This window comes from Manis javanica, chromosome X, assembly GCF_040802235.1.
Source record: "Manis javanica isolate MJ-LG chromosome X, MJ_LKY, whole genome shotgun sequence".
Taxonomy (NCBI): domain Eukaryota; kingdom Metazoa; phylum Chordata; class Mammalia; order Pholidota; family Manidae; genus Manis; species Manis javanica.
In genome coordinates, this window is record NC_133174.1 from 108901960 (window position 1) to 109478675 (window position 576716).

General features: G+C 38.2%; 1 protein-coding gene, 2 non-coding genes and 1 pseudogene across 3 annotated transcripts; 1 reads left to right on the forward strand and 3 right to left on the reverse strand.

The window, feature by feature from the left end:
• Positions 1-128080: 128080 nt before the first annotated feature.
• Positions 128081-355871, reverse strand: CT83 (cancer/testis antigen 83). Its single transcript, XM_073227858.1, has 3 exons — positions 355718-355871; positions 335132-335245; positions 128081-130089 (listed from the first exon to the last, which is right to left on the reverse strand). The coding sequence occupies exons 2-3, from the start codon at positions 335204-335206 to the stop codon at positions 129793-129795; spliced, it is 372 nt and encodes a 123-aa protein (XP_073083959.1). The 5' UTR covers positions 335207-335245; positions 355718-355871; the 3' UTR covers positions 128081-129792.
• LOC118969066 (U6 spliceosomal RNA) lies at positions 209381-209483 on the forward strand. The gene has a single exon (XR_005056952.1). It is a non-coding gene; the product is annotated as a U6 spliceosomal RNA (small nuclear RNA).
• An 85210-nt stretch (positions 355872-441081) lies between the features above and the next one.
• Positions 441082-441633, reverse strand: LOC108408736 (zinc finger CCHC-type and RNA-binding motif-containing protein 1 pseudogene; annotated as a pseudogene).
• Positions 441634-542700: 101067 nt separating this feature from the next.
• On the reverse strand, positions 542701-542891 carry LOC118969064 (U2 spliceosomal RNA). Its single transcript, XR_005056951.1, has one exon. It is a non-coding gene; the product is annotated as a U2 spliceosomal RNA (small nuclear RNA).
• Positions 542892-576716: the final 33825 nt, after the last annotated feature.

Sequence of the window (576716 nt, forward strand, 5' to 3'; positions counted from 1 at the left end):
CTTTATTAAAAGATAAAACTACACTCTTTCATTTTCCAGAAATACCACAGAATAACAATGTTTAGCCCTTTGGCGTTTGATTTGAAGCAGATCTGCATTAGGTCTTAAGAAGTGAGAGTTTCAAAGAAACGTAATTGCTACTGCTTGAGGGGAGATGGTTTGTGATAAGGTAGGAAATGGATGGCACCTGTAGTGATGACAACTGCAAGCCAAGAAGAATGATGCCACTGGAATCTTGCTCTAATATTTATCTCTTTTATAGAAGCCAGTCTAGGTACATCTAGATTTAGGTACAAGGGTGTTATAATAAGGATGATTTGCCTAGATGGTGGCCTCATGAGGGGCAGGCATTTGAAGTGCAAATTCGTATTTGGAATAAATGCAAATTTAGAACACTGTACTCCCTTTCCTTTGCTTCCTTTTATCTTTTCCTTTCTCATTTTTTTCCCCTCTCTTGTTTTCTAGGACTTGATAAATGGTAGCAGGAGCATCCATTTATGGTTGTGTGGATTACATCAACCATTGGTAGTGCTAAGAACATCAATGACTATTTCCATAGGTATTAAATAACCTGCAGAATCCAAAGGCCTATAAATTTGGCCTGAAGAAACACTTAGGCCTGAAACTCACATAATCAAAGCAAATGTATTTTCTCTGTGGATTGTCAAAATTGTCAGAATAATTGCCTTTATTTCATGGCACTTACTACCTCTAGGCAGATGCTCTATTTTTAAATTTTTTAATTTGTTGTTGTCTTTGTCTTTCCACTAAATTGTAAACTTCATGAATACAGGGAATTTGTTTTGTCCACTATTCTATCACCAAAACTTGGAGAATTCTCAGCACATGGTAAGTGTCTAATCAAATATCTGTTAGGTCACTTTGATTTTTCTTCTCCCCCCTCCCCCACCATGGCTAGTTGTAGGATTATATTTATGTTTGTGATTGGACTGTCCTTTTAAACTTTGATCATTGTGGTCACACTGTGATTACTTTTATATTGTGAATGAGTCATCTATCCTGTTTGATGGTATCTCAGGTGGTCAGAAAATGGTACAAATGATATTAATATGTAATATTCTACTTTTGTGTTCTACTTCATTCTGCCAAAGATTTATTAAACACTTGCTTTGTTTCTGCCCATGTGCTAATTATTAGCGATACAAGAATGAACAAAAACACCGTCACTGATTTAGTGGAGCTCACAGTCTGAGAAGCAGACTTGTGAAGAAATGGTTTTGATGCAGTGCTCTATGTGTGGAAGTAGGATATGCACAGAGGGTCATGGGCGGGTACGTAAGGGTGTGATTAACTGTGTTTCTGGGGTTTTGTCATGAAGATGCATTAAGACGTGGTTCTTTCTCTTCAAGGCACAAACAATCACGTGAGGAAAGATAAATGCATGACATAATATGATACAGTATTTGTTGTATTAGAGATTACAGATCAGCTACTAAGACCACATCAAGGAAATAACAGTTCTGCCTAAGGAGTTAAGGGAGAAGGCTTTACAGAGCCACTGATACTTGCATTGGACCCTGGATTCACTAGGCACAATGGGAGTAGTGTGTGGAATGGGGATGGGACTTGAGCAAGTACATAGAAGTTAGGGTAGCTGAAGTGTAGTGGAATGAACGGGAGGTGATAAGTTAAAGCTAGAGGAGTAGGAGCTAGATTATAAAAGATATAGAATGCAATGCGAAGGGCCTTGTGTGTTATAGAATAAATAACGGGGGCATTGAAGAGTTAGGTGACTCTTTTTGTCTGGTTTGAGTTCTGTGTGTTAACTGAGGGCTTTTATCCTAGGTTGTTTTAGCCCTGGGAAATAAAATCTATACCACCAAAGCACAGAGGAATGTTTGAAAGCCAGTTTATTAAGTAACAGTTATAGATGTTTCTGCCAAAAGGATCGGAATACTTGCTTTCACCTCTCACTTTGGACATCACAATAGGGGCACAAGATTTCCTACATCAGTGGAAAGATAAGGGGGTAGTTGTCATTCAGGAGATGAATCTGATGACCAAGTGGAATAAATGCTCTTCCTCCAGAGTTGTGCCTGGCACACTGAGCCAGCCAGACCTTGGCACATTTCTGAGGGCAGTTCAGCCAGGCTTTGGACTGATTTAAATGACTTACCCTGAGCCTCAGTCTCCCGCTTGCCTACTAGTACCTACTTCAAGAGTGTCCCCTGCATTTCTCTCTAATTCAGAAAGACTTTGAAACATTAGAAGCTCTTACGGCTTTGTATAGAAAATTCCCATTAGGGCAATGAGAGGACCCAGGGTAGTAATCCATCAATCATTTTAGTTTACTCTCAATATAGAGTTGTGCTTTAAGGTAATAAGAATGAAATATCAAGCAAATAATGGAATCATAGCTGAACATACATCTTTGACTGGGAAGTGCAAAACCCAGAATTAATCTCTCATTTTATGGAATTAAGCACCTAAAACTAAAATCAATACATGTCAAAAATTAAAAATGGTACCAGAAGTCCATTCGATAATTCTAACTGAAGCCAAATTACAGAGTAAGGACATTGGAAAATAATAACTCTGGAGGTAACTAAGAGGGAGAGGGGTTGCAGAAGGAAAGAACAGAGAAGAGAAAAGCGAGTTCGAGGGCAGAGGAACCATGTACAAAAAGGAGAGAAAAAGTTGTTAAGTTTGTCACAGGCCAACTGAGACATTGCTGAACCATAACTTCGTGGCTATTACTGATAGATGTTTTTTGTTTTTCATTCTCCCTACCTCTTTTGCTGAGGACAAGCTGAAGTGCAGTACCACTGAGAGGAGAAGGAGGTATTTGTTGAAAAATTAGAGGAGGAACAAGGAAAGAAATGCTCTGTATCCTCCCCAGGAAGTGTGACATTGACTCAGCTCTGTCAATGTTCGAAAGCTGCACTTCTGTGGGAAGTTTTGAATACCCTTTCTTTCACTGTGTAAGAAATGCTGTCCTCATAACCAGATATTCTTCAGCTCCTCTGACATTTTATTACTTAGTCTGACATTATTTCAAAGGCCCAGAAGGAAAGATGAATGCGGGATCCAATTCGCAAAGGGCTCCTGGAGAACTGGAAAAGCATTGTGATGTTTTTCTAGACCACTTTGGTGTTGATTTTCCCTTTCTTTTAACTCAGCCTCTGGTTATCCAGCTCACTCTGCTCTGAGTAGAATGATTTATTCTGAGTTTCATTAAGAAAGTGACCAACAATTGTAAACAAATCTCCAGTGTTCGATGGCTTTAGCATGACAAAGCTGCCAGAGAGGAAGCTTGAGATGTAGGGGTGCCACGCTGGAAAGTTCAGTGTAGGACTATGTGAAGCAAATGGTTTAAAACTCAGGTTCACGGCTTCCAGTGTTCTGCTGTTTGGTGTTTGCTCATTTATTCGGGAAATATATATATTAGCAAGTGCTGTTATTAGGAAACTGGAGGTACAGAAATAATTAAGATGCCACATCCTCCCTCTATGAACTGGGCATAAAGGGGAATATACAGAAGAAACTCAGAAGTTATAATGCAGAAAGAGCTTTGCCAGGCATATATTCTGGGTTCTATGAAGACAATGTGAGGTCACTTAACTCATTTTCATTGGAAGCTTAAGGAAGAAGATGATGCTTGAGCCTTGCAGGGGAAAATTAATTTTCCTTCTATCCCTCTAGGTTCTTCGGTGAGACCTCCTACCCCTGTAATGAAAGACAGATCAACAGGAGAAAAGTAAACAGAAGTGTAATAATATGTATACTTTCAGTGTACATGGGAGATATCCAGGAAAACATCTCCAGCTAAAGACAAAAGAAAAAGATGTTTGGATAGAGAGCCAGTTATGGGAGGTTATCAGGCAAAGCACAGTAAACAAGGGTAAGGTGGTTGTTTAGATTTAAGTCTCAGCCTTCTTCATTGATACCAGTTTCTGGAGTTGTAGTCACCCTCCTGTTACTGATACTGAAAGGCAGATACCCTTACAAATGGAGATTTCTCTTACAAATATGTGTCCCTTAATAGAAGAGCAAGTTCCGTTTGGTTTTCAAATCTTTGCTGTTTCTTAAAAATAGCTAGTTCTAAATAACCCTTATGCTAAAGGTACATAGTTTGGGGTGGTATAGTCTTTTCTCTTTCAAGCTGAACCAAAAAATTCAGAGTAAGGAATATACTCAAGGCAGAAGATACTACATATGTAAGCATGGGCATATACAGGGAACTATAATGTCATAGTATGACTATTGAATAGGGGAGTGTCTTGAGAGGATGGCTGGAAAGAAGGTCAGAAGGTAGACAGAGTTTAGATACATGATGCCGTATCATATGTGCTATTCTTGGGAATTTGAAATAAAATCAGAGGTCTATTTCATTTCCAGCAGTGTTTCTTTGTATGTTTTCAGTGATCTAGGTACCCTATTATCAACTAGTTTCCCCTGTACTTGTTGCCTTTTATATAGTAGTTACTTATTAAAGCTTCATTAACATTGAACCTCCTGCCAGGCCAGCTGACTGAAATTATGGCCCTGAAATAGAACAAAGATAATGGAATTGAGTCTGGATTGGAAAATGTTATTTGTGTCAGTAGTGCTGGGCTCCTGAAAGATACAGTCTGCTATACTTCTTTAAGTTTCTGTTGAGGAATGAAATGATGCTAGTGAGGTATTGACCATTTCAATCTCAGTAGCACAGGTGAATGCCCTTCTTAGTGAGGCCACTTCAGATCCTGGGTTTGGTTTTAGTTTTTCAGACTAGAATCTCATTTTGACCAGTTTTCCTATGCTAATCCAGATTAGACAACTCTGATCTTCCAGAGGCCCATTTTCTCAATTCATGATAAGATTTATATCCAGCAGTATAGGTGGTGACAGTCCTTTGAACATGGCACACTCTTCTGGTTGGCAAGTTTACTCTGGAGTTGAAGTGATATGTCACAATATTACTTTGTGAAGAAAGAGTCAGAACAAAGGGAAATCTGATTTTCTCTGGGGACATTTCCATCAAGCTGTGGTGGCATGTCAGACTGCCCTTCTCTGCTCCAGAAATAGTCTTCTCTAGAGAACTGGTATTTGTTTTTTAGAATCAGGCCACTGATTCTCCATAGAATCCATACAAATACTCTACCACCCCCACTTGTACATTGTTTGCTGCTACCTAGTTTACATTAATCATAGTTTGGAATGGATATAAACTGAGTTGATGCTGGAAACTCATCAGGAGCGCATTTGCCAATCATGTCTTAGGATGGAAGGAATTTCTGTAGATAGCTTGCTGTACCCATTACTTTGTTTCACTTTCAGAAAGTAAACAAATTTTAGTTTGATAGACAGTTATTGGGAACTGTCCCTACTTTGAACCTGTTGCATCCCTAGATCCTTGTGCTAACTTAGCCCATTAAGAATCAGAGATTGTTAAGCAGGAAAAAAGTCACGGAGTGTTCCAGTTCAGTAATCTGTGAACATTTTTAAGGTGCTAGTATTGTTCATGAAAAATGAAATTGTATCCTGAACACAAACAAATAAAAGTATTTAAGCAGGGCTCTGAGGGAACACTGATCTATTCTCACCTGCTCATGTTACAGATGGGGAGACTGGTGTTCATAGGAGGGGAGTGATTAACTCAGGAAAGCTAAGCTGGTCAGCAGCAGATCCAGGACCGGAAACTACATCCCCTGATTCCTAGTCCGCTACTATTTTTACTCCATTACTTCTCATAAAACATGTACAAAGATAGGGATAGGCAGGCAAACTGATGTCTGAGTGTAATGATCTCTGAGCTAGTCATTGACAATTCTGACTAGAAATGCCCACTAAGATCTTCAAACACTCTTGATGGAAAAAGGAAATGACCAATGAGCGGGACCATTTTTGCTGTTCGAAATTTCTACCAGTGTGCCTTTACACAAACATACATTCTGACCATTGTTGTTATTCAAACAACCTACTCTAGCCCTTTATTTGCAGCCACACTCATGCTTTTCAAAACGCATGTTAACTATTGTCCACATACATGTAGAATATTGATAGAATATTACAATATAAATATAGAATTTCTCTGCCAGAGGGAGAGCCTAATATAGATACCATGAATACAATTATTTATGCAAGGGTTGTTGAGACTCGTTGAGAGTATTATTAGAGGATAGTTTTCAGCTGGATGGTTTTCAAGACCTCTTTCCATATCTGAGAGATTTTATTCTTCCTTGAGTTCTGTAACTTGAGCTGGCCCAAATATCTAGGGAGGGCTGACCATAGAAAATAGGTAGAGGTTCTGAAGACCAGTTTGGAGTTCCTCTTGAGTACAACAATTATCTTACCAGGCTCGCTGCTAACTCCAAAAGGGAGTTGTCAGAAGAGGGAGAGCTTTTGAATATTTACTTTGGGTGAATGGTTAAATTCTAGCTCCTGTTTGTGTCTTCATGTCCACCTCTGGAAAATGAGAGAGGAAAATGAGATTATCTCTTAAGTCCCTAGTAGTTCTGACATTGTATAATTACGTGATTCTTTAATTTAGTTGATTAGTATTGAGCACTTAATGGTCACTCAAAATCTAGCATCTAAATGAAAGATCTAGCATCTAAACTGTGGTACCATATACTGACTGCTAGTATTTCTAGCTATTACTTTTCAGTCCAGGCATGTACCCTTTGTCCGGCCCCCATCCCTTGGTCTGTGAAGATGACTACCTGTGTGCTTTCCATTGCATCCCACAGTTCTTGGCTTTTTAATCATTCAGTAAATTCTCTTTGACTGCCTACTGAGAGTTAGGTATTGTGCTACACACAGGAGACACAAGGGTAAAGCTTCTTATTCTCAAGTGGGAGGGAGAAATAAGCAAACAGGCAGCTAGGCAGCAGGCAATGCATTGTGATAAGTGTTCTGAGAGTGGCATGAATATGAACCCTCTGGGGTCAGAGAAAAGTATCTAGCCACGTGGGAAATGAGGGGATGGATCAGTTTGAGAAGGAGGTGAAACTTGCTAGGAAGAAGAGAAGGGAAAAGTCAGGTGAGGTGGAGGAGGTGGAGCATTCCAGGTAGGAAGTGTAGCTCTATGCTTGATCTTGGGTAGTTTAGATAAGCAGAATGGAAAGTGTGTAGCTCATGTGTGGTTTTTGTTCAGAAATTATGTTTGTGAGTCAGCTTCTTGGAATGTGGAGTGCATTTTTTCCCACAGAAAACAATGATCTCCATGGTAATCAGGTTCCCAGGTCATCCCATAAAAGCCTATGTAGCACATAATCTGAAGGATCATGATGTATTAATAATGCCACAGATGCTAATGAGCATGTAAAGCTGTGCTTCTGTGGGAAAATGCATTCCATGTTTCATCCATGGGTTCCAGAAATGCTGACTTTCCCACTGAAGCTTTAATAGTTTTTGAAGAAACTCTTGTGTTGCAACCCCTCCAGGTGGTAAACCAGTAGGCCCAGGAACTTTCTCAGCTCTGGTTTATTACCAGTGTCTCAGGGGAATACAGAGAGGCTATAACAGGAAGAGGGATGGAGATAAGCAATTCAGTAGAAAGCGAAAGGGTATGGGGAAGAAAAGAGAGACAAGGAGGTAACCAATGATGTTAGAGAGGAATGAGTTCCCTGGGGTCAGTGGAGACAGGAATGAAAGCATTGCCCATGGATGGAACAGGGGAATAAGCCAAGGAATTATTGCTTAAGGAGTTCCAAGTGAATTCTAGCATGCCTCAGGCGTTTTACACACACCTTTTTTCATCCTTATAAGGAATGTCTTATTATTCCTATTTGCAGGGGAGGAAAGTGAGAAGCAAATGAAAGACTTGCCCAGGGTCACATAGCTAGTAAGGGGCAGAGCTGGGACTCATCATCAGATTACATGAAGTTCCTAGAATGCACATGTTTATTAGTAAGTAATACGTGTAAGCTGAGGATGACTTCTTATTTTACTACTGAGAAAATTTAGGGAAAAGTTAAAAGAGTAATTCTTTCAAAATACTACTGCTATATGAAGATGTGACACCAGAATTAAAACCATGGTATTCTGACTCAGCCCAGTGAAGTTCACTGCATGGAGTACTTATAGTGGATAAGATAATGCCTTTAACACAATGAGTGATACATTTCCCTCCAAGTCATAAGCTTACTGTTTAATGCTTTTGTATATAAATGTCTCATCCAAGTAGACTAAGGTGACCTATGGTAAGTGCCAGAATGGAAACATACACACAGTACCTTAGAATAAGATGGTAACTCTGTAATTCTGACTCAAGCGTCCTGAGGAGGCTTGTGAAGGATGTGGGGTAGTTTGTGGAGTTGGGCCTTGAAGGATTGATGGCAAGTGAGAGGTGAGCAGACCTGGAGAGAAAATACTCTAGGAAAAGAAGCCAGATGAGCACATCATAAGCATGGTGCCATTTTCTGAGTACTCAACTTTGTGTTAGATACTGGCTGTGTGTTTTGTGTGAAGCATCTCATTTATTCCTCACAGTAATCCTATGAAGTGAGTACCATTATTATCCCTATTTCATGGGCAAGGAAACTAAGACTCAAAAGATGTTATTTGTCCAACTCTACACAGTGAATGAGTGATAGAATCTAAAGCCTACAAACTTAGTCTACACACTTCTCCATTCCCTTTGGTGATGGTATGTGGTATAGTTAGAGTTTGCTATGGGCTGAATTGTGTCCCTTCCAAATTTCTATGCTGAGGTACTAACCCCAGTGTGATGGTATTTACACATGGAGCCTTTGGGGCATGAATCAGTTTAGATGAGGTCATGATGATGGAGCCCTCATGATGGGATTAGTATCGGTACAAGAAGAGAAACCACAGACCTTACAAATGCCCCTGCCGCATGTGAAGACACAGTGAGAAGGCAGCCTCTTACAAGCTAGGAAGGGAGCTCTCACCAGAAACCGTCCAAGCTGGTACCTTGATCTGGTATGTCCAGCCTCCCGAACAGTGAGGAAATAAATTTCAATATGATATTTTCTAATGGAAGCCTGAGATGACCAAGACAGAGTCTTAGAGTTTTGCCAGAAACTGACAAGTTTGGCTAAAGCCCCTTGTAGAGGCCTTTGAATGCTATGTTTCTTGGACTTTGTTAACTGGCTCCCCAACACAGACTAAACATTTTTGGGGTAAAGAAGTATGATTTGATTGAATGCTCCTATTCTATCAACTCTCTCATGGAACCCTTAGAGACCAATTTAAAGATATACCCAAGTGTAAACAAAGTCAAGTGGCAAAGTCAGTGGTAGATGATAAATTCAATGGGTAGTTGGAGAGAATTGTTAGGGTTTAGGAGGGAGAGCTTCAGAGTGGAAACAGGTGGGCCTCCATAGGCTTTGCTTGGCAGAGGAGGGGAAGGGCAAGATATTCCAGAAGAAGGAGAAATTTCTTCTTTTCTGAGGGGAAAAATCGGGCTATAGTTGATGTGATGCATGTAGAATATATGTCAGTGTATTTTAGAGGTACATCCCCTGAGAGTTTGTAGTTCTTGCTGAGTTTATATACTTTCATTGAACCTTTGTTGAAACAAATACTTTCACTTCCTGGTTGCTTTATTTTTCTTTAGCACCTGAAATACCACAGAGACTCTGTAACTGAACAATTTATAGACTCAGAACTTGGTTATTATTAAAAGAAGGGCTGTTTTTCTGCTAGCATCAATCAACACAATATCGTTTGAAATCAATTGGAGTTATTATGTAGGAAATTACAGGATAGAGATTAGGCAGCTGGAATGTTTTGAGCTTTACTGCAATTCTGTATGTTGATGCATTTTTTTTTACAAAGAATATTTACATTTTAGAGGACAAAAATCATGGTGGATATGCAACAGAAAGAACACAGAGCAAAAATGATGGAGTTACGTGTAGGCATTTTCATGTTACCTACACCCATAAATCTATTCATTAATTTATATTATAAGTGATGTGTTTAATTCAGCCCTGTGCTACATTGTGAAGAGCTGTAGGAGTCTGCAAAACAATATTTTCCCTGTCCTTAAGGAGTATATAGTTGGAGATACACATAAGACTTAAAGTAAGACTGTATGTCATAAGACTGGTGTAATTCGGAGAGGGAGATAACATTGTGGCTTGGGGTGGCTGGTGAAGCTTTCTAGAAGAAAAATCTGTGCTAAGACTTGAGTAGATAGAAGTTGAAAATGTAAGAATTAAGGTGAACCCAGAATAAGTAAATATGAGCAGGGAAGACTAATAGCTTCTTCAGGGGAACAGCAACTGCATTGGCTGTAACAGAGGATTTGTATGAAGGCACAGTGAGGGGTGGCTTTTGAAAAAGTCGATAGGGGCCAGAGTGTGGAGGGCCTTATGTGTGAGGTTAAGGAGATTGGACTTGATCCCTTAGGCAGTAGGGAGTCATAATACTGTGGTTTAGCACCTTATCTGTCAGACAGATATTGAAGTAAAAATTAATTATATGTATTTATGTATCTATGTATATCTCATATCACAGAGCACCAAAGGTGGGTATTGAACATTGCACAAGTTAAATAAGATCTTGAATCAGAAAATATAGCAGATGTACTAAATGAAAAACGGAATGCAAAAAAAAGCATCATTAATATTCATACCCTGTCCCAGTCCCAGTTGTACTTAATTTCTTTGTTCTATTCTTAATCTACTTTCAATATTTTTAGCATTAATTGTATGATGTAAAGGATTCTAATGGAAAGTTAGGACCGTTGTGCACTTGGTATCACATTTTCCGACAAGATACAAATCCTGTTTAAATGGATCAGTTAAGATGGTATGGTGCCCTTAAGTTGTCATTGCAGGATGACTAGTACCAAATTGAGGGCAAATTAGGTGAATTGCTATTATCAAAAATCCCATCTACCTATACTATAGCACACATTTCCTCTGCAAAATCAGTGAGACTTTAGACTCAAGCAGAAATGCCTGGTGGTTTGATTGGGAGCCTGCACAGTGATTTGGCGTGCCAGGAAGTAGAGTAATGCTGTGTCTACACAAAGCTGATTTCTGTGTCTTTTGCTGGGGAAAACATAACTCTGGCCCACTATCCAGGTATTTCTGGATTATTCCAGAAGTTTAATACTAAGTAGGCAAATTTTTGCTGAATGTTTTTGTTTTTGACAGCTTGGCATTGTGTAGATAAAATTCTATTCATGCTGAGAAAACTTTCTGTTGATAAGTTTCTTGTGGAACTTTTTCATGTGTGAACTTTGAATCTTGGTAGAAATATACCATCATTAAGAAACTGCTGAAAATTCACTTTTGCTCTCTCTCATTCCATCCCATTCTCTTTAAAATGCAGCTGTCTATTAAACAGGAAATGACATATGATTCCAAAGGAAAGGCACTTGCACACCCAACAACAACCCATTTTGTGGCCGGCTTCCTAGGAGATTAGACCACTCCAGGAAACAGACTACTCTCTCCTGTCTGATTTGTAAAGCACAGCATTTGGGGCTGTACTCCAGAAGTTGACAGATTGCCCACATTATATTCAGAACAAGTTTTTTCCTCTTAAAAAAACATACACAGTGAAGCCCTAGATGGGGGTTTGTAGAAATTCCTAATTCAGTGATGGTGATCACCTTGGTCTTCTACTGTGAATGTCCAAGCTCTTCATCTTTGCCTATGTGAACCCCACTCAACCTTCGAAGTCCAGCTTGGATGCCACCCTTTCCAGGAAGCTTTTACTGACTGTACCAAAGGGAAGAGTCTTCCTCTGAACTGGCACCTTGTGGACAAACCCTTATGTGGCCCTTAGCACATGTAGCCTTCTACCAGAGTAATTTTATTATGTGTTAACTGTCTTACAGGGTAAATTCCCAAAGGACAGAAACTATATCTCATATATCTTTATATCCCCCCTAAGAACCTACACAGTGTCAAACAGATAGAAGGCTCTCAAAAATACTAATTGAATCAATCTATGCATGATATGTGTTTAATTAAAGACTTTTAAGGAGGGAAATGACATCTTCAGCATGTTAGGCAAAAGAACCACTTGGAAAGATAATTTCAATCAGCTCAGTGTTTTGGTACCAAGTCCTACCACAAATGAGTTTGAGGACATATAGCTGAACTAAAGGGTCAATCTTACTTTGGAAGAGCAACAGAAAACTGACTTTTGGGTAAAAAAATTTGTTAAGATTCAGTAAGCATTGAGTCCAAAGTCCCTGTCAGGCCCTATATTAGTATTTGGAACAAAGAGATAGCTAAGACATAATTCCTGTCTATAATGCTCCCCCATCTATTAATGTGCAGTGAGGGGTGGTGAGAAGCATCAAGTAAGAAACAGAAGGGAAAGCTGTTTTAGATTACCAATACCTGTTAGATTGCAGACAGCTAAAATAGAGCAGATTCTTGAAGGCCCAGCTTCCTACCTTCCTGTTACATGGTTTTGGCTGCTTTTGATAAATCCAAAGGCACACTAAAGCAGAGCAGGAAATGTCAATGAGCTATCATAAGGTGATACACAGATTGGCCTTCTTGTCACAAAGTCATATTTTTTCCCCTGCTTTGTCTTTGTAGCTCTGTAATGATACCAGGTATCAAGAATATGGCTAATACTCTCAAAAAAATAGAAAGGGCATTGTCATAACAGAAAAAAGGCCAAAGAGGGTGATAATCTAGAGTCTCTTTTTATTCTTGCCTTTGGACCTGGACCTGGATCAGAAGGCTTCACATGCACACACACACACTCCCCCAACCCACATTAACATATACTCTGACACACACACACAATGAGAAACACATGTGCACATGCACATATATGCACATTTGCACACTGGAAAGCCTTGAACACAGCTGCTGGCTCCTGCTGCTTTCTCTCTTCCATGGAGCCTGGTGAGAAAGTTACTGCATGAAATGAAGTTCAGCAGCTCACTTCCCATCCTCATCCCACTCCCAGCACAGGCATGTTGCTTCTAGATTTGGAAGTGTCAGTTCCCCCCAGGAACCTCCTTTCTGGGGTCTGAATGCTCATCCCAAGGAAGGCCAGGCACAGCAACCTATTCTCTTCAGCTCTTTAACACTGAATTCACTGTCATGCAGAGAATTTGTTTTATAATCATGGGGAAGTGCCTAAAAGGAATACAAGGTCAAGTAGATACATTGACCTGGTTTGTGAATGTGAGAACTGTTCTTTTTATGCTCCCTAGGAAACTGAGCCTCAGGTCTGATTGGTCCAGATTTTTTATTTTTTGCTTTATATTTTTTGTCAAGTGGCAATGATTGCCTGTCAAACTGACTGACAGCCTGATGTCCATTACTGTAGGGAGTATTCTGCATGAGTATCAGGGGACATTTCATCTGGTATCCAGTTCTCTGCTTAGGATACCTTTAACTAACAATGAGACACTACCTCTTTTATATGCCCAAGATTTACTGCATGTGAGAGTGGTGAATTTGACATGTTTTTCAAGGATCAATAATATAATTTAGATGCTTGCTGTACTTCAAACTAAATGGAACAATATTAATTCAAATCATAAACACCACTAAAGGAATTCAAATGTCAAAGTTTTTTAAATGAGACATGAATCAAACAGATTCTCCCCTTCTTCCCATACCAAGCAGCATTTTAGCTATTTTTAATTAGAACTAGCTAAATATAGACTTTATCTTTATAGACTAGGGATGTGGTTGACATTTTGCTAAACCTTTTTAAAATACAAGGCTTATTAATAAGTTATGTTAATTGCTGGAAAAGAAGAAATTAAATGTTCAGACTTTGAGCTGACCTAGTTTGGAAGTCCAAGTCAAAGTTAAAGCTGATGGCAAGCAAACAGACTTGAAAAAACATGGGATTTGTCTCTGTCTTTAGAGTAGCCTGAGATGAGAATCAGAGCATGGAAGCATCACCATGGCAGGAGATTTTTGAGAAGTAATTATAGAACTAAAATAGCAATAAGTGTCTCGGTAAAGAAAATTCATCTTAGGTATATGGAGATGACCAAATATGTCACACTGAAAACATTGTGTTTTACTCTGTGGCAGCTGGTGGTCCCTGTTGGGCACACACAACTGACAGCTCCCCTCATATATGGGGACAGAACACAAGTAGGTTGTGTTAGCACGTCTTTGATTGCCCTGTCTGCCTGACCTCCGTGTTTACCTGCTGTGCCTCCAAATGCTGGCTGTGAACTCCCAGCTTGGACTGGTCATGGAGGGGAAGACAATAATAGTTAACTGCACAGGCAAGCCACAGGATGTTCACTGTTTTGGCAGTGAGTGAAATGCAAGGACTGCAGGGGTGTCATTTGAGGTGGCAGGCAGGTTTGGTGAAAAGGGAGAGCGATTGGTTTCAGTCCCCCCAACATTTTATGAAGTACTGCTCTCTACTCAGAATGTTAGGCCATGCTTATGATAAGCTTTCTGTCTCCCCTCAGAACAGTGATTACGAATGATGCTTTTGATGAAATTTACTTTTTCACTTTGATTCTCTGAGGTGAGCTAGAGCACATGTGTGGAATATAAAATCTCTCCATGGATATTTAAAAAAACGTATTATTAGAGCATGTGTTATAATCCCCACTACCTCTTGTCTTCTCCTTTCCATTTCTCATCCATCTGCTAGAGATTAATGAACCATTTGAAGATAAGAATTTCATTTAGGTTGTAAACTTTTTTTTTTGGTCTTGTAAGTGATACATGAGTGCTGTACAAAAAATCAGACACAGGCATACCTTGGAGATACTGTATATTCCAAACCACCGCAGTATCACAATAAAGCAAGTCAAAGTGAAACTTTTGGTTTTCCAGTGCATATAAAGGTGTGTTTACACTATTCTTCAGTCTATAAAGTGTGAAATAGCATGAAGTCTAAAAAAAAAACAGTGTGCATACCTTAATTTAAAAAATACTTTTTTGCTAAAAAATGCTAAACATATTCTGAACTTTCATTAAGTCATCATCTTTTTGCTGGTGGAAGGTCTTGGCCTTGATGCTGATGGCTGCTGACTGATCAGGGTGGTGGTTACTGAAGGTTGGGGTGGCTGTGGAAATTTCTTAAAATAAGACAACAATGAAGTTTGCTGCATTGATGGACTCTTCCTTTCATGAACACGTTCTCCATAACATGCCATGCTCCTTGATAGCATTTTACCCAGAGTAGAACTTCTTTCAAAATTGAACTCAATCTTTTTGAACAGTGCTGCTGTTTTTTAACCTTTTCTCAATTAAGTTTATATAATACTCTATATCCTTAGTTGCCATTTCAACAATCTTTATACATCTTCACCAGGAATAGATTCCATCTCAGGAAACCACTTAAGTTGTTTCATCCCTAAGGAGCAACTCATCATCCATTCAGATTTTGTCATGAGATTACTGCAGTTTATTCAGTCACATCTTCAGGCTCTATTTCTAATTCTACTTCATTTCTACCACATCTGCAGTGACTTCCTCCCCTGAAGTCTGGGATCAGTTTCTTCCAAACTCCTATGCATGCTGATATTTTGACCTCTTCCCATGAATCATGAATGTTGATCTAGAATGGTAAATCCTTTCCAGAAGGTTTTCAATTGATTTTCCCCAGATCCATGAGAGGAATCACCATCAATGTCAGCTATACCCTTATGAAATGTATATCTTAAATAAGACTTGAAATTCGAAATGAATCCTTTATTTATGGGCTGCCAAATGGATGCTGTGTTATTAGGCAGAAGTCAACAATAATCTTGTTGTCCATCTCCATCAGAATTCTGGGATGACCAGGTGCATTGTCAGTGAATCAGCAGTCATATTTTGAAAGAAATTCTTTGTTTTCCTGAGCAGTAGGTCTCAACTGTAGGCGTAAATTATTCAGTAAGCCATGTTGTAAACAAATGTGCTGTCATCCAGTCTTTATTGTTCCATTTTTAGAGCACAGGCACAAGAGATATAGCATAGTTCTTAAGGGCCCTAGGATTTTTAGAATGGTTAATGAGGATTGACTTCAACTTAAAGTGACCAGCTGCATTAGCCCCTAACAAGAGAGTGAGTCCTTGGACACTTTGAAGCCAGGCATTGACTTCTCCTCTCTACCTATGTAAGTCCTAGATGACATCTTCTTCTGATAGAATGTTGTTTTGCCTATATTGAAAATCTGTTGTTTAGTGTAGCTACTTTCATTTATGATCTTACCTAGATCTTCTGGATAACTTACTACCACTTCTATATCAGCACTTGCTGCTTCATATTGCACTTTCATGTTATGGAGATAGCTTCTTTCCTTAAACCTTATGAACCAACCTCTGCTAGTGTCCAATTTTCTCCAGAAGCTTCCTCACCTCTTTGTACCTTCCTGGAATTGAAGAGAGTTGGGGTCTTGTTTGGAAGTAGGCTTTGGCTTGAGGGAATGTTATGGCTGACTTGATCTTCTATCCAGACCAGTAAAACTTTCTCCATATCAGCAATAAGGCTATTTTGCTTTCTTGTCATTTGTGTGTTCACTGGAACCACACTTTTAATTTCCTTCATGAACTTTTCCTTTGCCTTCACAACTTGGCTGTTTGTTGCAAAATAGTTGTTTATAGCCGGGGTCTGTTCTTTTGTGGCTGGGGTACATTCAGATTGCATAGTACACATACCATACTGATGGCTAAGTATTTGACTATTAACCCCTGAGTGTCACAGGAAATCTTAAGATGTTAGATAGTATCACATAGTGGTTAGAATTTGGCTACAGGCAGCCAAGCAAACACCTGCCATATGCTAGATGTTCATGGGCAATGGGGATGCGTAAGTCTCCATGCCCCACAAAGAACTTATAGGGTATTTAGGTGCTAATGCCATATATGTAAGCAAAGATAACAGTCCTGCTATTCAGTACTGATTAGGAAGTTACCAAATGAACAAGGTGGTCTGCAGAGATAGTGGAGTTCAGAAGCCTGGGATAGAGAGTATTTTACAGAGGAGATAGTATTTGAGATTAAAAAAAAAAGAAAAGAGGGAGATACAATTCAAGTAAAGGAGATAAAGAAAGCATAGTGGATTTGGGAAGCTCTAAGAAGATTACTTTTGCTTTTCTCATTCTCTCTCCTACCCTTGCTCTGCAAGAATTTTGACCCTTGCAAATTAATTTTCCTGGGCTTCCTCACCAAATGGCTTTTGGTTAGATTTGACCAAAGAAGACCAAATAGTCAGAGACTGGATGGCAGGAGAAGGTAAAACACGATGGTTCCCCCTATAGACTAGTTTGGGTTTCTTGCAGTTGGAAGTGTTTCCTCTGTGCCACTTGTTCTTACTGGAAAGTTCCAGGGTTCAGCTTCTACTAAGTGGCTTTTCCTTTAGGGGTCCAGCTCCTTCCTGGTTACCGTGGTTCCTGATTCCCAGGCTCTGATAATATTCTCTCCTGCCTTTGTCCCTCAGCCCTATGGGTGTTGGCAGCTTCTTGAAGTTCCTGAGCTCTAGGCTGCCTCATCTTTCCCCCATGTGCTCTTTCTGGTCACACCATTGTAACTTGTTTCCTGTATGAAGCTCCCTCTATTGTGCTAGGTGGAGTCCCTTTTCCTGGCTGGATCCGACTGATGTAGTCTGTTTCAGGAAGGGGAAAAGGTAAGGCTGGAAAGATGGTTAGGGCCAGATTGGTGAATGACACTGTTTCTTACTCAGGAATTCAAGCCTGCCATACCATAAGAATCTCCAGAAGGGGAGAGAAATCTATTCAGCTGCTGAACAGTGTTTGCTTCCATCGATTTCAGCTTATTTCCCAGGATGTCATTTATAGCAAAAGTGTGAAAGTGACCTGAACTTCTCTTCCTCTTTCCTTCTCACACCTACAGGCATACAGAAGAGAGGATAAGGATCAAAATGGTGTGGAATTTAGCTTCTTGGTGATGAAACCTGTAATGGAGATAGGTACATACACCAAATAGTGAGAACACTGACACCGTGGTCTGCCATTGGAGATGTAACAACCTTTCTGGAGGACGTGATATCTGAACTAAGTCCTAAAAGTAGACATATTACATTCCTATCGCTGCTGGAACTAATCACTGCAAAAGTAGTAACTTAAACCAATACAAATTAATAAATTTGTAAATCTGAAACTTAAAAAGTGTAAATCTTACACTTATGGAGGCCAGAAGACTGACATGTGACTCACTGGGCTGAAACCAAGGTGTCACCCTGACTGCATTCCTTTGGAGGCTGTATCAGATAATCATTACCTTCCTTTCCCAGCTTCTAGAGATACTCCCATTCCTTGGACTGTGGCCATCTTCCTCCAACTCTCTCTCTCTTTCCTGTCCCCCTTATAATGACCATTATGACTGCACTGGACTCAACTGGAGAATCAAGATAATCTTCCCATCTCCAGATGGAAAGCATATCTGAAAAGTATGGTAACAGTCAGAGGTTCTGGGGATAAGGACATCTTTGGTGCCAGTCAGGAGGTCATTATTTTGCCTGCCATGATGGGATAGGAGTACATTAGGTAAAAGGAAGGAGGGAAGGGTTTTCTCATTAGAAGGAGCAGAATGCACTGGACAGAGTCATAGAAGGATGTAGCACTTTCTAGCTCATCAGCAGATAATAATTATCACTTCCATTTATCCAGCAAAAAAGCATATTCACCAGGACATCAGGAACATACACTATGCCTCATATGCCTCAACTACAGGCAGAAATAAGTTGTTTAAGCCAAAATATAGAATATTCAAAGCCTCCACTGAATATCACCCTTCAAGCCAAGTATAAATAACCTTAGACTTGTTATCTGATGATCCCCATTAACCTGTTTCAGCTTTGCTACCTGTCGTAGTATTTTGAGGTGCTGTAACAAAATTGCCAGAGACTTAATGGCTTGTACTCAACAAAAATTTCTCTCTCAGTTCTGGAAGGTGGAAAGTCCAAGATCAAGGAGCCAGCAGGTTCAGGGAGAACCTGTTCCTGGTTTAAGATGGCTGTCTCACTGCTGTGTCCTCACATCGTGGAAGGGGAGAGGGAGCTCTCTAGGATCTCTTAGAAGGATACTAGTCCTGCTGATGAAGGCTTTGCCCTCATGACCTAATCACCTCCCCTAGGTCTTATCTCCATATATCACCACAGTGAGCATTAGGTTTCAGCATATCAATTCTCGGGGAACACATTGAAACCAAAAGACCACCAAATAGCTGTGTAGATTCCAGAGAGTTGTTTATCCTCTTTAAGCTGTAGTTTCCTTCTCTGTAAAGTGGGGCTAGAGATCCCAGCCTTGTGAGTCTGTTACTAACATCCAGGGACATAAATCTTGTGCAAGCTCGCAGCATACTTCTAGTGCACAGCTTCCCCTTGCTTCAAGAAACCAAGGACAAATTCACCATTTTTAAAGGCTAAAGAGTCTGTGGTCTGGTAGTTAGTGTGAGCTAAGGGTGGAAATATAGACCTAGCAAATGATACTGGAAAATTCTTTATAAAAGATGAAGTAACTGGGGGAAGGCTGATTTATGAGTATTTCAGAAAAGAACACATATGACATATGGATCAACTGGGACTGTAGTGGGAAGCTATCTTTTCAGGGACCCTTTATTCTGAATGTTAAGATGGGTAAGAAAGGGCCAGTGTGAGTCTCACAGCTGCCAGGGCCTGTAGGCTGTTGGCCATCTGCAACTTGCGTCATTTTTCAGATGCCTTGTAAATTTATGCACATGCTTGAAAGGGTCACCCATTACTCAAAAACATGATCAAGGTAATCTAGTCATTACTCATTTTCATAATTCTCAAGTATTTCAGCAATTATGTGTAAAGAATCTTTAGGAATTATGTTTCCTGTCTCTGGTGCCTAATACAGTATGAAAAGCAGGGACCAGGCCAGGATTGAGTGGTGAGTGGATGTAATGAGAGTAAGCATTTGCCCCCTTTTTCTCCACTAATAGTAATAACAGTTGCTAACATTTAATAAGCTCATGCTACATACCAGGTGATCTTCCCAGCAACATTCTGAGGAAGACACTATTGTAATACCCATTTTATAGCTTAGGAAAATTGAGAGTTGAAGTGACTTAACCAAATTCACTTAGTAAAAAGATACTAAGCAGTCCAATTAGAAATGGAATCTAGTTGAACAATGTTCTTAGTGAATGTACCATGCTAATATACCATACTTCAGACAAAATCTCTATCATTGTGGATATAAATCTTAGTCCTTGTGTTTTCTTTGTCCAATTCGTACTTTGCTCATCTTGGTCTAGGTTTTCCTTAAGTGGGTTAACTCTTTCTGTTAGTTTCTTCTCTCAGTTCTGTACTCCTTCTATCCCTAGTTCAACCTTTCCTTCAGGCAGTGCAGAGATTATAGAAAAGGAATAGACCTTGAAATTAGAATACTCTCCAGCTATTTGACCTTGGGCTAGGAACTTCTCTAAACCCATGTTCTATCCATAAACTGAAGAAGATAATAGAAAAGACTTCCCTTTTTTTGAAGATTATATATATGCAAGTCTCTAACATTCTGATAATAAATGTGAAAGTCTGTAACATTTTGTAGTATTCATCAAATATTATTTCCTTTCTTTTCTCCATCTTTCTTTCTATCTCACTATAGTCTCTCTACTTAGAGAAGTCTTCAGGGATTGGTCTCAGGAGCCAGACAACCAAGTTTGAATTCACGTTCTGTCACTCAGTATCTGTGAGAACTAGAGCAATTTGCTTCACTGCCCTGTGATTAGATTCTTAGACTGTAAGAGTGGAATAATAATAATATCCCCCCTCTAGGGTTGCTGTAGATTTAAAGAATAAAGTGTCTACTAGTGCCTGACCCGTGAAAAGCTCCCAATAAATATTAGCTATTATTAATCTCCATTGGCATCTAGAGTATGTTAAATTCTGAAATATCCCTTACTCCCTTAATGTTCTCATGGAATATTGATGTATTAACAGTAATACCATGTATAGCTTTCCTAATTAGAACCCAGTTTTCTGATCCTCAACTACAAAATGGGAATAATTATAGCTCCTTCTGCAAAGTAATATTCATGAAGATTAAGTGCAATAAACCATGTAAGGCCCTTAGCAGTATGCAGCAGGGTAGATTTTCAATAAATATTGGCTACTGTGCTCATTGATTTGGTTGAAAATATTTATTGAGCACTTGCTATATACCTGGTAATGTCATAGGTGTTGGGAAGACAGGGCTGAATTCTGTCATCATAGTCAGTACATTTTACTAGGAACTAGATGTACAGTGGTGATTGTTCTGAAGAAGAATGGAGAAAGGGTGGTCAGGTAAGTACCCCGAGGACATTGAAGTATGTTGATGAAGGGAACAAGGAACGTTTTGGTCCATTGCAACATTGCCCATTTGTGCTGGATGCTGCACTTGAAGTTTAGAATTTGCAGATAATCAAAAAGGCTGGAGGGTGCCAAGTACAATTTGGCCAACTAGAGCATCATTTGGCAGCAAACCCCACTGACAATTAACCAAAGTCAGCAGTGAGGCAAACAGAGATAATGTATATTCTTTGTGGAAGTCTGAGGCTGTATTAGACTTAAAAAAAATTTTTTTCTGCCTATTCTGGGCCAAACTGGTCCAAATATTCATGTTTTTTAAAACCTCTTAAAACTTACTGCTCTCTGTTAGCCTGCAGAATGAGGACTAGAGTGCTTCCTGGAGGTTTTATAAAATGTATGCACCTTTATGGGACCTCATTTATTCTATGCGTGAAACATGCTGATGGTGTTTTCAAAAAATGTAAGTAATAGCTAGCTAATAAACATCCTTATGCTGTAACGCTGCCTGATTGAGTGGTAGACTTGAATATAACTGGTCCCAAATTCTTGCAGTATTTCTCTATTCAACCCTACGAAAGCAGCCTTATTACTAAATATATTCTACTTTTGAATTTGTGCAGTCCCTGACTTCTGCCTTCTATTACAGGAGCTAAATACTTGTAGACATGCCCGCTATTTCAGAGATGTCTACAAGAGCAAAAATAATTAAAGGTACTCAAAATTTAAACTAGACCTGCATTTAATAGCCTCTTTGGGATTTTACAGGACAGACGTGTTGACAATTACATCAAGGTAACTATCTTTCAGATAATGGACTTTGAGGCCTAATACGTCTCTAAAATGCCATTCAACCTGCTCCTTTCTCAGGTATTTAAAAATTCCCACAGAAAATCTCAGCATTTTGATAGAACAAAGAAAGGATAATGACACTGAATTTGACATTTTAGAAAATTAAGTCACAGGGATGCTTTGACAGAGGAGCAGAGCAGCATGATCAGATTCCATGGGAGGTGATTATTAAGGCAGACTTACAGACAGCTAGACAATGAAATCTTATTAGATAACTTGGCCTCGGCTAGTAGAGGGGATTGTGAATGAGGCACCGAGTCTCAGGAGAGGACTTAGAAGTCATTCAATTTTAAGTAACAAGATATCCTGTATTTATTTACTGCATGCCTGTGGTGTTCTAGATACTGGACTAGATACATGGGAAATACTGGCCCGGCCTGTAGAAACCTGCCATCCAGAGGGAAAGAAAAGTAATTTATTATATTAAATTCTATGATAGAAAAACAGAGAACTGTGGGAACACATAAGAGGGGAGTGAAAGCAAAACTGGTGGAGGAATGGCTAAGCTGATACCTGATGAGCAGGAATTAATGAAGGAAAGGATAGTTAAAGGAGAACCAAAAATCCTGGCAGACTTGGCTTAATGTCTAATCAGTTCCGAGTTGGTAATTACAAGTTGAGCCATTCTGAGCTAGTAGTCACTTGTATGTTTACTCATAGCTTCCCCATACTCAGATGTTAATGTCAGATCTCTTTCTGTAAATTATGAAACCATTGTTTACTTACACTGAAATATTATCTGATGTATTTCCTGCCCATATTTTTAATTAAAATCAAGTCAATCCCTTTTCATATATTTTATGTTATTATTATTATATTCTTTAGAATGATGCATCTTTTGGAGGTACTTATTTTTCCTTATGGTATCATTGAACTTGTTCCTCTCTTCTTTATAATTCTGAAAACTGGAATTTAGAACTAAAGCTGATTGGATGCAGGTTGAATGTTTTTTCATAGGACTACCTCCTAGATTAGGCTGCGTGTTGCATCACACTGAGAATCAGAAATAATGTGTGGTCACGTCCGTATTAGTTAAAGGATCACTGGGTTAATGTGGTAACCGGATTAAGATGATGACTGCTAGCCTGCTGTATTGAGAAGTTAACCTTTGACCCCTTTTCAGCAAGGAAGTAACACATGGGGGCAATACTTCAGGACTCTGTAACTATGGAGTTGCCCATCACCCTGTCACCCAACAGTTTTCATTATCCTTGCTGGTCCTTGCCCAGATAAATTACTTCAGTGGGGGTTTCATTTTTGCCTATTAAAACATTTTGGAGGGAGACAGTGGTTTTGTTGAAATCTTTCCTTGGTTCAGAGGCTCATGAACTTGCTGTATCAGATTATACATGCATACAGTCCAATAGTTTTTCCATTTAACTAATCAGCCAACCACATTTCATCACTGTTCATTGCACTAAGTCCAGTGGAAATTGGTAAAGGTACAGTCATTAAATAATTTTAAATAGGGTCTGAATCAATGTTTCACGGTTACAGTTTTAAATGAGAAATATTGCTGGGATGGAGGTAGGAATAGGAAGTCAAGTAAGGTGTTGGCAATGCTAGAAGGATTTATGAAACAAGGTAGGTGGCCAGAGAAACTAGGTGGAAATTTGGGTCACAACTAGGCCAGACTGAGGTTGCATACTGAGTATGAGAGTGTGACTAGACCATGGGTCACAAACTTAAGTGCCTATAGAGACTGAGAGTTAAAAGGAGTGAAGCCAGCTAGGTATAAGGAACAAGAGAATTTGTGAGGCCTATGATAGAAACGGAATTCCTGTGTCCTGTCTAAACAAGGTTTCTACTATTTAGTAATATCTAATTGTTTTAATGTGGAACATGGATCTAGTATTGCCAGATCCTTTCATATTGCAAGAAAAGCTATAAATCTGAATTACAAAGTGAAATCAAAATACTTTTAAAATGATGACTAATTTGAAGAGAAGAAATATATGTACAATAAAATAAATCTGTTCTTGGGCCTCATTTGGCTTGTGGGCCATACTTCTGCAACTTTTTGTTCGAAAAGCCTTCTTTTTATATTTACTAAGGTCAGAAATTAAGTGGATAGGTTAAGAGTAGGCTGTAACTTCTTTATGTATAGAAGTAATCCAAAGCCAAGAAACTAGTTAGTGCCTAATAACCAGAGATACTTACCAATCAGCTCTGATCTTTCTTGTTTGTCTATGCAGCCTGTTCCTTAATTTGATTTTAAGTTCTTTGAATGTAGGCACATTGTCTTTATAGTCACAGCTTCTTGCATATTATCCTCCATATACTAGCTCCTCAATAAACAGATGATGATGATGAAGATGATGTTTCTACTCAGTAAAAATCAATGTAAATTATTTCATGTTCTTCTCATCATGGATAAGTAGGGATGATGAATTTTCCACATAGCATAAAACACTGCAGAGTTAATTTGTGAACTGATTTTGCCATTTAATGTTATTTTCAACAAAGCATTCATAAAATTCATGGCTGCAGCTGTTCTACATTATAATGTTCTCTTGCAAATTTTCTTAACTAAAAGCCATTCCTCATTTTTATGTTGTAATGTTTGAGAAAGTAATGAATGATTAAGGTAATCAGAAATACATGAAGTTGGGGGAAGACACATACGTATATATTTTTAGTCATATTTGAAGAGTAGTACTTAAATGATAATGCAGTAACTCTGTCATAACATCAGAGTAATTTATATTGCATGCCTGGTCCAGCTCCATTTTCTGGATAAATAAGTTCTTAAATATGTCACATCTATCACCCAATTCTAAAGTCACAAATCTAAACTAGAAGTGGGAATTTTTCTTTGTTCCATTTTCTCCAAAGCATTCTCTGGTCGGCCTCTCTCTCTCTTTATCTCTAGCCAAATACCAATTTAAGGACAGAAGGGCATAAAAACAGGGGTGTAAAAGTAGGTGCTAAAGGCAAATTATATATTTTATAACTTCCACTGGAAATGACTCTGAGTAGCTTGTTAACCCAAAGGAGTGAATTTTTAATGGTGGCACTTCAGATTTTTCATTAATAATTCCATTTACTAAATGTCTTCTATGTGCCAGGTATTTAATAGGTACATTAGTAATAAGCATTAGGTTATTGTCTCTAATTTTTATTATAATCTGGCAAGGAGAGAAATATTAGCCCCTTTTACAGATGAGGAAACTGAGGCTTATAAAGTTTAACTGTCCAGTGAGACAGATTGGAGCTCAGATTCATACCTGGATCTGCTGCAAAAATTATATTCTTGCCTTATACCATATTGCTTCCCACCATTACCACCTATATATAAAAGTTGTGGAGAAAATAGGAATGCAATGTAGTGCTTAACCTCCAAAATATGTATGAGTTTTGCCTTGGGAATGGCATGATACATAATTTTAACATCCTCAGATTCCTGTAATTTGGAAAAGGGTAAAGCAAAAAACTTGTGAAGGTTTTCAATTATGAATATGATTTCTTTAGTAGTTATGAGGTTATGCAGCTCTTCTACTCAGTTTTCATAGTTGGCATCATTCATGGAATTCATCCATTTCATCTGATGGTTGAATATATGGGCATATAACTAGTAATACTATTGCCTAATTACACTATTATTTCTGTAGGACTTTAGTAACATTCCCTCTTTTTTTCTTATGGTATGATCAGTTTCTTTCTTTTAAATATTTTTCTTGGAATATGTTTGATATACAAAATAATTGCTTTCTTGTTCCTGATTCACTTGAGGTTTTTGTTGGAGCTATTAGTGCGAGTCAAAAGGATAGCCTTTATTCTATACCTAGGTTAGTGTTATTAGTAAGATGTGACCTTTTGGGTCTTTCCTGAATGGCCTGGTGCTCACAGAGGTCTGTACCGTCTAGATCAGGGTATAGCAGACCAAAACCTGTGGGTGAGATCCAGCTGGTGGACTGTTTTTGAATAGTGTAGGAACTAAGAATTCCTTTTACTTTTTGAAAGGAGAGTTTAAGAAGAAGAGCAAAGAATATGTGACAGACACCATATGTGACCCACAAAGCCTAAAATATTGACTCTCTGGCCCTTTCATGAAAGTGTTTGTTGACTTGTTACTGATAAAAACTAGAATATTTTCCCAATCATGTATGGGGTCAGCTTAAAGCTCCACTAGTTATTCTTTGCCTGTCCTGACAGTGTAGCACCCTATGCACGAACAACTATAGTCAGCCAAAGACATAATGGGACTTATGTACATATTTCTTAGGCCCATCTTACTCTTTCCTTCTTCCCAAGGACTTCCAGCCTGCACTGTCTGTTGCCCCATGTATGAAGACAGATGTTTCATATGCAGTTTTGTCCAGTTTTCCAGTTTATTTAACAGCAGGACAAGTCCAGTATTTGTTACTCTGCCATAAATGCAAGCAGGAGACCTCACCACACTAAAATTTTGATACGTTTTATCAATTACTTATCTACATTTTTAGTGGAAGAGAAGCTCTTTAATTTTATTTGCTTTGCAAAATTGCTACACAACCTCTGGTTCTGGAAGATACTGTTTGATCGACAGCAACAACGACAATTTCTTTAGAATTACCATATATCAGCTACTCTGTTGTATTATTTAATTTTCACAGCCAACAACCTGAGGTTCAGAAAAGCTAAGTGTTCCAAAGGTGCATGGTTTTTGAATGGCAGAACTGGAATGTGAATCTCGGTTTGACTCCAAACCCTGCATTCTTATCCAATTCTTAACCACTACAGTGTCCTGCTTTCATGTAGCCAATTGCAAAACAGCTGTGTGAAGGGAAAAATATTGTAACAAAAAGAAAATACAGCAAAGCAATCGAATGCCACCACCATGCAACCTATCTTATTATGAATTTGCCTTCCATAAGAATATAGCTACTATTTCTTTTCAGCCTCCATTCTAAAAAAGAATGTCATTGCAGGAAAGCAAATTCTGCAATAACAGAATTTAGCTGGGACCCATCAACCTCCAATAACCAGTGATTCCTCTAATTTTTATTGGCTGCTAAAGTGTTATTCCAGAACAGAGAGGATAATTCTCATTCTTTAGCAGTGTAAGTGTGTAATGGCTTAGGCACTGAGCCTCCTTCTGTGCCAGAGGATTTTTGTGGAACAGCATTGATTGTCAGTTTTTAGGATGCAGCAGATAGTACCCCAAAAGCCCCCTTTCTTTTCTAGGACATTGATTCAACTGTTTTATGACCATAACCATCCCTAGAAGCAGGCAGTCCTTCTCAGATTCTTTTAGGGACATGGAAAGGCATCACTAAACTCTACACTGCTTTTAGGTTCTGAAATGTTCGCATCCATCATGGCTTCGGCATATGAATGTAAACCCAGATGAAGTAGCACCCATTAGCATTGATACTTAGCATGTGAAAATTTATCATATTAACTAAGATGAGTTAAGCAGGGAGTGCAGGGAATAAGTCTGGGGCAGAAGGCTGTCTAGCTGGAGTTCTACAGTTTATTAGGAGACAGCTGTGGTGGGGATATCCTGGCAACAGTGTGTCAGGCAGAAGAATTGAATGATTCTCTATTGATGATAGATTCAGCAATTACTTGGAATTTTCTGAGTGAAAGACAATAGACTGTAGTGTTTATGAGTTTTGGAATCAGTCAGACCTGCTTTGAGTTCCAGCTTTTCCATTTGCTGCACCTGCTGTGAACCTTAACAGTGCTCACAAGCTATCTTAATATTACCATGTACATTACAGTATATTTAGTGTTTAACTCTTAAACTACTTCTGATCACCCAAGCCAGGGAAAAATGTTGGTACTAGGTCAACAAAGACTGGAAATTGGGAACAGATGGGTTGGGGTATAGGCAGGGCTGTAAAGAGACACACATTCTGAATTAGTATATGGGGGGAACAGGCTATGGCACTGTTGTTGTGAGCACCTGCTGAATGTAGTCAAAAAAAGTTGTGGAGAGGAGTTTTATGGTTGCAGATCCTTAAATTAGAAATTGGGTCATGATCAGGGTCAAGAAGCAGGGCAGGAGTACAAAGAGGCAAGCTTTGATAGAAGCTGATTATTCCAATCAGGGGTCAAGGAGAATGAGGCCTGCTTTCTAAATCTGTCCTAGATGCTCCTCACTAGCTCAGAGGCAGAAGCAGGTCTTGTTCTCACAGGTCAGAAGCTACATCCTCATCTCCCTAGCTGCATTTCTTTGTTGTTTTCTAAGGGCAGTGCCACATTCTCTGGTGGACTTTTGCTTCCTTTCCTGTGCTTAGGATGTGAGTTCCTATAAGTGAAGTTGTTACCCTGATCTTAAAAAACTTGTGCCTTTGGGTAGAGCAGAGAAGAACAATTAAATTATTGGATTATACTTTTGTTACACATCAAATGAATAAGCTGGGTTTTTTTCTTTAATTAATTATGGTTTGAAATCTATGGAGAACCTTAATGAAAAAAAATGGTGTTTTTCATTGCATAAGTATCTGAATGTCACATCCTTGTATTTATTGCCAAGGACTAAACTCAGTCAAAGCCCAAACAAGCCCAGACTTAAGGAAATGAAAGTATAAACAGAATGATAAATAATGCTGTTAGTTTCCTATTGCTGATATAACAATTTGCCACACACTTAGTGGCTGAAAACAACACAATTTATTATTTGATGTTTCTAGAGGTTAGGAGACTGACAGGTCTCACTGGGCTAAATAAAGTCAAGTATCAGCAGGGCCATGTTCCTTCTGGAGGATCCAGGGGAGAATGTGTACCTTGCTTTTTCCAGCTTCTAGAAGCTTCCTATGTTCCCATTGCTGTTCTCCAGCAATTTTGTCGCTCTGATCTCTGCTTCTGTTGTCACCTCCTCTGACTCTCCTGCTCCCCTCTTTCTCTTCCATTGTGGTTACATTGGTTCCACTGAGGTAATTCAGGATAATCTCCCTATTTCAGGATCATTAATCATATAGTTGATGTCCCTTTTGCGATATAAGCTAACATATTCACATATTCTGCTTATTAGGACTTGGCTACTCTAGGGATAGTCTTTTTTCTACACACCATAAATAAACTTAGTTTTTTTCCCCTTTCACCACAGGCACACTGTAAAAAGTTCTTTATAAAGCAGATATTTGAATCTGAACTATCTGTTGCTACTTACTTTCATTGTGAATTCAGAAACTTGCTCTCATAGAATAAATATATATATAAAACTTAAAGACACAGTTGCAAGAACTCTTGGGAATCCTAATATTTCCTCTGCAGACGTCTTCCCTTATCCTGTAATGCATGTGCATTCATTTTTTTTTTAGGAGAGCAAGGTACAGGCTTTTATTTAGACATAAAATGAAAGGCCAGAGCTCCTGGCTCACGCCAGGATGGGACAAGAGAGTCCCGCATTCATTTTTTTTAATTTAAATCCTACTGGCCTTTGGTCAAACAAATGGTCTAACCATAATCTTTTACCCTCCTTTCAAAGAGCACACACACATTACAATGTTTCACCCAGTTATATACCATTAAAACTTGTTAAGCTGACATTTCAGGTATTTGAAAGACCTCTAAATAATATTAGGATACTTTTAAAGATAAGGGAAGTATGAAGCTGAGCCAAGATGGTGGCGTGAGTAGGACAGTGGGAATCTCCTCCCAAAAACATATATATTTTTGAAAATAAAACAAATACAACTAATCCTAAAAGAGAGACCAGAAGACATAGGACAAGAGCCAGACTACATCCACACCTGTGAGAACCCAGTGCCTGGTGAAAGGGGTAAGATACAAGCTGCAGCCTGGCAGGACCTGAGGCCTTTCACCCCAGATCCCAGTGGGAGGAGAGGAGTTGGAGTGGGGAGGGAGAGGGAGCCCAGGACTGCTAAACACCCAGCCCTAGCCATCTGCGCCAGAGCATAGACACACAGTGCATGCATGGGTGCTGGAATCTAGGGAAGCAGGATAGTAAGACCTGTGAGCGGGTCCCGAAGCTGGTGACCCTGTGACAAAGAAAAGCGAGTGTTTTTGAAAGTCTTAAAGGAGCTGGAAATTCCAGGGAACCCCGGGCACACTAACCCCCTGGGCAACAGCTCTGAGACCCCTCACGGAGGTAAACAGCCAAACAGCCCCCTGTCCATTACCCCTACGGAGCCCCACCATAGCAGAGCAGCAAGCCTGAGGCTGGCCACACCCACAGCAAGGGAGCATCCTCCATACAGGCCGGGCAAGATACAGAGACCCAGTCTACACGCAATTGTCCAACACAAGCCACTAGGGGTCGCAGTTGTCCCAGTAAAGAAAGGCCAGGAGCAAGTGGAAAGTCTTGACTCTGCCAGCTGACAGATGACTCAATAGCTCATCATTGTACCTATCAACATGAAAAGACAAAAAAATTTGATCCAGACAAGACTAACCCAGACATCTTCGACATCTTCTACATCTTCCCCTGAGAAGGAACCTGGGGAGATAGATTTAACCAGTCTTCCTGAAAAAGAATTCAAAACAAAAGTCATAACCATGCTGATGGACTTGCAGAGAAATATGCAAGAACTAAGGAGGGAGAATACAGAAATAAAACAATCTCCAGAAGGACTTCAAAACAGAATGGACGAGATGCAAGAGACCATTAATGGACTAGAAAACAGAGAACAGGAATGCAGAGAAGCTGATACAGAGAGAGATAAAAGGATCTCCAGGAATGAAAGAATTTTAAGAGAACTGTGTGAGCAATCGAAACGGAACAATATCCGCATTATAGTGGTACCAGAAGAAGAAGAGAGAGAAAAAGGGATAGAAAGTGTCTTTGAAGAAATAATTGCTGAAAACTTCCCCAAACAGGGGGAGGAAATGGCCCCTCAGACCACAGAGGTCACAGAACTCCCATGACAAGGGATCCAAGGAGGGCAACACTAAGACACATAATAATTAAAATGGCAAAGATCAAAGACAAGGGCAAAGTGTTAAAGGTAGCCAGAGAGAAAAAAAGGACACCTACAAAGGAAAACCCATCAGGCTATCATCAGACTTCTCAACAGAAACCCTACAGGCCAGAAGAGAATGGCATGATATACTTAATGCAATGAAACAGAAGGATGTTGAACCAAGACTACTATATCCAGCACGATTATCATTTAAATATGAAGGAGGGATTAAACAATTCCCAGACAAGCAAAAGTTGAGGGAATTTGCCTCCCACAAACCACCTCTACAGGGCATCTTACAGGGACTGCTCTAGATGGGAGCACTCCTAAAAAGAGCACAGAACAAAACACCCAACATATGAAGAAGGGAGGAGGAGGAATAAGAAGGGAGAGAAATAAAGAATCATCAGACCATGTTTATAATAGCTCAACAAGCGAGTTAAGTTAGACAGTAAGATAGTAAAGAAGCTAACCTTGAACCTTTGGTAACCACAAACTTAAAGCCTGCAATGGCAATAAGTACATATCTTTCAATAATCACCCTGAATGTAAATGGACTGAATGAAACAATCAAAAGACACAGAATAATGGAATTGATAAAAAAGCAAGACCCATCTATATGCTGCTTACAAGGGACTCACCTCAAACCCAAAGACATGCACAGATTAGAAGTCAAGGGATGGAAAAAGATATTTCATGCAAACAACAGGGAGAAAAAAGCAGGTGTTGCAATACTAGTATCAGACAGAATAGACTTCAAAACAAAGAAAGTAACAAGAGATAAAGAAGGACATTACATAATGATAAAGGGCTCAATCCATCAAGAGGATATAACCATTATAAATATATATGCACCCAACACAGGAGCACCAGCATATGTGAAACAAATACTAACAGAACTAAAGGAGGAAATAGAATGCAATGCATTCATTTTGGGAGAATTCAACACACCACTCACTCCGAATGACAGATCCACCAGACATAAAATAAGTAAGGACACAGAGGCACTGAACAACAGACTAGAACAGATGGACCTAATAGACATCTACAGAACTCTACACCCAAAAGCAACAGGATACACATTCTTCTCAAGTGCACATGGAACATTCTCCAGAAGAGACCACATACTAGGCCACAAAAAGAGCCTCAGTAAATTCCAAAAGATTGAAATCCTACCAACCAACTTTTCAGACCACAAAGGCATAAAACTAGAAATAAATTGTACAAAGAAAGCAAAAAGGCTCACAAACACATGGAGGCTTAACAACATGCTGCTAAATAATCAATGGTCAATGACCAAATCAAAATGGAGATCCAGCAATATATGGAAACAAACGACAACAACACAAAGCCCCAACTACTGTGGGATACAGCAAAAGCATTCTTAGGAGGAAAGTATATAGCACTCCAGGTATATTTAAAGAAGGAAGAACAATCCCAAATGAATGGTCTAATATCACAATTATTGAAATTGGTAAAAGAAGAACAAATGAAGCCTAAGGTCAGCAGAAGGAGGGACTTAATAAAGATCAGAGAACAAATAAACAAACTTGAGAAGAATAAAACAATAACAAAAATCAATGAAACCAACAGCTGGTTCTTTGGGAAAATAAACAAAATAGATAAGCCTCTAGTCAGACTTATTAAGAGGAAAAGAGAGTCAACACACATTAACAGAATCAGAAACGAGAAAGGAAAAATCACGACGGACCCCACAGAAATACAAAGAATTATTAGAGAGTACTATGAAAACCTATATGCTAACAAGCTGGGAAACCTAGGAGAAATGGACAACTTCCTAGAAAAATACAACCTTCCAAGACTGACCCAGAAAGAAACAGAAAATCTAAACAGACCAATAACCAGCAACGAAATTGAAGCAGTAATCAAAAAACTACCAAAGAACAAAACCCCCAGGCCAGATGGATTTACCTCGGAATTTTATCAGACATACAGAGAAGACATAATACCCATTCTCCTTAAAGTTTTCCAAAAAATAGAAGAGGAGGGAATACTCCCAAACTCATTCTATGAAGCCAACATCACCCTAATACCAAAACCAGGCAAAGACCCTACCAAGAAAGAAAACTACCGACCAATATCCCTGATGAATGTAGATGCAAAAATACTCAACAAAATATTAGCAAACAGAATTCAAAAATACATCAAAAGCATCATACACTATGACCAAGTGGGATTCATCCCAGGAGTGCAAGGATGGTACAACATTCGAAAATCCGTCAACATCATCCACCATATCAACAAAAAGAAAGACAAAAACCACATGATCATCTCCATAGATGCTGTAAAAGCATTCAATAAAATTCAACATCCATTCATGATTAAAAGTCCCAACAAAATGAGTACAGAGGGCAAGTAACTCAACATAATAAAGATCATATGTGATAAACCCACAGCCAACATCATACTGAACAGCGAGAGGCTGAAAGCTTTTCCTATGCGATCGGGAACAAGACAGGGATGCCCACTCTCCCCACTGTTATTCAACATAGTACTGGAGGTCTTAGCCATGGCAATTAGACAAAACAAAGAAATACAAGGAATCCAGATTGGTAAAGAAGAAGTTAAACTGTCACTATTTGCAGATGACATGATATTGTACATAAAAAACCCTAAAGACTCCACTCCGAAACTAGTAGAGCTAATATCGGAATTCAGCAAAGTTGCAGGATACAAAATTAACACACAGAAATCTGTGGCTTTCCTATACACTAACAATAAACCAATAGAAAGAGAAATCAGGAAGACAATTCCATTCACAATAGCATCAAAAAGAATAAAATACCTAGGAATAAACCTAACCAAGGAAGTGAAAGACCTATACCATGAAAACTATAAGACACTCTTAAGAGAAATTAAAGAGGTCACTAACAAATGGAAATTCATCCCATGCTCCTGGCTAGGAAGAATTAATATCATCAAAATGGCCATCCTGCCCAAAGCAATATACAGATTCGATGCAATCCCTATCAAATTACCAACAGCATTCTTCAATGAACTGGAACAAATAGTTCAAAAATTCATATGGAAACACCAAAGACCCCGAATAGCTAAAGCAATCCTGAGAAGGAAGAATAAAGTGGGGGGGAGATCTCGCTCCCCAACTTCAAGCTCTTCTACAAAGCCACAGTAATCAAGACAATCTGGTACTGGCACAAGAACAGAGCCACAGACCAATGGAACAGAATAGAGACTCCGAACATTAACCCAAACATGTGGTCAACTAATATTCGATAAAGGGGCCATGGACATACAATGGGGAAATGACAGTCTCTTCAACAGATGGTGCTGGCAAAACTGGACAGCTACGTATAAGAGAATGAAACTGGATCACTGTCTAACCCCATACACAAAAGTAAATTCAAAATGGATCAAAGACTTGAATGTAAGTCATGAAACCATAAAACTCTTAGAAAAAAACATAGGCAAAAGTCTCTTAGACATAAACATGAGTGACCTCTTCTTGGACATATCTCCCAGGGCAAGGGAAACAAACGCAAAAATGAACAAAAGGGACTATATCAAGCTGAAAAGCTTCTGTACAGCAAAGGACACCATCAATAGAACAAAAAGGTATCCTACAGTATGGGAGAATATATTCATAAATGACAGATCCGATAAAGGGTTGACATCCAAAATATATAAAGAGCTCACACACCTCAACAAACAAAAAGCAAATAATCCAATTAAAAAATGGGCAGAGGAGCTGAATAGACAGTTCTCCAAAGAAGAAATTCAGATGGCCGAAAGACACATGAAAAGATGCTCCACATCGCTTGTCATCAGAGAAATGCAAATTAAAACCACAATGAGATATCATCTCACACCAGTAAGGATGGCCACCATCCAAAAGACAAACAACAACAAATGTTGGTGAGGTTGTGGAGAAAGGGGAACCCTCCTACACTGCTGGTGGGAATGTAAATTAGTTAAACCATTGTGGAAAGCAGTATGGAGGTTCCACAAAATGCTCAAAATAGAAATACCATTTGACCCAGGAATTCCACTTCTAGGAATTTACCCCAAGAATGCAGCACTCCAGTTTGAAAAAGACAGATGCACCCCTATGTTTATCGCTGCACTATATACAATAGCCAAGATATGGAAGCAACCTAAATGTCCATCAGTAGATGAATGGATAAAGAAGATGTGGTACATATACCCAATGGAATATTACTCAGCCATAAGAAAAAAACAAATCCTACCATTCACAACAACATCGATGGAGCCAGAGGGTATTATGCTCAGTGAAATAAGCCAGGCGGAGAAAGACAAATACCAAATGATTTCACTCATATGTGGAGTATAAGAACAAAAGAAAACTGAAGGAACAAAACAGCAGCAGCAGCACAGAACTCAAGAATGGACCAACAGTTACCAAAGGGAAAGGGACTGGGGAGGACGGGTGGGAAGGGAGGGATAAGGGCAGGAAAAAAAGAAAGGGGGCATTACAATTAACATGTGTAGTGTGGGGGGGGCACTGGGAGGGCTGTGCAACACAGAGAAGACAAGTAGTGATTTTACAGCATCTTACCATGTTGATGGACAGTGACTGTGAACGGGAATTTGGGGGGGACTTGGTGAAGGGGGGAGCCTAGTAAACATAATGTCCTTCATGTAATTGTAGATTAATGATAGCAAAATAAAATTTAAAAAAAAAGAGAAAAAAAAAGATAACGGAAGTACACCCTCATTGGTCCAATACAGTAAAGATACTATTTTCTCTGCAGGTGTGCTTGATCAGCTACCAATCAGCGTTTATGGATCCTAGTGCATAACTGATTTCCAAAAGGGTCCATCAGAGAAGAAAAAATTAAAACACAGTCTCCTTAGCTAACAAGCGGGTCTGCAGTGCTATTAGGCAAAAGCTTCTCTGCTGAAGGGGTCTAGAATGTGTCTCAGTGGCATAACAGTTATTTTAAGCTGAAGACTTGAGAATGAACAGCTGCAGGAAGAGGCTTTTCCTGGACTCTATCTTCCTAAAAGCAAAGTGTCCCAAAAGAATTCAACTGTCATAAATCCCCTCCCTAGGAGTTTCACAACCACAGAAGATTCACTCTTATCACTGAAGAGGAGAAGTCATCATCTGGATAAGAGATCAGTTAAATAATAGCATCTTACTACACTGATGGACAGTTACTGCAATGGGGTGTTGGGGGGGACTTGATAATTTTGGTGAATGTAGTAACCACAATGTTGCTCATGTGAAACCTTTATAAGATTGTATATCAATGATATCTTTATAATAATGAAAAAAGAAATGAGTTAAATAGACACTGTCTTAAGACTGCCATATTTCCTATATATCCTCGAAAGGGCCCATTTGCTTTTTCTATAGGACACTTTTTTTCCTTATCTCAGAAGTGCCCTTTTGCCCCTCCTCCCTCATCCTCTATTAAGAGAGGGTATATAAGCCCCCAGTTCTCTCTGAGTCACATTTCTTTGTGACTTCGACATGCTTATGTATACATAATTAAAATGTTTTTTCCCTTGCCAATCTATCATTTGTCAGTTTAATTTACAGACCTCCAATTACTGAACTTAACAGAGTAGAGGAAAGTTATTTCCTCCTTCATAGCACCTGTACCAATCAGTGGCTGAAGATAAGTATAGTCCTCACAGTGGTATTAACAGCCATGTGCTTCAGATCACATTTTCAATGTAATAAAAGAGGAACTAGGAACCTAAGTATTTTATTCTGAGTCATTAAGAGTGAACCTCATATACTCATTTTATCTTCATTGTTAAGGATCTACAGGCAGGATACATGAGTATGCTGGTGTAGACAGATGCTTTTTGTCCTAGGGTCTAGTCATTCTATTGGTGTTTCCATAGCTGGGCTGTGCATTAGCACTATTCAAAATCTGAGATGTTAGAATACACTCCTTTAGGATACAATTTGAGCTCTATGTGAACTTCATATCTACCAAAAGTTAGAATCTTGTCAGTTCATCATCATCCATTGTGGGTCATCCCTGTTGGGCAGAGTTTCAAACAAGGTACAGGCATTTGGCCATTCCTGTGTCCAAGCTATGTATAGTTGTCTATGACCCTGGAACCAATCACATTACTCCCATGACAGGGGCTATGTTTTTACCACGTGGGCCATGGCAACTTTATGCAGAAAAAACTATCTCAGCTCTTTACAGAATGGGGCTATAGACCTAGCAGGTAATTCAAGCTTCATGGACTGTTGTTTATTATACTAAATATCCTCAAAATGAGTTTGGACCCATTCAATTAATATTTATTTACAGTTTACAGTGGTACTATTCTGGGTCCTTGATTACAGTGTTCTCATGGACTCTACTGTGTGTCCTCTTCTAATCGGTGTATTCACCAATTTCCAAATGCCAGGGGAAAATAACATATTCTGTTACTTACTTGTTTTGTGATCTTTGGCAAATCAGTTTACTTCTTTGAGCCTTTATCCTTCATTGCTTAAATGGGACCCGGTGCATAAAAGGGCTTATGAATTGTGAAAGAGCATGCAAATATATGCTGTTCTGTCAGTAATCTCTTGGACTCTCTTAACAGTTAACACCATGTTGGAATGATGCAAATGATTCAACCATGCGGCAATTGGTAAGGTATATTTGGCCGTCCTTATTACTGACAGCAATAAATCCGTTTAGGCTTGCCAGTTTATTTTGTGTGAGCAGCTTCTGCCAGAGAATAAATGTACACAAACACAGATGCAGTGTTCCAAGAGTGCCTACACATAAGAGCAAACATACAAGGTTATGTGAAAATCAAAGAAATATGAATAGTCTTCAAGTGTTTTTAGGTTACATTGTTTGAAATGCTCTCTGTGGGTAGCTCCTTTAGAAAAACACATTATTTCCTAAGGAAATACACTTGATGAGTGAATTAGAAAGAATGAAAAGTCAGGGAAGGGAAGACAAGTAGAAGAAAGAAAGGCTTGAATACTCTAAAAGGTGATTCATAGCTGCTTGATGAAGAACAGGCAAGTCTTAGATATTTGGAGTCCCAAAGAGGAAAAAAACCTGTGTGGGTTAAGAAAATACTACTTTCTCCACATTCTTTATGTGCAAGGTAACTGAAAAAGGTTTAAAATAGGTAATTAATACCTGTCCTGCTTTAACTCCTTTTAAGAACAATGTGGGAGTATAAATAAATAAATGTAAAGTTAAAACCTGTACTCAAAATAGTCAGTGAGAAAAATATAGTAACATAGGACCAGAGAATTTGGAAAGGGTTTGAGGCAGCCTGTAGGTGGAGAAAAGAGAAGCCACAATTTAAGAGATAGGAATTACATTAGGTTAGTCATAAGTATGTTATTTGAGTTTTCATTTCCTTTTCAGCTTTTTTCTTTAATGTAGATATTTTGCAATTTGTAAGTGAAAGCCAGTTAACCAGCATATATGCCATTGTCTGAATAAACAAGACCATGTCTTATAAAGGCCTGGGGAAGAATGTGACCAGAGTACCTTCTTCCACTTTCCTACAGAAAGGATTCACCCTGTAGCAGATTTTCAAGGTCTTGTAAGACTCAAGACCACTCTAAAACTTGCCCTACAACTTCACATTATGTTAATGGTTAAACTATTCTAATCATTTCCCTAGGATATTTCATGAGGATGAAATAACAGCTGTTGAGAAGGTTGAATTGTTAGGGTTTCATTGTTGGAGAGTTTCTTTCACACTAATGGATGCGACAGCCCGAGCTGGTAAAAGCATGTGGATCTTTGGCCCTAATAAGTTTTATTCTGAGAATTAGAATATTTTAAATGTAATATAGTATGGCAGGCTTAAGATCGGTATTGAAAGGATAGTGTCACCTTAACATCCGTTTTTTAAGGCGTTTAGGAATAGATGACTGGACTATTAAGCCAGCCTGCCCTGTGGGGAGTGCATTAACGCGCTTAGGTACAGGGTCCATTAGCTAATGACGGCACTGGTGCACTTACTCGCCAACCAGGGCCTCAGAGAGTTACTGCACCTCTGAAAGCCCCAGAGAGTAATTTATATACTGCAGGGATTTGACTGAATAAGTACAATCTGATGCGTTTTAATGGGCTCTGATGAGCATCAAAGACCAACTTTTAGAAGAGCATTTGTGCTTTTGCAGAGGTGGGATGGAGGGCTAAAGCCATTTCAAATTTCCATCTCTTCTTTTGTAATAGAACAAAAATTGTGTTACTTTGACCTTTTCCGGGAGTAATTGGTTTTGTGGGCTAATGCTATTTTCCTCTGTTAAATGGCTCCATAACAACTGAGGTAGAGGCAGAATGGGCAATCAGTCAAGACATAAAGTGTTGAAAATGGCAAATGTTCAGACTGACCAAATTAGGAGACACTCCTCATGATAAAATCTGCTAAGGGGAGTTTTATAAACACACAACATTGCCCTAGTTATATTGAAATCCTATTATGCCACTTGTTCTCCATAGATGCAGCACTCATGGGAGACAGTCACAGTGGTAGTTTACCTATGTTTTATTATAGAAAATGGCTTTTAGACTTATCCATACAGGAATTTCATCCTGGGTTTACTCTACTTACTATAGCCTGAGAAGCATCATGTATTTCTAAAGTGATATTTCACCCTTCATTAAACCTTGTATTCCAAGAAAAAGTGTGTTAGTGACATTTAAAATGGAGATGTTATGATGATATTTAAAAGTCTAGAGACAGACAGGATTCACAGTGAAATAATTTGGGTGCCTTGTTTAATGAATAAATTTAAATCAGGACTATGAGAAGGGAAGTCTCTTAGCAAAAAGTTTTAGGGTGCTCAGAAAGGTAGCAATATTTCCATCACTAAATGATTATAAGGGGTGCACTGGTAGTCTCATGAAAGTACCCTAACTACCTTGAGAGCACTATTTCTCAAAGTCTGGTCCAGGAACCACCTTCATCAGCATCATCTGGGGTTCTTATTTAAAATTAAGATTCATGAGCATTACCTCAAACTTACTGAATGAGAATTTCTGAGAGTATAGGTAGGAATCTTCATTTTTAAGTGGTCCTTCAGATGACTCTTTTGCAGATTAATATTTGAGAAGCCCTAGTCTAAAGGGCAGCTGCTTATGTTGGTTGATAAGAAATCTAGTGAAAGCTTGTGGCTCAAAACAGTCATGGAAACACATTCACTCAAGGATTGTTAGCTTGTCAAATCAATACTGAAGTTACCACAACTGGATTATTGATTGGTCAGAACAAGGAATGCCTGCCATTCCACATAACAATCATGTTTAGGAAAAGATACATGTTAGGAGATTGGGAAGAAAATGGGATAAAAGAGCTGACCACTGGTTGGTTGTATATGCACAATAAATTACAGGGAGGGAGAGGAAGAGGGGGTAAGGGAAGTAACAGTGTTCACTGAAGTACTTTCACAGGCAGAGACAGGCACCTATCTAACTGAGCATGTAAATGTGGGATTTGGTTTAATCCAACAGAAGATGGTAGTGGTAAGGATGAAGAGAGTTATAAGCAGAGATATATCAGTGGTATATGAGAGGGTGGGCCCCAGGCATATAGCTAGTACACAGGATGGACCAAGGTCCCTTTAACTCCAAAGCCCATGTCCATTAACAGTATTAATGTGCTCATATTACCTGCATTATATGCATCTGTAGGTACTTCTCAGAATGCAGATTTCTGAATCTCAACCCACCAAGCCAATTCAATCAGACCATCTGGCCTTGGGAGCAGAAGAATCTGCATTCCGAGGATATTCCAGTGGTCCTGATGGACATGAAAAGCTTAGATCTGCAGTTAGGTTAGCTAACACAAGGTGAATGGTAGTGCTCCCTTACAGAAGCAAAGCTTACTTTGGTCATTGTATGAATTTTTTATGGTTGCTGTGACAAATTACCACAAAGTTGTGGCTGAAAACAACAAATTTATATGTTCGTTTATTTATATACACTTATCCTATCATTATATAGATCAGAATTCTGGCACAAGTGTCACTGGGTTCAAACTGAGGTTCTAATAGGGCTGTGCTCATTATCTGGAGTCTCTAGGTGAGAATGTGTTTTCTTTTTCAGATTCTAGAGGCCGCCCACTATATTTGGCTCCTGTTGCCCCTTAAAGCCAGCAACATTGAGTTGAGTTCTCATGCTGAGATCGCTCTGGTTCTTTCTTCCTTACTCATATCTCCCTCTGAATCTGACTTCTTCTGCCTCCATCTTCCACTTATAAGGACCTTTGTGATTATCTTGGGCCCACTAGGATAATCCAGGATAATCTTATGGTAAGGTCAGCTGATTGGCAGCAGCCTTAATTCAATCTGCAAACTAAATTGCCTTTTTGCCATGTAAAGAAACATATTCACAGATTCTAGGGATAAAGAAATGACATCTTTGGGAGGAAGGAGTATTTTGCCTACCATAGGCAAACACAATCTGTTCTTTCATTCACTAGATGCCTATTGAGCATCTAATATATACTGGTCACTGTTAAATGCTGGGGATACAAAGTCAGTAAGTCAGTCTTGCCAATAATGAGTTTGCGGTCTAGTGGGGAAGTGAGACATGTCGTTAGATAGTTTTAGTACAAAAAGTACTATGATGGAGGCATACAAAAGGCACAATGGGAGCCCCAAAAGGGAAATCATTTATCATAGGGAAGTTGAAGGTTTCACAGTGAATATGAGTTTTAGAACTGGATTTTAAAAGATGATTAGAATTTTATAATGTGAATAAGAAAGGTAGAGAGAGCATCAGAATCAGAAAGAACAACTTGTGTAAAGTCCTAAAGATCATGGCTTATCTGTGGGGCAACTAGGAGTTGTGGGTATGGCTAAAGTTTAGATGGGGCAAGAGTGCATGAACTAGGCATTGGCATAAGATGGGGCTGGAGGGGCAGGCAGGGTCCACATCTCAGAGGATCTTTGTTATTTGTTAAAGAGTTTGGACCCAATGTGAAGCCATAGAAAGTTTTAAATAGAGGGATATTGTGATAAATCTGTAATGCTGGGTGGAAGATACATTAAAGGGGAAGGAAGCAAAATGAACTACTTTCTAACAGTAGTTCAAAAGATAACACTGAGAGATGGTAGAGTCTCAACAAAGGAGTGACAGTAAGGATGGAGAGCCAGGTATGGGTTTTTGAGGGGTTAAGAGGAGGAAGAATTAACAATTTTTGACTCAAGGATGGGTCATGGGGTTGAAGGGCACCGGGCATGGGTGGGAATTGAAAGAGATCATACAGCAGGGGAAAAAATGAGCTGTCTAGATAGGGAATAAAATATCTGGTATCCAGAGAAGTGGAAAATGGAATAAAACGTGGAAACAGGAATATAAAGTGGAAACATTTTCCAAGTGGAAAATGGAATAAAAGATTAAATAATATTAAGATATAAGTAGATATTAAATATGGAGAAAGTAGATCAGTGACAAAAGCATCAACTTTGCAACCCGTCATCTCTCTGTTAAATTCCTGCTGTTAAATAATACATTATTTCTATCATCACAGATGGCTGGATGGCCTTGAGTGAATTATTTCACTGCTTTAGGCCTCTGTGTGGAACATACCATGTATGCAAAATGCTATGAGACATAAATAAGGTAACATATGTAAAGCACCAAGGAGTGCCCAAAATATAGTAGGGTCCCAAAAGTGCTACTTTCCTCTGTGCATTTGAAAAGGAAAGGGAACAGGACCCCAGTCCACTGGGGGGACATTAGGGAAATTTAGAGGGACTGTGGTCCTAGCAAGGTTACAAAACAGGAATTCAGGTGCAGAGAATCTACGTATCTGAATCAGGGACAAAGACTAAGGCAGAAATCTGTTTGTTGAAACTGAGGTAAAAAATTGTGGAAATTGTGGGTGGTGGGTAATTTTAAATTATATAAATTATACCTCAGTAAAACTGTTCAGTATATAAAAAATAAAAGATTATGGGTAGCTATGAGGCTAACATGATATGTACCATAAAAATTGGTCTGAACACCTTAACTTTTTTTCTTCCTAAGGTAAGGGTCCATCCTAATACCTATGCTAGGGTACTGTCCCTCTGTGTATGGGAGTTGGGGGATGATTCTAGTTGTGGGAGGAGGTAGACCTGCAGAGGTCTTGTGTAGACAAGGTAAGTGTTCGCACTAAGCCCCACAAGTCTGTGACTCAAGTTTGGTTAAAATATGTACATTTTGAAGCAATTGGAGAGAAAAAAAAAAAACCTTGCTTGTTTTGGCTTAGTTTGAGAGTGATAAAGTATGGGAAAGGTGTTTTTATTTTGCTTGTTATGAACTGGTTTGAAAATGGTTGTTAGCATTAGAAACTCCCCACAAAGAACACAGCCAGACCCCTACTTTATTCTTCCTTCTCAGGGTTGATTTAGCTATTTGGGGTCTTTTGCAGTTCTGTAAGGATTTTAGAACTATTTGTTCCAGTTCATTGAAGAATGTTGCTCATAATTTGATAGGGATTGCATCGAATCTGTAGATTGATTTGGACAGGATGGCCATTTTGACAATATTAATTCTTCCTAGCCAAGAGCATGGGATGAGTTTCCATTTGTTAGTGTCCTCTTTAATTTCTCTTAAGAGTGTCTTGTAGTTTTCAGCGTACAGGTCTGTCACTTCCTCGGTTAGGTTTATTCCTAGGTATTTTATTCATTTTGATGTAATTGCGATTGGAATTGTTTTCCTGATTTCTCTTTCTGCTAGTTCATCATTAGTGTATAGGAAAGCAACAGATTTCTGTGTATTAATTTTGTATCCTGCAACTTTGCTGAATTCAGATATTAGTTGTAGTAGTTTTGGAGTGGAGTCTTTAGGGATTTTATGTACAATACCACATCATCTGCAAATAGTGACAGTTTGACTTCGTCTTTACCAATCTGGATGCCTTGTATTTCTTTGTGTTGTCTGATTGCCATGGCTAGGACCTCTAGTAATATGTTGAATAACAGTGGGGAGAGTGGGCATCCCTGTCTTGTTCCCGATCTCAGAGGAAAAGCTTTCAGCTTCTCACTGTTAAGTATGATGTTGGTTGTGGGTTTGTTGTATATGACCTTTATTATGTTGAGGTACTTGCCCCCTGTGCCCATTTTGTTGAGGGTTTTTTATTATGAATGGATGTTGAATTTTGTCAAATGCTTTTTCAGTGCCTATGGGTTTGATCATGTGGTTTTTGTCCTTTTTGTTGATATGGTAGATGATGTTGATGGATTTTCGGATGTTGTAACATCCTTTCATCCCTGAGATGAATCCCACTTGGTCATGGTGTATCATCCTCTTGATGTATTTTTGAATTTGGTTTGCTAATATTTTGTTGAGTATTTTTGCATCTATGTTCACCAGGGATATTGGTCTGTAATTTTCTTTTTTTGTGGGGTCTTTGCCTCGTTTTGGTATTAGAGTGATGCTGCCTTTATAGAATGAGTTTGGATGTATTCCCTCCTCTTCTATTTTTTGGAAAACTTTAAGGAGAATGGGTATTATGTCTTCTCTGTATGTCTGATAAAATTTGGTGGTGAATCCATCTGGTCCGGGAGTTTTGTTCTTTGGTAGTTTTTTGATTGCTGATTCAATTTCTTTGCTGGTAATTGGTCTGTTTAAATTTTCTGTTTCTTCCTTGGTCAGTCTTGGAAGGTTGTATTTTTCTAGGAAGTTGTCCTTTCTTCTAGGTTGACCAGCTTGTTAGCATATAGATTTTCATAGTATTCTCTAATAATTTTTTGTATTTCTGTGGGGTCAATCGTGATTTTTCCTTTCTCGTTTCTGATTCTGTTGATGTGTGTAGATTCTCATTTTCTGTTAATAAGTCTGGCTAGGGGTTTATCTATTTTGTTTATTTTCTCAAAGTACCAGCGCTTGGTTTCGGTGATTTTTTTCTATTGTTTTGTTCTTCTCCATTTTATTTATTTCTTCTCTGATCTTTATTATGTCCCTCCTTCTGCTGACTTTGGGCATCACTTGTTCTTATTTTTCCAGTTTCAATAATTGTGAATTTAGACTATTCATTTGGGATTGTTCTTCCTTCTTTAAATAGGCCTGGATTGCTATCTACTTTCCTCTTAGAACTTCCTTCACTGCATCCCACAGAAGTTGGGGCTTTGTGCTGTTGTTGTCATTTGTTTCCATATATTGCTTGATCTCTAGTTCAGTTTGGTCATTGATCCATTGATTATTTAGGAGCATGTTGTTAAGCCTCCATTTGTTTGTGGGCCTTTTTGTTTTCTTTGTACAATTTATTTCTAGTTTTATACCTTTGTGTTCTCAGAAGTTGGTTGGTAGAATTTCAGTCTTTTTGAATTTACTGAGGCTCTTTCTGTGCCCTAGTATGTGGTCTACTCTGGAAAATGTTCCATGTGCACTTGAGAACAATGTGTATCCTGCTGCTTTTGGGTGTAGAGTTCCATAGATATCTGTTAAGTCCATCTGTTCTAGTGTGTTGTTCAGTGCCTCTGTGTCCTTACTTATTTTCTGTCTAGTGGATCTCTCCTTTGGAATGAGTGATGTGTTGAAGTCTCCCAAAATGAATGTATTGCATTCTATTTCCTCCTTTAATTCTGTTAGTATTTGTTTCACATATGTTGGTGCTCCTGTATTGGGTGCATATATATTTAGAATGGTTATATCCTCTTGTTGGACTGACCCCTTTATCATTATGTATGTCCTTCTTTATCTCTTGTTAGTTTCTTTGTTTTGAAGTTTATTTTGCCTAATATATGTATTGCAACATCTGCTTTTTGCTTCCTATTGTTTGCATGAAATATCTTTTTCCATCTCTTGACTTTTAGTCTGTATATGTCTTTGGGTTTGATGTGAGTCTGTTGTAAGCAGCATATAGATGGGTCTTGCTTTTTTATCCATTCTATTTCTCTGTGTCTTTTGATTGGTGCATTCAGTCCATTTACATTTAGGGTGATTATTGAAAGATATGTACTTATTGCCATTGCAGTCTTTAGATTCATGCTTACCAAAGTTCAAGGGTAGCTTTTTTACTATCTAACTGTCTACCTTAACTCTGTTATTACTCTATTATAAACACAGTCTGATGATTCTTTATTTCTCTCCCTTCTTATTCCTTCTCCTCCATTCTTTATATATTAGGTGTTTTTTTCTGTACTTTATTGTGTTTCCTTTGACTGCTTTTGTGAGTAGTTGATTTTATTTTTTGCCTTTAGTTAGTATTGGTTGGTCAGCTCTCTTTGTTGTGATTTTATTTTCTCTGCTGCCATCCATTTAGCCTTAGGAGTGCTTCCATCTAGAGCAGTCCCTTTAAAATATCCTATAGAGGTGGTTTGTGGGAGGCAAATTCCCTCCACTTTTGCTTGTCTGGGAATTGTTTAATCCCTCCATATTTAAATGATAATCATGCTGGATACAGGTTTCTTGGTTCAAGGCCCTTCTGTTTGATTGCATTAAATATATCATGCCCTTCTCTTCTGACCTGTAGTGTTTCTGCTGAGAAGTCTGATGATAGCCTGATGGGTTTTCCTTTGTAGGTGACTTTTTTCTCTCTCTGGCTGCCTTTAGTACTCTGTCCTTGTCTTTGATCTTTGCCATTTTAATTATTATATGTCTTGGTGTTGTCTTCCTTGGGTCCCTTGTGTTGGGAGATCCGTGGGCTTCCATGGTCTGAGAGACTATTTCCTCCCCCAGCTTGGGGAAGTTTTCAGCAATTATTTCTTCAAAGACACTTTCTATCCCTTTTTCTCTCTTCTTCTTCTTCTGGTGCTCCTATAATGTGAATATTGTTGCATTTGGATTGGTCACACAGTGCTCTTAATATTCTTTCATTCCTAGAGATCCTTTTATCTCTCTCTGCCTCAGCTTCTTTGTATTCCTGTTGTCTGATTTCTATTCTATTAATGGTCTCTTGCACCTCATCCAGTCTGCTCTTAAGTCTTTCCAGAGATTGTTCTATTTCTGTATTCTCCCTCCTGACTTCATCCCTTAGCTCTTGCATACTTCTCTGCAGGTCCATCAGCATGATTATGACCTTTAGTTTGAATTCTTTTTCAGGAAGATTGGTTAAATCAATCTCCCCAGGCCTTCTCTCAGGGGTTGTCTGGGTAATTCTGGACTGGACCAAATTCTTCTGCCTTTTCATGGTGATAGAAGTAGTTGTAGGCAGGTAGCACGTGTGTCAGCTGGGAGAACAAAGTCCTTTCCTGCTTGCTGGTCATCTTGCCCTTCTCTGGTGCCTGCATCGGTTACCTGCACACCTGTTGCAGCCTCCAGATTAATCCCCTCAACTGTCATGAGTGGGGTCATGTCAGGGTTGCCCAGAGCCCTGTGGGGAGTGGCAAACGCACCAGGTGTGCTCTCCTGTGAGAATGGCGCCCCTTTGTGCCTTGCCCTGGCTTCCAGACTGAGGCCTTTTATAGCTCTTTATAGATTGATAGGGCTGTCACAAGGAAGTACATTTTCTGTCATAGGAGGAAGGATCATTTGATATGATCTGAGTCTTTGAAGCTTGAATCTTGTATACTTCAGTTGTCATTGGCTGTCTTTTTTTGAATATTATTAATGTATAATTTACATACCAAAAGTTCATCCATTTCAAATGAACAATTCAGTGACTTTTTAAGGTAGATTTAGAGAGTTGTGCAACCGTTCTCACAATCCACACTTAGATTTTCATCTCCCCGGAGAGCAACCTTGTAATCCATTAGTAATAATTCTGCATGGTCCCATTCTCCTGATTAAGAAACTATTAATCTCCTGTTAGTTTCTCTGAATCTGCCTCTTCTAGACATTTCATATAAATGGAATCATATAGTTATGGTCTTTTATGATTGGGTTATTTCACTTAGCATAAGGTTTTAGAGGCTCATCCATGTTCTGTTAGTACTTGGTTGCGCAGACTATCTTCATAGTATTGTAAGAGAAAAGCATCAATGACTGATGAGAAGCCTTCCCTCTGCTCAACAGGAAAAACATTTTCAAAAACAAAAAGGCTTTTGTAGAGTGGATACTAAAGACTGAGGATTTAGGTCACACTAGAAATTAAAGAGTTACAAGAGATCAAAAGACTCTGCCTGTAAAATTGAAACTGATGAACTCAATGAGCAGAAAATCTTTCAATGTCTTTAAGAGGTTGCAGGAGCTAGAAGAATCAGGACAAAAGTATAATGCTTTGCTGCATATAAGGAACAACTGCTTCAAATTAATGCAAATTTTCAGAGGAGACACCATACCTGCTCAAAAGAAGATTATGAAGAGAAGAAAGAGTACCTTAGGTGTTCATGTTTGGAGGCGCCCCACTGAAAATTTTTTTGAGTTAGTTGAATTATGGATGATGTTAGGGGAGGGCAATAGTAGGACTGCTGGATCTCCAGAAAAAAAGGAAAGCAGGAAAGAAGAAGAGTATAACATCATGATTTGGGAGATAAAAACTCAATGCATAGAAGGTGGGCAAAATGAGTGCAGGTGGTCAAAAGTTACAAACTTCCAACTATAATATAAATAAGGTCTGGGAATGTGATGTATAGCATGGTGATTATAGTTAATAATATTATATTGTGTATTTCAAAGTTGTGAAGAGTAAATCTTAAAAGTTCTCATAAGGAAAAATACTGTGTGGTGATAGATGTTCACTAGACTTATTGTGGTGATCATTTTGCAATGTACACAAATAAATCATTATTTTGTACACCTGAAAATAATAGTGTTATAAGTCAATTATATCTCAATTTAAAAAAATATTTATATGTACATATGTGGGAAAGAAAGTCACAATGATACCATATGTGCTATAGATAAACAAAAGATTTGGGAGTAACATTGACCTATGAAACAAACTCTGTTAGATAAAACAGGAGACTGAACTATGTATATGAAGGGAAAAATACGGAAAATTTGAGTATTCAGCCAATAAAGAATGGATTGCAATTGTCTGTGAAAATATTATTGCTTTATTTGGTGGTGGGAAACTATGATAAATATGTATAATATGTAAATAACTTTGCTAATTAAAAATCTACAAGGACCAAACAAGATAATGACTGGGAAAGCAGTTCAAAAGTAGAAAGCACTATGCAAATACAGTTGCTATTGTCATTAAATTTTGTGCTTTAGGCTCCAGATTATTCTCTCTGTTTCAAGTTATTCAAGGACGCTGCCTCATTTCTTGTCTTCCTTTGCACAAAAACACATTGTATTCTGTGGCCTTTGGATTTTGTATTTTTTTTCCTGCAGTTACTATCTTCTCAATACTGATATGTATTCTATATTGCTGATTTCAGTTGCTTATCCTCGTTGTCTCAGCCTTGCCTAATCTCTTGGTTCCTCTCTTTATTTGATAATCCTAGTATCAGTCAGACTGGTCTCTGATTTTTGCTCAGTATAAAGGTTCTTAGCATGTCATGGGGTGAGAAAAATGCAATGGTTCATGTCCATCATGCTGTTTCATGTACTGTTTCGCTAACACTTTGCCTTACATTTTCTGCTCCTTTTCTTTGTTAGTGTCATCATGGCCTCATTCATCCAGGTTTACAAACATTTGAAGTCTTAAAATACTTCTGGAGCATCTGCTCTATATGAAGACTGGTTGTGCTAAATATTAGAAGGATACAGCTCTTATCACCAAAGAGCTCATAGTCAAATGTAAAATAAGGATGTCTATGTAACTAATAGGTTGATTAGTTACAACTAATCAAAGGAAAAGTGGGACAGAGGAAGGACAGAACATTGACTACAAAGGTTTATCCATGCTATCATGAAGTTGCAAGAAAAGGACAAAAATAATTTGGTCACTGAAAATAAGAAAAAGTCTCAAAGAGAAAGGGCTATTTGAGCTGTGTTCTCCCCTTTTCTTCAGAGGTGTAAATTTCATACCATAACAGTAACCCTTTTTAAAAGCATACAATTCAGTCACCCCATAAGCCCCCCTTGCTCTTTGTAATTACACCTTCCCCCTGCCCTTGGCCCCTGACATCCACTGATCTGTAGCTGTGTTTATAGTTTCATCTTTTCCAGAATGTCATAAAAAAGCAAGTTATACATTATAAAGCACTATTACACTGGCTTCATTTACATAGTATAATGTATTTGAGACTCATGCATGCTGTTGAGTGTATCTGTAATTCATTCCTTTGTATTTCCAAGTAATATTCCATTGTATGGATATGTCACAGTTTGTACATCCATCTACCAGTTAAGGCATTTGCGTTGTTTCCACAGTATCTGGGTTTTTTCGTGAACATGATTTTTAATTTCACTTTGGTAAATATCTAGGAATGGGATTGCTGGGTTGTATGATAAATTTACATTTAAGTTTATAAGAAACTACCAAACTGTTTTCCAACATATCTGTACCTTACCAGCATTGTGTGAATGTTGTGGTTGCTTTGCATCCTTGCTGGTACTTATATCAGTTTTTTAAGAAAATTACAGCATTATAAATAGTATGTGGTGTATCTAAATGGATCTTAGTTTGAATTTCCCTATGGTTAAATATGAACATCTTTTGTTATCTTTATTTGCCATCTGTCTATCTTGAGTGAAGTTTCTATTCAAATATTTTGCCAAATTCTGTGTTGTTATTCATTGAGGGTTTTTTCCACATGTATTTTTAATTGAGGCATAATTCACATTTATATAAAACTTGCCCTTTTAAAGTAAACAGTTTATTGGTTTTTAGTATATTCATAAAATTATGCAACTATCACTGCCATCTAATTTTTGTCACCTGAGAAGGAAACCCATACCCATGAACAGTCACTCTCCATTTCCTCTTCCCCTTGCAACTGCTAATCTACTTTCTATCTCTGGATTTGCATATTCTGGGCATTTCCTATAAGTTGAATCATATATGACCTTTTGTGTCTGGCTTCTTACATTCAGCATACATATATTCAAGGATTATCCATGTTGTGGCATGTACCAGAACTTAATTCCTTTTCTGGTTGAATAATATTCCATTATATGTGTACATCACATTTGTTTATCCATTCATCAGTAGATGGACATTTGGGTTACCATTTGTTGGCTATTATGAGTAATGGTGCTGTAAACATTCAGGTGTAACTTTTGTGTGGACACATGTTTTCAAATCTTTTTGGATATGGCTTATATGGCAACCCTATACTTTACATTTTGAGAAATAGTGAATTTTGAAAGTTCCTTATATGTTGGATACAAATAATGTATTACATAGTTATTTGCAAATATCATGTATGAGTCTATGACTTCTCTTTTTGTCATCTTAACAGTGTTTTTTGAAGTTATTTTCTTTTTTCATGGTTCATATTTTGGTATCATAGCTAAGAAATCTTTGCCTAAATCAGGGCTAAGAAGATTTTTTTCTTTGTTTATATCATGAAATTTTATGGTTTTATATTTTCCATTCAGGTCTGTGATCTATTTTGAGTTAATTTTTGTATATAATGTGATGTGTGGATAAAGTTCATTTTTTTTTTTTTGCGTATGGATATCCAATTGTACAAGACCGATTGCCTTAATTCTTGGTGAAAAATCAGTTGACCGTATTTATGTAGGTCTACTTCTGGACTCTATTCTGTCTGATTTGTATACCTATCCTTTTTCTAGTATCATACTCTCTGATTACTGCAGCTGTTTAATAAGCCTTGCTGTCAGGTAGGGTGATGCCTCCAACTTCGTTCTGTTTCAAAATTGTTTTGACTTATACTAGTTCCTTGCTGTTTCCATGTGAACTTTTTGGAACCAACATCTCTAGAACATTCCTCCTAGGATTTTGATTGTAGAATTGTATGTCTTTCCAGTTATTTAGGTTGTCTTTGACATTTTTCAATTATGCTTTGCAGGCTTTTTTTTTCTGTGTACAGATCTTGCACATATTTTTCTAGATTATATAAAAATAATCTGTGGTTTTTGATGCTACCATAAATGCTATATTTTATTTCCATTTCCAATTTTTTACAGTTAGCATATAGAAATAAAATTTATTTTTACATGTTAATCTTGTATCCTGAAATTTTGCTAAACTCTTAGTATTTCTATTAGCTCTTTTGTATTTTCCTTAAGGTTTTCTACATAGACAATCATGTCATCTACATGTATTGTTTTATTTCTTCCTTTTTAATTTGTGTGCCTTTCAGTTCTTTTCTTGCCATTTGTAGTGGCTAATACCTCTAGAACAATGTTGAATGGGAGTGGTGAGAGAAAATATTCTTGCTTTGTTCCCAATCTTTGATGGAAAACATTCAATCTCATACCATTAAATATGAAAGCTGTAGTTTTATAGTTTTCTCAGATTCAGGAAATTCCTTTATAATCCTGCTTTGCTAAGAATTGTTATCAGGATTAGATGTTGGAGTTTTCCAAAAGCTTTTTCTGTATTTCTTGAAATTTAAGGTACAAATGAATTACCCAGATATCATATTAAATTGCAGATTCTGTTTTATTTAGTCTGGGATGGGACCTAAGATTCTACATTTCTAATGGACCACACTTTGAATAGCACTACCCTATGGCTTGAAGGGGAGATACTGTTGAAAGATGCTAAGAAAGTTAAGAGTTGGAAGGAGAAATGTAGAGAATAAATTTTGTCATAGAGGCCAGTGAAGGAGAGTATCAAGAATGAGGGGCTTAACAACAGGTTTAAAATCTTCTTGATTAGGTTTGTCTAACATGAAATTAGTTAGTGTTGGCTTTATAGCAGAAGTTGTGCTTACTTATGTTTCTTTTACATATTTGTGCTATTTTAAGTATCACATCATTTTATAAAACCAAGCATGCCTCACTGTCCCAATCTGTTTGGTTCCTAGATTGTGTCAGTTTTGCTGCTGGGCAGCTGCATCTGGGGAGGTCACTCCCTGTGCACTAGGTGAAGTACTAGGAGAAACCTCACCCTGGATGGGTAAGGGTTCTTGATTCTGAACAAGAAAGAATTCTTGAGCAGGTCGGATGAATGTAGGTAAGGAAGGAATTCATTAAAGTGAGAGCAGCAGAGAATGGCGGCAGCCATACAGGTAGGAGAGAGCAAGGAAGAACAGAGGGAGGAAAGGGAAGCCTATTGAACTCCTTCTTTGCAAAGGACAGATCCCTTGCCAACTCCTGAAGCCAGGGTCACCTGGCATCCAGTGTCAGCTTGAATCCACGCTGCATGGGAACTAATCCTCTACACCCCAGGATTTTGGGGAGCTGCAGAGCACTGGATGGAGTGATACTATGTTCTGAGAATTCCCAAAGGCAAAGAAAGGAGATTTTCAGGCAGGCTGCTAAAGAGTATGATCATATGGCTGCAGTCCCGTCCAGGTCACCCAGGCAATGGGAGCTTGCAAGACCAAATCAGAGATCTTAGTAGCCTTTCCCTACTTGTCTGAAGTAGAACAGAGAGCGAATACTTGGCTTAAGTCTGAAAAATAGAATGAAACAGCAAAGTAACAAAGACGCTTACCATTGGAAGAGCAGAGAGACAAAATGCAGTAAGTTGAGCAGTGTGAAGGCTTTATTTAAAAAGTGCACACTTGAAGAAAGAGGAGTATAGGCAACCTCAGAAAGGAGGTACACTTAAGGGCTTAGGATTCTTTTAAGGCTTTCAAGAATGGGGCAAAGGGTGGTGTTGGGGGGTTGTTGGCAGAGGCTTGACTTGTGGTCTCATGATGTCTCTCTCTCTGGTCAGAGACATTATGTCACTATCCACATTCAGTCTTCTAGATAATTCTGTAAAATAAACTTAACACAAGGAATTTATTCATCCTGTTCTTCTCCAAGATAGTGGTTACCATCAAGCACTGGAAACACATCAGTTAGGACTACTTGCCCTGCCCTAACATAGGGTAGGTTATTGCCTAATTACCAAAGAATGTGTTAGGACTCTTACCTCCTAACTCCATGTTTTTAAAATGGAATCTCAGCCTTCAGATGGACTCCTTCCTGTTCTTACTATACTGTTTATATCTTGACATTTTTCATCATAGGCAGGAAGATTTAATCAGGATGCTTGTCCCATGTCACCACCCTACTTCAGTTTGAACTGAGGAGGAATACCATGTGGTCTGAACATATGTGGTCCCTGAGTTTTAAGTAATACGTAGTACGAGTCAGGCAGTGAGGGTTATCTGTCCTCAATCAAAAAATGTGTTGTGAAATGTTTGCTTCCTAATTTTTTATAACTGTTAAGATAGCGGGATACTTGTATTTGTTTATACAAATTTTTTCCTACTAGCTGCATACTCCTTGACATTCAAGATCATATATTTATAGGCCTTTGTGTCCTCAGCCCCTTGTATATGACTTGGTACATAGTAGGTGCTCATTAAATATTCATTGGATTGTTGAACTGAGTTGAAGGGCAGAAGACAAATTATAGACTATTTTCTTATGGGGTTTAGTAGCAGAGAGAAAAAGAATGATAGTCTGATATGTGACAAAGATTCAGAGCTGAAGGATGGTTTTCTTTTGTTTTCTTCTTTTTCATTATTCTGAATTGATATAGATTTGTGGTTAACTGTTGGAAGAGAAGAAAGACCCAGTGACTAGGAAGTGATTGAAGATAACAAGAGAGAAAAAGGAATTCACTGAGCACGTTTCTGTTGGAGATAAAGAGCACAGTAGCTGGCTTAATCAGAAGGGGGAGAACATCACATTACTTTAACCCACTTTTTTATTTAAGCATGTATAATCTTCTTTCATCCCTACATCACAAAACTATTCAGTCAAAGATACCACTATAACCAACTAATATATTCTAGGACCCCTTTTCTTTTAGCCTGAGTAGTTTATAATTCATCTCTTCCTTTATAGTTTTGTTTGTTCAAAATCTCCTTACATGTGGCTGGTGAAACCCTCCTCTGAAATATTTTTCAGAAACAATCTTCCTACTGGAGAAGCCATATGGGCCCCTCCTTTCTGATCTCTGATTTCATCCTGGCATCTCAACCCCTCAAGATGGATGAGGATGTTGGGGTGTTACTTTTTTCTTTAGCTCTAGATTTTTTTCTAAGGTTTCATTGTTAGTGGTTAAATTTACTCTTGATTTTGTTGCTGTGTTGCCTTTTGACATGCAAAATTTCTTTCTATAACTGAAATTAAATGATGATAATACATTCTGTTTTCTAATCAAGGAGCAAGAATTTCTGCCAAGGAAACTTTCTCTAAAAACACTTTCAAAGGAATGCCATCATATGTGTAGCTATATACACATATGTTTGTGTGTATGTGTTTTTTATGTCAGAGACATAACTTCTTTTTGATACATGTTTATTCTCATGTGGGGGTTAATTGATAGCTTACAGGGTACTTGTATTTTCCAGACTGTTGTTTTGGCTCTGAGCAAAAATTTACTCAGCTGATGAGAATATTTTGACAACTTTTCCTGTGTGTCCAGGAACTGCAATTTGGTATGACTTTTCTGGCTGTGGTGACCCAGTTTTAAGTTATAAAATAGAATACACAAACTTATATGGAAATTATATAGCTAGCCTTATTCCCCCTCAAGGAGTTACAGACATTAAGACCTTACACAGTTCCTAATATGTAAAATCATAGAATGGAAGCATCATGATTATAGTCTCCTTAATTCATTTGCAAATATTACAAGTATTGGTTACTGAAAGTGGGTTCTAATGGAAGTTACAAAGAATTATGGTTTCTAGCTTGAAAATCAGTTCAACTTAATTCTTAGGAATGTTTCACTCAACATTTCATGATTTATATGTACCTTTAAGAGTATCCATACTTTCTCAAAATTCTTCTCTTCTTGTTGCCAAATATGCATATGCCCAAATAATTACAAAGTGCTTTGGCTTGTTTGGTGTGTTCAGTAGTTCAGTAACTGTCTTTATGTAATTCAGTGTGATTCCCATCTCCTCTTTCATTTCTAAACTATTTTATTTTTAAGATTCTGGTCACATAAAGGAATGCATACTGAATTTTATGGATGACCAAAGGGAACCAATTACTATATGTTTTTTAAAACTGACTTATCATTTGTATAGGTGTTTTATGAACTTTAATATTTAAAAGCCTGCAACTCAACCAACATAAGTACTGGGATGCTGTTATTTATTAAAGATGCCTTTTACCATAGAAGCACTAAAATATCATTCTGCACTACTTGACAGGGAAAGCAAAGCAATCTACTTTCCCTGGAAGTGTGGTGTGTTAGCAACTTCCCTCTGCAGGATTGAGACCAGCTTGACCAGATTGATTATATTGACCATTTTATGGGCCAATTGCCAAGAGATTGAATGGTTGATTATATTTGGTCTTCTTAATGGCCAAAAGGGCCAGATGGCTTGATTGGAGTGATGATTGAAACAACAAACTCAACTGTGAAAACAGTTGAATCAATGGTGATATGTTAACACCATCTAACATCTCAGGCATGTAGAAACTTCAAAGCCTGATTATCAGATTTAACTTAGGCCCTTAGCCTTGATGGCTAGCCCAGAATTAGTATTGCAGTAAACAACTTTAATTGGAGATATTTTCAAATTTCCCACAAAGCAAATCAACATCCTAAAGAGTAGGATATTAAAGCATCCAGAAAGAAAAATAACAAATTGCTAGTTCTATTGAGAAGCCTAGAAAGTATGCCAAGCTAAAATGATCATGGACCATAATATGAGAATCTATAATGAATTTACAGAACAAACATCATGACTCAAGCTTGTCACACAAGAGCAATTTAAAAAAGGGGTCCTTGTAAATTGGTATCTATGTTCCTTGTTTCCTTATATCCTGGAGTGAGATTTTACCAAGTATTAGGAACCTGTATGAAAATAAATAATTTTAACAAAAAAGGCAGTATTATGAAGCAAAGATTTGTATACATTAAGTCTTAAGTATCCATCTAGTTCTATGACTTTTGGCTCCATTTATGACTGAATGGCAGTGTACACATACAAGGTGTCTTGCCAATGGATTCAGCCCCAGGCAAGTTTGCTATGGATTCAATGTGACCAAAGAAATTGACAGCAAAACGTTCTTGGGGTGAAAGGGTTATACCCAACTTTATCCTCACAGTGGCAGGTCAGTCACTAGAATCCCATTCATTCACTCAGAGCGAGTCTGCATGCAGGAAGCTAGTCTCTGCCTCTGGGCCCCTCTGCCTGCACAACCGTGCCACCATCCTCTGGGCCTCTCTGCACAGTCATCCCACACAGCCGGCCTCTGGGCCTCTGTCCTTGGTGCTGCCACCACTCCAGCGTCTGCTCTGCTCTCCTGCAGCCTTACAGCCCTGCAACCATGTTGCACCCAGAGTACTGGGCAGAGCTCTCCATATAGAGTCAACAGCCATGTATTGTACACAGGTGTGCAGTGAGCTAGTCAACCAGGACCAGGTGAGAATCCTGGCCACAGGAACCCTCATTTTATACACAAGGTGAAATGGAAGGTTGAAGCAAATATTGAGATGAACCTGGTTATAGTATCTCTTATAAGGAAAATGATGGGGGGGGGGGAGAGTATGAAATCCTCATACTTCATGAGAATCAAAATTTCTTAAAACTTGCTTACCTTTGAAATTTCCTTTTCCTTTTTTTTTAATGGTGGCTATTGGATAGTTTCTTTCACTGAACTTTTTCCTTGCTTATCCATACCAGAAATGTTACCATCCCAAGGGTATGATATATGCCAGAAATTTACTGTGTTTGAAACAAGGCAGCATCTGATCAGCTATCAACAGTGATGTTCATTTATCTGGGAGTCTGGGTTCTCAGTATGGCTAAGAGCTAAGAGAGAGACAACCTTTTTTTATGGAGTCTTTTATTCAGACTCTCACTCTAAAGTGTGGTCTATCAGATTTCTGTTCTTCAAATGTAAGACCAGATGAGAGAAAGTGAATTTGAAGCAGGTTTTGTCAGAGATCATTTGTCTCAGGGTATGAATTTATCCATTCAATAAATATTTATTGAATATCTATTACATGCTAGGCACTGTAGGTGCAGTGTGTACAGTAGTTAACAACATAGGCCTAGTCAGGGACAGTAATAGAATAATCTCCAGAATATACTGTAATTCCATTCAGGTTCCTGGACCCAATTCCAATTTGTGTGTTTTTGGGAAGAGGTTTGCACAACACCAAGTAATTCTCCAACACCAGCAGGGTGTCCTCAAATTCAACTCAGTTATATGGCTAATGCCCAGAAACAGCATCAGATCCCCTAGGTTAAGGACTCTGTCCTGCAAGACTGCCCTCCATGCCCCAGCTTGAGATGTTAGTCTCAAGCCCCAGGCTGTTGCTTGTGCCTCTGACCAACAGGCTACAGATGGGAGGTTCCAATGACCTCCCATTTAAGTTAGATTAATTTGCTAGAGTGGCTCACAGAAAGCAGGAAAACATGTTTACCAGTTTAATAAAGGATACAAGTTAATGTATCTGTGTAGGGCAAGGTCCCAAATAAAGGAGCTTCTATTTTCATGGAACCTGACTCCGTGTCATGTGGAAGGTTCCCCAAGCATGGAAGCTCCTTACAGAGAAGCAGGATGAGAAAAGGGAGAGAATGCTCTGCTTGTGGGTTTTTGTGAGGGCTTCATTTCATAGTCATGACTGACTATGCCATTGGTCATTGGCAATTCAATCTCCAGAACCTCAGCCCTCTCCCCTCCCAGGGTTTGGGGGCTGGGGATTGAGAGTTCCCAACCTCTAATCCCATGGTTGGTCCCCCTGGCAACCAGACCCTACCCTTGCATGGGGTCCAAAAGTCTCCTCATCAACATAACAAGACAGTCATTTGACCTTTATGGCTCTGAAGCATTTTCAGGAACTGTGGATGAATACCAAATATATCTGGGAAACATATTTTGGTTATCTGAATGACCAAATACATATTTCTTATAAGTCATATCACAGTAATTAAAAATTGTATATGCACTATTAAAGAAAATGCAGGGTGTTATGATAAATAATAGAGACTGGTGGCTCCTCTGGATTGTTGATCAGGGAAAGTCTCTGAGACAGTGACATTTAAGTAGACTGCTAAAGGATGAGTAGGTGTGAACCACATAAAGAGAAGCAGAGGAAGACATGACCTGAAGCATGTCTGAATGCTTGAAAGAGAGATGCCATGTGGCTGGAGTGCAGAGTGAGATGGGAGACTAGTTCAAGGTAAACTTGGCAAGGTAGGCAGAGGCCAGGTCATGCAGGGTATTAGTTTGCTTGGGCTGCTGTAACAAAATGTTAGAAACTGGATGTCTTAAACAACAGATATGTTCTGCCTCATAGTTCTAGAAGCTGAAAGTCCAAAATCAAGTTGCTGGTGGGGTTGATTTCTTCTAACAGCTGTGAGGGTTGGATCTGTGCCAGGTCTCTCTACTTGGGTTGTATATGGCCATCTTCTCCCTGCAACTCTTCATGTTATCTTCCCTCTTTGTGTCTTTTTGTTTAAATTTCCCCTTTTTATGAGGACACCAGTCATATTGGATTAGTCTCAACCCTCATGAACTCCTTTTAACTTCATTCCCTCTATAAAGAACTTATCTCCAAATAATGTCACATTCGGAGGTACTGGGGGTTAGGGCATCAATTTATGGATTTTGGAGGGACATAATTTGACCCAGAAACCAGAGCCTTACAGGAAATGTTAACATTTTGGATTCTTCCTGAAGCACTTACAGCTACCACTGAAGGATGTTAGTTTTTAAAAATCCTTCTGTGTGGGGAATCTATTGCAGGGGGTTATATTGGTTTCCTATTGCTGTTGTAACAAACTGACACAAAGTTAGTGGGTTAAAAATAGTTACCCAGATTTATTGTCTTAACAATCCTGTCAGGAGTCAAAAATCACTTTATTGGGGTAAAACCAAAGAAGAGACTTTCTTCTGTAGGCTTTAGGAGAGAATACCTTGCCTTGCTTTTTCCAGCTTCTAGAAACTGCCTGTATCCCTTGCCTTATGGCTCCTTTCTCCACCTTCAAAGCTGGAACCAAAACATCTCTTCTGTGATATCAGCTCTAATTATTACGTTTTCTGCCTCTACCTCCCTTTTTCTTATAAGGATCCCTGTGATTACATTGGAACAAACCATGTAGTTCAGGATAATCTCCTCATCTCAAAATCCTTCACCACATCTGCACAATTCCTGTTATCATGCAAGGTAACCTATACACAGGTTGCAGGAATTAGGATGTGGACATATTTATATGTGTGTGGGGGCAGGGTAAAGGGGCATTATTCAGTCTACTACAGGAGTAAAGAATGAAAGTAAAAGGCCGGTTATAAAGGTTTTGTAGCAATCTAAACAGGAAATATTGGTAATTTGGACTAGGTAACGAAGGAGATGTCAAGTATTCAGAATGGAGAATGATTAGGGCAAAAATCAACAGAGCTTGCTAATGACTTGGATGGGACAGGAGAGAAAGAGATGGGACCAGTTGCAGTTTGGTTTATAGCTAATATGCCACCTCGGTATTTCCAAATGTTATCTTTATATCATGGAATAAGAAAGAAATCAAAAACTGCCTTTAAAAATGCTCATGTATATTTCTAAAAGTAGACATTTTTGCATTCAAAAAGAAGCTTTGTTTCTCTGTTTATTTTGGCATAGGTGGAAATTTTATTTTTAACTTTTTGGAAGAGTTGTGTAAAACAGTTTGCTCAGATTTTGAAACCTTATGAATAAATCATTTGAAATGACCTGCTAAATTTACTATTTATCCCATTAAGTTTAAAAATAAAAGAGAAAAAGGAAAGAAACAATTGAAAAATAAATCAATTACCAAATGAAAACTGGTTGAATCTTCAAAGTGCATCAAGGGTGGGTGGCAGTTGAAATACCAAAGAGAATTATCCTGAGCAGGTGACTGAAACTTGCACATGTTTTGAATGGCATTACAAGAGGGGAAGCTAGAGTCTAGATGGAGATCTCCAGAAAAGTCTAATGGAGAAGACAGACCTGTTGAGAAGTTTCTTTGACTGATTCCTATAGACAGGAGCTTTGGGGAATATTTAGGGATGAGGAAAGGGAAAACACAAACCTTTATGGGAATTCTTGGACTAGACAGCACATTATAGGTACACTCAGGCCCATTCAAATAATAATTTTATGATGTTTGACATATCTCTAAGAACACATTGCAGAATCCCATTCAATCAAATATCCTTTCAGAAAAAAAAATGAGCCTCTTAAATGATGACTCCATTTGCCCACCAGCACTATCTGAAGAAAAGCTGTGTCAGAAATCGATGAATTGTAGATTTATTTCCTTTTTGCAACTTATCAGCTGAATTTGGAATAAAGCATTCATTGCATTAGGTGCATTCCATTTGGAACTATTTCTAGTGCATTCTGTAGTTTAATGTGATCTTTTATGGCAGGTTGTAATTGTCCCAAACTGTCCCTACATGTTTTTCTTATTAATACTATGCTTGTTTTGTTTTTTGATGTTATTGTGGTTAAGGAGAACTAAAGTATCATACACAACTATAGATAAGTTTACTTGTACTAATCAAGCTATCCAGATCATTATGAAATTCTGGGCCATAGCATTATCTGAATAGACTGCCACTGATGTAGGCGATACAGTGGAGTCATTGCTCATTTGTTCAGCCTCTGCCTGCTGCTCCATCTCCCCCAGAAATGGGCCTCCTCCATTCACCATTTGAAATCTCAGTCTTACCATACTTTCTAATTTATAAACAAATCATATAGTATGTAGCATTTTATATCCTCATTTTGGGGGGCACTTTGGTCTGTAATGGCAGCCTTACTAATTTATGAGTCCAAACACATTTGTATAGCTCCCTCAGTTGCACACTTTAACAGATGCCACCTGTTATAGAATCCTGGTTTCTAAGCCTACCTAGTGTTTGATCTCAGGCCACTATGAAAGGAAGTTCATCCACAGATGCTATTTCTGGTTTTGGTAGAGACTTTGAAGGGAAGGAGGAAGAATGAATGTGGCCTCATCTATAAGTAGTTTGACAATGCTTGCACCTATAAAAATAGCTGTATTACTCTGTAAAGTCAAAGATACAGTTAGTCATGCAAACATTTAAGTATGAGTTGGATGTCTGTGATGGTTAGTTTATGTGTCAACTGAGCTAAGGGATGCCCAGATATCTGTTAAAACATTATTTCATTATCTCACAAGCTTATGAGTGGGCTGTGGTGATCCTTCTTCACAAGTGGGAGTACAAGTAGTAAGAATATACCCACCGGGAGCCAATAGAGCTGAGTCCATTTGAAGTGTGGTGAATGACAGCTTGAGTTGCAAGGAAAAGGCACATTATATGGTGAAAAGAGCATCAGTTTGATTCTATCAGTGTGCTCTTGTGTAAGTTACTTGATTTCTAGTAACCTCAGTTTCCTCATGTTAAATAGCAATAATAATTACATTGTATATCAGAGTAAGTATTCAGAAATGATCCTTATTATGGTAAAACTACTAGTTACTAAAGGAAAGTCAAAGGTTAGGTCCTGAAGAATGAGAGGGCTCCCTGCATATTTTTAATAGTTCTGTCAGTTGTGGTACCAAAAATCATCTTCTGTACTACTGCTGCCACCAATCTCTTACCTGATACTTTCTCTTAGCCTACAGCTGTCAATGTTAGGAGTATAAGGTGTTTGTACTTCTTAACCTTCTAATGTGTTATTGGACTTTATTTTTCCTGCCCTTCTGTGGTTTTGAAAAGCAACAAATCTATCCCCACGCCCCACTCCACCTGAGTTTACTGTTGAAATTTACAGCTTAAAATTGAAGGCATAGTTAAAGATGTAAACCTTTGATTATGAGATGGATATCTGTGATGGTTAATATACGTGTCAACTTAACTGAGCTAAGGGATTCCCAGATAGCTGTTATGTTTTATTTCTGAGTGTGTCCCTTCAAGATGTTTCTGGACAAGATTAGCATTTGAATCAGTAGGCCGAGTAAAGAGATCTGCCCTCACCTATGTGAGTGAGCATCATTCAATCTGTTGAGGGTCCAAATAGCACAAAACTGTAATGGAAAGGTGAATTCCCACTCTTCTTGAGCTTGGACTTTATTTTTCCTGCCTTCAGACATTAGAGCTTCTGGTTCTCAGGCCTGTGGACTCAAATAATGCCACCTGGTACTCCAGTTTGGAGATAGCCCAGCAAATTGTGGGGCTTCTTAGCCTCTATAACCAAATAAGCCAATACCTATAATAAATAAATACATATAAAATCTCCTATTGGTTCTCTATTTCTGGAGAACCCTAATGCCATGTCCAAATTAATATTAGTACTAATGGCAGTTAACAGCTATGAACATTTACTTTGTTCCAGGCTGTTTGCTCAGTACTGAACCTGCAAAATCAGTTAATCATCACAACAGTCTGATGAGACAGTTACTATTATTATTCTAATGTTAATTCAAACACATTAAGGCTTCGAGAGGTTAAGTAGCTTGCCAAAAGTCATGCAACTAGTAAATGTAGAAATGGGGATTTGAGCCCAAATCTGTTTGACTTTATAGCCCTACTCTCACTCACTAAACTATTTTAAATGATCCCCAGTTGCTGTGAGACTCAAATGAGACCATAATTGTGGTAGTGCTTTAAAATCCTAGAAGTACTATCAAAATGGAAGGGCTTATTATTACCCAAATGATTAACTGAGCCTATCACTGTTTATCCAGATGCTTGGCAGCATGTAGACAAAGCCCAAGGCTATAATGGACCTTTTTCAAGCGGCAAAAGCTTAATTGTAATATAAGCTAATTGGTGACATGTCTTGATTTTCAAAGCAACAGGCAAAGCTCATAACTGCAGCTTCCTAAAGGCATACCTATCTTTTCAAAGTAACTTTACCTGTTTTACAGTTCAGAGATATGCAGATCTTCAGAATGTTACTGATTGTTCTCCAGCATTCAATTCTTTTAACATTTATTGAGCACCTTGCTCTATGGTATTAATGTTTATGGAGCATCTCCTGTGTTCAGGGTATTCATTCTCTAGAGAGATCTTTGTGAGGTATTTAAAAATACTATTTTGAAAAACAAGAACACAAAGACTGAGATAAAAGCTGCTTCATAAAGTGAGAATAGTTACTGACCTGGTGTTCAGAGGCTTAGAGTAGTGGTATTCATATTACACATATCAAAATCACTCAAGGAACTTGCTTGGTTTTTACTATTAGTCTCGGATGGTAGTTTTAATAGCTCCCCAGGTGATTCCCATTATCCAGCCAGACTTGTTTAACCACTGGTCTTAAAGCATCTTCTACCATCCAAGCTTTCAGCTAAAGAACAACAAAAGGGAAGACAAGCAGAGATTTGTCTTTAGGTCAAACTAGCTGCTTCCTTTTCTCATTCCCTTCTATCGTTATGATTACCATTATCATTTTAAGTATTGTAGCATGGAGTCGTGAGAGAAATAGCCATACCCTAGGGAATAATCAAAAGCGCAGATGGTTATGGAGGTCTGGCTGGCAATACAAATGAGTGAAGCAAGTCAGATGGAGAATCTCGTGAAATAAGACTACAGACCTCCATCAAAAGTGAGGGTAATTGTGTTGGGGGAGGAATTCAGTTCAGAGATGTAGGGAAGTCAGAGTGTGAGGTGAAGTAGGAATTCATTAAAGCAAGAGTAGCAGGGAATGGCAGCTGCCTTGCAGGCAGCAGAGAGTAAGGAAGAACAGAGATAAGGGAACTGCTGCCTCACATGGGGTACATCCCCTGCTAACTCCTAAAGCCAGTGTCACCTGGTATCCAGTGTCTGCTTGGATCTGCACTGAATGGGAATTGAGTCCCTACCACCCCAGGATGTTGGGGGAGCTGCAGCACACTGGATGGAGTGAAGTTATGTTCTGTGAACTTCCCAGAGGCAAAGAAAGAAGAGTTTCAGACAAGCTACTAAAAAGCATGATCGTATAGCTGCAGTTTGTCTGAGTCACCCAAATGACAGGAACTTGCAAGCTCAAGTCTGAGCTCTCAACAGCCCCTCTCTATGTATCTGAAACAGGACAGAGACAGAGTGAATACTTTAGCTTAAGTTTGGAGGATAGAGTGAAATTGCAAATTAACAAAAACACCACTGGAAGAGCACAGAGGCAAAACATCTTAAGTTAAACAGTGAGAAGTTTTATTTAAGGCAAAAAGGTATGCACTTGAAGAAAGGGGAGTGTGGGCAACGTCAGAGAAGAGGCACCCCTAAGGGTTTAGAGTCTGGGGTTTCATAGGGCTTTTTGGGTAGTAGTCAGCCTAAGGCATGATGTATACAGGTGATTTATAATTCCTTTGGAGTTTGGTCTTAAGAGTAGGATAATTTAGGTGATAATTTATATTGGTCCGGATCCTGGCATTCTTGTCCACATAAGTTTATTTACACCTCCAAGGTCTGTCTCCTGCCGTAGTTACAAAGTTACTTGATTAAGGGGCAGGAAGAAGAGGAAAAAAACGGCATATATGTTAAGTTAAAGAATAAACTGGGATTAATGATGGCTGAATAGGAAAGCAAGATGGAAATCTCCCACAAAAACATATAAAAGAGGTAAATACAGCAAACGCAAGTAGACCTGGAAACAACCTGAAGACTCCAGAACAGACCCCCTACACCTGTGAAAGAAAACAGGCCCACACAGAAAAGGGTGAGGTGGCAAAGCTGAATCTAGTGGGACCCAAGCCCTGCCTTCACCCCAGCCTACAGGCAGGAGAAAGAGGAATGGAGTGGGGAGTGGGTAGGAGCCCAGGAGCACTGCACACCTGGCCCTGGACATCTGCTCCAGGAGCATGAGCCCACATTATATTGAGTTCTGGTGATTATTGGGGCTGGACAGCAGGGGCAGGTGGAACACTCTGGGAGGTCGGGACTGCAGCCAGTGTGGAGGGCAGGCATGCTCCACCAGTCCTGAGACCCAAAGCTGAGGCGGCAGCTTGAAAGACTTGCCAGCAGTGGGAAGGGTACCAGAGGGGTGAGGGTTGGACAGAGCTCTCTCCTCAGGAGAAAGGGCAGGTTGAGGATGCCTCCCCAGCCCTTCATTGGCCCGACAGATCAGGAACTCTTGGAGCCCCAGTGCTCCATCCCCCTAACTGGAAACACAGCCCTGAGGCTCCTCCCTGTGCCTGCTGCCCACAGTCAGCCCACTTGGCCCAGCAGCAGCATCAGTTTTTGCTGCCTGGCTGATAGAGGGAGACTCTCCCAGCTTCCTTGGCTCCACTGCAGCCCAACCAGAGAGGTGCCTGGAAGAGCCAGACCTAAGAGTTCCTTCCTCCCTGCAGGTGTCCAAACCCAGTGCTGTGATGTGCATAGGGCCGGGGCACATCGGTCCACCCACCCCATTAATGCTGCAGCCCCACCATTGCTGAAGGCAAGGCAGAGGGTGGGGTGGGGTGACCCACAGTGAGCTCAATAGAGATTCCTGAGGTGATCATAAAGGCAGCAACTCAAGCAAACTGCCCACCCAGACTGAGAACACTACACAAGCCAAACAGAAAGGCAGCTTGGCCTGACATGCCAACAGCTGGGGCCCTTGCAAAATAGACCCAGGCACTAGTGTAAAGAGTCCTGAGCTTCTGGGCACCATAGAACACCTTCTTCATAAAGCTATTACTCTTTAGATCAGAAAGCATAGTACAGGCACCTAATACAAAGGAAGAAACACAGAATTCCTGAAAAAATGAGCAGGAAGAGGAATGGATGGATATACAGTGGGGAAATGACAGCCTCTTCAACAACCGGTGTTGGCAAAAATGGACAGCTGCATGCAAGAGAATGAAACTGGATCACTGTCTAACCCCATACACAAAAGCAAACTCAAAATGGATCAAAGACCTGAATGTAAGTCATGAGGACATAAAACTCTTAGAAGAAAACGTAGGCAAAAATATCTTGAATATAAACATGAGCAACTTTTTCCTGAATGCATCTCCTCAGGCAAAGGGAAACAAAATCAGAAATGAACAAGTGGGACCAAATCAAAGTAAGAAGCTTCTGTATAGCAAAGGACACCATCAGCAGAATAAAATGGCATCATACAGTGTGGGAGAATATATTCATAAATGACATATCTGACAAGGAGTTAACATCCAAAATATATAAAGAACTCACACACCTCAACACCCAAAAAGAAAATAACCTGATTAAAAAATGGGTAGAGGATATGAACAGACATTACCCCAAAGAAGAAATTCAGATGGCCAATAGGCACATGAAAAGATGCTCCACATTGCTAATTATCAGGGAAATACAAATTAAAATCACAATGAGCAATATGGAGGTTCCTCAAAAAACTAAAAATAGAAATACCATTTGACCCAGGAATTCCACTCCTAGGAATTTACCCAAAGAAAACAATTTCTCAGACTCAAAAAGACATACACACCCCTATGTACAATAGCCAAGACATGGAAGCAACCTAAATGTCCATCAGTAGATGAATGGGTAAAGAAGAGGTGGTTCATATACACAATATTATTCATCCATAAGAAGAAAACAAATCCTACCATTTGCAACAACATGGATGGAGCTAGAGGGTATTATGCTCAGTGAAATAAGCCAGGTGGAGAAAGACAAGTACCAAATGATTTCACTCATCTGTGGAGTATAACAATGAAGCAAAACTGAAGGAACAAAACAGCAGCAGACTCACAGACTCCACAAAGGGACTAGTGGCTACCAAAGGGAAAGGGGTTAGGGAGGGTTGGTGGGGAGGGAAGGAGAAGGGAATTGAGGGGTATTATGTTTAGTACACATGGAGTGTGTGGGGGTCATGGGGAAGACAGCGTAGCACAGAGAAGACAAGTAGTGACTCTGTGGCATCTTACTACCCTGATGGACAGTGATTGCAATAGAGTATGTATGGGGGGACTTGATAATATGGGTGAAGGTTGTAACCACAGTGTTGCTCATTTGAAACCTTTAGAAGATTGTATAGCAATGATAACATAATAAAAAAAGAAAGATGCTCAAAATAATTATATTACTGACTCTGTATCTTCATTTCTAAACTGGGGTTAATAAATCAGACTTAGTGAGATTAAGATGAGGATTAAATTGAAGAAAAATGTAGCATGGTAAATCATTTAGTGCAGTGTCTAGCACATAATAGCTCAGTATATGATAGCTATTATGAAAATTCTTAAAATATACTTTTCTAAACGTAGTCTTTCTTGATAGAGAATTTGTATTTTTTTTTTTAATTTGAAAATTGTGGAGATTATTTGGTAAACTGGTAACATGTCTCATACTAAATGTTACCAAATTACTGGCTTTTGGTGCATATATTTAATTTCTCTTTATCATCATTTTTGACATGACTTTAATAACAATAACTTTTTCTTTTGTCTTAATTTAAATATTCACTAAATAAATTTTGCATTGTTTTTCTAATTGCTTTTCATAACATTCTCCCTTGTACTCATATTTATTAGAGCAAATGTATTTGAGTCATTTTGGATATAATACTAAACCATATTAATGAAATCCTATGCACTGAGATTAATGCAGATGCTGTACCACTATAAATCGTGACATACGATACATCCTATGTTTCAGTATGTGTAATTTCTAGTTAACTCTGATTTGGAATTCCTGTAACTAATTTAAAAGAATATAACATTTCATAAGGAAACAGAGTGTAGTAGAAGGTGATATAATCAAAAAGCTGTTAATTGCATTGGTTTTGTAGTCAGGCAGATTGGTTTCAATCTTGATCCCAATATTGTGGAGTCCTGGGTCAAAGCATGTACAGGCAAACCTCAGAAATATTTCAGGTTCCATTCCTGACCACCACAATTGCAAATATCACAATGACTTGAGTCAAATGAATTTTTGGTTTCCTAGTGCATAGAAAAGTTATGTTTACACTATACTGTAGTCTGTTATGTAATCACATTATGTCTAATAAAAGAATATACATTTCTTAACTTAAAAATATTTTTCTACTAAAAAGTACTAAAATCCTTTGAAGTTTCAGTAAGTTGTCATCTTTTTGCTGGTGGAGGGCCTTGACTCAGTGGCCAATGGCTGATCAGTTTGTGGTTGTGGCAGTTTCCTAAAGTATGACAACAAAGTTTGCCACATCAATGGAATCTTCCTTTACCAGAAAATTTGTTTAGAGGATGCAATGCTGTCTGACAGCATTTTACACCCAGTAGAACTTTTCAAATTGTTGTCAGTCCTCTCAATCCTACCACAGCATTATGAACTAAGTTTATGTAATATTCTAAATCCTTTGTTTTCATTTCAACAATCTTCATTACATCATTACCAGGGGAAGATTTCATTTCAGGAAACCACTTTCTTTGCTCATCTGTAAGAAGTAACTCTTCATCCATTCAAGTTTTATGAGTTTATAGCAATTCAGTCACATTGTAAGGCTCCACTTCTAGTTCTAGCTCTCTTGCAGTTTCCATGACATTCACAGTTACTTCCACAACTGAAGTCTTGAGCCCCTCAAAGTCTTCCACGAACGTTGGAATAAAAGTTTTCCAAATTTCTTTTTAATGTTGATATTTTGACATCTTCCCATGAATCATGAATATTCTTAATGGCACCTAGAATAATGAATCCTTTCCAGAAGGTTTTCAATTTACATTGCTCAGGTCTATCAGAGAGATCACTATGGTGACTACAACCTTATAAAAAGTATTTCCTAAATAGGAAGACGTGAGAGTCAAAATGACTCCTTGATCCCTGGGCTATGGAACAGATGTGTTAGCAGACATGAAAACAACATCGATCTGTCTTCCGGTGTATCTCCATCAGAGCTCTTGGGTGACCAGATGCATTGTCAATGAGCAGTCATTATTTTGACAGGAGTCTCTTTTTCTGAGCAGTAAGTCTCAACAATGGGCTTAAAATGTTTGGAAAGCCATGTTATAAACAGATGAGCTGAAATCCAGGCCTTATTGTTCCATTTGAAGAGCACAGGCTGAGTAGATTTACCCTAATTTTTAAGGACCCTAGGGTTTGTGGAATGGTAAATGAGCACTGGCTTCAGCTTACAGTCACCAGCTTCATTAGTTGCTAACAAGAGTCAGCCTGTCCTTTGAAACCAGACATTGACGTCTCTTCTCTAGCTATGGAAGTCCTAGACGGCATCTTCTTCCAATATAAAGCTTTTCATTTATATTGAAAATCTGTTTTTAGTGTAGACCTTCATCAATGATCTTAGCTAGATAATCTGGATAATTTATTGCAGCTTCTACACCAGCACTTGCTGCTTCACCTTGCATTTTGATGTGAAGGAGACAGATTTCCTTAAATTCATGAACCAACCTCTGCTAGCTTCTCACTTTTCTTGGGCAGCTCCCTCAGCTCTCTCCACCATCTCAGAATTGAAGAGAGCTGGGGCCTTGCTCTGGGTTGGGCGTTGTCTGTGAGTGCTGTGGCTGGTTTGACCTTTTATCCAGGCCACCAGAACTTCCTCCATATCAGCAAATAGGCTGTTTCACTTTCTTATTATCCATGTGTTCACTGGATAGCACTCTTCATTTCCTTTAGGAACTTTTCCTTTGCATTCGCAACTTAGCTAGCTGTGTGGTGCAAGAGGCCCAGCTTTTGGCCTATCTGGGCTTTTGACACACCTTCCTCACTAAGCTTCATCATGTCCAGCTTCTGATTTAAAGTGAGATGCATGTGAGTCTTCCTTTCACTTGAACAGTTAGAGGCCATTGTAGGATTATTAATCGTCCAATTTCAATGTTGTTGTATCTCAGGCAACAGGGAGGCCAGAGGAGAGGGAGAGACAAGGCAACGGCTGGTCAGTGAAGTGATCAGAACACACACATGTATTAAGTTTACTGTCTTATATGGCTGCAGTTCACGTCACCCAAAACAATTATGATAATAACATCAAAGATCCCTGATCACAGATCACCATACACATATAATAATAATGAAACTGTTTGAAATATCATGAGAATTACCTAAATGTGATACAAAGACACAAAATGAGCAAATGCTCTTGGAAAAGTGGCACTGATAGACTTGTTCAATGCATGGTTGCCATAAATCTTCACTTTGTAAAAATGCAATAACTACAAATTGCAATAAACTGAAGTACAATAAAATGAAGCATGGCTCTATTTTAAACATAGGATATCTATGGATCAAGGAAATCATCCACATTAATGAAAAGCCAGCCTCAAAGGCAATCTGCTTGTCTGGAACTATGTGTTATCTACAATACAAGCAGTGTACTTATACTTGTGCTATCAAAGTCTCTTATTGGTGGCTTTAAGGATAATAATAGCAAGGGTTCAGTATGCATTTTAATCAGCGTTCATGGTATTTGGACATGTACTAGGCGATTATTTTCCTTCTCCTTGGGGATTGAGTACATACTAACCATTGCAGGGTTTAAAATAATTTCTCTTCCCACCTCAATGTGATAATTTACCAAGAGGTGATATTCAGTCCCCTCAGACATTCATTCATATGTATTTATATATTTAGGAAAGCTCTCCACTTAGACTCCAAGTTACCACTTTGGAGCTGATCATGTATTTACAACATGAACCTGAGAAATATTGCTTCATATGTCAGAGTGTTTTGAAAATGGATTATTTGAGAGGGTGAGCACAGAAAGAGGAAATAATGTCCATTTTGGTATTGGTATTACCATACCAGAAATACTGACACACTTAAGAAACCTTTTATACTTCATTTTACTAATCTCAACTGGCTAATAACCTTATTTATATATAATTATATACCATGACTTAAAAAATAACATTAACTCTTGGTGTTTTTCTTAGTAGGTTGTATATTTTACAGCTCTTTTCCCCTATGTTGTCTTACTCATCCTGTTAATACGAGGTGCCACTCTGGAGGGTTTTGGTCATACACATCTACCCTTTACCTTTATGAAAAATGAAATGTCAATCTCTGACCTTTGGTTACCTTTCTTGGGCCCAAATAATTTTCATTCAATAATTAACTGCAACAGCACTGCACTGAATTATTTGAGAACTATGAACTTTTATTGTTTTAGTCTTGGAGATTAACATATTTTGATGTGTCCACAAACCACCTGTTTATTTCTTCATTTATCATGGGCTTCACATCTTTTAACCTTGCTTGTTAATCTCCTCCCAACTGGAAGGCCACCTTTGTCGGTGGATAAGAAATAAATAAAATGGAAGTAGGGATACATCATCCTCTCTGTTAGGTTATTAAATAAGATAAAATATGTTAATGCACTTTTGAAATGGTAAACTGTTATAAATATGAGCATGCAAATATTTCCATTATTGCTTTTATAATATACCATATTATTATAGATGCAATATTTACTCTAAGAAGTAGATCCTCCATATTCGTTAAACATAATAAGTTTAGGCACAGTTGAAAAGTCCCTCTGATATTCTTTAAGTGGCTTTACAAGCCTCAGGTCACTTGGGCTTTCTAGTTCCTTGAAACTCTCCTGAAAAATTGGTATGACTATTTTATATTGCTCTGTGTCTCAGTGTCTCTATTATCTTTAAATCATCAGAGCTAAACGCAAAGCTGCTTGTGAAACATACAATTTAGTCCTCCCACCGTCCCACCTCAACACAAGTACTATCCCCACTGCTTCTTTGAGTTTGCTGGCAGTGAGAATTTTTTCTTATTATCCTTATTTCTCTCAAGCCATAGGATCATAACTATATATATATATATATACATACATATATAAATATTTTTTCCTCAAGACATTAGCTAGGGATGCTTAGTTATCTGGTTAAAGATTCTTAGGAAGAGTTCTAAGGTTCTTTAAAGTATGAATTACTCATTAAATTTTGATTAAGGTTAGTATTATTTGATGGAGACACTGGTGAATGAGAATCGAATGTTAGGACTAGAAGGGACGATGGAGGTCTAGGATCCAGCTCCTCATTTACAGAGGAAAGGACTGATGAATGGAAATCTTCTATCTTGCAGAAGATCAAATTGTTAGGAAGTGACAGAGCCTACAGTAGAAGCTAACTGTCCTAAATCCTAGATGAATTATCTGGAAGGTTGGAGAAACTTAACATACTTAAAACTAAATATTGCACAATATAATTGAAATTGTTTTTAAGAAAAGGATCTCTGATGGTAACATACATCTAATGGAAAATAAGATTCAGTTTATAGTTTCATTATATACAATTTTGCAGGTGCCCATATACTAATTAAAGTAGCACTACATATAATGATTCTGGGTAAAGATTTGGAGACTCAGTTGAAGACTAAAAAGTTAGTTCCATTAATCTTTCTTAGGTGGTGTAATTCTTTTAGAATTTCTAGGCTAAGAAAATGTGACCTGATTTAGGTTTCTGGAGTTTCTGATAGGTGCTATTCTTCATTAATGTTAAAAAATGAAATCAGTTAAACAAAATCACTGAAATAGCTAAAGATGTCTTCTGTGAAAAATACACCATTTACAAAATTTATCTAACTCACTCATGTAACATGTTTACATTATCACATCATAGAAAAACCAAGTCAAATATTTTTAAAGGTGAAAGTGAAATACTTGCTAAAGAATTTATATCATGGATTGGGGTACCAAATTATGATGAGATTTTTCTAGTATCATCCTCTGAAAATGTCAAAATACGTGAATTTTCTTGGCAACTAACTTACAATGCCATATGTTTTTCTTAGGTTTCAATTTGGCATTCTTTGCTTATCCAGAAGCTCTAGCCAACTCTTGACTTGCAATTATAGGAAGATTTACATACATTTCTACTGAAATAATATCTAATTGTCATGTATGGGGGTTTGGGGGGTGATGGGGAAGAAGTTCCCTTCAAGAGCTGACTACAAAGAGTTTGACTTTCTTCACAAGCTTGTAAAGTACAGATCTTAATAGTTACTAGCATATTTTAGGGTACTGAATGACAGCTCTCATTATCACACAGATTCAACAGTGGTTAAGACAGAGTCTTCTGCATAATGGAAAATAAAACATCAAATCCCATCTAATACAAAATGGAGACATCTGCAGGACTGTAAATCATTACACAAAACTGTTTTTTACACTCGAGTGAAATTAAAATCACTATCTCAACTATATTTTTACTGTATTTTATGAAAAAAAAAGCTTTTGCACTGTTTTTCTCTATTGTGATTTCATCCCTTCCCCAGTAATATGTATTAGCCACATACAACCAATTCTTTAAATGTGAGTAGGCAAATTGATAAGAATCTGGATTTTGTAACTGACTTGGCATTCCCTCCCCTTCTAAGCAATAATTTATTTGGTATAAACACATACAATCAAATTAATCCACTCAAAGTGGACTCAAAACATTTAATGAGTGCCTTTAATGAGTGTCTTCATTATCAGTATGGTCTGTAAGCCTGTCGGTGGACGTCGAGCTATCTGATGCACCCCTGGCAAGTAGATGTTCCAATTCAGTCAGCTTGAGTCGCATGATCCTGACGTTTCCCAGTATTTGCTCCAGCGTGGCTCCTGAATCAGGATAATTACTTAAACTATCCCGAGAGAGACTCTTGACTAAAAGGCTATCAGTGTTGCTCTTAGCTGACCCAGAAGAAGAGGACGACGGCCTTACTGGGGCGAGAGAAGTTGAACTTGTGGGTATTTCATCAGTATGGTCTGTAAGCCTGTCGGTGGACGTCGAGCTATGTGATGCACCCCTGGCAAGTAGATGTTCCAGTTCAGTCAGCTTGAGTCGCATGATCCTGAGGTCTGCCAGTATTTGCTGCTGCGTGGCTCCTGAATCAGGATAATTACTTAAACTATCCCGAGAGAGACTCTTGACTGAAAGGCTATCAGTGTTGCTCTTAGTTGACCCAGAAGAAGAGGACGACGGCCTTACTGGGGCGAGAGTATTCGAACTTGCGGGTATTTCACCATGGTGTGTCTGTAAGGGAAAGACATTACACATATGTAGTTTACTGAGTTTAGCAATTTCTAATACTACCAAATAACATGCTGAGTCTTGGTTACCAAAGTGACCTGACTGTCCTCCCCTAAGGATCAGAGATTACAAATCTGTTGAATGACTACACTAAAATATGAAGGCAGCCTTTTAATGCCTAAATGCCATAGCCTTGCCTTACATTTCTGAGCAGCCAAGTCGGTCTATGTTTTTACCGTGTCTGACCCGTATCTAAAAGTACTTCACTTGCAACTTTAAATATCACCAGGAAACCCACATTTTAACCGGAATTATTTGAGAATGCTCAAAACGCTCTCACAAAAAAAAAAAAGATGGCAGAAAAGGAAAATACAGCTGAGGAAGGCAAGTAGTGACATGGGGGGCAGTGGAAGCCACAGATAGAGAAGGTACACACTCGTAAAGTGGGAGGTGGTGGTAGGGAGTGGGCACTTTCAGCTCTTCAAGTGGGTGGAAAGCGGGCAGTATCGCTTAGTGATGGGGCTTTTTATGACGGACCCGGGCCGTCGAATGGTCCGCCATCGTGAGGGAAGTGTGAGGGTAAAGAGTAACCACCTGGGGCTCTCAGGAGAGAGAGAGGAACGAATTGACCTCCCCTTAACTTTACTATTTTACTACCTTTCTACTCTTAGACATCCCCCCAACCCCCGCCCGCCCTCCACGTATTCATCTAGCTTCACCTAATTCCAGTTACACTTTACCTCAAAACAGCATTTACATAAACAGAACAACAAGGCTAAGAAAATGATGCTCAGTAAGAACAGGAGGATGCTCATGGTGTCTGCTCAGGGTCTCCCTCTTCTCCGGAATGGAGGCACCCGGTTGGCAGTTGGTTGGAAAGCAGGGGGACCCTAGCTGCCTGGTGAGGGGAAGGCGCGGTGCAGTCACGCTCCGCCGTAGCTGAGGGGCGCTTCGGCTCCTGTAGCCTACAGGGTGCCTGGCCTCACAGTGAGCATGCGCATGGGGGTGATCGCGATGTCACAACGTGACGACGTCAAGCCGGCCGGAGGATGACCGGCAGGCAGTTTGTAGCCTCGCGCTGGCGGTTCCTGGGTCACGTAGTTAAGAGAGGGGAGTTAAGGCATGATGTGGGAGTTTGGGACTCCCGGGAAGCTGAAACGTGGTAGAAATAGATTCCAAACTGACTGGTGAAATACAAGATTTTAGAAGTACTCCTCCCTCCTTTTATTCCGTATGGTATGTCTGTCTTTGCCTCAGCCACCACACTATTCATTTCAAAAACATGTTCAAAAACAAGATAGAAATGCACCGTAGAATGTACCCACTGTTTGTAAGCCTTTGCCTGGAAATTCCATGCACCTATCACCATTACAGGATTCACTCCAACTCTGTTCACATTAAGACAATTATGTACATTTGTGTCACTGTACAGTTTAAAAACTAATTGCAGGGACATTTTCCAATATAATTCTCACCATAATTTTGTTCTACAGGTTTTTTTTTTTGAGAGGGCATCTCTCATATTTATTGATCAAATGGTTGTTAACAACAATAAACTTCTTCATAGGGGGGTCAATGCTCAATGCACAATCATTAATCCATCTCAAGCCTAATTCTCGTCAGTCTCCAATCTTCTGAAGCATAACGAACAAGTTCTTACATGGTGAATGAATTCTTACATAGTGAATAAGTTCTTACATGGTGAACAGTACAAGGGCAGTCATCACAGAAACTTTCGGTTTTGATCACGCATTATGAATTATAAACAATCAGGTCAAATATGAATATTTGTTTGATTTTTATACTTGATTTATATGTGGATCCCACATTTCTCCCTTTATTATTATTATTCTTTTTATTTTTAATAAAATGCTGAAGTGGTAGGAAGATGCAAGATAAAGGTAGAAAACATAGTTTAGTGTTGTAAGAGAGCAATTGTAGATGATCAGGTGTGTGCCTGTAGACTATGTGTTAATCCAAGCTAGACAAGGGCCTTAAAACATCCACGGATGCAGATTTCTCTCAAAACAGGGGGGGCGGGGGTGAGGTTCTAAGTCTCACCACTGTTGATCCCTAATTTCTCACCTGATGGCCCCCCTGCGACTGTGCCTGTCTTAGGTTGTTCCTCCCTTGAGGAATCTTACCCGTCTCTGGCTAACCAAACATCTTCCGGGGCCATACAGGGAAATGTAAAGTTGGTAAGTGAGAGAGAAACCATATTGTTTGAAAAGGTTAGCTTTTTACTTCTTTGCAGATTTATGCCCTGTGGCTTCTATGCCCAGCACTTGTCTCGAGGTATCTTTACCACCTGGAGGAATTATGATACTCGATAAATTCGATATGAGGCACGAATTCTATTTAAGGCTTGTAATTAGGAAGGAAGAAGAAAAGCTGTAGAGGTAGCATATGGAAGAAAACACGGGAGGATTGATTATTTCTTTGACATATCTTCTTGTAGAGTACCTTAAGCATGTATAGGTTTTAAACTACTAACTAACTTGCGCACACATATTAACATAATAGGAATACGGTGAACATAAACAAAGCAAATCTGTAATTACCATGCATCTCCAGTGAAGCCAATAAAACCATTTAGGCACCCTAGGCATTTGTGAAAATTAGTCTATGATATGATGGATATTGTCCAACTGTACTTGAACAGTCTGAGAGAAATCAGACAAATTAAAGCAGCCCATTTCTGGGATCTCTTCACATCCCATATGTTCTTTTAACCGTAGATAGTCTATAGTCATAAGATTTTGGAGTGCTACACCTTGCACCCCTCCCAACTCCTGGTTGAGTTTCAACAGTACAGATCCGGTCAAATTCGTTGTCTCACTGTATGCACATGCCAGCCTAGACATCTCCCTCCTCATTCCAATGGCAAGTCCAGGAAATGGTGGGGTGGATGCAGCCACAACCGCAGCATCACCCAGATCCCTGTGGAGGCTTTTTGATGATCATCCCCCTGGCACAAGTCCTCCAGAGAATGCTGATGCCGGAAGCTCCTCCTCATATTGTATCTTAGTTCATTTTCTGTGTAGCCAAGCTAGGCCTTGATCTTCTGCATAAAAACAAACAGACCCTTTGCCCACACGTTGACATGCCCTCTATACCACTGTGTAGAACTCATTGGAGGTCAGCACACAGGAACTGCTTTTTTTTAAATTTTAAAAAAATTTTTATTAAGAGAAAGGAATATTATCAGAAAAGAGTACCTCCATAGCTGATCATCTGACACGCTTTAAGTGTTCAAAATTAAGGATATTTAAAGCATGCGTTAATCTTTGATTTACCAATAGTTTTATCCTATCAAGGAGTAGTCCCCCTTTTCTTTCTTTCTTTCTTTTTTTTCCTTTTTTTTTAACCTTTAATCTACACTTACATGAAGAATACTATGTTTACTATGCTCTCCTCTATACCAAGTCCCCCCTAAAAACCACATTACAGTCACTGCCTATCAGCATAGCAAAATGTTGTAGAATCACTACTTGTCCTCTCTGTGTTGTACAGCCCTCCCTCCCCTTTCTCCCTCCCCCCCATGCATGCTAATCTTAATACCCCCTTTCTTCTTCGCCCCCCTTATCCCTCCCTGCCCACCCATCCTCCCCAGTTCCTTTCCCTTTGGTACATGTTAGTCCATTTTTGGATTCTGTAATTCCGCTGCTGTTTTGTTCCTTCAGTATTTCCTTTGTTCTTATACTCCTCAGATGAGTGAAATCATTTGGTATTTCTCTTTCTCCACTTGGTTTATTTTGCTGAGCATAATACCCTCCAGTTCCATCCATGTTGCTGCAAATGGCAGGATTTTCCCTCTTCTTATGGCTGAGTAGTATTCCATTGTGTATATGTACCACATCTTCTTTATCCATTCATCTACCGATGGACTTTTAGGTTGGTTCCAATTTTTGGCTATTGTAAATAGTGCTGCGATAAACATAGGGGTGCATCTGTCTATCTCAAACTTGATTGCTGCATTCTTAGGGTAAATTCCTAGGAGTGGAATTCCTGGGTCAAATGGTAGGTCTGTTTTGAGCATTTTGATGAACCTCATACTGCTTTCCACAATGGTTGAACTAATTTACATTCCCACCATCAGTGTAGGAGGGTTCCCCTTTCTCCACAGCCTCACCAACATTTGTTATTGTTTGTCTTTTGGATGGCAGCTATCCTTACTGGTATGAGGTGATACCTCATTGTAGTTTTAATTTGCATTTCTCTGATAATTAGCGATGTGGAGCATCTTTTCATGTGTCTCTTGGCCATCTGTATTTCTTTTTTAGAGAACTGTTCAGTTCCTCTGCCCATTTTTTAATTGGGTTATTTGTTTTTTGTTTGTTGAGGCGTGTGAGCTCTTTATATATTCTGGACGTCAAGCCTTTATCGGATCTGTCATTGTCAAATATATTCTCCCATACTGTAGGGTTCCTTTTTGTTCTATTGATGGTGTCTTTTGCTGTGCAGAAGCTTTTCAGCTTAATGTAGTCCCACTTGCTCATTTTTGCTGTTGTTTTCCTTGCCCAGGGAGATATGTTCAAGAAGAGGTCACTCATATTTATGTCTAAGAAGTTTTTGCCTGTATTTTTTTCCAAGAGTTTAATGGTTTCATGACTTACATTCAGGTCTTTGATCCATTTTGAATTTACTTTTGTATATGGGGTTAGACAATGGTCCAGTTTCATTCTCCTACATGTAGCTGTCCAGTTTTGCCAGCACCATCTGTTGAAGAGACTGTCATTTTGCCATTGTATGTCCATGGCTCCTTTATCAAATATTAATTGACCATATATGTTTGGGTTAATTTCTGGAGTCTCTAATCTGTTCCACTGGTCTGTGGCTCTGTTCTTGTGCCAGTACCAAATTGTCTTGATTACTATGGCTTTGTAGTAGAGCCTGAAGTTGGGGAGTGAGATCCCCCCCTACTTTATTCTTCTTTTTCAGGATTGCTTTGGCTATTCGGGGTCTTTGCTGTTTGCATATGAATTTTTGAATTATTTGTTCCAGTTCATTGAAGAATGTTGCTGGTAATTTGAGAGGGATTGCACCAAATCTGTATATTGCTTTGGACATGATGGCCATTTTGATGACATTAATTCTTCCTAGCCATGAGCATGGGATGAGTTTCCATTTGTTAGTTTCCCCTTTAATTTCTCGTAACAGTGACTTGTAGTTTTCAGGGTATAGTTCTTTCATTTCTTTGGTTAGGTTTATTCCTAGGTATTTTATTCTTTTTGATGCAATTGTGAATGGAATTGTTTTCCTGATTTCTCTTTCTATTGGTTCATTGTTAGTGTATAGGAAAGCTACAGATTTCTGTGTGTTAATTTTGTATCCTGCATCTTTGCTGTATTCGATATCAGTTCTAGTAGTTTTGGAGTGGAGTGTTTAGGGTTTTTAATGTACAGTATCATATCATCTGCAAATAGTGACAGTTTAACTTCTTCTTTACCAATCTGGATTCCTGGTATTTCTTTGTTTTGTCTGATTGCCATGGCTAGGACCTCCAGTACTATGTTAAATAACAGTGGGGAGAGTGGGAATCCCTGTCTGGTTCCTGATCTCAGAGGAAATGCTTTCAGCTTCTCGCTGTTCAGTATAATGCTGGCTGTGGTTTTATCATATATGGCCTTTATTATGTTGAGGTACTTGCCCTCTATTCCCATTTTGCTGAGAGTTTTTATCATGAATGGATGTTGAATTTTGTCAAATGCTTTTTCAGCATCTATGGAGATGATCATGTGGTTTTCGTCTTTCTTTTTTTGATGTGGTGGATGATGTTGATGGATTTTCGAATGTTGTACCATCCTTGCATCCCTGGGATGAATCCCACTTGGTCATGGTGTATGATCCTTTTGATATACTGTTGAATTCTGTTTGCTAATATTTTATTGAGTATTTTTGCATCTACATTCATCAGGGATATTGGTCTGTAATTTTCTTTTTTGGTGGGGTCTTTGCCTGGTTTTGGTATTAGGGTGATGTTGGCTTCACAGAATGAGTTTGGGAGTATTCCCTCCTCTTCTATTTTTTCGAACACTTTAAGGAGAATGGGTATTATGTCTTCTCTGTGTGTCTGATAAAATTCTGAGGTAAATCCGTCTGGCCCCGGGGTTTTGTTCTTGGGTAGTTTTTTGATTACCATTTCAATTTTTTTGCTCATAATTGGTTTGTTTAACTTTTGTGTTTCTTCCTTGGTCAGTCTTGGGAGGTTGTATTTTTCTAGGAAGTTGTCCATTTTTTCTGGTTTTCCAGCTTGTTGGCATATAGGTTTTCATAGTAGTCCTTAATAATTCTTTGTATTTCTATGGAGTCTGTCGTAATTATTCCATTCTCATTTCTGATTATGTTGATTTGTGTTGATTCTCTTTTTCTCTTAATACATTTGGCTAGAGGCTTATCTATTTTGTTTATTTTCTCAATGAACCAGCTCTTGGTTTCATTGATTTTTGCTATTGTTTTATTCTTCTCAATTTTATTTATTTCTTCTCTGATCTTTATTATGTCCCTCCTTCTGCTGACTTTAGGCCTCATTTGTTCTTCTTTTTCCAATTTCGATAATTGTGATGTTAGACTATTCATTTGGGATTGTTCTTCCTTCTTCAAGTGTGCCTGGATTGCTATATACTTTCCTCTTAAGACTACTTTCGCTGCATCCCACAGAAGTTGGGGCTTTGTGGTGTTGTTGTCATTTGTTTCTCTATGTTCCTTGATCTCTATTTTGATTTGTTCACTCATCCATTGATTATTTAGAAGCATGTTGTTAAGCCTCCATGTGTTTGTGAGCCTTTTGTTTTCTTTGTAGAATTTATTTCTAGTTTTATACCTTTGTGGTCTGAAAAGTTGGTTGGTAGAATATCAATATTTTGGAATTTACTGAGGCTCTTTTTGTGAGCTAGTATGCAGTCTATTCTGGAGAATGTTCCATGTGCACTTGAGAAGAATGTATATCCTGTTGCTTTTGGATGTAGAGTTCTATAGATGTCTGTTAGGTCCATCTGTTCTAGTGTGTTGTTCAGTGCCTGTGTGTCCTTACTTATTTTCTGCCCAGTGGATCTATCCTTTGGGGTGAGTGGTGTGTTGAAGTCTCCTAAAATGAATGCATTGCAGTCTATTTCCCTCTTTAGTTCTGTTAGTATTTGTTTCACAAATGCAGGTGCTCCTGCGTTGGGTGCATATATATTTAGAATGGTTATATCCTCTTGTTGGACCGAGCCCTTCATCATTATGTAGTGTCCTTCTTTATCTCTTCTTACTTTCTTTGTTTTGAAGTCTATTTTGTCTGATATTAGTACTGCAACCCCTGCATTCTTTTCATTGGTGTTTCTTGAAATATGTTTTTCCATCCCTTGACTTTTAGTCTCTGCCTGTCTTTGGGCTTGAGGTGAGTTTCTTGTAAGCAGCATATAGATGGGTCTTGCTTTTTTATCCATTCTATTACTCTGTGTCTTTTGATTGGTGCATTAAGTCCATTTACATTTAGAGTGACTACTGAGAGATATGTACTTATTGCCATTGCAGGCTTTAGATTCGTGGTTACCAAAGGTTCAAAGTTAGCTTCTTTAGTATCTTACTGCCTAACTTAGCTCACTTATTGAGCTGTTATATACACTGTCTGGAGATTCTTTTCTTCTCTCCCTTCTTATTCCTCCTCCTCCATTCTTCATATGTTGTGTGTTTTGTTCTGTGCTCTTCTTAGGAGTGCTCCCATCTAGAGCAGTCCCTGTATGATGCCCTGTAGAGGTGGTTTGTGGGAAGCAAATTCCCTCAGCTTTTGCTTGTCTGGGAATTGTTTAATCCCGCCATCATATTTAAATGAAAGTCGTGCTGGATACAGTATGCTTGGTTCAAGGCCCTTCTGTTTCATTGCATTAAATATATCATGCCATTCTCTTCTGGCCTCTAGGGTTTCTGTTGAGAAGTCTGATGTTAGCCTGATGTGTTTTCCTTTTTAGGTGACCTTTTTCTCTCTTGCTGCCTTTAAAACTCTTTCCTTATCCTTGATCCTTGCCATTTTAACTACTATTTGTCTTGGTGTTGTCCTCCTTTTATCCTTTCTGTTGGGGGTTCTGTGTATTTCCATGGTCTGTTCGATTATTTCCTCCCCCAGTTTGGGAAAGTTTTCAGCAATTATTTCTTCAAAGAAACTTTCTATCCCTCTTCCTCTTTCTTCTTCTTCTGGTATCCCTATAATATGAATATTATTCCTTTTGTATTGGTCACATAATTCTCTTAGTGTTGTTTCGTTCCTGGAGATCCTTTTATCTCTCTCTATGTGAGCTTCTATACATTCCTGTTCTCTGATTTCTATTCCTTCAATGGCCTGTTGCATCTTATCCATTCTGCTTATAAATCCTTCCAGGGTTTGTTTCACTTCTGTGATCTCCTCCCTGACATCTGTGATCTCCCTCCGGACTTCATCCAATTGCTCTTGCATTTTTCTCTGCATCTCATCCCATTTCTCTTGCATTTTTCTCTGCATATCTGTCAGCATGTTCATGATTTTTATTTTGAATTCTTTTTCAGGAAAACTGGTTAGGTCTGTCTCCTTCTCAGGTGTTGTCTCTGTGATCTTTGTCTGCCTGTAGTTTTGCCTTTTCATGGTGATAGAGATAGTTTGCAGAGCTGGTACGAGTGACAGCTGGGAGAGCTTTCCTTCTTGTTGGTTTGTGGCCTTCCTCTCCTGGGAGAATCGCGACCTCTAGTGGCTTATGCTTGGCAGCTGTGCACAGACAGGGCTTCAGCTACCTGCCTGGTTGGTTTGGAGTTTATCTCCGCTGTTGCTGTTGGCGTGGCCTGGCTTTGGCAGGTCATCCAAAATGGTGGAGCCCCGTTGGAGGGGGAGTGGCCGGGAGGCTATTTATCTCCGTAAGGGGCCTCTGTGCTCCCTGTTGCCCAGGGGTTTAGAGTGCCCAGAGATACCCCGATTCCCTACCTCTGGGCTAAGTGTCCTGTCCTGCCCCTTTAAGACTTCTAAAAAGCACTCTCCAAACCAAAACAACAACAGCAACAATGAAAGAGAAAAAAAAAAAAAAGGGAAAAACGCACAATTTTCTTTGTCCTCAGGCGCCTGTCTCAGTCACCTGCTCACCTGTCTTCCTGCCCTGTTTCCATAGTATTGGGGTCCCTGTCCCTTTAAGGCTTCCAAAAAGCACTCGCCAAAAAAAAAAACCGTTCCCGTTTCTTTGTTCTCCAGCGTCAGCCTCAGGCACCCGCTCACCGGTCCTGCTGCCCTGTGTCCCTAGTATCCAGGTCCCCACGCATGCACTGTGTGTGCGCTTTGGTCTGGAGTCCTGGGGCTGGGTGTTCAGCAGTCCTGGGCTCTCTTTCCCTCCCTGCTGACTCCTCTCCACCCGCCAGGGGCTGGGGGGAGGGGTGCTAGGGTCCCACTGGGCCGGGGCTTGTATCTTACCCCCTTCGTGAGGTGCTGGGTTCTTGCAGGTGTGGATGTGGTCTGGATGTTGCCCTGTGTCCTCTGGTCTCTATTTTAGGAATAGTTGTCTTTGTTATATTTTCATAGATATATGTGGTTTTGGGAGGAGATTTCCGCTGCTCTACTCACGCCGCCATCCTCTATAATGTCTATATACAGTATTTTTAATGCCGTGTCTGCTTTTGGAAATGCAGGAACAGATTCAGGTGTTAAGTGACCTTATTTGAAAGTAGTAGCACAAGCAGGACCTGAATCCAGAGTGGCGTCTTGAGACCTCATCTCCATCCTTAGGACCTCTAGTTTCACTTGCTGACTTGTGAGCATAAGCATTGAATATTTTCATCCAAGAAATTGAACAGTATGTTTGAATTAGGATTAATGACAGGTTACAGATACAGGAAGAATTGTACTAGACAAGTTAGAAAATGTTCAGGAAATTCAGGTAAATGTACAAAATGGCCTAGAACTAGAAAGTCAGAAGTGAAAACAATAACCAGGGTAATCTCACAATGAGTGTCAAACTGAAACCCATTAACTCTGGGGAATAACATCTTCCTATAGGTAGGGAGGAAAGGAATTATATTCATACATTTTCCATATCAGACTTACTTCCCGATTGTGAGTTCAAAGATTAAAGATAAATTTCTTCAATAAGTATTTATTTAACACCCATGTAAAGGGCACACACTGTGATATATTCTGGGAATAGGATTATGAGAAAAAATAGTCTCTGCTCAACTGAAATGTGTGGGAGACAGACATTAATAACCACAGAAATGAATGTCAAAGTGCTGATGAGTTGAGTGAGAACAAGAAGTACATGGAGCTTATAATAGGGTATGGAATGTAAAGGAGAATGAAGTTCCTGGCTTTATGGCTTGTTCGTTGGATGGATGGAAAATAACCACATATGAGGTTACCCATCATGAATTTGGTCTTGACTGTGCTGAGTTTGAGGGGACATTGAAGTATGAAATAATTGATCTGGGGAAGATAACTGAAGACATAAATTTGTGAGACATCTACATATAACTGATAGCTAATGCTCTAGGTATGGAAGAAATTCTCTCCTGTCATTGTAGGGCATACAAACAGAGAAGTTAGAATAGAGAATTGAATGATTTTAATATTTCATGGCTGGGAATAACACCACTTTGGTATGTTATTGTGGTTATCTTGACACCTGAGTTTCTTGTTTCATCAGATAAAATTGAGTGAACTCCTGCATTCATTTACTTCTCTGTTCATGTTTCCCTTTAGCTCTTTGAGCAGAAGGACAGCTCTTTTAAACTCCTTGTGTAGTAAGGTTGATGCATGAATTCCTTCAAGAATGATTCCTGGAGATTTATTTTGTTCCTTTGAATGAGCCATGATTCCTTGTTTTTTTTGTATGCTTTTTGATATTTTGTTGAACAAGTGCCCATCTGTCCCAGTCTTTGAAGAGTGACATGGAAGCCCTTTACCATTCAGACCAACACTGAGACTTAGAAACAGTCCATGGTGAATGAAGGATTAAGGTCTTCTGTGATCTTTTCTTGGAATGTGTCTTCTCTGAGTCTATGTATATGCTTTTTAAAATTTTATTTCCCCAACTCTATTTAAATGCTTTAATATCCCAAACAACTCATCCTAGTTTCTTCTTGGGGCTTTAGAATTTCTATTGCATTCCTCTACTTGTACTCTCTTTACCCCAGGCATCCACACATATGCAGTCCCCTACAGTTTTTACATGTCATGATGCTCTCTGTTGCCTTCAATGATGTCCAGATTGATATTTAATTTTTTCTGCTCAGGAGATTCTCAAGAAGGCAGTGTGAGTAGGGTCACAGAAATCCCCTCCCCAAAACAATACATATTTTGAAAAGACAATGAATACAACTATTCCTAAAAAAGTGACTGGAAGATACAGTAAATGAGCCAGCCTACATGTAAACATATAAAATACCTAATATATAAAAAGTGGAGGAGGAAGAAAAAGAAGGGAGAGAAATAAGGAATCATTACACTGTGTTTATAATAGCATAATAAGTGAGTTATGTTAGACAGTTAGATAGTAAAGAAGCTGCCTTTGGTAACCACAAATCCAAAGCCTGCAATGGCAATAAGTATATATCTATTGATAATCACCCTAAATGTAAATGGACTGAATGCACCAATCAAAAGACACAGAGTTAGAGGCAGGCTAAAAATGGTGGCATGAGTACAGCAGCAGAAATCTCCTACCAAAACCATATACATTTTTGAAAATACAACAAACACAACTACACCTAAAAGAGAGACCAGAACATACAGTACAACAGCCAGGCTACATCTACATCTGCAAGAACTCAGCATCTCATGAAAAGGGTAAGATACAAAGCCATGATCTGGTGGGACCCAAGCACTCCCCCAACCCCAGCTCACTGGCGGGAGGAAAAGAATCAGAGTGGGGAGGGAGTGGAAGCACAGGATTGCTAAATAACCAGCCCTAGTAATCTGCACCGGGAGCACAGACACACATTGCATGGTGTACTATTAGAGAAATGGAAAAGTATAAAAGCCAAGACAGAGACTGCGAGCAGGTACCCACAGCCGGTTGCCCTGGGACAAAAGAAAAGAGGGTGCTTTTTGAATGTCTTAAAGAGACAGAGGCTTAACAGCTGGTCAGAATCATCCAAGCATACTCAGCCCAGCAGGCTGGAAATCCTAAGGAACTTCAGGTGCCCCAGCCCCCTGGGGGGTAACCCAGCCCCAAAGCCCCTCACAGCAATAAGCAGCCTGCTATTCATTCCCCGAGCCGGCACTGCAAGCAAATCAGCTGTCTTGCCACAGTGGCAGAGCAGCGGGAGAGCAGACCTGCCCACAGCAACCACCCAGAGTCTCCTCATAGCACACAGCTAACTGGCCCAGACCTACAGGCTGCTGCCAGCATGTAGCTGCCCAGCACCAACAGAGGTAGCCTGAGCAAGGCACGAGGGGGGCCATTCTCACAGAAGAACACACCCGCATACCTGCCACTCTCCGCAGGGCTCTGGGCTAAAACGGCAACTCAGGAGATTAGCCCAGAGGCTGATCCCTGTGTGCAGATAACCAACACAGGCAGCGGAGAAGGAGAAGGCAACCAGCAAACATGAATGGACTTTGTTCTCCCAGCTGACACACATGCCACCTGCCTATGACCACCTCTATCACCATGAAAAAGGAGAAGAATATGGTCCAGTCAAGAATCACTCAAACAACCCCAGAGACAGGGCCTGGGGAGATAGATATAACCAAACTTCATGGGAAAAAATTCAAAATAAAGGTCATACCCATGCTGATGGACCTGCAGAGAAATATGCAAGAGCTAAGGAATGAAGTCCGGAGGGACATTACAGAAATGAAACAGTCAATAGAAGGACTTAAGAGCAGACTGGATGAGGTGGAAGAGGCTGTAAATGGAATAGAAATCAGACAACAGTGTTGCAGAGAAGCTGAGGCAGGAGAGATAAAAGGATCTCCAGGAATGAAAGAATATAAAGAGAACTGTGTAACCAATCCAAATTGAGCAATATTCACATTATATGGGTACGAGAAGAAGAAGAGAGAGAAAAAGGGATAGAAAGTGCCTCTGAAGAAATAATTGCTAAAAACTTCCCCAAGCTGGGGAAGGGGAAGGAAATAGTCTCTCAGACCATGGAAGCCCACAGATCTTCCAACACAAGGGACCCAAGGAGGACAACACCAAGACACATAATAATTAACATGGCAAAGACCAAGGAAAACGACAGAGTATTAATGGCAGCCAGAGAGAGAAAAAAGATCACCTACAAAGGAAAAACACATCAGGCTAACATCAAACTTCTCAACAGAAACCTTACAGGCCAGAAGAGAATGGCATGATATATTTAATGCAATGGAACAGAAGGGCCTTGGACCAAGAATAAGGTATCCAGCATGATTACCATTTAAATATGAAGGAGGTAATAATTCCAAGACAAGCAAAAGTTGAGGGAATTTGCCTTCCACAAACCACCTCTACAGGATATTTTAAAGGGAATGCTCTAGATGGAAGCACTCCTAAGGCTAAATAGATGTCACCATAGAAAATAAAATCACAGCAAAAAAAGCAGACCAACCAAATACTAACTAAAGGCTAAAAATAAAATCAACTATTCACAAAAGCCATCAAAGGAAACACAAAAGAGTACAGAATAAAACACCTAACATATAAAGAATGGAGGAGGAAGAATAAGAAGTGAAAGAAATAAAGAATCATCAGACTGTGTTCATAATAGGTTAATAAGAGAGGTAAGTTAGATGGCTAGAGAGTAAAGAAGCTGCCCTTGAACCTTTGGTAACCATGAATCTAAGGTCTGCAATGGCAATAAGTACATATCCTACCATTTGCAACAACATGGATGAAGCTAGAGGGTATTATGCCCAGTGAAATAAGCCAGGCAGAGAAAGACAAGTATCAAATGATTTCACTCATCTGTGAAGTATAAGTATAAATTAAGTAGAAAAGAGAGACTCAAAAGTTTTTGGGGTGATTTCAAGGGTAAAAAGTTTTATGTATTGTATTAGAAAATGTTTCATGTAGTATTCCAAATAAATAGGTGGCACTTTGGACAAGTCAGAGTGATTTAATTTTAGTTCCAAAGCAATCTTCTTGTTTTCTCCCCAATTCTACCACCATGTAAAAATAATAAAAATTCAGTATTCTAGATAGTTCAAGACTTGAGTTTAATTTATGAAGGTTTAAGATATTTAAATTTCCTACTTTGTTTTATAGGTCAAGTAAATAGTCTAGTGTTTTCATAAACAGTTTTGAGTTACCACAATATAAAATTTTGTTGAACCAAATGAATTTGCAATAATGGATATACAGTCATGGAGATATTGCAGGTTCAGTTCCAGACCACTGCAACAAAAATATCACAATAAAGTGAGTCACAATGATTTTTTTGGTGTCCCAGTGCATATAAAAGTTACATTCACATTATACTCTAGTCTGTTAAGTATTCAATAGCATTATATCAAAGAAAACAATGTACATAGCTTAATTAAAAATACTTTATTGCTAAGAAACACTAACCCTCATCTGAGCCTTTAAGAAGTCATCATCTTTTTGCTGGTGGAGTGTCTTGCCTTGATGTTGATGGCTGTGGACTGATCAAAGTGATGGTTGCTGGTTTCAGTGCTTATGGCAATTTCTTAAGTTATGACAATAATGAAATTTGTTGCATTGATGGACTCTTTCTTTCAGGAACAATTTCTCTGTAGCATGAAATGTTGTTTGATAGCACTTTACTCACAGAACATTAAAAGTTGGAGACAGTCCACAAATCCTGATACTATTTTATCAATTTAATTTACATAATATCCTAAACCTTTGTTGTCATTTCAATAATCTCACAGTCTTCACAAGGAGTAGATTCCATCTCAAGGAAACACTTTCTTTGCTCATCCATAAGAACCAGCCAGTCACCCATTCAAGGTTTATTATGAGATGCAGAAATTCAGTCACATACTCAGGCCCCACTTCTAATTCTAGTTCTCTTTCAATTTCCATCACATCCACAGTTACTTCCACCACTGAAGTCTTGAATCCTTCAAAGTCATCCATGAAGGTTGGATTCAACTGCTTCCAAGGTCCTGTCAATGTTGATATTTTGACCTCTTTCCATGAAACACAAATATTCTTAATGGCATCTAGAATGGTAAATCCTTTTCAGGTTTTCAATTTACCTTGCCCAGATCCATCAGAAGAATCACTGTTTGTGGCAGCTATATCCTTATGAAATGTATTTCTTAAATAACAGGACATGAGAGTAAAAATGACTTCTTGATCCATGAGCTGCAGGATGGATTTTGTGTTAGTAGTCATGAAAACAACATTCATTTCATTGTCCATCTGCATCAAAACTCTTGGGTGGCCAGTTGTATTGTCTATAAGTGGTCGTATTTTGACAAGAATCCTTTTTTCTGAGCATTAAGTCTCAACAGTGGGCTTAAAATATGCAGTAAGCCACATTGTAAATGGATAGGCTGCCATCCAGGCTTTATTGTTTCATTTAGAGAACACAGGCAGAGTTGATTAAACCTCATTCTTAAGGACCTAGATTTTGTAATGGTAAATGAACACTGGCTTCAGCTTAAAGTCACCAGCTGCATTAGTTTCTAACAAGAGATTCAGCCTGTCCTTTGAAGCTTTGAAGACAAGTACTGACTTCTCCTCTCTAGCTATGAACATCCTAGATGGCATCTTCTTCCAATATAAGGCTGTTTCATTGTCTTGCCAATGGGTTGCAGCCCTGGGCAAGTTCACTATGGATTCAATGTGACCAAGGAAATGCCAGTAGAATGTTCTTGGGGTGAAAGGGTTTATACCCAACTTTGTTTCCACAGTGGCAGATCAATCACTAGAATCATGTCCACTCAGAATGCCATCCACTCAGAGTGAGTCTGCATGCAATAAGCCTGTCTCTGCCTCTGAGCATCTCTGCCCCTGCAGCCATCTCAGTCTCTATCCTCAGTGCTGCCACAACTCCAGTCTCATCTCTGCTCACCTGCTGCCTTGCAGCCATGCCACTGTGTTGCCCAGAGCACTCAGAGGAGCTCTTTATACAGAGTCAATAACAACATATTGCCCACATGCATGTAAAGAGCTAGCCAGCCAAGGCAGGCGAGAATCCTGGCTACCGGAACCTTCACTTTATCCACACTCCACCCCTCCAGGATTCTTGCTTCTCAATCTATGTGCCCTCAGTGCTCTGCAATGGTTCCTGTGCAAGGAAGCTGGAGCATTGTAAATGAACCATGGGTGGGCCTTAGAATACTCAACTGCTCCAGCCTTTCCAGAAGAAAGTCTTGCAGACACACAAGGCCAATCTTGTGGCTTTATCTCTGCCTTCTGCTTTGACCTCAGTGTCTGGAACCACTGTTCTGGTCTCAGTTGTTGCCACAGCTCCAGTCATCCAACTTCTTTCTGTCTGCTCCTGCCTGTTCAAACCAACCCACATCTGGGTCTTTGTAACCTTCATGGGACCCTTTAAATTCTTCTTGTGAATATCAGACCTTATTTATTTCCATTTTCTGACTGCTTCAGCATCTCCTAAGTCACTACTGTACATGTAACCTCACTTATGGGTTGTCCTAAATGAGGGGCAAGAATGGCCACTAGAGAATGGGGATCATGGGAAGATGGCGGCGTGAGTATTACAGAGGAAATCTCCTCCCCAAAACATATATAATTATGAAAATACAATAAATACAACTATTCCTAAAAGAGACACCAGTGGATGCAGTATAACAACCAGGATACATCTACATCTGCGAGAACTCAGCATCACACGAAGGGGGTAAGATACAAGCCGTGACCAGGCAGGACCCGAACGCTCCCCCACCCCAAAACCTGGCACGAAGAAAGGAATTGGAATGGGGAGGGAGTGAAAGCCCAGGACTGCTAAACAACCAGCTCTAGAAATCCACACACGGAATGCAGACACAAGGTGCACGGGGTGCTGGATATTAGAGAAATGGAAAAGCAAAACCTGTGGGCAGGTCCCTGCAACCGGCACCCCTGAGACAAAAGAAAAGCGAGTGCTCTCTGCAAGTCTTAAAGAGACAGCGACCCCATAGCTGGACACAGTTGTCCCGGCAGCTGGAAATACCAGGGAAACTTAGGCGCCCTAAATGGAGGCAGTGCAGCTCTGAAGCCCCTCACAGGACTAGGCAGCCTGCCAGTCTTTCCTCCAACTGGCGTGGACCCTGATACACGGGCCCAGTAGCAGGAGAGTGGGAGCGCACACTGGGGGTGGAGGCGCTAGAAGGAACCGAGAGCAAATCCGTGTGCCACAGGGCTAGCCTGCAGCAGCGCGACCGAACAGCCCAGGCATGGCTCGCGCACACCAGTGGCAGTGAAACAAGAGCCTGGTAGAAGTCTGTGTGGAAAAGCCCCGCGTGTACTGGCAGCAGAGCAGGAGGGAGCGGTATGCTCCCAGGAGCCAACTGGAATCCCTGCCCAATGCACAGCCACCTGGGCCAGACCCAAAGGCCGCTGCTGCCACACAGCTGCCCGGCAGGGTCGCTGCTAGCATGGAGGAGCTCACCTGGCATGCCTGCCACTCCCCAAAGAGCTCCACGCTGCTCTGACAGACACCCCGCGAAAAGCAGCTTAGGAGATTAACCTGGTGGCTGCTCCAGGAGAGCAGGTAGCCATCACAGGCAGTGGAGAAGGGCAAGGCATCCAGCAAGCAGGAAAGGACTTTCTTCTCCCAGCTGACACACCCACAACCTGCCTACAGGCACTGCAATCACCATGAAAAGGCAAAAAAATCTGGTCGAGACCAGGATAGTTACACCTGAGAAAGGATCTGCAGAGGCAGACCTAACCAGTCTCCCTGAAAAAGAATTCAAAATAAAAATCATGAACATGCTGACAGAGCTGCAGAGAAATATGCAAGAGCTAAGGGATGAAGTCCGGAGGGAGATGACAGATGTCTGGAGGGAGATCACAGATGTCCGGAGGGAGATTACAGAAGTGAAACAAACTCTGGAAGGATTTATAAGCAGAATTGATAAGATGTAAGAGGCCATTGATGGAAAAGAAACCAGAGAACAGGAATGCATAGAAGCTGATGCAGAGAGAGATAAAAGTATCTCCAGGAATGAAACAATATTAAGAGAACTGTGTGACCAATCCAAAAGGAACAATACCTGCATTATAGGGGTACCAGAGGAAGAAGAGGGAGAAAAAGGGATAGAAAGTGTCTTTGAAGAAATAATTGCTGAGAACTTCCCCAAACTGGGGGAGGACGTAGGTGCTCAGACTACAGAGGCACACAGAACTCCCGAGAGATGGGATCCAAAGATGTCAACACCAAGACACATAATGATTAAAATGGCAAAGGTCAAGGACAGGGACAGAGTATTAAAGGCATCCAGAGAGCGTAAAAAGGTCACCTACAAAGGAAAACCCATCAGGCTATCATCAGACTTCTCAACAGAAACCTTACAGGCCAGAAGAGAATGGCATGATATATTTAATGCAATGAAACAGAAGGGCCTTGAACCAAGGATACTGTATCCACCATGATTATCATTTAAATATGAGGGAGGGATTAAACAATTCCCAGACAAGCAAAAGTTGAGGGAATTTGCCTCCCACAAACCACCTCTACAGGGTATCTTAGAGGGACTGCACTAGAGGGGAGCATTTCTAAAAAGAGCACAGAACAAAACACACAACATATGAAGAATGGAGGAGGAGGAAAAAGAAGGGAAAGAAGTAACCATCAGACTGTGTTTATAACAGCTCAATAAGCGAGTGAGGTCAGACAGTAAGGTAGTAAACAAGCTAACCTTGAACCTTTGGTAACCACAAATCTAAAGCCTGCAATGGCAATAAGCACATATCTTTCAATTATCACCCTAAATGTAAATGGACTGAATGCACCAATCAAAAGACACAGAGTAATAGAATAGATATAAAAGCAAGACCCATCTATATATTGCTAACAAGAGACTCACCTCAAACCCAAAGACTTGCACAGATTAAAAGTCAAGGGTTGGAGAAAGATATTTCATACAAACAACAGAGAGAAAAAAGCAGGTGTTGCAATACTAGTATCAGACAAAATAGACCTCAAAATAAAGAAAGTAACAAGAGATAAAGAAGGACATTACATAATGATAAAGGGCTCAGTCCTACAAGAGGATATAACCATTATAAACATATATGCACCCAATACAGGAGCACCAATATATGTGAAACGAACACTAACAGAATTAAAGGAGGAAATAGAATGCAATGCATTCATTTTGGGAGACTTTAACACACCACTCACCCCAAAGGACAGATCCCCCAGACAGAAAATAAGTAAGGACACAGAGGCACTGAACAACGTGCTTGAACAGATGGACCTAATAGACATCTACAGAACTCTACATCCAAAAGCAACAGAATACACATTCTTCTCAAGTGCACATGGAACATTCTCCAGAATAGACCACATACTAGGCCACAAAAAGAACCTCAGGAAATTCCAAAAGATTGAACTCCTACCAACCAACTTTTCAGACCACAAAGGTATAAAACTAGAAATAAATTGTACAAAGAAAGCAAAAAGGCTCACAAACACATGTTGGCTTAACAACATCCTCCTAAATAATCAATGGATCAATGACCAAATCAAAATGGAGATCCAGCAATACATGGAAATGAATGACAACAATAACACAAAGCCCCAAGTTCTGTAGGATGCAGCAAAAGCAGTATTAAGAGGAAAGTATATAGCAATCCAGGCATATTTAAAGAAGGGAGAACAATCCCAAATGAATAGTCTAATGTCACAATTATCAAAATTGGAAAAAGAAGAACAAATGAGGCCTAAGGTCAGCAGAGGGACATAATAAAGATCAGAGAAGAAATAAATTAAATTGAGAAGAATAAAACAATAGAAAAAATCAATGAAACCAAGAGATGGTTCTTTGAGAAAATAAACAAAATAGATAAGCCTCTAGCCAGACTTATTAAGAGGAAAAAAGAGTCAACACACATCAACAGACTCAGAAACGAGAAAGGAAAAATCACGATGGACCCCACAAAATACAAAGAATTATTAGAGAATACTATGAAAACCTATATGATAACAAGCTGGAAAACCTAGGAGAAATGGACAACTTCTTAGAAAAATACAACCTTCCAAGACTTACCCAGAAAGAAACAGAAAATCTAAACAGACCAATTAGCAGCATTGAAATTGAATCGGTAATCAAAAAACTACCCAAGAACAAAACCCCCAGGCCAGATGGATTTACCTCAGAATTTTATCAAACGTACAGAGATGACATAACACCCATTCTCCTTGAAGTTTTCCAAAAAATAGAAGAGGAGGGAATACTCCCAAACTCATTCTGTGAAGCCAACATCACCCTAATACCAAAACCAGGCAAAGACCCCACCAAAAAAAGAAAACTACAGACCAATATCCCTGATGAACATAGATGCAAAAATACTCAACAAAATATTAGCAAACCAAGTTCAAAAATACATCAAGAGGATCATACACCATGACCAAGTGGGATTCATCCCAGGGATGCAAGGATGGTACAACATTCGAAAACACATCAACATCATCCACCACATCAACAAAAAGGACAAATCCACATGATCATCTTCATAGATGCTGAAAAAGCACTCGACAAAATTCAACATCCATTCATGATAAAAACTCTCAACAAAATGGGCATAGAGGGCAAGTACCTCAACATGATAAAGACGATATATGATAAACCCACAGCTAACATCATACTGAACAGTGAGAGGCTGAAAGCTTTTCCTCAGAGATCAGGAACAAGACAGGGATGCCCACTCTCCCCACTGTTATTCAACGTGGTACTGGAAGTACTAGCCCTGGCAATCAGACAAAATAAAGAAATACAAGGAATCCAGATTGGTAAAGAAGAAGTCTAACTGTCACTATTTGCAGATGACATGATACTGTACATAAAAAACCCTAAAGACTCCACTGCAAAAGTACTAGAATTAATATCAGAATTCAGCAAATTTGCAGGATACAAAATTAACACACAGAAATCTGTAGCTTTCCTATACAGTAACAATGAACTAATAGAAAAATCAGGAAAACAATTCCATTCACAATAGCATCAAAAAGAATAAAATACCTAGGAAGAAATTTAACCAAGGAAGTGAGAGACCTATACCCTGAAAACTATAAGACACTCTTAAGAGAAATTAAAGAGGTCACTAACAAATGGAAACTCATCCCATGCTCCTGGCGAGGAAGAATTAAAATTGTCAAAATGGCCATCTTGCCCAAAACAATGTACAAATTTGATGCAATCCCTATCAAAGTACCAACAGCATTCTTCAATGAACTGGAACAAATAGTTCAAAAATTCATATGGAAACACCAAAGACCCTGAATAGCTAAAGCAATCCTGAGAAGGAAGAATAAAGTGGGTGGGATCTCGCTCCCCAACTTCAAGCTCTACTACAAAGCCACAGTAATCAAGACAATTTGGTATGGGCACAAGAACAGAGCCACAGACCAATGGAACAGAATAGAGACTCTAGACATTAACCCAAACATATATGGCCAATTAATGTACAATAAAGGAGCCATGGACATACAATGGGGAAATGACAGTCTCTTAAACAGATGGTGCTGGCAAAACTGGACAGCTACATGTAAGAGAATGAAACTGGATCACTGTCTAACCCCATACACAAAAGTAAACTCCAAATGGATCAAAGACCTGAATGTAAGTCATGAAACCATAAAACTCTTAGAAAAAATCATAGGCAAAAATCTCATGGACATAAACATGAGTGACTTCTTCATGAACATATCTCCCTGGGCAAGGGAAACATAGGCAAAAATGAACAAGTGGGACTATATCAAGCTAAAAAGCTTCTGTACAGCAAAGAACACCATCAATAGAACAAAAAGATATCCTACAGTATGGGAGAACATATTCATAAATGACAGACCCGATAAAGGATTGACATCCAAAATATATAAAGAGCTGACACGCCTCGACAAACAAAAAGCAAACAATCCAATTAAAAATGGGCAGAGGAGCTGAATAGACAGTTCTCTAAAGAAGAAATCCAAATGGTCAACAGGCACATGAAAAGATGCTCCACATTGCTAATCATCAGAGAAATGCAAATTAAAACCACAATGAGATATCACCTCACACCAGTAAGGATTGCCATCATCGAAAAGACAAACAACAAGAAGTGTTGGTGAGGTTGTGGAGAAAGGGGTACCCTCCTACACTGCTGGTGGGAATGTAAACTAGTTCAACCATTGTGGAAAGCTGTATGGAGGTTCCTCAGAATGCTCAAAATAGAAATACCATTTGACCCAGGAATTCCACTTCTAGGAATTTACCCTAAGAATGCAGCACTCCAGTTTGAAAAAGACAGACTGTTTACAATACCCAAGATATGAAAGCAACCTAAGTGTCTGTCAGTAGATGAATGGATAAAGATGTGGTACATATACACAATGGAATATGACACAGCCATAAGAAAAAGCAGATCCTACCATTCACAACAACATGGATGGAGCTAGAGGGTATTATTCTCAGTTAAATAAGCCAAGCGGAGAAGGACATGTACCAAATGAGTTCACTAATATGTGGGGTATAAGAACAAAGGAAAACTGAAGGAACTAAACAGCTGCAGAATCACAGAACCCAAGAATTGACTAATAGTTACCAAAGGGAAAGGGACTGGGGATGATGTGTGGGAAGGGAGGTATAAGGGTGGGGAAAAAAGAAAGAGGGCATTACAATTAGCATGTATATTGCGTGGGGGACACGGGGAGGGCTGTGCAACACAGAGAAGACAAGTAGTGATTTTACAGCATCTTACTACACAGATGGACAGTGACTGTGAAGGGGTATGTGGGGGGGACTTGGTGAAGGGGGGAACCTAGTAAACATAATGTTCTTTCTGTAACTGTAGATTAATGATACCAAAATAAAATATATAAAATAAAAATACTAAAAAAAAATTTACAGCAACAAAGCTTTCAAAATATTTGTTCGGAAGATTTCTTGTATGTACTTTGTCTAATGAATAAATAAGAAAAGTTTGGAATAATAAAAAAAGAAAAAAGAATGGCCACTAGAGGCCCAAAGAGGGATGCAGGAGCTGTTTGAAGCACAGTTCTCATCCCTGCAGTAAAAGTCTCTTCATCTGGACTACAGATGGCATTTTTTATGCCTAGCTCCCGTAACACCTGTTGGAGCTCAGCATACATCTGCCATCTAGTAGGGGATGATGGTAGATCACCCTGATTTGGCCACACAATATGAAGTGCAGCAATCAGCCAACTGAGGAGGGAGTGATTTCCTGGGGTCTGATGTGCATTTCATAATTGCTGCCTCAAGGCAGACTGAACTATCAGGGAAGCCAGCTTTCCCATCTCTGACCCTGACAGAACATTTCAATACAACCCTAAATCCCACAGGTGCAGGAGCCAAGCTGATATTGACTCCTATTGCTTCTGCCTAAACCAGGAGCCCAAGTCCACCAGCTCAGCCTGAGTAGAGGGGCAGAGCATAGAGTACTTCATGATCTGGGGAGGGATCTGCTCCTCTCCTTGGGGAACTCCTGGTGCTGGGTCTTTGTTTTCTTTACAACCACTGGGCATGCTTTCAATAGAGATGGGGTCAGTGCCTCTGGCACCACCCCTTCATCCTTCCCCAGCTCCTCCATTTCTGGGGCTGATGGCACCTTTCTCACCCCTCCCCCAAGTGCCTCCTCTGCTACAACCTTTACCTTTTCTATAGTGCCTCGCAGCAATGCTAGCTTAGTCTTCAGCAGCTCTCTTATCTCCACCTCAATGCCTCACAGCTGACGTTCTCATGCCACCTCTTCATGTGCTTCCCTCAGCAGTATGTCCTTCTCCTCTATGGCCTTTCCCTCTCTCAGAGCACCTGGCAGCATTGATGTCTCATTCTGTAAGGAATCTTTTGCCTCCTTCACTGGACCTCACAGTTCATATTCTCACATTGCCTCTTCTTGTGGTTTTTGAAGGGGTCCATCCTTTTCCTTCATGGCCTTTACCTCTTCCACAGTACCTTGTAGTGATGCCATTTCAGTCATCAGCAAATTCTTTACCTCCTCAACGGCACCTCACTGCCAGCCTTCTCATGCTGCCTCCTCTCGTATTATCAATACCTTTTCATTCTTCGATGAATCCACAGCAGTTCGCAGTTTGCATTCTCATGCTGCCATTTCTTGTGTCTCTTTCAGGAGCATGTTCTTCCCATCTGTAGACTTTTTTAATACTGTGAGAAGAAGCCATCCCACAGTTCCCGCTGCCTCACAGGCACTCTATTCCTCAAAGGACCTGCTTACTGTACCAAAGGCCACCCCTACTGTTTCAGGTATCACCTCCAGCTGCCTCCAGTCCTGGGGTGAGGCCCAGCCTTCTAGGAGGCAAGCCACCTCAGACCACATACCCACTGGGGGACAATCAGCTGTCTCCCATTCAACTGGGCTCCTATAGGGGCAGCCCACTGAAGTGCCCCTCCCATAGGGCAGCCTGTCTTTTTTGTCAGTTAACAATGAATCCTGCCGACATTGCCAATTGTATTGCCAATGGGTTTCAGCCCCAGACAAGTTCACTATGGATTCAGTGAGACTGAGGAATGACAATGGAATGTTCTTGGAGTGAAGGGGTTTATTACATGGCTTGTTCTCCCAGGTATAGGTCAAGCACTGGCATTACATCTTCATCCAACAGCCTGCAGGTCTGTAATCCTCCTTCATCTCTGCCTCCACCCAGAGCCCTGGGCAGAGCTTTTTTATACAGTGACTCAGTCAATACTAGCTTATTGCCTATGGGTGTGGAAGCAGTAGCCTAGCAGCAGGCCACTTACATCATCAAGTAGTTTAGGTTCAACTGAGGACCCTGGTCATAGGAACCTTTATTTTATCCACAACTGGATACATAGCACTATCACAGTGCCTGGCACATAGGAGACATTCAATAAATATTTATTAAATGACTCAATAAGTGAAGTAAGCAGTAGCAACATGGTACATATTAATATGTAGGTATTTCATGAATATGTACAATTATGTGTATTGATGTCCCACACATAAAATAATTAGATGAGTGTGACAATACAGTCTCATTTCAATCAGTTAGAGGGTATTGCTCAAATATTTTAATGTGCATGTAAACCATGAGCATTTCATATTCACATAAGCATAACACAAAAATTCTTGTGAGGGCTTTGTAGATGAGCTATCAACATAAGTGTTCTTGCCCTTCTAACATGTGCAGCTTGTAAATAATCAAATCAAGAACAGGGGTAGTCATTTCCAAAGAGACCCTTAAAACCCTTGAATGCTATGATGGTCTGCTTACATTGTATCATCTTTTAAATTGCTTCTTATTGTTTTCAATAGACAGTACTTTGTCTGAGTTAATCCTCTTACATCCAAACACAGAGACACACAGACATACACACACACAGGATTGCATTTGTATCCAGAGCCTTATTTTATTAAAAAATAGAATGTTCTTTATGCTTTACAATTGCATCTCTATCATTAAAAGTATAAGAAGTACGTTGGAGACGCTTCTCTCTCTGAGGTCGCCAGCACTTTCTAAGTGTGTAACCTTTTAATCTTAAACTTTGTCTCTCCAAACCTTTCAAGGCACGTCTCCTTGCTGAGGTTGCCTGCTGCACTTCTCTCTTTAAGTAACCTTAAATAAAACTTTCACTGTGCTTCAAAAACAAAAAAAGAAGTACGTTGGAGTCAGAGGTCATGCTCAACAGTGGCATTTGGGGGGCTGGGAAGTAGGGAGATGACATAGATGAGTTTCAGAGGGAACTTCTGAGGCACAAATCTTATGATATTTCTTAATGCTCCACTGGCTAAGTGTCTGTTGCTGCCCAAATCAAGGGTTTCACTATCTGATGTTCTGTAAGCCCTTTATCCTGGTAAAATTGACAACAGAAACCTACCCAGCCAAATTAATTAGGTTTTTCATTGACTTTTCAGCCTGATATAACTTCCCTTTCAATATGATGGAGAGTGTTTTCAAGTAACAAATTAAAACTAAGAATCATATAAGCATTATTTGGGAGGCTTCTGATATCCTTTGGCTAACTTTCAGTAGATTGGGCTGTGATCAGTTAAAGGAGAAAGAACAGTTAGAGCAGGATATGTTCTCCAACTGAAAGTAGTTTAAAATGTGCTATCAGGGCAATTCGGTAGTTGATTTGGTTTATATGATTTAATTAAAAGGCAACAAACCTTTAGTGGTCATCCTTTCATAGTAACACTCTTGTTCTTCTAAGCTGCCCACATCAAATCACCTCACATTACTAAAATTACCAGCCCACCATGAAAAAGAAGTATGGCTTAAAGTAAGCTAAGGCCATAGAATGTTAGTCCAAGAAGAGTCCTTGGCTATTCTGTAGTCCAAGGGTTTACAAAAACTTTTAACAGAGAAAATGTTTCCTCAAGCATTGTTTAAAATGGAAGCCATAAATAAAAAATAGATGGTAATGGTAATGATTATAATAGCTAACATGTGAGTATTGTTAGCTATATGCTAGCCATAGTTCTAAATTCTACGCATGTACTGATCCATTTAATCTTCACAAAAACGATATATGAACATCCTTTTTTTTTTATAAATGAGGATAAAACACAAGAGGGTTAATAAAATGCTAGTAAGTGGTAGAGCTAAAATTGAAAGGCTAGTAGGCTGGTAGCTTGCGCCAGTGCCCACTAGTCACCATTGCTTCTCTAGGATAAAGGAGAGCTCTTCAGTTTAGGAGGAGAAGAACAGAGTCCCTGTTTTGTTGTCCCCTAGAGGGATGTCCCCAATGTAGCCCCCTCCGTGTAATTTAACTCCCCACCTCTGGAATTTACCAGATGACTAAGCAACCACCATCAAACAGAAAAGAACAAAATTTATTAAAACACTTTCTAGGACTCCCAGAGGAATAAGGGCTTTCCCAGCCAGAGGTTGGTAAGTGACAAGGTAATCAGAAAAGGCCAACTTATGGGAGGAAAGTATTTATTCATTAATCAGGGATGAACTGCATTTCTAAGGAGTCATCAGTCAATTGGTTGGATTTGAACCCTAACTAGGACTCTCATGTGCTGCTAAAAAAGGGAGTATGTATTACTAAATTTATCACAAGATGTCAGAAGGGGTAAATATCAACTCTAACACCACAAAGAATCTCAGAGGTCAGTTAAGGAGCTGGAGAACTGCGGAGAGGTGAGTGGGCATCCCTTGAGTGAATGGGATTAATGAGAACCAGACGTTACAAGTTAGCGGGCCTTTCTCATTACAACCAGTCATCCATGCCCTCTTTTCTCCCATCAAAGAAATAGTAGGTCTCTTTGCAGACGATGGGAGGCTGGAGTCCAGAAAGGTGAAGCTCTGTGTTCAAGTTTTACATCCAGGTTAAACTTAAACCCAGCAATATTACTCCCAAATGTGGGCTTGTTTTGTTGTTGTTACTGTTATTAACTTGAACATATCTTTGGAAAGAAACTTTCTGGGAGTAGGTGGAAAGGTTCACACAGTTGGTAGATATTATTTTATTTTAACAAGTGTCTTTTCCACACCAGTGATTTGCATTTGTTTAAATCATGGCCTTGTCCATATCTAATGATGTAAATGACAATATTTAGATTACATCTCATACAACTGAAATTAAACTTCACTTACAAAGGGAAACCATTATTGGAGAACTACAACAATTTTCTTTCTTACCACTGATTAAAAGATCTCATTTACCCTGTTACTGGCATTTGGGTAATACAGCAAATTAATTTTAAAATGTGTCAAATTAGCACAAACACTTTCAGACAAAAGTCATCCTAGTATTACTGAAGATATACTTGATTATTGGAAAAAAACCTTTAAAAGAGAGTGTGTCCTTGATTTCTTTACAAGCAGAAAAGCAGTAAACTGATGGGCTAATTTGATCACATCTTCCTATAAAATATCAGAATGAGACCAAAATCCCAGTGTAATTTTACAGGTTAGAACTATTGTATCTATTGTATCCATCTCAGAAATACCATTAAATTTCTTATATGCACATTTAACAAAAGGGCCATAAGGATTTGTACAAGTGGAGCCATGTTTATTTCACTTTTTATGTTGTGAGATATTTGCATCCATAACAGTGCATAAAATCATATATGTAAAGTTCAAAGATAATTATAAAGCAACATCTGAGTAACCCAGGTAAAGAAATAGAACATGTCAGTGCCTGAGAAACCCCTTTTGTTTCTCTCCCAAATCACATCCCCTACCTCTCCCCTGGAGGTAACCATTATGCTTAATTTTATGATAATCATTCCTTTGTCTTTATACTTTTATTATCCGTGTGTGCATACCTAAATAGTATAGTTTATTTTTGCCTGGTTTTGAACTTTTATAAATGTATTATTCTCCATGTTTTATTCTGTGCTTCTTTATTTCATTCAATGTTATATTTGTAAAATGTATTCCAATTACTGGATCTACCATTAATTCAATTGTTTTCATTGCTGTATAATATTGGATGGCCTAAATATATCATAGTCATATTAGTCAGTTTTAACAAACAACCCCAAACCTTAAGACGTTTCAAAAAAAAGTTTTGTTTTTCACTCACATTATGTTTCCTTTGCAGTTTTCTTGCCCCTCTGCTTTATGTCTTCATTATAGGACCCATGTTGAAAAAGCAGACAGGGGAAGATGGAAGTCTACACAAGGACACAATGCTTCTGCTTGGAAGATGCAAGTAACACTTCTATTCACATTCTTTGGCAAATCACATAGCCAAGCCTGATAGAAATAGGATGGTAAGTAATATCTGCCCATAGGGACAGGCCCAGTAAGAAGCAGTAGACAGTATGTTGACTATAGTGCCATCCATCAAAACAACTTACTTATCTATTCTATCATGGATGGATTTGGGTTGTTTTTCCTTTGGGGCTGTCATTAACAATGCTGCTATAAACATCTTGGTATACAAAGTTTCTGTAGGGTATACACTTAAGGGTTATTTGATAAATCATGGCACCTGCATAACTTGAACTTTTCTAAGTAATGCCAAACCATTTTTCCAAGACAAATATCTCAACCTACTTTCCCACATCATTATATAAGAGTTCCTATTGCTCTGCATCCTTACAACTACTTAGTATGGTCTTTATGAGTAATACTATCTCTTTCTTGTCTTCATTTGCATTTCCATAGTTATTAATGAGCTTGAACATATTTTCTATGTTGAAGAGCATTTTTATCTCCCTATTTTGTGAAGGTGAATGAATATATTTCCAACTTTTTATTTCAAAACAACTTCAGATTTACAGAAAATTTGCAAAACAGTGCATAGTGGAGAGGAGCCAAGATGGCGGCCTGAGTAGAGCAGCAGAAATCTCCTCCCAAAACCATATATATTTTTGAAAATACAACAAATACAACTATTCCTAAAAGAGAAACCAGAAGATACAGTACAACAGTCAGGCTACATCTACATCTGCCAGAACTCAGCACCTCACAAAGTGGGTAAGATACAAGCTGTGACCTGACAGGACCCAAGCGCTTCCCCCACCCCAGCCCACCGGCGGGAGGAAAGGAGTTGGAGCAGGGAGGGAATAGAAGCACAGGACTGCTGAATAACCAGCCCTAGTAATCTGCACCAGGAGTGCAGACACACAGTGCATGGTGCACTGGATATTAGGGAAACAGAAAAGTAAAACCTGCAAGTGGGTCCCCGCAGCCCGTGTCCCTGGGGCAAAAGAAAAGCGAGTGCTTGTTGAAAGTCTTAAAGGGACAGAGGCTCCACACCTGGATGGAATTGTCCTGGCACACTCAGCCCAGCAGCTGGGAATCCCAGGCAACTTCAGGTGCCCTAACCCACTGGGCGACAGCGCAGCTCTGAAACCCCTCATGGTGATAAACAGCCTCACGTCCATTCCCCCTCCGGCATGGCCCCGCCATAGAAGAGGAGCAGCCTGACAGTGGCCACGCGCACAGCAGCTGCCTAGAGCCTCCTCCACAGCCACCAGGCCAAACTCAAAGGCCTCGCCGGCATGTGGCAGCCCAGGACAGTCAGAGGAAGCTGGGACAGGGCGCTAAGGGTAGCCATTCTCATAGGAGAGCACATCTGGAGCAGCTGCCACTCCCTGTGGGGCTCTGGGCTGTCCAGACAGCTGCCCCAACCCAGTGGCTCAGGAAATAAAACCAGAAGCTGCTCCGCATGTGCGGGACATTGTTTTGCCAGCTGACACACATGCCAACTGCTATGACTACCTCTATCACCATGAAAAGGCAGAATAAATTGATCCAGTCCAGAATGACTCAGACAACCCCTGAGAGGGAGCCTGAGGAGATAGATTTAACCAATCTTCCTGAAAAAGAATTCAAAATAAAGGTCATAAACATGCTGATGGGCCTGCAGAGAAATATTCAAGAGCTAAAGGATCAAGTAAGGAGGGAGAATAGAGAAATAAAAAATCTCTTGAAGAATTTAAGAGCAGACTGGATGAGGTGCAAGAGGCCGTTAATGGAATATAAATCAGAGAACAGGAATACAGAGAAGCTGAGGCAGAGAGAGATAAAAGGATCTACAGGAATGAAAGAATATTAAGAGAACTGTGTGACCAAGCCAAATGAAACAATATTCAAATTATGGGGGTAACAGAAGAAGAGGAGAGAGAGAAAGGGATAGAAAGTATCTTTGAAGTAATAACTGCTGAAAAATTCCACAAACTGACAGAGAAAATGGTCTCTCAGACCATGGAAGCCCACAGATCTCCCAACACAAGGGAACCAAGGATGACAACACCAAAACACATAATAATTGAAGTGGCAAAGACCAAGAACAAGGACAGAGTATTAACGGCAGCCAGAGAGAGAAAAAAGATCACCTACAAAGGAAAATCCATCAGGCTATCATCAGATTTCTCAACAGAAACCTTACATTCCAGAAGAGAATGGCATGATATATTTAATGCAATGAAACAGAAGGGCCTTGAACTAAGAATACTGTATCCAGCACGATTACCATTTAAATATGAAGGAGGGATTAAACAATTCCCAGATAAGTAAAAGTTGAGGGAGTTTGCCTCCCACAAACCACCTCTACAGGATATTTTAAAGGGACTGCTCTAGATGGAAGTACTCCTAAGGCTAAATAGATGTCACCAGAGAAAATAAAATCACACCAAAGAAAGCAGACCAACCAAATACTAACTAAAGGCTAAAAATAAAATCAACTACTCACAAAAGCAGTCAAAGGAAACACGAAAGAGTACAGATTAAAACACCTAACATATAAAGAATGGAGGAGAAGGAATAAGAAGGAAGATAAATAAAGAATCATCAGACTGTGTTTATTATAGCTTAATAAGCAAGTTAAGTTAGACACTTAAATAGTAAAGAAGCTACCCTTGAACCTATGGTAACCATGAATCTAAAGTCTGCAATGGCAATAAGTACGTATCTTTCAATAATCACCCTAAATGTAAATGGACTGAATGCACCAATCAAAAGATACAGAGTAATAGAATGGATAAAAAGCAAGACCCATCTATATGCTGCTTACAAGAGACTCACCTCAAACCCAAAGACATATACAGACTAAAAGTCACGGAATGGAAAAAGCTATTTCATGCAAACAATAGGGAGATAAAACCAAGTGTTGCAGTACTAGTATCAGACAAAATAGACTTCAAAACAAAGAAAGTAACAAGAAATAAAGAAGGACATTACATAATGATAAGGGGGTCAGTCCAACAAGAGGATATAACCATTATAAATGTATATGTACCCAATACAAGAGCACCAACATATGTGAAACAAATATAACAGAATTAAAGGAGGAAATAGAATGCAATGCATTCATTTTAGGAGACGTCAACACACCACCCACTCCAAAGGACACATCCACCAGACAGAAAATAAGTAAGGACACGGAGGCACTGAACAACACACTAGAACAGATGGACCTAATACACATCTACAGAACTCTACACCCAAAAGCAGCAGGATACACATTCTTTTCAAATGCACATGGAACATTTTCCAGAATAGACCACATACTAGGCCACAAAAAGAGCCTCAGTAATTTCCAAAAGATTGAAATCCTATCAATCAACTTCTCAGACCACAAAGATATAAAACTAGAAAAAATTGTACAAAGAAAACAAAGAGGCTCACAAACACATGGAGGCTTAACAAAATGCTCCTAAATAATCAGTGGATCAATGACCAAATTAAAATAGAGATCAAGCAATATATGGACACAAATGACAAAACCAGCACAAAGCTCCAACTTCTGTAGGATGCAGTGTGGACATTTCTAAGAGGAAAGTAGATAGCAATCTAGGCCTATTTAAAGAAGGAAGAACAATCCGAAATGAATAGTCTAAAGTCACAATTATTGAAATTGGAAAAAGAAGAACAAATGAGGCCCAAAGTCATCAGAAGGAGGGACATAATAAAGATCAGAGAATAAATAAATAAAATTGAGAAGAATAAAACAATAGAAAAAAATCACTGAAACCAAGAGCTAGTTCTTTGAGAAAATAAATAAAAAAGATAAGCCCCTAGCCAGACTTATTAAGAGAAAAAGAGAATCTACACATCAACAGAATCAGAAACGAGAAAGGAAACGTCATGACGGACCCCACAGAAATACAAAGAATCATTAGAGGATACTATGAGAATCTATATGCTAACAAGCTGGAAAACCTTGAAGAAGTGGACAACTGCCTAGAAAGATATAACCTTCCAAGACTGATACAGGAAGAAACAGAAAATCTAAACAGACCAATTACCAGTAACGAAATTGTATCTGTAATCAATGAGGATTTAATAATGTAGGTCACTGTTGAACCACTGTGTTATATTCTTGAAACAAATATACAGTTGTGTATTGTTTTGTACTTGAACTGTACATGGGCTATACAAATCAACCCATACTTAGTGGGCAAACATGATCCTATGGAAATGATTCTCCCTGCCAGTTTGCAGAGAACAATTTGGCAACATGCACGGCTGTAGGAGAAGGCATTCGACTGGATATCAAGCAGGAATTCAGGTAAAAAATGAGTACAAGCCACCTATAAATACCTTCTAACCCCTGCATCAGTGTCCTGTATGGGAATCACTTCTGGGAATTTAAATTATATTGCATAAACCTAAAGTTCACCCTTTCCAAAATGATCATTCTGATTGGGCTCACCCTATGGTGTAGAATATCCCTATTATTGTTTTACAAATGGTAGAGCATCTTAGATTTTCATTTTATAATAAACATCTACCCTGTACCTGGTGTTTGTTCTGTTTCTATATACATCATCTCATTGAATTCATGGTTAATCATTGGAGAACCAGGATTTTATCCCATACAGGTTTGTTTTTTTTAATATGTATGTGTATGTCTATATATAGATACACACTTTGTTTTCTACCTTTGTAAAACTTTTAATGTAAATACATTTGCAAATTTAGGAAGAAAAAATGTCTTTGTCAGATTTTGTGTCCAGTCACAATTTTCAGTTCAGAAAATACAGTCATTATAGTGATCATATGTAATTGTTACCCTGCCAACTTCATCCCTCTCCTCAATAAAACCCTAATGATTTAGCTTAGCAACCCTATTGTACACGTGTCTCTTAACAAAGGTGACTTCAAATTAATTTCAGTAGCAGGTAGGTATAATTACTAGCTGACAACTAAAAAACTAGAAACAGATAGATAGATGATAGATAGATAGATAAGATAGATAGATAGATTGATAGATAGATGATAGATAGATTATAGATAGACAAGCAATTCTTATGTCTAACAGAGATGTAGAGGCAGGTGGTTAAACAATTAGGACTTTAAAAGGTAAACAAATGGTGTTTGTATATTATTCACCCTTGCACAGAGCTCAATTAAAAAAGTCAAGTGTGTTCATTGTTCCCCAGAAGTAAAACATCAGTAACAGACTTAATCTTTTAAAGTCAAATGCCCGCTTGACATTTCCACTTGGATGTCTCACAGACATCAAAAATTGAACATCCTCTACATGGATCTCTTGTTTATTTCCATCTCATACTTGTCTTCTTCCTCTAAGTAAATGGCATCACATTCCTCCAAGCTAGAAACCTAAGAGTTAGCATTAATTCTGCCATGTCTCCTACACCTACATCCAATCTGTTAATAAGACCTGTGATTTCACCATCGAAATATATCTTGAGCCATCAATTTCTCTCCATCTCCATTGACACTGCTCTCATCCACACCACTATCATTTCTTTTCACAACAGCATCTCTGTCTCCGTTTTCCATTCTTATCTTATCCCATATCTGTTCTAAGAAACAAAAAACTATCTCGTAATATAAATCAAGTCACTCCCTTGATTTAAATCTTTCAGTGGCTTCGCATTGGACTCAGACTAAAAGCCAAAATCTTCACTGAGACTTGGAATTCTCTGTAACATGTTGCCCCTACCAACTTTCTAACCTCATCGCCTGCCCCTTTTCCCCTTGCCCACTCTACTCTGGCCACCTTCGTGACACTTTTTCTAGTATTTACCCACATATTTATAAATAAACATGCTTATACTGCTATTCACTGATGATTCACTTTTACATAGTATCCATCAACTTCCTCTTATAAAAGATGGGGGCACAACCCTGTCACACTCTTTTCACTTCTTGTGAAGAACCAACCATTTGCCCCCGTCCATTATAATTCTGCTTCCTCTGTGAGGCATTCTCTTTCCACTATTATCATACCAGTATTCACATAGCCAGCTCCTTAATTTTAGATCTAAGTTTAAATGTCACCTTCTCAAAAATGCCTTCTCTAATGACCCAATCTAAAAGAGGTACATTTCTTACTTTCTATCTTAGCTCTTTGTCCATTGCATTCTGTACAATTTGCAATTCTTTTATTTGTACTTTCATTTTACTTGTTTTTTTTTCAGTCTCCTTGACTTGAATGTAAACTTAATGAAGAAGGGATAGTAGTTCTCATTTTCCATCATCTCCACCATTTAACATTATGCCTGACACATATTGCAAGTGATCAAATATTTTTTCAGTAATAATTGAATAATTGAAAGCATCATACTAAAACTAAAAAGGTCTGCTTTTGATATCTCCCATTGCAAATGAAAAACAAAGAACAAAAAAACTATAGATGAAAAAATATATGTAGCCTTTGTATTTATAAAAAGGCCACAGGCATACCAGTATTTCATCACACTTGTCCTAATTCTGACTTAACCTACATTTGTTTTAATGTATTCAATAATGTTTCTAAATAGAAAAACAAATATTTTCCTGAGTCTGATGAAATATAATTGGACACAGGGACTGAACAAGGGTCAGGGAGAAAGAAGTAATTCAAAGGATCCAAGGGAAAACTTTCATATGTAAGAGCAATTCTTTAAAAAATTGAAAAGTATATTTATTTAAGAATAAATTTTAGGAAGTAGAGTTACACATCAAAAAATAAATAAATTTCTTAAGGAATAGGTTTGAATTTATTTACAAATAACTGTAATTTTCCTAAAAAATGGGAAAAGTAGTTTTCCTTGAAGAGAGCAAGCTTATTTTATATCAGAAAATGTTTATGATGGGTCCTTAATGTCAATAACAAAAAATATAATAGCACCATCAACATGATCAAGACGCATTTGTTAACATGACTAGTTGAACACTAAGATGTTCTAGAAATGAAATTTTGGGCTAATGGTCCATTACTTACCACAAAAACTTCCAAAGAGTGCTTGCTTTCTGAGGAAACAGCATGCATGCTTGACATCTTATCGCATTCTGCTCATGAATCAGATTCTGGAGGTCAGGCAACACTCCCATACAGAACTTGTGAGAATCTCCCACTGATTTCAAAGTCACCTTTACACAGAGAAAAAGTCCATGCAACATAGGAGAAAGAACCATACAAAAGGGGTAAAATATAAACCTGTAACTATTAACTATCTACCTACCTATCTAAGAAGCAAATAAATGTGGTTTTTACCTATTTCTGTATTTTTACAATGCTTTCTAAATGTTGTGTTTTAAATTTAGTATATTCCCATTAGTTCTATAAGGCTTATAATAGAAAACAGTGGTCCCCTGCTCTTCTCCTCCATTTCCCAGATTCCTCACCTCCATAGGAAATGTATATCTATTTTACCTGTCCCTTTGGGTATTTACCTCCATGATTGAAAAAAAAATCTTGCAATGTTTTTGGATTTTTAGTTTTATATACATTTTTACCATCTTCCTGCTTCTTCTTACACACACACACACACACTCCCCCTTGTCCCATCCTCACTATAGATTTCTATTATTAATTTGGGTTAAATCAGTATTCAGTGCTTGAATTATGTAACTACTAGGACTATGTAACTACTCTTGATAGACGAGGGATACAGGGTGGTATAATTAATTGCCTTTTTTTTCTTTCACAATTTTTAGTTTCCTCCCCTCTGCCATGATTTACCATTTTTTTTTCAAATCTGCTTTCCAGTTTCCAAAATTGTGTTAACATTTCATCTGCTCTGCTCTTCCCTTTTACCCTGTGGATTTATGTCTTTTTATCCTATTAATGGACTTTAGGAAGGAGCAGAGATTAATGCATGTTCACTCTGCCATGTTTAGCTGAAATTTGGCATTGACTTTCTTGATATATCAAGGATAAACTGTAGACAAAATCATTTCATGCCCCGTTACCATTCTGAAATCAATTTGTCAATTATTGCCTGTGCTCAACTGGTTCTAATAATGGCAAAGTTGTATGTTAAAAATCCTTGTAAGGGTCAGTTATGTCTACCCAGTTCTTAGATCACAGCCATACCTTACTCTTCATCCCCAAGAGAGCTCACTGATGTTTTCTGGGGCCGGTAGCAGGACCAGATGAAGGACTATATATAATCTTTTTACTTTCATTCTGCAGACTAGGAAGAGTTACTCACAAATACTCTTTATGAAAAATAGTTATAATACCAATTACTAAGCAGGTAGCTTGTCCTTAAACAGCAGCCTGAGATGCCTCTTGTCTTACCATTATTTCCAGGAGCTCCATGTCCCTGAACATATGGAGTCCTAGGACCAGCCTGTGGGTACATCCAATCCTCTAAGCACTTCACAATTCCTCTTTCCTGAGTGTTTTAGGAGCTGTGGCTAAATGGTCAGCAATGGCAGCAAGACAGAAACTGAGGTAGTGTAAATGTGCTTAGGGCAGTACTGCCTGCTTCCCATTGTCCTGTTGAGTCAGAAGGATTATGTAGAAATGATATAGGCTGGACAGAAAGAGAGCTGGGACATATTTAAAGCTTTGACTTGACACCAGAGAAATAGCCTACTATAGAGACGGACAATTTCAGTTGCTCTGCCCAGAAGTAGGATGCATAGAGTCATCCAACTGGGGCTGACACTGATGTAAGTGTTGACACTGCTCTTTAGCACTCCACATCCTCCTCAGAGCTTTTTGTCCACATTTGCTTTCATTGCTCAAGTAACTTTGACATGATTAAAAATCAATAATGCTAAACTCTTTTAAGTGGAATATACCTCAGCAATGCTTCTCTACAAATCATCTATTGTTTAATTAAACACACTAAATGTCTCATCATATCTAATTAAAATGCTTTTTGAGGGCAGGTAATTTACATTGCCATTGTCTCTCTCATAATAGCTTGACAATAATCTGTATAAGTATGAAGGTACTACAAACACAGGAAGTAGGAGATGTATATGAGTCTTAAATTGTTTTAACAGATATCTTTAGAATTTCACTTTGCCCCAGCCCTTCACTGAAACAGACGTCAAAAGTCATTTTGACCTAAAAATCCTCAAATTTGATAGGACTATTAAATTTCTTTCCTTTTAAATCACTTTCTTTCTCAAACTTCTCTCTTTCCTTGCCTTCCTATGATTCTCTATTCTTTTTGTTTTACTGCTACAATCTGATCACAACTGCTCAGTGTTCCCTGGGCTTCTCCTTTATTCTCTTGTAGTTTAAGACCCTGTTATCCCACATCTAGAATACTGAGTTAGATTCCTATCTGGCGTTTTGCCACCAGTACTTCCCTACATATTATTACAATTACATTTCAAAAATACAAACCTGCTTATATTACATCTTTCCTCAGAAACCTTTAACATGCTCTCCAGCATTTAAAATGTAAAATCATGTTTCTCAATATTCTGTAAGATGATCCTAGTAGACACTCTTAATTTTATCTAATACTGATCTGCCCTATCAGTCCTGGCCACCCAACCCAAAAACTGTTTGCCCAGATTTACCACTCACTTTCTTAACTATATTTTTGCTTATGGTGTCTCTCTTTTAATCCATAATGCCTCACCATCTCCCTTCACTCACACATTTCTATCCTTTAAAGATCCTACTCAATATCAACCTCATAAAGAGGATCTCCTAAATCAAAGTTCATCTCCATCAGCCCTAGTGCCTTCCTTTCATGTTTTTTGGTAAGTATAATGAGTCTTGTATTGGAAAATGTGCTCGAGTTCCAATAAAGTATAAGCTCTTGGATGGCAAAGTTAAATTTTCTAGGCCTTTTTCTTCTCTCCCTTCCTTATTTAACACATAAATACATTCTTTTCATTAATAGAAATAATCAGTTCTGGAGGATCCTTTGGCACTACAATAGAATTATTACAACTAAAGCAAAACAAAAAGCCAGTGGTTTATACCCAGTTATTATTGATGGAACTTTCTAACAAATAAAGGATGGGTAGTGTTTTGTTTACCAGGAGAAGCATTGAACCAACTGCCATCATGTTATATATTTCAAATTGCTTTTCTGTCATGGAGATTAATTTTTAAATTTCTTTTCCCTTGGTACCTACTTAAAGTTGCATTTCTACCTGTGATACAGGAAAACCCAAAGTACTGACTCTTGTTCAAGGTCCTAGTTTTATGAATCATGGTGTATACAGTGAAGCTCATATGCCACTATTTTTAAAACAGTTTATTGAGATATAATTCACCTGCCTTATAATTCACCTATATAAAATCCACAATATAATGTTTTTAGTATATTCAAAGAGTTGTACAACCATCAACACTATCAATTTTAGCACATTTTCATTAACTCCCAAAAGGAACACCATATCCATTAACAGGCTCTTCTCATCTACCCCCACCAACCACAGCCCTAGGCAACCAATAATCTAATTTCTGTCTAGATCTGGTTGTCTGGCTATTTCATATAAATTGAAATCATAAAATACACGGCTATTTGTGTCTAGTTTCTATCACTTAGCATAATGCTTTCAAGGTTCATCTGTGTCATAATGTGTATCAGTATTTCATTCTTTTTATGGCCAAATCATATTCCATTCTACGGATATATCACATTTCATTTGCTCATTCATTCATTTATAAAAATTTAGACTGTTTCCACTTTTTGGCTCTTACTAATAATACTGCTAGGAACATTTGTATAGAAGTTTTGTGTGGATATATGTTTTTCAATCCTTTAAGTGAAATTGTGGAGTCATAATATAACTATATATGTTTAACCTTTTGAAGAGCTGCCAGTTTTCTCCAGAATACTATACCATTTTATATTCCTAGCAGCAGTGTAAAGGGTTCCAGTGTGCCCACATCCTTGATAACATTTTTTTATTATCTGTGTTTTTTATTATATTCATCCTATTGGGTATAAAACAGTATTTCACTGTGGCCTTGATTTGCATTTCACTAATGAATAGGGATGTTGAGCATCTTTGCATATGCTTCTTGGCAATTTGCATATCTACTTTGGAGAAATGCCTTTTGAAATCCTTTGTCCATTTTTAATAGGGTTTTGTGTCTTTTCGTTGTTGGATTATACAAATGCTTTAATTTCCTGTATAAAAGTTCTTTATCTAATATATTGTTTGTAAATATTTTCTCCCATTCAGGACATTGTCTTTTCACAAAGGCACAGTGAGGAAAGTTTCCCACAAATTTTTTTTTAATTTGATGAAATCTATTTTTCTTTTGTCACTTCTACTTTCAGTCGCATATTTAAGAAGACTTTGGCTAATCAAAGGTGACAAATATTGAAGAGTATATTTTATAGTATATATTTTTAGCTCATACATTTAGCTCGATGATACATTTGGTGTTGATTTAGTGTATGGTTTAAGAAAGGAATCCAACTTTGTTCTTTTTTTGTATATGAATATCCAGCACCATTTTTAGAAAAAGACCATCCTTTCCTTCATTGAATTGTCTTGATACTCTTGTTGAAAATCAATGTCCCATAAAGGACTGGATTTATGTCTGGACTCTATTCCATTGATCTATCCTTATACCAGTACCGCACTGTTTTTATTACTGTAGCTTTGTAGTAAGCTTTGAAATCAGGAAGCATGAGTCCTCCAATTCTGTCCTTTTTCAAGATTGTGTTGTCTATTCTGCATCTGTGTCATTTCCACAAAAATTTTAGGAACAAGTTATCAATTTCTGAAAAAATAAAGTTGAATTTTGATATAAATTGCATTGAATCTATAGATTTGAGAGATACTGCCATTTAAAAAATATTAATATTTCTGAACCATGAATATGTGCTGTCTTTTTATTTATTTAGGTATTCTTTAAATTCTTTCAACAATGGTTGTATTCTTCAAAGTAGAAGTTTTACACTTTTGTTAAGTTTATTTGGAGGTATTTTATTCTTTTTGATACTACATCAAATGGAATTTTGCTCAATTACATTTTTGGATTTTTTTTATGTTTAGTATATAGAATTGCAATTTATTTTTATGTAGTGATCTTTTCTCCATAGTCCTGCTGAACTCAATTATTAGTTTGACTTAGTAAACTTAGTATTCTTCAGGATTTTTCTATTTACAAGATCATATAATGTGTAAGTACAGATAGTTTTACTTCTTACTTTCTAATCTTGAGTTTCTTCTGTTTCTGTTTATTACTTAATTGCCCTGGCCAAAACCTACAGAGCAATATCCAGTAAAAATGGTGAAAGCAGATATCCTTGTCTTATTCCTGCTTTCCTGATTTTGTAGGGAAAACCCTAATCTTTCAACCTAAAGAATAAGGTTAACTGTGGGTTTTCTGTAAATAGTCTTTATCAGTTTATGGAAATTCTCTTCTAATCTCAGTTTATTGAATGTTTGTATCATGAAACCCAGTTCAATTCTGCCAGCTGTTTTCTCTTTATCTATTGAAATGGTCAGGTGATTATTAATATGTTGTATTACATAGATCAATTCATAGAGTAAACCAACCATGCATTTCTTGCATAAGTTCCACTTTGTTGTGGTATATAATTATTTTTATATGATTCTAAATTCACTTTGCTAGTATTTTGTTTAGGATTTTGGCATGTATACTCATAAAGAATATTGGTATTTTGTTTTCTTGCTATGTCTTTCTACAATTTGGGAATCAGGACAATAGAATGAGTTTGGAAGTGTTTTCTTCTATTCATTTATACATTTAGAGAAGGATTGGTGTTAATTCTTCTTTAAACATTTGATTCAGTAGTAAACCCATCTTGCCCTGGGCTTTTCTTTGCACAAATTTTAAAATGCTAACTTAATATCTTTATTGTTATTAAGTATATTCAGATTTTTCTATTTTTGTGTTGCTTATGATAGTTTATGACTTGCTAGGTTTGGATCATATTATCTGTTATCTAATTTATTGGCATGCAATTATTATAGCAGTCCCTTAAAATGCTTTTTATTTCCATAATATCAGTAATAATGATCTCTTTTCAATCCTCAATTTAATAACTTGAGTTTTCTCTCTCTCTTTTTTTTTTTGGTCAGTCTAGCTAAAGCTTTGTCCATTTTGTTGATCTTTTCAAAGAATCAAGTTTAGTTTTGTTTATTCTGTTGTTTTCTATTCTCTGGTTTATGTCTACTCTTTATTACTTCTTTCATTCTGCTTGCTTTGTGTTTTGTCTTCTTTTCCAAGTTCCTTGGAGCTTAAAGTTAGGTTGCTGATTTGAGAGCTTTCTTCTTTATTAATATAGGCATTTATAGTTGTAAATTTCCCTCTAAACATTACTTTAATGACACCCCATATATGTTAGCATGTTTTGTTTTCATTTTCATTTATCCCAAAGTTTTTGCTACTTTCCCTTGTGATTTTTTTAGCATAACATTTATTTTTATTTTTTTGGTATCATTAATATACTTACATGAGAATATTGTGGTTACTAGATTTCCTCCAATATCAAGTCCCCATCACATATCCCACTAAAGGCACTGTCCATCAGTGTAGGAAGATGCTGTAGAGTCACTACTTGTCTTCTCTGTGCTATACTGCTTTCCCTGTGCTCCACTACTTTCCCTGTGCTCCCGCCCCTACATTATGTGTGATAATCATAATGCCCCTTTTTCCCCTTATCCCACCCTTCCCACCCATCCTCTCCAGTCCTTTTCCCTTTGGTAACTGTTAGTCCATTCTTGGGTTCTGTGATTCTGCTGCTGTTTTGCCCCTTCAGTTTTTGTTTTATTCTTATACTCCACAGATGAGTGAAATCATTTGGTACTTGTCTTTCTCTGACTCATTTATTTCACTGAGCATAGCACCATCTAGCTCCATCCATGTTGTTGGAAATGGTAGGATTTGTTTTCTTCTTATGGCTGAATAATACCTCATTGTGTATATGTACCACTTCTTCTTTATACATACATCTACTGATGGATACTTAGGTGGCTTCCATTTCTTGGCTATTGTAAATAGTGCTGCGATAAACATAGGGGTGCATCTGTCTTTTTCAAACTGGGATTCTGCATTCTTAGGGTAAATTCCTAGGAGTGGAATTCCTGGGTCAAATGGTATTTCTACTTTGAGTTTCTTGAGGAACTTCCATACTGCTTTCCAGAATGGTTTAACTAATTTACATTCCCACCAGTAGTGTAGGAGGGTTCCCCTTTCTCCACAACTTCGCCAACATTTGTTGTTCCTTGTCTTTTTGACACTGGCCATCCTAACTGGTGTGAGGTGATATCTCGTTGTGGTTTCAATTTGCATTTCCCTGATAATTAGCAATGTGGAGCATCTTTTCACATGCCTGTTGGCCATCTGAATTTCTTCTTTAGAGAAGTGTCTGTTCATATCTTCTGCCCATTTTTTAATCGGGTTATTTGCTTTCTGGGTGTTGAGGCCTGAGTTTTTTTAATATATTTTGGATGTTAACCCCTTGTCAGATATGCCATTTACAAATATATTCTCCCATACTGTAGGATGCCTTTTTGTTCTGCCCTACTTTTACATTTTAGTGATCAGTTTTAAAGATCAGTTTGAAATTCAGACAATGTTCTTAATTAACAAAATGAGAGCCATTTAGCTACTCTCAGAATAAGCTTCAGAGTCTGCTTACATATACTCACTTAGCACAAATTCACTTCTTCATCAAATGAGAATAGTGTTGTAAAACAACTTGTATATGTCCTCTTGAGTGCCAGAAGTACATTTCAAAAAATCTGAAAAGTCACTTTTCTAGCTAAAATATTTAATTATAAATAAGGTATATGAACATCTCCCTCAAATGAAACTGGGTTTTATTGGAGCTGGGCTAAATACTGGGTGGCGTAGCCAAAAGAAAATACATCCATCTCCAAAATCCAAATAGCATAAGCAATTAATTGTAATCAGGGACAGATAAGTGTCATAGAAAAAGTAACACTGGAGCAGGGGTTTAAAAATGAGTATGTTTTCACAAGCAAATGGTGCATGAGTGGAATCCTAAAGGAATTCCAGGCAGGTGAAACAGCATGAACAAATACCAAGGGGTATCTAAGTTTATTAAAGAATCAAAGACTAGGAATTAGTGTAGTAGGGCTAGAACATAGGACACATGATAAGGAAGCAGGAGCAGATTGGATGCCAAGATTCAGGTATGGGCTGAGGCCAAATTGGAAGTCTTTAATGCCGAACAAAGGAACATATGAGTTGGAATTTAGATAATAGAGAGGCCCTAAAAATGTTTAGTCAAGGGAATTACATGCTGAAAGTTATGTTTTAGAAAGAATACCCTGGCAGAAATATGGAGAATAGATTGGGGATGGAAAACAATAGAGATATGGAGGCTGATTAGGAAGTTGGCAAGAGAAGCTAGGAATTTGAACTAGGGAAAGAGGAGTGGGAGTGGAAATTAAGGAAGATAAGAGTTTGAAAAGTACAAACAACAGTGGGAGAAGAATTTCACATTGGGAGTATGAGAAAGGAAACAACCAGCCGTAAGTCCTCAGTTAGTACCTTGATTTACTTAGTAGATAGCACTGTGTCTTTAGTCAGAAAAATGAATGTATTTAGAAGGATGTCTGGGGTCATGTTCACAGGGTAATGACTTCAGTTTGGGACGATTTGTGTGACATCCAGCTGGATGAACAGGTCTGGAGATAGGACTAGAGATACAGTATTTAGGAGTCAACGATGGGAGGGTAAGGCCACCCACAGAAAAACTGCAGGGAGAGAAGAGGGTTGAAAAACCTTAGAGGACATAAGTTTTTAGAGGAATTAGAGAAAGAGGAATTGGAGAGACTGAAGCAAAGCTGGCCACTGCAGGGGAATCTGGAAAGAGCGGTAAAAGTATAGCCAATAGGAAAGAACTCCAGGAAGAAAGAGATTGTGGTCTCTCTTTGTCATACTTTGGGATGAAAGAGATGTTTGCTCAGACCCCATCTTCCTGAATCCTGAACCACCTGTCTATACCCATATAATCTTTACAAATTACATATATACATGCAGTACCAAGAAAACTCCAGAAATATCCACACTCTTATTAGCTCAGACCCTGACCAATACCACCTGATGAGCCCCTATTCACTGAGCTGTGCTGAACCTGCAAAAGCTGAACTCCTTTTGGCCCCGGGCTCAGGAATGAGATAGAGGCATACTCAGTGTCCAGTCCTTGGCACTATGGCCTTGACTCCATACCCTTGTCATTTGACCATAAATAAAAGGTGTGAGAAAGCAAACTCACATAAAGAACCTTGCCTCCTGGCCACAGCTTCCCACTCTCTTTCCTGTACCATCACCCATACTGGCCAGCATTTTACTGTAACTGGGTTTAACCCAAAGCTATCCGCAAACTAGGCCAAAGATGTACCTCCATTCTGTTACCCATATTTAGCCATATGCAGCTAAATTGTCCAACATAGTTCACCAGAGAGAAGATTTATGAAACATCCATCAGAAAAAAGGAAACAACGCTGCTGGAAAACATAATTCATCTCATACTTGCCTTCTCTTTGAAACACATACCAATTTAAAGGCCCTTCTGTTTTCAGAATAAATCCTTGCTCCCAGAGAAAAAATGAAGTTCTAACAATATATTTATTATGGCTTATTCCCAGCAGAAAACAAAAATATATATACTATTTTATGTATAATCGTCTTCCTTCCTCTGCTTCATAAGATTTCTTATCATGAAATATTTCAAACACTCAGAAACAGAGATAAAAATAGAATATATAATCACCACTCAGCTTAAATAAACCTGAACTATTTTCCATTTCTTTTGTATCTTAAATATCACAGCGGTGTAGCAACTTGTATGTGTCTTCCCAATTCCATTCTCCATTCAATGCTGAAGTCGATAAATATAATTCTGATTTTTTACATATATTAGCTACATATGTATTTATCTCTAAAATATGTGTGAATGCTTTATATTTTAATTAGCATAAATGGTACTTTGCTGTGAATATAATTCAGGAATTTTTACTTTCATTATCATTTAGTATCAAATATGTATGATTTCCCTTATGATTTGCTTGTTATTTAGCAATTCATATTTTTAACCTCCAAACATATGGCTTTTAACTGTCATATATTTTTAAATTCATCCTTGAACTGCAATGTGTTCAGAGAAAGTTTCCTGCATGATATCAGTTCTTTGAAATGCATTTAGATTTCCTTCAGGATCTAGTGCGTAATAATTTTTGTAATGTGATAATTTTTATGTACAATGTGATCTTGAAAACCATATATATTCCATATTTCTTCTCTGAAGTAATGTGTGTGCATAAGATCAAGCTTATTGTTTGCATTTTTTGAGTCTTCTCAATACTTAACTATTTTTCTGTCTGCTTGATCTACCAGGTTCAGATGGATCTGTGTGAAAATCTCCCACTGTAATATAGATTTCTCCATTTCTGCTTGTAAATCTGTCAGTTAATACTCTCTCCCTCTCTCTCTATATTTTTTTAATACTCTATATACTTTTGAAGTTATGGTTTTCTCAGTGCATGAAAGCTCATACCAGTTACATATTCTTGGTAGTTTGATCCTGTTATTATGATATGATGTCCTCTTTTACCTCTGCTAATGCTTTATGCCTTAAATTTTATCAAAATAACTTCGCGCATCCTTTCCCTTTCTCTCACATGTAGTCTAAATTCTGAATTTTTTGTTTTATTTTACCATATTTGAAGCCTAAAATAATACACTTTAATTGTGTACATTTTCAATGTTAGATAAATGAAATTATATTCTTTTGTAACTTCCTTTTATCACTCAAGATTATGGCTAAGAGATTCATCCATGTTGTTGCTTAGCATCATTTGTTCATTTACATTGCTATATAATGGTCCATTGCATGAATATACAATTGATCTATTTCATAACAGATATACATTTGTCTTATTTCCAGATTGTGACCATTAACAAATAGTACAGTTCAGACCATTTTTGTAAACATTTCCTGAAATGCATACATTAGAGTTTCTCTCAGGGTTTGGCAAACTATTTCTGTGAAGGTCTAGATAGTAAATATTTAGGCTTGTGGCCCATACATGGTCTCAGTGGCATATTCTCTTTTTTTCCTCCAACTCTTCAAAAACAGAAAAAACTTTCTTAGTTTGCAGTCCCTTACCAAAACAGGCTGCAGGACATACTTGTCCATGGCCTTAGTTTACCAATCCCTGCAGAGTAAAAAGCCAGGAATGATATAGATGCCAAACTTTCATATTTTTGCCAAGATGGGGAATATAAAATGGTATCTCATTGCCATTTTAATTTAATGTGACCAAACATTATTTCATATGTTTATTGGCCACTTGGGTTTCCTCTTCTGTGGAGAGACTTCCTAGTCAAGACTTTAGCCAGTTTTCAAGTGGACTGGTTTGTCTTATGTCCTACATATTAGTCCCACCTGAGTTACAAGTGTTGCACATGTCTTTTCAGTTTGTGCCTTATTTGCTTAATAGAAACACTGAAACAATCTAATTTATCTACCTTTTCTTCATTCCATGTACCTCTTGTCCCTTATATTGTCTTCTAAAGTTTTATTATTAATAATATCAGCCTGCAGTTCTTAATATACTTAGAATCTATTTTTATGTACAATGTGCATGGGAGTACAATTTCATATCTTTCTATTACAAATTCCATTCCTTCCCTCCTGAACTGGAATGCTCATTCTGTCTTACATTAGGTTCTCATGAAATTAATTCTGCAATAACAAATGGCCTCCAAATCTCAGTGACTTACACAGTTTACCTCTTGCTTACATTACATACTGATAGCATGTCAGCAGTGGGTCTCATCTACATTTCTACTTTTTCTGTCAGGGTTCAAACTGAAGGGGCAGTCCCTATTTGGGGCATGATGCTTTTTGGTAGAAGGAAAAGAATTGTCAAACCATGCAATGAAATTTCTGTCATTATATAGTTTCCATGGTTAAAGCTTCTGTCCAGTGTGGTGTACATCTGCTCACATTTTGTTGAATAAAACAAGTTTGATGGCCAAGCCGGACATCAGTGTGGCTGGGGGAAAGAATACATTCCCCTCAGCATAGAGGCATTCCAAGTTATACGGCAACAAGTGGGCACATATAATCCTCTTAGAGAGAGGAGAGTAATTTGGGGGAATAATAATATAGTTTACTACAACATATGTGTGAATCATATTCTGGGCTGTCTATTCTGTTCCTCTGGTCAGGTTATCTGTCCCTGCCTGTCATAATTAACTAAGCCATCTTAACTAGCATAGTTTAATAATAATTATTGCTATCTGATAAGGCAGAATGCTGCATCTTATCATTTTCTTTTAGCAGTGTCTTGACTATCCTTGGCCTTTGCTCTTCCATATGAATTTAAAACTCACTAGCAATATTTTACTAGTAATATTTCATAAAATATAAAATACTTATATTTTACTAGTAATAGTAATAGTATCTTTTTAGACATATTCTGTTGGTTTCTGGTGAACATAAGTGTACCTGGTGGATTTTTGTGTCCAAGAAATTTGGCAACCTGTTTATTAATTCTATTAATTCTGCAGATTCTTTTAGTTTTTATGTAATCACATCAAGTACAATGACAGTTTAATATACCTTTATTAATATATCCATTTTCCAACTTTATATTTAATTTTGTTTTAGGTCTCTCTGCTATATGCACAATATAATTTATTTTTCTCAAACCCAATCTGATACTCTTATTTGCTTCTCTTTTGATTATGATATATTTCAGGGCATTTCACCCACTCTCTTTTGTGTTTTCTTTTTACAATCCCTTCTTAACAATTCATTTCCACACTTTACAGCTTTTTTTAAGTTATAAAGTTTTCCACGAACCTTTATCTTTCCTCTGGCCTCCTGAAATATATGGATTGCATTTCTATTTTATAAAGAGACTTTATATTTTTGCATATATCCTTACCTAAAAAGAAGTTTCTAATAATATCTAACATTATTGAATATACCTTTTCTCCTCCTCACACACACAAAAAAATAGTCTTGACTTGCTTTGAGTAACCACTGAACATATTGAAGAGTACCAACTCAAATCCCATTATTATTATTGTCTAATATTTTAGTTCCTTCTTTCATTTTAATTGTAAAATGTTTTCAATTTCATACTAAATTTAATTTGCCAATATCAAAATCCGTGGTGCTTGCCACTGTTTCATGCATTACACACTTTTACATTCACTTTTATTCTTACCTCCTTTAGGGCGTCTTTCAAAGACAGGCTTTGTGTGATTACACATCCTAATGTCTGTATTTTTTTAATGTCTTTATTTTTCTTTGCTCTTTCAATGGTAGTTGGACTGACTATAGTATGCCATGGACTTCTGGCATCTCTTCATTCCAAAGAGAAATCCAGTTTTTAAATTACTCTTCTACAGATCATCTGTCTTCTATGTACGGTACTTTTAAAATTTTTCCCTGTACCTTAATATTTGACAGTAATATTCTGCAGTTTCTCAAGTTGTATCTATCTATGAATTTCATTTTATTTATCCTGCTATTTAAAGTCTACTTTTGAGAGTACGACTCATGCCTTTCTTCAATTCTGGAAATTGTTTTCAAAATCTCTTCAAATGTTTCTGTGCCATTCCATTTATTCTTATTTTCTAAGTCTTACTAGATTTATAGTGGAGTCTGTCAATCTATTTCTATTAACTCATGTTCCATCATTTTTATATCCTTATTTATGTGCTGCATTCTGAGTAAATTCCTTGGTCACATAATCCATTTCATGAATTCCCTCTTCACTTATGTCCAGTTTAGAGTTTCTCTTGTTTACTGAATTGCTAGTCCAATAATGATATTTTTCATTTCTACAATTTCTAATAGGATTCTTTTTATCTTATTCTCTCCCCCAGTTTTATTGAGATAAAATTGACATATTACATTGTATAAGTTTAAGGTACACAACATGATGATTTGATATATGTATATATTGTGAAATGATTACCACAATGGGTTTAGTTAACGTCCATCACCTCATATAACTTGTTTCCTTGTAGAGACCTGTTAAGATCTACTCTTTTAGCAAATTCCAAATATGCAATACAGTATTAACTATAGTCACCATGCTGTCCATTACATTCCCAGAACGTAACTTGTAATTGGAAGTTTGTACATTTTGACTACCTTCACCCTATACCCCTACCTCCCATCCCCCACCTCTGGCAACCACAAATCTGATATCTGTTTCTATGAGTTTAGTTTTTAGATTCCACATATAAGTGAGATCATACAGTATTCATCTTTCTCTATCTGACTTATTTCACTAAGCAAATTGCCCTCTATGTCCATCCATATTAGCGAGATGGCTTATTTTCTTAAACCTCGTGAACCAACCTCTGCTAACTTCAAACTTTTCTTCTGCAGCTTCCTTGCCTTTCTCTATCTTCTTAGAATTGAAGAAGGTTAGGTCCTTGCTATGAATTAGGTTTTGGTTTCAGGGAATGTTGTGGCTGTATTTTTTCCCCTTTAACAATGTCATCTATTTTTATCATGTAGTTGTATAGGTTTGACTTTCTTTTTTGTTGTTGATATACTTTTTCATTGAAGTATAGTTGATATACAATACTATATTGGTCTCAAGTATACAATATAGTGATTCATCAGTTATCTACAACATACTGGTTCAACAGTTATCTACATTATTAAATCCTCACCCCAACTTGTATAGTTACTGTCAATGTAGAAAGATGCTACAGAACTATAGACTATATTCGCTATGCTGTACTTTCATCCCCATGACTAATTTATATTATGATTGGGATTTCCTGCCTCTTTATCTTCTTCACCAATTTCATCACCCTCAACCCCTCCCCCATGGGAACTACCAGTCCCTTCTCAGTGTCTATGAGTCTACTGCTATTTTGTTCATTTTGTTTTGCTTTTAGATTCCACACATAAGTGATATCATATGGTATTTGTTTTCTTCTGTCTGGCTTATTTCACTGAGTATAATAACTTCTAGGTCCATCCATGCTGTTGCAAATGGCAGGATTTCTTTCTTTTTTAAGGCTTAGTGATATTCCATTGTTCATATGTACCACATGTTCTTTATTCATTCATCTATTGATGGGCACTCCATTGTTTCCATATTTTGGCTATTGTAAATAATGTGGCAATAAACATAGAGGTGCATATATATCTTTTCAAATCAGAGATTTTATTTTCTTCAGGTAAATTACTAGAAGTGGAATTACTGGGTCATATGGTATTTCTATTTTAAGCTTTTTGCTGTACCTCCATATTGCTTTCCACAGTAGCTGCACCAATTTATATGCCCACCAACAGTCTAGGAGGGTTCCTTTTTCTTCACATCTTTGCCAACACTTGTTATCTTTTGTGTTTTGGATAGTGGCCATTCTGCCTGGTGTGAAGTGATATCTCATGTGGTTTTGATTTGCATTTCCCTAACGATTAGAAAAGATGTGGAGCATCTTAACATGTCCCTGTTGGCCACCTGTATTTTTTCTTCAGAAAAATTTCTATTTAGGTACTCTGCCCATTTTTTAATCAGGTTATTTTTTTTCTTGATTTGAGGTATATGATTTCTTCATATATTTTGGAATATAGCCCATCTTCTATCCAGACCACTAGAACTTTCTCCATATCATCAATAAGGTTGTTTTGCTTTTGCTTTCTTATTACTCCTTTGTTCACCGTAGTAGCACTTTAATTTCCTTCAAGAACATTCCCTTTGCAGTCACAGTTTGGCTAACTCTTTGGTGCAAGGGGCTCAGCTTTCATCCTATCTCAGCTTCTGAGATGCCTTCCTCACTAAGCTTCATCATTTCTGGGTTTACTTTAACGTGAGAGAAACGCAACTCTTCCTTTCACTTGGACACTTAAAGGCCATTGTGGGGTGATTAACTGGCCTGATTTTAATGTTGCTGATTCCAGGGCATAGGGAGGCTTGAGAAGAGGGAGAGAGACAGGGAATGGCCAGTTGGTGGAGCAGTGAGAGCACACACAGAACTTATTAAGTTCATCATCTTACGTGGGCATAGTTCGTGATGCCCCAAAGCAATTACAATAGGAACATCAACAAACACAAATCACAAATCTTTTGTACATCTTGAATTAAGATTTCCCAGTCCTTAAACTAATCATCTTGTATACAGCTATGAGACTGCTGCTAAATATGGAGATTATAATTATGTTTGGAATCTCACTTTTCTTGCAACTTATGTCACCTCAAGGTATGCAGTAGCATTCTTACACAACCCGGACCTGCCATACCCACTTCCAGCTCCCCCTCACTCACATATACATATATAATGTATCAAGTACAAGCAGCTGAGACCAACAAAAGCATGTTGTTGACCTCTTAATGTGTACAACTGCCCAAGAAACGAGAGCTTTTCATTTCTAATGTGACTCTGTTATATGTGAGTGAAATAACCCTGATTGATTGCTCAGTCACTCTATCCATCCATTTTGCTTCCTATGGGCTTCTTGCCATGATGAGGCAATTATAGTGAAGTAATCATCTAACATCACTTTGTATTCTGAAGTCCTAGTAATATTCCCCTTACTCTCTAACAACTCTATTTCTGTTGAAATTGGAAATAGATTACATACCATTATTCTAGGGGGAAATTATTGTTTTTAACTTCCACAGAAGAAACTGAGTATCAATTTTTGAAGATTTTTCATAATAACAATAATAGCTACCATTGAGCAACCTAATTGTTTTACATATGCTATCTTATTTAATTCCCACATCATTCCTAGGACACATAATTATTATCATCTTCATTTTATAGATGAAGAAACAGGCTTAAAAATGTTAAGTAAATTGATGCCAAAGAGAGTGAGAGGTATTGGATGTAAACGTCAATCTTCCTGACTCCAGAGCTAGAACTCTGAGTCACCGTATTATACTGCTGGCCTTCCACTGACCAGTCCTGTTTTCAGATGGACTAAAAAAACCCTTGCCTGATGATATGCCAGTTTATCTACAACACTCAGGAAACTTTTCTATAAATCCAAAAACATACAAAGCTAAATGCCATATTGTGTTAGGTTTACATATTTATGTAGTAAAAATGTAAACAAGGAAATGACAAACACAAAAGTCAGGATAGTTACCACTGGAGGGTAGAAGGGTGGGATGATCAGGAAGGGGCACAAGGAGGCTTTAGAAGACTGGTAACATTGTATTTCTTAAGCTGAGTAGTGGGTACTTGGGTGTTGATTGCATTGTATTAATAATAGTTATTCATTTGTATATGTGTCTTATACAGATGGAAATGAAAATTAAGAGTCCATATTTCTATGCATTAAATTATTTTCTAAGATTAAATTTAAATGATTTAGTTTTACATTTAAATTTAATTCTAAAATTAAATTACTTTTGAAAATTAAAAATTAAGAACATATTCTTTAAAATTTCAAATTATTTTCTTCTGTAGGTTTGGAAAGATGCTGCCACTCAGATATTTCACTCCCTTTCAGTGGCTTGGGGTGGCTTAGTTGCTTTATCATCTTACAATAAGTTCAATAACAACTGCTTCTCAGATGCCATTATAGTTTGTTTGACAAACTGCCTCACTAGCGTGTTTGCTAGATTTGCTATTTTCTCTGTCTTGGGACACATGGCTCATATATCTGGAAAGGAAGTCTCTCAAGCTGTAAAATCAGGTATGTCATGCTGTATATTATTAACTATGAATAATCCAATGTACCTCACTTAAGAAACACTAATATATTTTTATAGCAATTTACTTAAAGCATTCGAGATTTGAGGTATTGCATTTTCTTTCACATTTCATCTTATATAATTTAGTCGTTTTAATGATGTAATAATTCTTAAATGATCTGAGAAAATAGAACTATGTGAGGGAACCATTATTTAAGAAGACATTTTTCCAAGTTTTGTTTAGGCCTTAATATGAACTACTTACTGCACAATTAAAGTATGAGGCACCATGATAAGCACTATACATCCATGTATTTACATATATATACAATACATATGTATGAATATGTGGGCGACAACACATACAAAAATTCCTCCATGTACAATTACAGTATTGGGTTTGAATTTTTAAAACACATCAATATCATATAGCTAGAAACCCAAGTGACTCTGATTGCCCAGCTGTGTCCAGGTTTGAAGGAATCTGATCAATGAACTTCCTAACTTTAAAGACATTAGCTAGGGATGCTTAGTTATCTGGTTAAAGATTCTTAGGAAGAGTTTTAAGGTTCGTTAAAGTATGAATTACTTATTAAATTTTGATTTATCATTTGATGGAGGGACTGGTGAATGAGAATAGAATATTAGGAAGTGACAGAGCCTAGGGTAGAAGCTAATTGTCCTGAATCCTAGATGAGTTTTCTGGAACGTTGGAGAAACTTAGCATACTTAAAACTAAATATTACACAATATAATTGAATGGTTTTTTTAAAAAAGGATCTCTGATGGTAACATCATCAAATAGAAAAGATTCAGTTTATAGTTTTATTATATACAATTTTTCAGGTGCCCATGCACTAATTAAAGTAGCACTACATATAATGATTTTGGGTAAAGATTTGGAGACACAGTTGAAGACTAAAAAGTTAGTTCCATAAATCTTTCTTACATGGTGTAATTATTTTAGAATTTTTAGGCTAAGAAAAGGTGACCTGACTTAGGTTTCTGGAGTTTCAGACAGTTGCTAGTCTTCATTAATGTTAAAAAAAATGAAATAAGTTAAACAAAATCATTGAAATAGCTAAAGATTTCCTCTGTGAAAAATGCACCATTTACAAAATTTATCTAACTTAACTCATGCCACATGTTCACATTATCACATCATGGAAGAACCAAGTCAAATATTTTTAAAGATGAAAGTGAAATAGTTGCTAAAGAATTTATATCATGGATTGGGGTACCAAATTATGATGAGATTTTTCTAGTATTATCTTCTGAAAATGTCCAAATATGTGAATTTTCTTGGCAACTAACTTAAAATGCCATACGTTTTTTCTTAGGTATCAATTTGGCATTCACTGCTTATCCAGAAGCTCTAGCCCAACTCCAGACTTGTAATTCTGGGAAGATTTACACACATTTCTACTGAAATAATACCTAATTGTTGTTTATGGGGGTTTGGGGTACGATGGGGAACAAGTCCCCTTCAAGAGCTGACTACAAAGAGTTTGTGTGACTTTCTTCACAAGCTTGTAAAGTACAGATCTTAACAGTTACTAGCATATTTTAGGGTGCTGAATAACAGCTCTCATTATCACACAGATTCAACAGTGGTTAAGACAGAGTCTTCTGCAGAATGGAAAATAAAACATCAAATCCCATCTAATACAAAGTAGAGACATCTGCAGAATTGTAAATCATTACACAAAACTGTTTTTCACACTCAAGTGAAATTAAAATCACCATCTCAACTATATTTTTACTGTATTTTATGTAAAAAAAAAAAAAAAGCTCTTGTGCTGTTTTTCTCTATTGTGCTTTCATCCCTTCCCCAGTAATATGTATTAGCCACATACAACCAATTCTTTAAATGTGAGTAGGCAAATTGATAAGAATCTGGATTTTGTAACTGACTTGGCATTCCCTCTCCTTCTAAACAATAATTTATATGGTATAAACACATACAATCAAATGAATCCACTCAAAGTGGACTCAAAGCATTTAATGAGTGCCTTTAATGAGTGTCTTCATCATCAGTATGGTCTGTAAGCCCGTCGGTGGACGTCGAGCTATCTGATGCACTCCAGGCAAGTAGATGTTCCAATTCAGTCAGCGTGAGTCGCATGATCCTGACGTTTCCCAGTATTTGCTCCAGCATGTCTTCTGAATCAGGATAATTACTTAAACTATCCCGAGAGAGACTCTTGACTGAAAGGCTATCAGTGTTGCTCTTAGTTGACCCAGAAGAAGAGGACGACGGCCTTACTGGGGCGAGAGTAGTCGAACTTGCGGGTATTTCACCATGGTGTGTCTGTAAGGGAAAGACATTACACATATGTAGTTTACTGAGTTTAGCAATTTCTAATACTACCAAATAACATGCTGAGTCTTGGTTACCAAAGTGACCTGACTGTCCTCCCCTAAGGATCAGAGATTACAAATCTGTTGAATGACTACACTAAAATATGAAGGCAGCCTTTTAATGCCTAAATGCCATAGCCTTGCCTTACATTTCTGAGCAGCCAAGTCGGTCTATGTTTTTACCGTGTCTGACCCGTATCTAAAAGTACTTCACTTGCAACTTTAAATATCACCAGGAAACCCACATTTTAACCGGAATTATTTGAGAATGCTCAAAACGCTCTCACAAAAAAAAAAAAGATGGCAGAAAAGGAAAATACAGCTGAGGAAGGCAAGTAGTGACATGGGGGGCAGTGGAAGCCACAGATAGAGAAGGTACACACTCGTAAAGTGGGAGGTGGTGGTAGGGAGTGGGCACTTTCAGCTCTTCAAGTGGGTGGAAAGCGGGCAGTATCGCTTAGTGACGGGGCTTTTTATGACGGACCCGGGCCGTCGAATGGTCCGCCCACGTGAGGGAAGTGTGAGGGTAAAGAGTAACCACCTGGGGCTCTCAGGAGAGAGGAACGAATTGACCTCCCCCTAACTTTACTATTTTACTACCTTTCTACTCTTAGACATCCCCCCAACCCCCGCCCGCCCTCCACGTATTCATCTAGCTTCACCTAATTCCAGTTACACTTTACCTCAAAACAGCATTTACATAAACAGAACAACAAGGCTAAGAAAATGACGCTCAGTAAAAACAGGAGGATGCTCATGGTGTCTGCTCAGGGTCTCCCTCTTCTCCGGAATGGAGGCACCCGGTTGGCGGTTGGAAAGCAGGGGGACCCTAGCTGCCCGGTGAGGGGAAGGCGCGGTGCAGTCACGCTCCGCTGTAGCTGAGGGGCGCTTCGGCTCCTGTAGCCTACAGGGTGCCTGGCCTCACAGTGAGCATGCGCGTGGGGGTGCTCACGATGTCACAACGTGATGACGTCAAGCCGGCCGGAGGATGACCGGCAGGCAGTTTGTAGCCTCGCGCTGGCGGTTCCTGGGTCACGTAGTTAAGAGAGGGGAGTTAAGGCATGATGGGTGAGTTTGGGACTCCCGGGAAGCTGAAACGTGGTAGAAATAGATTCCAAACTGACTGGTGAAATACAAGATTTTAGAAGTACTCCTCCCTCCTTTTATTCCGTATGGTATGTCTGTCTTTGCCTGAGCCACCACACTAATCATTTCAAAAACACGTTCAAAAACAAGATAGAAATGCACTGTAGAATGTACCCACTGTTTGTAAGCCTTTGCCGGGAAATTCCATGCACCTATCACTATTACAGGATTCACTCCAACTCTGTTCACATTAAGACAATTATGTACATTTGTGTCACTGTACAGTTTAAAAACTAATTGCAGGGACATTTTCCAATATAATTCTCACCATAATTTTGTTCTACAGGTATTTTTAATGCTGTGTCTGCTTTTGGAAATGCAGGAACAGATTCAGGTGTTAAGTGACCTTATTTGAAAGTAGTAGCACAAGCAGGACCTGAATCCAGAGTGGCGTCTTGAGACCTCATCTCCATCCTTAAGACATCTAGTTTTACGTGCTGACTTGTGAGCATAAGCATTGAATATTTTCCATCCACGAAATTGAACAGTATGTTTGAATTAGGATTAATGACAGGTTACAGATACAGGAAGAATTGTACTAGACAAGTTAGAAAATGTTCAGGAAATTCAGGTAAATGTACAAAATGACCCTGAACTAGAAACTCAGAAGTGAAAACAATAACCAGGGTAATCTCACGATGAGTGCCAAACTGAAACCCATTAACTCTGGGGAATAACATCTTCCTATAGGTAGGGAGGAAAGGAATTATATTCATACATTTTCCATATCAGACTTACTTCCCGATTGTGAGTTCAAAGATTAAAGATAAATTTCTTCAATAAGTATTTATTTAACACCCATGTAAAGGGCACACACTGTGATATATTCTGGGAATAGAATTATGAGAAAAAATAGTCTCTGCTCAACTGAAATGTGTGGGAGACAGACATTAATACCCACAGAAATGAATGTCAAAGTGCTGATGAGATGAGAGCAAGAAGTACATGGAGCTTATAATAGGGTATGGAATGTAAAGGAGAATGAAGTTCCTGGCTTTATGGCTTGTTTGTGGGATGGATGGGAAATAACCACATATGGGGTTACCAATCATTAATTTGGTCTTGGCTGTGCTGAGTTTGAGGGGACACTGAGGTATAAAATAATTGATCTCAGGAAGATAACTGAAGACATAAATTTGTGAGACATCTACATATAACTGATAGCTGAACCTCTAGATACGGAAGAAATTCTCTCCTGTCAGTGTAGGGCATACAAACAGAGAAGTTAGGATAGAGAATTAAATGATTTTAATATTTAATGGCTGGGTAATAACAGTGCCTTGGTATGTTATTGTGGTTATTTTGACACCTTTCTTGTTTCATCAGATAAAATTGAGTGAACTCCTGCATTCATTTACTCCTCTGTTCATGTTTCCCTTTAGCTCTTTGAACATAAGGACAGCTCTTTTAAAGTCCATGTCTAGTAAGGCTGATGCATGTATTCCTTCAAGAATGATTCCTGGAGATTTATTTTGTTCCTTTGAATGAGCCATGATTCCTTGTTTTTTTGTATGTTTTTTGATATATTGTTGAAAATTAGGTATCTGAAAAAATGCCCATCTGTCCCAGTCTTTGAAGAGTGACATGGAAGCTCTTTACCGTTCAGAGCACCCCTGAGCCTTAGGATCAGCCCAGGGTGAATGAAGGATTGAGGTCTTCTATGGTCTTTTCTTGGCATGTGTCCTCTCTGGGTCTATGTGTATGGTTTTTGAATTTTTATTTCCCCAACTGCTTTTAAATATCTTAATATCCCAAAACATCTCATCCTAGTTTCTTCCTGAAGCCTTAGAATTTCTATTGTATTCCTCTGCTTGTAATCTGTTGACCCCAGGCATCCACATGTCTGCAACCCCTACAGTTTTTACACATCATGATGTGCTTTGTTGCCTTCCATGATGTCTAGGTTGAGATCTAAAGTTTTCTGCTCAACTGAGCTCTGAGTCAGGCAAAACGGGAACCAATCACTCAAACAGCCCCACAGGCCAACAAAAACTTGTAAACAATTTTTGCTCTGTTTCTTCAGTCCAATGGATGGAAACAGGAATTGGGCTGCTATTTTCCAGCCACACCTCTTCCAAGGCAGGGGTGTGCCAAGGGTGAGCAAAAGGACTACAACATTTCCTACTGTTTTTGATGTAGCTTTTTCTTGACTGGGGGATCGCTTGGTTGCTGTAGATCTTTGGTTTACAGAGATCCTATAAAGGCTTTAGTCAATCTGTAGTTGCTTATTTGGTATTTCTATGGAGGAAATAGTGTCTGGAGTTTCCTAGTCCACCATCTTGCTGACATCACCCACTAACCATTGATTTCTAAAATATGACAAGTAGTACAAATAATTGTAAGTGTAGAATCTCCCAACCTGTGGGAAACTTAAAGTAAATAAATAATAAAGGAATGGATGTCACACATATCATTAAATTTTAACTTTGCTACCTCCGGACCAATTTTATTTTCTTTCCTTTTCTATTTATCATTAATAACTTGAAAATCCCCTCCTGTTTCCATACTTTAGGAAACATCTTTCTGAAGTTTGATTTAGAATTTCACTCATCTTAGTGTTTAAACCAGATGTAGTCACTTTTTTCTATGTATGTGTGAAACTGAGAGTTCCTGTCTCTATACCATCTTCTAGACTTGCAGAGGAAATATAGTTAACTTTTTGCTGTGATTACTTTATACATATCTAGGGCTGGCTCTTGCTTACTGTCTCTTGTTCTTCTTCGTCTTTTTCTATATTTTGGGAAAAATTAATGTGTAACTGATCAAAAATTTGTTGTGTTACTATGTGAACACTAAAGGAGTGCATTTATTCCAGATAAACAGTCAAGAACTTCCAAACAACAAAAAAGGAGATTTAAGTTTCTGTTTTGTTGCATTAAAAATGTTGTGTTTCAAATTTTTTCTCACTAAAACTAAATCAAGTGAAAAAAATTTAACTGTGACTTCAAACAATGGGCTAAGTTGGTAGGTAACAAATTGAGTAGAAAAGTAAGACTCATAGTATTTGGAGTGATTTGGAGAGTAAATAGTTTTATTTATTGAATAAGAAAATGGTTCATTTAATATTCCAAATATGCAGATGGCACTTTGGACAAATCAGTGATTTAATTTTAGTTTAATAACAATTTTTTTGTCTTCTCCCCAATTTTACCACCATATAAAAATATAAATATAAAATTATTAAAATAATGCTACTATATTATAGAAGTTTAAGACATGAGTTTAATTTATGAAGGTTTAAAATACTTAAATTTCCTACTTTTTTCTATAGTTCAAGTAAATAGTCATTACTGTTTTCACAAATAGTTTTAAATTACCAAAATATAAAATTTTGTTCAACCAAATGAATTTGTAATAATGTGTATACAGTCGTTGAGATATTGGAGTTTCAGTTCCAAACCACTGCAACAAAGTGAATATCACAATAAAGTGAGTCAAATGAATTTTTTGGTTTCCCAGTGCATTATAAAACTTACATTTACACTATACTGTAATCTATTAAGTATTCAATAGCATTATATCTAAAAAATGATGTGTATACATTTATTATAAATACTTTATTGCTAAAAAATGCTAATCCTCATCTCAGCTTTTAAGAAGTCATTGTTTTGCTGGTGGAGGGTCTTGATGTTGGTGGCTGCTGATTGATCAAGGTGATGGCTGCTGGTTAGGTTGGTTTTGGCAGTTTCTTAAGATAGGATTATAATGAAATTTGTTGCATTGATGGACTCTTTCATTGAGGAACAATTTCTCTGTAACATGAAATGTTGTTTGATAGCACTTTACTCACAGCAGAACTTCTTTAAAAGTTGAAGACAGTTCTCTCAAACCCTGACACTGTTTTATCATCTAAATTTATGTCCTATCCTAAACCCTTTGTTGTCATTTCAATAATCTCACAGTCTTCACCAGTAGATTCCACCTTAAGAAACCACTTTCTTTGCTCATCCTTAAGAATCAACTCTTCACCCATTCAAGTTCTATTATGAGATTGTAGCAATTCAGTCATGTATTCAGGCTCCACTTATAATTCTAGTTTTTTCGCAGTTTCCATCACATCCACAGTTATTCCCACCACTGAAGTCTTTTGCCCCTCAACGTCATCCATGAAAGTTGGAATTAACTTCTTCCAAATTCCTTTTAATGTTGATATTTTGACCTCTTCCCATGAATTATGAATATTCTTAATGGCATCTAGAATGGTGAATCCTTTCCAGAAGGTTTTCAATTTACATTGCTCAGATCTATCAGAAAAATGCGTATGGCACCTACAACCTTATGAAATGTTGAAATGAAATTTCCTAAATAGGAAGACCTGAAACTCAAAATGACTCCTTGATCCCTAGGCTATGGAACAGATGTGTTAGCAGATATGAAAACAACATTGATCTGTCTTCTGGTGTATCTCCATCAAAGCTCTTGGGTGACCAGATGCATTGTCAATGATCAGTCATATTTTGACAGGGATCTTTTTTCCTGTGCAGTAAGTCTCAACAGTGGGCTTAAAATATTCAGTAAATCATGTTGTAAACAGATGAGCTGAAATTCAGGCCTTATCATTCTATTTAGAGAGCACAAGCAGAGTAGATTTAACCTAATTTTTAAGGACCCTGGCATTTTTGGAATGGTCAGTGAGCACTGGCTTCAACTTAAAGTCATCAACTGCAGTAGTTTCTAACAAGAGAGTCAGCCTGTCCTTTGAAGCTTTGAGGCCATGTATTGCCTTTGCCTTTCTATCTATGTCTTAGGCATCGGTGTCATCATCTTCCAAAAGAAGGGTGTTTTGCCTACATTGAAAATCTGTTGTTTACTGTAGCCACCTTCATTAATGATCTTAGCTAGATCTTCTGGATAAGTTACTGCAGTTTTTACATCAGCACTTGCTGCTTCACCTTGCACTTTTCTTTCTGCAGATGACTTCTTTCCTTACACCTCATGAACCAACCTCTGCTGGTGCCCAACTTTTCTTGTGCATGCAGCTTCCTCACTGTCTCTGCTGTCCAAGAATTGAAGAGGTTAGGGTCTTGCTGTGGTTTAGGCTTTGCCTGAAAGGGATGTTCTGGCTGGTTTGATTCTCTACTCAAACCACTAAAACTTTCTACATATCAGCAAAAGCTGTTTCATTTGTAAGCATTCATGTGTTCACTGGAGTAACAATTTCCTTCAAGAACTTTTTTCTCTTGCATTCACAACTTGAATATCTGGTGCAAGGAACCTAGGCTTTGGCCTATTTCAGCTTTTGACAAGCCTTCCTCACTAAGCTTAATCATTTCTAACTTTTGATTTAAAGTAAGAGATGTGTGACTCTTCTTTCACTTGAACAATTAGAGGCCACTGTAGTGTTACCAATCAGTTTCACCTGTATGTTGTTGTGTCCCAGGGAAAAGAGGCCTGAGGAGAGGGAAAGAAATGGGAATGGCTGGTCAGTGCAGAAGTCTTTACACATTTACTGATTCAGTAAGTGGTCTTCTATGGGCACAGTTTGTGGCACCCCATAACTATCTCAATAGTAATATCAAAGATTACTGATCACAGGTCACCATAACAAATATAAACAGAAAAGCTTGAAATACTGTAAAAATTACCAAATGTGAATGACAGACATGAAGTGAGCCAGTGTTGTTGGGAAAATGGCACTGATAGAATTTAGTGATACAGGGTTGCCACAAACCTTCAATTTAAAAAAAATATTAGTATCTTCAATAAAAAGCACAGTACAACAAAGTATGCCTGTATTGTAACTTATCTGAGCCTCAGTTTTCTCTTCTAAGCAACAGGGAAAATAATGTGTACCTCAGAGGGTTGTCAGTGAGGCTTAAATTAAACAATATGAGTTATATAAAGCATTTAGTACAGTAAAAAATACCTCATGCTTAATACATGTAAGTTGTTTCTACCACCACCAGTACTACTGTTAGTCATTTGAGCATCAAAGAACAATATTATAAAATCCTCTTTTTGATGAAAGAGATCAGATACATTCTCTCTGTGATACTTTGATGACTCATAGTTTTTTGCATATTCATTTTTAAACCTTGTCTACTCTGGTATATTGCTCATTTAGGCAAGGGTAATATTAGAAATATTTAATACCTATTTCTGCATAAACACAATGTAGAACTTGTTAGTGGCAAATCAAAATGCTGAGACCCTAATAATCCATTAATGACTTACCAGTTAACACTGGCTGTCAACTTGCCTTTGTTATATAGCTAAAGGTATGGAAAAAATCCAAGGTATCTGAAATGCCAAAGTTGGCAGTATAAGCATGCCAAAGATGATTTGACAATGGGCAGAGCCCACAAAGATAAGTCTAATGTCTGTTGTGCATATTTTTTTTTACTAACGTCCTTGGAGATGGTTTCTGTTTATTTCCAATCCATTAAACCCCTTAGTGGAGAGTATACTTTTTGATACAGCATGACTGTGTTCATTTTAGCAGTATACTAATGTGAAGTTATGTCAACTTTCTTCACTAATTTAGGTAACAACAGTAGACACAGTAGATTGCCTCAAGATTAAAGCATTACATTTGTTTCTCTATACCACCAAATTATCAATTCAGCTTCACTTCCAAAACAGTTTGGGCCTGGCCTATACAAACAGCTTAATTTAAGTAAAGTGATGTCTAAGTCTGGTTTGACATCCCATGATAACTCCAGATATTTAGGGACATTGGCCACCATTTCCAACAAATTAATTTCAACCATAAAATTGTCTATAACATTTTTTGACATTTGCTTAGAGAAGGAGAAATAAAACTAGCAGCAGTAAATTTAAAAGGGTATTATAGCTCCAGAGGAACTGTATATCACTGGGTGGGTTTTTAGGTAGTAGAGGAATAATAGGTAAAGAAGCCTCACGTAGCTAATTCAGTAAAGGATTGGTCTTTCAATAGAGCCAAGTATCCAAAGGAAAAAAAATATAAAGATAACTATGAAGATATGTTTTTTTTTGTAGAAATGATAGGCATTCAATTTATTCCAAATTTCGTAGGTCCTTAGCAGGTCAGCATGGAGCCTTGTAGACCGAGGTAGGGAGTTAGAGATTATTCCAAGTGTGATGTAAAGTTCTGGATAGTTTTGAACCAAGCTAGATGATCAGATTTATGTATTAAAAAATGACTTGGCATGTTTAATGGATAGTTGATTTTAGAAGAACAAAAGAGGAATTACTCTTGCTGAAAGGTTTGAAATGATAGTGGCTAGAACTAGAAAAATATTGATAGAGGAAATGATGAATGGTAAAATTTAGTGTTTATTTTTCAGATGGAGCTGTTAGGATTTCCTGGTAGATTTGATGTGGGTGGTGGGGTGATGGGAAGAGCAAAATCAAGGGTGACTCCTAAATGTTTTGTTTAAACAACCAGGTGAAGACGGTACCATTTACTCAGTTGAGGAAGATGTGAGATCAGGTGGGTTTTTTCTGCTCTCGCTCCCAACCTATAAACTTGTGTTAACCCCCTCATCTATTTTCTGCACTTCTCTACCTAGGATGGTAAAACTATTGAATCATTTATCTCTGCTGATGGAACATACTACCATAGAGTCAGTCCTCTTTTAACTCATCTGGGTTCTCATTATTATCTAGCAATATGTATATTCAACCATAAAATTCTGCATGGGAGATCTGCCACTCTTCTCAAACAACCCTCTACTCTCTGCTCCCCCTATTCTCAGCAAGTGAATGTTCAACTTTTGTCACCTCCTGTCATAGAAGAGATCTTCCCTATTCCTTTTCAATATTAATATCCCATGTATGCTTTTGATTAATGTAAGAGATGGTAAGAAGTGGAATTATCTCTTTTCTTCATATTATCTTCAGAGAGCTCACTTTCTTTAGGATTGCTAGTTAGAGTGCTAGCGTCCATCTGTCCAGGGCCACCACATGCAGAAGGACCTTCTGAAAGAGAAAGGATCACAAATGAAAGTCAACTAAGTAAACTAAGGGGAGGAAGAAGAGAGAAAAACCCACTGACAGTGCTTAAATCCCCATGGATCTTGCCCAGCGTAAAGCTACACATATCCCTAGGCTAAGTTATAAGAGCTTATAAACTACATCATTTAGATTTTTGCTTAAGCTAGAGTGACTCGGATTTCTGAAGCTTGAGACCTGTTGAGTCTTGCTTGATAGTCCTTCTGTGGTGACTCCTGATGAGCCTGTGACACTAGGAACCATATTGAAAGTAATTATGCTCAAGTATCTCTTAAAAAATTCAGTTTTAGGAAATTCAGAAAGCTTGAAATGTTTTTAGAAAGAGGTGAAAGAACCATTGCATGAGTCGATTAATAGAAAAGGTGAGAGGAAATATGGTCAAAAGCATCAGTAAGCAGTTAGCCTAGAGTATAGGAGGAAAATCTAAGGGAGGAAGATGAGAATTTTCTGGGTTTATTCAGTCTTACCTAACCAACTTAACGAATGTTAATATTCCTATCCAAGAAACAACCATTGCAGTTACAGACATGAAAAGTTTTAGCTGAGCAAGCCTAGGGCATGAACCCCCAGTCTGTCAGGGATAGGGATTTCTAGAACCACACTGAGTGGCATAGTAGTGACTTCCCAAACGGGTGGGGAAAACAAGGCATAAAAATCAATACTGTAAAATATACATCACAAAACCTTTCTATAAAAGACTAAATAGTAAATATTTCAGGTTTTGCGGGCCATCTGCTCTTTGTTGCAACTATTCAACTCTATCTTTGTAGTGTGAACATAGTCCTAGACAATACAAAACAAGTGGGCTGGGCTGTGTTTCAAGTAAACTTTGTTTACAAAAATAGGCAGTGGACTGCATTTGAGCAATGGGCTGTAGTTCGTCAAGCCCTGTTATAGAAGGTTGGCAGTGACCTTTTGATTTAAATATCCAAGGAAATTTTCTTAGTGCTCATATTCATTGGGTAGGAACTTGGAAGCATCCCAGAGTCACAGAAGAAAGGAACATCTATTAAAACAGTCCTTTTTGACCTTGTTTTTTAGATATCCTCATCAACCAAGAAGATTTGTAAAATAGTGTTCCCCAAATTTGATATACTTACTACTGGGATTTCCTGAGATGGCATAAGGGCAAATTTTCAAAAAATTTTAATAGTTATACTAAAACTTAAAATCTATGATTTCATTGCTTACAATGCAAGTAAAAGAAAGTGGGTTGATTTAAGTAAAAGAATATGACATGTAAATGATAGAATATGAAACAAATGATAGAAATTGGGAAACTAGTAAACAACATTATTCTAAGTTGTTTGTACTAGACCTACAGGCCACTTGGAAGTACTTTTTAAAATTTTATGTGATCTCTTATTCCTTCCTTTATGCCTCCCTTCCTCCCCACCACAGATTTCAATATACCTTTACAGGAGTCACACTTCCTTTTTCTCTGTACTTTAAGAATCAGCTGTCCTAACAAAATCTCATTCTTTCTTGTCTTCCTATTTTTTCTGGGGTTTTTGAATTTTAATGAGCTAAGTGCACTTGACTGGTTCTTGGCCCCCAAACCTCCAAGATATCACATGGTGCTTGACATCACCCATTACTATTTTTCACACGCCCAAGGTAAAGCCAACATTTCACCATTTAAAACAGCATTTTTATCTGTGTTGTTTCTGCTAATGGCACTATTACCCTGTTAGTCACTCACACTGAGAACTTGGGTCACATCTTTTTATCTTTTTCTCCCTTGGCCATTCTAATTATTCTAGGAATTTCTATTATCCAGTGACTCTTGATTCTATTCTCTGTGATAGGATATTTATTCAGTCACACTTTGTGGGAAGGCTGCAGAAGGTAATGTCTCTTATTGATCTCCCATTCTCTGGTCTCTTCCTCTAAACACGCCTATACACTACTTCTAGATTAATATTCCTAGAAAACAAATTTAACATGTTGTGCTAATGTACATGCTCAGCCAATGGAGCTGCATTACCTACTAAATAATGTCAAATTCTGTAATATAGAATTCAAGATCTTTGAACAGTCTGCTACCACTTAATCATCTGCTCTTATATTCTACTACTTCCCTTTATACACCCTGTGCTCAGTTTACCCACATAACCCACAATTTCATTACACCTTTTCTCTCTGTGTTGTTTCATACACTTTTCTCCTGTCAAGAAGCTCTTCCCCTTCTTCTAGCCAAATTCCTATCAGTTTTGAATGATTAAGTAAATGATGCTGTATCCATTTAATGGAATACTTTGCAGCTATTAACATGATGGTTTGCAAAGGGTTTAAAATTTCCTTTATATAACAAATTTTATAGAACATCTCTTACATATCATATACTCAGGTGCTGAGGATACAGAGATTCCTAAGACAGACTTGGTTGATGCCATTCTGAGGCTTATGGTAGCAAGGAACATTTAGACATTGAGAAATTCAATGGAAGTGTGCTATGTGCTTGAAAAATAATTGTGAGGTCATTTAACCGAGTCTAATGGCAAGGGACACTTCATGGAGGTAGACATGTTTAAGGCAGGCTTGAAGTGTGGAAAGGTAGAGGTTTTCAAACTTTTTAGTCTCAGGCTACCTTTACTGACTTAAAAATAACCAAGGATCTCAAAGAGTTTTTCTTTATGTTGGTTTTATATTTATGTGTGTATATATGTATACTTCCCATATTGGAAATGATAATTCTTAATAATTTGAAATAATAAACTTGTTAGCACATGCATTTTTATCACAAACAATGGTCTTTCCCAAACCTCAGCTTTTTAGTGAGAAGAATGGTGCTATTTTGTATTTTCAGAAACTCTTTAATATCTGGGTTAATAGATAGCTAGGTTTTCACATCTGCTTCTGAGTTCAATCTTTCATGCTATGTTGTTTTGGTGGAAGAATATGAAGAGAATCAGTCTATCACAGATATGTAGTTGGAAAATAGAGTATCTCATGAGCCTTGTCAGATAATTGTGTTCTTTGATACTACAGGACAACTCTCCAAGCCACAGTTTCTCATAGGTTAGTTGCTGTATGGAATCTGAAATGCTATCAGTGAACTTTTCATACTTTATTACATTCAAATCATTTGGTCTGCTTTTCACTTTGACTGGATCATTTAACTCTGCATGATTTTGACCTTGTGGATCCCCTGACAGGGGCTCTTAGATCCATTGGGACCCTCTGATCACATTTCAACAGCTCCTAGAATGAAAGGTACTTTGATACTTGGGGAGGGCAAAGATAAAAGAACTATTCCAATAGTCAGAAAAGCACCAGAAACTGATTAGTTCATGATGTTATTAAAGAAGACACAATATACACAGTAGGCTATCAACTCTTTAAAGGAAAATTACTGATAAAAAATAAAGTCTGTAAAGTAATACTCCGAAGTATTAATAGCAGTTCTTTACAGGTCATTTTCTGTTTTCAACATTGAGCTGGTTATTACTTTCAAAATCGATGAAAAATAAATCCAAAGGATCTTGAAATTCTGCTTATAGGTTATGTCCTTTATGAAGCCTTTTCTTATTCCCTCCCCTAATCAGAAGTAATCTCCCCTTGTTTAGTTCTTTCCTAACACTTACTCTGCACTTTCGTATTGGGACTTCAATCATTTTGTAGTGCGTTATTGGGCTATTTATACAAATTGTACCAGAGTTTATATCCCTAGCATCATGCACAGTTCCTTATAATGTAAAAAGAGCTCAACAAAATCATTTTGGGACTTAGAGTAAAGTCCTATGTGTTTCGCACATTTTAAATTATATGTTAATGTTATTACTAAATGACATACAACAACCTTAGACATTTGGGGAAAATGGAGAAGAGTATGGGTAAGGCAGTACAGCATCATGGTAGCAGCAAAGGCTACTGACTTCATTTCCAAGTCTGGATTTGTTATGTGCTTATTACTATCTCCATGTGGTCATGCACAAGTCTCTTAATCATTGTGATTCACTGTTTCCCCATCTATGAAAGAGGTTATAATGATACCTCCCAGCACTGTTTTGAGGAATTTGATAAAATAATGTACCTAAAAGTCCTGGTACATAGTAATACTTGACAAATAGTAGCTATTTACTGTTATTCTTATACTCACTCATCCAGAAACTCACAAATTCATTGTAAAGAATGCATTCTCTAGTAGATTCAGAGTCAATGGGCACTTAGTATTCTTGTTACTGATAAATGACTTTGAAATTGGGCACTGAGGATTGAGTTGGTTTGAGATGATCTACTTTTTTCCAAATAAAGTTCCAATTCAACCTATGGACTGTAATGTTACATCTTCAGTGGTGGTAAGAGATTCTGATTTTAAAAATGGAGTCTACCTCTGCTGCTTTAACTGGAAGGCTGTAGCTCATATTGTGGTTTTTATTATATTTGTTAATGACTACTGAATGATACACTCTATACTTTAGCTTGGGGAACATGTCATGGGGCTGCTATGGCAGCTGTCTGTATCACTAAGCCAAATTGAATATATAGCTAACTAATAGCCAAATAAACACATGTATTCCTTGACTCTTGTAGTACTAAAATGAGAGAAGATATGCTCCTTATATTTAAAATGATACCATTGACCCTCTTTAAGCACCTGAGTTTCCCAATAGTAAGTGTGAGATGTTATGAACCATACAATGTTATCTCCTTCAAATAGCCTGGAGGTAAGTGGAAGATTCTCATTGGAGAATTAGGATATTCACTGTCATCACTGTCCTGTTCTGTTTTGGTTGTTCACACCAGCACTGACACTTACAGACATAGGCTAACCATTCTGTAGCAAGAAGAGAAAGGGAGGGAGTTTAGCCTCATCTTTTGGGGTACTATGTCTGCTTCTGCTCCAGACTGCTTGCCTAGCTATGATGCCTTGAACTTCTATGCTCCCTGAGACAAACTGGTCCTTCGATCTGCTCATAACCATAGTTACCAACCTTTGAATGTCACCCCTGAACCTGATCAGTGCCTTCCATTGTGGAATTTGCCTAGGCTTTCTCCAAGACACCAAATATCCCATGTCCTCCGATAACCTACGTGAGAATTCCAGTCCTAATCAAAATTCTCATTTCTACCACTTAGCTTATTTTAGTTGTGAATCAACAGAAAAGAGTAATTTTGAATTCACTATTTCTGATATGTCAGTGAGAGTTCCTTACCTTCTTAGATAGCTTTAGGTAAGCTCATCCATTCAGTAAAATTGTTTGCTATGTGCCAGACACTTCGGAATGGGTCTGATAAGTCCCAATTCTTCAGGAGCCTATGGTCTTGAGGGTAAGAAAGACTACAAAACAAACTATTACTATGATATGGTAAGGTGGAGATATAGCATGTTATAGAAAGGCACCTAACTTGGTGTTGAGATTACTGAAAGTGACTCAGAAGAAAATGTGAACTACATCTGAGAAATAGGATTTAGCCAAGTGAAGTAAAGATGAAGGTCACATTAAGAAAAATGGATAGCATCGGGCAATAAAGCTGAGAAAGAACATGTGTGTGATGTGGAATACTGAAGCATGTTTTTAAGTTTGAAGAAAAAAAGATCTAGCAGAAGCGAGTATAGCTGGACAGGGATGGAAGTCAAGAGCACAGATGGAAGGGTTGCCTTCACAAGGAACAGACTTCTAGACTCTGTGCTGCTGCGAAAATGTATTAAAAACCCACAGATATGTACTGCATGGATAAACGACATGCTCTGCTCCTTTTTTGTTTCCTGCCTTTGTCATAGCTCTTGTGGCACAGTCTCCAATTATACCCTGCCATACATCCAGCATGATAGACCCTGTGAAATTGGACTAAAATTTTCTGTTGTAAGAGGTATTTCATATGAGCTGTTAGCACTGGACTGGCATTTGACAGTTTACAAAGTGTTTTCCAAGTCCATTATCTCACAACAGCCTTTTAAGGCAGGCAGAAAAACCAGGGTCACACCCATTTGATGAGGTTCAGAAAGTTTAAGTTGCTTGTCCAGTGTGAAGGCGCTTAAAATGAGTAAGTGTCAGAGCTTCAACTGGAATCCAAGTCATGTAATTCTAAGTCCAATACCCTTTTCACTACACTCAGAACCTCATACAAAGCTGTGTATATGAATGAAAGTGCAGTGTGGATGAATAAGAAACCAAACCCATGAACTCACACTTCTGAGCATAATTCTATAGCTAACTCATCTCATCTGCTGGGTTGTCATCAAGTCATCATAAATAAACAAATCCGTGTGTTCTCTATGAAATGGGAAACAGAACTCCGTTTGATCCCTGGACTGCTTTGTGGATGGACAGTAACTATAGAAACAAACTTCATCATTATTCTTTTTGTTTCATATTAATCTTGATTTTGCAGATCACCCACACGATCTGATTCTTCTCTTTTTCCTTTTTACTACTTACCTTTGTTCTTTTTCCTTGTCTTTAAGTACCTTTAGGCCATCTTAGTCAAATGGGAGAAATAAAGTATTAAGTGACACTATGTATCAGTAGCTTTTTTGAATGACTTTGAAAGGGTTGAAGTTTAAAGCTCAAATCTACTTTTAGTCTGTTGAATTTCTCTAGCTTATACTTCTTCTTTATTAATATAATTAAGATGTATTAGGCCTGCAGGTCTAATAAAATGTATAAAGTACATGAATATAGGCAAATGAGCTATTTTATTAAGAGATCTAAAATCTGGGTCATATACTGCAAACTTTCTTTTTTATTTCTTTTTTTTTATTAAGGTATGATTGATATACACTTTTATGAAGGTTTCACATGAAAAAACAATGTGGTTACTACATTTACCCATATTATCAAGTTCCCACCCATACCACAATACAGTCACTGTCCATCAGTGCAGCAAGATGCCACAGATCCACTGTGTGCCTTCTCTGTGCTACACTGTTCTTCCTGTGACCCCTCACACCATGTGTACTAAACATAATACCCCTCAATCCCCTTCTCTTTCCCTCCCTACTCACCCTCCCACACCCCTCCCCTTCAGTAACCACCAGTTCATTTGTGGAGTCTCTCAGTCTGCTGCCATTTTGTTCCTTCAGTTTTGCTTCATTGTTATATTCCACAAATGAGGGAAATCATTTGGCATTTGTCTTTCTCCACCTGGCTTACTTCACTGAGCATAATGTCCTCCAGCTCCATCCATGTAGTTGCAAATGGTAGGATTTGTTTCTTTCTTATGGCTGAATAGTATTCCATTGTGTATATGTACCACCAGTTCTTTATCCATTCATCTACTGATGGACACTTAGGTTGCTTCCATATCTTGGCTATTGTAAAAAGTGCTGCAATAAACATAGGGGTGCATATGTATTTTTGAATCTGAGAAGTTGATATACTGCAAACTTTCTATTATTTATTTAACTGTCCAGCCCTAGAAATACCTCACTCAAATGAGATGGCATTGATGAAGACAACATTAGGATCATTAAATTATTCAAACCCCTCCTCAATGTATCATGTCCCCTTAGTCTTTCTGTCATCCTTGTTCAACTGTAGCCCACAAATATAATTTACTTGTGTGCTTGCTGACACTTAGTCATTCTGATCATGTAGATGCTATGCTTTCAGTCACTAAAACTGATTTAGTAGAATAATGTGCATTTCTTGTCCACTTACAGTTGACATGCTGTCTTTTTGCATCCCCTGGCCTCTTCCAATTTCTTCAGTAACCTGCTCTGTGACCTTCTGATATTTTCTTTCTCTCTTTTGCCATTTATATTAAAGGTAATGCCACAGCCTTTATTCCCTGGACTCTCGGCTGTGTTTGCTCTTCAGCAGGCTGGCTCACTCTGGCCGCAAAATGAGGGAGGGACTGAAGATTACAAGTAACTGTGTTAGGTAGGAGGCTGTCATTCATTTTCTTGATGATAGGATTGGTCAAGTGTTTGCCAGACACACACAAGTATGATATGATTAATAAAATGCTACTTTTAGCAAATATCCCTCCTGAACTAATGTAATTAAAGGGTATTCTCACAGGAACTGACAGAGATGATCCAAGTGTCTCTCCTTATATCTGCATTTGGACAATCTATTCCCTTTTATAAGAGAAAGTTTATTATGTGGATGTGTGTGATTAATAAAATCCCAAGCCCAGCAAATGTTTTCAGCCATTTCTCGACCCACGTGTTTGCTTGTCCTTGCCTTCTACTTATTTGCATCCATGGCAACAGCCATGTACCCAGAAGGGTGCCATAATCAGGCAGTGTTCCTCCTTCCTCAGAATATCCCTTTAAATGTGTAAAGAAGTGTTCATGCCTCAGTTATTCATACTTATCTCTTCATTCAACAGCTATTGGAGTACTTCATCAGTGCCAGGCATTGTGCTATGTACTGGTAATTTAACAGTCAACACATAGACTTAGTACTTGCTCCTCTGGAGCTAAAAAGGAACAAAAGAAGGTGCTGTACCAAAAGTAAGCAAGAGAGCTACTTGAGATGCCGTGGTCAGGAAAGATCTCTCTGAAAATGTGACATCTAAGCTAAGACTTGAAGCAGGAAAACAAAACAATTATTCAAACCAATAAGCCATGGTGAATACCAAAGAGGGAACAACATATGCAAAGTTTAGAAATTATGAAGAATGGATGGGAAGCCATTGTAGCTGGAGTATATTGAGTAATGGAGCATATGGACAATATAATAGCAAAGAAGTAGATGAGAATCAGAGTTTTAGAGCCTTATAGGTCATGATAAGTAATCTGAATTTTACATAAAGTACACTTTCCTAAAAATCCCCTGGAAAGATGTTTAAGTAAGATTGTGGTATGAGCCATATTTATGTCCCACGTATTTAATGGCTCATTCTGGCTAAACATATTATGATTCCCAATTCTGTTACTACTCCGGTTACCTGAATGTATGTTCCATTTTTTTTTCAATTTTCCTCTTTCAGAAGGACTCCAGTTGCAAACCTTACCCCACAGTTTTAGCCTCTGTCCCTGGCAGGACACAGGACTTTCAGCTCTTACATTCCAATACTACTTTAATGTCATTGCAGCTACAAGATGCCACTACCTCATGGTGATTTCCTTTAACAAACAAGGACATAGATGATGCTTTGAAGCCAGGACTCCCACATCCTGTGCTCAGTCTTCCAGATCCTGCTCAATACCCACCTCATTTATGAAATCTACCCTGGTTACACCAGGCTCAAGTTAATCTCTTTCCTTTGGTACTCCAATAGTGCTGATTGTCTCTGTCCTTCAGGTGACTGCTATCCTTTAATGGAGTGGTCACAAGTTCTCAGCAAATGACCCAGACTGGCATCCTGATGTCATTTGTTTGAATCACTCAGCATTTTACAAAAAATTAACTTGGTATCCAATGATTCACATAAAAATCCATGTTTCCTCTTTTCTAGAAATCTGAAGAATGAGCAGTTCCGAGCCTGACTTCCCAAACGACAAGTGATTAAAATTGAGTATGTTCTGTCCCATTTAGATAGTGTATGCACTCTTTTCCGCACTTCCACCAGGCCTGTTTTACTTACATGTTACCTGCTAGTACCTGTAAGCATGTAAATTTGTCATCTCAGCTTTCATACCTTGTACAAGACCTTAAATATATTTCCAGTGCCTAGAACAATGCCAAAGCACATCGTTGGTGATCAAGAAGCATTTCCTAAATTAGTGAATATTATGTGCATAGCTAAATCTGCAAATTCTTTGGGAGAAAAACCATCTTCTATACCCTCAGCATCACCCACAGCATTAACACAGTGCCCTGTTCATGTTGAATACCCAGTACACATATCTGACAGATTAGATATACTGAAGATGATTGAATAGACATATTTCATACAAAGGGTGCTGAATGATCTTTCTATAGGATATAATCAAAAAAATATGTTCTAAATAAAAAAAAAAGCAGTAGACTCATAAACACTGAGAAGGGACTAGTGGTTTCTAAAGGGGAAGGGTTGGGGAGGGTGGGTGGGGAGGGAGGGAGAAGGTGATTAAGGGCATTATAATTAGCACACATAATATAGGTAGGTCATTGGGAAGACAGTATAGCACAGAGAAGACAAGTAGTGACTATCGCATCTTACTATGCTGATAGACAGTGAGCACACTAGAGGGGCTGAGGACTTGATAATATGGGTGAATGTTGAACTGCTGTTGTATACATTAAACCATCAGAAAATTGTATATCAATGATACCTTAATAAAAAGAAAAATAAGTTCTAAGTGATAAACAACAGGAAGAGCTTTGGACTAGTAGTCAAGAAATTGAGCTTCTAGTGACAATTCTGAAACTGACTCATTGTATGACTGTGGACAAGTGACATAACTTTGCAAGTCCTCAGCATCTTCATCTGTAAATAGGTACTTGTTTTACCCCTTTCACTGGGTTAGGGGAATTAAATAACATGATGCAGTTTAATGCTTCTGCATTTGTGGATTCATCACAGGTGTTGTATACTTTCTCTTTTAAAGTCTTGTTATTTTAAAGTGTGTCTCCAAAAATGATATGTGTTATAGCTGAGAATATTTTGTAATGGTGTGGAATACAATAAACATGTTTGTATATTACTAGGCATCAGAGTTGATACAAATATTCTGTTAAGGCTCGCTTCAAATGACAAAGAGCCTAATGGAAACTAGCATCTACCTGACTCCTCTCTGCTAACCACATTAGGGCAGGCTCTAATCAAGACACCATTCTTGCCAAGTGTTAGCATGCCCTAATTGCAAGCAAATGATTCTTAAGAAAAACTATCACTCCTTTATACCTACAACTTTAAATATATACAGCAAAAGCAGTATATAGACCAAAGATTGCAGTACTAATTTCATGGAGACCAATTAAGGGTAAATTTCTCTTTATATAAGGCAGAGTGATTGAAGAGTCCATGCTTCCAGGTATAATTATGGAGTCTCTGTGATTTAATAATCCAATTCTAGTGTTAGAAATAATTGTCTAAGACTTCAAAATGGGCAAATGAGATTACTGAGTGTCAAGGAGTGATGGGAGTTATCTAGTAGATCCTCTGGGGTTTAAATCATTCCATAGGTGTAGCACCTTCAATTAACTTGCTCTTTTACAACCTTGTGACAGTAGCTGTTGTAGAAAACTGATGGCAATGAAAATGATTCCTAAAGATAGATATGCAAAGACTTTTTGTCTAGTAGAGATTTTGCCCCATAGAAAAGATGTACTCAAACACTATATTGTATTGCCTTGTAAGATATTAGCCAATATGGCGATTACAAGTAAATTCACTTAAGCATTCCTGTATATGTATGTATGTATAATTTCAAATTCTTATTTGAACTGGTTTCAAAATCTTACTGCTTCCTTAATTGGTGAATTACATAAAATCTTAGATGCATCTTCATTTTATATTTATGTGAAAACTATGTTTTAACTCTTTGAGAATTATACTGTAATGCCTGTTCTGGTTGTATCTTTCTAGAAATACTGAAATAGAAAAGAATCAGAGCTAGAGAGGCCCTAAAAGCTTTTAATCACATAGAAATAGCACATTGTACAAAAATAAACATGAAAGTTCACTGCAGTATTGCTTGCAATAGTGAAAAACAGGAAAACATACCAGAGGACATCAAGAGGACACTTAGTAAATAAGGTTACATACATACAAGGGAAATAATGTGCAGGCATTGAAATTAATGAGGTAGACATATATAAATGAGCTGACATGTGGTGATCTCTAAAGCATTGTTTTGAGAAAAGAAAGTTGCCTAATATGTGAAGTATCGTCCTATGTAATGTGAGGGAAAAAACATCTGTATATATCCAAAATGATATGTATAGAAAATACACACAGAAAAAGTCTAAAATATATGTATAAACTGGTAATAACTATTATTCTGGGGAATAAGATTATGAAAGGATAAAGAGAATATTTTTACTGTACACATTTCTATACTGATAATTTTTTAAACCAAGAATTGTGCATGATAAAAGTAAAGAAATGGTCACCTAAGTAGCAAAATAAAAGAAGTTTTGGATTACAACATAAGTATATAACATCAGTCAATACGGATAGATGCAGATGCTTTAAAAAATATAAATGGAGAAGAGACAAAACTTCTAAATTGTGTGCATGCACCTGTACATGTGCATGTGAGTTCATTTATTGCCCCCTTCCACTGGGCAGACCTTCATCTCCATGCGCCCTTGAGTGTGGACTTAATGATTAGCTTCCAAACAAGAGTGTGGAAAGGTAAACATGATAACTTTACAATGGAGAAAATTGGCAGAATAATGGCCTGACATGTCCAAGTCCTAATTCCTGAATCTGTTACTATATTGTCCTGTATGACAAAAGGGAATTGAGGTTGCAGATGGACTTACGGTTGCAAATCAGATAGGAAGACAGGAAGGTTATTTTCCTATAGATAGGAAGATAGGACGATTAACCTGGATTAACTCCCTGGGTACAATATAATCACAAGTCCTTAAATAGGGAAGAAGAAATCCAAGGAGAAGAAAGAGCCAGAGGGAGAGGTGACTATGACAGAACTGTCTGAGGGATATAATGTGAGGAGTCAGCCTGCAGTTGCTGACTTTCAAAACACAGGAAGGAGGCAAAGAATCAAGGCATGCAAGTGGCCTTTCAGAGAAGGAAAAGTGGATTCTCCACCAGACTCTACACAAAGAAATGCAGCTTTGTCAACCCCTTCATTTTAGCCCTGTTAGAACCATGTCAGACCTCTGAACTCCACAACTGTAAGACACTTTTTTTTTTTGAGAGGGCATCTCTCATATTTATTGATCAAATGGTTGTTAACAACAATAAAATTCAGTATAGGGGGGTCAACGCTCAATGTACAATCATTAATCCATCTCAAGCCTAATTCTCGTCAGTCTCCAATCTTCTGAAGCATAACGAACAAGTTCTTACATGGTGAACGAATTCTTACATAGTGAATAAATTCTTACATGGTGAACAGTACAAGGGGACACTTACTTTTTTTTAAAAAAAGATACTTATTTTCTTATAAGCCACCAAGTTTTGACAATTTGCTTTGTCAGCCATAGAAAACTACTCCAGAGCTACTTTAACCGAGCAGATCAGTTGTGTGCAATGTCCTCCCTGATATGATGTAATGAGAAGGGCACTTCACCTAAATCTTATTAACAAACCCCAACTGAGGGACATTCTAGAAACTATGTGACCGGTACTCCTCTAAACTATCGAGGTCATGAAAAGGAAAGACAAACTAGAGAACACTGAGGAAACATGATGACTAAATGCACTGTGAGTTGGTTCCTGGAACTGAAAATGGACAGTAGTTGAAAAACTGATAAAATCTGAATACTGCCTAGAGTTTAGTTTACAGTAATGTAGCAATGGTGGTCTCTTAGCTTTGACAAGTCTACTCTAGTGACATAAGATGATAAGAATAATGGAAACTGAGTGAGGAATATATGGAAACTCTCTGTATTTATTACCTCTGCAATTTCTTGGTAAATCTTTAAAAAAGGATAATCTAGTCTAGCTATGTAATTCATTAAATGACAAAACTAAACATGACAAAGGGAAAATAACTTATTCAAAGAAATATGCTTAAATAATGCAAATGTTCATCTTTCCCATTTCCAATGTATTTATTGGTTGACTTTTTTCTCTTAAACCTTAAAAATCTATAGTCGAGCATGCAGCTATATTGATCTAAACCACATTTTTAAGTGCCACCTAATATTCATCTTATAATTCCTTTGTTCTTTGACATTTTCTAGTGTCACTGGATTATAAGAATACAAGTATTTGTTCATTGTAATTCTAATCTCCTGCTTTAGGAACTAATACCTATAACACCTAAACAAATTTTGATGGGAAAAAGAGGGCATTTTCACTTTGTTTAGGCTATTGCTTGATTTTCCTAATGTTTTCCCTGAGTTCTCATTGACCCCCATATTATGATACATTTTCATTTATTTAAAAGTGGAGGTATAATTGATATATGACATTATACTGATTTCAAATATAAAAGATAATGTTTCCATATTGATATATATTATAAGATGATCACCACAATAAATCTACTTAACATTCATCATCATATGTAAAATGCTCTTGTAATGGGAAGTACTAAAACTTAGTAGCTTGCAAACATGCAATACAGTATTATTACCCATAGTCACTATGCTGTGCATTACATTTTGCCACCTTCTGTCTCTGGCAACCATCAATAACCTTGGTGTTATAGATACATATACACAACATAAAATGTACCTTTTTGACCATTTTTAGTGTACACTCATATTATGTACATTCACAAAGTTGTGCAACCATCACTGCTATTTTCAGAAGTATTATTTTTATGATTCCACATATAAGTGAGATTGTATGGTTTTTTTTTTCTGTCTGACTGATTTCACTTAGCTTAATGCTTTCATGTCAGTCCATGTTGTCAAAAATAGCAAGATTTCCTTCTATTTAATGGTGAATAATATTCATCACACACACACACTCACATTTTCTTTATCTATTCGTCTATCAATGGACACTTAGGTTGTTTCCATATCTTGGAATATTGTAAATAATGCTGCAGTGAACATAGGGGTGCATACATCTTTTTGATTTACTGGTTTTGTTTTCTTTGGATAAATACCCAGAAGTAGAATTGGTAGATTATATAGTAGTTCTTTTTTTAATTTTTTGAGCAACCTCCATACTGTTTGGTCTCCATTCACATGGAGTATCTATTCTTTCACTGTTGGTTTGTGTGTCTCTTTACACTGCAAGTGAGTCTCATAGGCAGTATATAAGGTGGGACTTCTGTTTTTCATCCATTCAGTCACTCTATGTCTTTTGATTGGAGAATTTATTCCATTTACACTAAGGTAATTATTGACAGGTATGTACTTAATGGCATTTTGTTAATTCTTTTTTGGCTCTTTTACAGTTACTCTGTTTTTCCTTGTCTTGCTCTCTTCCCTTGTGGTTTGTTGATTTTCTTTTAGTGATATGCTTAGATTCCTTTGCCTTTTTCTTTTGCTTATCTACTATACATTTTTGCTTTCTATTTACCATTTGGCTAACATATAACAACTTACATTTGAATACTCTATTTTCAGTTAACAACATACATTTCAGTGCATTCTAAAGCTCTACATTTTTATCCCTCCCTCACATTTTATATCCTTTGCATATATATTGATACCTGGGTATCAATTAACAATTACAGTAATGAATTATAATTATTTTTAGTACTTTGCATTTTATCCCTCACATTACCTATGTAAATAAGCTACTACCTTTATATATATTTACCTTATCATTGAGATTTATGCTTTCCTGTTTTCTTGTTCCTAATTAATAGCCTTTACATTTTAACAAAGTCCCTTTAAGATTTCTTTTAAGGCTGATTTAGTGGTGATGAACTCCTTTACATTTTGCTTGTCTGGAAATCTCTTTATCTGTACTTAAATTCTGAATGATAACTTTGCCAGGTAGTATTGGCTTGAAGTTTTGTTTATTTTAGCATGTCGTTATTCCCTCCTACCCTGCAAAGTTTCATAGGCTGCTTTAAAGATTCTATCCTTTGTGTCTTGCTTTGGGTCTCTCTGGGTTCATCGTTTTTGGAAATCTCTGGTCTTCCTGGACATGGATGTCTTTTTCTTTCCCCAAGTTAGGGGAAGTTTTTAGCTATTATTTTAAAAATATAGTTGTTGTCCTTTCCTCTCTCTTTTCACCTTCTGGAATCTCTATAACACAAATGTTATTCTGTGTAAGGCCATTAAACTATCTTCATTGTTTTTCATTCTTTTTTGTATGTGTGTATGCTCTGATTGGGTGGGTTCCAATGCCCTATTTCAAGTTCACTGACCTTTTCTCCTGCTTCATCTAGTCTATTACTGAACCCCTTCCATGTATTTCTCAGTCCAGTTATTGTATTCTTCAGCTCTGTAACTTCTAGTTGACATCTTCTTATGTATTTTTAATTGCTTTGCTAAAGTTCTCACTGAGTATACTCTTTCTTCTCCAGAGTTCAGTGAGCATCTCTTTGACTATCACTTTGAACTCTATCAGGTAAATTACTTATCTATGTTTCATTAAGATCTTTTCCTGAGGTTTAATCTTGTTATTTCATTTGGAACGTATTCCTCTTTCATCATTTTGCTTGACTTTCTAGTACAAAGGCACCATCTCTGCATTCTTGAAGGAGTGCCTCTCTGTAGAAAATGAACTTTATTGTTACCCCCTGCCCAATTTCTTGATTGTCTCTCAAACTTTTGTGATTGTCCAAGCATCCTATTAGTTTCCCAGAAGGGATGATCTCAGTTAGAACCTAGATTCAGGCTAACTACCAGCAGCTACCTGAGCATTTGGCTTCCAATGTATTAAAGTATAAACAGTCCTATGATAGCACAGGTATAAGCCCCATTGGTCACCAGGGACAGGAGATCCAGAGATATCAAAAAGCAGGGTTCCAGACCAGTATGTAAGCTACTTTTTGGGAGATGCTGGCAGAAGGAGAATGCAAAGATAGTTTCCATGAGCCTGCATTCCTTGAGAATAACTATGAAGGCTTCTAGATGTGTGACATAGTGAAAGCCTGCCTTTCAGGAAGAAACTCCAGACCAACCAAGTAGCCCCAGTCTATCTGTGCAATGTCCTGGGGGTGGTAGTCTGCCAAAAACTGTCTTAATTGTTACAGTGCCAAGGTACCCTGCCACTGTAGTCAGATGATCAATGAGTATCACCTGAGTGGGAGCTGCAAAATACAAGGGTACCAGGTAAATGTAAGAGCTCCACTCCAAGACATACTGGTACTCTGGAGCTGGGCAGAGGGCAAGTGCAGTGACAGTACCTGACCTCGCAGTTCAGTGGGAATGGTAACATTCAGCCCTTATGTGTGCATTTAATTAGAAGCCTAACCCTCAGGATGCAGCTATGATGATGATAAGCTAGTAGCTCTCTTTTACAGAAACATTGACCTTCTGGATCTGTTGCAAGATGCGGTGCCTTGAGGATGGTAACTCTTTAATAATTCTTTGGAAGTTGGCTACACTCCTGTGGGACTGTGTGTGGAAGCCCCATTGGCAACCAGAACCAGGAGATGTAGAACTGACCCCTGATGGCAGTCATAAAATCCAGGACACTAGACACGTACAGAAGCTCCCCACCAGGAGGTACTGGTGTTCTGGCTCACAGCAGAGGAAGTTTGAAAATGGTGCCCAACACAGGATGGAGGGTGGGGAGGGATAAAAAACTCAGAGTTGAAAAGTCACCCCTCTGAGCAAAACAGAGGTAGAGTGCAAGACAGCCCCCACCAGACTTTGTTCCTGAGATGTATGTAAATTAGATGCCTGCCCTCACTGTTTTAAAATCAGCAAGTAAGCCTTTTCAAGTAAATTCTATGTATCTCTAGCTGGGCTGCAGCCTTGTGGTTTTCTTGGCCATGAGCCTGCTACTTTTCCAAGCTAACTGTTTTGAAGTATTGACTCTCAGATGCAGGTCTTAAGAGTTGGGGTGCCTAATGTGGGATTTAAACCCTTAAAGCCTGGAGCTTATCCCTGAGGGGTATTTGGGTTGTTCCTGGTTGTGGATTGCTGCTCTAGAAATGAGGTTTATGGCTAGATTTTGTCTCAGCTTCTTCTCCCTGCTTTGATGAGTTTATTTTTCTGGTTTTCCTGATGTATAGGAGCTGCTCAGCTAATATTTAGCTTTATTTCCTGAGTACATTATTCCCCCCATGTACCTATAGATTCATGTATCTGTGGAAGGAGGTGAGTTCAGAATCTTCCTGGTGTTATTAATATCAGAAATCCAATTGTCTTCTTGATAACCATCTTAGTAGGTATGAGGTGATACCTCATTGTGGTTTTAGCCTATATTCATTTGATGAATACTGATGTTGAGCATCTTTGCATGTAGGTGTTGTACATTTGGATGTTGTCTTTGGAAAGTGTTTAGTTCCTATGCCCATTTTTTTAATTGGAGGGGTTTTTTGTTTACTACTATTGAGTTGTATGCATTCCTTATATATTTTGGGTATTGACCCCTTATCTCACATGTGATTTGCACAATTTTCCTCCCATTTTGTAGGGTGCCTTTTCATTGTGTTAAAAGCTTCTGTACAGCAAAATAATTTCAGTTTTGCTTTTGTTGTTTGTGCTTTTTGTGTAATATCCAAAAAATCATTGCCAAGAACAATACTGAATAGTTTCTTCTCATGTTTACTTCAAGGAGTTTTATGGTATCATGTCTTATGTTTAAGCCTTTGATCCATTTCTGAGTTAGTTTTTCTAAATGGTATAAAATAGCAGTCCAATTTCATTGTTTTGCATGTGGTTATCTAATTCTAAGGGTGTTTAGGTACTCTCATTTTGAGGTTGCATTAGTATAGCCAATACATTTTTTAGTTTAAAAAGTATTTTTATTTCTGGGTAATATGATATACATGAGTGGCTAGTATAAATTATGTAGGAGCTAAATCTTCTCTTTGACATTTCCACTATTTAAGCTTTCTTATATCTAAGAAACACAGAAGATAATCCTAAGGCTGATTTAGTTTTCTGTACTTAAGTTTCAGTAGAAAATCCGTCATTTCTTACTCTTTCATTTGCTTTACTTTCCATTTTCTAATCCATAGTTCCCCCCATTGATAATCATTCCTGGTCAAGCATGCCTTGACATTCAGATAAATACCTCTGCCTCAGTCATAAAAATTTTGGTTACACAGATAAGTCCATGTGCACAAGATTATCCTCACTCTCACTATACATATAGGGTGGGAGTAGTTGTGTTTGGGGGGGGCAGTTGTGGGAAGGGCATAAGTCTCAGAAAACAGTTAAGCAACTTGCCCAAGATCATACAGTGGTGGAACTCAAATTTGTCTGTTTCTGAAGTCCACATTTTTTGGCTACACAATGTGAACTCCACACAGTAGGCACATTGTGGGAAAAACCAGGCCAGATTTGACACAGTTCTTTAGACAAAAAGACCAGTCAGAAAAAAAATAAAAGTGATTAAAATCAGGGGTTATTTTTCATTGTCTTTTTATAATGTCTTTTTTGTGTGCCTTGCATGAAGGGGAAACCCCGGAAAGCCCTTTTGTCTGTTCATTAATTTATTAGCACCAATAGAAACCTTTTTAACCATGACTAGCCAGCCTGTCTCCTACTTCTCTATTTCTTGTGTTAAAAACAGCATGATACTAGAAGTAAAGGAAGAGGGAGAGGCTGAATAGGAGACATTTCTTTTGGAAATGATAGGATTATTAGTATAAAAGAAACTAAAAGCTATTAATTCCTCCATCAACCCTAACACAAACATATTTACAATGCCCTTTCCAAAACCAATATACTTCAGTAAATGCTTATTGATGTACTGACTGACTGAGCCAGGTTGTGATCAAGCACGTATTTTAAATTTTATGGATTCCCCGTTCCTAAGGTCAGACACTATTTCAAATTACTAGCTCATCATTTTCATATAGATTAACAAGTGTTCAAACATGTCTCAAAATCATGCTAAAGAATCTGATTAGCTTAGGATAGTTAGGTTATGTGCAATTTTATTTCCCCAGAAAGATTTTCAAAGCACATCACTAATTTGAATCATTGATTTAATCACTGTTTTGTCTGCTCAGTGTGTTTAGTAATAAACACCTAGTACTTCTCTAGGAGTGAGATATGCCTATTTGTCAAAACACTTATAAAAATGACTATATTCAATGCCAAATTTTCTCAGGGACCTATATGTTCTAATTTCTTAGTTAATATGTCAAATATTTACAAAAAGAAATCCAGCATTTCATATTAGATCTTGCCTGAAGTCTACTTTTATTTCATTTTGAGCTTTTTAAGTAGCAAACCTCTCTGAAGGATTGGACCAAATTATGTACTCATGCAGCTAAGTGTAACAGAACATGGTGGAAGCTTTAAAGAAATAAATAATATTTATTAAAGTTGTAAAATACTCTGATATGAAAAGATAGATGCCTACACCCAGGAAACACACAATTGATACAAAAACTGTTTTGCCTTGCAGATATGGCTCACCTGTGATACAGTGGTCTATAATTAGGCAATGATGCCAGAGGAGTCTGTTCAAGAAAAACATATACTGCCCTGGCCAGAAACATAGCCTCTGTTAACACACCTGCTCAACAACTCCAAATGGCCAATGATTTTTAAGCCATATAGAGGCTTTTGGTTATATGTCTCAAGGTAGATTGAATTGTGCATATTTTTAGAAACTGTTTTTCATCAGAATGAGAATGAGCAATGGGTCTTTGTTTGCTTAGTTATTTGCTGAATTTAATTATATATTAAAATATACAGTATCCTCTCCTATTAGAGTAATCAGGGCATGCAAATGTTCAGGTCTTATCCTTACATTTAAATATGTTTTATTAAAGCCAAGCAATGATATATTTTCTCACATTTATCTGCCTGGGGGAAAACATTTGCTCTTTGATAATACAGTGCCTCAGGATTTAGTTATTACATCATACCTTTTACTAACTTATCTCAAATATCAAGAAAAAATGAGATTATATCAGTTTATTTTATAAGTCCATTTCGAACTTCTATATTGTATCTGCATAACTAGCTAGTTCCCTGCCTGCCCTGCCACCCCATACGCACGTCATTCTCTAAACAGACATTGACTCAAAAAAACAACTTTGAATCCTAAAAGGACCTTTCCTAGTATTTTTTAACTCTAAATAAGATTTCTAGGTTCTGCATCTTTCTGTACTATCCAGGGCAATATGTGATAATAACTGCCTCTTGCTGAGCATTTATATATGTGCTAACAAGTTTATACTCATTATCTCATTCAGTGTAAACATTACCATGAGTTTGTAATGCCTATTGTTTAATCTCTACCTGTAATTCTCCCTGAGTACACCAAATGAATACATTGCTGTCAGGGTATTTATTCCTGAATTCATTTAGCTTGTGTTTTGTTTGTTTGTTTCCTTTCTCAGTCATAGTTTGAGGTTTGAGCACTGAAACTGGACTAAGAAGGCCCTTTTCTTACCTAATTGGTAGGAAAGGGGTCCTATCAATCATTAAACATCATTGGGCAAATGGAACAATGTCTGGAAAAAGAAAATACAGAGGCCTTCGTCAGTTCTGCATAGGATAAAAATCATTGTTTTCCTTCAAAATAAGTACTAAAGTTAATTACTTAGGCAATAAAGAGTTTAAATAGAGAAAAAGCATGAGAAAAGGTAATTTTATATATTGTTTAAGAATGCCTTGTCCAAAAAGGATACAAAGAACACCTTCAGCAGGGATAAAGAGGCACAAAATCATAATATAAATTACAGGGAAGAAAGTACAGCATACAGAATATAGTCAATAGTTCTATAACATCTTTCTATATGTTCATAGTAACTCAACGAGTTAGGGTGAACACTTAATAATGTAGATAACTGCTGAATCATTATGTTGTATACTTGAAACCAATATAATATTGCCTATCAACTATACTTCGAAAACAAACCCCAAAATTCAAAAAAAAGAACCTTCAGTAGAGCTGGATATCTATGAATGGACATGAACAATGAAATGTGGAAGACAACCATGGGAAGGGAAAATAGAGAATTGCTAAAGATGAATTTTCCAATGTCATATCTTACCAGGGTTGCTGACTTGTCTTGTTGGACTGACTTTTCAAAATGCCAGGGCACTTTTCCCAGGAATGGCATTTATGTTGCACAAACTGGAGTGTGAACTTTTACCACCTTGAGCAGTGTAACTTTGAGTAAGTCATTTTAATTTTCCCATTATGTTTCTTCACATGTTGAATAGTAGATAATGCCTCCTCAAGACCATGAAATAGCACATTAGCAGCCTTTAGCACTAGGACTGGCACACCCGGGGACCCACCTACAAATTCCAGCTGTCCTTTCTACCGTGCTATAGAGGGCCACCATCCTATCATACGCTTTTTAGAAATGGAAGACTGTAATGCAGGAATACTTACAAAAACATGGAATAATGAGTCAGGAAATCTAGACTCTGGCACATGCTCAAAGGTTCCTTATATGCTCATATAAAGAGCAAGACGACACTATTTTTAAGAGGCTTGCCAAATCTTACATTTTATGATTTCTCCACAAAAAGGGAATTCTTATAGAGAATTATTGATTAGACATAGTTCATTCATAACAACAAAATGAAGCTCAGTTGAAACATGTGATACAATAATTGGATTAAAGTATTTTTTAACAGAGAGTTTTAAACGTTAGCATAAAAACGTAGTTCTTTCTCCAAAAGTATAGATCTCTCACCCCAGTTAGAAAAACCATTCATTATGATGACTATTACTATATAAATTCATTTTTGGTTCACTTTTCATTGCAGAATCTCTGCACACTTTTCAAATATCATGAGGCATAAACATGATTAGAGCTTTCTCATTTTACAGGTGAGTAACTAAACAATGATGCAGAAACGTTCAATAAATTGCCCAGTGACCACCCATGAGGGACAAAGCTGGACTAGAACATAGTTATTCTGATGCCAAAAATTCCATTTTCCCTCTGCACCTCCCACCATCATTACCTGCTCCCAGGTTTCTGAAGGACTGATTTGCTTTTGATCAGTTCAGACATGTCATTTTCTCTAGTGCTGCTTCAGTCTTTTCAGGATAAAGGAAACCTCTAGTTCATACGCAGCCCAAATAATACCATCTCAAGTGAGATTGCATACCCATCGAACACATGGAATACTCTACTTTCTGGTCAATATTTGGCATTTTGGGAAGAAAATTGTTCTTTTACAGCCACTTATAGCATTTTTAAAAGTCCTACAACAGTACTCTGCAAACTGGCATCCAGCTTATCTGGTGTGTGAAATTTCCAGATCATAAACTCCTAAAGGGCAGAGTCTACAATTATTTGGCTAACTTTATGTCACTTGTGACTGTGGATGCTTAATAAATACTATTTCATGATAATGATGATGATGACAAGTTAATGCCCCTCAAAGTGTCAACCAACCAAAGTCAAACTGGACATTTGATGTCATAAAAATTCCAGTTATTTGATTGACTGAATTACTCAGATTGGAGCTGGTTACTTTTATGCTTTATATAGACATGATGTTAAACTTCCTTCCATATTGAGATGAGTTAACAAAATGGTGCATCATAGTTATGCATTAGTAGTCACTTTTACTGTATCAATCAGAAAATATGAAAAACTTGAAAGAAACTGATGCTGAAATTTATAATCACACAGCGGCATGGAATCTTAGGAATATTCTTTAGGTAGCCTGTCAAAACCATAAATTTATGGCAAATATCCTTTGCAAATAAATGCCCTGGCTCAACATCATTAATAATGACCTAGTGCAATTAGAATTAAGCATCCTAAGCAGAAGGCTTCTATATACCATTTTTTGGCTTATATAACTATATTTTTCTAATCTAGAAATGGAGGTTAAAGTGGAAAAGCAAATCCATTGCAGACACTAAGTAATGAACATTGCTAGCAACAGAATACTGAGGACATTAGAATTACCCTAATAATTGCTTTAGTGTACTCCTCTACTCATACATTAATATATACACAATGCTGAAAAAAGGATAAAGTTGGAGGATTCACTACCTGATTCATGACTTTTGATCTTAAATGTTCTCACCATACCAAAAAATGGTAATTATGTGATGTGATGGAGGTATTAGCTAACACTATGCTGGCAATCATTTTGCAATATATAAGTGTATCAAACAACATATCTTACACCTTAAACTTACACAGTTATATCTCAGTGAAGCTGGCAGAAATAAAGATAGAAAAGAGTATTGTAAGTAAATGCCTACCTCGAAGATATTGCAGGTTCCATTTCAGAGCACTGCAATAAAGCGAATCAAACGAATTTTTGTTTTCCTAGTGCGTATATTATGTTTACATGTCTAAAAAAATATGCAAAACTTAAATTAAAAGGAATTACTAAAAAATGCTAACCATCATCTGAGCTTTCAGCATGTGACAATCACTGATCACAGATCACCACAATGCATATAATGAAAAAGCCTGAATTATTGTGAGAATTACCAAAAAGTGACCAAGATAAACAAAGTGAGCAAATTCTGTTGGAGCACTGGCACTGATAGATGCAGGGTTGCCACAACCCTTCAAGCTGTAAAAAATACAGTAACTATGAAGCGCAACAAAATGAAGTATGTCTGACTAGACACATAGATTAATGGAATAGAAGAGATTCTGTAAGATTCACTCATACGGAGTTAACTGATTTTTTAAAACAAATTTGCTAAGGTAAAGGGAAAGGATATTTTGAGCAAATGGCATTTGAAAATTAGACATGTACAAAAAAGAACAGTTGAATCGCTATTTTGCCTCACACCATATATTGAAAATTAGTAGGAAATGTATCACAGACCCAAATATAGGACTGAAAATTATAAAACACTTAAAAAAGGAGATAGTCCTAGCAACCTTGGGCTTGACAACAATTTCTTAAATACAACAAAAAAGAAACTGACAAAATACTCAGTAAACTACAGTCGGAGGTACAACTTCTTCTTTTTAAGTCAGTGATACACATATGAAAAGGTGAGTGATAGACTGGGAGGATGTTTATAATAGAACATATACAAAACACATTTACACCTTAATTGTTGGAACACAAACCACTGAACTGCAAATGGGCAAAATTTTTGAGAAGATACCAAACTCGGCAAATAAGTATAATAATTATGCTCAATATTATTAGCCATTAAGAAAATGTCAATTAAAACCATAATAAGATACCACTACATACCCTCTAGAAAGGATAAAATTCAAAAGACTGAAACTATAAAACATCAATAAGGACACAAAAATCAGATACACTGCTTTTTGTAATTCAAAATTGTACAACCAGTTTGACACCTGAACAATTTCACAAAATGTTAAAAATATACCTGCCATATGAATTCGCCATTTCACTCCTGGGTATTTACCCAACAGAAATGAAAGCATATGACCACGTAAGGATTTATTCGTGAATGTTCATAGCAGCTTTATTTATTTATATATTTATTTATTTATTTATTTATTTATTTATTTATTTATTTATTTAATATTTGTTTGATTTTAATACTTGATTTATATGTGAATCCCACATTTCTCCCTTATTATTATTATTTTTAATAAAATGCTGAAGTGGTAGGTAGTTGCAAGATAAAGGTAGAAAACATAGTTTAGTGTTGTAAGAGAGCAAATGTAGATGATCAGGTGTGTGCCTGTAGCCTATGTGTTAATCCAAGCTAGACAAGGGCAATAAAACATCCACGGATGCAGAAAATTTCTCTCAAAACAGGGGGGGGCGTGAGGTTCTAAGCCTCACCTCTGTTGATCCCCAATTTCTCACCTGATGGCCCCCCTGCGACTGTGCCTGTCTTAGGTTGTTCTTCCCTTGAGGAATCTTACCCGTCTCTGGCTAACCAGTCATCTTCCGGGGCCATACAGGGAAATGTAAAGTTGGTAAGTGAGAGAGAAGCCTTATTGTTTGAAAAAGTTAGTTTTATACTTCTTTGCATATTTATGCCCTGTGGCTTCTATGCCCAGCATTTGTCTTGAGGTATCTTTACCACTTGGAAGAATTATGATACTCGGTAAATTCGATATGAGGCAAAAATTCTACTAAAGGGTTGTAATTAGGAAGGAAGAAGCTATAGAAGTAGCAGACGGAATAAAACATGGGAAGATTGATTATTTCTTTGATATATCTTCTTGTAGAGTAACTTAAGCATGTATAGGTTTTAAACTACTAATTAAATTGTTCACACACATTAACATAATAGGAATACAGTTACATAACCAAAGCAGACCTATAATTACCAGCCATCTCCAGTGAAACCAAAAAAACCAGTTAGGCACCCTAGGCATTTGTGAAAATTCATCTATGATATGATGGATATTGTCCAACTGAACTTGAACAGTCTGAGAGAAATCAGACAAATTAAAACAACCCATTCCTGGGAACTGTTCACATCCCATATGTTCTTTTAATAGTAGATAGTCTGTAGTTGTAAGATTTTGGAGCGCTACAACTTGCACTTCTCCTAATTCTTGGTTGAGTTCCAACAGTATAGATCCAGTCAAATTTGATGTTTTACTGTATGCACAGGCCAGCTTAGATATCTCCTTCTTCATTCCCATGGCAAGTCCAGGATGAATGCAGCTACAACTGTAGCAGCGCCTGGATCTTTGTTGAGGTTTTTTGATGATCATCTTCTGGTATGACTCATCCAGAGAGTGCTGATGTTGGAAGTTCTTCTTCATATCGTATCTTAGTTCATTTTCTGGGTAGCCAAATTAGGCTTTGATCCTCTGTATAAACACAAACACACCCTTTGGCCGCACTTTGATATGCCCTTTATACCATTGTGTAGAACTCATTGGATGTCACCACACAGGAACTGCTTTTTTTTTTTTTTTTAAGAGACAGGAATATTATCAGGAAAATGTACCTCCATAGACGATCATCTGACACCCTTTCAGTAATCAAAATTAAGGATATTTAAAGCATGCATTAATCATTGATTTACAGTTAGGTTTATCCTATCAGGGAGTAATCCCCCTTTTCTTTATTTTAATTTTTTTTGTTATCATTAATCCACACTTACATGAAGAACACTGTGTCTACTAGGCTCTCCCCTATACCAGGTCCCCCCCACAAACCCCCCTACAGTCACCATCCATCAGCATAGCAAAATGCTGCAGAATCACAACTTGTCCTCTCTGTGCTGTAGAGCCCTCCCCTTTCTCCCCTCCCATTATGCATGCTAATCTAAATACCCCTCTTCTTCTTCCCCCCCTTATCCCTCCCTGCCCACCCATCCACCCCAGTCCCTTTCCCTTTGGTACCTGTTAGTCAATTCTTGGGTTCTGTGATTCTGCTGCTGTTTTGATCCTTCAGTTTTTCCTTTGTTCTTATACTCCACAGATGAGTGAAATCATTTGGTATTTCTCTTTCTCTGCTTGGCTTATTTCACTGAGCATAATACCCTCCAGCTCCATCCATGTTGCCACAAATGGTAGGATTTGCCCTCTTCTTATGGCTGAGTAGTATTCCATTGTGTATATGTACCACATCTTCTTTATCCATTCATCTACCAATGGATATTTAGGTAGCTTCCAATTCTTGGCTATTGTAAATAGTGCTGCAATAAACATAGGGGTGCATCTGTCTCTCTCAAACTTGATTGCTGTGTTCATAGGGTAAATTCCTAGGAGGGGAATTCCTGGGTCAAATGGTAAGTCTGTTTTGAGCATTTTGAGGAACCTCCATACTGCTTTCCACAATGGATTAACTAATTTACATTCCCACCAGCAGTATAGGAGGGTTCCCTTTTCTCCACAGCCTCGCCAACATTTGTTGTTGATTGCCTTTTGGATGGCAGCCATCCTTACTGGTGTGAGGTGATACCTCATTGTAGTTTTAATTTGCATTTCTCTGATAATTAGCAATGTGGAGCATCTTTTCATGTGTCTGCTGCCCATCTGTATTTCTTTTTTGGAGAACTGTCTGTTCAGTTCCTCTGCCCATTTTTTAATTGGATTATTTCTTTTTTGTTTGTTGAGGCGTGTGAGCTCTTAATATATTTTGGACATCAAGCCTTTATCGGATCTGTCATTTACAAATATATTCTCCCATACTGTAGGGTTCCTTTTTGTTCTATTGATGGTGTCCTTTGCTGTACAGAAGCTTTTCAGCTTGATATAGTCCCAGTTGTTCATTTTTGCTGTTGTTATCCTTGCCTGGGGAGATATGTTCAAGGAGAGGTCACTCATGTTTATGTCTAAGAGATTTTTGCCTATGTTTTCATCTAAGAGTTTTACGGTTTCATGACTTACATTCAGGTCTTTGATCCATTTTGAATTTACTTTTGTATATGGGGTTAGACAATGGTCCAGTTTCATTCTCCTACATGTAGCTGTCCAGTTTTGCCAGCACCATCTGTTGAAGAGACTGTCATTTAGCCATTGTATGTCCATGGCTCCTTTATCAAGTATTATTTGACCATATATGTTTGGGTTAATGTCTGGAGTCTCTAGTCTGTTCCACTGGTCTGTGGCTCTGTTCTTGTGCCAGTACCAAATTGTCTTGATTACTATGGCTTTGTAGTAGAGCTTGAAGTTGGGGAGTGAGATCCCCCCTACTTTATTCTTCTTTCTCAGGATTGCTTTGGCTATTCGGGGTCTTTGGTGTTTCCATAAGAATTTTTGAATTATTTGTTCCAATTCATTGAAGAATGTTGCTGGTAATTTGATAGGGATTGCATCAAATCTGTATATTGCTTTGAGCAGGATGGCCATTTTGACAATATTAATTCTTCCTAGCCAAGAGCATGGGATGAGTTTCCATTTGTTAGTGTCCCCTTTAATTTCTCTTAGGAGTGACTTGTAGTTTTCAGGGTATAGGTCTTTCACTTCTTTGGTTAGGTTTATTCCTAGCTATTTTAAGCAATTGTGAATGCAATTGTTTTCCTGATTTCTCTTTCTATTGGTTCATTGTTAGTGTATAGAAAAGCTATAGATTTCTGTGTGTTAATTTTGTATCCTGCAACTTTGCTGTATTCCGATATCAGTTCTATTAGTTTTGGGGTGGAGTCTTTAGGGTTTTTTATGTACAATATCATGCCATCTGCAAATAGTGACAGTTTAACTTCTTCTTTACCAATCTGGATTGCTTGTATTTCTTTGTTTTGTCTGATTGACATGGCTAGGACCTCCAGTACTATGTTAAATAACAGTGGGGAGAGTGGGCATCCCTGTCTAGTTCCCAATCTCAGAGGAAAAGCTTTCAGCTTCTTGCTGTTCAGTATAATGTTGGCTGTGGGTTTATGATATATGGCCTTTATTATGTTGAGGTACTTGCCCTCTATTCCCATTTTGCTGAGAGTTTTTATCATGAATGGATGTTGAATTTTGTCAAATGCTTTTTCAGCATCTATGGAGATGATCATGTGGTTTTTGCCTTTCTGTTTGTTGATGTAGTGGATGATGTTGATGGATTTTCAAATGTTGTACCATCCTTGCATCCCTGGGATGAATCCCACTTGGTCATCGTGTATGATCCTCTTGATGTAGTTTTGAATTTGGTTTGCTAATATTTTGTTGACTATTTTTGCATCTACATTCATCAGGGATATTGGTCTGCAGTTTTCTTTTTTGGTGGGGTCTTTGCCGGGTTTTGGTATTAGGTTGATGTTGGCTTCATAGAATGAGTTTGGGAGTATTTCCTCCTCTTCTGTTTTTTGGAAAACTTTAAGGAGAATGGGTATTATGTCTTCCCTGTATGTCTGATAAAATTCTGAGGTAAATCCATTTGGCCCAGGGTTTTTTTTCTTGGGTAGTTTTTTGATTACCGCTTCAATTTCGTTGCTGGTAATTGGTCTGTTTAGATTTTCTGTTTCTTTCTGGGTCAGTCTTGGAAGGTTGTATTTTTGTAGGAAGTTGTCCATTTCTCCTAGGTTTCCCAGCTTGTTAGCATATAGGTTTTCATAGTACTCTCTAATAATTCTTTGTATTTTTGTGGGTTCCGTCGTGATTTCTCCTTTCTCATTTCTGATTATGTTGATTTGTGTTGACTCACTTTTCCTCTTAATAATTCCAGCTAGAGGCTTATCTATTTTGTTTATTTTCTTGAAGAACCATCTCTTGGTTTCATTGATTTTTGCTATTGTTTTATTCTTCTCAATTTTATTTATTTCTTCTCTGATCTTTATTATGTCCCTCCTTCTGCTGACCTTAGGCCTCATTTGTTCTTCTTTTTCCAATTTCGATAATTGTGACATTAGACCATTCATTTGGGATTGTTCTTCCTTCTTTAAATATGCCTGGATTGCTATATACTTTCCTCTTAAGACTGCTTTTGCTGTATCCCACAGTAGTTGGGGCTTTGTGTTGTTGTTGTCGTTTGTTTCCATAAATTGCTGGATCTCCATTTTGATTTGGTCATTGATCTATAGATTATTTAGGAGCGTGTTGTTAAGCCTCCATGTGTTTGTGAACCTTTTTGCTTTCTTTGTACAGTTTACTTCTAGTTTTATGCCTTTGTGGTCTGAAAAGTTGGTTGGTAGGATTTCAATCTTTTGGAATTTACTAAGGCTCTGTTTGTGGCCTAGTATGTGGTCTCTTCTGGAGAATGTTCCATGTGCACTTGAGAAGAATGTGTATCCTGTTGCTTTTGGATGTAGAGTTCTGTAGATGTCTATTAGGTCCATCTGTTCTTGTGTGTTATTCATTGCCTCTGTGTCCTTACTTATTTTCTGTCTGGTAGATCTGTCCTTTGGAGTGAGTGGTGTGTTGACGTCTCCTAGAATGAATGCACTGCATTCTATTTCCTCCTTTAGTTCTGTTAGTATTTGTTTCTGGTATGTTGGTGCTCCTGTATTGGGTGCATATATATTTATAATGGTTATATCCTCTTGTTGGATTGAGCCCTTTATCATTATGTAATGTCCTTCTTTATCTCTTGTTACTTTCTTTATTTTGAAGTCTGTTTTGTCTGATACTAGTATTGCAACACCTGCTTTTTTCTCTCTGTTGTTTGCATGAGATATCTTTTTCCATCCCTTGATTTTAAGTCTGTGCATGTCTTTGGGTTTGAGGTGAGTGTCTTATAAACAGCATATGGATGGATCTTGCTTTTTTATCCATTCTATTACTCTGTGTCTTTTGATTAGTGCATTCAGTCCATTTACATTTAGGGTGATTATTGAAAGGTATGTACTTATTGCCATTGCAGGCTTTAAGTTTGTAGTTACCAAAGGTTCAGGGTCAGCTACTTTACTATCTTAGTGTCCAACTTAACTCACTTGTTGAGCTATTATAAACATGGTCTGCTGATTCTTTATTTCTCTCCCTTCTTATTCCTCCTCCTCCCTTCTTCATATGTTGGGTGTTTTGTTCTGTGCTCTTTTTAGGAGTGCTCCCATCTAGAGCAGTGCCTGTAAGATGTCCTGTAGAGGTGGTTTGTGGGAGGCAAATTCCCTCAACTTTTGGTTTTCTGGGAATTGTTTAATCCCTCCTTCATATTTAAATGATAATTGTGCTGAATTCAGTATTCTTGGTTCGAGGCCCTTCTGTTTCATTGCATTAAGTATATCATTCCATTCTCTTCTGGCCTGTAGGGTTTCTGTTGACAAGTCTGATGATAGCCTGATGGGTTTTCCTTTGTAGGTGACCTTTTTTTTCTCTCTGGCTGCCTTTAATACTTTGTCCTTGTCTTTGATCTTTGCCATTTTCATTACATGTCTTGGTGTTGTCCTCCTTGCATCCCTTGTCATGGGAGTTCTGTGTATGTCTGTGGTCTGAGAGGCCATTTCCTCCCCTAGTTTTGGGAAGTTTTCAGCAATTATTTCTTCAAGGACACTTTCTATCCCTTTTTCTGTCTCTTCTTCTTCTGGTACCCCTATAATGCAGATATTGTTCCATTTAGATTGGTCACTCAGCTCTCTTAGAATTCTTTCTTTCCTGGAGGTCCTTTTATCTCTCTCTGCATCAGCTTCTCTGCATTCCTGTTCTGTTTTCTAGTCCATTAATGATCTCTTGCATCTTGTCCATTCTGTTTTGAAGTCCTTCCAGTGCTTGTTTTATTTCGGTATTCTCCTTCCTTAGTTTTTGCATATTTCTCTGCAAGTCCATCAGCATGGTTATGACTTTTGTTTTGAATTCTTTTTCAGAGAGACTGGTTAAATCTATCTCCCCACGTTCCTTCTCAGGGGAAGATGTAGCAGATGCCGAAGCTGTCTGGGTTAGTCTTGTCTGGATCAAATTTTTTTCCCTTTTCATGTTGATATGTGCTATTGACTGTCAGCTGGGAGAGCCAAACTTTCCACTTGCTCCTGGCCTTTCTTTACTGGGACAACTGCGACCCCTAGTGGCTTGTGTTGGGCAATTGCGTGTAGACTGGGTCTTTGTGTGTTGCTCAGCCGGTATTGAGGAAGCTCCCTTGCTGAGGGTGTGGCCATCCTCAGGCTGCTTCTCTGCTATGGCCGCGCCCGGAGGGGTAATGGACAGGGCGCTGTTTGGCTGTTTACCTCTGTGAGGGGTCTCAGAGCTGTTGCCCAGTGGGTTAGTGTGCCTGGGTTTCCTTGGAATTTCCAGCTGCTGGACTGTGACCTGAGTTTTTTCCATCCAGCTGTTGTGTACCTGTCCCTTTAAGACTTTCAAAAAGCACTCGCTTTTCTTTGTCACAGGGGCAGCAGCTTCGGGACCCACTCAGAGGTCTTGCTGCCCTGTTTCCCTAGTTTCCAGCCCTCCATGCATGCACTGTGTCTGCGCTCTGGTGCGGATGACTAGGGCTGGGTGTTTAGCAGTCCTGGGCTCCCTCTCCCTCCCTGCTCTGACTCCTCTCCTCCCGCCAGGAGCTGGGATGAGGGGCGCTCAGGTCCCGCCGGGCCGGGGCTTGTATCTTACCCCTTTCACCAGGCGCTGGGCTCTCGCGCGTGTGGATGTAGTCTGACTGTTGTCCTGTGTCTTCTGGTCTCTCTTTTAGGATTAGTTGTATTTGTTGTATTTTCAAAAATATATATGTTTTTGGGAGGAGATTCCCACTGTCCTACTCATGCCACCATCTTGGCCTATATTTATAGCAGCTTTATTTATAATAATCAAATTGAGAACAACTCAAATGTCTTATTGATATACGTGAATGAACAAATTAGAATGTATTCATATGATGGACTGCTTCTCAGAAATAACAGGAAGTTATTAATATGGGCAACAAAATGGAGGAATCTTAAAATAATTAGGCTGAGTGAAAAAGCCAGTTAGTAAAGAATACATACTATAGAATCCCATTTGTATATGACACTCGATAAAATGTAAATGAATCTATCATGACAGAAAACAGATCAGAGGTTGCTTGGGTAATGGGAGTTGCACCAGGTAGGAGGAAGAAATTGAGTATGTTCATTGTCTTGATTGTAGTGATGGTATGCATGTACATAAGAAATTTTACACTTTAAATATTTGAGTTATATATTTTTTTCATCACCTCAGTATATGTAGTAATTGAAGTCATGGGAAGGATTATAGAATTAGAAGCCACTGAGGTTTAGGAATAACCTAGATTGACTATATTATATTAACAGCTGGGTAGAGGAAGATGAGTTTGCAAAGTGGAAGAGAAGGAATGGGTAAAATGGCAGAAAAATTAAATAGATATGCACTGTATTTTTTAATGTAAGTGTAAAAAGTGTTTAAAGAATAGCTGAGAAGCATACTGACAGGAAGTATTAATGCTAAGAGGTCAAATAAAATGGAATACTAAATTCTATTTAATTAAGAGATGTCAGTGACCTTAGGCAGGAAGTTAATTGTAGTGGGTCAATGGGAGATAAAGAAATAAAAAGGTGAATAAAACTTAAAAATTTTGGATGTTAAAAACAGAAAACAGGGATATAGATTTAAGTGGCCTGAGGGAAGAGATATGGAAGGCTTCTATTTTTATTGAGAAAAAATGTTACATTTTATAATAGTGTTGTGTTCAAGCTGACTCATAAGATTTATGTTTTTCAGAAACTTTGCAATCAATTTTTAAGCATAGCCATTAAAAAATTTCAATATATAAGCTGAAATACTCATCACCTATTTAACTATATTATACTATTATCTATACACTTGATATTATTTATGTTGCTTGTAGCTGTGCCGTGGGAATGTTATATATAATGGTTTAATACTGCACATCTCAACATGTTCAGTGACATCATGTTGGCAGCTCGAAATTTGCCATGGATGTAGTAGTTACAATACAGAAACTGAAAGTGCTACAAATAAGGGCTTGATTTATTCATTTTTCTTGTTGATTATCTAGAAAGAATGTGTAGAAAAAAATCTTAAAATTCTGATTAAACTTAAAAATTGTGCAAAACCATTATATTATGCACAGCACAAAAAAATAAGGAAATATTCAAATATTCATAAATTAGCAATTTAGTAAGTTACTCAAATCATTGATGAACATAACACATTCTGAAATTTTTTCACCTTCACTTTATTAATGTAAAGAAAAACATCAATGTTAATATCATAGCTACATGTATGTGTCAATTACAACCAAAGGCTGGCTACAAATAAACAAGTACTAAAACCAATAACAGTCAGTGAGAATCAATTAGAATTTACAATAAAGAGCATATTTTGTATTATTTGTAAATTGTGTGCTGTACATGCTTTTTATTAGTAAACTATAATAACTTATGCACATATATGTATGTATTCTTCCAGGGAGCAAGTTACTAATCATATACTGTAATAAAACATGAGCAAAATTTTAAAAAATAGATCTATAATATAGAAGCAACCTAAGTGTCCATCAGTAGATGAATGGATAAAGAAGATGTGGTACATATACACAATGGAATACTATTCAGCCATGAGAAGAAAAGAAATCCTCCCATTTGCAACAACACGGATGAACCCAGAGGGTATTTTGTCTAGTGAAGTAAGCCAGGCAGAGAAAGACAAGTACCAAATGATTTCCCTCATTTGTGGAGTGTAACAACAAAGCAAAACTGAAGGAACAAAATACCAGTAGACTCACAGACTCCAAGAAAGGACTAGTGGTTACCAAAGGGAAGGGATTGGGGAGGGCAGGTGGGGAGGGAGGGAGAAGGGCATTAAGGGGCACTATAATTAGCACTCACAATATCGGTAGGTCACAGGGAAGGCAGTACAGCATGGAGAAGACAAGTAATGACCCTATAGCATCTTACTATCCTGATGGACAGTGCTTGCAATGGGGTTGGGGCAGGGACTTAATAATATAGGTGAATGTCAAAACCACAATGTTGCTCATGTGAAACTTTCATAAGATTGTGTATCAATGATACCTTAATTTAAAAAAACCTATAATTCTTGAATTACTATTACCTGAGAATGGTCTGAGGATATTAGATTATCTTAAAGCATGGACAAGGCAATATGGGCATGGTACAACAGTCTGAATATAGATATGAGGGATAATTGTGAGAGGTACCCAATACAGTAAGGGATATACCTGGGGACAGGTTGAATTTACAAACATGGATTAATAAAGTAGATTCATACCAGACCATGATTACAGCTTAAGCAATTCATTTGTCATTCAATTAAGGCTCTTTAACAAAAGGAAAAATACTTAATGTGTATCACATACTGCACTAATTATTTTAAAAATCCTTAAGCATAGGTATTATTATATTACCACCGTCACATGAGCAGAGGAGCTAGCATTTGAACAAAGCTCTGCCTGACCCAACTCATAAATCTGCTGATGCACCTATCCACTGTACACCACTGCCTCTCTCTATTTTTTTCCCAGCTTCATTGAAGTATAATTAACAAATAAAAATTCTAGATATTTTAAGGGTAAGAACTGATGTTTATATGTATCTCCATATATATATATATATATATATACACACACACACACACACAAATCACACAATCAAGAGAATTAACATTTTATTTTTCTTACTTTGTGGTGAGAACACAAGATACCTACTCTCTTAGCAAATCTGAAGTACAAAATACAGAATTCTTGCATGTAGCCACATTACTGTATACTAGATCTCCAGAACTTATTTTGAATAACTGAACTTTTCTACCACTTGACCAATATTCCCCATTTCCCTGTTCACCTAACCCCAGGCAACCAAAATTCTATTCTCTGATCCTGTGAGTTTTACTACTTTTGATTCCACATTTATGTGAGGTAAGTATTTTTTCTGTGTACATGTATGAGATATATACAACTCACATTTTCTCCATTCATCCATCAGTGGACACTTAGGTTGTTTCTATGTCTTGGCTATTGTGAATAATGCTTCAGTGAACATGGGAGCACAGATATTTCTTTGACATACTAATTTCATTTCCTTTGGATATATACACAGAAGTGGAATTGCTGGATCATAATTTTTAATCTTTTGAGGAATCACCATTCTATTTACATCCCCATAAAAGATGTGCAAAGGTACCCTTTCCTGAATATTCTCACCAACACTTTGTTTTTGACTGTTGGATAAAAGCCATCCTAGCAGATGTGAAATGATAACACGTGGTGGGTTTGACTTGAATTTTTCTGATGATTAGTGATGAACACCTTCTCATATACTTGTTGGTCATCTGTAAATCTTCTTTGGAGGAATGTCTATTTGGGTCTTTGCTCATTTTTTAATTTTGAGGTGTATGAATTCCTTATGTATTTTGGATAAGAATCCCTTATCTGATGTATGGTGTGCAAATATTTTCATCCATTCCATAGGTTGATGATTGTTTTCTTTGCTGAACAAAAGCTTTTTAGTTTGATGTAACCCCACTTTACTTTTGCTTTCAAAGTTCTCTCTGTCCTTGAATTGTGACAATTTTATTATAGTGTGCATGGGTGTCATCATGTTTGCATGGATGCTCTTTGTAGTTCTTAGCGCTTCTTGGATCTGGATGTTCATGTCCCTCAAAAGTTTTGGAGTTTTCAGTCATTATTTATTTTTAAAAACTCTGTATTTTTCTCTTCCTTCTCCTGCTGGGACAACCATAATGCATTTTTTTTATAGTGGCCCATAAATCCTGTAGGATATTTTTACTCATTTTCGTTTTCCTTTTTGTTCTTCTCACTGTATAATTTCAAATGACTTATCTTCAAAGCTGAGTAGCTGATGATCTACCTTTGTAAGAGCATGTTAATATATATGATGTTATATTTTCATTTCCGTGGCATACATCTCTCCAGTGCTACCTCTGTAGCACTCTCCTGGCTCATGGACTTAGCCACCACTCTGGAAAGAAACTCATAGACTACCATCTGTCTCCAGAAGAAGTGACCTTTCAAATTCATGATATTTTTCCTGATTGACCAAGACAGCCATTGATGTTCCCTATTAAATGTATTTCATCCATTATATTCTTCAGCTCCACAATTTTTGTTGTTATGATTTCTGTCTCTTGTTGAAATTGTTTTGTTCATGTGTTGTTTTCTTGATGTCACTATCTACCTTTGTTCCCTTTTACCTTACTGGACATATTTAGAATTATTATTTTGAACTCTTTGTAAAACAGCTTGCAGATCTTCATTTCTTTGGGTTACTGAACATTTGTGTTCCTTTAGTGGCATCATGTCTGCTTGATTTTTCATGTCTTGAATTGTTGTGTGCACATTTAATGGAGCAGTTGTCTTTTCCTGCCTTTGGACATGACCTTAGGTGGAGAAAGACACTGACCTACAGTGGGCATTAGGGTGTCATCTGAGTCAGGTACGTGGTGGTACGTGGTCCAGTGCTGGGTACAGGGATACATGGGGATGCCAGTCTGGAGAGGGGTGGGGTGGGAGCAGGGTTGAAGTGCAGGCCTACACACAACATCAATATGAAGAGAGGGCTGTAGGTGTATGTGCAGTGGCACCGTGGCTGGGTAAGGTGTGGGGGGCATGGTGGCAACCTATGCCCTGGGGGCTGTAGCTGTGGCTCTGGGGGTGAGGGTTACGGCAGCACGGACTTTGGGCAGGTGCATCAGCACTGTGAAAGACTTTGGGAGCCCTCAGCAACAGTGGCTGCAAATTTCTGTGGAAGCATCAAGAGCTGCTGGGTCCTCAGTAGTGAAGGTTTCTGTTCTCCTTTTACTCCACTGAGAGAAGTCAGAGCTAAGGGATGAGGTGACACAGGGAAAATGGTCCTTCACTTTTCTAGGTTTCATCCTTGCTTTTTGTGATCCACTTTGTTGTTGCAGCTTAATTGTACTCCAGAGCTCTCCAGTGCTATTTGCATCCATCGGTAGTTGTTAAATAGTTGTTTGTCGGATACGAGGTCTGGGACCTCTTACTCTGTCATCTTGACTGCATTCCCTGTAGTCTAATCTTATGTTGTTAATGTTTCCTAAGGCTAAGTTTAGCTTCCCTAATAGAACATTAAATCTTATGAGGAAAGGTATCCTTATCACTAAGTACACAATTTAAGGATTTAATTTGAATGTAACAACTCCTAGTGAGATAAAATTCCTTAATTGAAAGAACAGAATTTACCTGCTGGATATCAGAGTAGGATCAGAACTGGTATGAAATTACTTAAACTTGGGTCAAAATCCAAATTCAGAATGAAGCCAGGCAAGATAAGTAATAGGTATCTATTCAGAGGATTATTTAAATACATTACTGTTCAATGATCACAAATGTCTCTCCTTCCTTTAAATAACTCTATAAGTCATTTACATAATTGTGAAAATTCTCCACAATCAATTCACACATTTGTAAATCACACATTTTAGAGGACAATTTGGCAATCTTGATAAAAATTTATAATCCATGTATCATTTGAGTCAAAAGGAATTTGTTATAAAAAGATGTAGACAGTATTTTCAGTAGCACTGTTTTAGTAGGGAAAAGTTGGTGGCAATATAAAATGTTCATCAGTATTAGACTGGTTAACTTCATCATGGTTCAGTTATATAATAGAACACTAAAGCTATATAAATTGGGCTATAACATATGAATATATGCTGTCATGAAATGTTACTGAACATACATTTTTAGGCAAATAAAACTTATAATGCAAAATACATGTTAAGATCCCAGTTGGGCACATGAACAAGATATGAGACAATGGTGAGTCAGATAGATGACTGCTTAAACATGGAGAGAGCTACTTAAACATGTATAGAATCAACATGAAAGTACATAACATAAAGTCAGGACTTCTGGAACATGGGTGAGCTGAGAAATGGGACTACACTTACTTTTTACTTTGTTGCCTATGTGTTACATTATATTACTTTGTTGCCTATGTGTTTATTTTAAGAAAAAACTTGCCTCCCCATTGTATTTTTGCTATAGTCAGCATCAGTGTATAGAGAGTCAGTCATCAATGACTTTAATGGGGTTGGTACACAAGATAAGGACGAAGAAGGCCCTGTGTTTACTCTAAACTTTGTCGATGGTACCAGATTAAGACACAAAGCAGGTTGGTTAAATACATATGTAACAGGTCCCAGAATTTTCTTGACATTCCCAGATGGCACTGACAAGAGCTCAATTTGAATGCTGAAATATAAATGTAGAATACATGGCATATTATAAAGCCATGAAATCTTCCCATTTCTGTAATGGAATGGCAATTATTTGCCACAGAAAAGTAGAAAGATATAGGAAATTCATAAATAGCTTCTTAAACTCACAGAAATGTATATTAATGTTCAAACTGCCAGCTTCCAACTTTACTACCATTAAGTGTTCAAAATGAAAGCAAGTACAAATGTTTCTGATATTTTGACAATTTTTTCAATACATGTAAGCAGGCAGAAAAATAGTATCCTAGAAGATATTCAAGTATCATGTAGGCTACTCAGCTGAAATCTGCAGTCATTTCTGAATGTGATTTCTCTTGTAATAATCTAGAATCTCAGAGTATGTTATAACTTGACCCCATGTTAATAATGATTTCATGGTCTCCTAATTAAGTCCAGTTAGAAGACAGGATTCAGTTCCCCAGCCATGTGCATGACATCTGAGGCAATGGAACTAATTATGCTTTTGATTTAATGCAGTCTGACTTTTTCCTGAACAATTTTGGTGGGTAACAGGTGGAAAACTAACAGAGAGAGGAAAATATGGGTATACGGAAGAACTTATACTAAATGATGAATGATTTTAAAGGTGGCATAGTGATGAAAGGACCTTTACTAATAACTTGGATGGATGAATAGGTATCTCTTTACTCCATTTCAGTTATGGTAGTCTACAAGGTGGACCCAAAGGTTCCTGCCTTCTGAGATTAATGCCCTTCTATAATCTCTCTTCCTTGAGTGTTGAATGGAACTAGTGTCTTGTTTATAACAAACAAAATATAGCATAAGTGGTAAATATAATAGAAATCACCTCTCAGGGTTAGTTTACCAAAGGACTCTGGCTTCCATTTTGCTTGCCATCTCTCACCCTTTCTCTCATTTTCTCTCTCTTGGAGCCGCCACATTCATATTCTAAAGTCTATGGAAAGGCCCAAATGGCACAGAACTGGTATCACTGGCTAATGCCTGGAGAGGAACTTCCGCCTGCTAAATATCAAGCAAACGAAACTTTTAAAATCTGGCCAATGCCATGTGAATGAGCTTGAAAGGGAATCCTCCAGCACAGGCAACCAGGTAAGCTTGGCCCAGATTCCTGACCCATAGAAACTTTGAGATAATAACCGTTTGTTATTTTAAACTATTCAGATAATTATCTGACAAAAGAAAAGAAAATTTCAGTTTTAGGCTCTATTCAGAGGACAAAATAGCTGTCCAAATTAGTGGAATAAGTAGGTGAAAGGAGAGAGACAGTGAAAGAAAGTTGCAGGTATGAATACTCTACACAGCCAAGTACATTTTTAGGTACTTTGCAGATGCAATTTTCTTTACCTTCACAGTAGACTAAGTAAACAGTATTCCTATTTTATAAATGACAAGGCTTTAATTAAGGAACTTATCTAAGGTTATAACAGAGGTAGCATAGACATTAAGTACCAGTGGGTACTCAGATCAAGTTACATTTGAGTCCTTCACCAAGAGAGACTTTTGGGGTTAAAGACCAGAGGAAAGGGGAAATTAGCCTAAATTGTGAGGGCATAGATGGCAATTTAGGTGTCCCTTTGATTCTATCTGTGCACATGTATCCATGGCCTGCCTTATACAAGCTTCCATGCAAGCTACACTTAGTTTCAGGGTTCTACAGGCTGTATCCTGTACAAGGGACCCAGCCAAGGGAGAAAACAGGTTGAAATCCAGCCCACAATCTGCTCACCAAGCCGTGAACCTAAGGGTGTAAATTTACCACAGAAGGGGTACTTTTTCTACTTCATACATTAAGAACATATGAGCTAACACAGACCCGAAAAATATGGTGACTATGACCTCATCCCTGCAATCTACTAAAATTTCAGATTCTGCCTAGATGATAAAATACAAAGAATCTTAAACTTAATTCTTTAGTATTTAGAACTGCAGAGTAAGTGAGATCCATCTGGCCTAAGGGTAACAAACAGTGTAGAATTTAAAAAGTAAAACTTGAAGAGGGAAGAGGAGAGATGCATCTCTAAGTATGTTAGGTTCAGTAACTAAGCTGTGCCCTGGAAAATGAGCTAATATTGTACAGAGATTAATTTCACAAATGCCTAACTACTGCTGCTAACTTAGTACTGATGGGGAGAAATTATGGCAAGGGGGTGGTGGAGATTGTGTTTACAAGACTACTACTTAATAAGGACACTCAGGGCTCATTACAGACCTGGGATGTCAGGAGCTAAGTAATGCCACGTAGCCTCTGCTGTTCCCCACAACTTTTTTCTTACTCTTTACTGAATAATTTGGGATATTGTTTGCTTCGTCTGTAACTTGCCAATTCAATTTCATGAATGAAATTATAACAACATTAGGCTAACTATGGCTGTACTTACAGACTTTTTTGTATGATGGAACTTTGACACAGAACTCTAATGAGGAGTGTTTCTTATAAAACAACCAAGGTGTTCATTTTATATTTTAGAGGAAGCATTTGATCAGAATCAAGAACTTTAATTCTAGATTTTGGAGTGATCAACAGCAATGTTACTTCAGTTGTGAAATATTCTTTTATTGCTCAGAGTCTTTCAAGTTATATAAGAGTTATATAAGAGGATATCATCTCTAAACCTATTCATATTTAGGGGAGAAAATGTGTTTCTTCTTTAACAGCTTTGATGTATAATGTCACAGTTACAAGAAAGTACTTCCTAATTTTTATTGCAGTTTAGTAGTCTCATTTACTCAAAGACATTTCCCAGCTGTTACTATAGCATATTCACAATAAGCAGAAGCCATAGCAGTGTGAGAAGGTGCAGAACAGAGATTTAGGTACAAAAGAATTTCAAAACTAGGGGCTAGGGGGAACAGTGGTCTATAGTGGAAATGGACTCACAGTAGCATAAGCAAAGGGGAGATTTTGTTATAAAGATACACTTCTTTGTCCCAGACTCCAAGGGCAGAAATATAGTCAAGCCTCATGGGGTAATAGAAACAAGAGTTGAAAAGCCATCTGAAAACTATTCATTCTGTGACTTTGTCTCTTTTTTCTTGTGGACTCATGTTCTTTCATCATTTCCTCTATTTTTCTTTCTCTACAGATGGCATAAGAAGGCTACCCCATAACTCTCAAGTGTTCTTTATGTTCCTTAGGGAGATTAAAATCACATTAGACCACACAGATTCACTGTGAAACCACAATAACCAAGAAAAGAATGGAAATCATAGAAAGAGAATGATCCATAGTGTCTAGTCCCACAGTGATCTACTACTGGAACCACAAGCATAATATATTAAGACGTGGAAGAATTGCTAAACACAGATTAATGAGTCCTACTCCCAGAGTTTCTGATTTAATAAGGATGGGGCACAAGAATTCATAATTTCAACATTTCATGGGCCACACTTTAAAAGCCATTTTAGCAGCATACTTGTCAGTATTAGGATTGAAAATCAATTTCCACTCAGTCTAGTTTTCTCATGCATAACTTAGTCAAAGATACTCTGCCATGCTGGAATCAGGCAGGCAAAAACCCACCCAGCAACGGACTAGTTTTGTAAAATACTTTTAATTTTTTAAATAACTTCTGGCATTAGGCTTCTCATTGTTCCTTTCTGAACATGCAACTGTATATTTCTATTGCTGCCAAAATGGAAAATGAAAACAAGGACAAAGGAAACAAAAAGCTGGCTTGATAAGATATGATGTTGTAATGTACCACATAGGGATATTAAAATGAAAAGAATGGACACTCAGGAGATAAGAAATAACAACAGGAAAACAAATTCTATCAAAAATATTTTAAAGTCATATGCTCTCTGAAAGTATCAGTTTTGGAAAATCTCTTCCACTTTTTTTAAAAATTTTGGTATCATTAATCTACCATTACATGAAAGACATTACGTTTACTAGGCTCTCCCCTTCACCAAGTCCCCCCAACATACCCCTTCACAGTCACTGTCCATCAGCGTACTAAGATGCTGTAAAATCACTACTTGTCTTCTCTGTGTTGCACAGCCCTCCCCGTGCACCCACACACACTATACATGCTAATCATAATGCCCCCTTTCTTTTTCCCTGCCCTTATCCCTCCCTTCCCACCCATCTTCCCCAGTCCCTTTCCCTTTGGTAACTGTTAGTCCATTCTTGAGTTCTGTGATTCTGCTGCTGTTTTGTTCCTTTAGTTTTCCTTTTTTCTTATACTCCATATATGAGTGAAATCATTTGGTACTTGTCTTTCTCCGCCTGGCTTATTTCACTGAGCATAATACCCTCTAGCTCCATCCATGTTGTTGCAAATGGTAGGATCTGTTTTTTTCTTATAGCTGAGTAATATTCCATTGTGTATATGTACCATATCTTCTTTATCCATTCATCTACTGATGGAGACTTAGGTTGCTTCCATATCTTGGCTTTTGTATATAGTGCAGTGATAAACATATGGGTGCATCTGTCTTTTTCAAACTGGAGTGCTGGATTCTTAGGGTAAATTCCTAGAACTGGAATTCCTGGGTTAAATGGTATTTCTATTTTGAGCATTTTGAGGAACCTCCACACAGCTTTCCACAATGGTTGAACTAATTTACATTCACACCAGCAGTGTAGGAGGGTTCCCCTTTCTCCACAACCTTGCCAACATTTGTTGTTGTTTGTCTTTTGGATGGTAGCCATCCTTACTGGTGTGAGGTGATAACTCATTGTGGTTTTAATTTGCATTTCTCTGATGACAAGCGATGTGGAGCATCTTTTTATGTGTCTGCTGGCCATCTGAATTTCTTCTTTAGAGAACTGTCTATTCAACTCCTCTGCCCATTTTTAATTGGATTATTTGCTTTTTGTTTATTGAGGTGCGTGAGCTCTTTATATATTTTGGATGTCAACCCTTTATTGGATCTGTCATTTATGAATATATTCTCCCATACTGTAGGATACCTTTTTATTCTGTTGATGGTGTCCTTTGCTGTACAGAAGCTTTTCAGCTTGATATAGTCCCAGTTGTTCATTTTTGCTTTCGTTTCCCTTGCCCTGGGAGATATATTCAAGAAGATGTCACTCATGTTTATGTCTAAGAGGTTTTTGCCAATGTTTTTTTCTAGGAGTTTTATGGTTTCATGACTTACATTCAAGTCTTTGATCCATTTTGAATTTACTTTTGTGTATGGGGTTAGACAGTGATCCAGTTTCATTCTCTTACATGTAGCTGTCCAGTTTTGCCAGCACCATCTGTTGAAGTGACTGTCATTTCCCCATTGTATGTCCATGGCTCCTTTATCGAATATTAGTTGACCATATATGTTTGGGTTAATATTTGGCGTCTCTATTCTGTTCCATTGGTCTGTGGCTCTGTTCTTGTGCCAGTACCAAATTTTCTTGATTACTGTGGCTTTGTAGTAGAGCTTGAAGTTGGGGAGCGAGATCCCACCCACTTTATTCTTCCTTCTCAGGATTGCTTTAGCTATTCGGGGTCTTTGGTGTTTCCATATTATGAATTTTTGAACTATTTGTTCCAGTTCATTGAAGAATGCTGTTGGTACTTTGATAGGGATTGCATCGAATTTGTATATTGTTTTGGGCAAGATTGCCATTTTGACAATTTTAATTCTTCCTCGCCAGGAGCATGGGATGAGTTTCCATTTGTTAGTGACCTCTTTAATTTCTCTTAAGAGTGTCTTATAGTTTTCAGGGTATAGGTCTTTCACTTCCTTGGTTAGGTTTATTCCTAGGTATTTTATTCTTTTTGATGCTATAAAATCTCTTCCACTTTTAGTGTTTTCTGGTCTCATGTGTGTTAATATGATCAACCTCATAAAAGTATATCCATAGAACTTCACAACCGAAAATATTGAGCTTAATATACATAAAGTAAGTAATTTAGGAGGACAGGAGAGCCCAAGAAGGAATGCAACTGTGACAAAAGAATTTAACTATATTATGTATGTATGCAACAACCTCACTAAAAGAACAGGGGAGAATAGAAGCTAACGTAAGATTAAAAGAAACTGTATATAAACACTATAGTTGATAAAATTATTTCCTACAGACATACAGGCTGACAATTCTGAGACCACTGTAACATGTATCTGGAATTAAGTAAATGGATGGCAAACAGTGAGAACCAGGTTTCCTGCTGTTGAAAGGGGACATTACAGACAAGCCACTGGAGAAGGCGAGAATAATCATTTGATAAAGGATTAGAGTGGGAAACAACAATTTCAACTCATGTTTAGTTGATAAACACAATAGATACAGAAGTACTTACAGATATGTATATACCAGATTCATGTACACACGTTTCTTTGCTGTATCAGCTGAGAGTCCCTAGATACAATGACATCCTAGTGTCAATGAGCATATCCAGTGCCCCAGATACTGGTTTCTCATACTATTCTTCAGTGAAAGGAACCAGGACTCCTTCGAGAAAATGCTAATTCAAGGACTGAAGCACATAATGTACAAGATGAGCCTGGAGCATCTTGTAGTACCACAAAGGAAAAACTCAAAGAATCAGAATGATGAGAGTCATCATGTCAAAGGGAGATAGGAGCCAACTGAAAGGACTCTCAATGGTCAATACTAAAACAATTAAAGTAGTATGAAATTACTGCCCAAAGTATAAAATATATAACCAAGAATCTATAACCATGATATGAATTAATGATAGCATTAATAAATGAGGGAGAAGAGACAAATCTTCCATGAAGAAGAGTTTCAAGTAATTCATGTACACACTATGCCTTCAAGGTGATGGAGCACGGATAAAATAGTAAGAGAAAACTAACACTACTTCAGCTAGGTGATGAAGACATGTGGAGAACATGTGATCCTTGATGTGATGAGAATGGCACTTTATCTCTGGGTCTTCATCCCCCAAATCCCAGTCCAGTGGAAAAACATCAGAAAAATCCCGTTTAAGGGACAGTCTACAAAACACCTATTAGTAATCCTCAAAACCGTCATGGCCATTTTGCTCCCATCTAGGAGAGACTGGCTAAAATTCTCAATCATTTTTCTGCTACTTACCCATTCCTCGTAGATCAAGGTATTGTATGTATACAGAAGTGGTATGGATGGCAGCTTTAACACTGAGGAAATCAGATGTTTTCAAGGCATTTCTTTTGTTAGATTTGACCAAGTCTGGATCTATTTTGAGAGGTCAACCTGCATTAAGAATGTGAAGCATCCGCTTCCTCAGCTTCCAAATAAAGCAACTTAACAAAAAGATATGTGGGAAAAACATTAACATAGAATGATTTAATTAATGGACAATGAAGTCTGAGAAGAATCACCTAAGGAGGCAACAATTGAAATTGTGGCCTCAATGGGAGGTAGGCATGTGACTGAGGGAGGAGCTATTAGGGAAGAGAAATCATAAGTAAAGTCTGAAGAAGGGAAGTAGGCAAGTGATGAAAGGAAGACTGCAAACAGAGAATGGGTGGTAGATGAGAATAGAGCTATAGATAGTTGGCTGAAGTGGTACCTTGCAGGCCAAAGTTCACTGTTTAGGTTTATCTATAGGGCACTGGTAGTCATTTAAGTATTTTAAGTACCAGAGCTTATCACAGGACCTGATAAGCTTTTTTTCTGGTAACCTTTTTAATTTTTATTTAACACAAACATATATTAAATGGAATAAATTTTACGTACAGATTAAAGAGCTAATTCATGGGTGGCTATCCAAGTATTTAAGTGTCAGTTGTCCTCTAACATCATATCATAACTCAAAGCTAGGTCCTCTCTCTCCACTTAAAGAAGAAAATCATTTTTTCTAAAATTAAGGTATCATTGATATACAATTTTATGAAGGTTTCACATAAGTAGCATTGTGGTTTCAACATTCACCCACATTATCAGGTCCCCCCATCTGCTGCTGCCCTGACCCCATTGCAGTCACTGTCTATCAGCGTCGTAGTAAGATACTATAGAGTCATTACTTGTCTCAAAAGGAGAATCATTTTAATTAAACCATGTAAAAAAAAGAAATCACAGGTCATATGTGGCCTATTGGTACAAATTCTTATACCTGCCCCTGGACTTCCTCTTGGCACAATTAAAGATTATATGGTAGAACGTACCACAAAACAGCCTCCTCTTAATGACCTTTTATCTGCTCAGATATTTTATCTCCATTTTATAACCAGGTTGCTAAATGCCAACTATGGCAGAGAATTCTTAAAGAGGGAGAAACATTTTCTTGAAGTTTTCTTTTGCTGTTGATGTTTTGATATATCTAACCATATTGATTTTCTTTTTTTTTCATTTAATTTCTTTTTCAGATATAATTCAAAAACCATAAAATTAACCCCATTAAATTGTACAATTCAGTAGTTTTTGATATATTCACAAGGTGTACAACTTTCACCACTATATAATTTCTACATTTTCATCACTCCCAAATTAACTCTATAATCCCTACTTAGCCTTCATCCACCAATCCTCATCATACTCTCATCCAGTTCTAGGAAACCACTAATCTACTTTGCTTCTAAAGATTCTTCCAGTCTGGAAATTTCATATAAATATAATCATATAATATGCTGCCTTTTTTGTCTGGCTTCTTTCACATGAAAAAAAACAAAAAACATGCTAAATCAGGGCTCCATTCCTTTTTATGACTGAATAACATTCCACTGTATTTCTTTTATTAGAGTATCATTTATATACAATCTTTTGATGGTTTCATGTAAACAACACTGTGGTTTCAATATTCACCCATATTATCAACTCCTCACCCCTCTATTGCCATCACTATCAGCATAGTAAGATAACTATAGTGTCATTACTTGTCTTCTCCATGCTGTACTGCCTTCCCTATGACCTACCTATATTGTGAGTGCTAACTATAGTGACCTTTAATCCTCTTCTCCCTCCCACCCCAACCAATCTCCCCAACTCCTTCCCTTTGGTAACCACTGGCCTCTTCTTAGAGTCTGTGAGAACACTGCTGTTTTGTTTTTTCAGTTTTGCTTTGTTATACTCCACCAATGAGTGAAATCATTTGGTACTTGTCTTTCTCCCCTAGCTTATTTCACTGAGCATAATACCCTCTAGGTCCATTTTTGTTGTTGCAAATGGTAGGATTTGCATTCTTTTTATGGCTGAATGGTATTCCACTGTATATATGTACGACATCTTCCTTATCTAGTCATCTATTGATGGACACTTAGTTTGCTTCCATATGTTGGCTATTTTAAATAGTACTATGATAAACATAGGGGTGCATATGTCTTTTTGAATCAGGGATCTTGTTTCCTTTGGGTAAATTCTTAGGAGTGGAATTATTGGGTCAAATGGTACTTCTATGTTTAATTTTTTGAGGAACCTCCACATTGCTTTCCACAATGGTTGAACTAATTTACATTCCCACCAACAGTGTAGGAGGATTCCCCTTTCTCTGTATCCTTGCCAGTATTTTCTGTTCCTTGTCTTTTGGATGGTGGCCATCCTAACTGGTGTGAGTTGATATCTCACTGTGGTTTTAGTTTGCATTTCCCTGATGATTAGCGATGTGGAGCATCTTTTCATGTGCCTGTTGGCCATCTGTGTTTCTTTGGAGAAGTGTCTGTTCAGATCCTCAGCATATTTTTTAATCAGGTTATTTGTTTTGCAGTGTTGAGGCATGTGAGTTCTTTATATATTTTGGATGTTAATCCCTTATCGGGTAAATCGTTTACAAATATATTCTCCCATACTGTAGGATGCCTTTTTGTTCTGCTGGTGGTGTCCTTTGCTGTACAGAAGCTTTTTGGTTTGATGAAGTCCCATTTGTTCATTTTTGCTTTTGTTTCTCTTCCCCGGGGAGATGAGTTCAGGAAAAAGTTGCTCGTGTTTATGTACTATTGTGTACCCCAACTATTATCCACCCCCTCAGGCAGCCACAATGTTCAACAATTTTTGCCTATGTTTTCTTCTAAGAGTTTTATGGTTTCATGACTTACATTCAGGTCTTTGATCCATTTCAAGTTTACTTTTGTGTATGGAGTTAGACAATAATCCAGTTTCATTCTCTTACATGCAGATGTCCAGTTTTGCCAGCACCAGTTGTTGAAGAGGCAGTCATTTCCCCATTGTATATTCATGGCTCCTTTATCATATATTAATTGTCCAAATATGTGTGGGTTTACAGTTGGATATTCCATTGTATTTTTGTACCACATGTATCTACCTATCAGGTAATGAACATTGATTTGTTTCCATTTTTGCATATTATGAGTAATAGTGCTATAAACATGTATGTACAAGTTTTTCTGTGGACATATGCTTTAGATTTTCTTGGGTATATATACTGAAGAATAGAATTTCTGGATTATGTACTCACTCTATGTTTAACTTTTTAGAAAATTCCCAAACTGTTTTCCAAGCAGCTATACTTCTTATATTTCTACCATCAATGTGTAAGCAGTTCCATTTCCTCTACACACTTTCCAACAATTATTATCTGTCCATCCTAGTCACTGTGCAGTGCTATCTGTGGTTTTGATTTGTATTTCCCTAGTGGGTATGATATTGAGCATCTTTATTATACATTGTATGGCTATCAGCAAAGATTTTTATTGCTTTCTACAGATGTTTTTTAAATTAGATGGAAAAACTTTATGAAATATATAAAAATACATTTATACTGTCTATTATATTTCTTATTATGTTACCTTTTGGGATATTCTTCATTTATTCATGAAGATTTAAGTTATTGTCTGTGTACCTATATTTCAGCCTGAAGGACTCCCGTGAGTATTTCTTGTAGGGCTGATATTCTAGGAACAAATTCTCTTAACTCTCTTAATCTTTGTTAGTCTATTGTGTACCCCAACTGTTATTCACCTCTTCAGGCAGCCACAATGTTCAACAATTGCCTGCCAGTGCTTTCAACAAATGCTCCCAAGGGAAATGTTGCTCATCCTGGGCAACTGCTTTGGGTGGTCTTCCTTCTCATAATATCTTTCGCTGAAGACAAGGGATAGAGAGAATGATCTTCAAAATTAATATTTCAACCACTGGGTTAAAACAGCATTTAGAGGAAATGGAACAAGATGGCATATATGTCCATATAGCTCAAATATTGATCATGTCTCACAAAAATGAACAAGATATCCTTTTTCCTTAAAAAGAATGAAAATTCCCTCAAGATATGCTGAAACATATGCTTACAATGAGATGAATAATGTGGGTCCTAACAATCCATTAATCATAATACTACATGTGCTTTTAAATCCCCCAACATGTGTAACTACCCACTACAACCCAGAAAAGAAGTGCCTGCCTGGAAGTGCTTTATTGTTTTTCAAAGCTTAATTTAAAACAGAAAGTTTAAGGGTTGAAAAGATACACACTGAGGACAATTAAGACTATGTAGAAAATACTGGTATTTATATGGAATCGGGCATCCATCCAAAGCAAACTGAAGGCTACTCTAATAGGCTACTAAGGCTCTGTAGGCATATCTGCCAGGCACTGGGGGATGAAGATACTTGCAAACTTTAATTTATGGCAGGTGAATGTTTTCTTACCTCTCAAAGTATGAAAGCAACACTTCATCCACATGCTATAACAACAAGCCTGGCTTACTGTCTCCACTATCAGGATCTTCACTAAAAGCCATGTACCTGTACCTGCAGGTTCAACCTGCTCTAAAGCTCTAAGGAAAAACCTAGCTTCTAGACAAGTGCAATAACTCCACTCAAACATCCAAAGTTCTGAGTTTCCATATCAAGTCAGACATGATGCCATTCACACTGAACTGCTTTTTAAAAAAAATTCATGAGAGATTAAAGATAGCAGTGTGAGGGAGAGACAGAGACTTCCTCCTAAAACTGGATACAATTAGAAAATTTAATTGGCGCAACTAATCATGAGAGACCAACAGGAAAGAGGAGGGTGTCAGACTGCACACACCTGGAGAAAAGAGCAGACCTCACCGAGTAGGGTAACATACCGGAGCTATGGTTCTGTGGGACCCGAGCCCCTCCCCCACCCCAGCTCACTGGCGGTAGGAAGAGAAACGGAGCAGGGAGGGAGTGGAAGGCCTGGGACTGCTGAATACCTAGCTCCAGAGATCTGCGCTGGGAGCACAAACCTACGTTTCATGGTGTTTTCATGAGACTCGCATGACTACTGGGGTGGAAAGTTAATTCAGGCAGAATTCTTGGGGAGACTGGGATTACGGCTGCTTGTGGAAAGCAGGGATCCATATCTGGCAGCTCTGGGACAAAAACTTATACCTGTGTGCCTGGCCCACCGGCTCAGGCAGTGCAGACAGGCACAGGAGCCAGCAGGCAGGGAACAGCTCTTTCCTACCCCCAGTACCACTCCCCTGCGACCCCTGACATTGCTTCAGGGGCTCAGCAGCTCCAGAATAGAGCTTCTGGACACTAGAGAGCGCCATATACAAACATGAAACGCCAAAGGAACCTTGTCCAGGGTAAAATTGTTAATACAACTCCCCAGAAAGATTTAAATGATATGGACCTTGTGACTCTTCCTGAAAGGGAGTTCAAAATAAAAATAATCAACATCCTAATGGAGGTACGGAAAGACATCCAAGAACTCAGGAATGAATTCAGGTCAGGGATCCAATCATTAAAGAACACGATGGAGGGTATTAAAAGCAGGGTGGATATGGTGGAGGAGACAATAAATGAAATAGAAACTAGAGAAGAGGAATTCAAAGAAGCTGAGGCACAGAGAGAAAAAAGGATCTCTGAAAATGAAAGAATATTGAGAGAACTGTGTGACCAATCCAAGCGGAACAATATTCGCATTATAGGGATACCAGAAGAAGAAGAGAGAGAAAAAGGGATAGAAAGTGTCTTTGAGGAGGTAGTTGCTGAAAACTTCCCCAATCTGGAGAAGGAGATACTCTTTCAGACCATGGAGATCCACAGATCCCCCTACACAAGGGACCCAAGGAAGACAACACCAAGACACATAGTAATTAAAATGGGAAATATCAAGGATAAGGACAGACTGTTAAAAGCAGCCAGAGGCAGAAATAAGATCACATAAAAAGGAAAGCCCATCAGACTAACAACAGACTTCTCAGCAGAAACCTTACAGGCCAGAAGGGAGTGGCATGATGTATTTAATGCCATGAAGCAGAAGGGCCTAGAACCAAGATTACTTTATTGGGAGAGATTATCATTTAAATTTGAAGGAGGGATTAAATAATTTCCAGATAAGCAAAAGCTGAGAGAGTTTACCTCCCACAAACCATCTCTGCATCTATTTTGGAGGGGCTGCTATAGATGGAAGTGTTCTTAGGGTTGGATAGCTGTCACCAGAGGTAGTAAAATCATGGTAGGGAGGGTGGAGCAGCTGATTGTGAGGCAAATGCAAAATTAAATTGACTATACCCAAAGCCAATTAAGGGATAGAGAAAAAATATTGAATCTGATGCCTAATACATAAAAAATGAAGGAGGAAGAAAAAGGAGGAGAAATAGAAAAGAACCTTTAGATAGTGTTTGTAACAGCATACTAAGTGAGTTAAGTTAGACTCTTAGATAGTAAGGAAAGTAACCTGGAACCTTTGGTACCCACGAATCTAAAGCCTGAAATGGCAGTAAGTACATACCTATCGATAATCACTGTAAATGTAAATGGACTGAATGCACCAATCAAAAGACACAGAGTCACTGAATGGATAAAAAAACAAGACCCATCTATATGCTGCTAACAAGAGACTCACCTCAAACCCAAAGACATGCACAGACTAAAAGTCAAGGGATGAAAAAACATATTTCAGGCAAACAATAGGGAGAAAAAAGCAGGTGTTGCAGTACTAGTATCAGACAAAATAGACTTCAAAACAAAGAAAGTAACAAGAGATAAAGAAGGACATTACATAATGATAAAGGGCTCAGTCCAGCAAGAGGATATAACCATTACAAATATATATGCACCCAACACAGGAGCACCAGCATATGTGAAACAAATACTAACAGAACTAAAGGAAGAAATAGACTGCAATGCATTCTTTTTAGGAGACTTCAATACACCATTCACTCCAAAGGAGAGATCCACCAGACAGAAAATAAGTAAGGACACAGAGGCACTGAACAACACACTAGAACAGATGGACCTAATAGACATCTACAGAACTCTACACCCAAAAGCAACAGGATACACATTCTTCTCAAGTGCACATGGAACATTCTCCAGAATAGACCACATACTAGGCCACAAAAAGAGCCTCAGTAAATTCCAAAAGATTGAAATCCTACCAACCAACTTTTCAGACCACAAAGGTATAAAACTAGAAATAAATTGTACCAAGAAAGCAAAGAGGCTCACAAACACATGGAGGCTTAACAACACGCTTCTAAATAGTCAATGGATCAATGACCAAGTTAAAATGGAGATCCAACAATATATGGAAATAAATGACAACAACAACACAAAGCCCCAACTTCAGCGGGATGCAGCAAAAGCAGTCTTAAGAGGAAAGTATATAGCAATCCAGGCATATTTAAAGAAGGAAGAACAAACCCAAATGAATAGTCTAATGTCACAGTTATCAAAATTGGAACAAGAAGAACAAATGAGGCCTAAAGTCAGCAGAAGGAGGGACATGATAAAGATCAGAGAAGAAATAAACAAAATTGAGAAGAATAAAACAATATAAAAAATCAATGAAACCAAGAGCCAGTTCTTTGAGAAAATAAACAAAATAGATAAGCCTCTAGCCAGACTTATTAAGAGAAAAATAGAATCAACACACATCAACAGAATCAGAAATGAGAAAGGAAACATCACAACGGACCCAACAGAAATACAAAGAATTATTATAGAATACTATGAAACCTATATGCTAAGAAGCTGAAAAACCTAGAATAAATGGACAACTTCCTAAATACAACCTTCCAAGACTGACCAAGGAAGAAACACAAAATCTAAACAAACCAATTACCAGCAAAGAAATTGAAGTGGTAATCAAAAAACTACCCAAGAAAAAAAACCCATGGGCCAAATGGATTTACCTCAGAATTTTATCAGACATACAGAGAAGATATAATACCTATTCTCCTTAAAGTTTTCCAAAAAATAGAAGATGAGGGAATACTCCCAAACTCATTGTATGAAGCCAACATCATCCTAATACCAAAACCAGGCAAAGACCCCACCAAAAAAGAAAATTACAGACCAATAACCCTGGTGATCGTAGATGCAAAAATACTCAATAAAATATTAGCAAACCGAATTAAAAAATATATGAAAAGGATCATACACCAAGACAAAGTGGGATTCATCCCAGGGATGCAAGGATGGTACAACATTCGAAAATCCATCAACATCATCCACCACATCAAGAAAAAGAAAGACAAAAACCACATGAACATCTCCATAGATGCTGAAAAAGCATTTGACAAAATTCAACATCCATTCATGATAAAAACTCTCAGCAAAATGGGTATAGAGAGCACGTACCTCAACATAATAAAGGCCATATACGATAAACCCTCAGCCAACATAATACATAACAGCGAGAAGCTGAAAGCCTTTCCTCTGAGATCTGGAACAAGACAGGGATGCCCACTCTCCCCACTGTTATTTAACATAGTACTGGAGGACCTAGCCATGGCAATCAGACAAAACAAAGAAATACAAGGAATCCAGATTGGTAAAGAAGAAGTTAAACTGTCACTATTTGCAGATGACATGATATTGTACATAAAAAACCCTAAAGACTCCACTCCAAAACTACTAGAACTGATATTGGAATACAGCAAAGTTGCAGGATGCAAAATTAACACACAGAAATCTGTGGCTTTCCTATACACTAACAATGAATCAATAGAAAGAGAAATCAGGAAAACAATTCCATTCACAATTGCATCAAAAAGAATAAAATACCTAGGAATAAACCTAACCAAAGACGTGAAAGACCTATACCCTGAAAACTATAAGACACTCTTAAGAGAAGTTAAAGAGGACACTAACAAATGGAAACTCATCCCATGCTCTTGGCTAGGAAGAATTAATATAGTCAAAATGGCCATCCTGCCCAAAGCAATATACCGATTTGATGCAATCCCTATCAAATTACCAGCAACATTCTTCAATGAACTGGAACAAATAGATCAAAAATTCATATAGAAACACCAAACACCACGAATAGCGAAAGCAATCCTGAGAAAGAAGATTAAAGTGGCAGGGATCTCACTCCCCAACTTCAAGCCCTACTACAAAGTTATAGTAATCAAGACAATTTGGTACTGGCACAAGAACAGAGCCACAGACCAGTGGAACAGATTAGAGACTCCAGACATTAACCCAAACATATATGTTGAACTAATATTTGATAAAGGAGCCATGGACATACAATAGGGTAATGGCAGTCTCTTCAACAGATGGTGCTGGCAGAACTGGACAGCTACATGTAAGAGAATGAAACTGGATCACTGTCTAACCCCATATACAAAAGTAAATTCAAAATGGATCAAAGACCTGAATGTAAGTCATGAAATCATAAAACTCTTAGAAAAAAACATAGGCAAAAATCTCTTGGATGTGAACATTAGCGACTTCTTCATGAATATATCACCCCGGGCAAGGAAAACAAAAGCAAAAATGAACAACTGGGACTAAATCAAGCTGAAAAGCTTCTGTACAGCAAAGGACACCATCAATAGAACAAAAAGGTTTCCTACAGTATGGGAGAATATTTTCGTAAATGACAGATCTGATAAAGGCTTGACATCCAAAATATATAAAGAGCTCACGCTCCTCAACAAACAAAAAGCAAATAATCCAATTAAAAAATGGGCAGAGGAGATGAACAGACAGTTCTCCAAAGAAAAAATTCAGATGGCCAACAGACACATGAAAAGATGCTTGACATCACTAGTTATCAGAGAAATGCAAATTAAAACCACAATGAGATATCACCTCACACCAGTAAGGATGGCCACCATTCAAAAGACAAACAACAACAAATGTTGGTGAGGTTGCAGAGAAAGGGAAACCCTCCTACACTGCTGGTGGGAATGTAAATTAGTTCAACCATTGTGGAAAGCAATATGGAGGTTACTCAAAATGCTCAAAATAGACTTACCATTTGACCCAGCAATTCCACTTCTAGAAATTTACCCTAAGGATGCAGCACTCCAGTTTGAAAAAGACAGATGCACCCCTATGTTTATTGCAGCACTATTTATAATAGCCAAGAAATGCAAGCAACCTAAGTGTCCATCAGTAGATGAATGGATAAAGAAGATGTGGTACATATACACAATGGAATATTATTCAGCCATAAGAAGAAATCAAATCCTACCATTTGCAACAACATGGATGGAGCTAGAGGGTATTATGCCCAGTGAAATAAGCCAAGCGGAAAAAGACAAATACCAAATGATTTCAGTCATCTGTGGAGTTTAAGAACAAAAGCAAAACTGAAGGAACAAAACAGCAGCAGAATCACAGAACCCAAGAATGGACTAACAGTTACCAAAGGGAAAGAGACTGGGGAGAATGGGAGGGTAGGGAGGGTTAATGGCAAGGAAGAAGAAAGGGGGTATTATGATTAGCATGTATAATGTGGGGGGTGTGGGAAAGGGGAGGGCTTTGCAACACAGAGAAGACAAGTAGTGATTCTACAACATCTTACTATGCTGATGGACAGTGACTGTAATGGGGTTTGTCGCGGGGACTTGGGGTACGGAAGAGCCTAGTAAACATAATGTTCTTCAAAAAAAAGTAAAAAAATAAAAAATAAATAAAATACATAAAATACAAAAATACAAAAGAACAACAACAACAACAAAAAATTCATAAAGGCAAGTTTTCTTTTAGATGCTCAAACCATCTAGATTCTAGGATCCTGTGTTTAGACTGATCCTGTCTTGGTTCCTGGAACCTCCTAATTTAGGAAATCAGCAGAACTGGGATCTCAGGATTCACCCATTTTGGACAGCCAATGATTCTGTGTGAGGCAAATAGATAGATATGTAGGTATGTGTGTAGGTAAATAGACGATGAAGAGATAAAAGGACTTTCAGGATGTTCGAACTAAGAAAGGGAAGGCTATATAAAATCATCTTAATTGGATAGAATATTTCTATCATTTTTCTACTTGTGTCTAAGTAGCACTGAATGATTTATGAAAAGACACTTTCATGTGTACTAATTTTTCATGTAAGTACTCTAGGTCTTTGAGCATTTGAAACTGAGTTGATACTGTAGTTATGTAGTTTTTACAACAGTATTTACTTGTGAAAAAAGAAAGCCTTCAGTACAGCAGAAATCAGTGATTGACAGCAAATGTAGAAAACAAATAAGTCCTAGAAATCCTAAGAACAGCATAGCATTGCAGAATGTCACTCTACCTCTCTAGAACTCAATTAACTTGTCATAGTCTGCCAGATAAAATACAGGACTCACAGTTAAATATGAATTTTCAATAAACAACAAATAATGTAAGTATGTTCCAAATATACAGGATATATCTATACTAAAAAATAATCATTCATTGTTTATCTGAAATTCAAATTTTGCCCCTGTGGTAAAATGATAAATTCAGAGGGGATTAACTTAGGTAACTTCTGTGGCTCTTTTAGCTGGTAGCATCCATATTTCTGTTACAGGATCAACCTGGCAAGCTCTGTCCATATGTGGAACAGATATAAGTATATGCTTATTAGACAGTGGTTCTCAAAGTTCACTCTCCTCATGAATCACTTGGGGAACTTGTTTAAAATGTTGAGTTCCATGCTATGCCCTATAAAATTTTGATTTACCAGTTCTGGGGTGATACCAGGGAATCTTCATCATTAACAGACAACCCAGGAAATGCTGATGCAGATGTTCTAGGACCATACTTTACAAAACATTGTGAATTTCTCTTACAAATGCAGAAAGCATGACTACCTAGATGACAGAATTTCCCTAGCAATCATTGCATTATGACTGTACTAAAAATTCTAACCACACAAAAAACCCACTCTGGACTACTCTGCTAACACTTCTTTGACTAACACATGTTTACTGTTAATTGATCACAAAATTGGTTTTCATTACTTTTTGTGAAAGTTAGGAAAACTCAACTTAATCATATTCACATATGAATAAAAGCATTCCAGAAAAAATAGTTTCTCTCTAATAAAGGGAAATGACTTATTGAACATCAGACATGGCAATAATAGAACAAACTAGAAAGGGGAAGAAGCAGCATGAGGCAGTGTTCTGACAAGAGAAAGCTAATTATTTTAATCCAATTCAATTTGCTATTCAGCTGCAGCTCTAAAAGGTCAGAGAATACTACATAAAATCCCTGCACGAAGCTCATCTCCAGTGAGGATTCAGTATTCTGCAATCTTTTTTTCCCAATTTAATATTTCAATAGTATTGAAACACCCCTTTAGAGTGTGTCTAAGCTTAACATTTAACACCCTCATCAGAAGTTATCACTGTAAGCACAGCTAGCTCAACTTTAGCTGTTCATTAGACAAAAAACATTGGTCTGATTTGGTCATTAGACCAAAGATTGATTGCTTTTTAGGGGGCCAGAACTAGCTTTTGATTGACCTGATCATGAATGGTTTAAACCCGTGTGTGCAAATATCACATAAGAACACATCACATATTCAGAGATAGCTAGGAGGGGAAATTTTTTACCTTAATTACTGTAAGCTTAAAAATAACATGTTTTTGTAAGGAATTTTCCTATTATAATATCTTTGATTCTCTACTCTGAGTTACCTGGATATCCATCTTTCTAAAGGGGTCTGGATATCCATCTTTTTAAAAAGAACTAAGGTGAATCAATTACAAAATGGTATGGTAACATTTTTGGGGTAATGTTTATTTTTACTATATGGGAATGACAGCAATACATTTAACATAGAGGTCTGATTCTGAAGCCAGAAATCTTGGATTTCAATTCAAAATCTACAACCTAATTAGCTGTATGACCCTGGAAGCATATGTAGCTTCTCTTCACCTCAGTTTGCACCTCTCTAAAAGAGGGAAAGAAACTTTCCTCATTCGTTGTTCTGAGGCTTCAATGATGACTAGAGTAATATGGGTAATGCTCTTAGAACAGTGCCTGTATAGAGGAGTGTGTAAGTGCAGGAGGGGAGGTTGTTAGAATTATGCATCTGGTTCATTGTCTTTCCAAACATTCTCCTGACTGGGGGCAACCCATACGTACAATCTCATTCACAGTTCATTCTCACATTTCATCCAATAATTTCTATAGGAACATGTTGAATTCTCAGAGGACAAACTGTGTGAGATGAAAGTACAAAGCAGTCAGTTTACATTTATCCACTGATTAAGTCAGTAGTCTCCTGTCCTCATCAGTGCATTGTGTGTGTTAAAGATAACCAAGAAGCACGTGATTTCACAATGCCGAAGTTGGCAAGCTGTAGGAGATAGAACTGCTTCCTTCCCAGTGTCATATTTAAGTTGGTAGACTCTTTTTTGGAAGCCCTAACCTTTGGGCCAATTTGTTTAATTTGTTGCATAAGGCCAAGCCTATGTGTTCACATCCTGTTTGCTTCTGTCTTCATTTCTAAGATTCCGTGACTTTGTTACCTGCAGTCCCAGAAAACCTGGCTTCTGTTTAGATGTAGTTCCTTGAGTTTGAAGTCCAAATAGGTTCTCACATAGCCCTCCTTTGCTCCTTCAATTCTGCCTCAACCAGCATGCCTTATACCATGGAAAAAAACACTATCAGCTCTTTTGCAAGGTTCTGTGTACTCATCTACTTCCCGGCATTTTCTCTGAGTGAACATGGGAATTTCCTGAGCTGTCCTTTTCATAACTATGCCCCCCAAGACTAATGACAATGCCTGGCACAAAAGAGAAAATAGATATTTGCTGAATACATTAGTAGAAATGAGTGGTTAATCTCTATCAACATATATATCTTTTTGTTCCTGTCCTTCTCTTCTTTGTAGCCTAACTTTTGTGCTTAACTTTTTTATTTCAGTGAACTCATTCCCACTCAGTCTCTCCACTAAAAAAGATTTGTACAATGATTTATTTAATTCCACTCTTGACTGCTGTTTTTAGTGAGACTGTTCATGCCCAGAGGTTCCAGTTCTACCCAAGAAGATAGCATCCACATATTCGAAGCTTGGTTTGCCACACAGGCAATTAACGTACTACAGAAAGTCTCCAGTGCACTACATTTTAATTCCAGGCTCAGTCCCCTGTTTCTCAGCAGGTGCAAATCCACCATGACCATTAGGGAAAGAATACATATTATAGAATACAACTCCATGATAAACAATTCCTAACTTTGTTTTGAATCCATATTTGCCTCTCAATCCATAATGCAAAAAAACACTATCAAATTAATGCTTAGTATTCCACATAATGGTGAGGAAAGCCAATACAATCATACAGAGGGTACACCAAGGCATTTTGGGGACACTGGTGACATTTAATAAGAAAGTAACTGGAACTTGTGCAGTAGCTAATTGTTTCACATGACAGTTTGGTACAGAGCCTCTGCTTGTTTCTTGTGAAACGAGCATAATAAATGTCACATGGAGTCCAACAAGAGATTCATCCCATACAATATTAGATGTCTGAAGTCTTGTGGATGATGCCCTTCAATGGATAGACAGAGTCCCAAATTGCCTCTTCTAGAATACCCTCAGGGGCTTTCTGAAAAATGGTACTCTGTTTACATGATAGGCTTGGCACGAGGGGAGAGATTTCCATCAACCCTTCACAAAGCAGAGTTGACCAGATTTACTTACTGTCTAACATTTCCACGTGGGTTATCTATAAAGCCAAATCCTTTTTCTTTCAAAAAGTTCTTGTTGTTTTATAATCTAGATAGTTTAAAAAATCTTCTCTAACTTTGATGAAGCATTACATTCCTTTTTTTAGAAAGTGAAAATTGCTGTTCTCAAATGGAAACAAATCTTACATCAAAGAACTTGAATTCAATGCAGAGGGGAAAAAAGCCAAATATGTAAAGCATTCTAGCAGCTGGCACTGATATTGGCAAAGGCTGTCTCTAAACATGTGAAGTGAAGCAATATGAAATGGTTTTTAAGTGATTCCAGAATTTTCACACCTTCATTATAATTACCTGAACATTCAAACTGAAGTTTATCTCAGCCGGAATGACATCAAGACCTAACTCTAACCTCCTCCCCTTAGCATTACAGAGAGAAAGGCAGACCCTATCTATGATACTACACACCTCTAAGTTTAGAAATATCTAGATACTTGGTGTGGTTTTTCATTCTTCATCCAGATGCTTAGCCACACGAAGCCAAAACTAAGGCCAGGGAGAATAGTTGTAACCTTTTCCAAAGGGCAGAGAAAATTGTTCTCAAACTCTTTTGTGATGGAGAGAGAGAAAAAAATGAGATTGTTGCAGTCTAATACTCTAACAGTGAATAAGCATAAAGCTGCCTGGATGCCTAGAGTGTAGGCAAACCCTTTGAGATGCAGCTGACATCCTGTTACTATGATCTTAGACACTTGTGGCTGCCTCTTTGTCAGCAAATATTTAATTAGGGGGTCACATTTTGAAAAAAAGTGATTAGACACATGGAAGACTTATTACTACTGTCTCTTGAAAAATTGTCTAAATTCTCACTAAAGAGGCAAACTGGAAGGAAGCTGTAGCTATTGAGCAGCAAACTCTGACTTGATAATTGAAAGAAAAAAAACCAACCAGATCCTTCAGCAGCGTCAAGTCAGTAGGCAAGGAGATTCTCAAGTCATTCCAATTTCAACATTCCCCTTAATGAGACTGATTATTGTGCTGATGTGTGACTGCACAGGAGGAGAGAGAGGGCAAGGTTGGGGGTGGCAGGGGAGGAGATTAGGACAGAAGAGAGACAGAATTTTCATTCAACAGGACGACCTCAGTTTTGGTCTGGCAGAGAAACAGTTCAGATATTTTCATGCAGCTCAGGCTTCTGCTAAGTTTGTCTGCTTGTGGTTGGGTCTAACTGATAGATAGGTCTGGCTCCCAGGCCCACCCTGACAGGGTCGTTGTGGGGAAGGGAGGCCTGGAAGGATCTACTCTTCTCCAAATATGGGTTGGCTAGCTAGCCATTTTCAGCAAGTTGATGGTGTTCTTTATAGGTCCAGTCAACTGAATCAACCATTCCAAATGTGTAGATAGGACCACCCACCAAAGCACTAATTTGACCTTAGAAGTTTTTTTGGGTTGACAAACAAATGACTGACTGCTTCATAAAGACACAATTCTCATAACTGAACAGGAATCAGGGACAGAATGTATCTCCTCATTTTTCCTTAGGAAATAGGGGATCTCATTGGTAAGGCTGAAACAGAACACTTTGCTAATGATACAAGAGCCAATGTGGCTGAAAAAGGGTATCTGATAATAGAGGAGAAACAAAATAAAGCAAATGAGACTACTAGCACAGGATCTGAGTAAGAGTTCAAATTAATGTTGGCAGAATAAAAGAGCAGAAATTTGGGTGACAAACCACATCTATAACAGATTTCCAATAGCCTTTTATGTGAAAATATTTGGGTGCATAATTTCCCTGTCAAGCCAGCTATTCAAAATTCTGAACCAAGATTTTCCTAGTGTGTGAATGTTGTTTTCTATTTCTTTTGTGACAAGATATATTTGACAGATGGATTAACTCCTTAAAACATTTCATTTTGGCATTTTTTATTCAGCTATTTTTTGTTGTTGTTCCCTAACAGCATACAGATTAGGGAACCAAGAATAATTGTGACCTCAGCCTCCATTATTTAAAAATATGACCCATGTGATTTCTTTCTAGTTCTACAGGCTAGTGGAAAGGAAACAAACTGATCTTTTTCGTGTGGTTAGTTTCAGGAAATGTCTTAAGTATAAACAAAAATTATGTCTCTTAGACAGCACTTAACCCATGAGCTCTCAAATCCAGCAACTGAAAAACGACATTGGGGTAGATTATTGCTATGCTGAGCACACAGGCTTGTTGAATTCATTTCCTTTGATCTGCCTATCTAAAAGTCTATTTCACTTACAGGTCTCCAAGGTGAAGTTTCTTTGATCTCATATGACCATGAGAACTCAGATTTTCTTTTATCTCAGGAAATCTCTTGCAAACTTTTTACAAGGCTTTTTCCACAGGACATTAAAAAAAAGAGCTGTGTAGCCCTCACTAAGATACTGCACACCTATCTGTCAATTGTATTTGATTGAATAAACAAGTCATACTAAATGATAAATGATAAGGAGTTTGGCGCCTAACACTTCCCCCACACTGAATCTAGAAAATAATAAGTAATGAATTAATAATGAGATATAGGATGATTGATTTGCTTGTGTATAGAATGATCAATCCTTAGAAATACTAATTCATCATTACAAAGCATGCAGGTGTTATACAGTGAAGATATTCTTTAGAGAGGAACAGAGGGAAGAAATACCTATCATGGACTTTTATAGAGAGATATGTTTTATGCTTTGCCTTAAGAACATCAGTTAATTTAAATTCAAGTGACTTGACTCTCCTAAATATAATTTTATAAATCCTAGAAATTTAAAGACTTAAGACTGTCCACTGGGGAAAAGCCAATATTGCTCTCTTTGAAATCATAGGAAGCTTGCCTCCATTTGAGAATGTGAAATAGCTTTGAAATTGATGTATTTGGTCATCAAGCATGAATACTTGACAAAGCATCTTTGATTTCATAGATTGTAAATCCCTGCAACACTGCAAGAAGCCATTTATGAAATTGAGCTATTGATTGTGCTAATCTATACACTGATCACAACAGGCAGGCTAATGAGTAGGTTCTGCCTCTACAGTGTGCTTCAGAGGCATCACATAGGGTTTAAAGGCAAGAAGTTTGTTCCTTTGGGCCTGAGCATTCTGGTTGACCTGAGCTCCTTATTAAAATAGCAGTGTTTTTGTGTAGGGCCACAGCCTAAAACATTTTTTATTCATTGACCCATTCACTCTTTCAATAAATATATTAAGTTTCTGCTAAGCACAATGTACTTTGAGAAGACTCAAAAATGAATATGATCTGATCTCTTCTTTCAAGAACCTTACCACCTTAAGAGAGGAGATATAATATGGACACACATAAGTAAGAATTAAATAGAATGGGGAGGGATTAGTTGGCAACTAAGTGGATGGAAAAAAAACATGATAGGAAGACAGGATTAGAAAGAGACTTATCCAAAAAGATGTAAGAGGAAACTGATAGGAGAGGGAAGTAGACATATCTTAATTCTATATATAATTATGTATATAATTATGTTCTTCCTTTTGTCCTTCCTTGAGTTAGCCAGGATGTGAAAAGGTAAACAAGCAGCTAAGCTTTAGGTATAACCAGCTACTCAGAAGGAAAGATGTGGCGATAGTAAAATGAATTACCATCCAGTTCAGCAGAGAAAAACAGCAGCCTCAAAGGATTGTTACAGACAGACAGATGAGGAGCTTTGAGCTAGAACTCTTTTTCTAACCGGTATTTAGTCCTTAACACTCTAAAAAATGGGAAACAAAAAATAAACTGCTATGACAAATGCATGAAACCTGCAAGAATTGTAAATAAGGCCATGGTGCAAAAGATCAGGATAGAATTCAGTCTGGAAAGAAATGAAAATATATTGGAAATCTACTGTTTTCCTTCTTTTCTTGACAAGACTTTCAATACTGCCAAAGAACTTGGCCAAAGGAAGAAATTTAGGAAGCCCTAACAACATGGACACCACACACACTGACACTCCAAAGGAAACTATTATAATGATAACCAGGAGAATAGCCATCAATATCCTTACCAGATTGATAATGATAATGATGATTCACAACTCCAGAGAAGACTCCTGGGCAAACACTGGGTACTAAGTAAAGTGAAAGATCCACATATGTATCCATTTCAACTGTAAGATGTGCATCATTCTTAAGTGCTGTATTATAATCTCAAATCTCTACTTGGAAGTTTCGTACAACAGAAGAAAAACAATTTTCCTATGTACAGGAACCCCAAAGACAGTCAGGCAATTGGGGCTCATATACCATCCCAAGCTGAGGAGAAGAGGGCAGGGATGTGAGGATTCAAAGGGGAGGAAAACAATCCATAGGAAGATGAAAAGAGAAAATGTTTGGCACAAATGTTTGCCATGCCATGCGGATGAGTCTTTTTGATATAAAAAGTTGTCTTTGATATTTACTCCCTTCCTCGTATAGGTTCCCTACCCTAAATTCTTTCAGGCAGTTAAGGGGAAGGTAAGCAAGCTTTTCCTAAGTCTGTTGGGCCTTGACCGTCTTCAATTTGAAGTAATAAGACATATTTTGGGGTGGCATATTCTGCTCCCCTTCACATTACACAGTCTCTAATCTGCAGTCTTAATATATGTACTTAATGGCCAATGTCTAGAAGAAACTCCTAATATTTGGAAAAAAAAGGTATTAAATAATGATAATAATAATCGCTCTTATTGTTATTTATTACCCAGGAATTTTTTTCATTTGTATTTCCCTCGTTGAGGAAATAAAGCTTTTCTCAAGATTTTTTGACCTCTGGCCTCCTGATGTGCAGTCATCGCTCAGGGCCTCATTGATAGGACTATTACGGATAGCTCTTCTATGCAAGGCAAAATAAAAAAAGAGTGGAAGAAAGCACTATGTAACTGGGTTTTCAGGAAATATGATTTGCTTTTGTGTTTTAAAGAATACATTGAAGTAAACTTAAGCAGGTGGGGAAGGCAACACCCCAGTGAGAAGAAATTTGTTTCTGACTGGAAAGCATGCATATATACATGCATATAATATAGATATTATTAGGAATATGAGAAATTATCTATTCTCGGCCTAGGCAGAGAATTCTATCCAAACCACCCCACTAAATACTGCCCTCTCCTCCCCACCTCCCCCACCCCACAGTCTATTGCATCACAACACTAGAGATCACAGCTGTGTACCTGGGGGCAGGATCCATGGAAGGCTTCATAAAAGAGGCTACATTTAAGCTGAGTCCTAAATGAGTAAGCAAGAATCTGAGGAAAAAAATAATGGATAGTTGTGTGGTGAAAAGTATAGTGGTAGGTGTTTTGTAAACACTATCTTAGGGTTCTTCAAAATGCAGTGGTTTTTAAATATAAAAATTCCTGAGCTCAGTCCTAGTCCTAATGAAAAAGAATTCCCTGGAAGTGGGGTCCAGGAATCTGCATTTTGAAGACATTGCTCGAGTAATTCAGATCACAGACTCTCCTGCAAAATCAGAGTAATAAAATGTTGCGTGCCTTCGGACATAATGACTCATGATTTTGGTTATGGTGGAAACATATCAAGGGGCTCCCATCATTTCTAAGAAAAAGTTGCTCTATATTTTCCCTGTTTTGTCAAAACATTTTTGAGAAAGACCATTAGCAGTTGGGAAATAAAGCAGTTTGGAAGACTACTGCATAAGGAGAGGAAAATGAATTGTCTTTCAACCTAGTGTAATGGGATGGTGAAAACATCTGAAGAACGAGTTTTGGATCCAGAATTTGGTGTAACAAGTTACTGCTCAGACTGTGATCTGAGTCTGAACATTGACACTGCAAATTCCCAGTTTGTTTTGGAAGGACCTCTGGCAAAATGACATTAATAGATATGCACTATATTTTCATAGAATTTGAGATAAATGAAAATTAATTGCCCTTTCAGCTAATTCATAGTGGACTCATAAAAATGCTTTTTTATTCTGTAAGGCCCTTCAGTATTCAAACTCCTCCAGTACACCATCTGTTTAGTCTTTTGGTGCATCTGCAAGTTCCATCTCAGTGACAGAGAGATCAAATTGCTATACAGCTTTGGAATATTTAAAAAAGACTGAAAAGTATACTACTCCTGAAAAGTCTCATGATGTTTGTTCCCTAAGATGGGGGAGTCTTAGTCAATAAAATAAGGTAATATATGTGCAGCCAATGTAGGCTTTGTCGATAACTACTGCTCTTGATTCACATGGCTTTTCTTCATCAGGCTTTCTAGTTGCAATTATTGTCACACCTTACAGACAGTAATGTGAATTGCATCAAAGTTTATAAATGATTAATCAAAAAATCCAAAATATAGGTTGATCTCACTGTTCTATTTGGGGCAGATTGTTTTTCTAATTTCAGATGCCATTAGAAGTTATCCGAGTGAATTTCACCATTACATATAATTGTTCGTTACATATTCAGGAAGCTTTTATAGTTTTAATTTTAAATATTCATATCGGTATTTGGAGTCTCCTTTTGGTTCCCCCAGAAAAATGAGAGTATGGTTTTTTTCAGGAAGTGAAAATTGTCACCCCTTAAAAAGTTGAAATCAACCCGAATCAGGGAAACATCTAGTTTCTTAAGAAAATCCATTCTGACAAGCTATCTTGTTAAATTACCAAATGCCAGTTGCAAAATTCCCATGCCATTTTTCCATACTATGACAATTACAAAACAATTTCATGACCAACTCATTAAACATATTCTACTGCTAAATGTTTGATATTACAGAACTGACTTATCTATTTACTGATCCTTGATACTAAAACAAAGATAACATCAGGATTGTATCACAGATACTTTTCTTTTCTCTCCGTGGTCACACCAAATAAAGGTATGCAATATAATATTCTAGGATTTAAAAGGTAACTTGAGACACTGTGCTTATCAGCACAACACAAAAGGGTGAGGCTAGAAACTACACCACTGCTTCCACTAATTGTTGACCTAATTTATCAGTTAGTGAAATGAGTAGACGTCAATCTTCTTGATCAATGTGATGAACAGAACCTGTGTGTTTCAGCGAACACCTGCTTACTGGAAGGTCAGCAAATTCTTAAGGGAAAATGTTTGATAGATGCTATTAAATGTACAAGGCCTGGGTGTATTGCTTATTGACATGTTCTTAAACTAAATGATTTTCACTCATGCTTGAAGGTCAAACCAGCCACCCTTTGATAAAGGACCAGTGCCAAGATCATTCGTGATGAAATGCTGAGCTCTTGGTCAGAAAATTAAGAGTTTTTCATAAGCTTAAAATAGATCTGAGAGCAAAGGAAGGAGAGAAGACAGAAGGATTTTTAGGGAACTAGCAAGAGAAGCAGTTTCTATATACAGTTTTTCATCTGGACAATAAAGCAGAAAGTGCCTCTCCTGGCCACCTAATGAGGGAATGATAGACTCTAGGCTTCCTAATTTGCATATTTGGACATCATGGCATTAGTACAGAGCATCATGGTGCTCAGACATCTCCCTGGTAGTTGAATGCTGGTTTTTAAAGTGCCCTTGGATCCCAAACAGCTAAAAAGGCATTCGCAAGCAGATGGCAACTGTATAATGAAAAGTCTAATTGTGTTTTGCCTTCGCTAATGGACAGAGAGCCAGGATAGTCAGGCAGGTCAAGGCACGTGGGCAGGACTAACATATTGTGTGTGAAGAGAAAACTTGGAAAGCTCAGTTGGATAGCTAATGAGACAACTTCAAAGCCCCCAGGCTGATTCTGTGTCTGGAAAATGATGAGGGAAAGGCAAGAATTGAAGCACTAACCCAGAAAGTGCAGGCCCACAAGCATCCTGAACAGTTCATAGAACTAAGGAGCATTGCAACCATGCAGATCTGTGGCGTTGAAGCCCAGCTACATCATCTAAAAACTGTGTGGCGCTAGACAAACTAATTCAGTTCTCTAAGCTTTAGCCTTCTTGTCTATACAATGACAATACTAACCCTACCATCAGTTGCAGTAAGGTTATGTGAAATATCAACACAAATAGCACTTAGAATTGTGTTTGGTTCATAATAAGAGTGCAACAAATTTTATAAATGACTTTTCACAGTTATCTAAGTGGTGAAGGCAAAACGTGGTTGGGAGGATTTCTTATGTTGGGCCCTCTATTTGCAGAGCCTGACGAAATTATTTGGAACTTAATACCAGTGGCAATTTCAGGAACCCCTCACAGCATATTTTAGTTGGATCAACAGCCATTTCAAAAGCTGGCTGTGCACATCTCTCCCCAATTCTGTGTTCAGGGATGTTATGTTGGTAGTTTGAAATCAGCCATGGTGAATGTATTTTTACCAGAGAAATCAGCAAATGCTATAAGCCTCCCTCACTCCATCTCCTCCAGCCAGTTGATAAACATTTACCAGCACATCATTGTTTGTAACTAAATAAGGGAAAACTATTTCCAAAAGTGAACCCCACATATGATTTCTAAGGTGGAATAAAGGCTGAAACGGGAAAGGCCCCAAAAGGCTAAAAACAGCCAAGATGTTTCCAGATAATGGCTTCTTTGCATACAAAAATAATATCCTATATACCTAATTTCATCAATGTTATCACTTTTCTTTACTCACCGTTCCCCAAACAGCTGCTAATAAGCAACGTGTCCCTAGCAGCAGACTGAACTGCTACAGTAAGCTGACTCTTAACAATAGACTGGGAAGATTCAGCAGGACAGGAACACAGAACTGAATCACTTAGTATCCTGCAGTTACTCCGAGGAGCAATGGCATCATTTACACCGCAGCTGATTTCTCCAAAAGGATGCTATATCCTGACCCAAGCAGAGAATTGCAAACTTTGTGGTATTACTTCCAAGCCAAGTACTCAAAGTCACTAGAAATGTAAGCAAGCCATGGCTAGGATCCTCGTAAATCAGTCTAACTCCCTGTCTTGTGGACAGCAACTATACGGGAACAATTGCAAACTGGATCAGACTGAGAATGTAGCAACAATCAGCCCCAAATACATCTTACAATGCTCAGACACAGATAATTTAAAGTAAGAAGTTCTGTGTTCCAAATCCCTGATAATCATCTCACCCTTTGGGGAAAACAAAAACAAAGGAAACGAAAAAAACACTTGAAACTTATTTTCCAAATTTACTTACATCCCCTTAGGAAGTTAAGAGGCATTTAGAGAAAAAGGCTTGATTTTACCCCTGAAGATATTGCCCCATCCCGACTACATGTCAGGCATTCAAAGAATAAGAAGCTGCTCAGCTTCATCAAACAGCACATGCAGGTATCGTAAATCCAGTAGTAAAAACCCTAAGCAGGTTTTTCAAGTTCCCCTGAAATTCTAGGAGCAATACATTCTGAGCCTACAATTTGACATTTGGATGGGTCCTTAGTGGATGGGTCCTTAGGTTTATCTGTGACATTAGTAAATGGCATTATTACATCTTAGAATAATAAATACTGGATATAAAATAGTATGGAGTTGTATTTTTTAATAACTCATTGGTTAATGATATTTTTAGTTACGCAAACAATCCAGGCTAATGTATTAAAAAATAAATCAGTGTTTGCTTCGGCAGCACATACTAAAATTGGAACAATACAGAGAAGATTAGCATGGCCCCTGCGCAAGGATGACACACAAATTTGTGAAGCATTCCATATTTTTTGTAGATTAATAACAACAACAACAAAAACTATGTAGTTAAAATCTACCTACATCCTAGAAAATCCTCTGACCCAAGATTGTAGAAATTGGTGTTTCAATTCTGAGGTGTGTATAAAACTGGAGAAGTTAGAGAAAAGTCTTCAGAATTTTTAGGACTAATAATAACAGATGCAAAAATGTCAAAGAAGTGGTATGTGGCATTATAGATTCAGAATCAAATTACAAAGTACCCTATTCTCTGATAAATGAAGGGGAAGTTTCTGCATATCTTTGAATTGTTAGAATCTAAAAAGTGGGAAATTTAACTTGCAAAATAAAGTTCAATTTGAGTTCTACTGAAAACAAATAATAAATAAATAAATAAATAAATAAATAAATAAATAAATAAATCAGGTCATACAGAAAGTTACAATTTTCTAGAATTATACTGATGATTAGTCCTTTCCACAGCTTTGGTGTGACCTCTTCATAGAGGTCATCTTTTTCTAAGGCAGCTCTTCTTGTTTCTACTCTTCATTCTATTAATTCCCTTACTTTAATTTTATTTTTTATCCTTATTACATATTATAATTTATGATTATAATTTAATTTATATATTTAATTTGTCTGTTAAAACCTAAAATGCCATTGATAGTTACAAACTATTATTTTATGAGTTAAATTGATACAATGCTTTCTTATTACATGAATTTTACAACACCCCTTCTATAATGAAAACTTCATGGGGACATTGACTGTTGGATTTTCAGTGCCTAGTATAGTGCCAGACTCAATAACTGTCAAGTGAATGAATGAATCAGGTCATGATAATCATGCTGCTCTGAATCTTTCCATATTAGTACACAAAGAGTAATTGTTTTCTCTTTAAGTGTTATATTGTTCCATTGTATTTAATAACTCCTTTTTTGATTGTTATTAACAGTATTTCCAAGTTTCCTGCTATTAAACAATATTCAATGAACATCTGATAAACAGAACTTTGGGCAATTGGTAAGCATACTTTAAGATAAATTCTTTGGAATGGAATTATTGGGTGAAATGTTAATTTGGACATATATTGTCAAATATAGGATTTTGTTTGTTTTTGAACACACAGCATAGAAGATATTCTAGGAAGAGTTATGATATCAGTGGCCTATTTGGAACAACACACTTCTTATATGAATATTTAACCTATACATGGGTCCCAAGTAGCAACTATTGCTCGAGATTTTTTAGACAGGCTCCAAGATGTTCTAAATTTCACTAACCTCTCTGCTTTGGAAGAAACTAGGTAACTCCGATCCCTTTCATTCTATTCTGCACACCATCACCAGATTAATTTACCCTAAATACTCCTTTAATCATGTTAATCTCTTGTTGGAAAACCTGCATCAGTCTGAGATTAGGTGCAATTTTTATTTTTTTCTTCATGCTTCTCTGTGTTTTGAAATGTTCTGAAATAAACATGTGTTCTTTTATAATTGAAAAATGTTATAAATCAATGAAAGAAAGTAGCAACCTCTGTCTTTTGAAAACCAACAGGAAATCAACCTAAATGTGTTTACTTTTCTAACCAGAAATATACTAAATGCCATTTTAAAAAAAAATTCCAATGGCTGCCCATTCTGCACAAGTTTAAAATATCTCAGTGCATTAATTTGAGGGTCTCCATGATCTGACCTCAACCCAAATTTCCAAAGTTGTTATTGATCTAGCAGCTTATTGAACTCTGTTAAAGATATTACCTAAGCATGGTCTCTGGAACATGCTGTTTCTCATATAATTTACCTGACCAGTTAATATTGCTACTCTTTTTCCTCAGTACACTTCCTTAAAATCCCTTAAGGCCAAATCAAATCCTGTGTTTTTGGGAAAGACTACTTTCATGAGCTTACTCTATTTAAGATGTTCAATTTTCAACAAAACAATTGCAAGACATGCAGAAAAATTAGGAAGTATTACCCATACATAGGAAATCAATCAATAGATATTGTCCCTTAGGAAGCCCAGTCATTGAACTTACTAGATAAAGACTTTAAATCAGTTATTTTAAATGTGGTCAAAGAACTAAAGGAAATCATGTCTAAAGAACTAAAGGAAAGTATGAAAATAATGTCTTAACAAATAAAGAATACCAATAAAGGGATAGAAGTAATTTTTTAAAAAAGAACTAAGAAATTCTGAAGAATAAAAGTATAACTGAAATGAAAAACTCACTAGACAGGCTCAATGAACAATAGAAGAAAGAATCCATGAACTTGAAAATAGATTGATGGAGACTGAAATATGAAAAATACAAAGAAAAAACAGTGAAGAAAAATGAACTAAGCCTCAGACTTGTAAGACAACAAGTATACTAAAATATATATAGCAGGAGTTTCAGAAGGAGAAGAGAGAAAGGGGCAGAAAGAATATTTGAAGAATGCCCCCAAACACCCCAAATTTGATGAAAAAAAATTAATCTACACATCTAAGAATCTCAACAAGTGCCAAGTAGGATAAATTATATACAACTTAAAGGTAAGTTTAAAACACATTACATACATGTCCAAGAAGCTCAAGAAACTCCAAGTAGGATAAGTTAAATACAACTAAAAAATGAGTCCCTGTTTATAACAGTCACATTTCAAGGGCTCAATGTCTACATATGGCTAGTGGATGCCACACTGAACATTGCAGAAAATTTCAGTAATTGCTGTAAGTTCTATTTCAGGGTACTAAAATATGAAACCACTGTCTGCAATGAGAAGGGACTAGTGGTTACCAAGGAAAAGGGCTTGGGGAGGGTGGGGGCAGGAGGGGGAAGGGGACTAAGGGGCACAATAATTCTCAATCACAATATAGGTTGGTCATGGAGACAGTAGTATAGCACGGGGAATACAGTTAGTGATTCTGTAACATCTTACTACATTGATGGACAGTGACCGCACTGGAGGGGGTGCAGACTTGATAATATGGGTAAATGTTGAGCCACTGTGTTGTGTATTTGAAACCAATATATAAATTATATATATATATAACTTATATATAAGACTGTATATCAATAATACTTTAATTAAAAAAACCACCCTCTTATATATTGATGTTTGGTCCTCCCTTGTTTCCAGTTGAATCCCTTATCTAAAGCCACTCCTCCTCCTTCACCTCCTCCCACCTACCACACTCACTCATCTATGAGCTCAGCCCTATTTCTAGAACAAACCATGATCCTGTAAGTCAAGAGGGATCTTAGGAGTTTTAACCAGGGCCAAAAGACTCAGTATTAAGTTACTTTTGCTCATGATTCCACCCTTGTCTTGTGCTGTAGTTCTGATGACTGGATTTTGAACTTAGTATTATTCCTTATAGTTGGATTCCTGTTTGTATTTTTCCACCTGTACAAGAGTACAGGTCCCTGTCTTCTTACCAGCCTAGGATAGTGCTAATTCAAAGACTGAAGCCCTGCCTTGCCCTTGCCAGTTTCCTTCCCAGGGACTAGAGACCTTCAAACCCAAAGCTCAAAACTGAAGCTCATACTACCTGGTCACCACTTTAGTAAGTATTAATAATAGGAGAGAAGTCCCAAAAATATCAGGCATAGTCTAGCTCCTTTAATTCTTAGTATAATTATGAAGCACTGATTATATATATTCTGTTTTAGAGATAAGCAAATCAAATCTCACAGACATTGCTAATGTGTCTAAAGTCATCTAGCAGATAAGTAACAGATGTGGAGTTTTAACCATTTTCAGCTGACTCTAGAATCCATGTCTCTTCTACTGTTCTATATGCTCAACATTAGAGACTAGCTCTTGATACTCTATTCCAACCTAGTGACTAGGATTATGTAACCAGACAGGGTGTGTTACATGGCCATGTAGCAGACATCCTGAATTCCAACTCTCTACCTCAATTGTTGACCTGCTGCTGATCCAGGATTGCTTACTGGGGTTCTTGGCTCACCTACTTTATCAATTGCCTGATGTTGATGGTGGTAGTGAACTAGTAGCTATGGTCTTCTGATCATCATGTTTTGTTTGTTGGACCAGACTTCTTTTCAAGACCTACACTTAAGTTTGCCTCACCATAGTCTACTCCAATCCAAGGGAGACATCTAATTCCTTGGTCCTGACCCCTTCAGTCATTTCTACCTTGATGCCATTAAACACACCAGGCCTGACCTAACTATGACACTGCCTGGCACAGAAACTTGCACATAGTAGGGTCAAATACATATTTGAAGTAGTTATACAGTGATTCTTAATATGAAGCATTACAAATGTGCATGTAATAACTCTCAATTGCTCAGTTTCAAGTATGGATGTCCCCTGTGTAGTATAACTACATCAGAACCAGAAAAGGAAAACTCAAGAAGTAACATAGGGCAGGAAGAAGGGAATCCCATGAGTCAAGCTAAATACAACCAATAATAAAAACAAAGAGTAGTGTTATTTTTATAAAAAATATTAATACTAAGAGTATGACAATAAGGTACCATTTAAAGTGAATAGATCTCAGAAATTATGGTAAGTTCTTTACATATATGATTTGATTTAATCTCCCCACACTGAAACTCAGGTTAGTCACTATCTTTTTGAAAATTAAAGTTTAAGCACCTTGACCAAGGTCACAGGATAACTCCAGAATTTCTGTAAAGGAGGGGGTCTTGGCATGGTAAGCTTTGGGACTTGTCTTGGGAGTCTTGGCAGAGTAAACAATTATCTTTAAGGCACAGATTACTTCAGGAGGAATTTCATCTGGAGTTCTTGTTTTAATAAAGCATTTTGGGGGTTTGTTTTTATTTAGTTTTTTTGCAAAACAGTTGACAAGGTCCATCAGATTTATGTTGCAAACACTTCAGGTTATTGTATACAATGGTTTTTCTCAGCTGCCCACAAGCAGTGAGGGATCTTTCAGGAGGTCTTTCTTGATTCATCAGTGTAACTTCTTATTTCCTGTCCCCTGAGAACATACAACTTACCGATATTACCTCCATAACGCACATGATTTCTGTATCTATCAGGAGGACTCTGCAAAAGGAGAGTGAGATGGCTGCTAAATTTCTGCCTTGATAACTGACCAGATCACCCATCCTTCAGGAGTGTCACTTCTCAAGGCAACTATCAAAAAAAGACAAACTATGAGAATTTGGAAAAGTTCCTAAGGAAAAAAAAGATAGTTGAGGTCCCTAGCTATAGCTATTGTCTATTGTTGTCTCTCATCTTGCTGAACCTGGTGTTCTGTGAGAACTGTCAATATCCTTAGTGTGCAAGTTATTGTGCAAGGTCTGCCCATTAGCCGACTGCTGACCCAACCACAGCAAAGAACTCCAGCGGGTGTTAGAAGTATGCTGATTTCAGCCTGCCTTTGTGCTCTGGTACCCAACCTAAAAAAAGGCACATGATGACTCAGGTCATATATTAATTTTTATTTTTGGACTCAATGCTTATCCAAACATAGAAAAAGCAAATGTGCAGATTCATGCCTCCTTCCTGTTTACCACTGTTGAAAAGTCCAATCAGTATCTACAAAGAGGTGCTAATGCTTAAGGAGGAAGTGCAGGGGGTCAAAGTTAAGATTGTTGCCAATCAATGTTCTAATACATAATTCAAAATCCTTTTCTGAAATCTTTGGCCCTTAATGACTCAGAGTAAGACACAGCCACGTTCCCCCTTTGGCTGCTGTTTCTGCTTGGTTACAGCTACATATATGGCCACAATATCTGCTGTAGAGGAGCACTTTCACACAGACAGAGGGATTTGTGCTTCTCTGGTAGTTTCTGTGGTATTTACTTTCAGAATGAATGTTTAGCCTTTTAGGTCATTAAGAGTCCAATTGAACAAATTCTAAGTCACTTATTGAAGGGTGCCATGATGATCTGAAAGATTCATTCTCAAGCAGAGATGTCTAGATCCAAGGGAAGCTGGGACAGATAACATGTAATCTGAATGACAAATACCTAATAACAGGACTTTCAAATAAAAGAAAATGCACAAACTCCTCCCTCACCCCATGCTTGACCTTCAACAGGCGCCCTTCCTTTGTGAAAATGACTTGTAATAGAGTGGCAAAGCAGGGCCTTTTAACCCATAAAGTTGCTTCTGCTTCCCTTTTTTCCTCAAAGCTGAGTTTTATGGGTGCATTTATTAGTTATGTCCCAGCTTCTGAGGGAGACACACAGTTTATCTGTAATCTCAACCACACAACAGTCAGTGGGGCTTAGAAATAAACCACCAACCCCAGGCTGAACTCCAGTCACAAGTTAGGGGCCCCTAAATGGTTTCCTAGTTCTATATGACTGCCAGATATGCCTGTGATTTTGTGCCTAAAGACACCTATGGGCTTGGCTTGCCCCTAGATTGGAGCTTTCCCTTGCCATTGCCATCCAAGTAGATGGCTTTTGTTTTAGTCCTTAAAGTTTAAGAGCTCAGGGTCTAGGATCATATTTCACGGTACATATCTTAACTCTTCCACTGACTTCCTATGAGACTTGGTACAAATAACTCAGTTTCTTTGAACTTCAATTTTTGAAACTGTAAAATCAGACAATAATCATTCATGCTTCATAGGGTCACTGGGAAGATTAAATATGTTACATTAATGCACCTAACAGACTGGCTGAACATAATAAGGATGTGCTAATGTGTCAGCTATTGTTACTATTATCTTTATTTACTGAACTGACCTGATTGTTCTCTGATCCCCTTAAAGGTCAGGAGCTTTCTCTGAGCAGCACACCCAGAAGGGTGCCTACATGGAGAGTTGTGAGAAAGAAGGTAACTGATGCTCTACCTTTCCCTTGCCAGCTACAGTCTCTCCTTATGCATAAGTCCCCCAGATGTTAACTACCACCCACCTATCTTCTGTCTTTATACACCCAGCTCACTGTTTTATTGATTCCATCCTCTCCGTCTTCTTAGACCATTGAAACCATCATTAGCCTGTACCGTGAGCTGGTATGCCATGCCTTCACCCACACAGTTATACCCTCAGCTCCTTCAACTCTGAGTGGACACTCACAAGTGCCCTGGAACAAGATTCCAGCCCCTTCCTCTATCTACCTTTGTAATTCTGTCTCTAGCAATCCTGAGTCCTACCAATAAATGGCAGGTGAAAAGCCCCCTGTGGGGGTTTCCTTTCTTTTTTGTTTTCTTAAGTCAACAGATGAAAGAAAGGTGATGTCAATACAGTTGACCTTCCATAGAGGTACTGACCTAGGCAGGTATCAGAGGCATTTTTTTTAACGTTCTTTCCCTATTCTCAAAAAATATGTATCATACCTAAAAGCCAATGCCAGAAATTCCAGAGGTAAAACTGTCCCTAATTTAAGAATACCATCCTTGGCTCAGGAAAAAGCTAACATTAACTACCATCCAGCATATATTGTCAGTCCCTGTTTGGTCTCTCTCAACACTCAATTCATCTGATGGGCCCACCTATAAACTCAAGTTGCCCCTGCTTCCTGGGCCAATCCCCAAAGCGTCAAGCAAAAAATTCACATTGTCAACATCTGCCTGCTCCTACCCTGATCCTACAGAGCATAAGGCAAAATGGTCCTCTTTTCAACAGCACAAACTCTTTTCTAAGCCTCCAGGCTATCATTCCATATATGCAGGAAGTTCTAAAAGTAATGTTAGTTTATTGACACTTTTTCACTGGAGGGGATTTGGGAAAATCAAAGAGAAAATGAAAGTCTAAATAGGCTGATGCCTCCAACAGTGATTCACAGGAGAACCAGGAAATAAGCATGCATAATTTCATGCAGATGTGCGTGAGTGCAAGTGTATGCACACATTCCTACTCAAAGTGTTAGGATATTAATAGAGAAAAAGAAAAAGGGCAGGGAGATGGTGAAGGAAGAGACAAGGTGACCCTAGGTAGAGCCAACAATAGAAATTTGTAAATGATGGTTACTGAAAATTAAACACAATGAAAAGAGGTGAACGGGGTGGGGGTACCGATATAAGGGGAAATGATAATGTTACAGTTACAGAGCAAAGGCATTTGAACAAATCTACATTTCACATAAACATGTCCACAAGGAAACAACTTAAAGCTTGATACTAATATTAATGTTTCAGATATGAAGACACATTAAACTAAAAGGTTGAGTTCTTTTCTCAGTGTTGACAAATACCACCGACACTACAACAATCTAGCCCAATATAGTGTCTCTGTTGCTGGGTAGACAGGTCCACGAAGTTGTGGTAAAAAGAGTTTCTTATAAGACATGTATTCTCAGCCAAAGATAATTATCACAATTCTTCCAGAATTCTCTCTGCAACATTTAAAAAAACTCTTCACTCACATGACACAAAAAATAAGTATAAAAATGGATGCAGTTAAAAATCTCCCTCTGATACCCTTTATGTCTCTGGCCAATTTCCAACCCCACTTCCAAATAGATAAATGCTCTTTTTACTTTCCTGTATAACTGTCTGGCAGTTTTATAAGCACATGCAAATTAATTTTTATTCTATTGCTCTGCCCCCCCATTTTTATAAAAATGGCAACATAAGAACACAATTTTTTGTGTCTTTTCCCCCACCTCATCTGTGTATCTTGAAGATCTTGGTTTTTCAGTAAACAGAGAGCTTCCTTGTTCATATTTTTTTCTTACGGGTACATAAAGGTCTAATGTATGGATTTATTGTGATTTAGTCAGCCCCCCAATGGTATATATTAACATTACTTTGGGTACTAAAAACAATGCTGCAATTAGTAAATAGGTACATATATCAACACATATTTCATTTTGCATACTGTTGAAGTATACCTGCTAATTTTCTACAAGTGAATGCATTTGAATATTGGGAGATATCACCAGATTGGACTGAATACAAATTGTGCCATTTTTCATTCCCAAAAGCAATATGTGAGAACACCTATTTCCCCATGCGACAGCTTTACTAGCCTGAGGATTTATTTCAATATGAAATAAATAAATGGTGTCTCAATACAACTTCAATTTAGCAGGTCTCTTGTTGTGAGTGATTAAGGTGAAATACAAAGGCCATATGTACTTATTTTTCTCCAAGTGATCTGTTCATATCCATAGTCTATTTTTCTATTAGCTTACTTTTTCTTATTGGAGATGCTTTTTATACATTCGGGTATTTAACTCTTTGTGAATGAGTCATCTCCTGCCATCTGTTATAGGCTAAGCTATGCATTTATTACTTCAAGTCTTTTATTACCAACTTTTGCTTTTGTGTATAGCATTGAGTTTTGAAAATCTACTTATTTCTAAGGAGAGCTTTGCCTCTACATATGCTCAACAAGGTACTGCCTATAGCTGCATGCTGCTACAGTTCTGTCTCTTTAATCCACATGCACCATGTCTTCAGTCTTTGTAGACTGAACGGAATTCTGTCAGCATGGTGATGATGCCATTTATAAACCAGTTTTAAAAAGAAAACTCACTTTCCCTTAGAATATGAGCTGAAAAATAGAACACCTTCTTTACACAGAAATTTGAGAACTGTAACATTTCCTGTAATATAGTATTAAAAACCCACCCCTTGTATCATCAATGATAGCATCTGAATATTCTGTACGTGAAGTACAGATAATATTGTGAGATAAAATTCAGGATAAGCAGCTAAATTTGAATTTAGAATAAACAGTACATTTTTTTTCTGTATAGTCAATCCCAAATATTACACAGGAAAAACATGTACTAAAACATTACTCTTTTTTATCTGAAATAAAAATTTAACTGGGCATCTTATACTTTATTTGCTAAAATTTGACAGCCCTGATTTTATATTTTTCCCAGACCAAGATCTCACAATGATAACATATGGAATTTTGAAACATGATGATAGCAATCTCCAGGATTGATAAGAATATTTTTTAAGATCAAATTTAGCTACACATTTGATGTGTTAAGTGTCATGTACAATGTCCTCCACAAGCCATCATCCATCTTATAACTGGACACTATCCATAGCAGGAAATTGTCACTACCTAAAAGATAGCTCATCTGAAGTTCGCATTGATCATTTAGTAAACCATTTCTCAAATTAAGAAAATTCTCTTTTCTTGACACTTCCTATTCATCGTCATCTTATTGGCTTCTGAAAACAACTTAAATATATTTTCCATATGTCAACCCTTCAAATGTCTGAAGACAGGTGACCACTCTTGAGATTTTTTCTCTTTGATAAATATTCTCAGTTCTTTCAACCATCCTTTGTAAAAAAAAATCATTTCAGGTCCTCTCACACTAGCAAATATTGATTTTCTACCCTCTATGTGCCAGACACTGTGCTAGGTGTCCATAATGAACAGCATGTACCACTGTAATGACACTGTAATGAACTGTATAAAATTCCCCACCACTCAGGATATAACTAATCTAATGGGGGAAAACATTTATGAAAGTTTAGTAAGAAAGACAAGTGACCATCCCTTTCTTCCCTGTCCCAGCTCAACAAAGCAGAGACTCCACACCAGACTGTTTTAGCCAAGAACACAGAACTCCCATTCTTCCCAACAACCAGAGAGACAGCTGACAGCTTTCTTTCCAGGAGTAAACGGGTATCAAGCTTTTCATCCTACCCCTAGAGACCTGATTTGGAGGCTAAGCCCCAGACAAGTGTGGTAGAGAAGTTGGGGCTTCCACAGAATACTTGAACAACAATGTAATGCAACTAGACTTAACAGACCTATGTAGAACACTCCTAACCACAGCAGAAAAGACATTCTTTTCAAGTTCACATGAAACATTATCTAGGATAGACCACCTTCTAGGACATAAAATAAACCTCAATAAAAGTAAAAGCATAGAAATGATACAAGCTATGTTCTCCAACCACAATGGAATTAAATTAGAAATAAGTATCAGGAAAAAGCTTGAGAAACTTAGATATATGTAAGAATTAAGTAAAACCCTCCTGAATAGTGAATAGGTAAAAGAAGAAATCAAGGGATATCAGAAAATACATTGAGATGAATGAAAATAAATACTCAACAGACCGAAACTTATGGGACATGGTGAAATTAGTACTGAGGGAAATTATATCTGTTAATGTTTATAAGATGAAACCTCAAATCAATAACCAAACCTTCCACCTTAAGACACTGAGAAAGAAGAACAAACTAAACCCTAAACAAGCAGAAGTAAATAATGACTGAACAGGAACTAATGAAATAGAAAATAGAGAAAGTGAATGAAACCAAAATCTAGTTCTTTGTAAAGATAACCAAGAAACCTTTAGCTAAAGTAACCAAGGAAGAAAAAACCTCAAATTACTAGAATCAGATATGAAAGAGGGGACAGTACTATTGACCCTACTAAATAAGGATTATAAATGAATACTATGAATAATTTTATGCCAAAAATTATATAACTTGGTTGAAATGGACAAATTCTTAGAATGACAAAAACTTCTAAAATTGATATAATAACAAACAGGAAATCTGAATATATCCAAAACAAGTAAAGAGATAGAATTAGTAAATTGCTAACTATGATGAAAAACCCATATCCAGATGCCTTCATCACTGAATTCCACCAAACATTTGAAGTATTAACACCAATTATTCACAAACTCTTTCAAAAAACAGATGAGATGGAACCATAAAAGACCCCAAATAGCCAAAGCAATCCTGAGAAGGAAGAATAAAGCAGGGGGGGATCTTGCTTCCCAACTTCAAGCTCTACTACAAAGCCACAGTAATCAAGACAATTTGATACTGGCACAAAAGCAGACCCACAGACCAGTGGAACAGAATAGAGAGTCCAGATATTAACCCAAACATATGCAGTCAATTAATATATGATAAAGGAGCCATGGATATACAATGGGGAAATGACAGCCTCTTCAACAGCTGGTGTTGGCAAAACTGGACAGCTACATGTAGGAGAATGAAACTGGATCACTGTCTAACCCCATACACAAAAGTAAATTCGAAATGGATCAAAGACCTGAATGTAAGTCATGGTCTTAGAAAAAAACATAGGCAAAAATCTCTTGGACATAAACATGAGCAACTTCTTCATGAACATATCCCCCCGGGCAAGGGAAACAAAAACAAAAATGAACAAGTGGGACTATATCAAGCTGAAAAGCTTCTGTACAGCAAAGGACACCATCAGTAGAACAGAAAGGCATCCTACAGTATGGGAGAATATATTCATTAATGACATATCAATATCAATAAAGGGTTGACATCCAAAACATATAGAGGGCTCACGCACCTCAACAAACAAAAAGCAAATAATCCAATTAAAAAATGGGCAGAGGAGCTAAACAGACACTTCTCCAAAGAAGGGAGAAAGGGGAACCCTCCTATACTGTTGGTGGGAATGTAAATTAGTTCAACCAGTGTGGAAAGCAGTATGGAGGTTCCTCAAAAAACTAAAAATAGAAATACCATTTGACCCAGGAATTCCACTCCTAGGAATTTACCCTAAGAATGCAGGAGCCCAGTTTGAAAAAGACATATGCACCCCTATGTTTATAGGGGTGGATGCCAAGAAATGGAAGCAACCTAAGTGTCCATCAGTAGATGAATGGATAAAGAAGATGTGATACATATACACAATGGAATATTATTCAGCCATAAGAAGAAAACAAATCCTACCATTGCAACAATGTGGATGGAGCTGGAGGGTATTATGCACAGTGAAATAAGCCAGGCAGAAAAAGACAAGTGTCAAATGATTTCACTCATATGCACAGTATAAGAACAAAGCAAAAACTGAAGGAACAAAACAGCAGCAGACTTGCAGATCCCAAGAATGGACTAACAGTTACCAAAGGGAAAGGGTCTGGGGAGGATGGGTGGGAAGGGAGGGATAGGGGGGAAATGGGGCATTACGATTAGCAGACATAATGTAGGGGGGTGCACGAGGAGGGCTATACAACACAGAAAGGACAAGTAGTGATTCTATAGCATCTTACTATGCTGATAGACAGTGACTGTAATGGGGTATGTGGTGAGGACTTGATGATGGGGGAATTCTAGTAACCATAATTTTGTTCATGTAATTGTAGGTTAATGATCCCACCCCCAAAAAAACAGAAGAGAGAGACTTCCCAATTCATCACAAGAAAACTACAAACCAATATTTCATATGAATGTGGATGCAAAAGTCCTCAACAAAATATTCAGAAACCAAATACAGCAACACATAAAAATAATTCCACACCATGACCAATTGGTATATATCCTAGCAATGCAAGACTGGTTTGACATCCAAAAATTAATATATCACATTAATAGAATTAAAAATAAAAATCACATGATTATCTTAATACACATAGAAAAATAGATGCATTTGACAAAAATCCAACAGCTTTGCATGATAAAAATCACTAAAATAAATGAGAAATAGAATGGAACTTCTGTGACCTGATAAAGGACATCTACAAAAACCACACAGCTAACTTCATACTAATGGTGCAAGACTAGATGCTTTCCTCCTAGGAACAGGAACAAGAAAAGAATGAACATTCTTGCCATGTCTATTTAATATAGTACTAGAAGTCTAGCCAGGGCAATTAAGTTGGAGAAACAAAAGGCATCCAGGTTGGAAAGGAAGAAGTAAATCTATCTCTATTTGCAGATAACATGATCTTATGTATAGAAAATTCTAAACAATTTACTTAAAAACTATTAAAACTAATAAACAATTTTAGCAGCATGGTTGGGGGATACAAGATCAATATACAACAGGCAATTTCTATACAACTGCAATGAACAGTCCAAAAATGAAATTAAGAAATCATTTCCATTTACAATAGCATCAACAAAAATCAAACCCTTAAGAATAAACTTAACAAAAGTGCAAGAGATATATTCTGGAGACTATAAAACACAGTTGAAAGAAATTAGAGAACATCTAAATAACTGAGAAAATGCCCCATGTACATAGATTTGAAGACTTAACACTGTTAATATGGCAATACTACCCAAACTTATCTACTGATTCAGTGCAATCCCGAGCAGAATTCATAAGGAATTGGAAGGGACCCAGTGATCTTGAAAAAGAAAAAGTAGAATGACTCACATATTTCATTTTTCAAAACTTAATACAAAGCAAATATAATCAGGAAAGCATGGGACTGGAATAAGGACAGACATAGATCAATGGAGTAGAATTGAGAGTCCAGAAATAAACCCATACATCTCTGGTCAACTTATATTCACCAAAGGTGAGAAGATGATCTACTAGGTATTTTCAACAAATGGTGCTAGGGCAGCTAGATGGATACATGCAAAATAATGAAATTGGATCCTTACCTCACACCATATACAAAAATTAACACAATGTGGATCAGTGGAATAAGTGTAGTAGCTAAAACTATAAAACTCTTAGAAGAAAACAGAGGTAAAACTTGATGACCCTGGATTTGGCAAAGGATGTTTAGATATGAAACCATAACACAAGCAACAAAAGAAAAAGATAAATTGGACTTCATCAATATTAAAAACTTTTTTGCTGCAAAGACCACAACCAAGAAAGTCAAAAGATAACCCACATATAGGAGAAAAATACCTTAAAAACATGTATCTGAAAAGGGCCTGTACCTACAATATATAAAGACCTCTTACAGTTCAGTAATAAAAGGACAACCCAATTAATAATGATCAAAGGATATGAATAAGCATTTATCCAAGGAAAATAAACAAATGGCCAAAAAAACAATGCTCAACATCATTAATCATTAGGGAAATTCAAATCAAAACTATAACAAGATACTACTTCATACTCACTAGCATAGTTGTAAGGAAAAAATCACAAATTAGCAAGGGTTGGCAAAGACATAGAGAAATCAGAACTCCTGGAGGGAATGTAAATGCTACAGCCACATTGGAAACATTCTGGCAGTTTCCCTAAACATTAAACATACAGGTACACTATGACTCAGAAATTACACTCCTAGGTATATACCTAAAAGAAATGAAAATACTACATTCACACAAAAATCTGTACATGAGTGGTTACAGAAACATTGTAATTTGGCAGAAGACTAGGATAACCCAAATGCCCACCAACTGGTGAATTAATGAACAAATTCATCACTATAATGGAATATTATTCAGCCATATAAAGGAATGGAATACTGATACATGCTACAACATAGGTGAACCTTGGGAACTATGCTAAGAGAAAGAGGCCAGTTACAGAATACCATATGTTACATGATTCCATTCATATGAAATATCCAGAATAAGACAATCTATAGAGACAGAAATTATGTTTTGCTTAGGACAGGGAAAGGAGGGTGGGAGGATAGGTGTGTGGTGGCTAGAGGGGTACAGGGTTTATTTCTGAAGAGATAAAAATATTCAAAAATTGACTGTGATGATGTTTACAACCTGTGAAAAAGTTAAAAATCATTGAATTGTATTTTCCAAATGGGTACATTGTCCAGTGTATGAATTGTATCTCAATAAGGCTGTTAAAAATAATTAATGCTAAAATATGAAACATCATTATTAAAAAACAATAACATTACAAATACTATTAAGAAAATTTCACTGATTTCTTAATAAAATCATTCCATGGCTCCTGCTACCTAAGGAATAATGCCCAAGGTCCTTATCATGTCATTGTAAGTTGGACCCTGCCTACCTCTTCCATCTTGCTTACCATCTGCCTTCTCTCTAGGGCTCTACCATATATCAATACCAAGCCTTCTGTGTTTTCCCACATATACTTGTCCATTCCTTATCTTCATAATTTTGCTCATGCTCTACACCCTCTACCAGGAATTCCAGAATTAGCTAATCCCTTATTCCCTATGAATTCAGGTCTCCTCTCCTCCAAGAAAATGTCACATCCTGCCTTGACTTACATGGACTTTCTCCTGTGCACCTCCATATGAAACTAACTTTAACACTTACGATGTTATAATTTAAACGGGTTTTTCTTCCCCTACACCATTATCAAATCAAAGACAAAAACATGTTATCTCTAGCACATAGCTCAATATTCAATATTTCTTTTTATTATAGGTATAAATACCAGTAAACACAAAAACACACAGACATGAGGGTAAGTTTGGGTTTGAGGAACTACAGCTAATCTGACTGAGAAATAATGAACTAAAGCCTGAAATTCCATCAGTGACAAGTAGAGATGGAGAAAACTGAGAACTGAAGAGAAATCCAGTAGTACAAATGATAGAAGAGGGTAATTAACTTTGGGTGTTGGGAGTGAGGTAAAAGGAATGAAAGATGATTCCCAGGTTTCAGGTTACTGCAGATGGGTACCATTTCAGAGATTAAAAGTACTCATGGTGAATAGGGTTTACTGGGTGAGCAATGGTGTGGTAATACATGGTGACATACAAGGTGGGAGTGATGACTTTGATTTTTGATGTCTTGAATTTGAAATACCAAGAGCACAATCAACTAGAGGTGTCTGGTAAGCAGTTGAAACAAGAAATTAGATGTGAGAAAGGTTAAAGCTAAAAATATAGATTTGGGAATCATTCCAGGTGGAACTGAAACTGTTGCCTTGAGATACAGAATGAGAAGGAAATATTACTTAAAGGGTAGGCCCAGAATTTAATACAATACTCTCCATATGCAGTCTGTAAAGCACAAAAGACTGTGAGACATGGACCTTGCTCCACCAAATACTTCATTTCTATTGATATACCTATGGTTGCATTAGCTCTCTTAGTCTACTGACTGATACTGATTGGTGAGACTGCTTATGTTTCTTATTCACAGAGGCTGCCGTATTTCCACAAATTGATAAATATATAGTTGGTTTTCTGGGAAGAAGTATATAACTGGTATTTATCCATGATAAACTGTATCTTGTTAGATTTGACTATCACTCTAGTACATTCAAATCACATTATATCCTGATTCTGTCATTTAATGTATTTACTATCGTTCCCAATTAATTCACACACACATTTTATAAGTATGCCCTTTCATACCACAAGCATGCCCTTAATTGTTGGAAGGATCAGATGGAAGACAGGTTCCTCACTAGAAATCTCTCTTTAGAATAGCAGTCTATTAAATCAGTCCCTTTGGGCATAGACTTTAAAGCAGCTAATAATTCCCCTGATGAACCAGACACATTTCTCTACTTTTTCTACATACAGCACATTCTATACCCAGAAAAATATAAGATCAAACCCCATTGAGGAAGTTCAGATTTGCTTGTTTAGAATTTCCCTGATATCAAAGGTACTAGGCTGTACTGGTATGAGTTATCCTTAGTAAGCCCAACTGAACATTAGTTATTGCATCTAGTTGCTCACTATGCTTTTAATAAATCTTGAACTTGGCAAAGGATCACTGTCAAGTTCATTGATGTCTCTTAAAAATTGAGATGTTTTGAGTTTATTTCTAATTTTCAATGAGATGCTGAAACATTTATTTCTACTAAACATGTTCTTTAAAAACTTCTCACTGCATACATAAAGAGATTAAGGTTTCAGTATGGCAATGCTAATAAAAAGTAGATAGCTAAGATATCCTTCAGGGCTGTTAGGTAGTGAATATCTACAAATGCCCTAGAGATGTCATTCATTTGACCCCAGAGCCTGGAATGTAAGTCAGGTGAGTGGTTTCTAGGATCCTTCCTGTGTGGCAAAGCAGTCTTGAGTAAGTGAATTACAACCGAGTCAACAGATCAGCTCCTAGAATTAGCCAGTCATCAACAACACACTACACAATGCAGAATACTAGCCCCCATTGTTACTGCAGTCTGATAGAGATTAAACATCCTACCTCATTTCTTGAGAGGAAATAATTAAGAACATGTACAAGGCAAAACATCAAGTGAGCTGCAACAACTATCCCACCACCTGGCAACACACATCTTGATTCCTGTCAGATACATAATGTGGACATCACATGGGTTGTGGACCCAACCCTTAATTACTTTGTTAATTTTAATAAATTAAAATTTTAATCATTTCAGTTACATTTAATCTATGTATTGATTCCAGTATATAAGAACTCAGGGGCATGAAATAATGAGTGAATAGAGAGAATGTAATCAAGAAAAACTTGGAAGAAGTGAGTTTGATTCTTTTTTAAAGTAAATATTGTATTTGTTTAATGTATACATGTTGTTTCAAAAATACATAGTAAAATGATTACTATAGTAAAGTAGTTAACATATCCAACCCTTCACATAGTTACTTTTGTGAGTGTGTATGTTATGAGAGCACCTGAAATTTATTCCTAGCAAATTTCTAACATACAAAAGTAGGTGAGTTTTGAGCAGGTTTTGAAGGAAGGGAGGGAGTCAGATTCAAAGAACACACTAAAGGGGGAGGAAAAAAGATGGCAAAATAGGAAGGCAAGGTGGAAACCTCCTCTCAGAAACACATTAAAAAAGAAAATACAGCAAATACAACTAAACCTGAAAATGACCTGAAGACTGCAGAACAGACTACCTGCATCTAGGGAAGAAGAGAAGATCTCACAGAAAAGTGTAAAGTAGCAAAGACAGATTGAGAGAACCCAGGCCCTTCCCCAACCCCAGCCCAGGGTGGGAGAAAGAGAAATGGAGCAGGGAGGAGGTAGTAGACCAGGATTGCAGAATACCTGCCCCTGGAGATCTGCTCCAGGAGCACAAACCCACATTACATGGTGTTCTGGTGATTAGCAGGGCTGGACAACAAAGACAGGCAGAACACTCAGGGAAGGGGATATTCCAGCAACTTGTAGAGAAAAGGTATGCTCTATCAGACCACTGAGACAAAAGCAAAGTGGGAAGTTTGAAAGACTTCTTTCAAGACAGGTACCAGAGGGGCAAGTATTACACAGAGCTCCCTGCTCAGGAGAAAGAGCAGGATGTACAATACTTCCGCAGCCTGCCCTCAGTCCAACAGGTTGGGAACTCTTGGGAGCACCAGATGCTCCATTCCCCTCATGGGAAATGCAGCCCTGAGGCTCCACCCTGCATGCATGGCCAGCAGATGACCAGCTTGGCCTGGTAGTAGTGTCATACATTGCTGCCAAGTAGGCAGAGGGAGACCCTCCCATCATTCTTAGTTCCAATTCAGCCCAACAGAGAGGTACCTGCAGGAGGAAGCCCCAAGAGCTCCTTTCTCTCTGCAGGTATACAAGCTAAGTGCTGCATGATGAACCTGGAGAGAATTTCACATCATAGTGCCCACCCCATTAACCCTGCACTGCTGCTATTGCTGCAGGCCAGGCAGATGGCAGCCCCAACCACAGACGCTCCAGCAGAGAACCCTGTGCTAGTCAGAAAGGCACAGCCAAAGCAAATTGCCCACCTAGACTCAGACCACAAGCCAGACAGAAAGGGGGCCCTGCAGTACTGCAAGCCAACAGCTGGGACTCCCACAGTGGAAAGTAAAGAATCTTGAGCTTCTGGTCACCAGAGGGCACCTCCTAAATTGTGCTATTACTCTATGGAGTGTAGAGAAATCTAATAAAAAGGAAGAAACACAGAACCCTGACAAAATGAGGAGGCAGAGGAATATGTCCCAGACAAAACTACAAGACAAACATGAGAAAGATGGCTAAATGAAACAGAAATCACCAATCTTCTTGATAAAGATTTCAAAGTAAAAGTCATAAACATGCTCACAGATTTACAGAAAAGTATTCAATATCTCAGGGAGGACTTCAACAAAAAGAAGACCTGCAAGAGTCACTCAGAGCTGAAGAACACAGTACTTAAATGAAACATACATACAGTGTGTGAAAAAGATGACAGTGTGAGAAATGAGGTAGAAGCCTCCTCCAAAAACCACATATAATATGAAAATACAGCAAAAAAATTAACCCTGAAAAAAGCAACCAGAAAGAAGGCTGTGCCAGACTGCCTACATCTGGGAAAAAGAGAAGACCTCATGGAAAAGGGCGAAGTAGCAAAGTCATGATCCAGCGGGACCCAAGCCCTCCCTCCACAACAGCTCACCAGCAGGAGGAAGAGAAATGGAGTGGGGAGGGAGTAAAAGCCCAGGACTGTTAAATACCCACCCCTGGAGATCTACTCAGGGAGCATGAACCCACATTACATAGTGCTCTGGAGATTAGAGAGGTTGGAAAGCAAAGACAAGCAGAATATTCAGAGAGACTGACTCCAGCTGCATGTGGAGAACCAGCTGCTCCAGGACAAAAGAAAGGCAGGCACTTTGAAAGACTTCCCAACACTGAGAGGGCTGATAAAGGGGCAATAATTACAAAGAGCTTGCTGCTCAGGAGAAAGGACAGGTGGACAAAATCGTCCTGGCACATTGAGCCCAGCAGGCTGAGAACTTTCCAGAGCTTCAGGGTGTCCATGTCCCTGACTGGCAACACAGTAACAAGGCCTCCCCACTGCAATATGCAGCCTGCCTGTCCTTCCTCCTGGCTGGTGCCGGTTCACAAACCTGCTGCCCCTGTCATTGCGCCAGGGCAGCCAGAGGGCAGCCCCATGTATGGGAGCTACAGGGATGAACCGTAGAGGCTCCTTCCTGTGTGCTTGGCCCACTGGTCCTGGCAGTGGAGGCAGACACTGCTGCCGGAGAGAAGGAAAGAGCTCTTTCCTTCTGGCAGGGACCAGCACTGCTTGCCTATGACCCCTGCCCTCGTTCCATATATTGGACAGATCCAAGGAGTAGAGCTCCTGGGCACTAGAGGGCACCACCTACACAAAGTTATCATTCCATATTATTCAGTAGATATGAAACGGTTCATTTCAAAATCCCTCAAACACCAAAAACAGGGCTCACTGAAACTGAAATCACCAATCTTTTTGATAAAGATTACAAAATAAAAATCATACGCATGCTCACAGAGCTGCAGAAAAAAATATTCAAGATCTCAGGGATAACTTCAAGAGAGAGAAACTTTGAAAAATACAGTATCTGAAATGAAATGTACAATGAAGGAATTTAAAAGCAGATTAGAAGAGGTAGAGGAGACGGTAAATGCAATACAAATTAGAGAACAAGAATACAAAGAAGCTGAGGCACAGACAGAAAACAAGATTGCTAGGAATGAAAGAATAATAAGACAACTCTGCAACCAATCCAAATGGAAAAATATTCACATTATAGGAATACCAGAAGGAAAGAGAGAAAAAGGGATAGAATGTCTCTTTGAGGAAATAATTGCTGAAAATCCCCCAAACTGGAGAAGAAAATAGTCTCTCAGGCCATGGAAGTGCACAAATCTTCCAACACAAGGGACCCAAGGAAGACAACACCAAAACATATAATAATTATAATGGCAAAGATCAAGGACAAAGATGGAGTATAAAAACTAGCCAGAGAGAAAAAAGATCACATTCAAAGAAAAACCATCAGGCTATCATCAGATTTCTCAGCAGAAACCTTACAGGCCAGAAGGGAGTGGCATGATATATCTAATGCAATGAAGCAGAAGGGCATTGAACCAAGAAAACTCTACCCAGTAAGATTATTATTTTAATTTGAAGCAGGGGTTAAACAATTTTCAGATAAGCAGAAGTTGAGGGAATTTACCTCCCAAAAACCATCTCTACAGTGTATTTTAAAGGGACTGCTCTAGATGGAAGTGATCCTAAGGCTAAACAGCTGTCACCAGAGAAAACAACACCACAGGAAGGGAAGTACAATTAATTACTAAGCAAATGAAAAATTAAATCAACTACCCACAAGTCAGTCAAGGGATACACAAAGAGTACAAAATATGACACCTAATATACAAAGAGTGGAGGAGGAAAGAAAAGAAGGGAGAAAAAAATAGAACCTTTAGGCTGTGTTTGAAATAGTACAATAAGTGAGTTAAGTTAGACTGTTAGATAGCTAAGAAACTGCCCTTGAACCTTTGGTAACCATGAATCTAAACCCTGCAATGGCAATAAGTACATATCTATCGATATCACCCTATATGTAAATGCACTGAATACACCAGTATAAAGACATAGAGTTACAGGATGGATAAAAAAACAAGATCGATCTATATGCTGCCTACAAGAGACTTGCTTCAAACCCAAAGACATACACAGACTAAAAGTGAAGGGATGGAAAAATATATTTCATGCAAATAATAGGGAGAAAAAGCAGAAGTTGCAGTACTTGTTTCAGACAAAATAGACTTCAAAACAAAGAAAGTTACAAGGGAAAAAGAAGGACATTGCATAATGATAAAGGGGTCAATCCAACAAGAGTGCATTATAAATATTTATGCACTCAATATAAGAGCACCTAAATAAGTGAAACATATACTAACAGAATTAAAGGGGGAAAGAGAATACAATGCATTTATTTTAGGATTCTTTAACACACCATTCACTACAAAGGACAGATCAACCAGACAGAAAATAAGTAAGGAGACAGAGGCACTGAACAACACAATAGAACAGATGGACCTAGCAGACATCTACAGAACACTCTACTCAAAAGCAGCAGGATACACATTCTTCTCAAGTGCACATGGAACATTTTCCAGAATAGATCACATACTAGGTCACAAAAAGAGCCTCAGTAAATTCAGAAAGATTGAAATTGTGCCAACCAGCTTCTCAGACCACAGAAGTATGAAACTAGAAATAAACTACACAAAGAAAATGGAAAACCCCACAAACACATGGAGGCTTAACAACATCCTCCTAAATAATCAATGGATCAATGACCAAATTAGAACAGAGATCAAGCAATACATGGAGACAAATGAAAACAATCACTCAACAACACAAAATCTGTGCGATGCAGTGAAGGCCATGACAAGAGGGAAGTATATTGCAATGCAGGCTTACCTCAAGAGAGAAGAACCATCCCAAATAAACAGTCTAAACTCACGATTAATGAAACTAGAAAAAGAACAACAAATGAAGCCCAAAGTCAGTAGAAGGAGGGACATCATAAAACGCAGAGCAGAAATAAAATTGAAAAGAATAAAACAATAGACATAATCAATGAAAGCAAGAGCTGGTTCTTTGAGAAAATAAACAACACAGATACACCCCTAGCCAGACTTATCAAGAAAAAACGTACACATATCAACAGAATCAGAAATGAGAAAGGAAACATTACTATGGACACAAAAATACAAAAAATTATTAGAGAATACTATGAAACTTTATATGCTACAAATTAGATAACCTAGAAGAAATGGAGAACTTTCTAGAAAAATACAACCTTCCAAGGCTGACCCAGGAAGAAATAGAAAATCTGAACAGACCAATTACCAGCAAAGAAATCAAACTGGTATTCAAAAAACTACTAAGAACAAAATCTATGGATGAGATGGATTCACAGCTGAATTTTATCAGAAATTTAATGAAGACCTAATACCCATGCTCCTTAAAGTTTTCCAAAAAGTAGAAGAGGAAGGAATACTTCCAAACTCATTCTAGGAGACCAGCATAACTCTTATACCAAAACCAGGCAAATAGACCACAAAAAATAAAATTACAGACCAATAAGCCTGATGAACATAGATGCAAAAATACTCAACAAAATATTGGCTAGCCAAATTCAAAAATATATCAAAAAGATCATCCATCATAACCAAGTAGGATTTCTTCCAGGGATGCAAGGATGGTACAATATTCTTCAATCAATATCACATATCACATTAACAAAAAGGACAAAAATCACATGATCATCTCAATAGATGCTGAAAAAGTGTTTGACAAAATTCAACATCCATTCATAATAAAAACTCATAACAAAATAAGTATAGAGGGCATATGCCTAACCTAATAAAGGCCATATATAACAAACGCACAAACAGTATCATACTTAATAGCGAAAAGCTGAAAGCTTTACCTCTAAGATCGGGAACAAGACAAGGATGCCTACTCTCAACACTTCTATCCAACAAACTAGAGGTCCTAGCCATGGCAATCAGACAACACAAAGAGATAAGGGGTATCCAAGTTGGTAAGGTAGAAATTAAACTGACACTATTTGCAGACGACATGGCACTATACATAAACAACCTGAAAAACTCCACCAAAAACCTGTTAGAACTAATAACTGAATTCAGGAAAGTTGCAGGATACAAATTAATACATAAAACACACAAAACTCATAAAAAGACATATACACATTTCTATACACTAACAGCAAACTAGCAGAAAGAGAAATCAGGAAAACAACTCCATTTACAATTGAAATTTTAAAACGTACGTAGGAATAAACCTAACCAAGGAGGTGAAAGACCTTTACTCTGAAAACTACAAGACACTGATGAAATATATTAAAGATACCAATAAATAGAAATCTATCTTATGTTCATGGATAGGAAGAAGTAATATTATCAAAATGGCCATCCTGCTGAAAGCAATTTACAGATTCAGCTCAATTCCTATCAAAATACCAAGAGCATTCTTCAATGCACTAGAACAAATAATTCTAAAATTCATATGGAACCACAAAAGACCCTGAATAGCCAAAGCAATCCTGAGAAGGAAGAATAAAGCTGGGGGGATTACCCTTCCTGACTTCAAGCTCTACTACAAAGCTACAGTAATCAGAACAGTATGGTAGTGGCACAAGAACAGACCCATAGATCAATGGAACAGAATAGAGAGCCCAGATATAAACTCACTCATCTATGGTCAATTAATATAGGATAAAGGAGACATGAATATACAATGGGGAAAAGACACCCTCTTCAACAACTGGTGTTGGCAAAACTGGACAGCTACATGTAAGAGAATGAAACTGGATTATTGTTTAACCCCATACACAAAAATAAATTCAAAATGGATCAAAAACCTGAATGTAAGTCATGAAACCATAAAACTCTTGAAGAAAACATAGGCAAAAATCTCTTGAATATAAGCATGAGCAATTTTTTCCTTGACACATCTCCTCGGGCAAGGGAAACAAAAGCAAAAATGAACAAGTGGGACTACATCAAACTAAAAAGCTTCTGTACTGCAAAGGATAGCATCAGCTGAACAAAAAGGCATCCCACAGTATGGGAGTATATATATTTGTAAATGACTCACCTGATAAAGGGTTAACACCCAAAATATATAAAGAAGTCATACACCTCAACAACCAAAAAAACAAATAACTTCATCAAAAAATGGATGAGGGACCTGAGCAGACACTTCTTCAAAGAAGAAATACAAATGGCCAACATGCACATGAAAAGATGGTCCACACTGCTAATCATTAGGGAAATGCAAATTAAACCACAGTGAGATATCACCTCACACCAGTTAGGATGGCCAATATCCAAAAGACAAGAAATAACAAATGCTAGCAATGATACAGAAAAAGGGGAACCCTCTTTTACTGTTGTTGGGAATGTAAATTGGTTCAACCCTTGTGGAAAGCAATATGGAAGCTCCTCAAAAAACTAAAAATAGAATTACCATTTTACCCAGGAATTCCACTCCTAGGAATTTACCCTAAGAATGCAGAATCCCAGATTCAGAAAGACATATGCACCCCTATGTTTATCACAGCGCTATCTACAATAGCCAAGATATGAAAGCAACATAAGTGTCCATCAATCAATGACTGTATAAACAACAGGTGGTACATATATACAATTGAATATTATTCAGCCATAAAAAGAAAATAAATCCTCTTATGTGTAACCACATGGATGGATCTATAGGGTATTATGTTCAGTGAAATAAGTCAGGCAGATAAAGATAAATACCACATGATTTCACTTATTTGTGGAGTATATAAACAAAACAAAACAGAAGGAACAAAAGAGCAGTAGACTCATAGACAGAGAGAATGGACTAGTTGTTACCACGGGAGTGGGGTTAGGGTGGGTTGGGAAGAGGGGGAAGGGGATAAAGGGGCACAATAATTCACAATCACAATATATATATAAGTTGGTCACAGGGATGGTAGTACAGCATGGAGAATACAGTTAATGATTCTGTAACTTATGTTGATAGATAGTAACTGCACTAGAGGGGGTGAGGATTTAATTATATAGGCAACTCTTGAACTACCGTGGTGTATATTTGAAACCAACATAAGATTGTGTATCAATGATACTTTAATAAAATAAAAATGAAATGTGGTATCCTGGAACAAAAAAAATACAGGTAAAAACTAAGGAAATCTGAATAAATTACTCAGTTAATAATAATGTACCAATACGGGTTCATTAACTGTAGCAAATGTTCCAATCTAAAGTAAGATGTTAATAACAGGGGAAACTGTGAGCATGGTTGGGGGACATATAATTCTCTGTACCATTTGCTCAATATTCTGTAAATCTAAAACTATTCTAAGGTATTAAAAATACTAAAACAAATCTCCTGGTCAATAAAAGGCTATTGTGTATTATGAACAATACAGAGCCCAAAGACATTCAAAAAAAGAACCTATCTGAACAGGAGTGTATCCCAGAGGAGGAAAAAGATGGTCGTATTTGCAAGTGTGGAGACAAAAAATAATTGGGTGCTTCTGGAGCTTCAAATCATGACAATTATGAATCCCAAGAGGTTATGCAGGATGGTTTGAGGAAGGAGGGGCACAGACAATGCCAGTGAAAGGTCTCAAACTCTTCCCCTCTTGTTGCTTACAGCATGCCAAGCAGCTGGGGAGGAACAATATTCACTGTGCATCTCCATTAGTTGAAAATAGTGTCTGGTGCATTAAATGCTGAGTGAATGAAATATGAACTAATACGTGCTCTCTATCATTCCACGAGTTTCAAATTCCTTAGTCATTTTTGTTCTCTCCTTTTCTGTGTGAAAATCATTCTCGCTAACAGAGAACAAAGGAATCAAATTAAGAGTTGAATAATTGCGATTTCTTAAATAAACATTACCTAATATACCTCAAGCAGCAGGAAATCTCTTTCATGACCATTTTGTTCTGTACATAGCTTTAACAGGGTGATCAACTCATCCTGGTTTCCTGTGGACTGCACCAGTTTTAGTACTGAAAAATCTCACGTCCTGAGAAACTCCTTAGTCCCAGGAAAACTGAGATGGTTGGTCACTGTAGCTTTAAAAATCCTTATGTTCCTAGCATTTCTATTAGGCCTCAGATAAGTTGGGCCATCAGCCCCATAATCTTGTTATTGGTCTGTGCTTCTCTGTCCTGTATGTTCTTGTTACCCACTTCATGCTGCATCCCAGGGAACACACTCATTTTTTGTTTTCCACTCAACATCATTGCAATCAAAATCTTAAAGAACTTTTCCTACAGGAAGTCCATTTTACAAAGCTAAATTAATCTTCCAGCTCTTTAATGTGTATCATAACATTGTATCCAGAATCCAAGAAACATAACTGTATTAGTGTACCCTAAGGCTGCAATGAAAAAGTACCATAAACTGGGGGGCATAAAACAGAAATGTATTCACCAACAGTTCTGGAGGCCACAAATCCAAACTAAAGGTGTCAACATGCCTCTCTTGGGAGCATCTAGGGAAGAATACTTCCTTGCCTCTTCTTGCTTCTGGTGGTTGATGGCAATCACTGATAATCCTTGGCTTATGGCAGCATTGTTCAAATCTCTGAGTCCAACAGCACATGGCCATTTTCCGTGTCTCTGTCTGTGTTCAAATTACTGTCTTCTTGTAAGGGCACCAGTCACTGGATTAGGGGCCACCCTGCACTCCAGGATGACCTCACCTTAACTTTATTATATCTGCAAAGAGCCTATTTCCAATGGTAGTCATGTTTACAGGTTCTTAGTGAACATGAATTTTGGGGGACACTGTTTAAGTCAATTCAGTAACAGTAATTCACGCAGTAATTAGAACTATCAATAGGACGTCAAATCCTTTCTTCATGTCCTCTTTTAATACTTCTGTATTCATCCTTAATTATACCACTTAATCATAGTCATGATTACATTTCTCAGATGTCTCTCCATTGTCATGGCACATCCAGGCTTTGGTTTCCAGAAATTCTATTTAAGTTCTGTGATTATCAGTTGAGCAGTATACTTTTTGCCAATTAAGTGTTTCTGAAGATTTTGTATAGATTCAACTGCTGCAATTTAGTAACCTGGTGTTCTTAATATACAAATCTTGAGTTAGCTGGGGCCATAGGCTTTTGACTAATTTTGATGAACTTTGATGTATAAATAAATATCTTCAATCATACATTTCATGAATTAAAAAAAATTAAAAACCCTTTGTGATCTTTCAATTCTACCCTCTGCCAATCCACTTTCAGAATAACAGCCCATTTCTACATATATCAGTGTGTTGTGAAAACATTAGATTGTCTTCTTTCCCAAGGCCAAAGTCAAGGAGTGGTTCAGTGGTCATCTTAGTCATGTTTTCATATTCAGAACATTAGACAATCTGTGATTTTTCTTACTTTTCAATTCATGTATTTTTATATGTCTTTCCACCAGTACCACTACTCATTCAAATAACATTCCAAAGTGAAACATAGAGATCTGAAGTATGCATCTTCATATCAGGAAGTTACATCTACTGATTAAATTCAGTTTTGTCTCTTACAAAGACATTTCAAGGTTCCCAAACCTGGATGTTTCCATTACTTTTATTTGAAAATATACATGGATCAGAATTTTCAGCTGGGTTCGTCACCTTTTTTGTCCTTTCTTCCCAGTAAGTTTTTATCCTGATTAGTTTACTGAGACACAATGTAAGCCACAATTTGGCTACATGAAATAATGCTCAATAGAAAGCAGTGTGTTGGGCTATTAAGGTATAGTGTCTTATAAATTATGCCTTCAGAAGTCCTGCAGCACTGGAAGTCTTCATTTTCACATGATAAATAGAATTAATGGTCCAAGAAAGATAACAGGAAGTTAATTGAAATTTCAACATAAATTTGAATTGTGATTTATTCATGTCTGCTGAATGACGAGATAGAAGATTCTCCCATGGCTGAGAAATTATAGTTCCTCCCTTAAGACCCTGTCACCTCTTCCATTCTCTGCTGACCTCTAGTCTGACAACAGAATAGTGAAGGCTTGGCTTAAGATTTCTGGCTTTACTCTTGGCTCTACCAAGAGTAACCTTCGTTTAATCTCTCCAAGCCTCAGTCCTCAAAATATAAAAATGTTAGTAAAGAACCACTGCACTGGTTTCTTACCATAAAAAAAAGTATAGGCAAGAATTTCATAATCCAGCAATGAAATAAATGGCATAAAACCACTCACCACTTGAAGTATATGGACAAAAGGTATCAGGCACTGTGAATATTCCCTGTGATATTTCCTTCTTGCTGAAAGATTGGTTAACTGAGAGCAGAAATCCAGGCACACTGTTTGGACTCTAAACCCAACTAACTATTTACTAGCTGTATGCATTTTGACAAGTAACTTAATAGCACTATACTTCAGTTTCCTTATTTTAAAGACGATAATGAAAATTACAACATCACATTGTTAGGATTAAATGCTATACTATAGGTAAAGCATTTGGAACACTTCCTGGTACAGTGTCAACACTCAATAAATGTTAACCAGTAGTAGTATTGGTGGTGGTATTCATAATGGCAGTAGTAGTTGTGGTATCAGCAGCAATCACAGGTAGTGTTAGTATAGTATCTTTAGTGTTATTATGCTAAATTGGCTTCAATCATGAATCAAGGAAGTAAGGGGTACTACCTAATAATTCTGTATCAAGGATTAGGATATTTGTGTTAATCCCAACACCTTCCTACAAAGACAAGCATCAAACCCATGGTAAAGAATAGAAAAGCAGTAACTCCGAGGTTTGTTAGTTCTCACCTTTCTGAGTCACATGGGGAGAGAACTGAGAGGAACCAGGTGCATGCCATGGGAGAGTTTTAGGTCTCTATTTGACTGTTTGATTGTTGGTTATTGTTCTTGAGGTTGTTTTTATGTAGAAACATGGAACCTCAACCCTTGGAGAGAGTTCAAGAGTGGCAGCAGCCAGGAATGTTGTCTATGGTGGCAATGACTGATGAAAAAAAGAGGACGAAGAAGAAATACAGCCTTGGGGTGCCCTACAGGCAGTACTGGGTCTAGATTCTGCCTAAACTGTGGCACAAAAAGGGAAGGTCAAAATACTTTCAGGGGGAGGTGCTGGACAGCTAAATATGACAAAAGGCAGGAGAAATCGTAAGCAGAGGGAGGAGTTGACTGAACACTCTTTGAAAGGTTTTTTGGAGGGAGATAATCCAGGTACAGTCTTCAGTGGAATGAAGGGTCAGATTAAGCTTGCAATCAACTGAGAAGGAATTATCCACATGAGGTTGGGATGCCCCAGATACAAAGTTAATAGAATATTGTCACTTCCCCTGGGATTTTCTTACCCTTTCTACTTCCCTGGGTTTATATTATAACAACCAGCACTGCAAAATATATCATTATTGCTGCTATACTGGCTATAATTAGAGACAATCACTTCCCCCAAGATTCCAGACTGACCTTTCTTATAGACAGAGTGTACAGCTAACTATTTAATGGTTCTCAGCCCTTAGTGTAATGGAATCTACCCAGAAAGCTTTTTCAAAATATATTAATACTGGGTCCTACCCACAAAGATTCTATTATAGCAAATTTGGAGTGGGGAGGGTCTTAGAAATCTGTTTTTTTAAAACCAGTTCTGTAGGCAAAATCTGATGAAAGTGATCCATAGACCACATCTTGAGAAACAATGACATATCTGTAACCTTAGGTGTGCCTTGAAATTTCCTACATGTCTCCAAATGTTTAAACAATCTCAGTACTACAGTGTGTGAAATTTTACCATTGGCTCAGTGAGGCATTTTTTTCTTGTGTGGCAACACCCTTCCTTTGGGGAACACTTCAGAATTTCCTAGGGGCTTTTTTAAATTGCCTCTTTTTGAGACTGTGTCTCATTACCCCTTATTGAGAATCAAAGTACCTAAGGGGGACACTGTTATGAGTGCATGTTGTATCCTTGGTTGTATTAGAGAGGAAAAATGGTATTTACAGTACTAATACCAAACAATTTTTGACTATTTACTTCTGGCCAAGCACTATGATCATCACTTACTATCACATGAGATAGAAAGTATCATTATTCCCATTTGACCAATAAACAGAATTTAAGAGGTTAATGATTTGCACAACATACATACTTGTCAGTGACAAAGCAGAGATTAGAACACACATCTCCATGATACCAAATTTGATCTTCTTAACAGCAGTGCAAGAATGCTCTGGAGATGCTTTCCAGTGTGATAAGCAATCCGTCTCCAAAAGCCTCATGTAGAGGGCAGTGAACCCTGAGAAGATTAGCACAATGCATCACTGACATCTCAGGGACCAGAATAGCAAGTGAGTTATTTGGCCTTGCCAACTTATTACCTTTCATAAATAGTGGGTCTTCTCTGCTTGTCTGGGCATAGTGAACAAGTGAAGGACAAAACTTGATTGCAAGGAAATAAATGTGCTAATTCAATTTGTCTTAAGTTTACATCAGAATTAAAGTTTCAACTTCCAAGCAATGGATATGGGTTCTTGAGAAGTTCTCAGACATACTCTAATGTCTTGAACAACTTTGAGAAAAGTACAATGTTAAGTTTGGACATAAATTCCTTTAGAGCAGATATGGGCCTGGAGATTCCCCCTGCACAGACTTGCATGAAAGGCAACTAACAACAGAAATCTTTGGGCAACAATGAAGGAAAGAAGCTGCCAGACATCCCAGCTGCATGGCACATATGTCCCTCCACCTCCACTACTTTTACGTGCCAAAGAAAGTGGTCCTGGAGGTTATCAATCACCCAAGACAGCAAAGTCAAGTCTAAGTAAAAAGTCTGACTGATTTGGCCAGTAAAGATGTAAGAAGCCACATTTAGATTCAGGCATTTTGTTACCTATGTAGAGAGCAAGAAGAGTAGCCAAAGGTACGAGCTCCCTATGGTCTTTGGTCTGCCCACCAAAACAAAAGGGATGGGTGACTACAGTGTGGCTGAGGAGCCATTTCCAGGCTGCAGCCAAGAAATTTTATAGTCTGCAGCTCTATTCTGAGACGCACAGGACTCAAAGTCTCATACCTCCTCAGAACATGGAAGGTGATGAGAAACTGTCTCATGACACCCTTTTAAGAGAGGTAGGTCGGTGAGTGGGAGATAGCAACTACTCACAGGTTTCCCATACTCTCAATATTCCGGGAGAAATACAGGATGCTTTGGGATAAGTTTTAGCCTGTGTGGCCTGTGCAGATACATGCAAGATTGTCAGAGCACCATGGTATAGCCATTCTTCTACAGGAGGTACACAACTAAATCTAAGTTGAGTGGAACAATACTAAAAGTAAGTACTGGAAATTACAACAGAAGTTACCTATAAACAACCTGTTCTCAGGGACAGATCTGACAAGGGGCTTCTATAGAGATCCAAAGTACCATTGCCTCATTCTAGCTGTTTTCAAACAATAGAGTCTAGAATTTCAGTTTTCCTGCCCCACGAATGAGGAAGTACCCTGAAGGCATCTCTGCACATGAATCTTCCACACCCAGACCTTTCCCAATTTGATACTATACCACTTTGCTATGTGGTTTCTGGGTGTGACCCTTATTATGCAGTATTTCTTTTGAAATGATTTGGCAGTGTAACCCAAATGGATATTGGGAAGGGGAAAGGACAAGCCACATGCTTATTTATTGGCAAACAACAATTCTAAAGAGATCTCTATTTAATGTGAAGTGATTCCGGCATAGCTTAACCACATAAAAAATACTGCAGTCTAACATATTGCCTATAAAATATAACACTAAAAAAAGTGAATCTTACTGTTAGTTTAAAAAGAGAAACATACTTCTAAAAATTACTTAATGAACAAAATTTATTTTAAATTACTAATTATTCTCATTAAGATACAAAAACAGATGGCTTTTATGAAGCAGGAATAAAAGAACATAAAATAAACAGTTCTGTCAGACCTTGGCCAAGGAAAAAACAAGTGCATACAACTTAAATCAATCAATGCAGAGGTAACATAACCAGAGATTAATCACCCAGACAAGAGCATCTTGATAGCAGTTTAGCAGAGAAATACCAACATGCCACTGGAGAAAGAAAATCCAAGACTGGATGCCTTGGAGAGGTTAACAGGAACAGTCTCACTTTACTCACATAACCTCTTTCCTAAGAGAGAACTTCTCAGCCTGAGATTCGTCTTATGAGGGAAAGTGAGAATATGTGAGTGACTGGTTAGCTGAGTGAACTGTGCAGGACACTGGCAAATAGACTCATATCCTTCTTGCTTCATCTAGAATACAGAGGCGCTGCAGGACTGTGGGGTGGGGAGTGGATGAGAGAACAGCATCCATGATCTTGGAGGGTCCACTCATGAGTGGCTGGGGATACCTCACCTGCAGATCTCCCCAACTGGCTCAGAGGCAACCCCAAAACTCCGTGAGTCCCCACACACACTCCACCACCCCACTGCTGGGTCCTAGTGCATGCCCCCAAGGGTGTTGAGGGAGAATCTTTGAATGTGTTGTGAATATTCACAGAATACCAGACCTGCTCTGGGATTGGGAAAAAAACACACAAATTTGTGCATTCAGCACCAATTTAGGGAAAGCAAATAGAGGCATCAGCACGCAGCCAGGCTTGGCAGGATTGAAACAAGGCATACAATCTTTAGAGTTCCCCACAAGAGGGAGCAAGAAGTATGGAGCAGGCATATACAGACAGAAGTCCACCCAACATTTCAACTTGAAAGATTTCTCTAAGACACATTAAAATAAGACTGTCTAAAATGTAAGACAAAGAATTTTAACAGCAAGAGAAAAAAAACTCCCATACAAGGGAATTCCCATAAGGCTATTAGTAGACTTCTCAGCAGAAACTTGTTTCAGGACATGAAACAAAAATGATCTATTCAAAAAGCTGTAAGAAAGAGACTGCTAACCAGGTATATTTTATCTGGCAAAGGTATCCCTCAGAAATGGAGAATGACTTTCCCAGATATCCACTTTTCTTTGCAGCATTAGTCACAATAGCCAAGACACAGAAACAACCTAAGTGTCCATCAATCAATGAATGGATAAAGAAGATGTGTTACATATACACAATGGCGTATTATTCAGACAGAAGAATGTATGAAATCTTGCCATTTGCAACAACATGAATCAACCTTATGGGCATTATGCTGAGTGAAATAAGTTAGACAGAGATATATTATGACAAATAACACTTATACCTGGAATCAAATTTAGCCAAACTCATGTAAACAGAAAGTAGACAGCTGGTTGACAGGCACTTATGGATGGCGCAAAGTGGGAAGATGTTGGTAAAATGTATAAACTTCCAGTAAATAGATGAATAAGGTCTGGGGATCTAAGGTACAGCATTGTGACTATAATTAGCAATAAGATATTATATACTTGAAAGTTTCTAAGAGAGTAGGTCTTAAAAGATTTCCCATGAAAAAAATGGTAATTATATGAAGTTACCAATGTAACTAACCTTATTGTGGAGATCATTTCACAATACATATGTGTGTCTAAACATGACACTATACACCTTAAACTTATACTGTCTGATATGTTAATTCTATCTCAGTAAAGCTGTGGAAAAATGGACTGAACCTTACCAAAAACCCCACCAAAGATGATATTCAAATGGAAAATATAACCACATGAAATAATGTTCCACATCATGTTATGTGTCAGGGACATGCAAATTAAAACCACAAGGCTTCACTATACACCTACTAGAATGACCCAAATCCAAATGACAACACCAAATACCGATGAGGATGTGGAACAACAGGAACTCTCACTCACTGCTGGTGGGGGCAAAAAAATGTTGCTGGCACTTTTGGAAGATTGTCAGCAGTTTCTTATAAAATTAAACATACTCTTACCACATGATACAGCAATAGACTCCTTCATGTCTACCAAGGGAGTTGAAAACTTGTGTCAACACAGAAACCTGCACATGGATGTTTATAGCAGCTTTATTCGTAATGGCTAAAATGATCAAGTAGGTGAGTGGTTAAGTAAACTGTGGTACATCTAGATAATAGAATATTATTTAGCCCTAAAGAGAAATGAGCTATCAAGCCATGGAAAGACATATAAAAAGAAATTTAAAAGCAAATTAATAAAAGAAAGTGGCCAATCTGAAAAGGCTGCATATTGTATGATTCCAACTATATGACATTCTGGAATAGGCACATCTATGTTGCCAGTAAAATGACAAGTGTTTGCTGAGGATGAGGGGATGAACAGGCATAGTATACAGGATTTGTGGGGACAATGAAAATGAAAATTGGGGAATATTGACAATGGGGGAGGCTGTGCATGTGGGGTTGGGGCATATATGGGAAATCTATGTACCTTCTCCTCCATTTTTCTGTGAACTATTTAAACTGCTTTCAAGAAAGAAAAAAAAGTCTTTAAATAAAAATAAAAACAAAAATGTGACAAACTCAATTAAATGGAGGACTTTCTTAAAAAATCAATTACCATAGTTAATCAGTAGAAGACCAGACCAAAATAACTGAGAAGATCAATAAGTAGGAGAAAAAAATGGAAATGTAAAATAATTATCATCAAATAAGGTTCCAAGCCAGTTCTGTAACTTTTAAGCATACAATTTCCAAGGCATAGAAATCATTTTAGCATAGATGAAAATGGGAATTTCTCATTTGACTTCATGAAATTTAGACACCTCAATGACAAAACTTAACAAGTACAGGAAAAAGTAGAAATTACAAGACCATTACACTTACATATGAAAAATACTGTATAGTATGAGCAAATAATATCACTGACTTCTATTTATCCAATGAATATAGGTGTAGTTTATTATTAGGCATATATTAATATGAATCACATCACTAAGCAAAAAAAGCAACATAAAAATTTCTAAAGCTGCTCAAAAGACATTTGATAAAATTCAACATCTGTTCCCAACTTAAAAAGATGTTCTGAAAGTTTTGAGTAATATAATAAGATGCAAAAAAGTAAACACAAAATTATTGGAAAGGAGATAAATTATCATTATTTATAGATAATGATTACTTAGACTAGAGAATCAACTGAATAAATATGAGATGTACCAAGAGCTACCCTAGATGCTAAATATAGAAGATAGAGTGAGGAAAATTCCATTGCTTATAATAAGAATATTAATGTTAATATATATGAAATCACACTCCATATAATACATTTTATATATACATATTTTGTAAAAAAAAGATCAACACATGAGGTCAACAAGAAAATAGAAATACTATGGAGAAAACCTTCAAGATTTTCCTAAAGGAGATACAAGTTTAATAAATGTTCCTTTATGGGAAGAATAAATGTTTAAGGATTGTAAATTTTCCAAAATTTAACATATAATTTCAATCACTTATAATAAAAAGCATAGCTGGATTTTTTTTTCTTGAAGAAGCAATTCATTTACCAGGATAAATCACAAATAAAACAAAAGAAAAAGTTTGGAAGAAAAATGTACCCAAACATATTATAAAAGAAACAATTATTAAAATGTGCTGCATTGATACATTATTCAATGAATATAAAAGAATTGATGCTTATATGAGTATGGTGTTGACAAGATAATACAGGCACCTTCTATTTAACATCAGTAGTCCATTCCTGAAAATCAGATATTCTGTGTAAAAACAGTAAGAACTCTTTCCAATTATTTAAATGGAAAAAATTATAGTGCAATATACTTTACCTAGAACTTATAATTTCCTAAAACAAAAATACAATACAGTATATAAAAGCACTGAAAAGAAGCCAAAAGGGGAAAAAATCATATTCTTGACTATGTTAAAAATGTTAAACTTTTGTGCATTAAAACTCTATTAAGTGAAAGGCAAATGAAAGACAGGAAAAATATATTTGTTACATGCATTACACATAAAGGGTTAACATTCCTTACAGATAAAAGGATTTCTGGCTAACAATGTCAAAAAGGAAGACCTCAAATGAAATTTGGAAAAATGACCTGAAAAGAACATTCACAAAAAAAATACAAAAGTAAATAATCATGTAAAAATGTCCAACCTTACCTAAAACACAAATTAATGACACCAATTTTTTCATCTATGAAACTTGCAAATATGTAAAAGCATACTGGTATCCAGTGTTTATATAAATGAGGGATAATGGACTTCACATGTTGGTTGGGATTATAAACTTAAAATCTTTCTGGAGGAAAATTTGTCACTATTAATTGAAAGTCTTAAAACTTGCATAATCTTTAATTCTATAACATCTACTTCTGAATATTTGTCCTTTAAGGTAGTCTGGCAATATTTATCAAAAGTCTTAACAACGTATATAAACATGGACCTAAAAATTCCCCTTCTATAAATATACACTAATGCTTGTGGACAAAGAGTTAGTCAAAGATTTCTAGATATAAAAACCTGTAAGAAAATCAATTTTCCAACAATAAGGAATTTATTAAATAAAGTACATTTCTGTACTGTGTGCTCCTAAAGAACCTTTAAAAATCATGTTCTCACAAGTGCTGGGCATAGAAGCCACAGGGCATAAATCTGCAAAGAAGTAAAAAGCTAACCTTTGCAAACAATATGGCTTCTCTCTCACTTACCAACTTTACATTTCCCTGTATGGCCCCGGAAGATGACTGGTTAGCCAGAGACGGGTAGGATTCCTCAAGGGAGGAACAACCTAAGACAGGCACAGTCGCAGGGGGGCCATCAGGTGAGAAATCGGGGAACAACAGTGGTGAAGCTTAGAACCTCACCCCCCCCTGTTTTGAGAGAAAGCTTCTGCATCCGTGGATGTTTTATTGCCCTTGTCTAGCTCGGATTAGCGCATAGTCTACAGGCACACACATGATCATCTACAATTGCTCTCTTACAACACTAAACTATGTTTTCTACCTTTATCTTGCATCTACCTACCACTTCAGCATTTTATTAAAAATAAAAATAATAATAATAATAAAGGGAGAAATGTGGGATCCACATATAAATCAAGTATAAAAATCAAATGAATATTCATATTTGACCTGATTGTTTATAGTTCATAATGCGTGATCAAAACCGAAAGTTTCTGTGATGACTGCCCTTGTACTGTTCACCATGTAAGAACTTATTCACTATGTAAGAATTCGTTCACCATGGAAGAACTTGTTCATTATGCTTCAGAAGATTGGAAACTGACGAGAATTAGGCTTGAGATGGATTAATGATTGTGCATTGAGCATTGACCCCCCTATACAGAATTTTATTGTTGTTAACAACCATTTGATCAATAAATATGAGAGATGCCCTCTCAAAAAAAAAATCATGTTCTCAAAAGACATATAAGGATTTTTGGGGGAAATGTCTTTATAGAATTTCAAGTAAGATACCACAATATAGATTTATACAGATTATTCTAATTTTGTAACACTTGCATATATATATATATATATATATATATATATATATATATATATATATATATATATATATATATAAAACATGTATATCTGGGAAAGAATGTCTCCATATCAAGTTGTATAGCTCTAAAAATGTAAAATGAAAAGGGAATGCACCAAAATATTAGCAATGTTCACTTCTAGGTGGTAGTCAATTTTGATTTTATTCTTTCAATTCTTTTGTATATGCACTTTGTAATGTGCAAACAACTGAATGACAGAATATTAATGAAAAATTTTTGCATGGAGAGCATGGACTTAGGGTGAACATGGACTTAGAACAAGGGGAGTTATTTATGGGATTCAAATTACTGTGACTTCCTTGGACATTTGCCTCTGTGACTGTTTTGTTTCTACTCTGACATGTCTGATCAGTTCCCCTTTATGACTGACATTTATTTTCCCCTTGGACTATACTAATGCATTGAGTTTACATTCACTTCTTTCTGGTCTTGGAAAAATTCTCTCTTGAGGACATGGAGAGATGTAAGTACATCTGCTAACTAAAGCCAGTGTGTTCCATAAACACCCTATCATTGGGACTAGAGATTGAAAATCATAGGAGATTTTTCTGCCTTGGTATAGACTCTAACTGCAGTCTGGCTTAAAACCCAACAGTAATAACTTAATTTTTACTTGGTATCTTCTAATAACATGAGAATATAAAAGAAAGCTTAGAGATGTGTGTAGTGTGTTCCAGTTAAATAGGATTTTTTTTCAGCTTTTCCATTTTCTCTAGCTCCTTTCTTCTTAGTTGCTCTACTTGATTTTGAAGCCCAAGCATTGGTTCTGCTCTAATTTCACTTGGACTTAATGACCCAGTCCTGTTCCTTCACTTCTGTGAGCTTTGTTTCTATATATTACTCTCTCGTCTGCCAAGCCTCATGTCATCTTCCCTGCTCAACTCTCTGGGCACTCATGATTCTAATACATTTGTTTGTTGAAAGCAGAAAGATAAAACCCCAATTCTGCCCTACATTTGTATATGTGAAAATCATAATTCTGTTTTTCCCAACCAAAAGCTTTCTCTTCACATAACGACCCCTCTAATGTTTCTTTTTTCTTTTCCTTGAACAAAATGGTTGGAAGCTCCCCCTGTCCCACCTGATCAATAGGTGCTATATAAAATAAAGTTTGCATTCGATTGTTTCCGCAGCAACCATCACACATAGGATTAGATATAAAACTGCTCTCTGATATGACTGCTTTCTGATAAAGGGCTTAGAGTTGCCAAACTTATCTTCCTAGAACAAAACTTTTAAAAACACATTTAAACAGAATTTTGTAAGGTTGTCAAATAAGTGTAGGGAAAGTTCACCACATGCTGTCAAAATGCAAATAACCCTCAGAGTATTTGTATTTTAATGCTTTAAGCCTTTTAATCAAAGAAATAAAAAGCTTATATTTTTTTTAAAAAAATAGCAGACAAAGTTGCCCCCTACTTTGCAGAGGAGATTGAGGCCATCTGCTCTGAAGGAACTCCTGAAAATTGCCTTGCTTCCATTTTATATGTCTACGTAGCCTTTCCTCTTCCCTCCTTTATTGAAAGAAGTGTCCTCCCTATATTCCAACACTAATCTTTTTGCTGTGTTGTTTCTATTTCTTCTTGTCTTTCTGGCACCTCATCTCATCAATCATCTCCATCTTCAGTATCTCCAGATTCCTTTCCCTTCTTGGACAGACATATGCAATTCTTCCTCTATCTTATGAAACTGTTCCTGATCACTGCTCCAAGTTACAGTCCCATCTTTCTATCTCCTTTAACTTTTCATTTTTAATCTCCATTTACTGTGTCCATGTTCTCACCTCAAATTTGCTCTTTAATGATTTGCAATCTGCCTCTAATTTCACTAGGGTATTGGGTATATCCTCTATAGAAATAACCTAATTAATAAATCCATTGATGACTTCTCTGTCCTCTTTTTACTTGACCTCTTGGCAGCTGTCAGCAGATGGCTACCTCAGTCTCTCCTGCTTCTGTGACACTTAATTAATGCTCCTATTCTTTGGCATACTGACCATATCTTACCAGCATCCTTGTATTTTCACTTTCACATTCAGCTTTTTCATTATAGGCATTTCTTAGATGCTACCTTTTTCTGCCTTCTCTTCTCATTCCAAATTTTCTTCATGGCTCCTCCCATGGATTTAATATCTCCATAATATGTCTTCTTATCTCTGATCTCTGCTGAGTTTCAGACCAGTTTATTCAAATGCCAGTACATAGGTAGGTCTATATATGTATTCCACAGGCTCCTCAAATCCATGTGTATCTTTAAATCCATCACCTACCCACCTACTCTATCCACTAACCTTGCTTCTCTTCCTTATTTTCCTTTCCTAAACTTGTGTCTTTATCATCCCCTTCCAGGCACTCAGGCTAAAAACCCTTGAGTTATCCTCAGTTTTTCCCTGCCTATAACCCTTTCTCCCTTCTAGGTTCAATCAGTAAGAAACATATATTAAGTCTACTATGGAAGCATGTCTTCCTTCTATCCTGTCCTTTCTAATTAGAAAATTCAGATTATCTCTTGCTTAGACTACTTAAACATTGTCCTAATACTCCCTATTCCCCAATTCTCTCTCTCTTGCAATCAATCCTATAAACCCCATTCAGACTTAGTGTCCTAAAGCAAATTAATTATTCATTCAAAATATTTATTGAGCACTTTTATGTCCAGTGTTTATAAAATTGCACAACTCCAGGGGGCATGATTTTTACTGTATATGAATGTCACCCACCAAAATTGTGCAGGTTATATACCTCAAGACAGTAGAGAGCTGTCCTAATTATGTTCTAGGCACTATATAGTACTATAGGCACCAGGGGCACAATAGTGACACAAACAAACAAAAATCCCTGCTATCTTGGAGATCTCAATCTAGTAATAGAAGCCATACAATAAATAAGCAAAAGTACGCATCTGATCATGTCAAATCTAAGCTCAAAAACTTACAGTACTTCCCTCATGAGAAACAGGAAAAAAACCAACTCCTTTTTGTGATACTGTAGTTAGTCTGGCATGTGGCTATTTTTCCTACCTCTTTTCCTTCTGAGGTTCCCTGTAAGCTAGCCCTACCAAACCAGGTCAACCCATTCTTCAAAACATGCCTTGTATTATACTGCTACGTCTCTATGTTTGTCTTCCTACTTTAAATATACTTCTAACTCCGATTATATCTATTGAAGTCCTAGCCATTTTAAATGCCTGTCTCAAAGGTCATCCTTTCCAAAAGCTCCTCCCTGCCAACAAGACCTTCATAATTAATCTCTTCTTTCCTTCCAATGAGCACTTACTGTGTAAAAATCACAGGCCTTAGAATCAGACCCAGACTTGAATTCTAACTGTTCCAATAAGAGCTGGGACCTTAGAAAGTTATTACACAAACCTCTTTCAGATTCAATTTCCTGATCTATAAAATGATGGTTATAATACATACCTTATAGAACTGTTATGAAACATAACTCATATTGGGTGTCTAACTATTAAGTGTGTAGCAGGCACTCAAGAAATGATACCTATTAAAATGCTGTTGTTTGTGGGTTTAAATTACTCCCTTTGCTATTTCCTAATCTTGAGCACTTCTTAATCTTTTTCAATCTTAGTTTCCTCCTATGTAAAATAGAGGTAATCGTAATACCAGGTTTGTTTTGAGAATCAAGAGAGGAAAGTGACAAGTACAGTGCCTGGCCCACAGGATGGACTTGAACACATTTGTGAATTTCTGCTTCCCACACTGATTTCAACCACGGCATGTATGTGCTCACACACATGTGCATGTCACGCTCAGGTTTATTTCTCCTAGTAGATTATGGACTCTTTAGGCCAGGTACCAGGTTTCTTCTCATTGTTCTGCTGCCCCATTACTTCTCACAGTGCCTCAAACTTGGCTGGCACTGAACTGCTATTTCCTACATTTGCCATCCTGTCTCTATATCTTCCCTTCCTTCTTTTCTCTTCTGAAATACCTATAGCTCATATGTATTTTTCTACGGCACTAATTACAATCTTCCTCACTGTGCCCTTGTCTTGTCACGTCTGCCCCACCACCTCTTTCTCCCTACACAGCTGCCACAGAGCTTTTAACATGCTTATGTAACAGCAAAATGCTTGAGTGACACATTTTTCTGTGTCACCCATGAGAGACATATTGGACTGGGCCTTTCATGTACTAGTAGATGAACATCTTGGTTAAGTTGAATTAAATCCTCGATATCTGGACCATAAAAACCTCCACTGAAAGTTTTAGCCTGGGTTAATAATGGGAAATACAAATTCATCAGGCATGCACATAGTGTATCTGAATGGAACCAATTGATTGTTTGGGCCCACGTATGTTAAGCTTCTGTGTGATGAGTGATAATTTCTCTCACATAGTTCAACCACAAAAATAAATGTTCATGCCCATTTACACAACCAAGTCCCAGCTGATTCTTTTGACTTTGTCCATTACATCGGCATTTTGATAATGTGAAACATAGCTTGTTACAGTTTCATAAAGATATTCTGAGAACAAATTCATCTTTCCAAGATGTCAACTTTAAGATAAGGAAACTTTAAGATAAGTTAGAATGTGATTATGCTAGTTTTCCTCTGCCTTCTCCCCATGATCTTTGATCATAGTGTTTTATATGAAATCCACATCAGAAAGTCACAAAGGTGACAACTTTTCACTTGGGCTTTAAACCTAATATATACTCATAAAGTGCTTTGCTAAGACATTGTACACAGATCCATTAAAAGTGCTAGGTCACCACTGACAGGCATGCTGACTCCGGCTAAAAGCTGCTCCGTGTGGTGAGCTTCATGACACTTGGTTTCATGTCAGATGATGAAAGTGCACCACTGATGATTCGGCTTTTGTAGGCAATCAAGTTTTTCTTTAAATCCATTTTATTCTCTCATAATAAAAATCCAGGAAATCATTGTGATGAAAACAAAAATTGCCAAACTAAGGAATCACAATAAAATAAAGAGTATCAGGAATTAAAAAGAGCTCCTGGGAGTCCCACACCAAATCCTTTCCATTTGTTTTTACTTTATTGGATCTGCACAGACAGACTTAAAGCAATCTGTGACAACACATGAAGAGCAAAGCCCATACTCTAAGACAACTGGAGGATAGTTCCATGTAAATTATAGGTGTATAATATAATGTGAAAACATTAAAAATGATACATATCCACATGTGAAAATATATAAAACACATTAGAATTAAAAGAAGGAACTAGAACTGCACATATGTATGACATGCATCCTGAATGTCCCACATTTTATTATTTGTATTTCTTTTTGTGTGGCAACATGGATTTTTCTCCTTACAATTGTCTTCCTGTAAATTATGAAAGCTGGAGGCTATGCAAAGCAACCTTTGTAACATAACTTGAGCGGAAAAGAAGGTAGTTTTTTTTTAAACATAATAAAGTATAGGAGACTGATGGATTAAAGATGGTGGCATAAGAGGTAAGACAGAGGCTTCCTCCTAAAACTGCATATAATTTGAAAATATACTTGGTACAACCAATCCTGAGAGAGCAACAGGAAAGAGGACTGCACCAGACTGCATACACCTGAAGAAAAGAGCAGACCACATGGAACAGGGTAAAGTACCAAAGCTGTGGCCCAGTGGGACCCAAGTGGCTCCCCCACCATAACTCACCAGTGGGAGGAATAGAAACTGAGCAGGAAGGGAGTGGAGGCCTGGGACTGCTGAATACCTAGCTCCGGAGATTTTATCTGGGAGCACAAACCCACATTTCATGGTGTTTTCATGATACTCATTTGATTATGGGGTTGGAAAGCTAATTCAGACAGAATTCCTGGAGAGACTGAGATTCCAGTCACTTGTGGAAAGCAGGGATCCATATCTGGCTGCTCTGGGACAAAAGCTTATACCTGCATGCTCGGCCCACTGGTTCAGGCAGTGGAGCCAGGCATAGCATCCAGGAAGCAGGAAACAGCTCTTTCCTCCCCCCAGACACCAATACCACTCCCCTGAAACCTCCAACATTGCTTCAGGGGCTGAGCAGCTCCAGAGAGTAGAGCTTATGGACACTAGAGGGCACCATATATAAATAGAAATGCCAAAGGAACATGGTCCAGAATAAAATTAATATAACTCTGGAGAAAGATTTAAATGACATGGACCTTATGACTCTTCCTGAAAGGGAGTTCAATATAAAAATCATCAGTATGCTAATGGAGGTACAGAAAGATACCCAAGAACTCAGGAATGAATTCAGGTCAGAGATCCAATCATTGAAGAGCACAAAGGAGGGTATTAAAAGCAGATTGGATACAGTGGAGGAGACAATAACTGAAATAGAAACTAGAGAAGAGGAATACAAAGAAGCTGAGGCACAGAGAGACAAAAGGATCTCTAAAAATGAAAGAATATTGAGAGAACTGTGTGACCAATCCAAATGGAACAATATTCACATTATAGGGATACCAGAAGAAGAAGAGAAAGAGAAAGGGATAGAAAGTGTCTTTGAGGAGGTAGTTGCTGAAAACTTCCCCAGTCTGGGGAAGGAGATAGTCTCTCAGGCCATGGAGATCCAGAGATCTCCCAACACAAGGGACCCAAAGAAGACAACACCAAGACATATAGTAATAAAATTGGCAGAGATCAAGAATTAAGACAGACTATTAAAAGCAGCCAGAGAGAGAAATAAGATCACATACAAAAGAAAGCCCATCAGGCTAACATCAGACTTCTCAGCAGAAACCTTACAGGCCAGAAGGCAGTGGCATGATGTATTTAATACCATGAAGCAGAAGGGCCTGGAACCAAGATTACTTTATCCAGCAAGAATATCATTGAACTTTGAAGGAGGGATTAAACAATTTCCAGATAAGCAAAAGCTGAGAGAATTTACCTCCCACAAACCATCCATACAGTCTATTTTGGAGGGACTGCTGTAGATGGAGGTGTTCCTAAGGTTTAATAGCTGTCACCAAAGGTAATAAAACCACAGTAAAGAAAGTAAAACAGCTAATTACTAAGCAAATGCAAAATTAAATTAACTATCCCCAAAGTCAATCAAGGGATAGACAAAGAATACAGAATATGATACCTAATATGTAAAGAATGGAGGAGGAAGAGAAAGGAGGAGAAAAAGAAATCCTTTATATTGTGTTTGTAACAGCATCTTAAGTGAGTTAAGTTAGACTCTTAGATAGTAAGGAAATTAACCTTGAACCTTTGGTAACCACGAATCTAAAGCATGCAATGGCAATAAGTACATACCTATCGATAATAACCCTAAATGTAAATGGACTGAATGCACCAATCAGAAGACATAGAGTCACTGAATGGATAAAAAAACAAGACCCACCTATATGCTGCCTACAAGAGACTCACTTTAAACCCAAAGACATACACAGACTAAAAGTGAAGGGATGGAAAAAGATATTTCATGCAACTTACAGAGAGAAAAAGGCAGGAGTTGCAGTACTTGCATCAGACAAAATAGACTTCAAAACAAAGAAAATCACAAGAGATAAAGAAGGACATTACATAATGATGAAGGGGACAATCCAACAAGAAGATATAACCATTATAAATATGTATGCTCCCAAAACAGGAGCACCTACATATGTGAACCAAATACTAACAGAATTAAAAGTGGAAATAGAATGCAATGCATTCATTCTAGGAGACTTCAACACTCCACTCACTCTGAAGGACAGATCCACCAGACAGAAGATAAATAAGCAGACAGAGGCACTGAACAACACAATAGAACAGATGGACCTAACAGACATCTACAGAATTCTACACCCAAATGCAACAGAATACACAGTATTCTCAAGTGCACATGGAACATTTTCAAGAATAGATCATATACTAGGCCATAAAAAGAGACTCAGTAAATTCAAAAAGATTGAAATTGTACCAACCAGTTCCTCAGACCACAAAGGTATGTAACTAGAAATAAATTACAGAAAGAAAATGAAAAATCCCACAAACACATGGAGGCTTCACAACATGCTCCTAAGTAACCAATGGATCAATGACGAAATAAAAACAGAGATCAAGCAATATGTGGAGACAAATGAAAATAATAATTAAACACTGCAAAATCTGTGGGACACAGCCAACACTGTGCTAAGAGGAAAGTATATTGCAATACAGGCATATCTCAAGAAAGAGCAATCCCATATAAGCAGTCTAAACTCACAATTAATGAAACTAGAAAAAGAACAACAATCAAGGCCCAAAGTCAGTAGAATAAGGGACATAATAAAGATTACAGCAGAAATAAATAAAACGGAGAAGAATAAAATAATAGAAAGAATCAATGAAAGCAGGAGCTGCTTCTTCAAGAAAATAAACAAAATAGATAAACCCCTAGCCAGACTTATCAAAAAAAAGGCAGTCTGCTCACATAAATAGAATCAGAAATGAGAAAGGAAAAATCACTATGGACACCACAGAAATACAAAGAATTATTAGAGAATACTACGAAAAATTATATGCTAACAAACTGGATAACCTAGAAGAAATGGACGACTTTCCAGAAAAATACAACCTTCCAAGACTGACCAAGGCAGAAACAGAAAATCTAAACAGACCAATTACCGGCCACAAAATTTAACTGGTAATCAAAAATCTACCTAAGAACAAAACTCCTTGACCAGATGGCTTCACTGCTGAATTTTATCAAACATTTAGTGAAGACCTAATACCTATTCTCCTTAAAGTTTTCCAAAAAACAGAAGAGGAGGGAATTCTTCCAAACTCATTCTATGAGGCCAGCATCACTCTAATACTAAAACCAGGCAAAGACCCCACAAATAAAGAAAATTACAGACCAATATCCATGATGAACATAGATGCAAAAATACTCAACAAAATATTGCCAAACTAAGTTCAAAAATACATCAAAAAGATCATCCATCATGATCAAGCAGGATTTATGCCAGTGATGCAAGGACACAACATTCAAAAATCCATCAACATCATCCATCACATCAACAAAAAAAAGGACAAAAATCAGATAATCATCCCCATAGATGCTGAAAAAGCATTTGACAAAATCCAACATCCATTCATGATAAAAACTCTCAACAAAATGGGGATAGAGGACAAGTACCTCAACATAATAAAGGCCATATATGACAAACCCACAGCCAACATTATACTTAACAGTGAGAAGCTGAAAGCTTTTCCTTTAAGATTGGGAACAAGACAAGGACACCCACTTTCCCCACTTCTATTCAACATAGTGCTGGAGGTCCTAGCCATGGCAATCAGACAACACAAAGAAATAAAAGGCATCCAGATTGGCAAGGAAGAAGTTAAACTGTCCCTGTTTGCAAATGACGTGATATTGTACATAAAAAAACCTTAAAGAATCCACTCCAAAACTACTAGGTCTAATATCTGAATTGAGCAAAGTTGCAGGATACAAAATTAATACATAGAAATCTGTGGCATTCCTATACACTAACAATGAACTAGCAGAGAGAGAAATCAGGAAAACATTTCCATTCACAATTGCATCAAAAAGAATGAAATACCTAGGAATAACCCTAACCAAGGAAGTGAAAGACCTATACACTGAAAACTACAAGACATTCATGAGAGAAATTAAAGAAGACACCAATAAATGGAAACACATCCCATGCTCATGGATAGGAAGAATTAATATTGTCAAAATGGCCATCCTGCCTTAAGCAACCTATAGATTCAATGCAATTCCTTTCAAAATACCAACAGCATTCTTCAACGAACTAGAGAAAATTGTCCTAAAATTCATATGGAACCACAAAAGACTTCGAATAGCCAAAGCAATCCTGAAAAGGAAGAATAAAGCAGGGAGAATTATGCTCCCCAACTTCAAGCTCTACTACAAAGCCACAGTAATCAAGATAGCTTGGTACTGGCACAAGAACAGACCCATAGACTAATGGAACAGACAGGAGAGCCCTGATATAAACCCAACCATATATGGTAAATTAATATATGATAAAGGAGCCATGGAAATACAATGGGGAAATAACACCCTCTTCAACAGCTGGTGTTGGCAAAACTGGACAGCTACATGCAAGAGAATGAAACTGGATTATTGTTTAACCCCACACACAAATATAAACTTGAAATGGATTAAAGACTTGAATGTAAGTCATGAAACTATAAAACTCTTAGAGAACAACATAGGCAAACATCTCCAGAATATAAGCATGAGCAACTTCTTCCTGAACCCATCTCCTCGAAAAGGAAAACAAAAGCAAAAATGAACTCATGGGACTACATCGAACTAAAAAGATTTTTGTACGGCAAAGGACATCATCAACAAAACAAAAAGGCATCCTACAGTATGGGAGAATATATTTGTAAATGACGTATCTGACAAGGGGTTAACATCCAAAGTATATAAAGAACTGACACGCCTCAACACCCAAAAAGCAAATAACCTGATTAACAAATGGGCAGAGGATATGAAGAGACAGTTCTCCAAAGAAGAAATTCAGATGGCCAACAGACACATGAAAAGATGCTCCACATCACTAATCATCAGGGAAATGCAAATTAAAACCACAATGAGATATCACCTCACACCAGTAAGGATGGTCAGCATTGAAAAGAGTAAGAACAAATACTGGTGAGGATGTGGAGGAAGGAGAGCCCTCCTACTCTGCTGGTGGGAATGTAAGCTAGTTCAACCATTGTGGAAAGCAGTATGGAGGTTCCTCAGAAAACTAAAAATAGAAATACCATTTGACTCCAGAATCCCACTCCTTGGAATTTACCCAAAGGATACAACTTCTCAGCTTCAAAATGACATATGCACCCCTATGTTTATTGAAGTTTATTGCAGCACTTTTTACAATAGCCAAGATATGGAATCAACCTAAGTGTCCATCAGTAGATGAATGGATAAAGAAGATGTGGTACATATACACAATGGACTACTATTCAGCCATAAGAAAGAAAAAAATCCTACCATTTGCAACAACATGGATGGAGCTGGAGGACATTATGATCAGTGAAATAAGCCAGGCGGAGAAAGTCAAATGCCAAATAATTTCCCTCATTTGTGGAGTATAACAATGAAGCAAAACTGAAGGAACAAAATGGCAGCAGACTCAGAGACTCCAAGAATGAACTAGTGGTTACCAAAGGGGAGGGGTGTGGGAGGGCAGGTCAGGAGGAAGGGATAAGGGGATTGAGGGGTATTATGTTTAGTATACACGGTGTAGGGGATCACAGGGAGGACAGTGTAGCACAGAGAAGGCACATAGTGGATCTGTGGCATCTTACTGCAACTGATGGACAGTGCCTGCATTGGGGTATGGGTGGGGACTTGATAATATGGGTAAATGTAGTAACCACATTGTTTTTTCATGTGAAACCTTCACGAGAGTGTATATCAATCATACCATAATAAAAAATGTTAATAAATAAATTAATTAATTAAACTTAAAAAAATTAAAAAATAATAAAGTATAGGAGATACTACTAAGAGGTGGCTGCTCTCCCTAGTGTCAAAGGCCTGTTTTTTTATCCCCAAGAATACACCTGAAGCCCCGACCTCAATGAGGACTTATTTTTTGACTCCTCTTCCCCCGGCAAAGATCCAAGCCCCAGTTCTCCAAGAGCAGCTTAACTGAAGAAAACACAGAAACATACTAACAATTTCTACCAGATGGCCAGAAACAAAAGGGAAGACTTTGTTTGGTTTTAATGACCAAGAAACTATGAAGGATGGGAAAAACACAGGTATAACTGAGGCCCTGCCTACATGACATACTCCATGACTTTAGAATTAGGGCTCAGCATCTGTGAGGCTTGGGGACAAATTGAATAGAATGAGGAACCTCCACCAGGATCTCCACATTGTAGACTCTGTGACATAGATCACATTTAACATTTAAACCTGAGACTTAAAAAATATTAAACATTCTTCAATATTCTGAACATTTTATTTTGCTATTTTTTAGCATGAACTGCACCCATGCCTACCTTCCCTAATAAAGGTCATAGGACCAGAGTGAACTGCATTAGTAATTATATCTTCCTAGCAGATGGGTACATTGAGCAGTTCTAGAAAAGACTTATGATACTCTACTAGATAGCCTAATTTATGTATTATTATCCAGTAAGAATGTAACATTTTACAGGAACAGACCTAGGAGGCTATAAAAGCCACTTCTATAAGGCTGTGTTTAAAACTGTGGAACTCTAAATGTTCCAGATTAATATACAGTGAGCCGTGGCCTTATTTATAATAATGGTACTCATTTATTACTGAGTACCAGGTAAACCTTAAGCTTACTCTCTATGTACTATATCTCTGGTTTAGGAATGAAACAAATAACATTTAGAGAAGTTAAAAAGAATTTTTTCCCCAAGGTAGGACATTAACTCAAAGAGGCAGAAGTGAATCACAGATCTTATTCCAAAGCCAGTGTCCTTTCCACTAAGCTTAGCTGCCTCATAAAAATAATGGGAGATTATCTCTGGGGAGGATTTAGAGAAGTGAGTCTTCCTATCCAGAGGCTCTGAACAAATGTGAGAAGTTGGGGATTGGGAGGGAATAAATATGGGAGCGTGAAAGGAAGAACCTAGTAATCCCTTCTCACCTATCAACTAATTTTGACCAGATATATTCCATACTGATTCTGTGGCTAAAAATAAACCTGCTCTTCTACTTTTTAAAATTCAGAGCTTTTGGGCTCATGAGGGCAAAGAGACTGTCCAAGCACAGTTTACGTGATATTCTTTGGCAGTTGCTTTATCACCTCTGCCAAAAGTAATTAATTGCACTCTTGCAGGGGTTGGGTCAAAGCAGTAATTCTTAAGGAACAGATCACTTTTTCTTCTTCCTCATGGAAGGAAGAATGTGAAGAAGAAATCTATGAATAAGGTTCCTGACCATCCTGCTATAAAATGAATGGAAACCTTAGGCTGCAAATTTGGTTACTATTTGGAATACGGTGTTTTGATCTCAATTTAAGCCCTGTGTTCATCCACTAAAACTTGATACAAAGTTACTCTTAAAAACACTATATTGAGATATAATTCACATAACAACAAAATAACTGATTTAAAATATACAATTCAATAGCTTTTAGTATATTCAGAGTCGTATATCTATCACCAAAGTCAATTTAAAAAAAACAATTATATGACACCCCCCAAAAAATAGACTTCACACCCTGTAACTATTACCCCTGACCCCTCCTGCTACAACCCCAGCCTTAGGCAACCACACATCTACTTCCTGGATCTATAAAGTGACTTTGTTTGGGATAAAATCCTAAATGCTTTCTGGTTTTGAAGATATTAAGTCCTATCCTGCAAGCTATCTGGAGAGAATATATAAAGTAGTCTACTTTTCCAAGAAAGAAAAAAGAAAGAAACACGGGAAAGGAAAGAAGAAAGATTAGCACCTTCCTATGTACTCATATGAAGTCTGCTATCACTACTTGGTAACAATTCTGTCTTCACTTTGGCAGTCAAGAATTTAAATGCATGTACAGAACAGTCTTTTGCTTTATCTCAAAACATTGCCAGCACACTCAGGTAGTGGTCTTCTTACAGGAAATCTCAGTGAACAGGGCAGGGACTGCAGAGAGAATTGTGTTCTCTACTGGTCATACCTCCACTTACTGATTTCTTGAAAGCTCCAGAGAACTCAGGAGTTCCTTCCCAGTTTATTTCAAGGTAAGCAGAAGAAAGGTAGCTTCAAAACTCTGATACATTTGGTTTAGTAAAATTGTGGAATGTGTCTTCAGGAGCTATATGCTTTCTCATTGGGCAGCCCGATCTCCCACTTTGCAGACAGCACGATGTGGTAGAAAGACAAGGTCAGGCATATGGGCTTTGAATCGTAGATCCATTTACTAGGTACATGATCTTTATCTATTTGATACTGAGTTACTTCATCAGTGAAATAATAATGCTATCATCTAGCTGGTAGCATAATCTGAAAATTAAATGTACTAACTTATGTGCAAGGGCCAAGCATAGTGTACTGTATATAGCAATGCTCAATAAATATTAACTTCTCTTTTATAGTGTCTTCCCATAAATTCCAGATACCCAGACACTTTATTCTACTTGGCTGGGGTCTGCCAAACATAGAACATATTTTGGATTCATCAATAACTGAAGACTTAAGTGGTTCCACTACTAACAAACTATGACATTAATATAAATTACTTAACTGGTGGCTGCTTGGGTTTTCTCATAACTCAGAAGGTGAGAGACCACAGTACTTTAAAATTTAGTATGTATAAACCACTGGGTGTCTTGTTAAAAATAAAATACAGACTGATGCAATAGCTATCTGGGCATACCTTGTTTTATTGTGTTTCACTTTGTTGCACTTTGCAAATATTTTTTGTTTTTTAATACAAATTGAAGGTTGAGGCAACTAACCCTGCATTGAGCAAGTCTTCAGTGCCATTTTTCCAACAGCATTTGCTCATTTCCTATCTCTATCATTTTTTTTGGTAACTCTCCAATGTTACCAGCTGGAATGCTGTTTTTTTCCCAGGACTGTGTATCAGAGGCCACAAAGAATGAAGCCAGCAGACAAGAGTATGGAGCAACCTGCAAAGCTTTTTTAATTAATGAAAAAAGAAAGCAATAACTTCTGCTAGCCCAGAGTAGCTACAAGAGAGGATGCCATTAGGGCTGTAGTGTTTGGGATTTAGATTGCCTCTTGAGAGGAGAATGTCGCACCCCCACGCCCACCGCCACATCCCCCCGGACCATATAGAGAACTGAATTAATGACATAACAGCTCACTCCTGATTGGCTGAAAGTACAATACTTCATTTGCACAGAGCCCCTGAGGTCTATATGTACCTTTGAGTGGCTGAGCTTCATTTGCACAGGGCACAAAGAGTCAGAGCAGCTAAGGTCTATCTAACTAGTGGCTGAGTTGGATTGGGGCCTTTTACAAGGGTCTTGAACTTTATCTCCCTGTATCCCACCACCACCTGCCTCAACAATATTTCAACCTTTTTTCATTATTCTATTTGTTATGGTGTTTGGACACAGTAATCTTTGATGTTACTCCTCTAATCGTTGTAGGCATCACAAACAATGCTCATACAAAATGGTGAACTTAATGGATAAATGTGTGTGTTCTGACTGTTCCACTGACTAGTCACTTCCCCATTGTTCTCCCTTCTCCATGGACCACCCTATTCTGAGAAACAACAATGCTAAAATTAGGCCATTTAATAACCCTACAATGGCCTCTAAGTGTTCAAGTGAAGAAAGAGTCTCACATCTCTCACTTTAAATTGGACACCAGCAGAGACTGGTGCATGGATTTAAGGAAAGGAGCTATCTCTGTAACATCAAAGTACAAGATGAAGCAGCAAATGCTAATGTAGAAGTTGCAGCAAGTTACCTGGATTATCTAGCTAAGATAATGAAGCTACACTAAAAACATACTTTCAATATAAATGAACAGCCTTATACTGGAAGAAAATGCTATCTAGGACTTTCATAGCTGGAGAAAAGAAATCAATGCCTGGCTTCAAAACTGCAAAGGATGGGCTGAATTTCTTGTTCAGGGGCTAAAGTAGCTGGTGACTTTCATTTGAAGCCAATGCTCATTTAACATTCCAGAAATCCTAGGGCCTTTAAGAATTATGTTAAAGAGAGAGGATTAAAGATGGCAGAATGAGAGGTGAGACAGAGGCTTCCTCCTAAAAGTGCATATAATATGAAAATATAATTAATACAACTAATCCTGAAAGAGCAACAGGAAAGAGGGCTGCATCAAACTGCATACACCTGGAGAAAAGAATAAGCCCTCATGGAACAGGGTAACATACAAAAGCCATGGCCCAGCAGGACCCAAGCCCTTTCCCCACCCCAGCTCACCAGCGGGAGGAAGAGAAATGGAGCAGGGAGGAAGTGGAGGCCTGGGACTGCTGAATACCTAACTCCGGAGATCTGCTCTGGGATCACAAACATACATTTCATGGTGCTTGCATGGTACTCTCGTGTTTAGGGGGTTGAAAAGCTGAGACAGGCAGAATTCCTGGAGAGACTGAGATTCCAGCCACTTGTGGAAAGCAGGGATCCATATCTGGCTGCTCTGGGACAAAAGAAAGGTGGGCAGTCTGAGAGAATTCCTAACAGCAAGAGAGCTGCTAAAGGCACAAGGAATGCACAGAGCTTACAGCTCAGGAGAAAGGACAGGTAAGCAAAATTGTCCAGGTGCACTCTTCCCAGTAGGTTGGGAACTTTCTCAATCTTCAGGTGCTCCAGCTGCCTGGCTGGCTACACAGTTCAAAGAACCCCCTCTGTGATATGCAGCCTACTGCACCTTTCTCCCAGCCAGCCCCACCTGGCTCACAAACCAGCAAACCATACCCTGGCATTAGGCCAGCCAGAGGGAAGCCCTGTCTACAGCAACTACAAATGCAAAGCATAGAGGCTTATACCTGTGTGCTCAGTCCACTGGTTATGACAGTGGAGGCAGGCATAGCAGTCAGGAAGCAGTAAACAGCTCTTTCCTCCCTACAAGCACCAATACCACTCCCCTGCAAACCCCGACATAGCTTCAGGGGCTGACCACCTCCAGAGAGTAGAGCTTCTGGGCACTAGAAGGTGCCATACACAAATATGAAATGCCAAAGAAACCTGGTTCAAAGTAAAATTATGACTAGAGCACCTGAGAAAGATTCAAGTGAAATTAATGTCATGAATATTCCTGAAAGAGATTTCAAAATAAAAATCATTAACATGCTCATGGAGGTACATAAAAATATTTAAGAACTCAGGAATGAATTCTGGTCGGAGATTCAATCGTTGAAGAGCACAATGGAGGGTATTAAAAGCAGATTAGATATGGTGGAGGAGACGATAAATGAAATACAATTAGAGAAGAGGAATACAAAGAAGCTGCGGCACAGAGAGAAAAAAATGATCTCTAAGAATGAAAGAATTTTGAGAAAACTGTGTGACAAATCCAAATGGAACAATATTTGGATTATAGGGGTACCAGAAGAAGAAGAGAGAGAAAAAGGGATAGAAAATGTCTTTGATGAAGTAATTGCTGAAAACTTCCCAAATCTGGGGAAGGAGATAGTCTCTCAGGCCATGGAGATGCACAGATTTACCAACACAAGGGACCCAAGGAGAACACCGAGACAAATAGTAATCAAATAGTAATTAAAATAACAAATATCAAGGATAAGGACAGATTATAAAAAGCAGCCAGAGAAATAAGATCGCATACAAAGGAAAGCTCATCAGGCTATCATCAGACTTCTCAGCAGAAACTTTACAGGCCAGAAGAGAGTGGCATGATGTATTTAATGGAATGAAGCAGAAGGGCCTCAAACCAAGAATACTCTACCCAGCAAGTTTATCATTTAAATTTGAAGGAGCAATTAAACAATTTCCAGATAAGCAAAAGCTGAATTTAGCTCCCACAAACCATGTCCATTGTGTATTTTGGAGGGACTGCTATAGATGGAAGTGTTCCTAAGGTTTAATATCTTTCACAAGAGGTAATAAAACCACAGTGATGAATGTAGTATAGTTAATTACTAAGCAAATGCAAAATTAAATCAACTATCACCAAAGTCAATCAAGGGATAGACAAAGAGTGCAGAATATGATACCTAATATATAAAGAATGGAAGAGGAAGACAAAGGAGGAGAAAAAAAGAACCTTAAGATTGTGTTTTTAAGAACATATTAAATGAGTTAAGTTAGACTATTAGATAGTAATGAAGTTAACCTTGAACATTTGGTAAACACGAATCTAAACCCTGCAATGGCAATAGGTACATACCTATCGATAATCACCCTAAATGTAAATGGACTGAATGCACCAATCAAAAGACATAGAGTCACTGAATGGATAAAAAAAAGAGTCATCTACAGGTAAGATTCCTCAAGGGAGGAACAACCTAAGACAGGCACAGTCGCAGGGGGGCCATCAGGTGAGAATTTGGGGATCAACAGAGGTGAGGCTCAGAACCTCACCCCCCCTGCTTTGAGAGAAATCTTCTGCATCCGTGGATGTCTTGCTGCCCTTGTCTAGCCTGGATTAATACTTAGTCCATAGGCACACACCTGATCATCTGATCATCTACATTTGCCTTCTTACAGCACTAAACCATGTTTTCTACCTTTATCTTGCATCTACCTACCACTTCAGCATTTTATTAAAAATAAAAATAATAATAATAATAGGAGAAATGTGGGATCAACATATAAATCAAGTACAAAAATCAAACGAATATTCATATTTGACCTGATTGTTTATAGGTCATATTGCATGATCAAAACCGAAAGTTTCTGTGATGAATGCCCTTGTACTGTTCACCATGTAAGAATTTATTCACTATGTAAGAATTCGTTCACCATGTAAGAACTTGTTCATTATGCTTCAGAAGATTGGAGACTGACGAGAATTAGGCTTGAGATGGATTAATGATTGTACATTGAGCGTTGACCCCCCTATACTGAATTTTATTGTTGTTAACAACCATTTGATCAATAAATATGAGAGATGCCCTCTCAAAAAAAAAAAAAAAAAGAGTCATCTATATGCTGCCTACAAGAGACTCATTTTAAACCCAAAGACATACACAGACTAGAAGTGAAGGGATGGAAAAAGACATTTCATGCAACTAATAGGGAGAAAAAAACAGGAGTTGCAGTAGTTGTGTCAGACAAAATAGACTTAAAAACAAAGAAAGTCACAAGAGACAAAGAAGGACATTACATAATGATGAAGGGGTCAATCCAACAAGAAGATATAACCATTATAAATACCTATGCACCCAACACAGGAGCACCCATATATGTGAAACAAATACTAACAGAATTAAAAGGGGAAATAGAACACAATGCATTCATTTTAGGAGACTTCAACACTCCACTAACTATGAAGGACAGATCAACCAGACAGAATGTAAGTAAGGAGACAGAAGCACTGAACAACACACTAGATCAGGTGGACCTAACAGACATCTACAGAACTCTACACCCAAATGCAGCAGAATATACATTCTTCTCAAGTGCACATGGAACATTTTCAAGAATAGATCATATACTAGACCACAAAAATAGCCTTGGTAAATTCAAAAAGATTGAAATTGTACCAATCAGTTTCTCAGACCATGAAGGTATGAAACTAGAAATAAATTACACAAAGAAAATGAAAAATCCCACAAACATATGGAGGCTTCACAACATGCTCCTAAATAACCAATGAATCAGTGATCAAATAAAAACAGAGATCAAGCAATATATGGAGACAACTAACAACAATAATCAACACTGCAAAATCTGTGGAATGCAGCAAAGGCCGTGCTAAGAGGAAAGTATATTGCAATATGGGCCTTCCTCAGGAAAGAGGAACAATCCCACATGAACAATCTAAATTCACAATTAATGAAACTAGAAAAAGAAGAAGAAATGAGGTGCAAAGTCAGGGACATAATAAAGATTAGAGCAGAAATAAATAAAATCGAGAAGAATAAAACAATAGAAAGAATCAATGAAAGCAACAGCTGGTTCTTCGAGAAAATAAACAAAATAGATAAACACCTAGCCAGAATTATCATGAAAAAAAGAGAGTCACACATAAACAGAATCAGAAATGATAAAGGAAAAATCACTGTGGACACCACAGACATACAAAGAATTATTAGAGAATACTATGAAATATTTTATGCCAACAAACTGAATAACTTAGAAGAAATGGACAACTTTCTAGAAAAATACAACCTTCCAAGGCTGACCCAGAAAGAAACAGAAAATCTGAACATACCAATTAACAGCAATGAAAATGAATTGGTAAACAAAAAAGTACCTTAGAACAAAAGTCCTATTCCAGATGGCTTCACTACTGAATTTTATCAAACATTTGGTGATGACTTAATACCTATCTTCCTTAAAGTTTTCCAAAGAGTACAAGAAGAGGGAATACTTCCGAAATCATTCTATGAGGCCAGCATCACTCCAATACCAAAACCAGGCAAAGACCTCACCAGAAAAGAAAATTACAGACCAATATACCTGATGAACATAGATGCAAAAATACTCAACAAAATATTAGCAAACCAATTCAAAAATATATCAAAAAGATCACCCATCATCATATAGTAGGATTTATTCCAGGGATGCAAGGATGGTGTAACATTAAAAAATCCATCAACATCATCCACCACATCAACAAAAAGAAGGACAAAAACCACAAAATCATCTCCATAGATGCTGAAAAAGCATTTGACAAAGTTCAACATCCATTCATGATAAAAAACTCTCAACAAAATGGGTATAGATGGCAAGTACCTCAACATAATATAGGCTATGTATGACAAACCCACAGCCAACATTATACTTAACAGCCAGAAGCTGAAAGCTTTTCCTTTACAATCAGTAACAAGACAAGGATGTCCACTCTCCCCACTGTTATTCAATATAGTACTGGAGGTACTAGCCACGGCAATCAGACAACACAAAGAAATAAAAGGCATCCAGATTGGTAAGGAAGAAGTCAAACTGTCCCTGTTTGCAGATGACATGATATTGTACCTAAACAACCCAACAGAAGCCACTCCAAAACTACTAGATCTAATATATGAATTCAGCAAAGTTGTGGGACACAAAATTAATACACAGAAATGTGTTGCATTCCTATACACTAATGATGAACTAGCAGAAAGAGAAATCAGGAAAACAATTCCATTCACAATTGCATCAAAAAGAATTAAATACCTAGGAATAAACTTAACCAAGGAAGTGAAAGACCTATACTCTGGAAACTACAAAACACTCATGAGAGAAATTAAAGAAGATACCAATAAATGGAAACACATCCCATGCCCATGGATAGGAAGAAATAAGATTGGCCAATCCAAATGGCATCCTGCCTAAAGCAATCTATAGATTCAATGCAATCCCTATCAAAATACCAATAGCATTCTTCAATGAACTAGAGCAAATTGTTCTAAAATTCATATGGAACCACAAAAGACCCTGAATAGCTAAAGCAGTCCTGAGAAGGAAGAATAAAGTTGGGGGGATTATGCTCCCCAACTTCAAGCTCTACTATAGAGCCACAGTAATCAAGAGAATTTTGTACTGGCACAAGAACAGAACCATAGACCAATGGAACAGACTAGAGAGCCCTGATATAAACCCAACCGTGTATGGTCAATTAATATACAATGAAGGAGCCATGGAAATACAATGGGGAAATGACAGCCTCTTAAACAACTGGTGTTGGCAAAACTGGGCAGCTACATGCAATAGAGTTAAACTGGATTATTGTTTAACCCCATACAGAAAAGTAAACTTAAAATGGATCAATTACCTGAATGTAAGTCATGAAACCATGAAACTCTTAGAAGTCAACATAGACCAAAATCTCCTGAATATAAGCATGAGCATCTTCTTCCTGAATGCATATCCTTGAGCAAGGGAAACAAAAGCAAAAATGAACACATGGGACTGCATAAACTAAAAAGTTTCTGTATGGCAAAGGACACCATCAACAGAACAAAAAGGCATCATACAGTATGGGAGAATATATTTGTTAATGAAATATCCAACAAGGGGTTAACATCCAAAATATATAAAGAACTTACACGCCTCAACACCCAAACAGCAAATAAACCAATTAAAAAATGCGCAGAGGATATGAAGAGACAGTTCTCCAAAGAAGAAATTCAGATGGCCAACAGGCACATGAAAAGATGCTCCACATCACTAATCATCAGGGAAATGCAAATTAAAACCACAATGAGATATCATCTCATGCCAGTAAAGATGACCAGCATCAAAAATACTAAGAACAGCAAATGCTGGTGAGGATGTGGAGAAAGGGGAACCCTCCTACTCTGCTGGTGGGAATGTAATCTAGTTCAACCATTGTGGAAAGCAATATGGAGGTTCCTCAAAAAACTAAAAATAGAAATATTGTTTGACCCAGGAATCCCACTCTTTGGAATTTACCCAAAGAATACAACTTCTCAGACTCAAAAAGACATTTGCACCCCTATGTATATTACAGCACTATTTACAATAGCCAACATATGGAAGCAATCTACATGTCCATCAGTAGATGAATGGATAAAGAAGAGTAGGTACATATACACAGTGGAATCCTATTCAGCCATAAGAAAGAAACAAATCCCACCATTTACAACAACATGGATGGAGCTGGAGGATATTATGCTCAGTGAAGTAAACCAGGCGTAGAAAGACAAGTGCCAAATGATTTCACTCATTTGTGGAATATAACAATGAAGCAAAACTGAAGGAAGAAAACAGCAGCAGACTCACAGACTCCAAGAAGGGACTAGTGGTTACCAAAGGGGAGGGGTGTGCGAGGGCGGTTCATGAGGGAGGGAGATGGGGATTGAGGGGTATTATGTTTAGACGTAGTGTGGGGGGTCACAGGAAAAAGAGTGTAGCACAGAGAAGTCAAACAGTGAATCTGTGGCATCTTACTACACTGATGGACAGTGACTGCATTGGGGTGTGGGTGGGGACTTGCTAATAAGGGTAAATGTAGTAACCAGAAAAAAACCACATGAAAAAAACCAAAATGTTTTTTCATGTGCAACCTTCATAAGAGTGTGTATCAGTAATACCTTAATGAAAAATTGAAGAAAAAAAAGAATTGTTTAATTTATTCTACCTGTGCTGTATAAATGGAACAAAGCCTGGATGACAGCGTGTGTCTTTACAACAACTTTTTTACTAAGTATTTTAAGCCCACTGTTGAGATATACTACTACTCAGGAAAAAAGATTCCTTTTAAACTATGACTACTCACTGACAATGCACCTGGTCACCCAAAAGCTCTGATGGATATGAACAGGACTAATATTGTTTCATGGCTGCTACAACACATCATTCTGCAGCCCATGGATCAGGGAGTCATTTTGACTTTCAAGTTTTATTATTGAAGAGATTCATTACATAAGGCTATAGCTGCCAAAGGTAGTGATTTTCCTGATGGATCTAGAGTAAATTGAAAACCTTCTGGAAGGGATTCACCATTCTAGATGCCATGAAAATCATTTGTTATTTGAGGAAAGAGGTCAAAATATCAACATGAACAGCTGTTTGGAACAAGTTGATTTCAATCCTCATGGATGACTTTGAGCAGTTCAAAACTTCAGTGGAGTTGGGGAAGTCAGTATAGCATGGAGAAGACAAGGAATCAATTCTATAGCATCTTACTATGCTGATGGACAGTGATTGCAATGGAGTGGCAGGGGGGACTTGATTATATGGCTGAATGTTGAAACCACAATGTTGCTCATGTGAAACTTTCATAAGATTGTCTATCAATGATACCTTAATTAAAAAAAGTCGCTGGGAGGAGAAAAATACTTTAGTGGAGTTAAGTATTTGTAGATGTGGTGGAAAGAGCAATAAAACTGGAATTAGAAGTGAAATCTGAAATGTGATTGGATAAATTGCTACAATTTCATGATACAACTTGAATGGATGAAGAGTTGGTTCTTATGGATGGCCAAAAAGTGGTTTCTTGAGATGGAATCTACTGGTGAAAATGCTGTGAAGATTGTTGAAGTGACAAAAGATTTAGAATATTACATGAATATAGTTGATAAAGCAGTGGCAGAGTTTAAGAGGATTGACTCAAATGTTGAAAGAAGTCTACTGTGGATAAACTGCTATCGAACAACATTGTATGCTATAGAGAAATCATTAATGAAAGGAAGAATTAGTCACTGTGGCAAACTTCATTGTTGTCTTATTTTAAGAAATTTCCAAAGCCACCCCAACCTTTGGCAACCACCACCCTGATCAGTCAGCAGCCATCAGCACTGAGACAAAACTCCACCAGCAAAAAAATGACACTGAAAGCTCACATGATGATTTACATTTTTTAGCAATAAATTGTTTTTGATTAAGGTATGACATTCTTTTAGACATAATGAATGATATTACACAGATAGTAGACTATAGTATGTGAACATAATTTTTATATGTACTGGAAAACTGAAAAATTCATTTGACTTCCCTTATTGCCATCCATATTCACTTTATTGCAATGATCTGGAATGGAACCCGCAGTGTCTCCAAAGTGTATCTGTAGTAAGATAGCATCCAAGATTCCTGCCCCCTGGTGTTCATGCCCTGTATAATCCCTTACTCTTTTTTTTTTGTTTCAAGGTGCATTTTAGGACATTCTTTTTTTTTTTAATTAAAGTATAATTGATATACAATCTTATAATTGTTTCAAATATGCAACACAGTAATCCCCTATTGTAGACTGTGGGCAGTACCCTTGTATATGATAGGTTGTCACTCTCATGATTAGGTTATGTTACATGGCAAGGATGAAGGGATTCTGATGATATAACTAAGGTTCCACATCAGCTGATGGAGTTAATGAAAGAGATTATCCTAGGTGAACTTGACTTAATCAAGTGAGCCCATTAAAAGAAGTTCTAGAGTTCAGAGACTTTCTCTCTTGTTGGTCTTGAAGAACTAATCTTCAATCAGTTTTATATCTACAAAAAAAAGAATTCTGCCAATATAAGCCTGGAAGTGGATTCTTCAACTCATATCAGACTTCAGCTCTGGCTGATGTCTTGATTTCATTCCTCTGAGGTCTAAGCAGAGGACCCAGCTAACCTGTACCCATATTCCTGAGGCACAGAAACTATGAAATAATAATGTGTTGTTTTGAGCTGGTAACTTTATGGAAATTTGTTCAACAGCAATATATAACTAATAAAAAGTCTGGGTGAGGCATTTCGAATAACCCAGGTGATGATTGATGATGGTGGTGTATGTCCACACAGAGTACCAAGAATATATGACAGAAATTTTCCAAGACTCAAAGTAATATTGGATATTAAAGATGAACAACTAACTGTGGTTCTATGATGATTCCTTCAACCTTAAACATAAAACAAAGTTTAATGATTCCTAACCCCTAATTATAACCTTGATTTTCTAAAGTTAACTTCATATGACTTTTGTGGGAAATTCCCACTTAAACTTTCAGAAATCTATTCCCCATTTTAGTCTCATCCCTTTAATTTCTTGCTCTTGCAATAAAATTAAATAGATTTCTAGTCAAATGCAAACAGCACAACGCAGAGTGGTAATCATCATTTTATCAACTCAGTGCAATCCTCTTTAGCTGCAATTGGTATTATAAGTAACAAGAAATTAGTGATTTTACTTGAGGATATCAAAAATATATTGAGAAAAAATGAATTGTTTCTTGGTTTTGCCAAACATGAGTTATTATCCACAAAATAAGATTTTGAGCTTACTATCTTACTAAACCATTTTTGATAGTTTTCTTGTTTTGATTGGTTGGACATTACTAGGCATAAAGGAACATCTGTTCTACACAGCCTGGCTGATCACTAGGTGAAATTGTCAGGAGTTCTGTCTAGGACTTAAGGATTTATCTGCATGGAACTACAGGTTTCAGAATTCTATTAGCTGACAACTTCACTTGTCATAGTAATTTATCTTGTATTGATGAAGAAGAGTACATAGCTTGGAGATCACAGAAGGCAGAATAAAATTAATTTTTGGACTTCTTACATGAAAAAGTCATTTTCTCTGGATTGGTTCTTCTGCATTTGTTAAATGGATCTCACTAAACTTTCAGTTCAGTTTACTTCAATTCATTTCAAAAAGTATTTATTTAGAACTTAACTGTCTTAGGAACCAGAAAAACAGTATGAGTAACACATAGTGACTGTTCTTATGCATTTGAGATCTAGTGGGAAAGAAACGTAAAACACAGTTATTAGTATACACTGACAACTGCCAAGAGAGGTACAACTGCAATGATGGTAATATCTAATTTGAATTTGAAGTATGAGTAAGATTATGTCAAATAAAGGTAAAAGGAGATCCCTAGCAGAAGAAACACTGTGTTCTATGGGTGAACTAGCAAGAAATAGAAAATTCAGTGTGGTTAGAACATAAGTAAAAGTCAGATAGAGAGAAAGATGCAATAGAACACCAGGGCCAAAACATACTGGTGGGTAAACCACATAACAGAATTTGGACTTTAAGGCAATAGTTCGTGAACTTTCTGGTCTTAAGACCCTGTTATATTCTTTAAAATTGTGGATGGCCCCAATGAGCTTTAGTTTGTGTGTTGCATCTATCAGTACTTACCATCTTAGAAATTAAGCCTGAAAATTTTAAAAATACTGATTTAAAATAACAATTAAAAACCCATTGTGTGTTAACAAAAAGAAAAAAGTTTTTTGCAAATATTCCCAATGTTTGGCTTATATAGAAAACAGGCTGTTTCTCACATCTGACTTCAGCCAACTTATTGTAATATTGCATGTCACATAATGTCTGGAAAATTCTATTGTTTTGAGTGTTTCATTCACTCATGAGAGAATAATAGTGAAAATGGCAAATAATATCTCAATATTATTGTGAACATTGACTTTGCAAAGCAAGGATCTCACAGACTTCTAGGTGTCTGCCAGACTGTAATTTGAGAACCACTGTCCTAAGACAACGAAAATACCTTGAAGGGTTCAGAGAAGAGAGCTAGATAGACATGATCAGTTTCATTTTTAGAAACTTATTCTTCAGAGAAGAGAATGTGTTGTAGAGGAGTAAAAATTCTATCAGGTAGGCTACTATGCATTCCAAAAATGTGTATCTAATCATTGTCTACCCTTATTGGGCATTCCAGGAAGGGTTTTAAATGATATCAAACATAACCAATATTTATTACAGTGTTATCCCTCAGTACTGTTACCATAGTAATCATCACCTTACTATAATTCGTCAGGGCAAAATCCAGTTTAGAAATGGAGTCAGAAACAGAGTAAAGCTTGGCAAGAGATGTAAATTCCTTGGAGAGTCTCAAGCACAGCAACCCAACCAACCATTCCCTACCAGTTAGATACTATTGACCAAAGGTGGATATGTAAGTGGAGATGTAGTTAGTCAAGGGCTGGTTAAAGAAAGCCCTGGATCAAGAATGATAGGGCATAGCAAGTAAAAATAAAAATAGTAATAACCTACTAATAAGTAACATGTTTGAGCACTTACTACATGACAGGTGCTGTGCTAAGGGCTTAATCATTGAAATGCAATCCTCCCCACAAGCCTATGAAGTAAATAATATCATCATCCCCAATGAGGGTTATTATTACCCCCATATCCAGGATGAGAAACCTAAGGGGAGAGGCAGTGAGATAACAATGACTAAGAAATGGCAAAATCAGGAAACTCACCCAAGGTTATAAGACTAACAAAGGACAGTGCTAGGATTTTAACTTATGTCTGACTCAAAAGCCTGTGTTTAGCCACTGTGCAATACTGCCACACTACAAATCACAATGTAAAACACCTCATGAATAAAGCTAGAGTCTGTATTGAATAGATTATACATAATTGGTGATAAAGAAGTGGTTTATACTAAGATAAATTGTGATAATTATCAATTAAATTGTGATAGGTGAGTTTGTGTTAGGCTGACAAGTTTGTCCACTGAGACATATTCTGTTCTCATGTGTACATAATACCAAGGAGTCATAAAAGAGAGTCTTCCAAAATAAAAGAAATAAAAGGAATCTTACTTACATATGGACTTCTATAGCAGGAATGGACCTTAAGAACCATGTAACTCAGTTTCCATGTTAAGGGACTTCCCAAAAGTCACAAACTTAATTATATACCTAGGGCCAGAATTTCAGTTTCTTGATTCATGGTTTCGTGTTTTTCGTTGTTTGTCATAACTCCTTGGTTATAAGTAGAGTCCATGTAAAATGTTTTTATAATGTGCTTAATAAATAAGTTATTTTGTAAAGGAAGTTGTAAGTTATCAAAACAACTGAGAGTTCCAATATGGAGGAAGTGCCTAAGATAATACCTAAATCAATGCCTGGTAGACAAAAATCTACCAACAGGTAAACCTATAGAATATCAAACTAAAAAGCACTGTGCTTGTCAAGATGATTATATACAGAAAAGCCTTTCAAGCAAACAGTAAGAATGGAGACAAGGCAGTCAGAAGTATAAACAGGAAAATTTCACTCAGTCCAGTAAAATAAGTCATGAAGACTAGGAAAGATCAGCTATGAATGTGGGATATGTATTTCCAAATACCTTACCTCCTCCTGTTTTGTCTCTTCCTGGGTTCAGTTCTTAATGATGAAATCCACAACTTCTAAACCTCTTACTTTATATTTTCCCTGGCTTTCTTCTTTCAGCCCCCAAAGGATTTGTGCTGGCAGTTCAAGATATTCATTGAACTATCAACTTCCATTCTCCTTCCTACAGTCTTGGTTATAAAAGTTGGGGAAGTGGACAGAAATATACATAAGTTAGCATTCTGATGATTGTTATCAAAATAGCTACTACACAGTAGCTATACAATGAATATTCAATAAATATTAACTACCTGTATGTATTCCAGTACCAGAGATGAAGTCTTATGAATCTTAGAGACTACAGAATCTTCTAGAAACCTAATGATCATGAAAATGACTAAGGAGAATATCATACTATCATCTTTTATCAGATGAAACCTTAATAAAGTTATTTATTCATAGCTTCTGAGAGTAAGACATTAGAGCAGGACATCTGAGAGGGGGGTGGGAAAATGAAAGAGAGTGCCATAAGGCAGAAAAAGAACCCAAAAAGATAAGTAGAATCCAAAAAGCAAACAGCAGAATTCCATTTCCAGCTGTTGATGTAAATGGTACCAGACTTGACCTACTATGAACAGTTATAAAACCAAACAAAGCATATGAAGCAATTGTTTTCAGGCACCTATGAGTGCATAGTTCCAACCTCAACACAAAGACCAAGCAGTGCATGACAGAGACAACACGGAAAATTTAATGGAATACTAAAAAATATTTGATTAATCCAAAAGAAAGCAGGAAAAGAGGAATGGATGAACAAAAACCACATAGAACCATAAAACAACTAAAATACAACCAGCAAAGACAAAACGGAAGCAAACTGTGCCATTAGACACATCAAGTATACATGGAGGAAGCACAGAATCATTTATTATCAAACTGGATAAAAACAAGACCCAAATACAGACTGTCTGCAGATTTGCAGTTTGAGTATAATGACACAAATAGATGCAATATAAAATGATGCAAGAGGAAAGCCAGTGTCTACGTTAATATAAGACAAAGGCAACTATGAAACAATTATTACCAGAGATAAATAGGATTGTTACAAGTGATCAAAAGGGTACTTTAAGAATAAAACATGATAATCTGAAATGTGTCTGGTCTTAACATATTTATAAAATATTTAAGCAAAAACTAGAAGAACTAATAGGAGAAATTGAGAAATGGTTGGAGATTTTGCACCCCGTTCTCAGTAATTGAAAGAGGTTGAAAAGAAACTCCTAAACACAAAAAATACAAACACTATAAACAACTTGGTCCTAAACAACATTTATAGAATTCTATACTCAGTAACATTATTAAACAACTTTTTAACTTCACATAGAGTATTCATCAAAATAGACCACATGGTCAATGATGAAATACATTTCATTAAATAAAAATGTTTGAAATCTTACAAACTGTACTATCTGGTAACAATGGAATTCAACTGAAGTAAATAATGAGAGATCTAGAAGATTTTCAGGTATTTATAAATTAAATAGCACATATCTAAATCAACTCATGGATCAAAGAAATAAGGACAGTTAAAAATACTTCAACTGAAAGATAATGAAAACACAATGTATCAAAATCAGTGGAAAGCAGCCAAATCAGTTATTAAAGTGAAATATGTAACATTAAATGCCTTTATTAGTAGCAAAGAAAGGTTTAAAATGTATTATGTTTTTACCTTAAGAATATAAAAAAATTAATTATCAACAAAATAAATGAGACAGAAATTTTTTAAGAAAAACACAAAATTCAATTACTAAGAAAGAAGAAAAATTAAAAGTTCCTTGAAAAAGTTTTAATAGAAATGATAACTCCTTAGCAAGACTTATCAGGAAAAAAGAAACACAATGTACCAGTATTAGAATTTAAAGAGTGAATGTTATTACAGCTCTAACAAACATCAAAAAGATAATATTGGAAAAAACTTTACACCAAATAAATCTGACATCTTGGACAAATTCATTGCAACACATTACTTAACAGACACAGAAGAAATAGATCATTTCAACAGAATTATATTTCGTAAAGGAATCAATAACAAAACTTCCAAAAAATATCTAGTCCCAGACAGTTTCCCTGGTAGATTGTATCAATCATTTAAGGAACTAATAATATCAATGTTACATAAAGCTCTTTAGAAAAGTAGAGGAAGAGAGAACACTTAACATATTTTAGGAAGTCAAAATTACCCTAGCATTAAAACCTGAAATAAAGATTACAAGATAACTGTAGTTTAATACCCCACATGAAACTAAACATACACAGTCTTAACAAAATATTAGCAAACAGGATTCAGTAATTAAAAATATTTAATGCAAAGACAAATGCAGTTTATCCCAAGAATGCATGATTTCTTCAATATTTTGTTATCAACTCATGTAATAGACCACATTAACTGAAAAAGGAGAAAACATATTGACAAAATTCACCATGATTCATTTTTAAAAACTCATCAACTTGAAAACAGAGGAAATTCCTCAAACTGACAAAGAACAAAGAAAAATTAGCAGACATCATAATTAATGGTGAAACATTAAAATCTTTTCCCCTTAGATTGATAATAAGGCTAGGATATATACTTGCACCATTTCTACTCATAATTATAATGGATGTCCCAGCCAGGGCAATGAGGCAAGAATAAACTAAACAAAGATTGGAAGTGAAAACAGCATTTCTTCACAAATGAGATGATTTACTTAATTAGAAAAGCTTAACTGATGTACCATATAAATATCAGAATAAGTGAGATTAACAAGGTTGTAAGATACAAGGCCAATATACAAAAAATCAATTCTATTTCTAGATACCAGCAATAAACATTTAGAAAATGAAATGTAAACAAAAATCCAATTAAGTATCTAAGAACATAAAATACTTAGAAATAAATTGAATAAGCTATGGAATATTTCATGATAGTGCAATATTTCTGAACACAAAACAAAGAAAATTTTAAGAAAATATATGTACATTCAAGACCTATAAATATAACACTACAAATATCACTGGAAAAATTTAGGAAGTCCTAAATAAATAGAGAAATACACTAAATTCTTGGGTCAGAGAATCACTATTTTTAAGAAATCATCTCCCCCAAACTGAGATTCAACAGAATCCCAATCAGAATCTCAGCAGGTTTTTTAAGTATAAAAATTATCAAGGTTGTTCTAAAACTTATATGAAAATATAAAACCAACCTGAATAACTAAACTGGTTTTGGAATATCTTGAGAAGAGAATAGAAAATAACTTTAAAAAGAAATGGAGGACTGGGACTTACACGTACCTCCTTTAAGGCTTTTAATAAAAGGTAATATAATCAAGATAGGGTAGCAATAGCCTAAGCATAGACAAATACTAATGACATGGAATCAAGAGATCTGAAATAGATCCACATGTATACAATCAACTGTCTTCCTCCAATGGGACTAGAGATATTGAGAGGGAAAATGTTAGAACTTTCAAACCAGAGATGAAATAACTGAAAATCCATATTGAAAAAAAGTACTCTGATTCTTACACAGCAAAAACAAATGATGCAAAATAGATCATCATTTTAAATGTGAAAGTTACAATAATAAAACTTCTAGAAGATAATGTAAGAGGAAAATCTTCTGCATCTTAGAGTAGGCATATTTTTTAGATAGGACCAAAAAACATGAATTATAAAAGAAAAATAAACTGGCATCATCAAAATTAAAACATACAGTTCATCGAATAACATCCTTAAGAAAATGAAGAGGGAAGCCTCAGACCAGAAGAAAATACTCATATTACTTCCACCTGACCCAAGACTTACATACAGAATAAGTAAAAATGAATACATCAGAAAAACAAGACAATAAACAAGCTAATTAAAAACTGGGCAAAATACCTGAACAGATACTTTTAAAATGACTATATATGAATGGTGAACAAACAAGTGGAAAATATGCTCAAAATCATGTTAAAGGAAGAAAAAAATGCATATTAAAGCCTAATTAACATATGAATTACTCTAATCCATAAAATTTTAAAGACAATCCAATTACTGGAGAATAAGTGGAACAACTGGAACTCATATATTGCAGATACTAATATAAAATCACATGACACTTCAGCAAACATTTGGAATTTCCTTTAAGTCAAACGTGCCCTTATCATATGACCTAAAATGTTCATTCCTATGTATTTAAGAATAAAAGAGAGAGCAGTTCTAGGTTCATAGAAAAATTAAGACTAAGATAAAGAGATTTCTCATATACTTTCAGCCTCTACACATGCATAGTCTTGCCTATTATCAACAGGCCCACAAGAGTGGTATATTTGTTATAATTAATGAACCTAATGAACACATCATTATCACCCAAAGTCCAGAGTTTACACTAAAGTTCACTCTTAATGTTGCATATTTGATGAACTTGGACAAATGTATACAATGACATGTTTCCAGCATTGCAGTATACAGAGTATATTCACTGCCCTAAAAATCCTGTGTTCCACCTGTTCATCCCATCCCCAACCCCACCCCTGTCAACCACTGACCATTATACAGTCTCCATAGTTTTGACTTTCCAGAATGTCATATAGTTAGAATCATACTGTATATAGTCTTTTCAGATTGGCTTCTTTCACTAAGTAAGACATATTTAATATACCTCCATGCCTTTTCATAACTTGATAGCTCATTTCTTTTTACTGCTGAATAGTATTAGATTGTGTGGAGGTACCACAGTTTATTCTTCCATTTATTTATTGAAGGACATTTTGGTTGCTTCTAAGTTTTGATAATGATAAAGCTGCTATAACATCCATGTGCAGGTTTTTGCATAACATGAATTTTCATCTCCTTTGGCTAAACACCAAGGAGCACAATTGCTGATTGGATAATGGTAAGAACTATCTGTACTTGTATAAGAAACTGCCAGTTTTCCAAAGTGGCTATACAGTTTTACATTCTCACCATCAATGAATGAAAGTTCCTGTTGTTCACATCCTTAGTAGCACTTGGGTATTATCAGTGAACAGCATTTTGGATATTCTAATACGTGTGTATATTATCTCACTATTGTTCTAATTGGCAGTTCCCTGATGACATAGATATGGAATATGTTTTCATATTGTTATGTACCTTCTATATATCTTTTTTGGTGATATACCTATAAAGTTCTTTGGTCCATTGTTTATTCAGGTTGTATTCTTATTGAGATTGATAGTTCTTTGTATATTTTAGATAATGCTGCTTTATTAGATGTGTTTTTGTAAATGTTTTGCAAACGTTTTCACCCAGTCTATGGCTTGTCCTCTCATTCTCTTGACGCAGTCTCTCACAAAGCCTAAATTTTTCATTTTAATTAAGTACAGATCATCAATTCTTTTTTTCAATACATCATACCTTTTGTGTTGCAGTTTTTTTATGAAAATGCAACTTGTTCCAAAATATTTATACATTTTTATTTATAATTACAACTTTGCAATTATTTTTCTATATTGCTTTTATATAATTTTTTATAGAATTATATAAATTTTTATAGAATTTATTAGTATAAATGTGCCTTAAGCAAACATATCATGACAATCTATTCAGAAAATTATAATTCAAACCGAAGTGACAGGAGTCAATGCATTCTGCCCAGATGTATAAAATGTTGCTGAATTATGCATGAGATTATTCATACTGTCCAATTATTTAAAAGATAAACTGCCATATCTACAGTAATTTCTAATATGTTTTATTTCCTTTCCTCCATTTTGAATAATTCTGCTAGGCTTTCCCTGTTTCAACAAAGATATTTTTAAAAATCTCAATTTGGGGATTAAACAAGATGGCAGCATGACAAGTGAGGCAGACACATTGTCGCAAAAACACATGCAACACAAAAATACACCAAATACAACTAATCCTGAAAGAGTGACCAGAAAGAAAATGTAAGAGACAGGCTACATCTGGGGAAAAGAAAAGACCTCACAGAAAAGGGAAAAGTAACAAGGCTGCAATCTGGTGGGACACAAGCCATCGCCCCACCTCAGGTCACCAGTAGAAGGAAGAGAACCAGAGTGGGAAGGGAAAGAAGCCCAGGACTGCTAAATACCCACAGCTGGAGATCTACTCTGGGAGCACATGGTGCTCTGGAGATTAGAGAGGTTGGAAAGCAAAGACAGGCAGAATACTCAGAGAGACTGAGATTCCTGCTGTGTGTGGAGAACAGGCAACCACAACCAGCTGCTTCAGGACAAAAGAAAACCAGGTGCTTTGAAAAACTTCCCAACAGTGAGAGAGCTGCTAAAGGGGCAAGGATTACAAAGAACTTGCTCATCAGAAGAAAGGACAGGTGGACAAAATTATCCCAGAACACTCAGTCCAGCAGACTGGGAACTTTCAGGAGCTTCAGATACTCCATGGCCCTGGCTGGCAACACAGTGCTGAGGACCCCCACTTAGATCTGCAGTCTGCCTGTCCTTCCTCCTGGCCAGCACTGGTTCACAAACCTGTTGCCCCTGTCATTGCTTCAGGGCAGCAGGAAGGCAGCCCCGCATACAGCAGCTACATGAGCAAACGACAGAGGCTCCTCCCTGCATGCTTGGCCCACTGGAACTGGCAGAGGAGGCAGATACTGCTTCCAGGAAGCAGGAAAGAGCTCTTTCCTCCCAGCAGGCACTAGCGCTGCTCGCCTATGATGCCCACCATCTCTCTACATGCTGGGTGGCTCCAGAGGGTAGAGCTCCTGGGCACTAAAGGGCAATGCCTACATGAAGTTATCATTCTACACTCAGTAGAAACGGAACAGCAAAAGAACCTCGTTCAGTCCAAAGTCCCTCAAACACCAGAAAGAGGGCTCAGTGAAACTGATATCACCAATCTTCATGATAAAGATTTCAAAATAAAAATCATAAACATGCTCACAGAGCTACAGAAAAATATTCAAGATCTCCAGGAGGACTTTGGGGAAGAGATAGAAACTTTGAAAAATACAGTATCTGAAATGAAACATACAATGGACGGATTTAAAACCAGATTAGATGAAGTAGAATAGACATTCTATTAAATGAAATAGAAAGCAGAGAACAGGAAAACAAAGAAGTTGAGGCACAGAGAAAAAAAGGATAGCTGGGAATGAAAGAATAATGAGACAACTCTGCAACCAACTGAAACATAACAATGTTCTCATTATAGGGGTACTAGAAGAAGAAGAGAGAGAAAAAGGGATAGGAAGTCTCTAAGGAAAAAACTGATGAAAACTTTCCCAATTTGGAGAAGGAAATAGTCTCACAGGTCATAGAAGTGCAGACATCTCCCAACACATGGGACCCTAGGAAGACAACAACAAAACATATAATAATTAAAATGTAAAGATCAAGGATAAGGACAGAGTACTAAAAGCAGCTAGAGAGAGAAAAAAGATCACATACAGAGGAAAGCCCAAATGCTATCATCAGACTTCTGAGAAGAAACCTTACAGGCCAGAAAGGAGTGACATGATATATTTAATGCAATGAAACAGAAGGGACTCAAACCAAGAATTCTCTAGCCAGAAAGATTATCATTTAAATTTTAAGGAGGGATTAAACAATTTCCAGATAAACAAAAGTTGAGGGAATTTACCTCCTACAAACCATCTCTACAGTGTTTTTTAAAGGAACTGCTCTAGATGGAAGTGCTACTAAGGCTAAGGAGAAAATAAAACCACAGTAAAGGAAGTAGATCAATAAGTTACTAAGCAAATGCAAAATTAAATCAACTACCCACAAAGTCAGTCAAGGGACACACAAGAGTACAAAATATGATGTCTAACATACAAAGAGTGGAGGAGGAAGAAAAAGAAGGCAGAAAATTAAAAAAACCTTTAGATGGTGTTTGAAATAGTGTAATAAGTGAGTCAAGTTAGACTGTTAGATAGTAAAGAAGCAGCCCTTGAACCTTTGTAAAAATGAATCTAAAGCTTACAATAGTAATAAGTACATATCTATCGATAATCACGCTAAATTAAAATGGACCATTCAAAAGACATAAACTTACAGAATGGATAAAAAAACAAGACCTATCTATATGTTGCCTACAGGAGAATCACTTCAGACACAAAGACATAGAAACACTAAAAGTGAAGGGATGGGAAAAGGTATTTCATGCAAATAATAGGGAGAAAAAAGCAAGAGTTGCAGTACTTGTACCAGACAAAATAGATTTCAAAACAAAGAAGGTAACAAGAGACAAGGAAGGACATTACATAATGATAAAGGGGTCAGTCCAACAAGAGGATATAACCATTATACATATCTATGCACCCAATATAGGAGCACCTAAATTTGTGAAACAAATACTAACAAAATTAAAGGGGAAAATAGAATGCAATTCACTCATTTTTAAAAATTAAGGCATCATTGATATACAAACTTATGAAGGTTTCACATGAGCAACATTTTGGTTACTACATTCACCCATATTATCAAGTCCCCTCTGACCCCCCATTTCAGTCACTGTCCATCAGTGTAGTAAGATGCTATAGAGTCACTACTTGTCCTCTCTTTGTTATATTGTCTTTCCCATGATCCCCCTACAGTATGTGTTGCAATGCACTCATTTTAGGAGACTTCAACACACCACTCACTCCAAAGGACAGATCAACCAGACAGAAAACAACTAAGGAGACAGAGGCACTGAGCAACACATTAGAACAGATGGGCCTAACAGACATCTACAGAATGCTCCACCCCAAAGTAGCAGGATACACATTCTTCTCAAATGTACATATATAGTTCACATACTAGGACACAAAAAGAGCCTCAGGAAATTCAGAAGGATTGAAATTGTGCTGTTTGAGACCATAAAGGTAAGAAACTAGAAATAAATTATGCAAAGAATACAGAAAATCCCATAAACACATGTAGACTTAACAACATGCTCCTAAATAATCAATGGGTCAATGACCTAATAAAAATAGAAATCAACCAATATATGGAGACAAATGAAAACAGCTCAACACCCCAACTTCCGTGGGATGCAGCAAGGGCAGTTCTAAGAGGAAAGTATATTGCAATACAGGCTTACTTTAAGAAAGATGAAATCCCAAATTAACAGTCTAAACTCACAGTTAATGAAATTAGACAAAGAAGAACAAATGAGGCCCAAAGTCAGTAAAAGAAAGGACATAATAAAGATCAGAAAATAAATAAATAAAATTGAGAAGAATAAAACAATAGAATCAATGAAAACAGAAGCTGATTCTTTGAGAAAATAAAACAGATAAACTCCTAGCCAAACTTAACATGAAAAAAGAGAGTTTATACACATAAACAGAATCAGAAATGAGAAAGGAAAATCACTAGAGACACCACAGAAGTACAAAGAATTACTAGAGAACACTATAAAAAATTATATGCTCAAAAACTACATAAACTAGAAGAAATGGACAACTTTCTAGAAAAATACAACCTTCCAAGACTGACCCAGTAAGAAACAGAAAACCTAAAAAGACCATTATCAGCAATGAAATTGAATTGGTAATCAAAAAACTACCTAAGAACAAAACTCCAGACCAGATGGCTTCATGGTTGAATTTTATCAAACATTAGAGAAGTCCTAATAACCATCCTCCTTAATGTTTTCCAAAATGTAGAAGAGGAGGGAATACTTCCAAACTTACTGTATGAGGCCAGCATCATTCTAATACCAAAACCAGGCAAAGACATGACAAAGGAAGAAAATTACACGTCAACATCCCTGATGAACACAGATGCAAAAATACTCAACAAAATATTAGCAAACCACATTAAAAAATACATAAAAAAGATCATCCATCATGATCAAGTGGGATATATTCCAGGGTTGCAAGGATGGTACAATATTAAAAAATCCATCAACACCATAGAGCCCATCAACAAAAAGAAGTACAAAAACCACATGATCTTCTCAGTAGATGCTGAGAAAGCATTTGACAAAATTCAATATCCATTCATGATAAAAACTCTCAGCAAAATGATTGTAGAGGGCAAGTACCTCAACATAAAGAAGGCCATATATGACAAACCCACAGCCAAAAAAATACTTAACAGTGAAAAACTGAAAGCTTTTCCATTAAGACAAGGATGTCCAGTCTCACCACTTTTATTCAATGTAGTTCTGGAGGTCCTAGCCATGGCAAACAACCCAAAGAAATAAAAGGCATCCAGATTGGTAAGGAACAAGTTAAGCTGTCACTATTTTCAGATGACATGATATTGTACATAGAAAACCCTGAAGAATCCACCCCAAAACTACTAGAACTAATAACTCAATTTAGCAAAATTGCAGGATACAAAATCAATACACAGAAATATGTTGCATTCCTATATACTAACAATGAACTAGCAGAAAGAGAAATCAGGAAAACATTTCCATTCACAATTGCATCAAAAAGAATAAAATACCTAGGAATAAACCTAATGAAGGAGGTGAAAGATCTATACCCTGAAAACTACAAGACACTCATGAGAGAAATTAAAGAAGATACCAATAAATGGAAACATCCCATGCTCATGGATAGGAAGAATTAATATTGGCCAATCAAAATGGCCATCCTGCCTAAAGCAATCTACAGATTCAGTGCAATCCCTATCAAAATACCAACAACATTCTTCAATGAAATGGAACAAATAGTTCAAAAATTAATACGGAACCACAAAAGAACCTGAATAGCCGAAGCAATCCTGAGAAGGAAGAATAAAGCAGGGGGGATCTCGCTTCCCAACTTCAAGCTCTACTACAAAGCTACAGTAATCAAGACAATTTGACACTGGCACAAGAACAGACCCATAGATCAATGGAATAAAAAAGAGAGCCCAGATATAAACCCACACATATATGGTCAATTAATATATGATAAAGGATCCATGGATTTACAATGGGGAAATGACAGCCTCTTCAACAGCTGGTGTTGGCAAAACTGGGCAGCTACATGTAAGATAATCAAACTGGATTATTGTCTAACTCCATACACAAAAGTAAACTAGAAATGGATCAAAGACCTGAATGTAAATCATGAAACCATAAAACTCTAAGAAGAAACCATAGGCAAAAATCTCTTAAATATAAACATGAGCAACTTTTTCCTGAACACATCTCCTCAGACAAGGGAACAAAAGCAGAAATGAACACGTGAGACTACATCGAACTAAAGAGCTTCTGTACAGCAAAGGACACCATCAGCAGAACAAAAAGGTGTCCTATAGTAAGGAGAATATATTTGTAAATGACATATCTGACATGGGGTTAATATCTAACATATAGAAATATCTCACATGCCTCAACACCCAAAAAGCAAATAACTTGATTTAAAAATGGGTGGAAGATCTGAATAGGTACTTCTCCAAAGAAGAAATTCAGATAGCCAACAGACACATGAAAAGATTCTCCATATTGCTAATTATCAGGGAAATGCAAATTAAAACCACAATGAGCTATCACCTCACACTAGCTAGGATGGCCAACATCTAAATGACAAGGAACAACAAATGCTGGCAAGGATGTGGTGAAAGGGGGGAACCCTCCTACACTGTTGGTGGGAATGTAAATTAGTTTAACCATTGTAGAAAGCAATATGGAGGTTCCTCAAAAAAACTAATAATAGAAATACCATTTGACCCAGGAATTCCACTCCTAGGAATTTACCTGAAGAAAACAAGATCCCTGGTTCAAAAAGACATATGCACCCCTATGTTTAGTGCAGCACTCTTTCCAGTAGCCACAACATGGTAGCAACCTAAATGTCCATCAGTAGATGAGTGGATAAAAAACAGTGGTACATATACACAATGGAATATTATTCAGCCATAAGAAGAAAACAAATCCTACCATTTGCAACAACTTGGATGGAGCTAGAGGGTGTTATCCTTAGTGAAATAAGCCAGGCAGAGAAAGACAAATGATGTCCCTTATTTGTGGATTATAACAAAGAAGCAAAACTGAAGGATCAAAATAGCAGCAGACTCACAGACTCCAAGGAGTGACCAGTGGCTACTAAAGGGAAGGAGTTGGGGAGGGTGGGTGAAGAAGGAGGAGAAGGGGATTAAGGGGCATTATTATTATTAGCACACATATTGTAGGGGGATCACAGGGAAGGCATGACAGCATGGTGAAGACAAGTAGTGACTCTACAGAATCTTACTATGCTGAAGGACAGTGCCTGCAATGCGGTGTGTAGGGGCTACTTGATAGCATGGGTGAATGTAGTAACCACAGTGTTGCTCATGTGAAACCTTCATAAGATTGTATGTCAATGACAGTTTAATAAAAGAAAAAAAGAGTGTGCTTTGTTTTCCTGTGTGTGTGTATTTATTTCCACATTTTCTTCCTGTATTTGATTTCCATTTTTATTCCACTGTGGGATGAGAGGACAATTGGTATGATCTCACTCTTCTTAAAATTTGTTAAGGCTTGTGTTTTATCTAACTTGTGATCTACATTAGTTAATATTCTATGTGCACCTGAAAAGAATGTGCATTGTGCTGCTCTCGAAGGTGAATTGTTGAAGTCTACTGCTATTATTTATTGCTATCAATTTTTCCCATCAACTTATTCAGTATTTGTTTTATATATTTAGGTGCTCTAAAGTTGGGTGCACATTTATTTACAGTTGCTATAACTTCCTGTTGATTGACCCTTTAATCATTATATAGTGACCTTCTGTGTATTTATTGACAATTTTTGACCAAAAGTTTATTTTTCTTGGTACCAGTATAGTCATCCCTGTTCTCTTTTGGTTACCATTTTCATGTAATATCAGTTTCCGTCCCTTTACTTTCAGCTTATGTCTGTATTTACATCTAAAGGAAATCTCTTGCAGACACTGTATCACTGATCCCCTGCTTTTTATTTAATCAACTCAGCCACAATAAACTGTCTCTATTTGCAGATGATCTTATAAACAACCCTAAAAACTCCAGAACTATTAATACTAATAAAGGAATTCAGTGAAGTTGAAGAATACAAAATTAACATACAAATCATTTGTGTTTCTATACACTAACAATGAACTATCTGAAAAATAAAACTATCCCATTTACAACAGCATTAAAAAACTAGGCATAAATATGTGAGAAATTTGTACACTGAAAATTACAAGGTGCTGATGAAAGAAATTGAAGAAGATACAAATAGAGAGATCGCATTTTCATGGATCAGAAGAATATTAAAATGTCCATACTACCTAAAGCCATCTATAGATTTGTTCAATTCCCATCAAAATTCCAATGACTTTTTTTACAGAAATAGAAAAAACAATCCTAAAACTCATAGGAAACCATAAAAGATCTCCAAAAGCCAAAACAATCCTAAGAATAACAAAGCTAGAGGTGTCACAATTCCTGATTTTAAACTTTATTACAAAGCTATAGTATTCAAATCAGTAGCATACTGGCATTAAAAAAGACACAGACCAGTGGGACAAAATTGAGAGCCCAGACATTAGACCACACATGGATGGTCAGCTATTATTTGACAAGGGAGCCAACAATACTTAATCATACTGGGAAAACTGGATAACCATGTGCAAATGAAATTGGACCCCTATGTTATACCACTCATAAAAATTAACTCAAAATGGATTAAAGATTTAAATGTAAGGCCCAAAACTGTAATACCATAAGAAAACAGAGGAAAAGCTCTTTCACATTTATCTTGGCAAAAATTTTTTTGGGTATGACACCAAAAGCCAAGCAACAGAAGCAAAAATAAACACACAGGACTACATCAAACTAAAACCTCTGGCCAGGAAAAGAAATAATCAGCAAAATGAAAAGGCAACCTACAGAATGAGAGAAAATACTGGAAACCGTTTATCTGATAAGGGGTCAATATCGAAAATATACAAAGTATTCATACAACTCAACAGCAAAACAAATAATTTGATTAAAAATTGTGCAAAAGACTTGAATAGACATTTTTCGAAGACATCATAGGGATGGTCAACTGGTACACAATAAAAGATGCACATCACTAACCACCAGTGAAATGAAAATCAAAAACCCTGTGAGAGATATCAATTCACACTTCTTAGAGCGGCCATCAGTGAAAAGGCAAGAAACAGATGTCACTGGGGATGCAGAGTAAGGGTCCCTTTAACATTGTTGGTAGGAAAGTAAACTGGTGTAGCCACTATAGAAGACAGTATGGAGGTTCATCAAAAAATTAAAAATAAAAATAACATATGATCTAGCAATCCTACTTTTGGGTATACATCTGAAGGAAATGAAAGCACTATCTAGATGAGACATCTGCACCTCCATGTTCACTGCAACATTATTACCAAGAGCCAAAGCATGGAAATAACTGGTGTCCATTAACAAATACAAGGATAAAAAGATACTGTATATTATGTACAATGGAATATTATTCAGTCATAAAAAGGAAATCCTACCTTTCACTACAACATGCATGGACCATCAGGGCATTATGATAAAATAAAGTCAGGCAGAGAAAGATAATTATTGTATGTTCTCACATGCATAATCTAAAAAAGATGAACTCATAGAAACAGAGTAGAATAGTGGTTAACAGGCACTGGGACAGTGGAGGAAATGATGAGATATTGGTCAAATGGTATAAACTCCCAGTTGTAAGATGAATAAATTCTGTACATAATGTACAGCATTGTGAGTATAATTAACAATACTTTAAAGTTGAGAAAGTAAATCTTAAATGTTATCGCCACAAAAAAATGATAATTATGAGAAGGGATGAAGTGTTAACATTCTTGTGATAATCAGTTTGCTATGTACACATGTATCAGGTCACCACAGTGCATACCTTAAACTCACAATGTTATATGTCAGTAATTATCTCAATGAAGCTAGAATAAAAAAGCAAAGAGCTCAATGGCATTAGTCATGAGGTAAATGGAAATCAAAACCACAATATGATAACATTTTCAACCTTCTAGAATGGCTGAAATGTAAATTAAATCACTAATACCAAATATTGGCAAGGTTTTTGAGCAACTCAAATCCACATAAATCACTGCAGGAAAGGTAAAACAATCAAATTACATTGAAAAACTGTTTAGTAGTTTCTTACAAAGTTAGGCATATACCTTCCCAAGTTTAAGGTATTTACCCAACAGAATTGAAAACCTATGCCCACCTAAATACTTGTGCAACAGTGTTCATAGCAACTTTAGTCAAAAAGTCAAAACTGGAAAGAACCCAAATGTCCATCAATAGAAACACCAGTAAAGAGACTGGTATACTCATAGAATGCAATTACAGTCAGAAGGGAACAATCTATACATACAACATGGATGAATCTCACCAACATTTTGCTAAGTGACAGAAGCCACACTAAAATGACAGACTGTATACTCACACTTAAAAGAAGTGTTAGCACAAGCAAAACAAATCTATGGTGAAAGAAATCAGATCAGAGTTTGGAGGGTGAGAGGGGTTGGTCACAAAGGTGTTAAATTTGTCAAAATTAATTGAGCTATACACTTAAAATCACTGTGCTTTATTATATGGAAATCATACTTCATTAAACAAAAACCTCATGTAATTTAAAATTTTGTTAAACACCAACAGTATACTCTTGAGATTTCGTGTTTTGCAACTCTATTAGCACATGAAAAGCATCTGGGACTTTTTTAATATACATTACCTCTGACTCATTACCAAATATTGAGAACTCCTACCTGCTATGAAAACCATTCCAATACCAACTGCAAAGTTGCTACTATCCTAGTTTGATCTTTTAGTATAGGAATACATTCCCATGCACAAATGAATTAGCCCATGACTGCTTGACATGTGGACATGGCCATGACATTAATAATTATGTCAAATTCCAGAAAAAGATTGTACCTGCCAATAAATTGTCAAAAGAGGGCTTCCATTTATTATTTTATTTTTCTTCTAAGTGCACATGGTGGGGAATACCCTACAAAAACCAAAACCATGCTGTGATATGCTACTGAATTACAGATGGTTGTGTAAATATAGTCTCCTACTCAGAACCTACATACCACTTTTAAAACATCCCTCATTAGTATGCTTGTTTTTCTGGTGACAGTGGAACTCTCTTCAAGGATACACAGTCCAGTGGTAGATTAGGAGCAGAATCTTGAGTAGAAAGAAAACAGCAAAAAAAAAAAGAAAGAAAGAAAAAACAGAATGGGCCCCAGAGAACAGAAAATGAGAACACCATGAAAGAAGGAAATAGAAGCAATAGGAAAATTGTTTGGAAGCCACTAAGAAACTATCAATGTTCTTTTCTACTTTAGAAGGACAGCCCTAGGGACAATATTCAGAATTCATTTCTAACACAAAGCAAACTGCACTGTCAAAAGCAATACAATTTAAGTAAGTAGTATAGAGGAAAAAATCTCTGACTAGTTCTCTGGTAACCTAAATCAGAGACTAATTCAATTGACTTTTGAAAACTGCCTTTCTCTCTCTAAATTACTTCACCTTTTGTGGAGTTAGGGGTTAAGATTACATGATTCCAAGCCTGGTCCACTTCAGCCATTGTGATTGAGTTCAAGGTTAAACAGCAACTGAACAAACTGAGGCTAACTCCAGTTCAATTGGATTGCTACCCATATTTCTCTGCACCTCACACCTCTAAATCTCTCACCACAAAAATTGTAGTCTTATCCTCTGTTTTGTGGTAAAGCAGTGCCCAGTTTGTAACTTCTGTCTGCACTTGACTTGCAGAGAATGATTGCTGTTTGAAGAAGAGTGACACTGCATTTTCATTAGACATAAGCATTGCAAGCAATGCATTTGTGTGTGGGTTTAAAATTGTCGTCTCAATTGGTGAATTAAATTCTCAGGCATGCACTTAGCCTTGGAGTATCAAGCAGTACGAGGGTAAAATGTTAAACTTTGAGGGAGGAACTACATATGCAGACAAATGACACAGAACTAAAAAAATTACATTGTTTTGAAGTAATGTGGGGGGGCATTTACATTTGTAGCTTCTAGGTAGTAGCTGCCCATTGAAAAGAGCTGTTTGTGGTCAAATAACAGTTGTGTCCTTTAAGCCATCTAACATGAGTTCTTACCTGGAGACAGCAGCAAGCTAATTAGTGTCTCCACTGGTAATCTCAACTCAAGAGAGACAACAAGCTTGTCCATAGTAAATTTCTCTCTCATGTATACATGAAATCTCATACAAGTCAATAATATGCCAGATAAAGTTAAAAAAAGTGTAAATCAATAACAAGACAAACAACATTCCGCCAAACTGGCTGACTAGCATTGGGGGATTGTACTTAGTCAAGTTCACTTAGAATCGGTGAGACTGAATAACAACAATGGAATGTTGTGGGTAAAAGGGTTTATACCAAGCTTTATAATCATGGTGGCAGATTGAGTGCCAGAACCACATGCCTCTAGCATGTTCACAATCCTTCTCATCTCTGCCTCTAGTGGAGTGCACTGGGTGGAGATCTTTATATAGTAACTGACAATAATGGCTTATTGTCAATGGGTGTGTATTAGCCTATGCAGCAGGACAGTTACATCATCAAGTAGATTAGGGTCAGGTGAGGATCCTGGCCATAGGAACTTCCATTTGCTACACTCCACTCCACTCCTCCAGGATTCTCACCTCACAATATACACACCCTGAATCTTCCATGATAGTTGCTGTCCAAGAAAGCTAGAGTATCATAACCAGATTCTACAATAGCAACAGAGGCTACAACAACATACAGACAACAAAAATTATAATCCTCAAACCTACCAAGTGGTCATTCCAGTTGTACTCAAACCAGTTACAACAAGACACACATAACAAAAAATTGTGATACAGATTACAACAAAAATGATGATAATCAAGTTGAAGGATATTGATTACCACCAATTGGTCACTCCAGCTGTATTCAAACTAGTTCTGCTCAGATGAGTTCATGATTCACACTTTCCACAGGAAGTCAGTACCAGAACTGGTAGAGAGCTCTGTGCAGTCTTAGCTAGCAGATATGCTGGTAGTTCTTGCTAGGGTGTATGCTCAATCCACAAAGACATTAGAGGAGATAAACATTAAGGGAGATGAGACACATTTTAATGACACCCACAAAGATAAATCTTGTCCATCAAGTAGGATACATGCCAAAGAGTGGTTTTGTGATAGGACAGTGGCAGGAAGAGGGTCCCATCCAGGTCTAGTATACCATATCTTTACCCCTCTCACTGTGGTGGTTATTAATGGGTCTATGTATAGCACTACAGGAGATGCATGCACTGGCCATAAAGATAAAACAAAACTTCCTGGTAAGATGCTCTTACCTTCTGGCCATTTAGGGTATACTACCATGATCTTTGGGGGCCACTCTGTCATTACTCCAGGAAGGCACAGGAGGCCAGCTTCCAGGCTTTGTCCCTAAGGTGCTAGGAGGGCCAACTAACTATCACTGGAGGTGCCTAAATGTCCAAGGCCATCTCCATGCAATGAAGTATCCAGAGTTTGTTGTAGTCTGTCCTGGAAACAAGATATTATTCTGGTGGCCAAATACCAGCTTCAAGAATTTCTCCTTAATTTGTATTTGCAGTTATATAGAGGAGGCAGCAATGTGTGTTAGCATGTCTATGGGGCTCAATGCCCCCTTTCTGGGGCTTCTCATTCAAATGCCATAGCACTGTCCATAAGTGGACTGACCATAACAAAAAAACCAATGGTATCAGACTTCAACCCAGATTTGAACAAACCACTGTACTTCTCTATCACGCCTGCCCTAGTAGGATTACATGGTACATGAAAATTCCATATATCCCTAATTGTGGCACTCATTCTTTTTTTTCTCATATTTTGTTTTAATTGAAGTATCATTTATATACAATCTTGCTGGTGTCAAATATTCAACACAGTGGTTCAACAGTTACCCATATTATTAAATCCTCATCCCTTCTAGTGAGGTTATTACCTATCAACATAGAAAGATGTTGTTACAGAATCACTGACTATATTCTCCATGCCATGACCAACTTGTATTGTGACTATAAATTACTGTGCTCCCTTATTCCAATCTCTCCTCCCACCCTAACCCTTACCCTGTGGTAACCACTAGTCACTTCTCAGTGCCTAGGAGTCTACTACTGTTTTGTTCCTTCTGTTTTGCTTTGTTTTAATATTACACAAATAAGTGACATCATATGGTATTTGTCTTTCTCCACCTGGCTTATTTCACGGAGCATAATACCCTCTGTAGCCATCCATGTTGCTGCAAGTGGGAGGAATTTTCTTTTTATGGCTGAATAATATTCCATTGTGTATATGTACCCCAACTTCTTTATCCATCCATCTATTGATGGACACTTAGGTTGCTTCCATATCTTGGCTATTGCAAATAGTTGTTGCAGCCATTCTTGTAGTGAATGACCAGTAATGTGGGGACATTTATCACTCAATTACCTGCGGTCAGCCATAGGCTGCAATCAGCCACAGACTGAAAAGAGGCACTCCAGGCCTCTTTTGGTCACATGCTGGTCTGTGCAACTTTCAGGAAAAGCCACCAGAAGTCCAGGAGCTATGTCCACACCAGTCATAACATACCAGTACCCTACTGCCATGAGCAGAGACTCAAAATAATCCATCTGCCACCTGAAGGGGTATTGGTCCCTTAGCTATCATCCCAAGTTGCTGTGGGACTCGGTATAAGTCCTTTTTAGAGCACACAATGCACTACTACAGGCTCTGCTGACTTCTTCAAAGGTTTAAGGCAGGCCCCACTGATGGGCTACAGCCCACATTGTCTTCTGCCTTACATGCAACAAACACTGATGTAACCATTGGACCACATCAGAGGAAGGCTTTCTTTCTAGCCAGTGTACCTGGGCCAAATCATCTGTGTCACTATTTCCTGGGATGCCAGTGGCAAATGGCCTGTCACGTGATATATTGTAACTGTTCTAGTCTGACCAGAGACACAAAGGTCTTGCGACAACTCTTGCCCACAAAGGGTTTGGTACCATGTCAGAAACCACAGAGTCAAGCCTGATAATGGGCTCCATAGCCAGCAAGGAGTGGTAGATGGCAGCCAATTGTTTTTCTATTAAGGTGTACTGTACCTCTGCTCTTTTCCAGCATTGTGACCAGAATCCAATAGGTTGGCAAGTTCATTCAAGCTGCTGCCAGAGGCCCCAGCTATAACTGTCTTTGGTCACATGAACATCCAGCTCTGAAATTCTTGATGGGTCTATCACACTGCACGGCCTTGACTGCCCACTTAGAAGTGGTCAAAGCGAGGTACATCTCATCCCAGTCCCACCTGACACTCTTTTGCACCAAATGACATAAGGGTTTCAGAATTTGTGCCAAGTGTAGGATAAACACTTTCCAGTAGCCTAAAAGATCCAAAAACTCCTGTAATCATGCCACAGTTTTCTGTGTAGGTGTAGGGAACGCCTGGATTTTATCAGTGCTTCTGGTGTAATGTTAGTCTTACCTGACCAGACGACCCCCAAGAATTTGATTGACAAACCAGGTCCCTGAACCTTAGTATTATTTACTTTCCACCCCTTCTTCTGTAGATGTTGCAGCCGTCTAGGTGCTATACCTTATAGGTCTGTAAAAGAATCGGAAGTAGGCATGGTATCATCAGTATAATTGTACAGCTGCATCACTGGTGGTTTCTCCCATGCTGCAAGTCTTGGGCAACAAGTCCATGACAGATTGTGGGACTGTGGAGATACCCCTGTGGATGGACAGTGAAAATCCACTGCCATCCTTTCCACATGAGGCAATCTGTTCCTTAATTTTCCATTCTGTATCAATGGAAAAGAAAGCATAAGCAAGATCCACAACATAATGATATGTCCCTAGTTCATGACTGAAGGTGTCCATAAGGCCTTTAATAGAGGAGATGGTAGCATGCAGAGGGGGTATGACTTTATTCAGTTCTCTGTAATCCATGGTCATACACCAGGAGCTGGCCAGCTTTTTTACTGGCCACACTGGTGAATTAAAAGGGCTATGGGTGGGCTTTATAATACCCACCTTCTCCAGTTCCTGGAGGGTTTCTCCAATTTATTTATGGCCTCCAGGCAATTTGTATTGCTTGGTATTAGTCCCCTGGTGAAGCACAGGCAAAGCTACAGGTGGGTGCTTAGCATGTCCCCTAAGAACTGCCTTCACCTCATGAACTCAGCTGCAGTGGTCTGCAACCATAGGCCCTGCAAGACATCCAGCCCCAAAATATATTTTGGGATGGGAGAGATACACACAGTATACTCCTTTGGTGGTGGAAGCCCTTTTCCTAATGGGATTTGTGCTTGTTTCACTCTGATAGCTTTACCCCCATATGGATTTATAAAAGCAGAAGTCCTGAAAAACTGATCATGGTTGCCATAAATCAGTGAGCATTCAGATCCTGGGTCTACCAGAGCAGAGACATATTGTACATTCAGTGAGGATCAATGAATTGATATTTCAACATGTGGCCTCCAGTTTCTACCCATTCCCTCAAGGCTTGTGCCTCAACCCTATCCTCAGTCAAACTGTATTGCCAAATCATTTTCTTGTGCAGATTCAGGGGAGGACAGCTTACTCTCCAAGCAGCAAGTCTTGCAGGCGCACAGGCCAGGCTTGTAGCTCTGACTCCAGCCTCTGCTTCTTTGTCCTCAGTGACTGAAACCATTGCTCTGGCTTCAATTGTTCTCACAGCTCCAGTAAAATTCTATTTGACTTCCCATCCAATTTCTCTGTGTCTTCTCTTGCCCCTATTAACTCACATCTGGGTCCTTGTGTCCTTTATGGGGTCTTTAGACACTTCCTCTCATCAGCAGACTGTACTTTCTTCCATGCTGCCATTGCTTCTGCTTCCCCCAAATCTGCCATGGTACAGGTAACTGAATTTATGGGTTGCCATAAGTGAGGGTGAAAAATGGCCTCTAAGGGACCAAAGAGGGGCAAGTGAGCTGTTTGCAGTACCGTATCCTCATCCTTATGATACATAGCTCCTCATCTTGGCCATAATTTACTGGGTTATAAATGGCATTTTTCATGCCTAACTCCCGTAACACCTGTTGGAGATCAGTATACATCAGCCATCTAGTGGGAGAATATGGTAAGACACCCTGATTGGGCCATACAGTGTGAAGTGTGGCCATCACCCACTCAAGAAATGAATGACCGTGGTGTCTGGTGTGTATTCTGCAGTCACCGACACAAGGCAGGATGAGTTGTCAGAGAAGCTAGCTTTCCCATCTCTGAACAAGACAGAAATGATCCCACTCATACCTACATCCCAAAGGCACAGAAGCCAGGCTGATATGGATTCCAAGGGTTTCTGCTTAAACTGGGAACCCAAATCCACCAGCTCCCTATAGGGGTGAGGACAGAGTGCTCCATGACCTGAGGAGGGGTACTGCATCTCTCCTGGAGGAAGCCATGGTTGCTGCATCTTTATTTTCTTGACTACAATTGGGTGGGATTTCGATAGAGGAGGGGTTGAGGCCTCTGGCACCACCTCTACCTCCTTGTTCTCTCCCAGCTCACAGGGACTAAAATCAACTAGTGCACCCAGTTGGGTTGGGGGAAACTCTCAGCTAGCATTCTGCCACCAAGTGGGTGTATTCTTTGCCAAAGTGCATCAAGGGACCACCAACGGGAGCAGGGAAACTTTTAGCAGATCATGACGCGGAAGGATGAACTCTTGGTGGGAAGCCTGCAGGACTAGAAACATTCACCTGGTGCTGGTCTATGTGAGTCCACCATGCTGAGTTTAATGAGGCCCACGTGGCCAGGAGAATGGTTATATACATGATTGTGCTGGAACTGATGCACTCTGACCCCACTTCAGTAAAGGCCTGTTGCCTCAGCTGCTGTAGTGCTGTTTGAAGACAGCCTTTAGCTGTAGCTTGCCTAAGAGCTGGTTCATCCAGACCTCAGGGCATATGTAACCTGAGAGAGCACTAAATAAAGGCTTTTACCTCCTTCCTTTCTTAGCTCCCACTTTTGCAGTTCCTACTTCTTTAAAACATTTGCCTTGAACTAAATCATTAGATTGTGCATTTTCCCCCTCTTTTCCTTTCCAGAACAAGTCTTAACCTAATCATCCTATTATCATCTGGGCATGAAAATTACATATTTGCCCCCATCCTAGTAGGAAGTTAAATTAATGAGGAAAGAAGTGTGTCACTTAGCCAGCATTCATTTTTACACCATCCCTCCAGAGAAAGAAATTAGTGTTATCATCCTTGGTCATGGATTCACTTGCATTTCCTTCACCAAAAACAATTTCATTATCTAATAAACCACATGATTTTCAATTCTAGTCTGTGCTAATTGATTTTTGCCTATTTATATCTTCAGCAGCCTGGAGAGCTTTTCTCCAGATAAGGTAGGTTTCAATTTCAAGTCTTCATTATGTTCAGACCTCCATTCTGTTGGCAAGTTCCTCCACTACAGCTAAAGATCACTGTTCCCTAACTCCTTCCCATTAATTAATCACTATCTTTATACATGTAATAAATAATATGACTGCCAGCAAGAAGAAAAGTAGCTTGGTCTTAAGAAACAGGGTTTTTTTCCTCTGAAAACTACTCCAAACAGCATAAATATTGACCTCAGTATTATGTTTTACCATATAAATAACGGAAATTATCTTAATTTATTTTCAAGCACAAGCTGAAAAATGACAAGACTACAAATGCAAACTGAAACCTTTCACAGCAAACTAAGGCTAGATTCAGCTCAAAATGGCATACTTTGTAAGCAGCTTCTTTAATTAGCATCCTATCTACACTTGTTATGAATTATAATCTTGTTTCACTGGGAATGATTTTTATATCTGAGAGGGGGTAATGTTTAATAATAAGCTTACATTTGACAAGTTGTGAATCGCATTCTCACATTTCCTAAGGAGAATTCACTGTGCTTCATTTGTGTGCAATATTATGCCACAGGTTTTGGTTCTTAGAAAGGACCAAGTCTTTAACTTAAGCAGATAAATAATCACAAACCACAATACAACAGGACCCTTCACTTGTGTATTTTCTATTAGATATTATTTATACACATTACATGGTAATCATTAAGTCAACATAGACCTCAAGTGGAAAAAAACCCACAATATTAATGGAAGGACCTCATATGTTTACATGGGTTTACAATATTTTAGCATCTTCAAATTTCTTTAACCTTGAAAAGGTAACTTGCTGGACAGGGGAGTGGGAACAGGGGAGAATATAAACATGAAAATCTTGTGTTTCATCACTTAAACCAAAGCTTTCAAATGCTATTCCTCAAATGGGTTACTACTGTGCCCACAGATTGTTCTCCTCAGCCCTTGTAGCTGCTGAGTGTGATCTGGGGCATCCTTCTCAGCACTTCAGTGTGCTACACTCTTATTATTTTCTTCTCTGCATGCTGTGATATGAAAAGGGTTGGGAAGATTTTTTTCTATGCCCTAAGGGTCAGATCAAAATTACATTCATGCTCCAATATTATGATAATCATTGCCTCAGTAGTCACTGGTACTCATGGGGATTTATTATAGCCTTCAAATGTTTTATGTGTTGTACCGGATAAAAGCTTGAGAAAAATCTTGCCATATTCCACATGTGTCTGTCTGTGTGTGATGTATGTGTATATGGAGGGACATACAAGAGAAACACACTATCTACACTATAAAATGAAGGTATTATAAATATATGAATATTTATTTCTGTCTGTAAGTCTGTATCTTATCATTCTTCTGTCTCTTCCTTATCCCAGGTGTGCTCATACACCAGATATCCAAAGAAACACTGTTATTGCACAGACTGGCTTAGAAATGAGAACTTAGTGCCCCATGAAAGGGTGTTCTTAGCCAAGGAAATTCCATAGACAAATAGGTAGCAGATGCTGTTTAGGAAGAAGGAGATAAGTTCTGACTGAATGCTTTTGTCTGAATAGGCTGAAGTTGAGATTTAACTCTATTATTCTCCTATTTCTTATCTTTCTTTTCTTTTCCTCTCTCTCCACTTCTTCCTTTCCCTCAGCTCCATCCCACCCTTCTCTTCTTTCTCTCCTTTCCACACTCTGTTTTTCCTCCTACCTTCCATAGAAGGTCTGCATTGGTATTGATAAGGTGGTAAATTCTTTAATTCCTTTCCCTTATCAAGTGAAAGTCCTTTCCCTGGCTTCTGATTAGGAAAAGAGGACTTGACTAATAAATGTCTTTTGTGTTATTTCAATAAACAATATTAATGAAATTCACTCATTTCTTCTGCATAGAAGACTCTCCCTCAGATATTCACATGACTCACTCTCCCACCTACTTCATGTCTCTGCTCAACAGAGAAACATTCCTTTGTTTACCACTCTGTATTGAAACAGTAGCACTTCACCCCACACATCACTCTTCTCTAGCTCCTTACCCTGCTTCTTCATAGGATTTACTACAATCTGCAATATTAAATGGCTTTTCACCTATTTGTTGATTGCCTTTCCTCTTTGACTAGGTTGTAATATGAGTACAGGCACTTTGTTTTGTTATTTTATCCATGGTAGCTAGCACATAGTTGGCATTCAGTAAATATTGGATGAATGAATGAACATCCACATTTGTAAGCCCAAGAATGTATACCTCATGGCTGTATTTTAGAAAATTTCCCTAGCCCCTGTGAATAATTTGAATCATGAATTTTTTTTCTATTCACTGAAGCACTGTCATAAGTTCACTGATAAACAATCACAATAGGGGCAAAAATCAGAGAGTGGATGCAACTACCACTGGCCCAAGAAGATTCCCTCAATATAAGACTCTCCAAAATAACTAAAATGTCTTTCAATGGGCAAACAGACAAACAAACTTGACACATCTATACAATGGAATACTACTAATCAATAAAACAGAATGAAATATCGATCCACACAACTTGAATGAATCGCAAAGGCGTTAGGCTGAGTGAAGGAAGACAGTTGCAAAAGTCACATACTGTATGATTGCATTTATATGACATTCTTGAGAAGGTAAAAACTATAGTGATGGAAGACAACCAATGTTTTTAGGGGCTGGGAGACATAGCATGGAGTTTTTTAGGGTGATTGAACTTTTCTTTTTTTACTAGAGTATCATTGACATACAATCTTGTAAAGGTTTCACATGAAAAACATTGTGGTTTCAGCATGGGGTTATTGAACTTTTCTGTACTGTAGTGGTGGTTACATGTGTTAAAATTCATAGAACTGTATACCAAAAGTCAATAGATTACACTGTCTTTTAAGCTACATTTTTCACTCAAAACTGTATCAAAGCTTCTTTCCACATCACAAAATGTAAAGTTATAATATCAAAAAATAATTGATAAATTTTTTAAAAACTCCAAAGACAGCTTTCCAACTTTTTAATTCATGTAGCATTTTGTACCACTTGCAAAAAGCTACCTAACATTATGCATTGTTACAAAGCACACATCTGATCCTTTGGCTAGATCATAAGCCTTTTATAAGGGTAGAGAACATAGCATGTCTTACATAGTTGCTTATCTTCCACCCTATAGCACAATGCCTTGAATATATTTGTCTATAAATGTGTGATAGGTTCATTGTTCATTTGCTATTTATCACCCTAAGGTGGGTATCAGGGAATGATTCTATTAACTCATCTGTCCAATGAGGAGTTGAACTAAATCACTCCCAGGGTCTTCATGACTCTGATTCTCTATGCAACCTATCCTCAAAACATCTCCCTTTTTTTAATTAAAAAGCTTTCTTTTACTTCACCTAAGATAAGTTAGAACCACTGCTACTTAATTCTTAACAAAGAATGTTTTATTAAAATGGTTAAAAATTAGCAACTGTCTGAGATGTCAAGCTGAATGTAATAATGAGCTGAGTTAAAAATAATTTAATGAAATCATGTATCCTTTTAACACATACAATTTAGAATGGGCTAAAAATGACTTCCATGAAAATGGACCATGCTAAAAAATCTCTACCACATAATTGTTAATAATTCTACCTTGTTCCATTATGATGCCATTTTAAAAGAAACAACTTTCATTGTCCAAACTTAATCAGAACTTTTTGGTTTGGGATTTTGGTTTTGGAGTCTGAGCCTGGTTTACCCTCACCATTCTATAGCCTTCATCTCAGGTGCTGAACTATCATTGCATTGAAATACATCTGTTCTTTTCAGTAATGTCATGTTGGTTTGTTTGCATGCTTTCACTCTTGATCTCATTCTGTAGTCCTCTTAACAACTCCTGAGCAACCTTCAGGACCAACATGAGGGGTTCTCTTTGCAATTCTGTAATAAGGAGCCACCATTACCAAGTATGTCTACTCCAAGAGCCTCTCTCCTCAAAAGCAGATACCTGAATGATCTCTAAGACCAGTTTAATTCATTCTTCTCCCACCACCTTTTTAGGGAGAACCAAAATTCCCCTCATCCCTATGCAAATGAGAATAATAACTATATGTCAGTTCAATAGCCCTTTTAAGAGATAGAGATATCGTAGAAGTCTTCTCTCATTACTTTTAATAAAAGTTAAATATTCTCTGTACATGTAAAGCCTTATTTCATCCTCATACTAATCCTAAGAGTTTTTTCTACTACATTATTAATAGATTTTACAGGATGTGGAAACTGAGACTCAAAAATAATAATTGGGGACTCTCTTGTCCCCTCCTAGCGTGAGCCAGGAGCTCTGTCCTTTCACTGTATCTCTAAATAAAAGCCTGTACTTTGCTCTCCTAAAAAAAAATAATAATAATAATAATAATTGACTTAACTTTTAACTAATACAGATAGTACACACACCATGGTCTAGCCTAAAACCAAAACTCAAATTTCTTTTATCACATAATTGTATTACCAATGCACAAAGAGGCCAGCACTGGAATGTGTGCTGAGTGCCCCCCAGAAAGGTTGTTTTCAAAAGCTCATTGAACACCTACATTAGGTACCTTAATCACTGTCATCTATCATTAGAAACTAAAGGTATTAGCAGACATGCCCACGGCAAGAGAGAGACTGCTTCAAATAAGGAACTTTTCTATGGGTTAGAAATTTTTAGAGCACTGGAAAGAATTTTGTAACTCTGGAAAACAAAGTTATTTTCTGTATACATAAATGTTAATGTAAATATATGTGTACAAAATGTGTGTTTTAGTATGTGGTAAAACTCTTTAACATTTATAATAAAATATTTCCAAAATGTTTAGCATATAAAATATAACTGGTCAGAGAGGAAAATATTAATCTCAAATAGCAGAATTTCAGACACAAGACTGGGAGAACAGCCTTCATATAATCACCCCCTAAACCCTTCATATGACTACAACCAAACCGGTTCATTTGCAACTCATATATATATACATACATATACCCATTCCTCACCTATTGGACTGTGTATGAGTATTAATAGCCTGAAAGATTGTTTTCCAAATTTGACTAAGCACGAGAATCATCAGGGGAGACTTGTTACAAAATACATATTCTTAATTCCCCATGAGATTCTGATTCAGGTCATCTGGAATAGGATCAGGAGTTTGTAATAAATATCCTGGGTAAATCTGATGTCATCCAGGTTTGGAGACACTGACCTTAAAAGAATCCAATTAGTGACAATGGTTATTATAAGAGATGCACTCATATTTTGCCACTGCCTTCTAGGATAAAAGCAATCAGGTGGGTGAAATACATATTTAAACTTTCAGAATAGTTTCAATCCCTTTCCCTCCCAATTTGACAATGAATCATGCTTCCAATCTCAATTTAGTTCATTTTTGTTAGATTGCTGTACCATATTATCAAGTATCTCCACTGATGTTTTCTGGTGAGAAAGCAGTTCAATATTCTTTTGTCAATAAAAAGCTGGCACTCCTATTACCCAAACTCACTCAGTATTATAGGAACACTTTATCATTTGTTAGTGAAGTTTAATAAAATGAAGAATATTTAATGACAAGCCAGATACTACTGCATTTTATAGTTGTATCTTGATTGATCTAAAACTGGTCTAAATTTTAGTTTCACAGATTTCTTTTCTGCAGTAGGGACCATTAATGATGTTGTCATATAAAGGCATGCTTTTAAGTAAAAAGAGGTATTTTTTTAAATTACTAAACTACATCTATCAATCATGACTTATGCTATTATGACATGCTGAGACAGACTTTATGCCTTCTTAAACCTCTTCCCGAGGTCTTCTCCTTTACGCCATCCACAGAAAACACACACATCCGGCCCAGAAACTCTCTCCAGTGAACTTATTTATCTCCAGTAAAACCACACTATATTTTTAAATGGAACCCACTAAATAATGTAGCTGCCACAGTCTCTAAACAGTTTCAAACAATGTTGGGACTTAATAGTTGCTCAATAAATAGCAATTTATTAGGCTAAATGAATGACAGCCTAATTTTTTTATATGTTTGTTTGGTGTATTTTGTTTGAGGGAACTGAAGCAAAGCTCAGAAAGAGGGACGCCCTCATTTTACCTGATCTTTAGCCACATGCTTTGTACATTGATGTACCACGTAAAAAAAGTCATGAAAACTTCCTTTTACATGGTGAACATAAAAAAAATGTTCTAAATAAATAAGTAGCCTTAACTGAATGACAAAACTCACTTTATTATGCTCTTCTTTAATACCTTAACAAATGAATGCTAGGGTTCAGTAAACGTTATTACCTACCTCTTCTGGAGAAGGCATTGTGCTTTGTACTGAAAAAGGAGGGTAATTAGTTGTATTAAAGTTCTCCAAAGAAACAGAATCAATAGGGATGTGTGTGTATGTATGTGTGTATGTGTGTGTGCATGTTTGTATACATAACATAGAATTACAGCTCTATTACAAAAAAATAAACACATCTTTTTAAAAGGCATGTTCTTAGTGAAATTTAGGCTTAGGAATATGTTAAAATTAGAACTCTATATTCTATATACATATGGTCCCAAAATCTTGTTGGGGTGGTGGTGTTGGTTATTTTTGCCTACTGGAATACAGTTGATATAAACTACTACATTGGTTTCAGGAATACAACATAGTGATTCAACAATTAGATACATTACTAAATGATCACTACAAGTAAGGTTACCGTCTGTCAACATACAAAGACATTAAAGTATTATTGACTATATTCCCTAAGCTGTACTTTCATCCCCATTACTAATTTATTTTAAAATTGGAAGTTTGTACCTTTTTATCCCCTTTACCAACTTCTCTTATCTCTGATCCCCCTTCCCTATGGGAACCACCAGTCTTTTCTCTTTGAGTCCATTTGTTTTGTTTGCTTGTTCATTTGTTTTGTATATTAGATTTCTTATACAAGTTATATCATATGGCATTTGTCTTTCTCTGACTTATTTCACACAACATAATAGCCTCTAGATCCACTCATGTTGTCACAAATGGCAAGATTTCATTCTTTATTATGGCTGAGTAGTATTCCATTGTATATGTGTATTTTTCTTTATCCATTCATCTATTAGACACATGTTATTTCCATATCTTGACTAATGAAAATAATGCTGCAATAAGCAAAGAGGTGCATATATCTTTTTGAATTAGTAATACCGCCTTCTTCAGATAAATTTGCAGAAGTGGAATTATTGGGTAATATGGTATTTCTACTTTTAGCTTTCTGAGAAGTTTCAATACTGCTTTCCATTGTGGATGCATGAATTTATATTCCCAATAATAGGGTACAAGTGTTGTCTTTTCTCCACAACCTCAAGGACACTTTTTTTTTCTTGTAACATTAGCCATTCTGACATGTGAGGTGATACCTCATTGTGGTTTTGATTTGCATTTCCCTGATGATTAGTGATTTCAATATTCATTTCACGTATCAGTATTGATGATGTCAATATTCATTTCCCAACTGAATGTCTTCTTTGGAAAAATGTCCATTCAGATCCTCTGCCCACTTTTTAATTGATAATTTGTTTTCTTGGTGTTGGGTTGTATGAGTTCCTTACATATTTTGGAAACTAGCTCTTGGTCAGCTACATCATTTGCAAATATATTCTCCCATTCAGTAGGTTGCCTTTTAAGTTTCTTGATTGTTACCTTTGCTGTTCAGAAGCTTTTTCATTTGATAGTCCCACTTTGTTAATTTTTGCTTTTGTATCCCTTACTTGGTGAGACATATCAAGAAAAAATTACTAATACCAATAGTCAAGAGTTTACTCTCTTTGTTTTTCTTTAGGAGTTTTATGGTTTCAGGTCTTCAGGTCTTAATAAATTTTGAGGGTTTTTTTTTCTGTGTGTGTGTGGGTAAGACAGTGATCCAGTGTCATTCTTTGTATGTATCTGTCCAATTTTCCCAACACCATTGGTTAAAGAGACTGCCCCGTTGCATATTCTTGCCTCCTTTGTCATATTAATTGACCATACTGGCATAGGTTTATTTCTGGGCTTTCTATTCTGTTTCATTGATTTATGTGTCTATTTTTACGTGAGTACCATACTTTCTTGATTGGGGTGGCATGTAGTGTAGTTGGAAATCAGGGAGCATGATACTTCCAACTTTGTTCTTATTTCTCAAGATTAGTTTGGCTATTTGCAGTATTCTGTGCTTCCATTCAAATTTTAGTATTAGTTGTTCTAGTTCTGAAAAAAGTGCCAGGACTATATTGATGGAGATTGAATCAAATGTGTAGATTACCTTGGGTAGTAGGGATATTTTAATAATATTAAATCTTCTTATTCATAAATTTGGGATCATTTGCCATTTCTTTGTACTGCCTACAATTTCTTTCATTAGTATCTTATATTTCTCAGAGTACAGGTCTTTCACCTCCTTGGTTTCCCAGGTATTTTATTCTTTTTGATGCAATTATAAATGATATTGTTTTCTTAATTTCTCTTTCTACTAGTTCATTGTTTGTATATAAAAATGTTTCTGTATATTGATTTTCTATCCCATGACTTTACTGAATTCATATATTCTAAAAATTTTTTGTTGGATTCTTTAGGGTTCTTTATATAAGTATCATGTCATCTGCACATAGTGACAGTTTAACTTATTCCTTAGCAATTTGGATAACTTTTTTCTTGTCTGATTGATGTGACTAGGACTTCCAGTACTATGTTGAATAAAAGTGGTGAGAGTGGGCATCCTTGTCTTGTTACTGCTCTGAGATGTAAAGTTTCCAGCTTTTCACCATTGAATATGATGTTAGCAATGAGTTTGTCACATATGGGCTTTATAAAGTTGTGGACTATTTCCTCTCTACCCACTTACTTTAAAGTTTTTATAATAAATAAATGGTCAATTTCCTCAAAAGCTTTTTCAGCATCTATTTAGATGATCATATGGTTTTTATATTACCTTTGTTAATGTGGTGTATCACATTATTAGATTTTCAGATATTGAACCATCTTTGCATCCTTGGAATAAATCCTACTTGATCATGGTCAATGATATTTTTGAAGTATTTTTAAAGTCAGTTTGCCAATATTTTGCTGAGGATTTTTGCATCTGTGGTCATTAGGAATTTTGGTATAATTTTCTATTTTATTAAGTTGTCTTTGTATGATTTTGGTATCAGGGTGATGCCAGTCTCATAGAATAAGTTTGGAAGTATTCCTTCCTCTTTAATTTCCTGGAATAACTTGAGGATAAGTATTACCTTTTCTTTAAATGTTTGATATTCTCCTGTCAAGCCATCTGGTCCTGGAATTTTGTTTATTCAGAGTTTTCAGTCTTAAAAAGATAGAATGTTTCTACAATTTATCCATTTCTTCCAGGTTATAAATTTGCTAGCAAATAATTTTTCATAATGCTATGTGTTTTTTTCTACATATATATATATATATATATATATACAAGAAAAATAACAATATTTTACATAGCAGTAATAGTAGTGTAACTCCATTCAGATCCCCAGACCCAATTCCAGATTCCAATGTATGTAAATATGTGGGAGGGGGGTATTCTCACACATAACACCAAGCAATTCTTGAACACTAGCAGGGTGTCTGAGAACTCAATTCAATTCTGATGCTATCTGCCTGAAGACAGCACCAGATTCCCCAAGGGCTCTGTCTGACAAGACTGCCCTCCTCCTACCCCCTGACTCAAGATGCCGGTTGCAAGCCTCAGGCAGTTAACCTGTGCTTCTGGACTACAGGCTATGGATTGGAGGTTCCAATGACCTCCCCCTTAGGTTAGATTAATTTGCTAGAGTGGCTTACAGGACTCAGGATAACATTCACCAGTTTAATAAAGGATACAAGTTAATAGCCAGATTAAGAGATACATAGGGCAAGGTCCTAAATAAAGGAGCTTCTACCCTCGTGGAGCTTGGGGCCTGGCTCGGTGGCACATGGGAGTGTTCTGGTTCCCTAAGTACAGAAGCTCTCTCTGACTGAGAAACAGGATTCAAGACAGCAGTGAGTGATAAGCTCTTCTCAGAGTTTTTTGTGAAGGCTTCATTGCATAGTCATGATTGACTAAATTATTGGCCATTGGCTGGTTCAACCTCCAGCTCCTGCCCTTGGGGGTTCTCCAAAAATCTTTTATCAGCATGACAGAACACCCATTTCAACTTTAAGACTCTGCAATATTTTCAGGAACTGTGGATGAAGACCAAATATACCTGGGAAATAGGTATTTGGTCACATGAATGACCAAATGTGTGTTTCTTATGACTCACTATATCATGTAATCTCATAATCATATATTTTTCTGTTGTCAGTTGTAACTTTTCCATTTCTGGTTTTATTGAACCCTCTCCTTATTCTTGATGAGTCTAGCTGAAGATTTATCAGTTTTTTAGCTTTTTAAAGAAACAACTCTTAGTTTCATTGATCTTTTGTATTGTTTCTTAGACTCTATTTCATTTAATCTCCTTTCTAATTTTTATCACTCCCTTACTTCTACTAACTTTGGGCTTTCTTTGTTCCTCCTTTTCTACTTCCTTTAGGTGTAAGATTAGATCGAGATTTTTCTTGTTTCTTGAGGTAGGCCTGCATTGCTATAGACTTCTTTTGCTGCATCCCAAAGATTATGAACAACTGTGTTTCTATTTTCATTACTCTCCAAGTATTTCTTTGTTGACCCATTGGTTGTTTAATAACATGTTGTTCAGCCCCCACGTGTTTATGTTTTTTCCAGTTTATTTCTTGTAAATGATTTCTAGTTTAATACCATTGTGGTTGGAAAAATTGCTTGGTATTAAATTTATTGACACTTTGTTTTGTGGCCTAATATGTGATCTCTCCTGGAGAATGTTACACATGCACTTACTTGAAAAGAATGTGTACTTTCCTGCTTTTGGACATAATGTTCTGTACATACATGTTAAGCCCATCCAGTCTAATGGTGTTCAAATCCATTGTTATCTTAATGATTTTCTGTCTGGATGACCTATCCATTGATATAAGTGTTAGCATCTCTTAGTAGTATATTTCTGTCAATTTCTCCCATTGCGTCTGTTAATATGTGTTTTATATACTTAGGTGCTCTCTGTTGGGTGCACAGATACTTACAATTGTATCTTATTCCTAGATTGAGCTCTTAAACATTATATAATGTCCTTGTTTTGTCTCCTATTAGTCTTTATTTTGAATCTTGTCTGATAAGTACTGCTAATCCAAATTCTTTTTCAGTTCTATTTGTATCAAGTATCTTTTCCATCCCTTCAATTTATCAGGGTGTTTTTTTAGGTCTGAAGTGAGTCTTGTAGGCAGTATATACATGGGTCTTTTTTAAATCATCTATTCAGTCATCTTTTGTCTTGTGATTGGAGAACTTAGTCCATTTATATTAAAAGTAATTATTGATAGGTGTATTGCCATTTTGTTAAATGTTTTCTCATTTTTGTTTTTCTTCTCTGATCCTGTGTTCTGTTGCTCTCTTCCCTTCTGTGTGATTTATTTCTTTAGTGTAGTGTTTGGATTCCTTTCTCTTTACTTTTTGTGTATCTATTATTGATTTTTTTTGGTTTGTGGTTACCATGGGGTTTATATAGGACACCTTACATCTACAGAAGTCTATATTAATTTGAGGGTCACAAGTTTGAAAGCATTTTCAACACTAATTTTTAACTCCCCATACTCCATGTTTTATGTATATGATGTCTTCTTTTACACATTTTTTATTTAGTGATTACCTTAACTAATTTTTAGAAGTAATTGATTTTACTACTTTGGTCTTTTAAGCTTACTAGCTTTCAAGCGATGAAGCTACTACCTTTGCTATATGTTTACTTTTACCAGTGAATATTTTTCCTTTCATATTTCTCTTGTTTCTGGTTGTAGCCTTTTTTTTTTTCATCTTTACGAATTCCCTTTAACACTTCTTATTAAGGTTGACTTTGAGGCAGCACTCCTTTAAAACTTATATTTATCTGAGAAGCTCTATTTCACCTTCAATTCTAAATGATAACCTTACTGGGCAGAGTATTCTTGGTTGTTGGTTTGTTTTTTTTTTTTTTTTTTTTTCCCTTTCAGCACATTGAATACATCATGCCACTCCTCTCTGGACTGTAGAGATTTTGCTGAAAAGTCAGCTGATAGCCTTATGGGGTTTCCCTCTATGTAACTCATTGCTATTCTCTTGCTGCTTTTAAGATTCTTTGTCTTTAATTTTTGACATTTTAATTATTATGTGTCCTTGTGTAGACCTTCTTGGGTTCATCTTGTCTTGGGCTCTCTGTGCTTCCTGGACCTGGATGTATGTTTCCTTTCCCAGGTTAGGGAAGTCTTCAGCTATTATTTCTTTAAATAAGTAAGTTTTCCACCCCTTTCTTTCTTCTGCTTGTGGGATGCCCAATGTGTGAATGTAAAGATGTTTGATGTTGTTGCAGAGGTCCGTTTATCTATCCTCATACCTTTCTATTTTTTTCTTTCTGCTTTTCAGCTTGAGTTCTTTTCATTCTTGTCTTCCAAATCACTGATTTGTTCTTCTGTATCCTCTAATCTACTAATTCCCTCTAGTGTATTTTTTATTTCTTTCATTGTATTCATCACCTCTAATTGATTTTTTAATATGTTTTTTACCTCTTTAAGTCCTCCCTGAGTTCATCTATTCTTCTCTTAAGTCCAATGAGCATCTTTATAACCATTACTTTGATCAGATAGGTTGCTTAACTGTTTCATTCAGTTCTTCTTCTGAAGTTTATTTTGTTCTCATTTCAAGCATATTCCTCTGTCTCCTCATTTTGTTTGACTTTCTGTGTTTCAATGGATTAGGTGAAAGAGCTACCTCTCCCACTCTTGAAGGCACAGCATTGTGTAGAAGCACCCCAGGGTAGACTGCATGTGCCTGGCTGTTTTGGTTGGCAAGGTAGAAGCCAGATGAGCACAGGCCAGGGTGTCCTGGTTCTGGCGATCCTAGGTTGTGATGCAGGGGGCTTTTAGGTGGGCACCAGTCTGGGGGATTCCTGGATGGTTGCTGGCCAAGGCCACAATGATGGGGCAGCTAGAGGCAGATCCATGTGGCCCAGGAGTTTATCTGCAGACACTATCCTAGATCATACTAGCAGGGCAACTGGGGGTGGAAGGGCAAAAACTGGGGGGTCTTCCAAGTGGGTGCTATTTGGGTTGTGCTAATCAGGCAGCCAGGGATGAAGGGAGCATGGGGGCATGGTGGAGTGAATTTGCATAGTGCCACACTGGTTCCATTTTGATGAAAATGCTGGATCTTCAGTACACACCCTTCAGGGTTAGGTCACTGTCTTTGTTAAATCTGGAGCTGATGTGTATGCCCAAACCCTGCTCCCATCCACACTAGCAATGTGTAGTGTGAATGTAAAAAATGATTCTCATCAGCATTGCCAGCTCAGAAGAGTTCTACCAGTTCCTCTACTGTTTGGCAGGTGCTTTAGTTCTGAAAATCTCCTTCCTTCAATTACAATGTAGCTGCCCTTTAAATCAGATATTTTTACCTGTGTCCCAAGGCAGGAAAATCTGTGCTCCTGTTGCTAATTGATATCCCTTCCAACTGTAGGACCATGTTAGATTCCTGCCTTTACTATGTCTCTGTCTCTTCTGTTTTTTTTATGCAGTCTTGTTGCTCATTGTGGAGAAGGTGTTTGCTAAAGACCTCAGTTCTTCCTCAGGAGGAACTGTCTGGTGTATAGATGTAGATTCAGTGTGTACACAGAGGGAGGTGGATTGAGGTACTTTCTACACCACCATCTTGGACATCCCTAGATTCCAATTTTTGTTATATGCTGGTACAGAAAGAAAACAATTAGAAATATAGATACCAAAGCAAAGTTAACAAGGGTTATCTCTTGGTTGTGAAATTGAGTGACACTGTGAGGGAACAGTTAATAACTTTTTTATTAAAGATAAGATATTCTGACTTCATAGGCAAGTTGGCTATAGGCATTTAACTCCACTACTTCCAAAGACTCCATTAAATGGCAAATGAAAAATCATATATACATCCAAAACAGTTAATGGGATACAAGTGAGTGAATGGGTGGCATGAGCAAATGAGGACTATGAATAAATTTCTGGAAGAGAGATGGTAGTAGTAATCAATAAAGCAGGGCTAAATAGGCCACAGCCTGGAGAAAGAGTACTCAACCTTGGCTGCACCTTTGAATCACATGGTGAGCTTTCATAACTACCACCAGTGATTCTAATTAGAATCCAGTCACCTAGGTGATTCTGTAAGAACAGCAAAGATTGAGAACCACTGGACTACACAAAGCAGTTGCTTTTTAAATGTGCTTTCAAATATGCTAATGTGCATATGGAATACCTGGGGATCTTGTTAAAATGCAAATTCTGATGCAGTAGGTCTGGTTTGTAAATGCTCCTGGGGGATGTTAGGTACTGCTACTCTACAGATCACACTTTAATTCTATAGCTTGGGTGGATCTCAAATTTGAAGCTACATCAGAATCCCTTGAAGGACTTGTTAAAATATAGATTGCTAGGCCTCATCCCCAAAGTTTCTGATTCTGTAGGTCTGAGGTTTATGAAGAAGAAAGCTACTACACCCTTCAAAACTCTACAGAGGTTCTGATCTCAGTATTTTAATTAAAAGTCTATGTATCCGATACACTTCTATCTCTACTTGTCTCTTTCACTCAGAACTTCAGACAGCCAGGTTTCTCTCATATAAAACTCAATAGCTCTTCCATAAAGAAATTCCACAGCCCCTGAGCAGTCTTCTCAATTCTGGCAGTAAGTAATCTCCAGGTTTCTTTGTTTTTAAAATTCCTCACTCAGTCCTCACCCAAGAAGCCTAAATAAAGCAGCAGTGGTTCTAAATCCTCACTGTGGCTCAGAATCACACAGTGAGCCTTAAAAAAAACCTGTAAAAGATATATGCACCCCTATGTTTATTGTTGCATTATTTACAATAGCCAAGGTATGGAAGCAACCAAAATGTCCATCAACAGATGAATGGATGAAGATGTTACATATTGTGGATAAAATGAGAGTTCCTGTGGCCAGGATTCTCACCTGGCTGTGGTTGGCTAGCTCACTGTGCACCTGTGGCAATTTGACTCTATATAAAGAGCTCCACCCAGTGCTCCGGGTGCAACACGGTGGCAGGTCTGCAAGGCTGCAGGAGAGCAGAGCAGAGGCTGGAGTGATGGCAGCACCAAGGACAGAGGCCCAGAGGATGGCTGTGTGGGACGACTGTGCAGACAGAGGGGCCCAGAGGCAGAGACTGGCTTGCTGCATGCAGGCTTGCTCTGAGTGAATGGGATTTTAGTGACTGACCTGCCACCTGGAAATAAAGTTGGGTACAACCCTTTCACCCCAAGAACATTTTGCTGTCAATTTCTTTGGTCACATTGAATCCATAGTGAACTTGCCCAGAGCTGAAACCCACTGGCATGACATACACACACACACACACACACACACACACACACACACACACACAATGGGCTATTATTCATTGTGAAAAAGAAAGAAATCCTGCCATTTCTGACAACATGGATGGACCTTGAGGGTATTATGGTCAGTGAAATAAGCCAGGTAAAGAAAGCAAACAAATACCTTATGATTTCACTCATGTGTGGAATCTACAAACAAAACAGCAATAGACTCAGAGACACTGAAAAGTGGCTGGTGGTTATATTGGGGCAAGAGTTGGGGTGGTGGGTGAAATAGGTGAAGGGGATAAAGAGAAACAAAATCTCAATTGTCATGTAAATTAGTCATAGCGATGGAAGTACAGCATAGAGAATACAGTCAATAGTTCTGTAACATCTTCCTATGTTGACAGTAACTACACTAGTTGGAAATACATTTTTAAAAGTGAATAAAGGTAAAAGACACTTTTTTATAAACCCCATAAAAACTCTAGAAAAAGTACTAGTGGTAAGAAACAAATCCACTTGAACCTAGGCCTGAGACTAAGCAAATGTGGGTATTATGGCTTTAAAACATAATGCTGTAATCCTTGAAAAAGTAGTAATAATAGAAATTTCAAGGCCATCCCAGAAGTGTTAAGGTGTTAATTTCCTCATTTTTCATAGCAGTGAGTTTATATACTTTAGAACTAAAAAGTAAAATTAAGAATACAGTGACTTCCTCAACTTCCTAATTATTTTAAAAATAATTTTAATAATCTTTGGTATAACCACAGAGATGTCTTTTAGAAATTAATACTTCCTGTGCTAAATACTTATCTGAAACTGAGCAACTGTTTTATCCTTCAGTTTAAGCTCAATATGGTGCTTAGAAGTTGGGTTGTCATATTTACGTTTATCAACAGCCACATCATTATGAATGGCGCCAAGATGCCTGTGATACATGAGGCACACATTAGATAATCGGAGAGATTACAGAGCTGACAACCTCTGAGAGAGCTTGGGGAGTCAAGCACAGCAATGGTGCTTTGCTGTAGGAGGCAGGATCTGGGCCTAAGGCACAAGATGCTTGGAGGGAGGAGGCACCAGATATGGTACAGGCATTGGAGCATAGGGGCAACCATAAAAAGCTGCGTCCTGCAGGGATGATGAAAACCAGAGGCCCTAGGAAGTCCTGTGGCATCACAGGGACCCTATTCCAGCAGGTGGGAATCTGCAGCCTTGTAGGGAGGGGGAGGAGATGAAGGTGCTCCATGAGGCCTCAGGACCTGGCCTGAGAATGCAGAGGTTCCTGTCTAAGAAACTAACTACCTACGGGGTGAGGAAAAACCACCTGGAGTCAAAGAGCCAAGGCTGCTTCTGGGTAGAGCAGCCAGAAGTCTGAGAGCCAGTCTACGTAATGGGGCACCCATGCACCAGAAGAAGAAAATGGTCCCTGTTAGCAACTCTGCAATAGTCATATGCCTTTTGACTACATTCTCCCCGTTCCAGTCCACTGTGTTATTTCCTACTCTTCTTACTCCCCTGACATACATAGTATCTGTGTTCATGTTATAAATACCTAGTAAAGTTTTTGTATTGCTAACACACAGTTTTCATGTTCATTCTCAGCCTAAATTATTTTCTAATCAACTATACTGGCACTGTGAAATCCTTAACAGAAAGCAGTTTTGTCTCACCCTGGGTAAGCAGTGCTTGCTAAAGCTGAGAAATATTTACTTCGTACTTGTGTCTGCTTAACCCAACTCCATTTAACTATAGGTATTGATATCCACAACAGCAGATTTGGTCCTGCCTCTCCCCCTTATATTACTGATAAGCACCCTACAAATAAGTTTCCCTCCTTGACCCCACTTAAAGTCCCAGAGAGCCTGATAACTGAGTCCACTCAGATTTTTTTTTTAAATGTAACTGCTACCAGAGACTGTGAAATCAACATTATTTTTTGCTATTTTAAATTTGAAATAGTCATAAGGTTCACACAACAGCATAATGACACCACTAAATCACAGTCCGCTTTTATATTTTGGCTTAAGCTTTAAGATAAAAGGTCAGAAGGGTATATGATAGCTACCTTCAAGCTGATTAGGAAAACTAAAATAATTCATAAGGCAATCATCAGTCCAGTGATATCTTCAGTCACTGCTTCAATCCGGGTCTTCAAGATTTGCCTTTTAAGGGTCTTTTGTTTCTTCCCAACCTCACTGCTTAAAATCCACAGATGCCATCAGGTAAAGGGTGATACACTAGGCCATGTTCATATGGTCAAAACTGAGGTTCCCTACAGGCATAGACTATGGAATTAAAAACATATGCATGCAATACTTTCCCCCACAATTAAGTTTTGTAAAGCAAGCACTATTTTAATCATACCATGTACTTTAAGAATTATAAAATTCAGAGACAGATTGACAGAAATAGGCCCTGAGGCAAAATCAGATTCCTTATCCAACCTGAATTGTTAGCTCTGTTTCGTCTAACTTCACTGTCCTAATCAGCTCAAGCAGCTATAAACAAAATACTATAGACTGGGTGGCTTAAAAAGCAGAAACTCATTTTTTGTAATTCTGGAGGCTGGGGAATTCAAGGTCAAGGTGCTGGCTGATTTCATTCCTGGTGAGAGCCCTCCTCCTGGTTTTCCTTCTTGCTGTATCCTTACATGATGCGGGTGGTGGGGGAGGGCCCTCTGCTCTCTTTATATAAGGGCACTAATCCCATTATAAGGACCTCATGGCCTCATCTAAACTTGATTACCTCCCATAGGCCCATCTCCAAATTCCCTTCCGTTGGGGGTTAGGATTTGAACATACGAATTCTGGGAGGGGTCACAATTCAGTGCACAGCACTCACTGAATTCTACTGCTCTCTTGTAAAGGGAAACCATGAGCCCTTCACTGGCATTGCTTTAGATGGTGAGAGACTGTGAATCTAAACAAACATATATGGGTGCCCAAGCCTCCCACCCCAGCACTTCAGGTTCAACTGCTACTCTAATCCCAAGATGAAGATCTTTTGTTAACGAATACTCTTATCCTGCTCACCAGAGACCAGCTCCTCACCTGGTCTCAGGAAGAGATGGGCTTTCTATCCTGACCCCCCTCACCTTTTTTTTTTGGTATCATTAATATACAATTACGTGAGCAACATTATGGTTACTAGATTCCCCCCATTATCAAGTACCCACCACATACCCCACCAAAAGAAATAGCAACATCATAAATGTAAATTTTTACGATTGCACATTCCAAGTTTAAGTTTTGCTACAAGACTCCCTCCCTTTTTCTGTCCTTCAAGGCCTAATTTTATTTAAAAATTGTAATTCCCATCAAACAGTTGAGGTTATTGATTTACTACTTGAAAAGGTCTCCCAATTTCTAAAAGGCTTTTTTCTATTGTTGCTTGTTTGAATAGGTCAAAACTGTTTCCCCTTGAACAACAGTGGTGAAGCTTAGAACCTCACACCCCCCCTGTTTTGAGAGAAAGCTTCTGCATCCGTGGATGTTTTATTGCCCTTGTCTAGCTCGGATTAGCACATAGTCTACAGGTACACACCTGATCATCTAAAATTGCTCTCTTACAACACTAAACTATGTTTTCTACCTTTATCTTGCATCTACCTACCACTTCAGCATTTTATTAAAAATAAAAATAATAATAATAATAAAGGGAGAAATATGGGATCCACATATAAATCAAGTATAAAAATCAAATGAAGATTCATATTTGACCTGATTGTTTATAGTTCATAATGCATGATCAAAACTGAAAGTTTCTGTGATGAATGCCCTTGTACTGTTCACCATGTAAGAACTTGTTTGTTATGCTTCAGAAGATTGGAGACTGACGAGAATTGGACTTGAGATGCATTAATAATTGTGCATTGAGCATTGACCCCCCTATACAGAATTTTATTGTTGTTAACAACCATTTGATCAATAAATATGAGAGATGCCCTCTCAAAAAAAAATGTTTTATGAGATTATTAATGTCCCCATTAAACAAACCAGTCACCTAAAAAAAAAAAAAACTGTTTCCCCTTGTGCTCAATTTTAAGGATCTATGAGTAATGCAGAAAGGACTTCTATTGCCAAACACATCTTTACAACTGTGCATAGACAACTACAGCAACCATATCTTTCAATATGCCACACCAGTCTAAAAATGCACGTTGATTCTGCGTGTAATTTCTGTGTATTGAATTATTTAGATGTCTATTACCTGTTAGCACATAAAATAAAGGAAAATATGAAGTTTTTGTCAAATTAGTAATAGTCTAATTTGACAAATCACTTTTCTCATTCCTACATACTTAATTCTGTAACACCATTGCCTTTCATCTCTCCCTATAAATAATTTATTTGATTTGTTTCATTTCATCAGGATTTCTTGGCTACTTTTTCTACCTTCAATAAATTGAGATAAATTTACCTATGACCTGATTTTTGCTTCTATGTAGACTCCAAAGTCTCTAGAAATGACTCTTTCATATTTTGAAAAAAATAGCACATTAACAGGGTTGCAATTAAGTAACAAGTAGAAGTGGGTAAACTTGCTGGTGGTTTGATAAGAAAACTCCAAAATAAGTGCTCAACTTCTTTTCCTTCAAAAATGAAACACGGCCACTTCTTCTTTGGAGAAAGACACTCTTTTCACTAATCCCATGGAGCATACCATAGGATAATTTTGAACCATAAATGACAGTGCAGGGGAGGAGGCGCCACACTTGCCACCAGAAGAATTACATGGCTATCTTTATGTATCAAAAACTATTTCCCCTCACCAGAGTCAACTATAAAATAATGAAAAAATAGCAGATTTGTCCCATTTTCCCAGCTGTACATGAGAAAATGCAAGCAATCACTTGGAAGATTTCTGTATCCAATGACTCCAAAAAGGAAATTCTGAGCAGAGGCAGATAGTTTAATGGACATTTCTCTATGGTGCCCTCTAAAAGGCATCAGTGTATTCTTGGTCAACTAAGGCAGGGTTCGTTCATGCCTCAAAACCATCAATACAGTCTGAACTACAGTCTGAAAACAGTTTTGGTATCATGTCAACCAAAACAGCCTACCAGTGCCTGACTCATCTCCTGCCCTGATGTCAGATAGACTACCCTTAAACACAGAACTCAGGACAAAGTAGGTAAATCAGTACATGAGTAAAAAAGAGTGTTCTGTATTAAAATTGTGGGGACCTAGCTATACCTTAGAGCTAGTTCAAAATTAGTTGACATTCTTCTGACACAGTTCAAGCTTCTGAAATACAGAGACTCAGTTATCTTTTCTAGACATATACTAACTATCTTGGATGCTCAGTTAGAGAGCATGCGGAGCCGGTCTGGACACAATCACAGTCTGCCTTACATGTGAGAACTCCCAGATGTTTGCCTGATGTGGGCTTCCCTGGAAGGTGTCATCATAAGAATAGGGTTCCAGCCAGGGAGCTGTCAGTACTGAAAAGGCATGTCATATACCTTTCCACAGTGGTGGAGGAATCAGCCATTTTCTCCAGATTGGAAACAAGGACCATATGGCATTTATTTTTGAAGGATGTCACTAAGGTATCCTTCAAAGTTACCATATGATTTCCCCATCTCCTTTTTTATGTGACAGTTGCTAATTCTATCATCTGGAATATTTGAAGGTAAAGGTTTTCTTTCTGAGGCTTGTGTTTACTGGATTCCACTTTATGTAACAAAACTCAGTGCTCAGGGATCTTACAAGTAGGATTGTTTGACACTTTGGTCAAAATACAGAGGAGAAATAAAGCAATTTTTAAGGCAAGGAAAACACAGCTGAGAAGCCAAAGATCAGTAAGACCCAAATGCTCTGGGGTGAAGCCTATGGATCCTAGGTGACTTCAGGCCACTTGTAGTATGAGAACTACTGCCCTAGGACAACTTAAATGCGGTTTCATTCAAGTGAAGTTGGAACCACAGTTTGGTCTTGAAATTCACTTCTTATCTCCTCTTTTTTAAGAAAAAAACTCAAGACCTTTCTTACAAACTCACTCAGTCAGGGTACCCGAAAGATTCAAACATGGATACAGTTCAGAATCAAGTCTTCCAGAATAGTTCTACTGTGGAACAGAGCCCAAAGCTATTTTTCAGAAAATTTGAAAGCAACCCTAGGGACTTCAGGGGCTGGAAGAAGTCTGCTTTTTAATTAATTGGCCCCTAAAGCATGAAGTCCTACTGCTTTTAAAGGGGCTTAGTAATTTTTAGCTGGTGGAAAAAATTCTGCCAAATACTCAGAAGACATATTATTTTTCTTTAATCTATTAGCTCCCATATGCCAAGAGCCAAAAAAAGTCTTATTCTGCTTTTTAAATATGTCTTTCACATGTCTTTCTTTCAGCTTTCCTTCTAAAGACCATAGTTTTGATGGACATAATTTTAGGGCTGGATTCTTACAGTGACCTCCTAACTGCTCCCCTTATTCTTATCTCACTCATTTCTACCAAAAATTGCCACCAGGCGAGATTTGCTAAAACACAAATCTGCTCAAAAGACTTCTGATGATTCCCCAGTTCCTAAAAGCACAGTCTAGACACACTATCTCACAGTCATAAAGTATGTCACAAATTTCCCTTTTCCTTCTGCCAATGTAAATCCTCCTGAGCCTTTCCTTTGACTCCAGTGAATCCGTGTGAAAAGGCAAATAGTCACACCAAGCAATACATACCCTTTCTCCTTATTGAGACTCTGAACTCCTTGAGGGCTGAGAGCAAGTCTTGACCATCCTCTCAAAACCAAACATGTTGCTCAAGTATTTGTTAAATAAATCAAAGATTGAATGACACTGGATTAAGCTGCCAACATCTCTTTTCACCTCCTGACCTGAGGTGCCACAAGGCAGTTTGAATTTTCTACGTGCTAAGCACGTGTAGGAGTTCAATCCTGTTCATCATCTCAGCACTTACTCTTCAACCGGGAAGAAATTGATTCTAGAAATTTGGGACCTTTTGCTCACACATGCAAAAAGCAAACAGTTCTGCAAGAAATATTTATGTTGGGAAAATGATAGAAATTGTGTGTCTAGATGGTTCCTCTTAAGAGTTCCAAATTCCAATGTATGAAGAAGATTCCAATCATTACCACAGTGGAAAGTCTGTGATGTGAGAACTACTTGAAGAAATTTTCCATCTTAGATCAATGACAAAGTAGACCATACAAAGATTTTAGTGCCTTCAAAATGTACTGATTTGAAGCATTGTAATAATTCCTTCAGATCCAGTTAAGAACAACTATGTCAAACAATGTTTTGGTGCAAGCCTGAGTGAAACCAACTCAAATGCCATGTTTGTATGAGTAGCAGAATTACACTTGTTTAAAGACAATGCTATATTTGTTAGGAAAAATATTGTGTCAAAAATATTTTTATCACTAAGTATGTCACTGTACATTATTACTATTATTATTATTATAAATTGTGCTCAGAGACCTGGAAAAAAGAGACATGCCTAATATTTTGTCTCAGTATGTTATTGAAAATCAGAATTTATTTATGCATATTAAATAATCTCCAATACACACACATATGCAGAATTTGCTTAGCACTTCAATTTTTTAAACTGAAATTAAAAGCAAATTAAATTACAATTAAAAATTTTGAAACTGACGTCAAGCATAAATGATGATAGCCTGCTACAAACCATTTATGACAAATTCAGGGAATAGATTGGGTTTTAAAATGTGATGTTTAAAATGCTAAACTTTAAATATGTATATTCTGGCTTAACTGTCATACTTCTAAATTCATCTTTTGAATATTTGTATACAAGAAAATGATTTCTCCCATGTTTTAAGCAGATTAAAATAGTATAAGATAGTTTAAAAAAAATTTTTTCAAAATAAAATATTTGAATTTCAAGTTATGCAAGAAGAATCAGAAAGAAATTAAGTATTTCATGATGCTTTTTAAAAAGTTAACTAATTCCTCAATTATGCCACAACTTCATTTAAAGTCATTTGAGAAAGAGTGGTAGATTTGACAGCTACACCAATGAGCATCCAGATGCTACCATTTCCTGGATTTAATTTTACATGACAGTTCTGTTACTAAACACATATTTAGTGTCCTGTTTCCCTAACTTTAACTGGGATAATTCAATGGGGGGAAAGTGCTTTTGGACAGATTGTTTCCATTGGATACTTCAGAAGCATGAGGGAGGTGGCTGTAATTAGGCAAAGCAGCATTTTTCAAATACCATGAAATGAAAGGAACCCTCCCACACTGTTGGTGGGAATGTAAATTGGTGCAGTCACTATGGAAAGCAGTATGGAGGTTCCTCAAAAAACTAAAAATAGAAATACCATTTGACCCAGTTATTCCACTTCTAGGAATTTACCCAGAGAAAACAAAATTCCTTATTTGAAAAGATATATGCACCCCTATGTTTATTGCTACATACTTGTAATAGCCAAGATATGGAAGCAACCAAGTGTCCATCAGTAGATGAATGGATAAGGAGATGTGGTATATATATACAATGGAATATTATTCAGCCATAAAAAAGAAATACTGCCATTTGTGACAACATGGATGGACCTAGAGGGTATAATGCTAATTGAAATAAGCCAGGCAGTGAAAGATGAATACCACATGATTTCACTTATTTGTGGAGTATAAAAACAAAACAGAAGTAACAAAATAGCAGGAGACTCATAGACACTGAGAACTGACTGAAGGTTACCATGGAGGAGGGGTTGGGGTAGGTGGATGGGGAGAGGGAGGGCGATAAAAGGGCACAAAATTTTTCAATCATAATATAAGTAGGTCATGGGGATGGTAGTACAGCATGGGGAATATAGCCAATGATTCTGTAACATCTTCCTATGCTGACACATAGTAATCACACTAGTAGGGTAAGGATTTAATAATATGGGTAACTCTTGAACCACTGTGTTGTATACTTGAAACCAACGTAATATTGTATGTCAACTATACTTCAATTTTAAAATCTTATGCAAAAAAATAAAACATAATAAAAGATCTGCAAGAGTTCTTTGCAATCACTAGTTCAACCCCTTTATCTTTTTATATTATATGTGGGGAAACTAGTCCAGAGAAATGAAGTAAGTCATCTGTGGTCAGCCTCCAAGGCAAGACTAGTGGTCACTCCAATTATCTCATGCTTTCTCTTGAGGGAAAACTTCTAATTCCAGGGTTGGTTTGCTGGGAGAACTCAGGTACATACTAAGATAAATTTGTAAAATAATAGAATATGAGTCTCAGATGGGTACTATATAGAGAACCTTCTCTTGATTGTAAAATAAGAACATCTTTAACTTGGTTTTGTTAATAATATACAGGAATAAAGAAGCCTGAGTTGTAGAGCTTAAGTCTAAAATTCCCAATGTTGGTTTCTTGAATTTCATTAAATTTTACACCAATTTCTGAAATATACCTTTTCCCTATTATAACCATGCCCCCAAATATCAGTCTAGTTTATTGCTCATAAATGCAACTTACAAAATAAGAGGTTAGGTTTTATTTTACCAAAGTTCAGAGCATGGGTCTTTTGAATAGCTTACAATGGGTTTCATTTACAGCAACACAATTTATAAAAATGTATACACAAAATCTTTAATCAAGTACTCAACCACATCCTTGGTGCCTCTGCATGCAAGCCTTATCTACCAGGACTTCTGTGAAGGCCAACTTTGCCTCCCCCAACTCCTTCACCAACTGACCTGCCATAACAAAGCTGCTAAAGAGAGGAGACGTGGCTGCTTGCACCACCAGGCCTTGATTGATAGTTTCAAACCCTTACACCTGTGTCACTGATAAACACTGAAAGAAGGCATTGCTTAGAGCAAGTAGAAGAAAGTGACAAGCACCTGAAAGATGACCGGACAACAAGCCCAGGCCACAGAGTGAGTAAGAAGCAGAAATGGGTTTGATTTTAATCTATAGTGCTTAACACAAGAATGGTGGTTGTTTCATTAGAGTAAGTTTTTTTAGAAATAATTTTTTGAGTAATTTTTTTAGAGTAAACTTTACATAACAAAAATTAATCATTCTAAAGTATACAATTCAGTAGCTCTCATTATATTCCAAATGTTGAACAACCATCCCTCTATTTCCAAAACAATTCATCACTCCAATATGTGAAACCTACTATGCAGTCACACATCATTACCCCCTCTGCCAACCCCTGGAAAAATTCAATCCACATTCTGTCTTTATGGATCTACCTATGCTGGACACTTCAGATAAAAGTAATCATATAATTTGTGACCATTTCTATCTGGTTCCTTCTACTAAGATGTATGTTTTTTGGGTCCATCAATATATTATAGCACATATCAGTTCTTTTTTATGGCTGAATGATATTCCATTGTATGGATATACTACCTTTTGCTCATTTATCAACTGAATAAAATTGGGGTTATTTCCACTTTTTGGTTATTGTGAATAGTGCCACTGTGAACATTCATGCACCAGTTTTCTAATACCTGTTTTCAGTTATTTGGGTATTTACCTGGAATAGAGTTGCTAGATCATATGTGATTTTATATTTAACTTTTTGAGGAATTACCAATCTGTTTAGTAGCTACACCATTTTACATTCCCACAAGAAATGTGTGAGAGTTCCAATTTCTCCACATCCTCACCAACATTTGTTATATTCAATTTTGTTTATTATAGCCATCCTATGGGGTGTAAAGTAGTATCTCACTTGTGATTGTGATTTACATATCTTTAATGACTAATGATGTTAAGCATCTTTTTCTGTCAAGTTTGGTCATTTGTATATCTTCTATTGATAAATGTCTAGTCAAGTACTTGGCTCATTTTTTAATTGGGCTGTCTTTTTGTTGTTGTTCGAGGCCATTACCAGAAATATTATTTGCAAATATTTTCTCCCATTCTATAGGCTGTCATTACATTTTTGTGATAGTGTCCTATGATACAAAAAAATTTTTAATTATGAGACCCATCCTTTTTCTTTTTGCTATATATGTTTTTATTGTCACATCTAAAAATCAACTGCCAAGTTTAAGAATATGGAAGTTTATCCTTATGTTTTCTTCTACAGGTTTTACAATTGTAGCTTTTATATTTTATCCTTGAACCATTTTCTGTCAATTTTTGTATGGTATGAGGTAGGGGTCAACTTCACTCTCTGCACATGGATATCAAGGCATCACAGCACCATTTGTTGAAAAGACTATTTTTCCCCATTGGATGGTCTTGGCATCCTTGTTAAAAATATTGACAATAGGTGTATCTCTGGACTGTTAATTTCATTCCATTGTAATCTATGTTCGCTGTTATTGTAGCTTTTGAGTAACTTTTGAAACCAGGAAGTGGGATTCCTACAAATTTTTCCTTTCCAAAATTGTTTTGGCTATTCAGGGTCCCTGCAGTGCACATGAATTTTATGATCAGTTTATCCATTTCTGCAAAAATTTTTGGGATTTTGACAGAGATTGCATTGAATTTGTAGATCTTGGTAGTGTTGCCATCCCAACAACATTAAATCTTTAAATAAATGAAAATAGCTGATTTTCTATTTGTTTAGGTCTTAATTTCTTTATTTCTTAATTTCTTAATTTCTTTCAGGAATGTTTTCTATTATTTAGTAAACAAGTCTTGTACTTCCCTGGTTGAATTTATTCTTAGTATTTTATGCTTTCTGATGCTTTCAGAAGTAAAATTCCTCACAAATTTCCATTTTGGAATGTTCATCAGTAATACAGAAATACAACTAATATTTTGCTTGTTATCTTGTATTCTGCAAATTTGCTTTATTAATTTATTATCCATAAGTGGTCTTTTGTGTGAATTTTTTATTATTTTTATGTATTACATTTATGTTATCTGAAAATACAGACCATTTTAATTCTTCCTTTTCAATTTGGGTGCCTTTCATTTCTTTTTATTGCCTAAGTGCTCTAGCTACTTCCAGTACAATGTTGAATAGAAATGGAGAAAGGGGAATCATTGCCTTGTTCCTGATCTTAAGAGTTTTGAGTTTTCACCATTGAGTGTAATGTCAACTATGAGTTTTCCAAAATATTCTTTAGCATACTGAAGAAGTTTCCTTCTATTCCTAATTTGTTTAATATTTCTATCATGAAGGACTACTGGATTTTTCAAATATTTTGAAATTTGTTCAAAATAATGTGATTTGTTTCCTTCATTCTATTAATGTGGTGTATTATATCAATTTATTTTTTTATATTGAAATACCCTTGGATTCCTGGGATTAATCTCAATTTTTCATGGTGAATTCAGTTTGCTGATATTTTGTTAAGGACTTTGCATCCATATTCACAAGAGGTATTGCGCTATAGTTTCCTTGTGATGTTTTATCTGGATTTGACACAGGGTAACTCATAGATCTGATATTACTATGCAAAACACATAAGGAACTCAGTCAAATCAATATCAAAACACAAATAAGCTGAGTAGACATTTTTTCAAAGATGACATAAAAATGGTCAACAGGTGCTCAACATCAGTAATTATGAGGGAAATGTAAGTTAAAATCGCCAAGAAGTATCACCTCACACCTGTTGGGGTGAATATTATCAAAAAGACAAATATTAACAAGTGTTGGGTCAATAGTTCCCACTAGTGAAATTCTTATTTCAGTTATTGCATTTTTCAACTCTAGAATTTCTATTTGGATCATTTACTTAATAATTCTTTATTAATATTATCCTTATGTTGAAACATCATTGCATTATTTTATTTAGATATGATTTTAGTTCTCTGAATATATTCACAGTAGATAATTAAAAGTCTTTGTATAGAAAGGCCAACACCTAGCCCCCTCAGGGACAGTATTAACTGCTTTTCTCCTGTGTATAGAACCTACTTTGCTGTTTCCATATATCTCATGTTTTTCTGTGAGTCTATGTCTCATCATCTATGTCTCATCATATTTTTGTTGAAAACTGGACCTTTCAGATAAGGTAACAATTCTTAGAATCAGACTACAATCCTTCAGAGCTTGTTGTTATTACTCTTTATTGCTTTTGCTGATCTTTGTTTAGTGACTTTCCTGGACTAATCTATATAGTCTGTATTCTTTGGTGTATGTGAGTATGTGGCATGTTAAGTTCTGCTTTTCAGGCTCACTGGTCAGTTAATGAATGGGCTAAGGTTTCCTTAAATGCTTGGATACATTAAGTCCTCCAGTCTTTGCCAAGGGTTTCCGTGTGTACTTGGAGCACAACTTCAACACTCAACCAGGTAATTCACAAGTCTGCTCATCCTGTTTGTGCAAGGCCTGAAAGTCAGCCAGAGATGCAAGACTGGCTTCCCCTCAGGTATTTCCTGAACACGCACACAACTCTGCAAAGGCATGAGGCTTTCTTGTTTGCCTGGAAATATTCCAAAGCTTTTCAAATCCCCCCCCCCACAAACATCTTTGTCCCCCTATCATTTTTTCAAGATTTTTTGGTAAGCCTTTTCTTGGTCCCAAATGTTATGGCTGTTTCAAGCAACTGGGATGTTAAACAATTGTCACTGATTGTTTTTGACAAATCCTGTGGGGAATGGACTGTTCAACGTGAGTGCTGTCAGGTCCTAACAATGACAACACACTTGGGATGGATTTTTCTAAGGAGCTGTGAAATAGGTCAGTAGTGTAGAGTTCTAGAAATGGGAACACTCAGGTAATGTGACATTTTAAGGAGCTCTATACCCAGTTTGCCCCCTCCTGTAACTGCCAACCTGATTTTCATAGTGACAATATTTGTGGGTTTTTTGATTTTCAAAGCTCCTGCAGAGCTGTGAAGGGGGAGGTGAGAAATAGGCAACAAGATCATAAACCCTGCTTTTCTTACGAACATTCAACAGTTTTTCTTAAAATAAAGGATCCTCAGTTGTTACAAGCCTTTGGTTAATTTCCAAAGTTCTGAAGACTTTAATTTTGCCAATTTTTCAAGTGTTTCTGTTGCATTTATGGAGTGGTACATTTACAGAGGTCTTTACTGCACCATCTAGAGGTTCTGCAATGGTCCACATTTGTGGCAGTTATTATTCAGTGTTTTTGTGTGTCTTGACTCTTCCAAACTCTGGTTAGAACCCTTGTATTTTTGTCTCCACACCAGATCAAAAAGAGAAGATATTAATGTAATTGGGATTTTAAATATAATCCAAGAATGGTAGAATAGTTATGGATGAGACAGTCCTGTGAAAGATCTTTCTCTCTAACACCTACTAAGTACTTTCTTCTGTATGTTGAAATGACATTAACAGTGCATCACCAACAAAGCTTAATACACCTACTCATGCACTCTTTCACTATCAGTATCCTCATGATAAAAAAGAATGTAGGTATCAGGAAGGGGATAAAAACTTAATTGGCCTAATAAAAATAGAAGCCAAAACTTTGGTCTCCATGGCATGGTGTTCCAAGCAAATTAATCCAACACTAACTGTAATGTGAGAGTAAAGTCACTTATTTCTGTAATGATGAAGCACACATGAAGGAAAAAATTATCTTCGCTTGGACAAGGGTTTCAATCTCCCCTAACAAATATTTGATCAAATCCTTAGGTTTCTTTCACATGGTTATCTTCTGTAAGGGAGCTAACAAAGAGAGAAGAAAACCCACTTACTAAATTATTGGATATTGAAAAGTTGAGAACTGACATTAAGAAGCTACACACATTTTGGAGGATCACTCATTTGACAGATACCACTTAAAGGAATAAACTGGCATATTATTACAGTTTCTTATAGACAAGAGGTAAAATGGCTTTTGTAATTAGACATTTACAAGTAGAGTCCTGTTAACTACACTGCCTTTCAATCTTGTAATTTTTTGGTGGGGAGAAGGGGTGGGGAATGCATCTTCTTTAGATTCATAATGGAACAGAAATAAAAATGGGTCAATAAACCTCATTTCCACTTAGCTATAGTTGTTACAACAGTTTTATTCTTCTTACCTCAGGACCAGAAAAGCAATAAAGATCTTTTACCTATGGCACTTCTGTTAGACCCCAGAATGGCCTGCAGAATTGGAAATATAGAAATAGTGGCACATATGTGCCACAGGGAAATTTAGAGACACCTCAAGCAGCAAGCCATAAAGCAGTACATCTCAAAATTTCACATGCATGCAAATCACTTGGGGGAAACTGTCAAAACACAGATACTGATCCATGAGTTCTGTAGTAAGGCCTGAGATTCTGTATTTAGAGCTAACTCCCATGTGAAGATGAGGCTGATGTTCCTTGGACCATATTTTTTTGTTTGGTGAGAAAGTGAATAAATCTGGGTTTTGGTTTTGACTCTGGTATAACACATACTACTTGTTATTTGTATTTTTCATTATATTGTTACAAGTCATCTCACATCCTTTCTGGGACTAGGAAAGACATAAAAAAATGGGAAATACCAAATTGCTAAAAACATAAGCAAAAATAATATATCTAATGAAGATATGTTCACATAATTTAAAAACTTCAGATATGTGTCAAAATATCCAAAGAATAATAGAGCCAGCTGATTGAAAAGTAGCAGATGTGCTGTCCCAGTTTTCCTTAGAGCTGCACAGAAACATCACTAGATTCAGTGTCAGGAATCTTGAGTTTATAGCATGATTTGTACCTTAACTAGCTTGATGTGTGAGACCTTATGCAGTCTATTGGCCTCCTTTTCCATGGGTCCAAAAGAAAGGATTTGAAATAGTTGATCTCCAAGTTCTCTTATTGCACTAACAATTTTTTCTCTGCCTCTCTTGTGAAACATTCAGCCAATGCAGACGATTTTTCTCCTCTTTCAAATTATCAGCTTAGCATTTTTTCTTTCAACATCTGAGAGATGCCATAATTCCTTTAAGTTGAAGGAAAACCTAAAGTTACTTTAAAGTGGGTATCTAAACCTTGCCAGGTTTCCATACAGGCAGTGTTCTTCTGCTAGCTTGAGTTTCAGATGAAGCCAGTTGGTTCTGGAACTCCCAGACAAAGAATCGGCCCAGCTGGGCTTTTTGCCCAAGGCCACCGTTCCAAGTGGGGATTCTGCCAAAGGCCAAAACCCAAGTTTAGGGGAAAACTACCTTCACCACTTCCCTGGCTTCTCAGTCTAGGTTGTTAATTAATTACAGATAAAGTTTTCTGCCATTTATGTCAATGACAGACGAACAGAAAAGACCCACCAGATCCATTCCATACTTTCTATGACCACTACTATAGGGAAATTACTTGGTGGGTTCAGTAATAAGGCAGCTGTAGAATCCTTCAGATAGGTACAAAAAACTGTCATACAAGTATAAAGGTATCCTTTCCTTCCAAGTGTAACTGAGAAGCAATAGAGTGTTCTGGTTTTCAGTCTGAGACAGGGTTTGAATCTTCATCCTGCCCGTTATGACAATGGGGCAAATTAACCTTCCTTAACTCAATTTCCTCCTCCACAGATGTTTTGAGGATTAAATGAGGTTATATATGTCCTTGCTATTCTAAGTGTAGACCACAGACCAGCAGCAGCAGCAGCAGCATCTGAGAGTTATGTTAGAAATGCAGACTCTCAGGCCCCACCCCAGACTTACCGAATCAGAATCTTGAGTTTAAACAAGATTCCCACATGCTAAGCATTCAGCACAGTTCCTGCTACATAGTTATGTATTCGTTAATCAGAAGTCATTGTTAATTACGGTCTTCCTGCTCATCTTTCTCACTTTATCCTCACCACCATCCTGGGAGGCAAGCTGGGTAGTTTATTTCTAGCTGGTTTGGCCCCCTGCATTCATTACCAGAACCCACCACTAGCCTGCTCAGCACCTGACTTTCTATTGCTCTATCGCCTCAACTCCCATCACTTCTAGTCTTTTAAGGTTTCAAGGTCCATTTTAAGGAACACTGCATTGCCCAACACATGGAGACTCCTGCCAAATTTTACACATCACATATTTACTTTCTGGACTTAGTTCAGATTTTAGTGTTATTTTAAATACACTTGTTAACATGGGCTCTGAAGTTAAAATTACATCTCTACCACTTATTAGCTTTCTGATCTTGGGAAAGTCTTTACCTTTTTTGATCTTATGTGAAATGCAATTTAAATGTAGTAATGTGGATATAGCATGCCATAGTAAATGCACAATAAATGATATAGCTCTTAGTATTATCATTACTGGGTTTATTGTATTCATGATCACATTGTTTCTGTCACTTTTTCCCCATATCTTTATCTGGAAGTATTGCATCTACTTTCAGCTAAATAAATGTAAATTAGTAGCTCACCTAAAGCCTTACAGTAAATTTGTACAGAACCTAGTTTAGAACTGTCTTTCCACTGTATCACACTACTTCACACTCTAAGTAACATGTACCTTTAATGTATTCTGGGTCTGGGCAAGAGGACAGGATACAGAGTGCCAAATGAGGGTATAGCCAATTGTCAGTCTAGGAAAATGGCCACTAGTTTATTCCAAGTACATTAAAATCAACTAAGCTAAGTCTAAGTTATACTCCTAAAATTAGATGCCAGACCAGATTTCTAAATCAAACAGCTATCCCCACAAGATCAACTTCAGGATTAGTCCAGAGGCTACTGACTAAGCCAATAAAGTGTCTTTCTTCTTTGCCTCCTTAGACGACCACACATCTACTACTGGGCCTTTGGAGTATGGCCAACCCCAAGAGGCAAAGTGAGTTAAGGAAGACAGAATTATTGGCAAGTCCAAAGTGCCTAAACACTCTGCTGGGAATTGTTTCGAAAACTCCACTTAATGCAGATTGAAAGGGAAGGACACCTGAGCACAGGTTGAGCTCTGAACAGAAGAATGGTCACTTGGCTCTTGAGAGACTAAAGGGAAAGAGGGTGATGCGTTTGGAAGTGTTGATAGTTGGGAGAGGGCCTCCCTGATGGTCTTATTATTGCTGATGGCAGTGGGAATTGACACAGCCCTTTTGGAGAACAGTTTTGCAATATGGATCAAGAGTCCTAAAATGTCTTTGACCCTGTGATTCTACTTTAGAGAATCTATCCCACAGAGATAATACTAAATACAGAGGGTGGGGAAGTTTTCTTAACAAAAGACCTATGACAGATTTGGCAATCTTGATGAATGTGAAGTTTGAAAATGTTTTTCCACTTCAGGCTCCAGTGGTTATGCTGGAAAAGGGATCGAATCTGTCAAGGACTTTACCAGTTGTTATTTTTGTTACTGGAACACGAACCTCTGATTTTAACCTTTTACGTGTGTCCTCACACTAAGAAAGTCTGACATCACTGAGGGATTAATCACTTTATGAAATACTTTGCTGCAGATTTTCTTAACTATCAAGTGCTAGCCAGCTTATTTATTTCCTTACAGAGAAATTTAAACCTGAAAAGTCTGTCTGACTGACCTGCCCTCTCCAATTCCTCCCATGGAATTGAAATCAACCAGCAATGGTATTCCAAAGCTATTTTGTCCTTAAGGAAAATAGATTTCTATGTAACTTTTCAGGAACACAGCTATTTCATTAAGCTCAGTACATCTGGAGTTCTTTTCCTGACTTAGATTTATTCTCCACAGCAAGATTCAATGCAAATTCTCTGCTCATTTTACTTTGGACATACAGAGCTCCTTCTTGGTTGTTACTAAAAGGTCTGGGATTTTAAAAGTTAGAACAGGATGAATAGGTTTGGAAGGGTCAGAAAAAGTCACACACTAAGCCCCTAATATTAGTGGTCAGAGAATATTAGACATAACTCCAAATTGCTAGTTGTACAACAATACTCTCTTACCTTTGTTATCTGAGAATATTCTTGGGTTCTAGGATAAAATTGATTTTTAGCTGATAATCTATTTATGTAATTAGTGTAATTATGCTTTATTACATGATTAGTGTAAGTGTATGCAATCAGCTATAATATATAATTACATAATTGAGTCATTGTAAAAAATCTTTGTGAAACTGAATATAATGCTTTGTACATCTGCAGAACATAAATACTTTTATTTTTTATTTGGATTAGTTAAAATGGGTTTTTGTTGCTTTTGGAGTGGTTACCTTGTTCAAGTGTTAAAGAGAGTCCACATAGCATTTCAAAGAAATGACTAGGCTTTCAGTTCCTGGTCTTCCAAATTTCATGGTAAAAATAAGACTGCGCTCCAAACCCACTATTTATCTGGTATGTAATAGATCATTTAAAAATAGCTCTTTATACAAAGTTTGGGGCCCTGAGGATGCTCAGATACAACAGACACTAGATATTACTAAAAGGAGACAAATTATGGGTTTCAAATCCCTTTACATATAACTGTATGTGTGTGTGTCTACAATACAAAGCTATCATTATTGACTCGATAGCATCTTACTACGCTGATGAACAGTGACTGCAATGGTGGGGGGGGGACTTGATAATATGGGTAAATGTTGAAACCACAATGTAGTTCATGTGAAATCTTCAAAAGACTATATATCAATTATATTTTAATAGAAGAAAAAAAAGAAAGTTATCATTATTATTAACTCAGGATACCAGATTTGAGTTATTTGGGTTTTTAAATAACCTAATGGAAAAGAAATGTGTTATGTTCTTTGCCTATAAAGAAGGTTTGAAATAGGGATTTTTCAATTGTACCCTGCCCTTTTTTTTTTGTTTCCAGGTTATGCAAGTATGGATTAAATTAGTATTTATAGGTAATGGTTCATTTTTTTAAATTAGAAAAAAAAAGTCGGTCCTGATGGAAAATAAAGTTGGGTTCTTTGGGGGTTTTTTTGTTTGTATGCTTTTTTCTTTTCTAGGAAGTGGATTTCCAACCAGTAAATTACTCATGCAAAAGTACTTTTTAAGGATGTCTTAAACAGAATCCTTGCATGGAGTCATTTTAGTAAATGAACTCTGAAATCCTGTCCAGTTCTTGGATTCTACAATGTCTGTTTTCATAAATACAGGTAAATGAGAAAATCAGTTTCACTTTAATAAAGATGAAAGCATCACATTAACTACAAATGCGCCTACACTCAGGGAGCAGACGACTGTTCTAAAGCCACTGGGACAGCCAGTGAAGGGGAGCAGAATACATGACTCCAAACATGTCACTTTGGTATGTGGGTTATTTTGAGCTGAAAGCAATCCAGGCCTAATAGTCTCAGGAAGAGAATGAGAGAGTGTGTGTGTGTATTTACCTCTCCCTTAATGGCCTAGAAGAAGTTAGACAGGATGTCTGCGCCAAAACGCTAAAGCCAAAGATAACTTTATTTCAGAGAGATTTATCTGTATAGCATGGCAAACATTTTCCCATCTTCCTGTTAACTGGCTTCCTTCCCTTGGAAGTCTTCAACCCCTACTCTCTTCTCAGCTCAGGATGGTATGTAAGCCTCAACTGCCTGACTGTTGGAGAGCCTCTCATGTCTTTGTGTGGCTACTGTACATATGAATTGAATGTTTTTCTCCTGTTAATCTGTATCATGTCCATTTAATTATTAGATCAGCCAAAGAACCTAGAAGGGAAGAAGGGAAGTTTTCCTTTCCCAAACCAGCAATGAGCAAACCTGAATAAAGGAAAGATTGCCTTTTCTTACTTATATTAGTTTAAGTAAAAATAACTGTGAACCCATATTGATCTCTTACTTGTGCCAGATCCCTTCTTAAATGCTTTTCCATGTTTTAGCTCATTGAATCTTCCTGACAACCTTGTGAGAAGGATATTATTTTAACTATTTTATTGATGTATAAACTGACATTTCAAAAAATATGATTACTTACCGAACATGAAATAGTGAGCAGCAGCAGAGTCAGGATTCCAGCCTCCATGTATCTTCGTCTATTTCCTGGGCTCATAGCCACTCTGGCATACTCCTCCCCAACTGCTATCCTCTACTGTCAGGTAAAAGGAAACGGAAGTTTATTCTCACAGTTCTGTTTAAGCAACAGCTTTTAATCCTGCCTGCATCTTACATCACAAGAATTTTTTTAAAAAATGGCAGTGCAGAGTTCGCAGTCTATATTAATTGAATTAGAATTTCAGTGGATGGGACTCAGGCATCAGTATTGCTGAAAACCACTGACCTACAGAATAAATTCTGAACACCAAAGCCCTTTTCAATTTTGATACCTCCTGCATTTCCACTTACACTACCCCCCCCACCCCCCCCACCAAACACACACACACACACCCGCCATTCCCTAACAAGGATACGATCGCACACCTCAATCCCCAGAAAATTGCTCATAGTGTTCCTTTTGCTTGGAGTGTCCTTTTCGCCTTTATTTGGTTGTCTTGCTCATTTTCAAATGTCTTTTTAACAGTGACCTCCCTTGCCTTTGGTATCTTCCTTAGTATCTCATGCTGAATTACTCATTTTCTCCCCATCTCTTGTCTCCTCACAGTAACTGATACATACAGTTCAACATTTCCCATTAGCACTATCCTGTCTCCTTTACCAGACTATGTGTTCCTTGAGGTCACAGATTGGGTAATCTTTATACTCCAGGTGATTTACACAGCATCTAACATAGCAAGTCTCCAATTCTCTCCTCATTTTTAAGGGATTAAAAATTCATTAATGAATTCAAAATAAGGTATTTATAGTTTTGTGTGTTTCCTTTCCCAGGAATAATTTTATTTAAAATGAGGTCCACATGGATATGACTGTGTTAAGAACAAAGAAGTGCATCATTAGTGGTAGAATTCCAGGCATCATTAGGGAAGAATTTTGTCTTAGAGTCTTATCATAAGATACCATTAGTGTGCATCATTATTCCCCTTAAGTGTAAATGTTTAAGACCACAGGAGAAAATAGGCTATTTAAGATTATATATTCCTTCTCAGCTCCAGCAAGTAGGACGTGCCAAGCATGTACATTCTCTTTCAAATGGCCCAGTGCCTAGGTCTCCCCATTGCTTCTTCCTGTACTTGTGACAAAGTCCAGGTGATCTTGTAAGCCACATGGCACCAGCGCAATCTCATCTCTCTTTTTGAAGGGCCGTTAGCTGCTGATAGAAGACAGGAGGTCACCAAATAACAGTGCAAGTTGGTCACTGTCATTTCCCCCATGGCTGTACACAATTCCCTTAGGCATGGATTACTGACTGATCCTTGTATTACCATTTCATATAAGGGAAGCAAATAGTGTTCCAATCATTAGCCTTTATGGTTCTCAGGAATTTTCCATGAGGCATTTTCTACAGTGATATTATGATATAGTAGGCCTTCCATAGAAGCCAGTCTTTCTGGTGTGGTTTTGTTATATACATATTTTTCCAAAAGCAGATTTGAAAAGGATCAACTATAGGCACAGAGAAATCCCTGATACTCCAGTAAAATGGTTTTGAAGGCATCAAAGATAAAGCTAAATAAGAAGAGGGACAATTAGAGGAAGTTAAGACAAGGTAGAGAAGGAAACTAAATCCGACAGTTGGCATGATGTGTGCCAAATCAAAAGGTATCAAATGCAGGGCAAATTCTCTCATCACCACGCTCCTCACCCACCTTCTGTCACCCTCATTTAGACACTAATCAGGCTTCGACTGTAATGGAAAGCAGTGCCTTCCTGTCATCTGCAGGAGCCAGCACAAATCCAGGGTATCTAGGTCACCACTGGAGCCCAAAGACCTGAGGGTAAGGGGCTAGTTAAAATACAAAGTTTACCTGAAAGGAAAGTGTTGAGGTTCATTGGAATAGACCTAGCATGACCTTAAGTTTCCTGAGCCAGTGGAAAACTCAAAACATAACTGCTATTTGAGGGAGGATCTAAAGCCATAGCAATGTTTAAGGAAACAACGGTCTTTAGAATTATTCCATATGTTTTCAGGGCATCAAAGGTGAAGCTGTACTGCAGAATGGAGGAGAAACTTCTCAGCCAAATATGGAAGCCCTTGGGGAGGATATAAGCATTCCTGGGGATCAAAAGACAGCGCAATGACTTATAAAGAATGGTAAGACAGAGAGAGGGGATTCCAGAAGTAGTACTGGGAAGTGATGAGGGTTAGAGTCTCCCAGCTTTATTCCCTGTTACCTGGAACTGAAAGTCTCTGCGATCTTGCCCAACCCCAGAGAACTGGTAAGGGTGAGGCGAGTGGGAAGGATTTCCTCAGAGCCAGTAGAAAGAGCCAAGAAATTAGGATATGATGATGGAAATCGGGAGGCAATGAAGATGGACCAGAAAACAACATGGCTTTAAGACTTCTTTGTAAAGCAGTGAGGACAAATGCCAAGGCCTGAGGTAGAACTGGGGTGACTGGAGGTGACCACAGACTGTTAGTTATGGATCAAAGTATGGTAGGTATTTCATGTCAAGCCTTACTATGTTTGTTCAAACTGAAAATAATACAGAAACTATGGTTAAAAACTGAAGCAACACAGAATAGTTTATAGAAAAAAATTAACACCCCCTCCTCCAAAGGACAAAATCACCCCAAACTTAACTGCCTAGAGATGACCACTGTAAACAGTCCAATAAACAGAACCTCCCCACATCTCCACTGGCATGTACAGGCACACCTAGGAGATCTTGCAGGCTCTGTTCCAGACCACAGCAATAAAGCAAATGTCACAATGAAGAGAGTCAAATGAGTTCTTTGTTTCCCAGTGCATAGAAAACTTCTGTTTACACTGTATTTGTAGTCTGTTAAGCAAGCAGTAGCATGATGTCTAAAAATGAATGTATAGAACTTAATTTAAAAATATTTTATTGCTAGAAAAACACTAACCATCACCTGAGCTTTCAGCCAGTCATAATCACTGATCACAGATCACCATAACAAATACAGGAAGTTTGAAATATTGTTGAGAATTACCAAAATGTGAAACAGGGGCATGAAATGAGCAACTGCTGGTGGAAAAATGGCGATGATACACTTGCTTGACATAGGATTGCCACAAACCTTCAATTTGTAAAAAAAAAATGCAATATCTGCAAAGTGCAATAAAATGAGGTAGGCCCACATACAAAGCCATTAAAAAATTTTATCCTATAGATGCTCTTTTGTAACCTTTTGCTCCCTCCCTTCAATAACATATTAGGACACTTTCTCTATATCAATAAATATCATTTTAAACAGATATTATTCAACTGTAACAATACACCATAATTTATTTAAATAACTTCCTATGAAATATTGTATTATAAACAGAGATCCATGAAGCATATATACTTTGTGTACTTGACTGATTCCTTCGTTGAGATAAAGCTTAGAAATCGAACTGCTGGGTCAATGTGGATACACATTATAATTTTTTATTATACTGTCAAATTGCTCCCTGCTCCCACCAGGAAGGTCACACTAATTTATCCTCCTACTTTAATCTTTTGAGTATGATGAGTTTTTCATTATATCTTGTTTTTTGTTTGCAGTCCTTTCATTTCTAATGAACTGTCATATTTCCATATGTTTATTGGTCATTTCATGCACTATACCCAGTGACAGTATGGAAAAGGGGTCAGCCAATTATAGGCCACAGGTCAAAATCAGCCTGTGTGCCCAATCTGGCCTACCTCCCTTTATTATATGGCTTGTAAGCTGGGAATGAATGGTTTTATGTTTTTGAATGGTCAGTAAATATACCTGAAGAATTATTTTATGACACATAAAAATTGTGTGAAATTCAAATTAATATGTCCATAAAATTTTTGGAACACAGCTACATCCATTCTTTTACATAGTATCCCTGACTGCTTTGTCAGTGCAACAGTGAAGTTGGATAGGACAGGTCTAAAAAGACCTGAAGTATTTACTATCTGGTCCTTACAGAAAAAGCTTTGCGAGCCTGTGGTATATAATAATGAGTAAGAATACAGATTTCAGAGCCAAGACATCATAGAGTCACATACCTGCTCCACAATCACTATTTATTTGACATTGGACAATGTACTTAATAATATTCTCTGCCTCGGTTTTCATTCATCTGTATAATGGAGAAGATAATAATACTCGATTTAAATGTTTTTAAGTCTAGGTGAATTTAGCACTCGGAAAAGTGCCTAGTGTAAGTGCTATATGTTTATATTATATTTATTATATTATTTATATTCTTTTTAGTATAAATTTATCTTTTATATTCTTTGCCTATCTTTTGGGTTTGTTTGTTGTCTATTATTATTTTGCATAGTAGGGATTTTAGCTCTTATCTTTAATGTATTTTTTTTCCAGTTTGCTAGTGGTTTTTCGACCTGGAAGGTGACTTCAATTTAAGAAAGCACACTCAATTTCCTACATTAATTCTAGTTATAATTTCATGTAACTAGTGTATTTATATTAGTAAACAAACTTTATGCAACTAGTATGTTTATGTGAGTAAATAAAGGGGATCAAAATGAAATTTTCTAGTTCAACTACCCCTCTCAAGTTTAATTACCCCCCTAAAATATCCAGAATTAGGTGAGAATTCACTACCGCCTGGTAAATTGGGACTTCCTATTGCTCCCAATTATAATTCTTAAGGTCACAAATGAGAAATTGAATCCCTTTTCCTGTATAAGACCTCCAGACCTGGGGAAATAGCTATCCTCTCACCTTACCTTTACGTTCCTCTGCCCACACTTAAATTTGTGTCTTCATTTTTGTATACTAAACCTTTTAAAGGCCTTCAAGTGATTTTCCTATAACAGAGATGCACTGATTCCATTCACCACTACAGTTTTTCCTCTTAAAACAATCCAATTTGTCATTATGTCTGTGTTTTGTGCCTTCTTCTCAACATGAAAACATCAGGTTTAACACAATCTTGCAATTAACTTCTAACACTTCATCACATATAATACCCTATTAGGCCTTGGGGAGTTCACAGCTCCAAATTCTAGAAGCTTCTCTCTTATTCGTCAAAACCATTTCTATTTTAAATTGCTTACTCCTGGGAATGATCCAGACAATTGGGGCAGCACACATTATGTAAAAGGGGATCCAAAGACATTGTACAGCATATAAAGAATTTGTGGGACCTTTGGCCTTAATATTTGGCACTAAGGTAAAAAGGATAGGACTGTTGCCTCTAACAATGTGGGACACTGGTTTACCTTCTCACAGTCACATCAGTGCTTTGGGATTTGATGCACCCACAGCTCAAAATTTACAACTGGGACGTGCCTATATTGATACAGAATGATAAATAATCCTCATGTTCTATAGAATGAGAACAGTATATATATATATGTGTGTGTGTGTGTGTGTGTGTGTGTGTATACACATATATATGTGAGCTAAGTTTATTTCCTTCCAGAATCTTAAAGCAGTCTAGCATGAATTTCCCAGTGGCCAACAAATCTCAGAACTGACAGAATACATTTCAGACATAAAAATGTTTTTTACCTTGACCAATCATAAATCAATTTTATTTAAATATATTAATAACTTGCCCTTGCCTTGCAAATGACATACGGTCACACTTGTGATTTCATAGAGCTACTATTTAAGGTGAAGCTGGTCCAACAATAAACAACTCGGTGAAAAATAATGTGACATGGAATTACAGTTGTTTTTTCCCCTAGCTGCAAGGAAATAAACATTTAACTCCCAAACAAAAATACATAATTAGATATGTGACATAAAGCAAGGTCACCTACAAAGCAAGAAAATTCTCTAACAAAATCAAGGAAAATTTCTTTTGCTTTCCTGTTTTATACAATTGTAAAATGTTAGGATTTCACACTCTTCCTAGATACATACATTATCACCAATGCTCAATGACATAAAACAGGAGGTTTCAAAAATAAGAAATGATGAAACTGAGTCAATCCCATGCTCTTATCTATTACAAGTACAGGGTCCCTGTATTCTGCAGTCATTGCCCATTTAGTGGTTCTGGAACACCTCTGTGAAGTCAGACATAAGTTTGGCTGGCAGGATCAGAAGAGCTTTTATATATACATATAAAAGTGTACATATTTAATATATACATCTCAATGAGTTTGGGGCTAAGTACACGCCTGTGAAACTATTACCACCATCAAAGCCATAAACATATCATCACCTCCCAAAGTTTCTTCCCACCCCAACCCTTTTTTCCTCCTAGAAAAGCTTCTCACTGATGTTTTTCCTGTCTTGCCATTGGAGTAAGATAGTTTTGTGCCTAGCTCCACAGCCTGTTATTTTTTAAAAGACTCATATTAGAGAAAACTTCATGTTCTCATTGTAAGACTGCATAACCCCCTTTCCAGGTCAGCACCTTCCCATCATCATAACAACCAGAGAGCGAATAGGGAGGATTTATGACCTTCCATTATGACCTTAATTTGTATAGTTAGTCCTGTGTTAGGGTAGCTTCTCATCTCCTTATGCACCCCAAACACCTTGTTAACAATCTGTTTAACGTCCTTCCATTTGCATTCCTCCCATTTGTCAAGAATCAATACATCAGACAAATACTCCCAGATAAAGCAGGTCCTCCTTATAAACTGGGAGAAAAGTGAGAAGGATTTGAAAATGATAAGAAAGTACAGTCTATTGATAGCAGCTCAGCTTAATGAAATAGGAAACTCGAGATGAGCTAAAACATGACCCAATCTTAGGATCATGGGGAAGCTTTGCTAAACTGAGCAAGTTTGCATCTAGACTACTTCTTTTTGAGGGGAAAACCAGTATACCACACTTGATTCCAAATGAAGCCATTCTCTTTACAGTTATGGGAGTAAGAGTTCCAGAGAAAGAAGAGGTCTTACACAAAGTTGTCTTGTACCTCTGAGTTGAAAGCTGTAAACTTAGACATGCATATGTGTATATACACACAAAAACCCATTGCACATACACTTAAGCCAATTTCCCATATATTAATCTTCTGTCTCAATAAAAGTACAACATCCTCCTTCCTAATGGACATTAATAATATAAAAGCTGGGAGGGGGAAAAATCTAAGAACGTGTTTTGTACAAGAAATATTTGTAGGAAAAAAAAATCAACTCCCAAATCTTTACATCTCTAAACATAACATCAGATTTTAATTAGAAAACAACTTCTACAAGACAGTGTTTTATTGTATACCTAAAGATAGGTGCCAAAAATAATTACATAAAACTCTATACAAATTCAGAGAAAACACCTGGTGATGACTGTCTACTCTCTGCTAGTCCCAGTTTTCAAACAGGGTTGAGGCTAAAATTCTCATTTTCTGGAAGAAATGAGCAGTACCATCAACAGTGAGAGGAAAGTAAGAGCATACACACCCCCTTTTATTTACCACAGTGATGGGCTCATGGAGAAGAGAGCTGAGTGACTGTCAGTAAATTCAAGACTTCCAAACTTGGGGAGCTTGTACTGTATTTGTTCCCCAAATAAACATTCATAAGCCCCACCTCTACCTGTTGAATCAGAATACTCAATTACTTAGGGATTTATTTGTAATAGGCAATGCACAAACATGGTTCTAAATCCAGAAGGCACACATACAATTTTTGGTATGCAATAAACAGTAATCTTCATTCTCCTCCTCTAGTTCACCTGTCCAAGAAAACCACTGTTACCAAGTGAATGTACTGTTACCAGTTTCTTGAGTATTTTATGAAAACTATGTACATTCAAGCAAATATATGTAAATATATATATATATTTTTGTATCATTAATATACAATTACATGAGCAACATTGTGCTTACTAGATTCCCCCCATTATCAAGTCCCCACCACATACTCCATTACAGTCACTGTCAATCAGCATAGTAAGGTGGTATAAAGTCACTACTTGTCTTCTCTATGCTATACTGCCTTTCCTGTGTCCCCCTCATGTTATGTGCACTAATTGTAATGCCCGTTATTCCCCTTACCCCTCCCTTTTCACCCTTCCTCCCCAGTCCCTTTCCTTTTGGTAACTGTTGGTCCATTCTTGGCTTCTGTGAGTCTGCTGCTGTTTTGTTCCTTCAGTTTTTGCTTTGTTCTTATATTCCACAGATGAGTGAAATCATTTGGTACTTGTCTTTCTCTGCCTGGCTTATTTCACTGAGGTGTATATATATTTTATTACAAAGAATGTCAAGCAATATATGCTGCTTTGCACCTAGCTCTATCCATTTCCCATGTTTTGAAATTGTTCCATGTTGTTACAAAAGAAAAAAAAGTGGTGTTCCTTTGTATAACAGTTTTACAGCATTTCATAGTTCGCATAAGCAATGACATACTTAAACTCCTACTTCTGGAGATTGAGATTTTCTTCCCCACTTTTTGCTATTACCAAACAATGCCACAGTGAATCTTCTCATACTTAGGATATTTGCACATGTGCAAATGTCTCCATAGTATAAATTCCTGGAAATGGAATTTCCTGATAAAAAGGTTTGTGAATTTTTTTATTTTAACAAGTATTGTCAAATACCCGTCCACGAAAGATGTACCAATTCTCATTAGGAATTTGTGGATTTTATGAAACATCTCCCAAGTGATTCTAATGATCACACAGGATTCAAGACAAGTAGTCTAGAACATAAGCTAGCGTGTGAAACTTTAACTTGTAGACTGAGTCCCTGGCCTGTTTTTCTGCAAAGCCATCCTCATATCATCTAGCCCAGTACTCCTCAAACTTTAAATATATATGTATATCTATCATTGGGAGTATGGTGGATCTTATTAAAAGGCAGATAACTTGAAATTCACTATACTAACAAGCTTCTAGGTGAGGCTAATGCTGTTAGTCCACAGACCACACTGAGCAGCAATTTCCTAGCAATTCCCACAGCCAGCAGCATATAGATTAGTGCTTAGAGTGTATTGTTCACTTCACTGGTGCTCCAACTTTAGTCTTGGGGCCCTCTCACAACTTTTAAAATATAGAGCCCTCTCCAAGAAAGCTTTTACTTATATGGGTTATATCTTTTGATATTCACCATGTTTGGAATTAAAACTGGAATTTAAAAAATGTTTCTTTAATTGCATTTCAAGTAATAGACCCATTATGTGTTAATATAAATGGCATTTTATGAAAAAAAACTTCCCAAAATAAAAGTTAGTGAGAAGAGTGGCATTGTTTTACATTTAAAAAATCTCTTTGATATGTGGCTTAATAAAACACAGCTGGGTTATTGGATATGTTTCTGCATGCAATCTGCTGTGTACTGCACATCATGTAGCCTCTGGAAAATTCCACTGTATACTCATGAAAGATGACGAGTGAAGAAAGCAAATAATATCTTAGTATTATAACGAAAATGTAATCAATCTTTTAGATTCCCCTAAAGGTTCTTGGGAATCTCTATACCACACTGAAAACCGTTAGTTTAGTGTGTGTTCCTTTTGCCATATCACACTCAACAAACTTCTTTAACAATAGAGACCATATTTTATTCTTGTTTTTTATTTCTATAGAGCTGTCTCATATTAAGCACTGAAGCAATGTTTCTGCATTTGCTGATTATGAGAATCATATTTTGCAATATATTCCCATCCTATTTCCTTTGCACGGACAGTTGTGAACATGGGGATATCAGTGGAGAGGGGGAATAAGCCTCCTTTCTTTCACTCACCCCCTCCATAAAGTTCAGAAAGATATGAAGCTCATCTATAAAGAAAATTGTTCCATCACGGTATTATTACAAAGTTCTTTTACAAGAATTCTTTAATTTGATACTAAAAATATACCTGTAAGTTAGGTAGAACAGTAATTATCATCCTCATTTTACAGATAATGAAACTGAGACTCAAACCAATTTGCCCGTTTTTATAGCTAGTAAGTGACTACTGAGCCAGGGTTGAGAAAATATAACTCAGCCTTGTACATGCATGGGTTGAAGGAATGGTTTAATATATTTTATTGCATACTCTTTTTTTGTGTCATGCGATCCACCATTCAGGATTGAGAAGATTTATAATAGGTGCCTTTACAGTGATCAAATGTTTCCAGTTCTTTGGGGCATTCAATCACCTGCTAAAGCTGTTTATTGTCTGATGCTTGACAATGAACATTATCCTTCAAATTGCTTTCTGTTGTAGTGCTGTTGTATAATTAGGTTCTCCAGGAAGTCTATCTTGGAATCAACATAATTTTCATTAGCATAGTGAGTAATGACAGCTGCTTCTGCTACCAGATTGATGTAATTATTTCTCAACAGCCTGGTATGCTATGTTCCAAAGGAGAAGACCAGAGTGGTGATTCAGGAGCACAGAGTTCCTGTGGAGAGCAAGGGCAATTTCTGTTTGGCAGAGTAGGAAGGTCTATAGGCCCTGGAGAAACTCTAGAAGCATGGTCTAGAGTGCTGATGCTCTCAATCCCAGCTCCAATTTCAAACTGCTGAAAACCGAAATCAGAGTCCTAATGCCCTATTTGTAGGTGGTTTCTGGCCTGCTTTGGCCACAGTGAATGCTTCAAGGCCCTTAAAACCTATAGTAAAACTACCAAGAGGCAGGCAATGGAGTGGAGACTAGAACGCTCTTCTAAATGCCTCAAAGCTCACTCCAGGATTTTGTCAGTTGCAAAGGGAAAATGAACACAGTTAACCAGCAAATGCTAGTTCTACACAATTCAGATTTCAGTTGTTATCTGAAAAATGTATGGAAAATCTGGTGGCTAGTCTTAGGTAAATTATATAGATTCAGTGTGTGTGTGTGTGTGTGTGTGTGTGTCAAAGAGGGAGAGATTTGAGCTAGCCATATGGTATCATCCAGAAATTGCCCATATTAAAAATCAATTAATAATTCACGTGTGTTATTTTCATTTAGTTTAACCATAGTTAGGGATATAACTAAAAGGAAATACTCAGGAAAAGATTAGTAGGGCTTCATTATATAACTCATCCATAAAACATGGACACTCACAAATGATAGACCAGTTGAATAACTGCTAACAAACAGCTGTATGTTTGTGTTTTCTTTAACTGAAGCTAAATCTTCTAGCTTATTAAATAGCACACTTTGCAGTGAAATTGGTTCATATGATGCTTTTCTACATAGACACAGAGACTGCCCTTTCTTTGGTGACAGTTATTTTCTTACTGACCTTACACTTAAGCTTCATATACTCAGTGCTTAGAAGTCTCCAATTATAAAGTGAGATTTGTACTTTACCCACTATGTGCTTTATTGGTTGGGGGTGGGTGGGTTGTGTATTCGGCTGAGTGGCAAAACACAGCAGGTTCCTGAAAAATAATGTCATCAAATATATGAAATAACTTCCATTCTGGGATAATCTGCTTTGTCACTTAGAATCCAATGCACAAATAAAACTGAGGCCCCTTCCTAGAGTTATGTAGGATTTAAAAAATTCCATAATTGTGGACCAAGCCATAGACAAGTAATCAATGCAGGATTTATGCAACCTGCATACAGCAGAAATCAGTGAAGAAGGAGTGGAAATGATTCTACTTAACCATCATCAACAAACACAAAGAACTGTGAGAGATATGTTTTTGATAGAATCTAAGTGAGATTAAAAGAAAGTTGCCAGTTTATCTACAACAAAGAAAACTAGGCTTCAGAACCCAACCTCTAATATTGTCTCTGCTCCTTACTTTCTCTCTTCAAAAGAACCAGAATTTACTATTGCCTAACAGTTCTTGCCAAATATTTCTGTCACCACCAACCCTGTTGAGGTCACTGTCTTTTAGTAAGTCAGTATTTACTAAGTTCTGGGAATGAGCAGAGATCACTGTACAGCTCAGTACAGGTGGTTATAAAATGGTGGAGAATGGAGTCTTTGGCCTGATGGCTTTTATAATTAGTGAGAAAGACAGACAAATAAAAATAATCGTGCCAGAAATATATAAATACATGTTTTACTGCCCATATGGAGAAACTCATCTGTTTCTAAACAAGATGGGTTATTTGGAAATTTCCCATCAGTACCTGCTTAAGTACAGAGACTTACACAGAGCTTAATACTAAAACTGATTTTTTAGTACAAAATTGTAGTTGACATCACAGTTTGAATCATTTAATAAAAGGCTTTTATATGCATCTGTACAAATCATGTTTGGCACCAATTTGTTAATAGTCCATTTGAGAATTACGATTTTCTCTTTATATTTGTAAGCACCTACTGTATATCCAGCAATGAGCCACATTTCCTCAGACAAGCAAATAAGGAAAAAGGGTAGAAGACGTAGAATATTTGGACAAACTACAAGGCTCTTTAGTTCCAACATTATATGGCTCTGTACAACATGAGTATTATTACCACTCCAGTTTTGAGAGTTCTCAGGGAACACAGAGAACACAGAGATCAATATTATTCAGTATAAAAAATTTGAGAGCATCTACTATATCGAAGCTCTTAGCATGTTTTTTCAGGGTGTATGAGATGAGTAAGTCCCAATCCCTGCTCTCAAGGAACTTATATACAATTACACAAAGAACTCTAATTTGAAGCTATACCATATAGTAGAGATACAGATGGAGTTGGTGAAATAGCTGGACAAGCTGGTGAAATTAGGACCACTGTGTGGTGTTTTAGTTTTACTCATACTGTGGCCCCTGGCTAAAACGTTTCCTGCTCCACTCAACTCCTCCTCTTCCTTCAATAACCAGCTTAATTTACTTCCTCAGGCTTCTCTTAGCTACTCCAGAACTTCTTTGATCCATCACAGCACTTAATGTGTATTACATAATGTAGCACTTAATGAACCACTGTCTTGTATTGTTCATAGTCCTGCCTGTTAACACTGGTCATGAACATGCCAAGTCCTTCCCGGCCAGCTTTCCCCACCACCACGGTAGAGTAAGTCTAATCATTAAGTCCAGGCCTACTCCTACTAATTCCTCTTATCACAGGCAGGGTGTTCTTATTAATAGCTCTGCTTCCTCCTGGAAGTAAGGCAGTAGTATAGTCAAAAGGGCTATTGGCTCAGGGCTTAAACCACCTTCAAAACTCAGTTACTAACATAGTGTTTGTACATTTCCAGAATTTTCTACAGATGCTGCTCTAAATGGTTAACTCAGCATATAGCACTATGAGATAACAAAAAGAATGTCATCACTATTATTATGACTCTCATTTTAATAAGAACCCCAAATATTCATTGAGTGTTTTCCATGTGTCAAAAGCTATGCCACTTGCGTTGTATGTTTTATTTCATCCAGTTGTAGCAACAACCTGGTGAAGCAGGTACTATTATTAACCCCCTTTCACTGATGAATAAATTGAGGTTCTCATCTTGTTAATAGTTGCCCTGAAGTTGGAAAAACTTCTGTTGACCTGAGGGCCCTTGCTCCTTATATTCTACTTTACTGCCTCTCATTTACAGGTTAATTCCATTCAGTGCTTCTTTAATATGCATACAATTTTACAACCCATTAAATAAAATATGGCCAGAATCTGATTTGCATATATGAAAACTTTACAGACACATGAAAGATTCTCTTCTGAAATGCACTATAGCTGCCCCCCTGGGAACGGCAACTTCTTCAAAGTACCATGAGAGCTAAAGCTGAAGATTTTTCCAAATATTCTCCCAATAATGTGTCAGTTCATAAGGGTGCCACCATTCAGGATAAGCTTGCTGATCCATCAACCCCAGCTAACATTTTGTTTCTGCTGCACACATCACCTCAACTTCATAAGACAAAACTCTAAAAATACATATTTAAATAGAGCATAACAAGACTTGTACCAAGAGCTATAAAATGGTTTCCCCATTTATGTAAAATAGAGACATGCATTTCCCCATTAAGTGCTTCACTATGAAGACTAAAAAGTGTAGGTGTTTGGGAGAAGTGCATAATATAAAGTTGGGATAGAATTCTGAGCATGATAATGCCCTAAGCATATCTAGGCAGCCATGGGACATGTCCATTCAGAGTAAAGTAGGTTATCATTTTTTGGTGCCTGTTGTAACAAATTACCAGGAATCTAGTACCTTAAAAAACAAAATGAACCAACCCAGAAATATATTGCCTCACAGTTTGTGCAATCAGAAGTCCAAAATCAGTTCCTCTATGCCAAGATCAAGGTGAGCCAGAGCCATGTTCGCTCCTGTGACTCTCAGTGAGAATCTGCTCCTCGCCTCTGGCACCTTCTGGCAGCTGCTAGCATTCCTTGGCTTGTGGCCACTCACTCTAGTCTCAGCCTCTATGGCCGCCTTGTCTCCTCCTTTCTGTCTGTCATCTCACTCTACTTCCCTTATATAAGGATACATGTGATTTCTTTCAGGGCCCACCCAGAGAATCCAGGAAAATCTCTTCATCTCCACATCCTTAAATTAACTCCATCCACAAAAACCCTTTTTCCAAATCAGGAACATTTATAGGTTGTATGTATTAGTACCTCGTATCTTTGGAGGCCATTATTCAACCTGCAAAAAAGTATTTAAATAAAGCAGCTTGTTGATTTAACCATGGTTATACTGATAGTATGTCCCTTTGTTCAGACTTCTTACCAGAAGAACAGTAACCTCCTGCCTTCATTTTATCCTCTCCTCCTCCAGCCAGGTGTTCTCCATACTACACCCAGTGTGGTTTTTCGGAGATACTTATTATTTCCATGGTTCTCACTGTCTAAAGGAAAATAACATACAAACCTGATATTATGGTGTCCAGGTACAAAATTGCTTCTTCATCTGGCCCCAAGTCTTGCCTGTCTGGCCCCATCCTCTGGCAACACGTCGCAGGTCTCCTACACCTCAGTCACACTGAACTGCTCCTTATTGCCTGTGAAAGTCATGTTCTTTCAAACCTGGTTCTCCCTCTGTCTCCTGAGCCCTTTCTTTCTTCATTTACTGAACTCATCTTCTTTTAAGACTCAATATAAATATCTCCTGTGTAAAACACTACCTCAGGGTGGAGTCTGACATCCTTTCTTTGGGGTTCCCATAAAAACTCATGCAAAATATTATAATTTATCACAGGTAATTCCAAAAATTTGTTTAATGTCTATTACGTTATTTTATGAACCAGTTCATTCAAGGGCAGGGGCACTGTGGTAGGCTCAATAACACCAACCCCCAACCAAAGATGTCCAAATCCTAATCCCCAGAACCTTTGAATATGCTACCCTTACAAGGCAAAAGGGACTTTGTAGTACTTAATAAGGTTATGGGCCTTGAGATGGGGAGATTATATTGGTCCCACTTGGGTAATCTAGGATAATCACAAGCATCCTTATAAGGAGACAGAAGGATCAGATACATAAAGACTGTGTAAAGACAAAAGCAGAGGTCAGGTAGGAGAGAAGATGCCAAGCCGCTATCTTTGAAGATGGAGGAAGAGGCCATGAGCCAAGAAATAAATGGCCTCTAGAAGGTGGGAAAGGCAAGAAAACAAATTCTCCCCTACACCTGCCAGAAGGAACACAGCCCTGCCAACATCTTGGCATTTTTAGAATTTCTGATCTCCAGAACTGTAAGATAATAAATCTGTATTGCTTGAAGGCACTAAGTTTGTAGCAATTTGTTATAGCAGTGACAGAAAAGGAACACTGGCACAGTACTACCCTCACTCTGAATCCATAACACAGTGCCTGGCACATAGCAGGTGGTCAATTCATTTGCTGAATGAATGAGCAAATACAGTAAGTGCTATATTGGTGGAGGATGACTGTAAGATATTCAGCCCACATTGTAGATCCTAATACCATTGTAGTGAGGAGCATTTTACCCCTAATAAACTCTCTCTTAGCTCACTGGTCTTCTAATTAGAATTTCAGAGGGCAATGAAAAACATTTCTGAAAAACAGACATGGCTGAAGTGTTACTACCTTCCCATACTCGAGTCCTAATACTAAAACCAGAAGTATATAAAAGATGACCAAATTTTAGATTTTATTTTTATCCCTACAAGTAAAAAAAAAAGAAAGAAAAATGTATGCAGTAGCAAGAGCATAAAATACCTCCACATATCCCTTTATGATAACCTAGTGTGCAGCCAGGAATACAAAGCAGCATAGGAGACTTTTCAAAGGCATTGTCAGGATTTTTACACCCCCCAGAAAAATCCCATGAAAATCCCATAGCTCCTTGGGCTACCTCTCCCACACCACCAGCAGCTGCAGAGTAAGTTTAAATACCACAGCCAATGGTCCTCTCAAACAGAAAGTAACAGTCTGAGTCCACAGGCTGATAGCATTCAAGAATAGAGGGGCTCTTGTGGAATCCACAACCTTGGCCTAAGCCTTTTACTACTTCCCACCTACCTCCAGTAAACACTAGAGCTGCATATGTTCATCTCACTGTTTAAAGAGCACAACCACGCCCACCAACGTAATGACAAAGATTATAGCCCGATTTGTCAGAAACCACATTCTCAGAGGAGGGTATAACAGAAGAGGTGAGGGTTTCATTTGAGGATATCAGATAAAGATGTGCTAGTTCAAAGCTCTTATTAATTACTCACTAAACATCAAAATGCTAGAAAATGTGAACTCTGCATCTGGGTTTCTCAGAGGAGAGGACAAATAAGGGATAATCGACTTACTTTCAGATACTGCCAAATATAAACACTTTCAGGCAGGTTACTGGTCTTACAAGCCAAGGACAACAGGCTCCAGGCTTTTCTGATGCCAGCACCTACCAGAAAGGATTCCGCTCCAGGCTGACAAGGGCGCCTTCCCTCCTGGGGGCTTCTTGGGAAGAGATCACATGTCATCCTTTCTGACCTCCTCCCACACCACTTCTCTGAGAGGACACATCACAGAGCCTCATGTGACTGCAGGGTCTCCAGTTATTTAGAATGCCCCTCTTCACCTGCTTGCTAAGGCCTGAAATTCCTTTCACATGATAAAATGGTATAGGTCACAAATGGAGCTAAATGACTTAAAATCTGAATGCCTGACTGAGCCATCAAAGGAGCGAAAATGTGTCATCAGCCATTCATATGATCAAAGTTCGACACCATCACTGAAACCTTTCTCAGTCTAATAGGAGCGGGAGGAGAAACGAGCAGGAAGCCATTGGGTAGAGCAGGTGACTACAGATGATGAAGACTTCTAAGTAGACAAAGAGAAACTGCAGAGAATTTTTGACATGGCCGACTGCAAAGATAAATACATATTGCTCTGTTTTGCATGTTTAACAAAATGTTGGGTATTTTTTAGTGTAAGTACAAGGAAAAGAAACCCATATCCCCACGGTTAGCTGTGGCCCTGGATGGAACCACACCTGAAACATTTATCTACTTTTGGTTAAAGAAAGGCCATTTCAAATTTCCATCTGTTCTCTGAGTTGCTAAAGACATAGGCCTGAGGTAAATGGCTCTTGTTGGAAATGCTCATTATTGGGTCTTTGTTTATGCAAAAGTAGATCTAGCATGGGACAAAACTTGAGAGTTATAATGGAAGAAGAATTTGGAAGTCTAGTGTGGCATCCACAAAGGAGAAAAGACAAGGGTTGATTGTTAGAGGACATCAGACCCAGAGAAAGAAGTTTCTGTTTGCTTGTACACCTTCTCCACACAAAGAAGATTTATTAAATGGCAGTTGTATTCTTTCATACATTGGTTGGTAAAGATGCCACACAGAGATAGTCCTGAGGGGCCAATACTCAGCATAGTCTCAAGGCCCAGTTTGATCTGTATGAATATACATGCTTCATTTTCCCTCACATTATCAGGCCTTCACTCTCCCCCTGTTTTCCTCACTCTTCTTTTCTCTCTCTCCTCATTACCTATTTACCTGATCATTCAACAAGTATTTATTAAGATTCTATTGTATGACAGGTACCAGGCTGCGTCTACATATTTCAAGTTCACAGTCCAATGGATAAGGGAGGTCAAGGACAAGTAAACATACTTTCTGAAAAGCATTTGGAAAATTTGCATCATATAACCTTAAAGATGAATAGCCTTTGACCAAGAAACTGAACTTTATAACAAATAATAAGCAAAGGATATTTAGTACATTTTTTATAGTGGTTGAAAAATAGAAAACAAAAGGTGGAACGGTAGATGACTAGTTCTATTAGGTGCCTATTAAATCATATAAACTAGCAATATTTAACTATATGGAGATATTTTTATAAATATTAAGTGGGGAAAACAAGATGCACTATCATATACATGGTATTACCTGACAAATCAAAAACTCTAGAGAGCAGGAGAGCTCTGAAATAAAAGGGTTTATGGAGCCTTTACAGATGCATCCAGAAAGGACTGACTTGTGGACAGGAAGTTTCTGCTTCCCCAGCAGCAAGGCCAGTTCACAGAAACAACTTGTCCGCCAGACCCAAGAAACAGGACATTTCTGAGTGGTCTCATGCAAAGAAAATTTGTTAAATTCACATTGGCTACAGATAAGGAAGGCGGGATAATGAGAAGGGGGAAAGCCCAGGGAAAGGTGTTTAGTGCACAGAGAAGGCTCGTGGATTGGTTGCTGATGGTCAGACACTTGTCATGCACAAGGGGGATGTGGTGGTCCTCGGAACCTTCTAGATGATTATTGGAATGACTGCATCCAGGAATGTGGGATTTCTGGTGAGCTGTGGCCCATGGTTATTGACTGATGACCTTCCCTTGTCTCTTTCTCCCTCATTCTCTGGCCTTCATGTCCCTTAATTTAGGACATTTCAGAATTTTTCCTTATCAGATCAAAAAATACACACACACACACACACACACACACACACACACACACACACACACACACACAGAAATAAGCCAAAATGGGAAGACTATATACAGAAATGTCATCATGTTTATATCTAGGTGGTGAGATAATGAGAGATACTTTGAATTTTCTACTATCTGTATTTTGATATTTTCCTAAATTTTACAACCATGTAATACTCCTAAAAACCACTCTTTAAAAACAATCCTATGCCAAACGATTTCCTTCTTTACTGTTATTGAGTCTTGCTAATCATTTTTTTCATTAGTTGAATATCCAACAGGGCTAACAGGGCTTTTAGGTAATCTGAGGGCTCTCTGCAGACCCCAAATCAATGAAAATATGCAGAATGAATACGATGAAAGCATAAAATATGGAGTCAGAATATAGTTGTGCTCCACAGCCTAATGAACAATCGCTTTTCTTCTCAGAAATGGGATATAGGATAATAAAGGTGCCCAGCTAGCAGAACTCTTGTAAGATTTAGACAATTACATGAAATGCATGTGAAAACACAAAATGTCATATTGATGTTATCCGTATTGTTACTCAAGCATTAAATAAGGACAAACAAACAAAACCAGACAATAGAACAACTGGCTGAAATTTGTCTGACCTCTAGGTTTGAAAAGGCCTACTTAAGCATAATACAAAGCCAGAAATTCATGACTGAAAATATTTGCCACAGGTAGCATCAAAAAAGGGTTGAGAAACAGGCTTTTATAGCTTATAAAAGACATACAAAAGGGATGAAAAATGAAAGTGATTTCAAAATCACTACAAATACAAAAAGAAATACAAAAAAAAAATGAAGGTTTGCCTACCAGATTGGCAATGTTTTAAGTGATTATGTTTGAGAAAATGGACAGCCTTCAAGACAGCTGCTGTTTGTTTACAGTTTTCAGGTTTTACTCAAATTTATGTAATGAGAAAATATACGTTTCCCTAAAAAACATGTCAACATACGTTTTGATTATAATGCAGTTATGCACACACAATGTGAATACAGTGCAGTGGTGAATGTTTTATGTTAAAAACATTCTAAAAAATTTTGCCTACCATACTATTTTTTCACAAATCCAATCATACTAAAAATGAACTGAGAAACATACTTGAAGAAATTCCATGGAAAATCTTCATATAAAACTGAATATCAGGGGAGCCTAGTAAACCTAATGTTCTTCATGTAATTGTAGATTAATGATACCAAAATAAAAAAATAAATAAATAAGGCACTGAATATGCTTATAAGGCAAATTGCAATAATTATCACTTCACTTATCTTTTCATAGTAAGCATTATAAAAATATGTATGGGTATTATTAGTACAAATAAATTATCTTCTGTGATGACATTTTCACATTTTAACTATCCCAAGAGTAAAGTTCACTTGTGCTTAATTATTCACCTAACCTCTTTTTGCTATTACAGACACCTGTCCAAGTCACTGAAATATAAATCAGCCTTTCAAGGTGTTGATTTGAAAACTCATCCAGCCATATGCATGGCAAAATGCTTTTTTCCATCTGGAATTATTTTAAAAACATTATCCCCAGAACTGCTGATTGCATGATTAGACATTTTCTACTTTACCTATCAATTAGCTACTGTGCTTTTAGTTTTTAAATACACTGGGCTATTTCACAGTAAAGAAATGCAAAACCTATAGATCCTACACAACATTCTTAAAAGCACCTTCAGGAGGAAACTGCGTCTTGAGAACTGGTACCCAGACTGATTTCCTAACTTCATCCCCATAATAATTTTTGTGATTTTGTAAAGCTATCAAGTTGGTGTCCATAATGGCTATCTTGTTTCTCCAAACAGCAGACACAACAGTGGCAGGTGAGCTCTTTACTCTTGCCTCCTGCCAACATGTCTCTGCCCTCACCAAAGGCCCAGCACTCTCACCTGTCAGTCCTTGATCTCCTGGCTCGACCTGCCTATCTGGATGCCAATTAGTGCTAACATGACTGTGGGTGAACATGCACACACAGACTCACAGCAGAGACTCACAGCTTTCTGGAAAAAGCTAATGATTTGTTTTAAGGAGTACGGTCTAGATTAGATGTACTGCGCCTAAGACAACCTTCTATTCCAACTCAGCTTTTAAGTCTGCTTAAAATACCTCCCTCTAAAGTTAAATGATCTCTCATTACAGTAACATGGGACAGTATCCAAGAACACTTTAACTGATTTCCCCATCAACGCTTTCATCATTGCTACCTCGTTGTTACCAGCACTACTAGTATAACAAGTGGAGCCAGGCTTTGGGCCAGGCACTTACATAAACCTCATTTATTCGCACATGAGTATACATATGAATGCAAGGCACAAAGTAGGGATGCCACAGATGTTTGAATTATCTCATTTAATTCATATGACTTCTCTGTGAGATTATGTACTATTAAATTCATTTTACAACTGAAGAATATGAGGCATAGAAGGATTGAATTACCTGCCCATGATCACATATCCTACACATGGCTGAATTCAGAATTAAAGCCAGGGCCAGCTTAAAAACCCCTCTAGACCTTCATCTTCCATGTGGTTTATTTGTACCCCTAATTCCATCTATATTCCCCACAGTACCACGACACTTTGCAAACGCAGGTACTCAATAAAAGTTAAATGTCATCAAATTTACATGCACAAAGGATGCTCAACACTATTAGTCATTAGGGAATTGATACAACCTCACACTCACAAAGATGTCTATAATAAAATAGACATACATTTTGGAGAGCATATAGAAAAATTGGAACCCTGACACACTGCTGGTGGGAATATAAAATGATACAGCTGCTTTGGAAAACAGTCTGCAAGTTTCTGCTAAACACAGTTTCCATATGACCCAGTGATTCCACTCCCAAAGAAATGAAATTCCACTCAAAAGAACTGAAAATAAATGTTCACATAAAACTTTCATATGAATATTCATAGCAGTATTATTCACATAGCCAAAAAGTAGAATCAATCCCAATGTCCATCCCCTGATGACTAAATAAGGTATATCCACATAATAGAATATTATTCAGCCACAAAAAGGAATTAAGTACCTATTCATGCTAGAACATGGATAAACCTAGAAAATATTATGCTAAGTGAAAGAAGCCAAACATAAAAAGGCAATATATTACACAATTACACTGACATGAAATGTCTGTAAGGGACAAATCTATGGAGACAAAGTACATCAGCAGTGGCCAAGGGCTGGGGTTGGCATGCAGGATGATTGCTGGATGAAGGTTAAAGGGTAATAACTTTCTTTTAGCGATGATAAAAATTTTCTCTACCTGGCCATGGTGGAGGCTGCATATATCTGTGAATGTACTAAAAACTTTCTCTTTAAGTGGGTGACTTATATAGTAGGTGAATTTTATCTCAATAAATCTATTGTTTTTTTAAAGCAAGTGTTAGAATAACGCATGTGTTATGAGCATACCATACAGGTATATAATTTGTCCATATGTGCATGTGTGTGTGTTAGTGTTAAGACCAACCTTCATTTCAAAGGTTTGCTGAAGCCATTCTATTTTTGCATGTTTTTTAAAATCTAAGGATGCTAAAATAACAACTATTTATGTGGCAAGTGACCCAAAACGTATAGGTCAATAAACTGCCTTCAAAAAGATTGATTAGGGAAGGGAATGAAAATAACATCTGTTGGGCACCTGATATAGGGCAAGCACGATGCAGGTACTTTACACCTTCGGTTTCCCTTGGCAAATGAATGATATGGTAAAAATAAACAATGGAAAGAAAGGTGAAAACATATTCACTAACACCTTTCAAATACTGCATGAAATGGTGTCCTCTAGTAGTTAAAGGATGGACTTTGTGGTCAGACCCTAGTTTAAAAACTCCATTCATCCATTAGTTAGCCATAGAAGCGTAAGCAAGTTACTTGAGCCCCAGGACTCCCACTTATTAGAATGCTACTACTTCTGCTGTTATGCTTGTTTTAAGAATTAAATGGGAGACCTAGAATATGATGGATATTGTAGAGCAACCCTTCATCAATGTTACCTCCTTTACCCTTTTCTTGATTCAGTTCCCCTTTTAAAGTGGTGCATGTATGTGTTGGGGATGGTGATGGTAGTGGCTGGCGTCTTGGAATCTGATCTGCTAATGCACCTGAGCTCTTTTGAACCAAGTTGAATATCTACATCACTGTCAGTATGACTCTTTCTTTTTAATTACCACCTCACCTGAGGACATGTTGTACTCCCATGCTCCTTAGGATAATAAATTAAAATGAGGGACTCACTGTGTAATGAGTACCACTTAAAACTTATGCATTAAAGACTGGCATCTTAAAGATTTTTTATTTCCTGTCCCACCACACCATTTGGACTTTTACAAACATAAAAATATTTGTGTTGTAAAGGACACTATCAAGATAGTAAAGAGACAACCCACAGAATGAAAGAAAATATTTGCAAACTATATTTCTGATGAGGGATGAGTCTCTAGAATAAACAACTCAATAATAAAAAAATATAACCTGGTTTAAACACTGGGCAAATGATCTTGAATATTTTTCAAAAGTAGATACACACATCAGCAATATGCACATAAAAAGATGCTCAATAGCATTTAGTAATCAGGGAAATGCAAATAAAACCTTAATGAGATACCTTTTTGTTCACATATACTAGCATGACAATAATCAATGACAGTGTTGGCAAGGATATGGAGAAATTGGATCCCTCATACACTGCTGGTGATAAAGTAAAATGGTGCGACCACATTTCTTTTTTAATTAAATGAGCATTATTGTTTTTCAGTGATTCATTTTTCTGTATTCATTTAGGAAAATGGAGAGTATCAATAGATTCTTTTTCCATCTTGAGGTATGACTGACAAATAAAAATTGAGTGCATTTAAGGTATATACATATATGACAAGCTGTATATCAAGAGTTCAGCTGAACTACTCTATGATATTGTTGCCTCAGCATCCATTTAGTTTGGCCGAGCAGCCTTCAATGAAGGGGCCTTCAACTGACATTAGCCCCTACCTGCAGTGTCACAAACAAGTAAATTTAAGTTTCTGATATGACTTGCCCAATAGCCATTGTAATAAACAGTCTCCCCTGCCTCCCAGCACCTTCCCCTTGTGTTCATCGTAGACAATACCCCTTCTAAAACCTTCCAAAACCCTACTTTTTTTAATTTAAATTGACCAATCTGACCTTAGTCCAAGAACCCCAAAGCACTCCACCCACCGACTCTAATAAAGTCATATGCCTCAGGTCCTTCTGCTCTACCTGCACCCAGTCTTGAACTCCCCATGTGGCCCCTTCAAGCATGCAGTGTACTTCCTCTAAGACCTATGAATAATAAACTATTTCAATTCCCTTGTGTTATTTTGTTGAATCAAGGCTCAAAATCTGACACTCCAGGGCTCTACTTAACAAAGGTTGAATAATAAAATCACAATGTATACTGTGAAGTAATTGTCACAATCAATGTAATTAACATATCATCTCCCATAATTACTATTTTTTGTCTGGAAAAAACACTTAAGACCTATCTTTTTAGCCAATTTCAACAAAACAATACAGTATTTGTAACTACAGACACATTGCCCTGCATTGTATCTCCAGAACTTAATCATTTTGCAGAACTGAGACTTTGTACCCCATGACCATCTTGCCATTTCCCCCTCCCTCCAGCTCTGGTAACCACCATTCTACTTCCTGCTTCTAGGAACTTGACTGTTTAAGAACCCACATATAAGTGAGATCATGCAGTATTTGTCTTTCTGTGTCTGACCTATTTCATTTAGCATAATGTCCTCTGGCTCCATCAATGTTGTCACAAATGACCAGACTTTCACTTTTTAAAGGCAGAATAATATTCCACCATGGATACATACCACATCTTCTTTATCCATTCATCCATTGGTGGACATTTAGGTTATTTCCATATCTTGGCTACTGTTAATAATGCTGCAATGAACACGGGAGGGCAGACATACCTTTGAGATATTTTTAATTTCCTTTAGGTATGTACTTAGAAGTGGGATTTCTAGATCATATGGTAGTTCTAGTTTTAAAATTTTGAAGCACCTCCACACTGTTCTCCATACAATTGTACCAATTTACATTCCCACCAACAGAGTACAAGGGTTCCCTTTTGTCCGCATCCTCACCAACACTTGCTATCTTCTGTCTTTTTGAAAATAGCCATCCTAACAGTTATGAGGCAAATGTCTCTTTGTCATTTTGATTTGCATTTCCATAATGATTAGTGATGTTGCATACATTTTCACATTCCTGTTGGCCATTTCTTTGTCTTCTTTGGAAAAATGTCTATTCAGGACCTTTGTCCATTTTTACATCAAGTTTGTTTTTTGTTTTGTTTTGTTTTGCTACTGATTAGTATTCATTCTTTATTTATTTTGGATATTAAGCCCCTATCAGATATATGGTTTGCAAATGTTTTCTCTCATTCTGGAGGTTACTTTTTCACTCTGTTGGTTGTTTCCTTTGCTGTGCAGAAGCTTTTTAATTTGATGCAATTCCACTTGTCTATTTTTGCTTCCACTGCCTGCGCTTTTGGTGTCATATAAAAATAAATCAATCAATGGCCATACCGATGTAAAGAGCCCTTTCCCATATGTTTTCTTCAAGTATTTGATGTCAAGTCCTACATTCAAGTCTAATCCATTTTGAGTTGAGTATGGTGTGAAATAGGGGTCTAATTTCATTCTTCTGCATGTGGATATACAATTTTCCCAATTCAATTTATTAAAGAGACTATCCTTTCCCTGTTGTGTTGGTACCCTTGTTAAAAATCCACTTGCTGCATATGTGTGGATTTATTTCCGGGCTCTCTATTCTGTTCCATTTTGGTCTATATGTCTACTTTTATGCCCAGTACCATGATTACTGTGGCTTTGTAATACACTTTGAAATCAATGTATGATGCCTTCAACTTTGTTTTTCTTGCTTAAGATTGCTTTGGCTATTTGTGGGGTTTTTTGGTAGTTCTATATAAAGTTTAAGATTATTTTTTCTATTTCTGTAAAGAATGCCATTGGGAGTTTAATAGTGATTGCATGGAATCCATAGATCACTTTAGGTAATATGGAAATTTAACAATATTAAGAATGTTAAAATGGCACAGCCACTTTTGAAAATAGTTTGCCAGTTCCTCAAATGGTTACACAGTTATCATATTACCCAGCAATTCCACTCATATGCATATACCCAAGGGAATTGAAAAGGATATGTTTACAATAATTTGTACAAAAATGTTCACAGCAGCATTTTTCATATTAGTAAAAAAATTTGGAAACAACTCAAATATAATCAACTAATTAATAAACAAATTGTGATATACCCACACAGTGGAATATTTTCACCCACAAACAGAATTGAAGTACTGATGCATGTGACAACATGAGTGAACCTTGAAAATACTATGCTAAGTGAAAGAAGCCAGACACAAAAAGACCACATATTATATGAACTCTCCAGAACAGAGAAGTCCACAGAGATTCAAAAAGTAGAATGGTGATTCTACAGGGCTGGGGAGGGAGGGAATAGGAAGTGACTGCTAGTGGGTATAGAGTTGTTTGTTTTTTTTTTGGAGTGATCAAATGTTCTGGAATTAGAGGTGATGTTGTACAACTTTAAAGGTACAATATAATATGAAAAAAAGAGTAGGTTACAAAACACAATTTAGTAAAATCTTACATCCATTTTCTAAAACCAAACTGTTACTGCTTTCCACAGTTTTTATGTCCTCAATCTATGAACTTGAGCAATATGTATGTTAAATGGAGACAAGAATGAATTTAGAAGTTAATGGCAAATGTCCTGCCCTCAGAAATATGACAAATGAATCCAATGCTTCTGATTTTGAATCTTATCTGTTTCCTCTTGAAAAAGTGATATTAGGACCTTTTCACTATACCAATCCTTGAAAAAAACAAACAAATGGCAAAGCTTTCCTTACTGGATTCATGGCATAGAATCCTAGGAACATCCTCTAATGAAAGCTAGCAAAGGACAGACAACAGATGCAAGAAACATGGTAATTTGACATGAATGAGCATTTCTCAAACTTATTCCTAAGACATATTATAAAAAATGCTCAAGAAAGTAATTCCATGGTCAAAAAGTTTGGAAAGCATTGCTTATCCTCTTTTCTTGGAGAGATAGGATGTATATTAGAGGCCTGAGAAAATCTGCACTAGCCTGTTGAATTTTTAGACCCAGATTTTGCTAAATATATTTATTAATAAACTCTAATTTAGACTCTTCTAAGGCTCTTCCAGGATTTCATTTGCTCAGAACATACTTTGGGAAACACTGGTCAATTAATACATTCTGCAAATAACACAAGTTCCTGGAAAACATGCAGACATGACCCTTTAGAATATTTTTCAATTATTGGTGCCTTGCCACAAGGATGTTGACAGTAAAGCTAGCTAGGATGATTGAATCTGCAGTGACAGAAGGAAGCAGGAGGCTTATATGTGGTCTGTATGGTCCAGGGCAGCCTCACACTAAGAGGAAATGCTGGATTTCATTAGCCCTTTTATTCAAGGCCACATCCTCCAAAAATGGTTCTGGTGGAAAGTAGAGTTTGCATTAGAATTCCTGTCCAAAATATAGCTGAAGCTAGAATACATTCATTTCTCAGTCCAGGAATACCCCAAAATAGAACATCTGTGGATATGTCAGACTAACAACGTATATTTGGAAATACTGCAGTTAACAGTGCCTTGTAGATACAGTGGATCTTTTTCTCACCCACCTTTCACCAGGCTTCAGGAAGAAAAGCTCTAAAACATGAATCCAGAGATCTCAAGCATTGTACCAGAGGCAAAGATTTCCATAAACCAGTGGGCTGTAGTGAATCTTACAAAGTGTATAAACAACATCAGCTAAATTTCTGAGAATAGGCACCTAACACTGATTAGTAGGAAAAATGTTATTTGGATAATCTCTATGCTGATGGTCACAGCAAAAAATTATCTGACTTTCAAAAAGCTGGTGACACTATTTTAGTAAATTCTGACCTCATTTGTCCCCTATTTGGCCAGCTTAATCAGATTTTATTCTGGACCCAGACTATCTTATTGGGAGGGGTGCTTCAGCGGACCATCCCTGTGGTGGGGAGACAGTGGATTGTCCCCCAATGGGTATGTGGTCTGAGGTGGCTTGCCTCCTAGAGGACTGGACCCATCCGCAGGACTGGAGGCAAGTGGAGGTGACACCTGAGGCAGTTATTTGACGTTTTAAAACAACATTCAATATATGCGATTGTTTCATCTTTTACGGAATCTTTTCAATGGGATAAACTTGACTTTGTCTAACTTCTTGGTTTATCTTTGTAAAATAAAAGAAGAAAGCTGTGGAGAAGTTGGAGTTTCTGTGGCCAGGATCCTCACTGAACTTAAACCCCCTGATGATGTAACTGGCCTGTTGCTAAGCTACCGCTTCCACACCTTTAGGCAATAAGCTATTACTGCACTATATAGAGAGCTCGGCCCAGTGCTCTGGGCAGAGGCAGAGACGCTAGTGCTTGACCTACTGCCAGGAGAACAAGACAGATAATAAACCCTTTCACCCCAAAGAACATTTTGCTGTCAATTTCTTTGGTCATATTGAATCCATAGCGAACTTGCTTGGGACTGAAACCCATTGGTAAAACAATTGGCAAAGTCGGCAGGATTCATTGTTGACCAAGGAAAAAGACAGGCTACCCTTATGGGAGGGGTGCTTCAGCGGACCACCCCTGTGAGTGGGGAGACAGTGGATTGTCCCCCAATGGGTATGTGGTCTGAGGTGGCTTGCCTCCTAGAGGACTGGACCCATCCGCAGGACTGGAGGCAAGTGGAGGTGACACCTGAGGCAGTAGGGGTAGCCCTTGGTATAGTAAGTAGGTCTTTTGAGAGACAGAGTGCTTGTGAGGCAGCAGGGACTGTGGGTTGGCTGATTCTCACAGTATTAAAAAAGTCTATAGAAGAGAAGGACATGCTCCTGAAAAAGACCGAAGAAATGGCAGCAGGAGAACACAAGCTGCAAACGTCTGTGGATTCCCTGAAAGAGGAAATGGCAAGAATGCCAGCAGCAAGGGGCCATTGAAGACGTAAAAGATTCCTTACAGAATGAGATGGCAGTGCTGCCAGGTGCTCTGAAGGAGGAAAAGGCAGTGAAGGAAAAAGACGAACTCCTGCGGGAAGCACAGGCGGAGGTGGCACAAGAACGCCAGGTGCAAAGCACAGAGGTGAAGGTAAGAGAGCTGCTGAAGATTGAGGTAGGATTACTGCGAGACACTGTAGAAAAGGTAAAGGTGGTAGCAGAGGAGGCACTCTGGGGAGGGGAGAGACAGGTGCCATCAGCCCTGGAGATGGAGAAGCTGGGGAAGGAAGAAGGGGTGGTGCCAGAGGCACTGGCGCCTCCTGTGTTGAAAGCACGCCCAGTGGTTGTAAAGAAAATAAGGACCCAGGAGCTGAAAGTTCCCCAATGAGAGGAGTAGCCCCCTCCCCAGGTCATGGAGCACTCTATGGTCTGCCCCTATACTCAGGCTGAGCTGGTGGACTAGGGCTCCCAGTTTAGGCAGAAGCCCTTGGAGTCAATATCAGCTTGGCTCCTGTGTCTGTGAGATTTAGGGGTGGATGGAATTGTTCTGTCGGGATCAGAGATGGGAAAGCCGGCTTCCCTGATAGTGCAGCCCGCCTTGAGGCAGAGATTACACAATGTATATCAGACCCCAGGGAGTCACTCCCTCCTCGATTGGCTTATGGCTGTACTTCCTGCTGTGTGGCCCAATCTGGGTGATCTACCGTCCTCTCCTGTTAGATGGCAGAGATATGCTGAGCTCCAACAGGTGTGACAAGAGCTAAGCATAAGTAATGCCATCTATAGTCCAGATAATTATGGCCCAGATGAAGAGATTTTCACTACTGGGATGAAAAATATTGTGCTTCAAGTGGCTCCCATATCCCTCTTTGGGTCTCTAGTGGCCATTCTTTTCCCTCACTTAGGGCAGCCCATAAGCGAGGTGACATGTACAGTAGCAGACTTAGAAGATGCTGAAGCAATGAGAACACAGAAAGAAATAAGACCTGCTACTCACAAGAAGAATTTAAAGGGCCCCATGAAGGTTATGAGGACCCAGATGTGGGTTGATTTAATATGGGCAGGAGCAGATGGAAGGAAATTAGATGGGAAGTCAAATAGGATCTTGGTATGGAAGGGCATCAGGCAGGACTGGGAAGAGACATGTGTATCTGCCTTTACTCCAGCAAAATGGGCAGTCAAGGCCATGCAGCCCTTGAGTGTGATAAACCCATCAAGGCCTTGTCAGCTGGTTGTTCATGTGACTGAAGACAGTTATGGCTGGGGTCTCTAGCAGCGGCTTGAACGAACTCGCCAACCTATTGGATTTGGGCCACAACTCTGGAAAGGGGCAGAGGTATGATACACTTTGATAGAAAAACAACTGCCATGTATCATGCCTTGCTGGCTGCAGGACCCATCACTGGAATGGCCCCGATAGAGGTAATAACCACCTATCCCATCTTGGGGTGGGTATGAGACTGGACCCAAAAGCCAAGGAGTGCTGTGTCACAAATGCCCACACTGGCCAAGTGGGGTGCTTCCCTACAGCTGTGTAGTGCCCTCTCTAGTAGCCCCTTGAGTGAAGAACTCTAACATTTATTGGGGCTGGTGACATATACTAATGAAAAGCAGGAAGAACTTGCTTTTGAACCATTAGTAGCAAAGTCCCTATCTGGAGGGAAGAGCACCTATACCCGAAGATGCATGGTACACAGATGGCTCCAGCCATGGGCAGCCCCCAAAGTGGAGGGTCATAGCTTTCCATCCTAAAACTGAGAAAATATAGATGGAAGATGGTGAGGGGAAGAGCAGCCAGTGGGCAGAGTTGCAGGCCATGTGGCTTGTGATCAGCCAGGAGCCCTCCCCTATAGTTGTCTGCACTGACAGGTGGGCTGTCTGTCAGGACTTGACCCCTGTGGCTACCAACTTGGTACCATGCCAACTGGCTGGTTGGTCACCGACCCCTTTGGGGGCTAGGATTGTGGCAAGACTTATGGGCCTGTGGTCAGACTAAAATAATTACAGTATATCATGTAACAGGTCATTTGCCACTGGCAACACAAGGAAATGATCTAGCAGATAAATTGGCCCAGATACGTTGGTTAGAATGAAAGCCTGCCTCTAATATAGCCCAAAGGCTACATCAGTGTTTGTTGCATGCGGGACAAAAGACAATGTGGACTATAGCCGGTTGGTGAGACTTGCCTTTGACCTTTGAAGAAGTTAGTAGAGCCCAGCAGGAGTGTGTCGTGTGCTCCAAAAGGGACTTACACTGAGTTCCACAGCAACATGGGATAATAGCTAAGGGGCCTATACCCTTTGTCAGGTACAGATAGACTATATCGGGCCTCTGCCTCTGTCAGAAGGATATCAGTATGCCATGACTCGTGTGGACACAGATACTGGACTTATGGTTGCTTTTCCTACCCATTGTGCAGACCAGCTGATGACCAAAAGAGGCCTGGAGCATCTCCTTGCCACCTGTGGCCAACCACAGGTAATTGAGAGTGATCAGGGCACCCATTTTACTGGACATACACTACAAGAATGGGTGTGACAGCTGGGAATCAAATGCAAGTTTCATGTGCCATGCAATCCTACTGCAGCAGGCATGATAGAGAGGCACAATGGCTTGTTAAAATCCAGACTAAAGTCAGATACCAATAGTCTGTGGGGATGGTCAGTCTGCTTATGGACCATGTTATGGCGTTTGAATGAGAGAGCCCTAAAGGGAGCCCTGAGCCCTGTAGACATGTCAACCCATATGTCTGCCTCCCCTATACAACTGCAAATACAAACTAAGGAAGAATCACTGAAGCCGAGGTCTGGCCACCAGAATAGTACCTTGCTGCCAGCACCAACTGTACTGAACCCCAGAGACTCCATTGAGTAGGCTTGGCCTTGGACCTTTCAACACATAGACCACCAATGGCTGGCTCTCCTGGCACCTTGGAGACAAGGCCTGGAAGCCGGCCTCCTGTGTATTCCTGGAATAACAGCAGAGTGGCTGCCAAAGATTACAGTAGTGTATCCTGAACGGCCAGAAGGTCAGAGCATCTTACCGGGGAGTTTTGTTTTATCATTATGGCCAGTGCATGCACTTCCAGTAGCACTATATATAGACTCTTCAGTAACCCCCATGGAGAAAGAAGTAAAAGTATGGTATACTAGACCTGGAAGGGACCCCCTTCCTGCTACAATCCTATCATAGTACCACTCTCTTGCATGCATCCTACCTGATGGACAAGATTTACCTATGTTGGTGTCATTAAAACATGTGTTTTATTTCCCCTAAGGTCTTTGTGGATTGGGAACTTCCTCTGGCTTGAATATTATTACAATTTTTGTTACCTGTATCAAAATCTTGCTGTATCTTAATTTTTATTATCTCTAAGTTGTTGTTATCCTCTGTTATTATTGTGGAATCTGGTTATAGTGCTCCAGCGTTCTCTCACAGACACCATTGTGGAAGTTTGAAAGTGTATAGATTGTAAGGTGAGAATCCTGGAGGGGTACAGTGTGGGGAAGTTGGGGTTCTTATGGCCAGGATCCTCATTGAACTTAAACCACCTGATGATGTAACTGGCCTGTTGCTGGGCCACCACTTCCACACCTTTAGGCAATAAGCTATTACTGCACTATACAGAGAGCTTGGCCCAGGGTTCTGGGTAGAGGCAGAGATGCTAGTGCTCGAAATACCACCAAGAGAACAAGCCAGATAATAAACCCTTTCACCCCAAAGACCATTTTGCTGTCAATTTCTTTGGTCACATTGAATCCATAGCAAACTTCCCAGGGGTTGAAACCTATTGGCAGGACAAAAGTTATGTAAGAAAATATCTTTTGAGATTGGATTAAAGATGGTGGCATGAGAGGAGAAACAGAGGCTTACTCCTAAAACTGTATACAATTAGAAAATATAGTTGGTGCAACTAATCCTGAGAGAGCAACAGGAAAGAGGACAGCACCAGACTGCATACATCTGGAGAAAAGAGCAGACCTCATGGAACAGGGTAACGAACTAAAGCTGTGGCTCTGCAGGACCCAAGCCCTTCCCCCACCCCAGCTCACCAGAGGGAGGAAGAGAATCTGAGCAGGGAGGGAGTGGAAGGCCTGGGACTGCTGAATACCTAGCTCTGGAGATCTGCTCTGGGAGCACAAACCTACATTTCATGGTGCTTTCATGATACTCACATGATTACTGGATTGGAGAGCTAATATAGGCAGAATTCCTGGAGAGACTGAGATTCCAGCTGCTTGTAGAAAGCAGGGATCCATATCTGGCTGCTCTGAGACAAAAGCTTACACTTGTGTGCTCAGCCCACTAGTTAAGGCAGTGGAGATAGGCACAGCAGCTGGGAAGCAGTGAACAGCTCTTTCCTCCCCCCAGACACCAACACCACTCCCCTGCCACCCCTGACATTGCTTTAGGGGCTGAGCAGCTCCAGAGTAGAGCTTCTCGACACTAGAGGGCGCCATATACAAATATGAAACACCAAAGGAACCTGGTACAGAGTAAAATTAATATAACTCTGGAGAAAGATTTAAATGATATGGAACTTATGACTCTTCCTGAAAGGGAGCTCAAAATAAAAATCATCAACATGCTAATGGAGGTACAGAAAGGTATCCAAGAACTCAGGAATTCAGGTTGGAGATCCAATCACCGAAGAGCACGATGAAGGGTATTAAAAGCAGGTTGTATACAGTGGAGGAGATGATAGATGAAATAGAAACTAGAGAGGAGTAATACAAAGAAGCTGAGGCACAGAGAGAAAAAAGGATCTCTATGAATGAAAGAATATTGAGAGAACTGTGTGACCAATCCAAATGGAATAATATTCACATTATAGGGATACCAGAAGAAGAAGAGAAAGAGAAAGGGATAGAAAGTGTCTTTGAGGAGGTAGTTGCTGAAAACTTCCCCAGTCTAGGGAAGGAGATAGTCTCTCAGGCCATGGAGATCCACAGATCTCCAAACACAAGGGACCCAAAGAAGACAACACCAAGACATATAGTAATAAAATTGGCAGAGATCAAGAATTAAGACAGACTATTAAAAGCAGCCAGAGAGAGAAATAAGATCACATACAAAGGAAAGCCCATCAGGCTAACATCAGACTTCTCAGCAGAAACCTTACAGGCCAGAAGGGAGTGACATGATGTATTTAATGCCATGAAGCAGAAGGGCCTGGAACCAAGATTACTTTATCCAGCAAGAATATCATTGAACTTTGAAGGAGGGATTAAACAATTTCCAGATAAGCAAAAGCTGAGAGAATTAACCTTCCACAAACCATCTCTACATATATTTTGGAGGGACTGCTGTAGATGGAAGTGTTCCTAAGGTTTAATAGCTGTCACCAGAGGTAATAAAACCACAGTAAAGAAAGTAGAAAAGCTAATTACTAAGCAAATGCAAAATTAAATTAACTATCCCCAAAGTCAATCAAGGGATAGACAAAGAATACAGAATATGATACCAAATATGTAAAGAATGGAGGAGGAAGAGAAAGGAGGAGAAAAAGCAATCCTTCATATTGTGTTTGTAACAGCATCTTAAGTGAGTTAAGTTAGACTCTTAGATAGTAAGGAAATTAACCTTGAACCTTTGGTAACCACAAATCTAAAGCATGCAATGGCAATAAGTACATACCTATTGATAATAACCCTAAATGTAAAGAGACTGAATGCACCAATCAAAAGACATAGAGTCACTGAATGGATAAAAAAACAAGACCCATCTATATGCTGCCTGCAAGAGACTCACTTTAAACTGAAAGACATACACAGACTAACAGTGAAGGGATGGAAAAAGACTTCATGCAACTAACAGAGAGAAAAAAGCAGGAGTTGCAGTACTTGTATCAGACAAAATAGACTTCAAAACACAGAAAGGAATAACAGACAAAGAAGGACATTACATAATGATAAAGGGGTCAATCCAACAAGAAAATATAATCATTATAACTATCTATGCTCCCAACACAGGAACACCTACATATGTGAAACAAATATTAACAGAATTAAAAGGGGAAATAGAATGCAATGCATTCATTCTTCAACACTCCACTCACTCTGAAGGACAGATCAACCATACCGAAGATAAGTAAGGAGACAGAGGCACTAAACAACACAATACAATAGATGGCCCTAACAGACATCTACAGAACTCTACACACAAAGCAACAAAAAACACATTCTTCTCAAGTACACATGGAATATTTTCAAGAATAGATCATATACTAGGCCACAAAAACAGCCTCAGTAAATTCAAAAAGATTGAAATTGTACCAATCAGTTTCACAGATCACAAAGCTATGAAACTAGAAATAAATTATGCTAAGAAAATAAAAAATCTGACAAACACAGGGAGGCTTCACAACATGCTCCTAAATAACCAATGGATCAATGACCAAATAAAAACAGAGATCAAGCAATATATGGAGACAAATGACAACAATAATTCAACACTGCAAAATCTGTGGAATGCAGCCAAGGCTGTGCTAAGAAGAAAGTATATTGCAATACAGGCCTACCTAAAGAAAGAAGAACAATCCCATATAAGCAGGCTAAACTCACAATTAATGAAACTAGAAAAAGAACAACAAATGAGGCCCAAAGTCAGAAGAAGTCATGACATAATAAAAATTAGAGCAGAAATAAATAAAATTGACAAGAATAAAACAATAGAATCAATGAAAGCAAGAATTGGTTCTTCAAGAAAATAAACAAAATAGATCAACCCCTAGCCAGACTTATCAAGAAAAAAAGAGAGTCTACACACATAAACAGAATCAGAAATGAGAAAGGAAAAATCACTATGGACACCGCAAAAATACAAAGAATTATTAGAGAATACTATGAAAAATTATATGCTAACAAACTGGGTAACTTAGAAGAAATGGACAACTTTCTAGAAAAATACAACCTTCCAAGGCTGACCAAGGAAGAAACACAAAATCTGAAAAGCCCAATTACCAGCAATGAAATTGAACTGGTAATCAAAAACCTATCTAAGAACAAAACTCCAGGACCAGATGGCTTCACCACTGAATTGTATCAAACATTTAGTGAAGACCTAATACCCATTCTCCTTAAAGTTTTCCAAAAAATAGAAGAGGAGGGAATACTTCCAAACTCATTCTATGAGGCCAGCATCACTCTAATACCAAAACCAGGCAGACACCACAAAAAAGGAAAATGACAGACCAATATCCCTGATGAACATAGATGCAAAAATACTCAACAAAATGTTAGCAAACTGAATTCAAAAATACATCAAAAAGATCACCCATCATCATCAAGTTGGATTTATGCCAGGGATGCAAGGATGATACAACATTCGAAAATCCATCAACATCATCCACCACATCAACAAAAATAAGGACAAAAACCACATAATCATCTCCATAGATGCTGAAAAAGCATTTGGCAAAATTCAACATCCATTCATGATAAAAACTGTCAACAAAATGGGGATAGAGGACAAGTACCTCAACATAATAAAGGCCATATATGACAAACCCACAGCCAACATTATACTTGACAGCAAGAAGCTGAAAGCTTTTCCTTTAAGATCAGGAACAAGACAAGGATGCCCATTCTCCCCACTTCTATTCAACATAGTACTGGAGGTCCTAGCCATGGCAATTAGACAACACAAAGAAATAAAAGGCATCCAGATTGGCAAGGAAGAAGTTAAACTCTCCCTGTTTGCAAATGACATGATATTGTACATAAAAAATCCTAAAGAATCCACTCCAAAACTATTAGATCTAATATCTGAATTCAGCAAAGTTATAGGATACAAAATTAATACACAGAAATCTGTGGCATTCCTATACACTAACAATGAACTAGAAGAGAGAGAAATCAGGAAAACAATTCCATTGACAATGGCATCAAAAAGAATAAAATACCTAGGAATAAACCTAACCAAGGAAGTGAAAGACCTATACTCTGAAAACTACAAGACACTCATGAGAGAAATTAAAAAAGATACCAATAAATAGAAACACATCCCGTGCTCATGGATAGGAAGAATTAATATTGTCAAATTGGCCATCCTGCCTAAAGCAATCTACAGATTCAATGCAATTCCTATCAAAATACCAACAGCATTCTTCAACAAACTAGAGAAAATCATCCTAAAATTCATATGGAACCACAAAAGACCTTGAATAGCCAAAGCAATCCTGAGAAGGAAGAATAAAGTAGGGCGAATTATGCTCCCCAACTTCAAGCTCTACTACAAAGCCACAGTAATCATGAAAAATTGGTATGGGCACAAGAACAGACCCATAGACCAATGGAACAGACTAGAGAGCCCTGACATAAACCCAACCATATATGGTCGATTAATATATGATAAAGGAGCCATGGACATACAATGGGTAAATAACAGCCTCTTCAACAGCTGGTGTTGGCACAACTGGACAGCTACATGCAAGAGAATGAAACTGGATTATTGTTTAACCCCATACACAAAGTAAACTCAAAATGGATTGAAGACTTGAATGTAAGTCATGAAACCATAAAACTCTTAGAAGACAACATAGGCAAACATCTCCTGTGTATAAGCATGAGCAACTTCTTCCTGAACCCATCTCCTTGAGAAAGGTAAACAAAAGCAAAAATGAACTCATGGGACTACATCAAACTAAAAAGATTTTGTACAGCAAAGGACATCATCAACAAAACAAAAAGGCATCGTACTGTATGGGAGAAAATGTTTCTAAATGACATATCTGACAAGGGGTTAACATCCAAAATACATAAAGAACTTACAGGCCTCAGCACCCAAAAAGCAAATAACCCAATTAACAAATGGGCAGAGGATATGAAGAAATGGTTCTCCAAAGGAGAAGTTCATATGGCCAACAGCCACATGAAAAGATGCTCCACATCACTAGTCATCAGGGAAATGCAAATTAAAACCATAATGAGATATCACTTCACACCAGTAAAGATGGCCAGCATCGAAAAGACTAAGAACAACAAATGTTGGTGAGGATGTGGAAAAGGGGAACCCTCCTACACTGCTGGTGGGGATGTAAGCTAGTTCAACCATTGTGGAAAGCAATATGGAGGTTCCTCAAAAAACTAAAAATAGAAATACCATTTGATCCCAGAATCCCACTCCTTGCAATATACCCAAAGAATACAACTTCTCAGATTCAAAAAGGCATATGCACCCCTATGTTCATTGCAGCACTTTTTACAATAGCCAAGATATGGAAGCAACCTAAGTGTCCATCTGTAGATGAATGGATAAAGAAGAGGTGGTACATATATACAATAAAATACTATTCAGCCATAATAAAGAAACAAATCCTACCATTTGCAACAACATGGACGGAGCTGGAGGACATTATGCTCAGTGAAATAAGCCAGGCGAAGAAAGACAAATGCCAAATGATTTCCCTCATTTGTAGAGTATAACAATGAAGCAAAACTGAAGGAACAAAATGGCAGCAGACTCAGAGACTCCAAGAATGAACTAGTGGTTACCAAAGGGTAGGGGTGTGGCAGGGCGGGTGGGAAGGAAGGGAGAAGGGGACTGAGGGGTATTATGTTTAGTACACATGGTGTGGGGGATCACGGGGAGAACAGTGTATCACAGAGAAGGGACATAGTGGATCTCTGGCAACTTGCTGCACTGACTTACGGTGACTGCATTGGGGTATGGGTGGGGACTTGATAATATGGGTAAATGTAGTAATCACATTGTTTTTTCATGTGAAACCTTCATAAGAGTGTATATCAATCATACTTTAATAAAAAAATTAAAAGAAAAAGAAAATATATTTTGCTTTAACAAATTATTTAATAGAACAAAAAGTATACATGTGCCAATACAATATGTGTGTGTAGCAGCAAAAATATCGAATTCTCTTGTTTCATAATTTACAATAGTTTTATGTTACCAATAGTTCTATTTTTATTGAATTTAAGTGTGTTCCCATTCTGAGAGATAAATGAAATGTTTTCAAACTGTTGTTTTCCTTCTGGATGATTTTCTTACTTAAGGTTTCGGATAAGGGCACTATCGCTGTGAAAGGCATTTCAGGCCTCTGGGAGGTGAGGGAGGTACAGTCCAATGCACAGAAATCACTTTCTAGGGCTCAATTAACCTCTGCAGGTGTGCGGCTGCCACTCTGCCTGTGCATAAAACTAATCCTACAAATGACACATCATAGGCTTTTCAAGTTGAAAGAAGGTCCAGAATAGGGGGGAAAAAGCACCTAATTTTCTATTGCCAGTTATTATTTTCCTTTCTGGGGCAGGAATGATAGTGGCTTTACAGGAAATACTTTTGTCCTTGTGTTTTTCTTCTTGGCCACCAAAACAGGAATTGGCTTTGTTTATCTTACTTTGTAAGAGATCCTAGTTACTGCCAGATCTGCTTCATCTGGGTAGCAGAAGAGCACTAACCTATTCAGGTTAGGTCCACTCAGTGCAACTGACTGTCCTTAACAATATCTGCATAGAACCTAAACTCAAGACATTATATAGATTGCCTGAACCACATTGTGAAATAAACTACATATGCATCATTAACAGTTTCCATAAGAATACACACCTGTTTTTTAATAAACAGAGTAAATTATAATTATATTGATATAACTTTATAAAGCATAGCCCAGGAAGTTAACAACACTAGTAAGTGGGCCAGCTGTAAGGAAACAGAGTGGTGGAAACTGAAATTAGGGATTATAAACTCACTCTAAATAGGGCAGCCATTACTCATCTAACACAGGTTGCTGCCATATGGGAATGCAAACAGATGTGCCAGATCTTCTGAGTTTTTCAAAGGAAGCTGGAAATGTGGATGAGTATTAGAATTTCTTAATTTCTAATCTAAATCACCCAACATCTCTAAGTCAAATGTGACCCACTGTTGGCAGATTTGCAACCTCAGCTGTGAACTGCCAGCCCTTCTCTATAGGCTATTAGTGGAAACACTTGGTCTGAAGTAGCTAGCTAGAATAGTGTATATCCCATTTCTCACCTGAATTATGTTCTTCCACTGACCTTACTTGGTATTTCTAGAGTCATATCCTATGCTAATCTAGATTATTTGAGTTCATATCATACATGCCATCTCTCATTTCAGTCAATATATATTAATATAATTAGTTCATATTGATAGCTAATACTCATCCTTGGATCTGCTGTTGCTCAAAGTTCAGCCTTTAAAATTCAAAACCTTGTCATATACTTTAAAAAAATCAGCTGTGTATCTATTGCTCTAGCTATTTCTTATTTATTACTGTTCACCTTGTTCAGTGCTGAAATGCAGGGATAGCCATGGCCTCAGACACACAGTAGTCTCTGCTAATGGCTTCTGCAAAATAGCTTTTGGAGCTGCAGTAAGATGAATTTTACAACCGTCTTGCCAATAGGTTTCAGCCCTGGTCAGGTTCACTCTGGATTCAGTGTGACCAAACAAATGACAGTAGAACATTCTCAGGGTGAAAGGGTTATACACAACTTTATTTCCACAGTGGCAGGTCAATCACTAAAATCCTGTCCACTCAGAGTGAGTCTGCATGCAGCAAGCTGGTCTCTGCCTCTGGGCCTCTCTGTGTGCACAGCCATGCTCCAGGTCTTTGTACTTGGCACTGCTACCACTCTAGCCTCTGCTCTGCTCTCCTGCAGCCTTGCAGCCATGCCACCGTGTTGCCCAGAGTACTGGGCAGGGTTCTTTATATAGAGTCAGTAACAACATATTGCCTACTCGTGTGTAATGAGCTAGCCAACCAGGACCAGGTGAGAATCCTGGCCACAGGAACTTTCACTTTATCCACACTCCCCCATTGTCAGGAGGGAAAAGAATATCTTCCAGGTTAAGTCCTGTTGGGAAGAATTTGCCTCCTGAAATACTTTCTGTTCTGGTAGTTTCCTGTTTCCCACTATCAACAGTTGAAATTAAGGAGTTAGGTGACTATATTCTACTGGGTAATCGCACCTACCATATAACACTATCATAGTTGTGGATAAAATGAGAGTTCCTGTGGCCAGAGTTCTCACCTGGCCCTGGTTGACTAGCTCACTGCGGCAATACATGGCTGTTGACTCTATAAAGAGACCCCACCACCACCACCACCAGTGCTCTGCACGAGACAGGATGGCAGAGCTGCAAGGCTGCAGGAGAGCAGAGCAGAGGCTGGAGTGGTGGTAGCGCCAATGACAGAGAAGCCCAGAGGACGGCTGTGTGGGATGACAGTGCAGAGAGGCCCAGAGGATGGCTGTGTGCAACGACTGTGCAGAGAGGCCCAGAGGAAAGCTGTGTGGGACAGCTGTGTGGGCAGAGAGGTCCAGAGGATGGCTGTGTGGATAGAGGGGCCCAGAGGATGGCTGTGCAGACAGAGGGGCCCAGAGGCAGAGACTGGCTTGCTGCATACAAACTTGCTCTGAGTGAAGGAGATTTTAGTGACTGACCTGCCACCTGGAAATAAAGTTGAGTATAACCCTTTCACCCCAAGAATGTTTTGCTGTCAATTTCTTTGGTCACACTGAATCCATAGCAAACTTGCCCAGGGCTGAAACCCATTGGCAAGACAATAGTACTTATCCTTGATCTCCTCTACTGGACCATGAGTGCTGAGGGCACTCTTAGTCACTTAAGTATGCATAATATCAAGCACAGTACCTAGCATATAAATGTTCACTAAATATTTGAATGACTGAATGAATAAATACATCCATCCTGTACAGACATTTTCTATGCCTGCCCCTCCAGTGAGTTAAATTACAGCTACCTGGTATTAACAAGTCTGAAAACCATGCCGCACGGTGCCCTTATAGGTAACCCACAGGTCACTGATCAAGAATTTGCAGATATTTTTGTTTTGATAAAAACATCAATGTGAATATTGTACAGAGCTCTGGTAAGCTGAATAACAGCCTCCCAAAGGTGTCATCCATGCCCTAATCCCCAAAGCCTGGGAGACTATAAATTGTTAAATCACACGGCAAAAGGACTTTGCGGATGTAGTTAAATTTATAGAACTTCAGAGACCTTCCGATGGTAAGATTATCCTGGATAATCCCAGTGTGACCAGTCTAATCACGTGACTCCTTAAAAGCTGAGAAACTTCCCTAGCTGTTTAGATGATAGAAGCAGGATCAGAGAGGCAACATTGCTGGCTTTGAAGATGGAGGAAGTGGGCCACAAGCCAAGGAATGTAGATAGCCTACAGAATCCTTCGAGAGGCTTCCGAAAGAACACAGAGCCATGGTTAAAGCTTGATTTTAACCCAGTGAGACCCATTTCAGATTTCTTACCTACAGAACTTTAAGATAATGAATGTGTTTTTTTAAGCCAGTAAGTTTGGAGTAGTTTTCTTTTTGTTTTTAAACAACAGCAATAGGAAGCAACTATAACCACAAAGACAGTTGTCATATTAAGAAGTTTCTGGCAATACATTGCTAGATTTAATTTTCCTTTAATGAATATTTGTTAACTGTTAGATAAAAATGATCATTAAGCCTTCATAGGCCAAACAAGAATGTGCCTTAATGGCAGCAATGTTCAACAGAATACTTTACAAGCATCCTGTTTATCTTTAACAAGATCCATTTTGTAGAGTATGGTGATGAACATGAAAAAATGTGAGTGCTATGAAATATTATCCAGCTGGCTTTAACACTGACATTTACAAATCCCCCTACAAGATCTCCCAGAATGGGGGCTATGACCGGAATTGCTAAGAGGTGAGTCCGTTTTTAAAAAGTATTTTATGTCAGACAAATTTGGGGACTAAAAAAAACACTATTAGCCAGATAGTTTTCCTTATTTACAGAAGAGTCTCTCTGAGCTTTAAATTTACAGGAAGATACTCCTGTCCTGGGTAATGGGATTGGCTATGTGGCACTCGAAGATCATCACCAATAATGTCTCAAGTGAGAGCCTGTGTATGAAAGCAAAATGAAACTATAAATTACTATATAAATATAAGGGACATAACATTATCACTGCCAAGTTCCCTTTGATCTATTCATGATCCTCTTCCAGGCTCTAGTCCCACCTAGCATCTCATTAATAATGACTGCCAACTCATTATTTCCAGAGTCATTTTAACCTTCCAGGGTCCTTTTATTTGCATAGTCTTCATTCTATCCTCCCAGGAAATCTGTGACATTGGAGCTTCAGGTTTTATTACCCCAAGGGGCAGAGGAGGGCCGTGAGGTTGAAATTAGGTGACTGCATGCAGAATACAGTTAAGGATTCCATAACATCTTACTACACTGATGGGCAGTGACTGCACTGGAGGGGGTATGGACTTGATATATGCATGAATGTTGAATCACTGTGTTGTGTATTTAAAACCAACATAAGATTGTATACCAATGATACATTAATAAAAAATTAAAAAAGAAAAAAATAGAATTGTGTACAATTGTGTACAACTGTGTACAATTCCACTGACTTGTACACTTCAAATAGGGAAATTGCATGGCATATGTATTACATTTCAATAGAATAGTTATGTAAAAAATCATTGTTACCTGCAAACTCAAAAAGTAATTAAGTGCCTGGTTTATAGTCTAATAGACAGTTATTTTCAGAGCTGGGTCATGAGGGTAAGGGTGGAGACTCAGGGATGTAGAAGCAACATAGAACAGTGATTGTTATAAACCACTAAACATCAGCTCATGAGACATGATCACTTCAAACTGGGCTCCAAACTGAATTCACTTCACCCCACCCCCCTGTGGAAGCTTTTGCATTTTCTCATGCCTTAATCAACTCCTCAGACACTATGTTAAGCCTGAACCTAGAGGTGAAGGCTGTCAACAGATGCAGTTCAACACAGCAGGTCAGACAGAAGCTGTGGCATTGAAGCAGAATTGCCAGTACACTTTCCCAATGGCCTGTGCTTAATGACGGTTGTTCTGTTTGTCTCAAATATAATGTCCAAAATAGAAGTGACTATTTCAAGTGTAATTTCATGTCATATTTCATATCGGACACTTGCGCAACACAAAGAAACTTTATCTGATGGATACATGCTATAATAATTTCCAACCCAACTGAAAGAAAAGAAAAAAGCAGCAATCACCTGCAAAGTCACATGACAACAAAAACGAGAGCTCAGAATAACCATTATTCATCATTCATTGTTCCATTAAAGAAAGAATATGGATCTCGTTATGAAACAAGTATTAGGGAGAAATTTCTAGGCAGAATTGTGCAGTCTCTCCCCATCCCCATAAATGATGTATGCAGACTTGACTTCCACACAATTCCCAGTGTGTACCTGATCTATGAGCTGACATTTCTTTGTGAATATTTAAGCTAATGTCTGCTCTGGTCTCCTGGGCAGAATCAAACAAAACTTTTCCCATTCAACTTTAGTCAAATCTTATGTATTTGCTTATGAACACTGCTTGGGAAAAAAAATGGGTGACCTATTTTGAAGTGATTATTTTGTATCTGTATAAATGAGGGTCCATGAAAGGCTTTTCAGGTATTTTATTCACAAAGAACACACTTCAAAGAAGCTTTACACTTACCCAGACTATAGAAAGCAATCCCAGATGGAAAATGAAAATACCACCTTGCTAATTACATCCTTTAATTATGGGACTAAAGTTGTTTAATGTACCCAGGCTGCTTCTGTAAATGGTTAAGTTCAGATGTCTTCCCCTGAAGATGAAGGACATTTAGTACATGTCACTGTCCTTAGAAATATGTCACCAAAAAAAGGTGTGATGGCCTAACTATGGGAAACCTCTTACAAGTGTCATTTTGTGTTCCAGAATTTTACCATTACTGAAACTTTTTACTGATCTGCCTGTAACAATCTTGTATTTTTCAACTTGAGTAACTGACTCAAAGTGCTAACTCATCTGTTTCCCATAACAGAAATTTTTAATTTTGACCCAAATTTTTACTGATTTTATATCCAACCAAATCCACATGAACTCCTGTCTCATCCCAATCCATTCTGGCCATTTGTTAAATGGTTACCTTTCCCCCATATCTCTAACATTTATTCACCTGACTCAGGTTTCACCTCCATAATCCTTTCTCAACAACTGAAATTACCACATGTAGATTAACTATACTGTATTGATCTATTTGTCCCTCAACTTGTTGAGCATGGAGAGTGAAGCCAACACTGAGAGAAGGAAGCAGAAGCATTGCTAAAACAGAGGTTAAAAGAAGCCTTAGAAATCTAGTCCATGCCCTCATTTTACACACATGGAAACTAAACTTTATCAAAAGGAAATTACTTATTAAAAGTTACAGTTAATAGTCATGAGCAATGTAGCCACTAGAACTCTGTTATTTCTGTTTGTGTAATTTGTTTGTGCTTCTCCTAACTTTGACTGCTTCACAGATTTACATTAAGTTTAGACATCTCTCTACCTGACAGTCTCCTAAATACTTCTCTGCTTTCATTGAGCTTGGTTTTTCCTCCCTCTCTGCTTTCTTCTTTTATATTCCCATAATACTCTGTGCATGCTTTTATTGTAGCATTCATCATGCTGTACCAGTATAGCTGATTTTATGTTTTTCCCACTGGACTATGGATTTCTTGGGAGCAATAACTGGGTCTTACTCATCTATGAATCTTTACGTGCAGGACTAGATCTGGCACAAAATAGGTATATATCAAATGTTTGTGGAATAAAGGTGGATTTTAAATTTCAGTCTCAATGTTCATATTAAAACTGCACTAAGGAGAAAGAGGAGCCAAGATGGCAGCATGAGTAGGGAAGTGGAAATCTCCTCCCAAAACCATATATGTTTTTGTAAACAAAACAAATACAACTATTCCTAAAAGAGAGACCAGGAGATACAGTACAACAGCCAGGCTACATATAAACCTGCGAGAACCCAGTGCCTCATGAAGGGGGTAAGATACAAGCTGCGGCCCAGCAGGACCCGAGCATATCCCCCACCCCAGTTCCCCAGTGGGAGGAGAGGAGTCGGAGCGGGGAGGGAGTGGAAGCCCAGGACTGCTAAATACCAAGCCCTGGTCATCTGCACTGGGAGTGCAGACATAGAATGCATGGTGTGCTGAATACTAGGAAAACAGAACAGTAAAACCCATGAGCGGGTTCCCACAGCCAGTGCCCCTGGGACAAAAGAAATGCAAGTGCGTTTGGAAAGTCTTAAAGGGACAGGGGCCTCACGGCTGGATGGAAGTGTCCCAGGACACTTAGCCCAGAAGCTGGGAATCCCAGGGAACTCTGGGCGCCCTAACCCCCTGGGCAGTAGCACAGCTCTGCAGACCCTCATGGCGATAAACAGCCTCCCGCCCATTCCCCCTCTGGTGGGGCCCTGCCATAGTGCAGCAGCAGCCTGAGATCAGCCACACCCACAGCAGCCATGCAGAGCCTCCCCCACAGATGCCCGGGCCACACTCAGAGACCTTCGGGGCACAGGAGCACAGCAGAAGCTGCTAGGTGTCACTGTTCTCACAGGAGAGGAAGGCAATGAGCAAGCAGGAAGGGACTTTGTTCTCCCAGCTAACACACACACCAACTGCCCACGACTACCTCTATTGCCAAGAAAAGGCAGAAGAATTTGATACAGACAAGAATCACACAGACATCCACTGAGACGGAACCTGGGGAGATAGATTTAACCAATCTTCCTAAAAAAGAATTCAAAATAAAGGTCATAACCATGCTGATGGAGATGCAGAGAAAAAGGCAAGAGCTAACAGATAAAGATGGGAGGGAGAATACAGAAATAAAACAATCTCTGGAAGGACTTTAAAGCAGAATGGATGAGGTGCAAGAAGCTGTTAATGGAATAGAAATCAGAAAACAGGAACGCAGAGAAGTTGACACAGAGAGAGACAAAAGGATCTCCAGGAATGAAAGAATATTAAGAGAAATGTGTGACCAATCCAAATGGAACAGTATCTGCATTATAGGGGTACCAGAAGAAGAAGAAGAGAGAAAGGGGGATAGCAAGTGTATTTGAAGAAATAATTGCTGAAAACTTCTCCAACCTGGGGGAGGAAATAGTTGCTCAGACCACGGAAGCACACAGAACTCCCAACAGAAGGGCCACAAGGAGGACAACACCAAGACACATAATAATTAAAATGGCAAAGATCAAGGACAAAGACAGAGTATTAACGGCAGCCAGAGAGAGAAAGAAGGTCACCTACAAAGGAAAATCCATCAGGCTATCATCAGACTTCTCAAAAGAAATTTGACAGGCCAGAAGAGAATGGCATGATATATTTAATGCAATGAAACAGAAGGGCCTTGAACCAAGAATACTGTATCCAGCATGATTATCATTTAAATATGAAGGAGGGATTGAACAATTCCCAGACAAGCAAAAGTTGAGGGAATTTGCCTCCCACAAACCAACTCTACAGGATATCTTAAAGTAACTGCTCTAGGTGGAAGCGCTCCTAAGGCGAAATAGATGTCAACAGAGAAAATAAAATCACAGCAAAGAAAGAAGACAAAACAAATACTAACTAAAGGCTAAAAATAAAATCAACTACCCACAAAAGCAGTCAAAGGAAACACAAAAGAGCACAAAATAAAACAGTTAACATAAAGAACAGAGGGGGAGGAATAAGAAGGGAGAGAAATAAAGAATCATCAGACTGTGTTTATAATAGTTCAATAAGCAAGTTAAGTTAGACGGTGAGATAGTAAAGAAGCTAACCTTGAACCTTTGGTAACCACGAATCTAAAGCATGCAATGGCAATAAGTACATACCTATTGATAATAAACCTAAATGTAAAGAGACTGAATGCACCAATCAAGAGACATAGAGTCACTGAATGGATAAAAAAGCAAGACCCATCTATATGCTGCTTACAAGAGACTCACCTCAAACTGAAAGACATGTACAGACTAAAATTCAAAGGATGGAAAAAGATATTTCATGCAAACAACAAGGAGAAAAAAGCAGGTGTTGCAGTACTAGTATCAGACAAAATATACTTCAAAACAAAGAAAGTAACAAGAGATAAAGAAGGACATTACATAATGATCAAGGGGTCAGTCCAACAAGAGGATATAACCACTATAAATATATATGCACCCAATACAGGAGCACCAACATATGTAAACAAATACTAACAGAATTAAAGGAGGAAATAAAATGCAATGCATACATTTTAGGAGACTTCCACACACCACTCACTCCAAAGGACATATCCAGCAGATGGAAAATAAGTAAGAACACAAAAGCACTGAACAACACACTAGAACAGATGGACCTAATAGACATCTACAGAACTCTATACCCAAAAGCAGCAGGATACACAGTTTTCTCAAGTGCACATGGAACATTCTCCAGAATAGACCAAATACTAGGCCACAAAAAGAGCCTCAGTAAATTCAAAAAGATTAAAATTGTACCAACAAACTTCTCAGACCACAAAAGTATAAAACTAGAAATAAATTGTACAAAGAAAGCAAAAAGGCTCACAAACACATGGAAGCTTAACAACATGCTCCAAAATAATCAATGGATCAAAGACCAAATTAAAATAGAGATCAAGCAATATATGGAAACAAATGACAACAACAACACAAAGCCCCAAGTTCTCTGGGGCGCAGAGAAAGCAGTTCTGAAAAGAAAGTATATTGCAATCCAGGCATATTTAAAGAAGGAAGAACAATCCCAAATGAATAGTCTAAAGTTACAATTATCCAAATTAGAAAAAGAAGAACAAATGAGGCCTAAAGTCAGCAGAAGGAGGGACATAATAAAGATCAGAGAAGAAATAAATAAAATTGAGAAGAATAAACCAGTAGAAAAAATCAATGAAACCAAGAGCTGGTTCTTTGAGGAAATATACAAAATAAATAGGCCTCTAGGCAAACTTATTAAGAGAAAAAGAGAATCAATGCAAATCAACACAACGAGAAAGGAAAATCATGATGGACCCCACAGAAAATCAAAGAATTATTAGAGAATACTATGAAAACCTATCTGCTAACAAGCTGGGAAACGTAGAAGAAATGGACAACTTCCTAGAAAAATACAACCTTCCAAGACTGACCAAGGAAGAAACAGAAAATCTAAACAGACCATTTACCAGCAATGAAAGTGAAGCAGTAATAAAAAAACTACCCAAGAGCAAAAGCCCTGGGCCAGATGGATTTACCACAGAATTTTATCAGACACACAGAGAAGACATAATACCCATTCTCCTTAACATTTTCCAAAAAATAGAAGAGGAGGGAATACTCCCAAACTCATTCTATGAAGCTAGCATCACGCTAATGCCAAAACCAGGCAAAGACCCCACCAAAAAAGAAAACTGCAGACCAATATCCCTGATGAAGATAGATGCAAAAATGCTCAACAAAATATTAGCAAACCGAATTCAAAAATACATCAAAAGGATCATACACTATGACCAAGTGGGATTCATCTCAGGGATACAAGGATGGTACAACATACGAAAATCCATCATCATCCACCACATAAACAAAAAGAAGGACAAAAATCACGTGATCATCTACATAGATGCTGAAAAAGCATTTGACAAAATTGAACATCCATTCATGATAAAAACTGTCAACAAAATGGGTATAGACGGCAAGTACCTCAACATAATAAAGGCCATATATGACAAACCCACAGCCAACATCATACAGAACAACAAAAAGCTGAAAGCTTTTCCTCTGAGATTGGGAACAAGACAGGGATGCCCACTCTCTCCACTGTTATTCATTCAACATAGTACTGGAGGTCCTAGCCATGGCAATTAGACAAAACAAAGAAATACAAGGCATCCAGATTGGTAAAGAAGAAGTCAAACTGTCACTATTTGCAGATGACATGATATTGTACATAAAAAATCCTAAAGATTCCACTCCAAAACTGCTAGAACTAATATCTGAATTCCGCAAAGTTGCAGGATACAAAATTAATACACAGAAATCTGTGGCTTTCGTATACACTAACAATGAACTAACAGAAAGAGAAATCAGGAAAACAATTCCATTCACAGTTGCATCAAAAAGAGTAAAATATTTAGGAATAAACCTAACCAATGAAGTAAAGGACCTATACCCTGAAAACTGCAAGAAACTCTTAAAAGAAACTAAAGAGGATACTAACAGATGGAAACTCATCCCATGCTCTGGGGTAGGAAGAATTAATATCATCAAAATGGCCATCCTGCCCAAAGCAATCTACAGATTCAATGCAATCCCTATCAAATTACCAACAGCATTCTTCAACAAACTGGAACAAATACTTCTAAAATTCATATGGAAACACCAAAGACCTGGAATAGCCAAAGCAATCCTGAGAAGGAATAATAAAGTGGGGGGCATCTCGCTCCCCAACTTCAAGCTCTACTACAAAGCCACAGTAATCAAGACAATTTGGTACTGGCACACGAACAGACCCACAGACCAGTGGAACAGAATAGAGACTCCAGACATTAACCCAAACATGTATGGTCAATTAATATATGAAAAAGGAGCCATGGACATACAGTGGGGAAATGACAGCCTCTTCAACAGTTGGTGTTGGCAAAACTGGACAGCTACATGTAAGAGAATGAAACTGGATCATTGTCTAACCCCATAGACAAAAGTAAATTCAAAATGGATCAAAGACCTGAATGTAAGTCATGAAACCATAAAACTCTTAGAAAAAAACATAGGCAAAAATCTCTTTGACATAAACATGAGTGACTTCTTCATGCACATATCTCCCTGGGCAATGGAAACAAAAGCAAAAATGAACAAGTGGGACTCTATCAAGCTGAAAAGCTTCTGTATAGCAAAAGACACCATCAATAGAACAAAAAGGCATTCTACAGTATGGGAGAATATATTCATAAATGACAGATCTGCTAAAGGGTTGACTTCCAAAATATGTAAAGAGCTCATGCACCTCAACAAACAAAAAGCAAATAATCCAGTTGAAAAATGGGCAGAGAAGCTGAACAGACACTTCTCCAAAGAAGAAATTCAGATGGCCAACAGACACATGAAAAGATGCTCCACATCACTAGTCATCAGAGAAATGCAAATTAAAACCACAATGAGATATCACCTCACACTAGTAAGGATTGCCACCATCCAAAAGACAAACAATAACAAATGTTGGTGGAGCTGTGGAGAAAGGGGAACCCTCCTACACTGCTTGTGGGAAGGTAAATTAGTTCAACCATTGTGGAAAGCAGTAAGGAGGTTCCTCAAAAATCTCAAAATAGACATACCATTTGACCCAGGATTTCCGCTTTTAGGAATTTACCCTAAGAACACAGCAGCCCAGTTTGGAAAAGACAGATGCACCCCTATGTTTATCGCAGCACTATTTACAATAGCCAAGAAATGGAAGCAACCTAAGTGTCCATCAGTAGATGAATGGATAAAGAAGATGTGGTACATATACAGAATGGAATATTATTCAGCCATAAGAAGAAAACAAATCCTACCATTTGCAACAACATGGATGGAGTTAGAGGCTATTGGGCTCAGTGAAATAAGCCAATCAGAGAAAGACAAGTACCAAATTGATTTCCCTCATATATGGAGTATAAGAACAAAGAAAAAACTGAAGGAAACAAACAGCAGCAGAATCACAGAACCCAAGAATGGACTAACAGTTACCAAAGGGAAAGGAACTGGGAAGGATGGGTGGGAAGGGAGGGATAAAGGGGGTGGGGAAAGAAAGTGGATATTATGATTAGCATGTATAATGTGAGGGGGGGCATGGGGAGGGCTGTGCAACAGAGAAGACAAGTAGTGAATCTACAGCATCTTACTACACTGATGGACAGTGACTGCAATGGGGGTTGTGGGGGGGACTTGGTGAAGGGGGGAGCCTAGTAAACATAATGTTCCTCATGTAATTGTAGATTAATGGTACCAAAGTAGAAAAAAAAACTATACTAAAAAAAAAAATGCACCAAGGACTGAATTTTCACCTACACGGTTGGGAAAAATCTCCTAGTTTAACAATTTATAGTTGACCTTTGAACAATGCAGGAGTTAGGGGCTCAACCCCAAATCTGCATATATTTTTGACTCCCCAAAAACTTAACTACTAATAGCCTACTGTTGACCAGAAGTCTTACCAATAGTTGATTAACACATATTTCGCATGTTATTTTTATTATATACTGTATTTACAATAATGAAAGCTAAAGAAAGTATTTTGCAAATTGTCAGAAATCTCAAAAAAAATTTCCATTAAAAAAAACAACAACAGGGGGCGGAGCCAAGATGGCGGCGTGAGTAGAGCAGTGGAAATCTCCTCCCAAAAACACATAGAGCTATGAAAATATAATAAAGAAAAATCTTCCTAAAATAGAGACCACAGGACACAGGACAACATCCAGACCACATCCACACCTGCAAGAACCCAGCGCCTTGTGAAGGGGGTAAGATACAAGCCCCAGCCCGGTGGGACCCGAGTGCCCCTCCCCCCGGCTCCCGGCGGGTGGAGAGAAACCGGAGCGGTTTTTTTTTTGGCGAGCGCTTTTTGGAAGCCTTAGAGGGACGGGCCCCCGTTGCTGGGGAGGCAGGGTGGCGGGACCGGTGAGGAGGTGCCTGGGAACAGCGCCGGAGGACAAAGAATATCCCGCGTTTCTCCCTGCGAGACCTGGGGGCGGGTGCCTGAGACCGGTGCCTGAGGACGGAGGAGGTCGCGCGTTTTTCCCCTTTTTTTTTTTTCTTCTCTTTTGGGCGAGCGCTTTTTGGAAGCCTTGAAGGGACGGGGACCCCAGTGCTAGGGAGGCACGGTGGCGGGACTGGTGAGCGGGTGGCTGGGACCGGCGCCTGAGGACAAAGAATATCCCCCGTTTTTCCCTGCGGGAACGGTGGGCGGGTGCCTGAGACCGGCACTTGAGGACAGAGGAAATCGCGCGTTTTTCCCCTTTTTTTTTTTCTCTTTTCTGCGAGTGCTTTTTGGAAGCCTAAAAGGGACAAGGACCCCGGTGCTAGGGAGGCAGGGCGGCGGGACTGGTGAGCGGGTGCCTGGGACCGGCACCTGAGGACAAAGAATATCCCGCATTTTTCCCTGTGGGACCGGTGGGTGGGTGCCTGAGACCAGCACCTGAGGACGGAAGAAATCGCGCGTTTTTCCCCTTTTTTTTCTCTCTTTTTGCCGAGTGCTTTTTGGAAGCCTTGAAGGGACAGGGACCCCGGTGCTAGGGAGGCAGGGCGGCGGGACTGGTGAGCGGGTGCGTGGGACCAGTGCCTGAGGACAAAGAATATTGAGCGTTCCTTCCCTGCGGGACCGGTGGGTGGGTGCTTTTTGGAAGCCTTGAAAGGACAGGGACCCTGGTGCTAGGGAGACAGGGCAGCAGGACCAGTGAGCGGGTGCCTGGGACCGGCACCTGAGGACAAAAAAAAAAAAAAAAAAAAAAAATCGCTTGTTTTTTCCTTTTTTTTTCCTTTTTTTTTTTTCTCTTTCTTTCTGTTCCCTCTCTCATTGTTGCTGTTGTTGTTTTGGTTTGGAGAGTGCTTTTTGGAAATCTTAAAGGGGCAGGACAGGTCACTTAGACCAGAAGCAGGGAATCTGGGGATCTCTGGGCACTCTAACCCCCTGGGCAGCAGGGAGCACAGAGGCCCCTTACGGAGATAAATAGTCTCCTGGCTGCTCCCCCTCCAACGGGGCTCCACCATTTTGGAGGAACAGCCCCAGCCAGGCCAAGCCCACAGCAACAGCGGAGATAAACCCCAAAGCAACTGGGCAGGAAGCAGAAGCCCTGTCTGCGCACAGCTGCCCAGCACAAGCCACTAGAGGTCGCTATTCTCCCAGGAAAAGGCTACAAACCAACAAGAAGGGAAGCTCTTCCAGCGGTCACTTGTACCAGCTCTGCAAACTATCTCTATCACCATGAAAAGGCAAAACTACAGGCAGACAAAGATCACAGAGACAACACCTGAGAAGGAGACAGACCTAACTAGTCCTCCTGAAAAAGAATTCAAAATAAAAATCATGAACATGCTGACAGAGATGCAGAAAAAAATGCAAGAGCAATGGGATGAGATGCAGAGAAAAATGCAAGAGCAGTGGGATGAGATGCAGAGAAAAATGCAAGAGCAGTGGGATGAAGTCCGGAAGGAGATCACAGATGTCAGGAAAGAGATCACAGAAGTGAAACAATCCCTGGAAGGATTTATAAGCAGAATGGATAAGATGCAAGAGGCCATTGAAGGAATAGAAGCCAGAGAACAGGAACGTATAGAAGCTGACAGAGAGAGAGATAAAAGGATCTCCAGGAATGAAACAACACTAAGAGAAATATGTGACCAATACAAAAGGAAAAACATTCGTATTATAGGGATACCAGAAGAGGAAGAAAGAGGAAAAGGGATAGAAAGTGTCTTTGAAGAAATAATTGCTGAAAACTTCCCCAAACTGGGGGAGGAAATAATCGAACAGACCATGGAATTATACAGAACCCCCAACAGAAAGGATCCAAGGAGGACAACACCAAGACACATAATAATTAAAATGGCAAGGATCAAGGACAAGGAAAGAGTTTTAAAGGCAGCTAGAGAGAAAAAGGTCACCTATAAAGGAAAACCAATCAGGCTAACATCAGACTTCTCAACAGAAACCCTACAGGCCAGAAGAGAATGGCATGATATACTTAATGCAATGAAACAGAAGGGCCTTGAACCAAGGATACTGTATCCAGCACGACTATCATTTAAATATGATGGTGGGATCAAACAATTCCCAGACAAGCAAAAGCTGAGGGAATTTGCTTCCCACAAACCACCTCTACAGGGCATCCTACAGGGACTGCTCTAGATGGGAGCACCCCTAAAAAGAGCACAGAACAAAACACACAACATATGAAGAATGGAGGAGGAGGAATAAGAAGGGAGAGAAGAAAAGACTCTCCAGACAGTGTATATAACAGCTCAATAAGTGAGCTAAGTTAGGCAGTAAGATACTAAAGAAGCTAACCTTGAACCTTTGGTAACCACGAATCTAAAGCCTGCAATGGCAATAAGTACATATCTTTCAATAGTCACCCTAAATGTAAATGGACTTAATGCACCAATCAAAAGACATAGAGTAATAGAATGGATAAAAAAGCAAGACCCATCTATATGCTGCTTACAAGAAACTCACCTTAAACCCAAAGATAAGCATAGACTAAAAGTCAAGGGATGGAAAAACATATTTCAGGCAAACAACAGTGAGAAGAAAGCAGGGGTTGCAGTACTAATATCAGACAAAATAGACTTCAAAACAAAGAAAGTAACAAGAGATAAAGAAGGCCACTACATAATGATAAAGGGCTTAGTCCAACAAGAGGATATAACCATTCTAAATATATATGCACCCAATACAGGAGCACCAGCATATGTGAAGCAAATACTAACAGAACTAAAGAGGGAAATAGACTGCAATGCATTCATTGTAGGAGACTTCAACACACCACTCACCCCAAAGGATAGATCCACCGGGCAGAAAATAAGTAAAGACACACAGGCACTGAACAACACACTAGAACAGATGGACCTAATAGACATCTATAGAACTTTACATCCAAAAGCAACAGGATATACATTCTTCTCAAGTGCACATGGAACATTCTCCAGAATAGACCACATACTAGCTCACAAAAAGAGCCTCAGTAAATTCCACAATATTGAAATTCTACCAACCAATTTTTCAGACCACAAAGGTATGAAAGTAGAAATAAATTCTACAAAGAAAACAAAAAGGCTCACAAACACATGGAGGCTTAACAACATGCTACTAAATAATCAATGGATCAATGAACAAATCAAAATAGAGATCAAGGAATATATAGAAACAAATGACAACAACAACACTAAGCCCCAACTTCTGTGGGATGCAGCGAAAGCAGTCTTAAGAGGAAAGTATATAGCAATCCAGGCACACCTGAAGAAGGAAGAACAATCCCAAATGAATAGTCTAACATCACAACTATCGAAACTGGAAAAAGAAGAACAAATGAGGCCTAAAGTCAGCAGAAGGAGGGACATAATAAAGATCAGAGAAGAAATAAACAAAATTGAGAAGAATAAAACAATAGCAAAAATCAACGAAACCAAGAGCTGGTTCTTTGAGAAAATAAACAAAATAGATAAGCCTCTAGCCCAATTTATTAAGAGAAAAAGAGAGTCAACACAAATCAACATAATCAGAAATGAGAATGGAAAAATCACGACAGACTCCACAGAAATACAAAGAATTATTAAAGACTACTATGAAAACCTATATGCCAACAAGCTGGAAAACCTAGAAGAAATGGACAACTTCCTAGAAAAATACAACCTCCCAAGACTGACCAAGGAAGAAACACAAAAGTTAAACAAATCAATTACAAGCAAAGAAATTGAAACAGTAATCAAAAAACTACCCAAGAACAAAACCCCGGGGCCGGACGGATTTACCTCGGAATTTTATCAGACACACAGAGAAGACATAATACCCATTCTCCTTAAAGTGTTCCACAAAATAGAAGAAGAGGGAATACTCCCAAACTCATTCTATGAAGCCAACATCACCCTAATACCAAAACCAGGAAAAGACCCCACCAAAAAAGAAAATTACAGACCAATATCCCTGATGAATGTAGATGCAAAAATACTCAATAAAATATTAGCAAACAGAATTCAACAGTATATCAAAAGGATCATACACCATGACCAAGTGGGGTTCATCCCAGGGATGCAAGGATGGTACAACATTCGAAAATCCATCAACATCATCTACCACATCAACAAAAAGAAAGACAAAAACCACATGATCATCTCCATAGATGCTGAAAAAGCATTTGACAAAATTCAACATCCATTCATGATAAAAACTCTCAGCAAAATGGGAATAGAGGGCAAGTACCTCAACATAATAAAGGCCATATATGATAAACCCACAGCCAGCATTATACTGAACAGCGAGAAGCTGAAAGCATTTCCACTGAGATCGGGAACCAGACAGGGATGCCCACTCTCCCCACTGTTATTTAACATAGTACTGGAGGTCCTAGCCACGGCAATCAGACAAAACAAAGAAATACAAGGTATCCAGATTGGTAAAGAAGAAGTTAAACTGTCACTATTTGCAGATGATATGATACTGTACATAAAAAACCCTAAAGACTCCACTCCAAAACTACTAGAACTGATATCGGAATACAGCAAAGTTGCAGGATACAAAATCAACACACAGAAATCTGTAGCTTTCCTATACACTAACAACGAATCAATAGAAAGAGAAATCAGGAAAACAATTCCATTCACCATTGCATCAAAAAGAATAAAATACCTAGGAATAAACCTAACCAAGGAAGTGAAAGACTTATACTCTGAAAACTACAAGTCACTCTTAAGAGAAATTAAAGGGGACACTAATAAATGGAAACTCATCCCATGCTCATGGCTAGGAAGAATTAATATCGTCAAAATGGCCATCCTGCCGAAAGCAATATACAAATTTGATGCAATCCCTCTCAAATTACCAGCAACATTCTTCAATGAATTGGAACAAATAATTCAAAAATTCATATGGAAACACCAAAGACCCCGAATAGCCAAAGCAATCCTGAAAAAGAAGAATAAAGTAGGGGGGATCTCACTCCCCAACTTCAAGCTCTACTACAAAGCCATAGTAATCAAGACAATTTGGTACTGGCACAAGAACAGAGCCACAGACCAGTGGAACAGATTAGAGACCCCAGAAATTAACCCAAACATATATGGTCAATTAATATTTGATAAAGGAGCCATGGACATACAATGGCAAAATGACAGTCTCTTCAACAGATGGTGCTGGCAAAACTGGACAGCTACATGTAGGAGAATGAAACTGGACCATTGTCTAACCCCATATACAAAGGTAAACTCAAAATGGATCAAAGACCTGAATGTAAGTCACGAAACCATTAAACTCTTGGAAAAAAACATAGGCAAAAACCTCTTAGACATAAACATGAGTGATCTCTTCTTGAACATATCTCCCCGGGCAAGGAAAACAACAGCAAAAATGAGCAAGTGGGACTACATTAAGCTGAAAAGCTTCTGTACAGCGAAAGACACCATCAATAGAACAAAAAGGAACCCTACAGTATGGGAGAATATATTTGAAAATGACAGATCTGATAAAGGCTTGACGTCCAGAATATATAAAGAGCTCACACGCCTCAACAAACAAAAAACAAATAACCCAATTAAAAAATGGGCAGAGGAACTGAACAGACAGTTCTCCAAAAAAGAAATACAGATGGCCAAGAGACACATGAAAAGATGCTCCACATCGCTAATTATCAGAGAAATGCAAATTAAAACTACAATGAGGTATCACCTCACACCAGTAAGGATAGCTGCCATCCAAAAGACAAACAACAACAAATGTTGGCGAGGCTGTGGAGAAAGGGGAACCCTCCTACACTGCTGGTGGGAATGTAAATTAGTTCAACCATTGTGGAAAGCAGTATGGAGGTGCATCAAAATGCTCAAAACAGACCTACCATTTGACCCAGGAATTCCACTCCTAGGAATTTACCCTAAGAACGCAGCAATCAAGTTTGAGAAAGACAGATGCACTCCTATGTTTATTGCAGCACTATTTACAATAGCCAAGAATTGGAAGCAACCTAAATGTCCATCTGTAGATGAATGGATAAAGAAGATGTGGTACATATACACAATGGAATACTACTCAGCCATAAGAAGTGGAAAAATCCAACCATTTGCAGCAACATGGATGGAGCTGGAGAGTATTATGCTCAGTGAAATAAGCCAAGCGGAGAAAGAGAAATACCAAATGATTTCACTCATCTGAGGAGTATAGGAACAAAGGAAAAACTGAAGGAACAAAACAGCAGCAGAATTACAGAACCCAAAAATGGACTAACAGGTACCAAAGGGAAAGGAACTGGGGAGGATGGGTGGGCAGGGAGGGATAAGGGGGGGGAAGAAGAAGGGGGGTATTAAGATTAGCATGCATGGGGGGGAGGGAGAAAGGGGAGGGTGGGCTGCACAACACAGAGAGGACAAGTAATGACTCTACCACATTTTGCTAAGCTGATGGACAGTAACCGTAATGGGGTTGTTAGGGGGGACCTGATATAGGGGAGAGCATAGTAAACATAGTATTCTTCATGTAAGGGTAGATTAAAAATTTAAAAAAAAAATAAAAAAGAAAGAAAGAAAGAAAGAAAAGGGGATTACTCGTTAACAGGATAAAACTATTGGTAAATCAAAGATCAACGCATGCTTTAAATATCCTTAATGTTGATCACTTAAAGGGTGTCAGATGATCAGCTATGGAGGTACTCTTTTCTGATAATATTCCTTTCTCTTAATTAAAAAAAAAAAAAAAAAAAGCAGTTACTGTGTGCTGACCTCCAATGAGTTCTGCACAGTGGTATCGAGGGCATGTCAAAGTGTGGGCAAAGGGTCTGTTTGTTTCTACGCAGAAGATCAAGGCCTAGCTTGGATACCCAGAAAATGAAATAAGATACGATATGAGGAGGAGCTTCCGGCATCAGCACTCTCTGGAGGACTCGTGCCGGGGGATGATCATCAAAAAGCCTCCACAGGGATCCGGATGATGCTGCGGTTGTGGCTGCATCCAGCCCACCGTCTCCTGGACTTGCCATAAGAAGGAGGAGGGAGATGTCTAGGCTGGCATGTGCATACAGTGAGACAACGAATTTGACTGGATCTGTACTGTTGGAACTCAACCAGGAGTTGGGAGGGGTGCAAGTTGTAGCACCCCAAAATCTCATGACTATAGACTATCTATGGTTAAAAGAACATATGGGATGAGAACAGATCCCAGAAATGGGCTGCTTTAATTTGTCTGATGGTTCAAGTACAGTTGGAAAATATCCATCATATTATAGATAAATTTTCACAAATGCCTAGGGTGCCTAAATGGTTTTCTTGGCTTCACTGGAGATGGCTGGTAATTATAGATTTGCTTTGTTTATGTCACCGTATTCCTATTATGTTAATATGTGTGTGCAAATTAGTTAGTAGTTTAAAACCTATACATACTTAAGGTACTATACAAGAAGATATGTCAAAGAAATAATCAATCCTCCCAAGTTTCCTTCATATGCTACATCTATAGCTTTTCTTCTTCCTTCCTAATTACAAACCTTAAATAGAATTCGTGCCTCATATCGAATTTACCGAGTATCATAATTCCTCCAGGTGGTAAAGATACCTCGAGACAAGTGCTGGGCATAGAAGCCACAGGGCATAAATCTGCAAAGAAGTAAAAAGCTAACCTTTGCAAACAATATGGCTTCTCTCTCACTTACCAACTTTACATTTCCCTGTATGGCCCCGGAAGATGACTGGTTAGCCAGAGACGGGTAAGATTCCTCAAGGGAGGAACAACCTAAGACAGGCACAGTCGCAGGGGGGCCATCAGGTGAGAATTTGGGGATCAACAGAGGTGAGGCTCAGAACCTCACCCCCCCTGCTTTGAGAGAAATCTTCTGCATCCGTGGATGTCTTGCTGCCCTTGTCTAGCCTGGATTAATACTTAGTCCATAGGCACACACCTGATCATCTGATCATCTACATTTGCCTTCTTACAGCACTAAACTATGTTTTCTACCTTTATCTTGCATCTACCTACCACTTCAGCATTTTATTAAAAATAAAAATAATAATAATAATAGGAGAAATGTGGGATCAACATATAAATCAAGTACAAAAATCAAATGAATATTCATATTTGACCTGATGGTTTATAGGTCATATTGCATGATCAAAACCGAAAGTTTCTGTGATGAATGCCCTTGTACTGTTCACCATGTAAGAATTTATTCACTCTGTAAGAATTCGTTCACCATGTAAGAACTTGTTCGTTATGCTTCAGAAGATTGGAGACTGACGAGAATTAGGCTTGAGATGGATTAATGATTGTACATTGAGTATTGACCCCCCTATACTGAATTTTATTGTTGTTAACAACCATTTGATCAATAAATATGAGAGATGCCCTCTCAAAAAAAAAAAAAAAAAAAAAACAACAACATATAAGTGGGCCTGTGTGGTTCAAACCCATGTTGTTCAAGGGTCAATTGTATCTAAAATGTGTTTGCTTTACTAAAATGAAGAATGAAAGGATACATCATAAACTATCAAAATAATGGTTACTATAGGAGACAGGAGGAAAGAGGAAGAAATGAATGGTGAAAGAAAAGCTTTCTGTTTTGTACATTTGCTTAGTGTATACGTTGTTTTTGAATCTACCTTATTGTATAGCTTTAACTTCAAATCCATGTAAGTATTTTAATTATAAACCAAAATTCCATTTGGAAAAGCAATCCCTAAAACTAGAAAGCAATGTAAAATAAGTGAACCTAACCATGTATCCAACTGATGACATAACCACAAAAAGAGCAATTCTGAGTGAGTTTAAATAATAGTAATTTGGTGGAACTGAGTTACCAGTATAAGCTCTACAGATAAAATGACTGCAAAATTTATCTTATATATATTTCCCCCCAGTAATCATGTCATTATTAATAGTATTGGCATTGTAATTCTGAGGTTAAAGCAAATGAGCAATTAGATTGGGGTCATTGAGAAGTATGATTTTCAGTGTGGTTAAAAGGAGATGCACATGTAAAATCAATACAGTTAAGTACAACAGGAAGTATTGCTATGAACATGTAATATATTTTACCTAAAAACAAAAACAACATATACTCTCTTGCTCTGAACACTAAAAAGACCTGAAAACAGTGACCATCCCAGTACCCAAATCCTGGTTTTGAACACAACTTTCTACTTAAAAGCAGCCATAGTTCTTTGGAAAAATGATTGTTTTCAGCACCAGTGCAGAGAATATACAAAATGAGCTTGGAACATGTTTTAATATCATAAAGGAAGAAAACCATCAAAAGTTTCTGCAGTTATGTCCAAAGGACTCAAGAACAAATGTGAATACACTCTAAATGGCCTAAGATGGGATCATATGAGCATCAATAGAATATAAACTACAATACATTTAAGTACTTTACATGTGTTGATATCTGTAATTTCATAATGATCCCCAAAAGAATCATGGCTCACTTTTGGAGGATTCCAGGAAAGAAATCCATTATTCTAAAAACTGGTAAATGAGAAGAGAGAATCGTTTCTCTTGCTTTTCTTATATGACCTGCACCTCATGGTAACTAAAAAGTAGATTAGGGGAGGTTTGTCTTTGTGGAAGTATCCCAGCTAATAAATGAAGAGAGTATGATAGAATAACAGTATCCCTTACTGAAGTGGTGTGAGCACTAATCATCAATGGCTGACATCACAAACGACAAGCTGATATGCACTCCTGGGAGAAGCACAGTGCACCATCTAGAACGTAGTGTTGCCCCCCTCCGCCAAAATTACATATGAATTTGATTGTTAGGTCTACAGGCTTGATCAATCTACAGGAAATAAAAGGGATAGAGAAATACGTTACTGACAATCATGGAGATACAGGTAGCACAACACATCTGAAAACTTCCACGGACAAAAAAATTTTTTATCAAAAAAAATTACAAAGTAAAAGCAGTTATCTGAAAACCTAGAGATTAAAAGAGATTAAAGAGATGTACCCATTTATTGCAGTATGTGGACCTTATCTGGATTCCTATTCAAACAAAATGTAAAAAGGAAACTACTGAGGAATGAATATTTGATATTAAATAATTCTTATTTATTTTTAGGAATAATTTTTAAAGAGCACTTAACATTCAGAGATATATCGCAAAGTACTTTCAAATAAAATATTATATCTGAAATTTGCTTTTAAAATAGTCCTGAGTCTGTGACTGGGGTGTAGATAAATCAGTAATGAGTTGATAACTGTTGAAGCTGAATGATGGGTACATGAGGGTTTGTTATACTATTCTCTCTCCTTTCATGTACACTTGAAAATCTCAATAATAAAATATTCATCAAATTTCAGTCTGAAGTTAATAATAGATAAGTACATAAAATTTGGTTTAATATTTCATTATCAAACCTTCCAAGATCAAACCATTTTAGTGTCTTCTGGCCTAACTTTATTAAAAAGAAAGAATGGCAGATGTATCAGTCTTTAACAGAAAAAAAAATAGACTCTTCTTCCTCAGTCCACACTTAATGAAAGGTTGAAAAATGTTTTGGTGTCCTGTCTTTCCTATATTCCATAAGGATAACTTCCGTCAGCAAGTTTAAGAAGGATCACGATGAAACTAAGAGGATTTACCCTTCTAATGGAATAGCTCCAAGGGGAGAAAAAGAAAATGAAGTGGTCTACTGTATAAAAAACCTAGTTTAAAAAAGATAGGTAATTTGCAACACTATGTGGATAGATCTAGAGAGTATTATTATGCTAAGTGAAATTAGTCAGAGATCATATGATTCCATATGATTGCACTTATATCTGGAGTCTAAAAAGCAAAACAGACAGAAACAGACTCATAAATACAGAGAATGGAACAGTGGGTGCAGGAGGGGAGGAGAGTAGGGGGGGTGGACAAAATAGGTGAAGGAGACTAAGAGGCTCAAACTTTCAGTTATAAAATAAATGTACTGGAAATGAAGTACAGCCTAGGGAATACTTCAATAATATTACAGTACATTTGTCTAGTGACAGATGGTAAACTTATCTTGGTGAGCAATTTCATAATGTATACAATTGTTGAATCACTGAATTGTATACCTGAAACAAGCATGTCAACTATACTTCAATTTAAAAATTTTAATAAATAAAAAAGATGGGTAAAACTGGGCTTGATATAGGCTGCTCTAAGTAACCAAGGGGATAGATGTGGGTTTATCATAGCAGCAGGACTTCATAAGTTATAACAGTGCTCAGAATCAGATGGGTAGCATCATCTTAGTCATTTTTATCCAATAGGAGAAGGATCATGGCTAGTGTTAAGGTGGGAAGGGCTTCAGGCCCTAGCTTCAAAGAAAATGGAGTTATCAAGGACAGTCTAGGACCCTATATGAAATCTAGGACCTTTCAATTGGTCTAGGAGTTCCAGAAGGGATTTGGTGCACAAATTAGGGAATCAAGACAGAAGTCCTATGATATGGATTTAACAAATAAAATTTGTCCCTGGGTAAGTACCAGGGGGAGGCTATACCCTGTAATGTCATAGTTGTTCAAAAGCCAATGCTATATGACACCTGGATAATGAATATGATCATGAACTCCTGGCTGACTCGTCATGTTTGGTTTGAATAATAGGTGGGTCCAAACTTACAGGCTGAAAGCATTCAGTTCCCACAGCAAAGCAGGGATGGAAGAGTCAGGGGCTGACACACTGTGCCTATTTTCATGCTGTCAGACTTGCCTGTAATACTTATTTTCCTGTTAAGTTCCACTATACATCTTTTAAAAATCAGGTCAAATGTCATCTCTTCAAGGAACCACTTCCTGATCGAGATGCAAGGACTGCCCCTCCTCTAAACCACCAGAGTGTTCTGCCTACAATTCTTTTAGGATATTTGTTGTACTTTGCCTTTTTTTCTTCTCCTCGTGTACTTACCTTGTCCCTATGGGATTATAGTCTCCTGAAAGGCAGGGATCACACTCCTACCTTTTTATCTCCTGTCACCAGAGAATAAATACTATAAACCTATGTTTGACTGAAAGTTTGACTATCTTCCAAGTTGAAAAGTTGATTCAGAACTTCAGATTTAAAATTATGCTGGGTAGCAGTTCCTGTTTCACACTCAACCCACTTCCCAACCATAATACCTATGAAGATGTGGGAAAAAAGACAGAAATAAAAAATAATAATAATAATAGTGCCAAGGGAGAAAAAAAAGACTGACAAGCAAGTAACTGCCAGAACCTGGAACCGTTTTTCTCTAATTATAGGACATGTGGAGTGAAACTGGCAATCACAAATGGAAGTTGGCACACGCCTTGCAAGTAGAAATGAAGAACACCTGTTGTACTGATAAAACTAGGGAGAGGTGTCATCCTTCCCACACTGCCTGGCTCAGGGGTATCTACAGTTCAGAAAAACAGGCAGCCCAACCAATATAATGCAGGAGTTTTCTTTCTCTTTTTTTTTTTTTTAGGTGACGATGGTACTATTATATTCTATCAACTCTCACCTTTCTAATTCAATCAGGGCCTATAACTCAAGAAAACAGTGTGGCAGAAAGTATGAACTGATATTGGAACTGGCAGTGATATATGCATTCTGCCAGAAACCGACCCAAGTTCACTAGCTTTGTTTGAATTACAAAAAGACACTCCCCTCTTAGTGGATCCAGCCTCACATATACACATCTTAGAGAGTAGAGTACATGCTGGATTTGATTCTCCCACTAAAGCAGATGCCCCTGTGCAAAGTATAACCCACACGACCATCCTCAGCATCTCTGAAGAGTCCCAGTAAGGAAAAGAACATATAGTTGGAGGAAGACATGGAAAAGTAACTGGCACTGGTTGACACTGGAGCTTAGAGTTTTCCTTTCTCTTCTTTAGCTCCATGCCCAAGAAAGGACCATGGAGAGAAAAGAAAAACATAAATGATGAGTTCACATCAACCTAACGAAGTTTGCCTAAAGAGGCTGTCAACCCAGGAGCGATTCTGGCCCCCAGAGGACATTAGTCAGTGTCTGGAGACATCTCTGGTGGTCATGCTAGGTGTGGACACCATCTTTGGTGGTCACACTGACATCTGGGTAGAGGCCAGGGATGCTGCTAAACATTCTATAATATATAAGACAGCTCCCATTTAAGAAAATGCAGAATTATCAGGCCCAAACTACCAACAGTGACAAGCTGAGAAAGCCCAGATTAGATAAATGCCTGCTAGCATTATAAATTGGGCTATGAAATAGAAATTACCAATCTAACCTTGAGAATAAGATTCCATCTACACATTAAGTTGGAAAATATCAGGATAAAAATTATTACTACATAGCTCACAGCATTGGGACAGACAAGACCTCTCCTTGTTCCAAAGGAAGTAGGGAGAATAAATAACATGGGGTCTGTGAAAGGATGCTGCAGAACAAAGGAAAGATAATGTTTCTGAAGACTTAGTGGAGGAGCAGATTCTGACAGTTATCTGTTCTAGGAAAATTAACTTGTTACCATTCTTAACAGAATTCAACAAGACATGGTCTCTATGAAATAAGAACAGAAAAAAGTGAGTAAAAGATAAGAGAATGCTATGCAAACACATCTATATGAGTTAAAAAATTTCTGTGAAGGAAAATGATTCTGAAGAAACTAAAATAGCAAACCATGAATAAAACATACTCTGCAAGCAGAAAACAACTGACACTAAGAAAAATCAATGAAATGGTGGACAAACTGAGAAACAATAGCAGCAAGGAAAAGACAAAAACAATGAGAAAAATAAAAAGTGATTCAACCACAGAGTGTTTCTAAGCACTAGAATTAACAGATATAATAACAAAAGCTATAATCAGAAAATTTTCTGAGCTGGATAAACACTAAAGCCCAAAGTTCTCAGGATTTTTACTGAATACAGCAAAAATACTTTTTTTAAAAAACCCTGTTACACACATTCTCACAAATATTTCATTTGTACTTATTAACAATAATTTATAAAGTATCATACAAATTTTGAGGCATGCATGGGTAGGGGCAAGCTTTTCTACATAGAAATAAAATCTTTTTTTTTCATTATTCATTTTCATTATTCATCTTCATCAAATGAAGACATTTCGGACTTCACATTCAAAAGTATATGTTAGTAATTATGCAATATATAGTTAGTTCTAAGGTAGAAACATTCTGCCTCAAGAACTTTAACAAGTTGTCATTTATTCATATCAGATAGAGCCTGAAATGTGCAAACAAACTTGACTACATAGTCCAGCCCACTTAGCAATGAAGCTAAATGGGTAAGTCAAGCAAAGGCTATTGATACTTTAAGAGAACTGTCATTGCTCACTGAATGGGAAACATGGAGCCTCCAAAAGGATAGAAATATGATTGCTAAATTTGAATACAAATGGTAAAAAGTTGTACTGTAAGGAGTCTACGCTGTGAAAAACATAACTGCATACCAAAATACTAGATCTTAAACTCTACTTTAGGAGGAAATGGGCAATTAATAAGGAAAAGATTGAGCATATGAGTTAATCAACATGTAAATAAAAGAAATCAATGAAGAGATAGGATGCTCTGATAGAGAATAATCGAGTAACCTACTTTCAGGGAATAATATTCTTAGTATGTGAATGTAGCAAGTTGGAAGAGGGGCAGAGTGCACTATGGGTGAAGGTCACAACACACGCAGAAGCCCTGTGGGGGAAAGGAGCATGGGACAAGGAAGAACCACACTACAGCCTCATTAATTCCTTTCATAGCAAGCATTGGAAAGCACGGTGGGAAATGATGCTAAAGATATCAGCAGGAGCAGCCACGTCATGCAGGCTTAGCAGCCATAGCAAAGGTTTGCGAGTTTATTCCAAGAGCAAGTTGTAAACTGAGAAGGGACATAATCTGATTTACTTTTCAAAAGAAAAATATAACTGCTCTGTGGAAATATACTGAAGTTCTTTTAAATGACACAGAAACAATTATTTTGCTATTTACATAAGCTGTTTCAAAGCACAGAAAAATATGAACAGCTTCCTGTATAATTTTTGAAAAGAACATAACCCTGATATTAAAATCTGACAAAGATAGCTCAGAGAAAGAAAGCTAAAGATAAATCTCACTGATAATACAGATGAGTCCTAATTAAAATGATAAAACAAATTTATTGGTATATTAAAAGCAAAACATACCATGACAAAACCAGGGAAGAACTGATTAAGGATTTTTCAACATTGGGAAATCTAACATATCCATCAAATAATAAAGCCTATTGAGAAAAAAAAGTATTGAAGATGGGAAAACAAAGTCTTTCATAAACTTAAAGGCTTATTACTGATTTTAAAATTTCCAAATAAACTAGGTATAGAATCATACTTTCTTAAGATGATATAATGTATCTATTGTAAACACCCCCAAAAAGGATTTGATATTTTCAATGTTTTATATTTTTCTCCAAGTTGCCAAAACAATTTAACATCAACAATAACAAGAACAACAATAACATTTATGGAGAATTTACCATATGTGAGACAATGATGTTTTCTGTTTTATATGATCCTCTTCAAATTTCACAGCAATCTTAGCCATAAGTACTATTTTATTTCCATTTTACAGATAAAGAAATTGAAATCACAAAAATAAATGATATATAGAAAAAGGATGCAAAATTACTGCTCTGTGTAAATGATAGGACTATATGCCTAAAATTCCAACATAAATTTCAAGTGGACTAGAGTCAGGTTGACCAGATATTAAAAAATAAAGTGCATATTATAGGGTAGAAAGTAACAACAGACAAATGAATACCCTGAGACATAGTCTATGTACTGATGATTGTTTATTTATTCATTCTCCCCAAACTAAGATATGTGTAAATCAATTCCAATCAAATACTAAATTCAATTACTCTGAATTGACAAATAGATACCAACATTCATAACAATGAATAATAAAAAGCCAAGACTATCTGTGAAAAATTTGGAGAAAGAGTAACAAGGAAAGACTTGCCCTATCAGATAAACATACACCATAAATCTTAGAAAATTAAAATTGTTACACTATTGTAAGAGTAGAATATCTGATCAACAGAATAGAAGGCCTGAAAAAAATCTTTAAAATAATATAGCGTAAGATTAAGTATGTTATTTCAAGTAAGAATAAAATGATGGATTCTTCAATAAATTTTCCTGATAAAACTGATTACTTAGAAAACAATATATTATGTTAGAACCCAACTTCATTTCACAACACTAAACTATATAATAGGTAAATTAAAAAATAAAATGTAGAACAACAAATACATAATAAAGCCAGAAGTAAACATAAGGTGATCATTTCTCACAACCTGATTTTTATAATGTAAAGCTATTATCACTTTGGAAATAGAAATGATTTAGAAAAAAACAGAAATGTCAATATACAATAGAAACAGGGCAAGGCACATAAAGAGACACTGAAAGGAAAATATAAATGGTAAGTAAACACTTAAAAATTCAACCAAAATAACTGCATGAACTTGGGCAAGATCATACTTAACCTTTAAGTCTCAAAATCCTTTATTCGCAAAATGATAAAATAAGGAAAGAGAATAGTCTTTTCTTCACCCTCCATGAGTGTGTACAGATGACTGGTCATAAAATATCCACTGTAATAACAATGAGGTACAGTCTTTGACTGAGCACTGCCTCCCTGTTAAGGGTATGCTTCTATTTACTACGCCAAGGGAAGGCAGGCTCTAGCAAATTCCCTTGTGATTTACTGGTAGGAAAACTGGGTCACAATGCTTTCAGCATGGCTAAAGTGCAACGCAGTCATCAACAGTTTGTAGAGAATCATTTTTTCTATTTGATTTATATAAGTGATCCCAGCCAAGTCCATATTTTTGTGTTACTCGGGAAGATGAAATTGGTTAGATGTTTTTGTCACTTGCAATTACATAAAACACAATTCGACCATTCCTTTTTCTTGGAAGTAGAGTGTCTTAGAAAAGATTTCAAATTATGTTGACCCTCATGTCCTCCATTAAAAAAAAATAAAAGTAAGTGCTTTGATGGAAAGGATTGCTCTCACAAGAGAAAAACAAATCTACAAATGTAGTTTTAAGATCTGAGGATATCTTTTTTATTAAAAAGACACCAGACGGAGAAAGGAAATATCACAAACTATTAACTCCTCGCTACAACCTTGCACCAAATTTATGAACCCATTTTGTAAATGGGGGCTAAGAAAAAAATTAAGTATGTCACTGATGTAGAGTTCCAATATGTGTTATATCCAGAATTTCTGAACAAATATTCTTATGAATGAGTGGATGCCTATCATAGCTTGATTATGTGGTATTCCATCTCACAACAGATTATAAACAGCAATTTAGGAGAGGGAGCACACTGGAAAAGCTGCTGGAGATGATAGTCTGAAATAAAAGAACTAGTGGAAAACAAAATTATTAAACACGCACACACACACACACACACACACAGCCTAAAGCCATTTGCTGCAGAGACAAACAGCCCTATAAGCATAAGGGCCCCTGGGGATGCTAAGACAATCCCGAGCAGTAATTATAGACATAATAGCTATTACTGATTGAACATGTATTATGTAGAAAGATACTATACTAAACACTTTCTACATGCCATTTCCCTTCATCCTCATAACACTTAGGAGGTTGGTACTATTACTACCCAATGTTATAAATGAGGAAACAAAGATTAAGCAATTGTCAAAGGCCACACAGATCAGAGCCAACAGAGCTTGGATTGGATTCCAGGCCTCTCAGACACCAAACCTCTCGGGTCTATCCATTCCGCTGTGCTGGTGCTCCCCACACCGGCTCACGCAACCTAACACCTGATTCTCCATTTCTTGTCCAACACCATTTGTCAATTGCTCACTTAATGAACAAACTGAGCACCTAATGGGACTGGCACTGCTCTAGAGATTGTCCTGAAGTCACTCTTAGTCCTGTGAGGAAGCCCATAGATAAAAAAGACCTGTCAGCAATGCAATAAAGTAGCTCTAGCGTTTTTCTTGGTTGGTAGAGGGGCATGAATTATCATTACATACTTGCAGCTCTTTACAATGGAATCTAATACCAGTGCATATTTTTCATTTCACTTTCATTCAGTTATCAAAAAAATACTCCTCTTGAAAGCCCAGTCACATTTCTACCAGACCTTAAAAAATGGTGGAGAAGCGGGAGGGAATTCTAAAAGAGGAAAATGCACAAACGCATGGAAGCAACAGAGAAGAACAATTAATTCAGCGACTGTAGAGTCTTCTGGAGAGTTAACAGTGGTTCTCAAATGTGAGCCTGTAGGGGCCAAGGGCAGGCCACCCCAAGAAGTGCCATTATGTCATGCAGTTTATTTCAAACTGAAAACAAACAATACCCAAAAGACTCAGGAAAAAACTTTGAGCTTTTCGCTAACTGCATAAAAAGGATTTTATGAGGGCCTGCTCCAGGAAGAGAGCTATCATCAGAGATAACGGCATTATAATATGATACAGGGGTGGTCGACAGGGAGGAATTTAGTGAAGTCTGCTTGTTCAAGTTACTATGCCCCTGGCTTCTAGGGGCCCAGCAAACATTTGTTTATCAAACATGTACTCCTTTTCATCTTCCTGTGGTTTGCTTTCTCTCACTCTGAAGTCCCACACCACACCCTTTCTCCCTAGTTCAGGATGACATATGTACCTCGTTTTACCTGACTATGGAATCTCAGGTCTGTGTGGATTGCCAGTATATAACTAAATTTGATTCTCTCCTGTTAATCTGTCTCATATCAATTTTATTCTTAAACCACCAAGAAGAAACTTCTAGCATAGAGGAAAATTTTTCATGCCCAACGAACCATCTGGAGCATCTTTAGAAAATCAGATTCCTGGTCCCCATTCCAGTAATTCTGGCTTGGCTGTGCGGGTGGGGCCCAATAATATGAATTCTAGGCAAGCCTCACCTCTCACCCAGATGAATCTGATGCATGACTTGGGAAAGAAACTCTGGGCTAGTTTTTAAAGGTAGGAAGTAATGAAAAGGGCAAACTCAGGAGTTTGTCAGTCTTGTACCTTGGACCTTTCAGCTTGTTCTCACAGCAATAGGTTGAGCACTAGAATTATGTCTGCATCCAATAGCATGCAGGTCTGTAATCCTCCTTCATCTCTGCCTCCACCAAGAACACTGGGCAGTGCTGTTTAGTGACTAAGTCAATAACAGCAAATTGTCTATGGGTGAGGAAGGAGTAGCCGACAGAAGGCCAGTTACATCATCAAGTAGTTTAGGTTCAGGTGAAGATCCTGGCCATAGGAACCTTCACTTTATCCACACTCCATCCCTCCAGGATTCTCACCTCACAATCTATATGCTCTCAATTTTCTGCAATGTTCCCTGAATGAGAAAGCTGGAGTATTGTAACCAGATTCCACAAAGCAACAAAGGATAACAACAATGTATAGATAATAACAAATATTATTATACAACAACATTTTGATACAGGTAACAAAAATTATAATAAGCCTCAAGCCAGAGGAAGTTATTTGAGCTATATTCAAAATCAGTTCTACTAAGATGAGTTCACAACTCACATGTAGTAGTAGTATGGATAGGGAGCTCTGTGCACTGCAGGGGGCAGCAGTTTTTTTCTAGTGTGTGTGCCCAATCCACAAAAATTTAGGGGCAATAAGACACATGTTTTAATGACACCAACATAGGCAAACCTTGTCCATCAGGTACAATGCATGCAAGAGAGTGATCCTGTGATAGGACTGTGGCAGAATGATGGTCCCATTCGGGTCTAGTATGCTATACCTTTACCCCTCTCCCTGTGGGGTCAGCGAGGGGTCTATATATAGTGCTACTGGAGGTGCATACACTGGCCAAAATGATAAAACAAAACTCCCCAGTAAGATGCTCCTACCTTCTGGCATTTCAGGATATATTACTGTGATCTTTGGGGGCCACTTTGCTGTTACGCCAGGAATACACAGGAGGCCAGCTTCCAGGTCTTGTCCCCAAGGTGCCAGGAAGGCCAGCCCTCATTGTTCCATGAGCCAAAATGTCCAAGTTCACATACACCCAATGGAGTCTCCAGGGTTTAGCACAGTTGGTGCTGGCAGCAAGATATTATTCTGGTGACCGAACCTTGGCTTTAATGATTCCTCCTTGGTTTGTACTTGGAGTTGTATAGGGGAGGCAGCAATATGCGTTAGCATGTCTATAGGACTCAGGGTTCCCTTTTGGGGTTTCTTGTTCAAACGCCATAGCGAGCTGACCATCCCTGTAGACTACTGGTGTCTGACTTCAGCCCAGATTTTAACAAACCATTGTGCCTATCATGCCTGCTGTGGTAGGATTGTATGGCACATGAAACTTTCCATTTGATTCCCAACTGTTGCACCCATTCTTGTAGTGCATATCCAGTAATGTGGGTGCCTTGATCACTCTCAATTACCTGTGGTCAGCCATAGGCTGCAAAGAGATGCTCCATACCTCTTTTGGTCATCCGTTGGTCTGCACAATGTGCAGGAAAAGCAACTAGAAGTCCAGTAGCTGTGTACACACAAGTCAGGGCATATTGGTACCCTTCTGACATGGGCACAGGCCCAATATAGTCTATTTTCCACGTGATGAGGGGTATCAGCCCCGTTACTGTTGTCCCATGTTGCTGTGGGACTTGGTGTAAGTCCCTCATAGAGCACACAAGGCACTCCTGCCAGGCTCTGCTGACTTCTTCAAAGGTCAAAGGCAAGCCCCCTGTTGGGCTACAGCCCACATTGTCTTTTGTCCTGCATGCAACAAATGCTGATGTAACAATTGGGCTATATCAGAGTCAGACTTTCCTTGTAGCCAACGTATCTAGGCCAATTTATCTGCTTGTTCATTTCCTGGGTATACCAGTGGCAAATGACCTGTCACATGATATACTGTAACTGTTTTAGCCTGACCACAGGTCCATAAGTCTTGCCACAATTCTTGCCCCCAAAGAGGTCAGTGACTAACCAGCCAGCTGGCATGATACCAGGTTGGTAGCCACAGGGTCAAGCCCCGATAGACAGCCTAGCTGCCAGTGCAGACAACTATAGGGGAGGGCTCCTGGCTTATCACAAGCCACATGGCCTGCAACTCTGCCCACTAGCTGCTCTTCCCCTCACCATCTTCCATCCATATTTTCTCAGTCTCAGGATGGAAAGCTATGGCCCTCCATTTTGGGGGCTGCCCATGGCTGGAGCCATTCTGTGTACCATGCATCTTCAGGTATAGGGGCTCTTCCCTTCTGATAGGGACTCTGCTACTAATGGTTCTAAAGTAAATTTTTCATGCTTTTCACTGTTATATGTCACTGGCCCCAGTAAACATTGGAGTTTTTCACTCAAGGGGCTACTAGAGAGGGTGCTACACTGCTGCAGGTATGTACCCCACTTGGCTAGTATAGGCATTTGTGCCACACCACTCGTGGCTTTTGGGTCCAGTCTTGTACCGACCCCAAGATGGGGCAGGTGGATATTACCTTTATCAGGGTCATTCCAGTGATGGGTCCTGCAGCCAGCAAAGTGTGATACATGGCAGCCAAAGTATGTCATACCTCTGCCCCTTTCCAGAGTTGTGACCAGAATCCAATAAGTTGGTGAGTTCCTTCAAGCCGCTGCCAGAGACCCCAGCCATAACTATCTTCAGTCACATGAACATCCAGCTCACAGGGCCTTGATGGGTCTATCATATTCAAGACCTTCATGGCCTTGACTGCCTGTTTTGCTGGAGTAAAGGCCGATGCACATGGCTCATCCCAGCCCCACTTGATGCCTGTTCATACCAACTGGTGTAAGGGCTTCAGAATTTGTGCCAAGTATGGGATTAACACTCTCCAGTAGCCTAGAAGACCCCAAAACTCCTGTAACAATGCCACAGTTGTAGGGGTAGGAAAGGCCTGGACTTTATCTGGATATCAATCCCCAAAATATATTCAGAGATGGGAGAGATATACACAGTATACTCCTTTGGGGTAGATGCCCTATTCCCAGAGGGATTTGGACTTGTTTCACCCTGATAGCCTTACCCTCTTATCCATTTATAATAACAGGGGTCCCGGAAACTGCTCATGGTTGCTGTACATCAGTGAACATTCAGTTCCTTTGTCTACCAGATCCAGGACACATTGTATGTTCACTGGGGACCAGTGGAGATATGTTTTATTTTCCACTTCCCCTTGGTCCCTCAGGGAAGGTACCTCTACCTTCCCCTCAATCAAACCATGTCCACCAGTCATCTTCCTGTGTGGGTTCAGGTGAGGTTGGCTCACTCTCCAGTAGGAAGTCTTGCAAACACATAGGTCAGAATTATGGCTCTGTCTTTGGCCTCTGCCTCTTCGTTCTCAGTGGCTGGAACTGCTGTTCCAGTTTCAGTTGTTGCCACAGCTTCAGTAAGATTCTATTTGACTTCCTATCTAATATCTTTCTGTCTTCTCCTGCCCCTATTAAATCAACCCACATCTGGATCCTCATAACCTTCACATTGCCCTTAAATTCTTCCTCTGAGTAGCAAAACTTATTTTTTCCCATGCTCTTATTGCTTTAGACTCTCCCAAGAATGCTACTGTATGGGTAACCTCACTTATGGGTTTCCCTAAGTGAGGGGAAAGAATGGCCTCTAGGGGCACAAAGACAGATGTGGGAGCCATTTTTAGCACATTTCTCATCCCTGAAGTAAAAGGCTCCTCATCTGGGCCATAATTCTCTGGACTATAGATGGCATTTTTCATGACTAGCTCCCATAACACCTGTTGGAGCTCAGCACACATCTGCCATCTAACAGAAGAGAATGGTAGATTACCCTGATTGAGCCACACAGCACGAAGTGCAGCCATAAGGCAATCGAGGAGGGAATGATTTCCTGGGGTCTGATGTGCATTTTGTAATCGCTGACTCAAGGCAGACTGAACTGTCAGGGAAGCCAGCTTTCCCATCTCTGATCCAGACAGAATAATTCCACCCCCCCTAAATCCTGAAGACACAGGGGCCAAGCTGATATTAACTCTGAGGGCTTCTGCTGAAAGTGGGATGCCAAATTCAACGACTTCTGCTGAAACTGGGATGCCAAATCCAACAGCTTAGCCTGAGTATAGGGGCGGAGCATAGAGTGCTCCACAACCTGGGAAGGGGGCTTCACCTCTCTTGGGGGAACCCTTAGTTGCTGTGTCTTTATTTTCTTTACAACCACTGGGTGTGCTTTCAATAGAGGAGTGGTCAGTGCCTCTGGCACCAACACTTTATCCTTCCCCAGCTCCTCCATTTACAGGACTGATGGCACCTTTCTCTCCACTCCCCTGAGTGTCTCCTCTGCTACACCCTTTTCTACAGTGCCTTGCAGCAATCCTAGCTCAGTCTTCAACAGCTTTCTTACCTTCGCCTCAATACCTTGCAGCTGGTATTCTCATGCTGCCTCTACCTGTGGCTCAGGAGTATGTCCTCCTCCATGGCCTTTGCTTCCTTCAGAGTCCATTGCTGCCCTGTTGTCTCATTCTATAAAGAATATTTTACTTCCTCTGCTGGACCACACAGCTCATGTTCTCACACTGACTCTTCTTGTGCTTTTTGCAGGGGTACATCCTTCTCCTTCATGGCCTTTACCTCTTGCACAGTACCTTGCAGCAACACCATTTCATTTTTTAACAAATACTTTACTTCCTCTATAGCACCTCACAGTCAGTGTTCTTGTGCTGTATCCTCTTGAATCAATGCCATTTCATTCTTCAATGAATCCACAGCAGTTCACAGCTCACGTTCTTGTCCTGCCATTTCTTGTGTCTCTTTCAGGGCGTGTTCTTCTCATCTGTAGGCTTTTTTAATACCGTAAGAAACAGCAAATCCTCAGCTCCCACTACTTCACAGACACTCTGTTTCTCAAAGGATCTCCTTATTATACCAAGGGCCACCCCTACTGCTTTATATATCACCTCCATCTGCCTCCAGTCCCCAGGTGGGGCCCAGAGCTCTAGGAGGCAAGCCACCTCATACCACATGCCCACTGGGGGACACTCAACTGTCTCCCCATTCATAGGGGAAGCCCACTGAAGCACCCATCTCATAAGGGCAGCCTGTTCTGTTCGTTGGTCAACAGTGAATCCTGCTGACATCACCAATTGTCTTCCCAATGGGTTTCAGCCCCAGGCAAGTTCACTATGGATTCAGTGAGACCGAGGAATGACAATGGAATGTTCTTGGGGTGAAAGCTTTTATTATCCAGCTTGTTCTCCTGGTGATAGGTCAGCACTGGAATTATGATTACATCCAACAATGTGCAGGTCTGTAATCCTCCTTCATCTCTGCCTCTGCCCAGAGCACTGGGCAGAACTCTTTATATAGTGATTCAGTCAATAATAGCTAATTGTCTATGGGTGTGGAAGCAGTAGCCTAGCAGTAGGCCAATTAATCTTCAAGCAGTCTCAGTTCAGTTGAGAATCCTGGCCATAGAAGCTTCAGTTTTCACCACAGGGTTATTATAATTTTTCATAATTTTTGTTATTTGTATGTTGTAGCCTCTGTTGTTATTGTGGAATTTGGTTACAATGTTCCAGCTTTCTTGCACTGGGACTATTGCAGAAGACAGAATGCTTAGATTGAGATGTGAGAATCCTGGAAGAGTGCAGTGTGGAGAAAGTGAAGGTTTCTATGGCCAGAATTCTCACCTGGCCCTTATTGGCTTGCCCACTACACACGTGTGCAATACGTTGTTACTGACTCTATGTAAAGATCTGTGCCCAGTACTCTGAATAACATGTCTGTAAGGTTGCAGGAGAGCAGAGGCTGGAGTAGTGGCAGTACCGAGGACAGAGACTGACATGGCTGTGGGGGCAGAGAAGCCCAGAGACAGAGACTGGCTTGCTGCATGCAGATGTGCTCTGAGATGACAGGATTGTAGTGACTGACCTGCCTCTGTGGCAATAAAGTTGGGTATAAACCTTTTCACACCAAAAACATTCCACTGTCATTTTTTTTTTTTGTCTCACTGAATCCATAGTAACTGCTTCAGTGCTGAAACCCACTGGCAAGACACCTAGGGAGACATCAGAGATGGGGGACAGTTGTTCTAGGATAGGGGAAAACAGACCATCATTTTTTTGATCAACATCATTTTTAGCATAACATATAATAGTTTGCTTCTTACTATATGCCACGCATTCTGCTAATCACTTTATCTCACTTTATCCTTTAAAACAATCCTGTTTGCTTACAGATAAGAAATACAGCTCAGAAAGGCTAGGTGACTTACTCAAACTCACATGACTCTTAAGTAGCAGAACTGGTGTTCAAATCTTGGCATTCTCCACAGTGTTCTTGTAAACACTATGGCATATTGGCTTTCAAATGCAAGCCAGAGGAAAGAAACCAGGAAAGGAAGACCTAAAAATTCTTGAAGAAGGTTATAACTGAAGTGGTATGGTCCCAGAAGAAGAGTAAAGGTAAAGACAGGAGATATGAAAAGAAATGAAAAGAAAACTTTCTCTCTTCCCAAACAAGAAGGAGAAAAGCTAAACAAAAAGACAGCGAGAGAGACTCCAAAATGGAGAAAACAGATCTTGAGGAGCACGCCATGTATAAGTCAGGTAGGAGGCCACAGTCTAAAGTGTCTGGAATGGTAGCTGGGTATTGGGATACAGAGTCTATAAGAATACAAGGATTCTTAAATATAATGAGGACCCTTTACGACTAGGGAAGATGTATGTGCAACGAACACCATGGTCATTGTTGAATAATTTTCTCAGTGTAAATCCTTATAACCCATGATGTAGTCTATGAAAACAATAGGCATTGGCCAGGACAGGATAAAAAAAAGTCGAAGGGACAAGAGACTCTAGGAGAAGAACATGGTGGGAAGCTATGGCCTGTACTAGCTCAAGTTGCTGCTTCTGTTCACCCTTGGTGGCTACGCTGTGCTGGACCCATCAGAGCTTCAAGATTGGCAAAACAAATGCTGATTCATTGGGAGGCCTCTGAGAAATAGGACACTGCACACATAGGTCAACTTTTTCTCTATGCAGGGGGGAACTGAGAGCTGGGATTTATCACTTGCTCACTCTGTGCTGAGCAGGGATAAGGATCAATGACACCTTCCAGCCTAAGCTACCATCTTCAGTCTAGGGAGCTTCAGTCCACGCAGGACTCATCAGAGCTTCAGACAAGTATGACAGAAGCTTGTCCTTAGGGAGTACCCTCTGAATATTTGGGCCACTAGATGAGGTTGAGAGCTAGGGAGTCTCTTTCTGATATTCTATTGCTGCACTAAGAGCTGAGTCTCCAGTGTAAGAGTGTTCCAAATTGCCCTTCCAGCTTAAGGCATTCTGGTTTCATATTTTGCTGGGGTGTAGGAGGTTTTCCATTGGTTTCTGATTCTTCATAAATGGAATATGCCTGTGAATTGTTTCTGAATCAGTGTGTTTGTGGAGAAAGAAGTGTCTTGAACTTCTTACCCTCATCTTGCTGATGTCAACATCCCACCACTTTTTTAAAATTAGATTTTCCTGTCTTTTACTGGTATTCCTTGTTTTGGTGCATATTCTTCAGTTGACTCCTACAAAAAGGTGAACGGAAGTTAAATTTTTTCACTTGACATATCTAAACATACGTTCATTCTACTCTCTTGCTTGATTGACATTTTTTGACTGAGTATAGAATTCTAAGTGGAAAACCATTTTCTCTCAGAATTTGAAAGGGATTACTACATGGTCTTGTAGTTGTCAGTGTCACTGTTGAGAAATCAGATGTCATTTTGATTCCTGATCCTTTGTAAGCAACCTACTTTTTCCTACCTGAGAGCGCTTATGACTGTCCCTTTGTACTTTCTGTTCTGAAATTTCACTATTATGTGCCTTCTTGTCGGTCTTTTTCTATATAGTGTTCTCAGTGGAGAACAACAGATTGTTCTCATTCAATCTGGCAACTCAAATCCCTTAGTTACGGGAAATGAAAATTACCTTGAATCACTTCTCCAAATTAATTCCACCCCCTTTCATATTTTTCTCTCCTTATAGGGTTTACACTCAAATATTTCACTTACTAGGGTGACCCTCGATTTTCTTATATTTTCTGTCCCTATATATATTTGATCCAGTTTGGATTTGTGTGAAAATTACTCAGCAGCAGCATCCATCCATTATTAATTGTTTTATTTCTTCTTTTTTTTAATTTTTATTTTGATATCATTAATGTACAATTACTTGAACAACATTATGGTCACTAGACTCCCCCATTATCAAGTCCCCCCCCCCACAAACCCCATTGCAGTCACTATCAGCATAATAAGATGCTCTAGAATCACTACATGTCTTCTCTGTATATGCTGCCTTTCCCATGTCTACTCCCCCCCTACATTATGTGTGCTAATCATAATACCCCATTTTCCCCCTTATCTCTCCCTTTCCACCCACGATCCCCAGTCCCTTTCCCTTTGGTAACTGTTAGTCCATGCTTTGGTTCTGTGAGTATGTTGCTGTTTTGTTCCTTCAGTTTTTGCTTTGTTGTTTTACTCCAAAGATAAGTGAAATCATTGGATACTTGTCTTTCTCTGCCTGGCTTATTTCACTGAGCATAATACCCTCTAGCTCCATCCATATTGTTGCAAATGGTAGGATTTGTTTTCTTCTTATGGATGAATAATATTCCATTGTGTATATATACCACTTCTTCTTGATCCATTCATCTACAGATGGACACTTAGGTTGCTTCCATTTCTTGGCTATTGTAAATAGTGCTGCGATAAACATAGGAGTGCACATGTCTTTTTCAAACTGGGCTGCTGCATTCTTAGGGTAAATTCCTAGGAGTGGAATTCCTGAGTCAAATGGTATTTCTATTTTTAGTTTTTTGAGGAACCTCCATACTGTTTTCCACAATGGTTGAATTAGTTTACATTCCCACCAGCAGTGTAGGAGGGTTCACCTTTCTCCACATCCTCGCCAACATTTGTTGTTGTTTGTCTTTTGGATGTCGGCCATCTCATTGTAGTTTTAATTTACATTTCCCTGATGACTAGCAATATGGAGCATCTTTTCATGTGCCTGTTGGCCATCTGAATTTCTTCTTTGGAGAAGTGTCTGTTCAGCTCCTCTGACCATTTTTTAATTGGCTTATTTGCTTTTTATTTGTTGAGGTGCATGAGCTCTTTATATAATTTGGATATCAACCCCTTATCAGATATGTCATTTATGAATATATTCTTCCATACTGTAGGATGTCTTTTTGTACTACTGATGGTATCCTTTGCTGTACAGAAGATTTTTAGTTTCATATAGTCCCAATTGTTCATTTTTCCTTTTGCTTCCCTTGCCTGGGGAGATATGTTCATGAAGAAGTTGCTCATGTTTATGTCCAGTAGACTTTTGCCTATATTTTAGTCTAAGAGTTTTATGGTTTCATGTCTTACATTCAGGTCTTTGATCCATTTTGAGTTTACTTTTGTGTACAGCATTAGACAATAATCCAGTTTCATTCTCTTACATGTAGCTGTCCAGTTTTGCCAACACCAGCTGTTGAGGAGGCTGTCATTTCCCCAGTGTATTTCAATGGCTCCTTTATTGTATACTAATTGACTATATATGCTTGAGCTTATATCTGGACTCTATTCTGTTCCACTGGTCTATGGGTCTGTTCTTGTGCCAGTACCAAATTGTCTTGATTACTGTGGCTTTGTAGTAGAGCTTGAAGTCAGGGAGCATAATTCTCCTTGCTTTATTCTTCCTTCTCAGGATTGCTTTGGCTATTCAGGGTCTTTTATCAGTCCACATGAATTTTTGAACTATTTGGTCTATTTCATTCAAGAATGCTGTAGGTATTTTGATAGGGATTGCATTGAATCTGTAGATTGTTTTAGGCAGGATGACCATTTTGACAATATTAATTCTTCCTAGCTAAGAGCATGGGATGAATTTCCATTTATTAGTGTCCTCTTTAATTTCTCTTAAGAGTGTCCTGTAGTTTTCAGGGTATAGGTCTTTCACTTCCTTGGTTAGATTTATTCCTAAGTACTTTATTATTTTTGAGGCAATCGTGAATGGAATTGTTTTCCTGATTTCCCTTTCTGCAAGTTCATCATTAGTGTATAGGAATGCAACAGATTTCAGTGTATTAAATTTTGTATCCTGCAACTTTGCTGAATTCAGATATTAGATTTAGTAGTTTTGGAGTGGAGTCTTTCGGGTTTTTTATGTACAATATCAGGTCATCTGCAAACAGGGACACTTTGACTTCTTCCTTGCCTATCTGTATGCCTTTTATTTCTTTGTGTTGCCTGATTGCCGTGGCTAGAACCTCCAGAACTATGTTGAATAAAAGTGGGGAGAGTGGGCATCCTTGTCTTCTCCCTGATCTTAAAGGAAAGGCTTTCAGCTTCTCACTGTTAAGTATGATGTTGGCTGTGGGTCTCTCATATATGACCTTTATTATTTTGAGGTACTTGCTCTGTATACCCATTTTGTTGAGTTTTTATCATGAATGGATGTTGAATTTTGTTAAATGCTTTTTCAGCATCTTTGGAGATGATCATTTGGTTTTTGTCCTTCTTTTTGTTGATGTAGTGGATGATGTTGATGGATTTTCGAATGTTGTACCATCCTTGCATCCCTGGGATGAATCCCACTTGATCATGATGGATGATCTTTTTGATGTATTCTTGAATTCTGTTTGATAATATATTGTTGAGCATTTTTGCATCTATGTTCATCAGGGATATTGGTCTGTAATTTTGTGTGTGTGTGTGGTTTCTTTGCCTGGTTTTGGTATTAGAGTGATGTTGGCCTTGTAGAGTGAATTTGGAACTATTCCCTCCTCTTCTACTTTTTGGATAACTTAAGGAGGATGAGTATTAGGTCTTCACTAAATGTTTGATGAAATTCAGCAGTGAAACAATCTGGTACAGGTATTTTGTTCTTAGGTAGTTTTTTGATTACCAATTCAATTTCATTGCTGGTAATTGGTCTATTCAGATGTTCTGTTTCTTCCTGTGTCAACCTTGGAATGTTGTATTTTTCTAGAAAGTTGTCCATTTCTTCTAGGTTATCCAGTTTGTTCAAATATAATTTTTCATAGTATTCTCTCATAATTCTTTGTATTTCTGTGTTGTCCATAGTGATTTTTCCTTTCTCATTTCTGATTTTGTTTATGCTTGTAGACTCTCTTTTTTTCTTGGTAAGTCTGGCTACGGTTTCTTTTATTTTGTTTATTTTCTCAAAGAACCAGATCCTGCTTTCATTAATTCTTTCTATTGTTTTATTCTTCTTGATTTTATTTATATCTGCTCTTATCTTTATTATGTCACTCCTTCTACTAATTTGGGGCTTCATTTGTTCTTCCTTTTCTAGTTTCATTAATTGTGAGTTTAGACTGTTCATTTGGGATTGTTCTTCTTTCCTGAGGTAGGCCTATATTGCAATATATTTCCCTCTTAGCATGGCCTTCACTGCATCCCATAGATTTTTGTTGTTGAATCATTGTTGTCATTTGTCTCCATATATTGCTTGATCTCTGTTTTTATTTGGTCATTGATCCATTGATTATTTAGGAGCATGTTGTTAAGCCTCCATGTGTTTGTGGGCTTTTCCATTTTCTTTGTGTAATTTATTTCTAGTTTCAGACCTTTGTGATCTGAGAAGCTGATTGGTACAATTTCAGTCTTTTTTAATTTACTGAGGTTCTTTTTGTGGCCTAGTTATATAATCTATTCTTGAAAATGTTCCATGTGCACTTGAGAAGACTGTGTGTCCTGTTGCTTTTGGATGAAATGTTCTGTAGATGTCCATTAGGTGCATCTTTACTAATATGTTGTTCAGTGCCTCTGTCTTTTTATTTATTTTCTGTCTGATTGATCTGTCCTTTGGAGTGAGTGGTGTGTTGAAGTCTCCTAAAAGGAATGCATTGCATTCTATTTCCCCCTTTAATTCTGTTAGTAGTTGTTTCACATATGTAGGTGATCCTGTGTTGGGTGCGTAGATATTTATAATGGTTATATCCTCTTGTTGGACTGATGCCTTAATCATTATGTAATGTCCTTCTTTGTCTCTTGGTACTTTCTTTGTTTTGAAGTCTATTTTGTCTGATACAAGTACTGCAACTCCTGCTTTTTTATCCCTGTTAGTTGCATGAAATATCTTTTTCCATCCCTTTACTTTCAGTCTATGTGTGTCTTCATGTTTGAAGTCAGTGTCTTGTATGCTGCATATAGATGGATCTTGTTTTTAATCGATTCAGTGACTCTATGTCTTTTCATTGGTGCATTCAGATCATTTACATTTAGGGTGATTATTAAAAGGTATGTACTTATTGCCATTACAGGCTTTAGGTCTGTGGTTACCAAAGGTTCAAGGGTAATTCTCTTACTATCTAGCAGTCTAATTTAACTCGTTTTGTATGCTATTACAAAAACAACCTAAAGGTTTTCTTTTTTTGTCCTCCTTTTTCATCCTCCTCCATTCTTTGTATGTTATGAATCATATTCTGTACTCTTTGTCTGTGCCTTGACTGACTTTGCAGGTGGTTGATTTGATTTTACATCTGCTTAGTAATTAGTTGATCTACTTTTTTTACTATGGTTTTATTTCTTTAAGAGCACTTCCGTTATAGCAGTCCCTGTACAATACACTGCAGAGACGATTTGTGGGACATAAATTCTCTCAGCTTTTGCTTATCTGGAAATTGTTTAATCCCTCCTTCAATTTTAAATGATAATCTTGCAGGGTAGAGTATTCTTGGTTCAAGGCCCTTCTGCTTCATTACATTAAATATAACAGGCCACTCCCTCTGGCCTGTAAGGGTTCTGTTGAGATGTCTAATGATAGCCTGATGGGTTTTCCTTTGTATGTGATCTTTTTTCTCTCTCTCTAGCTGCTTTTAAAAGTCTCTCTTTATCCTTGATCTTTGCCACTTTAATTATTATATGTCTTGATGTTGTCTTCCTTGGGTCCCTTGTGTTGTGAGAACTGTGCACCTCCATGACTTGAGAGACTGTCTCCTTCCCCAGACTGGGGAAGTTTTCAGCAATTACCTCCTCAATGACAGTTTCTATCCTTTTTTCTCTCTCTTCTTCTGGTACCACTATAATATGAAATTGTTCCGTTTGGATTCATCACACAGTTTTCTCAATATTCTTTCATTCTTAGAGATTCTTTTTTCTCTTTGCACCTCAGATTCTTTGTATTCCTCTTTTCTAATTTCTATTCCATTTACCATCTCTTCTACTATATCTAATCTGCTTTTAAATCCCTCCATTGTATGTTTCATTTCAGATATGGAATTTCTTAATGATTGAATCTCTGACTTAAATTTGTTCCTGGGTTCTTGAATATTTTTCTGTACCTCCATAAGCATGTTTATGATTTTTATTTTGAACTATTTTTCAGGCAGATTGGTGAGTTCAGTTTCATTTGACCCTTTTTCTGGGGTTTGTGAGATTTTGGTCTGAACCATGTTCTTTTGATATTTCATATTTCTGTGGGGTGCCCACTAGTGCCCAGAAGCTCCAGTCTCTGAAGCCTCTCAGCCTCTAGAGTGAGGCTGGGGGTCGTAGGGGTGTAGAACTGGTGCCTGGTGGGAGGAAAGATCTGTTTCCTGATTCCCGTCTGCGGTGCCGGTCTCTGGTGTCAGAGCCAGTGGGCCAAGCACACAGGTGTAAACCTCTGTGCTTTCCATCTCTAGCTGTTGTAGGTGGGGCCTCCCTCTGGCTGGCCTGATGCCAGCACAGTGAATGCAGGTTTGTGAACTGGTATTGGCAGGCTAGGAGGAAGGTGCAGTAGGCTGTGTGTCACAGTGGGGGGGGGGCCTTGGAGCTAAGCAGGCAGCCAGGGCCATGGGGTGCCTGAAGCTCCTCAAAGTCCCAACCATCTGGGAAAAGTGCATCCAGACAACCTTGTCCAGCTCTCCTCTCCTCCGTACAACAAGCTCCATGCAAACCCCGCTCCTTCAGCATCCCTCTCACTGCTAGGAAGCCTCTCAGACCACCTGCTTTTTCCTTGTCCCAGAGCAGCCAGGTGTGGATCCCCTCCTCCACAAATGGCCAGAATCTGTCTCTCAAGCACTCCACTTGTCTGAGCTCCCCAACGTCCAGAGCACCACACAGAGTAGGTTTCTGCTCCCAAAGCAGACCTCCAGGGCTGTGTGTTCAGCAATTCTAGGCTTCCACCCCCTCCCCTGCTCCATTTCTCTTCCTCCCACTGGTAAGCTGGGGTTGGGGAAGGGCTCAGGTACCACCAGATTAAGGCTTTCACACGTTACCCTGTTTTGTGAGGTCTGCTCTGTTCACAAGGTCTGTATGCAGTCTGGTTCAGCCTTCTTTCTTGTTGTTGTTTTAGGATTAGTTGTATCAGTTAACTTCACTTTCATACTATCTGTGGTTTTGGGAGGAATTCTCCATCTCACCTCTCATGCCGCCATCTTGAATCTCCTGTTTTATTTCTTCTAACTTGAAATTAAGACCTAGTTTTTATAACCTTGATATTAAAATTGTATAAGAAAAACTATTTTAAAACATTGATTAATATTTTTTGTGAATATATAATGCCACATGGCTTCAAAATTCCTAAATAAACATTGGCCAATTGAATCTAGCAATATTTTTTAAATAACAATAATAATAGTATGTCATGGCCAGGAATGCAAGAAATATCCAACTCTGACAGTCTATTGGGGTTAGTGACTACATTATTAGATTAAATGGAAATCAAATCAAAGTATGAATAAAAAACATTTTAACCAATTTAACATTTACTTATGATTTAAAAAAATGTTTGTATAAAACAATGTTCTTCAAAAAAATGTGTGCATGTATTATTTGTAGCAAACTAGGATGAGAAACTTTCTGACATTGATTAGTAAAACATCATACTTAAGAATGAAACTAAGGAAGCATGTTCATAAAAGTAAAAAGACAGGACAACTATTCTTGCTATCACTGAAATTATTTAACACTATGCTAGAAGGTGTAGCCAATGTAATGAGACAAAAATTAATAAGACATAAGATTGGAAAAGAAGAATTCTTTTTCTTATTTTTTTTTTTTACTCAGAAGCTTTTTTTATTTTTCACTTTATTAAAGTATCATTGATATAAAGTTTTATGAAGGTTTCACATAAGCAATATTGTGGTTTCAACATTCACCCATATTATCATGTCCTCACCCATCCCCTTTGCGGTCAATGTCTGTCAGTGTAGTACAATGCTAAAGACTCACTACTTGTCTTCACCATGCTGTACTGCCTTCCCTGTGACCTACCTATATTGTGATTGTGAATTATAGTACCTGTTAATGTCATCCAACCTTCCCAACCCTCCCCTTTGATAAACACTAGTCCCAAGAAGAGGAATTCTTGTGATAAATTATTAGAGATAATAAACAAGTTTAGAAAGATTTTAGGGATACAAATCTACATACAAGAATAAATGGCAGTCATAAAAAATTAGAAAATATAAATGGAGAGGATTAAAGATGGTGGCATGAGAGGTTAGCCAGAGAACTCCTCCCAAAACAACATATAATATGAAAATATGGTGAATACAACTAATCCTAAAAAGGCAAAAGGAAAGAAGGCTGCATCAGACTGCATACACCTGGAGAAAAGAGCAGACCTAATGAAACAGGGTAACGTACCAAAGCAGTGATCTGGTGGGAGCCAAGACCTTTCCCCACCCCAGCTCACTGATAGGAGGAAGAGAAATGGAGTGGGGAGGGGATGGAAGCTTAGGACTGCTGAATACCCAGACCTGAAGATCGGCTTTAGGAGCACAAACCTACATTGCATGGTGCTCTGGAGAATTGTAAGGTTGGAAAGCTAAGACAGGTGGAATACTTGGAGAGACTGAGATTCTAGCCGTTTGTGGAAAACTGGGATCCACATCCAGCTGCTCTTGGACAAAAGAAAAGTGGGTAGTCTCAGAGACTTTCTAACAGCAAGAATGCTGCTACAGGAGCAAGGATTGCACAGCACTTGCTCCTTAGGAGAAAGGATACATGGACAAAATTGTCTGGGTGCACTCTGCACAGTAGGTTAAGGACTTTAAGAATGTTCAGGGGATCCATCCCCCTGGCTGGCTACTCAGCTCTGAGCCCCCCGCCCCACTGTAATATGCAGTCTGCTACACTTTCCATCTGGCCTGCTGGCACTGGCTCACAAACCGGCACTCCGTGCCTTGGCAATCAGGCAAGCGAGAGGGAGAGCCCACATACAGCAGCTACAAATGCAAAGCACAGGGGCTTACACCTGTGTGCTTGACCAATTGGTTCTGACAGTGGAGATAAACAATGAGCCGGGAAACAGGAAACAGCTCTTTCCTTCTCCCAGGCACCAGCGCTGCACCCCTGTGAACACTGACATCACTCCAGGGGCTGAGCAGTCCAGAGAGTAGAGATTCTGGGCACTCAGAGGCGCCACATAGAAATATGAAATGTCAAAGGAGCATGGTTCAAACCAAAATCCAACTAACACCTGAAAAAGGGCCAAGTGAAACTAAACTCATTAACCTCCCTGAAAGAGAGTTCAAAATAAAAATCATAAAGATGCTCATGTAGGTACAGAAAAATATTCTAGAACTCAGGGATGAATTTAGAATGGAGATTCAATCATTGAGAAATTCCATACCTGAAATGAAACATACAATGGAGGGATTTAAAAGATTAGATGTAGTAGAAGAGACAGCAAGTGGAATAGAAATTACAAAAGAGGAATACAAAGAAGCTGAGACACAGAGAGATAAAAGGATGTCTAGGATTGAAAGAATATTGAGAGAAATGTGCGACAATATTCACATTATAGGGGTACCAGAAGAAAAAGAGACAGAAAAAGGGACAGAAAGTGTCTTTGAGGAAGTAATTGCTGAAAACTTCCCCAATACGGGGAAGGAGATAATCTCTCAGGCCATGGAAGTGCACAAATCTCCCAACACAAGGGACCAAGAAAGACAACACCAAGATATATAATAATTAAAACGGCAAAGATCAAGGATAAGGACATACTTTTGAAAGTAGCAAGAAAGAGAAAAAAGATCATATATAAAAGAAAACCCACCAGGCTATCATCAGAATTCTCAAGAGAACCCTTACAGGCCACAAGGGACTGGCATGATATATTTAATGCAATGAAACAGAATGACCTCAAACCAAGAATAGTCTACCTGGTAAGATTATTGTTTAAATTTGAAGGAGGGATTAAACAATTTCCACATAAGCAAAAGCAGAGAGAATTTACCTCCTCCAAACCACCTTGAAAGTGTATATTGGAGGGACTGTTATAGATGGAAGTGTTCCTAAGGCAAAATAGCTGTCACCAGAGAAAATAAAATGACAGTAAAGAAAATAGAACAATTAATTACTAAGAAAATGCAATATCAGATAAACTACCCTCAAAGTCAGTCAAGGGATAGACAAAGAGTACAGAATATGATATCTAATATATTAATAATAGAGGAGGAAGGAAAAGGAGAGGAAAAAAAGAACATTTAGGTTATGTTTTTAATAGCATACTGAGTTAAATTAGATGGTTAGATAGTAAGGGAATTACCTTGACCTTTGGTAACCATGATCTAAAGCCTGCAATAGCAAAGAGTACACACCTATTGATAATCACCCTAAATGTAAATGGTCTGAGTGCACCAATCAAAAGACATAGAGTCTTTGAAAGGATAAGAAAAAGACCCATCTATATGTTGCCTACAAGAGACTCACTTCAAACCCAAAGACATACACAGACTAAAAGTGAAGGGATGAAAAAAGATATTCCATGCAACTAATAGGGAGAAAAAAGCAGGAGTTGCAGTACTTGTATCAGACAAAATAGACTTCAAAACAAAGAAAGTAATAAGAGACAAAGAAGGACATTACATAATGATAAAGGGATCAGTCCAACAAGAGGATATACCGTTATAAATATCTATGCACCCAACACAGGAGCATCTAGATATGTGAAACAAATACTAACAGAATTAAAGTGGGCAATAGAATGCAGTACATTCCTTTTAGGAGAATTCAACACACCACTCACTCGAAAGGACAAATCAGCCAGAAAGAGAATAAGTGAGGAACAACACATTAGAGCAGATGGACCTAACAGCCATCGACAGAACACTCCACCCAAAAGCAGCACGATACACATTCTTTTCAAGTGTACATGGTACATTTTCAAGAATAGATCATATACTAGGCCAGAAAAAGAGCCTCAGGAAATTCAAAAAGACTGAAATTGTACCAATCAGGTTCTCAGACCACAAAGGTATGAAAGTAGAAATAAATTATGCAAAGAAAATAAAAAAGCCCAAAAACACATGGAGGCTTAACAACATGCTCCTAAATAACCAACGGATAAATGATCAAATAAAAACAGATATCAAGCAGTATGTGAAGATAAATGACAACAATAGCACTGCATAATCTGTGGGATGCAGAAAAGGCTGTACTAAGAGGGAATTATGTTGCAATACAGGCCTACATCAGGAAAGAAGAACAATCCTATATGAACAGTCTAAACTCACAATTAACAAAACCAGAAAAAGAAGAACAAATGAGGCCCAAAGTCAGTAGAAGAAGGGACATATAAAGATTAGAGCAGAAATGAATAAAATTGAGAAGAATAAAACAATAGAAAGAATTAATGAAAGCAGAAGCTGGTTCTTCAAGAAAATAAACAAAATAGATGAACCCCTAGCCAGACTTATCAGGAAAAAAAGAGTCTACACACATGAACAGAATCAGAAAGGATAAAGGACAAATCACAATGCACACCACAGAAACATAGAATTATGAGAGAATACTATGAAAAATTATATGCTAACAAATTGGATAACCTAGAAGAAATGGACAAATTTCTAGAAAAATACAACATTCCAAGGCTGACACAGGAAGAAACAGAACATCTCAATAGAACCATTACCAGCTAGGAAATTGAACTGGTAATACAAAAACTACCTAAGAACAAAACTCCTGGACCAGATGGTTTCACTGCTCAGTTTTATCAAACATTTAGTAAGGACCTAATACCCATCCTCCTTAAATTTATTCAAAAAGTAGAAGAGGAGGGAATACTCCCAAACTCATTCTACAAGGCCATCATCACTCTAATACCAAAACCAGGCAAAGATACCACAAAAAAAGAAAATTACAGACCAATATCCCTGATGAACATAGATGCAAAAATGCTCAACAATATATTAGCAAACAGAATTCAAGAATACATCAAAAAGATCATCCATCATGATAAAGTCAAGTTTATTCCAGGGATGCAAGGATGGTACAACATTCGAAAATCCATCAACATCATCCACCACATCAATGAAAAGAAAAACAAAATCCACATGATCACCTCCACTGATGCTGAAAAAGCATTCGACAAAATTCAGCATCCATCCATGATAAGAACTCTCAACAAAACGGGTATATAGGGGAAGTACCTCAACATAATAAAGGCCATATATGACAAACACACAGCCTACATCTTACTTAATAGTGAGAAGATAAAAGCTTTTCCTTTAAGGTCAGGAATAAGACAAGGATGCCCACTCTCCCCACTTTTGTTCAACATAGTTCTGGAGGTCCTAGCCATGGCAATCAGACAACACAAAGAAATAAAAGGCATACAGATAGGCAGGAAAGAGGTCAAACTGTCCCTGTTTGCAGATGACATGATATTGTATGTAAAAATCCTGAAAGAGTCCACTCCAAAACTATTACAACTAATATCTGAATTCAGCAAAGTTGCAGGATACAAAATTAATACACAGAAATCTGTTGCATTCTATATACTAAAAATGAACTAGCAGAAAGAGAAATCAGGAAAACAGTTCCATTTATAGCTGCATCAAAAAGAATAAAATACCTAGGAATAAACCTAACCAAGGAAGTGAAAGACCTATACCCTGAAAACTACAAGACACTCATGAGAGAAATTAAAGAACATACCAATAAATGGAAATACATCCTGTACTCATGGATAGGAATAATTAATATTGTCAAAATGGCCATTCTGTCTAAAGCAATCTACACATTCAGGGCAATCCCTATCAAAATACCAACAGCATTCTTCAGTGAACTAGAACAAATAGTTCTAAAATTCTTATTGGAGGAATAAAAGACCCCAAATAGCGAATGCAATCCTGAGAAGGAAGAATAAAGCTGGGGGGATTATGCTCCCCAACTTCAAGCTCTACTACAAAGGCACAGTAATCAAGACAATTTGGTACTGGCACAAGAAGAGACCCACAGACCAATGGAACAGACTAGAGAGCCCAGATATAAATCCAAGCACATGTGGTGAATTAATATACAATAAAGGAGCCATGAATATACAATGAGGAAATGACAGCCTCTTCAACAATGGTGTTGGCAAAACTGGACAACTACATGTAAGAGAATGAAACTGTATTATTGTCTAACCCCCTACCCAACAGTAAACTCAAAATTGGTCAAAGACCTGAATGTAAGTCATGAAACCATAACAGTCTTAGAAGAACACATAGGCAAAAATCTCTTGAATATAAACATGAGCAACTTTTTCCTGAGTGCATCTCCTCGGGCAAGGGAAACAAAATAAAAAATGAACAAATGGGACTATATCATGCTAAAAAGCTTCTGTACAGCCAAGGACACCATTAGCAGAACAAAAAGGCATCCTAGCGTATGGGAGAATATATTTGTAAATGACATATCTGACAAAGGGTTAATATCCAAAATATATAAAGAACTCACATACCTCAACAACCAAGAGGCAAATAACCCTATTAAAAAATGGGCAGAGGATCTGAACAGACAGTTCTCCAAAGAAGAAATTCAGATGGCCAACAGACACATGACAAGGTGTTCCTCATCATTAATTATCAGAGAATTCCAAATTAAAACCACAATGAGCTATCACCTCACACCAGTTAGGATGGCCAACATTGAAAAGACTAGGAACAACAAATGCTGGTGGGGATGCAAAGAAAGGGGAACCCTCCTACACTGCTGGTGGGAATGTAAAAGAATTCAACCATTGTGGAAAGCCATATGGAGGTTCCTCAAAAATCTAAAAATAGAAATACCATTTGACCCTGGAATTCCACTCCTACCAAACTCAAATAAAGAAACTTTTCAGATTCTAAAAGATATATGCAACTCTATGTTTATTGCAGCAGTACTTACAATAGCCAAGATATGGAAGCAACCTAGGTGTCCATCAGTAGATGAATGGATAAAGAAGAGGTGGTACATATACTCAATGAAATAGTATTCAGCCATAAGAAACAAATCCTACCATTTGCAACAACATGGATGGAGCTCGAGGGTATTATGCTCAGTGAAATAAGCCAGGCAGAGAAAGACAAATACCAAATGATTTCCCTCATTTGTAAAGTATAACAACTAAGCAAAACTGAAAGAACAAAAGAGAGGCAGACTCACAGACTCCAAGAAGGGACTATCGGTTACCAAATGGGAGGGTGGCAAGGACGGGTGGGCAGGGAGGGAGAAGGGGATTGTAGGCTATCATGATTAGTGCATATGGTGTTTTGGGGTCATGGAGAAGACACTGTAGCACAGAGAAGACAAGTAGGGACTCTGTGCCATCTTACTACACTGATGGACAGTGACTGCAATGGCATATGGGGGAGACTCGATAATAAGGGTGAATGTAGTTATCACACTGTTTTTCTTGTGAAATTCATAATACTGTATATCAATGATGCCTTAATAAAAAAATAAGTAAAATAAAAGTAAAACAAAAAAGGGAAGAAAAAGAATCTATAAATGTAGAAACAATCCTATTCAGAATACAATCAATATATGTAATAATTCACCTTGCCACCTTGGACTAAAACAGGCAAAAGGTATAGACAGCCTTAAAGAAAAGAATTATGCTACTGCACTAAAGAACATAAAAGACTTGATAGAGAAACACAATGGTCATGAATGGGAAAATTCAATTCTGTAAAAATGTGAAGTAACCCCAAATTAAGCAATCCAGTGTACTTTCCATTCTAATAGGATTTTAGTACAAAGTGATTAGAAAACCCAAATGGCAGAATAAACCTAAAAAGAAGAAAAACAATACTTGGGAAAAAAAGAATAAGTAAGGAGAATTTGCCCTAGAGAACACAAAACATACTATTATGGTACAGTATTTAGTTATTCTACTTCTAGTTGCATAATGGACTAGAAGCCCACCTATTACAAATTAACAAATCTTTCTTTAAAAATAATTCATGCTATATTACTGGTATTACAGGAAACTTGAAAAATCATCTTAAAAAAGTTTTAAAGGAAAATTTCATTTTATGTGGTGGAAATGGCAACAATAAGGAGTAATTAGGAGTAATTTTAAGAGGAGTGTATTGCCCTCAAAGAAAATCCATTTCAGCAGTATGATCTGGAATTCAAAGTTTGGTCTAGATATAAAGTAGTTGGTAGGCTAACTGACTACCAACCAGATTAACTTGAAGAGTGGAAGATGGCTGAAATCCCTCTTGGTCCCAAGTCAGTAGTGCTCCTGAGACTACTTGAAGCAGAAAAATTCAAATTCTATAAAGACAGAAACTTCAGTTTAGAGTCTTAGAATTTCCAGTAATTAATATCAATTAGACTGATTCACAATGAAAAATAACAAATTAATAAAAGAAAATGAGTGAGTTGAGATAACAAATACCAAATTTAGACAGCCCTCAACTAAGGGCTTTACATCTTGGAATTATCACATTAGAAACATAAAATACCAATGGACTTTTGGAATGAAAGGATGTTGAACCAAAATGAAGAATTGAACCAGAGAAGCAGAACCAGTAGGATATATATTGTCTCTATCTCTCATGCCCACCCCACCCCTGTGTCTTGACTGCCTGCCCAATGGATTTGGACTTTCTTAGTTTCCACAACTACAAGTCTAAATCCATAGGGCAGGCTTCAGGAAGTGAAGTTCATGGGCTGGCTCGAATTCCACAGTCTTGGATTGAAGCTACAGATAGTCTACAGATAGAATTTCTTCCCTTTCTCTCCAGGAAATTTTTGCCCTGCTTTTAAGCCTTTTCAACAAATTTAATCAGGTCCACCAAGTTATCATAGATAATCTCCTGCACATAAAGTCAGCTGACTAGAGACTTAAACAGTATCTACAAAATACTTTCACTCCAACAGCTAAGCTAGTGTTTTATTGAATAACTGGATACTGTACACTATCCAATTTGACATATCAATAAAGCGATTACATAAACTATAGATAAAATGCAAGATACAACCACTTGAAGGCTCTGGAGAATGAATCAGACAGGAACTGAAATTTGAAAGAAGAGACCAGCATGGGTGAGTTTACTGTTTTTACCAATTTAGCCTATCTCACAGTAGAGGTAAAATGTAAGCCACAAAGAGTTTTTTTAAAAAGCACCTATTTTCTCTCCAGAAGAGCAACAGCCTCTGGGAAGTCAGGAGGAAATCCCAGAGAGGAGAGAACCAGTGAAAGGGAATACTAAATTCTATGTATAAACTCTGCCTAAATTTCTGTCTGACGGGTGAACCAAGCATATGTAGGGCACTCTAAAGCAGATTGCAATTAACACTAAAAGACCAGACCTGGAACTAGAATTTATGACCACTACAAGCAAGATAAAAATTGCAGTTTGAACCTAAAAAAGGTACTTTGTTGCTAAAACAAAATCATCGACACTCTTCAAAAGATGTTTAGTGAAGTAACAGAACAGATATTTGTAATCAATGAAAAGATAGGGAATCTAAACAGAAAAATATAAATGATAAAAGAGAAACATATTTTACCTAAATTCCACTTGTTATCCTTGACCTAAGTCTCACATACTTTATATAAAAGTCAACTCAAAATGAATCACTGACTTAAATAGAAAATGTGCATTTCAGAAAAAAGAAACCAACAGAAGAACATATTTAGAATGTAGGGCTAGGCAGCAAGTTCTTAGACGTGACACCAAAAAAACAATTCATAAAAGGAAAAATTGATAATTGAACTTCATCAAAATAGAAAAGTTTTACTGTGCAAAAAGTCCCCTAGAGAATACAAAAATGACAAACTATCAACTGTCAGAAAATATGTGCAAAACACTTATGTACCAAAAAATTAGTATAAAGAATATAGCAGGAACTCTTGACAGTACGAAAACAAATAATGCACTTAGAAAAGGGAAAGTACATGAAAAGATATTTTACCAAAGAGAATATACAGAAAATACAGATGGCAAATACACACATGAAAAGATGTTCAATATCAATACCATCAGAGAAATGCAAATCGAAATCATAATGAAATATCACTATATACATTAGAATGGCAAAAATAGAAACTGGTTAAAATACCAAATGCTGGTAGGGTTTGGCAAAACTTTTAATCATATATTTCTGGTGGGAATGTAAAATGGCCACTCTGGAAAACATTTTGGCCATTTCTTTATAAACTAAAAATGCAACTGCCATATAGACTAGCAATTGCACTTGTTGGCATTTATGCCATAGAAATGAAAACTTATGCTCACATAAAAACTTATACATGAATTTTATAGCAGATTTGTTTTTAATAGCCAATAACTGGAAACAACTGAGATGCCTCTCCTTTCAATGTGTGAATGGTTAAAAATCTGTGTTACATACATACCATGAAATACTACTCAGCAATATAAAGAATAAGAGAATAAGCAATTAGAGTGATGTTAGCATCATGGCACCATAAGACATTCCTCTTTTTTGTCCTCCCTTTTAAACAACTGATTTGCCATCTATCCACAAACCAAAGTACCTCTATGGGAGTTGTGGTATCTGGAATCATATGTCAAGGAACTCAAGAGGAATCTTGCCTACCTGTGCATGGAATAAAAGGCAGAGAGACCTCAGTATGGGCTGTGGAACCAGTGTAGGGGGTTTGTAAAGTAGGTACAAGTCCTCTCAGCCATGGTTGGTGAGTATGCCATGGTCTCTTGGCAGTAAATGAGTGCCCAGCTTCCCAAGAACTGGTTTTTCATAAAGGTAAACAAAATTAAAAAATTGCTAGACTAAGAAAAAATCCTCTAATAAATTAAATCAGAAATGAAAGACATTTATAACTGACTAAAAAAATAGGGTCATAAGAAACTAGTATGAACAGTTACATGCCAGTAAATTGGGTAACCTAGAAGAAATGGATACATTCCTAGAAATACAAACTACCATGACTGAATCATGAATAAACAGAAAATCTGAACAAAACAATAAGTAAGGAGATTGCACAAGTAATCAAAAGCCTCCCAACCCACAAAATTCTAGAACCAGATGGCTGCACTGGTGAATTCTACCCAACATTTAAAAATTAATGCTAGTGCATCTCAAAGTCACCCAAAAAAAATGAAGTGAAGGGAACATTTCCAAACTTACCTTGATACCAAAGCCAGATAAGGACATTACAAGAAAATCATAGAACAGTAGCCCTGATGAATATAGATGTAAATATTCTCAAAAAAATATTAGCAAACTGAATTAAACAACACATTAAAAGGATCACATACCATGACCAAGTGAGATTTATCCCTGGAATTCAAGGATAGTTCAACATATGCAAATCAATAAATGTGATATACTACATTAATAGAATGAAAATAGAAATCATATGATCATCTCAATAGATGCAGAAAAAGCAGTTGGCAATGTACAAATCCCTTCATGATTAAAACCCTCAATGAATGGGGTATAGAAGTAACATACTTCAACATACTAAAGGCTGTATACCACATACCCATAGCTAACATTATACCCAACAGTGAAAGATTGAGAGCTTTTCTTTTAAGATCAAGAACAAAACAAGGGTTCCCACTCTTACCACTCTTATTCAACATACTACTTAAGTTCTAGTTAGAGCAATTAAGTGAGACAAGGAAATAAAATATATCCCAATAGAAAAAGAAGAAGTAAAATTATCATTATTTGCAGATCATATGATTTTATGTATAAAAAATCCTAAAGACTCAACCAAAAAATCTGTTGATACTAATCAACAAATTCAGTAAAGCTGCAGGATATAAAATCAATGTACAGAAATCAGTTGCATTTCCATACACTAGTAACAAAATATCTGAAAAAGAAACAGAAAACTATCAAAAACAATAAAATACTTAAGAATAAATTTAAACAAGGAAGTGAAAGATCTGTACAATGAAATGTACAAGACTTCAATGAAAGAAATTGAAGACACAAATGCCAAGATATTCTATTCATTGATCAGAATAATTAGTGTTGTTAAAATGTCCATACTACCTAAAGCCATCTATAAATTCAGTGCAATCCCTATCAAAATTTCAATGTCATTCTTCACAAAAATAAAAAGGACAGTTCCAAAATTTAAATGAAACCTAAAAGACCCTGAATAGCCAATGCATCCTGAGAAAGAATAACAAAGCTGGTAGTGTCACACTTTCAGTTTTCAAACTATATTACAAAGCTACAGTAAGTAAACCAGTATAGCACTGGCCTAAAAATAGACACATAAACTAATGGAACAGAACATAGCTCCCAGAAATTAATCACCATATACAGTCATCTAACATTTCACAAATGAGCTAAGAACATTCAATGGGGAAAGGGTTATCTCTTAAACGAATGGTGGTGGGAAAACTGAATAACCACATGCAGAAATATAAAATTGGACTCCTAAAGATAGGACAAGATAAGCAAGAGCACCACTCACCAAAATTAACTCAAACTAGAATAAAAGCTGGACCATAAGACCTGAAACTCTAAAACTCCTAGAAGAAAACATAAGGAGGAAGATCCTTGACACCTGTCTTGGGAATGATTTTTTGGATTTGACACCAAAAACAGAAGCAACAAAAGCAAAATTAACAAGTGCACTTCAAATTCAAAGCTTCTGCATGGCAAAAGAAACAATCAACAAAATTAAGAGGAAACCTATGTAATGGAATTAAATATTTGAAAACCATGTATCAGATAAAGGTTAATATCCAGATTAAATAAAGAATTCATACAACACAATATTTGATTAAGAAATAGGCAGAGGAACTGAATAGACATCTTCCTAAAGAAGCCATCAAAATGGCTACCAGGTATATGAGAAGATGCTCAGTATCACTAATCATCAGGGAGATGCAAATCAAAACCACAATGAGATATCACCTCACACCTATTAGAATGGCTAATAGCAACAAGACAGGAAATAACAGGTGTTGGAGAAGATCTGAAGAAAAGGCACCCTTGTATACTCTTGGTGTGTATATAAATTGGTGAAGCCACTCAGGAAAATAACAGAGGTTTCTCAAAAAATTAGAAATACAACTACCATATGATCTAGCAACCTTACCACTGGGTATATACCCAAAGGAAAGGAAAGGAAATAAAATGAAAACTGGATATCAAAAAGATATCTGTACTCCCATGTTTATTAGAGCATTATTCACAATAACTAAGATTTTGAAACAAAGACCATTGATGGATGAATGGATTGAGGAAAATGTGGTGTATATATATAGTATATACACACACACAATTAAATATTATTCAGCCAGGAGAAAGAAGGAAATCCTGTCATTTGTGACAACATGGATGGACCCCGAGGGCACTATGTTTAGTAACATAAGCTAGAGATAGAAAGACAAATATTGTATGATATCACTGATAAGTGGAATCTAAGGAAGCAAAACTTGTAGAAACAGAGTAGAACAGTGGTTATCGGGGGTAGTGGGTAAGGGACTTGGGGAGATGTTGTTACAGGGTACAAACTTGCAATTCAAAGATAAATAAATTATAGAGATTTATAGCACAGCATGGTGATTATAGTCAACAATACTGTATTGTTGACTTTAAAACTGCCAAGAAATTAGATTTTAAATATTTTAACCGCAAAAAAGAAATTGTAATTACATGACATGATAGAATTGATAGCTAAAGCTTCAGTGTAATCACACTGCAATATATAAATGGCTCAAATCAATACATTATACACCTTAAACTTACACAATGTCATATACAAATTGTATCACAATTTAAGAAAAAGGAGTGTATCTTCCCTAATTCTTTCCAGAAAAGGAAATGATATGGTATACCAACTTTTCTTAAGTACATTTAAAATGATGTTATCCTTTTTAAAAAGTATTCACAAATTCTTTTAGATATATGCAGCATAAACAATGGGATACTTATATAATCATCTGATTAAGAGAAATGGGACTTTCAGAGTGAAAATGATCATTTCCTAATTAAGAATAACACAATTCCCCAGCATATCTCATAAGCAGTTAATACAGACAGCCAAGGGCCCTGTTTTGCATTATATGTATGCACTTGAGAATGCACACATGTAAATCCTAAGAGCCTCAAAGACCATGCTGGAATAAATTTCTGTCTTCCTTCTCTGATTCCAAAAGTTATTTTCATTGCTTTTCAGGCAAGTCTAACTGCCTCTCTATAATTTAACTCTGTGGGAGTCTGGGGATTTGATGGTAAAGTCATTACTCATTAGACAGATTTGTAAGGAATAATTTTTAATTATGTAGAACGGATATAGGAATGAAAACATTGCAAGCAGAAGAGTGGAAAAAATTAAATTACTTTGTATAAACTAATGGGAACAGTTGGAGATAAGGACCTTCCTTTTTCCCCACTCCCACCCACACCTCCTAGAAATAAACAAACAGGCATTTACAAACACAGCTACAGAATTAACAGAAATAAAAAATCCCGAACACTCAGTGAAATAAGACAGGCAAAAAAAGACAAATACCATCTGATTTCACTTATTTGTGGAGTATAAAAACAAAGCAAAACAGGAACAAAACAGCAGCAGACTCTTAGACACTGAGATAGGTTCCCAATGGGGAGGGGCTGGGGGAGGTGAGAGGGGAGGGGAGGGTGAGGGGGATAAAGGAGCACAAAAATTTGCAAGCACAATAAAAGTTGGTCATGGGGATAGTAGTACAGCATGGAGAATATAGTCAATGATTCTGTAACATTTTACTGTGTTGATAGTAACCACACTAGAGGGTGTGAGGAGTTAATGATAAGGGTAACTGTTGAACTACTGTGTTGTACATTTGAAACCAATATAAGATTGTATATCAATGTTACTTCAATAAAAAATAAATTTAAAAAAAAAGGGTAATTAAGTTAAAATGAGGTTGTTAAGTTTGGCTCTGACCCAGTCTAAATGGTATCCTTAGAAGGACAGGAAATTTGGAGACACAGATGTTAAAGATGCCTGCACTCAAAGGAAATGGCTCATGTGGGCACAGCAAGCAAGCAGCCATCTGCAAGCCTAGGAGGGAGGCCTCAGAAGAAACCAATCCTGCACCAAGAAGAAACCTTGATCTTGGACTTCTAGCCTCTAGGACAATAAAAATATGGATTTCTGTTGTTTAAGCCATCCAGTCTGCAATATTTAGTTATGGCATCCCTAGCAAACTAATACAGCTCCTGACTGATAAAGTACCAAACGGTGCAGTGGGTTTTGCTATTACTGTGAACAGAGGCAAGACTGCTAGTTTATCTAAATAAATTGTTGTCATAAAGACAAAAAGAATTTGACTGGCAAAAAAAAAAAATCCAAAACAACTTGTAATCTTGCAGATCTGCAAATTTCAAAGTAAGTGTTAAATAAACAGAATGAATTATCCCTATAGTTTGCATGGAGTAGTGTAGCAATCTTTTGAAAATACTGTCTTGGACGTGACCATCAGTTTCTTAGCAGCAAACGATTGCTCTAGGAAGACAAGAAGATTTTGAAATGATCACTCTTCTAGAGAAGTTCACTTTGCAATCTCTCCTCTCTTCTCCCAGCACATTTTCACAACCATTAATAGGCAAAGAAAGCAGCCAGCCGATACCACCTTTTGATTGCTATGCAGCATAAGGAATACTTCCTGTTGAGTAAGTAGCCCAACCTCAAACCAGATCACATGAAAGCAGATCTACATTAAGAATAATCTAGAATTTCAAGCAAAACTGGAATTATTCCCAGGCTATGTGAACACTGAGATCTCTGTATACTTAGCTTTCCTCTCTCCAATCTCCTTACTGTCTCTCTTCCATACTTCAAAACTGCTCTAAATCTTTGTTGCTATCAGCCTAAATTAAGGGCTTGTCAGAGAAGTTCTGTTAAAGGACTTGTAAGCAGCCAGTGAAGGAAGTCCACTCTTCTGCTTGGCTTCTGCTCTCTGCTGTTATAGCCTACCTAAGCAATCTAAACTGAATGAGATTGAAGTTAAATAACTCCTCTGATCAAATGATAGGCTATTTGTATCACTTCCTTTGAGAAGTCACCTCACTTGCCAGAAAGCCATACATCATGCCTGATGCTCCCACCCCTGAAATTTGAGAGAGGTGTCTTTCCAAACGGAATGTGAATGTTTTCAAATGGTTACATACACCTTCAGAAGCCATAATGACTTCTGATTACTGCTATTTCATGAGTCACCGGATACTTTCTGCCCAACATATCCCAACTAGAAGAAAACTTTTGCTTCCTATCTTATCATTTAAAGCCTGGAGAATTGTTGACTACGTGTATTGAAACAATACCCAGAATTAAATTTTTGATACAATATCTATAGTGCCTCTCAAGGAACACTTCTCTCTACCATTTTCTAAGATACACTGCTTCTTGGGCATTTTAAATGCCTAAGCTAAATCAAAGGAGTCTTTAGGTTCCCCCTGCCATCATAATATCCAGGATTCCCTTTGTCCATTTTAGTCTCTGAGGCTCTGAATAATCATACTTTCGGAAGAAACTGCCATTCTTTAATTGAAACATTACTGAGTATATTTCTCAACAAAAAGTTCTAGTTTAGAAATGATTCTTTCTCCACAAACCATGCAATTAGGCCCTAAACATGATAACAAGGCTTAGAATTTAAATTTAACTCTAAACTTATCCTTTAACATTTTTCAAATGAAATTTTAATTTTTGAAGTTTTAAATTTACAAAAAGAGCTGTAAAGAGTACAGAGTTCCAATATATCTCACTTCCAGTTTCCCCTACATTACTTTGGCATATTTACCATAATTAGTGAACCAATACCAATACATTATTATTAACTGAAGGCCATACTTTAGATTTCCTTCATTTTTACCTAATGTTCTTTTCTGTTCCAGAATCCCATCCAGGATACCACATAATACTTCATCATATCTCTTTAGCAATTAGAGTTTCTCAGATTTCTTTTGATGAGCTTTACAGTTTTGAGAAGGACTTGTCAGGAATTTTATAGATACTCCTTAATTGTGATTTGCCTGATGTTTTTCTCTAGATTATGAGGTTATGGGTTTTGAGAAGGAAGGCCACAGAAGCAATATGCCATTTTCATCACACCGTATCAAAGGTATATAGATCAATATGACATAACTGTTGATACTAAGTTTGATCACCTAGCTTGAGGTAGTATTAGTTTCTCCACTATAAAGTTACTCCCTCTTTTCTCCCTTTCCGTGGTGAAGGAAGTCACTATGTACAGGGCACACTTAAGGAGTGGAGAGTTACTGTACCTTCTTGCAGGCAGAGTATCTATATAAACTACTTGTAATTCTTCACCATGGAGATTTGTCTCTTTTCATCCATTTATCTATTAATTAAATCACTTAGTTATATAACTATGGACTCTACTCCAGTACAACATAAATCATTCTAGCCTTCTTCCCTTGTTTGCTTGTGTGTAAAGTCTTTTGCCAACCATGGGAAAAGCCAGTTCCTGTCATATACCATCAACTTCTTAATTGTTTAATTCTTGTATACTCACATAATGGTTTCAAAATTGCTAACTCATACTTCTGTGGGAGGAACATCATCATCTAGAGTACAGTGCTTACATATAGTTCATTTTGACTTTAGTCTTACAGTCTCCACACATTTCCAAAGTTACTTAGGTCAGCACTTATTTTTCCTCATACCCTTCAGTTAAATTGTTTACTATATTTGTAATATAGTAAGATTATTTTGTCACAGTCTGCATTCCATCCTGGAAATGGAACCTCCTAAGTAATTTTTTTAATGTGCCCACATTAATGTTCATTCTTTGTGCTATAAAGTTCTGTGGGTTTTAACAAAAGCACAGTGTCATGTATCCATAATTATGATATCATATGAAATAGTTACATTGCCCTAAAATATCACCTGTGTTTTTCTATTCAACCTTCTTCTCCCTCCAAACCCCCATTAGCCACTTACCTATTTAGCATTTCTGTAGTTTTGTTTTTCCAGAATGTCATGTAAATGCAATCATATGTTAGGCTTATTTCACTTAGCAATACACATTTAAGATCCACCCATGTTTTCCCACAGCTTGATAGATCCCATATGTTCTTTACAGTTACCCTCAATGATAACATCTTGCAAAATTATAGGACAACATTGCAACCACATACTGACACTGATACATTCAAGACAGAGAATATTTTCATCACCAGAAGAATTGTTCATATTGCCATTTTATAAACACACTCACTTCTCTCATGCCCTTTCCTAAACTCCTGGAAACCACTAATCGTGTTTCCATTTTTACAATTTTATTATTTCAAAATAATTATGTAAATGGAATAATATAATATGTAACCTTTTGTGATTGACTTTTCCACTCAGTATAAATCTCTGAAGATTCATCTGGGCTATTACACATATCAATACTTTGTTCTTTTACTTCGCTAGGAAGTAGTCCATAGTATCAATGTACCATAGTTTTGTTTTGTTTTGTTTTAATTAATATTATAGATTTATGATTTGTAAATTTAATATTGAGGTTATGATTACATAATTCAAATGCAAACAAATTTAGTAGAAAATGAACTCTTTTTATTTAAATTCTTATTGTGGTAAAAACTCCATAACTACAGTTTCTTTAACCATTCACCTATTGGAGGACATTTGGGTTGTTTTTAGTTTTGTTTTTTTCTATTAAGGTATCCTTGATATACAATCTTATGCAGGTTTCACATGAGCAACATTGTGGTCACTACATTCACCCATATTATCAAGTCCCCCCAACATACCCCATTGCAGTCACTGTCCATCAGCATAGTAAGATGATATACGGTCACTACTTGTCTTCTCTGTGCTATACTGACTTCCCCATGCCTCCTCTACATTATGTGTGCTACTATAATGCTGCTTAATCCCCATCTCCCTCCCTTCCCACCCACTCTCCCAACTCCCTTTCCCTTTGGTAACTGCTACTTCCTTCTTGGAGTCTGTGAGTCTGCTGCTGTTTTGTTCCTTCAGTTTTGCTTTGGTGTTATACTCCACAGATGAGTGAAATCATTTGGTACTTGTCTTTCTCTGCCTGGTTTATTTTACTAAGCATAATAACCTCTGGCTCCATCCATGTTATTGCAAATGTTAGGATTTGTTGTCTTCTTATGGCTGAATAATATTCCATGGTGTATATGTACCACATCTTCTTTATCCATTCATCTACTGATGAACACTTAGGTTTCTTCCATTTCTTGGCTATTGTAAATAGTGCTGTGATAAACATAGGGGTGCGTATGTCTTTTTGAATCAGGGATTTTGCTTCCTTTAGGCAAATTCCTAGGAATGGAATTACTGGGTCAATTGGTTTGTCTATTTTTAGTTTTTTGAGGAACCTCCATACTGCTTTCCACAGCAGTTGCAACAATTTACATTTCCATCAATAGTGCAGGAGGGTTCCCATTTCTCTAAATCCTTGCCAACACTTTTGTTATTTCTTGTCTTTTGGATCTTGGCCATCCTAACTGGTATGAGGTGATATCTCATTGTGGTTTAAATTTGTATTTCCCTGATGATTAGCGATGTGGAGCCCCATTCTGGTTTTAATTTTCACTTTTCTAATGGCTGTGATGTTGAGCCCCTTTTCATATGCTTATTTGCCAGCTGTATATGCTCTTCAGTGAAATTTGTTCATGTCATTTGCCCATTTTCTAATTTAGGTTGTTTCTTACTATTGAGTTTTGAAAGTTCTTTATATATTCTAAATATTAATCTTTGCTGGATTCATGGTTTGCAAACATTTTCTCTACATGTGTAGCTTGTCTTTTCTTCCTCTCATCAGGGTCTTTTGTAGAGAAAACCTTTTTATTTTTGATGAAGCCCAATTCATGGGTATTTTTCTTTTATGGATCATGTCAAGCCTAAAAACTCTTTGCCAAGTACTAGATTCCAAAGATCATCTCCTGTGTTTTTTTTTATTTAAAAAAAAATTCTCTTGAAAATTTTATTAACATTTAATAAGCAATAAATCATTCAACTTTTCAGTCTTTCTGAAGTTTTAGTTTTAAAGATAAAATTTATTTCAAAAGTCCTAGTGTAAACAATTAAACATGAACAAACTTTTATAATGAACTTCTTGACCAAGTCTCTTTAATACCTTTTTTGGGGGGATGCTAATAGAATTATTATGATGGTATTAAGTTATATTTTATAGCAAGTGAACTGTTTTCAAGATTAATGGTTATTGGCAAATCTTGATTTTTTACTATTCTGCTAAGGCAAGATAGAAACATGATACTTTAAAATTACTTTTCAATTCCCTATGAACTGTTTTATAGTAAAAAATGAGTTGGTACTAAGTGTTCTTATGCTCAAGTTCTAAGAGTAACCTTTAGTACCAGCTGAACTTGATATTCTAAGATTTTTAAAAATGTTAATGGTATTTACATAATAAATATAATTTTAATCACTCAGTTCTTTCTCGTCACTGAAATACATACTTTTTTTTCCTTAGGGCATCTTGAATCACCTGATTTGTTCTTCTTCAATTTTGGCTTGCTGGAAAGCTATGGCCTGCCTGAGGCTGTCAAGAGCAGGATCTTCCCCTTCATCTTCACTTCCTTCTACTTCCTCAACTTCTGCTGATTCAGGAGTTTTCTTCTTTATCTTTTTCTCTTTCTTCTTTGGAGGCTCACGTTCTCCAAGCATATTTTTAGGACAGGCATAACTTAAGTGTCCACTTCCCCCACATTCATAACACCTGGATTTATCGAAGTACTTCCGGCATGGGATGAACTCGGCGACTTTTTGTTGTCAAGAGTGATGCTCATCTGTACCACTGCTAAACAACTGTTCGTTGTTCATTGCCTTGGTACAGTTTTGTGCAGTCTTTATCCAAACATAAAATAAACACAACCCCTTTACTCTTCCTGGTATCTTTATCTTTCATTATAGTAACCTTTCCAACTTTGCCATACTTGGAAAATATCCGGTATAAGTCATTGTTGGTCAGGGAAAAGGGCAAGTTGGATACATACACTGTGCTTTTACTTGGGACCAATCCAGCACTCATTTCTACAGGTGGGACGGCCCATAGGCCATGGCGCAAGCAGTAGGCTCGGGTGGGGCTCAACCCAGGCTATGCCTAGTCCCCCACCAGGGCTTGGGCATTCCGAGGCCTGGCGGGCTGGCACCGGGGACCAGAAAGGGCCGGGGACAAGAAGGCTCAGGCAGCAGCACTGCTTCATCCCTGTGTATTTTTTTTCCTTAAAGATTTATGGTTTTACATTTTACATTTAAGTTAGTGATCAATTTTGAGTTAATTTTTGTGTAATGTGTGAGGTTTAGTTTAAGGGTCTTTTTTTTGCCTATGAATGTCCAATTACCCCAGCACCATTTATTGAAACTCTGTTTCTCCTCCACTACATTGCTTTAGCATCTTTGTCAAAAAACAATTGGGCATTATTAGATGTGAGCATATTATTAGAGTATTTATTGTGTTCAGTTGATCTATGTGTCTGTCCCTCTCCCAACACTACATAGTCTTAATTACTGTAGCTAATACTAAGTTTTGAAATTGGGGAAATTGAGTCCTCCTAATTTATTCTATTTTCTTAAATTCGTTTTAGCCATTCCAGTCACTTTGCCTTTCCGTAAAAATCTTAGAATAATGTTACTTAAATCTCAAAAATATTTCTGGGATTTTTATTGGAATTGAGTTAAACATATATAAATTTGGGGGAAATTAACATCTTTGTGATGATCTTCCAATTCTTGAACATGATATCTCTCTCCATTTATTTAGATAATCTTTGATTTCTCTCACCAGAACTTTGTAGCTTTCTTCTACATTGTTGTGGATAAAATGAAAGTTCCTATGGCCAGGATTCTCACCTGGCCCTGGTTGGCTAGCTCACTACACACACACGGGCAATATGTTGCTATTGACGCTATATAAAGAGCTCCACCCAGTGGTCTTCCCGATAGGGTGGCATGGCTGCAAGGCTGCAGGAAAGCAGAGCAGAGGCTGGAGTGGTGGCAGCGTTGAGGACAGAGGCCTGCAGGGTGGCTGTGTGGGACGACTGTGCAGGCCCAGAGGACGGCTGTGCAGGCAGAAGGGCCCAGAGGCAGAGACCAGCTTGCTGCATGCAGACTTGCTCTGAGTGAATGGGATTTTAGTGATTGACCTGCCACTGTGGAAATAAAGTTGGGTATAACCCTTTCACACCAAGAACATTTTACTGTCATTTTCTTTGGTAACATTGAATCCATAGTGAACTTGCCCAGGGCTGAAACCCATTGGCAAGATGGTTGTCCAATGTATGTGTGTAAAATTGTTTGTGGCAATCGTTTATTATCCTTTTGGCATCTTCAGGGTCTATAGTTCAAGCTCTTATTCATTTCTAATAATGGCGATTTGTGTTTTGTTCTGTTTTTGGCAGTATTGGTAGAGGCTTGCCAATTTTATTGATTTTTTTATTGAAGAACTTGCTTTTTTAAAAATTAAGTGTCTCCATCATTTTCCTGTTTTCAATTCCATTAATTTGCACTCTGATGTTTATTATTTCTTTTCTTCTGTTTGTGTTAAGTTTACTTTCTTCTCCTTTTTCCAGCTTCTTGAGGGAAGAACTTAAGCTACTGAATAAAGATCTACACAATTCTCTCACCCAGGGTTCCCACTATATTACATAACTCCATGGAACAACAAAGTTTTCAATGAGAAAAGTGCCCATTGGAAAGGTGCTACACAGTGACCTTTAATAGTATAGGAAAACCAAATATTGGCAAATGTGTTCAGCAACAAAACCATATGCTGATAACCTAAAAAGGTCTTGATTTGACTATGACCTTTTTTACCTTGAAAATGAATAAATCTGTTCACAGGCAAGAGTTACCATGGTGTCACTAAAAATATTTCAGTGAAAAGTAGTACATTTTTTGGTCCCTTGTAAATAATGTTGCATCTCCTATTCATATCTTTTCCCAATTGCTAAATAAATTATTTTTGCTTTTAACATTTCTCCTGTAGATTTACTAAAACTTCCAGTGCTTCATAGTGAAAAATGTAATCTATGTAAGTTTGCCATTTATATAAAATTAAGTTTGCTAAAAACCCTTCTCTTGCCTGCATCTGCTCCTAAAGTACATTGATGGTTGTGACAGATTTAAAACCATTCTTCCGGTCTTTTTAAAAACCCTTAGAAGCATTAGTTTAAAAGAGAGGGTGCAAGGGGTAATTGCTTTAATAGTTGGTTTCCAGGAAACTAAAAGCCAAGACTTGTTACTAAGAAATTTCCTATAAATTACGTGGAGTTAGAATTGACTCAACCTGACTCAAACTTTGGCTATGCAGGCAATAGGGTGCAATGAGTCAATGATTATTTCAAGTTTTTTTTAAATCTGTGAGGCTGAGAGGTGTTACACTATTAAAAGAAATAAGAAACATGGGGGATGGGGTGGGGGAAGGCCTGCAACTGTGGAGATAGGGCAGAACATCAGATAGAGATATTAAGCTCAGTAGGCCCTTGAAAAATGGGGGGTTGGGTGGGGATGAGGGTCAGAAATATAGAATTCATATCTTCCAGAAAAGTTTATTGACTGGCTATCAAATTCTAGATTCTGTTTTCTGCTATTGGATGTATTTGCACATAAAGTAGACTTGCAGTCTTTAATACTGGATAAGACTGTAAAGGGTCAGTATAAAGAGAGAAGAGCCAAATCCACATGCTCTGTCACTCTTAAACTTAGGAAATGGGAAAAGGGAAGTGGGAGAAGGAAAAGTCAAAGAGGTGACAGAAGAAGCAGGAGAATGAAATTCAACAGAAGCCAAGGAGGAGAGAATTTCAAGGAAGGGATGATAAACAGGAAGAGAGGGCTTAGAGAGTTTGAAGAAACTGGAAAAAAAAAAGAATACTAGAGATGCATTGAGGAAATAACATAATAATAATAGTTAATATGTATTGAACACTAAGTGCTTCAAATTTATTACCCTTTACTGTGATTATGTTACAAAGGGTATTATTATTTCTATTTTACAGATTGAGGAAATTAAGACTTGATGAAGAAAATCAGAGCCTGACAGTGGTTAAAGGGGTAAAACAGATTTTATTCAGGAACTATTGCAATAGGGGAAAAGGGCCTCAGTATAGAACTAGGATCAATTCTGAATACAGAAAGGACTAGTGAGGATTTATAGTTGAAGAGGTGGGAGTGAGTTGGTAGAGGAAACATCAAGCATAGGGAGAATCTAGCTAAATTATTGTAGGCAGATTCTTGCTGAAGGAAGGTCAATGTGACCAGCTATGAGGGGTGGGAATGAGGAATTTGATAAGATAACAAGGGTAATTAGATATCAAGTATGGGGGATTCTTGCTAAACTGACTTAGCAGGATTCTTGCTACAAATGGACTAGGCAGGTCAAAGATAAGTCACAAGAACAAAACGTAGTCAAAAAGAGGGCTCAGAGGAGACTAACATTTGGTTAAGGAGAGGAGTCTTTGTCAGGCTCACTGGTTAACTTGCTGAAGGGAAATAGTAGAGCAGAAGTTTAAATTCAGCTCTGTCTGGCCCTAGATTAATCTACTTTTTAATTTCAGCATAAAGAGATGCAGTCAGTGTAAGCAAAAGCCAATGGTTCCCAAATATTCCTACACATTATAACCAACTGATAGCATTAAAAAAATCTTGCTCAAGTCATAATGTTGCCAGGCAGCTACTTCTGGGGAGGTCTTTCCCTGCACTCCAAGTGAAACCTCAACCTGGATGGGGGAGGGTTTTTGACTCTGAATGAGAAAGAATTCCTGAACAGGTCAGAAGAATGTAGGTAAGGAAGGAATTCATTAAGGCAACAGTAGCAGGGAATGGCAACTGCCTTGCAGGCAGCAGAGAGCAGGAAAGTGCAGGGGGGTGGGAAGTTTGCTGAACTCCTAGTTGGCATAGGGCATACCGCCTTGCCAACCGCTAAAGCCAGGGTTACTTGGGATCCTATTGTGCTTGGATCTTCTTGGATCTGCACAGTGTGGGGACTAGCTCCTACCACACCAGGATTTGGGGGAGTCATGGAGCACAGGATGGAGGGAGATTATGTTCTGAGAACTTTGTAAAGAAAGGAGATTTTCAGGCAGGCTACTATAGAGCAGATCACACAGTTGCAGATCTGTCCAGGTCAACCAGGTGACAGGAACTTGCAAACTCTAATCAGAGCTCTCAGCAGACCTTTCTTACTTATCTGGAGTAAAAAAGAGACAGGGTGATGACTTGGAAATAGAATGAAATAGCAAAGTAACAAAGATGCTTACCACTGGAACAGTGCAGAGACAAAATGCAATAAACTGATTAGTGAGAAGGCTTTATTTAAGAAGTACACAATCTCACCTAAAAATCAGACTTGGCTGCATAAAGATGGCAGCATGAGAGGTGAGACAGAGGCCTCCCCCCAAAACCACATATAATATGAAAATATAGTTTATACAACTAATCCTAAAAGAGCAACAGGAAAGACATCTGTGTCAAATGCATACACCTGGAGAAAAAAACAGACCTCATGGAACACGGTAATGTACCAAAACCGTGATCCAGCAGGACCCAAGCCCTTCCCCCACTCCAGTTCAACAGCTGGAGGAAGACAAACAGAGTGGGGAGGGGGTGGAAGCCTAGGAGAGCTGAAGAGCCAGCCCTGGAGATCTGCTTTGGGAGCATGAACCTACATTGCATGGTTCTCTGGAGATTAGTGAGATTGGAAAGCTAAGACATGTGGAATACTTGGAGAGACTGAGATTACAGCCATTTGTGGAAAACAGGGATCTACATCCTGCTGCTTTGGGACAAAAGAAAGGCGGGCAGTCTGAGAGACTTCCTAACAGCAAGAGGGCTGCTAAAGGGGCAAGGATTGCACAGAGCTTACTGCTCAGGAGAAAGGATAGGTAGACAAAATCGGGTGCACTCTGCCCAGCAGCTTGGGAACTTTCAGGAGCTTCAGGCTCTCCATCACCCTGGCTGCCTACATAGCTCTGAGGGTCCCCACTGTGATACACAGCCTGCTGCACCTCCCTCCCGGCTGGCCCAGGCTCATAAACTGGCAGCCCCTGTCCTGGAATCAGGCCAGCCAGAGTAAATCCCCACTTATGGCAGCTACAAACACAAAGCACAGAAGCTTATGCCTGTGTGCTGGGAAGCAGAAAACAGCTCTTTCCTTCCCACAGGCACCAGCGCTGCTACATCTGAGACCTCTGATATTGCTCCAGGGGCAGAGTAGCTCCAGAGAGTAGAGCTTCTGGGCATTGGAGGGCACCAATACTAATATGAAAGGTCAAAGGACCCTGGTTCAAACCAAAATTCCACAAACACCAGAAAAAGGACAAATGAAAATGAATGCATCAATGTTCCTGAAAGAGATTTCAAAATAAAAATCATAATCATGCTCATGGGGGTACAGAAAATTATTTAAGAACTCAGGGTAGAATTTAGGACTGAGATTGAATCTCTAAGGAATATAATATCTGAAATGAAACATACAATGGACAGACTTAAAAGCAGATTATATGTAGTAGAGGAGAATGTAAAGGGAATGGAAACTTGAGAAGAGGAATACAAAGAAGCTGATGTGGACAGTGAAAAAAGGTTGGCTGGGAATGAGAGAATTTTTAGATAACTGTGTGACCAATCCAAATGGAACAATATTCATATTATGGGGGTACCAGAAGAAGAAGAGAGAGAAAAGGGATAGAAAGTGTCTTTGAGGAGGTAATTGCTGAAAACTTCCCCAATCTGGGGAAGGAAATAGTTTCTCAGGCCATGGAAGTGCACAGATCTCCCAACACAAGGGACCTAAGGAAGACAACACTAGGCCGTATAATAATTACAATGGCAAAGATCAAGGATAAGGACAGACTTTTAAAAGCAGCCAGAGAGAGATAAAAGGTCACATACAAAGGAAAACCCATCAGGCTATCATCAGACATCTCAACAGAACACTTACAGGCCAAAAGGGAGTGGCATGTTATGTTTAATGTAATGAAGCACAAGGGCCTTGAACCAAGAATACTCTATCCTGCAAGATTATCATTGAAATTTGAAGGAGGGATTAAACAATTTCCAGAAAAGCAAAAGCTGAGAGAATTTACCTCACACAAACCAGCTCTACTGTGTATTTTGGAGGGACTGTTACAGATGGAAGTGTTCCTAAGGACCAATAGCTGTCACCAGAGGAAATAAAACCACAGTAAAGGAAGTAGAACAATTAATTAATAAGCAGATACAAAATCAAGTAAACAACCCACAAAATCAATCAAGGGATAGACAAACAGTACAGAATATGATACCTAATATATAAAGAATGGAGGAAGAAGAAAAAGGAGGGAAAAAACCCTTTAGATTGTATTTGTAACAGCATGCCTAGTGATTTAAATTAGACTATTGGATAGTGAAGAAGTTACCTGTGAACCTTTACTAACCATGAATTTAAGCCTGCCATGGCAAAGAATACATACTTATCAATAATCAGCCTAAACGTAAATGGTCTGAATGCACCAATCAAAAGACATAGAGTTACTGAATGGATAAAAAAACAAGACCCGTCCGTATGCTGCCTACGAGAGACTCACTTCATACCAAAGACATACATAGACTAAAAGTGAAGGGATGGAAAAAGATATTTCATGAAACTAATAGGGAGAAAAATGCTGATGTAGCAATACTATTATCAGACAAAATAGACTTCAAAACAAAGAACGTAACAAGAGACAAAGAAGGACATTACATAATGATAAAGGGGTCAGTCCAACAAGAGGCTATAACCATTATAAATATCTATGCACCAAACACAGGAGCACCTACATATGTGAAACAAATACTAACAGAATTAAAGGGGGAAATAGAATGCAATGCATTCAATTTAGGAGAATTCAACACACCACTTACTCCAAAGGACAGATCAACCAGACAGAAAATTAGTAAAGAGACAGAGGCACTGAACAACATATTAGAACAGATGGACCTAGGAGACATCTACACAACACTACACCCAAAAGGAGCATGATACACATTCTCCTCAAGTGCACGTGGAACTTTTTTAAGAATAGATCATAGATTAGGCCACAAAAAGAGCCTCAGAAAATTCAAAAAGATTGAAATTGTACCAATTAGCTTCTGAGACCACAGAGGTACGAAATTAGAAATAAATTACACAAAGAAAATGAAAAAGCCCCTAAACCCATGGAGGCTTAACAACATGCTCCTAAATAATCAAAGGATCAATGACCAAATGAAAACAGAGATTAAGCAATATATGGAGACAAATGACAAAAATAATTCAACACCACAAAGGCTATGCTAAGAGGGAAGTTTATTACAATATAGGCTTACCTCAGGAAAGAACAGTCCCATATGAACAGTCCAAACTCACAAGTAACTAAATGAGGAAAAAAAGAACAAAGGAGGCCCAAAGTCAGTAGAAGCAGGGCCATAATAAAGGTAAGAGCAGACATAAATAAAATCGAGAAGAATAAAACAATAGAAAGAATCAATGAAACCAGGAGCTGATTCTTTGAGAAAGTAAACAAAACAGATAAACCCCTAGCCAGACTCATGAGGAAAAAAAAGAGAGTCTAAACACATAAACAGAATCAGAAATGAGAAAGGAAAAATCAGTATGGACATCACAGAAATACAAAGAATTATTAGAGAATACTATGAAAAATTATGTGTCAATAAACTGGATAAACTAGAAGAAATGGACAACTTTCTAGAAAAATACAATCTTCCAATGACCCAGGAAGAAATAGAAAATCTGAACATACAAATTACCAGCAACGAAATTGAATTGGTAATCAAAAAACTACCTAACAACAAAACCTCTGGACCAGATGGCTTCACAGCTGAAATTCATCAAATATTTAGTGAAGACCTAATACCCATGTTCCTTTAAGGTTTCCAAAAAGTAGAAGAGGAGGGAATTCTTAGAAACTCATTCTATGAGGCCAGCATCACTCTAGTACAAAAACTAGGTAAAGACACCACAAAAAAAGAAAACTACAGACCAACATCCCTGATGAACACAGGTGGAAAAATACTCAACAAAATATTAGCAAACCAAATTCAAAAATACATCAAGAGGATCATACACCATGATCAAGTGGGATTCATCCCAGGGATGCAACGATGGTAGAAGATTTGAAAATCCATCAATATCATCCACCACATCAACAAAAAGAAGGACAAAAACCACATGATCATCTCCATAGATGCTGATAATACATTCAACAAAATTCAACATCATTCATGATAAAAAGCTCTCAACAAAATGGATATAGAGGGCAAATGACTCATCATAATAAAGGCCATATATGACAACCCCACAGCCAACATCATACTTAACAGCCAGAAACTGAAATCTTTGATGTTGAAATCACAAAGAAGACAAGAATGCCCACTCTCCTCACTTTTATTCAATATAGTTCTGGAGGTCCTAGCCACAGCAATCAGAAAACACAAAGAAATAAAAGGCATCCAGACTGGTAAAGAAGAAGTTAAACTGTCCCTCTTTGCAGATGACATGATATTGTACATAAAAAAACCCTAAAGAATCCACTCCAAAAGTGCTACAACTAATATCTGAATTCAGCAAAGATGCAGGATACAAAATTAATACACAGAAATCTGTCCCATTCCTATACACTAACAATGAAGTAGCAGAAAGAGAAATCAGGATAACAATTCCATTCACAATTGCATCAAAAAGAATAAAATACCTAGGAATAAACCTAACCAAGGAAGTGAAAGACCTATACCCTGACAACTACAAAACACTCATGAGAGAAATTAAAGAAAGATCAATAAATGGAAATACATCCCATGCTCATGGATAGAAAGAATTGATGTTGTCAAAATGGCCATCCTGCCTAAAGCAATGTACAGATTCAACACAATCCCTATAAAATACCAACAGCATTCTTCAACGAACTAGATCAAATAGTTCTAAAATTCATATGAAAGCATAAAAGACCCCGAATAGCCAAAGCAATCCTGAGAAGGAAGAATAAAGCTGGGAGGATTATGCTCTCCGACTTCAAGCTCTACTACAAAGCCACAGTAATCAAGACAATTTGGTACTGGCACAAGAACAGACCCATAGACCAAATGGAACAGACTAGAGAGCCCAGTTATAAACCCAAACATATATGGTCAATCAATATACGATAAAGAAGCCATGGATATACAATGGACAAATGACAGCTTCTTCAACAACTGGTTTTGGCAAAACTGGACAGCTAGCTGCAGGAGAATGAAACTGGATTATTGTCTAACCCGATATGTAAAAGTGAACTCAAAATGGATCAAAGACCTGAATGTAAGTCATGATTCCATAAAACTCTTAGAAAAAAACATTCTCTTGAATATAAGCATGAGCAACTTTTTCCTGAATGCATCTCTTCAGGCAAGGCAGACAAAAGCAGAAATGAACAAGTGGGACAACATCAAACTAAAAAGCTTCTGTACAGTAATGGACACCATCAGCAAAACAAAAAGGCATCCTACAGTATGGGAGATAATATTTGTAAACGACATTCGACAAGGGGTTAACATCCAAAATATATAAAGAATTTACACGCCTCAACTCTCAAAAAGCAAATAATCCGATTAAAAATGGGTGGAGGATATGAACAGATAATTCTCCAAAGAAGAAATTCAAATGGCCAAGAGGCACATAAGAAGATGCTCTACATCACTAATTATCAGGGAAATGCAAATTAAAACCACAATGAGATATCACCTCATACCTGTTAGGATGGCCAGCTTTGAAAAGACTAGGAACAACAAATGCTGGTGAGGATGTGGAGAAAGGGGAACCCTCCTACACTGCTGTTGTGAATGTGAACTAGTTCAACCATTGTGAAAAGCAATGTGGAAGTTCCTCAAAAAACTAAAAATAGAAATACCATTTGACCCTGGAATTTCACTCCTAGGAATTTCCCCAAAGAAAGCAGGAGCCCAGTTTGAAAAAGACATATATACCCCTATGTTTATTACAGCACTATGTACAATAGCCAAGAAATGGAAGCAACCTAAGTGTCCATCAATAGGATACTGATGAATGGATAAAGAAGAGGTGGTACATATACACAATGGAACACTACTCAGCCATAAGAAAGAAACAAATCCTATCATTTGCAACAATATGGATGGAGCTAGAGGTTATTATGCTCAGTGAAATACATTAGGCAGAGAAAGACAAGTACCAAATGATTTCCCTCATTTGTGGAATATAACAACAAAGTAAAACTGAAGGAACAAAACATTAGCAGACTCACAGACTCCAAGAAGGTATAGTGGTTGCCAAAAGGGAGGGGTGGGGAAGGGCAGGTGGGGTAGTGAGGTGGAAGGGGATGAGGGGTATCATGATTAATTCACATGGTGTGGAGGGGTCATGGGGAAGACAGTGTAGCACAGAGAAGACAAGTAGGGACTCTGTGGCATCTTTCTACACTGATGGACAGTGACTGCAATGGGGTATGTGAGGGACTCAATAAAATGGGTGAATGTAGTAACCACATTATTTTTCTTTTGAAACCTTCATAAGAGTGTATATCAATGATACCTTAATTAAAAAAAACTTTTAATGTACACAGTCAAAGAAAGAGGAGTGTGGGCATCCTTAGAGAGGAGGCACACTTAAGGGCTTAGGATTCTGTCTTTTAAGGCTTTCAAGAATCCGGCAAAGGGCAGGTGTGGGGTGGGGGTTGGTGGGCATAGGCTTGACATATGGTCTCATGAGGTCTCTCTCCAGTGAGAGACATTATGTTACTATCCACAGTTAGTCCTCTAGATAATTCAGTAAGATAAACTTAATACAAGGAATTTATTGATCTGGTTCTTCTCTAAGATAGTGGTTCCCTGAAGCACTGGGAACATATCAATTAAGACTTCTTGCCCTGCCTTAAGATTGGGTGGGTTATTGTCTGCTTACCAAAGAATATGTCAGAAACCTTACCTCCTAACTCCCTGGTTTTTAAAATGGAATCTTAGCCTTAAGATGGAGTCCTTCCTGTTCTTCTATACTATTTATATATCAGCATTTTTCATCATTGGCAGTGAAAGTTAATCATGATGTTTGTCCCATATCCCTACCCTACATCAATAATGCCTATACCAATTAAATCAGGATGTCTGGTATCAGTAATTTTGTAAAGATTCCCCAGGTGATTCTAATGTGCAAAAAGTTGGGAACCACTGGCCTGATGAGTAAGTAGGCCAGGAAGGAGAAGGCAGTGCAGAGTGTGCCTTCAAGCAATTTGCTGCTAAAAAGAAGAGAATTAAACTAAAAAAGTTAGGAGTTTTTGAGAAATATAGTTAAATGAAAGAAAATCTTCCAACCTAGAAAACCTCTCCACAAAAGCATAGAATCAGAAAACAGTTTTATATCATTGAATAAACATTAACCCAGGATGTATTACATCTCAGGCCATCTGCTCTGAGATCACAAAAACAGAAATTTTATCCTTTTATATAGATAAAGAGATAAAATCCATTATGGACATGTTTTCAAGATAAACAATGCCTAGTCTTTAAGTAAGAGAATGTGATAGCACCTTTTGTCACACACAGTTCATCCTAACTTCATCATGGAAATTGGGGAGACCATATTAGATTATTTGTTTTATCCCGTAAGGAAATAAAACTTCTCATGTCTTAACAGGTGGTAGTTTTGTAAACTGGAGCAAGGTGACCACTGAAGTTAGGGTCTTACCCTCATGCAGGAATGGAAGAAAGGGGTACTATCTCCCTTGATGTTTACATCTCAAAAAGACAGCTCCTAGATCCTTGAGAAAACATTACTGAGTTGTAAGACTGGTGAGAGGCTTATTTAGCCATTATAATGTTTTATATACATGTGCAAAGGACAGAGAAAGAAATTCTGAAACAAAAGGGAAGAGGGCAGTCTGTTCCTTTATTTCTGACAGGGAAAATTAAACATCTCAGTTTAATTTGTACCTGCCCTTGCAGGAGATATCAGGATTAAGGAGATTTTCTTTTCTATTGTAGGAGAGAAAAAATAATTTTCCCTCTACCCTTCTAGGTTCTTGACTGAGACTCTTCTGTAATAACAGACAGATTAATAGGAGAAAAGCAAACAGGACTTTAATATCATGTATACTTTCTGTATACATGGGAGAGACCCAGAAAAACTAAGTAACTACCTGAAATGGCCCAAACCAACACCATAAATATTATCTCCAGCTAAAGACAAAAGAAAATGTTGAGGGCAGTTATGGTAGGTTAACAGGCAAAGCACAGTAAACAAGGGTATGGTTGCTACGCAGATTTAAGTGCTTTTAGAGATTTAGTCATCCTTCTCTTCCTGGTACAGAGAGGGAGACACCTTTACAAATCCCTTATAAATGTAAATATCTCTTACAAAAGATTACCAGTTTTCAGAGCATTTCCTGTGTCTATATTTCCTAGACATAACCGGCTCAAGATAATCCTTGTGCCAAGGAGGCATATTTTGGGGTTGCATATTCTCCTCTCTTTCACTGTTTTTACATGGAGAAATGGGAAAAAGTTTGCAAGCTGAGGATGAAAAACCATGCAGGAAGAGGATATTAAATATTTCAAGGAGTATAGGTATTGATGGAAAAGGCTTCCAGAACAGCAAAGAAGTAGTAAAATAAAAATCTGAATAGTAAGTTTAGGTCAAAAAGAAGGATATTTCTTTCTCTGAAATGAGAGGGTAAAAACGCTGACATATGATTTTCTGGGGGAGGGATCTTACCTATCTTGCTCCTCTGGAAACTAGTGTTCATCCATTAGCATGATTGATAGGGATTAAGCCCACTTTCAACAGTTACAGTCCAGGGCTGGCACATTTCAGGAGGATGAAATTAACAATAGCATTCCTTCAGACACTATCCTCTGATGAGGAAGATTGTAACAGATATGCCAATGATTTATTTGAACTTGTTCTGATTCATATTACCAAAATATGCTTCAGTCATTATCAGAGGCCTTATATTTCCAAGCTATCCAAGGCCCTGTAACTGACCAAGGGGAACTCTTGATGTGTCAAAGCCAAGTAGTTTTTGACAGAAATCTTTCTATTTTATCTAAGATTTCTTTTATAAATGTGAGAGACCAGTTAACTCTGAAAAGCACAAAAAGAAAATAAGTTAAATGCAACTCAGAGATTTTGTTTTTGTTTTTTTTCCTGCTGCCACTCCAGGTTTTCATCAAGTGTCAGGTACTGCACATCCAAGGTCATTTGAAGCATCCTGTTAAGTACTCCATGAAATATTTGTATTTTCATCTATTAAAATCAATTAATTGAAGATTCAGAAGGTAAAATCTTTGATGAAAATACCAGATTTGTGCAGAATTATATGATAATACACACATGGGGAATTGAAGGGCAAAGCTACAATGCCCAACAGGATTCTACAGTGACAGCTTGAAGCAGGAGGAAAAACACAGAACTAAAGATTCTAATCTCAGCCATTTAAACATTGTTCGCTAAGTGACCTAGAATAATATTCTGATTTAACCCTTCTGGACCACAATTTCCTTATTTGACAAAAGTGTTTGATTTTGTTTTGTCCCAGGAGGCAAAATTATGCTCAGAGACTGAGTTTGTCTTGCAAGCAATTCATTGAATGCAGGTTCACTACAGGAATTATAATTTTACAAGCCAATAGCATATAGGCTAATGTCTCTGAATAAGCCAATAAAAAAATAACACACTCCAAATCAATGATAGATCAATTACACTATCGTTCCAAGCAAGAGGAGAGGAAAGGAACAAAGTCCAACTTTAGTTGAGGTGCACCTTTACATGAGTTGGTACTTGGGAGAGCCAGTTTAGCCAACCAAGAGATAATTTCCAGCTGCCAGCACAAAAAGTCCCCTGCTGCCAGAGCACACTGCTAGGGAACACCAGGGTCCATGTCTTCTTTTTGGTGTGGCTGCATGGCTTTCACAATGGTAAAAGAACTAATTTTCCCAAGGTCTTCAGAGAGCTATTTAGATCAGCAAATTGTAAACTCCCACAGACCAAACACTCAGACAGTCCTCACAAACTTAGTATTTATAGTCAAAATATCCCATTGATATAGTGTGTCTTCATGTTTTTCCTGATAAGCCCCCAGTAGGGCCTCTCAGCAACTGAGCTACCAAGTTCTTATCAGTAAAAAGAGATGAATAATGACACACTGACTCATCTTACTTCATTCTTATACCAAAAGAACTGAACTCTTAAAAACAATTTCATTTTTGTCATAAACAAGTGGATTTGGAATCATATCAAACCAATCAGATTTGTTAAATTAATCAAACAAGGAGGCCACTGGACTGAGGTGGTTCTAATGGTACCTACATGAGCAAACCAAACTCTAATCCTGTAAGTACCCCAAATTACAAAATCAAAATCTAAGGACAATGCGAGTAAAGGGAAGTTTGCACCCAGAATTTCCTACCCTATTTGTATATTAATAGACCACGGCAGGGCCACTTAGGGACAAAGAGTGGAGAGAAAACAGCCATTCTCTCCTCCCTTCCCCTCCTGGTACCTAACTGATATGGTACCTGCCAGTCACCAGGGACCCACCCATGGATTTCCTCCCAGAAGGGGTGGGGTGGAGTGAGTGGGCGCATGGCCTAGGAGACAGAAGGAGCGCAGGGGCTGGTAAGCGAACCAGAGTGAGCTGTAAGTAATAAAAACTCTTTCTCCCAACCTGCCCTTGCCCTTGTCCCCCTTTGGTTTTCTCAGATTCACAGCAAACTTGCCCCAGGCAGGGGGCCCACTTCTCCCAGAGCTACAGATGATCAATCACAAATAGCCAACTAAGTTTTAAGTTATAGACAATAATTTCCTTACTTTGCCTCTGCCTTTTCCCTATAAAAATGTTTTCCTAGTTCCCTTCAGTACAGCACTTCCAACCTCTTCTGGTTTGGTACTGCCAGACTCAAATTGATTTTTGCTCAAATAAATTCTTAAAATTTGAATATGCCTCAGTTTATCATTTATGAGATTCCATGATTTATGCTCCAGCTTCTACTGAGAAAGGAACAAGATAAAATGCCCTTAAACTGCAGGATATGGAATTCGAGCTTGCTGTGAGGAAAAATCTTCCAAAATATGATAGTTAAATTGAAAATCTTCCTTGGCTTATTTTTTAAATAGGAAAATTCTCTATATATGAAACAGTTGTGAACAAAAATATAAGAAAGAGTCTCATTTGATGGTCCTTCTTGGCCACAAGAGCCACTGATTATAAAATAAGTAAATGAAATGTTCTCCATAAGCCAGCTTCACTGGGGAATCAGGCAAATGCAGTTGGATGTGTTTGATTCATGCACCATGGGTGAGCAGCTCCTACTGAGGTCCAAAAGCAATCTGACCACTAGAAAGCTCTGGATTTTTCTCCAGAGCATTAGCATTTTTATTGCTTTATGATACATCCACATCCATATAAAAGTGATTTACTCCCTTGGTATGTGCAATATACTAAAGAACTAGTACTGGAACAGCCTCAGGAGTCAAATAACCCAAACCCAGAATTCTAAGTGGTAGAGATTAATTTTTGGAATGTTTCTCAGTAATTAAATCTAGCAATGAAGGTGATTACACCACTCTCCTAAATATTTTTTTCAACTCTTTTAACTTTCACTGACTCTAATTTCCTCATGTGCATAAAAATCATTTAGGGATGACTATGAATATTTATATTATAGGAGACCAGAATATGTCACCCAAATATGTCTCTTTGGCACAAGGATTATTTTTAGCTACTTATTTTGAGGAATAGAAGACATAAGAGAAGCTCTGAAAAGAGAGTAGAAGTTACCCTTTCTTAGGGAAATTTACAATTACAAAGGAAATCTTGATTTATAAGGGTGTTTCTGCACCAGGAATTGAAGGATGACTCTAAATCAAGAGAATCTTATCAATGGACAAATTCTTATCTTAAATCTGCATAACAAACTTTACTCTTGTTTACCTAGCTTTTCTGGATCACCTTCCCATAATTAGCCTCCCCTACATCCTTCTTTTGTTTTAGCTGAGGATGATTTTTCTTTCCAGAGGCAAAGGACTTAATTCCTTATAATACAGCAAGCAGCAGGTGATTATCAACCCATGTCTCATTCTCTTGCCCCCATGTTCTCCAGAGGTGATATAGAGGGCCCTGATAAATGCCTGTCCAGGCATCCATGCTGCTAGCATCTAGGTGGCTGAACTGTAATTGCCTTTGAAACTCCTAGCTTCCCTTTTGGCCTGGCTGCCACCCAGAGTCTTTCAATCAGGCCTACCTGAGGTTACTGGTAGAAGAAAGACATATCATATCTAGCAATGGTCAGGGAAGAATCCTGAGTTTTCCAAGTAGTTTTATATATTTCCTCTCCCCTTTCCTCCTCTGATTATTAGCCAGGAAGAAGCTGAAAGATCAAACCATCCTAGAAAGTCTACTGAAAGGGAGCGGAATTATACTACCCCAAAATGTCACTTTTACGTGAGGATTATTTTGAGCTAAAGGCAATCAAAACTCCTCAGTACCAGGAAAAGCTCTTTACCTCCCACCTCAACCACTTTAATTTACATTGGAAAGGAGGTTTGTACCAGGAAGAGAGTTATTATCAGAGATACCATTTTTACATAAGAAACTTATCTGCATAACAGGGCAACCTTGTTTTCCAAATATCTCTTCTCACCTTCCTGTGAATGGCCTTCTTCCCTTTATATCCCCAGACTCTTACCCCTTTCCTGAGCTCATAATGTTATATAAGCCTCAATTGCCTGACTGCCTTTGGATCTTCATGTCTTTATGGGGTACCCATACATATGTAATCTTGTTTGCTTTTCTCCTGTTAATCTGTTTTACATCAGTTTGATTATTAGACAAGCCAAAAACTTTTCTGCCCCAATATTTATATTGAGCAACCATATTGTCTTACTAAAAGGTATGAACTAGGAAGAAGAAAGGTGGGTAGAATCAGAAATTATTTTTAGATAATTTTTAAACATCCATTCCCTTCTCAATGATGCCAGCAGCCTAAAGATGATAAGAGACATGAATGTCCATCAAATGCCATTATCATTAGCCCATTTTTCACTGGTCTTTATGACAAAAGGCAAACTACTGTCAGATTGTAGACGGTTTGGAAAGCAGAACATGGCACGGCTTTGATTCAATCCTCATAATTGGATGGCCAGTTATCTGATCAGACTGGAACAGCATTACCATGACCAGAAAAAAATGTTGACGTTCATGAAATACAACAGATAGACTTGAGTGGGATCAAAGATTCTACATATTCAATTGGCTAGAAGAAGGAATTAGCAATGACTCCTGCAATATGTGCTCCCACTTTGAATCAAATGAGTCAATTTCTGTCAAGAGTCACAAGTTTGGCCTGATGTGGTGACTTCTGAATCAGAAACATATTGTCCTTTACCTTTTGCCCAGTCTATGAGTAGATGTGTTGGTCTAAGATGTCAGCACAGGAAGAGACTGAATTCACCTCCTGCCATGTACACAGGAATTTATATCTACATATAGAGCAGTTCATCTTGAGGAAGAACTGAGCACTGAGTGAACAGCTTCTGAACAATGAGGGATAGAGAGACCACATAAAAAAAGGCAGGAGAGATGGAGGCATTGTAATGGGAGGGCCCCACCCATAACACTTGAGACCTGCAGTAGGGAGGTATATCACTGAGGGACCTGCACAGATTCACCTACCCTGGGGCAAAGAAAAAACAAGTAGTTTAAAGGGCAACTAGACTATAATTGAAATAAGCCAATTTACCAAATTATACAACCTGCCAAATGGCAGGGAAGGGGTGGAACTTGCTCTGGCATCAGAGGTGCTATTGAGTACCACTGTTTATGTTGATAACACAGAAAGGAACAGGATCTGAACACCTATACCAGCTTAAGACATCCCCTGTGGTGGCTCCTCCATTGCACCCAAATGTATCCACGCAAGATCTGGCAGTTGTACCAAGGTGTTACTAGCATGTCACACATCAGGACTCCTATGGCCCATGTCTCTCTTTCCCCTGGTCCTCCCACCAGGGTTTCCCAAGCATAGGACACACTGGAATATCCCTGGCCCATGCTCAACCAGCCTCCAGCCAGTCAGCCAAAGCCACTAAGCACATACAGTCTACCCAGGGGATGTTCCTACACAAAGCCACTCCATAAGACGGGGAGAGGTAGCTGTTTTGCCTAGTTCATAGAAACAAACACAAGAAGTCAAATAAAATGAGGACACAGAGGAATATGGTCCAAAAGAAAGAATAAGACAAAACTTCAGAAAAAGAACTAAATGAAATAAAGTTAAGCAATCTACCTGATAACAAATTCAAAGTAATGGTTATGAAGCTACCCACTAGACTTGAGGAAAAGTGAATGAACTCAGGGAGAGCTCAACAAAGAGATAAAAAATATTTTAAAAAACCAATCAGAGTTTAAGAATACAATAAATCAATAGAAGGAATCAACAGTAGATTAGATGATGCAGAAAAATGGATTAGCAATCTGGAAGTCAGAGTAATGGAAAACATTCAAGCCCAACAGCAGAAAGAAAAAAGAATAAAAAATAATAAAGATAGGTTAAGGGACTTCTGAGACAAAATATCAACATTCACATTATAGAGAACCCATTAGGATGAGAGAAAAAAAGGGGTGAAAACTTATTTGAATAAAAAATAGCTGAAAATATCATGAATCTGGGGAAGGAAACTGACATGCAGGTCCAGAAAGCACAGAGAGTCCCAAAAATGATGAACCCAAGGAGGTTCCCAAAATAGCAGAATACATATTGTTCAAGTACACATGGAATATTCTCCAAGAGATAGATCACATATTAGGCCACATATCAAGTCTTGATAATTTTAGGAAGATTGAAGTCATATCAAGCAACTTTTCCAGCCATGATGGTATTAAACTGGATATCAAATACATGAAAACACTTGAAAACACACATGTGGAGGCTAACCAATATTCAACTAAATAACCAGTAGGTCAACAAAGAAATCAAAGAGGAAATTTAAAACTATTTCAAGGCAAATGAACATCAGGCACATGAAAATATGCTTAATATCACTAATTACCAGGGAAATGCAAATCAAAAATCACAATGAGTTACCACCTCACACCAAACCGAAAGGCTAGTACCAATAAGACAAGATGAAGTGTTATTGAAGCTATGGAGAAAAGGGAACCCTCCTACCCTATTGGTGGGAATGTAGATTAGTGTACTCACTATTGAAAACATAATATGGAGGTTCTTCAAAAAGTTAAAAATAGAAATACTATTCGATCCAATAATTCTACGTCTGGGTATTTACAATACAAAATCACTAATTTGAAAAGATATATGCACCCCTGTGTTTATTGCATAGTCAAGTTATACAAACAAACTAAGTGTCCATCTATAGATGAATTGATAAAGATGTGGTACATGTGTACAATGGAATATTAGTCATAAAAAATTATGAACTATTGCCATTTGTGACAACATAGACAGACATAGAGGGCATTATGTTAAGTAAAATAAGCATATAGGGAAAGAGAAATACCATATGATTACACCTATATGTGGAATCTAAAAAAGCAAAACAAACAAATGAAACATAAATAGACTTATAAACACTGAGAACAAACTGGTGGTTGCCACAGTAAACTGACCCATGGGGATGGGCAAAATAGGTGAAGAGGATAAAGATGTACACAGTTCCAATAATAAAATAAATATGAAAAGTACAGCATAGAGAATATTTTCAATAATATTGCAATAACTTTGTATGTTGACAGATGGTCAACTACACTTACCACGGTGAGCATTTTATAGTGTATATAAGTATCAAATCATCATGATGTACACCTGGAACCAATATAATACTATAAAGCAACTATACTTAAATGGAAAAGAAAAAAATATCAACATAAAAAAAATGGATGTCTTGCCATTTGCAGCATGATGATGAATTTAGATAGTGATGGTGGCCTGAAGCTGAGAAGGGGTTTTTCTCTAGACATCTATATGAGTGATTCAGTCTGTATGATTGCCTGCTGAGATTTGTTTACACAGTTCATGGCTCCAAAGAAGGGTATATCGCCATTCTGTAGTCTTTCAAATGGTAGACCAGACATCCGGGACACTGGCAACAGCCCGAATGTTAGCAAAAATGTGGAAAGATTCAACAGGGTAGTATTGATCCAGGTTGAGACTGCCTTGAGATCTGCTCATTTAGTGGCATAAGCACACCCACTTTTGTTTATAAATAGCTGGTAATAAGATGAATATCAGTAATGGCCAAATGGACATCACAAAGTTTTCATTTAGTTGAGCCATCAGTAAATAAAGGCCTAGAAATTAAGAATATCTGTGAATCAAGGAATCCATTGAGCTAGCAGTATTGCTTCATGAAGGCAGTAGAGTTCAAGATAATGATTCTTCCGTAGATATAGCTGCTTTTTTTAATATAAAGCCAAAATGTTCTAATCAGTCAACCTGTGCTCTTCACTATGCCATTTCCATTTGACTAGTGAGGCTTGTGGGTTCTTTCCTTGTTAATAAGCCTGGACTTTTTTTTTTTAGCTGTTTCTATTTATTTTCTGTGAATTGTCTGCATTATTTGTCCACTTTTCTATTATTTTTTCATGCTTGTATTGCTTTGTTGAAGTTCTTTTTATATTATGTTTTTCAATGATGATGATATTTAAGCCCCAAATTTAAGCCAGTTATTTTCCCTGGGTTTCTCCCATGTATGTATGAGATACACATTTTAACAAACTTCTTTTTCTCTAGTTAATCTGCCTTGCGTTACAGAGTCCCCATCCAAGAACTTAGAAGAAAAGAAAGAAAATTATTTTTTCTCCCCTATAACATGCATAGAAGTGTTATTGGGGACTAATTTTCTGTTTATTTATGTCTTCCAGGAGAAACTATGAAGTACACAATGATTATTACCTTTGGTTATGAGGCTTATGTAAGATTCCTCCACCCTGCACAGCAGATAAAACATTTTATTCAGAAAAAAATATACTTATAGCCCAGTTTTAGCATATATGCGAATGTGTGTATGCTAATGACCAACAACAGGGGCTATTCACATTGGAAATAAGCATATATATTTCAAGCAGGCTGAGGAGAAATAAATCAAGGGAGACAAAGTTACAGCTCAGTTTTTATAAGTCTACATTTTAGAGGTAGAAAGATAGGGAGTAGTGGCTTGGAGACAGTCTCTATCATCCCCATTCTTTGATCATTTATTACTTAGGGTGAAATGCACTTTCCCAAAACTAATACTGTCTTGTCATAAGCACTTGGTATTGCTGAGCAGGACTCTTTTTGCAAAGTTGAAGGGAAAATGTCTAAAAGAAAGATGAATGAGAATCACATTGAAGTGGTCAATTAGGAGAGTCAGAATCATAGCATTGGGAAGGGACCTAAGAAATTAGACCAAACTTCTCATCTAGTGCATCTGTTTACAATTCCTGGGCTGGGTGACTGTTTGGTAGTCCTACTTGAGTACTCCAGTGATTGGAAGTCCTTTGGAAGAGAACTCGAGAATAGCTTCCCTTTGGTTGAGCAGGAATCTGTCTTCCATAACTTCTATTTACTGACTTATTTTCACCCAGAGAAGCTACAAAAGATACACACATACCCTCACTTTCATAACATTTCTTCAACTATTTGAAGATAGGCCTATTTATCTTGGAAAGAGATAATTTGTGAATTTACTTTATAATCTATGTAAAACACTGCAACATGCATATACAGAGCTGAAAATCTTACTCTAGGTATATTCTGACCAGCACAGTCTACAGTAGAGTATTAGCCTTACACCTAAATAGACTTTTATTAATGTAGCCTAGAATTGTCCCACCCTCTCCCCTCAAAATGTCCCAGGTCACACTGATGGTGTATACTCTCTAACATGTGTTTTTCTTTTTTTTATTTCAATTAATTAATTAATTAAAGTATCATTGATATACAATCTTACGAAGGTTTCACATGAACAACATTGTGGTTTCAACATTCACCCATATTATCAAGTCCTCGTCTCTCCCCACTGCAGTCACTGTCCATCAGTGTAGTAAGATGCTATAGAGTCATTACTTGTCTTCTCTGTACTGTACTGCTTTCCCCATGACCTACCTATACTGTGATTGTGAATTACAGTGCCCCTTAATCCCTTTCTCCCTCTCTCCCCATCCACCTTCCCCAACCCCTCCCCTTTGGTAACCACTAGTCTCTTCTTGGAGTCTGTGAGTCTGCTGCTGTTTTGTTCCTTCAGTTTTGCTTTGTTGTTACACTTCACAAATGAGTGAAATCATTTGGTACTTGTCTTTCTCTGCCTGGCTTATTTCACTGAGCATAACACCCTCTAGCTCCATCCATGTTGTTGCAAATGGTACGATTTGTTTTCTTTTTATGACTGAATTATATTCCATTGTATATATGTATAAAATGTGGTGTTTTTCATGTAACCTTACTGTTAAGCCAAAAGTCCCCTATCCTATAGTTGATATCTTCATTCCTTGACTTCTTCTAATGAAATACTTCACAGACAATGCTGAGTTTTACCTGAGCCCTATGTTCCTGGAAAACAGAGAAGTTTAAAAGAATTTCCCACTCTTTTGTGTTCTAGAAAAGAGCTTATTGCAAAGAACCATCCTTCCCCATATGATTTAGATAGTAAGACTCGAATATGCCCCCCTAGCTTATCTATAGCAAATCTAGACACAGATCCTCCAAAGTCCCATTCTTTGCCTTGTAAATGATTAGATGAACAGATGGTCCCCACTGATATTTGGAATAAAACACTTGTTAACCAAACTTTTAAGATTCTGTCCTTCCTCCAGGCCTCTGAAATTTGATCCACCCTCAACCTGAGCCAGTATGAAGCAACTCCTTCATACTGGCCCTCCTGGAAAATAGGCCAGCCTCAGGGCAAAACATTATCTAATCTACTATCTAATCATGACACCATTTCAACCCAGGTCCCCACATATGATTCTTTCCAGCCTTGTTTACTTCTCTCGGTTGAAGAAATTTTATTTTTGCTTAACTCTTGAGATGCTTTGCAGGTCTTATGGTCATAGTATTCTCCCGATTATGAGAATTCCCCTTTCCCTACTGCAATAGTCCCTTCTCCCCTGCCTTGCAATTATCTTTTTAGAATAAAGTCTCTCCTCACTAAGTCAGGGTTTTTATGTATATCCTTACTGAATTCTATTTACTTTTAGCCCATCATTATGGGATGTCCAAAATATTTGAATCTTAGTTCTGTTATCTGTCCATTCTACACCTTCCTTTAAATTACTGATGTAAGTGCTAAATAGGATTATCAAGGTAACAGCTCTTCATCACTCAACCTCTTAGAATATAGTGATCCAACCACCTCCAGATACTCCCAACAATGCTGTTACCAAGTTTGTTTTTTCTTTTGGTTTTTCACAAAGAGACCAGTAGGCACATTGCTAAATATCTCATTTGATATATACATATATAATCCAGATATATTATTTCTGTATATCACTTGATCTGGCAGTTTTAGTAACCATTATTTTAAAGAGATTGAGAATCTTTTATAACTCTAGAGTGAAGAGAAGAACATGGGTGTGAGTGAAATACCAGTATTTCCAGAATCTCTTGCCTGGCTTTAGTGCATGTGCATACCAATAGATGTTTCCAAGGGGTGGACAGTATTAGTCCATCTACATATAAGTAGATAATTGCAAGGACTTGCAAGGGTTTATGTGGGCTGGAGAGGTTGGGTGGAGCTCTCTTCTGCTGAGGCTTGGTCAAGACAGAGACTGGACGACTGCTTGTAAGAAATAAACAGGTTTCTTAACTTTATTTATTCCTTTGACTGATTTCAGTTTTAGAGGTATTTTGCCCCAGGATTCCTCCCCTCCCCAGCCAGAGTTACATCGGGACAGCTCTCTCATCCTTTTTCTTTCACTTTTAAGGAAAAAGGAACTGAGATTTGAAATTATGTGTGCCAAAATAATCTTACTGATATGGGTCAAGCACAAGCTACCTGGAATATATCTTTGCCATTCAGAAAAATCTAATAGTTTAGCCTTTTTTTCTATCAGGGTCCAAGGCTGATTCAGTTTAATGATGTAAATGTGACTTCACAATCAATACCATATATTTGTGTAGGTTTTTCCTAGCTTCTGATATTTGCCTTGAAAAATTCTATTAAGGATAGGCTACCTTTGGAGAGGAGCCAAGATGCTGGCATGAGTAGGGCAGCAGAAAGCTTCCCCCAAAACCATATATATTTTTGAAAATACAACAAATACAACTATTCCTAAAAGAGAGACCAGAAGATACAGTACAATAGCCAAGGTACATCTACACCAGCAAGAAACGAGCACCACAGTAAAGGGGGTAAGATACAAGCCGCGGCCCAGCGGGACCCACGCACACCCGACCCCAGCTCCCCAGTGAGAGGAGAGGAGTCAGACTGGGGAGGGTGTGTGAACCAAGGACTGCTAAATACCCAGCCCTAGTCATCTGCACTGGGAGCACAGACACAGAGTGCATGGTGTGCTGGATACTAGGGAAACGGAACAGTAAAATCTGCGAGCAGGTCCCCACAGCCAGTGCCTATGGGGAAAAAAGAAAAGCGAGGGCCCTTTTAAAGTCTTAAAGGGACAGTAGCCTCACAGCTGGGTGGAAGCATCCCAGCACACTCAGCCCAGCAGCTGGGAATCCTAGGGAAGTCCAGGCACCTAACCCCTGGGTGGCAGTGAAGCTCTGAGGCACCTCACAGTGATAAACAGCCTCCCACAAGTTCCCCCTCTGGTGTGGCCCCGCCATAGCGGAGCAGATGCCTGAGACTGGCCATACACACAGCAGCCATGCGGAGCCTACTCCTCAGCCACCCGGGCCAGACTGATAAACCCCTTTGACAAGCAGCTCCCAGCACAAGCCACTAGGGGTTGCCCTTCTCACAGGAAAAGAAGACAATGAACAAGTGGGAAGAGACTTTTTTCTCCAGGCTGACACATGTGCCAACTGCCCACAACAACCTCAATCACCATGAAAAGACAGCAGAATTTGATACAGACCAGAATAACCCAGACATCCACTGAGAGGAAACCTGGAGAGATAGATTTAACCAATTTCCTGAAAATAAATTCAAAATAAACGTCATAACCATGCTGATGGAGCTGCATAGAAAAATGCAAGAGCTAACAGATAAAGTTGGGAGGGAGAATACAGAAGTAAAACAATCTCTGGAAGGACTTAAAAGCAGAATGGAAGAGATGCAAGAGACCATTAATGGAATAGAAATCAGAGAACAGGAACACAGAGAAGCTGACACAGAGAGAGACAAAAGTATCTCCAGGAATAAAAGAATATTAAGAGAACTGTGTGACCAATACAAATGGAACAATATTCACATTATAGGGGTACCAGAAGAAGAAGAGAGAGAAAAAGGGATAGAAAGTGTATCTGAAAAAATAATTGCTGAAAACTTCTTTAAAACTGGGGGAGGAAATAGTCACTCAGACCCTGGAAGCACACAAAACTCCCTACAGAAAGGATCCAAGGAGGACAACACCAAGACACATAATAATTAAAATGGCAAAGATCAAGGACAAGGACAGAATATTAAAGGCAGCCACAGAGAGAAAAATGGTCACCTACAAAGGAAAACCCAACAGGCTATCATCAGACTTCTCAACAGAAACTTTACAGGCCAGAAGAGAATGGCATGATATATTTAATGCAATGAAACAGAAGGGTCTTGAACCAAGAATACTGTATCCAGCACAATTAGTATTTAAATATGAAGGAAGGACTAAACAATTTCCAGACAAGCAAAAGTTGAGGGAATTTGTCTCCCACAAACCACCTCTGCAGGGTATTCTAGAGGGACTGCTCTAGATGGGAGCACCCCTAAGGCTGAACAGATGTCACCAGAGAAAATAAAATGACAGCAAAGTAAGCAGACCAATCAAATAGTAACTAAAGGCAAAAAATAAAATCAACTACCCACAAAAGCCATCAAAGGAAACACAAAAGAGCACAAAATAAAACAGTTAACATAAAGAATAGAGGGGGAAGAATAAGAAGGGAGAGAAATAAAGAATCATCAGACTGTGTTTATAATAGCTCAATAAGCAAGTTAAGTTATATGGTGAGATAGAAAGAAGCTACCCTTGAACCTTTGGTAACCACAAATCTAAAGCCTGCAATGGCAGTAAGTACATATTTTTCAATAATCACCCTGAATATAAATGGACAGAATGCACCAATCAAAAGATACAGAGTAACAGAATCGATAAAAAAGCAAGACACATCTATACACGGCTTACAAGAGACCCAGCTCAAACCCAAAGACATGCACAGACTAAAAGTAGTGAGATAGAAAAAGATATTTCATGCAAAAAACACAGAGAAAAAAGCAGGTGTTGCATTACTAGTATCAGACAAAATAGACTTCAAAACAAAGAAAGTAACAAGAGATAAAGAAGGACATTACATAATGATAAAGGTGTCAGTCCAACAAGAGGATATAACCATTCTAAATATATATGCACCCAATAAGGGAGTACCAACATATGTGAAACAAATACTAACAGAATTAAAGGATGAAATGGAATACAATGCATTCATTTTAGGAGACTTCAACACACCACTCACTCCAAAGGACAGACTGACCAGACAAAAAAAAAGTAAGGACACAGAGGCACTGAAAAACACACTAGAAAAGATGGACCTAATAGACATATATAGAAATCTACACCTAAAAGAAGCAGGATACACATTCTTCTCAAGGGCACATGGAACATTCTCCAGAATAGACCAAATACTAGGCCACAAAAAGAGCCTCGGTAAATTCAAAAAGATTAAAATCGTACCAACAAACTTCTCAGACCACAAAGGTATAAAACTAGAAATAAATTGTACAAAGAAAGCAAAAAGGCTCACAAACACATGGAGGCTTAACAACATGCTTCTAAATAATCAATGGATAAAAGACCAAATTAAAATACAGATCAAGCAATATATGGAAACAAATGACAACAACACAAAGCCCCAACTACTGTGGGACACAGCGAAACCAGATCTAAGAGGAAAGTATATAGCAATCCAGGCATATTTAAAGAAGGAAGAACAATCTGAAATGAATAGTCTAAAGTCACAATTATCAAAATTGGAAAAAGAACAAATGAGGCCTAAAGTCAGCAGAAGGAGGGACATAATAAAGATTAGAGAAGAAATTAATAAAATTGAAAAGAATAAAACAATAAAAAATCAATGAGACCAAGAGCTGGTTCTTTGAGAAAATAAACAAAATAGATAAGCCTCTAGCCAGACTTATTAAGAGAAAAAGAGAATCAACACACATCAACAGAATCATAAATGAGAAAGGAAAAATCACGACAGATCCCACAGAAATACAAAGAATTGTTAGAGAATACTATGAAAACCTATATGCTACCAAGCTGGGAAACATAGAAGAAATGGACAACTTCCCAGAAAAATACAACCTTCCAAGACTGACCAAGGAAGAAACAGAAAATCTAAACAGACCAATTAGCAGCAATGAAATTGAAGTGGTAATCAAAAAACTACTCAAGAGCAAAATCCCTGGGCCAGATGGATTTACTGTGGAATTTTATTAGACATCCAGAGAAGACATAATACCCAATCTCCTTAAAGTTTTCCAAAAAATAGATGAGGAGGGAATACTCCCAAACTCATTCTATGAAGCCAGCATCACTCTAACACCAAAACTAGGCAAAAACCACACCAAAAAAAGAAAATTACAGACGAATATCCCTGATGAACATACATGCAAAAATACTCAACAAAATATTAGCAAACCCAATTCAAAAATACATCAAGAGGGTCATACACCATGACCATGTAGGATTCATCTCAGGGATGCAAGGATGGTACAACATTCAAAAACCCATCAACATCATCCACCACATAAACAAAAAGAAGGACAAAAATCACATAATCATCTCCAGAGATGCTGAAAAAGCATTTGACAAAATTCAATATCCATTCATGATAAAAACTCTCAACAAAATGGGTATAGAGGGCAAGTAGCTCAACATAATAAAGGCTATATATGATAAACCCACAGCCAACATCATACTGACCAGTGAGAAGCTGAAAGTTTTTCCTCTAAGATCAGGAACAAGACACGGATGCCCACTCTCCCCACTGTTATTCAGCATAGTACTGGAGGTCCTAGCCATGGCAATTAGACAAAACAAAGAAATACAGATTGGAAAAAAGAAGTAGTCAAACTGCCACTATTTGCAGATGACATGATATTGCACATAAAAAAACGCTAAAGACACTACTCTAAAACTACTAGTACTAATATTGGAATTCATCAAAGTTGCAGGGCACAAAATTAATACACAGAAATCTGTGGCTTCCCTATACACTAAAAATGAACTAATAGAAAGTGAAATCAGGAAAACAATTCCATTCACAATTGCATCAAAAAGAACAAAATTCCTAGGAATAAACCTAAGCAAGGAAGTGAAAGATCTATACCCTGAAAACTACAAGACACACTTAAGAGAAATTAAAGAGGACACTAACAGATGGAAACTCATTCCATGCTCTTGGCTAGGAAGAAATAATATCATCAAAATGGCCATCCTGCCCAAAGCAATCTACAGATTCAATGCAATCCCTATCAAATTACCAACAGCATTCTTCAACAAACTGAAACAAACAGTTCAAAAATTCAAATACCCAAATAGGCAAAGCATTCCTGAGAAGGAAGAATAAAGTGGGGGGGGGGATCTCACTCCCCAACTTCACAGTCTACTACAAAGCCACAGTAATCAAGACAATATTCTACTGGCACAAGAACAGACCCACAGACAAGTAGAACAGAATAGAGACTCCAGATATTAACCCAAACATATATGCTCAATTAATAAATGATAAAGAAGCCATGGACATACAGTGGGGAAATGACAGCCTCTTCAACAGTTGGTGTTAGCAAAACTAGACAGCTACATGTAAGAGAATGAAACTGGATCATTGTCTAAACCCATAGACAAAAGTAAATTCGAAATGGATCAAAGACCTGAATGTAAGTCATGAAACCATAAAACTCTTAGAAAAAAGCATAGGCAAAAATCTCTTGGACATAAACATGAGCGACTTCTTCATGAACATATCTCCCCAGGCAAGGGAAACAAAAGCAAAAATGAAGAAGTAGGACTATATCAAGCTGAAAAGCTTCTGTACATCAAAGGACACCATCAATAGAACAAAAAGTTATCCTACAGTATGGGAGAATATATTCATAAATGACAGATACAATAAAGGGTTGGCAGCCAAAATCTATGAAGAGCTCACACACCTCAACAAACAAAAAGCAAATAATCCAATAAAAAAAATGGGCAGAGGAGCTGAACAGACAGTTCTCCAAGGAAGAAATTCAGATGGCCAACAAACACATGAAAAGATGCTCCACATCGCTAGTCATAAGAGAAATGCAAATTAAAACCACAATGAGATATTACCTCACACCAGTAAGCATTGCCACCATCCAAAAGACAAACAACAACCAATGTTGGCGAGGTTGTGGAGAAAGGGGATCCCTCCTACACTGTTGGTGGGAATGTAAATTAGTTCAACCATTGTGGAAAGCAGTATGGAGGTTCCTTAAAAAACTAAAAATAGAAATACCATTTAACCCAGGAATTCCACTCCTTGGAATTTACCCTAAGAATACAGCAGCCCAGTTTGAAAAAGACAGATATACCCCTATGTTTATCGCAGCACTGTTTACAATAGCCAAGAAATGGAAGCAACCTAAGTATCCATCAGTAGATGAATGTATAAAGAAGATGTGGTACATATACACAGTGGAATATTATTCAGCCATAAGAAGAAAACAACTCCTACCATTTCCAATGACATGGATGGAGCTAGAGGGTATTATGCTCAGTGAAATAAGCCAGGCAGAGAAAGACAAGTACCAAATGATTTCACTCATCTGTGGAGTATAACAACAAAGAAAAACTGAAGGAAAAACACAGCAGCAGAATCACAGAACCCAAGAATGGACTAACAGTTACCAAAGGAAAGGGACTGGGGAAGATGGATGGGAAGGGAAGGATAAGGTGGGGGGGAAAGAAAGAGGGTATTATGATTAGCATGTATAATGTGGGGGGCACAGAGAGGGATGTGCATCACAGAGAAAACAAGTAGTGACTCTATAGCATCTTACTACGCTGATGGCTGATGGACAGTGACTTTAATGAAGTTTGTGGGGGGGACTTGGTGAAGTGGGGAGCCTGGTAAACATAATGTTCTTCATGTAATTGTAGATTAATGATACCAAAAAAAGGAAAAGAATAAGCTGCCTTTATCTTTTCTTATATCCTTATTGAGCAAATATGGCTTGAATTTCATGCCATGGTAGACTGTGTTGTTGCTTTGAGAAAATGTTTCCTTTCGACCAAACTTTTGCATATTTTTCCTGCCTCCATTCTCATCCCTTTGTTATATTGCTTGTGTTGGAAGGAAAATTTTTTCTTCAGCCTTCAAGATTCTTCTGGCTGGCCTAAGATTATATGGACATGGGAGATTAACAACAGAAAATCAAATTTAATTATGTATATATGGGGAATCAACACAAACATGAGATATTCCAAAGACAGTCAGGTAAAATGAATTATATAAGTCATCCTGAACTAAGGAGAAGGGCCTGGGACTTCTAAGGGAAACAAAATAATTCACAGGAAGATGAAGAAGAGTAAATATTTGGTAGAAAAATGTTTGTTGGGCCACAGAGAAACAATGGGACACAGAGAGAAATTTTATCAGACAGACTTTGCTAAATCCTTCCCTATCTAATTCCACTAGTACATACTATAATGTAGTTATCTTTGGTAATAGATAGCTAGCTTTCTTCCTGGAATAGGTCCTCCATCTAATTTTTTTAGGCAGTTAGGGGGAAAATCAACATTTCTTCCTGAAATTTTTAGGACTTGATTGTGGCTCAAAATAATCTGCATGCCAATGGTGCCATATTTGGGGGAAAATCCTTCTGAACCCTGAGGCATGTGAATGAATACCTGAAAGGAGAAAACAGGAAGCAGATATTCTGAGTAATGTGAGGTAACTCTCGGGGTGGGGGGAAATCCTGGGGCAAAATACCTTTGAATCTGAAATCAGTCAAAGGGACAAATAAAGTTTAAGAAACACATTTATTTCTTACAAGCAGTCGTCCAGTGTCTCTCTCAACCCAGCTGCCACAGCAGAGCCAAAAAACCACACCCAACTTATCTGGTCCCTCCCTGGACCTTGTAATTACCTATTTATATGGAGATGGAATACTTCTCTCCACCCCTTGGAAACACCTATTGATATGGAGGTGCACTAATGCCAGGCAAGAGATTCTGAAAATATTGCAATTTTACCCACATGTGAACAAATATCAGTTGAGAAGAACTAAGTCCTCAGTAGCACTACATGTACTTTAACAGACAAATTATGTAAATAGTACACATGGTATTCAGTCAAAGAAAAATAGTTACAAATCACAATGTAGTTTATAAGGGTAAAGTGATAAAATTTTCTCCAAGGACCCTCCTTTCCTTAGGATGTCTCTTGAAAGTTTAATTGTCTGAAAAAGAGGCCAACCCTTTTGGTTTTACAGTTCAATTCACTTATCTTCTGACCCTTGGATGATAAGCAAATACTTCTGAAATTAATTGTTTCAGGAAATATACAAGAGACAAACACAGGTGCAGCTATTTGTCTCTAAAGGAAATAAGATGTTTGCATTATTCTTTATTCTATTTTAAGGTATAAATTTATGTGAACTTCCGTCCAGACTTTGTCTGTCAAGACTGTTGTACTACCCTACATGGATATGAATGTAATAATGCTCATGCATTATTAAATAGTGTTTTCTCTCTCTTCTCTATTCTTACAGAGGGGTCTATTGCTAGTAGGATTTTGTTTTTTTATTTATTTTTAATTTAAATTTAAATTTTAAATTTTTTGGTATCATTAATATACACTAACAAGAACAACATTGTGGTTACTAGATTCCCCCCATTATCAAGTCCCCACCACATACCCCATTACAGTCACTGTCCATCAGTGTAGTAAGATGCTATAGAATCACTACTTGTCTTCTGTGTGCTATAGTGCCTTCCCCATGACCCCCCCAACACATTATGTGTGCTAATGATAATGACCCTTTTTACCCTTACCCCTCCCTTCTCACCGATCTTCCCAAGTCCCTTTCCCTTTGGTAACTGTTAGTCCATTCTTGGGTTCTGTAATTCTGCTGCTGTTTTGTTACTTCAGTTTGTTCTTTGTTGTTATACTCCACAGATGAGTGAAATCATTTGGTACTTGTCTTTCTCTGCCTGGCTTATTTCACTGAGCATAACACCCTCTAGTTCCACCCATGTTCTTGCAAATGGTACGATTTGTTTTCTTCTTATGGCTGAATAATATTCCATTGTGTATATATACCATATCTTCTTTATCCATTCATCTACTGATGGACACTTAGGTTGCTTCCATTCCTTGCCTATTGTAAATAGTGCTGCAATAAACATAGCGGTGCATCTGTCTTTTTCAAACTAGGCTCCTGCATTCTTAGGGTAAATTCCTAGAAGTGGAATTCCTGGGTCAAATGGTATTTCTATTTTTAGTTTTTTGAGGAACCTCCATACTGCTTTCCACAATGGTTGAACTAATTCACATTCCCACCAGCAGTGTAGGAGGGTTCGCCTTTCTCCACATTCTGGGCAACATTTGTTGTTGTTTGTCTTTTGGATGGTGGTCATCATTACTGGTGTGAGGTGATATCTCATTGTGGCTTTAGTTTGCGTTTCTCTGATGATTAGAGATGTGGAGCATCTTTTATGTGTCTGTTGGCCATCTGAATTTCTTCTTTGGAGAACTGTATGTTCAGATCCTGTGCCCATTTTTTAATTGGATTATTTGCTTTTTGTCTGTTGAGGCATGTGAGCTCTTTATATATTTTGGATGTCAACCCTTTATTGAATATGTCATTTATGAATATATTCTCCCATATTGTAGGGTACCTTTTTGTTCTACTGATGGTGTCCTTTGCTATACAGAAGCTTTTCAGCTTGATATAGTCCCACTTGTTCCTTTTTTTCATTTTTGCTTTTGTTTCCCTTGTCCGGGGAGATATGTTCATGATGAAGTTGCTCGTGTTTATGTCTAAGAGATTTTTGCCTATGTTCTTTTCTAAGATTTTTATGGTTTCATAACTCATATTCAGATCTTTGATCCATTTCAAATTTACTTTTGTCTATGGTGTTAGACAATGATCTAGTTTCATTCTCTTACATGTAGCTGTCCAGTTTTGCCAACAACAGCTGTTGAGGAAACTGTCATTTCCCCATTGTATATCCATGGCTCCTTTATTGTATAGTAATTGACCATATATTTTTGGGTTAATATCTGGACTCTCTATTCTGTTCCACTGGTCTGTGGGTCTGTTCTTGTGCCAGTAGAAAATTGTCTTGATTACTGTGGCTTTGTAGTAGAGCTTGAAGTCAGGGAGCATAATTCCCCCTGCTTTATTCTTCCTTCTTAGGATTGCTTTGGCTATTCAGGGTCTTTTGTGGTTCTGTAAGAAGTTTAGAACTATTTGTTCCAGTTTGTTGAAGAATGTTATTGGTATTTTGGTAGGGATTGCACTGAATCTGTAGATTGCTTTAGGCATGATGGCCATTTTGACAATAATAATTCTTTTTTTTTTCTAGTTTCATGCCTTTGTGGTCTGAGAAGTTGGTTGGTAGAATTTCAAACTTTTAAAATTTGCTGAGGCTCTTTGTGTGGCCTAGTATGTGGTCTATTCTGGAAAATGTTCCATGTGCCCCTGAGAAGAATGTGTATCCTGCTCATTTTGAGTGCAGAATTCTGTAGATGTTTGTTAAGTCCATCTGTTCTAGTGTGTTGTTCAGTGCCTCTGTGTCCTTACTTATTTTCTGTCTAGTGGATCTGTCCTTTGGAGTTAGTGGTGTGTTGAAGTCTCCTATAATGAAAGCATTACAGTCTATTTCCTCCTTTAATTCTGTTAGTATTTGTTTCACACATGTTGGTGCTCCTCAATTGGGTGCATATATGTTTGTAATGGTTATATCCTCTTGTTGGACTGAGCCCTTTATCATTATGTAATGTCCTTCTTTATCTCTTGTTACTTTCTTTGTTTTGAAGTCTATTTTGTCTGATACTAGTACTGCAACACCTGCTTTTCTCTCCCTATTGTTTGCATGAAATATCTTTTTCCATCCCTTGACTTTCAGTCTATGCATATCTTTGGGTTTGAGGTGAGTCTCTTATAAGCAGCATATGGATGGGTCCTGCTTTTTTATCCATTCTATTACTCTGTGTCTTTTGGTTGGTGCATTCAGTCCATTTACATTTAGGGTGATTACTGAAAGATATGTGCTTATTGCCATTGCAGTTTTTGGATTCGTGGTTACCAAAGATTCAAGGGTAGCTTCTTTACTGTCTAATTGTCCAACTTAACTCTCTTTTTAAGCTATTATAAACACAGTATGATTATTCTTCATTTCTCTCCCTTCTTATTCTTCCTCCTCCATTCTTTATATGTTAGGTGTTTTATTCTGTATTCTTTTGTGTGCCTTTGAGTGCTATTGAGTAGTTGATTTCATTTTTTGCCTTTAGTTAGTATTTGGTTGGTCTCCTTTCTTTGCTGTGATTTTATTTTTTCTGTTGACATCTATTTAGCCTTAGGAGTGCTTCCATCTAGAGCAGTCTCTTTAAAATATCCTATAGAGGTGCTTTGTGGGAGGGAAATTCCCTCAACTTTTTCTGTGACATGCAAATTATTTTGAGCTAAAAATCATCAAGGCCCAAAGACTCAGGAAGATACTTGACCTCCCACACCCCAGCAGCATAAAAAAAATTTGGATAGAGAAATTAATCCAGGAGGAGCATTACCACCATAGATAACTATATTATAATGTAAACTAGAGATGATAGACAGGTTGATGTGGCTAAACATGTTAAAATTCTAATCTGTGCCCCATTGTACCTATGTGGCCCATCAGGTATTTTGTTTACCAAACATTTACTCTTTTCACATTCCTGTGAATTACTTCCCTTTTCCATTGAAATCTCAGACCCCTTTTCTTTGATTCAGGATGATATATATACCTCATTGCCCCTGACTGGCTTTGGAACCCATATCTATAACTTCTCCATACGTATGTACTTAAACTTCCCTTTTTTATTCTTGGTAATCTGTTGGGAAGGAATTCAGTTCTGAGACACAGGGAAGTCAGAGTGAGATAAGGAAGGATTTCATTAAAGTATGAATAGCAGGCAATGGCAGCTGTCTTGCAGGCAGCTGAGAGCAAGAAGAACATAGAGGAAAGGAAAGTTCATTGAACTCCTGCTTGACATAGGGCAAATCCCTTGCCAACTCCTAAAGCTGGGTTTACCTGGCATCCAGTGTCTGCTTGAATCTGCATGATGTGGGAACTAAGCCCCTACCACCCCAGGATTTGGGGGAGCCACAGAGCACTGGATGGAGTGAGATTATGTTCTGAGAACTTCCCACAGGCAGAAAAAGGAGATTTTCAGGCAGGCTACTAAAGAGCATGACTGTACAGCTGCAGTCCTGTCCTGGTCACCCAGGCAATGGGAACTTACAAGCTCAAATCATAGCTCTCAGTAGCCCCTCCCTGCTTATCTGGAGGAGAACAGAGTCAGTGAAGACTTGTGCTCAAGTCTGGAGAATAGAATGAAATAGCAAAGTGACAAAGAAGCTTATCACTGGAAGAGAGCAGAGACAAAACACAGTAAGTTGAGCAGCAAGAATTCTTTATTTAAGACCAAAAGTGCACACTCAAAGGAAGGGGAGTGTGGGCATCTTCAGAGAGGAGGCGTACTTAAGGGTGTAACTCTGAGGGGAAAATCCCAGGGCCAAATACCTCCAAAATCAGTTGAAAGGAGAAATAAAGTTAAGAAATCCTTTTATTTCTTACAAGCAGTCGTCTCTGTCTCCCGACCTGGCTGCATCAGAAGAGAAAGAACTCTACCCAACATCTCAGGTCCAGATAAACCCTCACAAGTCCTTGTAATTACCTATTGATATGTAGATAGACTAACCTCTCCACCCCTTGGAAACACCTATTGACATGCAGATGCACTAAAGCTATGGGAGAGATTCTGGAAATATTACAATTTTACCCACAAGCTTTTAGGGTTTGGGGTTTTATAGGGCCTTTTGGTTAAGGGTCAGCATAAGGCATGATGTATATGGGTGATTCATAATTCCTTTAAAATTTCCTTTTGAGAATAGGGTTATTTAGGTGACTGTGTTGGTCTGGATCTTGGCATTTTATCTACACAGGTTTATTTGCACTTTGGAGGTCTATCTCCTGTCTTGGTTGCAAAGTTACTTAATTGATTAAGGGGCTAGAAGAAGAGAAAGAACAGCATATAGATTAAGTTAAAGAATAAACTGGACCTTTATCACAGGCTAAATAGATTTTACGATGGCATGATCCTTGTCCCATTTCCCTGCCCTACCTCATGCGGTAGGGCAGAGAAGTCCTTGATTGACGATCTTTGGCCTTGGAGGCCTGATCTAATTGGTACAATGAAGACATGGGCTGTGCTCTGATGTTTTTCTTTATCTGGGGAATTATTTTTCATCTGGGGAATATCCGGACATTCCAAGTCACTAGTGGCCTTTGAAACTTCAACTAATTAACTAATTAACTCTGTGAGTCCTTTCTGGCTCTCTGGTTTATCTGGTTAACTCTTTAAGTCCCTTTTACTGGCCTTTACTGGCTTTATTCTCTCTTCACCCACTCATGTCTGTCTTTCTATCTAACAGATCTGTCTAATTCAATTTGGTTCTTAGACCACCCAGAAGAACCTTGGGGGATGAGAAAATTTCTTCCTCCCCAACAATAACAAGTATACCACATGTATACATATGAGAAATCCAGAAAAACAGAGTAATTCCCTGAAATGGCCTAAACTACCACTTTAAATTCATCTCTAACTAAAGACAAAAGATGTTGGGTGATGGGGAGCCAGTCATGGGAGGTGACTGAGGAAAGCCTTCACTATTGATTAGAGTTTCAAGAAATTTGGTAATCCTTCTCTTCCTGGAATAGAGAGAGAGACACCCTTACAAATGGAGATTTCCCTTGTAAATGCAAATTTTTCTTACAAAAGGGCAACTTCTACTAGGTTTTCAGAACTCCGCTGTTTGTTAAAAATAAGTAGCCTAAATTAATCCTTATGCCAAAGAAGCACATTTTGGGATGGAAAATTCTACTTCCTTTCAGGCCTCAATTTCTGTGTTCATTTCAGTTGCCTGCTGACCTGATACTGCTGTGGTAATGGCTAAGTATTGCAAATATATTTGTCCTTCAAGTAACACCTCCTTCCCATACATGTACACATACACAAAGACTTAATCTAAAACACAGCTAAACTATTATCCATTCCTATTTGCAGAGGAACATTTTCCTTTTTTTCACCCCCAAAGGAACATTTTCAAAAGTGATATTACTATGCATTCAAGTTTTCAGATGCATTAAAAAAATAACAGACTCATTTTTCTCTGTGATTTGTAGGTCTTTGAAAATTACTGTTTGAAGCTGAACTTTACTGGCAATCGTATACTGCAAATCACTGATTTACCTGGGTACTAAGATGATAATAAGGGAAAAAATACTTTAGCAAACAGTCCTAATGTGTCACTGATTAAAACAAAAAAGCATTTTAAAAAGTGAATAAAGTATCCATGTAAAATTGATTTCCTTACACTTACCCTGACCCTATAATTCTGTCAATTATTTATTCAGTGCTTTTGCAAAAAAAAAAAAATACTGTAGTGGTGTGGATCAATACCTACAAGTATTGAGTCCATTTTTTTTCAAATTAATAGATTATAATGTATAATGAGCCATAATAGACAAATAAGAAATTAACTAGCCCAATTATTAATGGAACTAAGATATGTTTCACTGAGTTAGAATGTAAAAATGAAATTTCATTTTCAAGCTCAAAATGAATCATTTTATAGGATTTATATGGTAGCCAGAAGAGTAGCCAAAAAGGCATTTCCAGAACTTCAGTCTCTTTTTATTAAGTGTGAGTGTCAGTTTCCTGCTTTGGGTGAGGCCCATAATAAAATACCCATAATAGAAAGCACATCTGACATATAGACACACCTGTTTGCTTCCCCCAATTCTACTTAGTAAAGAATCTCAGAGGTGTGATATCAAATGACTCACTAAATTCCAAAATTTCCAGTTTGAAACCCACCACCTCAAACTTTTGCAACTTTCATCAAGATGCAGGATAGCCAGCTATCTGGGTGAAAAGGTGAATGCTGCTGTAGTTTCAAGCAATTCAAAATAATTGGCTACATTAGCATTGGTTTTATTTAAGGGAAAAGGTCTAGAATGTTAAAGCTTAAATCAAAGGGGTGTTAAATTAATTAAACAAGAAGGCCATTAGACCGAAGTGGTTCTAATGCCAGAGCAGCCTATGTAAGCAAACCAAAATCCAAGCCTTTAAATACCTCAAGGCTACAAAATGAAAACATTAAGGACAACCAGTCACAAACAGCCAACCAGCTACAGCCAATCAAATAATTTCCTTTTTTTGCTTCAGTACTTTATACGTCTTTCTCCTGGCTCCAGTTGGTGAGTATTCCTAACCTCTTCTGGTTTGTCACTGCTCCATTTGAATAGATTTTTGCTTAACTAAATTCTTAAAATTTGTATTATGCCTAGGTTTATATTTTAATAGTGTGAGTATTTGGTGATGGAGAGAGGATTGCTTCATTTTGATTAGAAAAAGGGAAAGGGCCTACTTTTAGTGGCATTTAAAATTTTCATTCTGTCTCATCCAACCAGTTGCTAGGTGCCAAAAGTAACACTAACCAGTGAAGCTCTTTGTAAATTGTTGGGATTCTGTTCTCAGGCATGGTAGCAAGATGGAACATATTTGTGTTCTAATGGCTAAAAGAAAAAGAGTTGACAGTAAAACAAAGAGCTGATTTTTATTGCTTTTCTGAGTTAAATACGGTCATAGTCTTGTCTTTCTCTCTTGAGTACAGATGCACAAGTAGTGGCTACAAAAGATTACAAATACATAACCTTGCTTTAGAGATACACAAATTGAAAGAGTTAAAATAAAATCTGTTCCAGCCTTTTTCATTCTTCAGCTTTATCCTTTTGTGATGTGTTATTTACAGCCAAAGCTTTGGGAAAAAAAATTTCAAGTCAACTCACAGTATAGATTAAGCCACTGAAAAATGATGATTGTGAGATGTATTCAACAGTGTTCCATAAAAGAATTCATTTCACCACCATAACGATGAGACACTGATATTTGGCAAAGCGATTCCATAGATTTATAGCTTCATCATCTGCTTTGCTGATTGCTAGTCTCTGAAGGACAAATGGGCTCTCAGACACAATTGTAAATATCCAGGATAAAGCAACGTTATGTCTACTCTGAATGGTTATGCCATAATTAGGAAAAAAGTTGCTAAATAAACTTAATTGCACATTTAGAGGGCTATACAGAGCATCCCTTTTTACTTCTTCCCTAGAGCACCATGCTGGGTTTTTATTTCCAAATATCATCCAGTCTTTCTTCTTATATGTTTATTGCCTGGGTGGTATTTGGTGGGGTGTTACCATTTTCAGAGATATGAAACTCCACCTCTCTAAAGACCCCAGGGTTTTTTTTCTTATTATTATTCTTTTTTAATACTGGAGGAGCTTGACAATGACCAAGCCCTTCAGGATGAGAAGAAAGACAGTCAGTTTGAGAGAAACATTAAGGAACTTTAGAGAGAAAAATCTGTTAGGAAAGAAGATTCTGCTAAATGCTCAGGGTAGGGAAAATATCTTAGAAATAAGAGTAAACAGTGATTAAACACTAAAAATGGTTCATTTCAATCACCTCTTGGCATTTATATGGTATCATAACACCTCTGGTAACTCTTCTTGGGTTTATGAAAACAATAATAGAAACCACTGAAATTTCTCAGCAGTTCTCTCAAAAAGCAATCAGACAAGTCCACTGAATAGAAAGCTTTTTTTTTTCCAGTTACCAAAGCAGAGATATTTAGCTGTAGGGATGTCTGTTAGGAAAACACTGCACATATTCACAGCAGTATTGAGGGCTTGATGGACATTTAAGCTGTTTCCTGTTTTTGCAAATACAAACAATGCTATACACAGCCTTGTATGTTCATTTTTGTTCAGTTGGGTAAAGATTGTTGTAAGACACATTTCCAGGAATGGAATAGCTGGGTTAAAGGGGATGTGTATTAAAAATACTGATAGATGAAGGGTCCCCACCAGTAAGATGGCAAACTTCCGGCTTCTCTTCGGGGTCCTCAGTTCCCGCCGGCACCACCTGAAGCCCAATCACCTCTCGCCCCCCTCCCAATCCCAGCACCTAGCCAACAGCCACCAGCCCCGTAGAAGTGACACCTCAATCAATTCATGCCCCCTCCTATATAACCCAGCACCTTTCCCTAATAAAGCGGAACTCTCCGGTGAATTGCTGCTATGTGTCACTCCTTTCCTTTCATTGGTGCCGAAACCAGGGAGACGGGACACCCCAACTGGGCCCCGTCTTCCCCCGACACCAGCAGCAGCTTGCCCTCGTCCTCTTTTTCCGGCGCTGGCTCATCACACTCACCACTCCTCTCTGGCCTTTAGGTAAGTTTTCCCCCCGGAGTGGACCACTCTTCCCCAAGCTATTGCAGTGCCATTGACCATGATCGTCCGGCAAGGCCCTGACGCTCGGGGATGAGGAGGGAACGCTCCCCGCCTCAGGCCTTCATGGCTGTGGCGGACCCTCAGGCCCCTCCTCCAAAAGCCATAAATCCTCGCCTCAAGCCTTTACGATTGCAGCGGACGCTCAGGCCCCTCCTCCGACAGTCAAACGCATTCACCATCCCTTCCATCATTGCTGAAAGTTTTTAAGCAAAATTTCCCCGGGGTGGGCCACTCTTCCCCGAGCTATCGCAGTGCCATTGACCGTGATCGTCCAGCAAGGCCCTGACGCTCGGGGATGAGGAGGGAACTCTCCCCGCCTCAGGCCTTCATGGCTGGGGCGGACCCTCAGGCCCCTCCCCAAACAGCCATAAATCCCCGCCTCAAGCCTTTACGGCTGCGGCGGACACTCAGGTCCCTCCTCTGACAGTCATAAATCCCCGCCTCAGGCCTTCACGGCTGTGGCCGACTCTCAGGCACCCCCCTCCAACAGCCATAAACGAGGTGACTCCTTTGAGGATGAGAACGCTCCCTTTTCCCCCCCTCCTCCTTCTGCTCCGTCCGCCGAAAACGCCTAGCGCTAGGTACCTCGTGACTCCGGCACTCTGCCTTCTTAGGGAAGTCTGGGTGACGACCCACACTTCCCAAGAAATTCTGACTTGTATACGAGTTTCCGCAGACCACCAAGGATCATCGGGGACGCCCTTTGTCTCCTTGTGGTCTGCTTCCAGTCCGAGGATCTCCGTTCGTCTTCCCCTGTTTGTCTCCTTCTCTGTCCTTTAGCCATGGGAGCCTCCTCATCCCTCCCTGAAAGTTCACCTCTTGAATGCCTGCTTAAGCATCTGGCTACCCTCTCCCTGACGCCTGATATAAAACCAAAACTTCTCCGTAAATATTGCTCCCAAGATTGGCCGACATACCCCCCTAGACAATAACAAGCAATGGCCCGCAGGGGGAACTCTTGATCCTAACATCACTCGAGATCTTTTTAACTACTGCCAGTGCCTGAAAAAATGGAAGGAGATTCCCTATATCGAAGCTTTCTGCCTCCTCCTCTCCCCGCCCCCTCCCAAGTTCTCCTAGCCTGCAAGCCGCCGCCCCCGCAGAAGCCTCCTGTTCACTCCCTTCCCCTTCTTCTCCTACAACAGCCCTACTCCCTTCCTCCCCAACCATCTCCTCCCCCATCTCACCTCCTCCACCTTCATTCCCTGCAGATTAAGCCTGAGCCTTTCAGCCCCCCTTTAACTAGGTCCCAGGGGCCTCCTCCATCTTTGCCCTCATCACCTGTTTCTCCCCTGTTAGGGACCGCCTTTGTCTTCTCACATGTTTGTAGAGAGAATGGGAAAGCACCTCCCCCCATGTCTGAACGCAGCATGGGAAAGCACAAGCTAGAGAACAACCGGTGCAGTCCTTAGAAGTTATCTGTCCACAAAAACATATTTTGCCAAGACTCCTCACTCTGAAAATAGAGAGACCTTGAAGATGTGTAGAAACACCGCCCCTGCTTCTAGCTATGCCCTTCCCCCACTTGCCGATGTGGCAGGAATAGAAAACAACGCATTCCATAAGCAATTAACTGGAGCCCTGCTGTAGCTCAGTAGAGCATGGGACTCTTAACCTCAGAGTCATGAGTTCAAGCCCAACTAAAGCAGCAGAGGCAAGCAGCTGGGCTGCTAGCTGGCGACATGTGGGTCCAATTCTATCTTTCTTTATTTTCTTTGCCCCCCTTCTGCACTTCAGGACCTTCTTGACTAGGCATGGCTAGACCGCGTCACTCCCCCACAGACTGAGCCAGAACCCTTCAGTCCCCCTCAGACTCAGTCCCGAGAGCCTCCCAAAATTATCGCCCCCCTCCGGGAGGTAGCAGGATCAGAAGGCAGCGTGCGCGTTCACATCCCTTTCTCCTTAAGAGATTTAGCCCAACTAGAGAAACGCCTAAGTTCCTTTTCCACTGATCCCATGACATACATCAGGGAGTTTCAATACACCCTCCAGTCTTACAGCCTCACACATCATGACATTTTCATGCTCCTGGCCAATACTCTCCTCCCTGAAGAGCGTAGACGAGTTTAGGACTTCGCCCAAATGCAGGCTACTGAAACCCACAAGACTGACCCCACCTATCCCCCTAGCCCCACTGCTGTCCCCGAACAAGACCCACACTGAAATTATAACACCGCCATGAGTCTCCGCTCTCAAGATATTTTTGCCTCCTGCTTAATAGCAGGTCTGAAAAAGGGCAGCTTGTAAAGTAGTTAATTTTCAAAAGCTCCAAGACATAATTCAAAAGAGAGATGAAATCCCCTCCGAGTTCTTAGACAGACTCACTCAAGCCCTATTACAGTATACCAGCCTGGACCCAGAAACAACTGAAGGAAGACATGTCCTTATGACATACTTCCTAGCTCAAGGCTACCCCGACATTAAAGCTAAACTCAAAAAGTTACAACAGGGCCCCGCTACCCCACAGACTGAGATCCTAACAGTGGCCTTTAAAGTCTTCCATAAGCGGGAGGAGGAGAAAGAATGCCGTAAACAAAAGGCTGATCAGGCCAATTTCCAGATGTTGGCCCAGCTGATAAAACCACAACCTGGGCGCCCCTCTACAAACAAGCCCCCCCAAGAGCTTGTTTCAAGTGCAGAAAAGAGGGACATTGGTCAAGGGCGTGCCCCTCCCCCAGATCTCCTACCACCCCATGCCCCAGATGCCACAAAAAGGGCCACTGGGGGTCTGATTGCCCAACCACCCGAAGGGGAGGCTGGACGAACAACCCCCATCCTAAGCCCGCCGTAGTGGGGCTGGCAGAAGAAGATTGATGGGGCCCGGGGGCTTCTCGCCCGACCATTTCCATCACCAAACAGGAGCCCAGGGTTACTTTAACAGTAGACGGTCACCCCATCTCCTTCCTCCTAGATACAGGAGCCGCCTTCTCAGTCTTGTGAGAATACCGGGGCCCTACCACACCAGCCATTACTCCTATAGTCAGAGTAGGAGGTAAACAGATTTTCCCATTAAACCCCCCACCCACCCTTTTATGCACAATCCAAGACAATCCCATACCTTTCTCCCACTCCTTCCTGGTTATGCCCCAGTGTCCCATCCCTTTACTAGGACGAGACATCCTTTCCCTCCTCCACGTTTCCATAACTATATCCACTCCCACAGCCCCCAGTACTCCCTTTCTGATGGCCCTCATAGCCGACGACCCCCCTCTACCCAATGAAAGCTCTGGTTCTGCCCTCATACACCCTGTAAATCCCAAAGTTTGGGACATTACAAGCCCCTCCGTGGCCCTGTGTCCCCCTGCCTCTATCAAATTATGTGACCCCTCTCAGTATATCTGTCAGGCCCAATACCCCCTAACCACTTCAGCCCTCATAGGCCTCCAACCCATCATTCAAGCAGACCCACTCACTCCCCATTTAATACCCCCATATTAGCTGTTAAAAAAACCAACGGATCTTGCCGCCTTGTCCAAGACCTTCGCCTCATCAACATAGCCATTGTCCCTATCCATCCCTTAGTTCCAAATCCATACAGCCTCAGCATCCCACTTCTCAGTCCTAGATCTCAAAGACCCATTTTTCTATCCCTCTAGACCCCTGCTCCCAAGATTTTTTCATCTTCACCTGGACGGACCCATACACAAGACATTCTAAACAACTCACTTGGTCAGTTTTGCCACAAAGCTTCCGAGATAGTCCCCATATTTTTAGACAGGTCTTAGCTCAGGACCTCAAACAGTTTCATCATGATCACTCCAAGTCCACCTTATAATACATAGACAATCTTCTACTCTGCAGTCTCTCGTGGGAACAGTCTCAACTTGACACTGCCTCCCTACTTAACCTTCTAGCTTCCAGAAGTTACCGAGTATCCCCCGTCAAAGCTCAAATCTCTTCCCCTCCTATCACTTACCTCAGATTCCTTCTATCTCAACAAAGAAAGTCCATTACCTTAGACAGAAAATGGCTCCTCTCTGACCTGCCCATTCCCAAAACCAAGACAAAAATCCTTTCCTTTCTAGGCCCTTTCTAAGCCTAGCTAGATATTTTAGAACATAGATCCCTAACTTCTCCCTGCACCCTGTTGGCAAGACCCCTATAGAACCTCAGCAAGAGCCCCCCCTAAAAAACCATTATCCTCACCCCAACACTCCTTCATTAAGCTCAGTCAAGCCCTTGTGGAAGCCCCAGCTCTCCATCTTCCTGATTTGTCGAAGCCCTTCTCATTATACATTCATGAGAGGTCCAGTCAAGCTCTAGGAGTCCTAGGCCAATATTATGGCCCATCCTTTGCCCCAGTAGCTTATCTCTCCAAGCAATTAGACCCCACAGTTCAGGGATGGGCCCCCTGCCTACGGGCATTAGCCGCTGGGCAGCTCTTGCAGAAGGCAGCTCATAAACTGACATTCAGGGCGCCCCTTACCATTCTGTCCCCACATCACCTAAAAGATCTCTTAACCTACAAAAGTTTATAAACTCTCCCTCCCTCCAGACTCCTGACCTTACTGTCCTCTTTCCTCCAAAATCCCATTCACCCCCTTTGCCATCCATACCCAAATCATGACTTTTTCCTCCTTTACTGCTCTCTCGCTTTTTTTCCTCATTCCTATTGTCTTCCCCACCACCCCAGCCTCCTTTGTATGGCGATTCAAAGTCAGACAGACTTACACACAGCATCAAACAAAAGTTACTGCCCTCATTGCCACACCAGACTGCCCTCTGAAAAGCTGCTCTGAGCCTTTACACCTCCACTTTCCTCCCTCCACTGAAGTGTTCACTAGCAGCTCCCCTTATTCTCCCTACCTCTGCTTCCTCTATGACCAAAAACAAGCCTATTGCAGGCGATGGCCAGATACCTACAGGAGATGTCCCTACTAGTCTTGCACCATTCACTACATGGGTAACTTCCAGTACCCACAGTATTACTCCTCCAACCGTTTCATGAAATATCCCAATGGCTCATTCTCCTTATCAATCCCAGATCCCTGGGACTCTCGATGGGCTGCCAGAGTCACAGCCTCAGTTTACTACGGGGGGTCCTCGACCCCCCACAGTACCCTTCATATCTCTCGAAAGTATGTTCCCTCTCATTCCCAGATCTCTCAAGTTGCATCAGATAGCAGACATTCCGAAAAAGTCATTATCCAAACTCTTGATAGCGCCTCTTCATCTTCTTATCCCCACCCCTCTTCCCATTTCTCCTACTCTTCATTACAGCTCATTCAGGACACCACCATCTTTCTCAACCACACCCTTAACACAGCCAATTGTTTCTTGTGCGCATCACTACAGCGCCCACTGCTGGCCGCCGTGCCCCTTAATATTTCCAACTACTCCTTCCATGCAGAAAGACAACCCCTCTGCCCCCTGGCAGACATACCCCTATGGGAACCAGAATACGCAGATAATCTCACCATCCACCACTGTGTAGGCCCAACTCCACCCCCTTCCAGCACACTTCACTGCCTCTCTATCTACACCCCTACCTCCGGCTCTAAGACTTTTATGCAACCGGGACACTTCTCTTAGTGTAATGGCAGTCTTTTCAACTCACTGCCTCTGAACTCCGATACACCCTGCATTCTCGTCACCCTAATCCCACAGTTAACACTTTACAGCATGGCAGAATTCCTTGAGCTCCAACCTCCCTTGCCCTCGCGCACAAAAAGAGCTGCTTTCCTTCCCATCATGGTCAGTAGCTCTTTGATCACCTCAGCCATTGGGGCAGGGTTTTCGAGAGAAGCCTTGGGTCACTCTCTATAGGCAGTTAGAGATCTCAACGCCAAACTTGAGGGAGCCCTGACATCCACTGCCGATTCTCTAGCCTCTCTCCAAAGACAGGTCACTTCGCTAGCTAAAGTCACCCTTCAAAACCGGCGGGCCCTAGATCTGCTTACAGCCGAGAAGGGCGGCACCTGCGTCTTCCTCTGGGAAGAGTGCTGCTATTACATCAACGAATCCGGCATTGTAGAAACTGACATTACCAAACTCACCAACCTTGCCTCCAGTCTCCACTCTGCTTCCAATTCCAACCCATTCTCTTCAATACTAACAAACCCCCTCCTCACCTGGCTCTGGCCCATTGCAGGCCCCATAATAATCATTCTTCTCGCCTGTCTCTTCTTACCCTGTATAATAAAGTTCATCAAATCCCAAGTCAGAAAAATCTCTAATCAAGCTTTCAACCAGCTTTTACTCAGGAACTACCAGCTTCTGGCCACAGAAGATCCCTCACCCTCACGTGACCTCCTCACCAAACGCTGAGATGGACCCCTCTCTCCACTGGAAACTGTTCCTGGAAACAATAGCCGCAGACGCCTGGCTCCTGACACCCATATCCTCTTGGCCAACCTATGGTTACAGGGAACCTTCATTGATTTCCAACCTGAAGAAGTCCACATCTACTCGTCCTTACTGTGGGGAGTCCTATCAACCCTTTCCTCCCAATCCTCAAGCCCTCACTCCCTTCTCCGCCCCTGTTCAGCAGGAAGCAGCCAGAGAGAAAGCAACGTCCACAAACCCATAGAGGAGAAAGGGGGGAATGAAGGGTCCCCACCAGTAAGATGGCAAACTTCCGGCTTCTCTTCGGGGTCCTCAGTTCCCGCCGGCGCCACCTGAAGCCCAATCACCTCTCGCCCCCCTCCCAATCCCAGCACCTAGCCAACAGCCACCAGCCCCGTAGAAGTGACACCTCAATCAATTCATGCCCCCTCCTATATAACCCAGCACTTTTCCCTAATAAAGCGGAACTCTCCGGTGAATTGCTGCTATGTGTCGCTCCTTTCCTTTCAATAGATATCGTTGTTAACCAAAGAAGTTGTGCGATGTATGAGTGTGCTCAAAATGGGGAATTGTCAGTGTTTTAGTCTGCTTCAGTTTGATAGCGGGGAAATTGTTAGACAGAAAGATAGAAATGAATGGGATGAAAAGAAAAGAGGGTCCCACAAAAATGACTCAGGGAGTTGGTAAGATAGAGCCAGAGAGCCAGAAATGACTCAGAGAGTTAACCAGATGAAGCCACAGGGTCCAAGAGTGACTCAGGAAGTGCCCAGGGTCTCCCCAGATAAGAAACATCAGAAGCACAGGACGGCACAGTCCCTGTCCTCATTTCACCAATCAGAACAATCCTAGAGAGCTGATAACTGTCAATCAAGGACCTCTGTGCCCTGCCAAAACTACAGAAAAGAAGCCTCAGAATGAGGATCCGGGCCTGTCTCACCTTAGGCAGGCCTGCTCTGTTACTCTATGCAGAGGGTATTAAAACTTACTTTGCTTTCTTGACTTGGTTTCTTGTCTCACTATATCTGACTTCCCTGTGACACTGAGCTGAGTTCCTTCCTTCTTAACAAAATGGTTGCTGGTTCTTGATTTATTTTGCATTTCTTAGCTAATGAGTGAAATTTGTCCTTTTTATATTTATATTGGTCTTGAAAAATGCATCTTTTAAAAGATTTTTAAAGTATCTGGTAAAGCAAGTTTTAAATAAAACTAAATCTAACATAAAATTCTTAACTTCCATCAATTTAGTCTAATTTAATATGGATCCACTGATTAGACTAATGAGAGCATCTCTGTGACTCCTCTTGGCATGTCCTAGTTTGGGGTTGAAGTCCTTCCTCCCAATTTTCAGACAGGCCTCATTTTAAAGGTTCTCTGGCTACTTTTCACTCAGAGGTAAGTTTTGAGTCACATCTCATACTCTCCCTTCAGTTGTTAGTGATGAAAAAGACAGTAATGGGAAAGACAAAAAGAATAATATCAACAGAAACACCACTACTTCTACTACTACTAATACCAGTTAGCATGCACTGAGTGTTTGCTTTATGTCTGGCAATACTCTTAAGTTCTTTACCTACAGTAGTATCTTATTTAGTTCTTGTAACAATATATTTTGCTATAGAGGAAACTCTAATTCAAAGAAGTTACATAACTTGCCTAAAGACTCATAACTATTAAGCAGCAGATACAGAACTAAAATTCAGGAGAAAGAAGAAGAAAGTATTAAAAATGCATACTCTAGAAGCTGATTACATAAGATTGACAGGCTATATGACCTTAGTCAAGTTGCCCAACTTCCGCTGTGTGGCTGTTTCCTGATATGAATATTGGGATAATGTGGTACTTACCTCATGGGATTCTCATGAGGATTAAACTAGTTGAGATATGTAAAAAGTTTAGAAGATTATCTGTCTGGCACTTACCTCATGGGATTCTCATGAGAATTAAACTAGTTGAGATATGTAAAAAGTTTAGAAGATTATCTGTCTGGCACATAGTAAACATCAAGGAAGTGTTAGCCATTATTATCCAGAGTGCATGCCTGCCAAAGAAATATTCCAGAGTATTAGCTTTTCTCACCCTTTATTTTAGCACTGCTTGAACTATCTGCTACAGTCAAAGAAATCTTCACTTACCATCTTCATATAAATTGCCCATTGCTTTTGCCTCTGGGCTCAAAGCACATTCCTCTCCACATTCCTCTTCAGAACCACAAAATCAATTAATTTCAACTAAGTTAATGTCCTGTTTAGAACTCAAGTTCTTCATCAAGATCTTCCAGGGAATCAGTAAATATTCTCATTTGGGGAAGCAAACCTCTATTACATTCTGAAATATAACATTTTATTATGTTATTTCTGAAATAATATTTCAATTATTTTTTAAAAAGGAGAGGAAGAGAAGGAGTGAGATGCCACCAAAATGGTGAAAGATTGGGTACTATGTGGGGTGAAGGACCAAAAAAAAACACTCCTCGGTGGCAAAGTTGTCTGATTTTTTTCATTACTCTTTAAAAGTTGAGATAATTGTAGGTACACATGCAGTTGTAAAAAATAATACAGAGCGATCCCTTGTGTACTTTGCCCAGTTTACCACAACAGTAAATTTTGCAAAACTAATGTATAATCTCACAACCAAGATACAAACATTGATCTTATACAGATTTTGCCAGTTTTACTTGTATTCATTTATGAAAGACTTTTTAAAAGGAGGGTGTCTTAACATTCAATTTGAAAATAGTTTTATTTCTTCAGTGTAGACTGTCTTGCCAACTCTCCAAAAATATTTTGTGCCAATAAGTTGTTGTTTTGCTTGATTGAGTAAATAAGGCAAAAGATTTTTTTCTGGTCTGAATCAACACAGTATAGAATATGGACAGCATACACAGGAGTAAGAATCCAGGAGTAAAGGGAACCATGAGAATGTAATCTACCTAAAATTCATAGAAATCTTTTAAAGGTATTTCAACTTCCAAATGGTATGGAATGCAGTTCAAGTGAGTCTTACATAGATGAAGAACCCAGGTGATAGGGGGTTACATATGTCATTGCAGTGTCCACCCATGAAGGAGGGTTGAAAGTACTGAGTGTGAAAGGACACTGTGAACCTGGAAATTTATACTCAGTGAAATTATCATTTATAAGCAATGGCAAAATAAAGGCATTTTCAGACATGCAATGACAGGGAAGTTTATCACAGTCTCAGTAAATGAATTATTAAGACATGCATTTTCAAAAGAAAGAAAGTAAACACAGAAGGAAGGTATTATTTCTGAAAACAGTAGCAAGTACGGAAATTGATTAGATACATCAGTAAATATATTTTTTCACTGTTAAAAGGAATGATCATATTTTAAGGTTCAAACCATAAATCTAAACTAAGGGTTGGCAAACTTTTTCAGTAAAAGGCCAGATAGAAAATATTTTAAGTTCGAGAGTCATTCTGTTGCAACTAATCAGCTCTGCCATTGTACAGCAAAAGCAGCCATAGATCACAGGTAAATGAATGGGTGTGGCTATATGCCAATAAAACATTATTCATAAAAACATGTGGCTGGTCAGCAAGTTTTAGTTTGCCAGCCTCTTCTCTAAATAATGATATCAGTATAAGCTACCATTAAAGCATGCTAATATTCCTTTTTATAGTTGAGGGAAAGATACAACGATTGGGTAACTGTAGACTTGTTTAAAATATCTTTGGAAGGACAAATGCCTTGAACTTTTATCAGCTACTACCACAGTGGGGCTAAGTTAAGAGCAAGGTCCTTTGGAAATAGAAAACAAGGTAGAAATCTGTCAGAGACACTCTTAAGAAAAAGGTGGGGAGGGGGAACACATTTTATCTATATCATCTTTTTGTCTAGGACTGGCATTGGTTTTTTACTGCTGCAGTGACTAAGCATAAGCTGTTTTCCACTAATTAACTGCCATTCACCTTTCAGGTTCAGCTTAGATTTTCCTCACCCTCAAGTCTGGGTGACGTGTTCTCCTTATTTGCCTCCCATAGACCTTAATACTTACACCGAATGTAGCACTTAATACACTTGATCATATTTGCCAGGCTGTTTGTACTTGTTCCTCATAGAAAATGAGTTCGGAGAGAGGAGATACCATGTTTGTCTCATTCACTATTATATCTCTCATGCTGAGACAGTGTTTGCCACAGGGTAGATTCTGTGAGAATGATTGTTAAATTAATAAATGAAGGAATAATTCTGTTGAATTGATGACACATGAGTATATGCCAAGATATATAACCTTCATTTCTGGGGTTACAGTAACCTTTTGAGCTTTCAAATTCATTCAACCAACCAATAAATTAGCACTTACTATGGGCAAGGCACCGTTCTAAGTGCTGAGGACAGAGCAGTGAACAAAATGGACAAAGTCCCTGCTCATGTAGCTTGCATTTTAATGGAGGTGAGAGATGATAAACACATAGAGGCGTTTCCTAATGAAAAAGCTTGATTACCAGTAGGAGAATTGCTCTTCGATGATTCAGGACTCCTTTAGAGCTTCAGAGTTGACATCAACCATCTCCAAGTAAGAAAGATGGTGGAGATGGGCAAAGAAATTGGGCTGACTCTCTATTAAGCTCATGCAGTTCTAGTTTCTTGTTCAATAAATCCTAATGTCAGGTTCTTTATTTGTCATTGAATGTAAGATGTTCTAAGTATCCAGGTGATCAATGCTTTTTCTTAAATAGTAAAATAAGGAAAAAAGCAATGTAATGAACATCGAAGAATTAGGATCTAGACTCAGGTTTGCCATTCCTTACTATATGACCTTAAGCAAATTATTTCCCCTCCCTGGGCCTCATTTCTTTCCATGAGAGAATGGGGTTCAGTTGATGTTTCCAAAACTTCAATCATTTTAATATCACCTCCATGCTTTTGACCATATTTATATAGCACCTCTGTTGTCATTTACCTAATAAATTCCTTTAAATTAAGGCATGACTCCTTAATGTAAGCTTTGTCTTTAGTGGTAGATAATATTGGTGAAATCATGAGTATGATGCACTAGTTATAATACTTCCTAATGAATCTTGTTAAATTTGTAACTATCAAAAAGCTCTTAAGTACCATCCAAAAGTGTTCCACATACCATACATGGTATTTTTAGTTCCTTTGGAAACCTTGATTTAGATGATTTTCAAGTCCTCTCTGAGTTTTAAATATCACTACTTTATGAGGTTCTGTATGAGCATTCTCATCTCAAAAATCTCCAGATATTTTCTTCCGACATGCAAAACACCTGCATTTAAATAACAAACACATAAGAGAATCCTTTAATGTTTGAAAACAAATAAAGCCTTGCTTTGCTTGAATATCTTTTTACTCTCTTTCGTTTAACATCCTAGAATACTTGCCAGGGTAAATTTCTGGTTCTTTCTCAGACACATTTGTAAAGCTTGGTTTTTGCATGGCGAATCTTTCTCCATTCTCTTACTTTCAGCTTATCTATGTTTTTAAATTTAAAGTGTATCTCTTATAGATAGCATCTAGTTGGGTCTTGTTTTTTTAATCCAGTCTGGCAAATCTCTGCCTTTTATATGGAGTGCTTAGTTAATTTATATTTAAATTAATTATTGATATGGTTGGTTTTAAGTCTACCATCTTTTGTATTATTTCTATTTTTGTGTCAGTTGCTCCAGAGCTTACAATATGCAACCTTACTTATCAGATATTTCTAAATGAGGGCTATTGAAGGTAGAATGCCATTTAACAAGCTACAAAGCATCATGAAATGTCCGCATTACATCCAGACTTTCAAAAAATCAAAACTACAGGGCTATCTTTTACCCATGGGCCATGCTATATTATTTATAGAAAACAGATGTTAAGTTTCATTTAAATTTGCAATCAAAGATAGGTAGTAGGGATGCTTCCAGCAGGGCTGCATGAAGGAAGCTGTATCAGTCAGGATGGCTTAGTTATGATGCAGTAACAAACCTCCAAATTTCAGTGTCTTGAAATAACTAAGGTTTTATTCTTGCTGATTCTATGTGCTCATCAAGCATAAGCTGGGTATCTGCTCCATGTTGTTTTTTCTTAGGACCCAAGATGATGTAACAGCCACTCTCTCTGGAGCATTGCTTGTTGTCATGGCAAAGAGAGAGAGTTCTAATGGATGCATTAAGTGCTCGCCCCAAAATTACACATTGTTGCTGCATAGAATTTATTGGCCAGAACTGGTCACACAGCCCTCCCCAACCATAAGGGTTCAGAAAGTACAACTGTACCATGAGTCCAGGAGGAGAAAAGAGTTGCAATATTTGGCAAACTTCATCAATGATTACCATGTGGGATTTTTTTGCAGTTTCTAGAGTCTTAGCTCTTGAAGAGTAATCCTGCTTTGTTATTCTGCTTTCACTGGGTTTACCCTGAACTATAAATACTCCAACAAAAGGAAAAAAATATTTAGAAAGCAATGATAAATAAATTGGTTGGGGGAGTGCTATTACTTGTTGGGAAGAACAGGGCTAGGTGCTGAAGGTTAGTAATAATGCTTCCTTCCACTGGACTTGGAACCACTCTGAGCCAAAATGAATTTCTGTATATAAAACTGTTTCTACTATGAAGGATAAAACCCAGGAGTAGATTCGATTGGTTTAATAATGGGACAGGTCAGTTTCACCCAAAGGTAAGAATATTGGAGATGAAGATTTGAGATAAAGGAAGGAGATTTTCTAAGGGAAAGGGAAAGCAGTTGTAACCAAACTACCTATCTAATTCTGGGCTGCTTAGGATCTTGACCCTTCCTAAAGGAGACTGTGAAATCAGGGTTTTAAGTCTAGGTGTATGCTCCTCCCAGAAAAAGCAGGAAGTGAAAAACAACGGCACAGAACCCCCACAAATTGGGTGGTGGTAAAACTACAGGTACTCTTCCAGGTATTTGAAACATCCCTCTGAAGTAGTGATTCAGAAATTCAGTGCTATAGAAAACATCCATCACAGTTCCTTGAGGGAAAGGTAGAAGATAAAACTACGTGATACACAAACCCATTTCTTTTCTCTTTGTCACATGCTCTCCAGTTCACTTGCATCCATTGCTATTTCATTTTAAAGTGCCATTTAATATTGGGCGGATATTGAAATACAAGAACAAGTGATTAATGTTTGCCACTTTAATGCAGTTGTAAGTAAAAATTTTTATAGATTCCTGTGCTAAAAGATCTATGCTGTCATTATTAGATAAGAAGGCAAACCAGTGGAATTTTCCAGAAAGACTGAATTATATGAGTGATATCTCACAAATCAGATAGGAATGTACCTGTCAGGCAAGTAACCAACTTTTCAATATTAGAATCCATGGTTTACACACAAATACAATTATGGAAGGCTGGAGGGGGAGGGCACATATCCTTTAGACAGAGCCAATGAAATTAAAGGATTTTGTTGCTAGAGTATGCTAAAGATCATAGTCAAGGTCAGTGCTAATCAAAGTGCTAGTCAACAGATTGGTGCCGGTCTATGAACTCTTTACTGGTTCATCTAGGGATTTGGAGTGTTGTGCCAGAATGTGAATCAATGCATTACTTCCAACATCTAGAAACTCCTGCTGCAAATCATGTTGTTCATAGTTATATATACATACACACACACACATATCTATATGTATGTATGTGTGTGTATTTATACACCATCCTCTATATGATCATATTTATCAATCTATCTATATAATGTGTTGAGCGACACAGTTGATTTCCATGTTGGTGCAAGCTCCACACCTCATTGCAGACCAGTAACAAACAGTTCATAGACCAGTAGCACTGGTCTAGGTCTCTCAGTTACAAGTGATATTGCCATATCCACAATTGCGGATAGCTCTGTACCAATGAAAACACAGATTGTATGAGCACTATTAACCAGGCATAATTAGTTTGAGAACTGTGTCAAAGCAGTAGTGCCTCCTTTCTGGTATCAGGTATGCCTTAACAGACCTGATGTAGCCATGAAAATTTTAGACTCTTATAAATGGACTCCTGCTGATACACTGGTGCTTTTTTAGCAGTTTTGTTGACATATCCATTGACTGTTTCTTTCTCAGCTGTTCCCAAATATCATGTATTCTTCTTAAGTATCTTGTCAAAAAAGACTATCTTTATTAAACCAGTTACCTTTGTAGTGCAAAAAGAAAATACTATCAAACATGTTTGACAGCTTACTATGTGCCAGGCCCTTTCATAAGTGTTTACATTACTCGAGGCACTTAATCCTAACAACAGCCCTATGAAATAAGCACTATATTATACCCATTTTACAATGAGAAAAATGAGAATCAGTTTAAGTGATCTGTCCTAAATCACACATCAGCAAGGGGACAGAATAAGGATCCCAACTCATGTACTTTATCTGGTGAGACTGTATTCCTAACAACCACGGTGTATTTCCTTTCCAAGAGGAAGAGAGGCAACATGCATTTAGTGAAAAGAATCCAGGATAAGAATCAAAAGACCTAGATTTTAATCACAGTCCTGCCCCTGACTAGTCATGTAACCATGGACAATTCTCTTCTATTTGGGCTTTAGTTTCCTAACCTAGAAAAATGATCAACACAGACTACATGTTTTCTAAGATTCGATGAGTCTGCCAAGGACAGATTTCTTACTAAAAACAGGGGCTCATGAATGTATCTTTTACAGAGAATTTCTTGTTCAAATAGAATTCTTTGTTTCTACTTCAGCAAAGGAGTATTGCTCTGGGCTATCTGCCTGCATGTAGAAATAGCCTTACAGTATAAAACTGGATGCTAGCGGGGGGGTGGGGGGTCATTGAAATAGGATCCCATCCCTTTGCTTTCTGCTAACCACAGGATGTAACAATTACACACAAGTAATAAGCATGACATTTAATATTTTTATTTTTCTTACTGTTTTCCTCTAGGAATAAGGCTAACCTACCTTGCAGCTTGACTTGGCTTCATAAGGAAGGAATTTTTCTCCATGTCTAAAGCCTTGACAGTCTGGAAATGTTTAAATATTTAGGTATTTTGTTTCTGACATACAGCAAATTTTGCCAGGTTTCATAGCGAAACAGTCCACCATTTCTGGTTCTGAGCCATAAGGAACAAAGAATACACTGTTACTGTAGTCTTCTCAAGCTCAGTGAGTTGGTGTGATTTGTAATGAATGGTAGGTATTAATGTGTACAGATTTAGATCCATTTGTACCACAAATAATCAATTTAGAAAGAAAAACATTTCTGATCTCCAATTTGAAGAAAAAATAAACTTAATATAAGTAAGCGACTCTGTTCCCTAAAATATGTATTTAAGGATACAACGATGGGTCTGTGCCACTGTCTGCTGAGAAGTAAATGGCAGAAGAGCAGTTTTCAAAAATATCAGAGTTTTTAAATGTCAGGCTTAGCACTTTTCATTATCATTTTGCTTTGCCTCTTAGGAGATGCTGAATTTAGGCTTGCAATAGTGATCTTCAGCATCAGCTCCCTGGGTGTCAGGTACATGTGCCCACTGATGCGGATAGCCATAGGGAGTCGAGAGTTGCTTTTGTTCTTTGGGGTGTTTTTGTTTTTTGTTTTGAGCTGATAATTAGTTTAGTTGAGCGGAGTGCGGGTTTTCTGAGGTTTTTACATACACGATTAAAGGTCATGAGGCTGGAGCCAGCTAAGCCAGCAGGGAAGCTGAGCCAAGACCCCGGTGGGAAACTTGACAGGCACAATTCTCACAGAATGACTTTGCAGTAATTATGAATTATGTGTTAAGGGAGGGTCAACACTCAAGCTAGTCTGATCCCAAGACTTTTAATATGGAACATCACCGTGACCGGGATGCATGGAGGTGATATTTACCATGATAGATCGCTTGATCCAGAAGGGTAGCAGACTTCATCTCAGAAATAAGTGGTCATTTAGATCAATACTTTCAAAGTTGTTCTAAAGCAACCAGTGCCAGGAAGTTTAATGCTGAAGTTTTTTAGAAGCCTAAATTTAATGAAAGGTGATTTTTGACCCCTTTCTTATCTGTATAGTGCAATATAAAGATCTGAACTATAATTTCCATCTGCTAGTGTCTGTATGACTTTGAGGAAATCTCTTCAATTACCTTGGCCTCAGTGTTTGCTTCTATATAATGAGGTATTGGATCATATAAGTCAACTTTTTCTAGCTGAAAAAATTTTACGATTTTAAGGCATTAAGATATAAAGATTAAGTCTTCTTAATAACATCCTAGTCTTCCCTCAAACCCTTGTCCTATGGTTTTGTTAAAACACTTATAAATTCAAAGAGAGCCAACAGTAATAGAATGATACATTCAATTTCCATACTGCTTGATCCAAGGGAATGTTGCAATGTTCATGTTAAGTTTAATGAAAAAATACTGTACAATTAGCTAAATGATTAGGAGATAGTATGCATTGATTACCTACTATGTGCATACTTTACTAGCATTTTATGTACGTTATCTAATTTAATTCTCATGACATCCTCTTGGGATAAAAGAAAGTACCCAGGAAATAGCTTCTCTTCCCTGTCTTGGTTTTGATCTAATTGAGAACTAAGACCAGAGGGATCAGCATATGGAGAACAAAATTTTACCCTTACAAATAAAACAAGTAGAAATGAATCAGAGACTATGGCTTATGTCTATGGACAAATAGACTTCAAAATACTGAACAAAAATTTGGACAGACTCAACACCTAAAACTGGACATAAGAGAAGTGCAGCCTCTTCCTGGTATCTCTGGATCATTGCAGGTTTATCCTGCTACTTGGACCCCCTACGGCATGGAGGAGCCCAGGAAAATGCATGTTCCTTGCAGCCAACTTGTCTCCCAAGAGAAAGAGAAAATAGGATAAGTTGGACTATAAACACCCTACTCTTGTCTACACATACCGACTAGGAAACTCACTACACCTCCATGAAACATAAAAGGGGTGGGGCATGAAGCCAGGAATGGTAATGGACCTTCACACCTAAGCATAAAGAGACTTTTGAAGTGGGTGAAAAGCAAATAATCTTTAAAGAAACTGAGGTTCAGAGGAACTAAGTATTTTGTTGATGGTCACACAATTAGTAAGTTTCCACCTTAGCTTTATTTTACTACAAGCTGAAGATACACTCGACTTTTTTGTTTTTTCAGTTGAAAAATCCTCTGCTATGCAAGGGTCATAGATCATGGTTACATCACTACACACAAACCATCAGAGTGGTAACAGTATGAGATTGTCACCCAAGACAGATGGGTCTGATTCCAAATTTGACTGATAAGAAGTGCCTTCCTTTCCTAGAAGAAACCTAGGAAATTTTTGGCATATATGTTCTCTTTTGTTTTGTTTTGTTTGTAGATTAAAAATAATGACAGGAATATGAAATACTCCATGATCTGCCATCTTGATCCTGCTGCTTCCTATGCTAGACCAAGGAAACAATGAAACAGAATGCTTTCTAATGGCATATTTCTCTAAGGAAAGACAATGTCTGATAATGTTTTCCAAGTTTACAGATTCTAGCTATATACTATGATACTTCAGTGAACAGATCTCCAGAGGCCAAATTCCACTGCGAAAAAAAATTCACCCTGGAATCAGAAGGACTAGGATAAATTCCAGTCTCTCCAGCAAAGAGTTACAGGTGGTAATGACTTAAAAGGAACAAATGTGCTCTCTCTGAAGTACCTGACCTGAACCTAGCAGAACAGAGGACTTATGTACCTGGGCCCAGAGTAAGAAGAATAGCAACTGTGTGTCAATAGAGATTGACATATTATTTCAGAAGAGACAGGAGTGGACCAGTGAGCTTCAAGAGCTAGAAGGCAGCACCACCATAGCAACATAGGACTAAAATGCTGTATCCTAGGTCTCTTAAATATCATTTCCTCTGCTAGCAAAGTTTCTGACAAAAAAATCTATCATTGGAATGCATCATCTTCATTCATAGATGTCTAGCTACTTTGAGTAGACACAGCCTTTGCCTATTCCTTATCTTCCCAATCTGCATTACATGAAAGAGACAAAAAGAGTAACAATCCTCTAGGCAGAATGGGGGTGCAATAATTCCACTTTTCCTGATAAATGGTATGAAAAGATTTGAATTTGTTGAAAACTGAAGTTGTTTAAAAGTAGATTTGTTTTTAAATCTAAAAAACACTGACAGGGAGTTTTAGAAGATGCCATAGTGAAAATGCTCATTAAATGCATCACTAAACCATGTAAAAAGCGGTATGTAGTCACAAATTCACAGGTTGCATTTTATTGTCTGCTACAGAAAGCATCTCCTCATTACTGATTTGGGAAGTCATTGAAGATATTGCTGCTCTTAATAAGGTTATTCATTTTCTTCTTGATAATGACAAGATCTGGTATGAGAAGGATAGGTGGAGGAAGGGCATCATTACCAAGGACCCTTATGCTATTTCCAGGAAAGACATACTATTTGTGTAAACTAAGAGTAATATGTGAGAAGACATCAAATAATAAACTGATTCTACAGTCAAACTACCTAGATTTAAGTCTAAATCCTAGCCTGTTAAAGATGTCTGTAAGGAAATATCATTCACCCATATTAAAAGCCTTTTCAAAATTAACATTAATGCTGGCAATTTAGGAATATATTTCCACAGTATTTAACCTCTGGGAACCTATGTGATCATCATGTAAGAGAATAATGAAGATGTCTTTTTGTTTGTCTCCTTTGTTTGGGTATTGTTAGAAAAGAAGCATAGCAAAGGGCTCTGGGCCAGAACTGAATCTCTGGTTTTCTTCCCTGGTTATCGCAAGTTTGCACTTTGCTCTTAACATGTATTTGAAAAATGTGCAAATGAATGAACTGTCCTTTGTTAGGTATGCTTGACATACAGCAGTGAACAAGAGAGACATGTTCTCTAAGAACCTCACAGTTGTTAAAAGAAAAAAAGGGGGACTAGTATCTCATTTACTGACTAAATATTAATTGAAAACCTACTATGTGCCAAGTACTCTGGCCCTGGGCATATAAAGAAAAATGAAGCAGACACTGTCTTTGGCTTATAAGGTACTTAAAGCCATGAGGGAAAGCAGACATTAAATAACTTAAAAATTAGAATACTATAGTTTTATATTAGTCAGTTTGGTCTGCCATAACAGAATACCACGGATTGGGTGGCTTAAACAACAGAAATTAATTTTCTCACTGTTCTAGAGACCAGAAGTCCAAGAACAAGATGCCAGCAGGGCTGGTTTCTGGCGAGACCTCTCTTGGCTTGCAGACAGCTGCCTTCTCACTGTGTCCTCTCATGGCCTTTCTTCTCTGCATGTGGCCAGTGTAAATGTTCTGAGCATGCTTAAGGTGAGCTAGGCTAAGCTATGATGATTGGTAGGCTAGATATTAAATGCACTTTCAGCTTATGACACTATTGAGACGTAACCCCATTGTAAATTGAGGAAGACCTGTATACAGTTTTAAATAGGGGTCAAATTTACTCTTTAGAAAGAAGACTGTAATTGCAGTGTGTGAGTGTCAGTGTCTGCATACTCTTATCTTGCATGTGGTATTAGAGGACCTTGGCACATGGCCATACACTGCCAAGAGTGCCCACTTTCAACATTCACAGATGCTGCTGCTATGCTGCTGTGTAAGATGGGTAATTTTGTCTCTCCTTTAATGGGGGAAAATGTGGAAAGGAAAGGGCAAGGAGGTGGCACCCTTGGCTTAATAACCCCTTCTCCTTCTCTTCCTCTTTCAATGATAGTAGTATTTAACACTTATAACAGTAGGTAGTATTGACTGATCAGATACTATATATCAGACATTGTGGTATTTCACATGGGTTATCTTATTTTATCCTCAAAACAATCTTATGATATAAATACTATTATTTTTCTATTTTAGAAATTATGAAACCATGACTTTGAAAGGAGCTCCATAACTTTCCACAGATAGCAAACCTGGTAAGCAATAGAGCAGTGATTCAATTATTTAACACTGCAGCCCATGTTCTTCATAATGAGTCTGCTTTGCCTTCCAGTGATGTGTGCTCAGGTTCTGTCTTAGAGGCAGTGCACAGTGAGTGGATAGAAAGAAGAGATCACCCACTTCATCTCTGTTTACATCACTGCATTCACTTTTACTGCCTCTGTCTTTAAAACAACAGATTATAGAAATGCCTGATCATTATCAACTCAATAAAGGATGTCCTCTTTATTTCATCATCTGTGGAAATAAAATACAAACACAGGAGTGTAAAATCCCTAAACTTCACCGAAGGGAAGAGAATAGTGGAGGGTGATGGATTTTTCCATTAAGTATCTGTTATTTAACTTAGTCTTTGACCTCACCAAGAAGAAATCCATCTGATCCCATACTTCAATTGCTGAATGGTTAAAAGAAAATAAAAGGAAACTGGAGAATGACTTTGCAATGTTTATTTCTGAGTTTAAAGCTCAGATTGAATCTCCTAATTTCCTTAATGGGCAAAATGCTGGTCTGGCAAATTATTAGCAGTTTGAATTCGATTCAAAAATTTGGTTATATATTTCATTAAGCTCATATTTACTGAAGCACAAGGCAACCTACAGTAACAAGCATCAAAAGTCTATTTTGCTGCCCATATTATGAGCAGATGGAGCATAGACATTTAAAAACGCCAAGCCTTTTGATTAAGATCCTGATTAGAGTCAGATCAGAATGAAGAACAATGGCCCTATACAAAAGTTCTCTGAATTTTAAAATACTACTGGACCTTTACTTGACTTCTTTGAAATCAGATATTAGTTTTATAAAATTTGGAGTTTAAAAAACAAAAACAAACCCCAACCTCCCTAAAATGAACACAGACAGGGAAGAGTTTATCTTCAGCAGATCAAGGACAGACTTTCTCCCAATGTTGCCAAATCAATGAGTCATTATATCATACAAATGGGAGTAAACTTTTGGAAGTAATGGCCCTTAAAGGTAATATGGGATGAAAAGAGACGTGTGTATAGGCTCAGAATATGTTTTTGGTTAAAGATATATTAAAGAAAATCCAGATTATTTGGGGAACATGATCTACTCCAGCACAACACAAGACTAGATGCCACAAGTATAAGGGATGTTGCTCTTGGAAACCAGGTCCTTATTCCCATTAAATAGTAATAGCTAGCCCTTGGGGCCTTGTTTCACAAATCCTTGGAGAGTTTACATTCCCTTAGGATTTCTTCAATCTTCTTAAGAATGGATTCCAGTAAGAGGCTACTGAAAGAGAGTGAACCTGGTCAAAAACTAGCAAGGGCCCTTCAAATTCAGAAGCACTAAGGAGGTAGATGGGAAATGTTTCCACCTAAAAAGCAGTATGCTATGGTAGCACTTAGGTTTTGAAGTCTAAAAAAAAAAACTAGGCTGAAAACCTAGTTATGCAAATTAGTTAGCTATATAATCTTGGACAAGTTAGTTATTCCTTATGGTCTCTGTGTTGTTATCTGTGAAATAGGTCAAAATATTATCAGCCTCCGAGTGCAGTGGTGAGGATTAAATAAAGCATGTGAAGAATCACGAATGTAATCAGCACTTGATTTTGGAAGGCATGGGATTCATTCCAACAAGTGCTGGAACAATAATGAACAACTGTTAACACTTTCTTTGGATTTGCTACAATTAACAATCTTTTTGGATTGCTGCAATCACTGACTCTGATGGGCTGTCCTACATTACTTCTTCAAATTCAGCTCCAAACACTGCTTTGCAGATATCTCAGATACTACAAGGGCTTTCTGGACTCATATGTTGCTTTCTTTCAAAATGAATTTGAAGTGTCTTAAATGGAAATATGCCATGTCTTTGTCTTTTTCCTATCATCTGTCATCTGACTACCTAAGCTTGTCAGAGGCAATATTACACAGTGAAGAAGAGGTGGGCCAGATTGTCTGAGTTCTAATTTCTACTTGCCCCACTTACTAGTTGTGTGCCAGCTACTTCATTTCTTTGTGCTTCAGTTTCCTTATTTGAAAACAAGGGAGGATGATAAAAAGAGCATCTACCTCATAATCTTGTTGTGAGGGTTAAATGGGTTAATACATTCAAAGTATCTGACACATAACAAGCACTGAGTCAATGTTAGTTGTTATTATTTTTCCTTCTGCTTAACAATTCATGACCCAGACCCACTACCAAATGACTGTACAGTCTTCTGTTGGCAACACCGAGAAGCATACTCAGATGCAGTATGTGAAGCATATATGAATTCTAGTAAGGCAATGGTCCCGTACTGTGAGCAGCAGATCCCTTAGAGGTCACAGAGTTAATGCAGGCCCTCTGTAAAACCATATGTGCAACCATCTTATTTCAAAGATCTGCAATTAAAACATAAGAAACTGATGGATAGACTTTCAAATTGTATGAATGTTAAAGAGGGGTCCTGATATATATACAATTCTTGGGTTCCACCAAGTTCTGAAAGAAGATAATATGAAAGAGATTATAGCTCTAAATGACATCTTGATTTCTATATCATCATCCTCTGTTCCTCAATAATACAGTTCATTAAATAATTGGAAATATTCTTAGTTTATATTAAAAATAGCAGTGTAGCTCTTTTTTAAAAAAATAATATTGCCTCTTTTATTAAATGACTACATCTGCAAATAATTATATCCAAGCTTCCAAGAGACAGGGAAGCCCAGAATACCTGGTATTTACAAGTGTACTAAGTCACCTAAAATATGAGTCTTAATAAACTATGAATAAATTTAATAGCACTGAAAAATCAACCAGATGAACCTTCATTCTAATTGAAATTATTTCCATAAAACTTTAAAGTACTTCTTTTTAGGATTTTGGGCTAAAATGTGTCTTGAAGGCTTAGATTCAGAATGTGCTTTCAACATCTGTAAAGTATAAAATCTCTATAAAGGTATTTAAATGTATTCAGCTGCATGTCTGTGTGTGAGCCTTATAGCAAATGTGAGGATATGTTTGTTATTTTTTGGCTATCTGTCAGGCATCTTTATTTTCAGCTGCTCAATATTTCTATTCATAGTAGGTTAAGTCATTAATTGTTAAGACCTTCACATCCACTGAAGAAGACAAAGTGACATTACTCAGTGTTAGTTTAATTGAAGCACAGGCATTATCATTCTTCTATTTCTGAGTGGGAATGCACAGAGCCAAAGAATGCATTTAATAATTCCATTTGTTCTATGTGTGACCCTGGGCACATTTTGTGACTTTGGGCAAGAATCTTCTCTGAGCTTCATTTTCTGCTCGGTTTGTTTAAAGGCAGTGGTGTTGGCTTTCTTGGAACTAGAGGGGGTCCACACTGAGGTTAGCAGTGCCTGCTTCCTAGGGTCTTGAGAAGTTTTTACTGTGAACACATATGTAAAAAATCCAGATATGTAGCCACTCAATAAATGTTAGTTGAGTCTGATTGAGGTACCAAAGTTCTAGACTTCTGGACATAACTTAACTACATATAATTATAATAGACAAATCTTGACTACATATAATTATAATAGACAAATCTTGCAGAAATATCCAGTTAAATTACACTGAATAGACATAGTGTTAACTAATAGAAATGTAAAGAACTATTAGAGACTTCCACTTAATAGCTATATGACAGACTTGATATCATAAAAACTTCTATATACAAAAGAATGAAAGGGGCTCTCAGGAAGATGGCAGATCTTGAGCTTACCTCCTCTCATGGACACATCAAGGCTACAACTACATATAATGCAACTCACTCTGAAAATGACCTGAAGACTGGTAGAACAGATCTTCCACAGCTAAAGACCAAGAGAAAGCCAAATTGAGAAGTGTAGGAGGGGTAGAGATGTGTTGGGGAACCAACTTCCTTGCTTCATAACCCATAAGCAGGAGGGATATTACAGGTGGAGAGTCTCTCAGAGGAGTGAGAGGATCAAGCCCCACATTGTGCAGCCCCAGCTCTGGGGAAGCTGCTTTGGGAAGATGAGCCCCCATACATCTGGCTTTGAAAATCAGTAAGGCTTAATTCCAGGAGAGCAGGAGGGCTATAGGAAATAGAGACTCTGCTCTTAAGGAGCCAGAGAGCTATATCACTTGGTCTGAGACCCAGCATAGAGGCAGCAGTTTGAAAAGCACTTGGGTATACATGAAGGAGATTTGTTGACTAATTTTAGGGTATGTGCTAGAGAGTCAGGGATCTGTAGGGGTTTTCTCTGAAGAAGAAATGGAAGTACTGAAGGGCACCATTTTTCTTCTCTTCCTTCAGCCTATCTGGCCAGATGCTTTCAGGAGCCAGTTCTGACACTCTTCATCTACCTTGCTGGTACCAGTCACCCTGCCCCACCATCCACCTTGGGATACATCCTACGCAACATTAACACCCCAGCAGGTGCCCCTCCAAAGTGGCTCCTGCCCCATCATATCTGGCAGGCGCTTGGTTGGGACCAGCACCCTTCCAAACTGCTGCTCTAGGGAGCAAGGTGCTAGTTCCATTCACCAGCATGCCTGCAGCAGTTGTAGCCAGGCCTCCTAGCCAGCTGCACCAGAGGCAAGTCCTGCCTCCAATGCACCCAGAGAAGTCAGCGGGTCATTGTTGACAGCTGAGCTGAAGGTTGCCCTGCTCACCAGCATGCCTGCAGCAATCACAGCCCAGCCTCAGTAGGAGGATATATGTAGACTACATGAGTGACCACTGTGCACCTGGTTCTGGTGACCAGAGGAAATTATGCAATTGGGCCACACAGAAGGTCTACTACATAAGGCCACTACTTGAAAGCTCAGGAGACATAACTGACCAACCTAATACATAGAAACAAACTTAAAGAGTCAAACAAAATGAGACAGAAATATGTTCCAAATTAAAGAACAAGACAAAATCTCAGAAAACAAATATCCAGCTCCAGGAAGCACAGAGAGCTCTGAAAAAGATGAACCGAAGGAGATCCACACCAAGACACATAATCATTAAAATGTCAAAAATTAAAGATAAAGAGAATCTTAAAAGCAGCAATAGAAAAACAACAACTTATATATAAGAGAAACCCCATAAGGTAATCAGCTGATTTTTCAACAGAAATTCTACAGCCCAGAAGGGATTGGTGTGACATACTTAAAGAACTGAAAGGAAAAAAAACTTACAACCAAGAATACCCTACCCGGCAACTTTATCATTTATAATTGGAGGAGAGATGAATGGTTTCTGAGACAAAAAAAAAAGTTAAAGGGGTGTATCACACTAAGCTGGTCTTACAAGATATGTTAGGCTTCTCTAAGTGGAAATGAAAAGGCCACAACTAGAAGAAAATTATGACAGGAAAAAATTTCACTGGTAAAAGCAAACATATAGTAAAGGTAGTAAATCAATCACATATAATGCTAATATGATGGTTAAAAGACAAAAGTAGTAAAATAAATTATATGTACAAAAATTAGTTAAGAGACACACAAAATAGAAAAATGTAAAATGTGAATCATATACATAAAACACAGAGCAGGAAGTAAAAATGTAGTGCTTTTAGAATGTTCAAACTCAAGCAACCATCAATTTACCACAGACTGCTATATATGTAGGATGTCATATATGAACCTCGTGGTAATCACAAACCAAACACCTATAATAGACACACAAAAAAATAAAGAGAAAGGAATCCAAGCATAGCACTAAAGAAAATCATCAAATAATAGGGGAAGAGAGCAAGAAAAGAAGAACGATTCAGAGAAGAAAGACAAAATCAATCAGAAAATATTTTTTTAAATGGCTATAAGTACATATCTACCAATAGTTACTCTAAATGTAAGTGGACTAAATTGTCCAGCCAAAAGACATAGGGTGACTGAATGGATAGAATAACAAGACCCATCTATATTCTGCCTACAACAGATTCATCAAGACCTAAAAACACATACAAACTGAAAGTGAAGGGATGGAAAAACATAATCCATGCAAACAGATGCAAAAAGAGGAAAAGCTGTAGTAGCAATACTTACATCAGACAAAATAGACTTAAGAAAAAGACTGTAACAAGAGATGAGGGAATTACATAATGATAAAGGGATCAATCCAACAAGAGGATATAACAATTGTAAATATGTATGCATCCAACATAGGGGCATCTAAATATATGAATATCAACAGACATAAAAGAAAAACTGACAGTAATGCAATAATAGCAGGGTACTTTTAACACTCTACTTACATTAATGGATAGGTTATCAGACAGAAAATCAATAAGGAAACATCAACCTTAAAGGACACATTAGACCAGATGGATTTAATAGATATATACAGAAAATTCCATCCAAAAACAGCAGGAGATGTCTTTTCAAGGGCACATAGAACATTCTCCAGGACAGATCAAACATTAGGCCACATAACAATTCTCAGTAAACTTAAGAAGACTGAAATCATATCAAGCATCTTTTCTGACCACAACACTATGAAACTAGAAATGAATTACAAGAAAGAAAATTGGATAAAGCACAAACATGTAGAGGCTAAAAAGCATGATAATAACAACCAGTGGATCGATGAAGAAATCTAAGAGGAAAAAAATACCTGGAGACAAATGAAAATGGAAACAAGAGTTGTTCAAAATATTTGAGATGTAGCAAAAACAGTTCTAAGAGGGAAATTAACCCAGGTCTACCTCAATAAATAAGAAAAATCTCAAAAGAGCAATTGAACCTTAAGCATAAAGAAACTAGAAAAAGAACAAAGCCCAAAGTTAGTAGGAAGAAGGAAATAATAAAGATCTGAGAAGAAATAAGTGAAATACAGACTAAAAATAATAGAAAAAAATCATTGAGACTAACATCTCACTCTTTGAAAAGATAAAATTGATAAACCTTTAACCAGATTTGCCAAGAAAAATAAAGAGGACTGCAATACATAAAAATCAGACTGAAAGAGAAGTTATAACTGACACTGCAGAAATATAAAGGATTACAAGAAATTACTATAAAAATTATGTGCAAAAATATTGGGCAACCTAGAAGAAATAGATAAATTTCTTGAAACATATCATCTTCCAAGACTGAATCAGGAAGGGATAGAAAATCTGTAAAGACTGATTACTAACAAGGAAGTTGAATCAGTCATCAAAAAATTCCCCCCAAACATCTAACACCAGATGGCTTCAAAGGTGAATTCTACCAAACACTTAAAGAATTAATACTTTTTATTCTCAAACTACTCAAAAAAATAATAGAGGAAGGAATGCTTCCAGGTTCATACTACAGGGCCAGTTTTACCCTGATACCCAAAACTGGACAAAGACATTACAGAACAAGAAAATTATAACCAGTACCCCCAGTGACAATAAATGCAAAAATCCTCAACAACACATTAGCAAACCAAATTCAACAATACATTAACAGGATCATTTATCATGGTCAAGTGGGATTTTTTCCAGGGATGCAAACAAGGTTCAATATTCACAACTGAATCATCATAATATACCACATTATTAAATTAAGGATCAAAATCATATGATCATCTTAATAGGTGCAGAACAAGCATTTAACAAAATTCAAGATCCATTCATGATAAAACTCTCAGTAAACTAGGTATATAGAGAGAACCTACTTCAACATAATGAAAGCCATATATGACAAGGCCATAGTTAATATATTTCACGGTGAAAAGCTGTAAACTTTTCCTCTAAGATCTGGAACAAGACAAGAATGTCCACTCGCACCACTTTTATTCAACACAGTATTAGAATTCCTTGCCACAGCAATCAGGCAAAAAAAAAAAAAAAAAGAGAACTAGAAAGCATCCAAACTGAAAAGGAGGAAATAAAACTGTAACTCTTTGCAGATGACATGTTGCAATATAGAGAAACCCTAAAGATTCCACCAAAAACTATTAGAACTAATAAGTGAATTCAGTAAAGTTTCAGGACTACAAAATTAATATACAGAAGTCTGTTGTGTTTCTATACATTAATAACCAATTAACAGAAAGAGATATTAAGAAAACAATCCCATTTACAATTGCATCAAAAATAATAAAATATCTGGGAATAAACCTCACCAAGGAGGTGAAAGACCTGTACTCTGAAAACTAAGACATTGATGAAAAAAGTTGAAGACAACACAAATAAATGAAAAGATATTACCATGATGATAGATTGAAAGAATAATATTGTTAAAATACCCACACTACTCAAAGCAATCTACAGATGTAATGCAATCCCTATCAAAATACCAATAATATATTTCACAGAGTTATAACAAATAATCCTAAAATTTGTACGGAACCACAAAAGACCCTGAATAGCCAAAAGATCTTGACAAAGAGGAACAAAGCTAGAGGTAGCATGCTTCCTGATCAAACTACACTACAGACCTATAGTAATAAAAACAGTACAGTACTGGCACAAAAAATACATATAGATCAATGGAATAGAAAGGAAATAAAATACATTTACATGGTTAATTAATCTACAACAAAGGAGGTGAAAATATGCAATGGAGAAAAGATAGTCTCTTTAATAAATGTTGTTGGGAAAACTGGACAGCTGCATGTAAAAGAATAAAAGTGGATCACTTTTTTACTTTATACATAAAAACAAACTCAAAATGGATTAAAGACCTAAATGTAAGACCTGAAACCATAAAACTCCTAAAAGAAAAACAGGCAGTAAATTCTTAGGCATTAGCCTTAGCAATATTTTTCTGGATATGACTCCCCAATCAAGGAAAACAAAACCAAAATAAACAGTTTGGACATTAATCTAAATAGCTATTGCATAGCAAAAGCTATCATCAATAAAATGAAAAACAACCTTATGAATGGGAGAAGATATATTTGTAAATGATGTATCTGGTAAGTGGTTAATACTCAACATATATAAAGAACTCATTCAACACAACACCAAAAAAAAATCTTATTAAAATATGGGCAGACCTGAATAGGTCTTTCCTATTTTTCCAAAGAAGACATATACATGGCCTAAAGACACATGAAATGATGTTCAACATCACTCTATTATAGGCTTTCAACTCAGTATGAATCTCTCCCTTATAGGGCTTAGCACAACTGTAATTTTACATTTTATTTGTGGGCTCATATTATTTATGTTCATAGACAGTAGGAGAGAACAGGGACCAGGACTTTTTTTCCTTGCGACTGTATCATCAGGGCTTAGCACAGTGCCTGGTACAATATAAATGTTCCATAAATATTTGATGAAGGAAAGAAGGAAGGAGGGAAAGGAGGAAGGAAGGCAGGAAAGATAAAGGAAACAAAAAGAAAGAAGAAAGGAAAAGAAAAGAGAAAGAGAAGGAGGTTGGGTAAGGACCAGGCCTTAAACCCAAGTCTTTCTGATACCAAAGACCTTGCTACATGGTATTCTATGATATAAAGTAGACTTAACAGAATATGTCTAGTCCATTTAAAAATGCATCAAATATTTATTGATCACCTGCTATGTGACAAGTATTATGTTAGGCTATAATGGTGGCATGAGTTTATGTGTGTGCACATGAATGTGTATATATGTGTATGTATCATATAGAAAAGATGATTAGTGGTCATCTCTGGGGGCTGGGATTATGAGTATTATGAGTAGTTAATATATATTCTCTTTACCATAGAGAAAACAATTATTCTTAAAAGAAATATATAAATTGACAAAATTTGATTCACTCTGCAGATCTAGAAACTGACCTGTACAGATTTCACAGTCCCCTTACTCAATGATATTTTTTTCTGCTTCTTAGATCAAGGGGCCTAGTCATCATATCACTCATGATGAAAGAATTGGCAAAGGAGATGTTGGAAACCATTTCCAGCATAGGGTACACTTTATTTTTATGTATCATTAAATATTCTATATTACAGAAAAGCCACAAAAATAATACAGAGAATCCCTACACATCCTTCACTTAGCTTCAATCTTGCATAACAATGGCATATTATTAAAATTAAGAAGTCAACATGTGTACAGTTCAATTAACTAAACTATCGATTTTATTCAAATTTCCCTAGTTTTTCCACTAATGTCATTTTTCTATACCAGGATACAGGCAAGGATCCCACATTACATTTAGTTTTCATATCTCCTTAGCTCCCTATAATCTGTAACAGTTACTTGGTCTTTTCCTTCATGACCTTAATATTTTGAGACTACTAGTCAGGTATTTTGTGGGTTAGGCAAGCCCTCAGTTGAGGTTTATCTAATGTTAGCTCATGATTAGACTGAATTTATGAATTTTTGAAAAGAACATACCATAGAGGTGTTGTGCCCTTCTCAGTGTATCATAGCAAGAGGTATCTAATATTAACCTTGATCACTTGGTTAAAGTGGTGCCTACCAGGTTTCTGCACTACAAATTTATTACTTTATCTTTGTAATCAATACACATTTAGAGGAGATAGTTTGAGGCTATGTGAATACTTTATATGTAAACTTTTGCCTATTAATTTTAGCATTCACCAGTAGATTTTGCCTGTAGCAACCATTACTGTAGTATTCTAATGGTGATTATTTCCCTCAGTCCTTCTTCATTTGTTAGTTGGAATTCTTCTGTAAAGGAGATTTGTTCCTTCTCTATTTGTTTATTCGAGTATTTTTCAAACAAATTTTATTTGAATGAATTTTAGACCCACAAGAAATTACTAAAATAGTATAGTAAATTTCCATACACCCTTACTCCAAAGATATTTTATGTAAGCATAGTACATTACCAAAACCAGGCAATTGACATTGGTACAAAAAATTCTATTAACTAAAGTATGAAACACATTGAATTTCACTAGTTTTACATGATCTCTTTCTCATGTGAGTGTATGTTTGTGTAGTTCTATGAAACATTACACATATATAGATTTGTGTAGCCATGACTACAATCAGGATACCAACCAGTCATTTATTTATACCATGTGTATAATGATTTATGGATATTTATTTTATTCTTTTGGATATAATACTACTGTCATTTTCTTTTTTCACTTAAGTTGTCCAACTTTGGCCATTGGACACTCTTTTGGGTTAACTACTATGTCCTTTAACATACTACCATCCTGTTTTTCTAAAGAGCACTTGCTAACCTCCCAGCACCAGGATCATCTTGTACTTTTCTTAACCTAGCTCTAGAATCAACTATTTCTCCAAGGACTCCTGATTCTTCTTATTGGAAAGTGGTATTTAGGGACCTTGATCTGTGTGCTCATTATACTATTGCTACAGAGATATCCCTCTTTCTGGAAACTCTCAGTAGATATAGCTAGGGAATTATATATATAAATAATACATATGCATATTATGTATAACCTGGGTGTGTGTGAGGGGTAAATTTCCAATCCAGCACAGTAAGGTTCATTCTAGCATTTCCCCTTTGCTTATTGATTACTTCTTTTACCAACAGTGAGAAATCTGGATTTCATTATCTATAAAATATTTGTTAATCCCTATTATACACATAAAGTAGCTTCAGAATTGCTGACCCATCGATATATAAGAAATAAGACTGATCAACTTTTAAAACATTAGTGCTTCCAAGTGGTATAGAAGTACTACATTTGTTTACACTAAGGTCTTATAGGCCTTATTTTTTTGAGGCCCATCTTGGGAGGAATAATAGATAGCAGTGCAAACTGAAATGATGGGGTTTGGGGTGAAGAAAACAGGGCTGGAGGAGAATGAATGAAAGGGAATGGAAAGGCAGAAGACAAATGCTGCCTTCTTCCTCCTTTGACTAAGGTACAAATTTGATCACGTGGCTCTTATAGCCTGGCAATTCCTGAACTCCCCATCTCTGATATTCGCCCAGATCAAAGAGAGCAGGTGACAAATACCCGACTTTTAGAAGACACATACAGCGTGCTACTGAGTAGTACACATTAAGCTGTATATCTGCGTGTGGTACTTCGGCTGTCTTTGGCAACTCTGATTTGCATCCAGCAGAAATTCTTTGACATTTGCTGAAGTATTGCTGTATATCCAACCAGTGGCAGTGCAACAACAAAGAGGAAGAATGGAAAGCCATAAAAAAAATTCTGTCAAACAGCTGTTGGAAGAAATATAGCAAGTATAACAAACCAGCCAGAGACATATCCTCTAATTGTTATTCCAGACAGTTACCAGTTTTCTAAGTGGATTAAAGCAAGAATAAATATTTAGGACAGGCTTCCATGAGTCTATTCTCCCTAAGTCTCCACCAACTTACTTTTCTTTACACAATTCAAGAGAGTTAGTAACAGTAACCTCAATAAACCCCAGATCAATAGTTGTTTCCTATTCTCATCATCATATGCCATACTCCTCCCCCAACCCCTGTTATATACTTTCGGGAAAACCTAGAATATTGTAAGAATATTTTTCAGTTGTTAGTTTATTAAGCAGTGTTGGACAATATGTACTTCTTTGAATAATAGACACTTGGGTTCAAATCTTGTATTTAGCACCTACTTCTAGCTTAATGGACCAAAGTCCATTAAGCCTCAATTTCCTTGTATGTAAAATATCTATTTCATATTGTGTCAGAGACTAGCCAAGCGCTAACCAAACCCATTTCCTTTACGTGACCATACAAGAAGACTATTTCCCAGCCTCCCTTGAAATTAGGTTGTGGCATTTGACTGGGTTCTGGCAATGAAATATGGGCAGAAATGTTGTATACCACATCCAGACCTGGAACATGCCATCTGATCCTCCATGTTCTCTCTTGGCTTCTTGACTAGTAGAATGTAGAGGATCTAGCACACAATTCTGGGGAAATCTTATACAATGGAGAATTACTAAATATACAGAGTGCATGTTGCTGAGTCACTGCTTAGAGGAGAACACTATGGAAAGCTACCCACCAATATCTGAATAGACTGAGACATGAGTGAAAAAAAAATGTATCATGCCAAGATTATGGGATGTTTATTATAGTAGCTCATATTACTTACCCTGATTCATATATACTTGTTTCTATTTTTAGTAAGTTATTGGTAAAGCATCTAGCATAGCATCTTAATGGTTTAACACTTGTTGAGGTGTTGTAAATAGAAACTGATCTAAAACATAGACTTACGGGGAAACAAAAATTAGTTCAAACTGTGTTTATTTGTTGAGCAAAGGCAATGAAACTACATTCCTTAGGTCTTCCTGTTTCTTAGTTCTGACTATTCTACATGAAACTATCTGGGGATTTTATTTCTAAATTATTTTGTTTACCTTCACAAGTTTAGATTTCCAGTTTCAGTGCTTAAATTATCATTTTTCCTATTTTATATTTACTTTATTCCCTAACATTTAGGGGATACTTTGAAAGACAAAAACTTGTTTTTAGCTTGAACTACAGATGAATTTCAACTAACTCTTGGTCAGATCAAGTACTTTTCCCTCTACTTCTTAAGCATTACTAATCACAGCTTTATCTAACCCTGGTTTTATCTCCAGCCCTTGGGTAGAAATTTCTTTTCTAATTGCCCTATATTATTATAGTATAGTGAAACACTGACTAGTTATATCATTCTAACATTTTAGATTGGTTTGACCACTAAAGGCCTTGATGTTTCTTACAGCCCCCATGCATAATACTTCAGCTTCAGAAATCATTTGTGTAACCATCCTTGTCTACAGAATGTTTCTGAAGCCACCCCCAACACATTTCAGCTCTTTTCTTTCAGAGATAGTTTCCTTCTTTCTGTAAGGCAGAAGGAAGAGGAAGAAAACCACGAGGTCTACACTACTTCATAATGGAAAAGGCTCTTTAGCCATTCTTTGTTTTTCCCATAGAACATTTGAAACTTCTGTTATTTGTGTTTTTACCTGGAATGGATGACTGGGCCTACTTAAAAGTTTCCTATACAAGCAATTCTTTTATCAGTGCCAACGCACTGACTTGGAAGCCTTAATATCTGACTGAGTGCCTCATTAAGAATGTTTTGAAAGTCTACATCTGCTCAGAATTTCATCTATGAGAAAGGGAAGAACATTCACCACTAACTAAATATTAAAGCAACAGTGGAAGGCAAAATAAAGATGCTTTATTTCAGAGTATAGACCATGAATTCTGATTGTTCAATGCACCATTTATATTGATTTATCCTATTTATTAAAGAGGTATATTAAAACTTAACCCTGAATATGTTAGAACAGTGATTCTTAAAGTGGGGTCCCTGGGCCTGCATGTGGACATTTGTAGAAATGTAAATTCTTAGACCTTATCACATAGCTTCTAAATCAAAACTCCTGGGAGTGGGGCCCAACAAGCTGTGGTTTAGCAAAACCTCCAGGTGATTCTGAGGTATGGTGAAGTTTGAGAATTATTGCCTTAGAAAACATTATGAAGATAAAGCAATGTATCTAAAAGTAATGATTATGATAATAAAAATATCTAATACATATTAAGTTGTTACTATGGGCCAGACACCATGCTAAGCACTTTAAATGGATTAAGTCATTTAATCATCACAGCAGCCAGAGGTATATATTATTACTATTACTCTCCCACATGACAGATGAAGAGATTTTGGGATGAAGTAATTTTTCAAGTTCAGATAGCTAGTAAGTGGAAATCTGTGATCCAAAACCAAGGATGCCTTTAAAGTCTATTCTTTTAACCAATGTGATCCCAGAAGGCTGGTCTGTGCAATTCCTAAAGATGTTTAATTCTTGTTCCAAGTTGGCATCAGGGCTTGGCAGAGCCAAAGCATTTAACTTGGATATGGGTTCTTTATAGTATAGGAGTGGAGTTTCTCAAAAGTTGTGTATAAATAAGGATTTTAAAATTGAGTGCAATTGTCTGTTGACTTCATTATAACTCCCTTGTTATATTTTCAATTCTTCAGTTAATAGTGTTTCCTAACCCCTGAGCTTTCAATTTTTGTATCCATCAGCCTTTATGTCAAACATTGAATAATCTGTAAAGAAGCAGAGAGATGCACTATAAAGTTCAAGAGACATTCTGTAATTCCTCAGTCAAGAAGACTTTTGGAATGCAAACAATGACCTCTTGTTTGTCAATATCTGTTGTTCTTTAAACTGTGCATGGCTTTATAATATCTTTGACTAATATAAAAGGTTGAAAAAGAATATTCTGGAACAGATTAATTTTGCTTATCCTGGCACAACAGAACTATAGGAAAGCCTCTCAGAAATGAAGTTTCCCCTGATCCTTTAAGAGTTTACAAGCATATAACCAATCTGGAAGTGAGAAGCAAGAGGAAAACTGCTTCTCCCTTAATGGCTTTAGCTTATTGTGGCTGAGTGAGAGCTTGCCTTTCTCAGAGAGAGGAGCCCTATAAACACCCTAAATACTTGAGGAAAAAAAGATACTCTATTTCTTTCCTTTTTTTATTCCTGCTTTAATCCCACCAGTACCCTAAAAGCCTATGCTGTCGGAGACATCAGTTAACAACACTGGGTTTGTCATCATAATTACACGGTAAAGGAGTCCTTCTCTCAGGGAAGGTCATAGAGGCTACAGAGCAAACAAGTAAGGGCAGCACAGCCCCTAAGAGGCTCCATTCATAAAGCAGGAGTAAGCATGAATGAAGCATTATTCTTCTGGGGGAAGTTCTGAAAAGGTTGACCTCAGTGGAATGAGTGCAAATTTGCATAATGCTTCATTTCCTTAGAGCAACTTAAGGGTTGGTAACCATTACATAAGGCCAGACAACAGCACTGGAAAGATTAATGGAACCCAGATATCATTACTTTCAAATAGAGGTGAGTCACGCCAAGGTCACTGCAAGGTTGATCGAGGAAAAGATGTTTGCTCATTAGAATGGGTGATTTGTCTCTCAGGTTGACAGGGTAAAAGGAAACCAATTACATCTCACTAAATATTAGCTGTTCAGCAAGGCTGCTTCATGTTAAACAGCATAACTGGATAAGGCATGGTATGGATGAAATCTGTAAAAATTTGCTGCTTTATATCATTTGGCAAGGCCCGTGGTATGAAAACCCGTTAGCCAACAAAGATTATTTGTCTCTCTTGTTACCACAGAAAGGAAAGAAAGGAACAAAAGAAAAAAGCTCTAATTTTTGTTGCAGAGTCTTGGCTCCAATTCCCTGTGTGAGTAGCATATTGATAAATCGGTTGATTTAGTTCGTTAATGCAGCATCAAAATAGCCCCGGGGGCTTAGGTAGAAATGAAATGGAGGACTTAACCCAAGCACTGTCAGTGAATTACCAATGAGCAGTTAGTCTCTAACAGGGACCAGCCCTGCAAGGATGCCAGTGGCCCTCCACACAGAGAATATTTTCTGATCATGGACCCCTCCTGCTGTGCGCCTATGTCCTGGCTTCGAATCAAAATGATAGCCAGTGATGTCAACTCCCAATCAAATTTATGGATGATGAAGTTCAAGGGTTGTCAAGGATAGGAGAAAAAACAACTGGGTAAAAACACATAAAGTTAGTATTTTTAGTGGAGAGAACATGTTGACTATGTTAACTATATCAATTAATCACATTAATATGAAGGAGCAGACAGCCCACCCTCCTGTCCCTTACCAGCCATCCTGAAACAGTTCGCATGATTGCAGGTTTTTCAGGTCAGTAAGTCTGGGCTTATGACAGGAGACTGCTGATGTAAGCGGTTTAGATACAAACCACTGTAATAATCAAGGCCACCAGAGGGACAAGCACAGACATTGAGCTCACCTGAATGCAATTACTAGTCACAGGACTCCGGCCTCTGAATGATTGCAAAGGCAATATTTTATAAATTTGAACTAACCTCAGGGAAAGCTCTAGGCACCATTGTAGTTCAGACTGTAGTTAAGGTACTTTTTCATACAGAAATCTTGTGAATATTTTGTGGTTCTTCATCCCCAATTTTGGAACAGTAGAACTGCCTCAATAATTGGGTTGGGCAAAGTATTTGAGGGTTTTTAAGTCTGGGATCTAGAGAAGTTTTTTAAAGATGTAACCTATTATTTTAAAATAGAAGGGGGCATGCCATAAGTAACCCAAAACTAATCCCAGAACATTGATATTGTGTACTTTGAGGTTTTAGAGTTCATTGGAGATCTATCAAAGTAAACAGTCTTAAGTTCCTCACATTTCAAAAAGAAAAGTCTACAGTAACAAAACAAAGAATAATATGTAAGACTGAAATTGTTTTGTGTTATTAAATAGACTCTCAGAAGCAAAATTATTCTGAACAGAGGGTTAGCACTTTGAGGGCAGGATTTGTATACCATTGATTTCTCAATATCTGGAGAGAGCCTAGAAAATAGAAGAAACCTAATATGTGATTCTGTATGAATGAAAGAACAAATGAATATGGCCATAAACATTGTAAGCATGTAGGGCTAATTCTGACCTGGATGCCAGAATGTTGTTTTAGCCAAACCCATTTACATGAATCTAAAGTAATTTTCCTGTTTGTTCCAGCGTCTGGGGAAGACATCAACAACAACAAAAATAATATCCATAATCATAGTCATACTGAAACATATGAACATTTCAAAATTATTGGGTTTGCATGACTAAATATGTAAAAGGAATTGACAAGGTGTTCTGTAAAACAAGAAACAATAATAATAAATAATAAAACAGGTAAAACAATAGAAGAAATGGAGGTTAAAAGGACACAATATTTGAAAATAGACTCATACATTGATTTTTATTCTTCCTCTGGTATTAGTTAATGTATCAGAAGCTTAAGAAGGAAACAGAAGTTCTTTCACATTTGTTCTCTTCTCTGACTACTCAACATGCTGTGTTACCTCTGTGCATTTTTCTTAGCATTTGCCCTCATCCCTTTGCACCAACATTTCCATTTTCTCCAACTAAAGCCTCAGAAAAGGTTTTGGCTATGACAGCACAGAACCACACAGTTTTTGCTTGGAAAAGTGTGAAATTCTTGGCCTGATTTTTCTCAGAATATTGGCAAAGATAAGGTATTTACTTATCTCTCCCTTCTGTACTCCTTTAAACCTCATATGTATCTCAAGCTATCCTGACACTGTCGCTGAAAATTAAATCTTCTATAAAGTGTCACCTTACCTTAAATTATTTTTGTGTCTGTTCTATAAATTAGGGATAACAATGTTTACTGCCTGGGATTCATTGACTTCATGCTTTTGATACATTTCCAGGGGTAGCAGTTAAGGTTAAATCCAATAAAAAAGTCCAAACTTCAAAACAATCTCTAAGTCTATAGATGTGTCCTTCTCACCTTCTGTGAGAGTGGATAGAAGCCAGAATTCTCTAAAAAAATGCTCCAAAGTTATAACCATAGACAAGAAAGAAGCAATTTGGTTAATACACTTCCAGCTCTCTGGGATCTGTCCGTTATAAGTGACATGATAAAAATCCTCTACCATCACCTTACTACTGAATACTAATTAAAGAAAAAATTGGACATCCTATCCAGGCTCACCATTTATGGCTTTTCCACTGTAGTGACTTCTCCAGTTTGATTGTCCAATCTATAGCTCACTCCTCACTGTCTAAGAGACTTCAGAGACAATGAACTTTCCACAAAGAATGACCTAAGCAGGAACTTGAATGCAGCCACGAGACAAATAGCATTGAAAGTAAAGAGAGAAAAGGGCGTATTGATTTTTGTCCTTCTGTCCTCTCACTTCTCATTCTATTATCCAGGAGAGAACACTAAAGCTTTAGTTGTAATTAGCAAAGATAATGTATTTCCCCCCTTCTCCAGACTATCTCGTCAGTGTCCCTCATTACCAGTTCCTTGATTTTTCTGAAGGCTGGACTGTCATTTTCTTTCTCAATACCCAAGTACCCTTCATGTCAGTTGCTGTGCTGATATCTAAGGTCAGTCAGTACCTTTAAGTGGCAAAGACTAATATATATGTAGAGGCAGCCAAATAGAAACTGCACTAAATGATGAAGAAGGGATTTGGAAGACCTTGTGGAACTTCCTGAAACTCAGTTCATATTCCTATGGCCCATTTCATAACTGTGCATCCCAGCTTCCAATCTCAGCTTTTTCTCCACATTATGGCTTTGGAATGTCCAAAACTGAATTCTTCATCTTCTCAACTCAATCTCTCCTTCAGTGTTTCCTATCTCAGGCCATGGTCATGCCAATGAAATAGGAATACCTGATCTTTCATCCTCTGATGATATCCCTTCATTTTCTCCCCATTCACCCTGAACACTACCCACCCCCTGCCCAAACAGACACACAAAACCAGTCTTAGGAAAGGTGGCAAGATGGTAAGTACATAGATGCTTAAATGTTTGAATTAATAGGCTAAGAAAATGAAATTTTCTACCTTTTGTTTTGGTGATTTTTTAATCCATTTATTCTATAGTATATACTGAGTGAATACTATGTGAAAGAATCCTAGCAAACACAATATTCCATGTGAAAGTTATCTTAAAAATTAGTTAAGCTAGCATGGTGAAATTCAGTTCTCAGGAGAACTCAACACCAGATATTAGTAGTAGTTAGTAGTCACTCTGAAATAGTTACCAATCATCTGCTGCAAAATCTACTGTCTTCCATAAATTAATGTTCTCTATTTTCAGAATATTATGTTCAAAGCATAATATTAATGTATATAAAAGTAAATTTAAAAATTAAATAAATAAAACTAAAACATAAAAAAAAGATTAGTTAAGTCAAACCCTTCATCTTACATATGGGTAAGCTGAGGCTCAGAGTTGAAAGTTAAAAAGCTTCAGGTCACATAGTAAATTACTGCATGGTTTCATCCCCATATGGCTAAGTATTATAGTTATTACTTTTAATATTTATTATTATTATATAGTATTTTCTATGTATTACTGTTAATTATATGTATTAGTTATATATACTGATTTCTAATAAGTGCCAAAGATAACATTTAGTTCTATCCTACTAAACTAGTGCAAAATTTCCTTTTTTCTTTGGCATTCATACTTTTATATCTTGTCATTCCTTCTTAATTTGTAGCTTCTAATTTAGTGTAACTGAAATAACTTATAGCCATCAACACTTCTCTATACTTTCACTATTGAAAGTTGAACCCTTATCATAGATGCATCTTATGCTTACATCATTTAAATGAATTGGAAAATGTCAGAGACGGTATCAAACTAGAAAATCACTTACTTTGGAATTGAGGCAATCATTCATCCACCATTATCTTGTTCAGCACTCAAGATAAAATAACTCTCTGAACCTCAGCTTCTTCATCTGTGAAATGAGGATAATAGTGATTACCTCATACTGTAGTTCTAAGGATAAATTGAAATAGTGTATTAGGTTGAACCATATGCAGTGGTTGTTTATGTAGATCAACAATGGTCAAATATGACAAGGTTATGCTTCAACCTAATATATAGACCACAGGGGCTGCCGTAGCATAAATTCAATAAACAGTAGTTAGGTTATTTTTAAATAATGAGAGGGGACAAGGTATTGGTCTGTGATTACATGCATGAAATACATCTAATTTTTTTAAAAGGTTCTTTACAACGTCAGTAAATAAGAGATGTTCTTCATCTCATATGAGAGACATTTCTGAAATTTTACATGGACAGTGGAATTATATGGAATTTTTGAAAGGGTAGGTTTTGTGGGAATTGGGAGATGCTTGTATTTCAGCATTTTCTTTCAGATCCCTTGAACCTGCTTATCAATTGAGATTGTACCAGTTTCTCACAGGAAGTTCTAAACACCTATAATTAAATTCTTTAACAATTAACATTCTGACTTTCATCATTAGAGAGAGAACGCCAACAGCATCATCAAGGGAATAAATGTACCAACCTTACCAGTGGATTTGAGGACTATTTTTGATTCACCATCAATGATGATGAACCATAGTTCATCCATCAACAAGGTTTTCCACAGTGAAGTGTTTTGTTTGTTTCTTGTCACTTAACAGTTTCTATTTCCAAAGAAAACACATAGGCCGTAATTTCAACATTCCTCTTATTCTTCCTATAACTACATTTTTATCATCCATCTTATCTGTAAGGTGTTGTGCTTTTGTTTTGTGTTTTATCATCACTAAGTGAGTTCTTCTCCTAAATCTAATTTGATCAAATGTATTGTTCAAATAAATATGTACACATAGTAAAAGTCAAACCTCATTCATCTGAGGGAGAGCTAAAAATGTTTCTACCACATCAAGCATTTCTGTAAAATCATTTGGAACTTCGGGAGTATTAGATAGTATCTCATCCTATAAGCCAAATTTAAATTAAAAAATCAGCATTGTGGAGAAATTGTTTATAGAAAGAGCATGTACCATGAAGCTGGAAAAAAAATCTCAAATCTACATAAGCTAAGAACATGGAGTAAAAAGGGAATTTTTCACTGCTCCTTTCCCTCTGCAGAAAAAGCAAACAAAAACCCCTTCATTGATGTTAAATGGTAAAAACAGATTAGTTCAGTGTCCATTTATTTAAAATAGCACAGAACAAAAATAATCTTCAACAAACTAAATGCAAATCTACACCTAGTCAATTGAAAGTCAAATTAATAGGACTGCCCTGCTTCCCTTCAGGGATAGGACTGTGAATATGCTTCCCTTCTAGATTTCTTTTATTAAAGACAGTTCGGTGGCTTTCTGGGCAATGTGCTTATAGGAAACAGTACTAAATTAGCCATCGGACTAGAGAAATCATGGTAAATTACCTGAGTGGCTATTCTATGAATTCACTTTGAATGGCTTTAAACTGTAAAATTTGGTTTTAAAGCATTCTTAGGTGGCAGATAAGCTATTACGTGCCTTCAGAACCTTGTTCAACCTTTAGCCCAGTGGTTCTCAACCTTGGCTGCATAGTAGAACCATCTGGGGAAATCCAAAAAACCCTATGCCCAGGCCACACTCCACACCAATTTTTTAGAATCTCTTAAGGTAGTCCTGGGCATCATATTTTGAAAGCTTTGTAGGTGATCTTCATTAGAAACAAGGGTGGTAACTACAGATATAGCTCCATTGGCCAGTGGAACAGCATATGTTATTCATAAACTAGCCCTAAAACAAAATTTTAAGCTATTTTTAATAATGACATTGGGATAATTGTGCAGGCTTCCAAATTGGTTGCTTTGAAGGTCAATATTCATTCACTACATATATGTTGTTGATGAGATTGGTCTCATTACTTTTCAGTCCTTTCTCATGCATAAAGTAGGGGGTTCCACACTCCTTAACATGAAAGTAAAAGAGGGATAAGAATGTGTGAAACGATAAAGATATTTGGAATCCAGGGGTTTGATCAGAACAGAAGGGAAGGAAGCATACCTAGAATTCCTGGAATGGCCATGCAGAAATACCTTGTTCTCTTCACACATTTCTAAGTTGTTGAGTTAGAATATTCATGGAATAAAAGGCTAGTTTCCAAAATATGCTATTAATTTAGGTAGTGAATGCTGGTTGTCACAGAGAGAAAAGCATTTTGTAAATAAGTGACTGAATTTTTCTTTATGTATTCCAGCAGTGATCTTCTCTTTTCATTCAAAAACAGATAGCATCTCTTAGCATAGAAAAAAGAATGATTCCATGTCAACAAATGCAGGAGCTAAACCTTAGAATCTAGATAGAAACAGATCAGGGAAAAAAAAGCCTATTTTATATTCATTTACTGCATGAATCCATTTACTTTATTTTGAAAAAAAAAACCTGAGGTCTCACAATAGACTAAACTTTCCTCATATAAAAAGTATATTTAAATTCTCAAGCCTATTGTTTAAAAAATAATTGCTCCCTCACCACACATTAAAAATATGCTGGCTAACTCTGAAGCAAGAAGAAAACTGATCAACACAGAGAGGATTCAAGCATCAGAAATGTTGTTGGAAAAGATAAACTTTAGTATTTCTGCCAACCCAGAAGTTGCACACATACAAAAGAAAATACTCTGACACTAATCTTAGCAACATAAACAAAACTGCTGTATTATTTTCCACATATAGTTTTGTATTAAATTTTTAGCTCATCCCTGTTTCAATGCAACCTGAGTCTCTGGACAACATCAAACTAGGGGATAAGTTACACAAATTTGCTTAAGATGGAAATTACATTTTCCAAAAACCCTTTGGAATCTACCACTTTCCTGCCATCTTTGGATCTAGCTCCAAAGTATTACTGAGCTCCTGTGACAATTTAAAGTAGTTCTTAATTTGGGGCTAATGGATGGGTTTCTGGGGATCTGTAAGTAACCCAGGATTGTTATAAAAAATTTTCTAGGGCAATGGTCCATACATTTCATAAGATTTTTAAGGAGTTTGTGAACCCAGTAAGATAACAAATACTAGTCTATAGGACTCCACCTGGAATAGTCAATGGTCAAAACAAAATATATTCAGGTCAGGTTCAAGTACCAAGAACTCCAAGTTCCCCTCTTTGGAATCAAAGAGACAGGACTCAACAACTAGTTTAAGTAGGGAACACTTGAGTTCTGATGTTTAGAAGATTTGTCCTATCAAACACCAGAGCTGAGGACAAGTCCATGAAGGAGAACCCTGAGGCTGATTCAAGTGCTCATAAAGCATTCAGAGACTGGGTAGGGAAATTAGTGCAAATTTATTTGTTACAAGTCCAAAGGTTGTGACTTCAGGAGATTATCTAGATAAAAAAACCTGACAGACCTGCTAGACACTACAAGCATTACAGGTTAATAGTAATGATTAAATACACATTTTGTTCATATTTCACTTCAAAGAAAATAACGTTTTATCCATATTTGCAGGTCATTGATACTGCCTTAGGTCAATTTCAGGTCTGCTTAAAATGAAAGCATTTCAAAAAATTTATAAAAGTTATATTCAACTCCCCTTTAATGCACAGAGTTATCTGTATTATTAATCATTTCTTATATGCCTACACTGTTTTAAGTACTCTAGAGAACTAAGTCTAGACATGGTGATAGCAAGTGATTTCTGGTTGCTGATAGAAAGGTGGATGGAATATTGACTTCATTGCTAATTGACTAAGTGCCTAGGTAATTCAGTTATAAGCACTAGAGAAATTCATGAAAGATCAATGAATAACTGCACATTATGGAAATGATAATTGTACTGAGAAAAGCATTTTATTTCTGTGGAGCTTGCTTGATAGGTAGCATCACTATACCTAAGGAAGGTGCTATGTGTTCCACTTCACTATGCAATTCTCAAATCACACATGTTAAAGAAATTTTGGATCTGGATATACATACACATATATCCTGCCATATACATATAACCTATCCTGAGGTTACAGATCAGGCTCCTTTATCCTATCTTGATGTATTTTCAGCAGTTACCTGCCTTATTTTCCCCCAACTCTAATGATCATCTTAGATACATTCTCAAAGAATATGCAGCCCAGACCCCTTACCCTGAAATTTAAATATTGTTCTCAGGAATGATATAAATTGCTTTTTTAGAATCAACACCAATTCAGGATTTTAGATGAGAATACTTCATTTAAAATGATAAGGAATGTCTTTCACATTATATAAAAATGTAAGTCACATCACCAAATTAATGCAATTAAAATATGAAAATAGTTTAATGCAGTGTATCTCTCTAAAGCAATGGATGGAAAGTAACATAAATCTGGAACCAGAAGTATGTTTTTATATCTTAAGCCTTGTGTTTCAAAAGGTTAGCTCATTTGACCCTTGTAACTGAGAAAGCATTTGAGCAAATCAACGTAGGCCCATGGCTAACTGTGGAACTGGCCATCATCCATGGACCATTTATTCCAGAGGTTTCACCACAGGACATAGTACCTTCTTTATGTCATTTCATCGACATAGTCCATTCCTTCTTGCTAGTATCCCTGAAGAAATCAAGAATGACTAGGCTGCATCACTCATCTTCATAAACTTGAAGATGATTAGACATTCACTCCTCAGATTTCACCTAGCCTGACAATGCAATTCCAATTTATTTCCCTTTCCTCCAAAATGCTATTTAAAAATATTAAGTAATTCTGAATATTCTTCTGAAAAGTCTTCACATTCTTTTGGCCATATGATCTTATAAAAATCATTTACGTGAGAGATCGATTCAAGATGGTGGCGTGAGAGGTGAGGCAGAGAACTCCTCCCAAAGCCACATACAGTACAAAAATATAGTTAATACAACTAACCCTAAAACAGCAACAGGAAAGAAGACTGCACCAGACTGCATACACATGGAGAACAGAGTAGACCTCACGAGACAGGGTAACGTACCAAAGCCTTGATCCAGCAGGACCCAAGCCCTTCCCCCACTTCAGCTCACTGGCGGGAGAAAGAGAAACAGAGCAGGGAGGGGGTGGAAGCCTAGAACTGCTGAACACCCAGCCCTGCAGATCTGCTTTGGAACACAAACCTACATTGTGTGGTGCTCTGGAGGTTGGGGAGATTAGGGAGCTGGGACAGGTGGAGTGCTTGAGACACTGAGATTCTGGCCATTTGTGGAGGATGGGGATCCACATCTGGCCACTCTGGTACAAAGGAAAGGCAGGTGGTCTCAGAGGCTTCCTAGCAGCAAGAGGGCTGCTGAAGGGGCAGGGTTTGTATGTAGCTTGCTGCATGGGAGAAAGGATAGGTGGACAAGGTTGTATGGGTGTGCTATGCCCAGCAGGTTGGGAACTTTGAGGTGCTTCAGGCACTCCATCCCTCTGGCTGGCTACTCATCTCTGAGGACCCCCACTGTGACATGCAACCTGCTGTACCTTACTCCTGGCCTGCCAGCACCAACTCGCAAACCAGTAGTCACTGCACTGGCATCAGGCCAGTCAGAGGGAGGTGTCACCTGCAACAGCTAGAGATGTAAAGCACACCCACTGGCTCTTACACTGGAGACAGGCACTGCAGACAGGAATCAGGAAACAGCTCTTTTCTCCCCTCAGGCACCAATGCCACTCCCCTACCACCCCCAACTTCACACCAGGGGCTGAGTAGCTCCAGAGACTAGAGATTCTGGGCACTAGAGGGTGTCACATAGAAATATGAAATGTCAAAGGAACCTGGTTCAGACCAAAATATCACAAACCCAGAAAAAGGGGAAATGAAACTGAACTCACCAATCTTCCTGAAAGAGGGTTCAAAATAAAAATCATAAACATGGTCATGCAGGTACAGAAAAATGTTCAAGAAACTCAAGGATGAATTTAGGATGGAGATTCAATCATTAAGAAATTCCATATCTGAAATGCAACATAGAATGGAGAGATTTAAAAGCAGATTTGATGTAGAAGAAGAGATGGTAAATGGAATAGAAATTAGAGAAGAGGAATACAAAGAAGCTGAGGCACAGAGAGAAAAAAGGATCTCTAAGAATGAAAGAATATTGAGAGAACTGTGTCCAATCCAAATGGAACAATATTTGCATTATAGTGGTACCAGAAGAAGAAGAAGAGAGAAAAGGGGATAGAAAGTGTCATTGAGGTGGTAATTGCTGAAAATTTCCCCTATCTTGGGAAGGAGATAGTCTCTCAGGCCATGAAGGTGCACAGATTTCCCAACACAAGGGACCCAAGGAAGACAACATCAAGACATATAATAATTAAAATGGCAAAGATCAAGGATAAAGACACACTTTTAAAAGCAGGTAGAGACAAAATAAACATCACATTCAAAGGAAAACCCATCAGGCTATCATCAGATTTCTCAGCAGAAACCTTGTAAGCCAGAAGGGAGTGGCATGATATATTTAACACAATAAAAAGAGGGTCCACGAACCAAGAATATTCTACCTGGCAAGGTTATCATTTAAATTTGAAGGAGGGATTAAACAATTTTCAGATAAGCAAAAGCTGAGAGAATTTACCTCCCACAAACCACCTCTACAGTGCATTTTGGAGTGACTGATGAAGATGGAAGTGCTCCGAAGGCTAAATAGCTGTCTCCAGGGGAAATAAAACCACAGCAAAATATAACAATTAATTACTAAGCAGATGCAAAACCAAATCAACTACCCACAAAGTCAATCAAAGGATAGACAAAGATTACAGGATATGATACCTAACATATAAAGAATGGAAGAGGAAGAAAAAGGAGGGAAAAAAAGAACCTTTAAGTTGTGTTTGTAATACCATACTGAGTGAGTTAAATTAGATGGATAGATGGTAAGTGAATTATCCTTGAACCTACGGTAACCACGAATCTAAAGCCTGCAATGGGAATAAGTACATACCTATCGATAATCACCCTAAATGTAAATGGTCTGAATGCACCAATCAAAAGACACAGAGTCACTGAATGGATAAAAAAACAAGACCCATCTATATGCTGCCTACAAGAGACTCACTTCAAACCCAAAGACATACACAGACTGAAAGTAAAGGGATGGAAAAAGATATTTCATGCAAACAATAGAGAGAAAAAAGCAAGAGTTGCAGTACTTGTATAAAATAAAATAGACTTCAAAACAAAGAAAAGAGACAAAGAAGGACATTACATAATGATAAAGGGGTTAGTCCAACAAGAGGATATAACTATTATAAATATCTATGCACCGAACACAGGATCACCTACATGTGTAAAAGAAATACTAACAGAATTAAAGGGGGAAATAGAATGCAATGCATTCATTTTAGGAGACTTCAACACACCACTCACACCAAAGGACAGATCAACCAGACAGAAAATAAGTAAAGAGACAGAGGCACTGAACAACACATTAGGACAGATGGACCTAATGGACATATACAGAACACTCCAACCAAAAGCAACAGGATACACATTCTTCTCAAATGCACATGCAGCATTTTTAAGAATAGATCATATTCCCCTAAGATCAGGAATAGGCCACAAAAAGAGCCTCAGTAAATTCAAAAACATTGAAATTGTACCAACCAGCTTCTCTGAACACAAAGGTATGAAACTAGAAATAAAATACACAAATAAAACAAAAGAGCCCACAAACACATGGAGGCTTAACAACATGCTCCTAACTAATCAATAGATGAATGCCAAATAAAAACAGAGATCAAGCATTATATGGAAATGAATGACAACAATAATTCAACACCGCAAAATCTGTTGGATGCAGCAAAGGTCGGGCTAAGAGGGAAGTATATTGCAATTCAGGCCTACCTTAGGAAAGAAGAACAGTCCCATATCAACAGTCTAAACTCACAATTAATGAAACTAGAAAAAGAAGAACACATGAGGCCCAAAGACAGTAGAAGGAGGGACATAATAAAGTTTAGAGCAGAAATAAATAAAATTGAGAAGAATAAAACAATATAATCAATGGAAGCAGGAGCTGGTTCTTTGAGAAAATAAACAAAATTAATAAACCCTCAGCCAGATTTAACAAGAAAAAAAGAGTCTACTCACATAAACAGAATCAGAAATGAGAAAGGAGAAATCACTACAGACACCACAGAAATACAAAGAATTATTAGAGAATACTATGAAAAATTATATGCTAACAAACTGGATAGCCTAGAAGAAATGGACAACTTTCTAGAAAAATACAACCTTCAAAGGCTGACACAGGAAGAAACAGAAAATCTGAATGGATCCATTATCAGCAAGGAAATTGACCTGGTAATCAAAAGAGTACCTAAGAACAAAATGCCTGTCCCAGATGGCTTCACTGCTGAATCTTACTAAACATTTAGTGAAGAACTAATACCCATTCTCATTAAAATTTTCCAAAAAGTAGAAGAGGAGGAAATACTCCCAAACTCATTCTACGAGGCCAACATCACTCTGCTACCAAAACCAGGAAAGACACCACAAAAAAAGAAAATTACAAACCAATATCCCTGATGAACATAGATGCGAAAATACTCAACAAAATATTAGCAAACTGAATTAAAAAATACATCAAAAAGATCATCCATCATAATCAAGTGAGATTTATCTCAAGGATGCAAGGATGGTACAACATTCAAAAATCCATCAACATCATCCACCACATCAACAAAAAGAAGGACCTAAACCACATGATCATCTCCATAGATGCTGATAATGCATTTGACAAAATTCAGCATCCATTCATGATAAAAACTCTCAAAAAAATGGGTATAGAATGCAAGTACCTCAACACAGTAAAGGCGATATATGACAAACCCACATCCAACATTATACTTAACAGCGAGAAGCTGAAATCTTTTCCCCTAAGATCGGGAACAAGACATGGATGCCCACTCTTCCCAATTTTATTCGACATAGTACTGTAGGTCCTAGCCACGGCAATCAGACAACACAAACAAATAAAAGGCATCCAGATTGGCAAGGAAGAAGTCAAACTGTCCCTATTTACAGATGACATGATATTGTACATAAAAAACCCTAAAGAATCCACTCTAAAACTACTAGATCTAATATCTGAATTCAGCAAAGTTGCAGGATACAAAATTCATACATAGAAATCTGTGGCATTCCTATACACTAACAATGAACTAGCAGAAAGAAATCAGAAAAACAGTTCCATTCACAATTGCATCAAAAATAATAAAATACCTAGGAATAAACCTAACCAATAAACTGAAAGACCTATGCTATGAAAACTATAAGACATTCATGAGAGAATTTAAAGAAGATACCAATAAATGGAATCACATCCCATGCTCATGAACAGGAAGAATTAATATTATCAAAATGGCCATCCTGCGTAAAGCAATCTACAGATTCAATACAATTCCTAACAAAATACCAACAAAATTCTTCAAAAAACTGGAACAAATAGTTCTAAAATTCATATGAAACCATGAAAGACCCCAAATAGCTAAAGCAATCCTGAGAAGGAAGAATAAAGCAGGGGGTATTATGCTCCCTGACTTCAAGCTCTAGTACAAAGCCACAGTAACAAGACAATTTGGTACTGGCACAAAAACAGACCCAGAGACCAATGGAACACAATAGAGAGCCCAGATATAAACCTAAGCATATATGGTCAGTTAATATATGATAAAGGAGCCATGGATATACAATGGGGAAATGACAGCCTCTTCAACAGCTGGTGTTTGCAAAACTGGACAGGTATATGCAAGAGAATGAAACTGTATTATTGTCTAACCCCATACACAAAAGTACACTCAAAATGGATCAAAGACCTGAATGTTACTCATGAAATGAAACTGAGAAAAAAACATAGGCAAAATTCTCTTGAATATAAACATGAGCAATTTTTTCCTGTATGCATCTCCTCAGGCAAGGGAAACAAAATAAAAAATGAGCAAATGGGACTACATCATGCTAAAAAGCTTCTGTACAGCAAAGGACCCTTCAGCAGAACAAAAAGGTATCCTACAGTATGGGAGAATATATTTGTAAATGACATATCTGACAAGGAGTTAACATCCAAAATATATAAAGAACTCACTTGCCACAACACCCAAAAAGCAAATAACCCTATAAAAAAAATGGGTGGAGGATATGAACAGACAATTCTCCAAAGAAATTCAAATGCCCAAGAGGCACATGAAAAGATGCTCCATATTGCTAGTTATCAGAGAAATGCAAATTAAAACCACAATGAGATGTCACCTCATGCCAGATAGGATGGCCAACATTGAAAAGAATAGGAACAACAAATGCTGGTGGGTATGTGGAGAAAGGAGAACCCACTACACTGCTGGTGGGAATGTAAATTAGTACAACCATTGTGGAAAGCAGTATGGAGGTTCCTCTAAAAACTAAAAATAGAAATACCATTTGACCCAGGAGTTCCACTCCTAGGAATTTACCCTAAGAATGCAGTTTCTCAGTCTGAAAAAGACATATGTACCCCTATGTTTATTGCAGCACTATTAACAATAGCCAAGAAATGGAAGCAACCAAAGTGTCCATCAGTAGATGAATGGATACAGAAGATGTAGTACATATACACAATGGAGTACTATTCAGCCATAGAAGAAAACAAATCCTACCATTTGCAAAAATATGGATGGAGCTAGATGGTATTATGCTCAGTGAAATAAGCTAGGCAGAGAAAAACAAGTATCAAATGATTTCACTCATCTGTGGAGCATAAGAACAAAGCAAAAACTGAAGGAACAAAACACCAAGAGACTCATAGAATCCAAGAATGGACTAACATTTGCCAAAGGGAAAGGAACTGGGGGTGGGTGGGAAGGGAGGGAGAAGGGGAACAAGGGGCAAGGGGCATTATGATTAGCACACATAATGTAGCTTTGGGGGTGTCATTGGAAAGGCAGTATAGCACAGAGAAGACAAATACTGATTCTATAGCATCTTACTATGCTGATGGACAGTGACTGTAATGGAGTATGTGGTGGAGACCTTACAATGGGGAGAATCTAGTAACCACAATATTGCTCATGTAATTGTATATTAATGATGCCAAAATAAAATTTTTAAAAATGATTTACCCTCTTTGAGCCTCACTTTTTCATCTTTAAATTAGGGATAATGATAATTACACCTTAAAGGATATTAAATATAAATAAGGTAAGGCATGTAAAAGTGCTACTCCAAATGCCTACCACATAATAAGTATTCAATAAATTGTACCTATTAGCAATACTATTAATATTAATAAAATAGAGAAACTCATACTGGAAATAGCACTCTAATAGCATCATGATCCATACTTAGTATAGGAGAGGGCAGTATAGACACTCAAATGTCAAGAAAACTTGCAGGATTAAGAGGATGGAGGAATCATTGTGGGAAGTAAAAGAAGAATCTTTGTAGTTCCTTTCCAGATAGGAAGTGCTCATGACTTGTTTGGCCATCTGTGTAATTGTTGTGTAGAGCTTTCTCCCCTTTCTGGACCCCTCACTTATTTCCATTAATGCATGCATAGGTTCACCCAGAAGCAGACTCAGTTTCTCCCCAAAAGTACGCACCCAGTTGGAGCATCCCAATTTTCTCTGTTCATGTAGTCATTCATTTTTCAAATAAGTATCTTTATTAAGTCCCTACTATGTGCCAGGCAGGCATTGTACTGTCTTGTTTAATTTTCACCCATGTAACAAAAGTGTAGAGGTAACCATTCTGTAAATTGGAAAAACAAGGTATACTCTGTGACACTGTTTCTAACTTCAAAAAAACCTCTACTGGGGAGAATCAAGATGGCAGCATGAGTAGAGCAGAGGAAATCTCCTCCCAAAAACAAATATATTTTTGAAAATACAACAAATACAACTAATCCTAAAAGAGAGACCAGAAGACACAGGACAACATCCAGACCACATCCACACCTGCGTGAACCCAGCACCTCGCGATGGGGGTAAGATACAAGCCCTGGCCTGGTGGGACCCTAGCGCCCCATACCCCAGCTCTGGGCGGGAGGAGAGGAGTTGGAGCGGGGAGGGAGAGGGACCCCAGGAGTGCTAATCACCCAGCCCTAGCCATCTGCACCAGAGTGCAGACACAGTGCATGCGTGGGATGCTGGATATTAGGGAAACAGGACAGTAAGTCCTGTGAGCAGGTCCCCACAGCCGGCGCACCAAGGACAAAGAAAAGCTAGTGCTTTTTGAAAGTCTTAAAGGGACAGGGACCCCACAGCTGGACGGAAGCACCCTGGGACACTTAGCCCAGCAGCTGCGAACCTCAGGGAGCTCTGGGTGCCCAAACCCACGCAGCGCAGCTTGGAGGCCCCTCACCATGATAAACAGCCTCCCGCCTGTTCCCCCTCCGACATGGCTCCGCCATATTGGAGCAGCAGCCTGAGGCCGGCCACGCCCACAGCAACTGCAGAGCTAAATAAACTCCATAGCAGCTGGGCAAGATCAGAAGCCCCATCTGCACGCAGCTGCCCAGCACAAGCCGCTAGAAGCCACTGTTCTCCCAGGAGAGGAAGGCCATAAACTGGCAAGAAGGGACTTTCTCTTACCGAACACACGCTTCAGCTCCCCACAAATATATCTATCACCATGAAAAGGCAGAGGAAATTGATACAGACCAAGATCACAGAGGCAAACCCTGATAAGGAGATAGACCTAACCAGTCTTCCTGAAAAAGAATTAAAAATAAAGCTCATAACCACGCTGATGGAGATGCAGAGAAATATGCAAGAGCTAAGGGATGAAGTCCGGAGGGAGATTACAGACATCTGGAGGGAGATTACAGATGTCTTGAGGGAGATTACAGAAATGAAACAATCTCTGGAAGGATTTATAAACAGAATGGATAAGATGCAAGAGGCCATTGATGGAATAGAAACCAGAGAACAGGAACACATAGAAGCTGATGCAGAGAGAGACAAAAGGATCTTCAGGAATGAAACAATATTAAGAGAACTGTATGACAAATCCAATAGGAACAATATCCACATTATAGGGGTACCAGAAGAAGAAGAGAGAGAGAAAAAGGAATAGAGTATTTGAAGAAATAATTGCTGGAAACTTCCCCAAACTGGAGGAGGAAATAATCGATTAGACCATGGAAGTGTACAGAACTCCCAACAGAAAGGATCCAAGGAGGACAACACCAAGACACATAATAATTAAAATGGCAAAGATCAAGAACAAGGACAGAGTTTTAAAGGCAGCCAGAGAGAGGGAAAAGGTCACCTACAAAGGAAAACTCATCAGGCTATCATCAGACTTCTCAACAGAAACCTTACAGGCCAGAAGAGAATGGCATGATATACTTAATGCAATGAAAGAGAAGGGCCTTGAACCAAGAATACTGTATCCAGCACGACTATCATTTAAATATGAAGGAGGGATTAAACAATTCCCAGAGAAGCAAAAGTTGAGGGAATTTGCCTCCCACAAACCACCTCTGCAGGGTATTTTAGAGGGACTGCTCTAGATGGGAGCACTTCTAAAACTAAATAGATATCACCAGAGAAAATAAAATCACAGTAAAGAAAGCAGACCAACCAAATACTAACTAAAGGCAAAAAATAAAATCAACTACCCACAAAAGCAGTTAAAGGAAACACAAAAGAGCACAGAATAAAACACCCAACATATAAAGAATGGAGGTGGAGGAATAAGAAGGGAGAAAAATAAAGAATGACCAGACAGTGTCTAAAATAGCTCAATAAGTGAGTTAAGTTAGACAGTAAGATACTAAAGAAGCTAACCTTTAACCTTTGGCAACCATGAATCTAAAGCCTGCAATGGCAATAAGTACATATCTTTCAATAATCACCCTAAATGTAAATTGACTGAATGCACCAATCAAAAGACACAGAATAATAGAATGGATAAAAAAGCAAGACCCATCTATATGCTGCTTACAAGAGACTCATCTCAAACCCAAAGACTATAGGAACAAAGAAAAATTGAAGGAACAAAACAGCAGCAGAATCATAGAACCTAAGAATAGACTAACAGTTACCAAAGGGAAAGGGACTGGGGAGAAAGGGAGGGAAGGGAGGGATAAGGATGGGGAAAAAGAAAGGGGTCATACGATTAGCATGTATAATGTGGGGGAGCATGGGGAGGGCTGAGCAACCCAGAGAAGACAAGTAGTGATTCTACAGCATCTTACTACGCTCACGGACAGTACTGTAATGGGGTTTGTGTGTGGGGGGGATTTGGTGAAGGGGGGACCCTAGTAAACATAATATTCTTCATGTAATTGTAGATTAATGACAACACAATTAATTAATTAATTAATTTTAAAAAAAACCTCTACTGGAACTAGGTAGTGCTCTTCAAGATACCACTCTCTAGTTACCTAAAGGGACCCACCAGGTTTCCTCCAACTTACTCAGTAGGTACTAGATGGAAATAGTCAAGTTACCAGGTGGCCATCCAACCTTTATGCTCCTTCCATCTCCCATATAGCTCTGGAGCATCAATACTTTAAGCAAGTCCACCCCCTCTCCCGCTTAGAGCTGTCACTCAGCTTCCCCAGGTGCAGGCTGGTGGGAGAGACCAGGGCTCAGGATTATTATTCTAACTACCTAAGATGACAGTTCTTTGAAAAATGTAATCATAATTCTTCCGGTGTTTTGTTTATTTATTTATTTATTTATTTATTTATTTATTTATTTATTTATTTATTTATTTATTTTAAAATAACACCTGTCTGGCAGTTGTCACAACTCATTCGGAGCTTTTTATTTAGAAATAATGATAAACAGCTACAACTCAGCCAGAACATTTCCAAAGAGAAACTATACATTTTTATTGCTGATAAATGTTGCACAATTTGTAATTATAGAAAGTAGCCATGTCCCAGGGCCCTGTCTTTATAAAAGAGGCTGTTTTATGCATCTAGAGAGACAGTTTTCCAGATAGCAAGACAGTTTTCCAGACAAATAATCCAAATCAATTTAGCCACTTCCCCTTCAAGGGACAAAAGAGAAATTTCTCTGGTGTTTCAAACATAGCTGAAAGCTGTCACAAGTCCAATTGAGAGGCAAACTTAGTACAAATTGTGTTCACCCAAGCAATCAATTTCCAAAGCCCACTCCCCCTTCTTCTAAAAGCAGCGAGCTGTAAATTGGCCTTTCTTCCATTATTCTCAGGTGAATGCATTTGCATGAATAGCAATATTTGCAGTGAAAGTTATCCACCTATAGATTTCTGAAAGCTTTCGGTTTGCTACTGCACTCCCAACTTGGAAGAAAAGAGCTCAGCTGCAGAGCCTAACAAGGTTCACTTGGGGGAACAGTTGCAGTTTGTTGAAACAGATGCTCAAGGGCCTCAGCAGAAAGAACTCAGGCCGTGTTCAGACACCTGAGTGCTCCCAGCTAAGAATCCATTTTCCCAATGGGTCGATCAGTTAGAAATAGGCTTATTCTACAAACAGTGTCAGGGAGTGTTAGAAAGCCAGGCAAATGTGTCAGAGTTAGGGCATTCATCTGACTCATACTGCAGCAAGTAGCAGGGTAGGCACTCACCCTGGTTCAGCCTTGCCCAGAAGATTCTTCTATGCCATGCAGTAGTGGAGCTGAGAGTGGGGGATGATAACCAGACTCACACGACTTCGTGACTGAACGTTTATAATGCCCTTCATACTTTCTAACTGTTCTTTCACATACAGTAATTTAAATCTCACCAGATCCCTATTTGGGTGTCTTGCCAATGGGTTTCAGCCCTGGGCAAGTTTGCTATGGATTCAGTGTGACCAAAGAAAATGACAGCAAAACGTTCTTGGGGTGAAAGGGTTATACCCAACTTTATTCCAGGTGGCAGGTCAGTCACTAAAATCCCATTCACTCAGAGTGCATCTGCATGCAGCAAGCCAGTCTCTGCCTCTGGGCCCCTCTGTCCTCACAGCCATCCTCTGGGCCCCTCTATCTGCACAGCCATCCTGCACAGCCGTCCTCTGGGCTTCTCTGCACAGTTGCCCTGCACAGCCATCCTCTGGGCCTCTGTCCTCTGCTCTGCTCTCTTCCAGCCTTGCAGCCCTGCCACTGTGTCGTGCCCAGAGCACTGGGCAGAGCTCTTTTTATAGAGTTAACAGCCATATATTGCACGCAAGTGTGCAGTGAGCTAGTCAACCAGGGAGGTGAGAATCCTGGCCACAGGAACTCTCATTTTATCCACAGTAGGAAAGCCATTCTAAGTTCCATTTTCAGAGATGAGGAAAATGTGGCTCAAAAGGTGTGGAGACCTGCACTCCACATGTAACCATCATGGTCTGAGCTCACTGAGGGCAGAGACTCAGTCTTGTTTCACTAATCTGTCCCCAGAGTGCTTGTCACAGAATGGACAATTCCTTTGTCTAAATGGGCACTGCTCACAAGAACCCAGAAAGTAGAATATTCATTAAAGAAACAGTAAGGATGCCTTATTATCAGAATTATTTCAGTGCATCTTCTAATTCATGCATTTTCTCTCCTCTATTCAGTTGAGAAGGTTGTGCCTGACCATTTGGGAAAGATACAGTAGTGCTATCTCTGCTATCAAAACTAGAGATGTGCTTAAGTCAAAGACCCCTTTCTTCCAAGGGAAGCTCAGAGTAGAACACATTGTACAGGGCAGAGACTGTAGAGGAATGCAGGGAACAGGACTGAGCCACCCAGTTTTCGTAGAAACTACGTGAGGCTAACATTCCTGGACCCTGCCCTAAGTTAGATAACTGGAAGCCAGAAACTACGTGAGGCTAACATTCCTGGACCCTGCCCTAAGTTAGATAACTAGAAGTAAACGACACCCCTGGGGTGGAAACTCGTGATAAGTCACATAGGAATGCTTGTGCAAAGGTCAGGCACCTGGTGTATCCCTATTCCAATTTTATTGGCCAAAGTATAGAATGTGTTTCAAATTCATTGGTTGGGGTAATGTGCAGGCTGTGGTGCAATGACTGTAGAAATCCCATATAAACCATACCTAAAGTTGCTTGGGGGTCGGCAGCTCGGACTCGGCCTGCGTGTCAGGGGAGGTGCTGTCGACCCCAGCTTGCTGGCTGAATAAAGACTTTGCTTGGATTTTCATCTCCGTGTCTGTGTGTCTTGTTCTCTGGGAAACCCCAGAGTCCTGGACCCTAACAAGACCTAGCTGAATCATTTAAATGATCAAGTTGGGGTTGATTTCCCCCAAGTCTGTACTTTGCCAGTGTTAACGCTATTTGCTCATGCTGCCCCTCAGTCCCTTTTTCTACTCATCTTCCTACCTCCATTGAACACTTCCTCCGTCAGTAAACATTTTCTCCTTTTCTCTCCCCACTCCCATGAGTCTGATCTCTCTGTCTTCAAATTGCATGGCCCTGTGCTTCTACGTAAAAGCCCCTTTCTCTTGTCTTTTATTAAAGTTATGTGGATATTTATACTCAAATGCTAAATCGAAAATTACTTGATGGCCCGAACTGAGTCTTGATCATCCTTGCATTCTCACAGAACCTAGTGAGCACATAGCTGCCAAAAAGATCATTGTTGAATTTAATGATTGTGGTCACAATACAACTCAGCCATTAGCCAGTATTTAATCTAACCCTGATTTCCAGGCCTTTATAGTTTCCTAGGCTTTTCCTGTCCCTCTATGTATCCCTTGTTGCAAGCCAAGAAGAGAGAAGAGAAAAATTAGGAACATGACCCTCCATTTGCAGTTTCTGTCTTTTTTTGCCTAATTAAGAGATTTTCTTTTGTACTTGATTAATTTCTCCTCCCTGACCCTCTGAAATCCAGAGTTATCCTAAAAGTTGCCTTGCATCTGTTTGCTTAAAAGAATAGATCAATCACCTTAGCAACATCTACTTTTAAGTATCTAAAGCCACATATCTATGTATTTCTATGTATGCACACATATTTCTCCTACCAGTTCCTAACTTCTATGTAAACTGATTATTTTTGCTAATTAGTAGTAAGCCCAAAAGGGTATTGATAATGTCCCCTAAAATATAGAAAAATAATACTACTTTCGATAGGACCTTAAGAAGTATTACTGAGTTGGAGGCAAAACTAATCTTCATATACAGGCTACTTTAATTTAGCCTTCTTGTCCCTTTAGTTAAAGCTCCACTAAATCAACCATAATCATAGATAAACAGAGAAGAACATACAAACCACCTTGCTTATAGAAAAGTAATGTATAAACAAACCTCTAAGTTAAATACAGCAAATTGACCACATGAGTTTATCTTGTTTCCCTTGCAAACCTTTATCAAAATGTCAAGGATAGGAATAATAAAAGGTATTAACCAACAGGGACTAAGAAAATAGGAGAGGAGACAACAGCAGATAAAAGATCTTGATAGATTTTTAGGAAATAAAAAGTAGAAGGAAAAGGGTAATTGGATTCTGCAGAGAAAAGGAATTTATAACATAATTGTCTGCAGAGGGAGAAGAGCAATGAGAAGCGACCTCCACAGTCTGGCAGAACTTAAAGCTCAGAGCTTGGAGGCACAGATACTGCACACAGTAGGGAAGTGACGTGAAATGATAACAGAATGATTGGTTGAAAGATAATACACAGAGTGTTTGGACTTACCAGGTCCCCTCTTCTGATCCAGGCAGGTGCTTGGTGACTATCTATATTTCTCCAATAGGAGACAAGAAGCTTAGTTTCTAGACAAATTGAACTGGGGAGGCTCCAGACTCAAGGGCAGTAGTGTAGGATGGGGATAAAGCATGGAGCTGACAGCACAGAGATCATGTGAAAATCTCATATGGAGCATATATATATAGAGCACTCCTTCCCTGTAACCTGTTCCTAGACACAGCCAAGTATATACCGCTACTATTCCACTCAGGATAATGAAGTGGATAACTCTTCTTCAAGAAACAAAAGTCCTTAGAGAAAAATAACTCTGCTATTTGGAGTGTCCCTATAAAAAGGCCAGCTTCTGCCTGATCACCATTCTGCAAACTCACTGATCAGCAAGCCTCAGCCTTCCACCTCACATTCATATAGTTTCTAATCACTTTTATAATGTATTGCTGTTACATAGCCAAGAATTGCCAAGAAATTCTCCAACTTGAAAAAAACCCTTAAGAAAAGATAGGTTATAAGAACTCAAAACTTTAATTTCCATGTAGCTTTTCTTAGGTTGCATATGCGTCATCAAAGTGAGGAAATAAACCTAGAAAGATAAGAGGACCTATGAAATAGGTGATCCAACACAAAACGATGAAAGGTTATAGGACAAAAATTATGCTCCAGGCCTAGAGAACAGAAGTAGCAGTTTTAGATCGAAATAGGAGAATACAGGGTGGTGGAAAAGAGGCTTCCAGGGAAAAATTGAACTGGTAGACTTTTTTGCGACTTTATCTAAGTATTTGAGTACTTACAAAAATATTGATGGGCATTTGACAACTCTGGAGGGACATTTGGGGGAAAAGTTAATGATAGGTAAATAGAAAACAAGGCAAAGGAAAACAAAAAAGAGAATTAGTGACAAAAAATTATAAGGGAAAAGAAATAGAATCATGGTGGACCACTTGGTCCAACAGTGAATATTGCTTACGTAGGCATGGTATTTTAAATAATAATAGAAATGAAGGTGTGTATGAGAGAAGGTAGCTTAAATTTCTCATCTTCCATTACAAGAAGTTAATATACAATGTATAATGCTGATGAATCAAGAAACTGCAATAAAAGCATATCACTTAGAAATATGGAGGTGAATACTCAAATAGGTTAAAAGTTTCAAATGGGGCCCAGGAGTGGAGAAATATGAATAAAGGGACTGCTTTTGCCAATTTAAACTTTATTTTTTTAACTGTATACATATATTACTTTGGTAACACTGAGAATTAAAAACAAAAAAGCAATGAAGCAAAATGAAATGAGTTGCCGAAGAAGCACGAAATGAATATAGTAGTCTGGTGGTATATGAAAGAAAAGGTCCTTACAATGAACAAGAAATCAACCTGTTTTGCCTCAAAAACAATGATAGGGATAATACCACCAGCCAACCTGAAAAAATTCTCTGTTGTGCTTGGGTTCCACTATTCCTTGGGGCTCACTTGGGACCTTTTTTTTGATGGGAGGGGTGCACTGTTTCTGGAGGTAATGCAATACCAGGTCAAAGGGTGGAGTGGCCAAAGCAAGCTCCTAGTCCATCTCCCTGCTCCAAAAATGCATTTAATATATTGTCCTCAGATAAAGGACATATCAGATATTAAACTGAGAAGAACAGATACGACACTTGATCTTAGCTAAAAGGCCCAGAAATGATTCATTTGGGACTTTTAACACTTTTTTTGTTTGTTTGTTTTTAGAGCCTCAGGATTCCCCGCCCAAGCCGCTCCCGGCTGCAGGTGCTGCCTGAGCATTTATGGTAATGTTTGGGTTGGTTAAGAAAGAACCATCCAGATCCTAAAATAGTTTCTGAATAAAAGTGGCATAATCATGACTAGTAATGTCTATCTTTCTTTCATGAAGAAGGAATACACTTTGGATTAGTTTTCCATTGTTACAGGTAGATTCAGGCCCTTTACCTGATATTTGGTCTATCTGCCTTGGGGCCAATAGCTTGCATTTGCAAGAGATTTAGAGCTGAGATTAGGGGTACTGCCTAGAACCATGCAACAGAGCTGAGTCAACTAGTCTCACCTGAGGAAAATAAATTCAAGTCCTTCATGGAGTACTGTACTCCTGAGCCAATATTTAGTTCCAAATTATTGATTTCAAGCTCTCTGCTTCAGCAAACCTTTCCCCCTACATTGTTTATAGATTTATTTTGGTAGAGTCAAGAATTCAATACCTTGTGTTGTACCTATCATTCCTTGCTTACTAATTATTCTGGTAAGGCTGCCATCTCTCTCTATCTGGGTTAGGGAAATACTGCGTGGAAAAGTCCCTTTAACTATAACTACATTATATTTCTTATCCAGTTCAACTCTGACACACAGAATTCACCCTATTCCCTGAATGGCATCTTGAAGGTCTTTCATTCTCTGATTTATGGCTCTCAAGATCCTTCCCAGTTTCTTCTCTTCTGATGGGAAAACAAGACTTACATTTCTCATATGGTTATTACATTAAAATTGCCATCAGAAAGTTAATGTATTTAATAACTGTCAAAAAGAATGAAAAATGTGTGTGAAATATGAAGACAACTGTATTTCTGAATCCCCTCAATCTCTTAGAGGCTTCACAATCAGATAACAGGATAAATGTCATTATGATTTTGGTCGAGGGCACTCTGTCATTTAAAATTTAGGTGAAAATAGATGTTCTTTATTCAGCTAGAGCTGAGAGCATCCCAATGAATAAAGGTCATTTACTTTATGTTTCTTTTAATTTGTTCAGGGGTGAAAATCTTTGCATTTTAAGCATTGGCAAGAAAATATACTTCTCATCTGGGGTAAATTATAAACAATGTGGTAGTATGAAGGGATTAAGTAATCAGATCTTAAAACCCAGAAAGAGTTCCCCAGTGTAGGAAGATCAACTAGTTATTGATAAAGGACTGGCCCCTTTGACCTTTCACTCTCCCATCCCATATTTTACGGGCAGCAGGGTTTCCATTCCTGTTATCCAATTGTTGCTACTGGAAATAGAAAGGACCCACTCATCCTTTTCATCATCTTCAGCAAAATTATGAGGTCAGAGGAGTTTGCCTCGTGTTCCTCACAATATGCACTCAAGACTTGTTCAGGGTGTACTTGCCAACAGCAGGGATATGAAAAGAGAGATTCTGCCTCACTCCCTTTGCTTTGGGTGCTCAATGTAACCTTTCTTTCTCCCTGACCTGGAAAAAAAACATAGAATATCTCCTCCCCAAAGCTTCTAAATTCTTACAGTGTTGCCGAGCAGCTGCATTTGGGGAGGTCTGTCCCTGCGCACCAGGTGAAACCTCAACCTGAAGGAGGGAGGGTTCCTAACTCTGAACAAGTAAGAATTCTTGAGCAGGTCAGATGAGTGTAGGTAAGGAAGGAATTCATTAAAGCAAGAGCAGCAGGGAATGGCAGCTGCTTAGCAGGCAGCAGAGAACAAGAAAGTGCAGAGGGAAAGTTCTCAGCCTAGGGCAGATGCCCTTGCCAACTCTTAAAGCCAGGGTCACCTGGCATCCTGTGTCTGCTTGGATCTGCTTTGATTGAACAGTGTGGGAACTAGCCCCTACCACCCCAGGATTTGGGGGAGCTGCAGAGGACAGGATGGAATAAGATTATGTTCTGAGAAGTTTCCAAAGAAAGGAGATACTTCAGGCAGGCTCTTGCAGTTGCAGTTCCATCCAGGTCACCCAGGTGAAGGGAACTTGCAGGCCCAAATTTGAGTTCTTAGCAGCCCCTCCCTACATATCAGGTCTAAAATGGAGACTTGGAAATAGAATGAAATAGCAAAAAGACAAAATGCAGTAAACTGAGCAGTGAAAAAGCTTTAGTTTAAAAGTACTTATTTAAGGAGAGAAAAAGTGCAGGTGTCCTCAGAGACGAGGCATGCTGAAAGGCTGGGGATTCTGTCTTTTTAAGGCTTTCAGGAAAGGGTAAAGGGCAGAGGGGAGTTATTGGGCATAGCCTTGACTTGTGGTCTCATGATGTCTCTCTCTAGTGAAGGACCCTATGTCCTCTTCCACAGTGAGTCCTCTACTGTAATAATTCTGTAAGATAAACTTAACAGAAGGGATTTATTGATCCTGTTCTTCTCCAAGACAGTGGTTACCCTCAAGCAGTGGGGACATATCAGTTAAGACTGCCTGCCCTGCCTTAAGATAGGTTGTTGGGCTATTGTCTGATTACCATAGAATATGTTAAGAATCTTCTCAACTTTCTTTAAAATGGAATCTTAGCTTTAAGATGAGGTCCTTCCTGTTCTTACTATACTGTTTATCTAAGCATTTTTCATCATAGGCAGGAAAACTTAATCATGATGCTTGTCCCATGTTCCTGCCCTGCCTCAACAGGAGCTACTCACAACAATGTAGCCCACTCGGGAATCCTGGCTTCTGCTTCTGTGGGTTAGGGCTGGGGGAACTTCTCCAGTACTGAGCTCATACTACTATTTGACTATACTTACAGGACTGTGTCCTTGGTCTAAATTGCTGTTGGGTTTGGGTTATAGGCTATTCCACAATAATGCCATTTTGTGTGTGTGTGTGTGTGTGTGTGTGTTTTAGTCCATTTCCCCAGCATCCTGGGGTCTGTTTATTTTCCAAAACTGCCTCATGACTCCCTTGCACATTACAAATCTGGCTTTGACAGCAACAGAACTGAGAAAGAGCTCTTATAATATCCAGTAATTTTTGGCCTATCTAGAAGGCTCCTCTCTCTATCTGTCTTTACAGCCTTCTGTGTACCGCTTTCCCCACACTCCCATTCTTTTGTGCCTAAACCAGGTTTGTCCTGATCTTCACTCCACTCCCACCCCTTGCTATTCCCTGGCACCACATAACAAAGGCTATACACCAACACCTTTTGGGATTTAGATCTTTTCCAAGTCAGAGCCCCTACCTTTGTACACACCCAAGGGTAGAAAGGAACCTCATGAAATATGATTCTAAGCTTCTGTTAAAATCATTTTTTCTGCTTCTTTGAGTTCCAATTTAAACCTGATCATTCCTTTGTTTTTTAATTCATAAGTTTACACAGCCTCAACTTCTTAGTACATCTTTTCTTAATTTGCAGGATTTCTGGTTGGAAAAATTCACAAGTATCCAGTATGGAATTTCTCTCTTTATGTTGTTCATAAATCCTTACTAATTTTGATTCACAAACTCCACTTTTCATTTATAGTTGCCATTATTTCATTTTTTCCTTCCTTTCCCATCATGCAGAGGCCAAGGAGCTGTATATCTTGGGTGATCTTTCCAGACTATACTGTATGGTACATTCCTCTTTCTGTCTGGTACAAACTCTTTCAATTTCTCTCTCTCATGAAACAAAGTATGCATAACTTTTGTGTCCCCTTAACCTGTCTCTAGTTACTCTTACTAATTTAGCTATTAAAGTCATCAACAAAGTAAGATGAAGCCTACTTTTTCTGTCTTTATTACACTTACACTGTATCCGTCTAAATACTGAGTGCTTGTCTTAAATGATCAGGTTAGCTATAAAGAAAGCATTTATTTGATGATGTGCATAATAATTGCAGGGATAGTGAGAAAGAGTTGCTGAAGTTGGCTTTATCTGAAACAGGAATTCCTTCCTCATACTCTTTACTAAATGGGGCCAAGACTTCAGGGCCAGAAATAAGTAAGCAAAGTCAAACTATAACTGAGTTTACCATGGAAACAAACTGCACTAAGGGTATTTTGGATGATCCATAAAAATGAGTTCAGACAATAGCAAGTCCAAAATGAGATCCCCTCTTGGAGAAGTCATGGCTTAGGAAACTCAACTTTTCTTGATCAAAGAAACCAGCCTTTCCATGACAAAATTCACTCTGTGCCTATTTTTCCAATCATGTTAGGCTGACAGCACAATTTATCCTCTCAATCCTTCTCCAAAATGTGCCCAGCCAGGAAACTTCGTGCATGCTTCTTGTTAATGCAGGGACCGGTCCCATGGCTTATCTTGCCTAAGAGCTGTAGGGAGAAGTAGGATAAGTAGGAATGCCTGGATAGAATGGCAATGGCAGAAAAGAACGTGTTCAGATAAGCAGTTGCTTGAGACTATTGAAAATGAAAAAAATTACAGACCATTAGGGGTGAGAAAAAGAGTGTTATATGAATGGGGATTGGACTTGTTTGTGTCCTGCAGAAAATAGCTAAGGCCAAAGGAGAAAAATGCAGGAAGGCAGATTACAGGTCAACATAAAGAGTAAGTTTTGAATGGTGGAAGTTGCCTGAAAAGCAAACAGGCTGCCCAGGAGGTACTGTTTGTGCAGAAACTACTTCTCCCTACAGCTCTTAGGCTAGATAAGCCATGGGACTGGTCCCTGCATTAACAAAAAGCATACACAGTTTCCTGGCTGGGACAGGTGTTCCTATGGCATTCAAATGTCCTTTGTACTAGTGTTAGGGGCCAGGAACTCAGGGTTTTCCCGAGAGAACAAAGCACGCAGGCATGGAGATGTAAGTACAGGCAAAGTCTTTATTCAGCCAGCAAGCTGGGGTCGACAGCACCTCCCGACACGCAGGCCGAGTTTGAGCTGCCGACCCCCAGGCAACTTTAGGTATTGCTTAAATAGGAACACTCCAGTTGCCTGACCGCTTCAATTGTTATCTCTTGCTTACCCAAGCATGTCTCCGTGACTTATCACGGATCACGTCCCCAGGCTGTTGCCCACTTCTAGTTATCTAACTTAAAGCAGGCGCATTTCTAAGCTTAGCCTCAGGTTGTTTATTCAAAACTGGGTGGCCCATGCTTTAGGCAGTTAGGTTAAATGTTATTAGTCCTTTTTCCTGACTCTTGATGCCCTCTGCCCTCCTTTACATTTCCCCCCTTTTCTTGATCAGACTAAGGAATCTTCCGCAGCGGTATCTAGGGCCTGATATTTTTGGCAAAGGACCAGGAGTTGGACAGTGTCAAACTTCTCTTGCACAAACTTAAGCAGCCTATTTATTATACATGGGCCGATGGTAAGCAAAAGCAGCAGGATGACCAGTGGCCCTGCAACGGCCGAGAGGAGGGTAGCAAACCATGGCTTGTGCTTGAACCAAGATTCAAACCAGCCTTCGTTGCTGCTGCTTTCATATTCTTTACGCCGCCTGTCAAGATCTTTTTTAAGTTTGGCTAAGGAATCTCTAACTGCACCTGTCTTATCTACATAGAAACAGCATTCTTCTTTTAGGGCTGCGCATAGCCCACCTTCTTTTAAGAACAAGAGGTCCAGGCCTCTTCGGTTCTGTAGGACCACCTCTGCCAAGGAGGTGAGGGATTGCTCCAGGTTTGATACTAACTGTCGGAGCTGTTCTAGGTCCCTGTCGACTGCCAGCCTCAGGGTTGTGAGCCCTTTTTCCCGTGTCACGAGGGCTGCGACCCCAGTGCCTGCCCCTGCTATCCCTAGGGAGACGAGGATCCCAGTGGTCAGGGTGGTAACAGCCTCCCTCTTGCTCCAGTGGGGATTCGGCCTTTCTTCCCAATAAGAAAGGAGAGAGTCATGAGAACGATATATTAGGCGAGGTAGAATGGCCACCAGCACACAAAACTCATTATTAGTATTGAACACAGAGGTGGATAGGGCCGGGGTGAGGCCTGTCTTTGAACAGAGCCACCAACCCGAGGAGAGTATAATCCACTTTCCTTGCTCCCATGGGGTGCTATTATAGGAGGAGCATAACTGGCTCTGGGCCGTCGGGACTGTGCCTACACATGTACCAGTGATAGAGACTTGAGCGATTGTAAGTCTCCACGGTCTCCCGTCCCAGTAAGTGGGATGGGAGTTGTTGACAGTGTAGGAGCCATTTATCCCGATTGCCTCATAGAAGGGGGGTGAACCTGGGTAGCATAGCCAACAGGGATCGGTGAGGGAGGAAGTGGTGTGGTTAAGAGTCTCTACTACTGCCTGCACCATTTCCCACATGGGATTATCTAACCCAGAGGGAGTGTGCTGGGCCCATAACCCAGAGGTCAATGGACCCGGTCCTCTCGTGGGTTCTGGAGCAAGCGTCCTGGTCGGCATTTTCTCATCCTTTTTGCTCAGGCCCTTATCTTGGATTGAAGGTTTCTGGGGATTTATAACCGGGTTGGACCTAGGGCGGCGGTGGGAGCTATCACTGTTAATTTAATGGTGAGGGTTGAGCCTTCTTCCTCATGTCCCCAAGATTTATAGTACTTTATCCCCCATGTTAGCCCTCTTATCCAACGTGATACCTCAGTCTTTTTGCCCATCTCAGTGAATTGAATTCGTACCCAATCCCGGTCCTGGTCACAAGCCCTGTCTCTTTGCACGTGACGTGGGAGGCCCTGGTTGACATAAGAAAATTTGACAGCATCCTCTTTTGTAACCGGCCATTTCTGACCCCCATCATTCAAGGTTACACAGGTCAATTTGGCACACCAGAAGGGCCCCCACCCACATGACTCTCCTTTACCTGCTTTTGGGCAGGCATAAAATCCCTGGGCCTGGGTGCCAGCCAAAGGGGCGATCCCCCAAAGGGTCCGGTAACCTTGGTTGATCCGTCGAAGGCAGAAAAACAGGTCAGGCCACCAGGTTCCGAGTGGCGCACTGTGTTCTGTGGTACTGATGACTTCCCCAGTTGCGCCGTTGACCAGCACCCAGGTCAGGCCCCATGGCTGGAGGGTGCTGGTCACAGATGTGGTTCCCTTTAAGGTCCATACTAAGGCACTTATCAGCAGGATCCCCTTCATCTTTGGCTTAGGTGTAGTTTCAGGGGATTCGCAGGATGCTGCTGCACCTTCCACTCCTCCTTGCGGGCCCCTGATGAGGCAGGATCTTCCAAACGTGGGTGTGGTGCACCCAAGGAGCGATACCGTCAACCTTGAGAGCAGTGGGGGTGGTAAACAATACAACGTAAGGTCCTTTCCACCTGGGCTCGAGAGTCTTCACTTGGTGTCTCTTGACCCACACCATATCCCCTGGGACTATGCCATGTTCCGGGCTCAGAATTTTCCCGCCCTCGTAATACGCTCTGATCAGGGGCCAGATTTCCTGCTGCACTTTAGCAAGAGCTTGCAACACCTTCAGATAGTCAGGGGACGGGTCCTCTACACTGGGAAGCTGCACTCGCCGGATTATGGGTGGAGGAGCCCCGTACATTATCTCAAATCGAGTTAAACTATGTACATAGGGGGAGTTCCGAGCGCGGAAGATGGCTAAGGGAAGGAGGGTCACCCAGTCCCCGCCAGTCTCCAATACCAATTTAGAAAGGGTCTCCTTCAGGGTCCGATTCATTCTTTCTACCTGCCCAGAGCTTTGTGGGTTATAAGCACAATGTAACTTCCAATCTACTCCCAAAGCTAGGGCTAGTCCTTGCAGGACTTTGCTAATGAAAGCCAGGCCATTATCGGAACCTATTGCTTCAGGGATCCCATATCTGGGGATGATTTCCTCAATTAATCTTTTTGCTACTACCTGGCTAGTCTCATGCTTGGTTGAAAAGGCCTCTACCCACCCAGAGAAAGTATCTACCATAACCAGCAAATACTTGTATCCATACTTCCCTGGTTTTATTTCACTGAAGTCTATTTCCCAATTCCTCCCTGGAGCCCTCCCCCTTTCCCGGGTACCTGCCGGGTGCAGCCCTCTTGGGGCTGGTCTTAGCCTTGCACAGCTACTGCATTCATTCGTGATCTGACGAGCTGCCTCATTCTGGTGGGGAAACACCAACTGCACAGACTGGAAAAGGCTGAGCAGCTTTTTCCAGCCTAGATGGGTGGACTTGTGCAAATTAGCAAGCATGTACTGCCCCAATGCTTCAGGCAGGATCAACCTACCTTCTTGGTCCCTACTCCAATTTCCCTCCCTAAACACTTTCCCCGAGACTTGTTTCTTAATCCACTCAAGATCCTGGGGGGAATACTCAGGTTTAGGTGGCAAGGCGGGCAGTTCAGGTATGGGTATTTCGAGGGCTGCAAGTACAAGGGAGTCCTAGAGGGCTGCCCTTTTAGCTTCCGCATCAGCATGGCTGTTGCCGATGGCCTCAGGTGTCTTCTTTGATTGGTGGCCCGGTACATGTATAATTGCTACTGCTTTGGGTTTTTCGACAGCAGCTAGTAGTCTTTGGACTTCTTGCAGATTCCTCAGTCCCTTCCCTTCCACAGAACGGAATCCTCTTTCTCGGTAGATGGCACCGTGGACATGGACAGTGCCAAAGGCATATCTGCTATCTGTGTATATGTTGGCCCTCTTGCCTTCTGCTCTTTCCAGGGCCTCAGCAAGAGCAATAAGTTACACCTTCTGTGCTGAGGTGCCAGGGGGCAGAGCTGCGCTCCAGACAACTTCCCCTTCATGGGTTACTACAGCTGTCCCTGCTCTCCTGACCCCCTCCTGCACAAAACTGCTCCCATCCGTATACCAATTCAGCTCACAGCTTGGTAACGGTGTGTCTTTCAGGTCTGCTCGCACCTGGATAATTTCGGAAAGGATGTCTCCACAGTCATGGATGGGGGTCGTCAGATCTGGGTCCGGCAGAAAGGTGGCAGGATTTAGGGTTACCGGGTCAGAGAAGGCAATTTGTGGAGAGTCTAGTAGGAGCCCTTGGTAGTGGGTGAGTTTTGCGTTCGTCATCCATTTTCCTGGAGGATGCCTGAGGATCCCCTCTACGGTATGTGGGGCTGTTATTCTTAGGTTCTGGCCAAAAGTCAGCTTGTCTGCCTCCTTTACCAGTAGAGTGATGGCTGCTAGGATACACAGACAAGGTGGACACCTGGAGGCCACTGGGTCTAGCCGCTTGGACAAATAGGCCACAGGTCTCTTCCATGGGCCCAGCTGCTGAGCCAGGACTCCTTTGGCCACTCCCTTCTTTTCGTCTATAAACAGGATAAAGGGTTTTTCTGGGTCTGGCAGAGATAGGGCGGGGGCCCAGAGGAGAGCTTCTTTTAGTCTGTCAAAAGCCTCTTGTCGTTCCTGAGTCTATTGCCAGCCCGGCCCTTCTTTGGTCGCTTCATATAGCGGTCGGGCTATTTCTGCATACCCTGGAATCCAAAGCCTGCAAAACCCTGCTGAGCCAAGAAATTCTCTCACTCCCCGGGGTGAGGAGGGGACGGGGATAGTCAGGGTAATTTGTTTCATAGCCTGCGTTAGCCATCTGGCCCCATTAGATATTTCGTACCCCAGGTAGATTACTGACCTCTGACAGATGTGGGCTTTCTTGGTGCTGGCTCGATATCCCAGTTCGCCTAGTTCAGCCAGCAAGTTCCCTGTGGCTTCTTCACACTCCTCATGGGTTTCTGTAGCCAGCAACAGGTCATCCACATACTGCAGCAGTGTCATGCGGGGGTGGCTCCTGCAAAAGGGCTCCAGGTCCTGGCTTAGGGCTTCATTGAATAAGGTGGGAGAGTTCTTGAAGCCCTGTGGCAGTCTAGTCCAGGTAAGCTGCCCTTTTCTTCCTCCCCCTGGTTCTTGCCACTCAAAGGCAAACAAAGGCTGACTAACTTCAGAGAGTGGGATACTGAAGAAGGCGTCTTTCAGGTCCAGAGTAGTATGCCACACATGTGCGGGTGGCAGGTAGCTGAGTAGGGTGTAAGGGTTGGGCACTGTAGGATGGATGTCTTCTACCCTCTCATTGACCTTTTGCAAGTCCTGCACCGGTCTGTAATCTCCACTGCCAGGCTTCCTTACTGGAAGCAAGGGCATATTCCATGCAGATTGGCAGGTTTTAAGGATTCCTGTCTCCAATAGTCTATGGATATGGGGTGCTATTCCTTTCCTAGCCTCTTCCAGCATTGGATATTGCCGGACCCGGATGGGTAGAGCCGCGGCTTTGAGTTGAACAACGACCGGGGATAGGTGTTTAGCGAGACCAATTCCTCCGGTCTCGGCCCATGCGGAAGGGAACCTCTGTAACCAAGAGTCCATTTCTCCCCGGCCCCCCTTTTCTTGATCTGCCTGAAACAGATGATGTTCGTCGGCCAGGGACAGAGTTAACACATGCGCCAATTGTAGGGGCTGCCCTTCTTTGTCCATGATTTTTATCCCTTCTGGTTCAAAATGAATGCACGCCCCAACCTTGGTTAGTAAGTCTCTACCTAACAGCGGTGCGGGGCTCTCAGGTATGACCAGAAATGAGTGAGAGACCTGATGCCTTCCTAGGTCCACTTTTCTGCTAGTGGTCCAGGCACATTTCTTGGACCCTGTCGCTCCCTGGACTATACTTGTGCATCCTGGGTTCAGGGGACCATGGGCCTGGTTGAGAACTGAATATTGTGCCCCAGTGTCTACCATGAACCCAATGGGAGTCCCCTCCACACACAGGGTTACCCAGACTCGGGGAGGGGTGCTGAACCCCATCCCCATCAATCCTCCTCTCCTAGGTCCAGGGTTTTAACAGGGGTCCCTCCTCCTTGTTCCCTCCTTTGGGGGCACTCCCTCTTCCAATGTCCATATCTCTTGCACAGGGTGCATTGATCTTGTCCTAGTCAGGATTGGCGGGGTCCTGTTCCTCGAGGTGGCCTAGGGCCCTCCTTCATCCCGGCCAGGAATATCCTGGCCATCTCCTCCCTCTGCTTCTTGTTCTCCCGCTTCTGAAATTCCCTGTCTTCCTTCTTATTTTTCTCCTGTATTACCCATTTCTCTTTCCTCAGCCTTTCTTCTCTATCCTCTGGAGTTTCCCTAGCATTAAAGACCTTCTCCGCCTGCTGCAGCAGCTCTCTAATAGAGATCTCCCCCAGGTCCTCCCGCTTGTGGAGTTTTCCCCGGATATCGGGGGCTGCCTGGTTGATGAATGAGAGGACTACAGCTGATCTGTGTTCCTCTGCTTCTGGGTTTATGGGGGTGTACTGCCTGTAAGCATCAAACAGCCTTTCCAGATATGCGGCTGGGCTTTCCATTTCCCCCTGAACAATAGTTTTTACCTTAGCCAGGTTAGTGGGCCGTCTGGCGGCCGCCCGGAGACCGGTCATCAGAGTCTGGCGGTAGACCCGGAGACGTTCCCTACCTTCTGCAGTCCCGAAGTCCCAATCTGGGCACGTAAGTGGGAACGCCTCGTTGATGATGGGCTGGAGGATAGTGGGTCTTCCATTCTCTCTGAGGACATTTTTCCTGGCCTCATTGAGGATACACTCTCGCTCTTCCGTCGTGAAGAGAGTGCGGAGCAATTGCTGGCAGTCGTCCCATGTGGGACGATGGGTAAACATAATGGACTCCACTAAACCTATAAGACATTTGGGGTCCTCTGAGAAGGAAGGGTTCTGAGTCCTCCAATTATAGAGGTCACTAGATGAAAAGGGCCAGTATTGATATTGTTGAGCGATGCCTGTACCGATGACGCGCACAGGCAGAACCGGCACTGCTCCTTCTGAGGTGAAGGAGGGAGCCTCCCCTTCTTGTTCCCTGGCCCTCCGAGGCCTTAATTGCATTCCTCCTGTTCTACCTGGCGCCCAGCGTGGGGCCAGGGCGGGGGAGTGTGGGGAAGCTCTTTCCGGCCTCCTGCCTCCCTCTGCTGAAGAGTCTGGGGAAGCTGCGGCCGCCTCGTTCCCACTGGGTTCCCCAGCCTCGTTTTTTATCCTCCCGGCAGCTTCACCCCCCTCCTCCGCATACGGGGGTGGCTGCTCAATCGGCAGAAGGGGGTAGAGAGGAGAACTGTCGCGGAGGACAGGCGGTGCACTCGGGCGCACAGGATTTCTGGCCCTGCGATCAGAGGGCTCTAATTTTTCCTCAGCAACTAGGACGGAGGTCTTTAGTGGGTCAGTATGAGGTTTCCCCACCAAAAAGGACCTCAGCCAGGATGGAGGATTCTCGGCTAGATTTTCCCAGACCAAGATATAGGGGAGTTGGTCAGGGTGGCCCTCAGGGCCTGGTCGGGAGATAATGGTTTTGACTTTGCCGATAAGGTCCAAGGAAAGAGATCCCTGGGTCGGCCAGCCTACTCCAAAGGAAGGCCACTCGACTGAGCAAAAGGTGTCAAGCTTACCCTTCTTGGTGCCAAGGCTCATATTTAAGGCCTGTTTCTTGACCTCCGGGAAATGGGAAAGGATCAGACTCTTAGGAGTAGCCTGAGCCTGACCCATAGTGAAAAAGAAGAAGAAAAAGGATATGAGGGAGACAAAGGCGAAGGATGAAGATTCCACTTCAAACAAGATGACTGTTATATGTGCTTGTGAACGGGTGCCTGTCGTTGCACAGTTTTTCTTCTGCGGGGGACGCGAATTCATCTGGGATTTGCAGCTGTGACCCCCTTATCCTGTCACGGGAGTCTTCTAGCAGTGGGCGCCCTAATGGCTCTTAATTGCCCAACCCGTGCCCGCGGGGAATGATGTAGTGGCAGAAAGGAGGAGTATAGTGAAAAAGAAGAAGAAAAAGGATATGAGGGAGACAAAGGCGAAGGATGAAGATGCCACTTCAAACAAGATGACTGTTATATGTGCTGGTGAATGGGTGCCTGTCGTTGCACAGTTTTTCTTCTGCGGGGGATGCGAATTTATCTGGGATTCGCAGCTGTGACCCCCTTATCCTGTCACGGGAGTCTTCTAGCGGCGGGCGCCCTAATGGCTCTTAATTGCCCAACCCGTGCCTGCGGGGAATGATGTAGTGGCAGGAAGGAGGAACGGAGAGAGCAGGAGAGCCTTAGAACAAGGAAACTTAAAATAGGAAGCGCATAAAAAACTATAAACCGAAACCAAAACACAGTAAAATAAACACCAAGCACACACCACATCTGATCACACTCGTTCGGACCAGTCCTTCTCTCACTCTGGTGCGCACCACACTCACCACTTTCAGGATCCTCAAAAACTCTCGTTATTCTTCCAAAAGGCGTCCACTTGGACCGCCGCAGGGTGACGAGCTCGATCTTTTCCTCCTCGGGGGGCAGTTTTCTGCCGATCGGACTTGCCTTCCTAAGGCCGAGTCACTCGGACCTTAGGGCCAGGATTGGTTACCTGGGCTTCACCCAGGGTCGCTAACCTGGGGGCCGGGACTACCAACCCAGACTCTCTCACTCGGAGTCACTAACCCGAGACCATACACGGGATGGCGACTCCCGCTTTATAATGGATTTATGCAGACACGAGGGGGCGACCCTCAAATTGCACTGCCCCGTCCGGACAATTAGACCTTGCCTCCAGCCATCCTTTGTTCTCAGGGAAGCCGCACGGATCCCGGATGAGCCCCCAAATGTTAGGGTCCAGGAACTCAGGGTTTTCCCAAGAGAACAAAGCACACAGGCATGGAGATGTAAGTACAGGCAAAGTCTTTATTCAGCCAGCAAGCTGGGGTCAACAGCACCTCCCCTGACACGCAGGCCGAGTTTGAGCTGCCGACCCCCAGGCAACTTTAGGTATTGCTTATATAGGAACACTCCAGTTGCCTGACCACTTCAATTGTTATCTCTTGCTTACCCAAGCATGTCTATGTGACTTATCACGGATCACGTCCCCAGGCTGTTGCCCACTTCTAGTTATCTAACTTAAAGCAGGCGCATTTCTAAGCTTAGCCTCGGGTTGTTTATTCAAAACTGGTGGCCCATGCTTTAGGCAGTTAGGTAGCTTACCTACGACCTTTTTAGTCCTTTTTCCTGACTCTTGATGCCCTCTGCCCTCCTTTACACTAGTCCTCAAAGTTGTTTGCCAGTCCACTTTGCCCTGTTCTGCTCCTTCATTACTTGAGGCTCTTCTGAACTTGGCCTTTTGACCAACCGCTGGCTTTGCTATTGAATTAGCTAATCTTCAGGTTCCTGCTTTGCCCTAAATTGCTGCTCTGACCTCAGATTCACAGAAGCTTCTGGACTCCAGATTTCCTAGATCATTTGTAACATTTAAACATGTGGGCTCTAAAAGCAAACTGCATGAATTAAATCCAGGCTTCTCTGCCACTTACCAGCTCTGTGACCTTGGACAAGATAGTTGTCCTCTTAGGACTTTAGTTTCTTCTTGTGAAAGGTAGAAGACAAAAGTAATGCCTACATAACTGGGTTGTTTGAAAATTAAATAACATATATAAAAGGCCAGTAGCATCAGCGATTTTTAAAGGGATTAGATTCACTCTAGGAAGTGTTGGAGCAACAATGAACTGAGATCTCTGGTTTGCTAGCATCATTCCTGCAATCTCAACTGGCAGTTCCTTGCAGATGCCTCAGTTACTACCTGGGTCCCCAGATTATTTTTGTATTTTCTGTATCTTGAACACCTCTAAAATAAGTTTCAAGTGGCTTATAGAGAGACAGACATAGGATAGATGCCCTGCATGTCTTTTCCCTTTCCCTGTTAGATAGCATCTGAGTGGCCATGCTTCCTAGATACAGTGTAGCAGAGTAGGGAAAGGAATGGGCTCTGGAATCAGACTGCCTTAATTCAAATCCCACCTTGACCACTTACTGGCCATGTGAGCCTGGGTAAGCTACCAACTCCTTTTGTGCCTCAGGTCCTCCAAATGAAAAATAGAGATGATAGTAGAACCTACTGCATAGAGTCTGTGCCTGCATTATATAAATTAATATACCTTCAACACTAAGTTCTTGGCACATAGTAGGTATTCAACTGATGTTAATATTTATTGTTTCCCCCTATACAAAGAGAATATGTCACACTCCTGTAAATAATAGTGATTCTTAACAGGTTTGGGGAAAAATGGTAATAGATAGTCCAGGAAAGGAAGCAAGTGTACTTTGAATTCCACCTCCTTGGGTGGTTTGGATAAAGCTACCACATATGCAAATAATAATCTATGACCTATTCAGTTGCTGAATGACCTATTCAATTGGTGACCTGATTTTTGCATTCTCTGTTTTCCTAGTCATGGCTTCTAGCCTGTCTACATTCTGTTATTATCACCCATAGTCCTGACATTGAGCTTCTGTAAGCTGCCATAGAGGACATAACCCCGCAACCTTGAAGGGCCCTGAGCAGGTACCATGTTCATGTAGCAATATTAAATTCCCAATACACAGGCCTCAAGCCTGCTGATTCATATACTTGTTTCTGGGGGAAGGGAGAAGCACCTCAAAATGCTTACTAAGCATTTGGAGTATTAGCCTAAAATAGTCCAGACTAGGGAAAAAGAGGTAGAAGCAGGCAGGAGATAATTTATCTGGAGAAGAGGATGGAACTCACCACAAAATTCTATGTAAATTAGGAATAAATCGGCTATGATTTCACACACTATTTTGGCTGAGGAAAAATTTAGGGGCAATGGCATTGGAGGGAAAGGAAGAGGGCTCACTGGAGATATTTTGTAGAGTACTAAGGAGTTCCAAGCACATTTGGAAATTCCCCACATATCTTATCTAGATGTAGCCTGGCAGTATAGGTGGGCCAGAATTGACAACCCATATAGGTTCTCTTCCTGCTTCTACTGTGCCTTTGATAGGTGACTCTGGGACAGCTTTTTGCCCTCTTAGTGCCACTTATATTTACTGTTGCTAAAAAAAATGGAAAGCCACCCTTGACCCTTAAATCTGGTAAAAGTACACAAGGAATTATATTAGTGTTTGCCTCTGGGAGCAACAGCAGAGAGATAAAAAGCAGTGTCCTGATCTTCATTCTATAGGCTTTTATATAAGCTTAGAAGCCAGCTTATATAATCCAGAATCCCAAATAATGACTTATCTGCTAATAATATGCTTCCTTTCAACAAGTTGTTTCATAAAGGAAGATTATTAGAAGTAATTAGGAGGCCAAGGTTTGGAATCAGATCCAGCTCTCACAAGTACAAGTTGTATGACCTCAGCCTCAGCAAGTTAATTATTCCTTGACTGACTTTCCTTTTCTCAGCTATAAAAAGGGGAAAAATACAATACCTCTCTAATTGGATTTTTGTGAGGATTGAGGTAAATCATATGAAGCAGTTAGCTCAGTGCTTGTCACACAATACATGCTAAATAAATATGATCTATTATTATAATCAGCCTCACTATTTCACATTTGGGTACATCAGGGGGAATAGAGGGAGACGATGAAAGGAACTACGACAAAGAAAGGCATTACATGAGCTGTTGCAGAGTGGGGGACTCAGTGTCACTGAGGAGTATATGTTGAGGGGGAGTGCAAGTTAGTAAAACCAGGGTGTACCCAAGGAAGGGAAAAGGCAATATCAGAAGCAAGGAAGGCTGGGACTAGTTTTCAGGCAGATAAGAGTAAAAGAAAAACTGTTGGAGCATTTGTTCTGAAAGGCCTAGAACTGACAGGAAGATGGAATTCATTCATTAGGGCCTTGTCAGACAGAGTCCTAGCTTGAGCCACATCCCTTGCACGAAGGCCCACTGCAAAGGGGCGAGGCATGCTGAATGTAAGAAATGTGCTCACTGGTCCAAACTTAGTCAAAGAGAACAGTGGAGTGAAGCTTCAATGACGGTCTTGCAAGATCGGGTGTCTGGTGAGCAGGCACACTCAAGGGCAGTTACAGCAAGCAATTTATTCCTTATCACATGAGCCCCTCCCCTGGTTCCTCATTGGCTGAGAACTACAGGGTTCATATTCTTTCCTGGACATGGCCTAAGCAAATTATATCTATATTAGGCTTTTTTTTTTCACATTTGTCTTAGTTTCATTGGCTGGTTTAAAACTTTTTCTTATTTTTTTTTCAAAGAGATGCAAAGCCCTCTTTTTCTTATCTTAATCTTCCTCCCCTTCCTAGCTGGAGTGACTCCCTTGTACATGTTCTGACATGTAAGCTTCTTGTTACTACCTTTTTGTTTAAATATTAATTCCTTGGGGAATAAATCACATTTAGTTTGAGGCCATTTCTAATACTGAAGAAGTCAAAAGTCAGGGCAGGAGCCTGGGTAAAAACCTATGCAGGCCCTGGCATCTCAGATTAGAAGTCTGCATTCATTCAATATACATTAGTGGGGCTTCTGTTATGTGCAAAGCTCCTTAGCACTTCTGAGAACAGCAATATACTCCCAGAGGCCATCTTGCCTCTCAACTCCTTGGTCATTCAGAACTCTCTTCACTCACTCAATTAACATTTCTTGAAAATCTACTATGTGCCAAGTATTGTGGTAGGACTTAAACATACAAAGAAAAAAAGGAAAAAGCAAAAATACTTCGGAAGCAACATATCTTGTGCACTCCAGGCAAGGGCCTACTCTGCTGATCACCCTACCTCCACTGTGTTCCAAACACTAATAGTCAGGTAACCAGTGCTTCCATTGCTGCATCAATCCCAAAACAACTGCATATGCCTTTTGTGAGTTATAGAACTTGCTCACACAATCATCTGGCTTGATTCAAAACCTCATTTTCTTATAACTTATAGTTTTTCTCTGATTCAATTCACAGACTCACCTCTCACAATGCTGCTCCTGGAGCAGACACCTCCCTAGGTTAGGGGTTTTACAACTATGATTCAAAGACGTCTAAGTTTCCTCAAAGAGGTTATAATGTTTCTGAAAGCATTCAATTTGAATTACAATAATTATATTTTTAAATATCTTTCAAAACATAGTAAAATAATAACACACTCAAGTGGAATAAATAACCAATTATAATATATTGGAAACTGCTACACTGTTCATTTGTGCTACTGGGTGAATTAGTTTTTGGTGAAGACCTTGATTGATAGCTACTTCTACAATTTCTATTTAATTCAAAAGTCCCCTGAGACTGTAAATTGAGCTATCCAAAATAGCTCCTATTTCTAATTTATCTGTGTGAATTAGGAACGTCTCTATATTGCAACCAAAACCTTATAGAAAAAATAAATTAGATACTGAAGGTGAACATATGAATACAACTGTCACCTAGAACCCCCTATTTCAAAGGTTTAAATTTTTCAAAATTTCATCCATGTACTGATTATACTCTAAGTCCATGGTATAAATTTGTACTTAAAATATTCTAGCATATGCTTGCATATTACAGTTCTCTGTAAGATCCCATTTGATAAAAATGAAAGCTACCATTAAAAATACAATTTAGAAACCATTGCCTTAAGTAACTGAGCTGTCCACAAAATTTAGTGGGACCAAGTCAATTACAAAGCATAAGCAAACACATAGCATTCCAATGAGGGGCTTGTATAGAAGAGATTCCTGAAAAGGATGGGTAGCTATGTTTCCACATCAAACCAACTCTTCAAGAAACTGAAGGCTATTTCCACTATTGTGAAAGATCCTTAGCCTCAAAATGCTCTAGTTCTAAGTACTGCCCATATTCATGACACTCCTTTAGCTCTTCCCACTCCAACTAAAATTGACTATTCTCCTCTTACTGTGACTACAACTATTCCCTCTTAAAGCAGTAGATAGTTCTGAAGAATATGAAGTACAGATTACCCTGGATTCCCCATTCTACACAAGGGCAAGTAAGTACCTAGAAGACAGGAAGAGATGCTTTATATCTGAGAATTGACCACCCATTACTATGCTTCACTTGGTTTCTTTTAATCTGCCCATTGTCTTGCCAATGTGTCTCAGCCCCAAGCAAGTTCACTATGGATTCAATGTGACCAGAGAAATTACAGTAGAATGTTCTTGGGGTGAAAGGGTTATACCCAACTTTATTTCCACTGTGGCAGGTCAATCACAAAAATCTCATCCACTCAGAGTGAGTCTGCATGCAGCAAGCCAGTCTCTGCCCCTGGGCCTCTCTGCCCACACAACTGTCTGGCATAGCCATCCTCTGGGCCTCTGCCCTGGGCGCTGCCACCACTCCAGCCTCCGTCCTGCTCTCCTGTAGCCATGCCACCGTGTCACTCAGAGCACTGGGTGGAGCTCTTCCTACAGAGTCAATAAAAACATATTGCCCACACGTGTGTAGTGAGCTAGCCAACCAGGGCCAGGTGAGAATCCTGGCCACAGGAACTTCCATTATATCCACATCCATTAACATCAAGCTCTTCCTACCTTACTCTGGTTCTTCAAACCTAAAATCAAGGCATTTTGGTGCAACTCAGTTCAGTAGTGTAAACTCTCAGTAGTTGCCCTTTCTGGCCAATCTTGTTTCCTGGGCATTCAAGCTGGCCCCCTGGTGTTCTATTTGAATAGTCCATAGGTTTCTGTATTCCTGTCCCTGACTAGCTTGATTGAGTCCTCTCTTGGTTTTTGATGTTTTCTGCTCTGGCTCCTGCCCTCCTAAGTCCACCTCCCTGTTTCTTTCTCCTACATTCTTTCAGCAACGGTCCTAGCCCAGCTCCTTATGTTCTTGTTGCTGTTAAGTCCAGATTTCCCATGTAGCTTGAACCATCTACCTCTCCAATGATCACACCTGCCTTAGTCCACAACAGTTTTGGCTGAAAACAAAAACTGATATCCAATTCTGCTTTGTGACCATCTGGAGGGATGAAGATGATTTTGTGTTTAATAAAAAATTTTAAAAGATGGTACACAGATACTTTTTTTAAAGAATAACCAGTTGCCTGTTTTCTTGATGCTGTAAACATATACCAATAAAACAAGTGAAGACTAAAAGAACCATAATATAGTTATAATTCAAATAAATCCCTCTGAAACTGGGGCCTTTCAAATATATGTTTTTTACTATTGGCTTGCACAGCCAGATGCCTCCACTATCTCTTTCCTATTAACTGCATTTTGCTTGTTTTTGAAAATTTCTCAAGTTCCTTTCCTTGCCTTATGTATATTTCTAAAAGCCTGATTATCATTTAAATTACATATAAAAGCAACTGATTGTGTTCCATCTGAAGCATAGCTGGAAAATGGGGGTGGGCAGGTTTGGGGCAAATCACACTGGGTACCTTCCTGCCTTTCCCCTCCTCCCATGCATTTATCCAAATGAAATCACATTAAGGTGGACACCAAAGACATTTTTGAAGGGAAGGACAGACAAACACTTGAAGCCTAAATCTAGGGCTTGTGTAGAAATTGGAAGGGAGAAACACTTTAGTCAGGGGATGGTGGTTTGGGGCAGGAGGCTTCAGGTGCAGATGGTCTGTATGTAATCATCAGTTAAGGAGTTCTCATTATTTTCCCCATCATCTATCTCACAGCTCTCTGCATCCTCGGTGGGTAGTGCTCTGCCCACTTAGTAAAAAGGGATGCATAAGCCAGGAAACTTTAATGAAGTGAGAGACCCAATAAATTATGATATACCCATTTAATGGCATATGAATCCACACCATCTTCCTCCTCCAATCCCCAACCCATTTTGCCTGCAAGGCAGGGCTGAATCAAGGACCAGGGTAAATAAGTTGTCAGTTGGCCCAGTTAATGCCCAGTGAAAAGTGGACATGAAAAGTTCAAAGAATTATCAGAGAAGAGTTACCCTTCCATGGTGAGTTGTCCCCAAATGCCTGGTCTTAACAGATACATACAGAGCTCCCAGAGAACCTGGACTTCCACCATCACAGCATGTATATCATTCAGTGTTGTAATTATCTGCTTGTTTGTCTATGTCCCAGTGCAAATGCTATGGGACATAAGGGAAGACAGCTTGCCCATCTTATTCTCCACTATAACTCAGAACTAGCACAGGAGATGCAGAATATTTGTTTTAGCTTGAGCTGCTATGACAAAGTACCATAAACTGGGTGACTTAAACAACAAACATTTATTTTTCACACTCCAGGATGTTGAAAGTCCAAGATCAGGGTGCCAGCACAGTCAGGATTTTGGTGAGGGTCTTACTGTGGGTGGCAGAAGGGTAACGTTTCATACCCTCACATGGTGGAAAGGAAGTGAGCTAGCTCTCTGGCCTTTTCTTCAAAGGGCACTAATCCCATTTGTTTGAACTCCACTGTCCTGACCTAATTACCTTCCAAAGGCCCCACCTGCTACTAACATCACATTGAGATTAGTGTCTCAACATATGACTTTTGGGGAGACATAGCCATTCAGTCCGCAGCAGTATTTATACATGGGATAGGTGTCTACATCATAAAGGTTAGTGACTTACTAATAGAAGAGAGTTTGCAGAGAGAAAAATGTTGTATCCTTTTGTGGATAAAGTGAAAGTTCCTGTGGCCAGGATTCTCACCTGGGCCTGGTCAGCTAGCTCACTACACACATGTGGGCAATACATTGTTATTGACTCTATATACAGAGCTCTGTCCAGTGCTGTGGGCGACAGGGTGGCCTGGCTGCAGGACAGTGCTGATGACAGAGACTGAGAGGGCTGCGGGAGCAGAGAGGCCCAGAGGCAGAAACCGGCTTGCTGCATGCAGACTCGCTCTGAGTGAATGGGATTCTACTGATTGACCTTCCACTGTGGAAATAAAGTTGGGTATAACCCTTTCACCCCAAGAACGTTCTACTGTCATTTCTTTGGTTTCATTGAATCCATAGGGAACTTGCCTGGGACTGTAACCCATTGGCAAGACACTTTAAGGACTGTAGATTCTCTGAAACATAGAACTGAGTGAACCAAGAAGAACAAAAAACTGGGACCCAAGCACAACTTTTACTGGGAAAAAAATTAAAAGTGGCCTCTCCCTGATTAGCTGATTACCTTGACTTAGGGCAGGGTTTCTCAACTTCAACACTACAGACATGCTGGGGCTGGGTGACTTTTTGTTATCAGGGCTATCCTGTGCACTGAAGGATGTTTATTTAGCAGCATCCTTTCCCTCTGTCCATTGCATGCCAGGACCACAACTTCCAAAGGTGTAACAACTACAGTCTTGCCAGCATTGCCCGGGAGGCAAAAATCATTGATATAGGGTTTTAATGGGTATAATAGAACAGTGTTGTGTAAAAGAGGCAACACTTTCATGCTCATGTAAAGCCTCTTCTTGACACATGATTTTATCCTTACAAGCAGAAGGGCCCCCAAATGAGTGATTATGATTACTGAGTAGGTAGGGGCTTGGGTGGATAGGCTTATTTTAACTGAGTGACACAAGGGTTAATATATAGTCAACCTCTACTAAGCAGTCCCAGGTTTGGAATTCAGTTCCAATTGTTCTCATTATGAAGGGTTCACATAGCCATTTGTCAGTGTGCTGGGGCATGAAATTATACCATGTAGTCTCTGTGGCTGGGGTGTGGAGGGGAGTTACTTAGCTAGTGAGTGAACCTAGCTGATCACCCACCACAGGCATCATTTTCTTCTTCTTTAATTGCCTGCATCTTAATATGGCTTTTCTCTCTACCAGAAATGGGTGACATAGTAATTTTTAAGAATTGGGTGGATTGGGGGAAGTAACTTTCTTCTAAAAAGGCTGTACAAAGGATGACAGTTTGCAAGTAATGGTGATGAAAGTGAACCGGTCTAAGAGTATAGTGGCTTATATTATTGGTAGCATTTAAGAACTTTAGGGATTATTTTAGACTTGCATTTATAGCACTGTTAAAGCCCCAAGGGGCTCCCTTAAAATTTTTAGTCATACTTCACTACATTTTATGGGGATATTATATGCTATAATGGTATTCATGGATTTGGAAATCTGCAAAGATTCCAAGACAACACACTCAAGAATTTCAAGGAGCTCCAGTAATTTAGAGATCTCAACTGTGCTCTTTCCTTCTATATCCAAAATAAAATTGCAACCAGCTGGATGTATGCTTGTCTCTTTAATGCCACTAAGTCCTCTTCCCAGAGTAATGAGCAAATATATCCCCTTTGTGATATTCAGATTATGTAACTTGCCTATTCTCAAGCCTGTGGCATACTAACCCTCCAGCATGTTCAATCCAAACAATAATCTTGCCTGTGAGTGAACTTTTAGACTTTGCACAGAAAGTCTACACTGCAAGACTTATCATCCTCCATTTTTCTGAATATTCTCACTCAGTTTCTTCACTGTGACCTCCTTTCTGTAAAGTTAGGTTCTTTCCTGCTGCCTCCATATTTACCATCAGGCCAGGAGAAGTGTAATTAAAGAGACCTCTTTACTCTCTGCCATACCATATTACTCCTTGCCTTACACATTATATTGAGGGCTCATTACCATGAAGATGCCATATGGTATAAACTAAAAGAACATAGCTTGTGGAATCAGACCAGCCTAGGTTTGAATACATCTCTGCTGCTTTCCAAATGTGTGAAATTGAGCAAGCTATTTCATTCATCTCTGTGATCCTCAATAGGCTTGTTGTGAGAGTTATGAGGATTGAATTTATGACCTGACTCCCCCAACACACACACACACACACACACACACACACACACACACACACACACACACACACACACACACACACTTGCCACTTCAGATTAGCTTCAGTTTTCATTTTCCCCACAGTCCTTATTTCAGTCGATGGAACCCAAAAAATCTCGTTCCAGAAACCTCCATCACAAAATCCTATCAGTTCCACAACCTATTATCTCTTATGTACTCTCAACCCTCCATCTACATTACCATTCTTCATCCATATCTTGCCTAGACCTCTACATAGGCTTCCTAACTGGTGTTTCTTCTTTCATCCCCCATATTTCCCATCAATTTTCACAGCTTCCAAGGTGATCTTTCAAAAACGACTAATTAAATTGTGTTTATTACCTGTGTAAAATCTTCCCGTGGCTTCTATCTGAATTTGGGATACAAGCCACATTTTGTATCATGGCCTTTAAGACCCTTTATAATTTAGGCCCACTACCCCTCAGGCCCTATTTCCTAACATCTCTCTGTATTTCACACCACTAACTCTCCATTCCTGGATTATAACTGGTCTCCTTTCTTCTACTGTTATGCACCTTCAATCCATTCTTCACACAGCAGCCAGAGTAATATTAGAATATATCAGAAGATGAAGAGGGAAGTTACTTCTATATTTTACGAATCCCACCTCTAAAACATACCATGAGTTCATCCACTTCTTTTCATTTGCATCCTCGTTGAAGCCATCATCATCTTTCACAGGAGTTTCTATAATAGATTCTTAAAACAGGTCTTCCTAGTGCTTGACTTGACCCCTCCGAATCATTCTCTGCTCAAGTAATTAGGGTGATATTTTGATAAGATCAATATAATCACCTCTCTTCCATATTTAAGACCTTTATATGGTTTAACAGCTTTTAATAGCTTTCCATTGAATTAAAACAATCAGTACAGCAGAATGGTTGATGAGTTGGGTTCTGGGAAAAAAACTGACTGGATTTCATTCCCAGTTCCACCATTTACTACCTTACTTCGTTACTATTAGACCCTTGGAAAAGGAACCTCTCTGAGACCCAGTTTACTTACCTCCAAAAGGAAGCAATAATAGTAACCTACTTGGTAAGGTTATTATAAATCTTACACATAATACACATTCAGTGAAGGTGACTTGTTATTATTGTTAAACAATTCAAAGGTTTTACATAGGGCTTACAGAGTCCTGTAAGATCTCTTTCCTGTTTACCTTTCCAGCTTCCTTGTTTGCCATTTCCCCCTTTGCTCACTATGCTCTGCCACTCAGGCCATCTTTCAGGTTCAGGCTTGTTAAAATACAGACAGCTGGGCCTCACCCCCAGAGCTTTTAATTTAGTGGGTCTAGGGCGGGTCCTGAGAATTTGCATCTCTAACAAGTTCCTGGGGGATGCTGATGTTGCTGGCCTTGGGGCCATATTTTGTGAACCACTGCAATAGCATTCTTTCTTGACTCATACTCCTCAAACACATACAAACCTTTACTAACCTAGTCATACATCAAATACAAATTTTAACAATCCTCTTAGGAAAACCTTCCCTTGACCTTCCAGACTACACTAAATACTCTTAATATATATTTTCACATATGCATAATATTTATAATTACCTATTTGTGTAACATTTTACTTAAAGAAATATATGTCACACTGTCTCACGATGGCATGGACCCTGTACGTTTTCCTCAAGTCTATATCTCCAGAGCCTGGCACATTGTCCAGGTCACAATAGATACTCAAAAACTTTTGTGGGATGAATTTTTAATAAATGATTGCATTTAACACAAAAAAATTGTGAATTTGCTCTGTGATGTTATTTCCCCTCACAAATGTTTGACTTTTTTTTTCTGAGACTAACACAGCTTGCTTGTACTTTCTCTAATTACTAACTCATTGGCTACAGATTTTTTTAGATTCTTTCCCCCTTTTCATTCCCCCAACCTTTGCCCCAACCAAATACTGGGCTTTCAATTCAAGCTATACCTTAATACCACCTGAAGAGCTTTGCAAAAAGGTACCATGGCATATCTCTGACAAATCAAATGAGAATTTTCACATTTTTAAATAGAATTTCTATATATTTTTAAATTTTCCACAGAGGATTCTGATGCACAATAGGAGATGTAAACAATGTGCATGAATGGGTATATCTCTATACCTCTAGAGGTAATTTAAGTGATTGTGTACATGTTGATGGTTCTGCAAGAATAGTAGGTCCATGGTTGGGATTCATCTGATATTATAGGAAAATAAGCATTTATTTTGCGACCTTCTTTACATTATAAGCTCTGAGATATTTGTTTCTCAAACTGTGAGCTATATACCTTTGCATCAAAATGGCCTGCTGTTCTGAGCCCTACCTCAAACCCATTGATTCAGAATCTTTGGTGGGCAGTCTGGATCAGGGCCAGGAATCTGGGTGATTTCAAACTAGTTTTCTGAGTGATTCTGAGCACAGTGATATACAAGTGTAAGCACCACTGTACTAAAGAATGGTAGGGCATAGCAAAAGAAAACAAAATAGTCAAGCATCTAGCTCAAGATGAAAATTTGAACACCTTCATCGAAAGGCTATAAATTAAGTAAATCTATAACAATGGGACCAATACCAGCCCTCTGATGTGAAAAGACATGTTGGCAGTCATTTTAAAACAGAAGACTCGTTGGAAAAATTAAGAGAAAAGAAAGGCTGCCCACTAGACTAGTATCCAGAGTACTAACTGAGAAGATGTGTGACCAGGGTAAGAACAGGGAGCAAGGAAGAAGGGTAGATTTCATAGGGAAATCTGCCAAGTGACAGCAGCTGTGATCAGAATCCAGACACACCAAATTCAAGACATCATACTTAAACCCTGTAGCAGTGGTTGCCAAACTTTACTATGCATCAGAATCACTTGGAGGCCTGTTACAACACAGACTCCAGGTCCCACATCCCACCCCCGGAGTTCTGATTAAGTCTATAGTGGACCTCAGCCTTTGCATTTCTAATAAGTTTTCAGGTGACATTGATGCTACTGGTCTGGAGATCACATTTTAAGAACCACTGCTCTATACAACATTCATGCCTTTGTTCACATTGTTGCTTCTTTCTGACCTGCCCTTCACCCTCCATCAATAACAGAGGGTTCTGGCCATCCTTCAAGGCATATCTTAAATACAGCCTTTCCTATGAAGCCTTCCCTAATATCATGTCCTTTACTTGCAACACCTGTGATGCCATCTGTGGCTAAGGGATAGGATATGAGGAGTTGGCAATTCTGGAATGCAAAGGAACAATGGATACAGGGACACAGGGCTCTAAGGTTTGCAAAGATATTTTGCCAGTGAGTTCTGTACATTGCAGTTCTGGAAGTTCTGAAAGCATTGGAAGCTGGGTGACCTCAGAAAAAAAGCTCTTAATCCTTGGATCTCAGATTAGTTAGTACAATGAATCCAGTCGATTTGGCAAACATGACTCAGGATGAAAGCAGGCAGCCATTTCAATACAGGGTACTAGAAGAAACAGTACATACAACAACTAGATAAATGGACATGTAGAAAAGGAGAATAATGGTAATATTAACATTTACCAAGGAGTATTTCCCTGCCCAAAGACGGAGAAGAATGTCTAATTGAGTATGTACAGAAGAGAATCTTTTAACAGGGCAGAATGTTGGGGAGGACATATTTGAGGACTATAACACATGAGGTTTGTTTAAGGCCTGAGTATAGGCAATAAACTGGGATTTTAACTCAATTCCATCTCACTCTATACACCATATATATAACCTTTATAGCATTGTTTCTCAAAGGGTGGTCCCTGATCCACTGTCATCAGAATCACTTAAGGAATTTAATAAAATGTTATGTCCCTAGGTGTCTTCACCAGAGATTCTTCACCAATTCAAAAGGTTTAGAATAGAGCCCAGAAGTCTGAATCTCAATAAGTTCTTCCACATGACTATGGTGAAGGTAGTGGATGAAACACATATTGATAAATGATACCAACTTCTAGTTTACCTCACATGAACACAAGACATGTTCTGTTTGCAGAAGAGAAAATGTACTGAAATTGGGGAATTGGGTAGATGGTGGCGTGAGAGGAGAGACAGAGGCTTCCTCCTAAAACTGGCTCTTCCTAGATTCAATTCCTATTCTGGAACTCATGCAGTCATAAATACCCTTGGATAAGAAAAGCCACCATTTCATCCTACAGTATGGGAGAATATATTTGTAAATGACATATCCGACAAGGGGTTAACATTCAAAATATATAAAGAACTTACACACCTCAACACCCAAAAAGCAAATAACCCGATTAACAAATGGGCAGAGGATATGAAGAGATGGTTCTCCAAAGAAGAAATTCAGATGGCCAACAGCCACATGAAAAGATGCTCCACATCACTAATCATCAGGAAAATGCAAATTAAAACCACAATAGATGTCACCTCACACCAGTAAGGATGGCCAGCATTGAAAAGAATAAGAACAACAAATGCTGGTGAGGATGCGGAGAAAGGGAAACCCTCCTACACTGCTGGTGGGAATGTAAGCTAGTTCAACCATTGCGGAAAGCAATATGGAGGTTCCTCAAAAAACTAAAAATAGAAATACCATTTGACCCCAGAATCCCACTTCTTGGAATATACCCAAAGAATACAAGTTCTCAGATTCAAAAAGACATATGCATCCCTATGTTCATCGCAGCACTATTTACAATAGCCAAGATATGGAAGCAACCTAAGTGTCCATCAGTAGATGAATGGATAAAGAAGAGGTGGTACATGCACACAATGGAATACTATTCAGCCATAAGAAAGAAACAAACCCTACCATTTGCAACAACATGGGTGGAGCTGGAGGACATTATGCTCAGTGAAATAAGCCAGGTGAAGAAAGACAAATGCCAAATGATTTCCCTCATTTGTAGAGTATAACAATGAAGCAAAACTGAAGGAACAAAATGGCAGCAGACTCAGAGACTCTAAGAATGAACTAGTGGTTACCAAAGGGGAGGGGTGTGGGAGAGCTGGTGGGGGGGGAGGGAGAAGGGGACTGAGGGGTATTATGTTTAGTACACATGGTGTTGGGGATCATGGGGAGAACAGTGTAGCACAGAGAAGGCACATAGTGGATCTGTGGCATCTTGCTGCACTGATGGACAGTGACAGCATTGGGGTATGGGTGGGGACTTGATAATATGGGTAAATGTAGTAACCACATTGTTTTTTTCATGTGAAACCTTCATAAGAGTGTATATCAATCATACCTTAATAAAAAATTAAAATAAAAAAAAAGTAATTGGAGAATTGGGTGGGGTAGGGGTGAGCACTGCAGAAATGGTTCAGAAGAGAAAAAAGAGCCCAATAGGTAGAAGGCTCTAGGAGGCAGATTTTCAGGAAGAATTTTAAAACCAGAACTTTTCAAAAGAGTCATTGGCTACCTGAGGTATTTGTGAGTTTATCATTACTGAAGATATTACAATAGATGTGACAGAGACATTATCTGGGCTTCTGAAAGTCATCATTCTCAGTATAGATAATGATCCACTTGGATCCTATTCCTCGAAGGGTACTTTTACTGGTATAGATAGGGCTCCATCCAAAGCCTACTGAATCAGAATTTCAGGGGATGGAGCCTGGGGATGTGCATTTTTAAGAAGCTACCCAGGAAATTCTGATACATTTGGACCACCTGATTCATACTTTGAGGATTCATACATTTAAGCCATACAACAAATGCCAACTTTAGCAGATTATCTGGATGTTGCTAAATACATGGTATTTTGCATCTGGATTTTTTCATACAGCTATTTTATCAACATATTAACCTAGTCATCATAGAGTACTAACATACAAGATTGCTATAAGGGCCTAGTTATTTAACTAAAGCACTTAAAAAATATCTATTTTTCCACAGGATACTAAAAATACTCCAAAACCATTTCTAGAGCAAAGGATTATCTAAAGACTCTGGGAATATCATTATCATAATTATTTTCTATTACTGTTTATAATTATAGTTTCTTAAACTTTTTCTAATGTGTTTCTACAGATTTTCAGTTTAAAATACAAATGAGCTTTCCCAAGAAAACGCTTACTCATTCAATCATAGCTTTATATTTATATGTTCAAAGATACATCCAACAATCCTACTGCCAATTTCGTCCTCATTCTGGCATAAACCTTGGAAAGTTAGAGCTCTCAGTGGCACTGCAAGACCTGGGATCAAGGAGCTGTGTTAGATGCTTCCCTTCCCCTATTTGCCTCTCTCTGAAGCCACATGGCAGATAGCTAGCCCAAGGTAATCATCTCTGCCTCAAGCCTGCCTTACCAATATAATATCCTTACCTTAGTCTTGACTTCCTGAACTATATTGCCCAATGCCTACTGAGTTACATATCTGTTCCTATGTGTCTTTGTATGTGATCATGTTAAGATTTGAGCAGGAGGTCCTGCAGGAAGTAAGTACCACCATCACCATCAGCAAGAAGCAGTATGTATTGCTATATTAGGTAATTTACATATGTTACCCATAATCCTCATTGCACTTTAAGCATAGGAACTGTACTATTATCCTCATCACACAGTTGCAGAGATGGAGTGTCAGAATGATTAAGTAGCTTATCTAAGGTCAGATTCAGTGACCTTGAAAGCCAGAACTTTAATTCAGTATCATCTTTGGTTAGCAGTCTATACAAACAAATATTCAAAAGAGGCAATCTAGTATAGTGTTGAACATCCCTGGCTCTGAAACCATACAGTCTGAGTCTGAATCCAAACTCTAGCAATGACTAACTATGTAATCTTGGGCAAGTCAACCTTCTGGGGCCTCAGGTTCCTCATCTTTAAAGTGGGTATGATAATAACAGTACCTATCCAATAGAGTTGTGATGACTCAAAGGGTTAATATATGTACTAGGTGCTTGGTAAGGGATAAATAAATGATAGTAGCATTAAGTGTGTTTTAATGAAAATGATGAACTCTAATCATTCACAGGTTAAAGAGGAAATTAGCTTCTCTATATTAAGACATGCCAATATTTGGAGAAAGAAAATTTAAGTCTTGACTAGAAAGAGAGAGTTAATATTTCACTCTCCTACACAAACACTGGACTCCTTTCTAGAGGTTCAAATATTTTCACAGGCATATATTGTTCCTTACACCAAATGCATTATCATCACCATTCCTTTTAAAAGGGCTTTTTCAAATTTGCTGACTTATGACTGTGAGGTCTCTCCTCCCCTCCTGAGGAAGAACATTGGCAACCAAACCAATCAAGTGGCTCTTTTTACTAATGACACACTTTGAACTGCTATCTTCAGGAAATCTGCTTACAGTGTCTTCTCAGTTTTCCCCCATGTGAGAGGACATCATCCTGTAAGAAGTCCGTGAATTATTGTTCCCAAGTTGATCTCTGATTGCTCTTAGGTATTCACAGGGCCCTTTTAACTCTAGCTTCAGGTCTCTGAGAATACTCAACTCCTTTTGAATCACTGAATCACAGTAATTTTTTCTTAATTGAAGTATTGTTGATCACAGTAAGGTTTTTTTGGGAAGTATATGGTAAAGAAACAGGTGCCAAATTTCTAATATTCTCTTTTATTTCAACAATTCAAGAAGAACAGTTAAACCATATGTTCCTAGTGACTTAGGAACCTTAAATTGTGTTCCTGGAAATACTTTGGATGATGAGCACACAGCTTGTCTACCACAGATCTCAAGATTTGGAACTTGTGGAATATTTCCTGTGCTTCTCTTACTCCTTTCCTAAATTCAAACGATTATCCTCATTTCACAAGGGCAAAAGCTGAAAGTCAAAGAGGCTATCAGTGGTTCGTCGTTATGATGAAAATATTAGCATTATTACTAAAGATTACATTGAAAATGGTACCCAGTGTTTAAGCTACTATTACTGAATAACAAATCACCCTACAGCTTAGTGGTTTTAAAAAAAGTCAGCCCATTAGTTCTCATGGTTTCTATGAGCCAGGAATTTCAGGAAGAGCTTAGCTGCATAGTTCTGGCTTGGAGCCAGTCTCACATGTGTTTGAGCTCAAATGGTTATTGGAGCTGAAACTGCAGAGGTGGTGAAGCAGAAGGGGGCTGGCCAGGACTCTTTTTGCTCCATATAGTTTCAGGGCCCTCCACATAGGCTGGTCTGGGCTTCCTCACTGCATGGTGGTCTTAAGACAGATAAACTGCTTATAATGGTAGCTCAGAGCTCCAAACAGCTCTCACCAAGAGAACTAGATACACCCTGTGTCACTTTTTATGATATGGGAGTCACATTGCATCACTTCTGCAGAAGTTATGTGTAGTTACAAGCCCACCCAGATTTAAGAGGAGGCAACATAGACTCCATTTCACCAAGGGAGAAGTGTCAATATTACTTGGTAAGAACATGTGGGCCAGGAGATATTGCTGCATTTATCTTTGGAAAATATAGTCTGTCACACTTGGCATTTGTAGTTCTTTTATATTGTTGATTTATGCATCCTATTTAAACAAAATGGTTTTTTTTCATGTTTTGATAAGTAGTTCATTTTCATAGACAAGACATCATTACGTGGGTAGATGTGCTTTCCTGCATTCCTCCAGGGCTATAAAAAAATCTGTTGAGATTAAGAAGATAGAGCTAAAGAACCACCATCCACAATTCTCCAAACTTATTTGGTTGTGGAGCCCTGTTGGCTGCACTTCTATCAACATGCTCTGAAACACTATTCCATGGACTATAGTTTGAAAAAAATTCCACTATGAACAAACAGCAACCCCTTTTCTAAAGGTTCACAAAAATTACAGATGCCCAATTTTGGTAGTATCAACAACCTGCTAACACCCCTTGAGTCAAAAATTACAATAAGAAATGCTATTTCTTTGGTGTTAGGATTATGTGTAGATATGTTCCTTCATTTTTGTTGAGATTTATTATCGGCCATTGATAAAAGGACTTTCTAACTGAATTTCATATCTTTAGTGTTAAACATAGATGCATAACAGCAATTGGCATTTCCAGTGATGGAAAAGAAAAGTGGAGATTCTTTGCTAAACATCTAACAAGAAATTATATTAGCGTGTACATGATCATTCTACTTCACTCCATTTCAGAAATGGTGGGAATATTCCCCATCATCTCAAACTTTGGAAATTATGGTTTTATAATAACTTAATCACAAAGTATAGATCACAAGACTTAAAAGATAGCAAGTGAATGTATCATTTACTAGTCTAGGCCAAATTTAACTGAAGAATAATTTCAAATGTTTTAACTGATATCTGTAATGTATTTTTGTTTGATTAGAGTTTTAAATGAGAACCAAGAGCAATGATGACCTTTAAATATCCTATTCATTTTAAGACTGCAGTAGATGATTTTAAACAAATTAATTATAAGCATTATAAGTAAATGAGTTATTAGCATTCATGAATTCTGTAACAGCCAATTTGTTCCTGTTCCCAAACCTTTGAAGGGCCTATTTTATAATTTCTTGAAGATGTAACCATAGGAACTAAGTGGTTGCCAATATAAACCTTTATAATTAATGAGGGTAAGTTTTCACCTTTTGAATCATTTTGAAATGCAGAGTCCAGGTAATATACCTCAAGGACTACAGTTTTGTTCAAAGTTAAAAAGTTGTCTTAAGCACGCCACTTCCTAGGGTTCATTTATTCAGGAAGTATTTACAAAGTACTTGCTTTGTGCCAGGCACTATGGTAGACACCATGATGGTAAAATAGGAATCAAATGCTGTAATTACCCTTTGTTTGTTTAAAATATAGGAGGAGGAGTCACCATTTACCCAGGCTAGTGTGCTGTCAACCAGAATGTGTGAAGCATCATAAGAGGAATAAACCAATTTGTTTCCTTGTAAAAACAGTTTTTGCAGAACTGCTATTGCCTACCTCCTCTTTCCCCCAAAAAAACTATGAAAAATGCAAATAAAATATCTTTGATCTACAGGCCTGGCAGTACATGTAAATCTATAAAATGGATTAGGCTTTGATCAAGAAAAGCTTATTATCTCTATCCTCCATTTGCAGATGGTCTAAGAGGAAAATTTCATCCCTCTCTACTTTCCTTCCTTTCCCCAACCCAACTATACCCATCCCTTGGGATCACTTTATCTATATTTGTATCTTGGTCCACTATCTATCTCTGTATCTGAAGGGAGAAGCATAGTATTTATATTTATATTTACATACATAAACATATATTATTTATATATATAATATATATCTCAAGCAAGGAGTATGGCATATATTTATATACTGAATAGAAGGAAAGAAAGTGAGTAGAAGAGGCAGAAAAAGAAAGGGAATGAGTCCAGTGACTTTTCAAAGTCAGGGAATTGGATGATATCCAACAGAAAAACCTGAGATTCCTTTCTCACTAACCACTCCCACTACCTGAAAGACACAACTCCGTAAGCTGCATGATTTTACTGAGTCAAGCAGAACAACAGATTGTTATTAACATTATGGTTTTAGTTGTTAACAATACTTGTCCATATAAAGGGCTAGTTATCCAAAACACTGGTTCAATCATGCTG

What these genes read in the sequence shown, in the direction of transcription:
- CT83 (XM_073227858.1), bottom strand. Translation starts at nt 335,206, where the DNA reads ATGAGCCCAGGAAATAGACGAAGATACATGGAGGCTGGAATCCTGACT. An exon ending in TGCTCACTATTTCATGTTCG is followed by an intron (nt 130,090 to 335,131) that starts GTAAGTAATCAT and finishes TTTCCCTTACAG; the next exon opens with ACACACCATGGTGAAATACC.